The sequence below is a fragment of the Homo sapiens genome, chromosome 2 (genome assembly GCF_000001405.40).
Source record: "Homo sapiens chromosome 2, GRCh38.p14 Primary Assembly".
Classification (NCBI taxonomy): domain Eukaryota; kingdom Metazoa; phylum Chordata; class Mammalia; order Primates; family Hominidae; genus Homo; species Homo sapiens.
In genome coordinates, this window is record NC_000002.12 from 215,906,838 (window position 1) to 216,377,848 (window position 471,011).

Sequence of the window (471,011 nt, forward strand, 5' to 3'; positions counted from 1 at the left end):
AAATGGACCAAAAGCATAAGTTTACGTTCTTTCTGAAAGGAGATTTGCACATGCGGTCCTGTTTGACATATCTCTGTGCTTATAGTCCAGTCCTGCCAGTAGTTTTCCTAAGCTACCTCCACTGCCTATTGAACAGGCATAGATCACTTTTTAAACAGTGGTCATGGTTGTCTCTAAATAGCCATATTCACGTGGCTACTTGGGATTTTTCCCTTCAACCATTCCTTTAATGCAGAGATGTATTTAAACACCTGTATTTTAAAGATGGGCTTTACAATGTTGAAGTGGTGTCATCTGGGGTAAATACCTGAAGTTCATTGTCTCAGGCCAAGAGAATCAAGCATACCGACGCAAGAAGTGGGTTTAGGAGCAGAGGTTTAATAAGCAAAAGAAAGAGAAAGGAGAACAGCTCTCTCTCCTGGGACAGAGGGGGCACCCCAATGGGACTTCTGACCCATAGCGGAGCACACCAGATTTTACCGACAGGCTTGAGGAAGCGGTGTCTGATTTAAATAGGGCCCAAAGATTGGTTGGGCCAGGTGTGATGTTTACATAATGCACGGGGAAACTGGCTGCCCCACCCTAATCTTATTATGCAAATGAGGTTTTTGCCTGGCCTGCGCCATGTCGCCTGCTTCTTACTGTACACGTGGCTGGCAAAGAGAAGAGGAGATGGAACCAGCATTTTGAACACACCTAGTCCCACATAGCCTTTTCGTATTGGCACAATTGCCGGCATTCACCCATGCAAGCTTCCAGCTTGCTTGTCTATGTCTGCAGCTTGATTTTACAGGCTGCTCTTTGTTAGAAAAGAAAATGATGTGGGGGCTGCCTTTTATTCAAAAGAAAACCTTACCGAGGACTCTCATACACTCACCATCTGCCTAAATAATTCCTTTTTAACTCCTATATCATTGTTCCCTGTCCATCCACATCTCCCAAAGCCATCATCTTTGATACTGTGCTCTGTGTTCCCAAGCTAATGGAACCAGACATCTTCCTGTGCCTCAAACCTTCAGCCTTATGATAACCATGACACCTCCATTATAAGCAAGAAAACCCAGACATGTAAAGGTCATAAACCTAGGGGTGGTTGACCCAGGGTTTACACCTGGCTGACATCCGAGTCCTGTATCCCCTCTATTAAACAAACCAAATTCTCTTACCTCCGCTCTGAGCTATCTCAATGGGCATAACTAATTGCCCACTTCCCTTTATCAGCAGTGTCCTCCCTTCTTTCCTCTCATACCTGGGAGCCCAGCCTCTCTGAGCTGCACCACAACCTTTTTCCTCTGAGTCTTGTATTTTCTCTTTTCCAATGACTCTCCTTTCCTATCCTCCTTTCCTTCTCTTTTCCTATCATAGCCAAATTCCTGAAAAGCCAACTATACTCTTCCCATTGCTCAATTCCAATCTGCTCCTCACTCCCTTGGAATTGACCACCAAAAGGACAGCTTCAATTCACTGCTGGTCTATTCCTTTATTTTTTATCACATTCAGATTCCATTCAGGCCTCAGGCAAACAAGTATATGCTGATGTTCATGCAATTGTGTATGCCATAAAGAGATTTATATCCAGATATACACTTTTGTCCACAAATATTTCAAAGCATCTTACTAACAATTCTTCCAGGTCTTTTGTTTTCCTTTTAATTGCTGAACAATTTAAGCTACCTGGAAGTAAGAACTATGTCCTCTTGCTTTCAGTAGTGGGACTTAGGACAATTGTATAATTAAATTAGAATCAAATATTAGATTAAATTCAAGCCATTTCTACCAAATCAAATCAACTGCATTTATTCTGTTAATACTGCAGCTCCCGTAACTTCAGACAACAGGAACAGTATGTAAGAAGAGCTGCATTATCTAGGTAACAACTTGTTTTTTGAAAGTTGCTAATATTACATAAAAACCCCACTTTGGATAGATGGAAGAGAGAGACAGAAAGAAGAAATTAAATTGTTGTTAGCTCTATCAAAAACCTGGACTGTGTGAGCAGGAGTTTAAGGGAAAAACAACTTTGAGGCATTGCTGGTGTGAGTGTGAAGAATATGTGGCCCCAAATACGCCACTTTGGCATAGAGAATATTCTGAGCTAAAGACAACTGAGAACCAGCAGATACAGAAAAACCTCTTTATCCCCCGTCAAAATGCCTAAAAACAGTGTATAAATTTCTCCTTGCATAAAGGAAATATACATTTTTAAAGGAATTTCCATTTGTAAAGATGTCTCTTAACCAGGAAGAGAGCTATTTCCAGAGACAATTCTTATCACATGAGAGACTCTTATCTGAATAAAAGATGATCTTTATTTACCAAACATTTTCTCTCCTTGAAACCGCCTTTGCAAAATTATAACCAAGGAAATTATGACAGTGAAAGAAATCAGACCTTACCAACTCCATCTTGCTTCTAACTTTTAAGCTGTTCTTGTTCATTCCTGGCACAGGCCGAACTAACTTTGGGAAGAAATTCAGTTCATGGTTTGACTTTGAAACAAAATTGATAAAAGTCTTTTCCCGAAAAGACCCCCTTCTTGCCTGGGGACCAGTCTGCCTTTGCAGTACTAACCAATCAGCTACAAGATTAGAATTTACAGTTTAGGGTCCAAGAGTATGAACCTTCCCAAATTGCCCCTGGGGATAACATCACTGTTATAAAACCTAAGATCAGTGCTTAAGATATTTTTCAGACCCTGCACTTGATGGATCAGCTGACACCACCCAGATTGGTAATCTGGCTCAACCATCACCCAGAAACAGAAAACAGCAAGAAAAACTCACTTCAGCCCCCTACGATTCCATCTCCAACCTGACCAGTCGGCACTACCCACTTCCAAAGCCCCCTACTCACCAAATTATCTTTAAAAACTCTGAACTCCAAACACTTGGGGAGACTCATATGAGTAATAATAAAACTCCGGTGGCTCTGTGTGAATTACTCTTTCTCCACGGCAATTTCCCTGTGTTGATAAATCAGCTATCTCTAGGCAGTGGGCAAAGTGAACCCACTGGGCGGTTACATCTTCACCTTTCCATAATTTGCTGCCCTGTCCAAAAGCCCCAAATCGTTTTTTCTTTGGTTACCCAAAAATAGTATATAAGCCTCCATCTTCTAGCCACCTCCTTGAGCCATCATTCTCTTTATGAACTCCCATGCATACATCTGTAATTAAAACCTTTTTCTCTTATCAATCTGTCTTTTATCAGTTTGATTCATGGGTCTTAGCCATAGAACCTAGATGGGTATACGGCAAACAATCTCTTTTCTCCCCTGCAAGTGTGAATTGGAGGAAATTTTGTCAATATATATCAAAATTAAAAATGTATATACTCTTTGACACAGAAATTCTACTCTTTTGGAACTGATCCCACAGATTTATTTATATTTATGTAAAAAGAAATGTGTATTAAAATATTCACTGTGGCATTAAAAAATGAGACAAACATAGGAAATGCTATTCAAGATATGTAAAAAAGCAAAGTGCTGAACAGTATGTATAATATGCTAATAGTTATGAGGGTAGGGAAACACACAAATACATATATGCACACATGTACTTACATAAGTGTGTGTATCAAAAAGATGATAGATCCATAAACACACACATACACATTTGAATTTGGAAAGACTGCCTCTGGTAGCTTATACCAGAAAATACCCTCAGCTATTGTCTTTGAGAAGAAGAATTAGGGGTTGGGGATGGAAATTTACTTTTCCTCTACATTTCTATGTGCTAACTTAAAAGTTTTGCCCTGTGCAAGTAAGTATAAGAGAGGAAAAATAATTTCCTCTCTACCCTCCATGGTTCTTAGCTGGGATTCCCTGCAGCAAAAGACAGATTAACAAGAGAAAAATAAACAGAAGTTTATTAATATGTATACCTCCTGTATACACGAGCAATAACTTTGGGAAATCTCAAAGATTAAATCTCAAGGCTAGATAAAGAATTGTCTTAGACTTCAGACTTAAATACTATTGTCCCCTGAAACAAAGAAAGAGGAGTGTGGAGAAAGACATGGTTATGGGGAGGTGTTCAGGAAAAGTGCAATAAACAAGAACCAGGTTTATTTTGCAGATGTAAGTCCACACTTTCTCCATTGATAAGAGTCTCTAGTGATTCAGTCAGCCCTATCTTCCTGGTATGGAGAGGGAGATATCCTTAAAAGTGAAGATTTCCTTCATAGGTATAAATTTCTCTTACAAAAGGGTAACTTCTGTTTTCAAAGTGTCTGCTGTGTCTGCAGGTTCTCAAAATAACCAGCTCAAAATAATCCTTATGCCAAAGAGGCATATTTTGGGATGACTTGGGGTAATGTGTTCTGAACCCTATTAAAGTATTTTTTAAATTATTTTTAAAGAAAAATAATTTGCTTAAAGATGGGGTGAATTTGAATCCCTTTTTTCCCCCAGTTTAAAGAGTTACCGTAAGATTTGAGAGGTATGGGTGGACCCGCTCTGAATTGAGATATTTCAGCCACTGATTTAGGATGAAAGAGGGTTTTCTCTTGCCTCCCACTGGTTTTGTGTTTCACTGTTTTCAGAACATTAAATGAAGTGTTACCATGAAGAAGGCACAAATTACTTAATCCTCACACAAGAGCCAGTCTCATTAGCTCACACTCACACCTCTTAGGTCATACCATGGCCATCAATTATACCCGGCTGATGCTGCAAGGGACAATCTCACTGCTCTGTGACATATTTTTCTGTCTTACAGATTCTAGGTCTCAAAATATAAGGAATGACCTCACGAGTCACAGCCCAGTTGTTCCTATATGTAGTTAGAAGGAGATATCTGAAGGTTGGTACACTGTTAATATTATTCAATCATTTCAGCTCTCTTCTCAACCTCTCTATTCTCAACACTCAATTTCAAGTTTATGGCACCACTGCGATTCTAGCCCTTCCATTTCCCACTCGGAATTTCTGTGCTATCGTCCCTCAGGAGCTCCTTGGATCTGGCATCCTCTCTACCGTCAACCTCACACCCCAGGCAAGAAGGGGAAATCCCAGAGGCCATAATCCTCCAGCCATCTGGGAGGCACCCAGAAGACAACCATTAGCAGACACTCTGGGACTTCAGGCAGTTCTGCTCCTTGAAACAACTGTCACTGGAGAGGCGATTTTACAGCAGCCACTGTTGTCAAGTGGAAATACATTTTTAGTAATAAGAATAACAGCAATGGACGGATAAGCTGGCTCTTCTGGAACAACCATCCAGGGATATTCCAGCCTTACAGTTCTATCAGGTCAAGCAAAAGTTGATGTTTCTACCTCACCAGGGAGCACTTTAGCCCTTAATCTCTTTTACAAGCAGCAGAGGACTTGAAGACCAAATGACAGCCAGGGACCTGGCCATTGCCGGGTAGCCTAGGAATGTGCGACCACTAAGGAATTGAAGCCCTTCTCTGTGTCTCTGTTTTTCTCACTTGTCTTCTTTCCAGCTGTCCTATAGGTGTGGTAAATCTGAATGCACAATTCTCAAAAACCATAACTCCCACTTTTTCTAGGTGCCAAAGAGAATGTTAAAATATCTTCAATTATCCATTCTCTCATTTCAACTTCAGCTTCTAGTATTGATTAAGAAGTGGAGACCACCTCATCTGTCCTCCTCAATCTTATTCATGCACTACTGAGACGCACCTACAGGAGGAGAAACACTTCCAAGCACACGATGTGAATTTGTATCTTTACACACCTAACATACCGACTATTCCTGAATCCTTATCCAGTTTGAAAGAGAATACAATGCAAGTAAAACCTGAATTGATTTTAGCCTGATGTTTTCCCGTGGAACAGGGACTCATAAATCACTCCATATGTCAAACTCTGCCCTTCTTCCCCGATTCAGTAATCACTCTCTTAGTAACTTGGGAGATATAAACTAGACATTTGTATCTACCAGGGGTTCTATCTGGCTTATTTATTTAATTCAGCTGAGAATTTGGGGTGTTATGTTTCATTAATTCACCAATGACCTATTTTAAATCAACGATTCTGAGCCAACTTCTTTTTGAGATATTGGACTTGATATAAATACAATGCAGAAAGAAGTAATTCTCCATTCTGGGTTAACTTCATTATTGTGCTAAGTATTCCCATAAGAAAAAAAAATTATCATATGCTCTCAAGCTTCACAGACATATTTTTGTCTGTATGTTTACTCAGAAAGGAGATAAAGTCTACAGTTTCATTTTCATACTTTTACAGCAAGATCCTAACCCAATCCAAAAACCCCAGCTATTTTGCATTAAAGCTAAAATCATGAAAATTAGTTAGAATCACAAATTACGTCTGGCTTTCAAGCTATCTGTAATGCACAGATGTAATGTAGCAAACACGTTGTATTTTAAAAAAAAAAAAAACTTAAAGGTTTTAAAGGAAGGTTGGTGTCTTCTTCCTTTCTTTTCAGACCAAGTGCTAAGACTTGGAGTTCAGTTAACTACTATTATTCATAATGGAGTTTCAAAAATTCTAATGCAAGGAGAAGATAAACCTCTCCACCAATGTTTACTTACTGGAGAAAGCGCAAAAAAAAAAAAAAAAATGAGTATGCAGATAGAGCTTTGTGATTTAAAGCAATAGCTTGCACTAAATGCCCCCATCAAAAAGTAAATTCTCAGGAGTCACCTTTCAAATCCAAACCTGGAGGATGATTTTGTATTCACCACTAATGTCATCCATGATCTCGTGACTCAGAAATACTGAGCCACTTCAGGCACATTGGTTTTCCTAACTAAATATCCATGTCTCCATCTTTAAAAAGTTTAAATTCCTCTCATGCCTGTAATCCCAGCACTTTGGGAAACCGAGATGGGAGGATTGTTTGAGCACAGGAGTTTGAGACCAGCCTGAGCAACATAGCAAGACCCCATCTCTACAAAAATTTTTAAAAATTGGCTTGGCATGATGGTGCATGCCTGTAGTCCCAGCTACTGGGGAGGCTGAGGCAGGAGGATCGCTTGAGCCCAAGAGTTCAAGGCTGCAGTGAGCCATGATTGTGCTGCTGCACTCCAGCCTGGGTGATAGAGTGAGACCCTGTCTCAAAAAAAAAAAAAAAAAGTTTAAGTTTCTTTTCTGTTTTCACTACTCAACTTTAAATGGCCTCTTTTGGTCTGAGCTATGAGGTCAAAAAAAAACCAGTCAGAACTGAGTTTTCAGCTATACATATTTTTACATCCTTGCGACAATACTCTGATGAAAGTGTTAAAAGATAAAGTTAGCCACATTGAAATTTTATTTGAGCAGACAGCAATTCATGAATCAGGAAGCTCCAGATCGCAGGTGTTTTGGGCTCCACCAATAGGGCATGAGAGGAAGACTTTCATAGGGTGAAACTTTCATAGGGTGACTCTCAGAAGCAAGGTAAAGAAAATATAATTGGTTAAAATGGAGCAGAAGTTTAATTTGGACTATTCCAGTGGAAAGTCCCTAATTAGAAATTAATTGGCAGTTCTGGTTGGTTAAGCTTAAGTTTCATTCTCCTAGAATATGACCGTTTACGCTGACTTGGGTTTCCATTTGCTTACATAGTAGCCAGTCTAATAGCCTCCTAATTAATTATTTTAACAAAAAGAAAGAATACATGTTCTCAGAAAACCATTACTGTGGAGGTTTCTGAGTGCTCTCCTCTCATGATGTTCCTTTCACTTCAAAGACCTCCTCTCCATGTATCCAAGCCCTTTTTGCATTAAGCACTGTTCTGACAGACACTTCTTCTTTCCCTAATACCTAGCAGAGCCTACCCACAGGACCACTTAAAAAAAAAAAATTGTGGAAGAGGGATGCTATGCTTTTCTGCTCTTGAAGGAACTCCAAATTGTAACCTTTCAAGATTTTCATGTGCCCACAGGATGTAGCTCAAGTTAGAGCAGAGACTACACTAGATGCAACAACTTAGGTTAATATTTGGTCCAAAACTTAACTGTAACTGTTGTCTCAGAAGAGGTATACCTATGCACACCCTATGGCCACACAAAATGGACTTCTGCTCACCCTTCCCCCTTAACCTGAAAGCTACCCACTATAGATTACATGTTTGTCCCCCCAAGCCTCATATTAAAATTATCCCCATTGTGGGAGACAGAACCTAATAGGAAGTAGGAAGTGTTTGAGTCATGGGGATGGATTTTTTTTTTTGACCGAGTCTCGCTCTGTTGCCAGGCTAGAGTGAAGTGGTGTGGTCTCGGCTCACTGGAACCTCCGCCTCCCAGGTTCAAGTAATTTTCCTACCTCAGCCTTTTGAGTAGCTGGGACTACAGGTGCCTGCCACCACACCTGGCTAATTTTTTTCTTTTTCTTTTTTTTTTTTTTTTTTGGATTTTTGGTAGAGACAGGGTTTCACCATGTTAGCCAAGATGGTCTTGATCTCCTGACCTCATGATCTGCCCACCTTGGCCTCCCAAAGTGCTGGGATTACAGGCGTGAGCCACCATGCCCAGCCAGGATGGATTTTTTATGAATGGCTTGACACTGTCTTCATGGTCATGAATAAGCTCTCGCTCTATTAGTACCAGCGAGAGCTGGTTGTTTAAAAGAGCCTGGTACCGCTCCTTTCTCTCTCACGTCCTTTCTCACCCATGTGATTTCTGCACACGCCAGCTTCCCTTCATCTTCCACCGGGAGCAGAAGCAGCCTGAGGCTTTCAGCAGATACCCAATCTTCCAGCCATCGGAATCGTGAACCAAATAAGCATTTTTTTCTTCATAAATTACCCAGCCTCAGGTATATCTGTATAGAAACTCTAAATGGACTAAGACACTACCCACAAACGTTTCATCCTGGCTTGCTGAAGTTGTTCGAAGAGGAAGTTACAGATCAGTTTCTTTTCCTGAAAGTACAGTCTGTTACCTCAAACAAAGTGTGACTATCAGACAATCAAACATATATAAATAAAGCAAAAAAATGTAAAATACTTTGAAATGGACCAAAGTTATTGTAAGGTGTCTTCAGTGGAGAACTAGACATTGTCTAAATACATCATTTCAAGTTATGTGATTCTATGAGGCCTCTGTGCCTTTCCTTGACTTTCAGTGTTTTACAACTCTTTAAGTTGTGGATAATTGGTAGTGACACAAACAGTTCTTTGTCCATAAACATGCAAGTCAATTTTGTTCTCTGAAAATACACCATTGGTTTTCCTCCCCCACTGTGGAATGAGACAGTTTTGCATCTATTTGTAAATTTATTGCAACGTCGTTTGCTGGTTCTTTAAATTTTCCTTTGAACTAGTTGTAACATCTTACTAGTTCTTTCATTAATTAATGATTTAAATAAAATCTCTAATGTGTATTGATTTTATATTTGAGATTTGTGATTCTATTCTATTTTGGAAATTATAAAACCCAGAGAACAGTACAAAATTGTTCTTTACTTTCCTCATTGAAGAATCCATGGAGTCCACCTCAGGCGGTCAAAGAACCCCTCCTGTCTGGTCTCTACCTTGTTCTCTCCTCACTTCCACTCCTAAAGTCTTCTCAGTCTTTTTAGCCATTTACCCTTATGTCAGAGGTATTTCAACCAGTATAACTCCATCTTGAATAGGAGGTGGGTAAAATGAGGCTGAGACCTACTGGGCTGCATTCCCAGACAGTTAAGGCATTCTTAAGTCACAGGATGAGATAGCAGGTCAGCACAATATACAGGGTATAAAGACCTTGCTGATAAAAACAGGTTGCAGTAAAGAAGCTGGCAAAACCCACCAAAACCAAGAGGGAGAGAGACCTCAAAACCCACCAAAACCAAGAGAGAGGCCTCTGGTTGTCCTCACTGCTACACTCCCACCAGCGCATGACAGTTTACAATGACAGTTTACAAATGCCATGGCAACTTCAGGAAGTTACCCTATGTGGTCTAAAATAGGTTATGGAGAAATACCAATGGTGTATTTACAGAAAACAAAATTTACTTGCATGTCTATGGACAAAGAACTGTTTGTATCACTACTGGTTATCTACATGCCTATATGGCATGAATAATCCACCCCTTGTTTAGCATATCATCAAGAAATAACCATAAAAATGGGCAACCAGCAGCCCTCGAGGCTGCTCTATGGAGTAGCCATTCTTTATTCCTTTACTTTCCTAATAAACTTGCTTTCACTTAACTCTATGGACTCACCCTGAATTCTTTCTTGCACGAGATCCAAGAACCTTCTCTTGGGGTACAGGTCGGGACCCCTTTCCTGTAACACTTAGGGCAGATTCTTAGGCAGCCAATTCTATCTGAAAGGAGAAGAGGAGAATATTTTAATTCTTTTGTTCCCTCAGCATATTACAGCTACAAAAATTAAATAAATCTTCCCAGTGCTAGTATTCGTGATCCATCAGTCCAAAATTCGAGTGTGTTATGCTATTTCCAGTAGTCAAAGATCCCTTCGGTGAAAGGGGAGGAAGAGCAGTTAAAACTCTATTCTGCCACTCTGTATTGCCTTTCATCTTTTATTAAAATGACAGGTTGCTAATTTGTCCTTCCATTAATGAGAATGTTTTTTGTTTGTTTGTTTGTTTTGAGACAGGGTCTCGCTCTGTTGCCCAGGCTGGAGTGCAGTGGTGCGAACTAATGAGGATGTTTTTAACTGATCCCCACTCTTTCATCTCATCTATTTTATGGCTTGAAATGAGTTCAGGTCATTAATTGAGCATTTACTATAGGGTAGGCATTGTTTTATTTGCTGGGAATTCATAGACCTCAAAGAGCTCACAGTTTGAAAGGGTCACTTTCACATAAATGAGTATTTATAATACAATGTAGCCATGCAGCACATAATAAACCTGTACATTTTCAGGACAACTGTTCTGCAGGAGACGTCCAGCCTGTGGCTAGTTAACGCAACTAAAGTTTCAGCAAAGCACTCAAGCGTAAGGTCCTTAAAGTTTTTCTCATTAAGTTTTTGTTTTTTTGTTTTTGTTTTTGAGATGGAGTCTCGCTCTGTCGCCCAGGCTGGAGTGCAGTGGTGCCATCAGGGCTCACTGCAAGCTCCGCCTCCCAGGTTCACGCCATTCTCCTGCCTCAGCCTCCCGAGTAGCTGGGACTACAGGCGCCCGCCACCACGCCCGGCTAATTTTTTTATATTTTTAGTAGAGACGGGGTTTCACCGTGTGTTAGCCAGGAGTCATTAAGTTTTAATAAGTCCAACCATCTCCAGACCAGAACCCCTCTGAATATGAAATAGGAGAAGTGAGATATCTCACACAGTAGCTATCAAGTTACTACTCACAAGCCAGAAAATGTCAGGGCTTACTTTGGCTTTCAAGTTCACAGTTCCATGAAATACAGAGTTAGGAAGGCTATCTTGATGAGCATTCTTCATTGGACCTCTCTGCCTTTGGACTTTTCTCTGCCTTGGACATTCGGGGAGCTGTTCTGCTTGGGGGTGCCTTTGTTAAGTGAAATGGGCAATTCATTTCCCTGACCACCAAGAGACATCCAGAATTTGTCATGTTTTATGAGTAATTTTGAAAGTGCTTACTAGACCTCCCTCCCTTTTCAACTGCTCAGGCTCAGTAAGCTTTTAAACTTTCTATTTCGTTACAGTACAAACAACTCTACAAGCAGGCCTCCTGCTTCTCCCCTCAGGCTATGCAGAATTATTCATACTCAAGGTCTAAAGAGGAACATCAGCACGAAGGAAAAACAGACTAAAGAGTGAAAACAAATTAGCAATCCAAACAGCTCTCTCCCAGCCTGTCACTGGAAGGCCTTTGGTGTCTCATTCCAGAGTCAAGGGGTTTTCTGAGTTGAAGATTAAAGGATACATTTTCAGGGCTCAGAGAACAGACAATCTGTGAAATGCATATTCACCCAAGGCAGCCAGAACAAGGTGCGCATATGAAGAACCGGGATGGGCCTTCACCCCAAACCAGATGAGCCTTGTATGGATAGTCGGTATTTTGCACCCACTGGGCTCGAGTCTTTCATATTTTATTCATGCTTGGGTAAGGAAAAAAAGAAAGAAGAAAGAAAGAAAGAAAGAAAAAGAAAGAAAGAAAGAAAGAAAGAGAAAAAGAAAGAAAGAAAGAAAGAAAGAAAGAAAGAAAGAAAGAAAGAAAGAAAGAAAGAAAGAAAGAAAGAAAGAAAGGCCATTAAGCTCTCTTTGGGAATGTGGGAAATCTTATCTTAGTTATTCTCAACCAGGGTGATTTTGCCCCACAAAGAAACATGTGGCAAGTGTCTGAAGATATTTTTGATGGTCAAAACTGGCACTGGGAGGTGTTGCTGGCATGTAGTGGGTAAATAAGAAGGAGAAGGCTGAGCACCCTGTGAGGCACATGATGACCCCCACAACTAAGATTTATCTGTTCCAAGATGTAGTTAGTGCAAAGGTTGAGAATCTCTGCCTTAAAATGTAAAGCAGTAAAAACAGAACGTTAAGAAAGCTCCTCCCTCTCTCATGTGTATATTTGTGTATGTCTCTGTTTCCATCTCTCTCTCTCACACACACACACACACACAAACACACTGCCGGCTTCATAGGGGTGAAACCTATGCACATGAGCAGGGTCCCATACTCAGAACAGTTCCTGTACTTGATGTAATCCTCTGCTTCACTATCTTGAAATTCTCAATAATTTTGCATGAGAGGCCCCATATTTTCCTTTTGCCCTGGGCCCTGCACATTACGTATCTGGCCCTGCATGCAAATGCCTGTGCAAGAGACACTCAGCATTTCATGCAGTAGAACCATATGTTCTCCACTACCCTCTTTTTTCTCCCCTAACATTCCACTTTATTATAGTAGTGCATGCTTTCATTCTGTTTTTGAAACCTCTCTTTGGGTTATGGCAGAGCCAACGCTGGAAAATAGACGTGTGTCATGGATTCTGAAGCGTCTGCATATTTTCTTCTTGCCCATCAAACTCTCTAGAAAATCCATACAGGGCACCAAGTGGCAGTCAGCAGATCGTGCGACATAAAAATTTTCTCAAAGACGCTGGAAAGAAGCTGCAGAGGCTTTTCTTTCCTGCAAGGGCAGCAGGGCTCTGCTCTGATCGTCCTTGCAGAGATGACAAAAATGATCCAGGACAAGAATCTTAATATCTGTAATCTAATAAAATCTACTTTCATGTCCATCCTCTTCTTGCCAGTCCTTTTTCATTCAATGTTCTGGATTGTTCACAAACCTATGAATAAGCTTAAAACCTATTAAAAACCTGCAAGGCAGGAACCATCACTTTGCTTCTTGTTAATCACTTTTAATCTACTACCACAAGTCAATCAGCAACAATTTACTGAGCAATTGTGAAGGGATGGAAGACCCTATCTGCAAACAATCTTGTTCACTTTTACAAATGGATCCCTTAAAATGTCCTGTTACTGGAAGGATGCGGACCTCTCAGGGCTCTAGAAGAAGCACCTAAGTGGATTATCTATGAGGCCTACATGAAAAACCAAACAAGAGCAACAATAAATTTGTTTTTTGAATACTGTGCAGTATGACAAACCCTGCCTAAGAGATCCGGGTCTGCATACACGTGTCTCTACTGCCATCTTCTGACGAGCCATCCAGCACAGCCATCCATTAGCGTCTGCCACTTGGGAATCCCTCTGAGCACTTTAGAATTGAACTTACAAAGTAAATGGGCTTTGAAAACAATATTAAAGCACAAATCATAGTCGCTGCCACACTAGTAAACAGTTGAGAACATCAATAATAATTTTTAAGTTTGCAGGCAATTCAACTTAAAACAGTACACATGGAGCAGAATTCCTCACTGTAGTCTGTGAGCAGACAGCCTTGACTGAACAGTGGGACTCTTCAGGGACCCAGGCAAGGACTATGGGAAAGTCCAAGGGAAGAGTCAACAGGCTGTGATCCTAACAGCTCAAATTCTTTTGGAATTTTTGTTTGTCTGTTCCTATGAGGGGAAAAAAGACCAAAGCTCTGAGTCTGCTTTTCTGGGTAAAGTAGAAATACAGCCAATGTTCCTACTTAGGCATCACCTGAGACATGCCTAGTTCTCCTTTCCCTTTTGTTCCTAAAAGCACAGACCAGATTGGCAATAATAACAATGATGGTGATAATGTGGATTCCTCAAGGGTAGAAACCTCATTCTATTCACTGCTGCATTCCCATGACTAGAACAGCAATTCATAGTAGACATTCCAAAGATACGTTTCTTGCAGAGACATGGATGAAGCTGGAAACCATCATTCTCAGCAAACTAACACAAGAACAGAAAACCAAACACTGCATGTTATCACTCATAAGTGGGAGTTGAACAATGAGAACACACGGACACAGGGCAGAGGGCATCGCACACCGGGGCCTGTCGGGGAGTGTGGGGGCTAGGGGAGGGATAGCATTAGAAGAAATACCTAATGTAGATGACGGGTTGATGGGTGCAGCAAACCACCATGGCACATGTATACTTATGTAACAAACCTGCACGTTCTGCACATGCATCCCAGAACTTACAGTAAAAAAAAAAAAAAAAAAAAAAGATACATTCTTAACAAAGGGGCAGTCATAGCTATCATTGACTGATGATGTATTTTATGCTAAATCCTTTACAGTTCTTATCTAATTTAACATCTATAGTAACCTATGAAGCATGTCTTATTATCCATGTGTTGGGTTTTTTTTGTTTTTTGTTGTTGGTGGTGGTGTTTTTTTTTTGTTTTTTGTTGTTGGTGGTGTTGTTTTTTTTTGTTTTTTGTTGTTGGTGGTGTTTTTTTTTGTTTTTTGTTGTTGTTGGTGTTGTTTTTTGTTTTTTGTTGTTGGTGGTGTTGTTTGTTTTTTGTTGGTGGTGTTGTTTGTTTTTTTTTGTTTTTTGTTGTTGGTGATGTTGTTTGTTTTTTTTTGTTTTTTGTTGTTGGTGGTGGTGTTTTTTTTTGTTTTTTGTTGGTGGTGTTGTTTGTTTTTGTTTTTTGTTGGTGGTGTTGCTTGTTTTTTTTTGTTTTTTTTGTTGTTGGTGGTGTTGTTTTTTGTTTTTTGGTGTTTTTTTTTTTTTTTTTTGAGACAGGTCTCCGTCTATCACTCAGGCTGGAGTGCAGTAGCGCAGTCATGGCTCACCGCACCCTCGACCTCCCAGGCCCAAGCAATCCTGCCATCTCAGCCTCCTGAGTAGCTGGAACCACAGGCACATGCCACCACACTCAGTTATTTTTTAAATTTTTTGTAGAGATGAGGTCTCACTGTGGTGCTCTGGCTGGTCTCGAACTCCTGGGCTCAATTGATCCTTCCGCCTCAGCTTTCCAAAACACTGGGATTGCAAGCATGAGCCACATTGCTGACCTCCATGTGTTTTTGATGGAGAGTGAATCACCAGACTTGGCAGATGGCCAGACTGGCCAGAGAGGAATGAATTTATGTTGAGTTGAATAAGCTATAGCCCATGAAGAGGTGGCTACATAAAAATAATAATAAACCTCCATTATTGAGAAATTACTATACACCAGGACGGTGCTTAGCATGATCTTATTTACTCCTAGGAAAAGCTTGATGAAATAAATCTTACTTGGTGTCAGGCCTCTGAGCCCAAGCCAAGCCATCGCATCCCCTGTGACTTGCACGTATATACGCCCAGATGGCCTGAAGTAACTGAAGAATCACAAAAGAAGTGAATATGCCCTGCCTCACCTTAACTGATGACATTCCACCACAAAAGAAGTGTAAATGGCCGGTCCTTGCCTTAACTGATGACATTACCTTGTGAAAGTCCTTTTCCTGGCTCATCCTGGCTCAAAAAGCACCCCCACTGAGCACCTTGTGACCCCCACTCCTGCCTGCCAGAGAACAAACCCACTTTGACTGTAATTTTCCTTTACCTACCCAAATCCTATAAAACGGCCCCACCATTATCTCCCTTCACTGACTCTCTTTTTGGACTCAGCCCGCCTGCACCCAGGTGAAATAAACAGCCATGTTGCTCACACAAAGCCTGTTTGGTGGTCTCTTCACACAGACGTGCACGAAATCTGGTGCCGTGACTCGGATCGGGGGACCTCCCTTGGGAGATCATTCACCTGTACTCCTGTTCTTTGCTCCATGACAAAGATCCACCTATGACCTCAGGTCCTCAGACCGACCAGCCCAAGGAATATCTCACCAATTTTAAATCAGGTAAGCGGCCTCTTCTTACTCTCTTCTCCAACCTCTCTCACTGTCCCTCAACCACTTTCTCCTTCCCACTCTTCAATCTCTCCCTTCTCTTAATTTCAATTCCTTTCATTTTCTGGGAGAGACAAAGGAGACACGGACACGTTTTATCCGTGGACCAAAAACTCCGGCGCCGGTCACAGACTAGGAAGGCAGCCTTCCCTTGGTGTTTAATCATTGCAGAGAAGCCTCTCTGATTATACACTCATGTTTCAAGGGTGTCAGACCACGCAAGGACGCCTGCCTTGGTCCTTCACCCTTAGCGGCAAGTCCTGCTTTTCTGGGGAAGGGGCAAGTACCCCAACCCCTTCTCTCCTTGTCTCTACCCCTTCTCTGCTTTTCTGGGAGAGGGGCAAGTACCCCTCAACCCCTTCTCCTTCACCCTTAGCGGCAAGTCCCGCTTTTCTATGGGGCAAGAACCCCCAATCCCTTATTTCCACACCCCAACCTCTTATCTCTGTGCCCCAATCCCTTATTTCCGTGCCCCAACCTTGTATCTCTGTGCCCCAATCCTGTTTCCGCGCCCCAACCTCTTATGTCTCCGCGCCCCAATCCCTTATTTCTGCACCCCGACCTCTTATCTCTGTGCCCCAACCCCTTTTCCCACTTTTCTGGAAGGTAAGAACCCCCGAACCCCTTCCCACCATTTCTCTACTCTCTCTTTTCTCTAGGCTTGCTTCCTTCACTATGGGCAACCTTCCACCCTCCATTCCTCCTTCTACTCCCTTGGCCTCTGTTCTCAAAAACTTAAAACCTCTTCAACTCACACCTGACCTAAAACCTAAATGCCTTATTTTCTTCTGCAATGCCGCTTGACCCCAGTACAAACTCGACAGTAGTTCCAAATAGCCAGAAACTGGCACTTTGAATTTTTCCATCCTGCAAAATCTAAATAATTCTTGTCATAAAATAGGCAAACGGTCTAAGGTGCCTGACGTCCAGGCATTCTTTCACACATCAGTCCCTTCCTAGTCTCTGTGCCCAATGCAACTCGTCCCAAATCTTCCTTCTTTCCCTCCCGCCTGTCCCCTCAGCACCAACCCCAAGCGTCGCTGAGTCTTTCTAATCTTCCTTTTCTACAGGCCCATCTGACCTCTCCCTTCCTCCCCAGGCTGCTCCTCACCAGGCCGAGCTAGGTCCCAATTCTTCCTCAGCCTCCGCTCCTCCACCCTATAATCTTTCTATCACCTCCCCTCCTCACACCTGGTCCGGCTTACAGTTTCGTTCCCTAACTAGCCCTGCCCCTCCTGCCCAGCAATTTACTCCTAAAAAGGTGGCTGGAGCTAAAGACATAGTCAAGGTTAATGCTCCTTTTTCTTTATCCCAAATCAGAAGCGTTTAGGCTCTTTTTCATCAAATATAAAAACCCAGCCCAGTTCATGACTTGTTTGGCAGCAACCCTGAGACGCTTTACAGCCCTAGACCCTAAAAGGTCAAAAGGCCGTCTTATTCTCAATATGCATTTTATTACCCAATCTGCTCCCGACATTAAATAAAACTCCAAAAATTGGAATCTGGCCCTCAAACCCCACAACAGGACTTAATTAACCTCACCTTCAAGGTGTACAATAACAGAAAAAAGTTGCAATTCCTTGCCTCCACTGTGAGACAAACCCCAGCCACATCTCCAGCACACAAGAACTTCCAAACGCCTGAACCGCAGCGGCCAGGCGTTCCTCCAGAACCTCCTCCCCCAGGAGCTTGCTACACTTGCCGGAAATCTGGCCACTGGGCCAAGGAATGCCCGCAGCCCGGGATTCCTCCTAAGCCACGTCCCATCTGTGTGGGACCCCACTGAAAATCGGACTGTTCAACTCACCTGGCAGCCACTCCCAGAGCCTCTGGAACTCTGGCCCAAGGCTCTCTGACTGACTCCTTCCCAGATCTTCTCGGCTTAGCGGCTGAAGACTGACACTGCCCGATCGCCTCGGAAGCCCCCTAAACCATCAGGGACACCGAGCTTCGGGTAACTCTCACAGTGGAAGGTAAGCCCGTCCCCTTCGTAATCAATACGGAGGCTACCCACTCCACATTACCTTCTTTTCAAGGGCCTTGTTCCTTTGCCTCCATAACTGTTGTGGGTATTGACGGCCAGGCTTCTAAACCTCTTAAAACCCCCCAACTCTGGTGCCAACTTAGACAATACTCTTTAAAGTGCTCCTTTTTAGTTATCCCCACCTGCCCAGTTCCCTTATTAGGCTGAGACACTTTAACTAAATTATCTGCTTCCCTGACTATTCCTGGACTACAGCTATATCTCATTGCCGCCCTTCTTCCCAATCCAAAGCCTCCTTTGCGTCCTCCTCTTGTAACCCCCCACCTTAACCCACAAGTATAAGATACCTCTACTCCCTCCTTTGCAACCGATCATGCACCCCTTACCATCTCATTAAAATCTAATCACCCTTACCCCACTCAACGCCAATATCCCATCCCACAGCACGCTTTAAAAAGATTAAAGCCCGTTATCACTCGCCTGCTACAGCATGGCCTTTTAAAACCTATAAACTCTCCTTACAATTCCCCCATTTTACCTGTCCTAAAACCAGACAAGCCTTACAAGTTAGTTCAGGATCTGCGCCTTATCAACAAAACTGTTTTGCCTATCCACCCTGTGGTGCCAAACCCATATACTCTCCTATCCTCAATACCTCCCTCCACAATCCATTATTCTGTTTTGGATCTCAAACGTGCTTTCTTTACTATTCCTTTGCACCCGTCATCCCAGCCTCTCTTCGCTTTCACTTGGACTGACCCTGACACCCATCAAGCTCAGCAAATTACCTAGGCTGTACTGCCGCAAAGCTTCACAGACAGCCCCCATTACTTCAATCAAGCCCAAATTTCTTCCTCATCTGTTACCTATCTCGGCATAATTCTCATAAAAACACACGTGCTCTCCCTGCCAATTGTGTCCGACTGATCTCTCAAACCCAAGCACCTTCTACAAAACAACAACTCCTTTCCTTCCTAGGCATGGTTAGCGCGGTCAGAATTCTTACACAAGAGCCAGGACCACACCCTGTAGCCTTTCTGTGCAAACAACTTGACCTTACTGTTTTAGCCTAGCCCTCATGTCTGCGTGCAGCAGCTGCCGCTGCTTTAATACTTTTAGAGGCCCTCAAAATCACAAACTATGCTCAACTCACTCCCTACAGTTCTCATAACTTCCAAAATCTATTTTCTTCCTCACACCTGACACATATACTTTCTGCTTCCCGGCGCCTTCAGCTATACTCACTCTTCGTTGAGTCTCCCACAATTACCGTTGTTCCTCGCCCAGACTTCAATCCGGCCTCCCACATTATTCCTGATACCACACCTGACCCCCATGACTGTATCTCTCTGATCCACCTGACATTCACCCCATTTCCCCAAATTTCCTTCTTTCCTGTTCCTTACCCTGATCACACTTGATTTATTGATGGCAGTTCCACCAGGCCTAATCGCCACACACCAGCAAAGGCAGGTTATGCTATAGTACAAGCCACTAGCCCGCCTCTTAGAACCTCTCATTTCCTTTCCATTGTGGAAATCTATCCTCAAGGAAATAACTTCTCAGTGTTCCATCTGCTATTCTACTACTCCTCAAGGATTATTCAGGCCCCCTCCCTTCCCTACACATCAAGCTCGAGGATTTGCCCCACCCAGGACTGGCAAATTAGCTTTACTCAACATGCCCCGAGTCAGGAAACTAAAATACCTCTTAGTCTAAATAGACACTTTCACTGAATAAGTAAAGGCCTTTCCTACAGGGTCTGAGAAGGCCACTGCAGTCATTTCTTCCCTTCTGTCAGACATAATTCCTCAGTTTAGCCTTCCCACCTCTATACAGTCTGATAACAGACCAGCCTTTATTAGTCAAATCAGCCAAGCAGTTTTTCAGGCTCTTAGTATTCAGTGAAACCTTTATATCCCTTACGGTCCTCCGTCTTCAAGAAAAGTAGAACGGACTAAAGGTCTTTTAAAAACACACCTCACCAAGCTCAGCCACCAACTTAAAAAGGACTGGACAATACTTCTACCACTTTCCCTTCTCAGAATTCAGGCCTGTCCTCGGAATGCTACACGGTACAGCCCATTTAAGCTCCTGTATAGACGCTCCTTTTTATTAGGCCCCAGTCTCATTCCAGACACCAGACCAACTTAGACTGTGCCCCCCACCAAAAAAAAAACTTGTCATCCCTACTATTTTCTGTCTAGTCATACTCCTATTCACCGTTCTCAACTACTCATACATGCCCTGCTCTTGTTTACACTGTTTTTCCAAGCCATCACAGCTGATATCTCCTGGTGCTATCCCCAAACTGCCACTCTTAACTCTTGAAGTAAATAAATAATCTTTGCCGGCAGGACTCTGCCGAATCTCCTTAAGCACTCTCTAATCAGATATCCTGAGTTGTCCCAATTCTTAGACCTTTTATACCTGTTTTTCTCCTTCTGTTATTCCATTTAGTTTTTCAATTCATACAAAACCATATCCAGGCCATCACCAATCATTCTATACAACAAATGTTTCTTCTAACGTCCCCACAATATCACCCCTTACCACAAGATCTGCCTTCAGCTTAATCTCTCCCACTCTAGGTTCCCACGCCGCCCCTAATCCCGCTTGAAGCAGCCCTGAGAAACATCGCCCATTCTCCCTCCATACCACCCCCCAAAAATTTTCGCCGCCCCAACACTTCAACACTATTTTGTTTTATTTTTCTTATTAATATAAGAAGGCAGGAATGTCAGGCCTCTGAGCCCAAGCCAAGCCATCGCATCCCCTGTGACTTGCACGTATATACGCCCAGATGGCCTGAAGTAACTGAAGAATCACAAAAGAAGTGAATATGCCCTGCCTCACCTTAACTGATGACATTCCACCACAAAAGAAGTGTAAATGGCCGGTCCTTGCCTTAACTGATGACATTACCTTGTGAAAGTCCTTTTCCTGGCTCATCCTGGCTCAAAAAGAACCCCCACTGAGCACCTTGTGACCCCCACTCCTGCCTGCCAGAGAACAAACCCCCTTTGACTGTAATTTTCCTTTACCTACCCAAATCCTATAAAACGGCCCCACCCTTATCTCCCTTCGCTGACTCTCTTTTCGGACTCAGCCTGCCTGCACCCAGGTGAAATAAACAGCCATGTTGCTCACACAAAGCCTGTTTGGTGGTCTCTTCACACGGACGCGCATGAAACTTGGCATTGCCATTTTACAGATGAAGGCCAGGAAGTTTCAGCAATCTGCCCAAGTTAGGAAGTGGAGAGCTGGAGGTCCCACCCAGGACTGCCTCGTGGATGCAGCTTCTCTTGCCCTCATAGCTTCTCTCTCGTGATACATGTTAGGCTGTCCTACTTCCTCCAGGAAGTCACCCCACGTTCTCGTGAGCCAACAATACCATTCTTCACACATCAACAATGTGAGCCAACTCCCACATAAAATGCCGACCAACAGACCAACTGCAGGGCATTTCATCCCGAAATATGTAGCAGCTGGATACAGAACAGAAAGAGACACGAGGTGGAGACACGAGGGTTCAGGCTGGTTTGTCTACAGTGGAATGGAGTCTCCTAAACTCAATGGCAAAGGTCACAGGATGGTCAGCTGTGAGAAGAGAGCAGGGAATCAAGGGCAGCAGCTTGTTTTGTCCTACAAACACTGTCCTAAAAACACTGCAAAATTCTCATGTTGAAACAAAACTCCTGGATATCTACACAAAAATCTGCACACAAATATTCCTAGCAACATTACTCATAATACCCCAAAAGTGGAAACCACCTCACTATGAACGGAGTGTCTCCAAAATTCATATGTTGAAGTCTTAATCTCCATTGTGATGATATTTGAAGGTGGGGCTTTGGGGAGGTAATTAGGGAGAAGGAGGAGCCTTTGCGAATGGAATTGATGCCGTTAGAAGAAGAGACAGGAGAGAGATCATCTCTCTCTGCCACAGGAGGATCCAGCATAAAGATGGCGTCCTGCAAGAGCTCCCTCACTGAGCACTGAATCAGCCAGCCGCTTGATCACAGACTTCCAGACTCCAGAACTGTGAGAAATAAACGTCTGTTGTTTAAGCCACTCAGGCTGAAGCGAGTGTTGTGGCAGCCAAACAGACTAAGACAAACCCAAATGCCCATTAACTGATAAATGGATGCATAAAATGTTATAATATTGTATGCAATATTATTTCATAAAAATGAAGGAAATTATTCCACAATACAAAGGAATACAATTATGATTCATGCGACAATACGGTTGAATCTTCAAGACATTATACTAAGTGAAAGAAGTCAGGAACAAGGGTCCCATATAACCATAGGTTCCACTTACACAAACGTCCACAACACATAAATCTAGAAACAGAAACTACGTTAGTGGCTGCCTAGGGTTTAGGATGAGGAGGGTAGATGTGAAGAATGAAGGAGGTGTGACTGCAATAGGGTACAGTTTCTTTTAGGGTAATGAAAATATTCTAAAATTGATTGCAACTCTGTGGATATGCTGAAAACCATTGAATTATATACTTAAAATAGGTGAATTGCATAGTATGTGAATTATACCTCAATGAAGCTGTTACCAAAAAAACCCCCACAATATTCTACTTAGAATATTGTGCTTAGAAACAAAATAAGTTCTCCAATTGTTGGGGGTCTGGGGAGGAACTCATGGTGTTTCATCAAAATGATCCAAAATTGATTCTGTTCTGATCTAGCCTCTTCTCCCAGACATCCTTAACTCAGCAAATGGCCCCACACTCTGCCACAGCTAGAAAGCTATGAGTCATCCTTGATTTCTCCTCTTCCTGCACCATCCCCCAAATTCAAATGCATCAGCAACTCCTGTCCATTACCTCTCCAAAATACACCTCACACTTCACCCATTTATGCTCCTCCTCAATGCCACCAACCTAGTCCAAACCATCACCCTCTCTCAATTCTGACACATCTTGTTCCCATTCTTGCCATCCTCTGATCCATTCGCAATGCATGGCAAGTTATTGTTTCACAACATAAGTCAGCTCCTGGCTCTCCAAGGCAGACACCCTTCTCTGGTCGCACAAGGCAGGAACTGAAGATCCACCCTTCCTCGTGCCTCCAGCGCTCTGCTCATCATGACCCCCTAAGCTACTCCAGACATGCTCTGCTCCCTTTCGCCCTCAGCTATGCCAAAGCCTTTATCGCCTCCAGCCCTTTGCACTTGCTGTTCCCTCTGCCTGGGCCCCTCTTCCTTCACATCTTTGCATGACTGACTGGCTGTGACTCATCCTTTAAGGGTCCCAACTCAGACCTCTCTCAGAGAAGAGGCCCCTGACCACCCTGTGCAGAGGGGCCCCACTCAGTTCCACCTTATCTCATCCAGTGTTCCTGTTACAGCACTGCTTGCAAATTGTAGTTACCTTGTTTGTTTGTCTACTCTGTTCTCATCTGCCTTACCCACTAGAAACTGGATCCAATCTTTTCTTTTTATTCAAACACCTTCTATAAATATTTGCTTTTTGTTTTTGTTTTTGTTTGAGACAGGGTCTCACTCTGTTGCCCAAGATGGAGTGCAGTGGCGCGATCACTATGAAAAGATCAGGTCACAGGGATACAAAGACGACCAGGATTTGTAGTTGACCAGGATTTGGTGCTACCCTAAAAGAGGTCTTCTTTTCTGGGGGACAGGGACACAGTAATGTAAACGTGTATTTCAATGCAATATGATAAATGTTCTGAGTACTTTTGCTATTGAAGCACAGAGATAAAGCTCTCTCCAAGTCTGAGTCATATTTGTTCTGGAAGAATCAAGGAATTTTGAAGACAGAAAAATGAAGCAAGGGCTCTCCGGTTTTATTTGCAATGTTCTGTGTTTCCAAATCACTTTTAGTAATCTGCCTTTTGAGAGAGGCATCCCCTTTACCACCCTGCCTAAGAGGAAAATTAATTCGATAATTATTTAAAATTTGGTAGGTTTCAAAGGAATGGGTATTTGGAGCACACTTCACTAGTCTTTCCCCTTTTGTTTTAAAAATTTGCCAAAGTAAAAAGTTGCTTTAGAAAGTAGAAAACCAATAATGACACTAGCAACCTGGAATGCAGTAGAGGCAGCTATCCGGCATATCTCAGATTATAATATTCAAATACATGCCGAAGACAAACACAATTTGGCATGCTACAGAACTAGAGAAACAGGTAGGCCTGAGAGTTACTTGAATTTTTTCTGGGGCAGAAACTCAGAAATCCAAAAATGATCTTATTTACAAGCCTTTAGTCTGAGTTGACCTTTCTTCTTTAAAAGACATCGATGCCCTTTCGTTGTTTCATTTTCTGCCAATTTCCAAATGTTCTCCAAGAAAAAGACAACCTCTGAAATTCACCAAAAAATGAATAAATAAAAACCCTCTAAATCAATCACTAAATGAGGAAAAATAGACAGAACTTCGTTAATTGACTCAGGCTTTTAAAAATTGTCTCTCCTGATGGGGACTGAGGGATGAGATCTTGAAGCTCACAGAACACAGAGTGAGTCAACAGCGGCATCTAGTGTTCAATCAGAATCCTGCAAAGCCCCTCGTTGGAGATGGGAGGATCTGTGTGTTATTGTAAGAGGCAAATCAGTTACATTTATCCACTCGTGGAAATCATTGAGAAGCACTCACCCGAGTGTTTATGGTGCTGCTTCCATAGATGTTCACAGGAGAAGGACGCAGGTTGTCCTAATTCCAGAGAGACGGAACATCACACAGCCTTGGCATGCATCTCACCTGCATCTCAGCCTCATCTCAGCTTCCCCTCAGACTCAAACTCAAAGACAGGACTATGTGCCTGAGAGTCCCTGAAGGGCAGAAGCCCTCTAAGGTGGTTTATCAGCCTTCTCTGGAGTAAACGGAATAGATTGTGTTAATTGTTGGAAATAATCCTGCTTTTGCCTTAACTTTTTTCTGGACACCCTGAACTCTTCAGTGAATAGTGAATTCTGGGGAAACTATTTAATCGGCTACAATCTATAAATAAGGGGTGATTTTGGATCTGTGTATGCCAGTGATTTTCACCATTTTTCCCCAGCAATGAAATGATTTAAGGGAAAAACATGAGATATTTGGAATGACAATGTTACAAAGAATAGATACATATACATAATCTATAGCTGATCTCTTTAAAGGGGGGTTGGTGTAGAAAAACCAGACCTACAGGCACTCAGCCATCCAGAACTCCCACCCTTCCCTTGCCTCTCCTCACCCCACTCTCCTTGGCCCCCCACCCTATTGGCCCCAGCCCCGTGCCACTCCCAGCTGCTGAGGCTTATCTGCAGAGACCTAGGTCCTCCTAGAATAACAGAAGCCTTTTAAACTTGGATCTGTTTTCTTTAGGAGAAAAGTGACAGAAAGGCACCCAACAGACCTGGGCAAAGGATACAAGGTACATTAATACAGGTTAAGATGTAACCTAGCGGACACAGAGAGCTACAAAAAGGGGGAGGCTTAGCAGCATTTTGGCAGTTGGAAAGACAAGCTTCCCTTGTTTTCTATACCCACCAAGGTGCCCTGCCTTCATCCTCACCACTTTGCTGATGGCATTATGTCTTTGGCTGAGGATGCCATCAGATCCTTTGGGAAATTCTCCTTGCCATTCTGAGAGATTTTATACCCTCCTGAGCCCTCCCGGGGGCTGCCCACCTGTCTGCCCATAGATGCAAGTTACTGGTGACAGTGCCAGCAAAAATCTGAAGGTTTACTGAAAGGAGAGTCAGTGGGCAGTATCTTCCTAACACCATGTGCCTTGGAGCTTCCTCTATAATTATTCATTCATTCACTTCATTCACTGAGAAAGCATAATTGGGTATATTCCAAACTACCCCAACCAAAAGGCCAGCATTTGTTATGGTTGGAAACTACTTGTTTACCTAGATTATAAAAATAATAAGCCCGGGCACAGTGGCTCATGCCTGTAATCCCAGCACTTTGGGAGGCCGAGGCAGGTGGATCACCTGAGGTCAGGAGTTCACGACCAGCCTGGCCAACATGGTGAAACCCGTCTCTACTAAAAATACAAAAAATTAGCTGGGCATGGTGGTGAGCGCCTGTAATCCCAGCTACTCAGGAGGTGGAGGCAGGAGAAACACTCTAATCCGGGAGGCGGAGGAAGTTGCAGTGAGCCAAGATCGTGCCATTGCACTCCAGCTTGGGCAACAAGAGTGAAACTCCATCTCAAAATAATAGTAATAATAACAGCATCTTCTAAACAACAAAAAGCCTGGAAGCCAGCCCTTATGGCTGAAATGTCATTTGTATGGCTTATCAGAGAATAAAATGAAGATTCCTCTCCATCTCTTTCACTCAGTAAACTATGTGTCAGATGTATGTCATTCTTACTCAAAGCTTATTAATGATAGGTAACACTGAGCAATTGCCACAAGACGGGCTTTCTTCTCAATACTTCATCTCGGGATTTCTCAATCTCAGCATGACTAGTATTTTGGGATGTACAGTTCTTTGTGATGGGGGCCTGTATTAAGCATTGTAGGATGTTTAGCAACATCCCCGGCCATCCACCACATGAGAATTGCTTCCCCCAACCCCTGCACCAGTTGTGACAGCTAAGAATGTCTCCAGATATGGCCAAATGTCCCCTGGGGAGCAAAATTGCTCCCCTCCCCTGTTATATAAGAATCATTACCTTGACCAGGTGCAGTGGCTTATGCTTGTAATCCCAGCACTTTGGGAGGCCAAGGCAGGGGGATTGCTTGAGTTCAGGAGTTCGAGACCAACATAGTGAAACCCCATCTCTACTAAAAAATACAGAACATTAGCTGGGCATGGTGGCACATGCTTGTAGTTCCAGCTACTCAGGGGGGCTGAGTTAGGAGGATTGCTTGAGCCTGGGAGGTTGAGGCTGCAGTGAGCCCTGATGGTGCCACTGCACTCCAGCCTGGGTGGCAGAGCAAGACCCTGTCTCAAAAAAAAAAAAAAAAAGTCACTGCCTTATAAATTAATTATATAATTCATGCAAAAATCTATACAGATTAGATGGTTTTATTTCTCCTGTTTTAAGTTGACAAAACCAAAGCACAAAAGGTTGTATAACTTTCCCAACTGTACACAACTAAACTCATCTTAGATGAGCACTCCAGCTCCAGAGCCTATGCTCTCCACCACTCTGTTCCATTCTCCTCTAAATTCCAAGCCCCAGTTTATTAACCAGAATCAGCAGAACTCTCAGAAGAGCTGGTAATTTCCCTGGCACCATCACTGTCTTGGGTGGATGTGCTGCCTCTTCCAGAGGCCTGGACAGTAAAAAGAAAAACAAGAGTTAAATCAGATCTTTTCAACCTTGCCCTCATGTGTGAAACTACATTTCTCAGGACATCTCAGCTAAGAAGTTACTATAAAGTTTCAAGAGCCATCACAAAACAAAATTTCTCCAGTTTCATCTCAACTCACTGTGGCCACCCTCACCACCTTTAAATTCCTTCCAAAATCTTTGGGCCCCTGATTTACTCAGAAACCACAGCTGGAACCACTTCAAGTGGGATCTTAGTGGGTGCCGTGTGAATTGATCAATTCCCATGCACTAGCTCATTTAAACTTTATAACAAGTATTTTACCCATTTAACTATAGGGGAAACTAAGGATTAAAGTGATTAAATAACTTGCCCAAAGTCACTCACATTATTAGTCAGTATTCTTCCAAGAAACATAATCAAAATGAGAAATCTATCTATCTATCTATCTATCTATCTGTCTATCTATCTATCTGTCCATCTATCTATCTGTCCATCTATCTAGGGTCCATAAGACATTTTGATACAGGTATGCAATGCATAATAGTCACATCATGGAAAATGGGGTATCCATCTTTCAAGCATTTATCTTTCGTGTTACAAACAATCCAATTACACTCTTTTAGTTACATTAAAATGTACAATTAAACTATTATTGCCTATAGTCACCCTGTTGTGCCATCAAATACTAGATCTTATTCATTCTTTCTAATTTATTTTGTACCCATTAACCAGCCCTACCTTCCCCTCAAACCCCTTCTCCACTACCCTTCCCAGTCTCTGATAACCATTCTTCCACTCTCTACCTCCATGAGTTCAATTGTTTTGATTTTTAGATCCCACAAATAAGTAAGAACATTCAATGTTTATCTTTCTGTGCCTGGCTTATTTCACTTAACATAATGACCTCCAGTTCATCCATGTTGTGCAAATGACAGGATCTCATTCTTGTATATATGCACCACATTTTCATTATCCATCCATCTGTTGATGGACACTTAGCTTGCTTCCAAATCTTGGCCATTGTGAACAGTGCTGCAACAAACATAGGAGCGCAGCTATCTCTTTTTGATACACTGATTTCCTTTCTTTTGAGTATATACTCAACAGTGGGATTGCCAGATCATGTGGCAGCTCTATTTTTACCTTTTCGAAGAAACTCCAAACTGTTCTCCATAATGGTTGTACTAATTTACACTCCCACCAACAGTGTATGAGGGTTCCCTTTTCTTCACATCCTTGCCAGCATTTGTCATTGCCTGTCTTTTGGATATAAGCCCCTAAGACATCTTCAGACATGCCTGAATCCTTGAGTGGACACAACATCCAGTCTTTCTCCAAAGGTGCTCCAGAGATCACCTGCATCAAACTATCCTGGAGCAGGAAGCATGAAAGCTGTCTAGTTTCTCAGGCAGGTGATCAAGGTCAACACCATCATACTAAGTTGCCTTGTTAATGTGTAACCTTTATATGATGTGATGAAAATGACACTTCATCTCTGTGGCCTCCCCCCAATCTAATCACAAGAAAAATATCAGACAAATCCCAATTGAGGTATATTTTTACAAAATATTTGGCCAATACTCTTCAAAAACATGGACAGTCCAAGACACTATCATGCCCAAGAGGAGGAACCTAAGGAGGCATGACAACTAAATGTAATGTGGCATTAGGTAAAAACCAAGGAAATAGGAATGGAGTAGAGCCTTTAATTAATAATAATGTATCAATATTGGTTCACTAGATATGACTAACCATACTCATGTGAGATGTTAATAACATGGAAAACTGGTTGTGGGGTATATGAAAACTTTCTTTTTTTTTTTTTTTTGACACAGTTTTGCTCTTGTTGCCTAGACTGCGGTACAATGACATGATCTCCGCTCACTGCAACCTCTGCCTCCCTCATTCAAGCGATTCTCCTGCCTCAGCCTCCCTAGTAGCTGGGAATACAGGACCCCGCCACTACACCCAGCTAATTTTTTGTATTTTTAGTAGAGATGGGGTTTCACCATGTTGGCCAGGCTTGTCTCGAACTCCTGACTTTAGGTGATCTACCTGCCTCGACCTACCGAAGTGCTGGGATTGCAGGCATGAGCCACTGCACCCAGCTCATGAAAACTTTCTGCACAATCTTTGCAAATTTCTATAAATGTAAAACTATTCTAAAATAAAAAGTCTATTAAAAATGCCTATTTTCAGGCCTCATGCTAGTCCTTCAGAATTACACTATCCTGAGTGGGATGCAGACACCTACATATCTAACAAGACCCCCAGGTCTGAAAACTAATTTAGGATTAGCTGGAACTCCTACTACACTCAGAAGGCAACACCCTTGCAGCCACCTGCTCAGCTGCCCAAAAGAAAGGTGCAGAAGCTTCAACAGAGACGAAGTTCAGGATACTAAAGAGTAGATACTTAGCTTCTAGAACACAGCAGCCAGTTCCTTTGTCTCGTGTATTATATTGCCATCAAATGCCTCTGAATAGAAATCATCAGTTCAATTTTTGCCCCAAAATTGGATTTGAACCTCTTGCAGTAATGATGCTAATAAAATTACCTCTAATAAGATATCTAAACTGCATTTTTGCACTCTGCCATTAACAAAGTAAAACACTTAATGGTTAATTTGTCCTGCATCTTGGCTCACCACTGTATCTCTCAAAGAGTAACAAAACCAGCCGGGCAAGGTGGCTCATGCCTGTAATCCCAGCACTTTGGGAGGCCGAGGCGGGCAGATCACAAGGTCAGGAGATCGAGACCATCCTGGATAACACAGTGAAACCCCGGCTCTACTAAAAATACAAAAAATTAGCCAGGCCTGGTGGCGGGCACCTGTAGTCCCAGCTACTCAGGAGGCTGAGGCAGGAGAATGGTGTGAACCCGGGAGGCAGAGCTTGCAGTGAGCCGAGATTGCGCCACTGCACTCCAGCCTGGGCAACAGAGTGAGACTCCGTCTCAAAAAAAAAAAAGAGTAACAAAACCAATATTTATAAAAGTTGTCCATGGCTCTGGAAATTTTTCATCAGGCTTGAAAGAGCTAAGTAACTACTCCTCTGTAACAGATTTCTGACATGAATATAACGAAAATACTGCCATTCCTTACTTGAATTAAGATACATCAGGACCAAATTATATTGCAAAATGTAGCAGTAACATGCAGCAACATGCAAACAGAACATGATGAAGCGGAAAGACAATTAAACTTGAGATCATAGTCACAGGTAGTAGACCATGTTGCAGTTACCAGCTTTGTGGCTTCTGAGGAGTTACCTGAACCCACATTAGCAAAACGATCAGTTTGGAATAGAAGACTTGTAAGATCCATTTGAGCTCTGGAGTTTTCACTATGGAATCTCAAAGCCAGGAGTTAGTCTTGCACCCAATATCACAGTGCTAAAACTTGGATTTGTAAACTCAAAATAATTTAGAACATAATTCAGAAACTAATGATAAAAGGTAAATGTAAAACTTGAGCATCTTTGTCCTTGAGAATTATGTCCCACAACATGAACTCAGCCAGTATCAAAGGCATTCAAAGATGCCTTTCAATCCATTTTGCCTCTATTACAAATGCTGCCATGTGAGACAGAGACCCAAGGATAAAAGCTGACAAGTAGTAGAGAACAGAAAAGCCCCATAAAACAGATGTTTTAAACATGAAGCAGGTGTTGATGTTTATTTATACCTGGCTGCTGCATAGATTGACATTCTTAAAATTTCAAAGTAGAGTTTCTCCCCCACAGACAAGGGACAATGAAAACAAATAGACAAGTCACAAAAGAAATAAAAATGGTAAACAAGCATATGGAATAATGTTCAACCTAACTAATAAACATGCAAATTAAATCAACAAGGAGGTACCAATTTTTTTCTTACCAATTTTTTTACTAGTGTATTTTTCTGTGATGACAAAGATATAGTGAAACTATATTCTCATACATCACTGGTAAGTGATAGCATAAATTTGTACAGGTCTTTTGGAAAATATGTAATGATAAGCATAAAGAATGATTTATATATTCATGACCTTTGATTCTGCAATTTCACTAAGAACACAGGACAAAGCAATATGCATGAAGATGTTCACTGCAGAGAAAAATTGGAAACAGCCTCTAAAAGTCCAGAAATAGATGAAAGATTGTAAACTTTGTTACATCTACTCAAATATTATATAGCTTTGTAAAAATGATGTTCTCAGAGGCTATTTAGTAACATAAAATGTTTATGACTTGTGAAATGTGGTAAACTACCAGATCATATATATACACACACATATATATATATATCTTTGGCTTATGCAATGTTTTTAAAATTTTAATTTAGTGAACATTTCCATACTGAGAAAATTTACACAAAAATATGTTTGTTTGGCTCTACTCAAAAAATCAGAATAACTGGCAAAACTGAGCCCTCGTACATGACAATTATTTGCAGCTGAGTAGTAACTCTTCCCTTTAGGACAAAAAATATATAACCCCCTTTGATCTACAGTCCCAATCCAATGGCTCGTGGAAGCATTTGAGTTCATAATCCCTGACCTAAATTTAAAAATCAGGGTTTAAAATTATACATATAGGCCAGGCACGTGGCTCTTACCTGTAATCCCAGCACTTTGGGAGGCTGAGGTGGGCGGATCACCTGAGGTCAGGAGTTTGAGACCAGCCTGGCCAACATGGTGAAACCCCGTCTCTACTGAAAATACAAAAATTAACCAGCCGTGGTGGCAGGTGCCTGTAATCCCAACTACTTGAGAGGCTGAGGCAGGAGAATTGCTTGAACCCGGGAGGCAGAGGTTGCAGTGAGCCAAGATTGCGCCACTGCACTCTACCCTTGGCGACAGAGCGAGACTTCATCTCAAAAAAAAAAAAAATTATTATTATACATATAAATTTTAAATATGCACATAAAAAAGAATGAAATATCCCAAATTGCTACGAATGCTTGGTTGTCTTACAGTTCTGATATTATAGTTGATTTTTTTTTTAATTTTCTGCACTTCTCTTTTATTTGGAAAATGGGTTAGAAATTAGAAATTAGAAACCTGAGCCAATGTGACCTCTCAGTAAATGTCCAGTCTTTTAGTAAATACCAATAATCTCCAGCAACAAAAAAAATAAAGTGAAGACGATATATTTATTTCCCCATAATCTTGTGACCAGGTGGCGTGTTACAATGAAAGCAAGTGTTGCCCCAAATTCTTCTAAACGTACAATTGTTATTGGCCAGAAATTCTACCTTTGCTTCCTGTAATCCCAAATAAGTCCTCCTTTCTGTTCTCAGCCACAAATATTGAAATAAAAATGGCAGTGAAAGTTTCATTCTTAGGCAGACACAACAATATTCCAATAATAAGATCCGACAACATATCGTCAGGTGTGTGAAGTAGGCAGATAAAAAACAAATGGAGCTCTAGGCCTTGAGTACTGCTGGGTTTGACAGATTTTTAGTATCTTCTTCCTAAAAAAGGTGATGGAAACCAGACAGAAAAGTATTCCTAGTATCATTTACACAGCTTAATAAACTTTCGGATACAAATTTTGATGAAGATAATTGAAATGATTAAGCAACCATCTCTAGAAAGTGGATTCCTGATTAAGATACTTCAAATGCTAACTATATGTCTCTAGAATATATGATAAAGTTCAGTTACACATATGCATAATTCACACTACATGTTTAAAAATGTTTAAAATAAATTGCTGCATAAAAACTACAGATGTTTTTTTAAAAAGTAATGATCTATAGGCCTAAGCTTCCTCTAGCTATTATGTCATTATTTTATTTCTGTATTTCTAATTCTATTCTCTCCAAATTTATTATCTTTAAATACTTAGAACATAGGTGAGAAACAATATCAAATAAATCCGCTATAGCTAATAAGTGATTAAATGATGAGACTCAAGCTAAAATCTGGTTGCCTGACTTAGTTCTCCACAACCCAGTGTTCTAAATCCATATGTTTAAGTGACTTGAAAACTGGATACCCAAATGTCCATCCATAGTGTGTCAAAACAGAAGATGGAAGAATATTCTAGAAGTTAATAACACTTGCTGAAACATTGTAAATAGCAAGTTCAAAGTGGCTACCCATTTTCATCCTGTACGTAGTTGTGATTTAGAAGTTATGAGAGTATACTCCCTTCACTGCAAAATATTTCTTGTGATATTAGTAATAGAAAGTGATCCGAGGAAATGAATAAATACATTAATTCAATGGAAAGGAAGCCAGGGTTGTGCCATGATCCCTCTCTGGGCATTGGAAAATAGTCAGATAAATTGGTTTCTGCTGCTACCACTGCAGTTCTTTTCCAAAAGTTACTGCCATTAGTCGGATAACTCCTAGGGAAACTTAACATTTAATGTCTTCACTAAAGAAAGGACACTTGATGATGGTCTTGAAAAACCATCACATTGGAAAATATGTGATAGTGATTGTATTGGCAACTCAGATACTGTCACAGTTGGGTTCCCTGAGGGAAATTATTTTGAAATGGAGATTGGCATGAAAGAAGTCTATTAGCAAATTCCTGTGGAGGAGAGAAGGAAGACAGGCTTGGGGAAAGGGAGAGATTTTACTAAGATGCAGTCACAACAAAAGCCTCAGCCAACCTAATAGGGAACTCTGGAGCAATGTAAGTGTATGTGTGTTGTGTGTGTGCGCGCGTGTGTGTGTGTCCATCATAAATATTTTCTATCTCAAGGGAATACAGTTTTTGATCTACCATTCTGATGGGTGGGGGAAGAAAACATTTGACAGATCAGTGGCCACAAACCATGTAGCTGACCTTGTCTTAGTCTATTCTAGCCAAGGTTTCACATCTGGTACAGACGCTGCAGTTACGGTTACTACTTGGCTGAGTTTTCAATAGTCCACTTTCATTCTCCAGTGTCTGGTTTTTACAGAGGTCAGAGTGGTGAATTAAATGGAATTATGATAAGGCTCAACATTCCCGCTTCCACATGGCTTTCCCTTTAAGAAAATTCTAACACACAAGCCAAGAAAGGAATGGCGGTTCTGTCAACTCCCAAGTATGTTCAGTCTGATTATTTATTCTGAAAGTAAGGAGATGACAGGGACAGGGAGTCTAAGTAGGGGGATGATTATTCTGAAAGTAGTAGTCGACAGGCAGACTACCATTGGGTAGAGCCATGAATTCAGTGGACCTAGTGTTAAGTAATACCTGGAAAAGAACTCCATTTATTACCTGAATCCCATATGCCCCTCACTCCAAAAGGTGGACTGTAGTGATACTCTGGTCCTGAAGTATCACTGTCAGCTTGGACCTTGTGTCTCAGCGCCCTCAGATTATTCATGTACTCCCCTTCCCCAGTGTACAGTTATCCAAGTAAATAACCATAGGGACATCATTGCCATACACACTTGCAGTGGTTTTACAAAGACCTTCTTGGAGACCTAGACTTTCCTTCAATCAGCAGTTTCTGCATTTGGAAAATAACAAAGGTCTGAAAATTTGGCAAAAGATTATAACCTTTTATTAAGGTGGCTGTGTCCTATCTCCTGATCACCCATCCTTGAGGTCTTTTGAAGGTATCGTTTGAGCAATACTCATTTTAGACTTATTTTGCTCCTAAAGATGGCATGTTCCATTAACTGTCTCCAAAGCTCTCTGCAGGAATCCTTCAACCTGGCCACTCATTGTGATAATTGTATCCATTTGTCTTCTGATAGTGACTCACTGCCATTGGGCCTCTGTTCTTCCATGTCCATTGCTGTCAGTGAGCTCACTTCTGTAACAGCATCTGGCCTTCAGAACTGCCACTGAGCTTCTCAGGGATGCTGGTGCCCTCTCACCAATGCATTCCTTATCCCTTTAGTACATGTGTCCTCTGTGCCTTCTTGGGTGTCCCTTTGCCTTTAAGAAAGCATAAATAATATTCTGTGCAACACATCCATGAACTGTAAAACCAGGTGTTTGATCTACTGGTTAGAGGGTTTTCTCCTGGTGCATTTTAAAATAAATATTAATATAAAAACTTCCATCCATCTACCACCCCAAATCAACCTGCATACACAGATGAGCCTTTAAGAAGTACTAAAGTAAGAATATAAAAAAAAATGAAAAAGGAGTACTAAAGTAGTCGACAGGGAGACAAAAAGTGGGAAACTCTCTGGCCTCCCACACTTCTGTGGCTACTGGTCCTGCCGAGCACACTGTGACATCTACAGTGGCCACCTGAGGCACCCCTGCGCCCCTCTCATGCACTGCCATGTCCACTGGACTTAACACACATCTAATCCTTGACTGGCTTTAGGATGATGGGAGGTCCTTAAACCCATGAGTGTTTCAGCCTCTCTGCCCTTTAATTTAAAGGGATTATGGAAAGAATATCTATCCCTTCTTATGTCAGAAATATAACACACATCCAGCTGAAAAGTAAATACAGGAGTCTTTTAATTCCTTGTAAGGAAAATTTCCTGGATAATTCCATGTATTTTAATAATCACAGAGATAGTCCTATCCTTATTCATTATCAAAAATACTGTGGTAACAATTTATAGATGCACACAATCTCATCTATTTTGACATAAAAAAGGCAGAAAGGCAAAATACAAATTCTGAGACCGAGAGTAAAACAATACGACATCCTTAGGTTTATTTATTTTATTGTTTGTTTCACTGTTTGAATGTTTATCTTGCGAGAGTCTACAGAATTGAGAGAAAATATCTGCAGGCTAATTTTACATAACATGAGGCAAAGATTAAGCACTAAATATAAAAAATAAAACTTTTAGCTTGCTTATTAAACTAGGAAGAATTTTCCTGAAACACAGCAGTTAAATTGGTCTACAATGCATTAATAAATGGAGAACACGGATCTCGCCTATGAAATATTTTAAACATTGTGGACGCTACCAAAAAGCTCATTGGTATATAAAAATTTTCAAGTCACAGTCCTCTAAGCAGACTAAATACAAGTTAGTTTTTAACCTGAATTCAGAAGTGCAAAATCTGTAAAAATAAAAATATTTCCATTTTTCTCAGCAATCTATGGATTAACCTTACAAATCCTTAAAGTCTTTTCAGTAACATGAACCATGATCTCTTGACAAGTTCCTTGCTTAAGTGGCAAGTAACTTTTGAAGCTGGACTTCTCAATCTGTAGAGAGAAGCAAGCTGCATTCACAGCATTGCTCCCTTTTGAAAATTATCTTCTGAAGAGAAGAAGGTCCAGCAAAGATCTTCAGTGCAATACTCCCTGCATATGTGCAAGTCTGCATGAGAGGTCCCCCCACAGGTGCAGCTGCCAGCCAACGAATCAGAAACAGATGAAAGAGGAGAGAAGAAAACAGAGGTCAAACACTTCAGTTTACAGATGCTATTCCAGATAAAATGCCAAGGGCTTGGCCGGGCGCGGTGACTCACGCCTGTAATCCCAGCACTTTGGGAGGCTGGGGCAGGCGGATGACGAGGTCAGGAGATCGAGACCATCGTGGCTAACATGGTGAAACCCCGTCTCTACTAAAAATACAAAAAATTAGCCAGGTGTGGTGGCACGCGCCTGTAGTTCCAGCTACTCCAGAGGCTGAGGCAGGGGAATCACTTGAAACCGGAAGGCGGAGGTTGCAGTGAGCCGAGATCGCACCACTGTACTCCAGCCTGGGCGACAGAGCGAGAGTCCATCAAAAAAAAAAAAAAAAAAAAAAAGAGCGAAAGGCTTTTGGAATAGAAATGGACAATATACAAAGATGAGAGAACCAGATATCAATAATGTTGGGAATTTAAAATGCAAGTACAACACATGAATACATAACTCTTTTTTTTTTTTTTTTTTTTTTTTTTTGAGACGGAGTCTCGCTCTGTCGCCCAGGCTGGAGTGCAATGGTGCAATCTCGGCTCACTGTAACCTCCACTGCCCGGGCTCAAGCGATTCTCCTACCTCAGCCTCCTGGGTAGCTGGGATTACAAGCGCGTGCCATCACACCTGGCTAATTTTTGTATTTTTAGTAGAGACAGGGTTTCACCATGTTGGTCAGGCTGGTCTTGAACTCCTGACCTCATGATCCACCCACCTTGGCCTCCCAAAGTGCTGGGATTACAGGCATGAGCCACCACGCCCAGCCATTCCTTGTCATTTCTATCATTTGATACATCTATACTTCTGAATAATCATAACTGATACTCAAAGAGATGCCCTGACACCCTCCAAGGTTCTACAAGGTGACCAAATCAGAGAGGTCACCTCATGCCTAGTATTATTTTGGGGTTAGCATACATTTTATAATAATTATTTTAAAACTGGCAATCCATTTTGGGACTCAATGACAGCTCTCTCTATTAATCATATTGTTTTATTAACTGAAATAGTCCACTCAGTCAGTAGGATTAATGATCAGAGATTATGACACAACTAAAACCAAAGCTGGGGCAATGGGCTCTCAGAATGGAACCACCCATTATGAACTATCCATCTGACCAACTCTTTAACTTTCTTCCTAAATATGAGATCACCAAGGCGTTTCAATGCAGCCTGCACAATTCATGGGGCAGGGTCCTCAGATTAAAGACTTTACATTTATGTAGAATTCAGTATCATTTTTCACTAAGCAAACTCTATTTGCTCACTCTCTTCTACATGTAATTGTCCAACTTTGGTTGACTGCTGAGTCCTCATGGAAGAATTCCCATTCTGCCCCTGAGCCTCTCCTTTAGGGACTTGGAAACGGAAGGTAGTGCAGTTCTTTCTGGCCATCTGCCAGGCATGGAACCCCAGGCTTCTTGGGGTAAGTTCGACGAGCAAGCTTAAAGAACTCTTCTGCAGCATCAAGTGCAATGAGACGGTCCTGCAAAAACAAACAACAAACCAAAAAACTGCTGGCAAGATAGGAACCAAGACATGTCGATGGGAAAAAGCAATCTAACAACAACAAAACCCACCCTGGAAATGACAATGAGCAAGTAAGACGTTTATTAATTTTTTCCTAACAAATGTAGAGACACGCCTTAATCCTTTAGTTACATTATCCAAGAAACATTTCCCCACTCCTTAGCGTCCTTTCTCCTTTCAGATTATTTCTTAGTCTTATAGGTTAAATAAACAATACTTCTCACATCTCTTTGACCTACAAATGGTTCAGAAAATAGACTACACAGTAGAATTCACTGAAAAATACAAACTCTTGAGCTGGAACCCAAGCCTCAGTAGGTCTACGTGTGATACAGAAATCTGAACTTTTAAAACTCTTTAGGTGATTCTGATGCTGCGGGCCACTGGGGACCACAGCATATAATGCCAGCATCTGCCACCTCATATGTGATAGTGATGGTGGTGTTGGAATACGGAGGATAGTGAATAGTTTTAAAAAGCCAAGCAATTAAAGCAAAATTAGGGCAAATGAAAAAAAGCATCCACTTACCACAACAAAGAGATATCTCTCTGAGAGCTCCCAACTTGTTGGGAAAATATTGGTTTCTTCAGCCAGTTTTAACAACATCTCTCGAGCTTTCCTTGTGTTTTTAGAATCACTGATGGTGCTGAGTTTAGTCACTGACAACAAAGAGTCAGCTTCCTTTTGAAAACCTAAGGTAGAAAAATGGACCACTCATGTAAAGTAGTCCCAAGTTAACAAGTGTTCCGCAATACGGTCCCTGCAGGAGATTACGAACAGACCCATGTGGATTCTGTACAAGCATAAAGCATCAGAAAACTGAAGCCAAAGGTACTATTCCATGTGCTGCCTCCCAGATCCATGTGATTGGCAGGATATTTAATTACAATTCTTTCGGTATTTTTTTTCTCTTTGTTAACTTTTCCCTCAGAGCCTCAGATACTCATCCACTGGTTGCTTGCCACCTTGTTTCTGGTTTGAAGCCCTCTTTCCTGTCCTCCCTACTCTTTAGCTTCTCCCCTGTCCCCAGAATTCCTACCTGCCTCCCAGCCTGCAAAGTGGTTCCCTCCAGGCTGTCCTTCTCCAAACCTGGATTTTCTTCCTCAGGGTAATATGATTAGCTGGTAAAAATCACTCACCCAAAAGTATAAAGGATTCAAAGACTTAAACCTACTTGGAGTAACTTTCATTGTTTAAAAAAAAAAAAAGGCTATTAGCTCACAACAATACTAGATATGCAAAGAGGGCAGAGATCCCATCCCATCCCATTGCATGCCAACCAAAGCCATAGAGATCGGTCACATGGCCCCCCACGCTTGAAAAGTGATGATGCCAAGATGTCATGCTCTCTTTCAAAGCAAAAGGATCAAGGACTTCAGAACTGATAAATTCACTTTTTAAACATTGAAGCAGGATTATATAATGTGGGGGCCACATTTATTGTATCACAATCCCGGGAGAATTGAGAAAAATCATTATCATTAACCATTAGTGATGAGGGCAGGTATCTACCCTAATGCCACAAGTGTTTTTCCCAACCTCGAAGCTTTTCTTCCATATTTCTTCCGAAATTCTACACTGAGTTTTGCTGTCTGTCTTGCAAACAATATTTCTCCCAACCTGCTTCATCTTACAAAGCTATGACTAATTGGCCAACACCCCATCTAATTAAATTAATGTACAATGCCAAAAAAGTAAATGTTAGTGCCCACATGACTGCACTGGCATGCGTACCCTATACTAGGGACAGATGGAGTAACACATGGCAGAGTGTGTCCTGAAGACATGGACTGGTGACAACAGAAACATCAGGCATTTATGCTTGAGGATATAAGAGCAAGATTGGGAGAATAATTAGTACACAGTAGTCTTAATTAGGCAATTATTGACATTCCTTTTATAAAAACCATGGTGGAGAAATTGAAGAATAATGATCACAACGAGTTATTTTTACCATTTCACAATCTCTTTTAGACTTACCTAAATCTTCTAAGATGCACTTCCATCTGTTTCTTACTTCCCTTCGAACCTGCCGCAGGGTATGGATATCATAGTTGAGCTTCTGCCACTCCTGCAGGAAAATAAAAGTTTAGTTTTATTTATACCCCTTGGCTTAAACCTCTATCTCATTCCCAAACTTCATGTTGCCTAAACACCTGGCTCTTCTCTTTTATTAATCTTCAAAGCAAGCCTAAAAGAAGAGAAGGAGATGGATGAGATAAAGTTGATAGGAATACTATCAGCTACCACTGCTGGAGAATCTGCTCTGCACCAGGTGATATGGCACCTTGCATAAATTATCTTACTGAAACTCTTCATATTACATATTCTCTCAATTTAGTGATCTCACCTGTAAAGTGGAGTTAACAATGATAAATATTCCATTTAAGAATGTTATAAAGATTGATGGCATACAGAAAGTACAATATCTGCACACAGTGAGCATCTAATAAAATCTATATATTATTAAAGCCATTTTATAGATACAGTAACTGAGGCCCAAAGAGCTTCCTTGGCTAATCCAATGTCATCAGCTAATAGGTATCAGAATAGATATTGGAAGCCAAGTCTGGCTCAAAAGTTCATAAGAAACAGACACACACAAAAAAATCTATGTCTCCCTTTGTAGTCAGAATAAAGTAGACCTGAAAATCCCAAGTTTCTTGATTCCTGGGCAATGTCTCCTTCACCACCATATCTCAGCAACATTCTTTTTTATTCATTTTCCTTTGATAGGATGAATCTGTCACAAATTCAACTTTATCAACTGATTAAAGTTCTTTATCAGTCCTATGTAAAGGAGGCCATCATGTTGTTCCAATACAGAACTTGAATCTTTTAGGAGCATTGGGGTCTTTATTGAGATAAGTGTGCCTTTAAAATGTCATAGAAATTTGTCTTTAAGGAGGCTTGTCACTATAGAGCAGTCATTTTATAGAGTATACCTTTTACTGTTTCTTAGCAAAGACATTAACCACACAGCTATCCTAATGCACAGCCCAAAAGAACATCATTCTAAATGCTCAATTTAGGACTCAAGTTATATGATATTTTGACTCCTCTAACTGAAAATGTTTCAATGATGCCATTATTTCTCTACTAAGTTCTGTACAAGGCTTGCCTTGTTGATTGGCAATCAACTCATGACTGTTTAAGAAAAACCAATTTAGCTGCCATTCGCAAATGTTTATAGATACCACTTGGAAAAAGAAAAGCTAGCAAAACAAACTGTGTTTTGTTACGACGGCATTTTAGATCTTGAATCTGAGGATATGCCATCAGCAGGGCATGGGCTTTCAGCTATTTTCTAGAAGTCAGGAAGTGGCAAGTTTGAACAATTTCTCCTGGTCCTCTTTTATTTTACCAAAGGCATGTTGAACGTGCATGTGCACATGTGCATGGTGATTGGGGTCAGGGACAAAATCTGTGACCTTGGAAGAGGGCAAAGTTAACTAAGTCATATAAGAAATATGCAACCCTAGCCACATCTTTAGCATCATGTTAAGGCATACCTATCTAATCCCTCACAGACTATATAAGTTGTAAGGGAAAAAACTCAAGTACTGCTGTCTTCATTGGAAGGGCCTTATTATACTTACTTGGCCACTCAGTATAGCATATTGGAAAATACTGTGGGTGCTGAGCCTGAGTGTCTGGGTTTGAATCCCAGCTCTGTTATTTACTAACAGCCTGACTTCAGGGAAGTTCTTAACCTCACTGTTCCTCAATTGCCTCATCTGCAATATGGGGATAATAAAACTACCTACCTACCTCATTGGCTTATTGTGAGGATCAAATGAGTTAATACAAGTCCTTAAAATGGAGGTTGGTCCACATGCTCCTCCAAATCAGTGTAGCACAATTAAGAAACAATCCTAGGTCAAGGACGCTGGCTCACACCTCTAATCCCAGCATTTTGGAACACAGAGGTGAGCAGATCACTTGAGGTCAGGAGTTCGATACCAGCCTGGCCAGCATGGCAAAACCCTGTCTCTACTACTACTACTACTACTACTACTACTACTACTACTACTACTACTACTACTAATAATAATAATAATAATACAAAAATTAGCTGGAGGTGGTGGCACACACCTGTAATCCCAGCTACTCAGGAGGCTGAGGCAGGAGAATCACTTCAACTCAGGAGGCAGAGGTTGCAGTGCGCAGAGATCGCACCACTGCACTTCGGCCTGGGTGAGAGTGAGACTTTGTCTTAAAAAAAAAAAAAAGAGGGCCAGGCATGCTGGCTCATGCCTATAATCCCAGCACTTTGGGAGGCTGAGGCGGGTGGATCACTTGAGGTCAGGAGTTTGAGACCAGCCTAGTCACTACGGTGAAACCCCGTCTCTACTAAAAATACAAAAAATTTGCCGGGTGTGGTGGTGTGTGCCTGTGGTCCCAGCTACTCAGGAGGCTGAGGCAGGAGAATTGCTTGAACCCGGGAGGCAGAGGTTGCAGTGAGCCGAGATCACGCCTGTGCACTCCAGCCTGGGCAACAGAGCAAGACTCTGTCTCAAAAAAAAAAAAAAAATCCTCCAGGACTCAGAATTATTTCTACTATGAGCATGGAGGCCATGATACATTACATTATGCAGTATGCAATTTGTGAGGACCTCCAGAAGAAAAATTGCTCTGCTCTAAGTACTAGATGGTTTTATCTTTCCTAAAAATTATTTCATCTTTCTGGATGTTGTAAATTTTATAACTGATCCATTTCCACTTGTGCCTGAAAATTTCAAGTCCTTTCATGAAAAAATATATACATACAGGATTTCACAAGCATTTTTGAATTACTTCAATTTCTGGCTACTTGTTATGACTTTATTCATATTTTCCTCTTTCTTTCCTGTCTTATTCTAGTTTATCTTATCTCACTATACTTTTATGTAAGTTGCCTTAACTCCTTTTAGATAAAAAGATGACAATAAAATAAACAAAATATTAGGCAGAGCTACACTGTGCTTATTCTCAGTGAAAATGACCCTGCTTTCTGGACTTCATGAAAAGTGACCAGATTGTTAGTCACACTTGATTAGAGACCCACTCAATCAATCCAAGGATGAGTTGCCTCGTATGTTCACACAACTTTAACTTATGAAACAAACCACTAGGTGGCTTCTCCAACTTGCAATTAAAGGTCTCTGACAATTTTTTTTAGCTCCTTAGGCTGATGTCTTAGGCCTTGTTCTAAATGCAGCCAAATCTCTGTTTTTCAGAGACTCATTCATCATTGGATCATCCAGGCTTTGGACTTTTAAAACATCCTTCCCTTCCTGCTGTCCATCGATTAGTCATTTTGCTATTCCTAAATATCTACAATGAATGTTATACGAATTCATTCAGTTTCAGTGTCTGTTACTCTGATAAAACATTTAATGGGGAAGCAACACATAACTAATAATCAATATGAGATTAAAGATCTGCTAAGGATGGATCCATAGTTGATGCATCTTTGGATCCCACCTTCCCCTACCATGGTTTGGGGACAGCTTGCACATGACAGGTGGTTGTTAAAATTAGTTCAATGAAACTATGGATGTCATACTTCCATATTATTACTGTCTTCTTTTGACAGAATAGTCATGAATAATTATACATGAAAGTATCTGGAAATTTTATGCAAAATTTAAAGCTCTAAAACCAGTAGAAGCATTGACAGGGTTTTAACTAAGAATAGACACTTGATTACATAATTGGTAAGAGGAGAATCTGGATTCCTCTTAAACATGTGACTCCAAAGAATTGGATCTTGATATGGTTTGGCTCTGTGTCCCCACCCAAATCTCATGTCGAATTGTAATCCCCATGTGTTGAAGGAGGGGCCTGGTGGGAGGTGACTGGATCATAGAGGTGGTTTCTAATGGTTTAGCACCATCCACCTGGTGCTGTCTCGTGATAGAGTTTTCACAAGATCTGGTTGTTTGAAAGCATGTAGCGCTTCCCCCTTCTCTCTCTCTCTCTCTGTCTCTTTCTCTCTCTCTCTCTCCTGCCACCGTGTGAAGAAGGTGCTTTCTTCCCCTTCGCCCTTTTGCCATGAGTGTAAGTTTCCTGAGGCCTCCCAGCCATGCTTCCTGTACAGCCTGTGGAACTGTGAGTCAATTAAACCTCTTTTCTTCATAAATTACCCAGCCTCAGGTGGTTCTTTATAGCAGTGTGAGAACAAGCTAATACAGATCGAAATGCAGCAAATGAAAAATAGTGATGTAAAAAATGTTATCCAATTACATCTCTCCATAACTAAAGAAACTAACTCCGCTACTCCCTGGCGTTAGAGCAAGTCTTCCGATGTCCCTCTCCAATTTTTAAATTGTAATGATTTATCTTTTAAGCTTGAAACAAATAATTTGAAAACAACAGTTAAAAGTCAATTACATATTCTTCCCAAGTGACTTCAATGCAATTCTACCAGACATCAAAAGTTAAAGTCTTATTTTCTAAAGTAATATTTTATTTGTTTTTCCTTAATTTCTGAAATAATATATTGTGGTCAATGTGATGCCGTGGCCCTGAACTTTAACAATGGGTCAATTAGCAAAGGTGTAGCAAAAGAAAACATACTGAGCTAATTTCATAAGATACCTGAGAACAAGTCAAAACTGAAATCAATAACTGAAGATGTTTATAGCTGAATTCTTGGGGTTTTTTTCCTCGTCAGTTGTTGGCCAAATCAGATTAGGGCTGCTAGATAAGAAGGTTGAGGCAACAAGATGAAAGGCAGAAAGAACTCAATGTCCTGCCACCATCAATGGCTAATTCTCCTCCAGCTTTCAATCCCCGGGAGCTGACCTTGACCTTGAGTCCTGATTTAAGCTCCTCAGATCACTTTCTCATGCATAAAACTAAAACAACATTTGATTCTTTAACCAGCATTTCCCCATTTCCCCCACCCTCTATCCCCTGGCAACGACTGTTCTACTCTGCTTCTACGGGTTTGACTTTTTTAGATTCCACATATAAGTGAGATCATGCAGTAATTGTCTCTCTGCGCTTGGCTTATTGCACTCAACACAATGACCTCTAGGTTCATCCATGTCGTCACAAGTGGCAGGATTTCCTTCTTTGTTAAGACTGAATAGCATTCCATTGCAATATATTTACCAAATTATCTTTATCCATTCATTCATCCATAAACACTTAAGTTGTTTCCATATCTTGGCTATTGTGAATCATGCTGCAATGAACATGGGGGTACAGATATACATCCCCATAGTGTATATATGGTGACTATAGTTAATAATACTGTATTGCTTACTTGGAATTCAATATGATTTTAAGTGTCGTTACTGCACACGTGAACGCGCACACACACACACAGACGGTAATGGATGTGTTAATTAATTTGACTGCGGCAATCACCACACAATGTATATGTATATCAAAGCTTCATGTTGTATATCTTGAATATATATAATTTTCACTTGTCAATTAAATATTTTAAAATTAAAACACAACATCTGATTCTCATCTGTATTACTGAGTTTGTAGATAAATGGGATTGTTTAAAAGTACTTTTTATTTCTTATAAAAAAGGGGACTTATACACTTAAAGAAATATGTTCTAACAATAATTTACATATATTTTAAACCATCTTAAACTCTTAGCAACAACTTCAAAAGAGATCAATTTATTTTTAATTATAAAAATAATATAATCACATAGAAATAAAATATCAAAGAGAACAGAAAGATACAAAATGAAAACCAGAGGTTTTCATTTTTCATTTAATCCTCTTCTTCCAGTCTAATTCCTCAGAGATAGCTATTGTTGAACATTTCCTCTTCTTTTTCTGATAGCTACTTCCATAACTCCAAGAATACGCTTATACTTCCAATTTCTCATATGTTAACTTTAAACTTCCTTGTACTCCCTCTATGAATAAAGAGTAACTTAGCTTTTCCTCTGTGCACACGTGTGCTCTCTCTTTCTCTCTCTCCCCCTCTCTCTCTCCTATCTCATTGCAAGGGAGGCTGGAAAAGTGAGGAAGCAGATTATCAATAGCACTTTGGACCAACCATGATTCATCCCTTAAGGTTGGCACCTTGCTGCCCAAACAAAAGCTGGATTCTGATGGCAAGGAAGAAACAAAGGGCATGAACACCGGGGCAGCTAATATGTTTGCCACAAGTAATATGATGTTTTCTTTGCCAACATCTGTTATCCCCTTCTCCCATCAATCTATTAAGTACACTCAGACTTTCCCTTGCAGAACAGTTATAGTCTTAGCTCTCAGAGTGGACACTGATTGGCTTATGCCAATAAACTCATTTTTGGCTGTATATTAGAATCACCCAGGGAGTGTTTTAAAATAGCCATGCATGGGATCCACTTCCCAGACCAATGACATCAGAATCCCTTGAAGGGGTTCCAGGTTTGTGATCCAATGACCTAAGCCAACTAGCATAACCTATTGGTTCAGCGATGGGCACATTACCCAACTCAAGCCAAAAGAGAGGCAGTGAAATCCATGAAGCTTCTGGAGCAATCAGGAATGGTGTTTTCTCTTCTCCTGCACAATGTGATATGAAGGTGCAAAATCTGGAAATGCTCTCATCACTTTGACTAGCCTGAGAAGAGCCAGATTAAGCAATAAGTAACAGAGAACAAAGTTGAAAGAATCACAGAGATATAGAGCCTATGGATATCCTGAGACTCTGGGTCAATTCTCATCTGAAGTCAGACCTACTTCAGGAACTCTGTTGTCTTAGCCAATTCCATTTGGGTTTAAACAACTGGAGTTCTTTTTCTGGCCCTTGCATTGGAAACACTCATGTTGTAAAGCCCACTCATTGAGTATATAAAGGACAATATAGATACCACACAAAATATTAGTTTCATATTTTCCCACCCTTGCCTCCAGGAAAAATTTTCAGTGCATAGATTTATCTAGCAGGGAATAGATAGGGCTTACAGTGGATGCAGTGTTAATGGCTCTGCCCAGATCCCAATCTTTCTGTCCCAGAAGTGTCTTAGGCAATGACACAGATATAACAGCAGCCCTTGTCTGTAGCCAGGGCTTACTTTATGGTGCCTCCCCTGAATTCTGTCCAGCAGAGCAAAGCCTCTGACTCTCATGAGATGTTGCTATAACAAAGGAAAGAGGTGGCTTACATCTAATTGGCTAATTTCTTCCAAAGATCCAAGCAAGAAGTGTCTAACTATGATTGGCTTAACCATTCAACTCTCTTATGAAGACAGGTTGAATCCTTTTGGCTGGATCTAATGACCAGTTCAAAGTTCACTTTTGATTAAAAACTTTGAGCTAAAATCTTTTCACAATCTGAAGACCAACCATTAAGATGACCTTGTCTTTTGTCTTTCTTGGATGGTGAAAAACCATCTTCAGAGGAAGATGTTCATACTCAGGCTAAAATGATCCTTATTGTATTTGATCTGTGTACAACACACACACACACACACACACACACACACACACACACAAAACAACCAGAAGAGTATTGCTCAAATGTTATAGATGACACTCTGGTGAAGTTATGTAACTTGCCCCATGCCCAACCGCAAACAGCAGCTAAGCCAGAACTCAAATCTAAGTGCATCGAATTCCAAAGCCCACAGACTCTATAAAAAAGAAGAAACAGAAAAGAATGACTATTGTTGTTTCCTCAAATTATGCTTCTTTTTTCTTATGCATTCACTATTTTATTTTTTTTTTTTTAGAGAAGGAGTTTCACTCTTGTTGCCCAGGCTGGGGTGCAATGGCACGATCTCTGCTCACTGCAACCTCCGCCTCCCGGGTTCAAGCAATTCTCCTGCCTCAGCCTCCTGAGTAGCTGGGATTACAGGCACGCACCACAATGCCCAGCTAATTTTGTATTTTTAGTAGAGATGCAGTCTCATCATGTTGGTCAGGCTGGTCTCGAACGCCTGACCTCAGGTGATCCGCCCACCTTGGCCTCCCCAAGTTCTAGGATTACAGGCGTGAGCCACCTCACCTGGCCACATTCATTATTTGTTAAGGTAATACATTTATATGATTCAAAAAGTACTAAAGGCTCTGTCCCCCAGTCACTAGTGTTCTCTCCACAGGTAATTAATGTTACCAATTTTATCAGCATTTTCCCTATAAACAGTAGCATATTATACCTTGCACTTTTCACTTAATAATATGTTTTAGCAATCAGCCTGTGTCAAAAATGTAAGATTTGGGCTCTTTGACTTTTTTACCATTTAGTATAGACAGAAATGGAATAATAAACATATTTGTTTTGTAGAAAATGCCCCCCCATATTACAATATATTCCTGCATGTGCCTTAAAACTTGAACATTCCTTAAGATTTTTCGCTTCCTAGTCATTCTTTCCAATATCACTGTTGAAAAGCATTAAGCTCCCACGTGGATTCATGCACTATATACCACCCTTTGGGAATTTTCATTTCAACTCAAACAGCAAACTAAAAGAATATGCCATGCTGCTAGGACAATGACAACACTGCATTACAAAAATTAAATACATCTAAATCACAGACTAAAAATTAGAGTAGTTAAATACTTTTCCTTGGAAGTGGCAGCTTCTTGGCAAAATGAATTCTTTGAATACGATGACTGTTGTCTCTTTCCTTTCAGTTCGCACCAATTGACATCATCTTATGCTGCTTCTACTTAAAATGAAGAGGGATTATCTAAAAGATAGAAAAAAATGTATTGACTGCTTCTCCAGTTTAGTTTTCTGTCATTTTGTAGGTAGTAGGAAATATCAGATAAGGTGGAGAAAGACATATAATACACGGTGGGAATCTGGATTATCACCAGCATCTAAGAAATCCTCTCACGTTTGTCTTTCACAGAGAAATGTGAAATAGATAATACAGACTAGGATAGTTCTGCCGCTACTGAAGAGTACACAGAACTGTTGATGTCAGTCTGGAGAAAGGTCTCCAGTAATGCACCGTGGGGCTCAATTTTGGAGCTGATTTTTATCAGTGACTCGATGAAGTCAAAGATCACAAAAGTAGAAAGGATTACTAGTACATGGAATCATAATGTCAAACGTATAACAAATAAAGCCTGTGAGGTACAATATAAAGGCCAAAATTTATTAGGAATAAATAAAAATACATCCTACTTTTAGGTCGAAAAAAATCAACACAGCCAAAGCAGCAGATCCAGGGATCAGCCTACACAGCAGTTCATGTGAAAGAAAGGCTGAGGCCTTGGAAAACCAAATGTTCCAAATCTACCCAAAATGTGGCATTCCTGAGGATTAACTGAGTTAATATATGTAAAGAGATAAGAGTGGTACCTAGAAAATAGTAAATACTCTGTAAATATTACATCTATCTATCTATCTACCTACCTACCTTCCTACCTACCTATCTAATCTATCAATGATCTATCTGCCCTTTTTTGCAGATGCCTTTAAATCCTTTTTGGGTTTTGTCAGGTAGGTGATACAGAAAATAATATATATATCAAAAGAGCCTGTAGAAATTAAATTTCTAGAAATTAAAAATTTTATAGTACATTTCTTTTGGTGTTGTTTGTTGTTGTTTTTGAGATAGTATCTCACTCTGTTGCCCAGGCTGGAGTGCAGTGGCATGATCATGGCTCACTGCAGCCTCGACCTCCCAAACTCAAGCAATCCTCCTGCTTCAGCCTCCCGAGTTGTTAGGACTACAGGTGTGCATCACCACATCCAGCTAATTTTGTTTATTTTTTGTAGAGATGAGGTCTCACTATGTTACCCAGGCTAGTCTCAAACTCCTGGGATCAAGTGATCCTCCCGCCTTGGCCTCCCAAAGTGTTGGGATTACAGGGATGAGCCACCATACATGGTCTAAAAATCATACAGTGTGTTTCTGTATAAAGTATAGAAATTATACTTCAGTGTTCCAGTTGGGGAGGGCTGTGTTACCCTATGAGACGGATACCCTTATAATCCATCTTAAGATGAGGAAACTGAGACTGAAGTAACTTCCCCAAGCACACACAGCAGGTAAGTGAAAAGCTGGGATTTGAAACCCAGACAGTCTGGTTGTGCGGCTGACACATTGAGCCACCATCCACACTGCCTGTTAGAACAGGACGGGAGAGGGTGGGCAAGGGAGGAAGGAAGGAAAAAAAGTAGAAAAAATAGAGAAAAAGCAACCCATTCAAGAAAAGACCAACCTGAAGCCACAGCAGCTATGCCTGAGGAGGAACTAGGAAAACACAATTGAAATCTGGGGAGAAAACAGAACTTTTCTAGAAGCAGAGGATTCCCCACATCCAGCACAGGATGCTGCCAAACCCAAAGATGTTCTTTTTCCGAAGGGTGGATTCACAGGACACACCACCTTGGTGCTTCCTCTGGGTACTTCAGTGCTCCTCTTCCTCCTCAGAGCCAGTGGCAGGACCCTCCAGCCCCTCCTACTTTTCCCATCCCTCCCTCCCCCACACTCTCCTCTCCACTTTGTCCCCACTTCATCTCTCAAGGAGTTTGACGAAGGTAAACCATTCCCCTCAAGAGGAAGAAAGAGAGGAGGCGGGCAGGAGCCACAGAGGTCTGAGATTCTAAGGACTGAGGAGAGAAGGTAAATATTTGGGGCTGAGCTGTGCTTGTCTGCAGCAGGGAGGGCTGTGAGACTCCCTGATACTTTTCTGAAAGGAGGTTTCAGGCTTCCGGACTGAGAAATCCCCAGGAAGACTTACCTAAGGTACCTCCTTGGCTCTTCCCACTTCCTTCCCCCAGCTCTCATCTCAAAAGGAAGCCTCTCCTTGGAAACTTCCCTGGACAGCGTGCCCCCTTCTTCCCCCATGCTTGTGAGATTACAGCTTTAAAACTATTCACAATAGCAAAGACTTGGAACCAACCCAAATGTCCAACAATGATAGACTGGATTAAGAAAATGTGGCATATATACACCATGGAATACTACGCAGCCATAAAAAATGATGAGCTCATGTCCTTTGTAGGGACATGGCTGAAGCTGGAAACCATCATTCTCAGCAAACTATCGCAAGGACAAAAAACCAAACACCGCACGTTCTCACTCGTAGGTGGGAAATGAACAATGAGAACACATGGACACAGGAAGGGGGACATCACACACCGGGGACTGTTGTGGGGTGGAGGGAGGGGGGAGGGATAGCATTAGGAGATATACCTAATGCTAAATGACAAGTTAATGGGTGCAGCACACCAACATGGCACATGTATACATATGTAACAAACCTGCACGTTGTGCACATGTACCCTAAAACTTAAAGTATAATAATAATAAAATAAAAATAAATAAATAAATAAATAAATAAATAAAATAAAAGAACTCCTGATTCAGAACCCAGCCAAGTCCTCTTCAGAGTTCGTGCAGCAAACCAGTTTCACTCACTCACATGATGGGCCTCTTCCTCCCAGAGTTAATTAGCTGCACATTTTAACAAACATCCAAATGTATGACTGTATTTGCCAAACCCAAGAGAAAAAGGATTCTGCAAGAAACGAGCTCACGTCTCTTCATAGGGCAGCTGGCTGCACTGATGCAAGCAGCCACAGCGCTCTGCCCTTAATGAACTCCTTGACCTCCTCAAGCTCCAGTTCATTCTGCATCCCTCCCTTCACTGACAAATGGCTTAGACTGGGAGCCTCCATTGCTCTTCTCACTTCCTCCTATCCCCTGATCACCAGCCCCCAGCAATCTGCCTTCTTCAGGCCTGCTCTCTAGGGAAAGGGCTAAGGTATTAATACTTCCTCCCCATCCCACTAGTGACCTGATTTAGGGGAGTCTTATAGTCCTTTCCAAAGATCCTCACCGCCTCTAAAGCATTTAATCCTGATGGCCATACCCTTCTTAACATGCTTTCTAGGTTTCTATGGGAAAGGGAAAAGGAGATGAGCATTTATTAAGTGCCCACTGAGTGCCATGGGTAGTAAGTCCCCCACCACCCTGTGAGGTGGGTATTAGTATCCCTATTCTGGGGAGGAAAGCAACAATATCCTGCCTAGAGTCTAAGTCAAGAGGAGCTCTGGGATTCAGGATCTGCTGCCTCTAAAGCACATCCTCCAGCTGATCCCCCTCACTCTCAGCTCTCTTCCCTCTGCTGGTTCCTCTTCCTTCATCTCTTCCTTTGCAGTCCTTTCCTAAGTCTCTGTCTTAGGTCTTTTTCTCACCTCTATCTCCCTAGATAATTTCCCCTAATGCCTCAATTTCTCTTGTCATTACTTCTCTCTAGTGACTCCTAAGTCTCTTACTTTAGTCGTCACCTCAAGCCTTGGCTCCAGGTCTCAGTTTCCACCTTTCTGCTGGATGTGTCCAAGTGGACGGGCTGCTGACATGTGGATGAGCCCAATCAGACTCCATCATCCTAAGTCACCCTTCCACCTTATGTTCCCAACTTTGTCAACTGCTGCTCACTCCCTTAATCCCATCTTCCAAATCTAAGCCAGCCACCTCAGCTTGTTGATTTTCCCTCTGCACAAGATTCTTACTCTTTTCTGCCTTAATTGGCCTGAATGCCTGCAGAAACTTGTTCCTCTGCTTCCACAAGCTAAATTCTCCAATCTTCTCCCAACCTGCTGTCTTCCAAAGATGAGATTGGGTCACTTCCCTCCCTGAAAACTTCAGTTGTTCCATACCGCTTACTGAATACAGTTTCAATCCCAAGAAGGTTACCCATGATCTGACCTTTCTGGTCTTGTTCCCAATGACAGCCCTCCACACAGAGTCTGCCTCTGACACTTGGGAACACCACTCTATCCTCCGGCACACCTTGAATGAACCTGCATGCCTCGACCATGTTCATTCATGGCCTCCTTCCTCTGTGATCTAAATCCTACTCACCCTTCAAGGCTCAGCTCAAATGCCACCACCTCTGAGAAGTCTGCTGTTCTTACCAATTGAAAGTAAACTGCTGCTTCCTTTGAACTTCCTCAGTTCCTTTACGAAAATTGTTGTAGAGTTACTGACTGTATAGATACTCCTTTTTTTTTTTTGAGACGGAGTCTCGCTCTGTCGCACAGGCTGGAGTGCAGTGGCGTGATCTCGGCTCACTGCAAGCTCTGCTTCCTGGGTTCATGCTGTTCTCCTGCCTCAGCCTCCCGAGTAGTTGGGACTACAGGTGCATGCCACCATGCCCAGCTAATTTTTTGTATTTTTAGTAGAGATGTGGTTTCACCATGTTAGCCAGGATGATCTCGAACTCCTGACCTCACGATCCGCCCGCCTTGGCCTCCCAAAGTGCTGGGATTACAGGCGTAAGCCACCGTGCCCAGCCAAGATACTCTTATACAATAGGTATCTATAATGTCTCCTTTATCACCAGAGTATAGGCTACCTGACCACAAGAACCGGGATTCGCCCAGGTCCTAACCAGTGCTTTGTACACAGCAGGTCCTCCAGTGGGGCTGCTGAACTGCACTGCACATGATGATGCATGTAAAAGCCAAGTTCTGGCTGTGCTCGAGTGCCTATTGTGAATATAGAAAGCTGCACTAAATTTTACTGGAAAAAGCCACTTGGGCTATAATCCATGTGAATTCTGAACAAGGCAGGTTTATATAATTAAGATATTTGGGCTGGGCACGGTGGCTCATGCCTGTAATCCCAGCACTTTGGGAGGCTGAGGCGGGCGGATCACAAGGTCAGGAGATCGAGACCATTCTGGCTAACATGGTGAAACCCCGTCTCTACTAAAAATACAAAAATTAGCCAGGCATGGTGGCGGGCACCTGTAGTCCCACCTACTTGGGAGGCTGAGGCAGGAGAATGGCGTGAACCTGGAAGGCAGAGCTTGCAGTGAGTTGAGATCGGGCCACTGCACTCCAGCCTGGGCGACAGGGCGAGACTCCATCACAAAAAAATAAAAAATAATAATAAAATAAAATTAAAAAAGCACCTGGGCCTGGACGGTGTCAAGGAGGGCACCCTCTTCCGGCACTACAAAAGCTGACTCTCTGCATCTACCAGGCATGGTATGCAAGCGAAAAAGAGAAGACTGTATTTCACTGTTCCTAGACAGCTGGTGCACTCATTAACTGTCTGCCCTAACCTCAGCCCAAATGGAAAAGGATCAAATGACACAGCAAAGAAACATAGTGACTGAGAGGATAGGCAAAAGACTGGACTAACCTTGGAGTAGCGGTTGGCAGGGGGTGGAGGCCAGGAGAGGCCTGTGCCCAGCGGTCTGGCACCTTCAAGACTTAGAGGGGCCGTCAATAACTCCCAACAATGGTTGGCTTTATGCTTTAGCTTGGATGTCTCACCACTCTGGAGCACTCCCTTTAAGAAAGGTTTGTCTGTTGGTAAACAGAGCTGATGAAAATGAGCCTTTTTGGCTGGGCAGGTCAAACTCGGATGTAGGTATCTCTCTCCATGCCTCATTAGACCTACCCATTCAGTGAGATGAGAACTAGCTTCTAGGTATCAGATTCACATGCAGGCCCCCCGCCTTTTTTGTTTTTTTTGAGACAGTGTCTTGCTCTGTCGCCCAGGCTGGAGTGCAGTGGCGCAATGTTGGCTCACCGCAACCTCCGTCTCCCGGGTTCAAGCGATTCGCCTGCCTCAGCCTCCCTAGTAGCTGAGATTACAGGTGCCCACCACCATGCCCGTCTAATTTTTGTATTTTATAATAGAGATGGGGTTTCATCACGTTGGCCAGGCTGGTCTTGAACTCCTGACCTCAAATGATCTGCCTGCCTCAGCCTCCCAAAGTGCGGGGATTACAGGCATAAGCCACCACACCCAGCCTCTCCTCCTTTTTGACCCAGAGCTATCTACTTGCCCTTTCACTGAATCCCAGGAAAAACTGGGTCTTAGTCAAGTTCACGATCCCCCTAGGCCTAGGACCACCTGCTGCTCCCATCACCAGGCCCTAAGTTCCCACCCCAGATGCTCTGATACTTAAAAGATTAATAAAGTGAAATTTGGGGTCAGTTCATCTCTATATACCATGCGGAGCCTCAAACCCCAAATCACACCTTGGAGTTACTGCTTAGAGCACCTTAGACAGGCACATCCATAGCCTGGTTACTAATGCAGTCCCACCACTCTTTGCAATGCTCAACTGTTTTGACTCTGAATCCGAGCTAGAGTTTTGACCTAGAACAGGTCAAATGCGAAGGCTGAGTAATGCTTTTCCAATTCTATTTATTTTTATTCCACGGCTCCACTTGAGTTCTGGAAACAGACTGCTTTGCAGCCAGAGGCCCCTGACCTAATTCTTTATCCTGGTTTTAACCAGATTAAGCCAAGGGAGAGCTCACAGCTCCTGCTGCCCAAGTAAGTCTGCAAAGCCACAGGAAGGTGCCACTAAGCAATAAGATTCGAGCTAGTTTTGTTTAATTTGGGGGCTCCCACCTCACGTACAGTTTAGGGTTAAAAGAGCAAAACTCAGGATGAGATTTTGCTAATGCTGTCAGGGGAGGGGTGGGGCTTGCCATTTTCCATGTGATATTGTTATTCCTAATCAACTAGTTGGAACCACCTCCGAGTTCTGGGGCTCTGCAAGGAAGAAAGATAATTAGTCACAGCAAAGACAAAGGATAATATGACTAAATTCCTGCCCGTGGATAGAAAAAGAAGACTTACATTTCTAACAAGGCAGAAATAGCCAATTCGTTCAATTAGTTTAAGCATGTACCATTGAGAAAGGCCACTTCTTCAAAGTCGTGACCCAAATTTAGACTGAACTCTGAATCCAGAGTAGAGAAAACATCTCAAAGATCTTGCTATCCCTCCACATCCAGACCTGTGTTGTCCAATACAGCAGCCAATAGCCACACGTGGCTACTGAGCACCTCAACGTAGCTGATCCAAACTGAGATGGGCGGTAAGGGTAAAATACACATCAGATTTTTGAAGACTTAAGAAAAAAGGGCCAAGCATGGTGGCTCACGCTTGTAATCCCAGCAATTTGGGAGGCCAAAGCAGATGGATTGCTTGAGCCCAGGAGTTTGAGACCAGCCTGGGAAATGTGGCAAAACTTTGTCCCTACAAAATATACAAAAGGCATAGTTGTGCACACCTGTAGCCCCAGCTTCTCAGGTGGCTGAGGTAGGAGGATTGCTTGAGGCTGGGAGGTCAAGGCTGCAGTGAGCTGTGATCACGCCACTGCACTCCAGTCTGGGTGACAGAGCGAGACCCTGTCTCAAAAGAAAAAGAAAAAGAATGTACAATTTGTCATTAAGAGTTTTTATATTGGCCAGGTGACGTGGCTTGCACCTGTAATCCCAGCACTGTGGAAGGCCGAGGCGGATGGATCACTTGATCTCAGGAGTTCAGACCAGCCTGGGCAACATGGTGAAAACCCCGCCTCTACCAAAAATACTGTAGTCCCAGCTACTCAGGAGGCTGAGGTGTGAGGATGGCTTGAGCCTGGGAGGCGGAGATTGCAGTAGGCCGAGATCGTGATCATGCCACTGTACTCCAGCCTGAGTGATAGAGTGAGAACCCATCTCAAAAAAAAAAAAAAAAAAAACAAAAAAACAGAGTTTTTATATTGATTACGTGTTGAAATGATAATTTTGTTATATAACTGATTAAATAAGACTATTAAATTTAATTTCACCTATTTATTTTTACTTTTTTAATGTGGCTACTAGAAAATTTAAAATGACTTATATGACTTGCATTGTATTTTTATTGGGCAGTGCTGATCCACACAACATTATACTCAATTGTTTAATTTTAAAGTATGGCAAAACTTGCAAAGGAATGTCTTTTTAGCCTAATACCACCAGAAAACACTCTTGTGTAGATCCTCCAGGTGGTAGTGGAGGTGAAGATTCATCCCCCTTTTAGTCCTTTATTTGAAGCGTGTCTTTCAGTTTACAAAAATGCTTTCATACCCATAATTCATTAACTGATAACTACACCTAGACAAACATCATTGCTTTGAAAAGACCTCTAAGACAAGAAAAAAGATAAATACATTTGACTAAATACAAATTTGAAACTTTTATATGTGACGGGAAGGAAATAATAGTGCCTTTCAGTTTACAAAAATGTTTTCACACCCATAATCTCACTTAACTGATAGCTACACTTAGACACGTCTCATTACTTTTAAAAGACTTCCAAGACAACAGAAAAAATAAACTTCACTAGTAAAATTTTGAAGCCTTTATACAGTTAGGGGAAAAAACCACAATAAAATGGCAAGCAATATACCAGAAAAAGCATTTGATACAAATATACCAAGGGGTTAATATAGAAAGAAAGTCAGGCCAGGTGTGGTGGCCCACACCTGTAATCTCAGCACTTTGGGAGGCAGAGGCAGGTGGATCACTAGAGGTCAAGAGTTCAAGACCAGCCTGGCCAACATGGTGAAACCCTGTCTCTACTAAAAATACAAAAATTAGCTTGGCATGGAGGCACACATCTGTAGTCCCAGCTACTCAGGAGGCCGAGGCACCAGAATCGCTTGAACCCAGGAAGTGGAGGTTGCAGTGAGCCAAGATTACACCACCGCACGCTAGCCTGGATGACAGTAAGACTCTGTCTCAAAAAAAAGAAAGAAAGAAAGAAAAGAACAGAAAATCACACTAATGAGCAAAAGACATTGAGATAATTCACAAAAAAATCAATTAAGGCATAATATCCACCCTATAATAACCAAAGAAATTCTCAAACAATGAACACTGTGTTGCTATTGTTGTCTAGCCAAATTATCTATCAAAAATAAAATGAAATTGTCCAGTGCTGGAGAGGGTCTAGTGAAAGGGGCTATTTTGTATTATGATTGAGTTATAAAATTTCTGTCACTTTCTGTGAAAACTATTTGTCAGGATGTATCAAAGCATATAAAAATGGGCAAAATCTTTAACCCAAGAATTCCAGTTCTAAGAATCTAGACAGACAGACAGATAGATAGATAGATAGATAGATAGATAGATAGATAGATAGACAGACAGATATCTCTTTTTAAAATACCAGAAGCAAAATGCAATAAAATAGTACGATAGTATTTATCTTGGCTAGGATTACATGTGAGTGACTTTTTTTCTCCTGTACTTTTCAAATTTTCCACAATGCTCACATACTTCTTTTATAATCAGAACAGAAACTTTAAAATCCCTAAGAATGATTATTTTTAAAGCTTCCTTTGTAAACCTAATCTAGCATCTAATTAGCTCAAAAATGGAAAAGTCTAGGTCTGAGTATGACTATAACTTAAATTTATTTTAAAAGGTATTTGCTATGTTTCAGATGGCAACTCACAGGCCATAACTCATCTGATTTCAAAGAATTTTGTTAAATTGAAAATCCTATTGATACATTTGCAGGTTCCTGTGCATGTCCCAGTATTCAGCTGAAAACACTGTTGCTTCTGTGGGGCATTGACTCTGTATTCCAGGATCTCGCCAGCCTCAAAGGGGAGAAGGCAGACAGGGAGCATGGCGACAGCAAGAACAAGGTGACGACAAGGACAGGAGCCCCAGCAGAGTTGAGGTCATCTTGTGGGATAGGGGAGAACATTCAGCAGAGATAGGCAGGGGATACAGAGGGAGGAAGGAAGAGAAGAAATTAGAAAGTTAAAATGTGCTTTTTTAGAAAAACCAACAATCCTAGAAATCTGACAGTTTCTCATTCTTTAGCCCAAAAGCTTCTTGTTGTAGTGGTCAACCCTTTCCTAATTATTCCTCCAGGATACCTATCACCATGAACCCTACCTTACATTTGCTCTTCCTTTGTTTGCAAGCTGTCAAGTTGTTTATCTCTGCTTGACACTGAACAATTACAGTCCTTTTTTACCTTTACTCCCTAGGAGGAAGAAGTTTAAGCAGCAGGGCTGTGATCCATTCATTGACCTAAAGGGAGTAGGGGACTTGGTGGTGAGAAGAGATGAATGATCCCAGGAAAAAAGGAATGAAGGCAGGTGAACCAATCTAATTTCTCATCAATTGCACCTCCAGGTAATGAGAGGAATGATCTTTGCTAGGAGGAAAAACCTTGTCTACTGAATGCCCTTAGAAGGATGTCTCTGGCCAGAGGATTTCTTAGAATTGCAATACCCAAAATCTTTGAGGCGTGGCTCCCTGGAAAATGTCATGTAGCCAACAAAATAATGAGGGGTATCAAATGGAGTTCTTTTAAAACTTAAAAGCTTTGCACTGTACACCTTACTTAGACCCATTTAGTATTGTGAATCAGAGGGACAGGTCTAGGGAGGGAGAGGGGGTCCCAGGGAGACATCCTCAATGCCCCAGACCTCTCTCTGCTTTATCTGAGCCTCTCAATAGCCTGCCTCTTCGGAATTATTAGTAAAGCTTAATGATGGGTAAAATTCATGATCCGCGTGGATCTGATTTGACAATGGGTTTTGCTCATCCCGCCCCACTTCCATAGCTTGATTTCTACTTTCTAATTTTTCCATATTTTTCATGACCTACCCCAGTTCTTCTCAAATTACCTATATTCTTTTTTTAAGACTTACAGCCACAAACTAAACCACTTCCCTAATCACCCCAAGCACATCTAGAGCACACTGTGTCCCCACAAACAAACCTGGTCACACTGACACTTTAATAAAAGGGGCAGTATGTTGTGCTTGTCAATGGCAATAGGGTTCCTTTAACAGCTGAGAATTATTACTTAAGTTCAAGCCTTGTAAAACATTTTCCCTTTTTTTTTTTTTTTTTTGAGATGGAGTCTCACTCTGTCATCCTGGCTGGAGTGCAGTGGCACGATCTCGGCTCACTGCAACCTCTGCCTCCCAGGTTCAAGCAATTCTCCTGCCTCAGCCTCCCAAGTAGCTGGGATTATAGGCGTGTGCCACCACGCCTGGCTAATTTTTGTATTTTTAGTAGAGACGAGGTTTCGCCATGTTGGTCAGGCTGGTCTCGAACTCCTGACCTCGTGATCCTACCACCTTGGCCTCCCAAAATGCTGGGATTACAGGCATGAGCCACTGCACCTGGCAAACATTTTCCATTACAATTCTAGTATCCCATTCACTGTCCATTTTTACACCCCCATAATCTTTAACTGAGCCTACAGATTCTGCCTCCCTGACTCAAGTGTTGGGGTTTACTCTTACAAACGCTGATGCCAAAAGCCTCAGGCAAAATAATCACTTAAACTGAAGCAGTCCTGGGATTGTCTGGAAAAACTGGTTAACATATTTGTTTATAATTACCCCAGTCTTTCCTCGTTATTATAGACATATGAATGACTCCTCACCAAGCCAGTCACGAAGCTGCCTTTTGGATCATGAATTCTGCAGCCATTCCCAGTTTCTGAGACCTTTACCTTGTCAGTCATCTGCCTGCCTCTTTGTCAACATGATAGGCTTCAGATAAAGCCATTAAAACATTTCCTGTGAATTTAAAACCCCAGAATATGAAAGGAAAATAGCAGAGTGGCACTAGTCCAAGACAGGGTGCATTTTAATATATTTGAAAATTATAGTGCATTTTTTCACTTAGACTAATCTCACATAATAGAGCACTGTTTAGCCATTTTTCAAAAGAAAGAAATCACCAGTAAATGAAAAATGTTTTATACCCATAAATGAAAAAGCTAGAAGATTCTCTCAATCTCTAAAGAGAATCTCTTCTTCCAAAGTATCATAAATCAGGGGGTATAAGAAGTCTTCCTTAAAGAGGCTGCTCATGTGTCCTTTTTGTATGAAAAATTAAATCCACACAGTCATTTGCGCCAAGCCTACTGAGCACCAAGTGGCCTTAAGTAGAGGCCAGCAAACTTTTTATGTGTATTTTATGTTGGGGTTCTGTGTGAGACATCATTAGTAGCAAAAAAGCAGCCATAGTCAGTATGTAACCTCATGGGCACGACTGTGTTCCAATAAAACTTTATTTATAAATAGGCAGCAAACTGGATTTGGCCCATGTGTCATAGTGAGTCCTAAGTGTGAAGGGAAATGTAGCAGGAGGAATCAAATCCACCCATTTTACTCTCAAAAATGCCCACAACTTCCACTTCAGGCCCAGTGCATGCATCTTCCTCAAAGGGCATGAATGAGGTCTGGCATGAATGAGGTCTAGCAGCTTAAGATGCAAACACATAAGAATCCAATATTTAATGTTTTGGGGGTTAAAAGCTACATCACCTCTTCACAGCACATCAGCCTTTAAATATGAGGACTTTTTGAAATCATGTCTCCAGAAGGAGGTATCCCTTCTGTTAGATGAGAAAACAGGCCCAGAGAGGTTGAGTGGTCAGCCAAAGGTCACACAGCAAATTCACAGTAGAGTCAGAAGACAGTAGTAGAGTTAGGCCCAAACCCCAGGAACCCCTTCTGCTGAGTCACCTTCCTCTTGTGCTCTAGGGAACAAGCATCTGTTTTACTTTTCACCACTCATTACCACAGCATCAGGTAACAGAGTAAAAAAGATGAGCTTTTAATCTTGCTTCGGCAGGATAGTGATTTTTTCAAATGTTGCCTCACAACAGAACCCCAACATAAAATACACATGAAAGAAAGGTGCCTCTCTCCCTCTGCCTGGCCCCACCCAAAGCTCATGGGACAGCTTGAAGGGATCCTGATGATCACAGAAATCAAGTAGTTCGAAAGTGATTTTCATTACCATCTACTATCTCTTAGCACCTCTCAGTTCTAGCACTCCCCTCCTCTACCTCTCAGCCCTGCCCTACGCCCAGGGCCTACTGATGCAGTGTTCCCTCTTACAAGCTTCCCCTCTGTAGCCTACAATCAAAACTTACTAGTCCTGGAGCCCAGTCCTTTGAAAAACTAATTTGTGCTGACCTATGAGTAATTGGTAACTTAATTTTTTGCTAAACATAATTAATCTGTCTCATTAGAACTTTTTCTTTGAGACAGGGCCTCACTCTGTCACCCAGGCTAGAGTACAGTGGTGCAATCATGGCTCACTGCAGCCTCAACCTCTGAAGCTCAAGCAATCTTCCCGCCTCAGCCTCCAGAGTAGCTGGAGCTAAGGGTGCACACCACCACGCCTGGCTAATTTTGTTTTTATTTTTAGTAGAGATGAGGTCTTGCTATGTTGCTCAGACTGGTCTCAAACTCCTGAGCTCAAGCAATCCTCCTGCCTTAGCCTCCCAAAGTGCTGGGATTACAGGCGTGAGCCACTGCACCTGGCATTGTCTGATAAGAATTTAATGTGTTATTCTTCCCAGACATCAGATTTGAGTTTTAAAGGGGCCTTTAGTAGCCCAACACAATGTTTTTGAAATTGGGCAGCTTCTCCAAAGATGTCTCGGGAGCTGCCTAAGATGGAGAAATCTAGGCTTCTACCCCTATGTCATTCACCCAGAGAAGCTTTAATTGTATTAGTTTCCTGGTGGATTTCATTTGAGGGAAGAGTTCCAGAGATAACATAAAAAAGCTTAAAAACCACAGACTTATGCCAAAGCACTGACCCATGATCAACATCTGAACCACAATGCCAGTACAGAAGTTATTTTAAGTGTGTCAAGAACTGTAAAGCATCTGAGATTTCACCCCCTTTACAAGCTAACAAGTTCTCCTGCCAATTTCATGGGTGCTGGCAAAAGAAACGAGATTCCTGGATCAGCATTTTTATGCCATTTCTCTTGAGTGCCCGTTTCCATATTGTAAGGCAGAGAAAAACAAATGATGTGTATACAGTAGGTTGCATTACAGAGGAGAAACCCTGAACTTAGGGAACCTGAATCTTTTATAACGGGCAATAATCCTGCCTGCCCTTTGTGCCAGAGGGAGACAGTATGTCCACCTCCCAAGGCCACGCATTATATAAGCATCCTTGAAAAGACAGTCCAGAACAAAGGGCAGACGATGACTCTACTTACAACATGTGCAGAGACCAGCAGACCCAGGGAGAACTGTCTCCCAATATGGAGGTCATGGAGGGGTGGGGGGCAGTTAAAGCTAGGCCTACTTAGGACTCCCTTTGTAAGCTTCCCAGGCTGGGAGTTAGCGGGTTCAGAGGGAAAGAAAAAACCTTGCAAAGGGACAAAGAAGTGTTTTCTACTCATTTAGTTAGAAAGCATTCACCATCCCTCTTAGGATAGAGTTAAAAATTCTCACCATGGCCTACATTTTTTATTTTATCAATTGCATGCCTATCATTATGGGTTAAATTGACTCCCCGCAAAATTGGTATGTTGAATCCTAAGCCCCAGTACCTCAGAATGTGACCTTATTTAGACACAATCTCTTTACAGAAGTAATCGAGTTAAAATGAGGTTATTCTGGTGGGCCCTAATCCAGTACAACTGCTTTCCCAATAAGAAGGGGAAATTTAGATAGAGACACATGCACAGGAAGACAACAAAGATACAGGGAGAAGACAGCCACCTCCAAGCCAAGGATGGGGGCCTGGAGAACATCCTTCCCTCAGAGCCCTCAGCAGGAACCAACCCTTCATCTCAGACTTCTTGCCCCCAGAACTGTGAGAGAACAAATTTCTGTTGTTTAAGCCACCCAGTTTATGGTACTTTGGAACAGCAGCCCCAGCAAACCAATACACCCACCAAATGAATGTATTTTCCATTTTGAATTCACAAGATGAATCAAATAAACAGAGCCATCCATGAAATATGAGTTTTTCTACTTTGAGACTTCTGCATCAAAGGACTGTGACTCAAGCCTCTCTAACAAGAGTCTCTTACTCATCTGCACAGCCATACATGCACAAGGGCAGCAGGGAAACAGCATGAGCTCTGGGTCTGAGTCTGAGCTTCACCCCTGACTAGCAAGTCATTCAGCCTCTGTGACCTCAGTTTTACGAACTGTAGAGTGGAAGACACTTGCCTGCCAATGCCACAGGCTTGTAAAGCTCAAACGTTACACGAGAAAGCACGCTGCAAAGAAAAGTGCTGTACGAATGTTAATTATTAGGATAAGATGATCACAGCTTCAGCTGCTACAGTGGGTTAAAAATAATACTGATATTTACAATAGCAAAGACTTGGAACCAGCCCAAATGCCCATCAATGATAGACTGGATAAAGAAAATGTGGCACATATACACTATGGAATACTATGCAGCCATAAAAAAGAATGAGTTCATCCATGTCCTTAGTAGGGACATGGATGAAGCTGGAAGCCATAATTCTCAGCAAACTAACACAGGAACAGAAAACCAAACACCACATGTTCTGACTCATAAGTGGGAGTTGAACAATGAGAATACACGAACATGGGGGTGGGGAGGACATCACACACTGGGGCCTGTCAGGGGATGGGGCGCAAGGAGAGGGAGAGCATTAGGACAAATACCTAATGCATGCAGGGCTTAAAACCTAGATGACGGGTTGATACGGGCAGCAAACCACCATGGCACATGTATGTCTATGTAACAAACCTGCACATTCTGCACATGCATCCCAGAACTTAAAGCAAAATTTAAAAAATAAGAATAAAATAGTGACAACTGCTATCCACGCTTGGAGGTAGGAGTTCAATAGAAAATCATCATTCTGACACATGTCAGCATTTGCCCTCTCTCTAGTTTCCATGTACCCTAAGGTGCTTTTTATTCCCCAACCATCACTTCAAAACAGGTAAGCGGTAAATACTATGTCATGGATCAAAATATTAAGAAGTCAATGAAATTCTATGTTTTTGGACACCTAGCAATCAAAAGCCTAGATCTATCTGGTCCTGAGCCAGTTCCTCCAGATGACTGGATCTTGCCCTGTGTCAGATGAGAAGTTCGCATAAAGAAAGGTACAGGCAGAATAAGGTAGAATATCCTGGACAAGCTGAATGTAGAAAAACATGGATCAAAGGAGCAGAGGTCCTGCCTGCTTCCTTTCCTGTGTGTGTTACAGGGCCCTGCTCTCAACTTACTGTAGCTGGGAGAAGAGTCCAAAGCAGCAGAGACAAAAGAGCAAGAAAAGACCTTTCAAAACTAGGGCAGAGGAACAGGTAGAGTGAGTATATGAAGGACAGTCTGTGTTTCAACATCAACCAAGGATCTGCCAGCGAGAAGGGAGATCATTTCTCAAACGCACTGCCTTACCTAACCCATCAGATGGGAAAGACATTCCCGGCACCCGCAGTTAGTTGCCCGATGGTGCAACTCCAAGATATGCCAGGTGCTGATTGCCAGCTCATGCCAGGGATCACCCCCTCTAGACCATTCAGTCCTTGGGCTCCACAAGATCGTTTTGGACAGGAAACCACCTGGATGGTCCAGTGCCGTGTCCTCTACCTTCAGGACCCTGTCTCCTTCCTAGGAATCCTGGATCCCAAGCCTCTGGCAGTATTTCTCAGATGATGAGGCTGCTCCAACTCCAACGTGGGAAAGACCAAAAACTTCAGCAGCATTATCCAAAGGTTATCTGGAACTCCAGCAAGAAAGCACTGAACTGGCCTATTTAGAAAACCTCTCCTCTCCATAAAAAATTTAAAAAGAAAAGGAGGAATAAGAAGATAGGATTAAAAAGAGCTGTGAGGCCAGGTGCAGTGGCTCACACCTGTAATCCCAGCACTTTGGGAGGCCGAGGCAAGTGGATCACTTGAGGCCAGGAGTTAGAGACCAGCCTAGCCAACATGGTGAAAACCCATTTCTACTAGATGTACAAAAACTAGCCAGGCCTGGTGGTGCTTGCCTGTAATCCCAGCTACCTGGGAGTCTGAGGCGAGGTTGCGGTGAGCCGAGATTGTGCCACTGCACTTCAGTCTAGCCAATAGAGTGAGACTCTCTCCCAGAAAAAAAAAAAAAAAAAAAAGGATAGAGGAAGCATTTTGGGATATGGATATGTTCATGACCTTGATTGTGGTGATGATTTAATGGGTGCAAAAATTATCTAATTGTACATTTTAAATATATGCAGTTTATTGTATGTCCATTATACCTCAATAAAATTGTTTTTTAAAAAACAACAACAACAACAATTCCCTCAATTTCACCAATTACGATGAATTGGGGTTTACAGGTTCCTCTTCCAAAATTGGAGAGCAGGTTAAATTCATCCGCCATTCACACCCCTCACTGAATTCCTCTGGTTGTCTCCTAATACCTGCTTTTTAACAATTCCCAGGTGAGCTAAGCCTAGGTAGAGTGAATGGACATGTAACTGGGTGAAAAGAAGGGAGAAAAAAATATGAGTGTTGGGGTCCTTTGGGGGTGAGCCAGACTTGGTAAGGAGCAACCAAAAGGGGCACAGCCAGAGGATGATAGGGCAAGAACCCTGGAGGCTGGATGACCCTGGAGAAGGGGCCCTTCGAGAGTTAAAAGGAGAGCCCAGGACAACAGAGGGAATGACCTTGCATGCAAAGGCAGCCCACCTTGCTGGTTACAAATACCTCTTTGGGTAGCTTCGTCCTACTCCAAAGCCCATTCCCTCCAAACTTCTGCCTGGACAAGCAAAGAGATAACGGCTCAAGAGCATGTACTGCAGTCACTCCCCATTGAAAGCAACGCTGAAACCTCATTAACATTAAACAGATAACACCACATGCAGCATAAGATGACAAAGAGCATTTTTGAATTTATTTTTGCAGACTGCCGAGGCCGGATTCAAAGAGTGGACACCCTGTCCAGTCCACAGTCCACAGGCCTCTCCCTCCTTACAAGCTGTTGCATGCCCACTCCCAGCTATCCTCCAACTCCCCCAAATGTTAAGTGATTGCTGGGAAAGAGATTGGAGCAAATGGATAAACGCAGGTCCCTGAGGCATGTCCTGGGCTTTTCAACAAATTCAACTGCAGTAGATTTTTATCTCTACCACTTCAACCTGTTTTCCAAACTTTCTGGTACACTCACCAACGCTGGCAAAAAAGAAAAGAAAAGAAACTAGAACAGATTAAAGTACATTCAGTTGTACACTGGAACAAAAAATATTTTGGTTGTGCTGCAACAGGCTGACTCCCATCACAGCCCTCTCTGAGGACAGCCTAATACCTGGGCCTGGTTAACCATCAAAGGCACCTGAACCTTCTACTTCTTAGTTGAAAAATGCAACTCCACAGCCAGGTCTGGCAATCTGTGGCTCCAACACACTTCTTGCATGCTTGTGGCCTCCTGCTGCAAAACATGTTTTTTATGGAAGAAGAAACTAGGTTAATTTGCACTCGGGTCCATTGAAAATCACCCCATGTTAAGTGCTTTATTAACAACAAAGACAACAGCATATTGGTAAAAGAGCTTGGGTGTGACTTTTCCTCACCTAGATTGTAATTCGACATAGCAATTATTTCAAGAGGGTGTGCCCAGCTTGTATTCATTTGCTGTGTGGCCTGCCTCCTAGATTGCAAAACCATAAAATGACACATCTCACTCCTGGGCTGTAAATAGCATGACCATGTGTAAGGATTATGTAACAACAAGTATCCGGGGACCTGGCACCCAAAGGAAAGGACTGTTTCAGGTCAAGAAAAATACGGTCTCTTTCCAGAACACTGGATTTAAGTCTGAGAAGCAGCAGGTCTCAGCCCACATCAGAACTGGGCAGGTGCTCCCATTTCCCCACATATTCAATTAAAGCCAGAAAGCAAGCCCAGTGTTCTTATGGAGGGCTCCTCAGAACCCTCCTCGATGCCCCACCTGAGCCCAAGCATGTCAGGAGGTTCCACTGCGTCTGTATCTGGGACTCTCCTGGGCTCCATGCAATTAAGAGCCATTTTTACTGTAAGAGGAGCCAGACCAACCAAGGGAAGAGGCAGGGCTAGGAGTGGTGGTGAGGGCACAGTGGTGAAAAAGGCAACACACAAAGATCTATTAATTAGCATGTGACTTTACAGGCAGGGGAGGGGAAGACAGCTGCAAAGAAAGGTACTGATGTAAAGGAAGAATCTTAGACCCTTGGAAAGATAAATGCTGACCAATGGCTTCATCGCCTTTCTGCTTTATCTACTCTGGTGAAATTCCTCAAAGCCTGCTCCAGTTCCTAAACACAGACACAGACACACACACAGACACACACACACACACACACACACACACTCTCTCTCTCTCTCTCTCTCTCCCTCTCTCCACCTCCCACTTTCTCCAGCACACCCACAGTAAATCAAAGCAAAACAGTTTAGAAAGATCCAGGGAAACAGCCACCACAAAATGTGTTAGGAAATAACAGGGAGAGAATTTTATTTTATATGAATTATATATATATATATATATGAAATAATACCTCTGAATTGTATTCAAACTGTACAGAAAACTATAAAGTTAAAGGAAAGTAAAAGCCTCCTTCCCTCCACCTACTTCTACTGCAGGTAACAGTCCACAAATCTTATCATTGTACATTAGCATATACATGCTTTTACACAAATGGGATAACATTATACATACCCATTTAGCAATAGATCATAACCGTCTTTCTAAGTCACTATCTATAAATCCTATCTCATTATTTTTCAAGGTATATAGCATTCATTAGTGAAGCTACTTAAGATGTACTTAACCAGTACTTTCATTGGGTAGTTTTATTTCTATACTTTTGCCTTTCATAACCATAACTTTGTTTAGCAGTGTGAGAATGGTGCCCACTGACCATAGGCTAGATTGACAGCAAAACTGCTGGATGAGTTGACTTAATTTAGTTGCAATATGTAGGCTATTCTACCTTAAAAAGAGCTAGTCAGTGCAACCTAAATGACTGCCACAGAAGCCAAGGAGCTGTTTTGATCACAAGGAATACCATTTGGGGGCAGCCACATCCCATGGGCTCAGCCAAGAGAAAAATGTAAATCTTTACTAGACACTGCCACAGTCCATTCGGGCAGAGATTTTCCAAAGCTTAATAACCTCATAGGTTTCTGTACCTTCAGTCAGCTTTATATATTAAATAATGCATCAAGAAAATGAATAAGCCTTCAGTTGGGAAAGTGTAACTATCAATGGGCAACAGAGATGATATCATTATTTGACAGGAAGACAGTCAAGAAGTCTCATAGGGCCGGGCGCCGTGGCTCACACCTGTAATCCCAGCACTTTGGGAGGTTGAGGCGGGCAGATTGCCTGAGGTCAGGAGTTCAAGACCAGCCTGGCCAACACGGTGAAACACTGTCTCTACTAAAAATACAAAAAGTAGCCGGGCATGGTGGTGTGCACCTGTAATCCCAGCTACTCGCGGGGGGCGTGGTATGGGGGAGCTGGGCTGAGGCAGGAGAGTCGCTTGAACCCAGGAGGCAGGGGTTGCAGTGAGCCAAGATCGCACCACTGCCCTCCAGCCCAAGTGATAAAGCAGGACTCCGTCTCAAAAAAAAAAAAAAATGGGACAGTAGGATGTCATTTCCTCACTGAGCCTTGGCAGTGCATTAAGTTCCACTTGCAACAATCTGCGTGTTTCACTCGGACTACAATTTCTTGAAACTCTACCTTCCATTCTATCCCATGCATCTTGCCTTCTATTCCAAATCTGTTGGTTCTGTCTGGGTATCTGCCCAGCCTCTTCAACTAGAGCCTTTATTTGAAATACATCCCTTGCTCTTAGCCCCATATTCACACAATATTACATTATTCTAGATTTGCTTTGATTCCACATTCTGCTACCTGCCTTCCCAAATTTCTGCCTGTACCCAGTGCTTAAGGCTACTACTCATCTGGGGATGACATTCAGAAATCACCATCTACCACCATCAAAGGACAGGAGGTTCTGGCCAAATGACATGAATAACTTTATACTGGAGAGGAAAGCACCGAGTTATCATACCTTGAGGACAACGGTAGTTGGTGTGGTATAGGTAACGTATTTAGAGCAACATCTGGAGTACAGGGAGTGCTCCATAAGTGTCAGTTGTCGGGAAGCCCATCAGACTAACAGCGGATCTCTCAGCAGAAACTCTACAAGCCAGAAGAGAGTGGGGGCCAATATTCAACATTCTTAAAGAAAAGAATTTTCAACCCAGAATTTCATATCCAGCCAAACTAAGCTTCATAAGTGAAGGTGAAATAAAATCCTTTACAGACAAGCAAAGGCTGAGAGCTTTTGTCACCACCAGGCCTGCCTTACAAGAGCTCCTGAAGGAAGCACTAAGCATGGAAAGGAACGACTGGTACCAGCCTCTGCAAAAACACGCCAAATTGTAAAGACCAAGGATGCTAGGAAGGAACTGCATCAACTAACGGGCAAAATAACCAGCTAACATCATAATGACAGGACCAAATTCACATATAACAATATTAACCTTAAATGTAAATGGGCTAGATGCCCCAACTAAAAGACACAGACTGGCAAACTGGATAAAGAGTCATGACCCATCAGGGTGCTGTATTCAGGAGACTCATCTCACTTGCAGAGACACACATAGGCTCAAAATAAAGGGATGGAGGAAGATCTACAAAGCAAATGGAAACCAACAAAAAGCAGGGGTTGCAACCCTAGTCTCTGATAAAACAGACTTTAAACCAACAAAGATCAAAAGAGACAAAGAAGGCTATTACATAATGGTAAAGGGATCTATTCAACAAGAAGAACTAACTATCCTAAATATATATGCACCCAATACAGGAGCACCCAGATTCATAAAGCAAGTCCTTAGAGACCTACAAAGAGACTTAGACTCCCACACAACAATAATGGGAGATTTTAACACCCCACTGTCGATATTAGACAGATCAACGAGACAGAAAATTAACAAGGATATCTAGGACTTGAACTCAGCTTTGCAGCAAGCTGACCTAATAGACATCTACAGAACTCTCCACCCCAAATCAACAGAATATACATTCTTCTCAGCACCACATTGCACTTATTCCAAAATTGACCACATAGTTGGACGTAAAGCACTCCTTAGCAAATGTGAAAGAACAGAAATTATAACAAACTGTCTCTCAGACCACAGTGTAATCAAACTAGAACTCAGGATTAAGAAACTCACTCAAAACTGCACAACTACATGGAAACTGAACAACCTGCTCCTGAATGACTCCTGGGTAAATAATGAAATGAAGGCAGAAATAAATATATTATTTGAAACCAATGAGGACAAAGACACAAGGTTCCAGAATCTCTGGGACACATTTAAAGCAGTGAGTAGAGGGAAATTTATAGCACTAAATGCCCACAAAAGAAAGCAGGAAAGATCTAAAATCGATACCCTAACATCACAATTAAAAGAACTAGAGAAACAAGAGCAAACAAATTCAAAAGCTAGCAGAAGGCAAGAAATCACTTAAAATCAGAGCAGAATTGAAGGAGATAGAGAAACAAAAAAACCCTTCAAAAAATCAATGAATCCAGGAACTGGTTTTTTGAAAAGATCAACAAAATTGATAGACCACTAGTAAGACTAATAAAGAAGAAAAGAGAGAAGAATCAAATAGATGCAATAAAAAATGATAAAGGGGATATCACCACCGATCCCACAGAAATACAAACTACCATCAGAGAATACTATAAACACCTCTATGCAAATAAACTAGAAAATCTAGAAGAAATGAATAAATTCCTGGACACATACACCCTCCCAAGACTAAACCAGGAAGAAACTGAATCTCTGAATAGACCACTAACAGGCTCTGAAATTGAGGCAATCATTAATAGCTTACCAACTGAAAAAAGTCCAGAACCAGATAGATTCACAGCCGAATTCTACCAGAGGTACAAAGAGGAGCTGGTACCATTCCTTCTGAAACTATACCAATCAACAGAAAAAGAAGGAATCCTCCCTAACTCGTTTTATGAGGCCAGCATCATCCTGAAACCAAAACCTGGCACAGACACAACAAAAAAAGAGAATTTTAGACCAATATCTCTGATGAATATCGATGCAAAAATTCTCAATAAAATACTGGCAAACCGAATCCAGCAGCACATCAAAAAGGTTATCCACCACGATCAAGTCAGCTTCATCCCTGGGATGCAAGCCTGGTTCAGCATACTCAAATCAATAAACATAATCTATCACATAAACAGAACCATCAGCAAAAACCACATGATTATCTCAACAGATGCAGAAAAGGCCTTTGACAAAATTCAACAGCACTTCATGCTAAAAACTCTCAATAAACTAGGTATTGATGGAACATATCTCAAAATAATAAGAGCTATTTATGACAAACCCACAGCTTAATTACTAATCAAAGCTTCCTGATTTAATGTGAGACACATCATTTTGAATAAAATTAACTGATGAATGGACACATCGGGTAGAATTTGAGCTTCTGTTAAAGCATGCCCTGTGTATGACAATAGCCTAGATGTCTTTGAAATAACAATCACACATTGGAGTTTTCATAAGAGGGAAATAAGCTGGATGCTATCTTACATTTTTTTCTACAAAGTTCTATGTCTACAAGCTTATTCCTGTTAACATTTAAAATAAAAGATAGGTCGGGCACGGTGGCTCACGCCTGTAATCCCAGCACTTTGGAAGGCCGAGGTGGGTGGATCATCTGAGGTCGGAAGTTCAAGACCAGCCTGACCAACATGGAGAAACCCCATCTCTACTAAAAATACAAAATTAGCCGGGCATGGTGGCGCATGCCTGTAATCCCAGCTACTCGGGAGGCTGAGGCAGAAGAATCACTTGAACCCGGGAGGCGGAGATTGCAGTGAGCCGAGATCGCGCCACTGCAGTCCAGCCTGGGCAACAAGAGTGAAACTCCATCTCAAAAAATAATAATAATAATAATAATAATAATAATAATAATAATAATAATAAAAGGTAAACAAAGTTATTCAATTATCTGCCCTAAATTCACTGAACCTTGTAGCTTTCCTTCTCCACTTTATAGTAAACAGCATTGACACCAAGTAAGAAGTGCATTTCTGTTTGGGCACTACTGAGAAAAGTCACTTAACCTCTTGGGTCTCTCACTCACTCTTTTTTAAAATAAATAGTTTATTTATCTCAAAAGACTGCCTTGAGAAGCCAGCAAGTGCTTATAGGAGGTGCCTTGACTGTACGACAGGGAGGTATCTCTGATGATCTCAGACACTCTAAGAAAAACCAAAGTCAATACTGAGTAGGTCACTGGAGGCTTGACTTGGTATTAACCCCTGGTGTTTCAAAATGTATATGTCATCGACTGTGATTTTTTAAAGATAAAAGCTTTGAGGCAGCTTTATGGTTTCAGTTTCCTTTCAGGCCCTGTTTTATGCAAGATGTGAAAAAAACAAACAAACAAAAAAAAAAAACAAAAAAAACTAATGGAAAGAGCCCATTTCTGTCAGTAAATTATCCTGCACATGCCTGCCAATTAATATGTGGCCTTCCAGAAATTTTGACCATCACAAGCACAATACGCAGGAAATGCAGAGGTGCAGCAATGCGTTGCTGTGACAGCAAGGTTCTGGATATGGAGAAAGTTGGCCAGCATCTGCCCTTTTCCTCCAGGCACTGCTTTCTCCTGGAGGGCCCCAACTTGTTGTCCATCCTTCCTATTTCACTGAACTGTCAGGACTCACAAGGTACGTTACCCTTGGCCTTCATATATCTTTCTGGGGCTCCAGGGCAGTGAGGTCAATGAGGACAAACTCTAAAGAAGAGTAAAACAAGGAGGCCTGGTCATCACAACCTAGAATATAAATGCCCAGAAAACAGAGTAGAATTCAGTTACAAAAAGCTCCCCAGTCTCCTGTTCTTTCCTTTACCTTCCACGGCCAAGCAGCTTCGAGGGAGGCTCCACCAGGCATCAGCCTCTTCCAGGTTTACATCCCTCAGGATGATATTGAGTGGTTGTGACTGGCCCACAGTTTCAGTGCATCTACTTTATGCAGGTGTGAAAACTGATCAGTACGAAGCTGTCAGCTATTTTTTTATTGAGCAATTTGGAGGTTAAGAAAAGTGATAGAGGCTGGGCGCAGTGGCTCATGCCTGTAATCCCAGCACTTGGGGAGGCCAAGGTACTCGGGAGGCTGAGGCAGGAGAATCACTTGAACCCAGGAGGTGGAAGTTGCAGTGAGCAGAGATCACGCCACTGCCCTCCAGCCTGGGCAACAAAGCAAGGCTCTGGCTTAAAGAAAGAAGAAAAGGGAAGAGAAGCAGAGAGGAGGGGAGGGGAGGGGAGGGGAGGGCAGGGCAGGGCAGGGCAGGACAGGGCAGGGCAGGGAAGGGCAGGGAAGGGAAGGGAAGGGAAGGGAACGGAAGAGAAGGGAAATATTAATAACAAGTGTTGGCAAAGATGTAGAGGAACTGGAACTCTTGTACCTTGCTGGTGAAAATGTAAAATGGTACAGATACTGTGGGAAACAGTACCGCAGTTCCTTAAAAAATTTAACAAATTAAATAACTTAAATAAATTAAATAATTAATAACTCATTAAATAAATTACTCTATGATCCAACAATTCCACTTCTAGGTATATGCCCAAAAGAACTGAAAACAGGGACTCAAGCAGATATTTGTACACCCGTGTTTGCAACAGCATTACTCACAAGAGCCAAAACATAGAAGCAACCCGAGTGTCCATCAATGGATGAGTGAGTAAACCGAATGTGGCATATACACACTATGGAATATTATTCCGCTTGAAAAAGGAAGGAAATGCTGACGGCTGCTGCAGTGTGAATGAACTTTGGAAACATTACGCTAAGTGAAGCAAGCTAGCTATGAAAGGACAAATACTGCATGATTCCACTTACAGTACGTACCTAAAGTAGCCAAATTCATAGAGAAAGAAAGTAGAAAGTTGCCAGGAGCTGGGGAGTTATTGTCTAGTGGGCACAGAGTTTTAGTTTGAGAAGATAAAAAAGTTCTGGAGATGCATAATGGTGATTGTTGCCAAAAAATATGAACGTACTCAATGCCACCAAACTGTACCACTTAACTGAAAAATGATTACAAGAGGAAATTTTTGTTATATATATTTTAAATTTAAAAAGAAAGGTGATCCTTGTCTAGGGCAGTCCCAGTTTATATTTTTGGCCTGGAATACTTAATATTAGCAGCCCCTCTCCTCTTACTTAAGAACTTAAGTGACTATGTCCCAAACTGGACAACAGATAGTATAATCACTCTAAGATTAAATAACTATTCAGTATCATCTCATTAGAATATGGCAGAGGTATGCTTCTTATCCTCAAATCTGTCTGATTCCAGAGCCCATGTTCTTCACCACCACACATCCTGCAGAATTGCTAATGATGCTGCTCGCTGGCCTACATCAGGTTTGCCACTATTTATTGTGTCAACTCTGCTGACTTACATGGAGCACTGAGGTGCTACCTACTTAGTAAGAAACACTGGCCGGGCACGGTGGCTCACACCTGTAATCCCAACACTTTGGGAGGCTGAGGTGGGTGGATCACCTGAGGTCAGGAGTTCAAGACCAGCCTGACCAACACTGCGAAACCCTGTCTCTACTGAAAATACAAAAATTAGCCGGATGTGGTGGTGCATGCCTGTAATTCCAGCTAGTTGGGAGGCTGAGACAGGAGAATCACTTGAACCTGGGAAGCAGAGGTTGCAGTGAGCCAAGATCACGCCATTGCACTCCAGCCTGGGTGACAGGAGCAAAATTCTGTCACAGCAAAACTCCGTCAAAAAAAAAAAAAGAAAAGAAAAAAGAAACATTGATTCTCTTAATGCTAATCAAAAGAAATGCTTATATATTTTTTAAAAAGGAGAACGGGGATGAGCAAAGAATAGAAACATCACAGACCGATGAACAGAACATCTTCTGGTATAATCCATGGGTTTTAGTAATCGAATGGTGCAATAGCATCAGGGCCAAAAGCAGGTGGATACAAAACCAACACCAAAACCAGTCACTCCATGACTCAGTTGACACAGGGTGAGTAATGATCAGCAAACATAGACCGGAGTGTCTACTCGAGGCAGGAAGCCAATAACTGCTTGGGAACTTTGTCTTTGACCAAAGAGGTTCCACTGACGCTCTTTCTAAACTCACTGGAGAGCCTGGAGTAATGTTTCTAGTCATGCAGGTTTCTGGGTCACACCGACCTGAGCTGGGATCCCAATGCTCCCAGTCACTTCCTCCAACACTTTGTACCAGTGACAAAGTCTCTAATCATCTGAGTCAAAATGCCTCTTTCATAGGGTTACCGTGAGGATTCAGTATTTGTCTGGAGAACATGAAGCATGTTGCTTAGCATACAGGGTAATATTCTATAAATATTATTACCTAGAAAATAGAGTGCAAGAACCCTTGATTCTCAGATCCTAGTAAGCTTGTTTATTCTCTCCCTCCACCCTGCCCCAAATCCTCTAAACCCAAATAGTCACTAGCAAAGTAAAAGAAAGAATAAATGCATTCAAGAATCCAGATAATCTGGACCTCAAAGAAAGAAGCCTTCGGAGGATCCCAAAATTATCTAGAAAATCGCTTCCCTTTTCCAGTTATTTTGCTCCTCCGTGGTTGGGGTAAAACTTGCAGTCCTATCTCCAAATGTAGCCAATGTTCACCCACTTCTGGAAAAATCAGATGGCCCCGAAAGAGTGGGCTTTGTCCAATTCTTGGGGACATATTGAGACACAGTAATGCAGAGCCAGACTGGAGTATCTCAGTTTCTGAGTGCTTAAGCATTATGTGGCTGGTCCACGATCAGTTCAACCCCCCTTTCCCTGTTTCTCCCACCCAATATTCCAATCAACTCTGTTTTGTTGTCCCTTTTTGTATTAGGGATATGATAGGCTAAGTGTATGACCCAGACATTGGAGACAGCCCCTGGGGGAAGGTCTGTTCCTATCTTAAACATTTTTAAGGAAGTGTTTACAATGTCTGGCAATACCCTAGCAGGTAGTCTTCACGTACTGGGGGCAAATAAATTATAAATGAGGATCATTTATGTGTCTGCCTCTGTAGTTTTAATTTTTTGCTTTTATTTTTAGTTGACATGTAGTAATTGTATGTATTTATGAAGTATTGCCTCTGTAGTTTTAAAAAAATAAAATTTAGCTGCTCCCAGGGGGTTTGGCCAAGTGTGGTTTTCAGAGATCACTCCAGCCACACAAGCATCTGGTGACCATGTGGTTCCTGCTGATGAGTGACAGGCAGGCAGACACATGTCATGAGAGGTATATGCATTTGTCAGCATACAATTACTTAATAGCCTTAAAGGATAAGCGTAGAATTTCTGTCACTCATTATGCCAAATAAACATCACCAGTTTTTGAACCAAAACAGTACTTGAAAGAGTTTATGAGAATGATCTGATAGTTAGTGTATTAGTCTATTTTCATGCTGCTGATAAAGACATACCCCAGACTGAGAAATTTACAAAAGAAAGAGGTTTAATTGGACTTACAGTTCCACGTGGCTGGGGAAGCCTCACAATCATGGCAGAAGGCAAGGAGGAGCAAGTCACATCTTACATGGATGGCAGCAGGCAAAGAGAGAGAACTTGTGCAGGAAAACTCCTCTTTTTAAAAACCATCAGATCTCATGACACTTATTCACTATCAAGAGAACAGCATGGGAAAGACTTGCCCCCATGATTGAATTACCTCCCCCCATGTCCATCCCACAACATGTGGGAATTCAAGGTGAGATTTGAGTGGGGACACAGCCAAACCATATCAGTTAGCATACATCTCCTTAACCAAAAATGTAAGAGCAGCCAGTCACAATGGCTCATGCCTGCAATCCAATGCTTTGGGAGGCCAAGGCAGAAGAATTGCTGGAGCCCAGGAGGTCGAGGCTATCATGAGCTATGATTGCACCTCTGTACTGAAGCCTGGGCAACAGAATAAGACCTTGTCACCAAAAAAAAAAAAAAAAAAAAAAAAAATTAAGGCTTTTTTAGGAGAGTCAAAATGTGAAAGCTATGTACAAACTCCTAAAGGAACTGCCAAACCATAGAAAGAGGCACTAAAACAGGTCAGAGAACACTAAACAAAGTGAAGAAGGGATGGAACAGAGTAGAATGAAATATTTTGGAGGTAATAAAACAGAAGCCCAGGAAATAAGTCTTAACAAGCTGCAATCACCATGGAAAAGCATAACTTGGGAAAAATGTGTGTTGTGCCTGGAAACACTTTCTGAAACGTGGTCACCATCCTCAGACCAAATGTAGCTGTCATCCCACTGATATGAAAATCCCTTTCGTACTCATTGGCACCAACAAGACACAGAGACAGGCTTATGAGCAGACTTTGCTTATACATTTTGAAATCTATATTGAATCACAAACAATATCTGTTCCTTTCTCTCCATTTCAATCCTGATACTCATTATATATCTCTGGAGCCATAAAGCCAGATTCAAATCCTGCATCCAAACTCAACAGCTGTGTGCCCTTGGATAAGTTGCTTAAAATGGAAATAATAATGGTGCCTGCTTCAGTGAGTTGTTGTTAAAGAGGACACAGTTAACATATGCAAAGTGGTTAGAACAGTGCCTGGCACTATTTTCATTATTATTAATATCTTAGAGAATAAGTTCACTCAGTATTACAATTATTAAATAATAAGTTGTATCCATATTTCATTAACAATTATTAAGCTCCCTAGAGCAGAGCACGTTATGTAAAGCACAACTACTTTAATGAAAATGAACATAAGGATAATGATTTAGGAACATTGAGGCTGTTTACTACTTCTTAGGCAAACATAATGTACTTTATGGCATCATTCAAAGACAAGAGCAATAATTTTTCCACTACTTAGAGGTTTGCAAATGCATCATTTCTTCTGCTGAAGGTCTGTTTTCCATCAGCTCCAGAAGCCTTATGTAAATGAAGGTGGATTCTGTCTATGAGATTTAAATAATGTTGTTTTGTATTTTTTTGACACCAAATGACTTTAAGCTAATGCCTTTGTTTCATTATTTGCTCTTCTATATATATTTTTTTCCTGACTTTTTTTCAGTTTGGAACACTGTAAATTTAGCCTTAATTATTTGTGGTCCTTCCTCTACCAGCTTCAGATTCCAAGGAGAATGCAGATTGTACATACACTGTCTTGAATTTATTTGTTATCATTCAGAGAATTCCAAATATGGACATTCCTAGGTCTTTTGTGCTATTTCTACTCAAGGAAAAACATTATGTTCCATTTTTCTTAATACCTTTCTTGAGCTTCTAAATTGTATCATACAAAAAATATCTAGGGTTCCTTGTTCCTTAGTAAGTGAAATTTGGTTTTCTTCCAAAACCAGAATACTTTTTTTTTAATTAAAATCTGTACCAATTTTATCCTGTGTGGAAAAGAAAATAAGCAATAGTAGTAAATATGGAACTCATTCAAAGTTAAAACAATCCCCGTCTAGCTTCCCTCTTTCACCTTCTAAATCAATGGTGAGTTCATTTTTCAATTATCTTGGACAAAACAACAATAATCATAACTAGTAGTAGTCCTTGCTATAAACGTCTTTACATATCAATAGCTCATAGGCATATTTTATTTTATTTTAAGCTATCTCCTACTGGAAAGAAAACATATTTATTTAGCTGGCATATTTTTTAATTGAGTTATTTGAAAATCTGGACATTTTATATGAAAATCTGGATTTTCAGCTTCTTTTGAAAAATTAAAAATTCCAGTATTTGTGGGTCCACATTCTCAACATGGCGAGTGGGTTCACATTCTCAACATGGCAAGCAGCTATCTAGAGCTTAACAGCTGCTCCCATTAAAAGCAGTATGAGTTTCCAATGCCATTCAATATGTGGGGTGAAGGGCAGGGGGTACCCACTTCCCTCACTGATGTTATTGCCTAGTTCCTGGAGAGATCTGAGATTGCAACCTCTGTTCTCCACCTTGAAGTGTTTTTCCTAGTTTCCCAAGAATGAAGTGATATAGTTTGGCTGTGTCCCCACAAATCTCACTTTGAATTTTAATTATCCCTACATGTTAAGGGCAGGGTCAGGTGGAGATAACTGAATCATGGGAGCAGTTTCCCCCATTCTGTTCTCGAAGTCTCACAAGATCTGATGGTTTCATACATACGAGTTCCCCTGCACAAGTTCTCTTGCCTGCCACCATGTAAGACATGACTTTGCTCCTCCTTTGCCTTCTGCCATGATTGTGAGGCCTCCCCAGCCATGAGGAACTGTGAATCAATTAAACCTCTTTGCTTTATAAATTACCCAGTCTTGGGTATGTCTTTATTAGCAGCATGAGAACAGACTAATACATGAAGCACTGTCACAATTCCAACATTTCAAATGCACATACTTTGATCCAACAATTCTACTGAAAAAACTACGAAAGGTCATACAAATATATATGGATGTCCACTACAATATTGCTTCCAACAGGAAAAAAAATAAATCAACGTAAATATCAATAGGAACTGGTTGAATAAGTGATGGTGAATCCGTGCAAGAGAATACTAGAGAGTTCCCTGAAGCAAAAAAGTAAATCTAAGCATATTAAAATGGAAATATGTCCAAAATATATTAAGTGGGAAAAAAGCAAAGTACAGAACAGTACATAATATGCGATCCAATCTGTAGGGAAAATGAATTTCAACATTTTAGAAGAAAACATAAGCAACTTTTTTTTTTTTTAGATGAAGTCTTGCTCTGTCACCCAGGCCAGAGTGCAGTGGCGTGATCTTGGCTCACTGCAAACTCTGCCTCCCAGGTTCAAAGCGATTCTCCTGCCTCAGCCTCCTGAGTAGCTGGAATTACAGGTAAGTGCCATCACGCCCGGCTAATTTTTGCATTTTTAGTAAAGACCGGGTTTCACCATGTTGGTCAGGCTAGTCTCAAACTCTGGATCTCGTGAGCCACCCACCTCAGCCTCCCAAAGTGCTGGGATTACAGGCGTTAGCCACCATACCCGGCAACATAAGCAACTTTTAAAAACTACATTACTTTTATACTTTTAAAAGAAGAAAGTGGAAGGGCGCAGTGGCTCACATCTGTAATTCCAGCACTTTAGGAGGCCTAGGCAGGTGGATCACCTGAGGTCAGGAGCTCGAGACCAGACAGACCAACATGGTGAAACCCCGTCTCCACTAAAAATACAAAATTTACCAGGTAGTTAATTAAAAATTAGCCGGGTGTGGTGGCGCATGCCTGTAATCCTAGTTACTCTGGAGGCTGAGGCAGGAGAATCACTTGAAACCAGGAGACGGAGGTTGCAGTGAGCTGAGATCACACCATTGCACTCCAGCCTGGGCAACAAGAGTGAAACTCCGTCTCAAAATAAAAAAAATAAAAAAATTTAAAAAATAAAAAAGAAGAAGGAAGCACTATGAAAAGGTTTATTTCAAATCATTTCATGCATAATTATCATCACGTCTTCATGTTATTTATTTGACTGCCTGTCTTGGTAACAGAGTTCCTGTTCCTCTACAGTCGAGCCTGATTTTATTTCTTAGGCAAGAGGAAGAGGTTATTCCAAGATGGCTGAATAGGAACAGCTCCAGTCTGCAGCTCACGGTGAGATCAACGCAGAAGACGGGTGATTTCTGCATTTCCACCTGAGGTACCTGGCTTATCTCATTGGGACTGGTTAGACAGTTGGTGCAGCCCACAGAGGGCAAGCTGAAGCAGGGTGGGGCGTTGCCTCACAGAGAAAAGCAAGGGGTCAGAGAATTCCCTCTCTTAGCCAAGGGAAGCTGTGAGGGATCGTGCTGTGAGTAATGGTGCACTCCAGCCTAGATACTATGCTTTTAACATGGACTATGCAAGCTGCAGACCAGGAGATTCTCTTGGGTGCCTATGCCACCAGGGCCCTGGGTTTCAAGCATAAAACGAAGTGGCCGGTTCACCAGACACCGAGCTAGCTACAAGAGTTTTTTTTCATACCCCAGTGGCAGTGGAACACCAGCGACACAGAATCATTTACTCCCCTGGAAAGGGGCTGAAGCCAAGAAACCAAAGGGGCTGGCTCAGCAGATCCCACTCCCATGGAGCCCAGCAAGCTAAGATCCACTGGCTTGAAATTCTCGCTGCCAGCACAGCAGTCTGAAGTTGACCTGGGATGCTCGAGCTTGGTTGGGGGAGGGGCATCCGCCATTCCTGAGGCTTGGGCAGGCAGTTTTTCCCCTCACAGTGTACACAAAGCCGCTGGGAAGTTTGAACTGGGTGGAGCCACTGCAGTTCAGCAAAGCCACTATGGCAAGACTGCCTCTCTAGATTCCTCCTCTCTGGGCAGGGCATATCAGAAAGAAAGGCAGCAGCCCCAGTCAGGGGCTTATAGATAAAACTCCCATCTCCCTGGGACAGAGCACCTGGGGGAAGGGGTGGCTGTGGGCACAGCTTCAGCAGACTTAAATGTTCCTGCCTGCCGGCTCTGAAGAGAGCAGTGGATCTCCCAGGATGGCCCTCAAGCTCTGCTAAGGGACAGACTGCCTCCTCAAGTGGGTCCCTGACCCCTATGCCTCCTGACCAGGAGACACCTCCCAGCAGGGGTCAACAGATACCTCATACAGGAGAGCTCCTGCTGGTATCTGGTGGGTGCCCCTCTGGGACAAAACTTCCAGAGGAAGGAACAGGCAGCAATCCTTGCTGTTCTACAGCCTCCGCTGGTGATACCCAGGCAAACAGGGTCTGGAGTGTACCTCCAGCAAAATCCAGCAGACCTGCAGCAGAGAGGCCTGACTGTTAGAAGGAAAACTAACAAACAGAAAGGAATAGCATCAACATGAACAAAAAGAGCATCCACACAGAAACCCCATCCACAGGTCACCAATATCAAAGACCGAAGGTAGATAAATCCCCGAAGATGAGGAAGACCAGTGCAAAAAGGCTGGAAAGTCCAAAAACCAGAATGCCTCTTCTCCTCCAAAGGATCACAACTCTTTACCAGCAGGGAACGAAACTGGACAGAGAATGAGTTTGACAAATTGACAGACGTAGACCTCAGAAAGTGGGTAATAACAAACTGCTCCGACCTAAAGGAGCATGTTCTAACCCAATGCAAGGAAGCTAAGAACCTTGAAAAAAGGTTAGAGGAATTGCTAACTACAGTAACCAGTTTAGAGAAGAACGTAAATGACCTAATGGAGGTGAAAAATACAGCAGGAGAACTTCATGAAGCATTCGCAAGTATCAATAGCCAAATCGATCAAGCAGAAGAAAGGATATCAGAGATTGAAGATCAACTTAATGAAATAAAGCATGAAGACAAGATTAGAGAAAAAAGAATGAAAAGGAGTAAAGAAAACCTCCAAGAAATATGGGACTATGTGAAAATACCAAATCTATGTTTGATTGGTATACCTGAAAGTGATGGGGAGAGTGGAACCAAGTTGGAAAACACTCTTCAGGATATTATCCACAAGAACTTCTCCAACTTAGCAAGACAGGCCAACATTCAAATTCAGGAAATACAGAGAACACCACAAAGCTACTCCTCGAGAAGAGCAACTCCAAGACACATAATTATAAGATTCACCAAGGTTGAAATGAAGGAAAAGATGTTAAGGGCAGCCAGAGAGAAAGGTCGGGTTACCCACAAAGGGAAGACCATCAGACTAACAGCGGATCTCTCTGCAGAAACCCCACAAGCCAGAAGAGAGTGGGGGCCAATATTCAACATTCTTGAAGAAAAGAATTTTCAACCCAGAATTTCATATCCAGCCAAAATAAGCTTCATAAGTGAAAGAGAAATACAACCCTGTACAGACAAGCAAATACTGAGAGATTTTGTCATCACCAGGCCTGCCTTACAAGAGCTCCTGAAGGAAGCACTAAATATGAAAGGAAAAACCGGTACCAGCCACTGCAAAAACATACCAAATTGTAAAGACCATCGACACTATGAAGAAACTGCCTCAACTAACGGGAAAAATAACCAGCTAGCATCATAATGATGGGATCAAATTCACACAAAGCAATATTAACCTTAAACGTAAATAGGCTAAATGCCCCAATTAAAAGACACAGACTGGCAAATTGGATAAAGAGTCAAGACCCATCAGTGTGCTATATTCAAGAGACCCATCTTACATGCAAAGACACATATAGGCTCAAAACAAAGGGTTGGAGGAATATTTACCAAGCAAATGGAAAGCAAAAAAAGCAGGGATTGTGATCCTTGTCTCTGATAAAATGGACTTTAAGCCAAAAAAGATCAAAAAAGACGAAGAAGGGCATTACATAATGGTAAAGGGATCAACGCAACAAAAAGAGCTAACTATCCTAAATATGTATGTACCCAATACAGGAGCACCCAGATTCATAAAGCAAATTCCTAGAAACATACAAAGAGACTTAGATTCCCACACAATAATAGCGGGAGACTTTAACACCCCACTGTCAATATTAGATAGATCAACGAGACAGAAAATTAACAAGGATATACAGGAGTTAAACTCAGCTCTGGAACAAGCAGACCTAATAGACATGTACAGAACTCTCCAACCCAAATCAACAGAATATACATTCTTCTCAGCACCACATCACACTTATTCTAAAATTGACCACATAATTGGAAGTAAAACACTCCTCAGCAAATGCAAAAGAACAGAAATCGTAACGGTCTCTCAGACCACAGTGCAATCAAATTAGAACTCAGGATTAAGAAACTCACTGAAAACCACAAAACTACATGGAAACTGAACAACCTGTTGTTTAATGACTACTGGGTAAATAACAAAATTAAGGCAGAGATAAATAAGTTCTCTGAAACCAATGAAAACAAAGACACAATGTACCAGAATCTCTGGCACTCAGCTAAAGCAGTGTTTAGAGGGAAATTTATAGCACTAAATGTGCATAGGAGAAAGCAGGAAAGACCTAAAATTGACACCCTAACATCACAATTAAAAGAACTAGAGAAGCAAGAGCAAACAAATTCAAAAGCTAGCAGAGGACAAGAAATAACTAAGATCAGAGCAGAATTGAAGGAGGTAGAGACACGAAAAACCGTTCAAAAAAAAAAAATCAATGAATCCAGGAGCTGGCTTTTTGAAAAGATTAACAAAACAGATAGACAACTAGCAAGACTAATGAAGAAAAGAGAGAATAACCAAACAGATGCAATGAAAAATGATAAAGGTGAGATCACCACCGATCCCACAGAAATACAAACTACCCGTCAGAAAATACTATAAACACCTCTATGCAAATAAACTAGAAAATCTGGAAGAAATGGATAAATTCCCGGACACATACACACTCCTAAGACTAAACCAGGAGGAATTTGAATCCCTGAATAGACCAATAACAAGTTCTGAAATTGAGGCAGTAATTAATAGCCTACCAACCAAAAAAAGCCCAGGACCAGACGGATTCACAGCCAAATTCTACCAGAGGTACAAAGAGGAGCTGGTACCATTCCTTCTGAAACTATTAGAAACCACAGAAAAAGAGGGACTCTGCCCTAACTCATTTTATGAGGCCAGCCTCATCCTGATACCAAAACCTGGCAGAGACACAACAAAAAAAGAAAATTTCAGGCCAATCTCCCTGATGAACATCAATGTGAAAATCCTCAATAAAATACTGGCAAACTGAATCCAGCAGCACATCAAAAAGCTTATCCACCACAATCAAGTCAGCTTCATCCCTGGGATGCAAGGCTGGTTCAACATATGCAAATCAATAAACGTAATCCCTCACATAAACAGAACCAATAACAAAAACCACATGATTATCTTAATAGAAGCAGAAAAGGTCTTCAATAAAATTCAACAGCCCTTCATGCTAAAAACTCTCAATAAACTAGGTATTGATGGAATGTATCTCAAAATAATTGATGGAACGTATCTCAAAAGAGCTGTTTATGACAAACCCACGGCCAGTATCACACTGAATGGGCAAAAGCTGGAAGCATTCCCTTTGAAAACCGGCACAAGACAAGGATGCCCTCTCTCACGACTCCTATTCAACATAGTATTGGAAGTTCTGGCCAGGGCAATCAGGCAAGAGAAAGGAATAAAGGTATTCAAATAGGAAGAGAGGAAGTCAAATTGTCTCTGTTTGCAGATGACATAATGGTATATTTAGAAAACCCCATTGTCTCAGCCCAAAATCTCCTTAAGCTGATAAGCAACTTCAGCAAAGTCTCAGGATACAAAATCAATGTGCAAAAATCACAAGCATTCCTGTACACCAATAATAGGTAAACAGAGAGCCAAATCATAAATGAACTCCCATTCACAATTGCCACAAAGAGAATTAAATACCTAGGAATACAACTTACAAGGGATGTGAAAGACCTCTTCAGGGAGAACTACAAACCACTGCTCAAGGAAATAAGAGAGGACACAAACAAACAGAAAAACATTCCATGCTCATGGATAGGAAAAATCAATATCATGAAAATGGCCATACTGCCCAAAGTAATTTATAGATTCAATGCTATCCCCATCAAGCTACCACTGACTTTCTTCACAGAATTAGAAAAAACTACTTTAAATTTCATATGGAACCAAATAAGAGCCCGTATAGCCAAGACAATCCTAGGCAAAAAGAACAAAGCTGGAGACATCATGCTATGCTACCTGACTTCAAACTATATTACAAGGCTACAGTAACCAAAACAACACAGTACTAGTACCAAAGCAGATAATGCAGACCAATAGAACAGAACAGAGGCCTCAGAAGTAACGCCACACATCTAAAACCATCTGATCTTTGACAAACTTGACAAAAACAAGCAATGGGGAAAGGATCTGCTATTTAATAAATGGTGTTGGGAAAACTGGCTAGCCATATGCAGAAAACTGAAACTGGACCCCTTCCTTATACCTTACACAAAAATTAACTCAAGATGGATTAAAGACTTAAACATAAGACCTAAAACCATAAAAACCCTAGGAGAAAACTTAGGCAATACCATTCAGGACATAGGCATGGGCAAAGACTTCATGAATAAAACACCAAAAACAATGGCAACAAAAGCCAAAATTGACAAATGGGATTAAACTAAAGAGCTTCTGCACAGCAAAAGAAACTATCACCAGAGTGAACAGGCAACCTACAGAATGAGAGAAAATTTTTGCAATCTATCTATCTGACAAAGGGCTAATATCCAGAATCTACAAGGAACTTAAATAAATTTATGAGAAAGAAAACAACTCCATCAAAAAGTGAGCAAAGGATATGAACAGACACTTCTCAAAAGAAGACATTTGTGCGGCCAACAAACATATGAAAAAAGCTCATCATCACTGGTCATTAGAGAAATGCAAATCAAAACTACAATGAGATACCATCTCATGCCAGTTAGAATGGCGATCACTAAAAAGTCAGGAAACAACAGATGCTGGAGAGATGTGGAGAAATAGGAACACTTTTACACTGTTGGTGGGAGTGTAAATTAGTTCAACCATTGTGGAAGACAGTGTGGCGATTCCTCAAGGATCTAGAACCAGAAATACCATTTGACCCAGCAATCCCATTACTGGGTATATACCCAAAGGATTATAAATCATTCTACTATAAAGGCACATGCACATGTATGTTTATCGCAACACTGTTCACAAAAGCAAAGATTTGGAACCAACCCAAATGCCCATCAATGATAGACTGCATAAAGAAAATGTGGCACATATACTCCATGGAATACTATGCAGCCATAAAAATGGATGAGTTCATGTCCTTTGCAGGGACATGGATGAAGCTGAAAACCATCATTCTCAGCAAACTAACACAGGAACAGAAAACCAAACACCACATGTTCTCACTCATAAGTGGGAGCTGAAAAATGAGAACACAGGGACACGGGGAGGGGAACGTCACACACTTGGGCCTGTCAGGGGGTGGGGGCCTAGGGGAGGGATGGCATTCGGAGAAATACCTATTGTAGATGACAGGTTGATGGGTGAGCAAACCACCATGGCACGTGTATACCTATGTAACCTGCACATTCTGCAGATGTATCCCAGAACTTAAAGTATAATTTTAAAAAAAAAGAGGGAGAAGAGGGAGAAGGGGAAGAAGAAGGAGAAGAAGAGGAAGAAGAAGAGAAGAAGGAGGGGGAGGAGGAGGAGGAAGCTTCTGGAGGACCCATCACACCAAGCCCAAGGACCAGCACAAAAAAGACACAATGGGCCACTTTAGAAGCTGTGCTTTCCAAGAGGGCTTTGTCGTCCATGTTCCTCTGCTGTCTTCTGAAAAGTAAAGATAAGTGGGAAGAAAGGTGGGAGCTCCTCCAGGGAGAGCTGCCAAATTCAGCTCCAGATACTTTTCCAGCCCCTTTCACATTTGCATGGGGCCCTGGTGAGAGAGAGAGAAAGAGAGAGAGAGAGACACTATACATTATTTCCGTATTGCTGTTACTGTTTTGGGCAGAGTCAGGGGAGAAGAGGAAGAAAAGAGAAGAAATGACTCTGTTCTCACCAGCAGAAACCTTAACTGGTTAATGTAATACAGGAGTGTAAGAATTTGTTCTTTCCACTAAAGAGAAAACAAGGCCACGCATTCCCAATTATATGCTCACAAAGGGCAGCCAGGGAGTGCAGTTCTTGGCAGCAGCAGGATTTATGACTTGCCTTCAGCATTGCCCATCACAGAGGGGATTTTGCTGGGGACATGGGCAGCCAGAGGTAGTGGGTGCTCGGTCACTAGTGGGATGCTACACAGCAGCCACTGAAGGAGTCCCAGTCCACCCTTCCCCAGGCCTCAAGAGCAGAGGCAACTGCCGGCCCTTCCCCCATCCTGTGATCCACATCTCTAACCCCTCCAAAGCATCCAACTCACATCAGAATAAAAGGACCGGGACACATGACACTTCTAAAAGTTATCACCTCCTGCTAAAATATGTTTTTTTGGGAAAAGAAAAGTTACCAATTACCAAAAATAAAGAAACCTCGTTAAGGAAAAGACAAGCTCCACAGCACCTCCACCCACCCCACCCCCCGCCACCAATATACACACTAAACCCAACTATAAGTTTCCCTACCCTGCTCAATTCCTCTACACAAAGAAGCATGCAGTGTATATTTAATACAGGTTTCTCCTCAGAGGTAGCTGATGAACACAGAAGTCAGAAAACCTAACTCAAACATGACTTTCCAAAGAAAGGAGAAAAAAAGTATGATTGTCTTTGCTGTTGTTTTCTTAACTTACAGAGTTCTCTCCTTTTTAATATTCTAGTGTTCTTAAATCAATCACTTTGGATTTAGAGTTATTGTGAGGGTTCAAGGCTTATCACAAGAAGTATCTCAAATAAATAGTGGATCCACTGCTGTCTGATCAGTATGCATAATTTAAGGACCTTTAAACAGGAAAAAAAAAAACTAATTCAGGCTTCACTAATTCAAAATTAGTGATAATGCAAAGTACCCTTCAAACTTCAGTCTGAATCAAGTAAGTGTGGCTTACTAAACAACTGGAAAGATTAGAGATGGACGGTTTAAGCCATTTAAGATGACAAACTATCTTCACACTCTTCAACAGCATTGCCTTGCGTGTAATTTGTGCCATTAAGGTAGGAATTAGAAATGAGCCTTATCTCTATATCAAGCAGGTCAATCAAGACTAGCTATAATTAGCAACCAGTGATAATATATGCTGCTAAAATACCTGCCCTTCATTTCAAACATTTCATCCTTCATTCTTTTTGTTATTTCAAGGGGATCTTCTCAGGAATTACTATTTTTTACTATATAGCATCATCCGCGCACAGCAAGACATCAAAAGGTGCTCACCTCTGAGTCTTTGGCCTGCTGATTACGAATGACTATCAAATTGTACAGGGTTCTGTCGTCGTCTGCCTCTGTGTGGGACACATCATGGGGCATACTCCATAAATTCTTCTCATCATCCCTCACCAGAGTTGCTCCAAATGAGGAATATGGATTGTTATCACTGTTGTATAAAAAAAGGAAAGATTGGGGTTTTATAATATACATAAAATGTTATATGTCATATGCATGCAACATACAATATCAATTAAAACTTATACTATGTAATATATAAATATATTGTCAAAAAGGTCTGAATTGTCTTTAATAATTAAGCATAACACAACAGAGCAGTAAAAACAAACCAAAAATATAAATAAATCACTTTAAAAAGAACAGAGAACAGACGTACCTGAGCAGAGGTAATTACTACAGTTAAATATGAAATTCAGCACTGAGTACCCCAGAAGCTAAGACAACAAAGGAAATTCAATTCTTTTTTTTTTTGAGACAGAGTCTCGCTTCATCACCCAGCATCACCCAGGCTGGAGTGCAGTGGCACGACCTCAGCTCACTACAGCCTCCACCTCTCAGGTTCAAGTGATTCTCCTGCCTCAGCCTACCGAGTACCTGGGATTACAGGCGCCTGCCACCACGCCCGGATAATTCTTTTATTTTTCATAAAGACAGGGTTTTGCCATGTTGGTCAGGCTGGTCTTGAACTCTTGGCCTCAAGTGATCTGTCCACCTTGGCCTCCCGAAGTGCTGGGATTATAGGTGTGAGCCACCGCGCCCAGCCAGGAATAGAATTCTTGTGTGATTAAAAGAAGAAAACAATTAACATGAAGGGATGAATGTTTGACTGGCTCTGAGTTCAAGGAAGCATAGTAAACTTGGAGTACAATGATATATAATAGCTATCAAATTCCTTATGCCAGGAAAATTAAGTAATAAACATGCGTACCCAAAGACTTTCAATAAACAAGGCAGAATGTTGAGTGAGAATTTCAGTAGTCCCATTCTGTACATTTGTTTTATGATTTATGCCTTATAAGGTGGTACCTGGGTGTGGACTTACAGAGAAGATTAGTGACAGAGCATCACATCTGGGGCATGCCTGCACACAGCCCCAGTTAACTTCTGTAACCCCCAGTTGACTTCTGTGGGAAGGACTGGTAGGGTCATACAGAAGCTATTCACTTCATCTAGTAATATGTATAAAGCACTGACTACATGCTAATCACAGGGCTCAATAAAATTGTGAGCAAAACAGACATCATCCCTGTCCTTGGACCTCACTAGAGTCTAGCATGGGAAACACATTAATGAATGATCACATGACTATAAAATAAAAATTGTGATAAGTGCCATTAAGTGGGAGCTCAGGAGGCCATGAGAACATATGCAAGCTGCTAAGAGAAAATCCTTATGAAGGCAGGCGTCAGGTAGGTGTCATGAAGAAGAGGTGCTGGAGCTTTAAGTGGAAAAACAAGAACAGAGTTGCAGGCAGAGGAAACAGCATCTTCAAAGGCCTGGGGTGGAAGGAAACAGGAAATGTTAAGATGTCAATATGGGATGCTCAGAAGTTGGCACTAAGGAAATTTTGCAACAGGAAGCAGAGTGCCAGTCCCCAGATTGGGGTTCAGCAGCAGGAACCCACCCAGCTAGGGAGGGGCTCCAGCCCTAGAGTGATGAGGTACAGGTCAGACTGCCAATCACCGCCTCAAATTTTGGAAGACAGGGCCGGGCACGGTGGCTCACGCCTGTGATCCCAACACTTTGGGAGGCTGAGGCAGGTGGATCACCTGAAGTCAGGAGTTCAAGACCAGCATGGCCAACATGGCAAAACCCCATCTCTACTAAAAATACAAAAATTAGCCAGGTGTGGTGATACATGCCTGTAATCCCAGCTACTCGGGAGGCTGAGGCAGGAAAATCGCTTGAACCGGGGAGGCAGAGGTTGCAGTGAGCTGAGATCGCGCCATTGTACTCCAGTCTGGGCGACAAGAGCAAAACTCCATCTCACAAAAAAAAAAAAAAATAATAATAATAATAATAATAATAATTGGGACAACAACCAGGGCCCACTTACAAAAACTAGGGCAAAAGGTGGGACAGAATCTTGGAACCAAGGCTAGCAGGAGACCAGCTACCTGAATCAGCATGGGGTTTAGAGACTGAATATTGAACAGTGCTCCTGAAATCCTTGTGGCTGCAGGTCAGAAGTTTAGGGTCTGGGACTGAACAAAGTACCTGGCCCTATGGGGAAAGGTGCAGATGATGGGAAATCAGACACAGCTCAGGCACACTATGCTCAGAACCACGCTGTTTTTACTGATTAATACCACAAAAGCTAGAACACAGGCAGCCCCACAGCCTGACTCTTCCTAAGAATGATGAACCAGTGAAAGAGGAGGAAAATGATGCCTTTGGGCCCTGCCCATGTGAACTTTTATGAGCATGTCAAATTCATTCATTTCATTCATTCCATTGTTTGTTTATTCAACAAATGTGGAATAAATGCCTGCTGTATACTGAGTACCGGGCTGGGTGCCATGGGGACATGAAGATAAATAGGACATTGTCTCTGCCCTTAACATAACTATAATGCAATGAGATCAGTACATTTTTTTAAAAAAAGTCTACACAGATTGTTGTAGGAACAAACAGGAAGAAGTGATACGTTATGTATGATGAGAAGGAAGTTCAAGAACTAACCAGACCTGAGGACTGAACAGGCTTCCACCAGGAAGAGAAACAAGGGCAGAGTTATTCCTTGTAGAAGGATCAGCTCAAGCCAAAGCAGTATATGGAGGCTTCAGGAGCCCACGGGGTTGGGGAATCGAAGTATTCCTGCATGACTGCAGCACGTGGTGTGCGGAGCAAGGAAAATGGAGAGACATGAAGAAGAAAAGGTAACGTGGGGTCAGACTAAAAGTAGTGCTGGTGTCCAAGCTTCATTCTGTGAACTGCAACATTATCAACAGGATTTTGAGCCCTGTCAGGTCTGGATTTTAGAGAAATAACTCTGGGTGAAGGAAGAACAAGAAGATGGCTTAGGAGGGTGTCACAATCAACTGTCACACGGGAGTAGGTGTAATTTTCAAGCCATGCTCTTTGAGGTCCTGGTGTCAGGGGGCCTTGGGACCACAGTGGGGCAGAAGTAGAGAAAGAGATGGGCAGGGCTTCTCTGGAAGAGATAGAAAGAAGCCCATGAACCAACCACAACCAGAGCAGCTTCTCCATTCAAATAGTCTTTGTTAGAGCTAGAAGGAAGATTGTTTGAGGTACAGGAAAAATGGGGTTCTACTGCTAAACAAATACATAATTTTGAACATTCTGAAATTATGATTGAGATAAAAGTAAGCGAGGTTGAGAGCGAGGGAAATAGCAGTGAGAGTGGAAATGAGGACCGATTCCAGCAGCATCAGAGAGCGGGTGACAGCAGCCCATGGTGGGAGGCACAGAGGTACCAGCGAAGGTGACGCCTTCAACTGTAACACATGGGGCAGAAGCCACGGCTGACATGATGAGCCTGCAGGATGTTCAGGGAGATGTCAGGGATCTGGGTTTAGGAGCAAGGACAGGGTAGAGATCTAGATGTGGGAGCAATACGCAGCATTTCATGGCATCACAGAAGCAGGTCAGAGAATCAGAAGAATGGTCTTACGGGATTTGGAGAAGGAAGAGAATAGGTGAGTCAAGAAAGAGAGATCAGGCAGGACAAACAGCAGGTGGACACCGGAGAAGTGTCGATAACATGAAAGATGCTGACTCCAATTTCTTTCTGCAGCCAATGATATGCAACCACTGCATAATATATTCAGGGCTTGAGCCAAGGGCTCCTGCATTCCACCCCTCACGTTACACAAGCATCTAAGGTAAGAAGGATGGGTGGCATTGGCCTACTTTGCAGATAGGGACAAGAATACTGCAGTGCTTGACTTCTTCTGGGCCAGACAGCCAGCTGACAGTCCCCCCAACATGAGTTCCTGGGTGGGGATCTCGGAGGAGCCACTGTTATATAACTCAACATCCAAATGCTGTGACAGGGATGCACTCACAGTGAAGTAGCTCAGATAATAACTACCTGTGTGGATGCTCCCTGTACAAACCAGCAGGTTCCCCTGTGGCTTGTCCCCAGGATGCACTCTCCTTGAGTCACCCAGACCTGGCACAGAGCTTCCACCAAGAGCTGCAACCATGGCTTCCAACATCACAATAACTGCACCTCTGGAGCAATGAAACCCTGGTACTTTTCCTGGCATTGGTCTTCCATCTTCCCCCAGATGTGTTTCATTTCTATGTCTTGTCTCCTCAACAGGTGGGTCAGTTCCTCTAGGGCAGGGGTTGTATCCAGTATTTCTTCTACATTTCTACATTTCTTCCCCACATCACCTAGCAGGGTCCTAGGACACAGCAGTTGCCTTAAAAGTACTTGTTGAACGCAACAAACTGTGCTGTGATCCCAATCTGCTGAAGGAAATCCCAGACATAACTCATGGTTACCGCCTTTTAAAAATTTCCCTAAAGCAGGAGCTTTAGAAAGGAGCCAGTATGTACCTGAAAAATCAGTAAAAATAACGTTAGACCATGAATAATCTAGCCACCTTTTACTTTACTAAGCCACAATTTATTTTCCTATTTTAAAATGACGATCTCAGCTGCCTCCCTGGCCAATTCCCAACCCTCTCACAACCTCTCTCTCTGTCTCTCTGTCCCTCCTCTCTCTAGCTGTCTCTGTCTCTCTTTCCTGTCTCTTGCTCTCTCTCACTATCACTTCTTTTCCTCTTTATTTCTCCTCTCCTCTCTCTAGCTGTCTCTGCATCTCTGTCTTTCCTCTCTTTTTCTCGCTTATCACATCCATCCACACACATACATGCATGACTTCAGCCAGCATAAAACACCAGCCTCTCGTCCTTAATCCACAAGCCCAAGTAAAGCTCTATAGGAAGGTCAACCCCAGCCTGTTTAGAAGTGCCCATGTCTCCAGAAGGTGAGTGCCTCCTGGGTTCTCACCATATCTAGCCCTGCCCTAATTAGAAGCAGTATTCCCCTAACAAGCCTCCAACTCTGCCTAGCCACTGATATTCAGGGGATGATGTAAATCAGGAAAGAGAACCAACCGCTGTGCCCCTGGACCGGCAATGCCTCCCAGCAGTGGTATTCTCTGCGAGCTCCTGGGCCCTCCCCAGCAGGATCTGACCTGCTCGTGGCTACGAAGCAGCCTCCTCCACTCTGCCCCTCTGCCTCTCCAGACCCAGACCTGGCTCCTGCTTTGTTCTTATTCAGTAATTGCAAGCTTTCTTTGGGGCATAGGAAAGGTGGGGTGCCACTGTTAAATAAATAAACAAAGAACTTTTTTCAAAATATTAGTGAAAATGCGCAGGGGCTGTGAGCTCATTCAGCAGCATCAGAAGCATCTGTGAGAGTTGGCCTGGCTCACCAGATCCTGGGTCCCGTTCTCTGGGCCTGCCCCTTTCACTCCTGCACAGCCACCAGGTCAAGGTATCAAGCCACATTGTTTTAAAACTTTTAACCCTTTGGACAGAGAAACTAGAACAGAGAGAAGCCTACAGCAAATGGCCTAAAGAGAAGCACCTTTGGAACCTCTATGTATCCCAGACCACGAAGGGCTCTGGGGCCTGTGTCAACAGAATTTAGTGCAAAGGCCTGGGGGTCTGGGCCTGAAAACCCCTGGGAGGACAGATGGCGGGAAACAGACCATAAGTCAGAAGGTTCCCTTTCTCTCCCTCCCCCATATCATGAGTTCTAAAAGGCTCTAAAGAAAGTGAGAGTGGTTGTGTTTCCCCTGGCCACCACCTGCTGATGATAAATATTTTATTAACATCAGGCATTTGAGAGGTGGCTCTGATATTACACACTAAGCTGCTTTTACTCTCAAAAGGTAGGGTAAGATTTCACCCTTAATCCCACCCAGGGGCTCAAGACCCAATCAATCCAGAGTCTTTTCTTTCAACATGATATAAAAAAGAGACAAATGTTTGTAAGTACTAACTTCTGCCTGGGGATATGGCTGCAAAGTGCTAGTCAGCATTGAAGCTATTTACCGAGAGTTCCTCAGGATTCCTCACTACTAACAAGGGCTGCATGTAAAAGACCTTGGAAGGCTCCACGAAATACAGTGCACACAGGCTGGCCTCTGACACCGGCAGTTCCAGTGACTTTACTGCTCTCCCCACAGGCCATGTGGCAGTGGCCACTAGCTTAAGACTGAAACTCTGAAAACAGCAAAGAAAGAAAATCTCCAGTCAACAGCAACCAACGGTCCAGAAAAACAGGCTGCCAGGTCCACACCCTTGACACTCACAGACTTTTGGTTTGATTTCCTGCTAGGAAGTCGCTGGCCTGCTACCCCCCTGGCTTCAAGACCTTTCCCTTCTTCCCTCTATTGAGACCTCCCTGGGATGGAGCAGGTGAACCTAAGATCTTCTCCCTCTCCATCCTCGCCTTGCTTCCCTCCCCATTCTCCTTCTTTGTCTTTCCTTCAGTCCCTCCTTTCTCCCTCTCCTCTTTTCTTTCTTTTTTCTTTCTTCCCCCTCTCTCTTCCTCCCCTTTCTTTGTTTTTCTCTCTCCCTGTCCTTCTCTTTCTGTCTCTCTTCTCTCTTTCTCTCCCTCTCCTCCTCTCTCCTTTTTCCTTCTCTCTCATTCTCTCTTTCCTTCTCTCTCTCTTTTCTCTCTTTCTGTCTCTCCTTCCTTTGTTCTTTCTGATACTGGTTTTCTCTTACCTAGTCGATCCAGTGTTTAAACATGTCTTATCCCCAAGTTTATTTCTTATGTTTTTAATTTATTTTTTATTTTTTGAAACAGAGTCTTGCTGTGTTGCCCAAGCTGGGGTGTCGGGGGGCGATTGTTCCATTAGTTCCAGCGCTTTCCTCAGCACTCGCCACCTACACTCATGACCTCCTTCAGCCCCAGAGATGTGACCTGCCTCAGTGTGAAGGAAGAAAAGCCCTGGGCACCCCTTTCCTGGCATCCCACTCTGATGTGCTCCTACCATTTGGGCTTTCTATTCTCACGCTGAGGCAGAGCCCCATATGATGCTGCTTCACACATCTGTGCCCTGCTTTCAAGGCTCGAAGACGGTCCTGACAGGCACCCTGTGAAGCCAGCACTGTTGTGTCATCCAGCTAAGGAAACACGAGGGCTCAGGAGGAAGACCCAGTCCTTGGTGTCTCCTCTGCTTTCATTCACACCTGGTCACTTCATCTAGTGCCATGCCTTTAAACATCATCTACATGAGGAAGATTCCCGAATCGGAATCCCCAGCTCAGTACTCTCTCCCAAATTTCAAATTTCCCATCTCCGCTGGGATGTCTCACAGACAACACAAGCTCAGTGTGGTCCCGACCAAGCACCTGATCTTCCCGCTAAACCCATCCACAGGCTCCCCACTCAGATGATGGCAACTCCATCCTTCCCATTGCTCAGGCCAAGACCCTTGACGGCATCCCCCACTCCCTCATCCCCTATATCTATCCATCAGAAAATCCTATTGGTCCACATTCAAAAAATATCCACCTCTACCACTACACCCTGAGCCAAGGCTTTTTATGTTTTGCATAAGAATTTCTACTGTTGTCTCTTTTACCCAGTTATTTCTTTCTATTCTTAACACAACAGCCAAAGTGATCCTTTTAATATGTAAATCAGATCATGTCATCCCTCAGCTCAAAACCTGCCAGTGGCTAACCCATTTGGCCTAGAGGATAAGCCAAAGTCCTGCAGTGGTCCCCAGGCCTGCAGTGACAGTCCACCACCCTGCCCTCTTCAGTTCCCTGAACCCATTAGTCAAGTCACACTTTGACCTCAGGGCCCTTGCACTGGCTGATCTCCATCTACCTAGAATGTTTTTCTCCTGACAGCCACGTCCTCACTCCTCCCTCTCCTTCAAGTCTTTGTTTAAACACCACCTCCTCAACAAGGCCTGCCCTGACCAACCTATTTAAAATTGCAAACATGCTCCCTCCCTTGCTCTACTTTTGTTTCCTACACACTTATTTATCTCCTAGTTTACTTATTATGTTTCCTGTTTATTGGGCTCCCCAACACTACCGCCACCACCACTAGAACAAAAGCCACGAGGACAGGGATCTGTATCTACTTTGCTCAGTGATGTATCTCAAGTACTTAAAACAGTGCCTAACAGGAGAATCACTTGAACCCGGGAGGCGGAGGTTGCAGTGAGCAGAGATAATGCCAATGCACTCCAGCCTAAACGACAGAGTTAGACTCTGCCTCAAAAAAAACAAAAAAACAAACAAAAAAAAAAAACCTGTGCCTGGCACATAGTAAATGCTCAATAAATATTTGCTGAACCAATGCACTCTTGTTTCCCAAGTTCACAGGGCTCTAAACTGTAGAGATGAGTATGACTCTGTGTCTTCAAGCTCACAGACAAGCTCCTAACATTTTTTTTAGCTGTTTAAATTTATGAAAATTGGCCTTACAGTCTTGTGGGAGGAAGCAGATGATAAGCACATATGTTTACGCCATGTGACATTCAGAACTGTAAAGAAATACATAGTGAGTAAGGGACACAGTGAAGGGTGGGGCACTGTTTTAAGAGAGTGGTCAGGGTAGAATGTTCTGATAAAATGACTTTGAGAAGAGATCTAAATAAAGTGAAGGAGTTATCCACACAGAAAACTAGAGAAAGAGTCTTCAAGGCAGGGCAGGCAGAAAGTGCAGAGGCGCTGAGGCAGGGGTGTGGGTGGTATATTTGAGGAACCAGGGGAAGCCAGTATGACTGAGAGATGAATAATTAATTTCACCTTATATGCTGACTTTAAACCATACTTAATAGCCCAAAACTGGAAACCACCCAAAAGTCCACCAAGAGTAGAATAGGGGAACAAAATGGAATACAGTCTAAAGCAATAAGGACCATGAACAAGGCTACATACAACAACACGGAGGAATCTCACAAAGCTCCACCAACAAAGTGAGTTCTATGAGAACACACAGTTTGATCCCATTTATGCAAAGTTTAAAGGCAGGCAAAACAAAAGTACATCTTTAAGGTGCACACATAGGTGGGAAAGCTAGAAGTCTAGACATGATCAAGGAGGAGATAAGGGGCTGGCAATAGCTATCTCTTGCCATGGAGGTGGTTACACGAGTATTCACTTTCTAGTTATTCTTTTTTTTTTTTTTTTTTTTTTTTTGAGACAGGTTCTAGCTCTGTCACCCAGGCTGGAGTGCAGTGGCACAGTCTTGGCTCACTGCAGCCTCTGCTTCCCAGCTTCAAGTGATTCTTCTTCCTCAGCCTCCAGAGTAGCTGGGATTATAAGTGCCGCCACCACACCAAGCTAATTTTTTTGTAGTTTGAGTAGACACAGGGTTTCACCATGTTGGCCAGGCTGGTCTCAAACCCCTGACCTCAAGTGATGCACCTGCCTCGGCCTCCCAAAGTGTTGGGATTACAGGTGTGAGCCAACCATGCCCAGCCTATAGTTATTCTTTATACTGAACATATTTGTGTATGTTTTTTGTCTGTAATATCACACATTGGAACACAAGTTTTTAAAAGATTTTTGTAAAAAAAAAAAAAAAAAAAGCTAAGTAAGAGCCAATTCAGGACAGTGTCAAACAGTTCAGGGGTTCTTTTGTTGCACACTATGTCACCAAAATTATTTCCTAAAAGGGCACAAAAGAATAGAGTGCATGGTATATAACTGTCACAAAACAAAGATTTATTAACCAGACTAAAATGACTTCAGGTGCTAACAGAATAAACTATTTTACCCAGCATTTAAGCAGAGTTTATACTTTTTAAACATAGGTGGTGTAGTGATAAAATCACTTCAAGAGTCTAGAGAATAAAAAGTTGCAAGAAACTCTCACATGATGTGTAGGAGAAAGAAATTTCATCTTCTCGGGAACTTCCAATGGCACTATGACTAATGCAAGTCACAAAAAGAGAAGAGGGACGCTGTGGCTTGCCGGGGAAGAAAACCTTTAAAAGTCATCCTTGTGAATTTTGGACAGCTGACTTCTTATAAAGAGCTTCCCTCCTACGCGTTGGGCCTAAAGCCCAGTCCCTGGGACAGCACTCATGCACCTCTGGCCCTCCCCTATCACTCCCCTGTCTTTCAAGAAGGCAAAAGCACCAGCCTTGCAATGGGAATCTTCCAGCCAGGGCACTTTCCTTCAGTAAAAACCCTTTGTGCCCCTGCAGGCACTTCCTGTGAATCATTGTCCGGCCCCGGAGCTACCGGCTTTGCAAACTGCAGGTTTCTGCAGGAAGCCACAGATGAGGTGTGCCAATCTGCCCAATCTGCTCAGAGACCTGGCTCCGGAAAACCCAATAGTATGTGCTGGGAAAAAAGTCAGGCCATCTGGGCCCCGGTCTGAGAAATCTCACTGACATAAACGTACTCGTCAACTTTCTAAAAGCCCTTCCAATGGGGAGAAGATGATTTGGTCAGCTCCAAGGTCATGTGAGTCCACACCGTAAAATGAAAAACCCTACAAATGTAAAAGATTATTATACTTCTAGAGTTGGTGGTGATTCCCTTTTACATGTTGTGAGCCCTCCCTTACCCCCACCCTTCTTTCCCACTGGCACCTGGTTTCCCTAGCTTCAATGCAGGAAAAGACCCAGTGTTTCTGGACCCTGGGCTATAACAATTCAGGGAAAGATTCAAACTCCAAACACAACTTCTAACACACACCACGTAAGCAGCTAGTTCCATACCTCTCTGCACACCAGAAGGGCTCTGCTCTTTCTATGGCATTGAAATCTACTAGCATATGAATCCCAGTTCGACCACGTGTGCCTCTAAGCAAGTTACTGAAGTTCTCTGTGTCTCAGTCTCCTCAATGGCCAACTGGGGATGGTGGACATAATTACAGCCAATCTTCATTATTTGGAGATTCTGCATTTGCAAATTCGCCCACTCGTCAAAATTTACCTGTAACCCCAAAATCAATACTAGTGATGTTTCCAAGGACATTCATGAACATGCCTAGAGTGACAAAAAATTTAGAGTTGCCTGAGACGCACAGCCCCAGCCGAGGTCAAAAGGCAACACTCAGGCTTCTTGGTTCAGCTCTCAGATTGGAAACAAGCGTCCTTTTTGTGATCACTTAGCAACATTTTATTTATTTATTTATTTATTTATTTATTTATTTATTTATTTTGAGATGGAGTCTCGCTCTGTCACCCAGGCTGGAGTGCAGTATCTCAATCTTGGCTCACTGCAACCTCCGCCTCCCAGATTCGAGTGATTCTCCTGTCTCAGCCTCCAGAGTAGCTGGGATTACAGGCATGTGCCACCACGCCCAGCTAATTTTTGTATTTTTAGTAGAGATGGGGTTTCACCACGTTGGCCAGGCTGGTCTCATACTGCTGACCTCAAGTGATCCACCTGTCTTGGTCTTCCGAAGTGCTGGGATTACAGGTGTGAGCCACTGCACCCAACCCCCACTTAGCGGCTTTTTTTTTGCATTTTTGTACTTTTAGCTGGCAATTTCACTGTTTAGAATATCTCCCAAAGTGTAGTGCTGAAGTGCTAACATACATGTTGGATAAGCTTCACTCCAACCTGAGATATAGGGTGTTGGCCATGAGTTCAATGTTGATAGAGCAACAATATATATTAAATAAGGTGTCTTTAGGCAGAAACACATAAAAAAAGTTATGCATTGATTGGTTGACAGGGATCTAATCCTGCCATCGGCTCACAGGAACCTAACTCTGTATTTCCCCTAGGAACAATGGTTCAGTATTCACTAATTCAGTGTTCAAGCGACTTTACAGAACCTAACTACCACAGACAACAAGAATCAGCTGTGCTTCATAGGGCTATGGTGGGGATTTCATTAACAGATATAGAAGAAATGGTTTAGTTTGAGTCACGCCGCTTGGGGCAGAGACTGAGTTGAAGAGGAAAGTGTCTCTGACAAGGAAGTTCATCTTCCCTGCCCTCATGCTCCTGATCCTGTACAGATTGGGCTTAGTGCTTGTGACAGACTAGGCACTGTTGTAAATGCTTTGTATCTGTGGGCCATTCAGGAAAATTCAATTTGTAACAATTGTTACTCTCTAATTTCTATTAGCTGTTAATAACTGATAATCAAACATCGTTACATCTGTCTGATTTTTCAACAGCAAAAGAAGAAATGGAAAGAATGAACAACAATAGCTATGATTTTATGTGTGGCTCTCTCTTAAGCCACCCAAGTGGACCATATAATGAGCTTCCAAATCTGTTTTGCTCCTTGTTCATCTGGATGCCCACCTGCAGCTTCCATTCATGATAACAAACTTGATGCCCTCTGCAGGCAATGAATGGACAGACGTCACTGTTTTATTTTTCTACAGTGCCTGAATTCCTGGGAGGGAAAGTAAAATAAAATCTCAGTTTGCTCTAGATGACTGTTTTGTGCCCACACAAAGGACCATTCTAAAAAGGAATTGATCAGGACCTTCGGGTGTGGGCCAAATTCAAAACAAATTGAATTTTCCTGAATGGCCCACAGATACAAAGCATTTACAACAGTGCCTAGTCTGTCACAAGCACTAAGCCCAATCTGTACAGGATCAGGAGCATGAGGGCAGGGAAGATGAACTTCCTTGTCAGAGACACTTTCCTCTTCAACTCAGTCTCTGCCCCAAGCGGCGTGACTCAAACTAAACCATTTCTGCTATATCTGTTAATGAAATCCCCACCATAGCCCTATGAAGCACAGCTGATTCTTGTTGTCTGTGGTAGTTAGGTTCTGTAAAGTCGCTTGAACACTGAATTAGTGAATACTGAACCATTGTTCCTAGGGGAAATACAGAGTTAGGTTCCTGTGAGCCGATGGCAGGATTAGATCCCTGTCAACCAATCAATACATAACTTTGTTTTATGTGTTTCTGCCTAAAGACACCTTATTTAATATATATTGTTGCTCTATCAACATTGAACTCATGGCCAACACCCTATATCTCAGGTTGGAGTGAAGCTTATCCAACATGTATGTTAGCACTTCAGCACTACACTTTGGGAGATATTCTAAACAGTGAAATTGCCAGCTAAAGTACAAAAATGCAAAAAAAAAAATGCTGCTAAGTGGGGGTTGGGTGCAGTGGCTCACACCTGTAATCCCAGCACTGAAAAAGTTCAAAGCAACCCTTGTGAAAGATCCTTCGGTGCATGACATTTACACCACAGCCAGCTTCTCTGTGTTCTGATTCAGCATCTCCCAGGCCTCTGATGTCTGTATTAGATCCTACATGGCAGTAGGCTCCATGGTGCCAAAAGACCTGAGCGTCTTTCTCCTTAAAGGTGACTGCAGCTGTGCCTCCAGGAACACAAACATGCTCAGGAGAATCACATGTTCAAGCGATTCTCCTGCCTCAGCCTCCCAAGTAGTTGGGATTACAGGTGCCCGCCACCACACCCGGCTAATTTTTTTTATTTTTAATAGAGACAGGGTTCACCATGTTGGCCAGCCTGGTCTCGAACTCCTGACCTCAGGTGATTCGCCTGCCTCGGCCTCCCAAAGTGCTGGGATTACAGGTGTGACCCACTGCACCTGGCCTCAGGTAGATTTTTATATGGCAAGAGCATGCTCTTATCACTGATGGAAGAAAGCCATGCTGCAAAAGTGAAATAATTACCAATGCTTTGGGCTCACACATCTTTCAAAAGTACTCTGTAATGGGCTGAATAGTTTCCCCCCAAAAGATATGTCCAAGTCCTAATCCCCAGTCACTATAATTATGACCTTATTTGAAAACAAGGTCTTTGCAGATGTAATTAAGTCAAGGATCTTGAGATGAAATCATCCTAGGTTTTAGGACAGACCCTAAATCCAATCACTGGTGTCCTCATAAGAGAAAAGAAAGGGAGATTTGAGACACAGAGGAGAGACACATCAAAGATGAAGGGAGGCAAAGACTGAAGCTGTGTGGCCACAAGTCAAGGAACATTGGGAGCAACCAGAAGCTGGAATCAGTGAAAAATGATTCTCCCCTACACCCTTTGGAAGGACTGTGGCCCTGCGGAAACCTTGATTTCAGACTTTTGGCTTCTAGAACTGTGAAAGAAAAGATTTCTCTTTTTTTTTTTTTTTTTTTTTGAGACGGAGTCTCGCTCTGTCGCCCAGGCTGGAGTGCAGTGGCGCGATCTCCATTCACTGCAAGCTCCGCCTCCCGGGTTCACGCCATTCTCCTGCCTCAACCTCCCGAGTAGCTGGGACTACAGGCGCCCGCCACTACACCCGGCTAATTTTTTGTATTTTTAGTAGAGACGGGGTTTCACCGTGTTAGCCAGGATGGTCTTGATCTCCTGACCTTGTGATCCGGCCGCCTCGGCCTCCCAAAGTGCTGGGATTACAGGCGTGAGCCACCGTGCCCGGCAGATTTCTCTTGTTTTAAAAGCCACTACGTTTATGGGAAGTGGTGGTGGCAACCACAGAAAACCAGTGATTACATACTCCAAGTATTTCTTTTAATTAATAAGATGAAATTTTGAACCAAAAGTCACTCACTATTTTACAGACAAATGATCAATGATCGGCCAGGCGCAGTGGCTCACGCCTGTAATCCCAGCACTTTGGGGAGACCGAGGCAGGCAGATCACGAGGTCAGGAGATAGAGACCATCCTGGATAACACGGTGAAACCCCGTCTCTACTAAAAATACAAAAAATTAGCCGGGCGCAGTGGCCGGCACCTGTAGTCCCAGCTACTCGGGAGGCTGAGGCAGGAGAATGGTGTCAGCCTGGGAGGCGGAGCTTGCAGTGAGCCGAGATCATGCCACTGCACTCCAGCCTGGGCAACAGAGCAAGACTCCGTCTCAAAAAAAAAAAAAAAAAATAGTGGTGATTGTTGCTTAACTTTGTGAATGTACTAAAAACTACTGAATTGCATACTTTAAAAAATTTTTAAATCAACTAAAAAAAAGTTTTCAGAACCAATCTTCAGATGCCTTGTATAGGAAAGAACCTGCAGGTACCCATATACACACACGCCACTGTTCCACGTATCCATTAATAAGCTGTTCTTCCCAAATATTGTTATATGGAAATGGTGCCAGAATGACACCAAACCACATGAGACCAGTCCACTCATACCCACATGCTCAGAATAACAATGATAATTAATAACTACAATTTATTGAGTGTTAACTATGTGTCACACTCTATACTAAGCACTTTATATGTATTATCTCCTTTCATCTCTCGTGGCAAACCTTTGAAGTATGTACTATTATCATCCCCATTTTACAGATGATGAAATTGAGGCACAAATAATTTTAATAACTTGTGCCAGGTTACCTAGTTGGGTGAGCAGACTCATTCCAGGCAACCTGATTCACAAGCCCTATGCTACTCCGCTCCAATTGACCCTGGGGCTTCTTAAAATCACATGCAAAATTCACTGACTTGTATTCACTGGATAGAAGCTAAGACAGGAGAGCATCTAAGATTTTAAAACAACCAGAACTATTAACTGAAACAGCAATCCTGGACAGAAAACTGGAAATACTCAAGCCTCTGAGGTTGAAACTAAGCTCAAGTCTGTATTTCATGTTACTAAGAGCCCTGACAAGTTCAGTGTATAACCTAAGCATAAAATTCTAGATTGCAGTTACCCACTACCTATTAGATTAGAGATAGATTATTCCATTTCTCCCTACACACAATAATCTAAAAATCTAAGTGGGAGTGTCATTGACAAGAGCAATCAAAATCACTGTATATTGTGTGTATGACTTTATATATATAATATACATGAGTTACATGTTTATATACATGTGTGCTTACCAAACAGCGAGGAGTAGATGGTAATTTCTAAGTACTACATCCTAGAAGAGGAAGATGGATAAGGGCAAAGTAATCAAAGAAGATTGCTTGAGAAGGCCTTGAAAATAGCTTTTGGGAAGGAGGAGCAAGGATAAAGGTCACCACTTGAGGGAGGGTTGGAGCCAATGAGTGGATTATTCCCACGGCCGCAAGGAGTGTACACTGTTTAATGTACTGGAAAATCAGAGTGGACAGGCAGGAAGGGGTTATGTAAGATCTCCAAAGTCAAGGGGGTGTTTGGACTTGATAGAGTAAGAAAAGGTAAATCATTCCTTAGAAAAAGTTGTGCAAGCTGTATTACGTGAGTTTCATACTTCAAAAGAAAGAAACCCTGGCTTTAGTATTTGCTTACTCAACCCTGGAATTCCACCTGAAATACTGTTTCCTAATTCCATTTTAAATATTCTGTTTCTGTCATGTCTACCCCTGAGGCATGACCTAGTCCAGCCTCGATTTCAGCAAACTCAAGATAGAAAATGATTGCTTAAAATCACAGCCCTGAACAAAACTGGGCTGGTATGGTCTCTTCACAAAGCCTCTTAGCTTATTGCTAATGAGCATTACATTTCCTCACACTTCATAGCTTAACCTGTAATGAATCAACATCCTAGTGAATAGGCTGCCCCTTGATGAAACATGCATTTTTTTCATGTGAAAAATATTTCCTTATACTCAGTCACTGGAATCGTCTTCGTTGGGTAATAAAATTGAATGAGAAATAGACAACTTTTTTGCTGAGTGGCACAGAAATCCACAGTCGCCCGTTTCACTGTAATATACCGATCAAATACCCAGTCACAGTTGTATTTTATCAGACCCCTATGGAAACTTCTGATCAACTTCTCTCCCTTACTTCCCTGCCCAGGTAGGACACCCGAATTCTTGGCACTTTGCACAGACATCCAGCTGGGTCTCAGGTGTCTCCGAAGATTTGTGCTTTTCGGCAAAAATCTTACTCAAGGAACAAACCCAAAACATCCCATAAGGAACCAAGGGGCTGAGATGGCGCCTCCGCGTGCCCTTCCAGCAAGCCCACCTCCCCAACTCACACAAGCACACAGGTGTCCACACTCTCGGCGCCCGGCTACGGCCCAGGTAAGCCCAGATCCCGGCCCGGGCGGCGCACCCACCTGACGAGGGGCTCCTTCTCAGGCAGGGCGCGCTCCTCCAAGCACTCGCACCCGCAGCAGCAGCACACGGTTCTCAGCCAGTCCCTCAGCCCCATGGAGAGCGAGGGCCCCCACCGGCGCCGGAAGCCTGGGGCCGAGTCGCCGCGGCGAGCGATCGAGGCTGGGGCGCGGCCACCGCGCCAGCGTCCAGGTGCGGGGACAGCGGCAGCCCGGGCGTCGCGGGCTGGTCCGCGCGCATCACGCCGCGGCCGGGGACGCGGGCGAGGGCTGCAGGCCGCGCGCCCTCCTCTCCTTGCGTTTTGTTTGGGGCGTGAGTTTTCTTCGGGCTTTTTTTCCCCTCTTTTAATTCCCCGAGCGCAATTTGGGGCGCATGCGTCCACGAGACGCCCCGCTACCGCCCTCTAAGGGTGAAGCAGGGACTCCAGCCAGTCCTCAAAATCCCAGGGCACCGGAGGCTGGCAGCCGGGCTGGGGGAGGGCGGGGAGGGGAAAGCCCTGGAGCCACAGAGCACGAGGTTGGGCTGAATCTATTCGTACCTTTTATTGGCTTCACTGCGCGAGGAAATTAAAGATCCTCCCCCACCCCTACAGGCCTTCAAAGCAGAGTTTTGGGCATGTTTTTGATGTCAGCTCCACACAGAGTAAAAGTTACCAAAAGAGCATGGATTGATGCATATCGGCGTAGGGTTTTTTTTTAAATAATATATTTACAATGATTTGAAAAATTGTTTTCAAACCTCCTAGTCCTTAAATAGCCCCTATTTGTGAGGCAACCACTTGTGAGTTTCCAGAGCTATTTATATATAGTTGTATTTATTTGTGCTTGTACAAACTTGTTAATATATGTGCCTGTCCTCATCCCTTTGACCCAAACAGCGGCATACTCCACACATTTCTGCACCTGGCTTTTTTGACTCAGTGTATCATGGAGGCTGTCCCTTGTCAGCGCGTGGATATCCTCCTCTCATTTTAACAGTTGCATGCTAAGCAGTTTTAAGGATGCCCACATGTTACTTACTCAGACCCCTATTGATGGACATATGGGTGGATTCCGGCCTTTCATTATTAAGATAATGCTGCAGTGAACATTCTTGAACCAAAGTATTTGAACACGTCTGCAAGAATGTCTATTGGATAGGCCGGGCGCGGTAGCTCAAGCCTGTAATCCCAGCAAGTTGGGAGGCCGACGCGGGCGGATCATGAGGTCAAGAGATTGAGACCATCCTGGCCAACATGGTGAAGCCCCGTCTCTACTAAAAATACAAAAATTAGCCGGGCATGGTGGCGGGCGCCTGTAGTCCCATCTACTCAAGAGGCTGAGGCAGGAGAATTGCTCGAACCCGAGAGGCGGAGGTTGCAGTGAGCCGAGATCACGCCACTGCACTCCAGCCTGGGTGACAGAGCAAGACTCCGTCTCAAAAAAAAAAAAATAAAATTAAAGATATATATATCTATTGGATAAATGTTTGGCAGTTGAATTGCTGGGTCATTGGTCAGGTGCCTTTTTAATTTTGATGGATCTTGCCAAATTGCTCCCCAAAGAAATAATCCGAATTTACTCTCTGACCAGCAACATATGAAAGTATCTACTTCCCTATACCCTCGCCAAATGCAAGGTTCAATCTAAAGTTTTGTCTTTTCCAGTCTGATTTATTCAACAAATATTTATGGAGCATCTCATCTGTTATGTGCTGGGTATTTTCTAAGAGCCGGGAATAAAGCAGTGAATGAAACAAATACAAATCTTTACTCTAATGGAGCAAACGTTCTAGTGGGAAGTCAGACAAAGTATTATTCAATATGTTAGGAGTCCATATGTACTATGGAGAAAAATAAGGCAGGGAAGGGAATAAGAAGTGCCAGGGAGAGCGGGGTGTGTGTGTGCACGCGTGTGTGTGCGCGCGTGCGTCTGTGCGTGCGTACGTGTGCGCGCGCGCGTGCGTGTGTGTTCGTGTATGTGTGCGTGTGCGTGTGTGTGTTGGGTGGAGGGGAGTGATGCCTGCACTTTTAAATGAGGTGGTCAGGGAAGGCCTCGCTGAGACTGTGACATGTAAGAAAAACTTGAAGGAGGTGAGCAAGCTAGCCATGATATCGCCAGGAAGAGTATTTCAGGCGGAGTGAATATGGGCAAAACCCCAGAGGAGGGAGAATGAACTATAGGGTACCTGTGGGAGAATATGGACTCTAGGGGCCCTAGAGAGAAGGGGGCCATGGAAAGGGAAGAGTTATAGGAGATAGCGGAACACGGGACGTTGCAGGACATTGATTGCAAGGACTCTGGATTTTGCTCCACATGAGCTGAGAAAATCTTCAGAGGTTTTTGAGTAGAGGGAACGATATGGTCTAACTGAGATGGTAATAGGATCCAATGGCTGCTGTCTTGAGAAAAACCTAAGTGTCAAGGGAGATGTATATGGAGGCCATCCTAAAGGTCCAGGTGACAGATGACAGTGGTTTACACCAGGGTGGTGGGTGGTAGCAGTCGAGGTGGTAAGGAACGGCTGGACTCTAGCTGGAATTTGAAGGTAGAGCCAACAGGATATGCTGAAGGATTGTAAATAGGGTGTGAAAAGAAAAGAAAAAAGTGAGTCCCAAGTTTTGGATTTATAAACTTGGAGGCTGAATCTCCACTGGCTGAGATAGAGGAGTGTGGGAGGAGCCGGTTTGGAGGGTGAGGAGGAGGAGCAAGAGCTTATGAAAGTGTCAATCCTCATGGGCGGTGTATTATTTTTAAAAGTGTCTTACTACACATAGGTTTGTCCTGTTCCAGCTACAGTGTGAGGCTGAAGGGACTTATCAAGTACATAATTCATTGAAAGGCTACGAAGGGATAAAGAAAAATAACAGAAGGTCCCTGCAGCCTCTGGCTTAGCTGGGGAGACAGGATATGGACCCATCATGAAACATTAACAGGATGTGACAGAGAACCAGCTGTCACCAGACAGCACAGGACTGTGTTGTCATGCCCACACCATGTCGCTTACCACTTGCACCTGGTGCCAAGATGGAGGCTGAGTGTGGTTTTACAAAGCACACTTCCTACTGGCTGGAAAATCCCCTGGTAAAAATGACTGTATTCTGAAATTGGATTTTGGATTTTGAGATAATCCACCTAGGTTCAAATAGAAAGTGGGTAAAGGAGGGTCCCAAAATGTGAACTCAGCTAGCAAGAAAATGAAAACTAGGGACTGACAGCTACTAGTAACTATTTGAGTTGGATTTGCTGAGAATGGAGAAATTGGAGCATTCAGCTCCTGGAAAATATAAGTGCTGTGCCCCATTACTAACTTTGATTTTTAAACATGTCACTTAATTTTTCTGAACCTCAGTTTTCTAATCTATGAAATAGAGGTGACAAGTCTTACCCTATTTAACACAGTTGTGAGACTCAAATGAGACAGTCTTAAAACCTTTATAAAGCCCTGAAGAAATATCAGAATTCAATATTATTAAACAAATTCAAATAATATAGGCCCGTTTGGGGAAATGTCAGCTCCAGCACTACTTGGCTTGCATATGACATTTGTACCTCTGCAATATACAGGCATCTTTTATGTGGTTTGTTTCAGACAGGATATTTATAGAAAGCCACAGAACTACATCTATTTAACAAACTTGATCAAGAGGTTAATGTCCTGCCTTGCTAAGGATCACATCAAATGTTTGCCAACTGTAACAGTTACTAACATTTTTAAAATTAATTTTAAGTTCTAAAACTTCTAAATGAAATAGTCTTCTAAAAAATTGGAATATTACAGCTCAGATTCCCTCTGTTGACTATCCACAACCTAATCCCCTTTCTACCTCCACCCTCCACATCCCCCCGGGTAACCATTATTATCAATATGGTACAAACCTTTTTCTGGACACATAAACACATATGTGTACTTGTGATGTAGCATCATTGTGTGTGCTGTTATTGTTAGTGAGTTTTGTTTTGTTTTGTTTATCTAAAAGGCGTGCAGCATCTATTTGCAAGCTTTTTCTATTTAATAATATGTCTTGGAGAGCAATCCTTGTTAGTATACTAATACTACCTCATTCTTATTAACTGATGTGAGTCTTCTGTTTACTAGGTTTTTAGGGATTTTTAGATCAGTTTTTCTTAGCATTCCTCTTCCCGGAATTTTAATGCCTTCACTATTTCCTTGATAAATTACAACTTTGATGGGAATAAAAACGTGACCAAACTCTCCAGTTTCACATTCAAATATGGTAGCTGAGATCACATTTTGACAATCCTATTTCAGATATCATTCACAGGGCAGCAGCAAGTTTCCCCTTTTTTAGAGTGGCGCTAGATGGTTCCTACTGCCTGAGTTGAAGCCAACACCGCCAACCACATGCAGCAGCATCTGACTTTTACCAAGAGCCCTCTGGGCACCTGATGTCCGGGAAGTAGGCAGTCCCCTGCCATCAGTGACTCACAGACCCATCAGCTGCTTGTTTCCAAGGCAGACCTGCTGGCTCCTATTTTCAGATTTCCCCATAGCAGGGGAAACTCTACAGTCTGGTTTGAAAACAACTAGTAGAATTTGGAGGCCCCTCTCTTTAAGAATTTTTTTACGACTTCTGGGAGTTAGAGGAAAAAGCACAGGCAGGGAGGAAAAATTAGAAATTCAAAACACTGAAGCTCCGCCCAGGCACGGTGGCTCATGCCTGTAATCCTAGCACTTTGAGAGGCCAAGGTGGGCGAATAACCTGAGGTCAGGAGTTTGAGACCAGCCTGGCCAACATGGTGAAACCCCATCTCTACTAAAAATACAAAAAAAAAAAAAAAAATTAGCCATGAGTGGTGGTGCATGCCTGTAATCCCAGCTACTCGGGAGGCTGAGGCAGGAGAATCACTTGAACCCAGGAGGCAGAGGTTGCAGTGAGCTGAGATCGCACCACTGCACTCCAGTCTGGGCGACAGAACGAGACTCCACCTCAAAAAAAAAATTAAGCTCCAATGCCACATCATGAACACATTCCACCAAAAAGTTGTGCTTAGACAACATAGCATGAGCTGGTATCATTCAGTTATTTGTTCTACAAAAATTTATTAAGTCAGGAACTGGGAATACAATGGTGAACTAGAATGTAGGGTCCATTCATGGAGGCAGGGATTTTGTTTTGTTCTTTGCAATATCCCCAACGCCTAGAACAGTGCAGACCTTGCCATACGACAACATCTAGAACAATGCACGCACATAGTGGGCACTTAACAAATGTGCTGAATAAACACAAGAAAACAGAAAAAGAGCTATTTAGTGTTGGCATGGAAGGTTATGTTTAATTCTGAGGAGTCTATTTATGAGCTGCCCACATCCAGCAGAGAAAAACGAACAAGTAGCGTCTTCCTTAAAGAAAAAATAGGGTTTCTGAAACAAACCAGTACTCTGAGCCAAGCATCATCACTCACCCCAAGTGATCCAAGATAGAGAAGCAACATGCCTCACCTCTCCAGAGAAGTCACATTAGGGAGTGGCATGACTAATGTTACCAAAGTAAAATCCGCCAAGGGTCCTTATAGAGTCTGTTGTTTCTACCTGTGTAGTATCCCTCACTCTGCCTTTTGGTAACAGTGTTTTGTTTTCCTTTGAAGAACATGCCCCCAATTCAATAGGCTGGCTATAACAATGAAGGTACCTTCCATCCCTCACCCCTAACCCTCAACAGGAAATGGACATGTGACCAAGAAATTGACATGTGACCAAGATGAGCCAATCAAACACTCTTTCTATAATTTGCTTCTTAACGGCAAAGACTCAAAGTTGGAAAACAGCTGGAGTTGAGGCATGAATTATTTTAAGGGTAGCATCTTGAAGAGCAGACCCAACCACAATTGCTCTAGGCTTTAGATGCTTAGAGCTTTCCTGCTCTTGCATTTCCGAAACAAGATCTATTATTCTAGCTCTTTAGTACTCCCATCATTCTATGGGTTACTCCATAACTTGTCAATCAATACTAATTTTTTTTTCTTTTTTGGCTTAAGTTAACCAGTGTTAGAGTCTGTTGCTTTCAGAACTAACCCCATATAGTCCCCTGAACTGGGTTAAGAGGCAGGAAAAGGGTAATTGTGATGAGAGAGCGAGCTAATCCTGAAAAAACACAACTCTCTTTTAGGCAGGGTACAACACACCAAAGTTTGATTTAGTCAGGTGAGATTTTTATTTCTGTTTCTCTGCTTGGCTTTGCCTCCCTGAAGAGAAACAGACACTATCTATCTGTTTCTGTCTGTCCTATCACTCTGTCGTTTCCCATAATGCAAAGGACTTTCTAAATTTTCAAACCTTTTTTTTTTTTTTTGAGACAGAGTCTTGCTCTGTCGCCCAGGCTGGAGTGCAGTGACGCAATCTCGGCTCACTGCAAGCTCCACCTCCAGGGTTCACACCATTATCCTGCCTCAGCCTCCCGAGTAGCTGGGACTATAGGCGCCCGCCACCATGCCCGGCTAATTGTTTTTGTATTTTTAGTAGAGACAGGGTTTCACCATGTTACCAGGATGGTCTCAATCTCCTGACCACGTGATCAGCCCGCCTAGGCCTCCCAAAGTGCTGGGATTACAGGCTTGAGTCACCGCTTCCAGCCTCAAACTATTTTTATTGGGTGCAGTTTGTTGGTTCCCTCCCTTCCCCAAAATATATACTCTAGAAAACCTTAATAGTCATAGTCTTTGCTTATTCTTCAGTTCCAAGCAACAAACATATTATAACTTCTCCTCAAAATTCAGTAGAGATTACTCTCTAGGCAACTTCATACTCGGGAATAATTCTGCCCTTTTAAAAAGAGAATAATTTTTCCCAGGGAGGAAAAAAAAACACATACGCTGGGCTGGAAGAGGAGTAGAGCACGGTAAGATGTTTTTCTTCAAGAAAGTTTGGCTCTTTCAGCCCTTCCATGAAGGGATTCTAACCCTGTTGCGTGTCCAACACCTTTTTGTATAGCTATTATGACCTTTATCTGCTGGATATTAATCATCTTCTAATTATTAAGGACAAAAAACATCACTCAAACTAGTTTAAGAAGAAATGTACTGCCTCAAGTAACTGGAAACTTCAGACATTATGCTAGCTTTAGACATAACTGGATCCAGGCCCTCCAAAGATAAAATAAAGATTGGTCTCTTTTCATCTCTGAGCTCTGAGTTATGGCATTCTCAGGTCCCCACTAGGCCTGAATTGCACCGTCTTTCCTGTTAGTGATCTTAGCAGAAAGAGGATAGCTCCTTCCCAGACAGTTGATCAACAGGCCCAGGCTTGACTCTCCTTGACCCAAATGGAACCAATTGCTGTGCTCGGAGGGAGAAAATACATCTACCTAGCAGGTTCTAGTCTCATGCACACCCTTGCAGAGCTCAAGTGAAGAGGAGCTGAGGAGACAGGAAAGGGCTAAGAGTGGGAAAGTTGTCATTTCCAAAGGAAAATCAACTGGAAACACAAAAAGGGGAATGGATACTGGCAGGGCCAGAGAAAACATCCATTGCACTTGGTAATAACAGCTAGCGATGCACTGTTTCAAGCATGGTGTGTGTATCCAAGGAGGACCGCCATCTAGAATGGACAGAAAGGACCCCACAAGGAATAGTCCTGTTGGGCCAAAGCCCCGCAAAACACACTACAGGAGCTCTCTGCAAGAGGAACGTCAGACTCCCACTGCGTCCCTTAAAAATTCAGATAGAAAACTGGTGACCTCACCAACATCTACCCCCAAACCAAACAGACAGAGAGAAATTATTTCACTGAATGTAAAGGGACTCTCATCTGAGACCGTCGGCAGAAGCAGAGTTTCTCACAGAGCGATGATCCTAAACACCTGCACTAGAATCCCTAGGGATGCTTACGGAAACTCCAGATTCTTGGACCCTATTTGACATCATCTGAATTGATGTTCTTCAGTAGGGGCCCAAGAATCCATGTTTTTAGTATTTGTCGGGCTTTTTAGGCTTTTCTGAGATGTGGTCTCACTCTGTCACCCAGGTTGGAGTGCAGTGATGCAATCTCGGCTCATTGCAACCTCCACCTCCTGGGCTCAAGCAATTCTCCAATCTCAGCCTCCCGAGTAGCTGGGACCACAGGCATGCACAACCACACCCAGCTAATATTTTGGGGTTATCCACCCGCCTCGGCCTCCCAAAGTGCTGGGATTACAGGCGTGAGCCACTGTACCCGGCTAAATCTGCATTTTTAAAAGGCTCCCAAGCCTTTTATAGGGACTAGGATGAGAAGGGAAGGGACTAAAATGAGACAAATGAGGAGCTTAGAGTGCAACATATAAAGAGACACTCGCTTTTGGGGCCCACCCTGCAACTGTACAACCCCAAATGTGAGTGCCTCCTTTAATGTTGTTCCATAGGCCCCTCACTCCCCTCTCACCCTAGTCACCCCTTTTCCAGAGGCTTGGGAATTCTGAGGCACGTCAAATTTATGAACCACTGGCAGGGTTGTTTAGAGTATGGTCTTTGGCATAACAGTGCTTCCCTGTGGCTGCTGTCAGGATTGGGTGAAATAACACAGAAAGCCCTTAGTACAATTTCATGGGAAATGGGAAGCACTGCGTAAACGTTAGCTGCAATTATTGTTAAGTATTCATACTTTAGTCAGATCCGACCCCATCACCTTCCATTGCCAACTGTGACCATCTGAAAGGATTCAACTCAACAAGTATTTATTATCAACTGTGTAAGCATGGCACTGAGCTCAACCTCTTGTGGAATGCAAAGATGAAAAACAAACAGTACTTGGCCGGCTGTGGTGCCTCAGGCCTATACTCCCAACACATTGGGAGGCTGAGGCAGGTGGATCACCTGAGGTCAGGAGTTCAAGGCCAGCCTGGCCAACATGGTGAAACTCCGTCTCTGCTAAAAAGACAAAAATTAGAAAAATTAGCTGGGTGTGGTGGCTGGCTGGCACCTGTAATCCCAACTACTTGGGAGGCTGAGACAGGAGAATCACTTGAACTTGGGAGGTGGAGGTTGCAGTGAGCTGAGATAGTGCCACTGTGTTCCAGCCTGGGTGACAAGAGCAAAACTCTGTCTCAAAAAATAATAATAATAACAGTACTCATCCTCAGAGTACTATCCAGAGCCAAAAATAGAAAATTATGGAACTCAAATGTTCTGTATTCATCTATGCCTCGAGTCACCCATCCTTCAGTTCCTACCATGTGCTCTTCCCTACCTCACCCCCATATTTCCCATGATTAACTATGCTGCAATCTCTAAGTAGATTCTTATAGCTAACTATGTTGTCATCTCTAGTCTCCCATAGTTAATTATACTGCTACGTCTAACAATATTCCCACTTTAATTATATCTCCATCTCTAACTATACTCCTATATTGAACTCTGTTGTCACAGCTAATTCTCCTGCCATAACAAACACTTTCCAGATGCCCAGAACAGTCTCAATTCTCAGCCCCAGAGATGAGATTTGGAATTCAACCTCTTCCTACCTCCGGAAGACAAGCCCCCTACTATTCCAAGTTTTCTGTGTTCTCCAAAGTCTCTCCATATTATACCTAACCAAAATTAAACATAAGCCTAGACCCAGCTATCATCGGTGTGCTTCCTAATTCAATTAAACTCTAAGAAGCAGAAGCAGAGTTTCTAAGAAGCATTTATTAAGCACTTGCTATATGCAAGGTGACTCGAAGTTGCAAAATAGGAGAAAATATGCATCAAAAACTGTAGTAGGAGAAAACCTGAGCATCATTCACATTTGCTATGAAAGGCGACCGGAGGCTTGCCTCAACTTTAAGCCCAGATCCTACCCATCTGAGTGTTAAAGATAACCGAATTTATGCCTTTAAATTCGTGTTTTTAGTTCACCATTCCTTTATATGGTTTCTTTCTCCACAACACTCAAGAGATACATCGACAGGCCAGAACCCTGCAACTCTCCCGGACAAGTTCTACCAAAGTAAAGACAGCAGGTGGACCTCCCCGACAAAGGTTATATACAAACCTTAGACTTCCCCACAAAGGTTATATACAAACCTTCCTATAATCCTCTGTGCTGCCACCTCCTGGCATCCAATTGTAAATTCACTGCAGTCTCTTTGGAGATGGGGCTAAGGATCTCAAATAGGTTCTAAAGCTTTCTTTTACTCAACAGATGGAAAGCTGCTGTAGCCACAATGCCTGTATGAACCTAGAGCTTAAAGGGACATAGTAATATTTAAGTGGGAGATTTAAACTAGCTGTAAACTAAACTCTAAACCTGTTAGGGCACTGCTAAATTGAGCAATAAGTAAATCCTCTCTTTTCTTGGCTACCATGTGCCAAATAGCTTTGATTATTGTATTACTATTTCATTTCATCTTATTAAGCATTGGTATTTGATTTATTAGCCTGAAAACCATGGAAAGTGTATAGGCCACTAGATATATTTCTTAAATAATATAAGGGAAGCAATTTAAATGAAGCATTAAAACTTCTTGTTTTTACATTTTATTTCTCTGAGTGTGTGTGTGTGTTAGAGTCTCACTCTGTTGCCCAGGCTGGAGTGCAGTGGCACAACCTTGTCTCACTGCAACCTCTGCCTCCAGGGTTGAAGCGATTCTCCTGCCCCAGCCTCCTGAGTAGCTGGGATTACAGGCACCCACGACCATGCCCAGTTAATTTTTATACATTTAGTAGAGACACGGTTTCACCATGTTGGCCAGGCTGGTCTCAAACTCCTGACCTGAAGTGATCTGCCCATCTTGGCCTGCCAAAGTGCTGGGATTACAGGTGTGAGCCACCACACCTGGCCAGCCTCTCCAACTGATAAATGCTTAATATTAAATATTTTGCTTGACCAAAGTAGAGGGCCCTTTCAAGTATATGCCATGAGTACCCCTTTGAATCACTTTGTGGAGCTGAAACTGGATGCCTCTAAGCTCCACTCTCCCTTGCCATGCCGAGCCTTTCAGGGTCTTCTCTCCTTGAGCTCTTTTCAATTTAGAAAGGTCTTGTCACTTCAGGTAGGGAATTTAAACTGGGCCACCCCTCCCTATCACTCACATCTTTCCTATGTACCCCATAAGAAGACCAGGTGCTGGCCAGGCACGGTAGCTCAGACTTGTAATCCCAGCACTTTGGGAGACTGAGGCAGGCAGATCACCTGAAGTCAGAAGTTCAAGACCAGCCTGGTCAACATGGCAAAATCCCATCTCAACTAAAAATACAAAAATTAGCCAGGCATAGATCACACCACTGCACTCCAACCTGGGTGACAGAGTGAGACTCAGTCTCAAAAAAAAAAAAGGACGCCCCGTGCCCTCTCTTTTGTCCCTAAGCCAAATGACTTATCAAAGTACTCCTCAGTCCAAGGGAGAGCAGAACCTGTCCAATTGTTGTTAAACAAATACGGTTTCTTGCCTATAGAAAATATATTGGCTGGGTGTGGTGGCTCATGCCTATAATCCCAGCATTTTGGGAGGCCGAGGCGGGTGGATCACCTGAGGTTAGGAGTTCAAGACCAGGTTGGCCAACATGGTGAAACCCCATCTCTACTAAAAATTCAAAAGAAAAAAAAATCAGCTGGGCATGGTGGCTCACCCCTGTAATCCCAACTACTTGGGAGGCCGAGGCAGAAGAATTGCTTGAACCAGGGAGGCAGAAGTTGCAGTAAGCCGAGATCACGCCATTGCACTCCAGCCTGGGCGACGGAGCAAGACTCTGTCTCAAAAAAAAAAAAGGAAGGGAAAGGAAGGGAAAGGAAAAAAAAAAGGAACGGAAAGGAAGGGAAAGGAAGGGAAAGGAAAGGAAAGGAAAGGAAAAAGGAAAAGGAAAAGGAAAGGAAAAGGAAAGGAAAGGAAGAAAGAAAGAAAATGTATTATAAAGATGAACTGGCATAACAGTTTGTATCCCTTTCATGATTCCTGGCACTGTGACATCCCTGAAAAGCATGAGAATGCATGAAAATGCACATCTCATTTTAATGTTTATGTTTTCTCTATGGCAACATAGGAGAATGGTTTTGTAGTAATGCAAAACTCATTAATAAAGGCAAAATCCTTAGCTGCCACCCCACTGATACCCAGAAGAGGTTGATTTAAAGATCTCGACAGGACAAAAATTGTAAAACTAAGAAAGAAGACCTCTACTACCCACAGACAGCCCAGTAGCTCAAAAGCAAAGCTTCTCAACTTAGAGGAGGTGCAGACCTTCCTTCCTTCTAACTGGCAGAAAATCTGGTACTGCCAATTAGCTTCCCAGGAAAGCTAACTCTGAGATGGAATTTAGCATACAGGAGATTTATTATGAGTGTGCATAGAACCAACACCTGTGGAAAAGAAGGGCACAAAGGAACTGATTGGGCCTCAGTCAACCCTATGGGGAGTTCTAAAGACAGAATGAAAATTCAGAGCTGCTCTGAGTCAGTCAGTAAGCGAGAACTGGCCCTTTCTGTCCCCTCCATGACAATCAGTCTTTGGATGAGGCCTACCTGGGAAAGGAACATGGCCTTAGCCGAGGCAGCCCTCTTCAGCAGAGGCTGTCCCAGAAATGGGCTGACAGCTAGGGCCGTGTCGGGCAACACTTCCAGCAGCTCCTTCCTTCCGGAGGGAGGATCTAGAGCCCGTGAATCTCAGCAGCCACTGCTCGGCAATCCCTGCACCGAAATCCATCCGTGTGGGCAGTCACACAAGCTCAGGATTTCCTTCCTCTCAAAATGCCAGGAATTCTTTTATCAGATTTCTTTAACATAAGATGAAGTCCTCCAGGCATGAACACTTAAGCCTTCAGCCCTTTGGAGGGAACATTCTAGAAATAAGGTTCAGGAAATTGTCCACAAGTAGAAGCAGTCTCACCCACATAAACATGATGAAAACTCTTCCCTAGAAGTACTGACATATGCTACAATGTGGATGACCCTCAAAAACATTATGATAAGTGAAAAAAGCCAGACACAAAAGGTCACACATTATATGATTCAATATACATTAAATATCCATAGAGAGACATAACTCCAGCTGATGGCTGCTGGGGACAGGGGTGGGGGACAGAATATGAAGAACAACTGCTTAATGTATATAAAGTTTCTTTCTGGGATGATGAAAACGTTTTGAAACTGGACAAAGATGATGATTACACAACATTGTGAATGTGCTGAATGCCACTGGATCATTCATTTTAAAATGGTTACTTCCATTGTGTTTATTTATTTATTTATTTATTTATTTTTGGAGACAGTGTCTCACTCTGTTGCCCAGGCTGGAGTGCAGTGGCACCATCTAGGCTCATTGCAACCTTCCCAGGGTCCAGCGATCCTCCCGTCTCAGCTTCCTGAGTAGCTGTGACTACAGGCATGCGCCACCATGCCCAGCTAATTTTTTTATTTTTTGTAGACATGGGGTTTCACCATGTTGCCCAGGCTGGTCTTGAACTCCTGAGCTCCAGCAATCCACCCGCCTCTGCCTCACAAAGTGCTGGGATTACAGGCTTGAGCCACCACAACTGGCTAAACTGGTTAATTTTATATTATGTCAATTTCACCTCAATTAAATAAAATGGGGTAAAACATACACACACACACACACTCAAACACAAAAAATCTCTTCCCTGGGAACAGCCCACTTTATGAAAATTAATGCTCTACTGTAAGAACCTTAATTTTTTAATAACTAGGAATTACTAAAATGTTACTCTGTCTTCAGAGTAAACTTACATCACATAAGGCAAATCAGGTAAAACTATCTGTACTTAAAATCAAGCATCCTATCCATGTAGTAGGCTCTGGATAGCCAAATTATGTAAATCTGTACTTTAAACATGAGAGATAACTTCTGTCTACATGTAAAGAATATTTTCCTTCAAAAGAAGTTTGAAGTGTTATGATCATATACTCTTTAAAGTTTCTTGAAATAAAAATGATGTTTAGAGATTTCAGGGTCTCCAAAATAATTATCCGTTTGCAAAGACACCCTCCAAACAATTCAAAGATACTTGATGAAATCAATCATCTCTTATTGGTAAAATGTGAACGGTGGTATAGGAATATTTTGCTGTAATACATTTGGTGTTTGGTGACAGAAAGACAAAACAATGGTGTGAATATACTTGTTGGAAGCTAAAAAATATGTGAATTGAACTATCTTTAAACAGATAATGCTGTGCCACCACCATTTCACCACCATTACCCAGTAGAGTTCGAAGCTCTCTAAGAGAAATTTAACTTTGAAGTAAGAATAATAGTCTAAAAGCCACAAGGTACCCAGGTGCAGTGGCTCACCCCTATAATCCCAGCACTTTGGGAAGCCAAGGTGGGAAGATCATTCGAGGCCAGGAGTTCGAGACCAGCCTGGCCAACATGGTGAAACCCCCATCTCTACTAAAAATACAAAAATTAGCTGGGCATGGTGGCACATGCCTGTAATCCCAGCTACTTGGGAGGTTGAGGCATGAGAGTCACTTGAACCTAGGAAGCAGAGGTTGCAGTGAGCCAAGATCACACCACTGCATTCCAGCCTCGGTGACAGAACAAGAATCTGTCTCAAAAAAGAAAAAGGCATGAGGTAGTTAAGACACTAGGACCTTGAAAGAAGGAAAGAAACAGAAAGTGTCAGTTTAAAATTTGCCTAATATCAAAAATGTCCATTCTGAACAAGAGTCAAGCCAACTCTCCCTTCCCCCACCCTCTGTGATAAAAAGTCATTCACAAGTTGCATTGTTTTTCTGAAAGCATTCTAAATCTGAAAATGTCGAATAAATTTTCAAAGACACTAAATTTCAAAATACACTTAAAGTCAATTATTTAATAAAACTTGAAATTTTAATGTTTAATTCTCAACATTATAGTTTTCTGATTTTTCTATGTAAATACAGTTACTTCACAAGGAAAATTTTAGAATTTGAGGCAGGGCATTTTGACTTCCATACAAGAGTTTGGACTTCTACACTAAAACCAAATAATGCTTCATGTAAATATAATGTAAAACATAGGCTTTAAGTGGAAATAAATGACATGTATAGTGTGGTATGGTTGCAAACCATTGAAAGAGATGTCTTTCACGAACTTGCTCAAAATACCCAGATAGGCCGGGCACGGTGGCTCACGCCTGTAATCCCAGCACTTTGGGAGGCTGAGGCAGATGGATCACGAGGTCAGGAGATCGAGATCACGAGGTCAGGAGATCCTGGCTAACACGGTGAAAGCCCGTCACTACTAAAAATACAAAAAATTAGCTGGGCGTGGTGGCGGGCACCTGTAGTCCCAGCTACTCGGGAGGCGGAGGCAGGAGAATGTCATGAACCCGGGAGGCGGAGCTTGCAGTGAGCCGAGATCGCGCCACTGCACTCCAGCCTGGGCAACACAGCAAGACTCCATCTCAAAAAAAAAAAAAAAAAAAAACCCAGATAATCTGAAAATATATACAGATCAATGGAAAAAATTCCATTTGATATTTCTAGGCAGGATTTTAATGTGTGATAGCTGACATAGATTTCCAGTAATTGTGTATTTATTTAATTCCATTTTTTCTCACTGTACTCTAGATATTTTCTCAAACATACTTGGATTTTGGGAATTCGAATTTGTATAGTGTTAAGGTAATGCATATTTGAATTTATCTTGCTGTTTGAGAAATTTGAATTCTACCAATTACAGACAATTCTGTAATTGTCTATAACAACAGTAGGAATTGCACACTTAAAATCATTAAAATGGCAAAATTTATGTTATATATATTAGTTACACCACAATAAAGAAAAAGAACATAAAAAGGAAGAAAAAAATAAGGCTTTTTCTCTGAGAGAGAAAAAGAGAGACACAGTTTTGGTTTTCCCCCCATTGGAATATGGAGTTAAGTGCAGACCACTCAAGATACACAAATTTCTGACCAGAGCACTTACAAGTAGCAATTCCAAAATAAATACCAGTACAATAAAAAAGATGTTATATTCATCTTTATTTATTTATTTAAAAGGAAATAAATAATTTCCTGTAAAATAAAAGGATGAAAGCAGCTTGATGGCAGCAGATGTAAAGAAGGATTGAGGCTGGCCAGGCGTGGTGGCTCACGCCTGTAATCCCAGCACTTTGGGAGGCTGAGGCAGGCAGATCACGAGGTCAAGAGATTGAGACCATCGTCGCCAACATGGTGAAACCCTGTCTCTATTAAAAATACAAAAATTAGCTGGGCGTGGTGGCGCGCTTCTGTAGTCCCAGCTACTCAGGAGGCTGAGGCAGGCGAATTGCTTGAACCTGGGAGGTAGAGGTTGCAGTGAGCTGAGATCACGCCACTGCACTCCGCCTGGCGAGAGAGTGAGACTCCATCTCAAAAGAAGGATTGAGGCTGCTGAGTTAGGACGACAAAGGCAAAATGATAAACACAAGGCAGAAGGTGCTTATGCACCTCCCCCTGCCTCCAGGCTGGCCCTTGGGCTTGAAGAACTAGAAACACAAACTTGTTATCCCTCTTTCCAGAGTTCTCAAAATACAAGGATGCTAAGTCATGCTCACAAACTCGCCAGAAGCTGAAATACACAGCCTAGACTAACACAAAACTCCCAGCATGGCTGAAAATGCCTAGGGCCAGAATAGTCCAGTATTTCCCTTCAGGCAAAGTTGCACAGCAAATCAAAGTTTTAGATTTGTTTTTGACAGGGATTCAGAGGAAAAGGAGATGGTTTAATGAATTTAGCTCTGAGAGTCTCATGCATCATTTTACAAGAGAGGAATGTGCATGCCAAGCAAACCAAATGTTTGTAGCCTATGGCTGAGTCGTATCTCTTATGGCCTGTGGTCGGTGCACATGCTCATGGTGGTCACATGGGCTTCTCATATGCTATCATGGTGGACCAGTCTCCCACTGTGAGCCCCATCTTTGTGTTCACATTCATATTTTCAACCACCTTAAAATTACTGCTTGCTCTGAAATGACAGGTTAAAAGGTTATAAAGAAGATTTAGGTTTCAAATTTGTTCTAAAATACTTATAAATCAAGGGGGACAGATAGACAAATTTGTAAAAATATAGATTATTGGGGGTGATGGGTACTATTACACTATTCTCTTTAGCCTGTGTTTGAGAAATTCCATTAAAAATTTTCAAAATAATCTCTTCATTGTCCTTGGTGCTGGTCTGTCTCTCTCAGTACAGGGCAGGGGTCGGGGCTCTGAAGCCAAACTCCTTTGGTTCCAATGCCACTTCTGCCATGTGCTGAGATCTTGAACAAGTTTCTTGACCTGTTCATGCCAGTTTCCTCAACTGTAAAATGCTGGTAATAATGAAACTACCTCACAGAGTTTTTGTAAGGCTAAAATGAGATAATGCATGGAAAGGGCTTAGCAGTGTCAGGCATATAGTAATCACCTAATAAATGCTAGCTATTGTTACCCAAAATATTTTGCAATTTTTTTTTTTGAGACGGGGTCTCGCCCTGTCACCCAAGCTGGAGTGTAGTGGCACAATCTCAGCTCACTGCAACCTCCGCCCCCAGGTTCAAGCGATTCTTGTGCCTCAGCCTGCTAAGTAGCTGGGATTATTAGCATGCACCACCACAACTGGCTAATTTTTGTATTTCTTTCTTTCTTTTTTTTTTTTTAGTAGAGAGAAGGTTTCACCATGTTGGCCAGGCTGGTCTTGAACTCTTGACCTCAGGTGATCTGCCTGCCTTGGCCTTCCAAAGTGCTAGGATTACAGATGTTTTGATTCCATAGTTTAATTAATTCTGTGGGCAATTTATTTCGGCATTCCAATTTGAACACACAAGCCCACTATGAGGCCCATTCTCTCTCTCTCTCTCTCTCTCTCTCTCTCACACACACACACACACACACACACACACACACACACACTCTGTCCCTGCTCTCTCTCTCTCATTTGCTTGCTCATCAAAACATCTGCTCTGTATCTCACTGAAATATCTGTCTTCTGTTTCATTCCTCCAAGTAAAATGGTAACAACGCGTTAGAAAGAGTTGCATAGGCCAGACATGGTGGTTCACGCCTATAATCCCAGCAGTTTGGGAGGCTGAGGCAGGCAGATCACCTGAGGTCAGGAGTTCGAGACCAGCCTGGCCAACACGGTGAAACCTCATCTCTACTAAAAATACAAAAATTAGCTGGGCATGGTGGTGGGCGCCTGTAAACCCAGCTACTTGGGAGGCTGAGACAGGAGAATTGCTTCAAGCCAAGAGGCAGAGGTTGCAGTGAGCTGAGATTGTACCACTGCACTGCAGCCTGGGCAACAGAGTGAGAAAGGAAGAAAGGAAGAAAGGAAGAAAGAAAGAAAAGAAAGAAAGAAAAAGAAAGAAAGAGAGAAAGAAAGAAAGAAAGAGAAAGAAAGAAAGAAAGAGAAAGAAAGAGAGAAAGGAAGGAAGGGAAAAGAAAAGAAAGAAGGAAGGAAGGAAAGAGGGAGGGAGGGAAGGAAGGAAGGAAAGAAAGAAGGAAAGAAAAGAAGGAAAGAAGGAAGAAAAGAAAGAAAGGAACAAGGAAGGAAGGAAGAAGAAAAGAAAGAAAGAAAGAAAGAAAGAAAGAAAGAAAGAAAGAAAGAGAAAGAAAGAAAGAAAGAAAGGGAAATGAAAAGAATTGGATAAAAGCATCCATTTACCCCAATTCCCCTAATGTCCATACCAGCCTACCTCCACTTCACAATCAATCCCATTGAAACTAATCCAGATTCAATGTCTCACAGCTAAATCTCGCAGCAAGTCTTACCTACCTGAGGACTTTATCTTCCTCCTCATCTTTTACTATAAACTCTAATTGAACCTCTCTACTTCTCCGTATTTTTGTATTTCTTAAATCATCAAGGATTTTTAAAAGGCTTCAGTAAAACCAGAAATAGGCTGTTCCTCTCTTCTTGGTTCATCTGAGAACAGGAAGCCAGACATCTAACAAAATAGCCTTTGATAGACAGCTTTTCATGCAGAAGGTAAAATTACAGGGTAAGAAATTCTAACTTACATCTACTGTGAATCACTTACAGAAATGACTCTTTTTCTTCAAATCCTTGCTATTTAAGTCCATGATAATCATTTGCATTTGAAAAAGCTGACTCTGTTGAGTCATACTTAGAACTACAAACTCTGACTAAACTTGTAACTCAGTCCAGAGAAATGAAAACAAAAGCCAAATGGTCCAAAATATGCAAGAGAAACAAGGAATATTGTTTTTACTTTGCTGATTTGTTTGAGTTTTTTTCCAAATTTACCAACTGGATATAATTTCCCCACTCAAAGCATATGAACTCAGGTACAACAATGCTATAGAATAATTGGATGACATTGTCCATTTCTTGCAACCCTCCGTTGACCCAGTTGGCTTATGCTAGAGCTGACTAACTGGTAATGCTAACCCAGCATGGGAGGCTGACCAGGGGTACAGGGGTCTTCCTAGGGCCTGCAGAGCAGAATCCAGGTCAGAAGGCAATAGCTTTACACCATCAAACATATATTCTATTTGGGACCTGGTCTTCCACTCTCTCTGCCACACTCATGAACCACCATAAACTACAGGAGGCTCAGTGCAAACTCCCTCCTGTTTCTCCCCAGTAAATTTTATATGTAGTCAGCTCACTCTTCCCCATGTTACCCCCATCCAAATAATTCATTTTGGGCTCAATAATTGCTAGTTTTGATGTAGCATACCTTTCTTGAATACGGTTTAGAATCTTCCTGCTGGTTGGTCTTATTTCAATAGATGCCTTCTTTGCTGAAATGAAATCCTTGTAAACAAGGAGTGCAGAAGAAATACCAAAGCAAAAAACTAAAGCTCAAGTTGAAGCTTTGCAACCAGGTCTTGAATCCTAAGAAGGCACTGCTCAGACGGGCTGGTGTTCCACAACCAACCACAATTATTTGAATACAAATAATTCATTCATAATTCATGAGGCCATTTTCATTTTACACATTTTAAACCTTTACACCTTTTAGTTGGGGAACTTCTAAACTTACCCAAGATTGAGAGACTAGTAGAATTAACCATATAATGTATAATATAGCTGCAGACAGATAATGTATAATGTATCTGCCACCCAGCTTAGACAATTATTACCATGTTGCCAATCTCATTTCACCAACCCCCCTTCCTCCATTTTTTTAAGTTGGAATATTTTAAAGTAAATCCTAGAAATCAACATTTCTTAAATAAAAAATAATAACAACTGCCATGCCATTATCACGTTGAATAAAATGACCAGTAATTTTGCATACAAATTCCTCCGCTGTCTCAATGCCTTCACAAGAGCGAGTAAGTGGTAGAAGCTGGGATTCGAACCCAAGCAGTTGGACTCCAGTGCACTCTAAAATCTGTACTTCATGGAAAGAGAGAATCCAACAAGAGCCCTGAAGGAACTGGCAGAAAAGGGCAAAATAAGCAGAGAGAAACAGGATGCCAGGAAGCAGCAAGCAGAAAGGTCAGTAACCTCAGCAAAGGGTGGCCTCAGTCAAGAAGGGGATTTCAAGATATTTCCTATTGCGGAACTGAAGACCTCAAGGAGAACAAGTCTGAAGGCTGCAGACAAGAACAGGTGGTGGGCCTACCTATCTTGGAGTGGGGAGGAGACCTCTGTAAGGCAATGTGAATGCTGATGGCATCAGGACTTGGCAAATCTTAAGACTCTGACTCCCACCAGGCAGAACGCAGGACTGCCTCTCACTAGACTGAGCCACGGCTGCTTGAAAGCTGAAACTAACCCACAGAGGGCCTTGGTTACCATACAAATCAGAAATAGTGTTGTCCAGGATAAGATCCAAAATAGCCTAGAGATTTGGCTGTCTTAAAACATGGGCTCAGTAATCGCTAGTTTTGACGTAGCATACCTTTCCTGAATATGGTTTAGAATCTTCCCGCTGGTTGATCTTATTTCAATAGATGGCTCCTTTGCTGAAATGAAATCCTTGTAAACAAGGAGTGCAGAAGAAATACCAAAGGAAGAAACTAAAGCTCAAGTTGAAGCTTTGCAAGCAGGTCTTGCATCCTAAGAAGCCACTGCCCAGACAGGCTGGTGTTCCAAAACTAACCACAAGGTGGCACTGCTTTGAGCCAAGCCCCAGGTCATGTTAAAAAATGAATGAGATCAATGGTGAAGTTTTACAGTTGCAGAATAGCCAAATGGCAGCCATGAAAAGAAACCCCTTAGACCTCCTGCTACAGGAAACAAAATTGATTGGCTGTGGGTCCCAGCTGCTGCCCCTCTCCATCCATCACTGCCTTCCCCTCGGGCTGCTCCTGGCCTGTGACAAGCACAGCCCTGCTGTCCATCTAGGCTATTCCCTTGGGACAAGGGTGGTTCCCATGGGTGACTTTGCCTTGAGGACTTCCCATCTGCCTGGCCCTCTCTTTCTTGGACTGTACTGCAGTCTGTGATATTTTTTTTTCCTACCCAATTCCCTTCCTCCTCTCTCTCCTTCACAGTTGTCAGAACTTCATTATAGCTCTATTCAGGAGTGGCCCCGTGATGGTGGAGATGGAAAATCTTTCTAATGGGCAGCGTGTGAGAGTGCAACTGGTATCTACAATGGAATGAAAAGTGGCCCGAGATGAGAATATATACAGTGGCCAGGAAACAAGGTCTGGGGTAGAGGATTACGGATGAGCCCAGGGGAGTGGGCGCTCCAGGGGAGTGTCATTTCCGCCTCCCACGTTAATGTCCCCAGAATGCAATCCTCATGGAAGAGGTGTAGAACAACCAAGCAGTCAAGAAAACTCAGCCAGTTGATAGCTGGACTTCATCACCGGCCAGCCCAGAACTGGTGTGACAGGCACAGTGATGGAGGCAGGCTGTAGACGGCCCATTAGCATGGACTCCCTGTTAACCAAGGTCAACGGAGCTGTCACTGCCCCTGCATGTCCAACCTTCCTGCAACACAGATCATTGCTGAGCCCTGAAGTGGCATTGCTCTTTAAGGAGACCAATGGGCCACAGGACGGCCAGTCGACAAGTGGCAGGCTCCAGATGTAATTGCTCCTCTGTTCTGAGAAAATGGATCTGGGTCCTCTAAGTTGTTCCCCTGAGCCAGCGGGCTCTGAAGCTTTGTTGGGAGAGGGTGATGGAGAGACATTGGAGGAGGAAGAGGGTTTTGCTTCCTGACCCGTGCAGTGCAGACTGCTTCACAGGAGTGCTAAGGAGCACCAGCTTCCCAGCACCTCCCTCAGGGGGTTTTGCATCAGAGGCCTCTGGTAGGACACTTCTCTGTACAGTTTTCCCCAGGATGCCAGAGGGCAGGTTTCTAGCAAGTTCCACCAGCAGAGCACCACAGTGACTTCTCTGCCCTCCACTGATTCACAGCCATGCCCTCCCTACTCAATCTGGGTGTCAGCCCCAGGGGTGCTATGGAGGGCTCTTCTTTTTTTTTTTTTTTTCGAGACAGGGTCTTACTCTGTCACCTAGGCTGGAGTGCAATGGTGCAATCTTGGCTCACTGCAATCTCCGCCCTCAGGTTCAAGTGATTCTCCTGCCTTAGCTTCACTAGTAGCTGGGACTACAGACGCCCGCCACCAGGCCGGCTAATTTTTTGTATTTTTCATAGAGACGGGGTTTCACCATGTTGGCCAGGCTGGTCTCAAACTCCTGATCTCAGATGATCTGCCCACCTCAGCCTCCCAAAGTGCCGGGATTCCAGGCATGAGTCACTGCGCCCAGCCAAGGTTCTTCTTTGAGCTCTCAGTCTTAGTCCTAGTGGTGCAGGCTACTCCTGATATCTGCTATTCTCATGTTCAAGTTCTTTTTACTTCCTACTAGCCAGTCCTTCACTACTCCAATCTGCTGTGATAATCACTCTTCACTTTTAACTTGCCCTGTTCAAATTGCTGTGTGGTTTCTGCGTCACTCCTCATAGTGACAGATACCTCTTCCAGGCAAGAGTTTGTCTTTCCTGCCTGCAGGGACTCAGACACCATGACTATCTGGGGGCTATAGAAAGCCTGAACCATAGGCATGGAATCCCATGGGGCATAGCATCCAATCAGGTGACTCACCTCCCAGTGAAGGAGACGAAAGAGTGAGCCCCTGGTTGTGGAACCACTGTGTATCCACACCCCGCACCATCCATAGGCAGCCAGCCTCATAGAGGGCTTGAACAACCAAGACCCAGCTGAAGGGCCAGGATGGAGTGCTTGCTGTCTTCAAAGATGCATGTCCCCAGTAGGTTTGGGACCATGTCTGGGATCCGGTAGATGAAACTGGGAGTGGCCCTGCATTCCATCATTCCCAATGATCTGCTGCAGGATTTAAGGAGAATAGCAGCACTGGAAATCCTGGTGCCAAAGAGGGAGGCTCTTGCCAGGGGACATAAGGTCCCAGTGAGCTACAAACTATGACTGATGCTGGAACTGATCTCTGAACTCCCTTTGTCCAGGCACCAGCAGGAGGAGAGAGAGTTACTTTTACACTGTAGAGAATCCACATGACCCACTGAGCGCCTGCTGGTATTCCTGTGGGCCACTGTAAATGTCAATGCATACTTTCAGCAAGCCTGTCTTAAGAAAGCATCACTTTGCTGCAATCTGAGATGCCTCCTGCCCAATCCTCTCTCCCCTCTCTTTTACAGGGGTCAGCCTTGCAGCATGGTCTGAAGGCCATCGCTGCCTTCTCTGGCTCCCTGCCCTTATCCTTCATGGGCCTGGTACCCAATAAGTGTCATGCAAATCTCATTATGTCTGGGCACCTGCTTTTCAGAGGACCTGAACATAAGCCACAAAGCATAAGATTAGTGTGGGGGAGGTATAATGTTCACAAGGGTCATCTTTATCAACAAACTCTTTTTACATAAATATAGAATTTTCATTTTGTTTCCTGTCTTTCAGTTATATGCCGTGGACATCATGGCCTTATCCTTTATAGCACTCGTGTTCTCTCTCTTTCTCTCAATCTCTCCCTACTGTAAGCTCAGTAAGGACAAGATACATGTGTATTTTTTCACCATTGCATGTCTGACTCCTAGCATAATGCTAAATACATAGTAGGTGCTCCAAATTATTAAGCCTATTCAAGAACAGTCACTCTACAACAAAATTTACTAAGCGTAGTTGCAAAAGTACATTATTGACAGGATACTATTATGATGTACATAAGAGTCCTGGATAATAAATTCATAATTCTAAAAATATAGATAATGACCAGCTGTCCAGTGATAGTCTAAGAAGAAGCTCTAATAAGCAGTTGTACCTAAGTTTAGTGCTACATAGGCAGGTTCTGTCCCTTAAGCAGAAATAACTGGCAACGCTATGGAGATTTAAGGAGTCGATGGCAGTCATTAACACAGGTCATGTGAAAGCAAGCCCTGCCTTTTCCATCTTCTCCACCAACCTGTATTAGGGCCACTTTTCCCTCTAACATGGTTTGTAATTCTCAGTTGTTATGATATTATCAGTTCCAGAAGGCCACTGTTAAAGGGCTATCTGGGAGGAAAATGAAGCTTTCTGATCTTCCCACATTATTAGTATGAGCACAAAATTGAAGGACACACTCACTCTCAGGGGCAATTCTGCACTGGCACAAACCTGACAATGGAGAATAGCTCCTTAAATGCTGCACCCTGGGCACCTCATTAGCCTCTCCCTCGTGCTAGCCCTGCTTGGGAGCATGAGAAAGCTGCAGATTCTGGGTCCCAAACCCCAGAGCTTGGTAACTCACACACTTTAAAATGAGGGTAAATGACAGGCCGGGCGTGGTGGCTCTCACCTGTAATCCCAGCAATTTGGGAGGCCAAAGCGGGCAGATCACTTAAGGTCAGGAGATCAAGACCAGCCTGGCCAATATGGTGAAACACCATCTCTACTAAAAATACAAAAATTGGCCGGGCGTGGTGGTGCACACCTGTCATCCCAGCTACGCAGGAGGCTGAAGCAGCAGAATCACTTGAACCCAGGAGGTGGAGGTTGTGGTGAGCCGAGATTATGCTACTGCACTCCAGCCTGGGTGACAGAGTGAGACTCCATCTTAAAAATAAATAAATAAATAAATAAATAAAGTGAGTGTTAATGATAAAAAAAAGAAAATAGCTACTTCACCTCAGATACTTGAAAGAACTTTGATTAAGACAAAGAATGAACATATTCAATCTGCTAAAGGCATTTCTTCAATAAGGGTCTAACTATCAGACTGGAGCCACGGAAGGCAGAATATGGAACCCTAATACATTTGCATGCAACTGAAATTTTGTTTTTGCCTACAAAAGGAGATACATGGAAAAAAGGGAATACTTTGGACAGAAAATCAAGACACAAATCAGGCACTGCCAAAAATAAATCACATAAAACTTTTTCTTTGAATTAAGAGAATTTATACAAATTTGACTTCATAAACAAAAGAAACTATACATCAATAATTACCATAAGGCATTATTGCTCCTAAAGTATTTGCCACCAAAAATAAGTCATTGTATAATTCTAATTTTAATAATCTTAATTACGACACAATTTAGGTTTATTTTCTACCTTTATAATTTTGTTGTTGTTGTTTGTTTTTGTTTTTTGGGTTTTTTTTGAGATGCAGTCTCACTCTGTAGCCCAGGCTGGACTGCAGTAGCATGATCTCAGCTCACTGCAACCTCTGCTTCCTGGGTTCAAGCGATCCTCCTGCCTCAGCCTCCCAAGTACCTGGGACTACAGGTGTGTGCCACCACACCCGACTAATTTGTGTTTTTGTTTTTGTTGTTTTTCAGTAGAGACAGGGTTTTACCATGTTGGCCAGCCTGGTCTTGAACTCCTGACCTCAACTGACCCGCCTACCTCGGCCTCCCAAAGTGCTGGAATTACAGGCGTGAGCCACTGCGTCTGGCCTCTACCTTTACAATTAAATAATAAAATCTTCTGGGAGTTCATGATCCCTAGAATTATCATTGATTTAAAATTATTCCATTTTTCAAATACTTTTCTTAGAAATAAAAAGTAAAGTCATTAAAATATGTTAATTTCTGTTACTTATACATTTTTAAATCATAGGTTAAAAGACTCTGATTGGGACATAAGACTGTATATATTTCAGGAATAGTTTTTCCATAGATATAATTAATAACACTTAAAAATAAGAAAAATGTTTTCCATACCAACTATAAGCTTTTAAAAAGTACAGAAGCATATCCTCAAGATGTGAAGGCACTGGGGGATGGAGGACACCTTGTTTCCTCAGCTCAGAGCTTAGCTTTCTCCTTAAAGGTCTCCTTCATCTTTTTGACAACAGAAAGGTCCCCTGCTCCCTTGGGCCAGTTGTCATGATCTGTTAAAGAAGTGGAAAGCCTCCTGTCACTTGCAAATCTCATTTGCCCTCTTCACTCCCACCAAATCCTCTTGTTAATTTCCCTGGTTCACACATTTTCTCAGCACCAAAAAATAAATCCTTAGGGCAAACATTTGAGAAAAGACTTCAATTTGAATCTCAGGTCTGCCACACGTTAGCTTTCCTGAATTTGGGCACATGTCTCTTCCTGAGCCTCAGTTTCCTCCTCTATTAAAGGATACAACAATATCTACCTTTTAAAGTTGTGAGGGTTAAATATGACACCATGTGTGCAGTGCTTCGCATACTGTGGATCGTCAATAAATAGTGTCTCCTTAATAATCACAATTTAAAAATAGTGTCCTTACTTTGTACCAGGCACTGCTACTTGCCTCTCCAGCATCCAGGTCCCCATCTCTTCTTTCCAACAGCTTGTTTCCATTTAACGATCTAGAAGGTGCCAGGGAAGCTTGGCACCAAGGCATGTGGTCTAAGCTAAGTCAGTCAGTGCACTATAACCCCGCCACAGTTATTGGTTGGAAATGGACATTTGCATAAGTTGATCGAATATAGAGTGGATCTCAGAATTTTGTTAGAAATTCTGGAACAAAGTCACTCCTCCAGCCCTCTCTCTGTGCATCTGGGTATGAACACAGAAGTATCAGCCTTACACATAGAAACAGCAGGCAGCCATCCTGCAATGAGGAGAGCCTGCCTTAAGATAGAGCCAACACCATGGAGGCAAAAACAGGAAACAGGGGAAAAACTTGTCCTTGATGAGATCAGTGAGCTACTAAGTCAAGTCTTACCTGTTTTTCAGTTATGTGCCAGCGAATTCCTTTACTGATGAGCCCATTTTGAGTTGTGACTAAAAGCATCCAATTCGACAAATGACTTTATTTTTTTAATTTTTATTTTTTGAGACAGGGTCTTGCTCTGTCAGCCAGGCTGGAGTGCAGTTGTGCAATCATGGCTCACTGCAACCTCGACTTCCCGGGCTCCAGTGATCCTCCCACCTAAGCCTCCCAAGTACAGGCACATGCCACCATGCCAGGCTAATTTTTTAAATGTTTTGTTGAGACGGAGTTTTGCCAGGTTGCCCAGGCTGGTCTTGAATTCCTGGGATCAAGCAATTGGCCCACCTTTGCCTCCCAAAGTGCTGAGATTACAGGTGTGAGCCATGGTGCCCAGCCCCTGACATAGGGATTTAAATGTGCATTATCTAAGGCCAGGCACAGTGGCTCATGCCTGTAATCCCAGCACTTTGGGAGGCCGAGGCAGGCGGATCACCTGAGGTCAGGAGTTCGAGACTAGCCTGGCCAACATAGTGAAACTCCATCTCTACTAAAACTACAAAAAAATTAGTGGGGCATAGTGTCGGGCACCTGTAATCCCAGCTACTCTGGATCCTGAGGCAGGAGAATTGCTTGAACCTGGGAGGCAGAGATTGCAGTGAGCCGAAATCATGTCACTGCACTCCAGCCTGGGCAACAAGAGTGAGACTCTGTCTCAAAAAAAAAGAAAAGAAAAAGTCCCTTATCTAATTTAATCCTCCCAACAGCTCTATGAAATAAATACTGTATGTGTCCCTGCATACAGGAACAAAATAGAGGCTTATAGAAATTAACTTTCTCACAATCATACGGCTAATAAGGGTAGAGCCAAGTTTCCATCTTAGGCATTCTCACCTTGGAGCTGCCAATCTTAAAAGAAAACACCATAGTGAAAGGCTGAATAATCTCATTATTCGGGGGGCAGTATATTCTTAAAAGATAGATGTACCCGCTTTCCTCAAAAACTGAAAAAAATATTTTTAATGATAAAAAGTGTTAGAATTACAAAAGAAAATCATGTCACTGAAGGCCTAAGGAAGAAGCTATTTGAAATTTCTTTCCCTTCTAAAGGTAAAACAGTGCAACCTGCGATAAGAAATAGTGACTGAAGTCTACTGTGAGAGAAGTGGAAAGATTCTCTCCACCCTCACTACTTGGAATTTTTTTCAGAAAACAATATGGCAAAACCATGTAGGTATTTCTTCTTTCCAACCAAGACCCTTAAAACTACAGTATCCTATGGACATCACCACATTGATGTTATTAGTAATGAAATACATGTGGGAGGGGAAAATAATAAGTAAAATTAAAGTTCTATACTGTGATATTGTGAAACATATATTTGGTCTTCAACCCCATCTCCCGCATACAACTCCTAATATCCTAGACTCGCCAAAGTGATGTGTTCTTATATGTTAATGATTGACTGATGGCTGGCAGCCCCTAGTTAGCTTCAGTATAGGGGCTGGTCACCAGACAGACCAAGGCATGATTACAGGGTTGGGACCTTCAGCCCATACCCACCCCACAACCTCTGGGGAGGTAAGAGGGGCTGAAGGTTAAGTTGATCACCAGTGGCTGATGGTTTAATCAACCATGCCTATGTAATGAAGCCTCCATAAAAACCCAAAGGACTGGGTTCAAGAGCTTCCAGATAGCTGAACACATGAAGGTTCCTGGCAGGTGGTGGGGCCAAAAAGGACACAGAAGCTACGTGCCCCTTCTCACATGCCTTGCCCTGTGCACCCCTTCGGCTGTATCTCCTGTAATATCCTTTATCATAAACCAGTAAATCGAAGTGTTTTCCTGAGTTGTGTGAGCTGCTCTAGCAAATTACTCCAACCCAAAGAGGGGGTCGTGGGAACCCCAACTTGAAGCTAGTCAGTCAGAAGTTTTAGAGGCCCAGACTTGTGATGGTGTCCAAAGCAGGGGGCATCCTGTGGGACTGAGCCCTCAGCCTGTGGGATCTGATCCTATCTCCAGTGTCAGAACTGAATGAGAGGACGCCCAGCTGGGGTCTGCTGCAGAACTGCTTGCTTGGTTGCTGTGCGGGGGAAGTAACCCCAAACAACTGGTCACAGAAGTCTTCCGTGCTAATGGTTGTTGTGTTGTGAGAGCAGAGGAAAACCAGTTTGAGTTTTTGCTCGCCTCTCACATACACCAATCATTTATTAACGCAAAAAAGGCCTTAAGCCTTGATCAGACTGTCAGCACCTGAAAGAGTACGTAGACCCTGGGTCCTTGATATGAAATTCAGATTCACCTGGGTTACATCAACCATCTATTAATTTGCTAGTAGCCACTTAATTATCTTTAACAACAGAAATTCAATACATTTGCATTTTATACCCTTTACTACATTTTTGGAGTGATTTAGAGTTATTAGCTTAGATAAACCTTTTAACGTCTGTGGATTTGTTTTGTTGTTTATAAAACTAGGATACTGGACTTTGTGATCTTTTAGGACCCTTCAAACCGCAAAGTTCTGTTATCTAGTCATGAGACACACACACACATAAAGGCATTTGCATGTAATATCAATATTTGATTTAAACTTATAAAACTTCTGGTTTTTTTTCTTGAGACAGAGTCTTGGTTTATCTCCCAAGCTGGAGTGCAGTGGCATGATCTTGGCTCACTGCAATCTCCGCCTCCTGGGTTTACGTGATTCTCCTACCTCAGCCTCCCAAGTAGCTGAGACTACAGGTGCCCGCCACCACACCCGACTAACTGTTATATATATACATACGTATATGTGTATATATATATACACATACGTATATGTGTATATATATATACATACGTATATGTGTATATATATATACACATACGTATATATGTATGTGTATATATATATACACATACGTATATATGTATGTATATATATACACATACATATATATGTATGCGTATATATATATATTTTTTTTTGAGATAAGAGTCTCACTCTGTCGCCCAGGCTAGAGTGCAGTGGCACAATCTCGGCTCACTGCAACCTCCGCCTCCCGGGTTCACACCATTCTCCTGCCTCAGCCTCCCAAGTAGCTGGGACTACAGGCACCCGCCACCAAGCCTGGCTAATTTTTTTGTATTTTTAGTAGAGACGGGGTTTCACTGTGTTAACCAGGCTGGTCTCTATCTCCTGACCTCAAGTGATCCACTTGCCTCAGCCTCCCAAAGTGCTGGGATTACAGGCATGAGCCACCATACCCGGCCAAATTTCTGTTTTTGTACATCAAAAATGATGAATACAGAAATTTCATATGCCTTCATTCAATATATATCTCAAAGAGAGCACAAAATAGCACCATAGCACCCCACCCCACCTAGCAGGCCTGATTCTTCTGCTCAGATATGTAAGCCATTTACTGGAGGAACAAAATGGAATTAAATCTTTAAAACTATAGCATGCTCTTGCCTCTTTTCTGTCTCCTCTTTCGAAACATATACTGAGAATATTTTTCAGGGTTCAAATTCCACCAACCTATGCATGCACAAAAAGCTCAGTTCCATAATATAGATAGTTAGATATTTTCTGTGACTAGGAATATTTCATTAAAAAAATCACATCATGAATATAAACATTTTGTACATTTTGATGTTCTATAAGAGAGCACCCTCATCTCTTAAGTAACTACTTATAATAAATTTTAAACCCCTGAACATGACACAGCATAAAGCTGGTGACTGCTCATTCCTCAGCTGCTCACCTGGTACCTCATACGAGTGAGTATAGAGACTCCGGCCCCCATCCACATCCACCGACTGTCCAGTGATGAAGGAAGCTGCAGGAGACAGTAGGAAGCAGACCACAGAGGAGACCTGGAAACAGAAACACACATGTGCATAGGTAAAAGCAAATACTCCCCATTTCTAACCGCCTCACATTCCCCAGTAAAGGCATCTCAAAGCCCATGATTGTAACATGAATCCAACAGTGTGTGCATGTGCACCACAACCTCACAGTACATAGACAACTTCCTTTTCCTACAATTTCCCTTTCTACCTGAGCATCACCGAAATCAGGTAGGTGACTAGGGTAAAGGTGGCAAGGTATGAGGGAGCCTTAGACGATGTCAAGCAAGCTACATGACGTCAAGAAGCCATAAGTGAACTCAGTGCTTCAGCTCTGCTCTTTCCCATTTCAAACAATTCACTTCCTTCCATGCCTTTCATTGTCCTCCACAACCCCATTTTCCATCACTACCTCGTGCCTTTTATGTTTTGGTCCCTGAAATAGTCAATGTGTCTGTTTAGCAATAAACTAGCATTCTGGTTTGTTCAGTCTGCGGTCCTGTCAGGCCAAAAGCCCAGCAACACACATTCAAAGGAGCTCTCTACAAGAGGAACTTCAAAAACTTAGCCAGGCACAGTGGCGGGCACCTGTGGTCCCAGCTCCTTAGGAGGCTGAGGTGGGAGCATTGCGTGGGCCTAAGAGGTTGCAGTGAGCCAAGACTGCACCACTACATTCCAGCTTGGGTGGCAGAGTGAGACTCCATTTCAAAAAAATAAAAATAAAAATAAACCAAAGGCACTTCAGACTCCCACTGTACTCCTTAAAAATTCAAATAGGGAACTGATGAGTTCAGCAACATCTACTCCCAACCCAAACAGAAGGAAGTTATTTCACTGACTTGTAAAGGAGCTCTCACTTGAGGCTGTGGGAAGAAGCAGAGTTTCTCAAAGGGTGATGATCCAAAACACCTGCATTAGAATCACTAGGGATGCTTACTGAGACTTCAGATTCCTAGATCCTTCCAGGATCATTGCAATTGTAAGCTCTGGGGTTGGGGTCCCAGAATCTGCAGTTTAAAAGGCCCCCAGGCAGGGCCAGGACTAGGGTGAGGCAAATAAGGTGTCGAGGGTGCAAGATTTAAGGAGGTATTCACTCTCAGGTTTGCACAAGTGCAAAATCTTCCCTCAGAGGGAGTGGGTCCTTAAATTTTGTGTCCATGCCTTGCTTGCCTCATCCCAGTCCTGGTCCTATATTCACAAGGCTATACCTCCTTGAGACTCTAAGAGCTTGGAGAGCAGCCAAGCCTTCTCTCCATCCTTGTATTCCCAGCAGCTAGTACAGTGCTGCACTATCTAAAACGAGGCCATTAGACATAGTCGCCTACTCAAACACTTTCAGTATGACTGGTCCAAATTGAGACGTGCTGTAAGTATAGAACACACACTGGATTTTGAAGACTGAGTATGGGAAAAATAATGTAAAATATCTCATTAATCCTGGATGCTCCGAGGGATGAAGAAAATCATCTCAATTTTCCATGTTGATTACATGTTGAAATGACGATGTTTTGGATGTATTAGGCTAAGTCAAATATATTATTAAAATTAATTTCACCTCTTTTTACTTTATGTGGCTCCTGGTAAGTTTAAAATTACAAATGTGACTATTAGTATATTTCTACTGGACAGGGCTGGTATAGAATTCACTATTTAAAAGGTCCCACATTACTGTGAAAAGGCAGATTGTACTGAGACATGGTAACAAGCAACAGAGCTGGTTTTAACCCTGTTTGATCCAGTAGTGACAACTCAGCCAATGAACATGTTTGTTAAAGTCAGCGCATCAAAAAGAGACTTGCTCCAATGAGCTCCTTTCTGAAATGCCATCCAGACAACAACCATCCCACCCAAGTAGTCACAACCTCTAACAATCTGTAAACCACACTCCCTCAAAAACACAAAAAACCGGCCAGACGCGGTGGCTCACGCCTGTAATCCCAGCATTTTGGGAGGCCGAGGCAGGTGGATCACCTGAGGCCAGGAATTCGAACCAGCATGGCCAGCTTAGTGAAACACTGTCTCTACTAAAAATACAAAAATTAGCTGGGCATGCTGGTGCATGACTGTTAATCCCAGCTACTCAGGAGGCTGAGGCAGGAGAATCGCTTGAACCAAAAAAAAAAAAAAAAGTTTTTGTTTCTTTTTTTAAATGTAGCTATTTTAAAGTAAATGTTATTTATGTTAACATGTACTCCTTTATTACTATTTTAAAATGAATTAATAATATTTCTTAAATTTTGGTTTTAATTTCTAATACAGCAAATATAGATAATGTAAACCACATAAAGTATATATATATACATACATATATATATATATATATTTTTTTTTTTTTTTTTTTTGAGAAGGCGTCTCACTGTCACCCAGGCTGGAGTGCAGTGGCGCAATCTCTGCTCACTGCAACCTCCGTGTCCCGGGTTCAAGCAATTGTCCTGCTTCAGCCTCCCAGGTAACTGGGACTACAGGCATATGCCACCATGCTTGGCTAATTTTTGTATTTTTTAGTATAGACGGGGTTTCGCCATGTTGGCCAGGCTGATCTTGAACTCCTACCTCAAGTGATCCACCTGCCTTAGGCTTCCAAAGTGTTGGGATTACAGGTGTGAGCCACTGTGCCTAGCCTCCCAAAGTATTCTATCAAAAATAAAAATGTAATATAATTGCCTTGATTAAAATTCATTAAATATTACTCTTAGTTTTCAGAATACAAATCCAAAGACCTTGGTTAACATGGCTCATCAAATGTTTGATTTAACAGTATCTTCCAAAATACAATGCAAGTCTATTTTGGTTCAGGAACTCTGTTTCTAGAAACATATCCCCTCACCCAAGAGTACATGATTATATTCATAATGTTCATTGCAGAATTACTGCAAGAACAAAAATATAAATAAAATCCAAATCATAATGGGATTTGATGATATTATAGTATACCCATAACAAGTTTCAGAAAATAACACAGAGTAAATTCTGTTTTCGTAAAAAAGTCAATAAATAGGCCAGGCGTGGTAGTTCACGCCTATAATCCCAGCACTTTGGGAGGTTGAGGCAGGTGGATCACCTGAGGTCAGGAGTTCAAGACCAGCCTGACCAGCATGAAGAAACCCTGTCTCTACAAAACTAGCCAGGTGTGGTGGCGCATGCCTGTAATCCCAGCTACTCTGAAGGCTGAGGCAGGAGAATCGCTTAAACCCAGGAGGTAGAGGTTGTGGTGAGCCGAGATCGTGCCACCGCACTCCAGCCTGGGCAAGAAGAGTGTAACTTCGTCTCAGGAAAAAAAAAAAAAAAGTCAACAAATACAAATTTTTAATGCATGCAAAGTACATTTCTGGAAAGACATTCACCAAACTGATAATAAAAGCTAGTTCTAAGCATGATAACTCTTTTAAAGAGTTTCATGGGCTTGCTTTTATAATTATCACTTCAATAAATCTGAAAGTTATTTTGTATATAATACAGGATAGGGAGTCTAATTTATTACTAAACGGCCAAATGCCCCCAACACTTTGCTGAGTGTTTTATCCTTTCCTTACAGATTGAAATGCTACTTTGACTCCATAAACTCCCACATATGGTTCCAATTCAAGAATCTGTTCTGTTCTACTATTTTTAATATGTTTCATTACCAGCACCAGATGCTGTAAATAAATACAGCTTCATAGTATGTAAATACACAGTACATAAATAAATATAGCTTCATGGTTTCATTATACCATGAAGGGTAATCCTCCCATTATTCATTTTCAAAACATTTTTGGCAATTTTTGCATACATATTTTTGATAGAATCAGCGTGTTAAATTCCCAAAAGATATTAAATTTATAATTTAGGGAAACCTGACTTTTTAATAAAATTGGTTCTCCCCATCAAGGAATATTATATGCCCCTAATCTGGTCTTTTTGCTGCTTCACAGAAAAAGGGGTTTTTTTGTTTTGTTTTGTTTTTTTCATTTATGAAACTGATGCACTGCCTACTGCCCTAAGGAGGCAGGTGATTTTTTTTTTTTTTCATTTAGAGGTAAGTTTACTACTAGTTATTTTCATTTTTATTATTGTGGGAAAGACATCCTTTTCTTTTCTTTATTTTATTTTATTTTATTTTTTGAGATAGAGTCTTGCTCTGTCGCCCAGGCTGGAGTGCAGTGGTGCAATCTCAGCTCACTGCAAGCTCCGCCTCCCGGGTTCACACCATTCTCCTGCCTCAGCCTCCCCAGTAGCTGGGACTACAGGTGTCCGCCACCACACCCGGGTAATTTTTTTGTATTTTTAGTAGAGGCGGGGTTTCACCGTGTTAGCCAGGATGGTCTCGATCTTCTGAACTCGTGATCCGCCTGCCTCGGCCTCCCAAAGTGCTGGGATTACAGGCATGAGCCACTGCGCCTGGCCTTGTTTTCTTAAAAAAAAAAAAAAAAAAAAATTGCATTTCAAGACTGATGCAAAGCTAGGTGTGGCGGCTCACACATGTAATCCCAGCACTTTAGGAGGCTGAGGTGGGCGTATCACTTAAGGTCAGTAGTTCGAGACTAGCCTAGCCAACATGGTGAAACTTCGCCTCTACTAAAAACACAAAAATCAGTCAGGTGTGGTGGCATACATCTGTAATTCCAGCTACTCGGGAGGCTGGGGCAGGAGAATTGCTTGAACCCAGGAGGTGGAAGTTCCAGTGGGCCAAGATCGCGCCACTGCACTCCAGCCTGGGCAACAAAGAGACTCTGTCAAAAAAGTCATCGTCTTCATCATCGTCATCATCATCATCCCAGCACTTTGGGAGGCCAAGGTGGGAGTTCAAGCCTGCAGTGAGCTATGATCGTGACACTATACTTAGCCTGTAACAGAGTGAAACACTGTCTCAAGCAAAAAAAAAAAAAAAAAAAAAAACCGCTGCTGGCAGTTTGGAAAGCTGCTGATTTTACAGACTTCAACCTTAACCGAAATCTCATGTGGAACTTCATATGGCCATAGTTGTCTAATTTGCTTAGGGTCCTGTGTACCAACAAATGCCATGTAATAAAATAATGTAGCTGAAAATACAGTAAAACAAACTAACAAAAAAAATGCTGTTATTAATTTATACCACATTCACTCTCAAGTACAGATTGCTGTCAGTAGCCAAAGCACAACCAGAATATCCCTGACAGCCAGAAAGAACAGGGGAAATGTTCTGCTGGCAGTGGGAGAAATAATGTCGTCCAGACCGCATAAAAATGACACTGAATTACAAATTCCAAAGTATAACACACAGCAATTCTAATCAATGCTGGAAATATACCTTACCTCCTCAGGAACACCAATTCGTTTAGCGGGGATTTTCTGAAAAGACCCTTCAAAGAAGCTTTGTCCCCAGGAACCATAGTTCTCCACAGCAGTCTGGGAATAAATAACTCCCTGTGTTTAAAAATAAAACAGGGACAAAATAAAGTGTATTATATTAAATTTTAATTATAAAGATATCAAGATACTCTACTGGCATTTCAAACATTAAGTAGCTTAAGTCAAAAAAAAGTTAACAGTGCTGATATTAAATTTCCTCCATGTTGTCAAAGAAGTACAGTCCCCACCATCCACAAATGGATGATCTGAATAGTTATTTTGTGACCTCCTCTTCCTCCTAACCATGCCCTGGATTTTTTCATGAAAGACTTGTTTTCTGAAGGTCATGATTGTGTAAGTAAATGAAAGAGGCACTTAACTGGGAACAATGGGACAGGGGACTCTGTCTATTTTAGTTTCCATTTGGCTTCTCTGCTTTACAAGAGAAGACTGGGCAATGGCTACGTGAGACTTAGAAAAATGCAATATTTTCTTGGCTTTTTACCTAGATTGAAATCGCAAATAAAGCATTTGAGTCCAATACCAATAAACTAAATTTTTCATTGTTTAGGAATTTTTAAATGTATCTTTCACTGGCTTTCTAAGGTCAGGAAAATTACTCAAAAACTGTATCCCAGGCCAGGTGCAGTGGCTCATGCCTGTAATCCCAGCACTTTGCGAGGGTGAAGCTGGAGGATTGTGTGAGCCTAGGAGTTTGAGACCAGCCTGGGCAAAATAGGGAGACTATGTCTCTACAAAAAATATAAAAAAGAATTAGCTGGGCATGGTGGTACCTGCCTGTGGTCCCAGCTACTCAGGAGGCTGAGTTGGGAGGATCGCTTGCGCCCAGGAGTTCGAGGCTGCAGTGAGCCGTGATCGCACTACCGCACTTCAGCCTAGGCAACACAGCAAGACCTTGTCTCAAACATTTAAAAAAAAAATTGTATCTCACAGGATACAGCTATTTGTAATGGATTCAAACTGTTGAATTATGGAGAGAAGGGGCGGAAAGAGAAGTTAAAATAAAATTAGAAAATGTGGCAGTTTTAATAACTTCAAATGATACTGATACTGGAGAGATATATTGGTTTCCAATTACATAATATGTTGCCTTTTATTTAAAGAGGATAAAATCTAGAAGTATTAAAATTTGATCATTTAACCAAAAAAGTCTCTGGAAGGCAAACATGAATTAATATTAGTAGCAACACCTTTGTCAGAGATGAGATTACTAACTTCATGCTTGAAGTCAGTCATGCATAGTCTTCATTGAGTGGCACAGATAACACCTACTGATATTACAGAGATAAGATCTATAGATAGGCTGGGCGCAGTGGCTCACGCCTGTAATCCCAGTACTTTGGGAGGCAGACGTGGGTGGATCACGAAGTCAGGAGATCGAGACCACGCTGGCTAACACAGTGAAACCCCGTCTCTACTAAAAATACAAAAATTAGCCAGGGGTGGTGGCAGGTGCCTGTAGTCCCAGCTACTTGGGAGGCTGAGGCAGGAGAATCACTTGAACCCAGGAGGCAGAGGTTGCAGTGAGCCAAGATCACGCCACTGCTCTCCAGCCTGGGCAACAGAGCAAGACTCCTTCTAAAAAAAAAAAAAAAAAGCCAGAATCAAGAATCACTGGTTTAACATTCTTGACAATCTGGCTGTAAATCAAAGAGTACTTCCATAATGATAATTAGACCTTCTGGGCCGGGTGCGGTGGCTCACATCTGTAATCCCAGCACTTTGAGAGGCCATGGCGAACAGATCTCCTGAGCTCAGGAGTTCGAGACCACCCAGGGCAATATGGTGAAAACCCATCTCTACTAAAATCCAAAAAATTAGCTGGGCATGGTGGCTTGTGCCTGTAGTCCCAGCTACTTAGGAGGCTGAGGCACAAGAATCACTTGAGCCTTGGAGGTGGAAGTTATAGTGAGCCACGATCATGCCACTGCACTCCGGCCTGGGCGACAGAGACTCCATCTCAAAAAAAAAAAAAAAAAAAAAAGAAAATTAGGCTTTCCATTTTATCTATGTTTTAAAGTCAATCTTTTATGCTATACTTGCTTATTACCAAATACCTCTATCAACATCACAAATGGAATCAGAAAGCATAATTTGTCAATAAATTTCAATATAGATCGTTTACCTACAGGGGCAACACAATTGATCCGTATTCCACTGCAGGCCCATTCCAAAGCTAAAGATTTGGTGAGGTTGTAAACACCTGCTCTTGCAGCTCCAGAATGCCTTTGAAAGACAAAACATAAACATGACAATCAGCTTCTGTTGAATATTTCTCTTGTTCATCAAGCTCACAAGTGTGCCAACTACCTGACAGAATTCCACAAGAGACTTCTTGCTATGGAGTCTGTCTTGTTGAGCTTCTGTCTAAACAACGAAGAAAAAACTATGTCCTTCAATATTAAATCCAAGCCACAGCTGATGATCAAGCAAATCTCACATGGCATAGACCCAGATAAGGCTCCCCAAATCACTACGTAAGAGGAATACTTTAAAGAACTTTGATTACAAAGGAAAACACATTGGTAATTTTAAGGATTTCAAGCCTGTGGTTATTTTTAACATCGATTTTAAATAACAAAGGAGGCCAGGTGCAGTGGCTCACACCTATAATCCTAGCACTTTGGGAGGCCAAGGCGGGCGGATCACCTGAGGTCAAGAGTTCAAGACCAGCCTGGCCAACATGGTGAAACCCCATCTCTACTAAAAATACAAAAATTACCGGGCATGGTGGCAGGTATCTGTAATCCCAGCTGTTCAGGAGGCTGAGGCAGGAGAATCGCTTGACCCTGGGAGATGGAGTTTGCAGTAAGCTGTTATCACACCACTGCACTCCAGCCTGGGCAACAGAATGAGACTCCATCTCAAAAATAAATGAAGTATGGGGTCTTGTGTAGATAGACACCATGGCTTAGAATTTCTAATGACAAGATCCTCAAAACCAAATATAGGATAATTTAATGTGAGAAAATTAACTTATACAACTAATTAGGAAAACTCTTTCAATCAAAGGTATTTGAAATCAGCTGGTAAAAAACAGATTATTTAGTAAATAATGGACTTCCTTTAACATTTATTTTAGCATAGGTCTGCTGGTGATAATTCTTGCAGATTTTATATGTTTGAAAAAGTCTTTAATTCATCTTTGTTTTTGAAAGATATTTCAATGGATAAAGAATTCCAGGTTGGCATGGTTTTTTCTGTTGGCACTTTAAAGATGTTACACCACTAACTTTTAACTTGCATTGGTGCTGATGAGAAATCTGCTTCTGTATACAATGTGTCTTTTTCCTCCAGCTGCTTTTAAGACTTTCTCTTTAGCACTGGTTCTCAGCAATATGATTATGATGTGCCTTGTACACTTTTCTTCATGTTTCTTGTACTGGGGTTTGTTGAGCTTCTTCGATCTATAGGTTTACAGTTTTTATCAAATTTGGAAAATTTTCACCCAGTGTCTTCAAATTTTTTTCCGTCCCTGTTTCTCATGTCTCTTTCAGAGACTCCAACTGTCTCACAGTTCACGAATGCTCTGTTTTTGTTTTTTGTGTTTTTCAGACAGAGTCTCGCTCTGTCACCCAGGCTGGAATGCAGTGGCATGATCTCGGCTCACTGCAACCTCTGCTTCCTGGGTTCAAGTGATTCTCCTGCCTCAGCCTCCCGAATAGCTGGGTTTATAGGAGTGCGCCATCACGCCTGGCTAATTTTTGTATTTTTAGTAGAGATGGGGTTTCAGCATGTTGGCCAGGCTGGTCTCAAACTCCTGACCTCAGATGATCTGCCCGCCTCAGCCTCCCAAAGTGCTGGGATTACAGGCATGATCCAGCACACCCAGCCTCAACTGAACATTTTACAAATTGAGTATGCCTTATTCAAAATGCTTGGAACCAGAAGTGCTTTGGATTTCAAATCTGTTCTGATTTTGTTTTGTTTTGTTTTGTTTTGAGATGGGAGTCTCACTCTGTCACCCAGGCTGGAGTGCAGTGGCATGATCTCGGCTCACTGCAAGCTCCACCTCCTGGGTTCACGCCATTCTCCTGCCTCAGCCTCCCGAGTAGCTGGGACTACAGGCACCCGCCACCGTGCCCAGCTAGTTTTTTGTATTTTTAGTAGAGACGGGGGTTTCACCGTGTTAGCCAGGATGGTCTCGATCTCCTGACCTCGTGATCTGCCTGCCTCGGCCTCCCAAAGTGCTGGGATTACAGACGTGAGCCACCGGGCCTGGCCAAATCTGTTCAGATTTTGGAATATTTGCATATACTACCTGGTTTAGCATCCCTAATCTGAAAATCCAAAATCTGAAATGCTCCAAAAAGCATTTCCTTTGAGCATCCTATTGGTGCTCAAAAATTTTCAGATTTTGGAGCATTCTGGATTTTGAGTTTTCAGATCAGGATGCTCAACCTATATTTGTGTAATTTTTCTTTTTCAGTGCCTGTTATCTAAGGTTGTAGAAAAAGACCTTCTCTATTGCCTCTTAAAAATGCAATCTCTAGCTTCCCTAAAAAATGGAAGGAATCAGAATGTTGAAAAGATACTAAAGAAATCAGCAAAAATATATATTTTTTTAATCCACACTTTTCAACTGGTAAACTTGTGTTTTTCAAGTTACTTCCTGGTGTATTGTTTTTCTCCCAGTTCTATTTGGATGACCTTTAGACTCTTATGAAAGAAATGACTGAGATAGGCTGGGTGCAGTGGCTCATGCCTGTAATCCCAGCACTTTGGGAGGTTGAGGCAGGTGGATCACATGAGGTCAGGAGTTCGAGACCAGCCTGGCCAACATGGTGAAACCCCGTTTCTACTAAAAATACAAAAATTTTAGCTGGGCATGGTGGCAGGTGCCTGTAATCCCAGCTACTCAGGAGGCTGAGACAGGAGAATCACTGGAACCCAGGAGGTGGAGGTTGCAGTGAGCCGAGATCGCACCATTGCACTCCAACTTGGGCAACAAGAGTGAAACTCCATCTCAAAAAAAAAAGAAAAAAAAAAAAGAAAAGTAGGAAATAACTGAGATAGTAGGTTAAATAAGGTCACTAAGTTCTTTTTTCTTTCTTTTTTTTTTTTTTTTTTTGGAGGGGGTACAGAGTCTCACTCCAACCTCTACCTCCCAGATTCAAGTGATTCTCATACCTCAGCCCCCCGAGTAGCTAAGATTACAGGTGTGTGACACCACACCTAGCTAAATTTTGTATTTTTAGTAGAGATGGGGTTTCACCATGTTGCCCATGCTGGTCTCGAACTCCTGACCTCAGGTGATCTACCCACCTCAGCCTCCCAAAGTGCTGGGATTACAGGCGTGAGCCACTGCATCCAGCCCCACTGACTTCTTTTCTGAAAAAATAAATATCTATTGCCCATGGAAAAATTAATCAAAATCAGAATATGAGTCAAATATGTCAAATTCCATTACGGTGAACTTCACAAGTTATTCCAAATTCTACAGTCATAGATGTTGTAAATTGGTCATTAGTTAAAAAATGAATTTGGGGTTATTCAAAGATACTTAATGTAGGCCAGGCGTGGTGGCTCACGCCTGTAATCCCAGCACTCTGGGAGGCCGAGGCAGGCGGATCACAAGGTCAGGAGTTCAAGACCAGCCTGGCCAGCACAGTGAAACCCCGTCACTACTAAAAATACAAAAAGTTAGCCGGGCATAGTGGCGTGCACCTGTAATCCCAGCTACATGGGAGGCTGAGTCAGGAGAATTGCTTGAACCCGGGAGGCGGAGGCTGCAGTGAGCAGAAATTGCACCACTGCACTCCAGCCTGGGTGATAGAGCGAGACTGTGTCTTACAAAAAAAAAAAAAAAAGACACTTAATGTAAAAACAACTTGTAGGCCAGGCACAGTGGCTCACGCCTGTAATCTCAGCACATTGAGAGGCCAAGGTGGGCACATCACCTGAGGTCGGGGGTTCGAGACCACCCTGAGCAACACAGAGAAACCCCGTCTCTATTAAAAATACTAAATTAGCCGGGCATGGTGACGCATGCCTGTAATCCCAGCTACTCAGGAAGCTGAGGCAGGAGAATCGCCTGAACCCAGGAGGCGGAGGTTGTGGTGAGCTGCGATAGTGCCATTGCACTCCAGCCTGGGCAACAAGAACAAAATTCCATCTCAAAAAAAAAAAACAAAAAAACAAAAAAACAAACAAACAAAAAAAAACACTTGTAATAGGACTAAACCTAGTACATAAATATTCCCAAAAAAGGACAACTAGATAATGCTCCCCCAAACTATGACTCCCAAATCCTCATCATTCTTGAGCTTTTCTTTGTAATACATACTTGAATATAAATGTTTTCCTTCTCAACCATTAAGAGTAAAAAGATCCTCCAAAGAAATGCCTTAGTTGTGATAACCCTGCAGATTTAAGCGCCCTCCTGGATGCACAGCCCCAGAGCCCCAGGGCCACAGGCTCTAGTGTAGGAACCCCTGATGCACTTCAAACTCCTCTCCCTGGTAGTTAAGGCCTTTTGTGACTCCCACTCCATTCCAAGGTATTAATTTCCATTTAGCCGTACCACCCATCATCACAAAGAATTATTTGTAGTTCCCAAAAGTGCCACAGTGTCTCAAATTTCTGTGTCTTTACACAGTAAATGTCTCATTGACTTGCCTTCCTTTCTCCTCCTCATATGTCACCAAACTCGAGTTCACCTTTGAGACATGTCGCCTGGATGCTGCCCTCCTCTGTGCTCCTTTTATCTTGCACACTTGCAAATACCTTTACTGGAATATCCAACACCTTCTCTCTCTAGCTGATTATTTTCATGCTTTGCTCCCCTACTAGTTGTAGACTCCCTCAGAGTGTGGATGGTATCTGATTCATTTTAGTATTTCCAGATGTATCTTGCACATGTACCTGTACTGGTCAAGTAAACAAGCGACAGCCAACAGTTTCAATTTGTCTCTTAAGAGAGCTAAAATTTAAAAAAAAGGAGTGCTCAATCTCTGACATTCATCCTCCTCTTCTATTGTAGAGGATACCTAAAGCCATGTCTTTCAAATTGTAAATTACAACACAATGCTAATAGTGAAATAAAATTAGCAAGTAATAAGCAGCAAGTGTAAAAAAAGAAAATACAACAGAGTAGACCACAATAAAATTGAAAATATCAGCCGGGTGTGGTGGCTCATGCCTGTAATCCCAGCACTTTGGGAGGCTGAGGCAGGTGGATCACCTGAGGTCAGGAGTTCGAGACCAGCCTGACCAACATGGTGAAACCCCGTCTCTACTAAAAATACAAAAAACTACTGGACGTGGTGGTGGGTGCCTACAACCCCAGCTACTCAGGAGGCTGAGGCATAAGAATCACTTGAACCCAGGAGGCAGAGGTTGCAGTGAGCCAAGATCGCCCCATTGCACTTCAGCCTGGGCAACAGGAGCAAAACTCCATCTCAGAAAAAAAAAAAAAAAAAAAGGAAAGAAAGAAAAATCAGAGTGCACAATACATAGTAAGAATGTTTGCTTCACGAATTTTGTTTTGCCTATAGACACATATACACATATGTGTTTACTAGGTCAAGATGTAAAATTTCTTACTATGAGTCATGGTCCAAAGTGTGAAGGCCACTGGAAAAGGAAACGATTCTTAAGAGAACAAAAGCAAGAAGTATCTGAAACACTTCTTTTCCATGTTAAAGACAAGCTGTGTTTTTTTTCTAGCCAACCGAATATCAGAAAAGCCAGTGATTTCATTTCAAAAATGTATTTTAAGAAAAGAAACTCTCATTACTTCTTACATATGCATGAAAGAGGACACATTTCACTCATAAAGGAACTACAACTTTTCTAAAGGGCAGTTTGGCAATATCTCTTAAAATTACAAAGGCATTTGGCTTTGGACTTAGCAATTATACCTCTTGCAATTTAGGCTACACACTATCTGATGTACAGAAAATGTTACTTACTGCAGGTGTTTAGTTTGGTTTTGGTAATAACAAAAGGTTGGAAACAACCCAAATGCTCACCAACTGGAAAATGGTTACACAAATCATTCCTTACTTATGGTTTATAAAAGTGGCATATTAGCCATAAAAAAATAAGAAGAAATCTCTTTAGACTCTGTTAAGAAAATATCTCCAGGATATTTGCTTCATTTGAGAACATCAAGATACAGAATAGTGTTTATAGCATCCTAAATTTGTGGTTAAAATGTAGGAAAAAGATATGCCCCCAAAACTATTAACACTAGTTGCCTGTGAGGATGGGAAATGCCAGAAAGAACCTACAATCTGAATTATTTCTTCCAAGATGCTAAAATAGGTAAATACATTTAGTAAAGAATAATGAGCAGGAAAAGAAGGTAGAGTGGTATCAATGGCCTGCACACCATTTTTTACTCTGTTTTTAGTAACATCACATTGATTTCCACTTGAGGAAGTACCTCTTGCCTGTTCTCAGTCCATGTCTGAGCGATGATGACCACAGTTCCTCATTCCTCAGGCTGACCATGCATAGCAGAGCAACCTCATTTCTACAGTTTTTGGTTAATGACTGAACACATAACCAGGCAGGGTCAGTTAATGAGTATCCTCTCTGGGACCTGCTGGCACCATTAATATTGTTTTTGCTGGCATGACTTGAGAGGCACTCTCTCACTGGAGAGTTAAGAACAGCTAGAGTGTTGACCTGTAACTCTTGCTAGTACTCGCCTTTTGCCACACCTAGAGACAGCCTGCCTGAGAATGTACGCAGACATGAAGAAAGCAAAACCAAAAGGAGAGGCAGCTTCCTGCTAACATTGTGGCTGAACCTAACATGCCCTTTCCGCAGTGGCTCTGCAGGTACCAGGATCCCCTCCAGGGCTTGCACGACGGCTGCGCTCTGCCCCCAGAGTTTCTCTTGCAGCAGATCTGGTGTGGGGCTGGATAATTTGCTGTGCTAACAACTTCTCCCAAGTGATGGGGATGTGGCTGGTCTGGAAGCCACTTTTGGAGAACCACTGCCCTAGATTTTTACTTAAGCCAAGTTGAATTTTATTTTTATCCTATACATGTTTGGGAGTTCTGCATAATCCAGGAAATGAGCAGGGTACTAAAATTTGCATAAAGGAGGCATGCTGTCTGTGTACAGAGTGGCTAATCAGAGGCACAAAACCTTAGAAACTTTTGGAGAAAAAATCCTGGATTATCTGTTAGGAGGAACAACTTAGCAGTCCTGTGTAAAATCAAGTAGCTATATTAATGGTATTCAAATCTAAATTAACACAGATTAGTTTCATTTCTATACTTTAACAAATAAGCTATTCCTAGACAGTGATGGCCAGTTTAGTCACATCGGGATTAGAGTTGCCCAAGAAAACACAAGACATCCAGTTTAATCTGAACATCAGACAAAAAACAAATACTATTTTCCCTTTCCTTGGTAAATCTGGCAGTCCGCATCTGGATGAAAATGTTTTAGAAGTACTTTGAATTTTAAGTTCAAATAAAATAAAATGTTAACTGTTAGAATCACAGCTCATTAAAGGTATTAATGATCTTGATTTAAGAAATGTTCCCTAACATGCTTCCCCCAATCAGAAGACAAAACTCAAAGACTTAGAAAGAAAACTATATAAAAACGCTTACACAGCTAATGGAAATCCAGCTTTAGTAGGGACAATGATATTGACGATAGATCCTCCATGCTCTTTCATCCAGGAGCTGTAAACTGCAGGATAGAGGCAAACTCAATCATTAAATTTTTAAAGTATCCTGGCCCTCCTGATACCTTGTTTCAGCACACTGCCTGTTTGATATGTTTTACACGTCCATTTACATTTCCTTATAAAAAGCCTGACTGAGGTAAAATTTATACATCATAAAATTCATCTACTTTAAGTGTGCAATGTAATGACTTTTAATAAATATACGGAGTTATGCAACCATTACCACAATCCAGCTTGAGAACCTTTCCATCACCCCAAAAAGTTCCTTCACACCCATCTGCAGCTTAACCCATCCCCAGGTAAACACTCATCTTTCTGTTTCTCTAGATTTGCCTTTACCTTTTCGAAAATCTAATGTAAAGTGAATCACACAATACGTGGTCTTTTGTGTCTAACTTCTTCCACTTAGAATCATGTTTGTGAGGTTCATCCACGTTGTAATGTGTTAATAGTTCCTTTTTGATTGCCGAGTAGTATTCCATTATGTGGATATGCCATGTTTTATTTATCCACTTATCAGCTGATAAACATTTGGATAGTTCCACTTTGGAGCAATTATGAATACAAATCTTTGTGTGGTCATATGTTAACTCTGTTTAGCTTTTAAAGAAACTGCCAAATGGTTTTCCAAAGTGTCCCTCCCCATTTTACATTGTTCTCAGAAATGCATGGGGGATGTAGTTTCTACACGCCACTGCTGTCTGATTTTTTGATAATAGCCATCTAGTGGGTGTGAAGTGGTATCACACTGGAGTTTTTATTTGCATTTCCCTAATGACTATAATCATGTTGATCTATATATCTAGCCTATGTCAGTACCACACTGTCTTAAAATCAAGAAATAGCTTTGCAATCAAGAAGCATTAAGTCCTCCAACTTTCTTCTTTTGCAAAATTGTTTTGGCTATTCTGGGCCCTCTGCATCTCCATATGTAGTTTAGGATCAGTTTGTTAATTTCTACAAAAATTGACAGGGATTGCTCTGAATCTACAGATCAATTTGGGAAGAACTAACACATTAACAATATTGGACCTTCTAACCCATAAACACTGAATATTTTTACATTATTTAAATCTTCTTTGATTTCTCTCAGCAATGTCTGGCAGTTTGTGGCATACAAGTCTTACACTTTTTTGTTAACCTCATTGTTAAATATTTTATTATTTATATATGCTTGAAAACATATATGAAAAATATATGAAAACATATAAAACCATTTGATTTTAGCACAAGAAAGGAGAATAACCATTTAAATTATTCTACACACACCTTCCGCTTCTGGATAAATACCACCATATACATATATTTATTTATTTCCTAGTTCTGAAAATGTCTACAAGTAATGATAACCCAGTAGTAGTGAACACATGTAGTACCCAAATCTCGCCTTCTAAAAATCATTCCCGGCTAGGAGTGGTGGCTCACACCCGTAATCCCAGCACTTTGGCAGGTCAAGGTGAGAGGATCACTTAAGGCCAGGAGTTCAAGACCAGCCTGGGCAACAGAGAAAAACTCTGTCTCTATGAAAAATTAAAAAATTAGCCTGGCATGGTGTCATGTGCCTATAGTAGCAGCTGCTCGGTAGGCTGAAGCGGGGAGGATTGCTTGACCCCAGGAGTTCAAGGTTGCAGTGGGCTATGCAGCCTTGAACCACTACTCTCCAGCCTGGGTGACAGAGCAAGACTCTCTCTCCAAAAAGTAAATAAATAAATAAGCAAACAATAATTATTATTACCTACTAAAGGGAACTAGGTCTTCTTGGAGAAACAGGTCTGAGCCATTTCAAAAAGACACAGAAGCCAGATTAGCTGGTCAACTAGAACATCAGAGAGAAAATGACAATAATGGGTTAGAAATACTGAATAAAAATAAATTCCATTCATCAATAGTAAGGCTTAGGAGGTGAGAAAAAAAGGAAAAACTCATCTTTATAAAAGAATGCCAATTAATAAATAAATAAGGCATAAATTTTTAAAATCATCATTTTGCATCTTCCAATTCTGAAACTGAATCGGGCAAGAATCAAAAATGGAATGAGCCGGGAGCAGTGCCTCACACCTATATCCCAGCACTTTGAGAGGCAGAGGCGGATGGATGGCTTCAGCCCAGGAGTTTGAGACCAGCCTCGGCAACAAGGGGAGACCCCGGCTCTACCAAAAAAAAAAAAAAAAAAAAAAAAAAATTAGCTGAGCATGGTGGTTAGTAGCCTAGTATGCACCTGTACCTCCAGCTACTCAGGAGGTGGAAGAATCGATTGAGCCCAGGGGGTGGAGGCTGCAGTGAGCCACGATCACATCACTGCACTCCAACCCAGGTGACAGAGTGAAACCCTGTCTCAAAAAAAAAAAAAAAAAAAAAAAAAAAAAAAAGGAACCTAAACCCATTGGATAAAAGTACATAGGAAAACAGTATCTTCACATGGTCTCAAAGTATTATCCACAGATTACTTATAGTTTACAAATAGAAAAATGTATCTTTACAACAGAAAGGTTTGGTGGTCAGAATCTTAGACAAGCGAAAAAATTTAAGATGACCAATAGTAAAATCACCTTAACAACAGACTTACAGGTGTAATGCAGTAAGAAGTATATATACCATATATGAAGGGGTCTTGCCAGAAATATTTAAGTGAATATAATCACCACAAAACAATTAGAGAAATCCAGAATTTGGAACATTCTATAAGTCACTGTTATGAAATATAAAAAGTATGGATTTTTTTTAGAGTACAAGAAACTAAAGAGACATAAAAAAATGCAATACATGAATTTGAAAACATCTTGGATTTTAAAAGCTGGGAAAACAATTAGGGAAATTTCAATAAGGACTATATAATGAGTGATTTTATTGAATTACTGTGAATTTTCTTAGGTGTAATAATGGTATTGTAATTATATAGAAAACATGTGTTTATATTTAAGAGATATATAAACAAAGTACCTTTGTATCTGTAATTTCCTTTCAAATTGTTTATTTAAAACGAGTGTGTGTGAGTATGTGTGTGTGTGTGCATGATTGTAGAGAGGGAGAGAGAGAGAAAGAGAGATCATGTAAATGGGAATGTTAGTGCGTGGTGAATTTTTTTTTTTTTTTTTTGAGACAGAGTCTCACTCTGTCACCCAGCCTGGAGGCGCCATCCCAGCTCACTGCAACCTCCATCTCCCAGGTTCAAGCAATTCTCCTGCCTCAGCCTCCCAAGTAGCTGGGACTATAGCCATGCACCACCACTCCCGGCTAATGTTTGTATTTTTAGTGGAGACAGGGTTTCCCCATGTTGGCCAGGCTGGTTTCGAACTCCTGACCTCAAGTGATCCGCCCACCTCGGCCTTCCAAAGTGCTGAGATTACAGGCATGAGCCATCACGCCTGGCAATGCTTCATGAATCTAAATGATAGGTATACAGAAATCCATTGTATTATTTCTTCAACTTTCCCACAGATCCAACATTTTTCCAAAAGTAAATTGGGGTAAAAATTCCTGTATCAGTAAAATGAACAATAAAAGTCTATAGGAAAGTCCAAATTCACCAATAATTTATATGTGGATTTTCTTCACAATTCTTTAACAATAGCATATTGTGTCCCAGGGTACAAGCTGAAACAGACTGGGTCGGGACTTTAGGGCAGTCATCTTTTAAATCATTTTAATTGCATAAGTAATATATGGTCATATTAGAAAAAGTAGAAAGGGCAGAGAAGCACAAAGAAAAAAATAAAAATAATATGTAATTTTGCCTCCTGGAGGTGATACATGTCAATACAGTCATGTGTCACAACAATGTTTCGGTCAAAAACAGATTGCATATATAACAGTGGTCCCATAAGATTATAATACCACATTTTTACTGTACTTTTTCTATGTCGAGATACACAAATACTTGATGTGTTACAATTGCCTACAGTATTCAGTACAGCAACATGCTATACAGGTTTGTAGCCTAGGTGTGTAGCAGGCTATACCATCTAGGTTTGTGTAGGTACACTCCATGATGTTCATACAACAATGAAATTGCCTAATGACACATTTCTCAGAACAAATCCCTGTTGTTAAACAACACGACTGTATTTTGGTATAAATTTTTTCAGAATCATTTCTATTCATATATATGCACACATAAATACATACTTTTTTTTAACAGAAATGTGAACATGTTGGATAAAATATTTCATAACTTGCTTTTCTGGCAGTGATATCTGGCAATATTTTTTCATGTTAATGAGTACATTTTTATGTCAATATTTTTAAGGGCCGCATAGTTCTTTATCATATAGATGTATAAAACTTCACTCAACTAATATTTTACTCCAGAATATTTACATGGTTTTCAGTTTTTCACTATTATTTTCAAGATACAGAAAAATATGGCTGGGCACAGTGGCTCATGCCTGTAATCCCAGCATTTTGGGAGGCCGAGGTGGGTGGATCACAAGGTCAGGAGATGGAGACCATCCTGGCCAACATGGTGAAACCCCGTCTCTACTAAAAATATAAAAATTAGCCAGATGTGGTGGTGAATGCCTGTAGTCCCAACTACTTGGGAGGCTGAGGCAGGAAAATTGCTTGAACCCAGGAGGTGGAGGTTGCAGTGAGCAGAGATCACGCCACTGCACTCCAGCCTGTGTGACAGAGCGAGACTCTGTCTCAAAAAGAAAAAAAAGAAAAATATAACTTATGAAAAGTAAAAACTAAAAGCCCCAAATAAGTAAAAGCAAAAATAATAGGCCTTGTATTTGTTTTACTTTTTTTTTATTTATTTATTTGAAACAGAGTCTCACTCTTGTCACCCAGGCTCAAGTACAGTGGCACGATCTCGGCTCACTACAACCTCCGCCTCTCGGGTTCAAGAGATTCTCCTGCCTCAGCCTCCCAAGTAGCTGGGACTACAGATGCACGCTGCCTGGCTAATTTTTTTTCTTTTTTTTTGTATCTTAGTAGAGACGGGGTTTCACCGTGTTGCCCAGGCTGGTCTCAAACTCCTGAGCTCAGGTAATCCGCCCGCCTCGGCCTCCCAAAGTGCTGGGATTACAGGCATGAGCCACCATGCCCGGCCAGCCTTGTATTCTTTAATTCAGTTTTGGCTAATAAAAATCATGGCTGAATTTCAATTCTGTAGACTTTTAATTGACAGTTGTTAGCAAGGTATCTTGGATTGGTAAGACATTGCTGATTTGCCTGTTAGAAGGAGTGAAAGCACAGAGTTACAAAGCTTGGGTTAGAGACCACTAGATGTCTCCCAATACTCATTCTCCCTTTCTTCCATAGAAATAGAATTTGTTTTAGGCACATAGCTGCCCACCTAAGGACTCTATTTCCCAGTTTCTTTTACAGCTAGGTATGATCATTTAACTGAATTCTAGCTGACGAATGTGAGCAAACATCATGGTGCTACTTCCAGATGGTGCCCATAAAAGGAATGGGTGAGCACTACCCTTTTTCCCCATTCCTGTTGTCTGGAATGCAGATTTGATAGCAAGAACTGGAGCAGCCCTCTTGAATCATGAAATGGAAACCACAGGTCAAGAACAGTGGAGCAATAAGAAGGATCTTCAGTTCCTAATGATTATGAAACTACCATATAATCCTTACACTACCTACCTGGACTTTTTATGTGAGAAAAATAAACTCATATTCAAGCCCTGTTGTTTCTGGGTTTTTCCACTGGAACAACCCAACTTGTATCACGACTTAGACAGAGGTTGATTCTGCTAGTTAGGTAGAGATGTCTGCAAGACCTCTGACTTGTAGATACTAAGAATATAAAGCCTAATTCATGTTGGCATGAAGACCCTTTGAGATAGGGTTGTACTTGTTCTGTATTTTTCATCATAAGAAGATTTGGGTAGTTTTTACAAAATCTCTTGAGTTACCCAACTCAGGAGTTCAGTACTAACCACCCACGAAACATGACCTTTAATCCAAAGACTATGTATGCATGCTAATTAGTTGTTAGAGAGCATACAGACTCTGTCTCTGGTATTCTCCCTGAATTTATTAATTGGTTCTGCTAAAAGATTTAATAGATTCATTCTTAAAAACAGAGTAAGTGTGAGAGTTTTCTCCAATTTTATGAACAAATTAATAGCTAAATCTATGTACAGATCATTAATAATTTTCTCATAATAAATTCCAAGAAATAAAATGATGAGATTGAAGGATATCCACATTTTATAAATATTGCCAAATTACTATACTGAAATGTACCAATTTACATTCCTATGTTGTAAGTGAGAAAATCCAGCCAATAAATGTTAATGACATGGGGCTTCTGAGTCCCTAATAGGAATCCTGAGATCTCTAAATAAAGACATGTTGACTTGTGGATACTGATGGTACTTGCCTGCTTTGCACATGTAGAAGGTACCCGTCAGGTTGGTCTCAAGCACAGCGTGCCATCCCTTAGAACTGATGTGTTCAGCAGGGGAAAGAAACTGGCCTCCTCCATTGTTCACCAAGAAATTGATCTTACCAAAAGTATCTAAGGTAGATTTGACCAAATTATTCACCTAAAGAAGAACAGTAGAAGTTACTAAAAGGAAAAGTTTAATAGCCTAACTTGCTACCTCGCCTGATTGATTGCTCTAGACAGAGTTTGCAATCTCTCACAGTGAACAGTCACTCCAAGTGCCACAATGAATGAACATGCAGCAATGAATAAGACTAAAAATCCTACACCAATGAGTAATGTACCAGCACCCAATACCCACAGATCACAAAGCTAAAACTGTAATTTTGACGACAAGATATATCCAAGGGCCTGGAACACCCTTGAGTAGGGCAGGCCTCTGTCATATATTAATTTGACAGCTACCAACCCAGAATAAACAGTGATGAAATCAGATTAAAATGAACATTAAAAAATGACTTAAAGGGCAAGGCACGGTGGCTCACACCTGTAATCCTAGCACTTCGGGAGGCCGAGGCAGGCAGATCACCTGAGGTCAGAAGTTTGAGACCAGCCTGGCCAACACGGTGAAACCCGTCTTTATGAAAAATACAAAAATTAGCTGGGCATGGTGGCATGCACCTATAGTCCCAGCTACTCAGGAGGCTGAGTCAGGAGAATTGCTTGAACCTGGGAGGTGTAGGTTGCAGTGAGCCGATATAGTGCCACTGCCTTTCAGCCTGGGCAACAGAGGAAGACTTTGTCTCAAAAAAATAAAAATAAAAATGAAGACTTAAAGGACAAAAGGCCATCTTTAGCTGGACCACATTCTTGCCTCCCTTCCTCTCCTTCTCCAGGATTCGCCGGCTCAGTAAATCATTAACATGAGAATCTCTTTCACAGCCTCTGCTTCTAGTGAGCCTCATCTAAGACAGCTACAATAGGAGAACCTGAAGCATAGCCAGGTTTAAGAAACACTACTGCAAATTACAATGAATGAATAAATGATACAGATATATCTCCATTACCTCCTCCTCATTCCGGATGTTGCATTGTATGGGAATGACTCGTGCCTGCTTTGTGGGAGGTAGGTTGGCCTGCAGTTCATCTGCCGCAGACTTCAATCTCTCCAACTTACGGGATGCAATGACCACATTACTCCCTGAGGAGAAACAGCCAGAGAACAAATAAATATGCCTTCATGGGATGCAATGACCACATTACACCTTGAAAAGTAAACCGCCAGGGAACAAATAAATATGCCTTCATGAGTTGTCCAAATTCCAACAATAATAATATTGAAAAAATATATCATGTGTTCCATTTTTTAAAGTATTTTTTATTTTAGAGTCAAGGTCTCACCCTGTTGCTCAGGCTAGAGTGCAGTGGCTTGATCATAGCTCACTGTAACCTTGAACTTCTCCCGGGCTAAAGCAATCCTCCCACCTGGCCTCCCAAAGTTCTGGGACTACAGGCACAAGTCACTGCACCTGGCCATGCGTGTTCCTATGTCTTAAAAAAAAGCTGAATTAGGATTTTTGCTTCTGGACAAGATGGAGTAGTAGAAACTGAATTTGCCCTCCATCCTGAAATAACTAAAAAATTGGACAAAATATATGAAATGATGGTTTTCTGGCACTGGACATCTAGTAGCACTGGATGGTCATCTCTGGGACAGTGAAATCAAACATGAGCCCTTGGATTGCCCCAGCTTGCTGCCTGGAGAAAGGTTCTACACTGCAGCAAGGGAGGGGAACACATTCAGAGACCAAAGTCTCCCTGGCGGAAGAGATGAAGTTGGGAGTCTAGGGAGCCAAGGCAGTGAGATTGCCCAGGGGATAGGGAGAAAAGATATACAGAGAGCGAGAACTCCAGAGATCTGCAGAGTCTCTCTGGAATCTTCACCTGAGTACCAATCGATGCTTGGGAATAAATCAAAGAGGAAAGAACTACCAAAAATGGGCAGGGAGATCAAACCCTGGCACTCACACAGCACTGGGAATGGTTAGTGTGCCCACCAGAAAAAAACCTTTCACGGGGCATTCGGTAAAATATGCAGAAGCAGATGGCTTCTGCAGTGAGGCAAAATTCACCATAGACTAAAGGCTGCTCAGATCAAGCCTCTTTTAGAGTATCAAATTGTTTTCAAGTGACCTAACTGTATCCCAGAACAAAGCTCAAGAATATATACATATTTTTTCTTTTTCTTTTTTTTTTTTGAGACGGAGTCTCACTCTGTCGCCAGACTGGGGTGCAGTGGCATGATCTCAGCTCACTGCAACCTCCACCTCCCGGGTTCAAGTGATTCTCCTGCCTCAGCCCCCCAAGTAGCTGCGACTACAGGCGTGCACCACCAGGCCTGGCTAATTTTTGTATTTTTAGTAGAGATGGGGTTTCACCATGTTGGCCAGGGTGGTCCCAATCTCTTGCGCCTGTCTAAGAATATTTATAAGAATATAAAAATAGCCAACATCCATCAAGGTCAAATTCAGTATATGGCATCCAACAAAAAGAACTACCAGGCATGCCAAGGAACAGGAAAATAGCAGCACATAATTAGGAGAAAAGTCAATTAATAAAAACAGACCCAGGCCGGACGCAGTGGCTCACACCTGTAATCCCAGCACTTTGGGAGGCTGAGGCGGGCCGATCATGAGGTCAGGAGTTTGAGACCAGCCTGACCAACATGGTGAAACCCTGTCTCTACTAAAAATACAAAAAGTAGCCAGTCCTGGTGGCATGTGCCTGTAATCTCAGCTACTCAGGAGGCTGAGGCAGGATAATTGCTTGAACCCGGGAGGCAGATGTTACAGGAGCTGAGATCGCCCCACTGCACTCCAGCCTGAGTGACAGAGCAAGACTCCATATCAAAAAAAAAAAAAAAAAAAAAAACCGGAACCAGAAATGACACTGATGATATAATTAAATAGACCAGTGATGAAGAGAAAAATCTTAAAAGCAGCCAGAGAAAAACAACACATTAAGTATACAACAAGAAAGATAAAGACTTCTTTCAGAAACAATGCAAGCCAGAAGACACTGAAACATCTTTACGGTATGGAAAGCAATGAAAAAGATGGTGAACCTAGAAATCTTAACCCAGTGAAAATATCTCTCAAAAATGATGGCAAAATAAAGACTTTTTCACACATATGAAAGCTGGAAGAATTCATCAAGGTGATCTGCACTACAAAAAAGATGAAAGGAAGTCCTTCAAGTAGAAGGAAAATGATGCCAGATAAAAATCTAAAAATATACAGAAGAAGAAAGAGAACTAAAAATGGTTCGTGTGTTTGTTTTTGAGACAGGGTCTTACTCTGTTGCCTAGGCTGGTGTGCAGTGGCGATCTTGGCACACTGCAGCCTTGACCTTCCAGGATCCACTGATCCTCCCACCCCAGCCTCCCGAGTAGCTGGGACCACAGACATACACCACCATATCTGGCCAATTTTTTTTTTTTTTTTTTTTTTTTTTTAGTAGAGATGAGGTCTATGTTGCAGAAATAGTAATTATGTGAGTAAATATAAAGACTTTTCTTGTTTCTATTCAGATCTCTTTAAAGGTATAGTTCAAAGCAAAAATAATAACAACATATTGTAAGATTTATAACATATGTAGAAATAAAATGATTCCCTCCTTCTCCTTGAGAATAATAGCACAATGGCTAAGAAGGGGAAATGGAAGTAGAGACGGTCCTTCTTTTGCTCTGCTCCAATATGCTCTGATTTCAGTTAGCTTAGCTTAAAGACACCAGTCTCTCAACAACATGGTTCAAATTTCAACAACCATGGTATATTAACTGTAACTGCATAAAATGCAAACTTTACTGCTAGCTTTTCAACCCACAAATCATAAATAACAGATGCACATCAAGATCAGTGATTAATCATGTCATTTCTTCCAGCGTCTATCAGTGAATGCCCACTGTGCATCTCTTCTTCAGTTCAGAAGAGCTCAGACAGCAAATAATATAGCTGTGTCACCTCCTGGTCTTTCAACAAGAAACCCAAGTGACATTTTATAAAAACACATGATCTAAGGGGGGACTGGCCAACAAACATGAAAAGTGAGACCAAGAAATGAAAATTTGTAACACTGGAAGCGAAATTAGAATGCATGTCAGGGGAATTATAAAAGGGGAATGCGTGACACTGCTGCCAGTCTAGAAACTACAGAAAGCCAAAAGATCTTACTGAAGGCAAACTTAACATCATGAGGAAAGTGCCTGTGACAAAGAAGATGAAGATATCCCAGAGGAAGTGATGCCCACAAAAAACTTCAGATTAAAGACACTTTTGGGGCCAGGCATGGTGGCTCACTTCTGTAATCCCAGCACTTTGGGAGGTCGAGGTGGGCGGATCACAAGGTCAGCAGTTCGAGACCAGCTTGACCAACATGGCAAAACCCCTTTTCTACTAAAAATACAAAAATTAGCCAGGTGTGGTGGTGGGCGCCTGTAATCCCAGCTACTCCGGAGGCTGAGGCAGGAAAATTGCTTGAACCCAGGAGGCAGAGGTTGTAGTGAGCTGAGATCGTGCCATTGCACCCCAGCCTGGGTGACAAGAGCAAGACTCTGTCAAAAAAAAAAAAAAAAAAGAAACTTTTGGAAATATTTCATGACATTGAAAGTATAAAGGATAAAATGTTGGAAGCTGATCGAAACATAGAAAGGAGTACAATAATTTAACAAGGTACAGAAAAAAATGCTTGCTCTATATCATAAGGTATACAATGAGAAGGCAAGCACTAATCGAATGACTCGACACACTTCACATGAAAATAAAACAGTTTAATTTTCAATACTGAGGTTTTTAAATTTTTATTTTTAACTGACAAATAACTATACATCTATGGGGTAAAATGTGATATTTTGATATATAAATATATTGTGGAATGATGAAATCAGGCTAATGTATCTATCACCTCTTATCATTTCTTTGAGCTAAGAACCACTTTGAGCTAAATCCACTATTCTCGGAATTTTGAAATACACAATGCATTACTAACTATAGCCATCATGCTGTGCAATAGATCATCAGAACTTATTCCTCCTGTCTAAATGAAACTTTGTACTCTTTGACCAACATCTCCCCAGTGAAACTGGTCTACTTTTATTATTTTTTTCATGTCCCTCTGTGGCAGACTGCCATGGTTACTACTTGAGACCGTCACTACGACAGTTACTACTGTTACTACTTACTATTTGAGACGGTCATTACGACACTGAACGAAGGAGGATGAACGCAGAAATGAAAACTTAAAACAAAAGAAACTGTTTTAAAGGAAGGGGCCAGGGGAAGAAGAAGAGGGTTCCCTGCTTCTACTGAGTAAAGGCAGCAACCTTGAGCTCCTACGGCCTTTTGTATTTATTGGGTAGAAAGAGCAGGGAGGAGCAGGTAACATTTGGTCAGCTGCTTAACTGATCACAGGTTCACATTATTGCTAACAGGCTTCAGATGTGCCTCATCACAAGAAACACTTGCGCCTGGGTCGTGACTGCCCTCAGCATTCCTTCAAGGGTGGCAGACGCAGTTTGTCATTTGCCAACATTCTGCATTTATGAGAACAGTTTGCTGTTTGCTCATATACCCTCCAGCGGTATACTGAGTTGATCACGACCCTCACTCTTTCAGCCTGCAACATCTCTCCCTTTTTGTTTTTGAATTAATTGAGACAGGTAATTGCAAAATGTGCAGCCTTGGTGGTTCATTCCGTCTTCGCATTCAGCTCATACTGGGGGAACCGGGCCCATGGTTGGGATCCATGGGTCGCTCTAGTCTCCCGTTCTGTGGTCGCACACACCTTGAGGGCACCCACACAGTTTGTTCATCTCCTGCAAAAACGCAAGCGTACCCTTATCCCCACGTCAGTAAATCTACCAAAACAGAAGCAAAGGCTTTTGTGGCTGTGGCCAGGAGGCATGCCGTTGCCAAAGCATCTGCTCCACAAGCTGTAACTCAGCTTCTGCCTCTTTGGTTAATTACCACGGGGTAAACTTCTCATTGATAAGGAGAGGCAGGCTCTCTCTGATTAACAGAAGGCACATGGAAAGCAAATTGAAGCTCATCCTTCTCGTGCAACAGTATAGCAAAGAAAAAAAATCATTAAGCCTTCAATTTGTACTGTACAGGTGAGTCCATTAAATGTTATGGGTTGTGATAGATAAATCTCTCTCCTAGTTGTACTTTCAAATCCTTGATTCCCTCGCTTCTCCCTTCGTGGAGAAGGGTGCAACTTACAGGGAACAAGCAATAGTTGTGCAATATATTCTCCTGGTTCAAAAACCCAAAGTTCTTGTGACATTACCACTACTGGAATTTCCTCTTCACAATCAAAATCAACAACTCCTGGGGCTACAGTAACGCCCTGCAAGTTAAGATGACTTTTGCCCAAAACTCTCTATTTGTCTCTATTTAACTCTACCTCTATTTCTATTTATCCCTACTTATCTCTATTTGTCCCTGCAGGCCTCTTTAGGTCCCTTCAGGTCTCTGTTTGTCCCTGAAAGTCCCGTTTGGGTGCCACTTTGACAAAAATTTTTGAAGGTCATGAAATAATTGTACTTTTTCCCATTGACTATTTTTGCTTTGAATGGTTTCAGCTTGCATGATCATTGTTACAATGCCACAATGCCATGCAAAAGCAAAGACTACCTATGAACTGTTAAGTGGTTCTTTTACATATATATTTTAAAGATGAGGTCTCACTGTGTTGCCCAGGCTGGATTGCAGTGGTTTTTCAGTGTTAAATTCTATGTGAGGTGATACAGTTATAGGCTGTTTTCACCCTAATACAGCATTTCACTGTATCATAATTACCTGTTAATTTAACAGTCTGCTCCACTCACTGTCATCCCCTGGGAGGTAGGGACCCTGTAATTGCTCTATTTGTTAGGCTAACACACAGTCCAGCATATACAGGTGGAATAAATAAAGTTCACAAAGGCACAGAGTACAAAGGCTCTCCATTTGGCCTGAACTATTTTAGTTGTATAAGATAAGCTAGCTACTGCATATGAAAATAAGGCACTTTATTTTATTTCTTATCTTTATAGATGTAGGGGGGACAAGTGTAGTTTTGTTACATGGGGCTTTTAGTGTATCCATCACCTGAATAGTGGCCACTGTACCCAACAGGTAATTTTTCAACCCTCACTCCCCTGCTTCTACCCTCCCACCTTTTAGAGTCTCCAATGTCTGTTATTCTACTCTGTATGTCCATGTGTACCCACTCTTTAGCTCCCACTTATAAGTGAGAACATGCACCATTTGACCTTGTTTCTGAATTATTTTAGTTAGGATAAAGGCCTCCAGTTCTATCCATGTTCCTGCAAAAGACAAGATTTCATTCTTTTTCATGGCTGAGTAGTATTCCATGGTATATATAACATATTTTCTTTATCCAATCATCCACTGATGGACACTTAGGTTGATTCTTAACTTGCTACTATGAATAGTGCTGTGATAAACATACTAGAGCAGGTGTCTTCTTCATATAGTGATTTATTTTCCTTTGTAAACACCCAGTAGTGGGTTTGCTGAATTGAATGGCAATTCTATTTTTAATTCTTTGAGAAATCTCCATACTGTTTTCCATAGAGCTTGTACAAAATAAGACAATTTTAAAAACTATGTTTAAAGTTTAGGTTATAATTTAGTAAACTAAAAATGGTAACAACTTTTGGAAATTCTCGTGTGCAATCTGAGGGTTTTATAAAGCAAAAATTGGAAAGATTCACCATAAGTTCCTTGTAAGCCTTGCCTAACTTTAAAATGGAATTTAATTTATCAAAATATATAATGTGCAACAAAAACATACGTTATACTGTTAGGAGAAGCTTACTCCTTTCTCCTTTTGTTTCCAGGAGGGCCCTCTTCTTCCAGCAGGAAAAATAACTGAAACACAGTCACACACCCCATAACAATGTTTTGGTCAATGATAGACCACATGTATGGCAGTGGCCTCATAAGATTAAAGTGGAAGTTAAACATTCTTATCATCCAGTGGTGCTGTAGCCACTGTAATGTCATAGCTGCAATTACTTTATTTTTTTATAAATTTAGTTTAGCCTGTGTGTACAGTGTTTATAAATTCTACAATAGTAAACAATAATGTCTTAGGCCTTCACATTCACTTATCACTCCCTCACTAACTCACCCAGAGCAACTTCCAGTCCCGTAAGCTCCTGTGTCCTATACAGTGCTCTATACAGGTGTACCATTTTTTATATTTTATACCATATTTTTACTATATCTTTTATTTTTATTATATCTTTTGTATGTTTTTATATAATTTTATAATAAAAATACCATATTTTTATTATATCTTTTGTATGTTTAGATATGTTTAGACCACAGATATTTACCTTTGTGTTACTATTTCCTGCAGCCTTCAGCATAGTAACCTCCCGTACAGGTTTGGAGCCTAGAAGCAATAGGCTATTGACCATATAAACCATGTATATAGTAGGCTATACCATCTAGGTTTGCCTACCACTCTATGATGTTCACACTATGATGAAATCACTTAAGGATGTATTTCTCAGAAGATTTCCCTGTGTTAAGTGACACATGACTGTATATACTTCTAGACTAATCCAACACTCAGTTAGGTTTCTGTCACTTAGGAGAAATAGCTGAGCTTATCAGTGAGATGGAAAGGAGAGAAATAAGCACCCCAGGACAAGCCACCACTTCCTCCACCCACTTCTTTCTTTGATATTTCTGCCTTCAACATACACATTTTTTGCTCTAGTTCCCAGAGTAGGGCATAGGCTCTATAGGGCAGGGATGAAAAACTTTACCTAGGCTGGGTGCAGTGGCTCATGCCTGTAATCCCAACACTTTGGGAGGCCAAGGCCGGTGGATCGCTTGTATTCAGGACTTCAAGACCAGCCTGGGCATCATGGTGAAACCCCACCTCTACTAAAAATACAAAAAAATTAGCTGAGCATGGAGGCACACGCCTGTAATCCCAGCTACTCAGGAGACTAAGCCACGAGAATTGCTTGAACCTGGGGGCAGAGGTTGCAGTGAGGCAAGATTGTGCCTGGGTGACAGAGTGAGACTGTGTCAAGAAAGAAAGAAAAAGAAAGAAAAGAAAGAAAAGAAAGAAAGAGAGAGAGAAAGAAAGAAAAAAAGGAAGGAAGGAAGGAAGGAAGGAAGGAAGGAAGGAAGGAAGGAAGAAAGGAAGGAAGGAAGGAAGAGAGAGAGAGAGAAAACAAGAACACCAAGGTGATTAATGCCTAACTTTGTCCAAGACCTCGAGTAAAAAATATGTTGAGAATATAAATAGGATGATTCACATGGATTATCTAAATAGAAGTTTACTAAATTATAACTAGTTACTATCTGAAACCTCAAGACTTCAGGACAGTTGTCTACTACAAGTAAAGATGCACTGAAATACAACTTTACAAGTCCATTTACTTTCACTGCTAGAACTTTCCACTATAGACAAACTTGAACTAGGGTGCAAACATATTACAGGGAAAAACAATGCAATGCTGGGTAAAATAAAAACCTAAATGGCCATTCAGGAAATGGTTAAATAAGTTATTACAGACCCACACAATGGAATACTATGCAGCTTTAAAATGAATGAGATATGACTACAATACTACCATTGAAAAACACAAGATATGGGCCAGGCATGGTGACTCATGCTTGTAATCCCAGCAATTTGGGAGGCTAAGGTTGGAGAGTCGCTTGTGGTGAGTTCAAGACCATCCTGGATGAGACCTTGTCTCTAAAAAAATTTTTTTATTGCCAAACATTGTGGCACATGCCTATAGTTTAGATACTTGGGAGGTTGAGGCAGGAGAATCATTTCAGACAGGAGTTCGAGGCTGCAGTGAGCTATGATGACACTACTGTACTCTAGCCTGGGTGACAGAGCAAGATCCTGTCTCTAAAAAACAAAACAAAACAAAGAAAAAACAAGATATTTAAGTAGGAAAAAAAACCATTACAGAGCAGTAAGAATACTGTGATCCCAATTTTGTAGAAAACAAAATATATATACGTGTGTATACATGTGCACATTAAATTTGTAGAAAATCACCAGGAAGGGAATTTAGAAAAAGGGCAGAATGGGTAAAGCTCATTTTTTTCTTTTATACACTTCTATACTGTTTTAATTTATTGCAAACCTCTTATGCTACCTTATAATAAACTAGAAAAATATTATATATAATCCTTGCCTTTCATGCTAAATCATTTCAATAGACTTTATTTTTGTTTATATGTAGCTAGAGAGATGCAGAAAGCTCAACTGACCTGCTTAGAATAGGTATAGAAGTAGCTTGTGGATAAGGAGTTCTTTCAACATCAGAGGCTTGTAGCCCCAGTATGCTGCGTTCCTGCTTAGGCTGATACTGATCCCTTTCCATCTTCAACTCAGAATACTACATTTATTCAGCACCTTCTTGGTCCCTGGTGTTGGTAACAGGCTAGTTAGACTAGACTAGAGCAAGAAAAAATGTTGTCTTGGGTCATAATTTCCACCGGCATTTCCTAATTGCATTTTATCTACTATACCTAATTTATGTTCTACTGTAGTAACAGAAAGTGAATGATTAACTTGAAGATAAAAAAACATCTGATATGAATTCAACTTGACGATGCTAGGTTTTCCTTGATGAAATCAGGTTTCTCTCTGCCTAACAGCACCTGTCAAAGGTATAAAGGAGATCTAATTCTGCCTACAATATCCTGCTTTTGTGAGCTAAAGCTTTCTGTGTCCTCTCAGAAAAAGGAAAAGTCAAAATCCTGTGGAAGTGAAAGACATTGTTATATAAACCCAAATTGAGCAAAAAAGAAAATGTTAGCCAATTTTTTTCTTCTCTTTTCTTTTGAGATGGAATCTCACTCTGTCACCCAGGCCAGATTGCAGTGGCGTGATCTCGGCTCACTGCAACCTCCGCCTTCAGAGTTCAAGCAATTCTCATGTGTCAGCCTCCCAAGTAGCTGGGACTACAAGCATGTGCCATGCCACCACATGTGCCACAATGTTTGGAAACAGAGTCAAGCAAAGATTTTCATGCAAGGATGTAGTCTTGAGAAGTGAAAAAATGGAAATTACCTAAAAATTCAATATGAGGGAAATAGTTAAATCAATAACAATGAAATATACATGCTTCCATTTAAATATCTTGCTATTGTTCCTGGTGCAGTGGCTCACGCCTGTAATTCCAGCACTTTGGGAGGCCGAGGCCGGCAGATAACTTGAGGTCAGGAGTTCGAGACCAGCCTGGCCAACATAGTAAAACTCCATCTCTACTAAAAACACAAAAATTAGCCAGGCATGGTGGCACACACCTGTAGTCCCAGCTACGTGGCAGGCTGAGGCACAAGAATCACTTGAACCTGGGAGGCAGAGGTTGCAGTGAGCTGCTGTCAAGCCACTGCACTCCAGCCTGGGCAACAAAGCAAGATTCCATCTCAATAAATAAATAAATATCTTGCTATTGAAGACTTACTTGGAGAAATGCATACCATATTATTGGGAAAAATAGAATTCTAAACCTAACAGCATTCCAATTTTACTTTTTTTTTTTTTTTTGAGATGGAGTTTCGCTCTTGTTGCCCAGGCTGGAGTGCAATGGCACCATCTCAGCTCACTGCAACCTCTGCCTCCCGGGTTCAGCGATTCTCCTGCCTCAGCCTCCGAGTAATTGGGATTACACGCACGCACCACCTCGCCTGGCTAATTTTGTATTTTTAGTAGAGATGGGGTTTCTATATGTTGGTCAGGCTGATCTCGAACTCCCAACCTCAGGTGGCCGCCCACCTCGGCCTCCCAAAGTGCTGGGATTACAGGCATGAGCCACCGCGCCTGGCCCAATTTTACTTTTAATAAAAAATATTTGCCGGGGTGCCGAGGCTCACGCCTGTAATCCCAGCACTTTGGGAGGCCAAGGCAGGCGGAGCACAAGGTCAAGAGATCGAGACCATCCTGGCTAACACGGTGAAACCCCCGTCTCTACTAAAAATACAAAAACTTAGCCGGGTGTGGTGGTGGGTGCCTGTAGTCCCAGCTACTAGGGAGGCTGAGGCAGGAGAATGGCTTGAACCCGGGAGGCGGAGCTTGCAGTGAGCCAAGATCGCGCCACCGCACTCCAGCCTGGGTGACAGAGCAAGACCTCCATCTCAAAAAAAAATACATGCAGGGCCGGGTGCAGTGGCTCACGCCTGTAATCCCAGCACTTTGGGAGGCTGAGGCGGGCAGAGCACAAGGTCAAGAGTTCGAGACTAGCCTGGGCAAACATGGTGAAACCTTGTCTCTACTAAGAATACAAAAATTAGCCAGGCATGGTGGCATGTGCCTGTAATCCCAGCTACTCAGGAGGCTGAGGCAGAAGAATCGCTTGAACCTGGGAGGCAGAGGTTGCAGTGAGCCAAGATCGTGCCACTGTACTCCAGCCTGGGCTACAGAGCAAGACTCCGTCTCAAAAAAAAAAAAAAAAAAAATATGGATTATACATGCAAAAATGGACTGGAAGGAAGTTTGTAAGATTTTTAGCCATTTTTCTGAAAATAATGTTAATTATGAGTAATTAAAATTGTCTTCGTCTTTTAAATATTTTTTAATGAACATCTAAATTATCTTTGGTTACCATCTGGCATAGTATGAAGTAAAAAAGAAAACACCTGTATTTTTCGTTAAAAAAAAAAAAAAGCAAAAATATCATCATTTTAAAAACCATGCCTCAAAGTTCATGCCAAAAAGACATAGTTCACACCAAAAAACCAAAACCAAAAACAAAAAACAGTGGCCTTCTGACTAGAAAGAAAACTGGAGGCTAGGCGCGGGGCCTCCATGCCTGTAATCCTAGCACTTAGGGAGGCTGAGGCGGGCAGATCACTGGAGGTCCGAGTTCAAGACCAGCCTGGCCAACATGCCAAAACCCCATCTCTAGTAAAAATATGACAATGTCGTGGAAATAGCCATTGATTCTGGCATAAAAAAATAAAGAGGAAAAAGTAATTATAAAAATGATTTTTATGGCCAGGCCCGGTGGCTCACAGCACTTTGGGAGGTCAAGGGGGATGGATCATAAGGTCAGGAGTTCAAGACCAGCCTGGCCAACGTGGTAAAACCCCGTCTCTATTAAAAATACTGCTCAGGAGGCTGAGGCAGAGAATTGCTTGAACCTGGGAGGTGGAGGTTGCAGTGAGCCGAGATTGCGCCACTGTACTCCAGCCTGGGCGACAGAGCGAAACTCCATCTCAAAAAAAAAAAAAAAGAAAAAGATTTTTAATATTCTTTCACTGAAGGAAATCCATTTCCAATACAACAAAATAATTGTGTATATATATTTTTAAGTATATGATGTCTTTTTCTCAAAAGACACGCCACCACTTTCATCAGAATCTCAGACAGATTCATGTCTTCCAAAAGATTACAAGACCAATGTCCTAATGTTTTAGTTTGTGGTAAGAAAAATATAGTCTATCACCTTATTCCAGGGGTGTAGTTTTTGGCCAATGCATATTTATGCAACAGGATGAAAGTTCAAATAGCACACTTATGCAACAGGATGAAAGTTCAAATAGCACACTTATGCAACAGGATGAAAGTTCAAATACATAAAAATCTATTAAAAATCCTTCAAAGTGGACTAGGGTCCTACGAATCTGCTGAGAAGCCTAGTATCTGACCTATGCATGAATTGATAACTGATTCTGATTTTCTTACAGATATTCCTGAAAGAGGATAGAGCTTGGTGTTGAGAATAAACTGGGCAGTAATGGTGATGAGGTTACATCATGGCCTTACTAGGAAATGTTTTTGCTTTTTTTTTTTTTTTTAACTAAAAACATAGATTTTTTTTTTTTAGTTCATACTGTGCCAGATGTTGGAAACACAGTCGTAACCAAAGATAATTTAGATGTTCATTAAAAAATATTTAAAAGACGAAGACAATTTTAATTACTCATAATTAACATTATTTTCAGAAAAATGGCTAAAAATCTTATAAACTTCCTTCCAGTCCATTTTTGCATATGTAATACTTTTTTTTTTTTTTGATACTGAGTCTTGCTCTGTCGCCCAGGCTGGAGTGCAGCGGCACGATCTTGGCTCACTGAAACCTCTGCCTCCCGGGTTCACGCCATTCTCCTGCCTCAGCCTCCTGAGTAGCTGGGATTACAGGCACACGCCACCATGCCTGGCTAATTTTTGTATTCTTAGTAGAGACGAGGTTTCACCATGTTTTCCCAGGCTAGTCTCGAACTCTTGACCTTGTGCTCTGCCCGCCTCGGCCTCCCAAAGTGCTGGGATTACAGGCATGAGCCACCGTGCCCGGCCCTGCATGTATATATTTTATTAAAAGTAAAATTGGGCCGGGCACGGTGGCTTACGCCTGTAATCCCAGTACTTTGGGAGGCCGAGGCGGGCGGATCACCTGAGGTCGGGAGTTGGAGACCAGCCTGACCAACATATAGAAACCCCATCTCTACTAAAAATACAAAATTAGCCTAGCAAGGTAGTGCGTGCCTGTAATCCCAACTACTCGGGAGGCTGAGGCAGGAGAATCGCTTGAACCCAGGAGGCGGAGGTTGCAGTGAGCCAAGATGGCGCCACTGCACTCCAGCCTGGGCAACAAGAGCGAAACTCCATCTCAAAAAAAAAAAAAAAGTAAAATTGGAATGCTATTAGGTTTAGAATTCTACTTTTCCCAATAATATGGTATGCATTTCTCCAAGTAAGTCTTCAATAGCAAGATATTTATTTATTTATTGAGATGGAATCTCGCTCTGTTGCCCAGGCTGGAGTGCAGTGGCTTGACGTCAGCTCATTGCAACCTCTGCCTCCCAGGTTCAAGCGATTCTTGCGCCTCAACCTCCCAAGTAGCTGGGACTACAGGTGTACGCCACCATGCCTGGTTTGTATTTTTAGTAGAAATGGAGTTTCACCATGTTGGCCAGGCTGGTCTCAAACTCCTGACCTCAGGTTATCTGCCCGCCTCGGCCTCTCAAAGTGCTGGAATTACAGGCGTGAGCCACTGCGCCAGGACCAATAGCAAGATATTTAAACGGAAGCATTATATTTCATTGTTATTGATTTAACTATTTTCCTTATATTGGATTTTTAGGTAATTTCCATTTTTTCACTACTCAAGACTACATCCTTGCATGAAAATCTTTGCTTGACTCCGTTTCCTTAAATTCCTGAAAAAGGAATTACTGTCATAGAGCATAAACATTGTGAAGGTTTTTGGATCTTTTTTTCCAAATTGCCTTCCAGAAAGTTTGTAATAATTTACATTCCTGCCTTCTCATTCCTGCATCAACACTTTAATTTTTCCCAACATTTCAAAATTTTGTTAGAAAAGTTAAATCTTACTGTTTCATATTTTATTACCAATAAAGTTGATTATTTTTTCATATGTTTCTTGCCTGTCTGTAGTTCTTCTTTTGGAACGCTTAGTCCATACCATTAGTCTAATTTTTCTATCAGTGTGTTGGATTTTTTCTTTATTTGTAAGAGCTCTTTATGTATAAGGCTGTTGGCCGAATCTAGTGGCTCAGCCTGTAATCCCAAAACTTTAGGACTCAGAGGCAAGGCAGGAGGATCCCTTGAACCCAGGTGTTCGAGACCAGCGTAGGCAACAGAGTGAGACCCTATCTCAAAACCAACAAACAATTTATCTTATGTTGCAAATATTTTTCTTCATATGCCTTTAAACTTTATATATTTTTTTAATTCAATGAGGATTTACACTTTCATACAGGTAGATTGATTTATGTTCTCCTTTGTGGTTTATTCCCTCACTTATGTGTTTACAAAGGCCTTCCTTCACCCAAGTTAAGGTAAATATTCAGCATATTTCCTTGCTGTGGTTAAGAGATGTGAGAAGATACTATGAGAGACTCACTATGTTCACAACTTTTTCCAGTTAAATGAAGTCTTCCCACGTTTCCTAATCACTCACATTAAGCATATAGAATGGATTAATTTTAAATCTGAATATAAAACTAATTGCACAGCATGTTTCACTGCTCTTCTTACTGCCTACCTGGGGCACAGTCTCTTTGGCCTGAGTGGTCTCTTCAGTTTTTAACGAGTGGCTCCACAATTCCTTAGGAAGAGCTGCTCTCTTCTGTCTCCCTGGTGGTCGTAATTTCGCCCACACCTGCCCCGTCTTTGCTCTGCAGCTCCACACTCCCTCAGCCCCGCCGAGAGCTCCTGGCTCCCGTCTCCAGGTTACCCCAGGTCACCACAGCCACCTCTCTGCACCAGCGGCCCGCTCACGTACCCAGCTCCAGGAGCTCCTTCACGATGGCTTTTCCGATGCCCGTGGCCCCGCCGGTGACGATGGCCACTTGGCCCTGCAGCAAACCAGGCGCCAGGTAGCTCCTGCCCTTAGCCCAGGAGGCCATCCCTGCAGCGGGGTGCCAGAGCAGCTGAGCGCAGGCCCTTCTGGGTCTCAGGGACATTCGAGGCGGGCGGGCGGACAGGGCGGTGCTCGAGCCCACGTGACCACCAGAACCCCGCACCCTCCCCGGCCCGGCCCCGCCCCGCCCGCCGGCCGCGGCAAAGCCGCATCCTCCCGGAGCAGAACCGCTCCCCGCCGGCTGTCCGCAACCTCCGCCAGCGTCGGTCCCTGGGCAGGTGTGGGTGAGACTGCTCGTTCGTTTCTTTAAATTTCGATGCCATTGGGGAGGGTGGAAGGGAAATGCAAAAAAAAAAAAAGAAGAAGAAAGAAACAAGCAGGGTGTGCTCTATTTCAAAAATTCAATCCTCAGGGCTGAAGCTCTCACGATTAATTAAAATTAAATCTCCAGTGCAGCTGGAAAAAGAAAGGCTGCTGCTCGGCGCCCTCGCTGCGCCCGCCTGCCGGGGTCGGACGTCGGCGATGCTGTGGCTCCAGGTGCTGTGTGCCGCTGGCTGGGAAGGGGAGAAAGGGCAGGCTTAGCTGAGGGGGAGAAATGCGGCTTTCAGATCCTTTCATCCTTCGGGAGGGAGCCCGGGAAAGAGAGTGAAGGGGAAGAGGAGATGCGGTTGCAGTTTTCCACAGAACCAAGAGAATAAACGATTTGAAAAAATAAACTCAGGCCCACCTCCGTCTCACCTCCCACTCCCCACCCAAGAATCAAGGGGAAAGATCATCTTTACCAGGTTTGAGACCTGATCCATTTCAGCTGAGCTGCATAGCGAGTCCAGAAGAGGATCTTTCCTTGAAGGGTGCACGCTTCCTGCAAGATGCATCTGTAGGTGTTTGAGATCATGTCCTGTAGTTCATTCCTTGTGCAGGAGGGTGAGCCCGCTGAGGATGGGGAAAATTTCTCGTCTGTGTTATGGTGCCCAGTAACAGTGATTTATTATTCAGATCTGCTCCTTATTTTTCATCTTGCTTCCCGCTCTGAACCCACCAGAGTGAGATTACACCTGGACTGGCCTACTGAGACTTCACCCTAAGAACTTGGTCGAATGTGCCAGTTGCTGTGGTCTTAACAATCCAGATGGGATGCTATTTCTAAGGCTGTTGTCAGAGTGTTGCATTTTCCCCGGACAGGTATTAAAATAATATAAAGGCAAATAAATGCCATCATCCTTTTGTTGGACCTACCACCTAGGATTCACAAAGCCAATTGGAAATGGGTCTGGTTGACAGAGGAATCAGACCATCACTTCCTCCACCAGGTCCCACCCACCAGCGAGGCTGCAGTTCTTGTTGGACAGCTACACTTCCCTGTTGCTCCATCCTCTTGTCCTTCTCTGATCTCTTTTTAGAATCACTTCTCCCTCTATCTTTGTTGCTGACAGATTCAAATCTACACTCGTTAAAGAAAGGAATAAATCTCCTGGTTACCATTTGCTAGATAGTTTATCCAGGAATCACTTAACTCTACTACTTAAGTCAATTCTGTAGTTAGGACCAAATTTTTAAAATTACAACGCCATCACCTCCTTTAAAACAAAGTAAATTCAAACAGGAAAGCTCAAAGTGTTGTTGCAGAAACATATAACTCCTCTTGGTTTGATCCCAATGACAAGGTGTTTTTTTTTAAGGAAAAGAAATATTGATTCAGTTCTGAGGGGTATCTTATTCAAGAGAAGTCCAGACTTTCTTTCTTGTGGGTGGGGACACTTTAAATTCTTTTAAATGATAACTTTATTGAAGATATAACTTAACATGATTTATGCCCTGGTCTGGACCTATAGATTCTTAGAGGTGTGCCAGGGTGGGTCAGTGGGAAGCTGGCTGTGCTGCAGCTTCCGTGTGGCTGCTGAGCGGACTGAGAGTGGGATTCTGATGTCTTCCAGTGAAACAGGGACTGGGGCCTGCAAACCGGTTATGCCTACTGAGGATGACAAGGTGCCATTCCTCAGCTGCAAGGAAGTTGCAGGATGAACAGTCAGAAGGCGATTTTTCATGATCCAGGCAGAACCTGCAATTAAGAGAGCTTTGGGGTCTCTTCAAGCGATCTTTTGTTTAAAATTAGGAGGCATGATCTCTTTGCCTCTGCCTCTGACCTCTGTCAGGGTTTGAAAGTCCACTAATCCGCTAAGTTCCAGGCCAAAAGGCCTGGAAGCAGAGCAATAGATCTGCTGCTTGGAAGCTCTTTGTTTTGAAATTTTAGTTCTGCCTCTGGTTGAGGCATCTCTTCCGAAGGCAACCACGCCATGCTGCACTGACCACTCCTTTGGTTGAATCAAATGCTGCTCTTCCCTGTGCTCTGCGTCACTGCCCTCTTTGTCCTGGGGAAAAAGGCATTCCTGTGGCCAAGGTCCTCCCACACCCCCGAACCTCTCCCCACAGCTCTGTCATACCCCATTAGCAATGACTGCCTTCAGCTTCCCACCCCTCCCCCACCCCATCTGCCTGGTAACTTTATTTTCTCCCCTCTGCAAAGCAGCTGCTAGCTCAGACTGACAGGGGCTTGTGGGATTCTCGACATTTAGACTCCCAGAATCTCAGTGCTGAGAGAATGTCAGTGAAGCATCTGGTCCTGCCCCTACCTTGAAGCAAAACTACCTAGCAATTGTGCCATAACAAGGCATATAAAGGAGCTTATTGATGTCTTTTTATTAAACTTCTCCTTAGTCTCAGGCTTTCACAAAAAATAAGCTACTCCTGAGTTGCTACCACTTCACCCAGTCACTTAAAAAGATTTATCGAGCATCTATTTGTTGGCCTACTTCTATGGTACCACTTCATAGGGCTTGAAGTCTAGTAGAAGAGCTATGCAATAAATAAGTAAAAGAAAAATAAATAATGACAAATGTTGGTAAGCCTTACACAGGAAACAAGCTGTTGTGATAAAGAATAATGAGAGGCAGAGCAGGGAGTCAAGTTTTTAGTTCGGGTGTCAAGAAGGGCTCAGAGGAGGAAACATTTGAACAAGGACTCAAAAAAACAAAAACGGGCACAGGAAGAGGCGGGGTGGAGCAGCAGAGCAGCAAGATAGACAGCAGTTAAGAAGACCTCAAGCATTTGGAAGCATTTGGTGCTCTTGAGGAAGAAATACACAGCCAGTGTGATTGGAGCATAGTACCCCTACTATGGTGGTACAGATGGGGTGGCAGGATGGGGAGGTCCTTAGGCCACATGGACTTCCACATGTATAACAGTAGGAAGTTACAGGAGGATTTTAAGCAGAAAACAGCCTGATTTTCTTTTTTATTTTTATTTATTTATTTGACATGGAGTCTGGCTCTGTATCCCAGGCTGGAGTGCAGTGGCAGCGATCTCGGCTCACTGCAGCCTCTGCCTCCCAGGTTCAAACAATTCTCCTGCCTCAGCCTTCCGAGAAGCTGAGACGACAGGTGCGCGCTGCCACGCCTGACCATCTGATTTTCTTTATGTTTTAAAAAGATGTTTCTGGCTGGGTGGCTCATGCCTGGAATCCCAGCACTTTGGGAGGTGAAACCCCATCTCTACTAAAAATACAAAAATTAGCCGGGTGTGGTGGCACACGCCTGTAATCTCATCTACTCGGTAGGAGAATCAGGTGGGGGAGGTGGGGGTTGCAGGAAGCTGAGATTGTGCCACTGCAGTCCAGCCTGGGTGACAGAGTGAGACTCTGTCTCAAAAAATTAAAAAAATTAAGTAAAAGATGTTGCTTACTGCTGAGTGAGGAATTGATTGGAAGGCAGCAAGAGTGGAAGCTGGAAGATAGGAGCATTTTTTTTAGAACCACAGTTAAGAGACAGTGGCCTCCTAGACCAGAGGGGAAGCAGTGGAGATGGGAAAGTTGGGTGGATGAATTTAAGAATTATCTGGGCCGGGAGCAGTGGCTCACGCCTGTAATCCCAGCACTTTGGGAGGCCAAGGCGGGCGGATCACCTGAGGTTGGGAGTTCGAGACCAGCCTGACCAACATGGAGAAACCCCTTCTCTACTAAAAAATACAAAATTAACTGGGCATGGTTGTGCATGCCTGTAATCCCAGCTTCTCAGAAGGCTGAGGCAGGAGAATCGCTTAAACCCAGGAGGCAGAAGTTGTGGTGAGCTGAGATCACGCCATTGCACTCCAGCCAAGGCAACAAGAGTGAAACTCCATCTCAAAAAAAAAAAACAAAAACAAAAAAAGAATTATCTGGATAATTTTTTTCAAGAGTGGCTTAAAAGCAGTTATTCTAAGCACGAGTTCCAGAGTATGAGCATGTTCTTAAAAACCTGTTTTCCCTCCTACAATGACCAAGAGTACAGAGCTAATGGTTGATTGAAGCTAACACTCTGTAATATCACATTTGTAAGAATCTTTTTTTTTTTCTGAGGCAGAGTCTCACTCTGTTGCCCCGGCTGGAGTGCGGTGGTGTGATCTTGGCTCACTGCAACCTCTGCCTCCCGGGTTCAAGCGATTCTCCTACCTCAGCCTCCGGAGTAGCTGAGATTACAGGTGTGTGCCACCATGCCTGGCTAATTTTTGTATTTTTAGTAGAGGGGGTTTCACCATGTTGGCCAAGTTGGTCTCAAACTCCTGATCTCAAGTGATCCACCTGCCTCGGCCTCCCTAAGTGCTGGAATTACAGGCATGAGCCACCGTGACCAGCCTGTTAATAATCTTTAGACTGGAAGTGGAAGTGGAAGATGGGCACAGCTTAACTGCCAGAGAAAAGAACAAAGTCCTCTCTCTTCTCTCAAGTCTATTGATTAAAGCCTTGGAAATTGGGTAAAATTTTCTTTTAACCTCTCTCTTGTGAAATCTAAAAGGAAGGAGAAATGTTTAGAACCTGCTTCTCAGATCAAATACTTACAGCATAATAAAGTATACAAAAATGGGGAAGAGAATCAAGCCTTTCTTTCTTAACAGTTGTTTATGTCATATTTCTGGTAAGACATTTTCTCTTCTGTGTCCTATGAAGTCAACAAGTACATACTGACTTTGTACTACATGTCCAGCCCTGGGGTTTTCCCATTGGTGGTTAAGAAGAAGAGTAAGACAGTTCCTAAACTCTAGAAGTTTGTTATCTACCTAGAAAGATGAATGAAAACTCATGATGCCATCTATAATCTATACAATGATATGAAATGCTGCATAATTAAGTATTAAGTGTATGGTTCAGATGGCAAATGCTATTAAATTACAAATAGAAGGAGGCAAAAGAAAGGGAATAGAAACTAATATTTATGAAGTGTCAGTCACATATTAGGCATTTTATACTGGGCCATTCATTGAATTCTCACCACACACCTGCAACACAGGGTTAGGGTGGGAGGAGAGGACGTGGGGGCTGGGGTAGTCACAGAAGGGGACGTGAGCGAATGAGTCTGTCTTGAGCCAGGCTTGAAAGATGTGGAGAAGCGTGACAAAGATGAAGAAACCAACATAAGCACATGTGTTGAGTAGTCACGTTGCAGGAAAGGGAAGGGGAAAATTGCTACTGAATCCTAGGGTGGGGTGCAAATACGGAGAGCCTCAAACACCAGACAGGCCTTCAGATATATTTTAGTCAGTAATGGCAAGACAAAATAAAAATATTGTTTTGTTTTGTTTATTAATCACCATTAATATGGTAAAAAATGGTAGAGGAATGTCTTCCATTTTAGAATGTCTTCCAGTTTAGAGGAAGTAGTATGAAGGCTGTATTCTGGCATATGGTGGTAGTAGAAATTCAAATGAACAAATTAACAAAAAGATTTCATAGGAATGACTAGCAGGACTTAGAGACTAATTATTATTAGGTATATGGAAATATGTCCTTAATATAGGAAATGGGTTCATCAAAGAACATTCTAGAAGTTTATAGATCTTTGCATAAATGTTGGCGGGTAGTATGGCACAATGAAAATAACATGGGCTTTGAAATTAGCAAACCTGGGTGTCAGTTCCAGTCCCACCACTATACTAGCTATGTAAGCTTGAGCAAATTTCTCCTCTAAATGGGAATAATAAAGGTACCTACTTCACTGGTTTGCTGTGAATATTGAACAATACGATTATTGTAAAGTACTTAGAGCAGCACTTGGCACACAATAAACATCCAATAAGTTTCTGTTGTTACTATTATTCAGTCCAAGTGTCCTCTTCTGCAAAATAATACTTGCTTCATAAAATTGTTGTACCTAGGCTGGTATGGTGGCTCACACCTGTAATCCCAGCACTTTGGGAGGCCGAGGCAGATGGATCACTTGAGGTCAGGAGTTGGAGACTAGCCTGGCCAACATGGTGAAACCCTGTCTGTACTAAAAGTACAAAAATTAATTGCACATGGTGGTGTATGCCTGTGGTCCCAGCTACTCAGGAGGCAGAGGCACGAAAATCGCTTGAACCTGGAGGCTGAGGTTGCAGTGAGCTGACATTGCACAACTGCACTCCAGCCTGGGTGACCAAGCGAGACTCTGTCTCAAAAAAAAAAAAAACAAACAGGCCGGGTGCAGTGGCTCACGCCTGTAATCCCAGCACTTTGGGAGACCGAGGCGGGCAGATCACAAGGTCAGGAGATCGAGACCATCCTGGCTAACACGGTGAAACCCCGTCTCTACTAAAAAAGAAATACAAAAAATTAGCCGGGCGTGGTGGTGGGCGCCTGTAGTCCCAGCTACTCAAGAGGCTGAGGCAGGAGAATGGCGTGAACCCGGGAGGCGGAGCTTGCAGTGGGCTGAGATCACGCCACTACACTCCAGCTTGGGCGACAGAGCGAGACTCCGTCTCAAAACAAACAAACAAACAGACAAAAATTGTTGTACCTAGAACAACTATGCAATATATAGCACATAGTGTTGCTTAATAAATATTTACTGAAGCTGGGCACAGTTGCACATGACTGTAGTCCCAGCTACTCAGGAGGCTGAGGTGAGAGGATTGCTTGAGCCTAGGAGTTCAAGTCAAGCCTGGGCAACATAGAAAGACCCCATCTCTAAAAATAAATGAATACGTAAATATTTTTTGAATGTGTAATTCAGTGAGATAATGCATGTACTGTATAATCAACACAGAACCTACCAAATTACACAATCGGTAAATTCCATAAATGTTGTGGTGTTTCCTTCTTTATCCCTTTCTCCTTTCCTTTCCCCCTTCTCCTTTTTTCTCGGTAACACTGAGAGGTTCTCTGCTGTAAATAAAGATGAGTTTGGTTTGAACATGCTTTGCTAAATAATTCAATTAGAAAATATTCGCCAGGCTATTGGAGATACAATCTTGAGATCTACATTTGGGCGTTCTTGGCATAGAAGTGGTCCTACAGCTGTGTGCAGGAAGGCTGTATATTTTAACAAGAGGAACAGAGTGTGCTGTTGAGAATAGAGGACAATGAATTAAGAATCGGGCCTAGAAAACACTGGCAATTATGGGTTGGAGAAAGCAGATAAGGGAGCAAAAGAAACAGAAGGAAGGTTTGAGAGGTAAAAGAGAATGAGAGTAGAAAGTTAAAGGAGGTGAGGGAAGGTTCAAGAAAGATTTGGGAATTAGTGGAATCAACAGCTTTGGTGTGACAAGGAGAATAAGAATGGTGAAGTGGTCACTGTGATCACATCAGGGACTTTCAAGACTGTTTCTCACCAAAATGAGTGGATCTGTCATCAAATGAAGGAGAAATAGGGTTTTGGACAGCAAACAACAGAACCAAAAAACCAAAAACCATCAGCTGTTCACTGCAGCTACTACCACTTGACTACTTCTATTTTTAATTTTCATTTTATTTTATTTTACTGATTTTATTTTTGAGACAGAGTCTCACTCTCTCGCCCAGACTGGATGCAGTGGCACGATCTCAGCTCACTGCAACCTCCACCTCCCAGGTTCAAGCGATTCTCCTGCCTCAGCCTCCTGAGTAGCTGGGATTACAGGCGTGCACAACCACGCCAAGCTACTTGTATTTTTAGTAGAGACAGGGTTTCACCATGTTGGCCAGGCTGGTCTTGAATTCCTGACCTCAAGTGATCCGCCCATCTTGCCCTTCCAAAATGCTGGGATTACGGGCATGAGCCACCACACCTGGCCTTGACTTCTTCTAAATCTTGGTGGGGAAATCCTGGACTTTAGAGTTATGCAAGTATAGAATTAAACCCAAGTTCTCTCACTGCTATATTTAACGCATTGAACCTAATAGGTCAAGTGTGGAAAATAAGACCTACCTGTCAAGCTTGTTGAGAGATGCAAGTAAGAGAACATCTATAAAGAGTTTACCTTACAGCCTGACACATAAGGCTCAATAAATGCTAATTTCCTGGCCTATTTCTCATCTTTGCAAGTGACTTGCGCGTGTGCGTGCGTGCATGTGTGTGTGTCTGTGTGTGTACAGAGGTTGGGAGTGGGGAGAAAGGGCAGAAGATTGCAGGATGAACTGGATATGAGTGGCTATAAACTATTTGATAGAAAAGCTTGGTTGGAGAAAAATGAGATTATCAGAGAGAGTAAAGTGGCAAGGTAAAGTTATTTTTTTCTAGATAAGGAACTCTGAGTTTGAAGGCAAAGGGGAAAGAGCCAGTAGAAGGAAGTTGGAGCTATTGGAGAAGGAGGAAATCAAAGATGAGGAAGAGATGGGGATCAAGAGTCAAGTTGGGGTGGTCAAAGAAAATACCTGTTTTCAGACCACTCATGCTGGGGAAGGCCAGCCACTGTTGTAAGGACACTCAGATGGCCCATGGAGAGGCCCATGTGGAGAGAAACTGAGTCAGCATTACATGAGTGAACCATCTTGGAAGCAGATCTAGCCTCATTCAAGCCTTCAGATGACTGCAGCCCTGACATCTTTAGAGATCTTGAAACAAAACCAGCTAAGCCACTCTCACACTTCTGACTCAGAGAAACTATTTATAGGAATCCCACAGAAATGTTGAGAAAATTCTATTCACAGAATACTAAAAGGTTCAGAAACCATAAAAACAAAAAAACACTTTTGGACCTCCAAATTCTATAGGCAGGAAGCAGGTAGAGAAGACTACTCACCACCCAGCTAAGGCACTCCCAGTTTATTGACGCACATAATTGTGTGAGATAATAACTTTTTTATTGTTTTAAACCTTTACTTCTTGGGTAATTTGTTACATCACAACAGATAATTCATATTCTTGTACTGTGACATCTGATATATTCCAGACTTGCAGGAAACTAACAGTAAAAAGGATCCCCAAATTTAGGAAAACACTGTTTTTACAGTAGCCTTGATAACAAGTAGCCACCAGAACTAGTTTTAAACATGTTCAATCAACAACTGCCTAAGTGAATACATTTTTGAAAGCCATCATCAGAGTGCCAGACCCTGATTGGCCAAAAGTCAACTCACACTAGTGTGAAAGTCAGCCAAACAGGGACAGAGCCACTCACCTGATTGACTTTCAGAAACAAAGGACTGACTGGATGGGTTAATTTCCAAAAACATGTTTGCTGAGTGTTATGGTATGGTTTGTTTTCCCCCCAAATCCATATGTTGAAATTTCAGCCCCCAAAGTGATGGCATTAGGTGAGGCTTTATGTCATGACGGTGGAGTCCTCAGGAATGGGATTAGTGCCCCCATAAAAGAGACCCAGAGGCTAGGCTCAGTGGCTCACACCTGTAATCCCAGCACTTTGGAAGGCCAAGGCGGGCGGATCATGAGTTTGAGAGCAGCCTGGCCAATATGGCGAAACCCCATCTCTACTAAAAATACAAAAATTAGCTGGGCATGGTGGCGTGTGCCTGTAGTCCCAGCTAATTGGGAGGCTGAGGCAGGAGAATTGCTTGAACTTGGGAGGCAGAGGTTGCAGTGAGCCAAGATTGCGCCACTGCACTCCAGCCTATGCGACAGAGTGAGACTCCATCTCAAAAAAAAAAAAAAAAAAAAAAAGAGAGAGACCCAGAGAGCTAGTCAGCTCCTTCAGCCACGTGAAAACACAGTGAGAAGGCACCATCTATGAACCAGAAAGTGAGTCCTACCAAACCCCTAAACTTGATCTTGGATTTTTTGCTCCCAGAACTGTACAAAATAAATTCTTGTTGTTTATAAGCTACCTAGTCTATGGTATTTTCTTATGGCAGCCCAAATGCACTAAGACACTGAGGGAGATTGTTGTTGATCAATTGAACAGGTTTAAAACTGGTTCTATTGTCTACTTACCATGACTACAAAATAACCCATCTTTTCCTAAGTTTGTGGGAATGTTTTGTAGTCTCAAAGGATAGTGTTCTAATTGTAGGGAGATGAGGAAATCATGTTTCAAGGTAAATCAAGGACAGTGTCTCTGTCCTGTGACTACTGTAAGTAGACATTGGCTGGGCACCTTTCTAAAATGAGCTGTGCCTGAAGCAAAAATAGCCCCCCTAAGGTGAATAGCCAGGAGCTCACCCTTTACATTTCATATTTCTTGTCTAAGGTTTTAATGGGATGTTCAAAAGTCATCTCTCTTTTTGCCTCTGATAGGATTGTCCCTCTCCTCCATCAGCCAACAAGATGACCATGTTTATCTTTTATATCCCCAAGAGACTCCAAAGCTTCTCTTAGCTACTATTTTCTGTACTAGTCTGTCCCTGGGCTCAGGAAGCTCTTCCTGTTATCTAACATTGGCCTCTCCCATTGTGCCCAACCAAATCAAGAGTGTCGAACACTACACCTTTTTATGTTTTTTTTTAATTAAATTAATTCTTTTTTTGAGTGATTCGCCCGCCTTGATCTCCCAAAGTGCTGGGATTACAGGCATGAGCCACCGCACTTGGCCACTTTTTAATGTTTATAAGGCCCATTAATAAGGGTCATCATCTCCATGCATGTGTTCACTTTGCCCTGCCACATCTTCCTAGAGCACCACCCCCTCAACAAAGAGAGAGGAAAAGGGAACAAGAAGTATGAGATTTGCAACTTGCCTTCTCACGTGTACTCTTTAACATTTCTGTCTCCCTTCTGAACATCTTGGTACATCTTTAAAGAAGGAGTAAGGAGTACAGAACATAAACCTTCTCCCAGCTCTGAAGCTCTGGTCCTTTAATCTCCTCGGGGTCTCAACCCCTAGTTTGAAAATTCATGCTGTATAGAAGGGCCAAAGAAGGCCCTTCACAAGCTGCCTCAGAAAACAACAGAGAGAAACAGATGATCTAAGTAGGAAAACACGGTGGATTAGGGTGGCCTCCCAAGCTGTGATCATTGCACCTTCAAGTAAGTACAAAGTGGTTTGTTCAGAGGTCATTCCTACCATAGAATTACCATGATGCAGCTTTCTGAGTGTCAGTGTATAAGAGGACTTGGACCAGGGAAAACATTTTTGTATTAAACATAGACACTTAGAGAGTAGAATTACAAATGTATGTATATACACATTTGTATATAAATATACATATGTATAAGTACATATATAGATATACATATATATGTATATCCTGGAACTTAACGTAATAATGAAGTGTGTGTGTGTGTGTGTGTGTGTGTGTGTGTGTGTGTATACATATAAAATCTTCACCTGGGGGTGGATTGCATTCAGCCTCCCCATTCAGTTTCCTCTGGGTAGAGGTCCACTGTCCTCTGTGTAGAAGCCACTTTGGTAGAAGAGCCCTGGTCAAGCTCATCAATGCCCAAGGCCTGCTCAGCATTCTAATGGTTGGATTAATTGTCCTCTGGAGCTATTTACCTTGGGAGGGCTCTCTCCCCTGCTTCTTCCTGTGTACATCCTTGTACTTTTAGACACCTCAGCCAAATGAATCTCCTGGTCCAGAAAGCTCCATGGATAAGAATTTAAAGATAATGGCTTTCATTCTGCCCCTAGTACACCCCCTAGACAAAGTCAGGCAGTGAGGACGTAGTGAAACCTGCCCATTTCATCCTGTGGATCCTACCACTAAGATTCTCAATTGTGTCGCTGGGTGCCTGATTTATTCCAGGCATTGGGTTAAGTGCCCAGTTATAAAGTTAATTTAGATCCAACATCTGCCAATCCAATGGAAAGACAAAGAAAATCAACAGAGGCTAGAGGAAATACTGGGTGAGAGGGCAGCAGAGGAGAACTCCCCTGCCTGGAGGGGGAGAAAAAGCCATTCCATTGAGCTTAAAATTTACCTAAATTTTAGAAACATTGAAATGAGAAAAAAAAATATGTATTCTGGCATTTTAAGAGATATGCTATACAGTACTTCCTGTCACATGGTAATTACCAAAGATATATAAATTTGCTTCAAAATGAATGGAGCCTAGTGGAATTCTAGAGCCTAGTGGAATTTTTGCTTCTTTCTTCTCTCCACTGCCCCACTCCCATCCACTGGGCCAGAACACTAGACATTGGGAACATTTGAATACACATGAGAGAAGAAGCTTTATTATTGGAAATAAAGGGATGGCAAATGGTGTACATGTGGCAGTAAAATAAGGCTCAGAGAGCACTGAAATACAGTGAGGGATTTGGGAGTTGGGAACAAAAGTAACAGCCAGTAACCTGGAGTTGCTGAAGAGTGTACAGCCTCGAGGAGTGTGGGGCGGCAGGGTTGTGAGTAGAAGCTTGCGATTCTGAATAATATGCACAGTTATTTGAAAAGTGGGGAATTTTTTGGTAAATCGCTTGGAAACTTTTTATATCCATAGCGGGTACCACTATAGTTCATAAGTTATTTTTCACAGTATAAATGCCAATAATATTGCATAACAGCAGGACCATTTGCCTCTTTCACTAGGATTAAAACTGGGTATGTTAAAAGTGCATGAGAGTATTCTAGCTAATAAATGAAGAAGTCAGAGAAATGGAATATCATTTTGTAACCCCCATGATTTAATGGGTATAGTCAATGGCCATTAACGGGCTGTTAACTTCACAAAAAGAGTCAACCAGACATTAGGGGACTTCTAATGGAAGTACAAACACCACCTCTAAAATTGTCCTGCCAAACAAAACAAACCATCAACCAAAAAAATTTCAATGTGAAATTGATCAAGACTTTCTATTTAGCTATCAACTCATAACACAGAGTTCAGAGGAACACACTGTGGGGATGCAATCAGCAAAACCCAGGCTATGAGAATCTGCAAGATAAATGACCCGCTTTCTTTAACAAATAAGTTACCAGGAAAAAAAAATGAAGGACAGATATACAGACCTGCACTGTCCAGAACAGAAAGTGGAGAGACACTGTTATTTTAAGGGGGAAAGTGAAGCCTCTCCACCGCTCTTGCAGCACGTGATAGGACACATCCCAGTAACTTTTTGAGATTGTGGGCTGACAAGAAGCCAGGAGACAGATTTCCTTTACAGAATAGCAAGGTAGACACAGTTGGTGAGGTTGTACCATTTGAGTGGCTTGCTTAATGTTGTATTTATCCATTTGAGTATAGTTTTAATGTATGATTCAATAGCCAGAAGTCTGGAATACTGGTCCCAGCCACCTATGGTTCTTTTTTCTTTCTTTTTTTTTTTTTTGACAGAGTCTCGCTCCGTCACCCAGGCTGGAGTGCAGTGGTACAATCTCAGCTCACCAGGCTCAAGCAATTTTCCTGCCTCAGCCTCCTAAGTAGCTGGGATTACAGGCACCCACCACTACAACCAGCTAATTTTTGTATTTTTAGTAGAGATGGGGTTTTGCCATGTTGGCCAGGCTGGTCTCAAACTCCTGACCTCAGGTGATCCACCCGCCTCGGCCTCTCAAAGTGCTGGGATTATATGCGTGAACCACTGTGCCCAGCCTACCTGTGGTTCTTAACTCTCACCTACTGGTAAGGCTTCCTCACCCAACTTCCTTATACTCTGCATGCTCCAACTAGAGGCTGATTTATACACAAAAATCGGTAACACAAGCAGACTATGCTAACTACTTATGTATATAAAATAAAGAAACAATAATTGTTGACTTTCATATGAATAAGGAAAATGCAAATTATGACAACAATGAGATATAGTATTCCTTCACATGGGTTTTGCCAAATATTATATGTTTGTATAAATGACAAAAATATTACTGTAGCAAAAGTTTATTCACTGTCTATTATAAGAGATTTAGATTGCATTCCCAAAATAAAGTATTGCAAGAAGTAAAGGGAGAGGAAGGCTTCTGCTAAGTTGAGGATCGTTTCCCACATTCCTGTCCATCTCACCCCATTTGCTTCCTGTTGATGGCTTTGCTTTCCTATCTTTCAGGTGGAATGCATCCTTGGGACATCTTTGCATAGCCCCATCTAGGAAGAAGTTCTGTGATGTGTGAACTGTGAGTTTACTCAAACAAGTCCAACTCTTTATAAGACATAGGTAGACGTCAGGTCTGGAATGGAAGAGCCAACAGCAGTAGAAGGCCAGGTCCAGCTTCCAAGCCCCCACCAGGGCTCTCTCAGGAAGGCTGTGGCTGCTGCCCTGGCGCTGGATGGGGAATCCACAATGGGGCACAGGAAAAAGAAGAGGAAAGAGTCACGCCCAGAATCCATCATCATCTACCGCTCAGACAATGAGAAAACAGATGAGGAGCCCGGAGAATCAGAAGGTGGAGATCAGCCTAAAGAGGAGGAGGGAGATGATTTCCTAGACTATCCTGTGGATGATGGTAAGTCTCTCTAGCCCACTTGTTTAAAGCCATGGGAAGGAAACCAAAAGGGCATCTTCCAGAACAGACAGGCATATGCTCACTGTCCTATTTCTTCTTGGTGATACATTTCTTCTTGCAATATTACCACCTTTTATTTATTTATTTTGAGACAGAGTCTTGTTCTGTCACCCAGGCTGGAGTGCAGTGGCATGATGTCGCCTCACTGCAACTTCCACCTTCTGGGTTCAAGTGACTTTCCTGCCTCAGCCTCCTGAGTAGCTGGGACTACAGGCATGTGCCACCATGCCGGGCTAGTTTTTGTATTTTTAGTAGAGACTGGGTTTCACCATGTTGTCCAGGTTGGTCTCGAACTCCTGGCCTCAAGTGATCCACCTGCCTCAGCCTCCCAAAGTGCTGGGATTATAGGCATGAGCCACTGACCTGGTGCAATATTACAGTCTTCATTCAACAAATGGTCAGTATTTACTGAGCACCTATTACATTTTTTTCTAGATGATACAGAAATCTCCACCCTTTCAGAATTCCTAATGAAATGGAAGAGGCTGATTTATACGCAAAAACTGGTAACACAAGCAGACTATGCTAACTACTTAATGTATGTAAAATAAACAATAATTGTTGACTTTCATATGAATAAAGAAAATTATGAGAAAATTTGCCAGAAGAAAATCATATGGCAAATTATGACAACAATGAGATATAGTATTCCTTCACATGTAGGCTTGCCAAAAATTGGGTAAAATGTGATTACATCAATATGAGCAAATGGATATACTTCATGCACCTTAGTGAAAGTGGAAGCCGCTTCAACCACTTTGTGGAGGAAACTTGTCAACGTTTATTAAATATTTAGTAAAATTCACAGTTCAAAACATGCATACCTCATGACCCAGAAATTCTCAATATCTACTCCATGAAACTTATGCCCATGTTATCCTTGTATAAGGAGGCATATATAAGAACATTTGTTGAAGCTAATGCAACCATGATGTGTTTGTATTAAGAATTATTGTGGAGGCTGGGCACGGTGGCTCACACCTATAATCCCAGCACTTTGTGAGGCCAAGGCAGGCAGATCACGTGGGGTCAGGACTTTGAGACCAACAACAGGAGTTTGAGACTGGCCAACATGGTGAAACCCCGTCTCTACTAAAAATACAAAAATTAGCAGGGTGTGCTGGGGCATGCCTGAGGTCCCAGCTACTTCAAAGGCCGAGGCACAAGAATTGCTTTAACCTGGGAGGTGGAGAATCTGTGTTTCTAGAATGCAGAGGTTGCAGCAAGTCGAAATCCTGCCACTGCACTCCAGCCTGGGTGACAGAGCAAGACAACATCTCGAAAAAATAATAATAATTATTATTATTGTGCAGCCGTAGAGAGATGAGGCAGATCTATTTGTGTAGATGGATAGATCTCTAAGACATATGCTCACAGTGAACAAGATAAGCAATTTCTCTGCTCTCCTGCAGTTGACCTTCAGGGAAAGACAGATAGTGAACAAGTCAACAAATAAAAGATACTTTCAGGTAGTAGTATGAGTTCTAAAGATGACAAAACCATGCTGATGGGAAGATGAGTACTGGTGGAGGGTGGAAGGTGGTGGGGGAGAGACTGCATGGTTGTGAAAGGCTTCTCTGAGGAGGTGACATTTGAATTGATCCAAATGACATGAGGGAGCCACCATGAAAAGTTCTAGGGCAGAGTTTTTGGAGGAGGTGGAACAGCAAGGGCAAAGCCTCTGAGGTGAGAGCAGCTTTGGCCCATTTATGGAAAGGAGTTATTTCAGTGTAGGGAGTGTAGGAGATAAGAGGGAGGATGGTGAGAGGAGGACAGGAAGGTAGGCAGAGGCTGGATCATGGTGGCCCTTGCAGGTCTCGGTAAAGAGTTTGATATTTGTTTCAAGTGCAAGAGGAAGTCAATGGAGGACTTTTAAGCAAAGAGACATCATCTTGTTTATATTTGTAAAAGATCACTCTGGCTTCTCTATAAAGAATGAATTATAAGGGTTAAGACTGGATGCTGATGGGAGACTATTGTGTCCCTGCAGCCTCAGTAGCACTAATGGAGAAGTTCGGGTGATAGCAGGAGAAAGCTGGAGAAGAGAAGCTGGATTCAGGATGCAATCTGAACTTGCTGATTGATCAGAGGCAGGGAGTGAGGGAAAGAGAGGAATCAATAATGACTCCTGGGTGATTGACTGGAATGACAGGGAGGATAGATGGTGGTGGTGTTTGCTGTGATGAAGACTGTGAAAAGACAGGGCTTGGGAGACTGCACATTCCTTTTCTCTGGGTAAACAGAGTCCCTGCCACTATCCAGGGCCCTGCTCTTTAGGTGGCTTCATCTTATCTCTCAGTTGTGGGGCAAGGAGTCCACAGGGCCCAAGGTCCATGCCTGCCTAAAGGCTGTATTTTCCCATCCCCACCCAGACTTCTAGGGTGGCCAGCAGATAGCTATTTGGTTCTGTGTGGGTGCGTTGTGTGTGTGTGTGTGTGTGTATGTGTGGTGTGCGGTGTGGGTGTGGTGTATGTGGGGGTGTGTGCGCTGTTTGTGTGTGTCGTATGGTGTGTGTGTGTAATGTGTGGTGTGTGTGTGGATAGGCGTGGGTGGTATGGTATGGGGGAGTATATGGTGTACGTATGTGTGCGTGGTATGTATGTGGTATGTGTAGTGTGGTATGTATGGGTATGTGGTGTGTGTGTAGAATGTGTATATATGTGGTGTGTGCATACGGCATGTGGGTGGGTATGTGTAGTGTATATATGTGGAATGTGTGGGGGGCAGCATTTGTGTGCATGTATGCTGTGTGTATGTGTGGTGTGTGTGATGTGTATGTGTGTGTGTGGTGTGTTATGTGTGTATGTTGCATGTATGTGTGATATGTATGGGTATGTGGTGTGTATATGGTATGTGTATGTGTTGTATGTGGTATGTGTGGGGAGGTTGTGTGTGGCATGTGTGTGGTGTATGTGTTATGTATGGTGTTTGGTATATGTGGTGTGGGTATGTGGTGTGTATGTGGTATGTGTGATGTGCATGGTGTGTGGTGTGTGGTGTGTGTATGGGATAGTGTAGTGTGTGTATGTGGTACGTGATTGGGAGGTGGCATGTGTATGTGTGTGTATGGTGTGTATGTAGTATGTGAGAGGGTGTATGTGTATGGTATATGTGGGATGCATGTGTGTATGCGTGCAGCCCCTGGATGTGAGGGCTGGATCAGGCATGTGAGGGGCCCCCTCTCAGAAAGCACAGAACTAGGCATGAGAAGGGAAGGTGGTGGCCGTCCATCAGTCCAGTATCTTCACAGCACTTGTTACCTAGAAATAGGATCATCATTTGCATCATGTCTGTATCAAAGTTCGTCACACTCCTCCGTGCCACAGAGATTGTGCCAAGATTGAGGCCCCAAAAAGCGGAGAGAGTAGGTGAAAAGCTTAACCTGCCTCACAATTTTATCAGGGCCCAGGCACAAGGACTGAGAGTTCATGTGGGAGCAATAACACCAGTGGTCACTCTCCCGAGGGAGACCCACTCAGTCCGCCATTGAATCACTGACTCAGGACTGTGCCAGATGGTGTAAAAAAGGCTACTCTTGTCCTCATGCCCAGCCTGGGAGGGTGCAACATGGAGATGCAATGCCCACTCTTCTGATCTTGACTCTCACCTCCTTTGTACCCTGCAGATATGTGGAACCTGCCTCTGGACAGCCGCTACGTCACCTTAACTGGGACCATCACACGAGGGAAGAAAAAGGGTCAGATGGTGGACATCCATGTCACATTGACAGAGAAAGAGCTGCAGGAACTGACCAAACCTAAAGAGTCATCAAGGGAAACGACGCCTGAAGGAAGAATGGCCTGCCAGATGGGAGCTGACCGTGGGCCCCATGTGGTCCTCTGGACGCTGATCTGCCTGCCTGTGGTTTTCATCCTTTCTTTTGTTGTCTCTTTCTACTACGGCACTATCACCTGGTACAACATCTTCCTCGTGTATAATGAGGAAAGGACCTTCTGGCACAAGATCTCGTATTGCCCTTGCCTCGTTCTCTTCTATCCAGTGCTCATCATGGCCATGGCTTCTTCCCTCGGCCTCTACGCTGCTGTGGTCCAGCTCTCGTGGTCCTGGGAAGCATGGTGGCAAGCTGCCCGGGACATGGAGAAAGGCTTCTGTGGCTGGCTCTGCAGCAAGCTGGGTCTGGAGGACTGTTCTCCCTACAGCATTGTGGAGTTGCTTGAATCCGACAATATCTCAAGCACTCTCTCCAACAAGGACCCCATCCAAGAAGTAGAAACCTCCACGGTCTAAACTCCCAACAACTTACTCCCTCCTCTGGCCCCAGTAGCCTATATATCATCTTAAAATTCCAGCAGATTATTTCTTTAAATTACCCCCTACTCTCCGCAGTTCTTCTGGGAAATCAGAGTCCATACTGATCAGTTTTACCATCTTGAGGGTTCCAGGAGGGCATGGAGCAGACAAGCAATTGTGCCAAAGCAGTTCACCCAATGGACAAACTCTTTTTGATTCCCTGCCCTAAAATCACCATTTATTTAGGACAATGGAACTCTGCTGTGTGTCGTTTTGGGAGCCTGGAAGTGTTACTGGTGCCTGGAACTGAGGGGAGTATGTGACTAAATGTGTCAGGGAGAATAAAGAACCTCGGGGTAACCAAATCCACCAAGATAATAGACAGGGATGGAGTGAGACATTTAGGAAGCTGGACTACCACAGTGTAGCAGAAGGTAAAGATTTGTGTGTATCATTTAGATTTAGATTTAGCTGCATAGAATTAAAACCCTAAAATATCAGTGGCTTAAACAAGATAGAAGTGTATTTCTTTCTTGTGCAGAAGAAGTCTGGAGGCAGACCATCCTGGGACCCTGTGAAGTAATCCAGGTCCCAGGCTTCTTCTATTTCTCTACCATTAGTAGGATGTGACCCTTCTCACCCTTATCCCCAACATCCCAGTGCTGATTACATCTTCAGCCATCACATCCATGTTTCTGATAAAATAGAGGAAAGGGCAGAGAAGCACACACCCTTCCTGTTCAAGGAGACTTCCCAGAAGTCCCACTCGATTCTTCTTATATCTCATTGGCAAGACCTCAGTCACATGATGTCATGAGCAAAAGAGGCTGGAAATGTAGTTGTTTGGCTGGGTAGCTATATTCTCAGCTAAATACTGGGTTCACGCTAATTGGCAAGAAAAAGGAAGAATGGTTATTTGGGTTTTGTTTTGTTTTGTTTTGTTTCGCTTTAGAGACGGAGTCTCACTCTGTTGCCGAGGCTGGAGTGCAGTGGCACTATCTCGGCTCACTGCAACCTTCGCCTCCTGGGTTCAAGCAATTCTTGTGCCTTGGCCTCCCCAGTAGCTGGGATTACAGGTGCGTGCCACCATACCCGGCTAATTTTTGTATTTTTTTTTTAGTAGAGATGGGGTTTCACCATGTGCCCAGGCTGGTCTTGAACTCCTGACCTCAGGTGATCCGCCTGCCTCGGCCTCCCAAAATGCTGGGATTGTAGGCAAGAATGGTTATCTTGGTAGGCAAGTCAGAATCTTTGCCTCACAATGATCATTTAAATACATTCAGAACCCCCAAACTGCTAATATGGTTTTATTTATTTATTTATTCATTCATTTGTTTATTCATTTATTTATTTAGGCCTGAATCTTACACAGAGAATTTATATATAGATATTAGCTACATATACTTTGAATATGCTATACATCGATATTAGCACCTCACGTACTTTGCAATTAAGCTTCTGTAATGTCATGTGATTTGTTTTTGGAAAGGAATAGTGGACAGGAGAGTACAATTTATAATAGTAGCATAACTCTTTGTCCTGGTGGTGGAGGTGGGACGAGGTGGTGATATTTAACCTAGATTAAAGACCAGGAAGGGAGGAATTGCATCTGCCAAAGTTTCCTCCAACAGCGATCAGTAGCCCTAAGTACAAAGAAGCCAGATTTAGCCTTCTGTTGTTTGGCAAAACCTCACTCAGAGCTTTACTCCCTCAGACCTTTCTGAGTTTAACCACAGACATGATCTTTGCTGTGCTGAGAAACTTGTGTCTACCTGGCCTGTAGGGAGTGTAAACTAGATTAATACAGATTAACAGACTCTGAACTTAAAAAAAAAAATCACTCCTAAGGGTGTCCTTCTAATTTCAAAATATCAACTCCTAAGAGGTCAGCAGAATTTGGAGATTTGGGTCCTTATAAGAATAGCTGGTGCTCTTTTCTTGTTCATGTCTCAAAACAAAGCTGTTGAGAGAACTGCTGCGATGAATCAAACCAGAGGAGTTTGTCATGCTCCCCACAGAGAGCCCAGGACATTTGCCTGATGTATGGTGCTGAGCTCCACCTTCAGAGGAACTCTCTCTTTTTTTTTTTTTTAAATAACTATTATTAGCTTGACAAGAAAAAAAAAGTGCCCAACAGTTTTAGTGTTAATCTTGGTGCTCTATGGTGCATTAGCAGAGATATGAACAATTAAATGAAGACAAAGAAAATAAAAATAAAGTCTGATTAACTTTTGCTCATTTTGTCTTTGAGGCTCTTCAAAATTGCTTTGAATGCTATGGTTTGCAGAAAAAGGGTGAGCATGATGGCTGTCCTATATGTATGTAATGATTTTAATATGAATCCTTGTGTCTGGACTCTTTCCATGCTTCACTAATTTTGGGGAATTCTATTTAGGTGGACTGTTTTCACAAACCACACTAGAAACTTGCAACCACATTTGTCCCATTTTTCTGGGGTTGGGGAAACCAATGGGAAAAGCCAAAAAGTTGTGATTAGGACACAGGTAAAGTGGCTGTGGTGCCATGGAAGAGTGTGGGATGATGATGAGATCATACCCAAGAGATACCTAGATAAAGTTGACATGGCCTTCATCCTAGTTGGGCTCATCATCTAGTGGAAGAAATAGGCTTGTAAATTAAAACCATTTCAAAGGGGTTCTATAGAGGTATGTAAAAGCCTAGACTAGAGGAAGGAAAAACAGAACCAAACAGAACCAAAGCATCTCATTTTTGCTCTCAGCAAACACCACAGAGACCATCAGAGGAGAAACTGGAGAGTTCAATACCATATTTGAACAATTCTTTTGGCTCATAGTTGCCTAATCATCGTGGTGAATATCAAGGAAGATGACTATATTTTCCAGTTGCTTAGCAGCCATAATGTGCTGAGCTGGATAAACCATGTCTGGCCCATAGGGTGACACTGATGTGTTTCCAAGTCATCTTGTCTATTGACATTAGGTAGCACCCTTCATTTCACTTCACATCCAAGAAGAATAAAACCCATGATTTTCTATAAAACAAGATTCTAAATCTTAAAAATAACCAATTTCAGATGATGTGAAAGTTTCATTCTGCCATTTTGGAATGGCCACCCAGAGCTTAATTTGTGCAGTGTTGAAAAATATTAGTGGACATCTTACTACTCACATCTGTTTGGGATATAAACTTTTTTTTTTGAGATGGAGTTTCGCTCTTGTCGCCCAAGCTGGAGTGCAATGGTGCAATCTCCGCTCACTGTAACCTCCGCTTCCTGGGTTCAAGTGATTCTCCAGCAGCTGGGATTACAGATGCGCCACCACCATGCCTGGCTAATTTTTGTATTTTTAGTAGAGATGAGGTTTCACCATGTTGGCCAGGATGGTCTCGATCTCTTGACCTCAGGTGATCCACCCGCCTCAGCCTCCCAAAGTGCTGGGATTACAGGCATGAGCCACCAAGCCCAGCCAGGACATAAACTTTTATTTCATATCTGTACTCTGTTAATATTCTACTTATTTTCTCAGTTACCCATATAACCATTGTAACAGCTCTCTGTCAGAACACAAAGCCTGTATATTTTAATTTTTATAGTGGTCAGGAAGTCATTACTCATAGTTCACGTTCAAGGTAATACCAAATGCAAACATATTCCAGCAACTTAAATTATAATTACAAAATAAAATTTTTATTTGCCTTTATTAACTACCTGAAGGGGAACACATGGTCTACATTGTAGCAATAGTTCAAAAAAATCTCTGCTGTTTCAGTTATCTATTGCTGCTGTAACATCTAAAACACAATGGCTTAAAATAACAGCTTGGTGTGCACCTATGGTCCCAGCCCCTCGGGAGGCTGAGGTGGAAGGATGGCTTGAGCCCGGGAGGTGGAGGTTGCAATGAGCTAAGATAGCGCTACTACACTCCAGCCTGGGTGACAGAGTGAGATCCTCTCTCAAAACAAAAGCAAAACCAAATAAACCCCACCAAAATAGTCACTCAATTCCTTTGCTCACAGTTTTGCAATTTGTGCAGAGCTTGGTGGAGACTACTAGTCTGCTCAATGTTTCTAGTGCTGAGATAGCTTCCTAAGGAGGATCTTCTCCCTAGACAGCCTCACTTGCGTGGCTGCCAAGTTGGTGCTGGGTGACATCCAGGTTACTGTTGGGGCTGTTGGTGCTCAGTGCTTGTATTAGTCCACTTGGGCTACCATAACAGACTTGGGCTGTCATAACAGATAATACCATAGACTAGGTAGCTTAAATGACAGAAATTAGTTTTCTCACAGTTCTAGAGGCTGGAGGGATCTCTTCTTGGGTTGCAAGTGGCTGTCTTCTCACTCTGTGTTCACATGATCTCTTTGTGTGAGTGGGGAGAGAGGGAGAGAGGGAGAGATGGGGAGGGAGGGAGGGGGAGAGAGAGAGAGAGCGAGCGAGCTCTCTAGCGTCCCTTTGTCTCTTGTTTCTTTTCACAGAAGCACTAATTCCATCAGGAGGGCCACCCTCATGACTTTACCTAAATCTGATCACCTCCCAAAGGCCTCATCTCCAAATATCATCACATTGGGGGTTAGAATCTCAACATATGAATTTTGGGGAGACACACTCAGTCCATAATAGGGCTCCTTCATGTGGCTATGTTGGGCTTTCACAGCATGGCAGTCTTCATACATGGTATCTGGGTTCACCAGGGTGCAAAAGACAAATCTGCCAGGTATTCTAAAGGCTTCAGCCCAGAACTACCTACTGTTCTGTAAATGCCTACACATTTTACTGGTTATAGCAGGTCATGAGGCCTGTCCAGATTCACGGGGAAGGAACTACATAAGGGTGTGAATGCTGAGAGGCATGGCTCACACGCATCACCAAAATGACATTTTGCCATTCCCCCTTTCCTATCCCATTTATTTCCCTCATATGCCACAGTGGCTTTTACACATTTCTCTCTAACTCCCCCTTCTGTCCCCCAACACACATACCATCACCACCACTAGTCATAGCCCATCAACCTCCTGTCCCCCTTTATTCCCAATTCTGTATCATTTAAATCCAAAAGGACCTTGCACTGACAGAAACAGAACGAACAAAGCCAGAATCCTTTTGTTGTGGAGGAGGAAGGGAGTAGCCATATATGCTGTCACATCATTAATAATGTTTATCCCTTGACCCTTGATTAATGAAGGCCCTTTGCCAGGGGAAGCAATGCTTAAAGTCCATATCCCTTTTCAGCGTCACAGATGCCTAGCTGCACAGAGGTGGCTGGTTCTAAAGACTTCTATAAAAACAGCTGAGATGCAAACAAGCACAGCTACTAGAACCTCTTTTATTTCTTCCAAGAAACAGACCTGTACTGAAGGGTGTATGGAAGACAGAGAGTGGGGACAGGGAGAAGGAGAAGAAGGGGGAGGAGGAGGAGCAGGAGGAAGAGGAAGGGGAAAAGCAAGAGGGAGGGAGGGAAGGAGGAAGGGAGAGAGAGAGAGAAAGGAAGAGGAAAAATAGAGACCATATACAAGATAAAAACATGGACATAAAGCATGCAAATTTCCTTCACTGTACTGAGTCTCCAGTAATTCTCTTTACCAGTCTTATTAAAAATATTTTTTAGGCTGAGCGCGGTGGATCACATCTGTAATCCCAGCACTTTGGGAGGCTGAGGTGGGCGGATCACCTGAGGTCAGGAGTTCGAGACCAGCCTGGCCAACATGGCAAAATCCCGTCTCTACTAAAAATACAAAAATTAGCCGGCACAGTGGTGGGTGCCTATAATCCCAGCTACTTGGTAGGCTGACGCAGGAAAATCGCTTGAGCCTGGTGGCGGGTGGGAGCGGCGGAGGTTTGTAGTGAGCCGAGATCGTGCCACTGCACTCCAGCCTGGGCGCAGAGTGAGACTGTTCTCAAAAAAAAAGAGGGTATCAGGGTACATTATCTCCACATGCTGATAAGTTGTTACATAAGTCCCACCAATTCACAATTTAATATCATATACTCTACCCACTCAAATTTTCAGTCTTTCAAAGCACATTAACAAAGTTATCAGGAAAATGGGACTAGCACAACCAAAGATGTTACAGACTGCACACAATTTTGACACGGATAGCAACGTGACCAAGGAGTGGTTTTCTTCAGGAAACAATTCTACTAAAAAAACCCATGAAAATAAAAGTAATTTAAAATTTTCAAGACACATTAAATGCATGACTGTGGCTCTATATTGCCATTTAGTATGCGCTGTACTGTAGGAAATAAAATACCCTCTCCCTAGGGAATGTTAAACTGACTTCGAAGACAGTGAAAGCCTCCCATTATTCACTATTTCAGTGTTTCCTGGTTGTACCAAACAACAAACAAGTGAATTATTTCACCTTTTAAAAGCTACACTTTAAAAATGGGATAAAGTGGGATTCCCTCCTTCCTAAAAATGTTTCAGCCAGGCACAGGCTCACGCCTGTAATCCCAGTACTTTGGGAGGTCAAGGTGGGCGGATTACCTGAGGTCGGGAGTTCGAGACCAGCCTGACCAAGATGGAGAAACCCCATCTCTACTAAAAATACAAAATTAGCTGGGTGTGGTGGCACATGCCTGTAATCCCAGCTACTTGGGAGGCTGAAGCAGGAGAATCGCTTGAACCCGGCAGGCGGAGGTTGCCGTAAGCAGAATTCGCGCCACTACACTCCAGCCTGGGCAACAAGAGGGAAACTCTGTCTCAAAAAAAAAAAAAAAAAAAAAAGTTTCTACAGCTACTAAAAAACTTGCATTTAAAAATAGTTGATAAAAATATTCCTTATCAAAATAGTTGATAAAAATATTCCTCTGAGGCCAAGTGCAGTTGCTCACACCTGTCATCCCAGCACTTTGGGAGGCTGAAGCGGGAGGATCGCTTGATCCCAGGAGTTCAAGACCAGGCTGGGCAACATAGGAAGACCCCGCCTCCACACACACACAGAAACCCCACAAAAATTAGCTGGGCTTGGTGGCACACACCTGTGGTCCCAGCTACCTGGGAGGCTGAGGTAAGTGAATCGCTTGAGCCCAGGGGTTCCAGGGTGCAGAGAGCTATGATTGTGCTACTGGACTCCAGCCTCGGCCGAGCGACACCCTGTCTGTTTCTTTCCTTTTCTCTCTCTCTCTAGCTCTGGATCGTACAAGAAGGGAGACAAGGACCACTGACAAGATATGGTATGTGATACTAATCAGATTTGGCTTCTTTCTGTCCTGCTTCACCAGAGGCTGGACTCTCCTTGTTTCAGTTTCTCCGCTTTCCACAGATAAATCTTTTGTTTCCCGGATAGCCACTTGGCCTGTTTGCCCTTTGCTCCCATTTTTCCTTGTTTGCTTCTTTGTCTGAAAATTTATGCTGTCCTGCTGCCTCCGCTGGGCTTCGTTTCCACCTTTGCTGGAGGAGATTTAGCTGACAACCTCACAGATCTTCCCCGCCCCTTCTGCCGAGCTGATCTTTCTCTTGGAAATCTTACCCGCAGGGAAGGGCGAGTGTCCGTGCCTGCCTGCCTGCCTGCTGCAGCCCGCGCAAAGCTGAGCGGCCAGGGCGCTGCTGTTCCTTTAAAGTATTATTAAAAATAATATTTCAGCTTTTAAGTAACTCCTTGAGTTTGAATCAAAAGCTGGAAGAACCTCCTGGGCTCTATGAGCACCTCTGAATATGTCTGACTCTACATTCTAGAGGCTTCAATGTATTTATAATTTTGGCTCATAGATTCTCCACATCTTTTCAGCTTCAATTCTTGCTTTTCCCAGAAACAATTTTCAAGCAGGAGAGAATATTGATTGGACTTGATTTTCTCAGTTTGGGCAGAGGTTTGCAGACACTTTGCAGGTTGCCAGACCCTTCGTCCAGCCACCTGTCAGCTGGGGGTCATATGGTATAGAAAGCAGTCATTTCTATGCAAGGTACTGCTTGGGCCTGCCTCCCTCAAAGGGGTAGGGGATGCGGGCTGGACAAAGGGCTCGTGATCAAGTAAAGCACTGTGATGACAGCTGCTATTTCTATATCTCCCTAGACTTGTCTTCTAAATTAAACCTTGACTCCTCCCTTCCAAGCTGGAGCCACTGCTAACTACTGGGAGAGCCTTAGCAGATAAAGTCTCATGCCTCCAGGCGTTTGTGCATCCCATTTTCTCTGCAGAGTAGAATCTCCCTTCTACTTTTGTGCTCCTGGGGACGTCCTACTCTTCTTCCCCAGTTGGCTCTAAGGTTATCACATCGGTGAAGTGTTTCATTATCACTTTTTAGAAGAAACTGAGTCTTTTAGAGAAGTTAAGTGACTTTCTGCATTCATACTCATACTCAAGAAAATCTAACTCCACAATAACCAAAAATAAAAAGTAGAAAAAAACCCACAAGTGATGAGAAAAAAAAAAATCAAAAGTTATAAAAAATAAATGAAAAAATGAAATTAAAGGAAAAAAGATTTTTTAAAAAAGTAAAAAAAAGAAAAGAAATCTAACTCCAGAGCTCTGACACAAAATGCCTTAGGTGTTATTCTCAATGAGAGAAAAGGGACGTGAATCTTTAAGTGATTAAGTGAATCTTTAAGTAAATCTGTCGTACTAGCGTTTCAGGCGGCTCAAACACCACACGCTCCCGACTACGGCGGAATGGAGAGAATGTGCGCATGCTCGGCGGGAATCTGCGCATGCTCGGCGGGAATCTGCGCATGCTCGGAGAGAATCTGCGCATGCTCGGCCGGAATCTGCGCGAGCTCGGCGGGAATCTGCGCAAGCTCGGCGGGAATCTGCGCATGCTCAGAGTTCCGGGGCACGGTTTCCCCGCCCCTTTCAGGCCTAGCAGGAAACGAAGCGGCTCTTTCCGCTATCTGCCGCTTGTCCACCGGAAGCGAGTTGCGACACGGCAGGTTCCCGCCCGGAAGAAGCGACCAAAGCGCCTGAGGACCGGCAACATGGTGCGGTCGGGGAATAAGGTATAAAGAAAGCCATGGACTTGGGCTTTACCCGGACTGGGGATCCGGAGAGGGTGGTTCGGAAGCAGGAATCGTGGGATCGCGGTCAAGACAAAGAATGGGGCAAGAGAAGATCATGGTGGTGGGCTCAGTCAGGAGGGCCGGGACCGAGGGATGCGCTATGAGAAAAGCTGGAGATTTGGGGCTCCAAGACCTGAATTTGAGCCTCGCTGACTCCACCTCTTCCATTACCCACCCATCCCATCCCTCTTCTCCCTCTCTACCTGCTCTTTGTCTCACCTGCCTCCCCACCCGCCTCCCCTCTCTCTCTCTTTATCCCATTCCACTCCCTAGCCCCACTTCCTCTATTACTTCCGAGCCTGGGTTCTTAAGATCTCTATGAGAATGAAAATTAGCTGTGATAAAGCAACTATCCCACAGGGCTTGTTGTAAAACTTAAGAGAGGGACTATCTGTGACTAAAATAACTTAAACTGTAAAGCGTCGTATTATTAGCTTTATAATAACGTAGTATCCCGCATTTATTGAAAGCCCACTCTGTGAGGGACGGATCTAAACCTTTTATTCTTATCTCATTTAATCTTCACAACCCCTTGAAGTGAAAACTATTTATCCCCATTTTGCAAGTGGGAAAACCGAGGAATAAAGAACTGTGGGCTTTTCCTGGTGAAATCCGGATTTGAATCCAAGCTGTCTGGTTTCAGGGCCCTGGAGAACCCCTGTGTTGCTAGAAATCTATGACCATTGGTGTCCCAGATCAGTAACAGAAATTACAATGAATTTTAAAGTGATTTTTTTTTTTCAACATAAAAGAGTGGTAGTTGTCTCTGAAGGGTCACTAGAGGGAGATGTGGTTCCAGGGATTAATGAATTTATTCAATACAGATAAACAAGATACGAGTTTGAGCAACTGATCCCTAGTTCCCTCAACTCCTCATTGAGAAATGTTGATTAAAACGATCATGAACTTTTAATAATGCCACTCACCTCCTTTTTTCGTCCTCTTTCAGCTGCTGAAAACTTTGTAGCTCTAGTGGAGGAGCTGTTTGTTGCAGATGAACTGGAAGTAAAATTCTAACAGCCTGTATTGCTTCGGTATAGAAATGAAGAGTTGCTATGCTACCCGGTTTCTCTTTCTCAGTTTTCTTACTGCTGCCAGATAGGAACTCAGAAATATAGACCATTCTGCTTCCAGACAATAAGTTCCATATTTGAAACCCTTTGATGGCACTTACTGGATACCTAATTCATGACAAAAGTGCTTTAGTCCTCTAGAGTTTTCTGGTTTAAAAGTAGCTTTTGTGGGTGTGTATCAAATAAGTGCAGCAGCATATTTTGTGACTCTTAAGTTTTTTTAGGTTATCATGCCCCAGGCATTGAAACTGGGATGTGCATTTTACTGTTCTCAAAGGAATTTTGTGGTTTATTAGCACGTTTTTTTTTTCAAATAATCTAATTTTACTTCAGAAATCTCTTAGTGCATTGTGTTGTTTGTAAACTAGTGAAAAATAATCTTTTCTTTTCATGTGTTGCCTGAGATATAACCACATTTAGAAATCATCTATAACTTCCCTGATAGGAATTCATTCAGGTTTTTAAAACATTTCTAGGGTCAAGAGATCACTTAAAAAAGAGTAGTTTCTTTATTGATCACTTCTAAATGTTATTTTTTATCCCTCGTATGGAGTCGCATCAGTCTCCCTGTAACTTCCATCTGTTGATCCCGTTGTCTTTCTTGGCAGACCAATCCTTTTATACAACAGTTGTCAAATATCTGGGGGGAGGCCAGACACGGTGGCCTATACCTGTAATCCTAGCACTTTGGGAGGCGGAGGTGGGAGGATTGCTTAAGCCAAGGAGTTTGAGACCAGCCTGGGCAACACAGTGAGACCCCAACTCTACAAAAAAAATTTAAGAATTAGCTGGGCATGGTGGGGTGCAACTGTGGTCCCAGCTATTTGGAAGGCTGAGGTAGCGGGATCACTTGAGCCCGGGAGATGGAGGCAGTAGTGAGCCATGATCATGCCACTGTACTCCAGCCTGGGTGACAGTGAGACCATGTCTCAAAAAAAAGGAAAAAAAAATGGTGGGGAGGAAAACTGTTATGTTCCCTTTAATCTTCTCATCTGACTTAAATATCTAGTTATTTCCAACTGTTCTTTACATCATGTATTCTTCAGATTCTTCCCTAAGCTGCTCATTTCATGTTCATTTGTAATTAATTTTCCTGGTAAGATGTTAGCCCAGAACTGCTCACAGTTTGTTTGATCGGTACAAAGCACTGCGAGACTATCAGTCAGAGTCAAGGAATGTGAACTCCAGAAAGGACCTTAAACCTCATCTAGTCCAACAGTTTCCTACCTTTTAGTATTATTAACAGTGAGATTAAGTGACATTCCCAAGGACTCAGAACTAATGGGTAGGAGAGATGGGACTAGATCCCAGGTCTCCCGATTGCTATTATCTTTTTTCACCAGAAGACCCTTCTTTTCTCTTCTTGAATTCACTACACTGTTGATACAGACCAACATATTTAGGCGATGAAGTAAGATAGGTGTGGGGAATGTGGTGCAAAAGACATTTCACGTTGTTGATTGATTTTATAATTCACACTGAAATTGTGAGTTGCCATCAATCCAGGTCTCTTCCAGCTTGTGTTCAGGTAAAATTTGGAAGCCAGGTATAAATAACTTTACATGTATTCCTTTTAGGTTATGTTTCTCTTATTTTCTTAGTCTCCTACATACGTGATTGCTATGTAATGGCTTGTGCCTTAGCTTATGTGATTCCGTCTGTCACTTACTTGTTCACATGATTGACTCCTACTCATTAAGACTCACCCAAGGAAATCCACATTCAGGAAGCCTTTTCTGCCCCTTCACCGCTCTGGTATCCCCTCCACCAGTCTTGAGTGGATGCTCCTCCTGTGTCTCTCAGTGCCCAGTGCATACTTCTATCATGGAACATTGTTCTGGTATTATTTGTTATCTGTCTGTGTCCTCTACTAGAATAGATTTGGTGTCTTTATTTTAGATCATCAGTTTACAAACTGACTCAAATTGTCAGGGTATACCTCTTAGCATATATATAGATTCTAGCAGTCACTTCTTGTGACAAAAATGCTTCATAACAAATTATGCCCCGAATCAGTGACTTACAGTGAAAGCATCTGTTCTCATGTTTGTAGGTCTGCAGGTCAGCTGCAGTTTGTCTGATGTATATTGGGCATAAATGGGTTTAACTCTGGCCTGCAGGTTGGCATCATATGTACTCATCATGGGTTTATTCTGGGGCTTAGGCCAAAGAAGTGGCAGCTATCTGGAGCATGTTCCTCTCCTGGTAGAAACTTCTGTAGCTTTTAGAAAGTATCAGGACTATTTAAGGGTTTTCCATAGTGAAAATTTATATGTCTTACACACATTCTTATGTAGAACACATCCCTTTTTCACACCTTTCCTAAATACTGATACAGGTTCATGAATACAATAAGCAAGGGACATTCTTACAGTCTTTTCTTACGACTTATTTTCTCAAACACTCTTTGGAACTTTGTTTCCAGGCAGCTGTTGTGCTGTGTATGGACGTGGGCTTTACCATGAGTAACTCCATTCCTGGTATAGAATCCCCATTTGAACAAGCAAAGAAGGTGATAACCATGTTTGTACAGCGACAGGTAAGTTTCAGATTGACACTGAGCTTGTAACCCATGTTTGAACTGCTTGTTGCCTCTACCTACTAATGCAAGATACCAGCCTCCTTATAGTGTCCAGCCCCTCTGTTTGGGGGGATTCTGGGGAGTTTCCTTACATGTACTCACATACAACTTCACCTACCACTAGAGTCTGATATTTTTTCTTCCCTCGTTTTGGCCCCTTCACTAGATATTACAGTTTTTATCGGAAACAAGAGGCAGTAAAAAGTAATGTTTAAAAGCACAATCTCTAGAGACAGATGGCTTGGGTTTGTATCCTTGCTCTGCCATGTCATTTACTAACCTTCTGATGTTGAACAAGTCCCTCAACTTGTTTGTGACTAGTTCAGTTATCTTTTGCTGTGTAATAAACTACCCCAAAATGTAGTGTCTCAAGTAACATTTTAAAAATTCATCATTCATGGTTCTGTGGGATGACTGGGTTGCTCAGTTGGGTGATTCTCTATTGAGGCCTCTTACGCAGTTGCAATCAGATGGCAGCTGGGGCTGGAGTCACCCAAAGGCTCAACTGGACCAGATGTCCAAAATGGCTCACTCACATGGCTGGAAGACGATGCTTTCTAGTGGCTGTGAGCTCAGTTGGGGCTGTCCGTTAGAATCTCTACATGTGGTTTCTGTATAGTTTCAATTTTCACATGAAGCAGCTGGTTCTAAGGAGTATCCCAAGAATGGGTTTTCTATGAGACCCTGCCTATGTGGCTTCTTAAGACCTATTTTTAGAAGCCCCAGAAAGTCATTTCTGTTTTCTGTTAGTCAAGCAAGACACTAAGGTTAGGTCACATTTAAGGGAGGAGAATTAGACTCCCTCTCTTGATAAAAAGAGTAGCCTGCAAATACAAGGAGAGAAAGAACGGATGGTGGCTATCTTGGAGGTTAGCTACTACAGTGCCTCAGTGTCCCATGTGTAAAATGAGAATAATGATACCTGTCACATAGGGTAGTTTTGAAGAATAAAAGAATTAATGTAGATAAAGTGCTTAGAATAGTGCTTGGAATATTGTAAACACTATGTAAGCATCAGCTGTTTTTATTTCTGCCCCTTCTACTTGGTATGACTGCCACTTTTGCTAAGTCCATGAGTTCCTGCTTCTTTCATTGTCTACTGCTGCTCCTCCTGGACACTTCTGTTTCTTCTGTGTGTTTACACTTCCGTTGGGCACTAGTACTTCCCACCTGTCATTCTAGATTTTTAAAAATCTTGATGACCTGGAGTCCTTGAGGTGTTGTGTCAAGGAAGGTGCTCTAACCCTGTTCTTGGTTATAGTTGTGTTGGTGGAATTCAAGTAGTGTGGCTGTCCCCTGGTATGCTGTTAGAGAAGGTAAGTAGACATGAGCAGGGCAGGAGAGAGGGCCCCCGAGAATGTTGGGCATTTGTGAAGCCATGGTTAGGCAATTAGAAATCCGTCCCTCTGAAGTGATGAGCAGGGCAAGGGAGGGGCCCCAAAGCTGTCAGGTTATCATCGAGGGGAAGACAGGCGGGCATAAAACTATCACTGTAAGGTAATAAGTGGCCATGATTGGTGTCAGGAATTACAGGAATCTTAACAGACAGAAAACACCTGGAGTTAGCAAGCTATAATCCTTAAGGTTTCGAGCATGCGCAGTAAAAGAGCAAGATGGTGAACTTTAACTGGTATAAAAGCTGCCTCTGGGGGCGCTCGACCAATAATGCCGAGTTGCCGCTACTGAGCATGCGCATGACTAGTAACCACACTACGCATGCGGCCCCCTCTTAAGCAGTAGCAGGGCTAGTGCGCATGCGTTGATTAATTCGGGCTGCTCAAGGGAGGAACAAAGGAGACTGGAAGCCCGGGAAAAGATGGCGCCGGTGGTTGGGGGGCGGGGCGGTCTAAAAACTAAACAAAGAAGGGCGCAGGGCACTTGATTTTTCACGTGGCCCTCTTGGTTCTCTTCCAAGTGTACTCTGCTTTCTCCAGTAAACTCTCACTTTGCTTAAAATAAATTTTTCCTCCTGCTTTAAACCTTGCTTATGTCTGTCGTTTCAATTGTTTACTTCGAGAAGACCAAGAACCGAGATTACTGCGGAGTCGCCACTCCGGAGTTTCTCTGGATAACTGCCGACTTACACCCCAGTAACAAGAGTATAGGTGTTTTTTTGTTTGTTTGTTTTTGTTGTAGAGAGAAAGAGTCAGAATCAGGAAGTCAGAATCAGGAACTTAGTGCCAGTCCCATACTACATTCAGAATTTCCTCCCCTCCCATGACTGAGATTTTGTCTAGGGCAAGATTACCTTGCCTTAAGATGGATGCTTGTCTAGGCGGCAGATACCTGCCCAGCCAGTATGCTACGCATGCTTGAATCCAGCAGCAGGCACCCAGACACCGTTAGTCCATGTACAACTGGGAATTGTTGTGTTGTTTACAGACTAAAGGATTAAACAGACCCTACAAAAATGAAGAATGACAGAATTCCATTATCTCTCCATACAGCACTCTTCCCCATCAATGTAAAAAGGCTTATGTTAATAATTAGACAGGACTGTCTTTTGTGTCAGATACTATTTTTTGTTTTTATATTTCATTATGAAATATTTCATAAAATAGGCAAATATGGAGAATATACAGGTAACCAATTTTCCCATTGTCTTATGCTGTAAATCCTAATGTTTCATATTTGTTTGATTTTTTTTTTAATAAAGTGTTACAGATAAACCTGGAGGCCCTTCCTTACCCTTTTTTTCTCTTCTCCTTTTCTCAGGATTTTGGTAGTTATTACCATGTATATTTTATACTTGGACATAAGTATATATTCATAAATACTTAGTATTGTATAAAGCTGTCAAAAGTGTAAATGGTTTTATATGCTACATGTAATTCTGCAGCATATCTTTTATCAACTTATTTTAGATCTATTCATGTTGATACGTGTTGCACAAATTTATTCATTTTTACTGGAGTATGATATTTCGTTGTATAAATATTCTGCAATGTATTTTTGCATTCTCCTGTTTGATAGTTTGCTTCCAGTTTTTGCCCTATCATAAACAGTGCTGAAGTGTAAACTTCCTATCTGTACATAATTTTTCTAGGGTATACTGTATATGCCTGCCCCTGAAATTGCTGGGATATAGGCTATCCTGCACTTTTTTTTTTAACCTCTGGAAAATTTAAACCTTAGACATTCCATAAAGACATACTAAAATCTTTTCACATTACCCATTTTTGGTTCTCTCATTGAGAATTAGAGTTTGATTTCGCTGGAAATCATCAAGAACACTTACTACCCTCCTATTTCCACACCTCAACTTCTGCTGAAATGAAGGGTGAGACTTATGGTCAATGAAAAACATCTGTTCAGAACCTAAGAATTGTCATTGTCTGTAAGTCTCATGTTTCATCCCGCCCAATACTATATGGCCCCAGGGACCTGCCATAGGGAGGTCTGGTTGTCCTGCTCCCTGAAGGTTAGGTATTTTATTGCTTCCAGATTGTTCTAATATGGTTTTCAGCCATCTGACATTTTTTTCTAGGTGTTTGCTGAGAACAAGGATGAGATTGCTTTAGTCCTGTTTGGTACAGATGGCACTGACAATCCCCTTTCTGGTGGGGATCAGTATCAGAACATCACAGTGCACAGACATCTGATGCTACCAGATTTTGATTTGCTGGAGGACATTGAAAGCAAAATCCAACCAGGTTCTCAACAGGCTGACTGTATCCTTTTTCTGCCAGAGAAGACTTTAAGAAATTTCCTTTATTCTGGGAATCGTACAGCAGTTTGATGAGACACCCCCAGAGTTTCAGCTATGAGTATATGGGTATATTTTGCTCTGAGGAGGGGGAGGTAATGTGTTAATAGGGTTTAATGTGAAATTAATCAGTTTAAAACAGTGCCTGGGCTCCCAGCCCTCCACTCACTTCCCTGTTCTCTGCATGGGTGATACTGAGAGGTTGGGAGGCATAGGAAGGGGGAAGATCCTAGGGAGTATATGTGAGCATTGACTATATGCAGAGGGTTTTAGTGGTGCTCGTTAGAAATGTTTGGAGGCGGATAGAAAATATTTTTAGAAGAGCATCCTCCCAATGTTCTCTCCTTTTTTTCTGGATGGAAGATGTTTTTGTGCCAGAAATCAGATTGATACCCAAAGTGAGATTTCCAGTTTACTCCACAGGTCCCCTAATTTTAAGGGATCATCACTCTTGTTCTTTTTCTAATCAGTTAGTAGTGCTATTCCTGATCACTGGGAAGTGCTGTTGTGTTAGGAGTGACTTGCAAATGCTACATTATGGTTCGCTTCATATTTAAGAATGGACTGTGGCCACCAAGAATGGGTTCTAGATACTATTAAATGACATAATTTTTGGTTAAATGAATGCAATGTGTTAGATTACCTTTTGTTTATATTTCTTGGTTGTTTTTGGCAGAATATATAGTTTGATATATAGAATGTATGAATATATGTTAGTGAACTTTGGAAGAAGGGCACTCAGGCAAGTACTTTAAGTCATCACATAGTTCAGTGTCCACAATTTCCAGCACGGTGGACTTCATTGGAAAGAGTTGCGTGTTCACATGAAGAGACTGTTTGGTGATATCCCTATCCTTAACTAGCTGAGTCCTGGATGCACTAATCGTGAGCATGGATGTGATTCAACATGAAACAATGTAAGTGTTCCAAGGAAGAGAGCTGGAAGAGAATCTTTTTGCAAAAATTGTATGGGTTAATGTATTGAATGTATTTTGTGATTCATTGTTAATCAAGCTGCATGTTTGTGTGACAAGAGAAACATTTTATAGAATTGAATGGTTCAGTCCAACCTCTCTGTTTTTTAAAAGTTTTAAAAGGGGAAGGGCTGTACTCGGTGATTATTTCTCTGGAAGAAATAAAACATTTGGCTTATTTCAGTTTACTTCCTATTAGACTTAAGCTGATTACCAGGAATTTTAAAAAACACTAAGTGGTATAAGCCATATGTCATTGATATTAAGTGCATGGTAACTCTGGCCAACTTCCCTTTTTTGTTGTGTGTGTGTATGTTTTTTGTTGTTTTTTTTTTTTTGAGTTGGGGTCTTGTTCTGTCACCCAGACTAGAGTGCAGTGGTGCCAATATAGCTCACAGCAACCTCAGCTTGATCTCCTGGGCTCAAGAGATCCTTGCATCTCAGCCTCCTGAGTAGCTGGGACTACAGGTGCACACCCAAGTCCAGCTAATTTTAAAATTTTTATTTTTGCAGAGACGGTCTCACTATTTTGCCCAGGTTTTCTCAGACTCTTGGCTTCAAGCAGTCCTCCTATCTTGGCCTCCCAAAGTGTTAGGATTACAGGCATGAACCACCATGCCTGGCCTGCTTCCTAATTCAGTATTTATTTAATTATTGTGCCTTGGAAGTGTATCTCTGGAGACATATATGTGCATGTACACATACCTCTTGCCTGTCAGGAAAATCATTTGCACTAAAATCCCAGACCTAAATCTGTGTAATCATTTCTCAATCTCTGTACATCCTCTGCCAAATCTTGCCACACAAAATCTGTGCATGGAGTCAGAGCAGGATATTTAGAAAGTGAACCTGAGCAAGGCTGAAGTTAGAGTATGCTGGGAGAATTCTTTGTTTACATTCTGCCTATGTGGAGGCTGGGAAGGGATATTTTTTCATCACATTTGAGTTCGGAATCCAGAAACATAACATTTCCATAATACCCAGACATTTTGGCCAAGATGTTCAAAGTATAAAGTGTATCAGGGTTGATTATGAATTTAATAAGAACTTAATTGGACTACTAGAATGTAATCACATTTATTAACTCTAGATCCATTTCTAAGCTTCTCTCCTCAGTGACCAAGTGTATTTGAATTTGTAGAAAAATAATTCAGGAGAATGATTTCTTAATATGATAACTCTCTCTTTTAGAGGAAAGAAGTTTGAGAAGAGGCATATTGAAATATTCACTGACCTCAGCAGCCGATTCAGCAAAAGTCAGCTGGATATTATAATTCATAGCTTGAAGAAATGTGACATCTCCCTGCAATTCTTGTAAGATCCTAAGAATAATGCATGTAGACAAATCCTATGATTTCCTAATATAGTGAATGGGCCCTCTGTATAGAGTACTTGGTTTATGGGAATTTTCGCTTTCTGCTCCAAGGCTGAATCTGTCAGATGACTGACTACTCAGCAAACATTTGCTGGTTACTCTCTGTGTTCTAGGAACTGTTCTGAGTGGTCGTGACAAAAAGATGAAAGTCAGTGATCCAGAAGAATTGAGCTTAGTGGCAGATCATTGTTTAGTGTTCTTAGACTCAAAGAATTGAGGATTAGAAGAACCCTTTGAGGATATTCAATTTGTCTCCTTCCTGCATAGAAGGCTTTACCCAAACAATTAGCAGATTGATGGATTTTTTTTTTTCTTAAACAGCTCTAGAGAACTGTGTCCTATACAGAGTGCATGTTTTAGGGTAGACAGGAATGCCAACTTGGGAATCATTCTAAATACATAACATGTTTATGTTTAACTCTTTTCAGATCCAAAAGTTGTGGACACATATATAAAATTTAATTTGCTTCTGTTAATTCAGAGATGGAGTATAAAACTTCAGGGGAAAAATATGTATTTCACAATTTATTAGGGAGAGAATTCCTCCTCAAAAAGTAACTTGAATATTCCCTCCGGGATTTACTTTCTCTGTGTTATATCCCTAACAAAAATTTCTTTTCACTACACTAACCCTTCTTGCTGCATTTGAAACATATTTTTTCTTGTCCTATTTTTGGTGAAAGTTGAGTGATGGTATAGAATGTTGAATTATTAATCTTCTGGGAATACTCGTTTTTCAAATTGAGAGCTATGCCAAGAAGCCTCTAGGTTAGAGTGGTAAGCCTTTGGCTTCATAAAATGCCTGCCTGGGGGTATTAAGAACTTGTTTTGCATGTGTGAGTAGTCTTCTCTTAAGACTACAGAGCGACATCTCCTTTCTGTACGACTGTGGAAAAAGAGTTCAGAATAACCCATCAAACCAATACTTGTTAAGATGGTACTTCAGAGAAATTAAGTGCTTTTAAGTGACACTTCTTACTGAGTTGAGGTTTTTCTCAGTACTTCAGAAGCCCAGCACAGCTTCTGGTCCTTTTTCATAATCTCAGGATGCCTTTACATGTTAGAAGCAGACTGCATTTCAGTGAATGTCATTCGAAAGAGCTACTCTTTTTTTCCATGAGCAATACAGAAAAGTGCAGAAGAGGAAGCATAGCCTTTGCTTCTATTTGCTTTTTATTTGGTTGTATTTTTTTCTTGGTAATATGCTTTCTTCCTGTGCTACAAACCTCCAGCATACAAAGTAGAGTTCATAGTTTTACTGTTTGGTGTATTCCATGTACAGCTGATTGTTGTAATTGGACTAAAAAAATACCAGCAGCTCAGAGAAGCCCTGTGTTCTGTTTTTAATTTATTTTTAATTTTTTTTTTTAGAAACGTCTTCTGTAGTGGCATAGTTATAGCTCACTGCAGCCTAAAACTCTTGGGTTCAAGTGAACCTCCTACCGGAGCCTTCTGTATAGCTGAGACTATAGATGCATGTTACCACACCCAGCAGTTTTTAGTTTTTCTTGGTTGTTGTTTGTTTTTGAGATGGAGTCTCGCACTGTTGCCCAGGCTGGAGTGCAGTGGTGCAATCTCGGCTCACTGCAACCTCCGCCTCCCAGGCTCAAGCAGTTCTCCTATCTCAGCCTCCCTAGTAGCTGGGATTTCAGGTGTGTGCCACCACGCCCGGCTAATATTTGTATTTTTAGTAGAGATGGGGTTTTACCATGTTGGCCAGGCTGGTCTTGAACTCCGGACCTCAAGTGATCCACCTGCCTCGCCCTCCCAAAGTGCTGGGATTACAGGCGTGAGCCACTGTGCCTGGCACAGTTTTTAGTTTCTTCTACTGACTACTGAGGAAGCTTATTTCTGATCTAACGCAGAATAGACAGAACAGTTATTATTTCTTTTTCCAGGATAACTTCCTTTCTCTTCACTTTTACGACATTTGTCCTTTTCTGGTTATTGCTTTGAAAACAGGAGTAACCTGATGCAAACCCTGTGTCTCACACTTTCCTCCCTGGAAACTTTTTACCTGATAAATGCAGGACATGCAAATTACATCATGCTGTATTTGCTAAGTATATGAAGAAAAATTGTAAACAGCCTTATTTTAAGTGTAGCAAATAAAATGAGAAATCACCTTAAAAACAAATTTATTTCTCACAGTTCTGGAGGCCGGGAAGTCCAAGATCACAGCACTAACAGATTTGGTGTCTGCTGAGAGATCTTTGCTCTCAAGATGGTGCCTTATTGCTGTGTCATCCCATGTCAAAAGGGCTAACACTGTTCTCACGTGGTGGAAGGACATAAAAGGCAAAAATGGCAAAAAGCCTCTCCCTTCAACCATTTTTTTTAAGGTCGCTAATTCCATTTATGAGTTCCCCACCCTCAGGACTTCATTACCTCCTAAAGGGCCTCTGTCTTAATAGTATCATATTGGTGATTAGGTTTCAAAATAATGATTTTGGGGGACACGTGTAGACCATTACAGTGTGGAAGAGGCCAGTCGGAGAGAGTGAAGCCAGCATAAAGGCAAATGAAGGTAAAATAGAGACAGAGAGAGTAATCCTTGCCACAGTTGAGACCCTGGGTCTGGACTTCCTAAGGCCTTGTGCCACCCTGCCCTTTCAGTTACTTGGTTATGTAGTAGCCAGTGATTTTCCCCTTTTACAAACCAAAGAGGTTTCAGTCACTTGAAACTGGGAGAATATTGGCTAAGGTAGGTAAGAGTCGTTTGACAGATGAGAAATTTGAAACTTGAAAAGGTTGACTGATGTGCTCATTTTCTCATAGCTGATGAGTTACAGTTACAGGATTAGAACACTAACTACTGTTGATCTTTCTTAATAGCTTGCCTTTCTCACTTGGCAAGGAAGATGGAAGTGGGGACAGAGGAGATGGCCCCTTTCGCTTAGGTGGCCATGGGCCTTCCTTTCCACTAAAAGGAATTACCGAACAGCAAAAAGAAGGTCTTGAGATAGTGAAAATGGTGATGATATCTTTAGAAGGTGAAGATGGGTTGGATGAAATTTATTCATTCAGGTAAGAATTGAAAACATTGATGGGAATTTTTAATTGTACCCACGTAAATTTCTCTTTTGATTAGAGGTCTCCCAAATGTTTCCTTTTTCTGGGCCACTCTCTAATTAGTCATTGCTTAATATTCTGAGTTTTATTAAAGAAATAGTACACCCACCCTTAATCACCCTTTTTAAAGTTTGTGTTCTTGGCACATGTTTCTCATTTATTTCCAGGACCTGTGTCAGTGAAGTTCAGGAATATATAGATACCATGAGAAATTAACAAGTCAAATTGCAAAAGATGAAATAGTAGATTTCTTCATTATGCCAAGCTTGGGATACATTTTTTGGGCCCTTTTTTTTTTACACATCTACAAAAAACATTATTAATTATAGAAAGTGGTCTCAGATCTGAGATAGTCAGTATCTTCTTATCATCCTATTAAGGTTTTAGAAAGTAGCATACTATGGTATAGTGATTTTTTTTTTAAACTTTTGATCACAAAGCAGTTTGATTGAGTGAAAAAAAAAAAAACCTGCAATGTAAAGAGTTCATAGCCTACTTACTTTACGTGGGCGTTGGAAAGGCAAAATGATTTAAGAAAAGTGAATTCCTTGAAGTACCGTATAACAATAAAGCAAACTGCTTTTTCAACCATCCAGCTAGAGACTATGGAAGAGACCATCTCCTTTATCCATCTTATTCTTGGTTGGAATTGGACATACATGCATTTTGAGCAAAGAACCTAAGAAGAATCGGTGGCATCTAGAATAGTGTGTGTCCTATGGGGTTCAATTTGGTAAAAGTGGCAATAGAGTACTTTACATAGCAGTATGGCTTGGGTGGTTCAAATTCTCAGGGGTAATACTGCTTGATATTCTTGAATTATTTCCAGCTTATCAGTCTGTACACAAAATACTGGCTGTTTAAGCACATTGAAGTAGTGATTGAACAACTAGAATTTTTTTAAGTAGCTACAGTGTATATCTCCTTAATATTTTTTCTAAACGACCATTTTTAATATTTCTGATGAGCTATAATTGACAAAAATTATGTTCTGATTTTCTAAATACAGACAGCCTTGAAAAATGATAGGTAAATTTAGGAAACAGAATTGCCCACGGGATTGCCCTAGGAATCAGTGAGGAATCCTGTGAGGTGAAGTTTCTTGGCGTAATGTGTTCTTGTCACAATATTTACAGATATGTGTTCCTAAGTTGTTTCTCTTTCAAATTTTGGAATAAATGCCTTAAGCTAAACATATTACCCATGATATCACAAAGAAAAATTAGGCTGGACACGGTGGCTTATGCTTGTAATTCCAGCACTTTGGGAGGCTGAGGTGGGCAGATCACTTGAGGTCAGGAGTTCGAGACCAGCCCAGCCAGCGTGGCGAAACCCCGTCTCTACTAAAAATAAAAAAATTAGCTGGGCATGGTGGTGCATGCCTGTAGTCCTAGCTACTTGAGAGGCTGAGGCAAGTGAATCACTTGAACCTAGGAGGCGGAGGTTGCAATGAGCCAAGATCATGCCACTGCACTCCAGCCTGGGTGACAGAGCGAGACTCCGTCTCAAAAAGAAAAGAAAAATTAGAGGCCAATATAGATTACTCTTTAAAAAGTGTTTTTGTTTGTTTTTTAAATTTTTCTGTAGCATATCAGATAGGGAAATTACTGACTATGCATTGTTTTAGCATTTCGACGCTACTTTGATTTTAGGTCTGCCATGAAGGTGTAGACCAGAACTTTGCCATCCAGTACAGTAGCCATTAGCTACATGTGGCTATTTAAATTCAAGTTAGTTAAAATTAAATACATTTTAAAATTGAGTCCCTTAGTCATATTATCTGTGTTTGAAGTGTCTATTGGGCTAGCATGGTTAGAAATAGAACATTACCATCATTGCAGAAAGTTGTACTGGACAGCACTGGACTAGATTATCTCCATATAGATCTTAGGAAGAGAACTTGACATCTACCTGAGGAGATTGAGCTCTACTGCAGAACTGAGTCAGTTGTTCTTAGATTTTTTTTGAGACAGGGTCTAGCTCTGTCATCCAGGCTGGAATGCAGTGACGTGATCTCAGCTCACTGCAACCTCTGCCTCCCAGGTTCTAGCAATTCTCATGCCTCAGCCTCCCAAGTAGCTGGGATTACAGGCATGCGACACCATGCCCAGCTACTCAGATCTTATATATTGGATGCCCGTCTTTAGAATTTTCCCTGAAATAGAATCTAAATCTCATGGTGATTTTAGGCCATGAGGTTTATATTCTGTTTGACTAGTAATGTTGTATGAGACACGTTAGACCTGGTTCAGACCCATTCATTCCTCAGCAAATCCAAAGCCATTGTGCACCATAGGCTTTGGAAGCTGGGTGTCAGGTAAGATATCTACTATTCGTTGTAAATTATTTCTGAAAATTGGAGTCTCTTGCGACCTGTCTGTCCATAACTCTGTGGATAATGTAAAATAATTCTCTTTACCACTTTGTAGATCTGTTTTTTATCTGTACCAAGGAGTTCAGCCAGAAAGTCTGGACTGTATGCTTTGAGTGTATTTTGTCATTAATTTCTTTGCTGCTTATTTTAGTGAATACCACAAATTCCACCTATCTCCTATCATCTTCCCTGTTGTGTTTGATTATGGGCCAGATGAAAATATGATTGATTTTCACTTTTGTTTAAATGAAGCAGCACTCCACAACACTGTTTGCACCTCTCCCCAGCTTTTCCCACCAGTAAGAAACCTAGAGTTAACGTGCTTTACCTTGAGACTAAATATGAACTAAATTCCTTTATTCCTTGGATAGTCTTTAACTCTCACTATTATATACATATAAAAATGTGTATCTTTAATATTCAGAATTGGAATTAATGAATTATAGAGTTGTAAACAGTGATGATAATTATAGGATGGTGCCCTCCCTTTGATACTCTAGAACAGAGGTTCTTTTTTTTTTCCTTTTTTCTTTTTTTTTTTTGAGACAAAGTTTCATTCTTGTTGGCCAGGCTGGAGTGCAATGGCGCGATCTCAGCTCACCGCAACCTCCGCCTCCCAGGTTCAAGTGATTCTCCTACCTCAGCCTCCCTAGTAGCTGGGATTACAGCCATGCGCCACCACACCTGGCTAATTTTGTATTTTTACTAGAGATGGGGTTTCTCCATGTTGGTCAGGCTGATCTTGAGCTCCCGACCTCAGGTGATCCGCCTGCCTTGGCCTCCCAAAGTGCTAGGATTACAGGTGTAAGTCACTATGCCGGCCCTGAGCAGAAGTTCTTATCCTCAGGTCCGTGGTTTTCAGGGAGTTGGTAGTGAATCCTTTATATTGTGTGCAGACTCATTCATGAATGTGCTTTTATCACATCCTCAAAGGTGTGCTGGTCCTGAAAAAATGTTAAGAACCTCTGGCAGAGTTGAAATAAAGTATTGAATAAGAGGAAAATAGAGCTGTTCATTTTCACCTGTTAGTAAAGTAATTCAGCTCCTCTTCCCTTCTAAGCCAACTCACTCTTGCCCTGGCTATATCTCCCAACTTGTGGTTGTTGTTTTCCGGCCATCTCCTGCTGTTTCTCTCTTTATAATTAACATTAGCTCACTTCTCATTGTAGAAAATCAAATGCATCATCCAGCACAAGTTAACATTTAAAAATTGTTGCTTTCATTTTATATTTTTCTTTATTAAGTGAGAGTCTGAGAAAACTGTGCGTCTTCAAGAAAATTGAGAGGCATTCCATTCACTGGCCCTGCCGACTGACCATTGGCTCCAATTTGTCTATAAGGATTGCAGCCTATAAATCGGTAAGTGGCAGGTACACATTTTTAACAGAAATGTTACCAGGCAGATAAATATGTGTATATAAGGAACAGACAATTCATGTGTGTGTTACTCGGAACCATAATTACTGCTTTTCTAGTTGTTCTCCCTGCTCATTTAATCTCTGTTTAGCTTTTTGTGTAAAAGGCAGGCTAGGAGAGGAAGTTTAAAGAATTGTCTATAATAGAGTTTGATTTCCTCCTCTTTTACTTTCTCTCCATTGGTAATTGATTGTTAATCATAAGTTCTAGGCCTGTCTCTTTTTTTTAAAAGAAAGAAAATGAAATGCATTAAGCTGTGTTATTGTAGTATCATAGCAGAAATGTAGATAATGCACCAAAGTTAAGTTCAGTTTTGGAGCTCAGTGACACCTAATTCAATTATGAATGATCTGATAGTAACAACATCTGTGAAATGTAAAAAAATGTTTTGTTACTGTAAAATTGCATTTTATAATATATGTACATTTATATACAATAGCACACTTTAAAAAATGAGTTGCTTTTGGTGATTATTTGATGAAATTCTAGTTTGAGTAGGAATCTGATGCGTGCCTTCATATAAGCCTCCTTGCCTTTTTCCTTTAAGTGTTCAAAATAAATAGGAACATTTTAGACATATAAAATAAATATACAAAAACATGTTTTTATGTATTTAGTTTTTTTCTTTGTATATTAAAGAACTTAATTCCAAAATACATGATATATCTGTGAGAACCTTGGGGCAGTTCTTTATTTATTTCAGCTTCCATCAAAGCCTAGAATAGTGTCCCTAGGAATGTGAATATAGTCTCCCTCCTCTTTTATTTTGGCCTGCTTTTCAAATTTCTTTGTTGATTTCTGACACAGATATATTGCTTCTTTTTTTTTTTTCTATTGGAAACTATGATAAAATGTATAGTCCTCTTTTTATTAAACAGTCTGGCTGGGTGCAGTGACTCATGCCTGTAATTCCAGCACTTTCAGAGGCTGAGGTGAGCAGATCACTTTAGGCCAGGAGTTCGAAACCAGCCTGGTCAACCTGTCTCTACTAAAAACACAAAAATAGCCAGGCATGGTGATGTGCGTCTGTAGTCCCAGCTACTTGGGTGTCTGAGGCATGAGTATCACTTAATCCCGGGAGGCGGAGGTTGCAGTGAGCCAGGATTGCACCACTGCACTCCAACCTGAGCGATAGAGCAAGACTCTGTCTCAAAAAATAAAAATAAATAAATAAAAATATTAGACAGTCTGAGGTTTTGTATAGAAAGTGTGAATGTAAATATTTGTGGATTACTTTTGGGAGAAAATGAAATGTAGAGAAGGTTATCCAGTATATTTTGTTATGAAATAAACTAAAATTTTCATAATAGGCATGAGCAAACAAAATAATGGAGCTAGAGTAATTGTTCTGGATTTTTGTCTGTGCCAGAGAGTGTATTAGGTTTTCATCTTCTATCAATTGGAATCCTAACTTTCCTTGTTTTCCCTTTGTGTTTTGGAATGTAAGATTCTACAGGAGAGAGTTAAAAAGACTTGGACAGTTGTGGATGCAAAAACCCTAAAAAAAGAAGATATACAAAAAGAAACAGTTTATTGCTTAAATGATGATGATGAAACTGAAGTTTTAAAAGAGGATATTATTCAAGGTATGTCAGTAAGAGTTTTCACTGTTGCCTAAAAGACATTTTCTTCAACATGATGTGATGCAGGCTGGGGTTTGTATTATTCTTTGTTTAAAGTTATTTCTTTGAGTTATAGAAATATAACAGTTTGAAAGGATAATGAGACCCTAGGTCCTTTAGCTCATTTGTTGGGTCTTAGGCAGGTTGCTTCTCAGGAGTACACTTGGGTGTTCCATCTCTGTGAGTTTTAAATGTCTTAAGTGATAGTACTCAATACTTGGCTTTATTTTAAAGTTTGAAACTCACTAGCTAGGAGCATGTTTAATATGGTTGAACTAAGGTTTTTTTGTTTGTTTTATTTTTGACTTTCATGGTGATTATTCTTCTAAGGGCCAACTTCAGGTTTTATGTCCTACCAGATATGCTTCCTTAATTTAGGGGCTGAAAATTATTTGTATTTATTATATTGCTTCATATTAAATAGGATTTTTTAAAAGTTGTACTCCTATGTTATACCCATTTGGATTGAATAGTGTGTCTAGATGGCATCTTTATCCAGAGGACTTAGAAACTAGCTGAGGATATCTGTATGTTCAAGACCTAAAATTATTAAGATACCAAATGATGGTTAAGATAGAAACAAGAGTCCTTAGATAAATGTTTTGCCAGGCTATTCACTACCCAGTATAGTTTTGATTTGCAAGTCTTGAAAAGAATTCTTTTCCTCTGTGACACTGTATTTCATCTTACAGTGTATATATTTGTGTGTGTTGGAGGAGGGGGTTGTTTAAAGGTGGTGGTGGTTATGATTCCTTCCTTTCTCCTGATGGATTATATGTAGAATATAATTAATACCCTACAATTTCTACCAGTTCTTGAATTCAATTCTGTAGCATAGAACATGAATTTTGGAATCAAACCTGGGTTAGAATCATGGTTCCATCATTGGTTAATCATTTGATCCTAGTATAATGACTGGCTCATAGTAGGAAGAATAGCATGATTAAAGCCACAAGACCTGGAAAGTAGGGGGACTTCTCAGAGATACTAAGTAGTCCACTTGGGTTGGTGTATTGAGCATATACAGGTTAGTACTTGAGGGTAACATCTAATGGACAGCCTGCATTTTCTCTTTTAATCATCAGCGACCATCTTATAAAGCAGGCACTCTTTGTTATTTCCATTTTATAGATAAGGGAACTGAGGCTGAAAGACACTCGTTCACATATTCAAAGCCCCACAGTTCTCAACTAGCAGGACTTGGATCTAGGCCTGTACTGCTTCAGAGTCTGTGCCTGCATTCTATTCTGAATTTGGACTGAGTAATGAAGGGCTTTGGATAATAGGCTAAGAGTTTATGCATAACCTTGAAAACAACGTGGAGCCACTTACAGTTTTGAGGAAGAGAATGTCACTGGGGCTATATTTTAAGAAGATTAATATGACAACTGGTTGTAGGATGGATTGGAAGGAGAAGGATCTAGTGATAAGGATGGATGCCAGTTCTTTTGGTTGTCAGCAAGGAAGGCATCCCTGGTTATCTTAGGCAAAAAGGAAATTTATTGCTGGGGCAATGGAGAGGGAAGAGTTAAAAACTGCTTGGGTTCAAAGAGCGTAGAAGTGCATCTTTTCTCCTGTCCTCCAGTTTCCAGCCCCTAATCAGCTAGAGGTTTTTGCTTTTTGTTTTTTGTTTTTTCTTGAACTAAGGGACCAGTATACACATGTGGGCAAAGGAATCTGGTTAAATGTTGTAGTCTATTGTAAGTATACAATGTACAAAAGTTGGAGTTATATGCCATTTCAGTAGATGAACCAGAAAACATGAAACAGTTTTAGTTAGAATGTTCATTACAAGTTACACAATTCACACGATTCAAGTAAGATGATGACTGATGACAGAGATTAAGACAAACATTTGGTTTAGGTACCAGTCTTAATCATGTGCCATACATTTCCCTGTTAATTTTTTGTTGGAAAGTTTGGTTTTGTCACTAGCTTTTTAAAAAAGACATACATGGAAATAAAAATGTGTTTCTATTTTGAGACGGAGTCTTGCTCTGTCGCCCAGACTGGAGTACAGTGGTGTGATCTCAGCTCACTGCAACCTCCACCTCCCAGGTTCAAGTGATTCTCCTGCCTCAGCCTCCTGAGTAGCTGGGACTACAGGCGCGTGCCACCATGCCTGGCTAATTTTTTTTTGTATTTTTAGTAGAGACAGAGTTTCACTGTGTTAGCCAGGATGGTCTCAATCTCCTGACCTTGTGATCCACCTGCCTCGGCCTCCCCAAGTGCTAGGATTACAGGTGTGAGCCACTGTGCCTGGCCTAAAAGTGTGTTTCTTTTTAATAAAATAAATGTCATCAACAGACTAACAGGAACAAATAAACACTAGATCACAGAATCTGTCCCTGGATATGAAAGTTTTATTGTGTCTTGGGGTAAAGATGCATGTGCTTTTCCTTTGCATTTGTCCAAGGCCAGAATCCTTGGATTTTGATGCTCCTTCTTCCCACAAAACATAGAAGATACTGTGTATTGAAAGGGTGTGATTTTTCATAGAATATAGGCTACAGAACAGGGCTGGACTTTTTTTTTTTTTTTTTAAGAAGCCGAGAGCCTATGTTTATATAAATATCCTATGTAATTAAAAAGAAAAATACAGTTAAATCCCAGAAATAAAAGAAATTTAAATATAGAAAAATATATAACTTATCAATTGAATGTTTCCAAACAGAAGAGTTTTAGCTTCTGTCAGGCATTGCATATCTCCAGCATACGTTTTTGAGAACATTTTGTTCTGAAAATTTCCTGTTGGCATTTTTCTCTGTGGGTCTCTAGGTTTCTGAATAATGTGTTCTTATGTTTACAAATCATGCTGTACTTTAGTCAACCATGGTTTATCTTTGGAGGATAACTAGTACGTTAACATTTGCCAGATTTTTTCTTTTAGGCTGGGTAATCATTGAGCTAACTAGATTGCAAAATATGCTACTTTAAAAAATGTAATTAGATTTTAATCATCTCTATATTGTATGTGTGGTTTGTGTATCTGCTGCTGCTTTTTCACCATTGATCACAAGGGGCAGTCATCTGATTCCAGGGAATAGAAGATGGAGGCTTGCTCTGGCGTGTGCGTGTGTTGTTAATGTATGCATGGAACTAATTTCAGCTTGTAGAAAATGAGGCCCCATATGCTTAACAGATGCTCTTCTCTTTTTCTCCAGGGTTCCGCTATGGAAGTGATATAGTTCCTTTCTCTAAAGTGGATGAGGAACAAATGAAATATAAATCGGAGGGGAAGTGCTTCTCTGTTTTGGGATTTTGTAAATCTTCTCAGGTATGATTGTGAACAAACTAAATGAGCTTTTTCCTAGCTGTTATTTGAAATGGTATGCTTTTGATTGGTCATTTTATTTATAAGGTATATTTATTTCACTTTTAATTTTTCTAAAATGTAGTCTGGGGGTTAATGTTGCCATGGTATGTATTTTATACATTGGGAAACTGAGGTTCAGAGCCGTTAAGTAAATCTATATGAGCATAGCAAACTAAAAATACAGGATGGTTTTTGAATGGGGAATGGAAGCGGAGATGAGGGGTATTTGAATTATGTGGGCCTAACCCTCATCCCTTTGAGGTTCAGTCTTCTTGAGCTGGTATTATGGTGAAAGTGCTCATAATGTCTCAACTCTAGAGGTGGGAGGGCATAAAAATGCATGAGAAACATTGCCCAATACAGCACATTGCATGTTCTTGAAAATAAACCGCAGGCTCCAGATTTCATAGATCAGACAAAGTTGATCTTGGTAGATAAGTGCAGGTGGTTATGATTTTCAGAACTCTTCAATACTCATTTTCTAATCTGGTATTAGTAGAGCTGTCTTGACCCCTCTTGATACTGTGCTAGATAAGTTAATTGAATTTAAGGGGGTGGGGGGAGAGACATGCAGTACTTATTTTTGATTTAATTTCTCTTTCTTTCAACCCTTCCCCTCTAAGTCTTCACTCAAGCCTCTACTGTTCATCAGTGCCTCAGTGTTACTCTTAGGAGGAAATGCAAACCACTTAGCTTTGTTTTTAGGAGACTTCATCATCTGATCTTTGTTAATCTCTGTAATCTAATTTTTCACCTTTCCTCTCACACAGTGGCACTGTACTACTCCAAGAGCAGTTCTCCAAATGTACCATGCTTTTACAGCACTCCAGACTTCTATTGATACTGTTTTCTCTGCCTGGAACGCTTGTGCCCAGACTTTTCTCTTAGTTCCTATTTGTCCTTTTAAGTCTCGACTTAGGTGTCACCGTTTGCAGAAACCTTCCCTGATCCCTCATGACCAGGCTTGGTGCCCTCCTTATGTGCTCTTAAAGCACCATGTAACCCTGGACCATAATACTACACTGCAGTTAATTTCATATTTATCTATTGAAGCTCCTCAAGGGCAAGATTATGTTTTGTTCACTGTTGTGTTTACAGTGCTCAGATAATCTTGAACGCATGCTGGGTGCTCAGATATTTGTTGTGTTGTATTGAATTAAACTTCAGGTAATAAGGTGTTTTTAGTATCTGAATGTTTTTCAGTAAGAGGATTTTGAATGGAATTTCTTGGCAATGTGTGTCATGGTTATACATGTTACTTATTTTGGATCAAAAGCAATTCTTTTCCTCTCTTGTAGGTTCAGAGAAGATTCTTCATGGGAAATCAAGTTCTAAAGGTCTTTGCAGCAAGAGATGATGAGGTGAGTTGGCAGCAGGTCTTTGAGGTAGTGCTACAGAATTGAATTGTAAGTCTATGAAAGCAAGTTGTTTGGGGCTTTTATAGTTTAAAATGACATGAATTCTTGCAATAGGAGTGGGGAAATCCACTGATGTTTAACTGAAAATGGAGATGTGGTAAATGGATTTGTGTTAGCATGAGCACAAGACCCGAGGACATGGAGACCAAGGAAGTATTAAAAACATTTTGAACCACTGCATTTAGGAATGGGAATTTCACAGTCAAATGTTAAGGAGGGTTGGGGTCAGGTTGACATTTTGTGTTGTCATAAGCATCCTGGATGTGCACTTCAGTGACTCACTAGACTGCTTTTGTCATTGAGGAAATGTGTCTTTTCTCTATTCCTCTCTCTTGGTACTCTTCCTGCCTCCCCAAGATACTCTGTTTTCAGGCTGGTTTTTCTCTAGCTAACAGCCTATGACTGCTGCATTCTATACTCACATCTGCCCTTTCTGTAAATATTTACTGTTTGATCTCCAAGTTAGAACTAACTTTGTTGGAGATACTGATTTTAACTGGAAGATTGCAATCTACTATCTGTTTAAGGCAGCTCAAGCAGGTTTCCAAGTTCCTGAAGTATTTGCATTTGTAATTAATAAACTGGATGTAGAAGGCTTGTTTGGGGTGGGGGTAGGGTGGTGGTATAACTAGTATAGTTCTCTTTTTCTCCTCACTTCTGGAAGGTAGCTGGTTGCTGATATAGTGGATGGGTATGCCATTATTATCTCAGAACAGTTAAGGGAAGAAAATGTTTGGCTTCTACCCTGTTCTGAATGAATTATTAGAGCACAATATTAGCATACATGAATCTTCAAATTTGAGAATCCTACTTCATGGATTTCTCTTGAATCAAATCCTGTTGGGAATCATGGAAGTCTAGTATATACTGTCAAACCACAACTTAGCTGAAGTTTTATTTTGTTTTGTTTTTTTAAGAGACAAGATCTCATATGTTTCCCAGGCTGGCCTGGAACCTCTGGGCTCAAGCGATTCTCCTACCTCTGTTTCCCAGATAGCTGGGACTATAGGTGTGCGCCACCATTCCTTGCTTCTGCTGAAGTTTTAACTTCCACTTACTGTCTCTTTATGCAAAGAACATTCTGATCACTTCATGAGACTTGCTGGGTATGCAGTGAGGAATCACAAAGTTGTGTTGAGACACACATGTTGGGTAATGATGTAGGCTTGCTAGCTAAGGGCAGCCTTGTGGATTGTGTAATTCAAATCTGGCCTTATACAACACTAATTTCTGTATATCATAGGATCACTTTGAGATAACTCAAGAAAAACAGATTTATCTCCTAATGGCAAAGGGATACTCTCTAGTGTCAGTTTTTGAGGTAGTCAAAAAATGATAATATCTAATTGGAGCTTCTGAGATAAGCAAGGGAGTAAGGAAACAATGTCATATGAGGACTTCCAGTAAAACAAAACAAAAGAATGCCTGGAGAAGACTTGTGTAGGTAGGCAGGGGTGTAGGAGGGATGGCAGACATAATAGCACTCTTCATGCATTTGGAGAATTATCTTGTAGAATAGAAATTAAACTCTGCTTCGTATCAGAGGGGTGAACTGGAAACAGCAGGTGGTGCTTTTTGTTCAAGATGAAGAATTATTTTGTCAACAAGGATTACTGTCCCCACTGGATTGTTTTCTTGTAAGATGATCAGATCCCCATTTCTGTAAGTTTACAATAAAAGTCTTTATCACCACTAGTCAGATGTACATGTGGATTGTTAAACTAGATGAATACTGTTGTTTTTTAGCTCAAATATTCTGATTCTTTGGATAATTCCCTCTTTAAAAAGTTTTCTCTGGTCATTAGCATATAATTTTTTGTATTGAGAATCTATACTTTCATGTGCTGATTTGCACTGTGTGTAGAAAACAAGGAGGGAAAAGAAAGGAAGGAAATGGAGCTTTAGTTAAGTTATACACAGCTGTAGTACTGTTTCACCATGTAGCAGTCATTCACAGCCCCATCCTTCCTTCTTGTTTTTTTTTTTGTTTTTTTTTTTTGAGACGGAGTTTGGCTTTTTGTAGCCCATGCTGGAGTACAGTGGTACGTTCTCGGTTCACTGTAACCCCTGCCTCCCGGGTTCAAGTGATTCTCCTGTCTCAGCCTCCCGAGTAGCTGGGATTACAGATGCCTGCCACAACGCCCGGCTAATTTTTGTATTTTTTGTAGAGAAGGGGGTTTCACGATGTTGGCTAGGCTGGTCTTGAACTCCTGACCTCAGGTGATCCACCCCCCCCCCTCCTCGGCCTCCCAAAGTGTTGGGATTACAGTTGTGAGCCACCGTGCCCAGCCCCTTCCTTCTTTTAAACATCCTAATTGGTCCTGTCAAAGACATATAAATAAAAACTTCAAACAAATTGGAAGTAATCTCTTCCTCAGATTCTCATTGTGCTTATCTAGCCCTTTCTTATGGGACTTAACTATTAGAACATACATGTTTCATATTTGCTACATATCTCATTTCTGCTAATAAAGAATGTATTAGGTAAGTGAGGTCAAGGACTTGGCTTTGTTTTTTCACAGGGCTCAAGACAGTGCCTGGCAAAGAACAGGCACTGAGTAAAGTAGCCTTTGAATTGAACTGAAAAAGTAATGATTCTGTTATGAAATCTGTACAGGATTCTAATGGCCAGGTCTTGGGGTCATAGTTTTTTTGTTTGTTTGTTTGTTTGTTTTGTTTTTACAACAGCATGGCTGGGAGGTCATAGGTTTTTAACTTTGATAAGGTTAACCGTGATAGTGAGAGAAGTACATAGTGTTTGGGGAGTTTCTGCAGAGAGAGAGAGAGAGCTGACTAAGGTAAATCTGGAATGGAGAGGGTATCAATTTACTAAGCCTAGAGAAAAGGTTAGAAGCTGGAGAGCCAGAGATTAGTAAAGGGGCATTCTAGCTAGGAGGTAATGGTATGAGCAAAGGCCAAGTATGAGACCTGCCCCCAGTCAGTGATCAGCTCAGTGATGCCAGAATAGAGGAACGACTGGAAGGGAGTGACGTGATGAGCTCTGGGAACAGAGGTGGCTGTCAGGGAAGAGATGGATTTGAGAGACAGTATAGAGGTAGAATTGGTAGTTTCGTGAACACTTAAAAGGTGAGGGATGAGGCCCAGCACTTTGAGAGGCCAAGGTAGGTGGATCACTTGAGGTCAGGAGTTCGAGACCAGTCTGGGCAACATGGCAAAACCCCATCTCTACTAAAAATACAAAAAGTTAGCTGGGCATGGTGGCGCGTGCCTATAATTCCAGCTACTCGGGAGGCTGAGGCACAAACATTGCTTGAACGGGGGACACAGAAGCTGCAGTGAGCCGAGATTGTGCCACTGCACTCCAGCCTGGGGGACAGAGTGAGACTCTGTCTCAAAAAAAAAAAAGTGAAGGATGAGAATGGTGCGGTGGCATTATCAAAGACCGGGGTTTCCAGTGTGGTTGATTAGGCAATGATGTTAATGGAAATAGGGAATCCAGGAGGAGAATGAGGGGGAAAGATAGTAAGTTTAGGTTTTAGTCTTGTCGTGGTGAATGTGAACAGTTCATACTGAACAGTTTGAGATAACTGAAGATGCCATGTCAGATATCCACCAGCTAGCAGGCAGTCTAAGTCTAGATCTTAGGAGAGTTTTAAAAATGAATGTACAGGCCTGGTGCGGTGGCTCACGCCTGTAATCCCAGCACTTTGGGAGGCCGAGGCAGGCGGATCACCTGAAGTTGGGAGTTTGAGACCAGCCTGACCAACATGGAGAAACCTCGTCTCTACTAAAAATACAAAATTAGCCGGGCGTGGTGGCACATACTTGTAATCCCAGCTACTTGGGAGGCTGAGGCAGGAAGATCGCTTGAACCTGGGAGGTGGAGGTTGCGGTGAGCTGAGATCACGCCATTGCATTCCAGCCTGGGCAACAAGAGCGAAACTGTGTCTCAAAAAAAAAAAAAAAGAAATAAAAGAATGTACAGATTTTTGATTCATCAACTCATGGGACTGGATGAAATAATCCCCAAGTAGAATTTTAGAGTGAGAGGAGGAGGGAAAGGTCTAAAGTAGAATTTACAAATTGGTGGAGAAAAGAGAATAATCAGGGGAGAATGTTGTTTTTGAAGCCATGAAGGAGAAAGTATATAGAGACAGTGGAATGGTGAGATGCTACTGTCAAACAAAAAAATCGAGAACCAAGGAGTTGGCAATTAGAAGGTGATGGGTGACTTCAGAGGATAATTTCATTAAGGAAGTGGGGGCAGTAGCTGGACTAGACTGAAGAATAATAATGCACTAAGCAGTGGAAACAGCATGCCTATTATTTTAAGAAATTCAGAGGTAAAGACAGGAAAGATACTGATAGCAATTTGTGGAGAGGGAAGGACAAACAAAAGATTTGTTTAGGAGGGCTGACATGAGTTTATTTTTAGGGTAAAGATAAAAATTTAGAGAAGGAAGGTTGAAGCAGTAAGACGGATTTAGTTAATGAGGTTAAGTCCCAGAAGAGCTACAGTAAATGTAATCAAAAGCAAATGTGTGCACTTCGTCCTTCAAGTCAGGGGGCACCCTAAAAAATGTAAAATAGAAAGAAAGTGATAACAGTCTTAAAGTATTGAGTTCTGTTGTGAAAACTCTCACATGTTGAATATGTGTTAATACATCCATCTTTCTTACCAGGCAGCTGCAGTTGCACTTTCCTCCCTGATTCATGCTTTGGATGACTTAGACATGGTGGCCATAGTTCGATATGCTTATGACAAAAGAGCTAATCCTCAAGTCGGCGTGGCTTTTCCTCATATCAAGCATAACTATGAGGTAAAACCCAAAGTCTTAATGTTATTTTTTTTCTTCAGTTCCTTTATTCTAAGCAGTGTTTCTCAGCTGTTAATGTTCATGACAATTACTTGGGGATCTTGTTAAAATGCAGATCCTCATTGTGTAGTTCTGGGGCAGGGCCCAGATTCTCTGTTTCTCTCGAGAAATGCTGATACTGGTCTGTGAACCACACTTTCGGTTGGAGGAAAAAGTATACGTTATAAAAATAATATAAGAATCTTTTAATTATAAAGTATCATAAGAATCTTTTTATTAAGTATTATGAAAATCGTTTTAGATTAAAAGAATAATCAATAAAGGTTCACCATGGCCTTTTCTTGGTTCTCATCCTTCTTGACTTATTGGAACCAAATAGAGAAATTACCTCCATTTTTACAAATGAGAACTATGAATAAAGGCTGAGGATATGATTTTGTTGTGATCTTTGTGAAACGGTTTATTTAGGGCTCTCTTGTGTAAAATACAGTTCTAAATTCCTTATCATTTCCTCTGTCTCAGAGAACTTACTGTGGCCGAACTGGAAAGAGAAGGCACATATCTTGACTTCCAGGTCAACCTTCTGGTCACCCTAGTCTTCTCATTTGTTGTATTGGTCATGCATTTGATAGCAGTCCTTTAGTATTCTTTTATACATTTCTCTTATGCTTAATATTCTTTATACTGTTTGCAGTTGTGAACAGCCAGTAGCAGAAGTCAAAACACTTCACTTTTCATATGCCAGAGTTGGGCTGTCCGATTTTTGAAATATTTCTGTTATGCTACTTTCACAGAATTTGGGATCAGTTTTATATTTTTTCATTAATTTCATCGTTTCTGCTTTTACCCCCTTTCTTTCTCATTAGTGTTTAGTGTATGTGCAGCTGCCTTTCATGGAAGACTTGCGGCAATACATGTTTTCATCCTTGAAAAACAGTAAGAAATATGCTCCCACCGGTGAGTTTGTTTTCATTTAGATCACTCATTGACTACACACACTGTTCTTGGGAAATCACCTGTCTGCTAGTTGTTGGTTGGGGCTAGGTATTTATAGGGTGCAATTAGTTGGATTTCCAATCATACACTTAGACACAGTAATGATGAAGGTGGTTTACTTGGTGTTTTTCCAGTAGTAGGGATAGGTTTGCCTTAAACTCACCCAACACTGTCTAGTTTTTGCCTTGGAGCATGTACCTAGGGGAAAGCTTGATGGTAATGGATGTCCATCTCTAGTTGTGAGCAGAGTTTGCCCCTGCCGAAGTGAATCTGAGCAGTATCAAACCTGTGACTTTAGTGTTCTGTGTAAAGTCTGATGTAGCTTTGAAATGAAAAGTGACAGTGCTGAAGATTAACTTTTCTCTTTGCCCTGTTTTTGTAGTTTGCACCAACAGTCCAAGTCTCATTGTTACTTATTTCTGGCTTTTAGGAGTTACTTCAGGCTTGATGTGAAAGCTCCTGATTGAGCATCTGGCTGCAAATGTCAGGGTCCTATATAGAATTATTCTTAGAGCCACAGGTCCAGTCTTCCAGAGAGCCTGTCATTTAAAACAATTGTAATAAAATATAATAGGGGGCAGAAGTAGAAAACATACCAAAAAGAACAACAAATGATGAGTAGATGTTTTAGGTTACAAGTTTATATATAATGTCTGTGTCTGTGTTAAGATTAGGGAATTGTGAGGTGAGTCTCGGAACTCAATTCTTTCTGTTATTTTGGCTAGACCCTTTGGAAGTAGTGTGCTATAGAAAGGCCAAGAATCAGATGGGTCCCTAGGGCCTGTATCTTTATCTTCCTTCTAGAAATGAGTCTGTCTGCATCACGGTGGAGGCAGGCATGGACCTGATTATATGGAAGTTGCCACTGTATTACAGTATTACTCTGTCTCTATTTCCTGATAATTCCAAAATTTAAATGAGTAGAATATTTAATTATTTATTTATTTGAGACAGGGTCTCACTCTGTCACCTGGCTGGAGTGCAGCGGCGTGATCATAGCTTACTGGAGCCTCAAACTCCCTGTGTATTAGTTCATTTTCATACTGCTGATAAAGACATACCCGAGACTGGGAAGAAAAAGAGGTTTAATTGGACTTACAGTTCCACATGGCTGGGGAAGCCTCAGAATCTTGGTGGGAGGCGAAAGGCACTTACATGGTGGCAGCAAGAGAAAATGAGGAAGAAGCAAAAGTAGAAACCCCTGATAAACCCATCAGATCTGGAGTGAATAAATCTATAGACTTATTCACTATCATGAGAATAGCACAAGAAAGACCAGCCCCTCTGATTCATTTACCTCCCCCTGGGTCTCTCCCACAACATGTGGGAATTCTGGGAGATACAATTCAAGTTGAGATTTGGGTGGGGACACAGCCAATTCTGGCTCAAGCAATCCTCTTGCCTCGGCCTCCTAAGTAGTTGGGACTACAGGTACGCGCCACCGTGGCTGGCTCATTTTTAAAATTGTTTGTAGAGATGGAATCTCACTATGTTGTTGTGGCTGGTCTTAAACTCCTGGGTTCAAACAATCCTCACATCTCAGCCTCCCAAACTGTTGGAATTATGGGTGTAAGCCATCACGTCCAGCCCAGAATATTTTTAAAAACCCAGTTTATTGATAATTTATTTTGTCGACATAAATCACTCAGGATCTGAAACATTAAATATCTTCTGTTATCTATTTTCTGTGAGTTAACATTTGTTTACATTTTCTCCATTGGAAAAATGGAACATTAAAGTTATTTCATGTATTTCCCAGTAGATGTCTATGTAGGAATGCAATGCCAGGATGATCTGGCCTCCTGCTACCTTGTAGTAGTAGGTGAAAATCACTGAATGTTCACATGTACAAGTACTGCCCCCTACCTGTTGCTGGGAGGGCCTTGAATTAGCAAGTTCAAGATGGTGTTGGCTGTGCCATTGCCTGAAACCTCCATGGTTTCACCATGAAAAGTCCATAAATGGGTAAAAAAGAAATATCTGATGATAAATATCTGTATGCTCTTTTATTTTGTTGTAGCTGTACAAAAGGGATATTTGAAAAGGTGCAGAATAGAAGTATAATGTACTTTTTAGGAACTACTTACTCTTTTCCACCTTTTGCCTGGTGACTGTGAATGTTCCAGAAATAGTGCCTCAGGTTCAACAGCTGAACTGCTGTATGAATCAGTAAAATGAAAGTTACACACAGTAGTTTAGGCAGAAGTATTTTTGGGAGAATTGCCTTTCGTCCATATTGCTTTGGGCTGTACCATTTTTATTGACTGAGTAGATTTTTATTGAGGAGCACTTGTTTTTTATTAGTATTAGGAGAGACCTAAGGAAAGAGGATGTCGTATTTCTGCTCTCATGGAACTTGAGAGTTTGAATGGAGTAGGGCAAGACATGTACGCAGGTGTGAGTAGTGTCATGGAGGCATTAAGAGAGGAGAGAGCTTATTCAGCCTCAGTAGATTGTGAAGGAATCAGCTCACCCTGATCCAATGGTGTCTTCCTGTTAAGGTGCTGTACTCTGATAAAAGTTATATTAAAGTCATTAAAATGCTTATGCTTCATTACCAGAGAGGTTTTTTCTTTTTAATGTTTTTCTTCTTTAGCTAATTACTAGTTTTTAAAATATTAGCTCAATGGATACTAAATATTTTGTTCCAGTCTCCTTATAGGGATTGGTTTTTATATGGCTGTATTCCTCTGAAACAAACTTTCTTGCTTTTGATCTGATACTCCATTGTCAGAGGCTCACTGAATGGTAGAACTGGAACCTAATCAGTCAGTCACTCTAAATCGATCTTTTCATGGATAAGAAAACCAAGACTTGGGTTAAATACGTGCATAGCTAGAGAATACTTTGGCAGGGCCAGGACTGTATAACCTGCCAATATTGCCGTGGATATCTCTACGTAGAAAGCATTTGTTTTAGTGGAGAATAATGGAAATAATCATTTTTCTTTCGGCTTCTCTGTTTAAGAGGCACAGTTGAATGCTGTTGATGCTTTGATTGACTCCATGAGCTTGGCAAAGAAAGATGAGAAGACAGACACCCTTGAAGACTTGTTTCCAACCACCAAAATCCCAAATCCTCGATTTCAGAGATTATTTCAGGTAAGAGAAGAAGGATGAACAAGTCATATTTCTTTTAAATGAAAGAGAGCTAAGTGCAAAGTTGCGGTAATTGGCCAGTCCTAAATAAATGTCTTTTTTCTCTGAAGGCCCCATTTGCTCTATTTAATGGAAGAATAACATCTTCCTCTCCTACTTCAGAAGGTAAAAATATTCTGAGCTCTTAAAAAGAAAAATAAAGTTGGAATGCTTTCTTTCTTTTCTTTTTTTTTTTTTTTTTTTTTTTTTTCCTGGAAGAAGCTTACTTTAACAAAAAAAATACAGGAAGGCCAGTTGCCTATGCTGGAGTGCAGTGTTGTGATCATAGCTCACTATAGCCTCAAACTCCTGTGCTCAAGCACTCTTCCCGCCTCAGTCTCCTGAACAGCTGGGATTGCAGGCACATGCCACCATGCCTGGCTCATTTGTAAAAATTTTTGTGAAGACAAGTCTTGGCCACGTGCGGTGGTTCATGCCTGTAATCCCAGCACTTTGGGAGGCTGAGGCAGGTGCATCACTTGAGGTCAGGAGTTCAAGACCAGCCTGGCTAACATGGTGAAACCCTGTCTCTACCAAAAAATAAAAAAATTAGCCGGGCATGGTAGCACGTGCCTGTAATCCGAGCTTCTCAGGAGGCTGAAGTGGGAGAATTGCTTGAACCTGGGAGATGGAGAGTGGAGTTAGCCGAGATCACGACCCTGTACTCCAGCCTGGGCGGCAGAATGAGACCGAGTCTTTAAAAAAAAAGAAAAAAAAAGGTTCCTAGGCTGGTCTTTAACTCCTAGGCTCAAGCATTCTGAGTAGATGGGACTCCAGGTGTATACCATTGCCCCCAGCCAGATGCCTCTTTTATATTTTTTCAGGCTTTTCTCCTGTATTGTATGTAAATAACACTTTTCTTTGTTTTCTATATCAAAATAGTAGGAGAGCTTATATGAACTCTATAATAATATAACATTGTTAGAGAAGAAGTGTTCTAATGTCACATTTCTCAAAAATTTCATAATTAAAGGGAGCATAGGGGTCAGATAAAAAGGTTATATTGTGAAATTATTAAAGAATAATTAAAATACAGAAAATATAAAAAATCTTCTGAATCTGAGTCCAAAGGAATTGGAAGGCAGAGATTGGATTAAGGTAAATTGGGGAAGTTGACAAGAGAGCTGACTTATGCTGAGGAAGGGGAGGGCTAGACCAAGGTTGAAGGAGAAAGGAATATTCCAGTCCTGGATTCAGTTGATGACAGCAGGACATAGGCTTCTCTGACCCCCACAAAACTGAAAAAAAAATTATATAAGCAGCTTTTTAAGGCAAGCTGTTGCTCACAGAGGAGTAGAGGGCCCTTTTCTGCAGGTTGGGGGTAACAGGGCATGTGCTGCAGAGACCACAGATTCTCCCTTATGACTCACTTCATGAAACATCTGTAACTAACTTAAGTCCATATTGGGGCTTGTGATTTGAGGGATCCTCTACTTGAAAGAAACTGCCTGTTTTTTTGATGCTTGTAATTCTTTTAAGTAGTGAAAAAAATCTTTTGTTCTAAAATTAGAGATGTGAAGCTTAACATGTGAAGACTTGACTCTGAATACTCATGCCCCTCAGTTTATGATGGGGATACACGCCTATAAACCCATCTAAGTTGAGAATATAAGTTGAAAATGCATTTACTACACCTAACCTACCAATCATCATAGCTTAGCCTCACCTACTTTAAATGTGCTCAAAACACTTCACATTAGCCTACAGTTGGGCAGAATCATCTGACAATATCATGCACTGTAAAGGTTGTCTACCCTTGGGAGCTGCAGCTTGATATCACTGCCCAGCATTGTAAGTGTCCTACTGAGTTCTACTGAATGAGTATCGCTTTCACACTGTTGTAAAGTGGAAAAATTGTAAATTGAACCATCATAAACCAGGGACCATCTGTACTCTAGCATGCTAAGTGTAATGAAGTATAAATTACAGATATAAAAATCCTTTGGTGTTTTTTTGGCAAATGTACTTGAAGACCTAAAGCCTTGTGCCATTTGTAGGAAAGGTAGGAGCAGACCAGTTCAAAGCTTACCAAAATGGTTCACTGTGGAGAAAAAGAGAAACTTCTATTAATACTATTTTGCACACTTATCTACAGTAGGTTGTATTTATCTTTAATAAATGCTTATTGGAATAACAAACAGATACAAGCCATAAATGCAGGCATTTTTATATTCCAAAGCTGCTGCAAGCACGGGCTTTGATTTTTATTAGTTTGTTTTGTGGGGGAGAGTTTTTAATGTGGCTTATCTATATAAAGAAGTATCTTCACTAGGATACATAAACTTAAAAAAAACTTATTTATTGAGTACTAACAATGAACCACGTGCGAAAGATACTATAAGCTGCTTTTTTTTTTTTTATTTTTATTTTGAGACGGAGTCTCACTCTGTCACCCAGGCTGGAGTGCAGTGGCGTGATCTTGGCTCACTGTGAGCTCTGTCTCCTGGTTCACACCATTCTCCTGCCTCAGCCTCCCGAGTAGCTGGGACTACAGATGCCCGCCACCACGCCCGGCTAATTTTTTTTTTTTTTGTATTTTTAGTAGAGACGGGGTTTCGCTGTGTTAGCCAGGATAGTCTCGATCTCCTGACCTTGTGATCCGCCCGCCTCGGCCTCCCCAAAGTGCTGGGATTGCAGGCGTGAGCCACTGCACCCGGCCAAGCTTACTTCTTTTATGGACCCCTCTAGAAGAATGAGAAAAGTAGAGAGAGAAAAAACCAGTTGTTAAAACAGTGGTGGGAAAACACCATGAGAATAAGAAGAAAAAGATTTTTGCAAGTGGGTGACTTAGGGAAGGCTTTGCTGAGGAATTAGCATTTGGACAGAGTTCTAAAAGAACAAAGGCGGTGCATGTGGTAAGGAGGGCATGCCATGCAAAATAAATAACATGGAAAAGCATGAAAATATGAAGAGCCAGGATGTGGATCCCTTTGGCTGCAGAATAAGTTCTGTATGGGGAAATGATGGAAAACGTGACAGAGAAGGTAAGTAGTAAGTAGGTTGTGAATACCTTGTATGCCATACTCAGTCATTTGGATTTTACAGCAGTGGGTAATTAAAGAATTTTCAGTGGCCCACTTGAAGGCTTAAGAGTTAAAGCAGTGATGGAGAGAGTGGAGACGAGAATCAATTCTTAAGGCATTTAGAAGGTATAGATAGAACTTGAGTGATTGATGGAAAATAAAGAGGACTTGAAGATAACAGGATCCTAGCTTGGGTGACTGAAAAGATGATGTCACCATTCAATATGATAAGGAATACAGAATGAGCAGGTGGAAAAGATAATTCATTTATTTTCACAAGTGTTAAATTTGAGAAAATCTATTGGATATCCTGGTACAGACACTCATTGGGAAGTTACAAACAGGGTTGCAGAGCCTAGAAGACAAGTCAGGTCTAAACACAGATTTGAGAGTCCTCCTCATTGAGGCAGAAAGACAAGTGAGTAAGATTGTCTGGGAGAGCACACTGGGTGAGTAGGAGAGAGAACAAAGTAGAGAACTGCAACACGTGAGTGAACAATTAGACATATAAAAAAGGGTTGTTACAAAACCAAACCAAATGCTCCTACCTCCATACCCCAATAAAAATCAGCGAGGTAGAAAACTAGGAGAAATGCATCTTGGAAGGCACAGGAAGAGACGAGTTGGAAAGGAAGGAATCGCAAGTCAGATGCACAATGGGGAGTAGAGGTGAGCTTAGCAAAGGGTCTTTAGGAATTTGTAGTCCAGTTTGAGGACTTTGGGGACACAGAATCAGTTGAGTAATGGTGTGCAAGCCAGGTTACAATGCCTAGATGAGAAAGACTTTCTGATGAAGGGAGAGAGAAAGAGAGGACACAGTAATCTATAGGAGGTTGTGGGATCCAGGAAGGCCACTTTTTTCTTTTTGAAATACCTACAGTTAAGGGTAAATGAGCTTGGAGAAGGAGAGAGAGATTAATAATTAATTTGTTATCAAGAGGTTAATTTAATTCTAGTTTTGGAAAGAAATGCTGAAAATATATCTTGTCAAGTATACAGTTAAAACCACTTTTTAAATAATTGATACAATGGTGCTAAAATCAGTATATTGGTAACTTTTGAGCTATTGTGGTCTGTAGGTTTTTCCTCTAATCTTTTTCAAATTGTAAAAATCACATCCAGTAACAGTTGCTTAAAAGAGAAATAAATAGGTGATCTCAGCTTCCCATCTACTCAGAAATGTCACTTTCTCATAATCCCATTTTTTTAGTGCATTGGGAATTTTTACCTGAATGAATTTTGTAAGTATCTCGCTTAGCTTAATTTGCCTAAAATGTGACCTTTCAGAAAATATGAGAGGGAGGTTGGTACCTCAGAACATCTCTTGTAGATCCTTTATTATTGACTTAACGGATGATGACACTGAAAAGATTGCCTGGGGTTTATGCTGAAAATCTGGAATGTTTTACAGTAGGAAGGTTGGGTAGGATACTTGTCCATTGGTTGTTCTAGCCCTTTTCCAAGAAATGTCAATTGGATATCACAGATAGAATCTTCAGGAGTTTATGAGAGGTAGTCTGCTATGTTGGGTGTTTGATTACTGCTTTACATCTTTAGGACTTTCTAAGCTGTTCAGGTATTTTAATGAACCAAGGGAGAGCACTGTGAATAAAGGATTATGCATAATAAGAAGGTGGTGAGGGGGTAGATTCACAGAGTTTGGGATCTTTTGGATTTGCTTAAACAGTTTGGGGATTACCTTGCTTTACATTGAATAGGCCTGATGTTACTGATGCTCAAGGGAAAGTCAAGTAATTAGGAAAGAAGAAAGCAGGCATCAAACTCAGACAAACAAATGAATATACTATGGAGAAGGAATAGTTGTGGTTGGTGGTTGAAATGGGGAAGGGAGCAGGGAGAAGCGCATGGAATTTCTGGAGGAAATTGGTACTTAATTCCTACTTCAGGGTTTTCGAAACTTACAGGACATTGACTCTTGGATGATACTATTAAACCTAAGCATCTTTTATTTTTTTAGAATAGAAACTTTCAGCTTACATTTTCTTCAGTGTAGGAAAGGAGTCCAGGGGACCAGGGGATAGTATAAATCACATGCTTTGTGATAGGAGCAGTATTTTGAAATTACAGGAGCTCTTCAGCTCCCTGGTGTTTTGTTTGTTTTTTTTAGAATTACCAATTTATAAGTTGTTTAAAAGTGGGAATAGTTATACCTTAATTTTGGAATTAATCTTCATCGAAGGAAGGAAAACATCAATAAACTGATAGTTTCATTTCTTTCTTTGTTTTTTAATGACATCTAATCTTACTGCTTTCTATACTCCTTTTAGAGCATTTCCTTTTCTGGGCAGGCCAAGGCCTGGCCCAGTAGACTTGAGGCAGGATAGGTGGTTGAATGAGGTGGCATGCTGTGTAGAACTTCACTCACATGGGCAGTGGAGAATTTGCCCTGGCCTTGATCTTGGCGCCCCTCCCCCTTGGTGTTGCTTCTTGACACCGCTGTCAACAACTAGAGCCCTGGAAAAGAGCACTTTATTCCTTCAGCTGTTATCGGCCAGGTGCTTATTATGTGCCAGGTAGTATTTTTGGTGCTTAGAATTCATTCAGCAGTAAAGAAGAGAAGAGCCCTACTTGTAAGGAGGAGGGTTAGATAATAAACAAGTAAACTAAAAAATTGATAATTTTAGATAATGATGGAGCCTATAAAAAATATAAAATAAGGGAAGTGACAGAAAATGACTGGGGTGGTAGAATGGGGTGGAGGGGCTACTTCATATAGAGTGTCAGGGAAGGCCTCTCTGCGGAGATAGTATTTCAGCAAAGACTAAAATGATTTTTAAAAAAAGGGCAAGGGTGGAGCTGACTCTTGAGGTTTAGGGAAAGACAGAGGAGGCAGAGGTAGTGTTAAGCCCAGGCCCCAAAGTTAGGATGAGCTTGGTGTATGAGCGAAGCAGGAGCCCAGCCTATTGGGGTTGTGAGTGAGGAGAACAAGTGGCTGGTGATGCGATCGAGGAGGCAAGCAGGGCTGCATCATAGGACCCTAGGGTATGGTGAGCAGTTCATTCTCGGACCACTTCCAGTCAGACAGTGGAAAGAGAAGCTGGGAAACCAGTTAGAAGGTGACTGGTAGGCCAGGGATGAGGTGATAGGGCTTGGGCAAGAATGGTAGCAGTGGGGAGAGAGAAAGGTGGATGGACTTGTGCTGAAAAGTGCAAACTCAGCACTCAGGGACAACTCAGTATTCTCATCTCTTTTGCAGACCTCTCTCTGGGACTCACTGAGCATGGGCAGCTTCCCTGTAGCCACCTGTTTCATCCACCACATGGCATTCTCTGAGATTAAGTGAGGGAGAAAGCACAGCATGATTAAGAGAGATAAAAGGATTATAACAAGAAAGTTATAATCCCAGATTATCAGGTCTTAGAATCAGGTATTTTAGGGAATCTTGTATATTCCCCAAGTAGTAAAAACAACAGCTTTGATTTATAAGGTGAGGCTCCTTTCCAGGAGGTCCAGAGCAGAAGATACTGTTGCTAGGCTTGGATCTATTTTTACAATTGGTTTTAGGTATTGACCAATATCCTGCCAACAAAGGTGGTTCTAGGTGAATCCTCTTGATTGTTTTTTACATGTGGTATGAATCACTTAGCCCTCCCACACTAAAGATGGAGGATCCCTGATCAGAAAATATAAAGAAGCCATATATGTCTCCATCTGTGTTTTAAAATCCTTACTTTTTCCAACAGTGTCTGCTGCACAGAGCTTTACATCCCCGGGAGCCTCTACCCCCAATTCAGCAGCATATTTGGAATATGCTGAATCCTCCCGCTGAGGTGACAACAAAAAGTCAGATTCCTCTCTCTAAAATAAAGACCCTTTTTCCTCTGATTGAAGCCAAGAAAAAGGATCAAGTGACTGCTCAGGAAATTTTCCAAGACAAGTAAGTACTTGGTATAGTTGCATTTAACATTGGGGTACATAAGAGTTGTGGTCATTTTAGAGTGGCTCTGGAAGTGTCACATAGGGGTCTATGGAATTTAAAAGGTGAGAGGAAGAAGCCTTTTGCTATTTGGCCCTTATATTGAAATATTGATTTCTTATATCTGTCTGCTGTGATCATATTTTATCCTTGCTGTTCACTTTGGATTTAGAGCTACCTTCTGGGCTGATGACTTTTTGATCAGCATCAGATTCTTGGTGAATTATATATAATGTATAATTCAGATAAGTTTCTGAATATCTAAGGCTAAATGTCACCCTTTTTAAAGTAAAGTACTGAGAATGAGTGTGTTGAAGATCATAGGTTTTTTGGGTTGGGAGGAGATTAGATGTTGGGGATGTCAATGAGATTTTTGGAGGAAAAGTGGGAACAAGAGTGAAAAACTATCAATTCTTCAGCCGTTCTATTAGTGTATCAGTGATGTATTTGGTTGTGCTATTGGGGAGGTGTTTGTAGTTTTAAGTATTGCAAAATGCTTTTCATATACACTTAAATCAAGCTTACAACTGGCTATTAAGTTTTTTCCCTCTTCTGTTCACAATCTGTGTCAGCTTCCATTCAAAACAAAACAAAAATAAAACAAGAAGAAATTGTTGTTGCTTATCCAGAATTATTTGAGTATGTAAAATTGATTTTTACCAGGTTTAGGTCAACCAGTTATTGGTGACTTTTTTTTCTCAAGCTGGAATAATCTATACATTTCTTTTGGCTGTATTTTGAAATCTGATTTTAAACCATGAATCTTTTCCCCTTTTTTATTTGATTTTTCTCTCCACAACTATCTTTATTGACAAAGCTTCTTATTTATAAATACCCCAGTGGAGAAGTATTGAGTAATTTCCGGAAGTCTTCACAGGTTTCTATAAATCATTGATTTAGAGAATTACTGTCTAAATTGAATAGAAAGTTGTGCACATTCTGTGACTTTCTAAAGGTTAACATCCAAGCTTTGTCAGAATTGAAAAAAAAAATCATGTACTTGGTTCCGCCGCACCAACTGCCCGCCCCCCATAAGACCATCTCTCAAGGAAATTGATAGATTGTTTCTTGATAGATTTTATGATGTGCATTTCTTACACATCCTGGAGAGGTTTTCATTTCTGTTTAGTCTATCGTTCTACACAAGAAGACTGTCCCTAAAAATTCACTTTCCCCCTGCTATCCTTATCTACCTTCTGGATTTGTATTTTAAAACAGTTCAATAAAAGTCTGCAGCCTTTTCTTTCTATGACACCTTGCTGAAGTCTCACTGCAATCACAGGGCTATTCTCTCTCTGTGTGTTAAATCTCCAGTCCGTGATCTTGATTACCTTCTGGTGTTGTGGGAAAGAAATGGGCCATTTTCTGCTCTTCCCTTTGATTAAAATGTAAATTAGCTAGTTAAAAAAGCACACCACCCAGACCCAGAAGGATGCAGTTCTGTCGTTTGATCCCTGCTATGATCACACCTTTGGCTCTGGTCCTGCTGGGCACTCTTCTGGAAGCTTGGGTGTGCTGAGCTTCTTGTTCTTTGCTCCCATAATGGCTCGCAGCATAGCTAAGTTAATCTTGCAGGGGCCTGAGAAGTATCTTACTCACACACGCTTGCTCACGCTCCTATTCTCTCTCTCTTCTGAGAAAGCTTAGTTTTTAAGAATTGTGGAAATGATTCATTTAGCAAATATTGAGTACCACCTGTATTCAAGAAGAATGGTTCAGTCCTTTCTACAAGGTTCTAAAACCCCTCAATTTTGATGATAAAGCTCCAGTCAGTTCTAGAGGTAGTTTTTCCAAGGAAAGAAAAAATTGCCAACAATTCGCAATGTTTTTGTATATATTCATCATCTCTGGATCCAGGGTACATATTTCTAGTGGAGGGGAGAGGGGCTAAGATCAGGAGTGGACAAATGTCTGTTCAGGAAGTTTAATCATCTTAAGAGCTGGGAATCATTCCAGTTTTTTCACTTGATATGATTTTGGTGAAATAATTTTACCTTTATGAGATTTTCTTCACCTAAAGAAAAATCTCAAGAGATACTATAACAATGAACAAAGATATTAAAGCACTTTGAGCAACTGACATCCTTCACTTAACGACAGGGATACATTCTGAGAACCGTGTCATTAGGCAATTTCGTTGTGCGAATGTCACAGAGTGTACTTACACGAGCCCACATGGTAGAATCTACTACACATCTAGGCTATGTGGTATGGCCTTTTGTCCTCAAGGTACAAACCCGTGCAGTGTGTTACTATACTGAATACTGTAGGCATTTGTAACAAAGAGGTATTTGCATATATAAACGTATCTAATGATAGATGCCTAGGGAGGCTGAGGTGGGCAGATAACCGAGGTCAGGAGTTCGAGACAGTCTGGCCAACATTTTTAGTAGAGAATCCCCATCTCTACTAAAAATACAAAAATGAACTGGGCGTGGTGGTGTGTGCCTATAGTCCCAGCTACTTGTGAGGCTGAGACAGGAGAATCTCTTGAACCTGGGAGGCAGAGGTTGCAGTGAGCTGAGATCATGCCACTGCACTCCAGCCTGGGCAACAGAGCGAGACTCCATCTTAATTAAAAAAGAAAAATAAAAGAAAACGTAATGCTTTGCGCTATGATGTCATGACAGCCCTGATGTCACAAGGCGATAAGAATTTTTCAGTTTCATTATAATCTTATGAGACCACCATTGTATATGTGGCTCATCATTGACCAAAACGTCATTCCGTGGCCCAGGAATGTATTTGGAGGGAAGGCAATAGTCAAAACCTAAAGCAATAATAGTATCATTATCTATAAAAACATTGAACCTTTGAGAAGATCTGATATTTGTCTTGGACTTGTTGAATACCTAGTGTTAGAAGTGATTTCATTTCAAGAGGATAAGAGCACCATTTGACACTGTAGACCCAAAATATACTAAATATTACCCTCATCATATAAAAGCATTGCTTCCATTTATGTTGCTGTACACCCTTGAAATGAAAATGTCATCTCTTGGACGGGGAACTTGCATGAGAATTCGGACATCTCAGGTCTAATCCTGCTTGTGCAGCTGATGTATACGTGATCTTGATTTCTGTTTATGCAGGTGGTCTAAAGCTTTCTGCTCTTTTCAGGTCCACGAAGACTCCTTCTCACTTACTCTCAGCAGACATCCTCACTTGGTTAATGGTTAAGACTTCAGACTCCAGAGTCAGCCAATATGAGTCAGACCCCTTGCTCTGCAGTGTGGCCTTAGGCATAGGTTACATATCCTCTCAAAGCCTCAGTTTCCTCATGGGTAAAATAGGGATAATAGGAATATCTGTCTTATAGAGTTGTCATGGGGGTTAATGCGAGCAGTGTATGCTGTTCACTCTTGTATCCCTAGGACCTGGCAAAGTGCCTAGCAAATAGTAAGAACACAGTGTTTGGAGTAAATGATTTTAAAAATCCTAGTAATATGCCTGGCATGTTAGTAGTGACAATGACAGTAGAGGCCAATAGGTGGTGTATTAGCATCACTCATGCTGCTATAAAGAAATACCCAAGACTGGGTAATTTCTAAAGGAAAGAGGTTTGATTGACTCACAGTTCCACATGGCTGGGGAGGCCTTGGGAAACTTACAATCATGGCAGAAGGCGAGGGAGAAGCAAAGGTGCATCTTATGTGGCAGCAGGCAAGATCGAGTGTATATCAGCACAGAAGAAACTACCTTATATAAAACCATCAGATCTCATGAGAATTCACTCACTATCACAAGATTAGCATGAGGGAACCGCCCCCATAATCCATTCACTTCCCACCCGCTCTCTCCCTAAACACCTGGGGATTACAATTCAAAATGAGATTTGGGGCTCGGCTCAGTGGCTCATGCCTGTAATCCCAGCACTTTGGGAGGCCAAGGCAGGTGGATTACTTGAGGTCAGGAGTTCCAGACCAGCCTGGCCAACATGGTGAAACCCTGTCTCCACACAAAAAAAATACAAAAATTGGTTGGCTGTGGTGGCACAAGCCTGTAATCCAGCCACTCGGGAGGCTGAGGCACGAAAATTGCTTGAACCTAGGAGGCGGAGGTTTGCAGTGGGCTGAGATCACACCATTACACTCCAGCCTAGGCAACAGAGTGAGACTGTCTTAAAAAAAAAAGAGAGAAAAAAATTTGGGTGGGAACACAAAGCGTAACCGTATCAGGTGAGAACTCCGCAGTTTTGTGGCCCATCTTATCTCAAAACATACCTGTTTTTGCATGTACCTCCCTTCTTTTCCTGTCTCAGTGAAATAGGGTATTTATTTCATCCTGCCTAAAGTGAATTCCTTTACCTGTGCCCTGGATCCTTTTTTTTCTTGTTTTTTTTTTTTTAATTTTAGTTTTTGAGACAGGGTGTCTCTCTGTCACCCAGGCTGGAGTGCAGTGGCAGGGTCACAGCTCACTGCAGCCTAGACCTCCTGGGCTCAAGTGATCTCCCAACTTGAGGATCCTCAGTAGCCTCCTGAGTAACTCACGCCGGCTAAGTTTTTTATATTTTGTCGAGATAGAGTCTTACTTTGTTCCCTAGGATGGATTCCTTTTTCTGCTTCATCTGGTACCTTAGGCCACTAATAATTTCTTCTCTCTTTCTGTATTTTTAGCTTCTCCCTCGCTACCACTAACTCCTTTCTTCTCTCATGTTAAATTTCTTTCATTTAACACAAAATAGTCCCCCTAGCTTCTTCCCTCTAATTACTACCTGTTACTAATTACTAATCTAATTATTATCTTTCCTTCCAGAAGCCAGGCTCTTGGAAGAATAGTCTATTCTGCAACCTTTCTCAGCTCTCATTCTCACCAGCTTTTGCCCCCACCACATCCTTGAAACTCATCTTTCAAAAGACACTAACTGCTAAATTCACTTCGGCTTTGTGGTTCTTTGCTTTCTTGACCTCTTTGAAGCACTTGACACTGTCAGTTATTCCTGCTTTCTTGAGACTCATGTATCTGTCTTAACTTCAGCTTCTCCAAATTTTTCTTTTTCAATCTTTGGCAGCTCCCTCTCAGATTCCTGTGGGGGCTGCTTTTGTGTGTTTTTGTGTTGATATTCTGTAGAATTTGTCCTCAGAAACAGCAAACATTTATTGAACCTTATGCTGAAGATAATGGGAAGCCATTAAAGCAAGGGTTTTTAATCAGGGTTCCAAAGATTGATATCAAGGAATCTGTGAACTACCTGAAATTACATTCAGACTTCAAAACTTAATATGTTAAGTGCTTTACATGATGCTAAGTGCTTTACACACATTATCTGTTTGGACCCACGTTGCCATCCTATGAAGTAGATTCTTCTGTTGACCCCCAACTTAAAGCTCAGGAGACTCAGGATTAGAGAAGATGAGAAACTTGCCCAAGATTGTAGTTGGTAGGTGTTGGAGTAAGGATTTAAGTGTAGGCAGTCTGACTCCAGAGCTTGTACTTCAAACTGTAATGCCACTTTGCCTTAGCAATGCATGTCCCAAGACCTCTTTTTTATTTCAGAGCCTCAAAAACTACTAAATACCTATCTTCAGCTCGGATTTCTATCCCATCAACTAAATAGCTTAGGTGCCTGTAGGCCCCTCCAGTTCAGTAAGCCAGAAATGGCTTTGTTATCTGCTTTCTTCTTCCTGCTCCTTTCCAACCCCTCTTCATGCTATTATTCTCTATTTCAGTGAATGACACCTAATTTCTTGGGAGTCTTCCTTTTCTTTTACATTCTATATGTAATTGGTTTACCAAGTTGTATTATATTTACCTCAAATCTAACGCTTTCACTTAAGGTTAGTCTGGTGGCTAATGGCATTGATTTTGGGGTCGAATTTGGAGCTAAACTCAAGCATTTCCCCTTAAAAGCAGTTGAAATTGGCAAGTTGCTCAGTGTCAAGTGGCAATAACAAATGCCTGCCTTCCAGGAGGTTGGTTAGGAGAATGGGTGAGTACAGGATTAGTTCTTTCCCTTTACTGTGTGCTTTAAACAAGGGATCAAACTTTCTTCAGGCTTAGTTTGCTCATCTGTAAAAGGATGCTGATAATAGCTAACTCATAGGGTTGTTGCAAAATTTAACTGAGATAATTTAAATGTGTGTAACATAGTGACTAGCACATGGTAAGCATTAAAAAGAAACGTAAGCTCTTAATAGCATCGCCCACTGCCACTGCTTTTATGTAGGCCTTCTCATTTTAGCCTGCCTCACTGACATAAGCTCTTCACTAATTTCCCTAATTTGTCTTACCCCTTTCCAATTCATGCTGCTACCTGAGTGAGTTTAAAAAACAAACCTGATCCCATCACTGTCTTGCTTAAAATTCTTAAAAGTAGTGATTCTTAATCATGTGTGAAAGACAGAGAGTGCAGTGAACTCACTTGATACAAAATCTATGAACTGTCTTCCCAGAAAAATGCTTTAACATACTAAGTTTTGAAGTTTGGATATAATTTCTGGTAGTTCACAGATTCCTTGATGTCATCTTTGGACCCCCAATTAAAAAACGCTTGCTCTAATGGCCTCCCATTATCCCCAGCATAAGGTCAAACTCTTTTACACAGATAAGAGAATCCAGATAAGCAGAAAGAAAAGAGGCATCTATTCATAATCCAACTATCTAGAGAAAACCATTTTCTTTTTTTAAAGTAAATAAAAATGAACTTATTAAAAAAAACCATTTATCATTTCACAACACATCAATAACCAAGTAGAAAATAAAAAAATATATAAAAGCCTGGGCAACATAGTGAGACCTCATCTCTACAAAAAATATAAAAATTAGCTAGGCATGATGGCACACACCTGTAGTCCCAGCTACTCTGGAGGCTGAGGCAGGAGGATCATTTGAGCCCAGGGTTCAAGGTGGCAGTGAGCCATTATTACACCTGTGAATAGCCACTGCACTCCAGCTTGGGCAACATAGTGAGACTCCCATCTCAAAAAAAAAAAAAAAAAAAGACAAGGAACTAATAATTAGGATATACAAGGACCTCTTGGCAAATCAAAAAATAATTTTTCAATTTTTCCATGGAAAAATGGTCAAAGATTATAAAAAAGCAAATCACAGGAGCAGAAACTCAGCTGGCTTACAAGTGTATGAAGAGATCTTCAATCTCAATTAGTAATCAGAAATGTAAATCAAAGCAAAAAAAAACATTGGCAAATATTTTTAAACATTAGATGATACCAGTTGTTGGTGAGAATATGGGAGAAACAGGAACTTCTGTGTACTGCTAAGGGGGAATGTAAACTGTTACAGTAGGACATTAGAAGCAACCAGTGTACTCGTCACTAGGGGAAAATGGTCTGTAAACATGGTAGATCCATATCATGGATTATGCTGCAAGTAACAGCCACATGGACAGATCTCTAAGGTCACCACTGAAGGAAAATTAAGAAAAAGAATAAGATCTATAATAGCCTATATCATCTTGTACTTAAAAAGCACATACATAAAGCAGTACTGTGTAACTTAATAAAAATATATACACATCTAAGATGTATCTGATATATCGGTGGGTACAAGAGGGTAAGTGGGGTGCAGAGGGAGTGGGAAAATAACTATGAAGGGGAAAGGTACTAAAATACAACGAGAAGGGCCTGGCACAGCCCATATTTGATAATGTGCTAAGAAGTCATTAGAAATTTTGAATGACTGAATTCCCTATACCTGAGGTCCCCCTTTAAAAAGCTCACCCTTCTTATAGACGAAGAAGCGAAGACACTAAGTTACAATGATATAAATTAAGCTACCAATGACAAAGTGCTCAGTCAACCTTCTGCCTTGTGTTGATAACACTAATCTGCCCTAGTTATATCTAAAGAAAAATATACTTTCATACAGATTTCACAGCTTTTCAACATCCATATATCTGGAAAGATAAGAACATTTGTATATCCTTCCATATGAGTCCTTGTGATTCGTTGAGGCCATAGGTTAAGTTTCCTTTCAGTCATTCCAAGGAGAATCAGCATGACCAAGCAAAGCAGGTTCCAAAGGCAGGAAGCAGAAGCAATATGATGCTGTGGAGGTACCTTTCTGAAACAGTCTCTTCTGCTGTTGTGGGGTCTTTGGGCAACCCTTCAATTTAAGTGCTTGGCAACAAGTCTGCTGAGATAGGCTGACCTTGTAGCTTTTGTAGTCTCTATCGTACAGCACTGGTCAGATCTACATAAGCCTCATCGATGCTGACGCATTCAATCACAGCAAAACAAGACTTCCTCCATCACTTCAACACTGGCTTCCCGGTACTTGGTGAGGTTAGCTTTCCCATGGTACTCACGAACTTGTGCCAGTAGAAGACCTGGACTTAACTTCTTTGCATCATCTGCCTACATATAGTGACCCCAAATGCAAGAGCTTCATAACTCACTGCAATTATTCTACCACCTTCCATGATTTGTACTACACAGCTGCACAAGATTTATTCCTCAAATGAGGATTTTGCCGCTGCTCCATTGGAACAAAGTCTATGTCCATGAGAGTAACCACACAATCCTGTCCAGTAGCCATTTTTCAAGGTAACAGACACCTGGCCAGACTGCCAGCAGTGGGTGCCGCAAATGCTGGGCTCGGTGCCCACTGGAAGGAAAATGGAAGAAGGGCTTTTGAATATCTTTTCGCCTTTCTGGGGAGAGTTTCGAGAGATTTATTCCCCGTGATGACAGAGGAACAGAGAAGGGGTCGTGAAGGATCCTGCCCAGGCGACCGTCCCCACAGTTCAGCAGGGATCAGCCGAGAGCAGTGTGCCCAGCAACAAAGCCACCAGACTGAGGACAGACAGCACGCACGCTGCCTAGAGAAAACCATTTTCTTTCCTCACGTTTTTTAATGCTCCTAATTAATGTGTTTTCTAGCTCCTTCTCTCACTACGTCCCAGCTTTTGCACCTTATGCTTTAACCCAATACAACTATTTTCTTTTTTTTTTGTTTTTTTTTTGTTGTTGTTTTTTGAGACGGAGTGTCACTCTGTCACCCAGGCTGGAGTGCAGTGGCGCCATTGTGGCTCACTGCAAGCTCTGCCTCCCGGGTTCACGCCATTCTCCTGCCTCAGCCTTTCGAGTAGCTGGGACTACAGGTGCCCGCCACCATGCCCGGCTAATGTTTTGTACTTTTAATAGAGGTGGGGTTTCACCGTGTTAGCCAGGATGATCTCGATCTCCTGACCTCGTGATCCGCCTGCCTCAGCCTCCCGAAGTGCTGGGATTACAGGCATGAGCCACCACGCCCGGCCAATACAACTATTTTCTATCCTCTGAAAGAGATAGGCCTATCACAGTATTTTGTTAATTGTCTATATGTATACTTCAATTTTTATTTGGCTGAAGGTGTTGATGGTATATTAATTTTTGTATATTGAGAGTTTAGAGTCTAGCTTAGTGGCTGATATATAGTACATATTCAGTAAATATTAGGCTAAATAAGTGAATTGCAAAATTCATACATGTTTGTGAAAGAAAATAAGAAAGGAGAAAGAACAAATTACCCATGGTCTCATCATCCAGATGCACCAACTGCTGACATTTATATGTCTACTGTGATCTTGTGTGTATAAATTTCTACTTTCTAGAGCTTAGCGCCTTCATAGATAATTTAGGGAAGAGAGTCATTACCCTTTCCCACTTCACATAGAGATTATGAATTTAGTGTATGCAAAATTCCTAATAATGCTGTTAAATGATTTGGCCTGGAGAATATTAACCATACTAAATTTTACTGTGTTGTGCATATGACTGGGGCTACTTTTACTTGCCTGGTACGGGAAAATTGTGTATGTGTCTGTTTACCCTTCTTTCCCTAGAACCTCATTTTGGAGGGTTGAAGAAATTCTTCATGTGATTCAACTTCATATTCCCCCACAACTTAGCTTTTTATGTGTAATCCTTCTTAATACTACTATATAAGCTAATCTGTATTTGTGGAAGAGAATAGTTGATATACTGATGGTAGTTTTCATCATAGTGCTTTCCTAAGGAGCAGACTGAAGCTCAGAGAGGTTTGTAGCTTACTAGACTCTAAACTCTAGATAGATAAAAATTAGTACACAGTGAACGCCATCAAGAAGGTGTAAGATTTCAGGGCTAGTCAGTGGCAAAATCGAGACTAGAATCCAGGTCTTTTGACTCCAACTCTTCAGTAGTTTAATGTTGTTGGCTTGTCTCTTGGGAAGAACTGGCAAAGGTTAATTGAAATGACTGGCTCTGACCTTTTTTTTTAAAACAGACTCAACTTCTAATGGAATTTCATTCTACCTTGGATTTCTCCTTTTTTTCTTTCATTTTTCCACGAAGGCTGTGTGTTTATTTTTTATTCTACTTGCAAGAAAAGAGTTCTGGGTGACTTACCCCTTGTAATGTTTCCTGGTTCCCACCCTTCTGTCTTCTACTTTGCTCTTGTCTACTTCTCAAAGGGAAAACATTTAGTGGTGAATGGGAAAGATGCCAAATAGTGAAAATTTTAATTCATGGATGTATGGCTGTGATGATTACTTTAGTTCTTTTACCTACCTCTAAGAGGAAATTCATTATTGAAATTGAGGAAGCCCATATATGTTTTATTTTCTCTTGGCTTCATTTTATTTTTAAAATTTATTTTTGCTTCATTTTTAAAATAACTTCATTTTCAAGCCTCATTGTCTGAAGGTTGAGGCTTTGAGCAAAAAAACAACACATTTAGAAATTCTAGTCCTGAAAATTGCTGAGAAATTTTAACTGTTCTCATAATAAAATAAGTAAATGAAATAATGCATATGATAATTAGCTTAATTTAGCTATTTCACAATAAATGCATATTTTAAAACATTTTGTACATGATAATATATACAATTTTTATGTTAAAATAAATGAATTTTTAAAATTTCTAGATCTTGGTTACTAATTCTCTTATCATTTAGCCATTTCTGATGGCTGCTTTTGCCCTAGATTGCATTTCTCTCTGGGAGAAAAAAATCTTAATTTCTTTATGTTCAGCAGCTTAAGGGAGATTACAGGCAGAGTCTTTGGATTTGATTTTCTTCTCTTTTGCAATTAACTTGACCTCCTCTTGACTTTAAGACAGGCTGTTAAAGCCAGCATGTTGCTTGAGGCAAGATGTTTGATATACTTTTCCTTAGCACACAGATGCTACTGGACTGTTAGCATATTGCACAAAACAGAATTAGGTTTATAAAAGAACAAATTAAAAAGTTTTCGGGGAAGTTTTTTTTTTATAGTTTACGACTTCTTTAAGAGGGAAAGCTCTTGCATAGTTAATTAAGGATTGTCTAGTAAGTTTTGACAGTTGTAAACAGAGGCTTATAAAGCTCTAACATACATGATAGAGAAAACGGGTTGTTAGACACAAAGGTCTTCTGTGTACATGGAAAGCTAATAGCTGTCAATTCTGAGACAGGAACTAGAAAATAATATCTGAAGAGTAAATGGATTTCTTACTTAAATGTTAAATTTCCATTATCTGTGCTTGCAGTTTCATCTTTTCCAAGGACCTTATGATGTGATTGCTTAATTCTGATTCTCATACTGCTGTGAAACAAAGCCAGGGCTGCCTCAAGTTAGGCCCTTAGGAGCCCGGTGGCTAGGAAAGGGAGGCAGCTTGTTTGTAGAAGGACTACATGTAGCTATTGTTTTTCTTTTCTTTTTCTTCTTCATTATTTTTCTTTTCTTCTTCTTCTTTTTTCTTTTTTTTTTTTGGTGCTTGGAAAATAAGTTTCACAATAGCAATCTGGTTTTGTATTGTTTGTTCTAAGAGAAATTTTTTTTTTCTTTTCTAGCCATGAAGATGGACCTACAGCTAAAAAATTAAAGACTGAGCAAGGGGGAGCCCACTTCAGCGTCTCCAGTCTGGCTGAAGGCAGTGTCACCTCTGTAAGCTAAGCTTTTCAAGTGCGCTTCCCCCTTTGCAGGAAGGTTGGGGCTTGAGGGAGAGTGCATCAATTTTTGTTAGTCCGTTCTTACCACTTTCAAGTTAAGATCATGATCACTTTCTCTGGTCCTTGCTCTATAGAAGCCAAAAAGACCCATTCCATACTTCTTTAAGTAATTATTATCATGAATTGCCTACAGAATTATCTATATGATATAAGGTATATAGAGCTCTTTATAGAACGTGGAACATCTCAGTGTTGAGATTTTGCTGTTGGCATTATTTTGCAGCTTTTCAACTAGTCAAAATGATAGGATAAGTGGGGGTTAGTGATACGAGCCTTAATCTTCAAGTACACACAATTTAAGTTAGTATAACTTTCCTATTTTCTAACATGCAACTTTAGAACAGGATTCACAAGTTTAGGATTTCCCCAAGAATGTATCCTTTGATACATGAGATTTTTATTGAATGAGAAATTTTTTGGAACTTGAAAATACTACCTTAATTAATTAATTAATTAATTAATTAATTTTTATATCTTGGTCAGCCAGGAGGAAGAATATTTTATTTAATTTTAGAGATAGGTTGTCACTGTCACCCACGCCGGAGTACAGTAGTGTGATTTTAGCTCACTGCAGCCTTGAAATCCTGAGCTCAAGTGGTCCTCCTGCCTCAGCCTCCTGTGTAGCTAGGACTAAGGGTACATGCCACCATACCCGGCTATTTTTCATAGAGGTGGGGTCTCAGTATGTTACTCCTGGGCTCAAGCAATCCTCCCGCTTCAGCCTCCCGAAGCACTGGGATTATAGTCATGAGTCACTGCACCCAGCCAAATAGTGCCTTGTTCTAAGCAGCATTAGTGTGAATCAACAAATCTTAAAAATTGGCCGATAACTTTTTAACACAATGTACTAGGAAGGATAGTCAGGGAATAAAGGGCATGCCTTTATTCTCACCTCAAACAGAAACTCAGAAAAATTGAATGTGTGAAAAATGATTTAGATTTCATTTAGATGTTTTATATATAATAGTAAAGGAAAAAGTCATGATCTTGTTCTGAGAGCTTTTCTGCTTCCTATATCCAAGCAAACTGGAAGCTTTAGTATATTTTGGAACCCCATTGTTTTCTTTCTTATGAGCTGAGTGGTTCTTAGGCCCTGTGAGGGTTGGGGCCAGCAGATTAAAAACATAGGTATAATCAGAAAGTTCCATATAATATGGCAGTTTCGTCTTTCAAACTTCCTCACCCAGCACTGCAGTACATCTTTGTACATAATCTGCTTTTACTTTCTGAGGACATGTTCAACCTGGGTATGCTTTGTATATTCTACCAAAACTTCAGTGCCAAAGGGTCAGCAGCAGTCCCACTAATGGGCACTTCGGTGAATCAGGCATTAAGCTGTATTTCTCATGTTATCTTAGTGGGGCAAATCTATTCGAAACCGACCCCACACTGCAGAATCCTCGGCTTTCTAATTGGTTGGGTGACAGGATATACAGGCAGTCTGTGCTACACAAAGCCTTCCAGCTGGGCTGGCTGGTGGCTTGAGTTGTAATACTTTTTTGACCCTTCTGGAAAGAAATCAGCTTTCATAAAGCAAGGTGAGTGAAAGCACAGAGGGCAGCTCTTGGACCACTGAAATCTGCCGGCCTTTCACAGAGCCCTAGAAATGAAAATGAATAGAAAAGCCCTTCTCTTTGTCTTTGGTTTTATTTTATAAGAGCACACTTATTACATTAAGCCATCTTGTATTGCCTGGGGTGCTGCTAAAAAGAGAAATAACCTGTAGGTTTATCATCTGTTGGTATATTTTAGGTTGGAAGTGTGAATCCTGCTGAAAACTTCCGTGTTCTAGTGAAACAGAAGAAGGCCAGCTTTGAGGAAGGTGAGTGGTTGACTTTGCATTTAGGAGAAGCTGTTTAGTTAAGCTAACTAATTTAAAGTCTAGATTAAGAACTGTAGCCTTTTGTTGTAACACTTTAGCATTTTTCTTTACTGGCGGATCTTTGTGGTTTTCCCTTGTTAGGGAGCTCACTGAGGCAACATTATGAGCACATGAAAGTGAACTCAGCACAGATTTTCTCAAAAGGAACTAATTTGTAGGTCTCCCTACAGAAAAACTTTGGGCCAACACCTTGGCGCTTATAGCTCCACTTCATTGAAGTTTTTTAGGATTTTGTCGTGAGCTATAAATAAAACACTTTTATGTCACATCTTCCTATTTTATTTTCTTCCTTTTTTTTCTTTTTTTTTTTGAGATGGAGTTTCTCTCTTGTTGCCCAGGCTGGAGTGCAATGGCATGATTTCAGCACACCACAACCTCTGCCTCCCGAGTTGAAGCGATTCTCCTACCTCAGCCTCCCGAGTAGCTGGGATTACAGGCGTGCACCACCATGCCCAGCTAATTTTGTTTAGACGGGGTTTCTCCATGTTGGTCAGGCTGGTCTTGAACTCCTGACCTCAGGTGATCTGCCAGCCTCAGCCTCCCAAAGTGCTGGGATAACAGGTGTGAGCCATCGTGCCCGGCCACATCTTCCTATTTTCAGAGACACATAATTCTTGTTCCAGTCCTAAGAGTTTGTGGCCCATTTATAGTAGACCTAGAAAGACCTTGATGCTGCCCCTAAATTTAATCCTTCTCAAAATGGCTGCATGGTCACTTTTCCTTATCAGGTAGTACCTAGAATCTCATTTAGGCTGTGGCTAACATAAAAATAGCTTTCAGGGATGCACAGAGGGCCTGGAACTAACATTCATTCACTTGATTGCATTCAGGTTTCTGTTCATTTACCCTTTAAATGGTGGCAACTGGCAGTTGTTAATCCTGCAGGTTTATATATAAACTATTATATTCATTATTGCTGGTCCAAGTCTGGCCTGTCTGCGAGCTGACTTCTACGTATGTGAGTGTTTATGTTTGTTCATGTGTGTATAGAACTTTCTCTTCCAACATCCTGCAGGGAGCAGGGGAATCACTTTTTTTTTTTTAGTGACAGGGTCTCGCTGTGTCACCCAGGCTGGAGTGCAGTGGCAGGATCATAGCTCACTATAACGTTGGACCTCTGGGCTCAAGTGATCCTCCCACTTCGGCCTCCCAAAGCTCTGAGATTACATGTGTAAGTCACCATGCCTGGCCAAAAATTACTTTTTTTCTTTTTCTTTTTTTTGGGGGGACAGAATCTTGCTCTGTTGCCCAGGCTGGAGTGCAGTGGTGAGATCTCAGCTTACTGCAGCCTTCACCCTGGCCTCCTGAGTAGCTGGAACTACAGTTGCATACCCCCACGCCCGGCTAATTTTTGTATTTTTAGCACAGACGGGGTTTCGTTATGTTGGCCAGGCTGGTCTTGAACTCTTGACCTCAAGTGATCTGCCCACCTTGGTCTCCCAAAGTGCTGGGATTACTGTGAGCCACGGTGGCATGAGCCACCGTGCCCGGCCCAAAAATGAGAGTTAAATGCCTAGAAGCACTACTGCCTGCAGTAGGTCTAATGCATCTTACTACTTGCAGTCTAGGAATCCTGGCAAGATCCCCAGATCTACTGTGCTGTTGTCCAGAGGCAAGCATGAGCAGCTGAGCCTCAGAGAGAGCTTACAGTCTACCAGGCTTAAATCCTGTCAGCAGGAATGCCAAAGGCCAAACCATGAGAATCTCCAGAGGAAGAACAGCTTCGTTATCACAGTAATCTGCAGTCTCTTAAGTGGGGTGTATATGTTTTTGGTTTTGAGATGGAAGAAGAGCTTTTTGTCCTGCTAAAAGTTGCCATATAGGAGAAAAACTTTGAGTTTTAACACAAAACAAAACCTCATGTAAATAGAAGGAGATCTGAAGTTCTAAGTGACAGTTTTCTAGGATTGGTGAAAACAGTACTTCAGAATTTCTCTCTTTAATGTATTGGAGTGATCAAGACACTTTCACAGTATTATACCTGTTGTCTGTTCAGCTGTATATTGTTACAGGGTGCTCGGAAAGTGGCGGAGATGCTGCTGTGACAAGTCAATGAACTCTTGTCTATCAAGACTATTGTGTTTTTGAAGGAAAATTGAGACTTTCCTAGCTTTCAATTGTATGTCGTCAATTACCTCAGCCAGTCAAAGTCCAAGGTCCCCCGTTTGGAAGTGATTGGACTCTGTGGTTGGTGTAGGCATGGTCTTTTCAGGGACTGAATCTAGCTGTCATCACCATTATATGGTAGCCACTAGCGGTTTCATATTTACTATGTTCAAGGCATTGTGCTAGCACTTTTATGTTATTTTAATTACCCTGCATTAGCAGTTCTGCAAAATCTTGTGAAGAAATGAAGAAAATGTTAGAGCTTTAACAGCTTTTGCCAGAATTTTCTGAGAGGATTGCTTTACTTGGGAAAATAACTTTGATAAGTGCTTAGGGTAGAGAATGAGTCTCCATCCCCAGACTTGGTTGGCTAGTCCAGAGGCTTCGGAGGAAAGGAAGCTCCTCAGCATCATAGAAGTAGAAAAACTGGAGCTGGTTTAGGAGAGGAGGGGCTTAGAAGAAGAGGGGAGAGGCAGGGAGACAAAGTGGGTGAATTTACGCACAGTCACGGCCTTCTACAATACGTTTCAAACTCATGACCACAAATTACTCAGTGTCAGTACAACTCTGGAAATGCCAGGTTTAAGTGCTGTATTTGGGGAAACTGGCAGTTTGGTATCTGGCATTATTTCATGCAGAGCAGAGAAAGCACCTGAGCACACAGGAGGCCAGAGTCTGAAAAGACCAGGAGAGAGTCAGTTACTGAGAATCTACTCACATCTTAGGAAAATATGTCTTACCCCTGGCCATGGGATTGGGGATTCAGAGCAGTCTTGTGAAAATAGCAAGGGCAAGCGGACCCTAGATAGCATGTAAGTTAACAATTAGTATTATTATCTCCATTTTACTGATGGATAAACTGTAAAATTGGAGGAGATGCATTTTCCCAAAGATCACATAGGAATTCAAACACATGTCTCTTTCAAATACTGGATTTTTTACGTAGCCATATTGTTTCTTTTGATTCCTAATGACTTCCTTTCCTACGCTTTTTAAAACAACATTTTAAGGTCGTGTATCTGAAACCTTGTACCTACTGATAGGACTTTTGATGAATAGATTGTTCTTTTATATTGAATTTGACTTTGAGACCCAGCATGTTGCTAGTATTTCGACAAAAGATGTCCCTCTGACCTCCGTCTAAGACTTGGTGAATCAGAGCCCTCTAGTGATGTCACAAAACCAGACTCTCCACAGAGCTGTCGGAAAATGGATTGCTTATTAGCAACTAGTTCTCGTGATTTTAACTTGGCTTCCGTTTTATCCCTTCTGCCGTTCTTGGTGCCAGCTCCAGAATTGATGTCCTGTTCTTTGTTTTGGGCATCTTGTTTGTTTGTTTTTCCGCTAGGGCATCTTTTTACTAACGCCCTTTATAAGCCAAGACTCACTTCTCTTGCAGGCCCAAAGAGTTCTCCCTCCCTAGTAGTGGTCTTCTTTTAGAGAGATTTCTGTCCAGAGTCGGGAGACAGGAATCCCTTCCCCTTTTCTCCAGTAAATTTATTTTTTAAAATTCAGTTGTCAAAAGGGCGATCAGCGATAGATAGTTGGTAAGATTGTTTGACCCTTAGGTAGAACTCGGCTGTTTTACCTATCATTATAAATTAAAATATGGGTGTAGTTACTTTTTCTCAGGCCTGATAGTAGCATAATCAAACTGAGAGTCTTGTGATTCTGTCCCCGACATCAGCAGTCTATATATAGTAGGCAGCTACACATTTTCTTAACTTCTGGTTTTCAGTGTGAGGGATGTATCTTGTTCTAAGCTTACTGGCAGAGAGGAGATAACCAATGCCCTGAACCCCAGGAAGCATGTTCTTTCTGGCTGCCCTTTTCCCAGTCCCTTTCCTCCATTCTCCCTACCCATCACCATTCTATCACCACAGAGTTAGAATAGAAAACAATTTTTTTTCTCTTTTCCTTTTTTGTGAAGGGGTCTCAGTCTGTCGCCCAGACTGGAGTGCAGTAGCATGATCACAGCTCACTGCAGCCTCTACCTCCTGGGCTCAAGTGATTCTACCACCTCCACCCCGCCAAGTACCTGGAGCTACAGGCACACACTACCACACCAGGCTAATTTTTGTAGTTTTTGTAGAGATGAGGTTTCGCCATGTTATCCAGGCTGGTCCTGAACTCCTGAGTTCAAGCGATCTGCCTGCCTTGGCCTCCCAAAGTGCTGGGATTACAGGTGTGAGCCACCAAGTCCAGCTCAGAAAAAATTTTGACCACAGCTGTATATATAATAATCATCTATCAGTTATGAAAGTAGGGTTGTTTCCCTACATACACTATTCATAAGCACATCATTGCCATCATCTGGGATTTGTTACCTGTCGTTGTGGGTTTCAGAGTCTCCAGAGGCTCTTTACATTGAGTTTATCCACTTGTTTGGATATCTTCCACCCAGCTAATCAACAGAGTTGCTAAGGAGGAATGCCATGATTTTCAGCTCCTTGCGCTTTCCCAACTTAGGAAGAATGCTAAAATAAAATAAAATAATAAAATGTCAAAAGATAGACAGCAGGTTCAAGAAGGAAAAGCCACATTACTTCTTTCCTCCGGACAATTCCTGCGCGATTATGTCTGAATTTATAAATTCCCACTGAGTATGGGAGATAATGTAAAATAGCTTGAATGTTCTTGGTGTGTCAAAAACAGGTTTTGTGAGGATCTTAAGAGCCAGAAAGGATGGATATATGGGGACAGATAAAAGGATGGAATGTAACTTAACTTTATAATGAGACGATTCTCTTTCAGGGACCTTGTTTTTGCCACTGAGATTGTAGTTTCTGTATTAGGCTTGTGTGTAGTGACAGGGTGGCAGAGCTCCATGTTACCAAATTGAATTCACTTGAGCCTGACTGGTTTAAAAAAAGTCTGTCAAGAGAAGACCTAAGTAGAAATAATACAGACCCCAAACAGCCTTAACATTTGACTCATGTACAAGAGAGCAGTAATATGTACTTGTCCATTTGATTAGAAGGTGATCACTTCATTTTTTTCCCCTTTCACTTTGTTTGGATTACGTCTCATCCTAGAGTCTTTTTGCCTTTGTTCTTCAACCTTCTTTAATCTCACTTACTAGAAACATCCTTTCATTTTTAAAAGATATTTCCTAAAATTCACTTTTTCCAAGCAATTTCAGCACTAGATAGAATATGGTACAATTAGTAATAATATGATATTCATCAAAGCCAAATAGTTTTCAGTGTTGGTTTTGTATGGTATAGCACTATCCCATTTGCATAGCTGTTTACTTACATACATTATGTGATTTTCTGCCAGGAGTCAAGCCCTAAACAGTGAACCTTCGAGAATTGTGATCTAGCAGAAATCTCTCTCGTGTGTGTGTGTGGGTTTGTGTGTGTGTGTGTGTGTGTGTGTGTGTGTGTGTGTGTGTGTGATTTTTTTTAATTGATCCTGATTCATGTAATCTTGGGTATGAATTATATAATGAATTATACTCTGCCCAGATAGATAAGAAGATAAAAATATGGCGTTTTTCTACACAGCGCTGGTAAATTTAAGAAAAATAAGCTCTTTCAAATACCTTGAGCATCTTAAAGATGCTAAATACAAACAGTCACTAAAATTTTAAACATCTTTAGCCCTATAAAAGTTTTTTTCTTAAAGAATTTGACATACTTTTTTAGTCCTTTCTCCAAATAGCATTGATACATCTAATCATGAGAAAATTCATGATTAAGGATTCCAGAGGTTTAGTCTGTACTTTGTATTTTTATTAAATATCTCACTTGTTTTTCACTGGTTTTCTTTTTGACTCATTTTAAATTATTAAACCTCAGAACCTGACAATCCAGGCTTATTTTATGCCTCATTTATCAGGACAAGTGGTCTCATTGTAACACAAAAATCAGTGTGTTTGGAATTGTAGAGAATACTTGCTGAAAGGGTGTGTTATCTGACATCGTAATTATGCACCATTGGCCTTTAAGGTGTTGTTCATCTTTCATGTGGGCGGACTGAGGCCCAGAGTAGTTAGGATGACTTTTCACAGATAATTGCAAATATGTGAAAGACTCTGGATCAAATTCCAGAGAGCCAATTCTTGGCCTCTGTGGCTTAAACCTTTTTACTGGTTGTGTATATTTCATTGGATGGCACAGCACCACCCTGAAGTTTACATCTTAATATAATGAAACTCAGCAGCCAAATAATTTAGATGAAATCATTGAAATAGAGATGAAAAGAAAAAATAAAAAGCACATGACGTAGAAACTAAAGACCATTATGCACACATAATCATTTTAAGTATTTTCATTTTTCAGCGACTCTTCCTAAAAGGCTTTCATCTATTCTTACCCAGCCTTTAAAATCCTTTTAAGTTCCTGTCAATCTGTATCAGAATATCCCTAATTACAGGATATAGCTCTTGTAAAATGTAGCCTGGCTATCCATTAAGAAAGAGAAATGTGTGGTAGCATAAAAATGAAAGCATGTTTGCTGTAGTTACATTCTGTTAACTGAAAAAAATCACAAGATCTATAAATTTAGAAAAAGAGAGCTTTATTTCTTATAAAGGGTTACAGCTTGCAAGGTGGAAATAGCAAGGCCAAGTGGACCCTAGATCGCATATAAGTTACAGTAAGTATTATTATCCCCATTCTACTGATAGATAAACTAAAATTGGAGGAGATACATTTTCCCCAAAGATCACATAGGAATTCAAACGCATGTCTCTTTCAAATACTGGATTTTTTACTTAGCCATACTGTTTCTTTTGATTCCTAATGCCTTCTTTTCCTACACTTTTTAAAACAACATTATAGGGTCACATATCTGAAACCTTGTGCCTGTTGATAGGACTTTTGATGAAAGCCTGGGAAAGGCTATTCCTAGTCTATTCAAAGGCTGGGAAACATGGCCTCCAGCCAAAGCCCAGAGACAGGCACTATGAAGGAGGGTTTGGGGTAAGAGCATTATTGCTGACCTGATTGACTAAACATACATATTCAGCAGGTTACAGGAGGAGCTATGAATATTCATGAAGGTGGTCCTGATGCATGAGTATTAAACATGCATGTTACGTAATACCCATGTTCACCTTGCAGGGAAGACTTGACATTTAAATATTACAGTTAGACCCTGTACATCAAAAGGTCTTTTCAGGACACAGCATGCAAATGTGCCATCTTTGTAAAACCCACTAGAACCAGTCCGTGGTTGGTGGTCTTCTTATCAGGAGAAAGTTACCGAAATCACTCTCTTGTCCAATCAAAGCTGTAGTTATGGCTGGTGGAACAAGAGTTCAGTAAGTCAGCATCTGGTAGAGCTGCAAATTGTTTTAAAAACAATATTGCTTATCCCAAGGCCAGTGCTTTTTTAGCTGCTTAAGAAAAAGAAAAACCTTTTGGCAGTTAGAACATAGTTTATTCTTTAAGTTTAAGGGGTGCGACTTAACCCTTGCCTGGCATGGCCTTAGGTCCTGTTTACTACAGTTTGTTCTCTCAGTCTTATGATACCTATTTTAAAATTAATGCTGGAAGGTTGTGTCTAAATTGCAAAAAGGAGGGGTATAATGAAATGCACCTGGCCGGGCGCAGTGGCTCATGGCTATAATCCCAGCACTTTGGGAGGCTGAGGTGGGCAGATCAGGAGGTCAAGAGATTGAGACCATCCTGGGCAACATGGTGAAACTAAAAAAAAAAAAAACAAACTTAGGTGGGCATGGTGGTGCGCACCTGTAGTCTCAGCTACTTGGGAGGCTGAGGCAGGAAAATTGCTTGAACCCGGGAGGCGGAGGTTGCAGTGAGCTGAAATCGTGCCACTGCACTCCAGCCTGGCGACAGAGCAAGACTGTGTCTCAAAAAAAAAAAAAAAAAAAAAAAAAAAAAAAAAGATGCACTTGACCCCTTGTCGTGTCATGACCAAAAACTCAGTTAAGGTTTTCTGGGATCCCCTTTGTCAAGAGGGGGTCCATTTCATCAGTGGGGAGCTTAGGATTTCTAGTTTACATTTCTCAGTGAGCACCTGAATTTCTTCCTGAGAGCTTTTTAAAAAGTCCTTATGAAATATATGACAGTGTTCCTGTTTTCTCCCAGTGTTTTGTTTTCTCATGCTACATAGGAAAGTTGCTTCCCTTAAATGTGCTGAGTAATTTTTCTCTTTTTATATTAAAAATGGAAAGAATAATTTCCCATCTGGCTGAAAATGGAATTCATGAAGGCTTTCTCAGCATCATAACTAGATGAGCCCAGAGTCCATTCAAGCCTTTACTTAATATACTAAATCACTCCTGATACCAGTCTTCTATGAAGGAGAGAGAGAGAGAGAGAGACACTTTTAAACCATGAGATATCAAAAGAACTCACTGTCACAAGAACAGCAAAGGGGAAGTCCTCTGCCGTGATTCATTCACCTCCTACCAGGCTCCTCCTCTAATTTGATATGAGATTTGGGCGGGACACAAATCCAAACCATATCATTTCAGCTTGCATCAATGACTTGGGCCATCAGTGCAACAAGGCAGGTGCTCACAATTGGTTCCGATGGAAATGCAGAACTCTTGGGTGCTTAGGAGAAAGGGCCTGCAGCTTGCTCTTAGAATTCACCCTTGCAGTAAGTGCTAATGAGTATGATTTGTGAGACAGAGAGCAGTTCAAGGATTTACTCATGGCAATTTGGTTCTTTCTTTCCACCTCCTGTTAAATTCTGCAGTTCTTCCTTCCATGGTAGGTCATTGTCATGTCATGTAGGGTATTGTACTTGGTTCTCCTTGAATTGGGCTGTCTTCAAGATTGCTCCTTAAGCCCAGCTGGTTGAAAAAGGAAACCGGTTTCAGATTGTGCTGATGTGCAAACTGCTTTAATCAATGACTTGAAGTGACTGCTGGTGGCAAACAACAGACGCTCTTAACCAATTAAGATATTTAGGAAAGGATGTTAGGCTTTTGTTAAAATAGTCACTAATGAACTGAAATGTGTTAAGAGGAGCCAAGAAACAGCTAGGAGTTCCACTTAAATGCAATAAAAGTGTTTGGGTCCTCCCCTTTCAAATTGCATGCCCAAGGCAAAAAATATGCTGACACAGAAAGAAGTGGCAAGTGTAATTTGGTACAGTTAGCCTGTCAGATCCATGCGTGTCTACATAAAACCTAGAAAAATGTCGTGCTTGCTTCTTTGGCCAGAAAAGGGAAGGGAGTTTAATTCCTTTATAGAACAGTTTCAGCAGGGCTGGAGAATATTACCAGCTTAGATGTCTTTGGAAATGGGAGAAAATTTAACTTGTTTTTAGAGGTTCCTTATGTTTTAGAGGTTGGAGAAAAATCTTCAGTTAATAGTCATAATTAAAGGCCCGTTTTTATTTTCCTCTGTCAGATTAAACTACTGAAATCTGTAGTTATCTGTTCATGTCTCTCAGTGGTAATGAGGCTCAGCCATAACACTCAGGATAATATGGTATTTCATTGGTAGCCATTTGAAGTCAGGAGCCATTGCTCATATAAGAACTACTTTTTTACAATTCCCTTGCTCTTGGAATCCAATAATGTTTTCTTGGGGCATTGAGAGTAAGATACACTGTCTAAGTTTTCATACTTATTCTGTGATAGAAACATCTAGTTTCTCTCTTCTGTCTGTGGTAAATCTCTACAAGTCTCTTAGATAAATTGCACTTATTAATTCTACTTTTTAAAATAGCTTTATTGAAGTAAAATCTTCTACTATAAAATATACTGGTAAGTATAATTTGATGATCTTTTGTAAATTATAGAGTTGTGAAATTATCACCACAGTTCAAAGAACATTTCTCTCACACCCAAAAATTCCTGGGACCTGTTCATAGTCAGTTTGGGTCTGGAGTGCACACAGGTGGTGGGAGGTTGCAAGGTGATGCTGGCCTACATGACTTGTTCTGATAATCCTGAGTTATTGCACCATCTGTTGAATGGGCTGGCGCCATCTTGGGCCTGACGAGTTGTAAATTAGCTGCAGCCTTCAAGTAATAACCCGGTGGTGGAACATTCTATAGATACCTGGATTGTCTCTGGAACTTCTAAGCAAACATAATTAGACAAGCTAGCAATGCAGTGGAGTGTCTGGTGGAAAGGAGGAGAGTAAAGGTTGTTATTTCATAACTAAAAAGTTAATACAAAGGGCCTCAGAAGGAAAAGTTTAAGAAAAAAAGACTAAAAAATAGAATACTCGGATACACTCCAACTTTGTTCTTTTCTAAAAATGTTTTAACTACTCTATGTCATTTGCGTTTCCATGGAAACTTTAGCATCAGCTTTTCTTTTCTTTTTTTTTTTTTTTTTGAGACAAAGTCTCACTCTGTCACCCAGGCTGGAGCACAGTGGTGCGATCCTAGCTCACTGTAGCCTCCACCTCCCGGGTTCAAGTGATTCTCGTGCCTCAGCCTCCTGAGTAGCTGGGATTACAGGCATGAGGTACTACGCCTGGCTCATGTTTGTATTTTTTTAATAGAGACAGGGTTTCGCCATGTTGACCAGGCTGGTTGAACTCCTGACCTGAGGTGATCAACCTGCCTTGGCCTCCAAGTTTTGGGATTACATGCGTGAGCTGCCGTGCCTGGCCCAGCTTTTCAATTTATATGAAAAACCCACTGGTATTTTGATAGGGATTTTATTGAGTCTATAGAAGAGTTAAGGGAAAATTGCCATTTTAATAATACTGAGTTATCCATGAACATGGAATAGTTACTCATTTATTTAGATCTTATTTTTTCTCCATAATGTTTTATAGTTTTTAGTGTACAAGCTATACAGCTCTTTTATTAAATTTATTGCCAAGTATTCTTTTTGATGATGTTGTGAGTGGAATTGTTTTTTAATTTTATTTTTGGATTATTTGTTGCTGGTATATAGAAATGAAATTATTTATTTATTATATCTTGCAACCTTATTAAACTTATTAGTTCTTGTGGTTTTTTAAATATACTTCTTAGGATTCTCTACATACAGGATCATATTGTCTGCAAATAAAGAAAGCTTTACTTCTTCTTTTATAACTTGTAAGTTTTTCTTTCTTTTTTTTTAATTATTGTACTGGCTGGAACTTCTGGCACAGTGTTGAATAGAAATAAGAGTGAACATCCTTGCCCTGTTCCTGATCTTAAGGAAAAACCTTTGTCTTTCACTATTAGTATGATGTTAGTTGTAAGTTTTACCCAGATTTCCTTTGTCAGCTTGAGAAAGTTTCCTTCTATTTCTAATTGGTTGAAAGTTTTTATTATGAATGGATGTTGAGTTTTGTTAGATGCATTTTCTGCCTCTATTGAGATGACTGTGATTTTTATTCTTCTGCTAATATATTAATTGACTTATAGTTGTTAAATCAACCTTGCATTCCAAGTATAAAATCCAGTCGTTCTATAAAATCCTTTTTATATGTACTGAATTCATTTAGCTAATGCTACAGTTTGAATAATGTCACCCAAAGTTTATGTGTTGGAAACTTAATCCCCATTCTAACGGTGTTGAGAGGTGGGACCTTTAAGAAGTAATTAGGTCATGGAGGCATCATTCTCATGAAAGGATTCAGGCCATTATCACTTGAGTGGGTTAGTTATAAAAAGGATGAGTTCGGCCTGATTTCTTCTCTGTCTCTGGCTTGCTTCTGCCTTCTGATGTGGGGTGGTCTCCTCCAGCTGCCGGTGTCATGCTCTTAGACTTCCCAGCCTCCAGAACTGTGAGCTAAATAAATATCTGTTCTTTATAAATTACCCAGTCTTGGGTATTCTGTTATAGCAGCACAAAATACACTAAGACAGCTAATATTTTGTTGGGAAATTGTTTGTAGTTTTCTTGTTTTGTGTGATGTCTTTGGTTTTGGTAACAGGAAAATACTGGACTCATAGAATGAGTTAGGAAGTTTCCTTCTCTTCAAGATTTCTATTATTTATTCTTTACATATTTCATATAATTTACCAGTGAAGCCATCTGAGTTCTTTGTGGGGAGCTTTTGTTTTGTTTTGTTTTTTGAATTTTGAGATTGTTTCATTTGAAGGTCACCTTAATGCTCTTAAATTCAAAAATATGCTAATTTAAATACCAAATCCTATTAATCTAAAACACACATTGCAAACATACAAATATCTCTTCTCTTCACATGTCAGTGCCCATTCATGTCATGGTTTGGAAATGGGGACAGTAGATTCCCCTTGAGCTGCAAGTCAGCATATGTTTCTTTATAGTTAACTTTAGCAAAATTTATACAAAATAGTAATTAACAATAATCTTCTTTATTTGTTAACTCAAAAGAAAATACCTTCAAAACTGCATTTTAAGTTTCTGTACTAAAATACAGAAAAACTACACAAATATTGAAAAGTTGAAAGTTCTTTAATTTTTTTATTCCTGTTATCACTACCACAATTTACAGGGCAATATACTTGATGTAATGAAAAAGAAACAGACAAAGCTACAACAGATAAAAGAGCTCAGGAATGTACGTCTAATCGACACTATATTGCATTCATTAATAGCTGCACTTTTGCAAACTGTGGCTATGATAGTCCTGCACAAGAAGGGTTTTCTGTTTAAGCTGCAATAACTTTTCTGACCATGGATCACCATTCCTTCTGTGGCAGATTTTTACAGTTCCTCTAATGCATTTGGGATGACTATCTCAAATAACCTGCAACTTTTGTGACAACTCCTTGTTCTTTCTCCTGCTAAGAATTGTAGCCCCTCTCTGCTGTTTTTAGAACCTTCTGCTACCATATCCGTCACGTCTACCGCCAGATCCGTAACCACCACCACCACAGGAACTCCCCGAGCTTCTTCCACCAAAACTGCACCCTTTAATGGGTTCATAATTTGATTGTTTTTGTCTGCTAAAATTTCCAGAATCATTATAGTTCCCACCACCACCATAGTTACCACTGCCAAAATTTCCTCCTTCATTGTAACCATCATATCCTTCACCACTATCCCCATACCCGCCATTGTGGTTTTCATATCCTGGTTCACCATCTCCATAGCCCCCACTACTGCTGTAGGCAGGCCCACCACCATTGTTGCCCACCGTCACCTCCACATCCATTATATCCACCATTACACCCTCCATAACCACCTCTGCTGCCACCACCTCTACTTCTACCACCAGAGCCTCCTCTTCCACCAAAGTTTCCACCACAGCCAAAATTACTTGCACCACTTCCAGAGTTTCCTCCACAACCCATAAAGTTGTCAGATCCACCTCCATCACCTCTGTGATCCTGCAGACTGCATCTCTTGTTTAGAAAGGGCCTTTTTCACTTTACAGTTGTGCTTGTTAATAGTGTGGTGTTTCTAAACAACAGTTTTATCAATTGTATCATGATCATCAAAAGTTAAAAGTGCACATTCTCTCTTTTTCCACTCTGTCATCCATAACTTGTATGGTTTCAGTCTTGCTATAGTTTTCAGAGTAATTTCTGAAACTGTATCTACTTTAATACCACCAGCAAAAATGTTCTTCACTGTTAGGTGGGCACCAGGCTTTACAGAATCCTCTCTAGAAACAACTGTCTTTGGTTCCACTCCACACCCATCAACCTTGTGTGGTCAAGCACACATTGCTGTGTCCACCTCTTCAACACAAGAGAAAGCCATAAAACCAAAGCCCCTGGAATGTTTGCTTGGGGTTCTGTCATTACCACACAATCTGTGAGTGTGCCCCCTTTCTCAAAATGTTCTCTTAACCCATCATCTGTAGTTTTAAAGCTCAGACCACCAATAAACAATTTTCTCAGCCGCGCTGGATTCCTTTGGATCATGGCCTTCCTCCTCTTGGCGGCAGTGGCAATGACAACGGCCAGAGTCAGCCTAGGGGCAACCGGGTAGTGGTTTTACCTCCATTTTAAGACTAGACTTGCCTCCTCCAACTCAAGTTCAACATGGAACTGTGAGGAAGAGGCTGTGGGAAGCTTTTTAATACTAATTCAATTTTTTTCTTTTTTTTGGATACGGGGTCTCACTCTGTTGCCCAGGCTGGAGTGTAGTGGTGTGATCTTGACTCACTGCAACCTCTGTCTCCCGGGTTCAAGCCATTCTCCTGCCTCAGCCTCCCAAGCAGCTGGGATGACAGGCGCCCGCCACCACACCCGGCAAACTTTTGTATTTTTAGTGGAGACGGGATTTCACCATATTGGCTAGGTTGGTCTCGAACTCCTGACCTCAAGTGATCCACCCACCTTGGCCTCCCAAAGTGCTGGGATTACAGGCGTGAGCCACTGCACCGGGCCCAATTTTTAAGCTAATAAATCTGGTCAGTTTTAAAATTTCTTATTGAATCAGTTTTAGTAATATGTCTTTATAAGAATTTGTTCCTTTTGTCTAATTTTTTAGTATAACATTGATTATTATTCCCTTATAATAATATTTTTGAGATCTGTTCTTTATTTCTGATTTGGGGATTTTGTATCTTCCCTTTTTCTTGGTCAGTCTAGGTAAAGGCTTATGGATTTTATCTTTTTAAGATCCCAGCTTTTAGTTAGTTTTATTGATTTTCTCCATTATTCTCATTTAATTAATTTCTGCTCTGATCTTTATTATTCCATTCCTTCTTCTTACTTTGGCTGTAATTCACTTTTCATTTTCTTGTTTCTTAAGGTGGAAGCTTAGATGATTGATTTGAAACCTCTTTTCTAATATAGGCATTTAAAGCTATACATTTCCTGCTAAGCAGTTTTTTAGCTTCACACCATAAATTGCGATGTGTTATGATTTTGTTTTCATTTAGTTTAAATATATTCTAATGTCTTTCATGATTGTTTCTTTGACTCTTGGGTTATTTAAATGTGTTCTTAAATTCCAAATATTGAAGATTTCCCAATTTCTTCCTGTTGTTGATTTTTAATTCTGTTATGATTGGAGATCATACTTTGAGTGGCTTCAGTCCGTCTGAATTTATTCAGACTTGTTCTTATGTGGTCTCACATATAGTCTGTTCTGCCAGTTGTTCTCTATGGCCTTAAAAAGTACATGTATTCACCTGTTACTAGGACAAGTGTGCTGGAAATGTCAGGGCAATTTGGTTGATAGTTTGTTCAAATCTGTCTTTTGACTTTCTATCTAGTTGTTTTCCGTGACGTTTTGAGTATTGAAAGTTATTCACCTTGAGACCTTGTGTGCTAGTGAGACCTTTATGATTTTGGTCTCACCTAGCTAAACCAGCTTGGGTCATGAGATCCTAGTGAATTTTTACAGGGTGACACTAAAGAAAACACTGTCAATTCAGGTAATAGAGTATATGTTAAATAAAAGTCTTCAGGTATTGGCATTTTAGGAAAAATAAACTTAGCTATGTGTGCTGCAAGACTGTATGTGTTTCTGAATCCTCTGCTTCGAGGGAAAAATCATATTAGTAGAGGATAAGTTTACTCAGTACTGGAAAAATTGTGTAGATTTTAGGAACTTGTTGGAGCAGAAAGGCGATTAATTGTGAGAAATGAAAGTCAATTTTAGTGGCAGCAGGTATATCAAGTACATCAAGTCTTAGTTCAATGTTTATAGATTTTGAAAATTTATAGGTTCATTATTCCTTTCATTTGTTTCTTCTTTTGTCCCATTTTTGTCAAGCATGTATTTATTTTGTTTGAATCCTTTTTTGTCTCATGGACTGAGAAGAAAATATAACTAAGGTTGGATTATCCCACAATTTGCTCTGTGTCTAATTATTCTGAGGTGGATTGTAATGAAGCCAGCAAGACTTATACATTGGAATTTTAAATGTATGGGATTGTAAGGAGGGTAGAAGCTACAAACCAAAGATAAGATATGCCTGCAGATCTGCTTCAGATTTCCTGAGGGCAGTAGATGAAATTATTTCTAAGGGCCTTTTTCACCACTGCTCTTTAAGTATATGAGTAATAAACAAAAAGAACAAAGTATGTGGTTCAGAAGGAATAAAACAAAAAAGAAAGAAAAGGATCAATGAAATAGAAGTATTGTGTCACCCCATGAAAATTGTCTTCCTGTTGAGAGCTCACTAGAAATAGAAACAATTGTTTTTTATCTCCTTGTATGACAATCTCTTAACTGTTTCGAGATGATTTACTTGCTTCTTAGGCTTCCATTAAAAATAAGCACATGCTTATATGGGGGAAAATGCAAATAGTAATATAATAGCATATAAAGTTAAAAAGTGGACATCTCCTTCTTTATTGTCTCCCTCCCTTTGAAACTCTGCCCATACCCACATTCTGTGTCTTCATAGGAATAACCCTGTTCATCCCTACTGATGCCCTGTATTGTGATCAAGATGGTTAATTGTTTTAGGGTATAATAAATTGGGGATATAGTCAGAGACAGTACATTTTGGGAGAACCCTCCATTCCCAGTGGCATCAAGCAGCTTGATCAAAGAAAAGAAAAAGGTGTACACCAAGATGAGATGAGGCATACTTAGTAAGCAATAATAAAACGTCAAGATGTCTTCATGCATATAATCATGACAATGTTGGATGTGATATCTCATCCCTGTACATCTGCATATATATCTTATATAGCATGTTATTCTTTCTGCATTTCCCCCTTCAATAGAGCTTTATTGTAACCATTTCCATCTCTGTAAAATTAAGGGAGGGAGGGGATAAAAGAGAGTTCTAGACTGTCTACTCCCCTAAGTGGCAGCCAGTGCTAAATACACAGCTTATGGGTTTAAACTGAACGAACAACAAAAAGACATGTTCATTCCTTAGGCTTTTAGAGGAATAAACCAGTGAGGCCTACACCATTTATTCATCCATTCAACAATTATTTGTTGAATGCCTACTGTGTGCCAGTCATACCAAGATACAGACAGTAAACAAATAAGAAAATATATGTCAAATGGTGATAAGCATTTGTGTTAGTGTCCTAGTGCTGCAGTAATGGAGTTCCACAAACTGAGTGCCTTAAAGCAGTGGAAGTTTATCCTTGCAGTTCTGGAGACTAAAGTCCAAAATCACAGGACTGCTTCCTTCTGAGAGGTATGGGGGAGAATCTGTTCAATGCTCTCTTGTAGCCTTTGGTGACAGCTGGCAATTCTTGCATCCCTTGACTTATAGATCCATTACTGTAATCTCTCCTTCTCTCTTAACAGGGGAGTTCTTGTATGTCTGTATCCAAGTTTGCCTCTTCTTATAAGGATGTCAGTCCTATTGGATTAGGGCCTTTCCTAGTGACCTCATCTTAATTTGATCACACATCTGCAAGGACTCTCTTTCCAAGTAAGGTCACGTTGTGAGGTTTTGGTAAGGACAGGAATGTGGGGGCGGGGTGGGGATACTATTCAGCCCATGACAGCACTATAGAGAAAAGTTAAAGCAGGATAGTGGGATAGGGAATGCTGGGTTGAGATGGGCTTATAATTTTATGTAGAGGATCAGGGAAGTCCTCACTGTTGAACTGAGAATTGAGGATAGTGAGAGAGAGAACCTAGTGGATATCTGGGAGGAGAGCTTTGCAGACAGAGGGAGCAGCATGTTCTTGAGAAGCTCAAGATGACTATGCTTGGCTAGAAGCATCAGGGAGGTCCGTGTGACTGGAGCAAAGAAAGTAGGAGCTGAGAAGTCAGAGAGCTGGCTGGGGTACATATCACATAAGGCCTCCTAGACCTTTTGCTTTTCTCTGAGTGAAATGTGAAACCATTGAAGAGTTTGAAGTAGCGAATGATCTGGTTTTATATTTCATACCATGTTGAGGAAAAGGGCAAGGTTGAGGTAGGCAGATGAGTTAGAAGGCTTCGGCGTTAATCCACGTGACCGGAGGTAGTAAGAAGAGGTCCGATTTTTGATCTGTTTTGAAAGTAGAATTGTCAAGTTTTGCTGATCATTTGAATGTAGAGTGTGTGAGAGAGAAAAAGTTTAAAAATAACTCCCAAGATTTTTAGTCTGAGCAACTGGACGAATTGCCATTTGCTGAGAAGGAGAAGATGGTCATGCAGGTCTGGACTTCAGGAAAAAGGTCTGAGTTGTATGTATAAATCGTGGAGAAGGAGCCATAGAGACTTTAAGACATGAGACTGGAAGAGATCCTTGAGTAACGGAGAGGCATGGGATCTAGGGCACAGGTGGAAGGGGTAACTTAGATAACACACAGACAGTTCAGCAAAGGCAATAGGATGGAAGGCAGACTATATGGGTGCAGATGCAGGTAGGTGACTACTTTGAAGAATAATTCGTGGAGGGGCCGGGTACAGTGGTTCACGCCTGTAATCCCAGCACTTTGGGAGGCCAAGGCGGGTGGATCACTTGAAGCCAGGAATTCAAGACCAGCCTAGCCAACATGGCAAAACCCCATCTCTACTAAAAATACAAAAATCAGTCGTGCATGATGGCTTGGGCCTGTAGTCCCAGCTACTCAGGAGGCTGAGGCACAAGAATTGCTTGAACCTGGGAGGCGGGAGGTTGCAGTGAGCTGTGATCATGCCAGTGCACTCCAGCCTGGGCAACAGAGCAAGACTCTGTCTTAAAAAGAATTCCTGGAGGAGGTTGGCATAACCTGGTCCATTATGGTAAAGGTGGATAGGAGAGGGCCCAAAGAAGGGCATTCTAAGGAAGGCAACCACCTAAGTGATGGCGTGTCCTGATGTTATTAATGGGACTTTCTCCAGAAATAAGCAGTGTTGTTAACTGTTGTTTTGCCCCTTGAGTATCTTTTTTTTTTTTTTTCCGAGATGGAGTTTCGCTGTCGTTGCCCGGGCTGGAGTGCAATGGCGCGATCTCGGCTCACTGCAACCTCTACTTCCCAGGTTCAAACAATTCTCCTGTCTCAGCCTTCCTGAGTAGCTGGGATTACAGGCATGCACCACCACACCCAGCTAATTTTGTATTTTTAGTAGAGACGGGGTTTCTCTGTATTGGTCAGGCTGGTCTCGAACTCCCGACCTCAGATCATCCACCCGCCTCGGCCTCCCAAAGTGCTGGGAATACAGGCACGAACCACTGCGCCCGGCCTTGAGTTTCTTCATTGGCATTTCTGACAACTTTGTATCCATTTCTCTTCTGCTTTCTAATCATCTTCTAATTTACTTCTCAGGTCTGTCTTTTCCTTTCCATCTTATCACTATCCGAATTCAGGCTTTCATTATTTTATCATTGGACAGTTCCAGCATCCTTCATTAATAACCTTCAAAGTTCTCCTTCATTCCTGCCCATATGTTTGTACAGATTTAAGTTCTTATAGCACAGATTTTATTCTGGGTCAGCCCTTATTAATTACTCCCATTCAGTCCCCCATTCAAGGCTTGCCACAATCTGGTCCCATTCTGCCACTCCCGACCCATTCTTATACAGATTCCCTCTGTGAACCTTGTATTCAAACCATGTTCCTGCTAATGCCCTTGCAGCATCGGCTTTCTAAAGCTGATTAACTCTTTTAAAAAAATGGCCATTCTTATCTTTACCCCCAAATCCTACTCTAAAGAGATGCTTGTGATTTGAGAACCGGTATATCTTTGGATCCCAATGCCGCCCGTAGTTTTATTGTAGTATGACTCATTAGATACTGCTGCTGCTTTACCATCAGTGAGACAAAATGACCTCCATCTGGCTTTTTTGGTTTTCATTGCGACTTTAATAAAACAGTGCTTGGGAGTAATAAGAATTTGAATTTTTGAATTGTAGCAGATTTACTTCTCTGGTTCTTTGGATCAATTCCTAAGTCTTAGCCCCATCAAAGAAGAAGTGCAGAATCTAACGTGTCTGTATTTTGACCTCTAGAATACTGTAAAACTTTCTTCATAAAATTAGAAAGGATAGAGGGGGGAAAATGAAAAGAAAAAGAAGAATCTGAGAGGTCCCTAAGGAAAAATACCGTATAAACCAAGGCATTATTTATCAGTTTTTAGAAGGAGTTATCACATAGAATGTGGTCTTTCTAAAATTTCTGGTACCTAATATTTCCTTTCAAAAAAGACTCAAATTCTTGAGGCATCCTAGAAGACTTGTGTGCTGCCTCCCCCTTGTCCACCCTCCCCAAAAGCACATTCAACAATGGCTGCCTGTTTCTCTCCTTGGTGAGGAGTCTGACTCATCATTCACTCTGTCTTTTCAACTGATACCTGCGTTTCAGTTCCATTCAATTACCAACTTTTAATTGGATCCCATTGCCAGATTGATTTTGTGTTCCTGTTCCCTCTTGGCTGCACTGTTACTATGACTACTTGGTATCTTCTACTTACTTCCTATATTAGTTTGATGACATCTAGTCAGGTATGAAGCTAGATAGATACTATAAAATTGCTACAGTACCAATCACTATTATCTTACATTTTTCCTTTCCCCTACTGCTCATTTGGAATGGAATCAAGCATGGTGATAAGGTTCTTAATTCTTCTCTATCAATTTTAGTAAGCATTGGCAAGTTTTAGAATTCTAGGACCTTGGAAAATTGTGGAGACCCTCTTCCTCTGCCCTCCCTAGTCTTCACCCCCCACCACAACACATTCTTTCAGGCATATGGCATATATATTTCCTAAAAAGCTGAAAGATATCATTTCCTCATTTAATTAGAAAGTCTTCCTTTAGTTTCTTTCTTATGTTAGCATAATGTCTCAATATTCTACTTTAAGTGTACTCCGTTGTAGAATTGGGGAAAATTAGTTACACTAGGCAGTGCATGTTCTTTGGTCTTTAGTTAACTGCTGTATGCCCTATAAATATTAATTGATGACCTTCAGGCTTTATGGGATATGTTTAGTGGTTTTTTAATGGTTAAACTGAATATTTTTAATAAAAAATTACAAGACCATAGAATGCCACAGAACCATTCCACTTACCAGGAAACTTAAAATTTGCCAGCTGACCTGGGAACAGATCTGGTCATATACCCAAGCTATTTAAGAAGAGGAATATTATTCATCAGAATAAAAATGTTATATCATAATGCTCTCTTACATAAAATGAGCTTACAGCCAGTGGGCTAACTGGATATCATTTTTCTGGTTTCTTGTTAGCTCCCACTACCATATTTGTTACACAGAGTGAACTAAGGCCAAGAGACCTTCCATATCATTCTTCCTGTGGCTACAAACTAGGATTCACAGCTAGCTCAAATAAAAACAGAAATAAAAGGAGAGAGATCTCATAGTCTGCAGGAATGGATTCTGACAATAAAGACCTTGCATTTACTCTGTTCCTTGTGCCTGGGGTTTTTAATTTAACACATCAATGAAAAGGCACCATTTAAAAAAGGGGGGAAACACCCAGCAGGACTTACTTTTATTAGTGCAATTTGTAAGAAATTACTGCACTTAATGAGAAAATCATTAAGCATGAAAAAATGGGCTCTGACTGAACTTGTGGAACTTAAATGGTGAGGTTTTAATTGAGTTTTTTAGTTATTGGTAAGAATAATAATAATAATTTAAAAATACAGGACTGCATCTGTGTGTTGAGGTGGTCAGCACTTTGCATATCTTAGTCCAATTTCCTGTGCCACTGGTCATGCATAATATTATGGCTGTGGTGTTCTCTCTGTCGTATCTACTGATTTTTCTGTTCTGAAAGGGAAGCAGGGAACTTCTTTTTTGTTAGATTGAGGAAGTTTGGGGCAAAGAGCTAGCAGAACAGTTTCTAGAAGGTGGAAGAACTGTAGGCTAAGGCAAAGAGCAGAGCTATGTCTGCTTCTCAGTCCAGCTGCTTAAAAAAGATGACAAATTTCAATGTCATTTTCAGGTTACTCAAGCTTATGCTTTTTTCCTAGTTCTCTGTTTCTTTTGTTGCCATCCAGTGATTTATTTTTCCTCAATAAGAATATTTCATTAAAGACCATGCAACTAGAAAACAAGAATACCAAGAGCAAAGAGCACTCTTCAGTCCGAACTCTTTTAGAAGTGGAAGCAGAAAGAAGGGTGTTTAAGAAATAAGTCAGCACTGTGTGTGTGTGTGTGTGTGTGTGTGTGTGTGTGTGTGTGTGATTTAGAGAAAAAATATTTAAGATACCTTCTTTTTGTACTTAAAATTTCATAAGTACGTTTGACTTCTGAGAGGACCAGAATGCCATGGGAAGTGCTCAGTTGCATCCAGTACCTGTTGTTTATTGTCATGGTCCACACGGTTGCATGTCACAACCGTGTTAGAACTGAAGGAAAGGAAATGTATGTAACTCTAAAGACGTTTCAAGTAGAAGTGAAAACAATATTTTTTTACATAATTTGTTTTTTATAGAAATACAGCTTTTATCAAATGTCTGGGAGAAGCTTTAAATATGCTTTTGAACTTCTTCAGTAACTTTTAATTGAATTTCATTGTATCCTACCTCACTAGAAAGAAAGAAACCTGCAAATTTTAGCTTCCCTTATAATTTAAATGATGCCTTGCTAATTTCTGTGTTTTTGAGATGGAGTCTCACCCTGTCACCCAGGCTGGAGTGCAGTGGTGAGATCTTGGCCCACTGCAACTTCTGCCTCCCAGGCTCAGATGATTCTCCTGCCTCCGCCTCAGCCTCCTGAGTAGCTGGGATTACAGGCATATGCTACCACACCCAGCTAACTTTTGTATTTTTAGTAGACGGGGTTTCGCCATATTGGCCAGGCTGGTCTTGAACTCCTGACCTCAGGTGATCCGCCCGTCTCGGCCTCCCAAAGTGCTGTGATTACAGGCTTGAGCCGCTGGGCCCAGCCTGATGCCTTGCATTTCTGTCTCCTGGAAATACCCAATTCTTAAAAGAGGCCATCCCCTTGTGAGTTCATAACACACTGTGCCCTTAGATCCCCTCCTCACCCTCCCTTCTTCTGTATGCCCTGCATCTGAGGGAGGTGTGGGCAGAGCTGGCTCTTGTAGGTTGCATTTCCCAGGCTCCTGTGTCTAAAGACTTCCTACTGGGTTCGGCATGAGAGATACTGGTGGGAAGTAGGGAGGGAGAAACCGGTGTATCTCTTCTTCCCTTTCTATGTTGGGTAGCATCTTTGGTCCTCAGTGTCTTCAGCTCCCATAGGACAGATCCCTGAACTCTATTTATACCCTTTTCTTTTTCCTGAGTACCAAGGGATGCTAAGGGTTTCTTGCTGTTACCAATCCCGGGGTTACAGCACCATTCTCAGTTGGCTTTAACACACTTCGTAACCTGCAAAACAATTTCCTGTCTTAAGTCTCCTGTGTTAAATATTTGGAGTGGTTTATATTCCTTGTGTTGGTCCCTGACTGATACACACACCGCCTCTACCCACAATGGCCAATTTATATCCGATAGTAAAGAGGCATAAAGAAAGCCCGCTTTTGATACGTTTCTTAAATTGCCTCTGTTAAAACAGACTTTCTTATCAGGCAAATATCTTTTATAAGTTTCTGGCTTAAACAATGATTATAATTTACAGGTGGATTTAATTTATGGTAGACTGGACTGCTTGCCTAGACTTTTATTTGCTGATGGGCATTACTCCTTTTTATTCTCTTAATAATGAATTACCTGACCTTATACTTATTTTGATTTAAGTGCTTGATTTTTATTGTCACTTTTAATTTTGTGTTATAAAGATGCAATTGTCATTGGCTACATAAATTTGTTTTTTTCTTTTCTTTTTCTTTTTTTTTTTTGAGATGGAATCTCACTCTGTTGCCCAGGTTGGAGTGCAGTGGCATGATCTCGGCTCACTGCACCCTCCACCTCCTGGGTTCAAGTGGTTTCTGGCTAATTTTTGTATTTTTAGTAGAGACAGGGTTTCACAATGTTGGCCAGGCTGGTCTCGAACTCCTGACCTCAAGTGATCCGTCCTCCTTGGCCTCCCAAGGTGCTAGGGTTACAGGCGTGAGCCATTGCGACTGGCCATAAATTTGTTCTTAACATTTAAAATTTATTTAACTGCTGACATTTGCAAAATGTACAGCATTTCAATAAGTAACATTTACATGAGGCATTGAGAAAGTGAGAAGAATTAAATTGGGAAATATCCTAAATGATGGCTGAGTTCAGCCAAATCATTTGAGGTGTCTTCACAGTCTTTTATATATAATGTGTGACAGATGAGGGAACCTACTGCTTTTTGGGCTCTGTCAGATGGAGGAGAAAATCCCACAATAAATGACTTCCTTTCACTTTGTTGGAAACATCTTTGCAAAGAACAGAGGTAGTGAGTAAATGTAAAGTCAGAGGCAGACATGCACATGGCCCTGGGTGTTTTGACCTTGGTGACTGTGCAATGAGAGGGGAGGTGTAGTCCATTTTATAGGACTTTGGGTGGTGTTGAATGTATTCAGTAGAGAAGCAGAATGTGTATTTCAGATTAAACAAGAAAACTTCGCCATTTTCCTCTTCTGTAACATTTCTAAATCTGGATAACATTTTGAATATGATACTGAAGTATTGTATTGAGATTAATTTTGGGTGTCAACATCTGTACTCATTTAAGATACTGGGTTAGTATATGATGCCCATATCTAAAGGTTTTGCATTTTCTAAAACCTCAAAATCCAAAACAGACATTTGAAGTAATCCTGGAAATAAATGACAGCCATTTGCCTGACTTAGTATCCTAAGATGGATGGCCCTTCCAATGGCCATTTTTTATTTTAGCTACTAATGAGTATTATTGAGTCACTAACTAATTTCGAAAAGCATTTTGGTGAATTATAATTGGGGCTGTGATTTACTGAGTTTGAAGACTGATAAGCCATTCCTCAGCCCTGTAATTAATGTAGAAGCAGAGAAAAGCACCCTGATGATCAGCATTTCCTTTATGTGGGGCAGGGGAGTCAAAAGCATATTCCAGCCAAATATTATAGAATATTATTTTTTCAGCCATTTCTGCATTTTACTTTTATTAAAAATGGCAGGGAAATGTGAAGTGCCACAAAACTTTGGAAAGGAAGTCTCTTGTTTACATCCCTTTTGATACTCAGTATATTCAAGCGTCATCCATCACAGCTATTCCCTGGTGTTAAATGGTTCGTTATAGTCAGTGAACCACAAAAGTAGTCTGGGTAGAGGGACAGAATTTAGAATCATGGACCAGATTTACAAGCCACGTAACTGAGTATTCCTAGAAGGCCAAAATCTGGTTGTTTGTATTCTTTGGGTTTATTGGAAGTTTGGATATGTTTATCCATCTGTGTTTCTGAACCCTCTGGAGGAAAGAGCACAACAGTCTAACATGTAAATAAGAAAAACTAAATCCACATAGGCCCACAGATACATTAGGACTTCATTTTTTTTTTTACAAAGAAACTGGGTATTGAGACTCCTGCTACTTCCTTTTACAAAGAATTTATGGTAGACTGGACTGCCTTCTTTCCTGTATCGTTGCAAATGGATTGTTGGCTTGGGTATTTATTTTTGTTTCTTTTGAATATTTTTCTCTGTAAGATAGCAACTGTGTGTGTGTGTGTGTGTGTGTGTGTGTGTGTGTGTGTGTGTGTGTGTGTGTGTTCTATCATATTTCAGGATAAAATGAGTCAGGAAGCTGGTTGTTTTGGTTTTTTGTTTTGCTTTGTTTTTTCGCAAAGCAATTTAGTACCTGTGTAGTTGTTTCATGGGCTCCCAGCTCTTAGGATTCCCTACGTTTCTATCCTTAATTGCCTATGCTCTTTTTACTCTTTTCCGTGTAGTCTTTATGCAGTAGTTTGGACACAGCAGACAACTCTTTCCTTTAAATAATCTCTTCTCTTAGTATCTGTGATGCCATGAACTCCTGACACACACACACACACACACACACACACACACACACTCTCTCTCTCTCTCTCTCTCTCTCTCTCTCTCTCTCTCTCCCCGTCTCCCTGTCTCTCCCTCTCTCTCTCTCTGACTAATCCTTCTTAGCCTCCTTCTTCAGCTCCCTTTCCACTATCCAACCGCTAAAATTTCTTCTTTCTTCTACACTTTCTAAGGAGCCACGCTGTACCCCTACCTCAGGACTCTCACACACACTTTCTCTTCTTGGAACTCCCTTTCCTCCAGCCATTTGCTGTCTAATCCTCACTCTTTTTTCTTCCCCTATTTCTGTCCATGTATGAGGCCATTTGCTTTTCTCCAAACACAGCTTGTGCTTTCTTCTTCATACTTAGGCTAATTGTGTTTCCTGCTGTGTAATTGCCAAATTCTGTTTTTCATTGCCTAGCTAAAAAGCCATGTTGATTTGTGAAGCTTTCTGTAATCACCAAAGATTTTTTAAAAATTCAAACCAATTAATATATTTCCTTAAAACTCATAGCCCTCTTCACATTATTTCCCAGTGTTAATTTTATGTATATGCATTATATTCCCTATTCAACTGCAAACTCCTCAAAGGCAAGGGCCTTGTCTTCAACTTAATTCTGTCTCCCACAGAACATAACATAGTATCTTCTACATAGTAGTTGCACAATAAGTATATACTATCAAACAAAGAGAAACATTTATATTATAGCTTCCTAAGATTTCCTATTCTCATTTCAAAAGAAATGGAGAATTTAGAGTCTCTAGGATTATTGCCCTTGGCCTGTAAAGGTTTTTATTTGTGCCCAAATATGTAACCTCGAGTGAACTTTGTATCAGATGATCTGGGAAAGTACACCGCTTTCTGTTATCAAACATTTCTGTTACTTTGCTTTTCAAGCTGAAAAGGGGAGATAACTTCTGTTTGCTTTGAGCTTTTGTTGATGGTTTTCTGCTCTGCCTACTAATCAGGGTTGTATTATTTACCTTGTTTAAAAAGGTTCATCTGAACATTCTCTCTCTATTTTGAATTGTAATTGGATATTAATTCACTGCTGCGGGATACGTTGGTAAAGATTTTTGAAATTGCAGGGAAATGTTTCTTTAATCCCTCAAGTTTGTTAAGTGCTTTCTTATAATGGAGATCATAATCTCCGAGTTGGTAGAAGGGATGAAACGGTTACTGGGGATATTTTTCCCTTGTTAGAAAATTGCTGTATTAAAAAATACTTCATCCAGTTTTTTAATCCTTTCCACATGCTGTATGGTCCTTAGGAAATAAGTAGATTCTTAGCACCGATTTCATGTTTTTAATAAGGAAGGCATTGAGTAATGTTCAGGTCACTGTGATTCACAGAGTTAGTGGCCTGGGGCCTTTATTGGTAAAGCTTGAAAGTAGTTTTCTTTAGCATTGTGCATACACAGGTAGCTGCTAGAATGCTCACAGGAGGCTGTGATTTGGGGAAACAGGCAGTCATAGAATATCTTGAACATTCAGCATAAATTGCCAAACAGCCACAGCTAGTGAATGGTTTCAGGGGACAAGGGAGAGGAGCCTTTAGGCATGATTACCCACATCTCCCTGATTTGTTCTTCCACACACAGATCTTAAGGGTCAGTTTTGATCTGCACAGCATTAAGTTTCCTCATGACTTTTAGATTTCCTTTTTCCTCTGCTTTTTATTCATACTGAAGAATTTTTTGTTTCTTTGTAAGGTGTAATCTACTTTGGAAATGATAACACTATGAATGCATTTTCTCTTTCTGTAGCATTTATGACATTGCTTGCTGACAGTTACTGTTTATTAAGTATTTGTGGCTTTTGGAGTAGTGAGCAATAGGGAGAATATTCAGGTCCAGCTAAGGGCATAAGGTAGATAGCAATGATTTCTCATTCGAAAGGGATATTTTGTTAAGACTAGGGCTGATCTTTTCTAATTTAACCTTGGATTGGTAGAAGATGGGGTGTCCCTGGCTCATTATTTTTCACTGCCCAGCACTGTTCGACAATTATCCTGAGTAGAATTAGGGGAGGGACTAGAGGATCTGTTTTCTGTGAATACAATAGGAAAGGCAGTTTTGAATTATCCAAATGGCCCCTAAATTCTGGGGGAAAATAAAATAACAACAACAGCAGTTTTAAAAATAACTACAACCTAGGTTCTGACATCCCAAAAAGGAATATTTCAACTATAATTCTCAGCATTTTAGAAATTAATTTCTTGACAAATATCAATAGGTATCATTCAGACTTTGCAAATACAGAGTTTTGAAATCAGAATTTTGCATCTCATCTCTCCCCTAAAAGAAGTATGGCAATTGTGCTTGCTGACCATGAGGCTTGTGAACTATAATACATACTTATAGGCACAAACACAGAAGCATACCCTCTCTCAGGCATCACTCAAATCTAAGAAAATTTGTTGTCTTATGTTTTAGCGAGTAACCAGCTCATAAATCACATCGAACAGTTTTTGGATACTAATGAAACACCGTATTTTATGAAGAGCATAGACTGCATCCGAGCCTTCCGGGAAGAAGCCATTAAGGTAATGCTATCCTAGCATCTCTTTTCTTCCTAAACAGTTGGCGACTATCACAGGGAAAGAGGCATACAGCATCCTGGAAATGAGTCTGGGCCGTGGAAATTATCATTCTCAATATGAATAGCAGTGTATGCCAGTGGAGCTAAAAATGACTTAAATTCATGTTACTATCACTGTCATTTCTGAGATGGGATAAAGATGAGTAGGTAGGGTGTTTTATCCCTGAAAGTTGGCTTTTTATTGTACTGAAGACCTGGCCTTTGCTTTCTGTTCCTATTTAGGGAACCAAGGAAATTTCCATTATAACCTCTGGTGGCCCACTCACTATTGTAAAGGATGGGCTATTTTAGGGAAATGGATGGGAAATATATATTGGTATAATTATTGAGAAAGATTTTATGAAGACAGGAGTAGGGATCTAAATGTCAGAAAAAAAAGAACACTGACAATAAGTTCCTCCCATGCCTTTTGTGTGGGTTTTGTCTGTTTGATTGTTTTATTAGGAATTCTTAGAAAATATTTCTAAAACTTTTCCAAATTATGTATAGGCTTTTATATCTCTAGGTAAGAAGTGAGCAAGTTTAAATTAGAAAGCATATTTTTTAAGTGGGCACAGTTGTAGTATATGTTCTTGTGTGGGTGCTTATTAAATACTTGGCGAACGTATGAATGAATTAATGCTTAAATAATTTAGGTGCTTACAAAGAGTGACAAGAAAATGGAAAAATCATTAAAATTAGATTCAATAACAGATTCAGAAGTAGATAACCTGAATACTCTTAGATAAAAGACAAATTTTAGAAAAGTAGAGTCAGGACAAGACTGCAGATGATTCAGTTGGATGGAGAAAGATTTGGTTCAATGGAAAGAGATAGTAAAAGTGTATTGCTTTTTTAAAGCACTACCCAGGCTAGGTGGAGTGTCTTATAACACCTCTGTGCATGGTTGCCACCCAGTGTCCTTAAAAATACTAGGTCACATTATATCTCTTAAAAAAAATAAAAGAGAGACAAGAGAAGCAGAAGAGACTTCAGTGACATATCATTCAGTCTTAATGGAGAGATTATTATTTTTTCTTTTCCTTTTTTTTTTTTCTTGAGACGGACTTTCACTCTTGTCGCCCAGGCTGGAGTGCAGTGGCGGATCTCGGCTCACTGCAACCTCTGCCTCCCAGGCTCAAGCGATTCTCCTGCCTCAGCCTCCCGAGTAGCTGGCATTACAGGCGCATGCCACCACGCCCAGCTAATTTTTGTATTTTTAGTAAAGATGGGGTTTCACCATGTTGGCCAGGCTGGTCTCGAACTCCTGACCACAGGTTATTCGCCCACCTTGGCCTCCCAGAGTGCTGGGATTACAGGGGTGAGCCACTGCGCCCGGCCAAGGGATATTTTTTGAACTGTAAAAAGATTAAGTTTTATGGAACAATTAGGAAAATGAGAATACTGGCTAGTTATTTGGTTCTATTAAGAAGTTACTAATTTTTTATGTGGTGTTAATGGCATGTGAGTGTTTGTTTTAAAAGACTATATTTTCTATATTTCATACAAGAATATTCATAAATGAAATAATTTGACTGAAATTTGCTTCAATATAATTGGAGGGTTATGGGAGAAGAAGGTCATAGTATAGAGGAAGCAAAATTGGTTTGGTTGATAATTATTTCTTTATTTTATTTTTTATCTTTGAGAAGGAGTTTTACTCTTGTTTCCCAGGCTGGAGTGCAGTGGCATGATCTCGGCTCACTGCAACCTCCGCCTCCCGGGTTCAAGCAATTCTCCTGCCTCAGCCTTCCAAGTAGCTGGGAATACATGCGCCTGCCACCGCATCCAGCTAATTTTTGTATTTTTAGTAGAGATGGACCCATGTTGGCCAGGCTGATCTCGAACTCCTGACCTCAGGTGATCTGCCCAGCTCAGCCTCCCAAAGTGCTGGGATTACAGGCATGAGTCAACATGCTCGGCCTGAGTTGATAATTATTGAAGCTGGGTTATGAGTGTGCGAGCACTCACTAAATTGTTCTCTGTTTTTGTTTGGGATTTTCTACATTAAATGTTAAAAACAAAGGGCTAGGCCACCGCAGAAAAACTGACTCTGGGAAGCTCTGTGCCTTCCACAGATGGAAGGATTTCTGGTCCCCAGTGAACACACCTCAGTTTGGAATGCCAGCTTCCCATGTACCAAAGAAGAACATTTTATTTTTTTGTAATAAATAAGGTGATTCAGACCAAACTTTGTTTGGTCTGGGGTGAATTTGTTTTTGTGTTTGCTCTGACTTGCTGCCTCCTCTACCCCAACTTGCTACCACAGTTTTCAGAAGAGCAGCGCTTTAACAACTTCCTGAAAGCCCTTCAAGAGAAAGTGGAAATTAAACAATTAAATCATTTCTGGGAAATTGTTGTCCAGGGTAAGTTGTCATTTGCCTTTTTTTTTAAAAAGTATTTTTAAAATACTTATGCTATTTTATTCTAAATATACATATAAATTCTAAATATAAACTGTATTGTATAATGAGTTATGTGGGAAACATGATGACTTTCTACATGGCTTTGGGAAATGCTCAGTGTTCGGTGAACTCAAACTCTCCCTTAATAAGCATAAATACAGAGTGATAAATAATAAATAAACATGTAAGTTCCATCTTAGACTCTTTACGCAGCATGACCTATTTCATGGCTGTGCCTTTCTGTTTGTTGAATGGAGCAGCTGTGTGGGCGAACATTGTCCCCTTTCTCAGATCCTTAGGCCATTTCAGTCCTGCTGGTTCCACAGCCCTTTGGTTGACCTCACCCAGGTTTTATCTCCCTGCTACTTTTCATTTACCATGTTCTTGGACTTTCCGTTTCAACAGACCAGCATCTTCATGTACCAAAACCATTCAGTTCTTCACTTGCACAGCAACCAATGCAAGTTAAACCCAGAAAGAAGACAGCACACATTCTTTCAGTGTTAGGCTTGATCTTTGCTTTTTTTCATGCCCTTTGCCCCACCTTTTTTAAAACATGACCTGATTTTCTTTTAGAACCCAAGTATAAGATATTACTTGTTTAAAATACATATTATGAAAATGATTATGTTTATGAGATAAACTTTTCACTTATACTAGAGATGCAAAATTTGTTTCAATCTCTTTCTGTGTGAATTCTATATAAAAAGAATTGCATACCTATCTATCCGCCTTCTAATGGGCAACTCTTCATCACACAGGTAACTGTTTTCCTGACAGTTAATTTTTCAGCCCTTTAACTTCTGCACTGGAGAACAAAAGGAATTGGAATGGGTAGTGAAGGGGGCTTACTCAAATCACTTTTGTGTCTCTGCTGTTGACCCCGTAAATGAAGGAGATTGGTTTTGGTATTTATTGAATGCCTATAGCGTATTATTTGCTGAAAAGAAACTTACAGGTCATATGCAAAATCCATATTTTCTGATAGCTTATATGCCACTGAGAGAATACAGATGACCAAGGCCATTCATAGGTACACATGGGTGTTAAATACATGTGCTTTTTGAACAGTTTATCAGGTATCAGCCATTTGATGTAGGAAAATAGGAAGAAGAGCAAACTAAAGAGTAGATTTTCTACCCTTGATTTGCTCTTACTGAGCTAAAATTGATTAACTGTCCTAAATGATAGACATGCCCCTTGGTGAAGACCATGTTTTCTTCCTCCCTAGTCCTCTGGCCACTCTATCAATAGCCAGTAACATGGCCACAAGACAAAATGCATGGCGTAGTTCCATATTGGGCACCGGATGTCTTGGACAAAAGCATACAGTCATTTAATTATCATTTATTTATTGAGCTTCTGCTATGTTCTACAGTAAGTCCTCTCTTAACGTCCATAGGTTCTTGAAAATTGTGACTTTAAGCAAAATGACACATAATGAAACCATTTTTTTCTCATCAGTGTTATAATGAAACAATATTATTTAAGTACCTACTTTTGTTTCACTTAAAGTCACAGTTTCCAACAACCTATTGATGATAGTTAAGTAAGGACATACTGTACATTGAGGGGAATATAAAGACTTATAAGACTTAGTGTCTGCCCTTGAGAAAATATATTCTTAGGAGAGAGAACATGTGTACAAATAGTTACATAAAATACGACAAGAGCCATTTCAAAGGAATAAACAAAGTGATCTGAGATTTCTAAAGAAGGGGAGACTTATCTAGAGTTGATCAAGGAAGGCTTCATGGAACACGTGGCATTTGACATGCGGCCTTTATTGCTTATTACACAGGCAAAAACTGGAGAAAAGATAATTTAAGATGGTCATTGTTAATTGGTTGCCTTTATAGTTTTATATTTTTTGTAGAACAGAGCACCTTTATAGTTTTAAAAATCTCCAGCTCAGGCTGGGCACAGTGGCGCATGCTTGTAATCCCAGCACTTTGGGAGGCCGAGACGGGAGGATCACTTGAGCCCAGGAGTCTGAGACCAGCCTGGGCAACATAGTGGGACCCTGTCTCTATTTAAAAAAAAGAAATCTTCAGCTCAAAGGTGGGAGGAGGTGTGATGGAAACGAAAATGGGATTGGGGTTGATTCTTTGTGTTTTGATTTTACTCTCTGAATTACTTTTTAGATGGAATTACTCTGATCACCAAAGAGGAAGCCTCTGGAAGTTCTGTCACAGCTGAGGAAGCCAAAAAGGTATTGAGGGGTAAACCTTTGTCTTTAGTTGAATTATTATAGTGGACTTTATTTTCTTGATACCCTCGAAGAAGTTAAATTTTATGGGTAACTAAATTAGTGTACTCATTTTGTATTCAATATGTAAATTGCTTCAACCACAGCATCCCCATGGGAGAAATTATAATCTTACTCAGTTTCCTGTAGGCTGTGGTTATATTTCTGGAACTCACCTGTAATCCCAGCTTCAGTACCCCTAGAGCATGCTGTTGAACCCCATAGTGCGCAAACTTAGCCTCGGCCCTGGTAAAGGCTATGAAATCCACAGTGATTCCCACCCTGGCCACACATTAGTTACTTGGTGAGCTTGTTTTTCTTTTTTTTCTTTTCTTTTCTTTTCTTTTCTTTTCTTTTCTTTTCTTTTCTCTTTCTTTTCTCTCTCTCTCTGTTTCTTTCTTTCTTTTTTTTTTTTGTTAATACTGATTAAAAATCAGAATTACCCTAGAGATTCTGTTAGTCTGAGATGGGTCCTGGGCACAGTTGGTTTGTTTGCATTTTAAAACCCCTCAGGTGATTGTATTGTATAGTGAATAGAGAAACACTAGTATTCTAGCATAAGGGACATCCAAGTATTTTCAGTAAAAGACCCCATGCAGTCCCCATGAGCTTCTTATTCACACACATTGTTAGGCCTAGGCCTCCTTGTTTGGTGTGTATTGAATCTGATTCAGCCATGAGTCAGATACATGTGGTTATTTAGTTCAGTAGTCCTTCATTGTACCTCAAGGTTGTGATGAAATTTTAATGAATTAAGTTGAATAGCTCAAAAGTATATACTTCGTAACACTCAGTTTCAGTTACAGTCACTGACTGATGTAGTTCTGCTGGCACCTGACAGCTCTCAGTTACTAAGCTTCTGCGATATGCTAGGCACTGTGCTGGATGATAAGACAGCACCCCTGCCCTCTAGAAGCTCGGGCAGTTAAAATGGAGCAGAGGGAAGCAACGGAGACTCAGAAAATAACTATACACACTAAGGGAGAGCTTGGTCTGGGGCTGGTGAATAGGAATCTGTTAGGGAAGTGACAGATGCAAAGCTGGAAATGTTAATCAGATGGCTAAATTCAGGCCAAAATTTAAATATCTTCAATTTTCAACTCAAGAAAGGCATTTGGCAGAAACCATGTTTGGAAAAGAAATTAAAATTTACAAGAATTTTTATTAAGCACTTTGCCTAGCAAAAGATTTTTGTTAAAAAAAAAAAAAAAACTTGTCATCCCTACTTTCAGGGAGTAGAATCCTGGAATTTTTGAAGCATACTGTAAGATGGTGATTATATCTCAGAAGGGGTTCCGTGGTGTCTGTACCCTCTCTGCCACAGGCAATACTGAGCACCATAGGCTTGAGTATGCCATTTAACTGTTTGGTTTTGTTTCTGTTTGTCACTTTATACAATGTTTGATAATATCTCCTCATTGAACTGGGCTATTTCAGTCAAGGTTCTCCAGAGAAACAGAACCAAGAGAACGTACATGTGTGCGTGTGTCTGTGTGTGTGTATGCACATACACACACACATATATATAGAGAGAGAGATTTATTGGCTGAATTTCAGAAATTGGCTTGTGTGATTGTAGGGCTTGGCAAGTCTGAAATTTGTAGGACAGGCTAGCAGGCTGGAAACTCAGGCAGGATTTCTGTGTTACAGTCCTGAAGCAGAAACCTCAGCTTTTGCTCTTAAGGTCTTCACTTGATTGGATGAGATCTACGAATATTACTAAGATTAATCTTTACTTAAAATCAGGTAATTTTAGATGTTAATCACATCTACAAAATACCCTCACAGCAACATCTAGAGTAGTGTTTGATGGAACAACTGGGGACCATAGCCCAGCCAAGTTGACACATAATATTCATTGTCACATGGTGTGAAGACCTATCAATCAATTTTTGTTAAACAAGTAAATCAGGAAAAATATTTTTTGTCATTATTACATTAAGAAAATTTATTATCCAGGTGACAGTACATACTAGAGTTTTTGGAAGAAGTGAGGAGCCATGACCTAAAAAAGCTTGTGTTTCCTGCCAGCAGCACATCTTAACCAAAGATGTTCCAGCTAAGTTAACCCAGAATATTAGACAGGAAAGAAATCTGAAAACAGATGATGCACTTGCAAATTGTGCAAGGCTTGTTCTGTAATGCAAATAGGATGTCTTCTTTGAAATGTAAAGGCACTGAGCCTAAGCATGAGGAATTTTAATGTCTAATGATGAAGCTATAGAGAGAAATTTCAGTTAATGACCAGGTAGGTATAAGATGGTGTCCTTAGATAATTCTGATATCAGAACTGATGTTAGTTGTAGTTTAAGACAACTCTCCTGAGACAGGAGAACCGCTTGAACCCGGGAGGCAGAGGTTGGGGTGAGCCGAGATCGCGCCATTGCACTCCAGCCTGGACAACGAAAGCGAAACTCTGTCCCAGGAAAAAAAAAAAAAAAAAAAAGACAACTCTCAAAACTTCACCATCTTTGAATAGAGAGAACATCATAAAAAACAAGTGGAGAGAATCTCTTCTACTTCAGCCACGGGTTGCCTGGCTCTGACTGGCATCTTCTTCCTTTTAGAGCATAGTGTTTCCATAGTCAAGGCACAGAGAGTGTGCTTCCAGTACTACCAGCAAAACTGAACTTCACTGTCATGGCAGATAAGAAGTTAGGAAATTCAACATAAAATGTATTGAGTACCACCAGCTCTATGCCAGGCACTTTGATATATATTATCTCATAGCCTCCAAAAAAAGTACATTGCACATTCACCTAGCAGACTCTTTCACATCTAGAAAATGCCATTTCCTTTTTTTCCCCACATTTATCAGTGCTTTAGCCAATGTAGTATGTATACCAGATATTTAGATAACACTTTGACTGCTAAAGAACCATTCACATTGTATGGTGTTTGTCTACAACACTATATACATCATATCTAGATAATGGTAGAAAATAAGAGTAGTAGAATTTTACTTGTATCCAACTCCCGAACCAAAGAGCCCAGTATTATCTCTGTAATCTTCACAATGATCTGCTAAGAATTGGCAAGAGCAGGAACTACCATCCCTGTTACCACTGGGAAGCCAATCCCCAGAAAGGTAAAGTGGGGTTACACTTTGAGCTCACCGAGGTAGCAAGAGGATTAAAATGCACGTTCCTTTGCACCACACCAGACCTTCGTTTTCAAGTGGATTAAGTTTTGTGAATGGAATCTTGGACCAATCATTTCTAAAATACAGTACTCCCTGTCTGCTTCATCTCAACAAATGACTTTCTGGCCTAGAGCCAGGTGGTGGTTAGAATAACCTGGAAGTCATAGAGTAGACCCTGTAATTTTGACTCACCTTCAGTGTACGCTGTGTTATATCTGTCAGTTCTCATTAGTATAGTGGTGAGTACCCCCACCTGTCACTGTATCATGCCTGACTGTGAGATTATGCTTTTGTGTCTGCTTTAATATCACATGAACCCTTTATTTTGTTTTCCAGAGTGAAAACTTGATCCTTTGTATGAAAAATGCTTTTATTTATTTATTTATTTATTTATTTATTTATTTATTTAGAGACAGAGTCTCCCTCTGTTGCCCAAGCTGGAGTGTAGTGGCACGGTCTCAGCTCACTGCAACCTCTGCCTCCCAGGTTCAAGCAGTTGTGCCTCAGCCTCCCGAGTAGCTGGGATTACAAGTGCGCACCACCCCACCCAGCTAATTTTTGTATTTTTAGTAGAGATGGGGTTTTACCATGTTGGCAAGGCTGTTCTCAAACTCCTGACCTCAAGTGGTCCGCCCACCTTGGCTTCCCAAAGTGCTGGGATTGCAGGCGTGTAATCCCAGCCATGCCTGGCCTGAAAATGCTTTTAAATGGCATCTGTTGATTTTTGGAGAGAAGTGTAGAAGGGAGAGTGTACATGTAAATGATAATGGGGAGAATTGCAGAGGAAGATTCTGGCTCAAGGAAGCTGATTTCTTTTGGTTTTAATAGAAGAGACATGCTTTAGCTATTTCTCTTAGCCAAGTGAGAGAAGTATTATCACTTTTGACCATGCACTGAAATATTCATTTATATTGCCTTCAAATGTTCAATTTGGTCACTTCCCAAATAATCATTTAAGGAAACTTGACTATAATCACTGAGGTTAAAGAACAATCCTCACAGTCTATTTAAATTCTTTTGAGGTGTTTCCCATAAGTTATTTAAAGTTAGCAAGCTGTCAAATTCTTGCTATTAAATGTTGACATTTGAAAGGAAATAATTATCCAGGGATGTTCATTTTAAATGAAAATTATAACTTTACATTTGTATAACATCTTAAGAGCTATTACCCTCCAGTTTTTCTAGAAATATGTGGATTGTATGATTCTTTGAGAAATAGAAGGAAGTCAGCTCTGCTACAGAAATAGAAAGTTTTTGCATGGCGTGAGTTTAGACAGTCACTTTCTTTTAAGTTTCCTGGTACCTCTCATTTCATTTTGAAACCTAGGCATAAATCATTCTTTAATGTTCATTTTTATTATCATTATAACCTGTCAGTTCTTCCACTTTTTCTGTTTCTAGTTTATATGATTAGATATGCCATTAGCATTTGATGTTTGGTAGAATCTTTGTATAGCCTTTGTGTGCTCTTCATCTGTCAGTTCTCCTGGCTCTGTAGTGGGTGGAAGAGGTAAAGTGATGTGTCTGAGAGCTCACAGTAAGTCACCGGCCAGGAATCTAGTTCTAGCACTGCCCTAGTCCTTCATTCTCCTTTAGTATTGAGAAAGCAGTGAAGAAAGAGGATTTATCCCCATGGCATTGGGATCTTTTTTTTTTTTTTTTTTTTTTTTACCAGATTCCAAGAGGCTGAGCTATATCTAAATAATCATTTGATGTAAGCTCTGTGAAAAAAAAATCATTATTTTAGCACTTATTTTTCTTGTAACTGCCTAATTTATCCTTCTTTATTGTTGTTGACATTTATGGATTTTCCACCTTAGTATCACAGACATTCATAGATAGCAATTGGCCATTTTACCAATTGGTGTTGGCCATTTTACCAACACCCCTGTCTAGAGAGGTAAAGTTTTCTGTGCCTCACAGCAAGCTAGTGGCCAGCAGAATTGACTGGAATCCAGACCCCCAGATGCCCGCTGTAGTCGCCTTATCACCACACCATGGCACCAGCTCTTCACGCCTTCACCTTATAATGCCGCCAACCACATCTACCTAGAGAAAGGATGCTCATGCTCCCTTTTTCAAGAGTACATCTGGTTCTGTGTGTGAGAGTGCACAGGAATTCTCCAAAGCTTAGTGAAGGATTGAAGACAAAGGTTAAGAATCATTTCTTGAGAGCAGTTTTGTCAAACTGCTGGCCCCTGTTGGAACCTGTGACATTTTTCTTTGCTTTTTTCTGCTTTCATTTTCTGCCTTAATTCTCTGGTGTAGTTTGCTAGTACAAGAAAAGTAATAATGAAAATATCACAGTGTTACCCAATATTTATTTAAGGCTTGATACATTTAAGATATGATATTAAATTTTTTATTGAGGTAGAACATGTGTACAGTAAATGCACAGATCTTAACTGTGCAACTTGATGAATTCTTACACATTCATGTACCTGGGTGCTCACCACCCAGATCAAAATAATAGAACATTTCCATCACCACATAAGCCTCCCTGGTACCTTCCTAGTCAGAAGCCCCCATCCCTTGAGGTAACCACTATTCTGACTTCTGTCACTTGAGAGTCATCTGGCCTGTTTTTGACCTTCATATAATTGGAATCATGCCTTTTTTTCATCAATTATGTGATTATAGCTATGTAGTAATCCCTTTTATGATTTTACCACAATTTATTCATCCATTCTCCTAATGATGGACATTTGCTTGTTTGTCCTTTGGCAGTTATGAATAAAGATGCTGTGGATATTCTTGTACATACCACTTGGTGGACATATGTTAAGTGTATTCCTAGGAATTAGAACATGAAACTTACAATACCATAATGAATTTTTTCATACTTTAGTTTATCTGAGACTCAACAACCCCTAAGATAGGTATGGTAAGTAGTAGTATTCACATTTTGTTTTTGAGCGAAATTAGTTATGAAAAGGTCAGGTGGCTTGCGTAAGGTTCCTGAGAAACTGACAGGGTTATAGTTGTGTTCTCCACACTAGGCTGCAGGATTTCCCTCTTGCACCATGTTAGTGTTTATAGCATCCATTAAGCTACAAGTGGCATTAATGAAACCCAAATATATGTCATTTTAGGCAAAGTACATGCAAACTGACTTTTATTCTTTTTGATGCTTTTTTACACATCTAGATTGTCAGTAATCCTTTGGAATCACCTGATGGTGTTGGAAACAACCCAGTGGAAGTCATGTGTTTTTACTTTGGGGGTCAGTAAGGGTCTGAGCACAAGATGATAGTCTTTTAGTCTTATGGTGGTATAGGACTGGCAGTTTCTATATAGAGGTTATTGATTTCATTACTCTGCTTGTGGCCAGGATTATATTTCAGTGTACTTGAAAAGTAGTAGGTTATCCATTTCATAAAGTTCTCCAGGTAAGGAGGCACTTTTATGGTAACCCCAGGTAAGTGATGGTGGTTTGAGGAAGAAGGAATATGTCACTCACACACATGCCCTTTCTATCTGTTCTCTACTTTCTCAGCATATTGCAGAGGGAAAGAACACATGAGAAAAGATGAGAATTGACTCCTACCCCTTTCTGCAGAAGAGATTCGGAGAATCTCTTGCTTTTATTGAGAAAGCAGGCCAGTCATTGAGTTCTCTGCTCTATCTTGCTTCCCTGTCACTGCATGGGCTAGAATTACTTGCAGTTACAAACATTAATGATGAGGAGTGATATGTGGAAGAGATCAGCCTTGCCTGGGGCATTGGGAAGGATAATGGATGGCAGCCCAGCTTTTAAACATAATTTGCTTACACAGAAATGTGAAGCAGATCTGTCAGGAAAATCAGTTGCAGACGATACTTAGCACTTAATGAAAATGTAGGATTTTTGTTGCTGCTCATTTCTTCCTAGGAATTTGGCCTAGTCTCAGAGATGTGCCATTTGTGCTTAAGTATATATACCATGGTCATACTGTGCCAACAATAAGTCCTTATCTAAGGGGTCATACAAGATGTAGTGGACTACAGAACCATTAAGCCTATGGAGTTTTTCAGATGTTTGGAAGATACCAGTCATTTGTGGCCCTACAGAGATTTATGGCAGGATGCAGCTCTACTGTTTATTCTCTTGCCCCAACTGGATAAGTCTTATCCTGTAGCCATATAGTCCTGATATCACGAAAATCATGCAGGGGTTAATGACAATGAGTAGGAGAGGAGAGGTACAACATAAAAAGTATGATAATAACCCGGAAAACCCCAAATAAAAACCCATTTGAGAATCTAGGATAGAGTAGTTTATTTAACCTTTACAGATAAATCATATGCTAGTAAATGTATAGATTTTTTATTCATTTATCTGTATTTGGCTGTCAGATATCTTTATTCATAATCACCCAGAATAAACAGAATGAATGAAACAGAAGCTTCATCACAATTCTGTTACAGACTGTCTGCCTCCATTGCTGGGATTTCCTCTCTCTTATACCATTGATTCTCAGTCTTGCACATGGCCCAGTTTAGGGTCAACAAAGAGCTATGGAAAGATCCATAAATGTCCTTAAAAGAAGATAAATTCCTTATTCGCTCAGTCATAAAAGAAGTTAATGAATAGTGAGGTGGTCTTAACTGAGGGAAAAAAAGTCCAAGAGAGTGGTTGAGTCAACAAACAATTATGTCCATGGTGCTGACAAAGGCACTGCACCTTAAGGCAGACACAGCCTCCACTGTTATCACTTTGTTACCTGTGTGTGTTTTTGTATATGAGGACTAGAAGAACAGGCAGAGCTTTCTTGCTTCCTGAAACTTGCCACATGCAGCCTCATATTTCATGGTTGACTTTGGTTTGACTTTTTAAAGAGACATATTTTAGTTTATTTATAGGTCTTAGGTTTCAGAGGTCATGATTGTGTCCATTGTACCATAAAAGTAACAGGAATGTAGAGAATGGCAGCTCTTACCATTTTTTCATGTTGAGAGTGAGGAAAGTATAATTATACTTTTTCCTCTTGGGTGGAAGCAACTACAGGAGAGCATAAGTGGGCTGGAAGGCTCTCTCACCGCGTGCCTGCTCCATGCACTCTCAGCCTGAAGAATGCCAGAATGCCTCTAGGGGCCAGTCAGTTGTGGTACCATAACTGATTCTCTATTTACTGTTTCTGGCCCCCAAAGGAAAAGTAGAAGTGCCCCACTTTCCACTGCCCTCTCTAAAACACTCACTCCTACAGGCAGGCATGCTACCAGAAAATCACCTTCTCGTGTTAGGATAGATAGGCATTGCTAGATAGATATGCATTGCTAGAACCCAGCTCTTAGAGGCAGCTGCCACATGCCTTGAAGGAAAAGGCTCCCCACTGCTATCCCTTGGAGGGACAGGATGGAAAAAGAGTGTTCAGATAATTTTCAAGGGCACTCACCTCACTACCCTTTTAAAATCTGAGTGTCATTCCTAGATCCTCACAGACTTCACTTCCTGGACTTTGCTGTATTACTATGTATCTGCCTTTCAGAAGCTCCAGATCTAGAACAGTGATGCTGAATGGTTTTCTCATCCATTTCTCATCTGCCTGTTTTCAAACAATTTCTAACACAAATTGAAAGATTTCCATAAAAGGAATCAAACAACCTTCCAAGCTCACTCATTTTTGCATTTCACGTTTCTTATGAGAAGTCCCCCTTTTACTGCTTTTGTCCACAGTGGAATTTAAGAGTAGATTATTCTAAGCTTTTTTTTTTTTTTTTTCCTGATTCTTCATCATTCAACTTGAGATTATTCTAATCTTGATTTGATTCTCATGCTCCTTTCAAAAGAGCATACTAGTTTGGGGTGGTTGGTTATTTTCTTAACCTTAGCAAGCCAGCTTATTTCCTATGGAAGCAGAACTGGAAACAGCAGATGTCCACCATGCTTATACAGGACACTACACACTGTCTCGACAAGCCATGTTCTTTCCTCCCTCTTCGTGAGCACTTTCTCTGGTGATGAGTTAGTATGGACTACTTGAACCTCAAAACTGGGCCTCTCACCCAAAGCCAAATGAAGTAGCGTATGCCAGGATGATGTTTCTTTTGGGCCGTTGGCAGTGAGACTGCTAAGCAGGCTGCCTTAGGTTTTGCTGTGGCAATGCTAGCAGATTGTTCCCTCTTTCAAAGGGGCAAAAATATCATTTTGGTATGATAACTGACTTTCTATTTACAGTTTCTGGCCCCCAAAGACAAACCAAGTGGAGACACAGCAGCTGTATTTGAAGAAGGTGGTGATGTGGACGATTTAGTAAGTACTTTTAATATGCACCTGGTGTTCTATGATTGAAGTCACCTGAGCTGTAAATACAGCCACAAAGGCTGATTATCTTACACTTGTTGCTTATTTGTGTTTTAATTTCCAATACACCAGAAGCTTCCTACACCATTATATATTGCCATTATAAATTCAATCAGATAGGTAATTTCATAATAGAAATTCCTGTGTTTCATGGTGTCGGCTATATTGTTCATTCAGATTAATCCTCTCCCTTGAAGGGCTGAAAAAGAGCTAGGGAGGCTATTCCATTAGTAGCAAAATGTTGTAATTCACTGAAATTGCTGTTAACCAAAAATAAGTAATACAACATGCAGTTTGTGTGGGTTGACAAATGAAACAGCCCTTAAAAGGGCTACTTCTTAAATGTTCTCAATTAACTTAATGTAAACAAAATAGACCGATAGGCATTTGAGGATTTCTGGACCCCATTACACCATGTTGTTGATGTCTGGGAAGCTGTGTAGTAAATGTCTTTTGTATCTATCCTTAATGTTTGGAAACTTCCCGCCTTTAAGCTTCATATGACAACTGACCAACAAACACTACGTACTATGATGTCAATCTTTTTTAGAGACATTCTCATTACTAAAATGAGTGGATACTTGAATGTTTAACTCCTAAAATAATGAGCGGTGAATAAATGAGCAAGTACATGCATGCCTTCCAATGTAGAGTCATTTTCATTAAACCCTCTCTCACCAGAGAAGCAGTGGTATGAAATTGGCCTGATTCCTTTCTAAGTGTGTTGTTCTTGTTCACAGTTGGACATGATATAGGTCGTGGATGTATGGGGAATCTAAGAGAGCTGCCATCGCTGTGATGCTGGGAGTTCTAACAAAACAAGTTGGATGCGGCCATTCAAGGGGAGCCAAAATCTCAAGAAATTCCCAGCAGGTTACCTGGAGGCGGATCATCTAATTCTCTGTGGAATGAATACACACATATATATTACAAGGGATAATTTAGACCCCATACAAGTTTATAAAGAGTCATTGTTATTTTCTGGTTGGTGTATTATTTTTTCTGTGGTCTTACTGATCTTTGTATATTACATACATGCTTTGAAGTTTCTGGAAAGTAGATCTTTTCTTGACCTAGTATATCAGTGACAGTTGCAGCCCTTGTGATGTGATTAGTGTCTCATGTGGAACCATGGCATGGTTATTGATGAGTTTCTTAACCCTTTCCAGAGTCCTCCTTTGCCTGATCCTCCAACAGCTGTCACAACTTGTGTTGAGCAAGCAGTAGCATTTGCTTCCTCCCAACAAGCAGCTGGGTTAGGAAAACCATGGGTAAGGACGGACTCACTTCTCTTTTTAGTTGAGGCCTTCTAGTTACCACATTACTCTGCCTCTGTATATAGGTGGTTTTCTTTAAGTGGGGTGGGAAGGGGAGCACAATTTCCCTTCATACTCCTTTTAAGCAGTGAGTTATGGTGGTGGTCTCATGAAGAAAAGACCTTTTGGCCCAATCTCTGCCATATCAGTGAACCTTTAGAAACTCAAAAACTGAGAAATTTACTACAGTAGTTAGAATTATATCACTTCACTGTTCTCTACTTGCAAGCCTCAAAGAGAGAAAGTTTCGTTATATTAAAACACTTAGGTAACTTTTCGGTCTTTCCCATTTCTACCTAAGTCAGCTTTCATCTTTGTGGATGGTGTCTCCTTTACTAAATAAGAAAATAACAAAGCCCTTATTCTCTTTTTTTCTTGTCCTCATTCTTGCCTTGAGTTCCAGTTCCTCTTTGGTGTACAGACTTCTTGGTACCCAGTCACCTCTGTCTTCAGCACCCTCATAAGTCGTCACTAATACACAGTTTTGTACATGTAACATTAAAGGCATAAATGACTCATCTCTCTGTGAATTGCTGCTAATTATTGTCTGCAAAAGACTTCTTCAGTGCTCTGCTGAGAATTGAACACCCTTATCCATTGATTGAAAATGGATCTGCAAGATAGAACATCATTCATTTAGCTGAGGAGAGAAAGGAGTGCTTTACTTTGGGCTTCTAGGACATCCTCTCAATACTATACACACTTGCATCAAACTTGACATACAGGTGCTCATTTAAAGTAACCCCAACAGAGGATGACATATAGTTTCTGGTTAGATAGTTAAAGCCCAGGGGTTGTTTGTGACTTGGACAAAACTGAGACATTCTTAGAACCACAGAGAGTGGAAACTTTGATCTCTGAAATCTTCATTATTCTCATCAGATCCTCCCAGCAATATGAATCAGCTCAGTAAGTATGGCTCCATCAGCAGCCCCTGTCTTTGGCAGTTTGGGGAATTTCTTTTGGGAAACGTCAGTCTTTTTGTCATGCCAGGAAAAGTTTAAATCAAGTTAGTCCTTTAGATCTTCTGATACTTTTTGACTTAGTTTGAATGCAGCAGGATTATTTGTGCTTCTCTAACCCTGTTTTACCTAAATCTCAATACCTCAAGGAAGAAATTAGTTTCACAGGCTAAGGAGAGGAAGAACTAAATGAGTCATGTAATTTCCAAATCCATTTCATACAGGTGAAGTATATGTGCTATGTAGACTTCATCAGAGCGTACTGTTTTGAGTAGGGACAGCGTGTTTTGCATGAACACATCACAGTCCCATTTCCGTGAAATGAGATTGGCAGATCTACAGAACTCCCAGGTGTTCTGCTGAGTGTAGCCCTGGAGGACAGCAAGTGCTGTATTGTCGTCAATCCACCATGGGCTGCTTCTCAGAAGCCCAGTAATCCCACAAATGATAGGCTTGTCTGTGATTGCAAGTCACTGACTATGGACCCGGTCACCTTTTTCTTCTATGTCACTGAAATTTATTGACTTGAAGAGGAGTCATCCTCTTTGTGACCCCCCCACCCAAGTCACAACTCAAATGACCATACGCATTTCCAAATGCCCCCTTGAAGGTATGTGCTGCCCCTCATTAAGTACCACTATTTTAAATGTTGGGTTTTAATCCTTTGCCAGTTAATTTACATATAAGATTTAGAATCTTGGAAAACTATTTGAAAAATCGTGTTGGGATTAGGCAGCATTTTTTTTTCCCGCCAAGTCCAGGATGGCTTTGAAAATAAATGGACACAGATCTCTCCTGTTTTGATGATGTGCAGTGCTAATGACTGGCTTTGCAGTTAATTTTGATTCAGGCAACAGATGTTCCTTTTGGTTCCCTGTCTCCCATGGGCGTCATTTCATGTTGTCCTCTGCCTTCCCCCAGATATTCTAAGTTCAGGACACAAGCTTGTGGCCCATGCAGAGCAGAGGCCATGAGGGGTCACAGCATGGGTACGGGAGGAAACACTGGGCTAACCCAGATACTGGACTTGAGTCTTGCCTCTGCTGCTTGCTGCACAGCTTCTGTCATGGTGCTAAACCTGTGACCTGCCTCACAGGCTTAGAGCATGCCCGTAGAAGTACTCTAAACTAAAATGCTTTCCACAAATGAGATGGTTTCATGAAAACTTCAAATAGAGGGCCTGGGCAGAACATAACCTTTTTTTTTTTTTGAGACAGAGTTTCACTCTGTCACCGAGGCTGGAGTACAGTGGCTCAATCTTGGCTCACCGCAACTTCCACTGACCAGGTTCAAGTGATTCTCCTGCCTCAGCCTCCCGAATACCTAGGATTACAGGCATGCACCGCTACCCCTGGCTTATTTTTGTGTTTTTAGTAGAGACGGGGTTTCTCCATGTTGGCCAGGCTGGACTCGAACTCCTGGCCTTAAATGATCTCCCCACCTCGGCCTCCCCAAGTGCTTGGATTACAGGCATGAGCCACTGCGCCCAGCCACAAAACAACTTTTAAATAGGTCTGCTGCTGTTTTTTTATTTTAACCTTATTTCTTCTAAGACCTTGAGTATTCCAGTGCTGTTTTCTTTGTAATGATCTATTGTTATTGGACTTAGGTTTTCTCATCTAGTTATACATAAAAATTAAAGTCTCCATGTGATCAAAGGTAAGGGTAGGACCCAGGGTAGGTTTTCTTACTTTTTAACAGGGTGACCATGCATTCCAGCTATGGAGGATGGATTGTTGTCTTAGCATAATTAATAGTGCTCTTTTTTGTTCTCAGAATTGTCCTGGTATGGATTATAGATATATGGTCACCCTAGGTTTTGATTATATTAAGTTAGTATCACAACCAGGGCCCAAGGAATGACCATATCCTGCCTTGCCACTCACCCCTCTCCTATTAACTCCCTCCTGGAGCTAAATGCACAAGGAGCAGACAGCAAAATGGAAATCAACATACTGCTTTGTATTAGCTTATTTCAGAGATCTTTGGAACAGCTAGGTTGTGGCTCATGGCTTAGGTTTGTCCTCTGCCTCCTACATCCAGATCTTACCACCATCTGGCTTCCAAGCCTGAGACAGGGAAGAACGTCTCATTGGGCCTGCTTGGAAAGAGTAGGCCCTTGGGCGCAGTGGCTTACGCCTGTAATCCCAGCACTTTGGGAGGCAGAGGCAGGCGGATCACTAGAGGTCAGGAGTTCAGAACAGCCTGGCCAACATGGCGAAACCCCATCTCTACTAAAAATACAAAAAATTAGCCGGGTGTGGTGGTGGGCGCCTGTAATACCCGCTACTCAGGAACCTGAGGCAGGAGAATCACTTGACCCTGGGAGGCAGAGGTTGCGGTGAGCCGATATCACACCACTGCACTCCAGCCTGGGCGAGAGAGCAAGACTCCATCTCAAAAAAAAAAAAAAGTAGGCCCTGGTACTTGTGCCTGGTTGACAGCATGGAGCAGGAAGTGGAAATGCATATGATGTTTAAACAACCTTTTAGGGGTTTTAATGACCCCTAATAAATATAGCTCAGTCTCCAGCCATTTTTCTAAGTCCTCCCTATAGCAGGCAGGGGAATATTAGGAGGGTGATGGGGAAATGGGACTTCCCCCATCCCACACTTTTACCCCATATAGGTCAGTTCCCCTGATCAGAAGTAGAATTGCTAATCCCTGCTTAGATAGTTGGCTTTCTGCAGTCATTTTGGAAAGGAAAGAAATGCTCCTTTAAACATAACCCAGGACTAGACTTCCTTTCAAGAGGCATAATGGCATAATGCTTCAAATAGCCACCTGGATGTTAGATACTATTAGGTTTATTAAGTCCAGGTGTCAATAGCATTTAACAGTTATGTGGCCTTCACAAGTCCCTTAACCTTTGTAAGCAACAAAATAAATCACTTGCATTTTATCTGTGGGCAGGGTGGCCCAGGAGAGGACAGAAACTTCTCAGCCAAAGGGAACTCACAGGAGCTGCTTGAATATGCGAACGGGTACTGCTTGGAGTGTTGAGAAAGCAGCTCCAGACCCAAGCCCTATCCACATCCTCCCATTTTACATTGCCCAGGGCCACCCACCTTTGCACTGCAGCTTGTGTGGGTAAGGACCCTGGCAGACCTGGAACGGGAGTCTTAGCATGGGTAAGTCTCTGAATTTCTCTACGCCCCTCCCTGTTACCTTTTCAGTATGCTGGGAATTATAACAGCTTACAGGGTTATTGTTAAGATTAATGAGCACATACTGCTAACAGCATATATTAATGGCTTGGTAAAATAGGATGAAAACTAAAATTTATTTTGCAGCAGAATTCCCCTTAGGAACAGATCTAGTTTGTTGGATAAATACGTTGATGAACTACTTCAGGGATTGCAGTGGCACTGAGATAGGAGAGGAAAGCAGAAGGAAGATGGCACCCTGGGGAAACTTGGTGGTAGGGGAGGTGTTCTGGCTGGTTACTGGCTTTGGTGTTGATAAAGATTATCTTTAAATAAGGGGAGAGTTTTAGAGATGGAGGTGGGTAAAGACAACAGCGATGGACAGCTGCAGGGGAGGGCAGCTTTAGGGGCTTGGGGAAGCACAAGTGTCCATAGGCATCCTAGTCTTAAGTTATCCTGTGGGGTTGAGTGAATTTTCATCTCCCCACTGAGTATTCAGTGCAACATCCATTTCACTAATGTGCTTGGAGTTGGTATTTTTAGGGGATGCATGTAAGTGCTGTGAATGTGACCTGTTTCAAGGAGGGCAAGGGTGAAAACAGGCTGTCCAGAGAGAGTCTGGTCATCTCTGGATTATCTTCATGCCTTGCTGTTTAAACCTGAAATCAATCAAATGTAGGCGATAGCAAACTCTGCTCCTCCTTAGGTTGAACTTCCATGCCTCCACTGTGGCCAAAATCAAGCCTTATATAATTCCCCATTCAGAAATAAGAACAAAAATGAACTCTGTTCTTGAAAATAACTGCAGATAACAGCTTGGCCAGGAAAGCACAAAAGGTAGCATGTGTGAGACATTTGTCATTGCTCAGAATTTTAAAATTGCATTCCAAGCTGTTGGATTTGAGTTTAAGTGAGGCCAAACTGGGGCGAGATCAAACACACCATCAAAGAATTACACACATATCCTTGTGGCCACATCGCTTTTGTTGTTTGTTTCAAGGATGCTGTGTGTGTTACTAGGGTTAAGACTCTTCTCCTTGGCTGAGGGATCTCCTCTGGAGATTTTGAAAACAGGAAACAGATTTCTCTCTCCCTTCTCTGGTAGTCTTCCTATTCGTGTTAGAAACAGTCTTGCTCAGAGGCAGAGGGTGAATCCCTGGCAGATCTTGACAATCTTATGTAATATGTGCATGACTTTTCTCTATCTCTGCCATAGTAAGAATACTAGGCTGAAAAATAGGTTCCCTTTCTTAGCAGTTTGTGTTGACAGAAGTTGGCAGATGGTAGGGGTAAAAGGGAGTCTTAGAGCATTTCTGAAGCCAGATGGTATAATACCCCAGCCCCACCTGGGAATGTCTGATAGGAGCTGGGGGAAAAAAAAAAAAGCAGAATCTCTCCTGAGTCCTTCCTGTCATTTCTGCAGCTTTAGCAACACCAAGAACTATCTTTGTCAACACTGAATTCCTGTGGCTTGTGTCCTAGAGGAGATGAATAGAATAGAATGTGCTCACCTCAAGATTAGAGTCTACCTTGTACCAGAAAAAGCTGAGGAATGAGACCCATGCAAAGTAATATAGAAACATAACAATCCACTCCTGATGTTCTTCTGTGGAAAGAGGGGAGAAATAATCCCAAAGCATTGTATCAAGTGGGCAGAAGTGAGATGGGCAGAGTCTCTTCCTGCCACTGCCTGAGGGAGAGATCTCCACTTGCAGAGCATCCGAAGTTGATGAACAGCATGGCACTTTGAAGAGCCTTCACTTACTGTGGAAACTCAGAGAAATTGCTTTACCCTCACAGACTTCAGTTTTACCATATGTATGGTAATTGGTATGTTTGAGATTTAAAATCAGTTCATTTAAGTAACACTCCCAATGGAGTAAGTCATGTTAACTTTTTAAAATCACAAATCTGTAAGTTTGGAAAAGGAGAGAGGAAACTATTACTTCTTAAGAGTTATAGCCTGTCAGGTTATCTTGCAAGCTGGGAAGCACAGCCTCCTCTAGCAGAAGCCCAGAGACAGGCACTTCAAAGGAGGAGGGGTTGGCTTGGAGCTTTATGCTGAAAAAGTTATCTAAATATGCATATTCAGTAGGTTACAGGAAGAGCTGTGAATGTTCATAAAGGTGGTCCTGATGAATGCATATTAAACAAGTATGTTACATATGACCCATGTTCATCTCACAGAGAAGACTCGACATTTAAATATTACAATCAGGCCCAGTACATCAAAAGGTTTTTCAGGACAGGAAGGCACTCAAGTACGCAATCTCTGTAAACCCACTAGAACCAGTCCATGGTCGGTGGGCTTCTTAACAGGAGAAAGTTACTGAAATCACTCTCTTGTCCAGTCAAAGCTATAGTTATGGCTGGTAGAGTTCAGTTAGTCAGCATCTGGTAGGGCTGCAAGTGTTTTATTAGTGTTTATGGTGAGGCCACTGCTTGTTTAGCTGCTAGAGAGAAAGAGAATCCTTGTTGCAGTTAGAACCTAGTTTATTCTTTAAGCGTAGGGGTGCATAACTTAACCCTTGCCTGGCATGGTAATTTGTTATGTTGCTGCCACAAAGAATCTGTTCTGTCAATCTTAGGATCTCTATTTTAACTTTAATGCGGGTCAATTGTCTGTAAACCAGAAAAGGGAGGGGAGTATAACAAGTCGTGTCTAACCTGCTGTCCTGTCATGGCTGGGAACTCCGTTTTTAAGAATTTTCTGGGGTCCCCTTGGCCAAGAGGGGGTCCATTCAATCTGTAGGGGAGGAGTCTTAGGATTTTATTTTTAGTTTACATTCTCCCCTTTTAGCCAAGATGTGCCAGAGGCAACACTGATGACCAAACATTTATTTTGTCTCATGTCACTGCCAGGGTGGTGTCGTTACCTGCCCCAGGCTCATTTTGTTCTTTGGTGGGATCCCTGTGGCCAAGGGACTTGGAACCAAAAGACTTAAAACTAATTAAACATTGGAGGCCAGATGAAGATGGAGGTTCACAGGCACGCATTAACCCTTAAAAACCTTTTGAGCAACATAACCAAAAAGCAGTGTTACAAAAGTGACTTGTCTATGAGTTCTGTGTGTTGAGCCATGAGCTGTTTGGTAATCTGTATGCCCATCTTTAATTTGGAGGGTCTGAACTAATTTTATCTGTTGAAACTGGCCCTTACAATCTCATGTGCCCACCCCTTCTGTGATAGTCCATGGGCCTACTGGGAGGGTGCTTGATACTGTATTGCTTTAGCAGTAGTGCCTTGGCAATGGAAAGCAGATTGGCCTAGGGGGATTGAATAGTTTTCAAATTCTAGAGATACTAGGTAGAGAGAAAGGTAATCTTCAATGTTTTACCCAATTTCTGTAAGCTGTAAATAGTTTAAAAGAAAAAAGGTTTTATTGACTCTGAAAAGCAAAACATGAAGAATTAGCAATGTTTATTTGATTTTGAGGACATTTGTCAAAGATGTTCAAAGGCTCAAAGCTTTTAATCAAAATGGAATTACAGGTCATTGTAATAGTTATTCATTAAACCAAGAGTAATAATCAAAAGACTTTAAATGCAATATGGAAAGTCACATGGATGTAAAAACCTTAACCCTTTTAAAGCTTAGTTTTCCTAAGTAATAAAAAATCTAATAAAGAAAACATGGGAATTATCTTGATAAAATGTAAAATCTTTGGTTCTTAGGCCAGTTACCAAAAAGGCAAAGAAAAACCTACAGTGTGGTTGCTTCTCCTATGAGAAGCCCATTTAGATAACTTGGAAATCAAACTGTAAAAAGTTTACTTGAATTAATCAGACACAAGAAGAGTGTGTCTGGGGTCATGAATGAACTTTATGTTATGGAGGAAACAGGAAACTAGAAAACTGTACCTTGAGCCGGGGAATACATGACTCTTAATAACAGCATGGGAAGTTTTCTGGTTATATGGAACAATTCGGATATCAGGAAAAGCCAAGAGTACAGAATCAAGGTATACTGTAGGAAAACATTGCTCTTCGAGACCTTCAAGATAAAACATTTTAGCATCAGGCCACAGTGGCAGTTAGAACCAGAGGGAAAAAGTTACAGGAGCTGGCAAAACAGTTGAAGGGAAAAGTTATCATCTCAGGCCTTCTCAAAGGGGGAGAAAAACAAAGTAGCAAGACGCAGCAAAAGTGGAACTTCCAAGATACTAATCTGAGAAGTTTTCAACAAGAAACAGGTTTAGAATTAAAAATCAAAACCTCTTTTAATTGTATTAAGAGTAAATCATATTTTAAGACAACTTTCTTTTAAAACAAGGGACCAAAATTTAGAAAGACTTTTATAAATAATTTTAATTATAGCCAACTTAATCCCACACAAAATGCTTTTCATAAGTATTCTCTCACAAACCTTATCACAACTTAGACCATCTATAACATGCTTGTACTTTCTGATTTGTACTAAATTTCCCCTTTCCTTAATAACCAGTCATTTTACTTTAGGACAGAAATTTACCCTGCAAGATACTTTCATATATGAAATTATTCTCTTTTGAACCTTCCTTACCAAAAATACATCTTCATAGCTAACTTTTTTCACATCTCTCCTACTTACTGGTTTTCTACCTTCTTTCATAACTAACCTTTAAATAACATCCAAATTAAATAAAATTATTCTTTTTCTCCATAAGAACACATTTATTTGGCACATTTTATATATAGAATTCTATATTAACTAAAATTCTTACTCTTAGTAACCTTAAATTTTAGTGAAAACCTAGGAGGCAAGAAATATTGAATTGTCTGTTCTCTATCAGCACTTTAAAGATGAGAATCACGTCACAATTTTTAGAAACGTGTTTCTGGCCAAGCATGGTAGCTCATGTCTGTAATCCCAGCACTTTGGGAGGCTGAGTTTACATTCTCCCCTTTTAGCCAAGATGTGCCAGAGATGACATTGGTGACCAAACATTTATTTTTTCCCATATCTTTGCCGGGGTGGTGTGGCTACCTGCTGCAGGTTCATTCTGTTCTTTGGTGGGATCCTTATGGCCAAGGGACTTGGAGCCAATTAAACATTCTAGGCCAGATGAGGATGGAGGTGAACAGGCACTCATTAACCCTTAAAAACCTTTTGAGCAACAGAAGAGCCAAAAAGCAAGGTTACAACAGTGACTTACCTGTAAGTTCTATGTGACGAGTCATCAGCTGTTTAGTAACCTGTATGACCTGTTAACCATTTTTGTAGCCTGTGAATATCAGATGTTCATTTAAGTCAGAACCTTAAACATGTGGATATTTTTGCCAACAACTCAGAAGCTAACAAAACAGCTAACAACTTAGCTGTTTTCATTGAACCAACAATATTAAATTAGTCTTATTTGTCAAAAAATTCACACAAAGATCATTCTCTTTTTGACTGGGTTTATAGTCTTATAATCTTTTGTGCCAAATCCTGATACCTTAAAACACCTAGCGGAGGCAAATATAAAATAATCAGTAAACCCAGACTAAAAAAAAAATGTATGCTGACAATTCTGAAGACATTTCTAGTTTTATTTTACCAATAATTTTAAAACCATTTTATTTACCAGATTACTAAGTTCACATGAATCTGAAAAGTATTTGGACTTACTTAATTTATGAGTATAATTTACTTATAAACCAGTTTGGTACCATGCTAGATACAACACAACATAATACATGTTCATATACAAACATTTAAACACATACACACAAAGATCTTACAGCTTTTACTCTGGAACCTTAGCCATGAGATGGTAATACAGACTCACCACTTAACAAAAGACAGCTGGATCCAAATTATTTCTGACAAAATTGGGACCTGTTCACATGGCTAAACTTTATTTGTCCCAGTAGGTAATCCAATGAAGGCTATGGACCAAAGTCTTGGGAAAAGTAGTTTTCATGGCAGTTTTATTTTTAAAAACCTTTTACCCCTTTTTTTTTTCCTGAAGTTTCAAATGAGTTTTCAGTGTTTACATTTTAGCTACAATTGGCTGAACTGTAAAGAAAGCTCCAAGTAGCCTTGAATTAGTAGTATCATAAACAATGAGTTTTATCTTAACAGCAGTAGCTTAATAACAGCAAATTCAAAGCAGGCCGAAAACAAAAAAGAGATAGCTTTAGAAAACTCTACATTTTAATTGTATAGTTGCAGGTTGGGCATTTGAGCTCTGAATTTTCCTTGCTGTAATTTGCCCGTTCAGTTTTAAAATGTGCACAAGAACAGGCCACAATATGCAGCTAGCTGAAGTGCTGGAAAACCTGGCATGCCTTTGAACTTCTACAGGAGTTCCTGCCCCTAGTGGGTAAGTTACCTATTGCACTGACTTTATGAAGATATCTCTTCCAGTGCCCTTAGTGTGAGCATCCCCACAAACCTTATGAACCAGTTGAATCCAACCTGAATGCCTCTCCATAAGCCCGGAGCCCACAAATGCATTTTCTCCAGGGCCCTTGGATGGAGGGAATCAGGAAGGCCTCCTCCAAACCCAAGGCTAGGAGAGATGTTCCCTCCGGGGTCCAGGGAGGAGAACAGAAAGGACTGAGAAGAACTAGGAATGCCCTCCCAAACCCAAGGCCAGCAGGAGGGTCTCCTCCGGAGTTCCACAGATGGAGGAGGCCTAAAAGAAGAAATCAAGTCTGCAACCTAAAAGTGGGAGATCTTGGATTTTGATAGCACTTACCCAGATCCTTTCCCAGCATAGTCAGGAACAACTGGACTTTTTCAAAGGGACCTTGGCTGTACCTGGTGTCCTGGGTGACACAGGAAAAGGAATTCAGGGGCTGCTTCAGAATCCCATCTTTGCCAGATACGTTAACTTTAAAAAAAAAATCATAAGATACAAATTTAGAAAAATGGAGACACTATTTCTTAAGGGTGACAGCCTGCCAGGTGGCCATCCTGCAGGCCAGGAAGCACAGCCTCCTCCAGCAGAAGCCCAGAGACAGGCACCTCCAAGGAGGAGGGGTTGGGGTAGGAGTTTTATGCTTTTATGCTGAATGGGTTGGCTTAACACATATTCAACAGGTTACAGGAGGAGCTATGAATATTAATGAAAGTGGTCCTGATGCATGCATATTAAACATGCATCTTACATATGACACATGTTCACCTTGGGGTGGAGACTTAATATTTAAATATTGCAATCAGGCCCTATACATCAAAAGGTCTATTCAGGACATGAAGGCACTCAAGTATGCAATCTCTGTAAACCCGCTAGAACCAGTCATGGTCGGTGGGCTCCTTACCAGGAGAAAATTACCGAAATCACTCTTGTCCAATCAAAGCTGTAGTTATGGCTGGTGGAGTTCAGTTAGTCAGCATCTGGTGGAGCTGCAAGTGTTTTAGTATTGTTTATTTAGAGGCCAGTGCTTATTTAGCTGCTAGAGAAAAGGAAAACTTGTGGCAGTTAGAACATAGTTTATTCTTTTAAGTGTAGGGCTGCATGACTTAACCCTTGTTTGGCATGGCCTTAGGTCCTGTTTGTAATTTGGTATCTTGTTGCCACAAAGAGTGTGTTTGGTCAGTCTTATGACCTCTATTTTGACATTAATGCTGGTTGGTTGTGTCTAAACCATAAAAGGGAGGGGAGTATAATGAGGTGTGTCTGACCTCTTGTCCTGTCATGGCTGGGAACTCAGTTTCTAAGGTTTTTCTGGGGTCCTCTTTGCCAAGAGCGTTTCTATTCAGTTGGTGGAGGGGACTTAGGATTTTATTTTTAGTTTGCAGCCAGGGTCAGTACATTTCAGTCACCCCCGCCCAGCCCTCCTGATCCTCCTGTCATTCCTCACATCCTGTCATTGTCAGAGATTTTACAGATATAGAGCTGAATCATTTCCTGCCATCTCTTTTAACACACAGGCCTCCCAGATCTTTCTAACCCAGGACCTACTTGGAAAGGCATGCTGGGTCTCTTCCACAGACTTTAAGCTCTCCCTACACCAGAATTTAGGTGAGTGCTTTGAGGACATGAAGCTATTCCTCCCACCACCAGTAGCCTTGGGCTGGCCCACGCCAACTGTGGAGCTGGAGCGGGAGGGAGGAGTACAGACATGGAATTTTAATTCTGTAATCCAGGGCTTCAGTTATGTACAACATCCATGCCATTTGATGATTCCACCACTCCTTTTCCATCTCCCAGAAGCCTGCTTTTTAATGCCCGCTTAATATTATCAGAGCCGAGCCTGGAATCAAACTGCCTCTTTCAAAACCTGCCACTATATCCTGGCTTTGTGACCTCAGCCAAGTTGCTTGACTATTCTCAGTCTCAGTTTCTGCACCTGTCAAATAGGGTTTATGTTAACCTAACTTTCAGGGCTGTCAGGATTAAATGAGCATGAACCACATAAAATGTTTGGTGTATAGTAAGTGTACAGTAAATACTTCCATTATCAGTCCCTGCAATTCTATTTTTCTTCCTTCTCTACACAGCCCCTGTCTGGCTTTAAAATGTCCTGCCCTGCTTTTTATGAGTGGATACCCCCAGCCCTATGTGGATTAGCAAGTTAAGTAATGACACTCAGAGACAGTTCCATCTTTGTCCATAACTTGCTCTGTGATCCAGTGTGCATCACTCAAACAGACTATCTCTTTTCTCCTACAAAACAGACAGCTGCCTCTCAGATAATGTTGGGGGCATAGGAGGAATGGGAAGCCCGCTAAGAGAACAGAAGTCAAAAACAGTTGGGTTCTAGATGGGAGGAGGTGTGCGTGCACATGTATGTTTGTGTTTCAGGTCTTGGAATCTCAGCAGGTCAGTCACATTGCAGTGTGTCGCTTCACCTGGCTCCCTCTTTTAAAGATTTTCCTTCCCTCTTTCCAACTCCCTGGGTCCTGGATCCTCCAACAGTGTCAGGGTTAGATGCCTTTTATGGGCCACTTGCATTAGTGTCCTGATAGAGGCTTAATCACTGCTCAGAAACTGCCTTCTGCCCACTGGCAAAGGGAGGCAGGGGAAATACATGATTCTAATTAATGGTCCAGGCAGAGAGGACACTCAGAATTTCAGGACTGAAGAGTATACATGTGTGTGATGGTAAATGGGCAAAAATCATCCCTTGGCTTCTCATGCATAATGCATGGGCACACAGACTCAAACCCTCTCTCACACACATACACATATACATTGTTATTCCACACACAAGGCATAATCCCAGTGTCCAGTGCACATGCATACACGCACACATTCCCTTCCTAGGCCACTGTATTGCTTTCCTAGGGCATCTTCTTATAAGACACCAGTCGTATAAGGAGCCCACCCCACTCATCTGAGCTTATCAACCAATTACATTAGGAAAGACTGTATTTCCTAGTAAGGTCACATTCAGTAGTACTGAGGGTTGGGACTTCAACACAGCTTTTTGGGGGATCATAATTCAACCCATGACAGCCACTGAGATTATTATATCTCCAGAGAATAAATGTGTGGAGTTAAAAGGAAGATACATGTGGTACAAGGGGTGGTAAGGCAAGGGTAAAAGGGGAGGGAGGGGATTGAACTAGACACAGACACATGAGCAGGACTTTGGGGAGTGTGTTTTATATCTGTCAGATGCCTAGAACAGCACCTGAAATATGGGACTCAATCATTTTAGTCCCCTTCTTTCTATAAGTGTGTGTGTGCGGATATGTGTGCTAGATGTTCTTGCTGTGTTAGGAGGTGATAAACATTTGTCCATGTTATATAGGTGGAAAGGGTCAGACTACTAAATTGTGAAGACATCATCTGTCTGCATTTATTGAGAATGTGAATATGAAACAAGCTGCAAGTATTCTATAAATGTTCACTGTTATTAGATATTGTATGTCTTTGTGTCCTTTTATTCATGAATTCTTGCACATTATGAAGAAAGAGTCCATGTGGTCAGTGTCTTACCCGGTGTAGGGTAAATGCACCTGATAGCAATAACTTAAGCACACCTTTATAATGACCCTATATGGCAGATGCTCCTGAATGTGTGTTTCGAGCTAGAAAATCCGGGAGTGGCCAATCGGAGATTCGTTTCTTATCTATAATAGACATCTGAGCCCCTGGCCCATCCCATGAAACCCAGGCTGTAGAGAGGATTGAGGCCTTAAGTTTTGGGTTAAATGACAGTTGCCAGGTGTCGCTCATTAGGGAAAGGGGTTAAGTGAAAATGCTGTATAAACTGCATGATGTTTGCAGGCAGTTGTGGTTTTCCTGCCCAGCCTGCCACCACCGGGCCATGCGGATATGTTGTCCAGCCCAACACCACAGGACCATTTCTGTATGTAAGACAATTCTATCCAGCCCGCCACCTCTGGACTCCCTCCCCTGTATGTAAGCCCTCAATAAAACCCCACGTCTCTTTTGCTGGCTCTGGGTCTCTTTGGCGTCTTGAACCTTATGCCTTCCCTATTGAAGTTAATAGGGGTTCAGCACAACACTGGGTCCCAGGCATGCAGCCTTGTCTTTTTATGTTTGTCCTCATGGGCATCATGTGGGCCACAGGGATCTTACCCAAAATCATGCCTAGCAGGAAGAGATGCCTCTCTATTGATATTCCAGCTGCCCCACAAGCAGGTATGTGCCTACTCATTCTCTGACATGTGTCCTAGGTTTCTTGACTGTAAAATTCCGCTTAATAAATAATGTATTGAGCACCTGCTATATCCAGAGCTCTGCTGGGCACTCTGGAAGATTAGAGTTTGAAGAACACACATTCGTTGTCCTCCAGAAGTTCATGGTCCAGTAGGGAGAGAAGGTCACAAACAGCCAGAATCTACAAGATGAGAGGGGCTATAAAAGAGAGCTGAGAAGAGTTTCAGAGCCACTGAGAAGATACTCATTTTAGTCTTGGTAACGGGAAGCTTTCTGGAGTTGGTGGCATTTAAGATGAACCACAAATGGAGCAGGAATTTAATGAAGAGGAAAGGACCAGGACGTTCAAATAGAGGACACAGCAGAGTTCAGACCAGATGCAGGAAAGGGTAAGTGGTTTGGTTTGCTGTGAGGTCAGGTGCATGATGGAAAATGGTGAGCAGTTAGATGACAAAGATAGGTTAGGGCAGTTATGGTGGGAGAAACCCTGTTTTTGAAGAAAGATACAGTCAGATGGGCACTTCAGCAGCATTATTCTGACAGCAATGTGCAAATAGGATGGAGAGGCACTGAAGAGGCAGGATGCAAGGAGAACAATTCAGACGCAGTTGACATCGCTTGGGAGAGAATGAGGTACTATCCAGGACAGCCCCAAGAGAGTGGAGAGCCCTGTCCTGAGATTCTTGGGAAAAGGTGCCCCAGTATCAACAGCATGTGCCCATAAGCTCCCTCAGCCCACTTGTCAGGCTGGGTCAGCTTGTCCCCCACCCCACCCCAGCTCTCTCCTCTCCTCTCAGAGCAAGCCACCTGCCCTACTCACTGCTCCACCATGATACACCTGTCCTGCCTCAGCCACGTCCCCCTCTGACCATTTCCCCCTTTTCAGGAAAGTGCTTGCAGTTTGCTACCTCCCATTCTTTGCAGCCTCCTTCCGCAAAGCTCTCACCTTGTGTCATCTTTGCCTGTGTGCCCTATGGAGAAGGAAAACAAAGTAAGCGCTGTCTTCCCAGGGCTGCAGGCGTGCTGGCCCCCACCTTCATGCACTCAAGGAGCACTGACTGAGCATCCTGCAACTCTGTCCTGTCCCCAGAAGCCATGCTTTGTGAGAAGTGGGGTAAGCATCACAGAAGCTGGCCACTGGCAGGCGCATGCAGGGCTTCAGACCTGCTCCTGATGTAATCTTTGCTGCACATTCACCTCACCTGAGGACCTGTGGAAACTAGCACCCAGGTCACAGGCCCTGCTAATTAAATCAGAATGTAGGAGCCAGGCAACAATAAATAGCGCTGAAATATCCCCAGCTGATTCCAGTGTACAGCCAAGTTTAGGAACCGTGTCCTGGTGTTTCCCTCCTACTCTTGCTAATATGTAGCTCTACATATCTGTGTGGAGTGAGACTGGCAGAAAGGCTGTCTGGATGCTCCTTCCTGTATAGCTTGGAGGCAAATGGACTCTATACAGCTCAGGGCTCGAGGGGACAAGTCAGAAGGTCTTCCTTTAGTCTCCCTTGAACTTGACCTCTTTAGCCATCTCTTGGTGTGAGTCAGTGTCCTACAGGGATGGCCCCAATGTCCTGCCTGGCCTCTCCTCTCTTAGCTATACTTGTGCCATACTCCTGCAGCCAGACTCCTCCTCTTTTGCCTCTGAGTCATTTCCTCTTTCCTTCATGGTACCAAAAAGCACAATCACCTATCAGAAGCACAAAAGCCTAACTAGAATATGCACATGAGTTAATTCAAGGTCCTACTTAATCCAAGACTTCTCCATCTTTATTCCTATGATTATGAGTCTCATGTGACAAGCCCAGCCAGATGAGGAATGCTGCACCTCACTTTCTTCCTGGTGATAACATGGTGAAATCATGCTAACTTCAATAAGGGGTAATATTGGGGATACAGAAAAAGAGGACTGGCTAACATGATAGTACAAAAGGTCATTTCTAGGAGGTCCCAAAGACTGCAAAGCTCCCTTCACTCATTGTTCTAAAAATGCACCTATCTCATTCCCATAGCTCAAGGCTGTGATCCTTGTTAAAATGGAGATGCTCCTTGGCCACGTTTGGGGGCTAATGCCTGTAATCCCAGCACTTTGGGAGGCCAAGGCAGGCAGATTGCTTGAGCCCAGAAGTTTGAGACCAGCCTTGGCAACACAGCAAAACCCATCTCTACAAAAAATAGAAAAATTAACCAGGCATGTGGGGTGTGCACCTGTAGTCCCAGCTACTCAGGAGGCTGAGGTGGGAGCATCATCACTTGAGCCCTGGAGGTCAAGGCTGCTATGAGCTGAGATTGCACCACTGCACTCCAGCCTGGTCAACAGGGGGAGATGCTGTCTTAGAAAAGGAGAAGATGCGATGCTCCTAATAAGAGTAATAGTTTAACTGTAATCAGCTATTTATATCTTGGGGTGAATGATGGATCCGGATTAAGTTTTGTTTCAAGAGTAGTAGAAGAGCATGGGGACTGAGACAGTCAGAAGAGGTGATATAGAAACAGACACAGAATTTGTTTGACCAAAGGCAAACCTGACAGCTTTTCTGGGTTGTGAGGGCACAGTAAAGTACCTAATCATTTCCTGTGACTTCATTCCAGTGAGACATCCACGTTGGAACTCACTGTGATGTGCCAGGAGCTGTGGGCTGCACAAAAAAGAAGTGTGGTGCCTCTCCTGTGTGTTTCCAGAGGTGGCAGGGTTTATTCCCAGAGTCTGAGTCCTTCTTTCCCCTCTGTGTTCTCACTACAGAGATAAGCAAACCATGATCATAGCCAGTTGGGGACCAAAACCACAACCTTATTTATGGCCAGGAAATCCCCTAGCTTTTCCCCAAATGCAGGGCTTCTGGTTCTATGGGCTGAAGATCTCTGCTTGGGCCTGAGGCCTTACCTAGCAGCTTTGCAGCTCATTAGCAGAACACAGAGAGTGATGGGAACATCGCTATATTAAGACTGTGATGGTTAATTATATATCCATAATTATTGACTGGGTTAAGTGATGTCCGGATAGCTATAAAACCTTCTCAGAGTAACTGTGAGGGTGTGTCTGGAAGAGATGAGCATTTGTATCAGTAGTAATGAAGATTTACCCTCACCCATGTGGGTGGCCATCATCCAATCTGTTGAGAGCCTGGACAGAACAAAAGGCAGAGGAAGGGTGAATTTGTTCTCCCTCTTGGAGCTGAGGCATCCATCTTCTGCCCTCAGACATTGGCACTCCTGGTTCTCAGGCTTTCAGATAATTACACCACTGGCTTTCCTGGTTCTCCAACTTGCAGATAGCATATCATGGGTCTTCTCAGCCTCCATAATCATGTGAGCCAGTTCCTATTTTATATATATATATATCCTATTTCTGGGGAAACCTGACAAATACAAGGATGTAAAATGATGAGTTTGCTGTGCTTGAGCACAAGAGTCAAGAAAACAGAGTGAAACCCTCTTTTGAATCCCAATACTCCCCACTCCTGGGAGGAGTAGAAAGCCCTAAGAGGATGATCCTCCTGCTCCACTTAGAGGATTTGAGGATCCGATTCCCACCAATCTGTCTCTGCTTCATTAGGGTGGGCTTGCCTGGGGAAGAGACTGCAAGAAATATAAAGGAGAGTAAGGAGGCCAGGTATGGTGGTGATTTGGGCTCTTCTTCGGTTCCATATTAATTTTAGAAATGGTTTTTCTATTTCTGTGAAAAATGGCATCCCTATAATCCCAGCACTTTGGGAAGCCAAGGTAGGCGGATTGCTTGAGCCCAGGAGTTGGAGACCAGCCTGGACAACATGGCGAAATCCTGTCTCTACGATAATAATAATAATACGAAAATGAGCTGCACAATGGTGGTGCACAGTTGTAGTCCCAACTACCCAGGAGGCTGAGATGGGAGGATTGATTGAGCCCAGGAGGTCGAGACTGCAGTGAGCTGTGACCGTTCCACTGCACTCCAGCCTGGGCAACAGAGTGAGGCTCTGTCTTAAAAACAAACAAGCAAACAAAAAAAGGAGAGTAAGGCAATGAGACTGAGACTGACTCACATAGACCTTGCTCTCTGGCATTGGTCATTCTAGAATCCAACAGAAATAATGGCCTGGATGATGCTCCAATTAATTGCTTTCTGACCCTGAGATGGCACCCCCATCGCCAGTCAAAGTTTTAATTAATCATGCCAGCAGATGGGCTGTCATGGGCCCCAGCAGCCTGATAATGAACTCATTTATTATCAGCTCTGTCAGTGGGAGGTTGTCCAGGCTTCTGGGAAAAGAAGAGACTCCTGATGCCAGAGCCCAGGATATGTGCAGTTTGGGAAAATCTCTGGAAATACCTTGACTTTATACCTTTCATTGGTCCTTAAGAAAGGAGGGAAGGTGTGGAAAAAGATTGTGGCTCAGGCTGGAAGAAGAGGTCTTGATATCACAGTTTCTTAGATGGTGCTAGAGATAGCCTGGCTCTCTGGTACCCCTGGCACCCACCTGACTCATGAAGTTAGGGTAACACATGGCATGTATTCTTTTTTTTTTTTTTGAGATGGAGTCTCGCTCTGTCCCCCAGGCTGGAGTGTAATGGCACAGTCTCGGCTCACAGCAACATCCGCCTCCTGGGTTCAAGCAATTCTCTGCCCTAGCCTCCTGAGTAGCTGGGATTACAGGTGCTCGCCACCACACCCGGCTAGTTTTTTTGTATTTTTAGTAGAGATGGGGTTTCACCGCCTTGGCCAGGATGGTCTCGAACTCCTGACCTCGTGATCCACCCACCTAGGCCTCCCAAAGTGCTAGGATTACAAGTGTGAGCCACCGCGCCCAGCCCATGCCATGTGTTCTTTTTTTTTTTTTTTTTTTTTTTTTTTTATTTTTTATTTTTATTGATCATTCTTGGGTGTTTCTCGCAGAGGGGGATTTGGCAGGGTCATAGGACAATAGTGGAGGGAAGGTCAGCAGATAAACAAGTGAACAAAGGTCTCCGGTTTTCCTAGGCAGAGGACCCTGCGGCCTTCCACAGTGTTTGTGTCCCTGGGTACTTAAAGATTAGGGAGTGGTGATGACTCTTAACGAGCATGCTGCCTTCAAGCATCTGTTTAACAAAGCACATCTTGCACCGCCCTTAATCCATTTAACCCTGAGTGGACACAGCACATGTTTCAGAGAGCACAGGGTTGGGGATAAGGTCACAGATCAACAGGATCCCAAGGCAGAAGAATTTTTCCTAGTACAGAACAAAATGAAAAGTCTCCCATGTCTACTTCCATCCACACAGACCCGGTAACCATCCGATTTCTCAATTCTTTCCCCACCCTTCCCGCCTTTCTATTCCACAAAACCGCCATTGTCATCATGGCCCATCACCAATGAGCCGCTGGGCACACCTCCCAGACGGGGTCGTGGCCGGGCAGAGGGGCTCCTCACTTCCCAGTAGGGGCGGCCGGGCAGAGGCGCCCCTCACCTCCTGGATAGGGCGGCTGGCCGGGCGGGGGGCTGTCCCCCCCACCTCCCTCCCGGACGGGGCGGCTGGCCGGGCAGAGGGGTCCTCACTTCCCAGTAGGGGCGGCCGGGCAGAGGCGCCCCTCACCTCCCGGACGGGGCGGCCGGCCGGAAGGGGGGCTGACCCCCCCACCTCCCTCCCGGACGGGGCGGCTGGCCGGGCAGAGGGGTCCTCACTTCCCAGTAGGGGCGGCCGGGCAGAGGCGCCCCTCACCTCCCGGACGGGGCGGCTGGCCAGGAAGGGGGCTGATCCCCCCACCTCCCTCCCGGACGGGGCGGCTGGCCGGGCGGGGGGCTGACCCCCCCCACCTCCCTCCCGGACGGGGCGGCTGGCCGGGCAGAGGGGTCCTCACTTCCCAGTAGGGGCGGCCGGGCAGAGGCGCCCCTCACCTCCCGGACGGGGCGGCTGGCCAGGCAGGGGGCTGATCCCCCCACTTCCCTCCCGGACGGGGCGGCTGGCCGGGCGGGGGGCTGACCCCCCCCACCTCCCTCCCGGACGGGGCGGCTGGCCGGGCGGGGGGCTGACCCCCCCACCTCCCTCCCGGATGGGGCGGCTGGCCAGGCGGGGGGCTGACCCCCCCACCTCCCTCCTGGGCGGGGCGGCTGGCCGGGCAGAGGGGCTCCTCACTTCCCAGTAGGGGCGGCCGGGCAGAGGCGCCCCTCACCTCCCGGACGGGGCGGCTGGCCAACCCCCCCCCCCCCGCCTCCCTCCCGGACGGGGCGGCTGGCCGGGCAGAGGGGCTCCTCACTTCCCAGTAGGGGCGGCCGGGCAGAGGAGCCCCTCACCTCCCGGACGGGGCGGCTGGCCGGGCGGGGGGCTGACCCCCCCCACCTCCCTCCCGGACGGGGTGGCTGCCGGGCGGAGACGCTCCTCACTTCCCAGACGGGGTGGTTGCCAGACGGAGGGGCTCCTCACTTCTCAGACGGGGCGGTTGCCAGGCAGAGGGTTTCCTCACTTCTCAGACGGAGCGGCCGGGCAGAGACACTCCTCACCTCCCAGACAGGGTTGCGGCCCAGCAGAGGCGCTCCTCACATCCCAGACAGGGCGGTGGGGCAGAGGTGCTCCCCACATCTCAGACGATGGGCAGCCGGGCAGAGACGCTCCTCACTTCCTAGATGGGATGGCGGCGGGGAAGAGGCGCTTCTCGCTTCCTAGATGGGATGGCGGCCGGGCAGAGACGCTCCTCACTTTCCACACTGGGCAGCCAGGCAGAGGGGCTCCTCATATCCCAGACGATGGGTGGCCAAGCAGAGACGCTCCTCACTTCCCAGACGGGGTGGCGGCCGGGCAGAGGCTGCAATCTCGGCTCTTTGGGAGGCCAAGGCAGGCGGCTGGGAGGTGGTTGTAGCGAGCCGAGATCACGCCACTGCACTCCAGCCTGGGCACCATTGAGCACTGAGTGAACGAGACTCCATCTGCAATCCCGGCACCTCGGGAGGCCGAGGCTGGCGGATCACTCGCGGTTAGGAGCTGGAGACCAGCCCGGCCAACACAGCGAAACCCCATCTCCACCAAAAAAAAAACGAAAACCAGTCAGGCGTGGCGGCGCGCGCCTGCAATCGCAGGCACTCGGCAGGCTGAGGCAGGAGAATCAGGCAGGGAGGTTGCAGTGAGCCGAGATGGCAGCAGTACCGTCCAGCTTTGGCTCGGCATGAGAGGGAGAGGGAGACGGGAGAGGGAGAGGGAGACGGGAGAGGGAGAGGGAGACGGGAGAGGGAGAGGGAGACGGGAGAGGGAGAGGGAGACGGGAGAGGGAGACGGGAGAGGGAGAGGGAGACGGGAGAGGGAGAGGGAGACGGGAGAGGGAGAGGGAGACGGGAGAGGGAGAGGGAGACGGGAGAGGGAGAGGGAGACGGGAGAGGGAGAGGGAGACGGGAGAGGGAGAGGGAGACGGGAGCGCCATGTGTTCTTAAAGCAGATGCATGGCAAGATGCTTGGACTCATCAGTTCACAGAGGTGATGCGTCATGCCCTATGCAAAGTTGTTGGTTTTTAAAATTGATATGATATTTTATGTATTTATGGGGTACACTTGTTTTGTTACATGCATAGAGTGTAGAATGATCAAGTCAGGATATTTAGGGTATCCATCACCTTGAGTATTTATTAAGTCATCTCTTCACTCTGTTGTTTCCTTTGCTATGCAGAAGCTTTTTCTTTCTTTCTTTCTTTCTTTCTTTCTTTCTTTCTTTCTTTCTTTCTTTCTTTCTTTTTTTTTTTTTTTTTTTTTTGAGACGGAGTCTCGCTCTGTCGCCCAGGCTGGAGTGCAGTGGCGCGATCTCGGCTCACTGCAAGCTCCGCCTCCCGGGTTCACGCCATTCTCCTGCCTCAGCCTCCCGAGTAGCTGGGACTACAGGCGCCCGCTACCACGCCCGGCTAATTTTTTGTATTTTTAGTAGAGACGGGGTTTCACCGTGTTAGCCAAGATGGTCTCGATCTCCTGACCTCGTGATCCGCCCGCCTCGGCCTCCCAAAGTGCTGGGATTACAGGCGTGAGCCACCGCGCCCGGCCTCTTTCTTTCTTTCTAACCACTAGATGATATGGAATGCAGAAGATAGCTTTTTAATTTGTTGAGCCCAATTTGTGTATTTTTCTTGTCTAGTAGTTTTATAGTTTGGTGTCTTACATTTACGTCTTTAATTCATCTCGAGTTTTGTATGTGGGAAGAGATTGGGATCCATTTTCATTTTTCTGCACTGTTTCATGTTTCTGCACTGAGAAAATATCCAATTTTCTCAGCACTGTTTATTGAAGAGAGTATTCTTTCCACAATGTATGTTCTTGATGCCTTTGTCAAAAATCATTTAGCTGTAAATATGTGGATTTATTTCTGGATTCTCTACTCTGTTGCTTTGGTCTATGTGTCTGTTTCTATACCAATACCATGCTGGTTTGGTTACAATAGCCTTATAATATATTTTGAAGTGAGATAGTGTGGTGCCTTCAGCTTTGTTCTTTTTGTTCAGGATTGCTTTGGTTATTTGGGCTCTTTTTTGGTTCCATATTAATTTTAGAGATGGTTTTTCTATTTATTTGAAAAATAGTATTAATATTTTGTTAAGGATTGCATTGAATCTACATTGTTTTGGGTAGGATGGTCATTTAAATAATATTCTTCTGATCCATAAGCATGGGATATCTTTCCATTTGTTTGTGTCCTCTTCAATTTATTTCATCAGTGTTTTTATGATTTTTCCATGTAGAGATCTTTCACCTCCTTGGTTAAATTTATTCTTATATATTTTTTGGTAGCTACTTAAATGGAATTGCCTCCTTGATATCTTTCTCAGCTAGCTCATTATTGGCATACTGAAGTGATAATACTTTTTGTAAGTTTATTTTGCATCCTGCAACTTTACTGAATTTATTTAGCAGATCTATAAGAGTTTGTGTGGGTTTGTGTGTGTGTGTGTGTGTGTGTGTGGAGCCTTTAGGTGTTTCTAGATATAAGATAATACCGTAAGTAAAAAGGGACAATTTTTTTCCTTTTCTTTTTTATTTTTTAAATTTAGATTCCTTTTATTTCCTTCTCTTGCCTGGCTCCTCTGGCTAGGAATGGGAGTGGTGAAAGCAGGCATCCTTGTTCGAATTCTTAGAGGCTTTCAGCATTTCCTCATTCAGCGTAATGCTAACTGTGGGTTTGTCATATAGAGCCTTTATTATGTTGAGGTATGTTCCTTTTATACCTAGTTTGTTGAGACTTTTTATCAGGAAGGGATGTTGGAGTTTATCAAATGCTTTTTCTGTGTCTATCGAGATGATATGGTTTTTTCCTTTCATTCTGTCAATATGATATATTATGTTTATTGCGTTGTGTATCTCTTGCATCCCTGAGATAAATCCTGCTTGGTCATGATGGGTTTTTTTTTTTTTTTTTGCTGTTGGATTTGGTTTGCTAATATTTTGTTGAGGACTTCTGCATCTATGTTTATTGAGACAATTAGCCTGTCATTTTCTTTTTTGTTGTTGTGTCCTCATCTGGTTTTGAAAGCAGGGTAATGTTGGCCTCATGGAATGAGTTAGGAAGAATTTCCTCCTCCTCCTCAGTTTTTGGAATAATTTGAGGAGAATTGGTGTTAGTTCTTCTTTGAAAGTTTGGTAGAATTTGGCAGAAAAGCCTTCTAGTCCTGCACTTTTCTTTGTTGGGAGACTTTATTACTGATTCAATTTCTTGACTTGTTATTGGTCTATTCAGGCCTTCTGTTTCTTCTTGAGTCAATCTTAGTGGTTCTATGTGTCCAGGAATGTATCTGTTTCCTCTCGGTTTTCCAATTTGTTTCTAGCACATTATGAACAACTGTATATAATAGTTGCTAGTGATCTTTTATATTTCTATGATGTCAGTCATAATGTCTTATTTTTCATTTCTGATTTTATTTATTTGGGTTTTTCTCTTTTTTTCTGGGTTAGTAAGTGGTTTATCAATTTTATCTATCTTTTAAAAAAACTTTTCATTTCATTGATCTTTGTCTTTTTTTAGTCTCTATTTCATTTAGTTCTGCCATTATCTTATACGTTTCTTTCCTTCAACAAATTTTGTTTGGTTTATTCTTGCTTTTTCAGTTCCTTGAGATGCATTGTTAGATTGTTTACTTGAAATCTTTCTACTTTATTGATGTAAACATTTATTGCTATAAACTTCCCTCTTAGCACTGCTTTTTCTGTATCCCATAGGTTTTGGTATATCATGTCCCCATTTTCATTTGTTTCAAGAAATGTTTTTAATTTCCTCCTTAAGTTTCTTTCTTAACCCAGTGGTCATTCAAAAGAAGGTATTTTAATTTCCATGTATTTGTATAGTTTCCAAAGTTTTATTCCACTATGGTCTGAGAAGATATGACTTCAATTTTTTTTTTTAAATTGAGACTTGTTTTGTGTCCTAACATGTGGTCTATCCTAGAGAATGTTCTATGTGCTGATGAGAAAAATATGTATTCTGCAGCTGTTGGATAAAATGGTCTGTAAATTTCTATTAGGTTCATTGGTCTAATGTATAGTTTAAATTCAACATTTCTTTGTTAATTTTCTGCCTAGATGATCTATCTAATGCTGAGAGATGAAGTCCCCAATTATTATTGTATTGGAATCTATGTCTCCCTTTAGATCTAATAATATTTGCTTTATATATCTGGATACTCCAGTGTTGAGTGCATATATATTTAGTATTGTTATATCCTCTTGCTGAATTGATTCCTTTATCATTATAGAATGACCTTCTTTTCTTTTTACTATTTTTGACTTAAAATCTGTTTACCTGATATAAAGGTAGCTACTCCTGCTTGCTTTTGGTTTTTGTTTGCATGGAATATCTTTTGCTATCCCTTTACTTTCAGTCTATATAGTGTCTTTACAGGTGAGACAAGTTTCTTGTAAGTGGCATATATATGGGCCATGTCTTATGTGTTTTTTTATTTTTTTGTATATATTCAGCCAGTCTATATCTTTTAAGTGGAAAGTTTAATCCATTTACATTCAAGGTTTTTATTGATATGTGAGGCTTATTCCTCTCATTTCATTAATTGATTTCTGATTGCTTTGCATGTCTTTTATTCTTTCCATTATTATTATTATTATTATTATTATTATTATTATTATTATTGTTATTATTATTTTGAGACAGGGTCACACTCTGTCACTTAGGCTGGAGTGCAGTGGCGTCATCTTGGCTCACTGCAATCTCCGCCTCCCAGGTTGGAGCAATTCTCCTGCCTCAGCCTCCCTAGTAGCTGGGACTATAGGTGCCTGCCACCACACCCAGCTAATTTTTGTATTTTGAGTAGAGACAGGGTTTCACCATGTTGGCTAGGCTGGTCTCAAGCTCCTGACCTTAGGTGATCCACCCACCTTGGCCTCCTAAAGTGGTAGGATTACAGGTGTAAGTAAGCCACTGTGTCTGGTCTGTTCTTTCTTTCTCTTATTGTTTAATGAGAGAAAGAAAGTGGTTTGGTGGTTTTCTGTAGTGGTAACATTTGAGTCTGGTCTTTTCCTTGTTTGTGCGTTTCCTCTACCAGTGGCTTTTATATTTTTGTGTATTTTCATAAGGGTAGATATTGTTCTTTTACTTCTGGGTATAAGACTCCCTTAAGCATTTCTTTTAGGGCCAATTTAGTGGTGATGAATTCTCTCAGCTTTTGCTTGTCTGTGAAATATTTACTCTTTTGTTTCTGAAGGATAACTTTGCTGGGTATAGTATTCTTGGATAACAGGTTTTTTTTTTTTTTTCTTTGTTTGTTTATTTTTCTTTCAGCACTTTGAATATAGTATTTCATTCTCTCCTGGCCTATAAGGTTTCTGCTGAGAAATCCACTGTAGTCCAATGGGGGTTTCCTGTATTAGTGACTAGGTTACTTGCTGTTTTTAGAATTCTGTCTTTGCCTTTGATGTTTTACATTTTAACTATAATGTGCTGTGGAGAAGACCTTTTTGAATTGTCTCTATTTGGGAATCTCTAGGCCTCCAGTATCTGGATGTCTAAATTTCCTGCTATACTTGGGACGTTTTTTTGTTTTGTTTTGTTGTGTTTTTTTTTTTTTTTTTTTTGAGATGGAGTCTCGCACTGTCACCCAGGCTGGAGTGCAGTGGCGCGATCTCCGCTCACTGCAACCTCTGCCTCCTGGGTTCAAGCGATTCTTCTGCCTCAGCCTCCCAAGTAGCTGGGATTACAGGCACCTGCCACCACACCTGGCTAATTCTTTGTATTTTTAGTAGAGATGGGGTTTCATTATGTTGGCCAGGCTGGTCTTCAACTCCTGACCTCGTGATCCTCCCACCTCGGCCTCCCAAAGTGCTGGGATTACAGGCGTGAGCCACTGTGCCTGGCCTACTTGGGAAGTTTTTATCTATTATTTCATTAAATAGGTTTTCCAGCCCTTTCATTCTCTCTTTGCCCTCTGGGACATCAAAAATTCAAAAATTTGGTTGCTTTATCGTGTTTCATATGTCATTGTAGGCTTTGTTTATTCTTTTTTTGTTCTTCTTATTTTTGTCTGCATTTTCCAAAAGACCTGTCTTCAAGTTCTGAGATCCTTTCTTCTGCTTGATCTAGTCTGTTGTTGGAGCTTTCAAATGCATTTTGTATTTCATTCAGTAAGTTCTTCAGTTTAGAATTTCTGTTTAGTTCTTTATTATGATATCTATCTTTGATAAACTTCTCATCCATATCCTGAATTGTTTTTCTGATGTCTTTGTATTATTTTTCAGTATTCTTTTGTATTTTCCTGAACTTCTTTAATCAGTATTTTTAAAATTCTTTTTCTGGGCTTTCACAAATTTCTTTTTGATTGGGATCTGTTACTGAAGACTTATTGTGTTACTTTGGAGGTGTTTTTATTTCCTTGCTTTTTCATATTTCCTGTGTCCTTACATTGATATCTGCATGTAACAGTCACTCTTCCCATTTTTTGAATTTGCTATTGTAGGGGAAGACTTTTTCTTGAAGATGTAACTATGGTATTGACTGGGAAAGGCACTTTGCCTTTGCTTTTGGGTACATGCAGTAGTATAGTCTCTTATGTTTTCTTTAGCTATAAATAGCATTAGTGGTGCTGTGATTTCCTTGGTGGCTTAGGGTGTGGTTTTTAGTAGACACTGTGGTGAAATTTTGCTGGGGATTGGGATGCCCGGTAGGCTAGTCTTCAGGACCCAGTGGTGCCCGCAGTGGGATGCACACAGCTGTCCTTGAGTCCCAGAGTGTCATACACTGGCACCAGTGTGAGCAGGTTCAGGCAGGTCAATTCTTGGGCCTTGAGGTGGCTTGCTCAGGTCTCAGGAATGGCAGCAGTGGGCTAGGTGAGTTGGCAGTTCTTGATCCCCTGAGAAGCAGTTATGGTATGGATGATGGCAATAGCAGTGGTGGGACAGCCCTTTGAGCCCCAAGCAGTCCAAACTGATGTTGTTATTGGCTGTGACAGGCTGGGCTGGCCAGGTCCCAGGCCTGCATTACAGGTGGTGCATGAGGGTGGGTTTCAACTGTGGTGGTAGTGGCAGGTCGGGTGGGCCTAACCTCAGACCCTGGAAGGAATGCTCAGGTACTAACAACAGTGGACTAGGCTGAGTGATTCCCAGCCTCCTAGGCTCGTGCTCAGGTACTGGGGAAGGGCAAAGCTGGGCTAGGTGGTCTTGCTCTCAGGACCCCAGTGGTGCACGCAGGCACTGGCTGTGGTAGGCGGGGGCAGGGTGATCTCCAGGCCACCAGGGAAATGCTTAGGCTGTGGAGCAGTGGCCTTGCTACTGGAGAGTATGGGGTTGCTTTCAGTGGGAGTAGCCATAGGTAGGTGTCTGGGGGGCATGCACTTTGCTCATGCCTTGGCCCCACAGCAACTCACAGTGGTGGTTGTGGGCAATGGAATTTGTCCTCAGCACCCCCCTCTATTGCGGGGATGGTCATTGCTAGTGGTTCCTGCGTTGGCCCTGGAGGCTGCCACTACCGGCAGGGAATGTCAGTGGGGCTCCAGAGAGGATGTGGAGATGCAGGGACTTTGGGCCCCAGGGCAGGATGCAGCCTGTTGAAGGGTAGGCTCTCAAAATGGTGCCAGGCTGTAGCTGCTTAGGACTTGGAGGGTTGTGGGATTCAATGTGAGCTCCCTCCATGGAGTAATGCCATTGCAGGGTCTCCAGGCAGCTCCCTATGTTAGTCACAGGGCCTGTGAGGGTTGAGGGGCTTTCTAGTGGCTAGGATTGTAGAAGCCCATGACGAGAATGTGGACCACTGAAGGTGTCTTGTCTACTCTTTCCCTGCATTAAGGAGCCTCCAGCCTCCCTACCAGTCCTGGCTGAGCAGGCTGCCTCGCTTCTCTCTCTTTCTTTGCTTTTGGTGCCTCCCATCACTTCCCTGCTGAATTCCAGTGTTCTCTCTTAGATGATCTATTCAAAGTGTGATTTTCTACGCACTATTTTGGTTCCTCTGTGGAAGAGGCAAGTACCAGATGCATCTAGTCAGCCATCTTGAAGCCCCTCTCCAGAGCCAAGTTGCTGGATTTTATGTTCCTGGGTTGTCTCATTCATTCTTCCCAGAGCCAACACCATGTTCTGTTTGATAAGTGTTTCATAAATGTTGCTCAGTGATTGAAAGAATGGATGAATGAATGCATAAGTATGAATGCCCAGCATGGAAGCCATCACTGTGAATCAAAAAGCTTTTATTGAGCCCAATTTGGGACGGAGATTCTAAGCAGCATCTGATACAGGAACCTAGATCTTGTTATAGACAAAATCCTTGCTTTGGAGGATGCAATATGCCTCTGACAGCACTGAGTTCTTCCTTTGGAGGATTGCAGTATGTCTCTAACAGCACTGGAACAAACAGAACCAATCACAAGCATGGTCACTCAAGTATGAGGCAGGCAATGGCCAAAGGGCATCACAGCTAGAAGAGACGGTGGAGGATATCTGATCCTGTCCCCTCCTTGAGGATTCTGAGGATCAGCAGAGTGAAGGCCTTGCCTAAGGCTACTCAGCTGGTCAGCAGCACAGGTGGACCTGGGGCCAAGGCCTCCTGTTCATTCCATGTCTCCAGGCTGCCTAAAACCCTGTCTACATCCTGCTCACCCAGGTCCCTGAAAGCAGCCTCCACTGTGTCCAGTTGGCCTTGCTTCCCTGCTGTACCAATCCCATCCTTTGGGTTGGCATTTGCATTTTATTCTACAGAGCAGAATCCCTCTTTTTTCCTTCTATAGATGTGGGGAGGATGGAGAGAATATCTTTGCCCAGACCCCGATCTCCTGCTGTGTAGCATGAGCCACAGGCTGTAATTGGGCCTGGAGCCAGGCTGCCCACTTGAAGTGTGTTCACACAAGGGAGGAGGCTTCGGCCTCCTCATGTGTGAAAAGTTCTAGATGGCTGCTATACTCTGTGGGACACATCTCCCTCTTTGTTGAAGAGCAGGCAGAGTAAACAGGGGCTGTTTTGTTGGGCCTAATTTCCTGGTAGCATATCATCATGAATATTTACTGGTGTAGAAAAGTGGTGAGGATCCCTTAGTCCCTACTATGAAATCAGAAACTCTCTAAGACAAGAAGTAAGTATGTTTCATAGTTGACACTTTGTACCAATAGCACTAAGAGAGAAAATAGACAATTTTTCTGTCTACTATGGGCCAGTGAGATGACCTGCTGAAAACTTGGTTTGTCTTTTCATAAGAATAATAGCCATCACTTAAATAGCACTAACTGTGCCAGACACTGACATAAGCACTTTATACAGCTGTCTCTTGGTATGTGCAGGGGATTGGTTCTCGGACCTCTGTGTATTGCCACATACTCAAGTCCCACAGTAGGCCATGTGGAACCTGCAGAAATGGAACCTGTGGATTCAAAAAGTAGCCTCTATATATGCAGGTTTCACATCCAGTGAATACTGTGTTTGGTTGAAAAAAATCTGCATAGAAGTGGACCCACACAGTTCAAACTCATGTTGTTCAAGGGTCAACTCTATAGATTAGCATTCCCATTTGGGAAAATGAAGCACACAGGGAGACCAAGTAACTTTTCCAAGTTCACACAAGTAGTGGGTGATAGAAGCCAGATTTATATGCTTAGATAGTCTGGCTTCTAAATCTATACACTTAGCCACTTCACTTCATGGTCTGCTTAGAAAGACAGCTTGTCAGTGAGGTGTGGTTGATGTTTCCCCAAGCCTTAGCAAAGGTAAAATGGACCCCCAGCATTTTTAAGGTTTGCCTCCTTAAAAGCACATTCACACACTCAAACTGTGTTGTTGGAAAACAGAATGAATACTTAAGGTTTCAAAGGCTCTCCAGAACTGAAAAGAGGCACAGAGGCCGCAGGATCAGCAGGATGGGTGCCAAAACCTGCTGTGGCACCATGCCTTTGCAAAGGTGGATCTTCAGAGGAGAAGGACTGTGTGTATGGCTGAAGGAGTGGACCCTGAGCACTGGGCAGGCCTTTCAAGGTGCCAGGTAAGTAGAGTAAAGCTGCTGGCCTCAAGGAAATACACAGCCTGACTGTGTGTGGTCTGACTTCAGGAGACTTGAACACAGAGAGATAGGTCTCTACAATGAAAAGCAATGGCACACATGTGATGATAGACAGAAACTGTATTATTTATTTATTTATTTTGAGATGGAGTCTCGCTCTGTCGCCCAGGCTGGACTGCAGTGGCCCAATTTCAGCTCACTGCAACTTCCGCCTCCACGGTTCAAGTGATTCTTGTGCCTCGGCCTCCCAAGTAGCTGGGACTACAGGCGTGCACCACCACGCCCTGCTAATTTTTGTATTTTTAGTAGAGACAGGGTTTTACCATGTTAGGCTCGTCTTGAACTCCTGACCTCAAATGATCCACCCACCTTGGCCTCCTGAAGTGCTGGGATTACAGGCGTGCGCCACTGCGCCCAGCCAGAAACTGTAATCTTCTTTAGTGCCCAGGGTGCAGTGGGGTGTGGTGAGGACTGTGGCCAGCTTTAGTTTGTGCCCACTCTAGAAGAGACAACTGCTGTTCAGTGCCAGCTTTTGGTAGCCATGTGGGAATAATGCATTTAATATCATCAGATAAAAATTTTTTTTGTAGGCCACACACGGTGGTTCATGCCTGTAGTTCCAGCACTTTGGAAGTCCAAGGTGGTGGATCAGTTGAGCCCAGGGGTTTGAGACCAGCCTGAGCAACATGGCAAAACCCTGTCTCTACAAAAAATATTAATTAAAAAAAATTAGCCGGTGTGGTGGTGTGTGCCTGTAGTCTCACCTATGTGGGAGCCTGAGGTGGGAGGATCACTTAAGCCTGAGAGGTTGAGGCTGCAGTGAGTCATGATCATACCACTGCACTCCAGCCTGGTTGACAGAATGAGACCGTGTCTCAAAAAAATTTTTCTTTAGGGAAGCCATATATCCAGATTTTATGTGAAATGTCCCTTTTTTTAAAATGTGGGCTCAATGCTCAATATTTTAGATTAGATTTGGGGTGGCTTGAAGAACCCACTGTGGGAGGATGAACCCACTGTGGGAGGATGAACCCACTGTGGGAGGATGGTGTCCTGTGGTTTTACTTCCAGTCAACTTCAGTGTAAACCAACAGCTTTAGCTGGGAGAGGCCCAGTGCCCCACATGGCCCTGCATGGCACACAGGAACAGTGGCAGGTGGTCATGGAGCCAGGTAGATGTGTGTGTGTGTGTGTGTGTGTGTGTGTGTGTGTGTGTGTGTGTGTGTGTGTTTTGAGACAGAGTCTCACCCCGTCGCCCATGCTGGAGTGCAGTGGTGTGATCTGCAACCTCCGCCTCCCAGGTTCAAATGATTCTCCTGCCTCAGCCTCTCAAGTAGCTGGGATTATAGGCATGCACCACCACTCTTGGCTAATTTTTTGTATCTTTAGTAGAGATGGGATTTCACCATGTTGGTCAGGCTGGTCTTGAACTTCTGATCTTGTGATCCGCCCGCCTCAGCCTCCCAAAGTGCTGGGACTACAGTCATGAGCCACTGCGCCTGGCCAGGCAGATGTTTTTTTTAAGACCCTGTAAGTCTCAAGGACAAGGAGGACCACAAAAATGTGACATTGAACTTCCTGCCGATTTGCTTATGGGTAGCTTTAACCTAAATAGAAAGAAATAAAGGGATGTGACCATTCCTGGCTTTCTAGGTGAGGTAGGTAAAGAATTCATTCCATTTACAAGTTTCGTTTTATCCCTCGCCACAGTCTTGCGAGCTAAAAGCAACCACATGCTGTTAACAGATTCAGATGGGCTGACTTGCCCAAAGGGGCACCGTAAACGGGATGATAAATACATCCCCAAGTGCATGGAATCAGGCAAACCGGGTTCCTTGGCTCACCAACTCAGCCGCCATATGGTCTGGAGCAGCTTAGAGTTTCTAGGCCTCTGTTTCCTCATCTCATAAAATAAGTGTAAAAGCAACGCCTATTAGATGTGTTGTAGGTTAAAATTAGTTAATGTCTGAAAAGTGCTTAGAGTAATGCCTCTCTCCTAATGAACACTCTCATAAATGTTAGCCATAACAACTGTTATCCAAGTCCCTGCTTAAGCCTAGGTAGCTATTATTTGAGTGCTGTGCCTTCACTGCTCCTCACTCTCATCATTACCATTCGGCCTTTCAAACAGCCTCCCTCATCAACACCATTCCCACTAGGAAATGTTCAGGAGTGGTGTTGTCCAATACAATCGCCACTAGCTGCTGCGACTACCGAGCACTCAGTGTGGGGCTGGAATTGAGATGTGCTGTAAGTTGTATTACTGAAATACACACTGGATTTCAAAGTCTTGGTATAAACAAGGGAGCATATCATATCTTATTGGTACTTTATATATTGATTACACAATGAAATGATAATATTTTGGATATATTGGATTAAATAAAGTATCATTAAAATTAATTTCACCTGTTTTACTTTTTAAATGTGGCTACTAGAAAGTTTAAAATTACAGCTGGGCACTATGGCTCACACCTGCAATTCAGGCATTTTGAGAAGCCATGGTGGGAGGATTGCTTGAGCCTGGGGGTTTGAGACCAACCTAGGCAATATAGGTACTCAGGAGACTGAGGCAGGAGGATATCTTGAGCCCAGGAGGTCAATGCTGCAGTAAGTCATGATTGTACCACTGCACTCCAGCCTGGGTGACAGAGCAAGACTCTGCCTCAAAAAAAAAAAAAAAAAGAAAGAAAGAAAGAAAAAAGAAAGAAAGAAAGAAAGTAAGTTTAAAAGTACTTATGTGGCTTGCATTAAATTTCAATTGGACAGCACTTATCTAGAATCTAGAGCATTGCCTGACACAGAGTAGGCCTTTCAGAAACATATGTTGAATAAGTGAATGAACAGCTAGAAGGATATTTAATGTTCCCAACACAAAGAAATAATAAATGTTTGAGAGGATGGATATGCTAATTAGCCTGTTCTGATCACTATGCATTACATGTATGGTATATTAGTCTGTTTTCACGCTGCTGAAAAAGACATACCTGAGACTGGGCAATTTACAAAAGAAAGAGGTTTATTGGACTTATGGTTCCACATGGCTGGGAAGGCCTCACAATCATGGCAGAAGGTGAAAGGCACGTCTCACATGGCAGCAGACAAGAGAAGAGAGCTTGTGCAAGGAAACTCCCCTTTTTAAAACCATCAGATCTCGTGAGACTTATTCACCATAGTGAGAACAGCGCAGGAAAGACCCAACCCCATAATTCAATCACCTCCCACTGGGTTCCTTTCACAACACTTGGGAATTCAAGATGAGATTTGGGTGGGGACACGGCCAAACCATATCATATGGCAACATTACTACGTACCTCACTAATATGTACAATTAGTATGTGTCAATTTAAAAATATTTTAACATAAATAAATAAGTACATTAATTAATAAAGACTTCCATGGAGTTCTCAGGCCTTTGTCTTCTCACTTGAGCTACATGCCCTCCCTCTGGCTCTCCAACCCCTGCAATGAATGACCATCACAGAATCTCAGTTGTCATTCACCACTAGACAACTTCTCGGTCCCACAGTCCACAGAATAGGGAATGGAGCCTCGAGAGATGGAGGGCCTTGAGAAGATCACACATCCATAAATGACAGAGCAGAGGGTAGAACCAGAATGCCTTTTCCAAAGCCTATGCACTTAAACACTACTTTGTTTTGCCAATGTGGTCCTAGATTTCTATAAACATGTCTTCATAAAGGCAGATGGAAACTCTCAGAGTAAGGCTGAGCAAGTGGTCACAAGGGTAGCAGTCACACAATGAGCTCCCAGGAGATCCTGCCATCCCTCCTTGTGAAACCTTGACCTCAAAATTAAGATTAAGCCTAACCCCAACCACCCATCTTGTACGAGCCATTGAAGTTGCAGCTCTTGAAGGCAGAAACCAATAGTACTCTCATTTGGGTCATTCTGTCATGTATTTAAGTAAAAGGGCCTTGGGGTGCCCTTGTAATAGCGATAATAGTATTGAAAAAAAACAAAAGAGTTGGCAATATCTCCTTGGAAGTCTCTGAAATAGTTAATATTATTGATCCAGAGAGGCTGCCAGTTGGCACTTGCTGAGTTGCTTTCTTTCTCTCAGTTACACACACACACACACACACACACACACACACACACACACACAATCACCGCTACCACACAAGTGCAGAGTCAGTGCCCAGGGAGCCACGTGCTAGTCAGTAAAAGATTTTGGAACAATACACTTAGAGTCAATTAAATACAAATGTGAGGCAGTTACACAACATCATAAAAACATTCAAGGAGGAGGAGCAAGAAAGGCACATGGCAGAGCCAAATAAGAAGGACCAAGGTCCATAAGAATGGTGATAATACGTTTTTAAAATGTTAGGCTATCGATATTGTTTAAAATGTTAAAGTATTGATCACTTTCTAAAACAGCCATTAGTCTCTTTGTCCTATCTGTTTGTAAAATCTCAGACTTTCTAGGTCACACTCATTGCACCCAAACCCAGATAATGCAGTAGGTGAGCAGAAGCTGGTCTTTCCATTGAGTAGACAGGGACAAGTGGTGGCCTGAAACTCACAGCATAGCTAAGATGGAACTAGAAGCCAAGCCTTGCAAGTCAGAGACACACATCACTCAAGTGCACGATGGTGACAGGCCATTCCCCCAGAGACTTGGAGGCCTGAAAAGAGGGAGGAGGCTTCATTCCCATTCTTTTTATTTTTATTTTTAAAAATTTGTTTGCTTTTTCAAATGGCTCATCTGTCAACTTGATTCATTCTCATTCTTGAGGGTCTGACAGTCTAGTGAGGAAGACAGAACAAAACACCTAATTTTCAAAAGAACTCAGACCAAAACAAAGTCAACAATTAGCCACAACCAGATGGGACTGTAGATATAAGTAACAGAGAATGCTGGAAACACTCATCCTAGCAGGAAGTAGAACTGAATTTTAAAGGTGAAAGGGGGCCCCGGGAGCAGTGGCTCATGTCTGTAATCCCAGCACTTTGGGAGGCCGAGGTGGGTGGATCACGAGGTCAGGAGATCGAGACCATCCTAGCTAACACGGTGAAACCCTGTCTCTACTAAAAATACAAAAAATTAGCCAGGCATGGCGGCGGGTGCCTGTAGTCCCAGCTACTTGGGAGACTGAGGCAGGAGAATGGCATGAACCCAGGAGGCGGAGCTTGCAGCGAGCCAAGATTGCGCCACTGCACTCCAGCCTGGGCGACAGAGCGAGACTCCGTCTCAAAAAAAAAAAAAAAAAAGGTGGAAGGGGATATCATTTGACTAGAAAGGATGGAGCTTTTGATTTGGGGGTAAGCATCTGAGGACTGGAGGCTTGGTGTGAGCAGACGAATAAGCTGATTGTCCTTGCTGGTGACCCAACAAGGATGCTGCAGTATCAGAGAGCACCTGGATGGTAAGCATCCCTGAAACTGCTGTTTAGACTTAGTCTTTATGCAAGATGGTAACAGAAAGGCCAGAGAAAGGAAGTAGTTTGGACGAGGAATCATCCTTTCAGTCATGGCTGTTACTGGTGGCTCTGCCATCTTGCTCAATCGACAGTGTTTTTCAGTGAAACTGTATTTACTGCTTTTTCTCAGAGCTCCCTCCGCACCGTGTTTTCCCAGAGCCAGGGCGCTGAGCTGTGGGAACTAGGTTTGGCCAGCTCCCTGAAAACTTCCACCTGCTGAGAGCTCCAGTTGTCTCCCTGCCATCGTGATGAACGTGCTGCAGAGCGCAAAACTGGGGCAAGTGAAAAAATGAATTGAAATAAGGAAATGAAGCAACCTGTAAAAAACCAGCAAACAAGACTAAATCAGCAATGAAAATCAATGAGGCAAACACCATCTGGCCCTGAAAATGAATGGAGCACAAAAGGAGGCCTTGCCTCCTGGGGATTCCTGCTCCAACCAGGCAGAGTTACATTCATGCCTGCCTGAGATAAGCCTGGGTTGGCAGCAAGTGCTGATGTGTTTTTGCAGAGCAAGATGTTTGGGACAGGTGCTTTTTTCCCTTGACAATATATCGGGGTATATTTTTTACCTAATGAAACTCTAACAGGAATGAGTTATGAGTTTCATCAACACACAGAGCAGAATTCAGAGATTTGAATACAATGGAACTGTCCCTGAGAGAGGTACAGCTGGTTTGCATCTGACCGCTTGCATTTACTCATTCATTCCTTCACTTATCCATCCTTCCATTCATCCATCCCTCTCTTCCTCTCCGTTTCCACCACCACTGATCTAGTCCACTCCACAGCACATCACTCCAAATGCTTGCTGGGGCCTCCTCTCCGGGCTGCCTTCCTCTGAGCCCTCCTCCACATGCCTCCAGAGCCTATTTTCCAAGCCCAAACCTGCTACACTTTCCTGATGTTAGCCTTTTAATGTCCCTCCACTGCTCACACGCAATGCCCACCATAGCCAAGCTTCTGCCAACCGGCCACAACCTGCTGCATTGTCCCCCCCTATCACTCCATTCATGCAGAATTACTTCCAGGTCCATTAAGGAGCTACATGGACTCATGCTTTGGTGTGTTTTCTAATGCAGGTCCCTCACCCTGGAATGTTTCCTTTTTGTCTTCTCTCACATTTTCTCACCTATATGCCCACTGATATATACTTAAGTATAAAGACCAAGTGTAGTGGCCATGAAAGTGTGCCACTCAGACCACTTGCTGCAGAAAGCATAACTGTCAGTGCCTCCAGTTGTTGCCCTTCTGGTTTTGCTGCCATGTTCACATGAAGGCCATGGTGCCAGTGGGCTGCTCCCAGCCAATGACTGAGTACAACAGGGTACTAAGGCAGCCCCATCCAACAAGACATGAGATTCCTCCAGGAGGAGACTTTGGCTTAAGAGTTCTCCGTTGGTCTAGCCAAATCTTACCTGGAACTGCTCCTCTGCAAACTGAGACTTCGCCAACCCTATCCTCCTTTACCCCTCTCTTCCTTGATAGGAATCAGGCCTGCATTATGGTCTGAAGGCTCTTCCTGCCTTCTGCTCCCTCCCTCAATGAATCTCTTGTATGTAACCCTCTGTCTTAGTCCATTTTGTGCTGCTATAACAAATTACCACAGGCTGGGTAATTTATAAAGAACAGAAATTTATTTTCTTACAGTTCTGGAGCATGGGAAGTCCAAGATCTAGGTACCAACATCTGGTAAGGGCCTTCTTGTCACACCATAACATGGCAGAAAGCATCACATGGGTGAGAGATGGGAGGGTGAAGTCATCTTTTTAATAAGGAACACACTCCTGAGATAACAAGCCCAAGATAATGGCATTAATCCAGTCACGAGGGCAGTGCCCCAATGACCCAAACCCTTCCCTTTAGGTCCCACATCCCAACACCACTTTGGCATTGAGATCAAGTTTGCAACACATGAACTTTGGAGGACACATTCAAACCATAGCACCCTCTCTTTGCATCTGCTTTTCTGTGAACCTGAACTAATGTACAAAGTTAACATCACTTATTTCTTAAAAACCTTCTTAACCTCCCTCAAGTAGAATTGAACTCTCTTTCACACTGTCCCCTCTACCTTCATGTACTTTCATGATTATACCAATGGTTCTTTACGGTAATTATCTGCTTATATGGCTGTCCCTGTCACCCAGACTGCAGACTCCATGAGGCCAAGGAGTTTACTGTCTTATTTGTCTTACTAACATCACTGCCTAGTACAATGCCTGTTATATTCAGATGCACCATAAATGTTTATGAAATGGATGAATAATTGATCTATTTATTCATTTATCAGTTCTCATCACCCTGGACTATGTGTCAGGTACTGAGAATAGGGAGATTAATGAACCAGAATCCCTGACTTTAATATACTCTTAGGCTGATCAGTGGGATTAGCATGCAGATAATGACATTAAAAGTGAGAATGGAATAGCTTCTTTCAAAATGGTATAAGCAAAATGAAATAAGAAACCAGAGGAAGGTATAATTGCTCTCACTGGGAATGGAGGATGGAGGAGGAATCAGCGAAGGCTTCCTAGAGACAGCATTTGGATTGGGCCATGTGGGATCTGTAAGATTTATACAAGGGGTGTAGGACACAAAGGGCCTTCCAGGCCAGAGAAACTACGTAAACAAGGGCACCAAAGTGTGTTGTGACGAGGGCCATTTTGTTAATTTCTGTCATGAAAATTTTCAAATACACACACAAAAAAGAAGGTAATGCGTTTGTTTTACCTTCTTGTTTTGTTGTTTTAGCTAAATAAGGCTTTATTTATTTATTTATTTATTTTTGAGACAAAGTCTCGCTCTGTTGCCCAGGCTGCAGTGCACTGGCTCAATCTCAGCTCACTGTGACCTCCACCTCCCAGGTTCAAGTGATTCTCCTGCCTCAGCCTCCCGAGTAGCTGGGATTATAGGCACCTACCACCACACCTGGTTAATTTTTGTATTTTTAGTAGAGACAGGTTTCACTATGTTGGTCAGGCTGGTCTTGAACTCCTGACCTCAAGCAATCCACCCGCCTCAGCCTCCCAAAGTGCTGGGATTACAGGGGCTTTATTTATTTGATGTTTGTTTACTCTGTCTGATTCTCTAGGGTCTCCATCTGCCTTGGAACTCAGAAAGCAGCCTTCACCTTGTTTGTTTCAGTAGCTCCATATTGTCAATCTCCTTGACTGACTTTCCCAAGTCACATCTGGCAGGCTCTGTGACCAGGACTGATGTCTGTGAGGCTTCAGGCATTTGGCTGGACAAGCAGAAACCTTCAGCGAATATCCTCAGTCAGTCCCTGGGCAGAGGACTGACTGGCCCCTGAGGACTGGAACCTGGAGTGGGCACAGGGCATCATACACTTTGTCTGCCATCATCTTCTGTTGGAAGGAAAACCCTGGCCTAGGAAGGATTTGGAAGGTGGGAGAAAGACTTAGGGGAGAGAAGGAAAAGAACCAACTGCCTGCAGTCTGGATGATCCTGCTTCTGTGCTTGCCAGCCTTGCTTGCAGCTTCTATTGGGCACAGAGGGAGCTGGGCTAGCAGGCAGCCACTCTCAAAGATGGCTGGCTGCATCTGTGTGCGGTGCCTCTCAGCCAAGCGGACTCCTCTCAACTGCGTGCCGGCAGCAAAAACTCCAGATCTCTGGTCGCTCCAAAGGCTGTTCTAGAAAAACCTCTGGTCTGGAGGACCAAGGCCTAACTAAAGGTAGGGGAGGCCACTCCTGCTGTCCAACCCAAGGTCTCTTCCCTGCCCCTGCCCTTCATTAAATTACCAAATAAAGTCTGAAGTGCAGATTTCCTTGCTCTCAAACTTTCCTTATCACAGAACCATAGAAACACAGGCAGTGGGAAGCCTCAGGAGTCCTCTACCCCAAACCCTTTAGGGCCCACCCTGCTGCAAGTTCTCAGGAAAGATGACCCAGGACTTTATCCAAGTACAAGGTACCTATTTTCTAAAAAAGATTTTACTCATTGTTGTTGTTGTTTGAGACAGAGTCTTGCTCTGTCGCCCAGGCTGGAGTGCAGTGGCACAATCTCAGCTCACTTCAGCCTCCGCCTTCCAGGTTCAAGCAATTCTTGTGCCTCAGCCTCCTGAGTAGCTGGGATTACAGGTGTGCGTCACCACACCTGGCTACTGTTTGTATTTTCAGTAGAGATGGGGTTTCTCCAAGTTGGCCAGGCTGGTCTTGAACTCCTGACCTCAGATGATCCACCTGCCTTGGCCTCCCAAAGTGCTGGGATTACAGGCGTGAGCCACCACACCCGGCCTACTCATTGTTTTTAATAGTTACTTAATATTCTACTGCATATATGCACCATAATTTAAAACATTACACAAATATCACATGAATTCATTTTTATAATTAAAATGCAAACAATATAAGCAGAGAGAAAGTTCCCCCTTCATATTCCTCAACCACATCCTCTCCCCGCAAAAATCGCTCTAATCAGTTTGGTAGTATCACTCCATATTCTTTTGGATGTGGCATCTTAAAATATGAGATGAAGGTGTGGTTTTGTTGTGGTGGTTTTTCTCCAAGTATGTGATCATTATGCATCTTGTCCTGCAGATTTCAGTTTTCAATTAACGATATGATTTTGAGAACTTTCCCTGTCAGTCCTTCCATGCCTATGACATTCTCTGATGCTGATGGTATTGCATGGTTTCAATATCTCATACTGCATCACTCCCATGTGACAGACATTTAGGTTCTTTCCAATTTGTCTCATTATTACACTCATATTGCTCTCATTTCCCAAGCTCTTTGCAAATGCAACATCTGCTACTCTCGCTCTAGGAGAGTTCCAAAGAAATGGAATCCCTGGGTTGAAGGACATGTATATTTAAAATTCAGTAGAATACTACCAAATAGCCCTCGAAAACAGCCTACTAATTTATCCTCCTACCCTCAGGGTGGGGCAGATGCCCCCAGCTGGCCTACCCAGCATCCAGTCCCATCTCCTTTTCCCTTGGTGCATTCCATAGTAGTAGCTGGTAAATAAATAAAAAAGGGTAAATAATCACTTTCCTAGCCCACCCCTCCAGCAGCTAAGTGTGGCTATAAGACACATTTTTGGCCACAATGCTACACATGGAAGCATCTAGGAGCAGAAACATAGTTCTTTACCTTTTCAGTTTTTTTGTTTGTTTGTTTTTTGAGACAGAGTTTTGCTCATGTTGCCCAGGCTGGAGTGCAATGGCGTGATTTTGGCTCACTGCCACCTCCACCTCCCGGGTTCAGGTGATTCTTCTGCCTCAGCCTCCTGAGTAGTTGGGATTACAGGAGCATGCCACCATGCCTGGCTAATTTTTTTTTTTTTTTTTTGTAATTTTAGTAGAGACAGGGTTTCACCATATTGGCCAGGCTGGTCTTGAACTCCTGACCTCCGGTGATACACCTGCCTCAGGCTCCCAAAGCGCTGGGATTACAGGCCTGAGCCACTGTGCCAGGCCAACTTTTCTTGACATAAAGGAGAGATGTGACTGGGCCCCCCCTTCTCTTATCTCATCTCAAGATGAGCTATCATATTGAGACTATGAGGTTAGAGTCACAGGTGACAAATCAACATTTTAAGGGTGCCAGAGCAGACGATAGAAAGAACCTGAGTTGCTAGTGGCATCACCAAGCAACTGGACTGATGCCAGCAGCCATGTACACTGGACATCTTATTACAAAAGGAAAACACACCCTTAATTGTTTAAACTCCTGCTAGTTGGGTATGTTACTTGTAACTGAAGAAAAACTTAAATGGGACAGAGTACTGATTCCAGGTACCCATTTTGCTTTGATTCAACCTTGCTTTTTTAAAAAAATGTTGTGGGTACATAATAGGCATATATATTTATGGGGTACATGAGATATTTTGATACAGTCATACAATACATAATAATCACATCAGGGTAAATGTGGTATCCATTGCCTCAAGAATTTATCCTTTTTTATGTTACAAACCATCTAATTATATACCCTTTTGGTTATTTTTAAATGTACAATAAGTTATTGTTGACTCTAGTCACCTGTTCTGTTATCAAATACTAGACTTTATTCATTCTATCTAACTACATTTTTGTACTCATTAATCATCCCCACTTTCCCCGTCTCCCACTACCCTTTCCAGGCTTACCATCCTTCTACTCTCTATCTCCATGAGTTCAATTTTTTAAATTTTTAGCTCCCACAAATAAATGAGAACATGAGAAGTTTGTCTTTCTTTGCCTGGCTTATTTCACTTCATGTCCTCCAGTTCCATCCATGTTGTTGCAATGACAGGATCTCATTCTTTTTTATGGCTGAATAGTACTCCATTGTGTATGATGTACCACATTTTCTTTATCCGTTCATCTGTTGATGGACACTTAGGTTGCTTCCAAATCTTTGCTATTGTGAATATTACTGAAATAAACATGAGAGTGCAGATATCTCTTCAATATACTGATTTCCTTTCTTTAGGGTATATGCCTAGTGGTGATTGAAGAGGATACAAAAAAAATGGAAAGATATTCCATGTTCATGAATAGGAAAAGTCAATATTATTAAAATGTCCATACTACTCAAAGCAACCTACAGATTCAGTGCAATCCCTATCAAAATACCAGTGATATTTTTCACAGAAATAGAAAAAAAAATCATAAAATGTATATGAAACCACAAAAGGCCCAGAATAGCCAAAGCTATTCTGACCAAAAAGAACTAAACTGGAAGAATAACATTATCTAACTTCAAATTATACTACAGAGCTATAATAAAAAAACAACATGGTATAGGCATAAAAACTGACACATAGACTAATGAAACAGAACAGAGAACACAGAAATAAGTCTGTCCATCTACAGTGAACTCATTTTTGACAAAGGTGCCAAGAACATACATTGGGGAAAGGACAGTATCTTCAATAAATGGCACTGGGAAAAACTGGATATCCATATACAGAAGAATGAAACTAGACCCCAATTTCTCACCATATACAAAAATCCAATCAAAATGGGTTAAAGACTTAAATCTAAGAACCCAGACTTTGAAACTACTATGTATTAGTCAGTTTTCACACTGCTATAAAGGGATAGCTGGGACTCGGTAATTTATAAAGGAAAGAAGTTTAATTGACTTACAGTTCTGCATGGCTGGGAAGGCCTCAGGAAACTTACAATCATGGCAGAAGGGGAAGCAGGCACATCTTACATGGTGGTAGGTGAGACAGTGTAAAGGAGGAACCATCAAACACTTATAAACCCCTCAGATCTCACTCACTCAGTATCACAAAAGCAGCATGGGGGAAACTGCTGCCATGATCCAATCACCTCCCACCAGGTCCCTGCCTTGACAAACGGGAATTGTAGGGATTCTGATTCAAGATGAGATTTGGGTGGGGACACAGAGCCAAACCCTATCACACTACAAGAAAGCATTGGAGAAACGCTCCAGGACATTGGTCTGGGCAAAGATTTCTTGACTAATACCCCCACATGCACAGGCAACCAAAGCAAAAATGGACAAATGGGATTACATCAAGTTAAAAAGCTTCTGCACAGCAAAGGAAACAATAAACAAAGTAAAGAGACAGCCCACAGAGTGGGAGAAAATATTTGCAAACTATCCATCTGACAGGGAACTAATAACCAGAATATATAAGGAGCTCAAACAATTCAATAGGAAAATATCTAATAATTTCATCAAAATGGGCAAAAGATCTGAATAGAGATTTTTCAAAAGAAGACATACAAATGCCAAACATATATATGAAAAGGTGCTCAACACCATTGATTATCAGAGAAATGCAAATCAAAACTATAAGGAGCTATCATCTCACTGGTTAAAATGACTTTTATCCAAAAGACAGGCAATAACAAAGGCAGGCAAGGATGCAGAGAAAAGGAAACCATTGTACACTGTTGGTGAGAATGTAAATTAGTACAAATCACTATGGAGAACAGTTTGGAGGTTCCTTGAAAAACTAAAAATAGAACTAACCCCATAAGATTCATCAATCTCACTGCCAGGTATATACCCAAAAGAAAGGTAACCTTGCTTTTTATATGCTATGGTAATGATACAACTTTCCTATTACTCTGTTGAACAATAAAAAATGATAATAGCAATTATTTATTTACTGCCTACTTTATATGCATTATCTCTGATATTACAAAGGTCTTCAGAGGCCAATTATCTTTATTTTAAAGATGAGGAAACCACAGACCAAAAAAGCTAAGATACTTGCCCATGTTCACAAGGGATTCTGACCTGGTTCTGACTGCTTCCATAGGTCCCCATTTTTAAAGTCAGACACCCATGGTAGCTTATTTAATCCAGGAAAAACAATAATAGTAGCAGTAAGGTGGCACATGTTGGGGGGCTGTATCATGGGCAATACCAGGGGTAATGGAGAACCCCTTTGACTGTGGCCAGTGGATCAAGGTCTTGCACTGTGCTTTGCCTCATATCTTCCATTCTGAATCCTGGTGTCCTGAAGCCCTCATAATTGGATCCTGCCCCTTCCTAAGCCCTTAGATCAGAGTTCTGATGAGAGATCTACCTATTTTTCACTTTAGGTCCCTTCTTTGTCTCCCCAGTGTAATCTAAAGAAATGTTTTAAGAGAACACTCTCTGCGTGTGTGTCTGTGCATATTGTCTTTCTATTTTATCATTTGATAACTGAACAGATTCACAAAGAGAATTAAGGGAGGCAAGGTGTGTAGTGGATTATGCCTGTAATCCCAGCACTTTGGGAGGCCGAAGCAGGTGGATCACCTGAGATCAGGAGTTCCAGACCAGCCTGGGCAACACGGACAAACCCCATCTCTACTAAAAATACAAAAATTAGCCAGGTGTGATGTCGTGTGCCTGTTGTCCCAGCTACTTGGGAGGCTGAGGCACAAGAATCACTTGAACCCGGGAGGTGGAGGTTGCAGTTAGCTGAGATCACACCACTGCACTCCAGCCTGGGCAACAGAGCAAGACTTTCACGAAAAAAAGAAAGAAAGAAAGAAAGAATTAAAGGAGAATAACAGTTGTGAATGCTGCCAGGAAGCCACCTTGAGCCCTACTCAATAGTAAAGGGAGGCAACCTGTTACAGTCTTTGGTCTCCCAACCAATGCACCATGGATTTAACACAAAGTTTTGTCATGGGGATATAAGGAAAGCTTTGTATTCATAATTTGAAAAAATTTTGGTTACAAGTGATATGCATGCAGCTCAGACTAATATAAGCAAAATGAAATTGATTGCCTAATGTCCTGGGAAATCTAGTGGAGAAGCTGGCTTAGTCATGAGTGGGTCCAGGAGAGGCAGGACCATCTCTCTCTTGCTCTTTGCTTTGTTTGTCTCCATGTCTTGACCACATTCAGAAGGTAGATGCTTTCTTGGTGGCAGAAGATGGGATCTTTTATTTTCCCTGACACACAGATGTGCAGCTAGCAACCCTAGTGGAGGGAAACTGTGTCTCCCACTAGCCCTGATGGATAAGTCCCAGGGAGGACAACGTCTTTTTTTTTTTTTTTTTGAGGCGGAGTATCGCTCTGTCGCCCAGGCTGAAGTGCAGTAGTGCAATCTCGGTTCACTGCAAGCTCCACCTCCCTGGTTCACGCTATTCTTCCGCCTCAGCCTCCCCAGTAGCTGGGACTACAGGCGCCCGCCAGGCTATTTTTTTTTTTTTTTTTTTTTTGAGTAGAGACGAGCTTTCACCTTGTTAGCCAAGATGGTCTCCATCTCTTGACCTCATGATCTGCCTGCCTCAGCCTCCCAAAGTACTGGGATTACAGGCGAGAGCCACCGCGCCCGGCCTCACACACCAATTTCTGAATCAACCCCTGTGGACACAGAAATAAGAGACGTTTGACTATCCAGCCTGGATCACAGTCTCATTTCTATGGCTACAGTGGTTTTAGTGGTTCAGCCCTACCAAAACCATATGGCATGAGTTTCCCATAGGAAAGAGGGTGGGTCACTGTGTGCTGAATAGACAAAAGCAACAGTGTCCACTGAAATGATTTGAGGAGCGATGGACAACGTGAGCTAATGTCTCAGCCTTGAGGCTTTTGAGGCTGGGACTAGGACTTACAATAAAGTCACCATAATTCAGCAGACAGGTGTATCCTCTCAGCATGCTCAGGGCAGTGGCAGCTCTACGATTTCTGCATTTCTTCTTGGAAGAGGGATAGCAGCCTGTGTTGGAGGGTGCAGAGGGTTCCCCTCTCAACAAGTCACCCTTTGGAAGGATCACTGCCTGGGACATAAGAGCTGGTATCCCAACTCTAACCTGTGGAAAAAGGGGCTGCTCCAGCCACGTAACATTACCAAGCTTAGAGGGCCTGATACAGACAGGCCTCTTCCTGCCCCTCTCCATCTATTGCCTGGGAGTCGTGATCCTCCAGGAGAAAACCAACAGGCTGCTCAGTCAACAGGCCTTGACTCCATGTCACCTTTTGGAGAATGCATTTGTTACTCTCTGTGCTTATGTCTTTCTGTGTGTGTACCCGTGTGTCAAATGCAGATACATGGCTGTGGTCCTCCTGGCTAAAAGAACACCATACAATTGTCCACCTGCCCGCTGATGATTGAAAGTCCACCACTTATGGGATTACTCCCCTTGCTTAAGAATTACCTCCTCTTAAAAATGCAAATTTCCCAGAAGAGAAAATACTGTTCGCTTGCTTATTTATGGTTAATAAGCATAAGCTTGCCAAGCTCTTTCATGAGAAATATTTTTTATGAAAAATGCTGAGCTTCGTAACAGAGTCTAATAAATAGGCAGCGGGGTTTTTGAAGGTGGTTTTATCTAATTTACATTTGAGGTACCCAACTGGCAAGAACTTCCATATTGCAGTTTCTCACCACAGGTTCTTATATGAATAAACTTCTAGTTACCTCTGACTTCCTGATAAAACTAAATTATACACAACTGTAAGTGATACTATTTAAGATGGAATGGAAAATCAAGGAGGAGGAATCATGTCCAACATTTGGGTTTAACACAGGGTTGAAATAAAGAAATAGCTCTAAGACAGAAAACGGAAACCCGGAGTTCAGGAGTCTGGATTTCGGAGTAGGAGGCAACCAGGAAAAATTTTAGGGTCTGAATTATTAGAAAAACTGCTGAAGGTATCAATCTTCCCACAGAAGGAGGGATGGAGAGGTTGGAGCTGACCTTAGCGGACATTGAAGGACATGTGACATACAGACATCTCGGTTACATCTGGCTGATGGGGGCCTCATACACTTCCTTCTTTGCCTCTTGAATCAGATAAACCTTTTAAATGCATTTCCACTTTGCTGAGAGGCAGTAAAACGCAGAGGTTAGCAGCCCAATGTATGGCCTCAGACAGCTGAGGTATAGATTCCCGTGCCACCGTCTATAGCTGTATGACCTTAGGCATCGTGCTTAACCTTTCAGGCCTCAGTTTCCTCCCCTGAAAAATGGGAATAACAGTAGTTTCCAACTTATGGGGTTGGAAAAACCCAACCACCTTGGACAAATAATTAATAAATAATAAAATAAAATAAATCCACCTCTGTATTATTAGATGCAGAGCCCAAGCATTCTACTTTTTCATTTAGTGGATTGTCCCCTCTCTGTGGGAGAGGGCCCCTCAGACCCATGGGCACCTTGGAGGTGTTCTATGCCAAGGTGCCAACAGCATCCGGCACGGTGCTTTCCTTGCTGGGCTGGACTTCAGAAAATGGCAGAGCGCCAGACTTTGGCCAATGCCAAGGGCACTGAGGTTGCTGTGTTTAGGACTTTTCCTTCTCGAAAGGTATGACAGCATGGGCACCGGGTGAGCCTGCTTCTCTTTTCATCCATAACCCTAAACCCTCCTGAGCCACGGCTCCTCCTCCTCCCTAAACATCTACTGAGCCCGTGGGCTGGACCTGAGCACGATGGGGAGACGTTTTGGTACGTGTTATGGGTAACACACTTAAAGAAGAGGGACTCACCTCGACCAACTGTGGTTGGGAGCCAGGAGGATATTGAATGCTGCAGTCCTCAACTGGTTGGCTTGGGCAGGAAGAAAGCCAGTGGATTCTCAGCGCTGTGATGGGCTGTGTGAGGAGTAGATGTGGGAGGAGGGAGGACCCATGATGGGGGCCCATGGTGGGATGAGTAGGTACTGAGCTAGCCCACTGACCACCAGCCAAGGCAGCCCAGACCCTGAACGAGGCCAGTTCCTCACACTTGGAGTCATTCCGGAGTTTCACTCTACTGTCCACAGCACCCCAAGGATTGCCTAGTTTCCATATTCTATTCTACCAATAAGGGGGGTGAGAAAGTGTGGGGAGAAGGTTTTGGGACTACTGCATCAATGCTGTGGCAGGATAATTTGAGGAAAGGTAGCGAGGAACAATACAATATGCGTTTTTCCTCCCACCCCCGCTGCCCTCTCACCTCCACAATACAAGAAATTCTGCTTACGAACACACAATTATCCTTAGAAATTGGTTATGGTCCTATCAAACCATGCCCCTACCCTCTGCCATACATCCGGATCTCACAGGCAAAACAAATAACAGTTATCTCATAGAGACTAAAACAATTCTATGATTTTGGAGTTTCTATGTTCTAAGATGGTGACACCTGATTTTCCTGAGAGGTAGGGACAAGACCTCATATTTGTGGGGTTCTCCTAAATGCTGTGGACTGTGACTAGAACCCCCAACCTGCCACTCCACACCACTCATTTGGAACCAGTGCCAAAAGTCTAATATCCAAAGAGGATAATTTTTTATTTTTATTTTTTAATTGGGAGGAGAGGCCTCTGTGAACCTATATGAATCTTGGCTCTTTCCCCATAAAAATATGATTGAACTATTCCTATTGCCCTTTCAGAATTCCATTGTTCTCAAATATAACCAACCCGCTATTATATAGGCTTCATTCAACCATGATATTATCTGGATATAACAGCAAGAATTGTCATGTAAACTCAGCTTTTTTTTCTGTAGGGGACATAAATCATTTATTTGTATTTACCCCAATCTCCAAAGCTTTCCTGTAGATCTCTCACATTCTAATCTCCCTGGTTGACCTGATCCAGATTTTCCTTAAATTGGCTGGTTGTCTTGAGGAAATGTGACAGAGTGGTTATGCTGAAAGCCAGATTGCTGGCCAGGCACGGTGGCTCACACCTGTAATCTCAGCACTTTGGGAGGCCGAGGTGGGCATATCACCTGAGGTCAGGAGTTCGAGACTAGCCTGGCCAACATGGCAAAACCCCGTCTGTACTAAAAATACAAAAATTAGTCGGGCATGGTGGTGGGTGCCTGTAATCCCAGCTACTTGGGAGGCTGAGACTGGAGAATCGCTTGAACCCAAGAGGCAGAGGTTGCAGTGAGCCAAGATTGTGCCATTGCACTCCAGCCTGGGCAACAAGAGTGAAACTCTGTCTCAAAAATAAATAAATAAATAAATAAGCAAGCCAGATTGCAGGGGATGGGATCCTGGCTGGTGACTGTAGGCACGTTACTTAACCTCTTGGCCTCAGCGTCCACATCTGCAAAATGAAGATAAGAATGGTATCTGTTTCATCAGGTTGCTGGACTGTTAAGTGAATTAATACATATAAAGCATTCCATTTGGTGCCTTGCACATAGTAAGAACTTCAGATGTTAGCTAGTATATTGCCCCATACATGGGTCATACTTGCAGATGATGTGCAAGTGAACTCTGCGCTACTTTTCATTACTCTGCATTAAATAATTCCACAGGAAATATAGACATTTGCCTCATGGTATGAAAGATGATCTGCACATCTGATAGAGGGCAGTGATCTCTGGTCATCAGTGTGTACTTTTACCTTGCTTCCCAGAGACGCATACAAAATATAAAACCCCAATTCATTCATTTCTGTACCCATAAATTCAACTCCCCAAGGCACTGGGAAATTACCATCCTGTTGGGTGGAGAAGTCAGAACTTGACCTTTCTTTTCTACTCTGTGATTGACCTTGTGTGTTAGAGCATAAGTTGAAAGAAGAGGAGGCGTGTCTCCTAGATGCTGAACGTACTCTTGCACTCTTCCAAGAGTGTCTTACTCATTCAAAAATATTCATTGAGAACCTACTGTGTGCCAGGTACTGCTGTGGGTCCTGAAAATACAGCAGTAAACAAGGCAGATGAGGTCTTTGTTCTCTTGGAGCTTGCATTATCAAGATCCAATAAACTCCAGCATCCTACAAGAGTTTATTATTAATTGCCTCTTCTTCTTCAGTACAACATATTCAAATGATGACCTTCAATGGCTGCAAGAGTCTAAAGAGCCTTGTGAACCACCAAAGAAAAACAACATCATGGCCACTATAGTTTTGATGATATGCATATTTTGTTGTATTATAATACCTTTTTTTCTTTTCTTTTTTTTTGAGACCGAATCTTGTTCTGTCACCCAGGCTGGAGTGCAGTGGTGCAATCTCGGCTCACTGTAACCTCCGCCTCCTGGGTTCAAGTGATTCTTCTGCCTCAGCCTCCCAAGTAGCTGGGATTACAGGTGTGTGCCACCATGCCTGGCTAACTTTGTATTTTCAGTAGAGATGGCGTTTCACTACATTGGCCAGGCTGGTCTCGAACTCCTGGCCTCAAGCAATCCACCTGCCTTGGCCTCCCAAAGTGCTGGGATTACGGGCATGAGCCACTGTGCCCAGCCTTTTTTTCTTTTTAGAATTGGGGTCTTGCTATGTTGCCCAGGCTGGCCTCAAACTCCTGGGCTCAAGTGATTTTCCTGCCTTAGCCTCCCAAGTAGCTAGGACTAAAGCATGTGCCACTGCAACCCACTCTGTAATACTTTTTTGAAAACAGATAGTCCATATAACACATCTATAGCCTCCATAAATGTTTATTTAAACTGAAAGCCCTGTTCCTAGACCATATTGAAAAATAAACATGCTTCCTCTACATGGTTTATTTGCACAGTGTGATTGGTTTTCATTTGTTTGTATGTTTTCCTTGTATGTGTCCTTCGGTCTCTCTCCAAGTGTGTCTTTCTTAATTCTCTGGATTTTGAGCTTCATCAGGGAGGAAGCTTTCTAAGCCTATGCACACCCGACTGATGTCATTGCCTGACCCACAGCCAGCCCCAGGGTGGGAGGGCCAGATTAAGTTGAAGGGAAAAAAAGATCTTGTCTGCTGCCTCATAATATGTCCAAGCCTTCTCATGAGGTCTTAACGTGGGTGCTGTCCTCTGATAGTCAAAGGACACTGTCAGGGCAATGAGGTCCTAACACTCCTCTCCTGTGTGTGGCTTTCCCAGCCTCTGTGAAATGACCAGATGAAGTGGAGCTCTCCAAACTGCCCCCAGCACCCATGGTCTCTGCTTCTAGGATTCCTGGGCAGAATCCTTGGGAGAGCCTGGGGCCTGAAGGACTCTGTCTGCTAGGATGCCAAGAAGAGGCCAGGAGTTTACTGCAGATTCACACACAGGCACACAGAAGGGAACATCCCTGCCTATCCTGCCCTGTCCGTGCCCTCAGAGGAGAAATGAAAACGTGCCTGATTTCTTGTGATGGGGGAGAATCTATCCCTTGGAGAATGCTCCAAGGGATGGAGCAGACACAGGGAGAAAGAAGGCTGTTTACACCACAGAGGGAGGATAGGGAAGAGGAAGAAAAACTCGCATATGGAAAGGGACACTAATGGTAGGGAAAGAAGTTTTATTTTCAAGCTTTTAAGAGAATATTACAAACAACAGAGAGTTTTAAAAAACCCTAAAAACTAGTTTAAAAAAGTACTTGACAGTGTCCTTTTAATACCCATGGATGACGCGACCACTGTGCAGTGACAACCAGAAACTTTGCAGGTGAACACCCAGTGGCCTTCCCTGGCAGGGTCCCCAGAGCGAGCAGGAGGGGTCCAGGGGTAGTGCTCCCTGCCAGGCACCCTTGGGCCCACCTGGCTACGCGGGAAGGAGCAGGGAGCACAAAGCACTGAGCATCAGCCTGACTGCCTCTTTGGGGAGGGTTCCAAACAGGGAGGGTTCCAAGCAGCAAGGAATACTTAGATTGGGCTCTACTCCACTCCTTGGGGCACACTGGTCAAGCTCCTCCCAACCACTGCAGCTGCTCTCTTGGAAGCCCGTAGGTCAGGGGTGCCCTACCGTGAGGGGACTGGGTCTGTGCATGTGCCAAGACAAGAAGGGGCTGGCATTGCACATGTCCTGGCCATGGTGGGGTTGGGTAGTTGGGAAAGTTGCTCCGGGATTGACAGCTTCCAAAGCTGAAGCCACAGCAGCAGAACTGTGCTTGAAATATCCACTGGAAATCTGTACTTTTCTCTAGGGGTGTGTGTGTGTGTGTGTGTGTGTGTGTGTGTGTGTGTCCTGTAAACATCTTTGAACCAAATCACTATAAAATAAATTAACAAGGGCACAGAAGGACACCCTTTTCCAAACCTAAGCCCTCTTTTAGCCCACCTGAAATCGGGAGTTCCATTTGGAAGTTCCTTCAGGAAGGAGACACACTCTCCCTCTGGCTGCTCACACCAGCATATCCCTCCCTGAGCATCCCTCCCTGACCATCCACCCCACCATCCCCACAGCCATTTGTCAGCGAATCTTGCCCATCCAAATGAGCCCAGGAGCCCCAAAGGCAGTGTGTCCCTGCCAGCTCACCCGTGCCTCCTCCTTTTCTGGCTGCCTGCAGAACACAGCCCCAGGAGAAACAAAACCAAACAGGGTGAGAGCAGAGCAGACCACAGATGCTTTTCCTCTTGGCCCCCTTGGCCTCCGGCACTGCCACAGTCACACAGGCTTTGCCTGCCCTCAGCCTCTGCTTCTTCGGGTACCTTGCCTGCAGGTGCATTGGGGCAGGGTTTTTCTGTTGGGCCAGGTTCAGCCTGTATTGCACTTTGTTGTTGAGTTGGTGTTGGTTTTCATTGTTGTTGTGGAGAGTGGCATTGACTGATTGGAAATAGCAGAACTGCTCCTGCACCAGCCTCACTCCCGCTCTGACACTACCCCAGGGCTCCCGCCAGGTCCCCCACCCTCTGCCTGCTCCCTCTGTTGGCTCTGGGGGTGCCACTGCACCTCCCCACCCTGCTCCGGGCCCTCAGTGGTGGTCATGGCCTTCCTTCCGGGCCTCTGCTCTCACACTGTCGTGACTCTCATGACCAGCTCTCGGCTGCTGCCTGGGGGACTTCGCTGTTCATGAGGTCTCAAGTGACTCAGGATGTGCAGGATGGTATAAGCACAGTGGTGATGGGACAGAGGGCCTGAGGGGTGGCCGGCAGCCTGGGCAGGGCCCTGCTCAGGGGCAGGGGTGCCTGCGGTCTCCTCTTCCGAGGAGGGGATATTGGCCTGGGTGGATGAGGAGGTCCGGGGGTTGGTCCTGCCTCCTGCCTTTTGATCCTCCAGGTCTTTTGTCTTGTCATAGTTCAGCACTTTCCACTGCTGGTTGACAGCCTGCCACCGTTTAAAGATGCGGTACACCGAGGGTCCTTCATGGATGATGAGACCTGAGGCAGCAGGGAGAGGAGAAACAGAGGCCAAATGAGAGGAAGTGGGTCACGGCCAGGAGACCACAGTCTCTCTGAATCTATGCAAGGTATGGGCAATGGCTCCAGTGCTGAGCCATGGGAGGACCATCCCTAGATTCCCAGGCTCAGCAAGTTCCAGTAGGCAGAAGGTGGAGGGGCCACCAGACCGAGTCCATGAAATAGTTGAGCACCTTCAGGCAGTGCCTTCGCCCACTTCTACACCACCCCACCCCCTTCCTGCCTCGACAAAATCCAAATTCATCCACTAAGGCATAATATAAATATCTTTTCCTCCCTCTATTATGTATCCATGGCACCCAGTCCTTAGCAGATGTTGAATGAATTGTGTGCTTTTAAAGCACCACAAAAGAAAACCCATGGTTTCTCCACACCTGCTAAAGGTTGCTAGAAATCCCACTGGTTAACTCTTTGCATGGATACCCCAGTACTACTGAGATACAAACAGCCCTTTGATGCAGTTATATCTGCCAGAGGCAGTGATAGAGTTGGAAACAAGTTACACCAGGCAGCAAGGCAAATAAATAATCATTGTGTGCCTATTGTGTGCCAAGCACTGGGGATACTGCAGTCGGCAGGACACCCTCTGAGAGCTTACATCTTCATGGAGACACACAATAGACAAACAAACCAAAGTGACAATTTCAGGTGCTGACAATTGCCTTAAGGAAGATAACTGGGGTTAAATATCCACTGGCTGCAGGCACTGAGATCCTGTTTTAGCAAGGGTGGTGGGAAAGGCCTTTTGGAGGAGATCATATCTGAGTTGAGACTTAAGTGATGAACAGGAGAGATCCATGCAAAGATCTGGAGAGAGAGCACTTCGGTGGAAGGAACTCCAAGTGCAAAGGCCAGGAGCTGGGAATGGAATGAACAAGGTCAGAGAGAAGGTCAGTGTGACCAATACAGTGCAGCAGTGAGGAAGTGGAGGGAGGTAAGTTGAGCAGAGGCCAATGGATGGTAGGGTCTTATAGGCCATGGCTAGGGATTTGCATTCTATCCTGAGTATAATGGGAAGCTATTGACGGTTTCAGTAGGGGGAATGATGTGATCTGATTCACCCTTCATAAAGCCACCTGTGGCACCTGTGAAGAGGGCCAAGAGAATGAGTGGAAAGCCAAGCAGGAAGCAGTGATGTCATGCGGGTTGGAAATGGTGATAGCATTGACTAGGGTCATGGTGGTGGAGCAGTGAGAAACTGCTGGAGTCAGGCTGTGTGCTGGAAGTAGAGCTGAAGACTTGCTGACTCGCAGGGTGGGAGTGAAGAGAAAGATCTGGACAACTTCGAAGCTCTTGGCCTCAGCAGCTGCATGAATGGGAAGCCATTTCCTGAGAAGTGGAGGGCACCAGAGGCGGGCTATGGATTTGTGTGGTGGCTGCGGTGACCGGATTCATTTCCTATTGCTGCAGTGACAAAATACCACACATCTAGTAGCTTAAAATGGGATGCATGTTTCTCTTACAGTTCTGGAGATCAGAAGTCTAAAATCAGTCCCACTGGGCTGACGTGAAAGTGTCAGCAGGGCACCTTCTGGTTCTTTCTGGAGGCTTTGAGGGGGAAGAATCTGTCTTCTTGCCTTTTTTCAGCTTCTAGAAATTGCAATTTCTGCCTCGTTCTTGCATCACTCCAGCCTCTTTCTTCTGTTCTCACCTCTCCTACTACTCTTCTGTCATCAGATCTCCCTCTCCTTCTTGTAAGAACACTTGTGGCTACATTTAGGGCCCACCTGAATAATCCAGGATACTGTCCCCATTTCAAGTTCCTTAAATTAATCACATTGGCGAAGTCCTTTTCCATATAAGGTAACATTGACAGGTTCAGGGATTAGGACCTGGATGTCTTTGGGGCCCATGATTCAAGCCTATCAGAGTGATTACTAGCTACATTTTGGTCATGGTTAGTTTAAGGTGTCTGATAGAAATCTAACTAGAAGGGTCAGATGGGCAACTGGACATATGAGTCTGAAGCTTAGGGAGAGGTCTGGCCTGGAGATAGAAGCCATCATTGTAGAGGTAGAACTTGAAGACTTGGAAATGGCTGAGACCTCTTAGGGAAGAGAAGAAGGCCAAAGACAGAGCCCTGGACTTCAGGTGTTTAGAGGCTTGGTGGAGGCTTTGGTGGAGATAGGGCCAATGAATGAGGCTCAAAAGAAGCAACCAATGGGGTAGAAGCAAGACCAGCAAGTGTGGAGACCCAAAAGCCTAGGGAAGGATTCAGAAAGAGTGCAGTGACTCTTTACAATGTTATCAAGAGGTCAGCTTGAGTAAAATGGGAAATGACCACCAGTTCCATGGGCACAGAAGGAGGGAGAATGATAGAAATGACAGCAAGAAAATCAGGTAGTTCTCATCCAAGTACACATATATTTTTTTTCCCATGAAGTCATCAGCTAAGATAGAAGAGATAAGAGAGGAAGTGTTAAAGATTTGTGGAGAGAGGAGAAGGTGGGAAATAATTATCTCGGAAAGTAGGAGTGTGAATTTACAAGGGAGATGTGGTAGAATTAGCTCACTGTGTTAAGTATCCATTTGAGATTTGTAGCCATAAATCTGAAGTGAATCTAGTTACTGGTTGTGTGATTTTTCTCCACCCCTTCAAACTGCTTGCTCAGGTGCACATGTGGAAGAAGAAGAAACCTGGGCTTAATCAGGGTAAACGGTTTCCCTGGGCAAACAGACATGAGAATTATATGTACTTGCAAGAGAGTGATTATCAGGCTGGACCATGGAGCCCAGGCTGGGGATGAGAATACGAAAGGTATAAGGAATAATGAAAAGTGGAAAGTGAGAGAGTCAAGGCCAAGTCTTTATGAGGTTAGAGGATTATTGGAGTCAGTGAATGGGGGGTGATGGTCGGAGAGTGGGATGTTTAAATCCAGATTTTGGAGGTGGTGTGGTTACTAGCAATTATGAATCTAGGATGTGACTATTTGATTGGGGCTGGAGTGTGCTGGAGGAAAAGATCTTTGGAGCAGGGAATTGGAAAGACTATCTGCATCAGCCATCCTCAATGCTATCACACCAAACATCCCCTTTTTATAACAAATATATTTTAACATCATCATTCCCATCCTGAAATGAAATTCATAGCTACTATGTCTTTTAAATTAATATAATGCCCTAAAAGAGAATATAAAATAAAAATAATAAAGGGAAATCTTTTATAACAAAACAATATACATTTCAGTGAAAATGCTATGGTACAACTACATTAGGAAACGGACAAACAAATGAACAAACCCCAGATATTTCCAAATGCCTCCGGGGTACAGGCCCATCTCTGCCAAGCACTGATCTATGTAGTGCTGAGGACAGGAGTAGGGGGAGTGTATGAGCAGGTGCGTGAGGGTATCTGAGGACTGAGTAGGCAGCCAGTATCCAACAGCATCCAGAAGGGAAAATGGGTGGTAAAGAAAGATGCACTTCGCCTAGGCGCAGTGGCTCATGCCTGAAATCCCAGCACTTTGGGAGGCCGCGGCAGGTGGATCACCTGAGGTCAGGAATTCAAGACCAGCCAGGCCAACATGGTGAAACCCCATCTCTACTAAAAATTCAAAAATTAGTCAGCTATGGTGACACGCGCCTGTAATCCCAACTATTCAGGAGGCTGAGACAGGAAAATTGCTTGAACCCAGGAGGTGAAGGTTGCAGTGAGCCGAGATCATGCCACTGCACTCCAGCCTGGGTGCCAAAATCAGGACTCTGCCTGAAAGAGAAAGAGAGAGAGAGAGAGAGAGAGAGAAAGAAAGAGAAAGAGAGAAAGAAGGAGAGAGAAAGAGAGAGAGAGAGAGAGAGAGAGAGAGAGAGAGAGAGAGAGAGAAAGAGAGAGAGAGAAAGAAGAAAAAGAAAGAAAGAAAGAGAAAGAAAGAGAGAAGGAAAGACTTCAAAGGGGCTGAGGCTTCTGAAGCATGAAGGAAGAGAAGTAGTTGCGAGTGGTAATGGAAATCAAGAAGGACATGGGCCCCACCTCCAGACCCCACAAGACACAGTGTGTGTGGGGGAAAGAACAGCCGCCACCAGTGTGAGGGAAACGGTGTTCTCAGGACACAGCCATGCTTCAGGTAGGAAAGATGGAGGGAACACACAGAGAGGAGGCTGCTAATGATGGACCATGAAGTGCAGGGGGGCACGGTGAAGGGCTGGGAAGACCGGCTCAGATGTAGGGATGAGCTGAGCAGGAAAGGGATGCTGGTGCAGAGAGTGAGGCTGCCAGGAGCTGGGCCCTGTGATGGTGGGTGAGATGATCACACGGTGGGCTTCATCCCACAGCTACTGAGGATCCAGGGGAGCAGCCGGCTTGGAGCAAACAGTAATGAGTCACCCCAGCCTCCTGGTGCAAAACCTCAGAGCCTCTTCAGTCTCCAACAGGTTGCAAATCTCGGAGACCAGAGCCACCCACAAGGCCACTTTCTCCTCCGGTGTTCAAACTGTGTCTGAAATCATGCCTCGCTCAACAAGTCTTCAAGGTTCATCGAAAAAGAGGTAGTCTCAGGGGTTTCTAGCCCTTTGTTTGGATCACACCCCTTTGAGGATCTAACGAAGGGAAGGACCATCTCTCTGGAGGGGAAAGAAAACAGACACTCAAACTGTCCTTGTACTAAATCTCCTGAAGATCACTGGTGGACCCTCTGCTCTGGCCTGAGAGATGCTGAACAAAGAGACTTCTTTTCTGTCCCACTCTCTCACCCTCTCCCAGTTGTACCAACTCCCATCATCTCTGCCAATCTTTTGAATGTGTACCTATGCACCCTTGGCACTGAAGCCATTCATCTGTCCATTTATCCCACAAACCTTGTTTGAACATTGGTATGCTCTTTTCTCCAGACTGTAATCCCCTCGAGGACAGAGCCAGGTCTGGTTAATCTCCGGCAGCTAACACAGCACAAGGAGTGTAATGGTACAGTGGAAGAGATGGGGTGTGGAGAGAGAGAAGTGGGATCTTCTGAAGCCCCAAATTCACTCTTTCCAGTAAGGGACATTACATTTGATTCTCAATTAGCTTCTTGATCAGGCAATTTTGTCCTGATTGAAGAGTGTGACTTAAATTCCTGGTGTGAATGCTGCCTTCCAATTATCTAACTGTCTAGTGTTCAGGAAGTAGTTAAACCATTTTAATGGATAGTTGGCTGAAGGTGAAGAAGGTGGACCTGTTTTTCTAGATAATGCTTGTTTGGGAAAAGAGGGAAAAGCACAAACTACCTCATTCAAATCCACTCTTCACAGCCCTTCCTCTGCTCCCTGCTCTACAAATTTCTTATTGATTTCTTGGGTGGCAGCGTACCGAAGAAACAGGGGAAGATGACTGGGGCTCATCTGATAGGAGCAGGTGACGTGGCCAAGGTTGAAGAGGTGGGAAAAAGGGAAGGGGGATGGGAAGTGGCAGTGGATAGAGAAATAGACTGGATTCGATTGGGAAGAAAGGCTGCTGGTGAACAGAGGCAGAAAAGTCATAGGAGGAGAAAATGGGAAATGAGGGGGCATAGTAACATCAGAAACCCAACAAGTTTTGATTAAGTCCTTTCTGGTTTTTAAATACTTAATGTAATGGTGTTCTAGTGGTCACCTACAATGTACCCAACCCTGGGCTGTATTTGTGGGAAATCCAGTTCTAGAAGAATTGTCTCCTTTGTCTTTCCAATGTCTCTCCACCTTCCGGGGCTCCTCTTCCTCATAAAGCTGCAAGCTCCACGGGTCATCAGAATCCCACCCCCACTCCATGTCCTGCTAATGGCCTGGGTTAAGTGATATAAAAGTTACTGACACTCTAGAACAGTGCTTTTTACACTTTTTTTTTTTTGACAGGGTCTCTCTCTGTTGCCCAGGCTGGAGTGCAGTGGTGCGATCATGGCTCACTACAGCCTCGACCTCCTGGTTCAAGTGATTCTCCCGCCTCAGCCTCCCAAGTAGCTGGGACTTCAGGCACACACCACCATGCCTGGCTAATTTCTGCATTTTTTATAGATACAGGGTTTTGCCATGTTGCAGACTGATCTCAACTCCTGAACTCAAGCGATCCTCTTGCCTCAGCCTCCCAAACCGCTGGGATTACAGGCATGAACCACTGAGCCCAGCTGCCTTTCACACTTCTACTGTGCATTAGAATCACCCAAAGAGCTTGTTAAGACAGATTCCCAGGCTGCAATCTTGGAGGCCTACTGGCTTAGTAGCTCTGGGCTGAGGCCTGAGAATATGCATTCCTAAGAAACCTCAGGTGAGGCTGATGCTGCCTGTGTGTGGACTGCTAGGCTAGGACATGGTTTTTATTCCTCATAGAAGGTTCTAAATTTTGATCACAAAACTTATTATAAGTAATTTTAAAAAGTAATCTACTTCCAGATGTCATAGACATGGAAATGGGAAGAAACGGAAGAAATAAATACTTCCTCTCCTAGACCCAAAGACCTTTGTGCCCCACAACTAAGAGTTAACTTACCAGTGAGTATGTATTAATATTAAGCTTTCAGAGTGTTTGCCACTTACTCACCTTGCGGCTTTAGGTAAGGGACTTCCTCTCTCTGAGACTCAGTTTTCTCATCAGTAAACCCTTCCTCATAGGGTTGTTTTGAGATTAAATAAAGTAATGAGTCCTGCGTGCCAATACCTGGTACTGTGCCTGGGACACATGTAACACTCAATGCCACATGATATTGATTATCGTGGGGGAGATTACAGGACACAAGAAAAGCCCACTCATCTCTCTTCCTCCTTCTTCATTGGCAACCTTGTCCCCAACACAAGTACCTGCTCTTTCATCTCCTGACTCCCCAGCCCTCAGTCAAGTCATTGTTTATAGATGAATGACATGCCAGAGGTAAAAAGCACTCTAGAGACCAAATGATTCTCATACTGGTGCCTCCTCTCCAACCACAGAGAGGCACTCTCCTTCCCTGCAGAATTCCCCACTGTCAGACAGCTATGGGGTGAGGCTTAGTAGTGTCTCACTCTGAAGCCCTACCATTGCCAACCACCCATCTTCCAGATTCCACTCCTCCAGTGCCCAGCCCTGTTAAGAACCTGGACCAAAGCACATATCAGGGAACGGTTGAAAGAAATGAATATAACCGGCTATTTTGGGTGAGTTCAGGGGGTACTGCTGGGAAAGGCCAGGTTGACAACATCACTGCCTGCCCAGTATTCTCCAGGGTGCAGCTTTATACTGGACACAGGTATGGCCAGGCTACACGTCACATGAGCTATTATAAAATTACAAAGCTTATTATAAAGTTACCATAAAGTTACAAAAGTAGTTTATTTAAGTAAACATGCCAACACCTTTCTATATCGAATCAGAGTTTTGTCTTTTAAAATCCCAAGGATTGCCCTTTGGAAATAGGGTATTTACTCCTATTGGGCTATCCCAGTTCAGAACATTTCTGGAAATTGCTCAGTGGGGTTGGCCTTCTGTGACAGAGATGGCTAACGGTCCACTAAAATCCACACTCCCTTTCCTTGGTATAAAGTTGCCACTGAGAAGTTACATTTTCTAGCTTTTTGCACCAAGGTGAGACCAGGTGACTAGTACTGAATGTGACCACAAGCCAGGCCAGCATTTAAGAAATGGGTCTAGGGAACACTCATTCCATTTGATTTTATAGAATGAGGTTTGCCCAATAAAAATAAAAACAAAGAAAAAAGAAATGGGTATTGAGAGAAAACTTGTGCAAGGCTGGGGCAGAAGACGACTTCTTCATGCTCTGTTTAATTTTCTATTAGCTGGAGGCAAAAGACTCAGCAGCCCAAGGGGCCTGTGGAGCCCAGAGATGGAAGGAGTTTGGGACTCCAAATTGCTGTGTGGAAGAGAATCTCCTACTGCTCAGGAACTTCTATTGGGTTAAACCACTGACACATAGGGGCTTATTTTTTTCTATCTGCTGAAGTTACCCTAACTAACATACCTATAGCTCTAGGTTAGGGACCACACAAGAAAAGAAGTTTGTGGCTTGATGGCGTGTTTCATATTGTCCCCAAAATGTATTAGCTGGCTTGAGCTTCCACCTTATTTATCAAATTGGGGCTATTTCTAGTCACAAACCCACTGCCAACAGACAGGCCACTCCTGAATCTGTTCTGTGCCAAAGACAGTTCCCAAGAAATATTCCTAAAATATGTTGAGCTTTGTCAGAACAACTGGGATAAATGAAATGCCTCTCGAGGGGTCTCTTTGGAAAAGGACAGTGCATCTGCTTCTAAATCAGTCATCTTCATCTCTAAGCAACCAGCCACTTGGCTGTGGAGATTGGTGGCCGTCACAGGAGGCCCCGGGTGGGTGGGAAGGAGTTAACACGGAATCTAGAAAACCAGATAAGCTACATGCAAGTAACAGAACGTGGATGGGCATCATCTCGCCAGTTTCTACAGCTGCTGCTTCTCATGTCAGTTTTGTGGCCCAGCCCAATATTGCTGGGGATGCCCCACGGTCACAAGTGTCAGCCTTTGCAAGCCCTGGCATCTCAGTGTGGAGGTGACATCAAAATCCTGGGATGTCAGACCTGGAAGGAACCTGGAGGTTGTCGGTTTCACCCCTCTCATTTATAGATGAGGAACTAACTGTAGAGAGAGGGAGTAACTTGTCCAAGGCCATAGAGGTGATTAGTAGCCGATATGGTTTGGCTGTGTGTTCCCACCCAAGTCTCATCTTGAATTGTAATCCCCGTGTATCAAGAAAGGGACCTATAATCCCTACATGTCAAGGGAGGGAGGTGATTGGATCATGGAGGCGGTTTCCCCCATGCTGTTCTTGTGATAGTGAGTGAATTCTCACAAGATCTGTGTTTGGAAGTTCCTCCTTCATTCTTCTCTCTCCTGCTGCCTTGTGAAGAAGGTGCCTCCTTCCACTTCTGCCATGATTGTAAGTTTCCTGGGGCCTCCCAAGCCATGTGGAACTGAGTCAATTAAATCTCTTTCCTTTATAAATTACCCAGTATCAGGGAAGTCCTTTATAGCAGTGTGAAAATGGACTAATATAGTAGCTATTCTGGTCTTCAGACCTAGATCTGCTTCCTAGTTTCTCGTACTGCACTAGGCTGCCTCCAACAAATGTTCCAAGTTTCCTAATCAGGAAATTAAAAGGTTTTACAGGTAGAGTCATTTCTAGCTAGGAGGAGAGGAAGGAATTTTTGTGGCATATGTATGTTTTGTAGTTAACGTGGGTTAAAATTAGGTTTGAAAGAAAAATGTTTGTACAATCCTGCTGCCCCCATCCTCTGCCTATTTGCTATAAAATGAGATTTAAATTCCTTCATCTCAGAGGACAGGGGCCAGGCATCTTTAAATCACTGAAAAGAACCTCAGGGGACCACACACAGAGGAAGCTTAAAAAAAAACAAAACTTTCTATAATTTTGCTGATTACCATATTCTACTGTTTTAAAGCTTTGGAAATAATCTCAGGAACATTCCTTTCCTTCCTTCCCCTGACCCCATATCAATCACAAGTTAAAAACAAACATGATGAAGAAGAGAGCCTCATTTTTGCAGAGTTGACTATTTGATGTCCAATCTCTTACATCTGTGGAGTTAAAAAAATGTTTTTTTGGTGCCAAAGCCCTTAATTAATTTGCTCTTGTTAAATCCTAATAACTTGACCCAGTGGAGCAGAGAATACCCCATTTGTTTGCTGGGAGGCTCTGTCAGCTTCTCTGCAGCAGAGGACAGCGTCATTAGAGATGACAGAAGAGGAGGCAGGTGGAACGAGGACATTAGATATAATCAGATCTTCTCATTGAGGGGACATAGGTGAGGGAACAAAGAACCTTCAAGAAAAAGCACTACTCCAAATAAGAGCAGACTTTTAATGACGTGAGGACACAGGTTCAGGCGATCTCTATATCTAGGCTGTAGCTGCATTCTGATTATAACAGTTTCGGCAAACCTTTCTTGAGTGTTCCCTCTGAGGGGAATCCACCCTGATCAAGCGCTTCCTACCTGGTCCCTGATGATTACAAGGACACACTACTTTACATTTGCCACAGTGCTCAAACCTCTGAACCACCCTCTGATGATGGTGTTATTATCCTATTTCATAGACAAGGAAAGGGAAGCAGAGAGAAGTGCCAGTTCCTCAAGGTCACAAGGTTAGTAAGAAGCTGAGCCCTGGGCCATTCTGTAGTACAGCTGCCACTTGGGAAACCCACCACTCTGGCCTTTGTGACTCAGTCCTTCCTATTGTTTTCTCATTCTCTATCTTCAACTGTCCCTTACTTGGTTAGTGTCCCCTAGTCCTCTGTCCTCAGCCACATACTCTCTGAGCACTGCATTTTCTCATCAAAACCCACAGCTTCAAACACCTTTTACTGTTCACTTCCAAATCTGTCTTCAAGCCTCATTATCCAATTGCCTACAGAAATCTAGGCATCCACCAGAAATTTTTTTTTTTTTGAGACAGGTTTCACTTTGTCACCCAGGCTGGAGTGCAGTGGCATAATCATAGCTCACTATAACCTCAAACTCCTGAGCTCAAGTGATCCTCCTGTCTCAGCCTCCTGAGTAACTGGGACTGCAGGTGTGCACCACCATGCCTGGCTAATTTTTTAAATTTTTGTAGAGATGAGGACTCACTATGTTGCCTAGGCTGGTCTTGAACTCCTTGTTTCAAGTGATCCTCCTGCCTTAGCCTCCCAAAATGCTGGGATTATAGGCATTAGCCACCATGTCTGGCCTACCAGAGATTTTTAACCCTCTTTTATCACCCGCCCCAACCCCATCAGTCACCAACCCTTGTCAGAACAGGACCAATGCCCTCAACATCTTCCTCTACGTCACAGGAGGGGACTACCTGTGTGCTATAAAAGGCCTCTCCCTCTTTCTACCCTGACAAAAAAACCTCTTCTTAGTACTGCCTTCTCCTCCTTGTATTCCATAATGTACTCCATGTGTCTTGTTTATCTTCTACTACAAACTCTTGGCTTAGAGAGGCTCTTGCCTCTCTGCCTGGATTTTAGGCTTAAGGTTAGTCCTTTTGTTGTGATGCCTTTGCCAAGGACATACCCTTTTGTTGTCCTTTGTTCTATCCATTGCCCATCCCATTCTCAGGCTCCACAATGGTGCCCATTCCCCACTCAAGCCACACTCTGGGACTCTCACTCTCCTAAGAGGGACCCAAACAACCCTATCAAATCTACATCCTAAGTACCTCTCAAGGTCATCCCTACACTTCTTCCCTACTGCCACTGTGTTGCAACTCTATTTCTTGCTTAGCCTATTACAAGCATTTTCCAGCGAAGTCCTTCCCTTCCCTATTCTGTCCACCTCTGACCCATTCTCTCCATAGTTGCTAGAGTTCAATTTAAAATGCACATCTGTTCATATTTCCCCATTTGAACTAGAGTTCAATTTAAAATGCAAATCTGATCATATTTCCCCATTCGAAATTTTATCAATGCCTCCCCACCACCAGTGGGGTCAAATCTGAGTGGCTTAGCATATGACCCATGACTCTGTGGGATTTGGCATGGCCAACTGCTCCAAGCCCCTTGCCCATCACCCACCTCCCAGCCTGACTATTTGCATTGAGCCATACAGACTCACCAATATTTCCTAAGCATACCTGGCTCACTCATGTCTCTGCACCTCCATACAATGCTAGTTCCTTTGCCTGAAATACTCTTTCCCCCTCTTCTGGATGAACTTTGATTTGTCTTTGGAAACTAGCTCAAGGATAGGGTTTCTTCCTTCAATAAGCCTTCCTGGACTCCCCCAAGAGAGTCAATTGCTCTCTGCTCTGCTCTACCTTCCTCTGTACCATGTACAGCCCATCCTGGATTGTGACTTATCTGTAGACTATGAGCTCCTTGAGGGCAAGGAATTGTGTCTTATTCATCTTTTTGTGAATGTTCTCTAGTTTTGGGAACAAAACAAGGCAGCCAACAAAAGCTACTGAAGGAATGGATATGACCCGCTCTGACTCAAGTTCCTCTTTCCTGGGCTCACACTCATTCTTATGTTCAGACCTCAGTCCCAGCTCTTATTATATGGGGTTCAGTGATTACCTTGTCTCCCTCCCCAACAAGAAGAAAGATTCTTGAAAGCAGGTGACTCTCTCATTTGAGTGTATATACCCAGGTTCCTCTGAATATTTCTTTCTTTTTTTTTTGAGACATGGTCTTACTGTGTCACCCAGACTGGAGTACAGTGGCACCATCATAACTCACTGCAGCCTTGGCCTCCTGTGCTCAAGCGATCCTCCTATCTAAGCCTCCCAAGTAGCTGGGACTACAGGTGCACACCACCACACCTGGCTAATTTTTTTTTTTTTTTTTTTTTTTTTAGAGATCTCTGGTAGGCCAGACATGGTGGCTAATGCCTGTAATCCCAGCATTTTGGGAGGCTTAGAGATCTCTAAAAAAACACCCTATGTTGCCTAGGCTGTATCAAGCAATCCTCCCAGTTTGGCCTCCCAAAGTGCCAAGATTACAGGTATGAGCTACTGTGTCTGGCCTGAATAAGTATTTTTAAATTAATGAATAAATGGATTCCCCAAGTTCATGTTAACTAGATTTAGCTTCTCTCACCTGAAGAACCTTTCACCAGAGTGTCTTATAGGGAGATAAACCATAAAATTTCATCTCAATTTCTCAGGCTTCTCTCTCAATTGATGTCAAAATAGCACAATCAAAAAGGAGATGCAACAATGGCTAACCTCCCAAACCCTGAATATAGGACAGGAGCAGCTGGGGCTCACTGAATTTCTGATTGTTACCAGCAGTTATCATGAGGGTCAAAATATTACTGGACTAATTTCCCCCCAACCTGCCTCCCCAACCAAGCTCTGCATTTGCAATTTTACAGAGCAATCAGAGAAGAAATAGATAGTAGAAAGAGCCCTGGAATTACAGCCAGAAGTTCTTGGTCCAATCCTCTGCTCCACCATTTTCTTAGCTGTGTGACTTGGAGCACAGTTGCTTTAAGCCTTTCCTCATCTGTTAAATATGCATCCTAATGCTTATCCTGCTTATCTTTTGGGGCTAATCGGTTTCTCTCTGTTCTTGCAGGGATGTCACAGTTTGTTCCATCCAAAGCAACGTACGTTTGGCTTTCACAGTGGCATGCATTAGTCTAGAAAGTTAGGACCCTAAGCTAAGAGATGCTTTGTCTGTCGAGGCAGCTTGTGTCAGTAATTGTACAACCCTCTGGTATAACCAAGTCTAAAGACATCATCCTCAACTCTGGAACTGTGCTGTATCAAATAGGGAGCTCAGACTTTCCTGGCAGTCATTTCAGGCAAAATCCTTTGGTAAGCACTGAGCCATTCTCCGAGAGTCACTGCTCTGGAGTCTTCTCATTGACTGCTAAGAGCCAGTTGGATGGATACAGCTGTGGATGGGGTTGAAGCAGCTCCATGGGCAGCAAGCAGGCAGTGTCCTGCACAGCATCCTCCTGGGTTCCTGGCAGGGCGTATCTGCAGAGCTGCAGTTGGCTTTCGTGAAGCTTCTCCTTGGAGTCCCTCCTACTTTCATGAGCTGTCCCTCAGCACACCGCTCCAAAAGGAAAGGTAAATACATTGTTAACGATTTGTTAAAACCATCCATTTTATGTTTACTCATATTCTTTACTATCTGTGGCCATTTAACAGTCTTAGGGAATAAACAAATTGTCCTTGGTATCTGAAATATAAAGAAAGTCTAGAGACTCATCGCAGCAGATGGTTTTGTTCCTCTTCTCTTACTCGGCTTTTTGAGCCAACACAGGGCTAGACTCATTTTCTTTTCTCCTGATGATAACATTTTTATCTCAGGTGCTGAATTGCTCCACCCATCCGAGGAGCTTGGGCTTATGGATATTGATGCTTTTTTGTCAATGTTTTCCTCAACCAGCATTTCTTGAGAAGATGCCCCTCTGCTGAAATCCCTTCCACCCACTCTCTGCCAGGGAGCCTTCTCTTCCTCTTCCCATTCACATTCTCTTCTTCCACTCTCTCAGGACTTCTGGAAGGGAAGCTTCCCCCTTTTTCATGGAAGCAAACTAACCTATCAGGTTTTGAAACTGTAGAATGCCTCAGATGTAAGATAGATGCCTCCCGTGGCTCCTGCCTTTGTTTCCGCCTTCGTGCAGCAAGAAGACCACGCTGAGCCTCCTTCTGGCAGTCCCAGCCAGGTCTCTGTTCCCTGTTCTAGCTTCTCTGTCTCTCATTGGTTCAGTAAATCTGGTTTGGGTGGCCAGAGGTCCAGGTTCATGGGTGGAGGCAGGAGGTGGTGGGAGAGGGGTGATGGGGACATTTTCTCCTTCTCTCAAAGCAAACTGCACCCTGGGTTGGCATTCTGGAAATTTGATGAAGTTGGAGTGTCGGTTGTGTTACAGCATCACTTGAGTTGGGGGCAACCCCTGGTTAATGGGTGTTTTATTGGGGATGCCTGCTGGGAGCCTGTGGCTTTGGGCTTCCCCGAGCACAGTGACCTGAACTGAGTATGACTTCTGCGGGAACCCTGGAAATGATGCTCAGGTGGACCCTATACCCATGGTTGTGGGTCTCATCTTCTTGCTCCTGAGGTACTGTTTGGGAGCCAAGAGAATAGCTAGGGACTAGGATGTGGAGTGCAGTGAGGACTCCCTGCAGAGGTAAGCCCGACTTGCCATCCCAGAGGCTGTGGTTCCTGTCCTACATTGCCCTGAGTGAATCTAATGCCAAATGTGCTCTCTGGAAGTCCCCATGAGTCAGAATGTCTAGTTGAGCCTAAAAATAAAGATATCCCTGGCAGGCATTGCAGGCTCTACCCGATTCTCCCTCCAGAGAGCCCTTAAAAAGCAGATATTTTTGCACCAAATTGTGCAGTGTGATGCGTTTTCCCTCTACTGGACAGAATACTGCACAGAAGGAGAAGTTGAATTTCACCCTCAAACCACTGTCATCACTACTGGTTATCATCATTTTACCATCAGTAAAATCCCCATCATTGCAACCCCAAGAACCTGTTTGTGGATTCCCACCATTGCCTTGCACCTCCCACTCTCTTGCAAGATCACATATTACTCCTTTTTATTTCTTCTCCTAGCATTTTCCCCTGTGGACAGCCTTTCCTATGAAAACCCTGAACTGAGACTTCTACTCTGCTGTGGGAGTCAGCCTAAGACAAATGCCTCTGTTTCAGAATTTCACAATCTGAAAAATGGGAAGACGAATCCTTGCCCCCGCAGTCATGCTCTGAAATGGTATAGGTTCTTATTATAATCAATACAATGATAGAGCTGTCTGAACTCACTCCTTAAAGGTGAGATGGTCTAAATGTCAATAGATCTCACCACTTTTGGATGACACTGAAAGCAAGTAGGGTCCCTCTGCATTCCCTCTCCCATCCCATAGCTGTCTCCAAGCAGTCACTGGCTTGTCAGCACAGAATGGATAAATTATGGTGTGCTTTTGCATCTTGGGCTATTATGTTTTCCGAAGAAAGGGAAACAATGAAAACTCTCAATATTCAGCCCACTCTGCTTCTCCCAATAAATTGAAGGACTGAGTGCCACATGTGTATAAGAAAAAGAATTAGAGAGATAGAAGTGTGCCAGGGAAAAGGCAGGCAGCTAGAAAAAAGCCAAGAAACAGGAGGAGGAGGAGAGGTGGCACAGAGCCCTACTCAGAGAGAAACACCATGAGAAGAAGAGACCAGAGCACCAGGCCAGGCTGAGCGGGAGTGCTGGGAGGCTCAGAGCCATGGGGAACAGACCTATGCATGACAGCCCCCTTGTGAGTGGGCCCAGGTGCACTCAAAGTCACAGGTGGCATCTGTAGGTTTTCCATAGGTCACACCATGGGACTCCTGCTATCTGGTGCAAGACAGCTAATGGAATGAGCACTGGGTTGTGAGTCAGGAGACCTCACTTTTAATCCCAGATAAGAACCTTGAGCAGATTATTTCCTCTCTCTGAGCCTCAGTTCTCTCAGCTGCAAAGCAAGCAAGCCAGACTGGTCGATGACATGGTGGTCTCTTCTATATTCAATTCGGTCTTCAAATCTGTAGAGCCATTGGTGGTAGCAGGCATTTATGCTCCTCTCTTTTGTCCGTGCTCCCTCCAGGGAAGGAACTTATTTCCCTGCTCTGTTACCCTATTGATGTTGAGCTTACTGACTACTTGTGTTAGCCAATAGGCTGTGGGCAGAAGGGAGAGTGCACTAGTTCTGAGCAGGCGTTTTGAGATGCATTGCAAGTTTCCACCAAGCCCCCTTGTGCTCCTGCATTCATCTAGGAAAATAGCACACCCAGTAGTCCCTGCTCCGTTAGCCTGGGTCCCAGCATGAGGAGACACTCAGAGCAGGCCTGAACCCAATGCACAACCAGAAGTTAAGCCCAGCCAACCTCAGCAGAACCAAAGCCATCTCCCAAACCCCTGAATGGGAAATCAATGTTTGTTGTAAGGCACTGCGATCTGTGGAATTGTTTGTTACTGTAGCCAATGCTGACTAGCTGACTAATACATCATGTGACAGGAAAGCATGTCTTATAGGACACATCAGAGACTGATCTAAAGCCTGTCTGAAGGAGAATGAAGGGCAGCTAGAGGGGCCCCTCCACTGTTTCCCCCTTCCATGCCAGAGCTGCTGTAAACCTCCATATGGAGACACACCTGGCTTTTGGCATCAATAATCCAGGGCTCAGCAGGAGTAGGAAGGGAGTTTGGTGGGAGGGGGAAAGAAATTAGAATGCATCAATGTCAAATTGTTCCCTGTTCATAGTCCTCCAAACCTGGGCTATCTGCTTCTCTCACTGACTAGGTGCTATAATTAAAAGACTCTTGAACTTGGAGTTGAAATATTGGTTTAGCTAATGTGGAGAGACAGCAAGATGGCTTAGAGAAGTTTACAAGTTCCAGCATCCCTGGTCTCTGGCTGCTGCAACCAGTATGTAAGTCTCCAGGCTTTTCTGATCCCTAATATTAAAGAACTCCAAAGAAATTCACACAAACGTCATCCCAGCCAAATTCTAGCTAATAGATATTTTTCTGCCAAACAGAGAAGTGTAGCTTATTTAATACAATATACATACTAACAACACCGGGAGAGGATAACTGTGGAACTCTAATGCTCCCAGGACTGTGACTTAGGGGATAACCTGAGAGTTCTAGGGTGGGATGTCTGACCAGCGCTTCCCCACCTCCTTAGCTGCTTGGACCATATCTTCAGAGTCAACAGCCACAATCATCTGTTGGGGGAGGGAGGGGAAAGACCCAGCCCGCAACCACCCAAACTACATGGTGGAAGAAAGGAAGAATATAAACTTGGGGATGGGGTCAGAGAAGGAGCAGGATCTATAGCAGTAGGTTCCAATTTTTTTTTTCTAAAACACTGAAACCTTTTAAACGAAACCTTATCTGGAACAGAAACACATGTAAATAGATAAAAGAACAGAAGCCATGATGAAACAGGAGTGAGGATTTGAAGCCTCTCTGTGCGGCATTCCTTTTCCATTCCCTGGTGGGATGGGAGAGCCTGGAGCTGTGTGTGAGGCCCCAGTACTACACAAAGCTGGAAAACCACTGGACTAGAGAAACTCAGAGCATTGAAACAGGCTTAGAGAAAGCTGGAATAAGGCAGGGAGTGGGGGCAGATTCAACCATGGCTGTCTCTAGGTAGTTTGCTGTGAAGAGAATGGAATGAAATGGGCAGGCATCCCTTGTCATGCTTGGCAGTATAGGGTGCACAGTGGAGAGGAGGCCATGCACATCCTGCTTGAAGTACATAGACTAACAATTTTTCCCAAATCCTCCTAGAGGCAGGCCTCATCTTTATCTTCAACTGTGCAAGACAGGTTTGTTTGGGAAAGATCTAGATCTTCCTTCTTTTCCCTGCCTCCTCCCCCTTCCCATCCACCCCTTGAATCCAAGCCTCTGGCCTCTCCTGAGCTCCCAGTTCTCAAGCCTGGGGCCATATCTGCTTCAGCCTCCCACAGTGGGGGATCCTGAGGGATCTGTCCATCCCACGAGCACATGGTTCCCCACTTCCCATGGAGACAAACCCCCAGACCCACCTATGCACACCACGTCCATGAAGCCATACATCCCGTAGCAGATCTGGAAGAGAAGGTCTTGGCGCTGCCATCTTGCCGAGGGGCTGAAAGTTGACCAGATGAGCCAAGAAATACTGGCGATGAGGAAGAGGGAGCCCAGGATGGCGGCTGCAACCTGAACCTTCTCAATGACCGTCAGAGAGATGGCCTGCCACTGCAGGGGAGAGAGTGGCCAGTTAGCAGTTGCTTGGATGCCCTTATCCCATTCCCACCCCTCTTCTGTCTGCTGCTCCAACAGCTCACCTCTGATTTAGGATTTAAGCCAGGGCTTTCCAACCTGTGGTACAATGAGCATTTTGCAGGTTTCTGAATTTCACATTGAACTTTTGATGCAGAGGAAATCTCTGTCACACCAAATGATCACAGTTCATTGTAAGGAGGGGGCTCTAGGTGGGCATGGCTGGAAAGGAAGACCCTTAGACTTGATAATGATATACACAGAGAAATGGAGGGAACAATGAAAATGCAGAGCTAGTGAGGGTGGTGTTCTAGGCCCCCAGATGATTCTTTTATTTATTTATTTATTTATTTTGAGATGGAGTCTTTGCTCTGTCGCCGGCTGGAGTGCAGTGGCACGATCTCGGCTCATTGCAAGCTCCACCTCCCGGGTTCACACCATTCTCTTGCCTCAGCCTCCCAAGTAGCTGGGACTACAGGCACCCAACACCATGCGTGGCTAATTTTTTTGTATTTTTTAGTAGAGACAGGGTTTCACTGTGTTAGCCAGGATGGTCTCGATCTCCTGACCTCGTGATCCGCCCACCTCGGCCTCCCAAAGTGCTGGGATTACAGGTGTGAGCCACCATGCCCAGCCTGCCCCCAGATCATTCTTTTCAGAGAAACACAGTCTATTTTCTCACTAACAGGTGCTGAGAGTGCACAGGCTTTTTTGTTTTTGATTTTTTTTTCTTGCTTTCTACAACATCACCTTGCATGCCTCTTAATTTATATGCTAGAGATTACCAGTTCACTAGACGAGAGAATGAGATGTGGGGAGAGAGAAGAAAGGCAGCTTATAATTTACTGAATGCATATCAACACTATTATTTCATTTTTTAACAGAAAAAGCCCTGTGCTTATACCAGTATTGACAGATGGGTTAAAGGCTAGGGTGTGGGTGAGTTTCAACTCTGAAAGTCTATGATTCTATGGCTGATCCGGGCAGTACAGGTCTGAAGGAGCCAGGAGTTAGATTTTTAACTTGGGGTTTATTCATGCACTTACTCAAGGAATATATATTGAGTATTTTCTATGTGCTGGCCACTATGCTAGGTGTTGGCAATGAAGCCCTAGGCGAAAACAGACAAGGTGCCTGCCCCTGTGGAGCTTATAGTCTAGGGAACTTAGACAACAATATAATTATTCGAACCTGCAATTTATCAAGGGTAAATCAGGGAGGAACATGGCACAGTGAGAGCCGGTGATAGGGGGATTCGACTTCCCAGAGGAAGCAATACTTGAGCTGACTAAGCGGTTACTAGGCAAAGAAAGGAGGGAAGACTGCTCCCGGCAGAGGGAAGAGCATGTAGAAAGGCCTGTGCCAGAAGAAAGCATGGGAAGGATAAAAGCCTGGGAGAAGATACAAGTGGGTGGAGTGGAGACAGCAAAAGAGCTTGTGGGGTGAGACAACTGGAAAAGGAAGAATGAGAGATCACACAGAACCTTGTAGAATATGCAGAGACTTTGTGCTTTGTCCTAAGTGTAGATGTGATGATATGAATGGTTTTAAGCAGAGGACTGACAGGATCAAATTTGGGAAGGTAGGGGGAGGACATCTTTTGACTGGACAGATTTGCATAGCACTCTGCAAAGAACACCCCCAGAAAGCATTTCACTGAACTCTGAGGAAAGGCAGACTACTTTCCCTCTGCCAACAGGGAGACCCGGATGGAAGCATTTGATTCATTCTGGCTGCAGCTGGGATTGGCCTGGCCAGTGGCCTCCAGGGAATTTTAACTGTTGGGAAACATTTCACTTGCTGGTCCAGACATAGGACATCAGCGTCTACATTTAATTAAACAGATAGCCTCCATTACAGGTAATTGGGCCTTTACATTTTCCACTGTTTCCCCCCGCCTAGGGTTACACATAATGAAAGGATTTTCCAGAAGATGACTTCATCATACAGACTTCTTTCATGCACAACAAATGCTTTTTCCAGGGCCTGCCCTCCTGCCTGGAAAGAGGGCTTCTGGCTGAGTTTTTGTTTCTACCATTGAGGCATCCATCATCCTCACTTTCTCCTGCTCCTCTAGACTTCAAAAATGCCAAATATAGAGGCCCAGAAAGCTTCTCTTCATCCCTAAAACCCCTTCTACCACCTCTGAAGCCAGCTGTGGAACCTAAATGGGGCTCCTGACTGCAGTGTGAAGCGTGACGAAGGAGCAGGGTGGGGTTCTATGGACAAGGCACTCTCCTCCTGTCTGTCCCATATGAGGCTCCACAGAGATGAGGGAGAAAGCAGAGAGTGAGCGAGCTCTGAAAACTCACAGGAGGGCTGGGAGGGGGAGAAGGACACCCAGGGTACCAGGCTGCCACCAGATCCCCACTCTGATCTCAGTATCATGAGGTTTCTCCATACCCTGAACTCCCATCCTGCAGCACCAATGAATGGAGAGACAAGCGGAAGAGCACAGAGACTGAATGCTGTGTGCCTTAGAACAGGAAGGGGCACCAACTGAGGGATCAGATGACCCGATCCTGATTGGGTTCCGCTCCTACGCACTGAGTGTGACCTAGGAGAAGTCAATCAATCATGAGGACCCTCAACTTTCCTTTCTGTAAAATAGAAATAATTGGTCTTTCCTGCTTCCTAGAGTGTTATGTTAAATGAAATCACTCTTAAACCAGTGCTTTGAAGGGCATTCTTAATGATGTTTCAGCAAAAATACAGATCAGCCTGTCAAGGAGGGGATATTCCCAAACGTGCCTGTGCAGAAGTTAAGACCTGGACCCAGGAGTCAGACCCCCACATCTACGCCACCACTCGGTAGCTGTGTCACCCTGGGCATGTTGGTGAACCCTTCTGTGCCTCCATTGTCTCATCTGTAGTTTAGGAAAAATAATAGTGCCCACTTCACTGGGTTGTTTCCAGGACTAAATTATACAATATATGTGAATATTTAGAACACTGACTGGCCCCTAATAAGCACTAACTAAATGTTCATTAATAATTGCAATTCACATGTAACAAAGAGACAGTAGGAAGCAGCCATGAAACCTTTAGACTCTCAGGGCCATGCTGTGCCTCCTTTCTCAGTGGTTCTTCTGGCTGGAAATATTGCTTCTGGAGGGTCGCTGAGATGATGCCCCATGTGACACAGGAAACAGTGTATTATTTCTCACAACTTTTTTTTTTTTTTTTTTTTTTTTTGAGACAGGATCTCGCTCTGCCACCCAGGCTGGAGTGGTGCACTGGCATAATCATAGCTCACTACAACCTAGACCTCTTGTGCTCAAATAATCCTCCCACCTCAGCCTCCCGAGTAGCTGGGACTACAGTCATGGGCTACTACTCCCAGCTAATTTCTTTTGTAGAGACAGGGTCTCATTATGTTGCCCAGGCTGGTGTTGAACTCCTGGCCTCAAGTGATCCTCCAGCCTCAGCCTCCCATCAGTGCTGGGATCACAAATGTGAGCCACCATGCCTGGCCTATTTCTCATGACTCTGTCTGGGGCATGAACCAGGAGGTAAGAGAACCAGGAGACCTGGAAGGAGCTTCCCCTCTCTGATAGCAGAGGCAGGCCTGGGATTCCCATCCATTGCTCCGCCCACTTGTGGTGGGGCCTGCCAGCTCCATCCTACACTGCAAATGATCCAGCTGGGCTGGGGCATAGTAGCCCAGAAGTTGCCCACTGTACTGAGCAGGCAGCTGTCTCACATGTTGCTGGGCCTGAGGAGCACAGGACATACAATTGGGACAATTTGGACCACAACCACACAAAATTGCTTCTAATCCAAACTACTTCCTTCTTCCAGTGCTATCCAGAAGTGAGATGGCATTTACTGAGCACACACAATTGCATTTCCAGGAGCAACAGAATCAGAGGGAGCCCCCAGCAGTGAGTGTCAAGAAACTCACAGTGGAAGACAGGGTAGGGACTCAGGAATATATCCATATGGATCCTTATAGATCCATATTGCTAACACTGCCACTTGCTTACCTGACTTGGGAGATTAGAATAACCTTTTCATTTTTTACCCCCAGGAAAAAGTTATCCCTAAATGCATTTTCACTTTATGAGCCAAGGGTGGAGCCAAGGAAGGGTACTTTGGGGTGGGCTCATGAGTTTGGAATCTGATCCTTTCTTGAGGCTTGAGCTGGCTGAAAAGGAAGGGGAGGGTTAATGCATTCAGACCCCTGCTGGAACCCAGAGGACGTGGAGTCAGCTGTCTCGTGACACTGCTATTTTAAGACACTTTGAGATTTTGAAATGAATTGAAGATGGAACCAGCAGCAGGGAAAGGCACCTCTTTATGGCCCCTTGGTATACTACTAAGAGGGCTAAGGTGCCTGGGGCTTTTAGTGCCACCTTCCAGAAATGCCCTGCAACCCCAGCACACTTGTGTGTGTGCAACACACACACACATACACACACACTCATTCCTGGGATTGCCCCATGTAAAACTCTATGGGGTGTAAAATAAAACACCCTGGACACCATAGCTGTGGGTGCTTCCAGCTGCTCCTCCATGCAAAGACCCCACCGCCACCATCCCTCCCAACCCCCATTACCCCTCCTGGGCTTTCAGGACTCCCCCCTCCACCACCACCCCAGAGAGGAGGAGTGAGACTGTGCCAGGAGCTGAAGTCCCCATCCTCACTCTCGTGCTCACTAATTGATTATGTGGCAGCTTAATTTGTTGATCATGGATATGTGGAGGTATTTTCAGAAGCAAAATGCTCTTTGTATGTGTGTGCTCCTCAAAGGAGAGCTGCTTGATTTGGGGCATTTGTGAGGGTGGCACAGGCCTGCCAGCTCCCCTGGGGACAATGGATGTGTCAGGGCAGGGATAGAGTGGTGGGAGCAGGCAGAGGATCCCTAAGTTCTGTCTGAATCTGTGTGGCAGGCCCTCATTCCACCCTGGCCCTGCCTGCCTTTCCACAGTAGCTTTTTAATATTCTCTCCCCTTCTTCTATTTCTTATTGCTCTTATTCCCATTTTTCTCTGCCTCCCTCTCCTGTTTCTTCTGTTTTTCCCTCTGTCCCTTGCCATTGGAAGTGTGGTCTCTGAACCAGAAGCATCAACAGATGCTCCAGACCTACCGAATACAACATCCCTGCTCCAGACCTATAGAATAGCCTGCATTTTGAGAAGACTGCAGATCAATTACATGCACATTGATGTATGAGAAGGGCCATTGAGTCTATTCTTCTTATTTCTTCTTTACCAGCCCATAGCTTGATCTCAGTCCTTCTCCTCACCCCTCCCACCTTCTGTCTTTTTGTTTCCTGTTCTCTTCTGCCCTCTGGCCTTTCTCTCTTTTTCTTCTTCTTCCCTGCCTCCTTCGTTTCTTCCTTTCCTTTCCTTCTTTCTTCCTCTCCTTTCTGCATTCATTTATTCATCCTTTCACTTACTTATTCTCCCTTTTCCCTCTGATTCTCCACACTTCTTTCCTTCTGTATCTATTTCCCTCTCTTTGCCCCATCTCTTCCTCTTCTTCTTGCTGAAGCTTAAGAGAAAACACAAATGTCCTTTCATCCCCTCCTGCCCCACGCCGCCCACCGTGCTTGCCCACCCAGCCCATCTTCTTCCTTTTCCTCAAACTGCCCTGAATCTAAGGTGAAGTAAGCCTCCTGCTAAAGCAGGTGGTGTGGAAGCCCCAGGCCCAGCAACCCCACCAGGCAGCCCTGGGTTGTACCTGCAGAGGATTTTTTGTGCTTATGGCGATGACGTGGTACTTGTAGTAGCACAGCTCGCAGCTCCAGCAGCCCCGCTCGCTGATCCACTTGATGAGGCAAGGCTGGTGTGTGCACTTGACCGAGCCATCACAGCGGCATGGGCTCAGCAGCTCCCCCTGCAGGGAGAGAGCACAGGGTGATGAGGCTGAGACCTACAGTGGCTGGTGGGTGAGTGATGGGCGGGAGGGTGGCAGCTGCAGCCTGGTTTGAGCCACCCAAGTAGGCCACAGGCTTTGTTTGGGGGCACCAGACTCCATGGAGGAGGCCTGGGCTCCTGCACCCCCACCATGAGAGCCAAACCATGTTGGTCAGCACAACAAACGGCTCTGAGCCCCTGCTACTGCTTGATACAGCACAGTACTATTAATTACTAAGGTTCTACGAACATGAGCGGGCTGGTTTCTGCGGAAGCCTCTGCTGTTCACAGTGGGGTGTCAGGCTGCAGAAGTGTCTCCGTAAAGGCTCAGCCAAGAGTTGCAAACTCAAATGCCCTCAAGGACAGACAGGCAACAGAGATAACAAAAGCTAGCTAGTGGAGACTGAATTGGAAGGATCAGACCCAAGCTAAAGGGAAAGCCACCATCAGCTCTAGCCAGTGTAGATGTGGGGATCTAGGAGGTTGGACAAATGCCCTCACTGAAGGCCTGGGTCCCTCCAGTCACCCTTGGGTCTGGCTGGGGGTAGCTAGGAAGCCCAGTTTGGAGGAGTTGGAATCAGAGAGGCAGAGGACTCAACTGAGCAAGATGGTGTGAGGATTTGAAACTTCCTTTGAGTGGACGGCAGCATTGGGCTCACTCTCCAGAACTTCCCATGACCATATGTCAGATGGCCATGGCTGAAACCTGTGTTTTTTGTTTGTTTGTTGTTTTTGGAACAGGATCTCACTCTGCTGCCCAGTCTGGAGTGCAGTGGCACGATTGCGGCTAACTGCAACCTTGATCTTCTGAGCTCAAGTGATCCTCTGGCCTCGGCCTCCCAAGTAGCTGAAACTACAGGCATGCACCACCATGCCCGACTAATTTTTTATTTTTTTTGTGAGATGGGGTCTCTTCATGTTGCCCAGGCTGGTCTTGAAATTACGGATTTCCATCTGCCTCTGTAATCATGCACTTGGCTGCAGACTATAGAATCAGCTCTTCCTTCTAAGATTCCTGGAATCATATTTCTTTTCCATTTCAACTCCTATCATTCAAGGATCTCATTGTGGCCTGGCTGAGGTTTGGAATGTCCTTTAACACCTGGTCTACCTGTCAGCTGTTACTGTCTTCAAGATGATTCGAATGCCGCCTCCTACTGGGAGTGGTCCCTGACTTCTCCAGGTTGAGCACAGTGCTTTGAGCTCTGAGTGCCTTATGCTGAGTGACTTGGGCTCATCCCTGTTAGCACACTTGGCACATCATTATGAGGATCTATGCATATCCCTGTCTACCCACGAGAGGAGCCCCAGAAGGCAGGGTGAGGTATTCATCTTTGCACCCCTTTCCTCCAGTGCCAAGCCCTAAATAAGTTTTCATGTTTGAATAAGTACATGAAAAAATAAATCAAGTGTCTTCTCAGGTTGCCTGCACTGCCTTGAGGAACAGGAATGAGAATGCCCACTCCGTGAGAATGGGAACCACATCCATTTTGTTAACTCTGGGAACAAACATCTTGCTCAGTGCCTGGCACTCTGTATTTGCGCAATAAATGAACTTGGCAGAAATGCTCAGGTGCTCATCCCCATGAAACCCTCCTTGGTTCCCCACTCTGCTCCTCCAATAACAACAGGCCCTCTTTGCTGTGGCTCCAGGCCCTTCCCATACCCTCTGTTATAGCATGCCCCCATTTGCTCCTCACAGGGACAATATCTTATCCATCTTTGCAGCCCTAACATCTAGTAAAGGGCCTGGTAAAGTTTGATACTCAATCCAATTTTGAGAGCTGAATGCACGCATATCTGTTTTATGAACGAGAAGTTTTGCTTCTCTAGGACATGGCCAGCCTTTGACTACAGGTAGGCAGCCACCTCCTGGAGAGGAGAAGAAGAGGCTGGAGATGCCCACGTTGCTGGGTATTTGGCACACCCATCACGGCCTAAGGGCCCTTGTACTGAGGAGCTGCTATATGACTCTGAAAAGGAAACAGGAGGGGATGAGTGGAGAGACATGCTGGGGGAGGGGTGGAATTCCTCATTATTCGTGGCAGCATTTCCTAGGCTCATTAATTCTAACAGGATGAGCTGGGTTTGATTAATCGGATTGTTAAGCAGCCACGTCAAATTGCCCATCAGGTAAGAGACATTACTTCTGGTCCCTGGCAACGGTGCTGAATGACAGTGAAGTCTCCACGCCTTGCTTCCCAAGCAGCAGCCAAGAGACAAGGCAGGAAGAGCTGCTGCCTGGGGCACAGCTGATAACAAGACCCGGGCTCTGGTTGTGGGACCATTGGGGCTCATGGGAGCCCCCTGAGCCTCAGCATGCTAATCTGGGTGGAGAAAGGAGGAGCGTGACCTGGCCTAATCCCAGTGCCTGGCTAAGGGACAAGAGGCCAGGACTATGCTGCTTCCCCTCCAGCGAACCATTCATTTTCCTTTAGGGAGAAGAAAACCCCAAAAGACAGCATAGGGACTTGCTTCTGGCATTACAAATATTAGAAAGCAAGGATGGTCCAGGTGCAGTGGCTCACGCCTGTAATGCCACACTTTGGGAGGCCGAGGCAGGTGAATCACTTGAGGTCAGGGGTTCAAGACCAGCCTGGCCAACATGGCGAAACCCCATCTCTACAAAAAATATAAAAATTAGCTGGCCATGGTGGCATGCTCCTAAAACGCCAGCTACTCGGGAGGCTGAGGCAGGAGAATTACTTGAACCAAGGAGGCAGAGGCAGAGGTTGCAGTGCCAGCCTGGGCGACAGAGTGCAACTCCATCTAAAAAAAAAAAAAAGAAGAAGAAGAAAATAAAGCAAGGACAACAAACTGTTAGAAAAGTTTAACTTTGATAAAGGAAAAAGGAAGTGATGATTGGGTATTTGCTGTGGGGGTTGGGTGGAATCCAGAGAAACGAGCTATTTTAACTCTTGCATTCAGGCAAATTTTGTAGGTTATGATTTAGTGTATTTCTATATACATTTCGGGGAAAGCCCATCATCTTTTTAGTGTTTAGGGCTTCTAAAAAGCTTTCACAGGGACTCTTTGCCAACTACTGGTCAGACCTGTATGTCTCCAAGAACAACAGAAGTGGAAATGAGCCAGATGGATTCAAGCTAAACTTAGGAAGACGCTCTTTGCAGTAAGCTCTGTTAAAAGCTACATGGACACTGAGATGAATTCTCGCCCCCTCTACCCTAGTAAAATTCTCTCAATATAAGAGATATCTCTGATTGAGGAGAAAGGTTAAATGACTCACTCAAGGTCACACGGGCGTCAGACGCTGAGCTTCACCACCCGCTGTGCTCATCCACCTTCCATCCTCTGGATCCTGCTGCCCCACCTGCACCTGTGCCTGTAAGTCTCCCCTTCTCCAGGTCCCACCCCAATTCCTGGCCCAGCTCAGACCCTCAGCCAAGTCTCCCACCATCATCCACAGTTTGGTACTTCACCATTTTCAAATGCTCTGGGATTAGAGCTGCTCCTACATACCCCCTAGAACTGAGCACATCAGCGATGTACAATTAAGGCGTGCTTACTAATTGAACAGGCCCTAGGGTATGGGAAAGGAAAAGCCCCTCTGGTCCAGCTACTGCGGCTCCAGCATTTGGGCTGGGAGGATTACTGTGATCTTGTTTGCAGAGCTCAGCAAACTCCACAGATCAAAGGGACTCATTAAATGCAAAGGGCACCAGACACTTCCTCAATGATCTGCTCAGAGTGCTGGGGCCAGAGACTGCCCTGGGAATGACTAAAACAAGAAAAATGGGATCTTCTCTAATCATCTGGCCCCCAAGGGACACACTGTGGGGGAGTGGTGAAGAACATGGTTTCATTGTTCAATTCCCAATGAGAACACGTGGACACAGGAAGGGGAACATCACACACCCGGGACTGTTGTGGGGTGGGGGGAGGGGGGAGGGATAGCATTAGGAGATATACCTAATGCTAAACGACGAGTTAATGGGTGCAGTACACCAACATGGCACACGTATACATATGTAACAAACCTGCAGGTTGTGCACATGTACCCTAAAACTTAAAGTATAATAATAATAAAATTAAAAAAAAAAAAGAACATGGTTTTGGGAAACAGCCGCTTTGTTTTTGAGTGTCTGTTCACCAGCTGTGCAAATTTAGCCAAGTCTCTTAACCTCTCTGAGGCTCCATTTCTTCATCTTTCCGTTGCAAGTAACTCTTACCTCCTCAAGGGTAATTGTAAGGATTTTTTTTTTCCTTTGAGACACGATTTCACTCTGTTGCCCAGGCTGGGGTGCAGAGTAGCATGATCATGGCTCACTGCAGCCTTGAGCTCCCCAGGCTCAAGTGATCCTCCCACCTCAGCCTCTTGAGTAGCTGGGACTACAGGCACATGCCACCATGCCCAGCAACATGTATTGTACTTTTTGTAGAGGTGAGATTTCACCACGTAGCCCAGGCTGATCTCAAACTCCTAGGCTTAAATGATCCTCCGGCCTCAGCCTCCCAAAGTGTAGGGATTACAGGCGTGAGCCATTGTGCCTGGCCTGTAAGGGTTAAATGAGATCATATATGCAAGAGTTTGACACAGTGCATGGCACAAGTAAGTCCTCCTGTTAAACTATTACAATTCTAACTCACATTTCTGTAAGAACTTTAATTTCATAGTTTTTTCTTCTGCAACTCTATTTCCTACTGTCACTCTAAGACAGGTGAAATAGATAAGGAAGGGAACGACCGCCTAAAGAAAAGAGTCAGTTGAGTCACCAAGAGCAGTAAAGATTAAAGAATTTTCTAAGAGACTCTGCCCTCCTGGGATGGATAAGGGACCCTGACTTCTAGCCCAAGATTGTTCCTTATGTCACCTTGGGGACACTGGGAGCATCTGGGGAAGCTTCTTTTCAGGGGATGCCAAACAGAAGAAGAGTGCAGGCCTCTTGCATGGGTTAAGTGGGGTCGTGCTAGAGGCAGGAGGCAGGAGGCAGGAGGTGACCCTTTTAGCCTTGGTTGTGATGGAGGTGGTGGGAGGGAGAACAGATGTATTCCGCTCACTGCAGTGGGAGACAATAATATGCCTCCCCAAAATACGAAGGCGTGTTGAGCTAAGACAATTAAGAAGCAGCAGATTTAGGAGAGCTCTCTGCTCTTTCTCTATTTGCATAAAAGCAGGACATAGATTTACAAAGACAAAAGTTATCCTGCCTCTCCCTCTCCATCAGGAGAACAAAGGTAAACACTGAAGACAGCTTTAGACCCTCATCAGCCTCCAGATGACACCAGAGGAATTTATATATATCTATATATGAAAATATATAAAAATTTATATATATATAAACATATATATATATATATTTATTTTTATTTATTTATTTTTTTTGGAGACAGAGTCTCGCTCTGTCACCCAGGCTGGAGTGCAGTGGCACGATCTCAGCTCACTGCAAGGCTTACTGCAATAGAGGAATTTATATTAACGAGCTTTACTCACTGAAGTTCTTTTGCCCTTTGTTTTCTTCCCCACCCGCCCCCCACCCAAGTTGCTGCCCATAGAGACTCAAAGTCCTTTTCCTTTGTCTTGCCACTTCTCTAAAAATATATTGTTTTTGTTGAAGATGCTGTATTAGCCAGAGTTCTAAGCCAGTGAATTGCCTTTCATTGAAGTTTCTCCCACATGATACACACTGCATACCCTAATAAACTTGCTCGTTTTTCTCTTGTTTATCTGTCTTTTGTTACAAGGGTCTGTCCCAACTAGAAACTTGTGATGGTTGAGGAGAAATTGTTTCCCTCCCAACACTGCCAATAACACAGCAAGCTGCAGACGCCAGTCTCCAGTTGTTTCTCCATTTATAGATTTCTTTCTGTTTATTTTGAGCTTGTTTCATTTTTCACATCTTTCAGTCTGAAGGTCTTGCTTCTGGAGTCCCTAGCTTACCTGGTTGCCATGGTAGTGACAGGTAAACCAAAGACTTCCTTTTCTGCCCACACAGGTGTCAGGCATCCCTGCCACTAAGTAGAAAGAAATAAATACAGTCTAGTGTAGCAAAGGCAGTCGTGTACCATGCTGTAGTTTGGAAATCAGAGAGAATAGAAAAAGGAGACAATAGGAACACCAGCCTTGGGGTGCAGTTTAGGGGCATAATCCTTTAATAAGACTAATATGGTGGTGAAAAGCTTGGGCTCTAATCTCAGGAAGACTTGGGTATATCCAAGCTGTTACAATCTGTGTGACCCTGGGCAAGTTGCTTAACGTCTCTGGGCCTTGCTCAATTATCATTTATTCATTAAATATTTATCTACTATGTTCCAGGTTTTGTTTTAGGTGATAAGGATACTGCAGTGAATGGAACTGACTAAAATTCTCTAGTCAAGACAGACAATAAATATGATTAAAAAGTAAACCATATATACCTAAGAGACTGTTATGTGCTATGGAGAAAAATAAGCAGGGAAAAGGGAAATGGAATAGAAAGGAGGGGGTGAGTTGAAATCCTACATAGGGTGACTGTGTATGAAGGCTTCACTCAATGGAGGTATTTGAGTGAAGAGCTGAGGAAAGTAAGGGAGCAAGCCATACAGTTATTTGGGGGCTGAGCATTCCAGACAGAGGGAATATCAAGTGCAAAGGCCCTGAGGCAGAAACATGCCTGGTATGTTCTAGGGGAACCAAAAAGGCTGGTGTCTCTGGGGTAGAGTAGTTTAGAGGAAGAGGAGCCGAAAATGAAGTTAGAGATATAACAGGGATCAAGAGTCAGGGGACAGATCAGGCCAGGCTTGTGAATCATTTTAAGGACTTGGCATTTGTGAGTGAGATGGGCAATCATGAGTGTTTTGAGCAGAGGAGAGTGGCATGATCTGATCATATTTGACAGGATCACTGGCTGCTCTATTGTAAACAGACTGGAGGGAAATAAGGGCTGGTGTTGTGTTCATCCAGGTGAGTCACGATGGTGTTTTGGACCACTATTGTAGCAGAGGAAGTCCTGAGAAATGGTCAGTTTCAGGATACATTTTGAGGATGTAGATGTTAAGATTTGCTGATGGATTGGATGTGGTAAGGAGAGAAGTAGAAAAGTCAAGAATGATGCTAATTTTTACCTGCACAATGAGAAGGATGGGGAGTTACCTTTAATTGAGATGAGAAAGACTGAAGGAGTTGCAGGTTTGGAGGAAAGATTGGGAGCTCAGTTTCAAAGTGTCAACTTTGAGATGCCTGTTAGATATCCAGGAGGCGATGTCACGTAAGTACTGAGATACATGTTAATCTGGAGTTTAGGGGAAGGTCCAGGCTCAAGATATAAATTTGAGAGTCATTTGGTGTACAGATGGTGTTAAAAGCTGAGTCTGAATGAGACAACCAAAGCAGTGAGTATAGGTAGGAAAAGGAAGGGGTGCCAGAGGTGATCGCTAGAGGATGCCAATGTTTAGAGGTCAGGAGATGTAGAAGAACCAGCAGAAGAGACTGAGAAGGGAAGCTCAATGAGATGGCAAGAGGACATTTTTCCAAAAGCCAAGAAGACGACACTGTTTCAAGAAAACAGGGAGTAATGGACCTTGTCAAGTGCTGCTGATGGGAACCAAGCATTAACCGTGGACCTGGCAAGTTTTCTTTCTGGTTTCTTCTATTTTCTTAGTGCAATATGAAGAAAAGGCATACGCTGAGAGTGAAGATTGGCGGGGGAGGTCCTGGATGTCTGAGGACTGGTATAAAATAGTCATCCAGGAGAGTTCTAGGGCAATTAGACTAGAGAAATAAAGTATGCTTATGGGCAGCATGAAGTGTCCTTTCTATTAAAATAAAATGGCTCATCTGTGAAACTGAGGGAGGAGGGTAGTAAGAGACTCTGTTTAGCTCCATGCCTGGCACACAGTAAGCTCTCAGTAAATGCTGGCTAATAGGTAAGAGTTTATAGCAGATCTCCTCACTTCTAAGCCTACCTTCTCACCCACTTCAAATGTTGATCAATTTTCTGGCTTCCTTTCTTTCTCCTCTCTGTAACATTTTCTTATTAATAATTCTATTGTTATAAATATTTCACAGTTCTACATACAAACACTTTCACAGACATTATACCAACTACTACCTCAAAAGCTAAGTGAAGCTAATAACAATTTCCTTCACTTTATAGATGAAGATAGAGAGGTTGTTACTTGCTCAAGAAAATGGAAAAGGAGGGCTCTGGAACCCGTCTGTCCACCAAATTTACCCACATCCTCTCTGCCCATTGCAGTGACTCTTGCCTTCTGTCTCTTCTCCCACCCACAGCAGCCTGTCCATCAGACCCTTACCTTCCTTGTCCCTATGTAAGAGATGCCCTTGCTGGCTCCCCTGTTATCATATTAACACCAAGACAGAAACCATATTGTGTTTTCCTCTGAGTCCCTTTCCTCTAAACCAGTTCCTGGTTGGTAGTATTTACTGGGGATTATTTGATGTGTGTTTATGTTAGGGGGTGGGACAACATGGGGTTTTACTTCCCCTTCACACTTTATTTACAACCCCACCCTTGGTGAGGGGGAGATATCTGTTAAGAGAAAGTTAAGGGACAGAGGTTTTTGGAAGCATAGCAACCCATTAAAATTTGCTCTGAGATGGAGTCCACATTAGCAGGAAATGTCCAGTTGCCTTGTAGTTGTTCCACTGTGAAGACTCAGAGAATCTAGAGAATCTAAAGCCTTAAAATCAGAATTTCCCCTCCAGGGTGGAGGTGGAGCCCATGTGTATTAGTGTGGGGAGGAATGGGTATAGGAGCAGAAAAATTCACTGGATTTGTGGAGAAGAATAAGGAGAGATGACAGAGAAAGTAGGAATTCTCCAGTGTCCGTATTAGATCATCTCTATGATGATAGACTTGAGACAGAAAGTACTGTTTTGTAACACTTCTTGGACTCTACATTTGAGGAACCAGCTAACAATAAGGCTTGTCAGTAACACACACACAACCAACTTTATTGGCACAACCAAACTGTGTGTGATATTGACCAACTATTTGTGTCTGTGATCCGGGTTGGTGGAAAGGGTTCGGCGGGGGAGGAGACAAAAGAGGATCACCAATGGGGCCAGCGAATAGAAATAAGCTAGGAGAAACCAGAAGATTCCAGTGTCTTCTTCCTTCAGGACACCAGGCAGTAATTTCTTCACTCTACAGACCTGTGGGAGGTCAATGTATCCTGGTATCAGGATCAAGAAAAATGACCTATCATGAAGACCTTCTTTCCAACAAAGATTGTGGAGGAGAGATGAATGGAGAAGGGTTTGACTCCTGCTGCCCTAGAGAATGATTAAGTGAGTTAAGTGAGTTTCCCCCTTATCTGTGGGAGACAGGCCGATTGGCAAGATGACCTTCAAAGATCCTCTATGGCCCTAGAATCCATTGCTGTTCACAGACCAGCCAATCTGAATTCTCCTCATGTGGTGTCTGATAGCGTGTGAGCAGCTCTTTGTTTTCTGGCTGGAGTCCGTCCCAGCCAATCCTTTAGCTGCACCACCCGTCCATGGCATTTCACATGCTCCCTTCCCAGCCAGCTCATGCTGGGCTTCTCGCTTCCCTCCTGATGGCACCAAGGCCAAGTCTTGGCTTCAGGAGACTAACAGTGTGTTGACACTGGCAAGAGGAAATAAGGCATTGTTGCAAGATAATTTGATTAAAAAAAGAAAGAACTCTATTACTAGGGAAAAAAGATTTAAGGCCTTAATGAGCTGTAGTTATCTACACTAAATCCAATTAACCACATAATTATTTCTAGTTCTACTCTCCTACCAGCAGCTTACTTTCACACAAACACACATACACACGTTTAATCTGCTTCCGTCTTCATGGAATATTTTCCAGCCTTTCTGCTCATCATTTCAATGTAAAAAAAAAAAAAAAAACAATGTAAAAAGAGACAAGGAAAACAAACAGATCCAAGCCAAACCCTCCAAACTATGTTTTTCATTTTCACAATAATTATTTTGTTCCTACAGTGCTTTTCTCCCTATAATTTTACTGGTATAAGACAAATGTACCTATTTCCTCTAACTGCCTCTAAATTTACTCAACCAGTACTAGAAAGAAGAACTTAGCCTCACAATAATTGAATTTAAATAACATCCAATTCTATGAAGTCAAACATGATCTGCATAATAAACAAACCAAGCTATATGGGGTCTGGCGGAAAAAAAGGTCACGTTTAATGTGTACATTTATAATCATATCTGTATTTCTAATGACCTAAATGTGTAATATACTGTCCGTTTGTCTTTCTGCATAACTCATCATTACCATCACCATTGTTACCAAACAGCTACAGTTAAAGACTGACCTGCTCTCAGTTCTCCCCCTGGCTAAATAGAAAAGCATAATTTAGATAAATCTTGCATGACCAGAATTGCGCTATTTGCATATGTTGGGCTGGGCCTGTTTTCAAGGTCCAGGCCACTACCCTGAAATTTCAGGGATGCCAGGTCACCATGTTCTCTTTCTTTCCCAGAAATCAAGCCAAGGCAAAGGCACAGGCCCCCTGGCAAGTTAAGTGGCAAATACTCTTGCCTCTTACGAGCAGCCTTCCGTACACAGGCAGAGGGATCCCAGCCTCAGCTGTGCAAAACCCTCATGGTGTTCTTTGTAGGAGCTATGGTGAAATTCTTCAAAAATTAATTTTCAGTCACTGTAATTAATATTCAGTGTATTCAGGGGAAACAGCAGATGTTGCAAGTGCAAATGAGCTGTGATGACAAGTTACACTTCACTAATGTTCCGGATCATGGCCCCAGGCACTTAGAAACACTTCTGTGTATCACTGACTCTTACAAAGCAAGAAAAGCAAGATCTTTCCTAAGAATCAATTCCAGCTCTGCCACCCTCTCAGGCTGGCAGCCATGGGCTTAAGCAATCTAAGCCTTGATTTCTTGGTTCTCAGAGTTTGGCATGTGTAAGAATCACCTGGGAGGCTTGTTACGCATTCAGAAGCTCAGGCTTCACTCCAGAGATTCTGATTCCATGAAGACCCTCTCTTCTTCTCTTGAAGTAAGGTTGGCTGAGACTCATTTTGTGAAGCGCTGGACCAGATACTCTTCAGCAAACCTTGTCTCCTACATTAAGACTCTTATGTATACAAAGATAAAAATAAATACTAATAGCTGAAACTTACTGAGCACTTATCAGGTGCCCAACCCTGTATGCAAGCATTGACTGCTGGGTTCAAATCCCAGTTCTTCCACTTGCTTGGTGAGGGATGTTGTGCAAGGTACTTACCTACTCCAAACCCCATCCACACCATCTGCAGCTATACCGCTTTGCCAGTGCTTCTGCTATTGTTGCAGCCTCTCTTGGTAGCTCACGCCTTTGAACATGTACTAGAGGCTAGGTATTGTCCTGAGCACCTGATATGCATGGGGTGATACAGCATGGTTAGCGGGGCCTGCAGACCGAGGCTGGCTGGGTTGAATCCTTGCTGACCTGTAGTGAGTTTTCTCAGGGGTAAAGTAGGATCAAAGATACTTCCTGCCTCCCAGGTGCTCATGAGGATTCAATGGGATAACACAAGGTGAGGGTTTTTGTTTTTTGTTTTGTTTTGTTTTTTGAGACAGGGTCTTGCCCTGTCACCCAGGCTGGAGTGTAGTGGCGTGATCTCAACTTACTTCAGCCCTCAACTTTCTGGGCTTAAGCTATCCTCCCGCCTCAGCCTCCTGAGTTGCTGGGATTACAGGCCTGCACCACCGTGCCCTAATTCTGTTTATTTTTTGTAGAGATGGGGTCTCGCCATGTTGCCATGTTGGGATTACAGGCGTGAGCCACTGCACCCGGCTGTGAGATGTTCTTAGGACCCTGTCTGAAACCTAGGGAGTGTTTATTGTGGTGTCATTGTTGGCTTTCATGTACCCACCTATCCATACTTCATCCCTTCACATGCTAACAAAAAGAGGTAGGGAGAGGACACTGCTTTCTTTGCTTGTGGACAAGGGGTGCCTTCTGTGTATGGCCTTCCCAGGCACCTCACTTTACTGCCTTGTAAATGAAGTTCATCAGTCTGAAATCTGAGAGTGTGTATTTGCCTGGGAGCCTAGATCATGTGTGTGGGTAATAACTATGCTGAAAGCCAGTTGTCTCCAGGTGTGGCTAACAGCCCTGTTGTGTCAAGGGGAGGAAAGAACAAAACAGATACCCCATGACTGGGTGCGGTGGCTCACGCCTGTAATTCCAGCACTGTGGGAGGCCGAGGCAGGTGGATCACGTGGTCAGGAGTTCGAGACCAGCCTGGCCAACATGGCGAAACCCTGTTTCTACTAAAAATAGAAAAATTAGCCGGGCATGGTGGCAAATGCCTGTAATCCCAGCTACTAGGGGGGTTGAGGCAGGAGGATCGATTGAACCTGGGAGGTGGAGGTTGCAGTGAGCCAAGATCGTGCCACTGCACTCCAGCCTGGGCAACAGAGCAAGACTCCATCTCAATAAATAAACAAACAAACAAAAATAAATAAAAATAAAAGTACAAAAAAAATTACTCGAGCCTGGTGGCATGTGCCTGTAGTCCCAGCTACTTGGGAGGCTGAGGCAGGAGAATCGCTTGCACCCGGGAGGCAGAGGTTGCAGTGGGCTGAGATCGTGCCACTGCACTCCAGTCTGGGCGACAGAGCGAGACTCCATCTCAAACAAAACAAAACAAAAAAATCAGATACCCCAGCCCTTTCTGCACCTGCCGGCCTCCATGTCTCTTCCTAAGGACTCACCCCTCCCCAAGCCTTCTTCCTGCACATGTGTGTGTTTCTACCTCCTGTGACCAGAGGAAACAAACAGCATCTCCTCTCCTTACTTCCTGGCTTTCAGGTAGGGCTGTGAGCTTGTGTGTTTCTAGGAGCAACTGGGGGTTTTGTTTTGTCTGCAGAAAGTGAAAGCAGGGTCCAGAGGGTAAAATGATCTGCATTTTAAGAGCTTAGCAAGGAAAGGGGAATGGGAGAAAGAAAAAGAAACCTCTGCCCTATCATTTTCTCTGCCCACTTTATAAAGACATTGCAGTAAACATTTAAATTGTTTTTCAATTCTTTCTCTATGTGGGACTTGTATTTCTTCTTCATTATCAGCTTCATCATTATACTCAATTTAAACTGAAAAACCTGCCACCCAGAGAGGGCACTGGCCTTTCTGAGGGTGGCGTAATGGGGCAGCACTGAACTAGGAAAAAATTGAAGACCAAACCCTACTCTGGGCTCAGAGCACCAAAGGGTGGGTCCTGCGCCCCTGGGAGATTGATGCCTCGTCGTTCTCACCAGGTGATAGCCGTGCCAGAGTCTGCTGGAAACCTGGCCCAGTTCTTTTCACACCTCTCAAGGAAACGTACTATTCCTGAAATCTTGGCTCCAGTTCCCTGTCAGGAATAAGCATGCTAAGTAGAATCTGAATTACTATGGCGTGTGAATAGACTTCGGTCTGTTGACTCCAAGCTTCTGCTAAGCTGCTCCAAGTGGCTGTAGCTTCTGTCATCTTGGCAATTTTATTTTCTGTTTCAAAGAATTCTACATTCCTTACTTCTAGAGCTGGGAAGGGCCTGGTCATCAAAGGTCCTCCTCTCCTCCCCCAGCATCTGGTCAGACTGCCTACCCCCAGTCCTGGCAGATGGAAGGGAGCTCTGGGGTCTTCCTTGCTCACCAGTGCCTTCCAGTTTTCCCATTCCGATCCATATGTGAAAACCAACATGAGACAGGGCCAAAGCTCATAGAACAGCCCACACCTCTGCACTCAGGGATCAGGGGGATATTTATGGACCAGCACTGTTTCCGTCCAAAGGAGAGAGGCCATAGCCCATGGTCTTCTTCTTGGTTTTGTTTTGTTTTTTGAGATGGCATTTCCCTCTTGTTGCCCAGGCTGGAGTGCAGTGGCACAATCTCAGCTCACCGCAACGTCCGCCTCCCCTGGGTTCAAGCAATTCTTTTGCCTTAGCCTCCCACGTAGCTGGGATTACAGGCATGTGCCACCACACCCGCCTAATGTTTTTGTATTTTTAGTAGAGACAGGGTTTCTCCATGTTGGTCAGGCTGATCTCGAACTCCCCACCTCAGGTGATCCACTCGGCTCGGCATCCCAAAGTAAGCCACCACACCCCTCCCCTATGGTCTTCTTTTAGGAGCCATTCAGCGGCATTGGTTGAGCACTGACTCTTAGCCCTGGTGTTGAGAACTCAAGAGGGCACCTGCCCAAGAGACAGTCACAAACGAGGACACACTCTCTCAAATCCAGATGGATTCTCAGCTTTTGCCATGCTTTTTAGGCCTATATTTCACTTAATTAATAGCTGGTATATAACATATTACCTTTTTTATTTCAGATGACTAGATAGTTAAACAAGCAATCAGGACCTGCTGTTCTCAGTTATTTTCTGGGATTTGGTGACCCAACTTCATGTTCCCCATCCTCTTATGCTTCACAATTATTTAATCTTCATTCATCTTCTGCTCAACCATCCTCCATCCACCCTGAAAAGTTCTATTTTTAAATTCTATTCTCATGTCATTGATCATTTCAACAACCACTTTTTTTCCAGACTACTTTTACCAGTCTTTTAGGTTTTTTTTTTTTTTTTTTTTTTTTTTTTTACAGGGTCTGACTCTGTTGTCCAGACTGGAGAGTACAGTGGCACAGTATGGCTCACTGCAGCCTTGACCTCGCAGGCTCAAGTGATTCTCCAACCTCAGCCTCCTGGGTAGCTGGGACTACAGGTGTGTGCCACCACGCTCAGCTCATTTTTGTATTTTTTGTAGAAATGGGGTTTCACCATGTTTCCCAGGCTGGTCTCAAACTCCTGGGCTCAAGAGATTCACCTGCTTTGGCCTCCCAGAGTGCTGGGATTACAGGCGTGAGCCACTATGCACAGCCTCTGTTAGGTTTTTAAGGTATGTTTTCCTGCTACATTTGAGATAGCCATGGATGTATGTGCCCAGAGGCTGGGAAGGAAAAATTATTCCCATCTTAAAATATCTTAAAAATATGTACAGATTTATTGTAAATCAAAATTTTCCTCATAACTACAGCCCCTTCCCACACATAAAATTCCCCCTAAATCAGGAACATAATGTACAGCCTGTTTTTAACTTGTATTTTTCCATTCACACTATGTCACAAAAAAATTCTCATGGTGATCCATGATTTCACAGGTCCTGTCCATGTGTTTCCTGAGAAGACAGTCCTGGAATGGAATTACTAATTCAAAAGGCATTTTTAAGGCTGTTACACATACTGCCAAATCGGCCTTCAGGAGGATGACACAAATTTCCACCTATGTCATCTGAGCGTGCCACTATCTGCTGCTATTGCCCCATGTTTGAGGTTTTGTCCTTTCTCCTCATTCTCATGGGCAACTGTCAACATCACCACCACTGTGATCCTGAAAAGAAAGGCTCAGAAGACATAGACAGTCTGGGATTTTTTTTTTTCCCTACCTTTCTTTGCACTGTAGGGAAGGAGTGAGATGTGGCTGCAGGATTGGGGAATAGCTAAGTCAGAAATGAGCAGCAGTGCAACTGTGGCAATCTTGGAGGGGGGTCTCAGCCATGAAAGAGAACCAGGGGGTGCCTTGCCAGCTGGAGGCTGCAGAATCTTAGCTTGGGTGTTTTGCCTTCTCCGTGGAACTGACAGATGACAGGAATGACGTGGAGTATTCTCATCAAGCGTCTCAGCATAGTCAGTCTCTGAGATGGCAAACTTTAGGGCAAAGACACCTGGGCTGAAAGGTCCCACATTTAAAACTTGTCAGTCAGATAACTGCCCACCACCACCCTCTGTAAGATACCTAGATATGGGAACCCCACACTCTTCCCCAATAAGACTCTTGTATGACTGAAAGACTTTGTGGTTAAAAACATATCTTAATCTAACCTGTATTTTCCCTGCTGCAATTTCAGCCTTTTCCTATCTTTTCATGGTGAATGAACACCACACAGGCTTTCAGATCAGACAACTTCTGGCTCCGTCATTTACTAGCTGTATCAGTTAACACCAGCTGCTGACTTCACTTCTGCATATGCATTCCAAAATTAGTGTCTTAAAATAACAACTACTTATTACTTTTCACAAGCCTAAAAGTTGGCTGAATGGTTCTGCTGATCTGACTTGGTTAATCTTGGCTGGACACTGTCTGATTCAGCATAGGTTGACTGTCCTCTGCCTCATGTCTCTTATCATCCAGTAGAATTGCCCAGGCTTGCTTGCCTGAAGGCAGAAGAGTTCCCACTAGCAGGAGAGGGCAAGCACTTTTCAATGCACAAGCACCTTTCAAGCCTCTATTTGCATCAAGTTTGCTAATGTCCCGCTGACCAAAGCAAATCATGTGGCTTACTTCGGAGTCAGTGTGGGTAGGCATTACCCAAAGAAAGTGGCTATAGGGAAGCATGAAGATCTAGAGCCATTAGTACAATCAATCTACCACATTAACTTTGTGACCTTGGGCAATTCCCTTAGCCTCTCTGAGCTTTAACTCTATAATCTATAAAAGTGCAGAATTTTTTTGGGATTCTTTGCTATAATGTATGTAAAATGTCTGCTACACAATAAACATGCCATATTTATTAATTTTCTTTTCTCCTCCTTTTCATCATTTGAATTTTTTCTTAAATGCATATATATATGTGCATATATATATGTCCATCTCGATATATATATATGTATATATATATATATATATGACTTACTCTGTCATCCAGGTGAGAGTGCAGTGGCATGATCACAGCTCACTGCAGCCTCGACCTCCCAGGCTCGAGTGATCGTCCCACCTCAGCCTCCCAGGTAGCTGGAACTACAGATGTGTGCCACCACACCCAGCTAAATTTTTTTGTATATTTTATAGAGAAGGGTTTCATTATGTTGCTGAGGCTGGTCTTTAACTCCTGGGTTCAAGCAATCCACCCACCTTGACCTCGCAAAGTATTGGGATTACAGGCATGAGCCACCATGCCTGGCCCTTAAATGCATCATTCTTATACATTACTTTATACATACAAAGCTCGAAGATAATAATAATAAACATTATTCCCACGGCTTCTGTTGAATCCCCAACTCCTAGCCTGTGCCTAATCAAGTGTGCCCTCAATTCATTCCAATGGTCTGGAATTTGAAGACTAAAGGAATCAAAGGGTATCTCTTCCCTTTGTTCCTGGGACCATCAAGTTGTGAAATGACCTCTTGGCTTTCTGATCTGGGTCCACTACCACAAATGAAATAGAAAGGAGTTAACACATTTGCATTAACTGATGATTCTTAATAGAGGCAATAAAATGAGAAACCCCCATTTCCTAATTTAAATGTGGCTTTGGGGATAGGATAAGTATCCTGGCCGCTCCTTAGCTAATCAGGCTCCAGAAGGGACATTAATTGCAGCCAGCGCATCCTGCTGGGGAGACCCAAGGCTGCCAGCTCCCTTGCTGAGAATGGAATAGAATTTTAATTGGCTGTGAAAGCATCATGGTAGGAGGTACAGGGAAGAGTTGGTCTGCTCCCCCAAAGCAGGTTAGGGAAGCTCCAAGGGAAAGGACTCAAACAGGTGCATGGCAGCAAGAACCTCCCATGCTCAGGGGCCTTCCCAGCTGCAACACCACAGTTCCAATTCCAGGGCTGGACTCCAGCCTAGGTGAAGGACCTTCTCACACTTGGGCGATTAGTACTGGAGCACGGAGCCTGTGAATCTTCTCATCTCTGTGCTTCCCCCAACTTCCATGAGAGAAGCACCACATAGTTACTGTCACTTGTATTGTCAATCTTCGACTTCAGAGAGGTCTCCAAATATAAGCTCAACTCCCCAGTGTACTGTGTGTGTGCCATTTGTCCATCTGTATGGTTTGAAGCAATGGCACAGCATTCCTGTACTGTTGTTTCAGAGCAATGTGAATTTATTTCACTCAAATAAATTAATCTAACTATGCTTAGGGAAAAGTTGTTCTCATGGTAATGAGTATGTCCTTTCTGCCATGGCAATTTCTGGAACACAAATATAGAAAAGAATGACATGTGAAGGTCAATAGATGAGACTATGAAAAACAAGACAATATAGCTTTTTAGCATAAATGTACAATGATGCATGTGGTTTTTGGAGAATGTTGGACAAATTACTTAACCTCTTGGTGCCTTAGTTTTCTAATTATTAAAATGAGGGCAACAGTATTGCTGATCTAATAAGGCTTTTGGAAAGAATAATGAGATGTAAAGAGCTTAGAATAGTGCAGAGTCTTAATAAACATGTCTTCGTGATTCCTTCTAGTGAAGTGACATAGAGAAGTGGGACCAGTCATTGACCCACCCAAGCTCTGTCAACCTAGTGGTATAGTAAATCTGTTGGCAAAAAGCAAAGCAGAACAACAAAAAAACGCAAGCAAAATCATTGCTTTCAGGAAACTATTTTGTGAGACAGAAGCTTGATAAAAATTCAAAATTTGCAGTAAACTCTACTTCATTAATACTTTAAAACTCACAGCAATAAACCATTACTTAGAACAAGTAAGCAGTTTTGTTTTTATTGTGCATTTTGATATTTATTTTCAAAAAAAAATTTTTTTTTTGAGACGGAGTCTCGCTCTGTCACCCAGGCTGGAGTGCAGTGGTGTGATCTCGGCTCACTGCAAGCTCCGCCTCCTGGGTTCACTCCATTCTCCTGCCTCAGCCTCCCAAGTAGCTGGGACTACAGGCGCCTGCCACCACGCCCATCTAATTTTTTTTTTTTTTTTGTATTTTTAGTAGAGACGGGGTTTCACCATGTTAGCCAGGATGGTATTTATCTCCTGACCTCGTGATCCACCCGCCTCTGCCTCCCAAAGTGCTGGGATTACAGGCATGAGCCACTGCGCCTGGCTATTTTCAAATTTTTATTGAAAGTTCATCACAAACTCAGTAAGGAAGGTGAGCAATACATTGAAGAGGACCATTGAAAATGGAATTTTAGGCCGGGTGTGGTGGTTTATTCCTGTAATCTCAACACTTTGGGAGGCTGAGGTGGGCGGATCACTTGAGGTCAGGAGTTCAAGACCAGCCTGGCCAACACAATGAAACCCCGTCTCCACTAAAAACACAAAAATTAACCAGGTGTGGTGGTGGGTGCCTGTAATCACAGTTACTTGAGAGGCTGTGGCAGGAGAATCGCTTGAACCTGGGAGGTGGAGGTTGCAGTGAGCCAAGATAGCACCACTGCACTCCAGCCTGGGTGACAAGGTGAGACTCTGTATCAAAAAAAAAAAAAAAAAAAAAAAAAAGAAAATGGCATTTTGTAATTATAAAGATGTATTTATAAAGATATAAAGGATCCTAATTTGTAATCCCCCCAAAATCACACCTCAATTCCATTTCTTCTCTCACAGCTCCTTTCTCCATTCATACTTCCTGTCTCTTCATTGAGGAATAAAACATCCTGGTTTAAGCTCAGAACATAGGAATGAAAATAGGGAAGAAAATATGTGAACAATGCACAGTGTTCTCTCCAAAATGGCAAGAACGTCATCTCCTAGAAAAGCACTCAGAAGTCCTTGGCCTTTGGGAAAAAAGAGCTTGCGGAAGATGACATTGGTTCATTGTCCTTAAAAGGCAGAACAGGCCTCCCACTATTGAAAACAGCTCATTCCCTTCCACACCTGGTCCTCAGATCATGCTTGGGTGCCCAGGCTCCTGTGCTTAATCTTTCTTAACTGGATCATCAGTGCTTGGGAAATGGGCAGGATAACAATTTAAAGAGATAATTGACTGCACAAATCAGCTCATCCCTTCAAGGGATAAATTTTCTCACACTTTCTGGTTCTGTAATAGGTCAGGGCTGTTGGAGACAGAGCTGGCTTTTTCCCTGATGTCCAGGGTCCTGAAATGAAGTATGGCTGGGCCACTTGACTGGGAGTGCAGTTACAGAAGCCAATGCTGGTGCTGCAGAGAGCGCAATGCCCAAAGTGGGTGCATCTCTGATGGTGTAAAGGATGAAGAACAAGCTCTGAGGAAGGTTAGGTAAGTTCCTGGCTTTCAGTCTGTCCCCTCCACCTGCCAAGTGAGCAAGTCTGTTCCTCTTGCCAAGTGAGCTGCTGTTTTTCTCGTTGGTTAAATGGGATGTTGGATAAATCATCTCTACTAGTCTGACAGTTTTTTATATTTAAAGATTTTATAAATTATACAAAGGTTCTGTAGATGAAAAGCAACACCAGATTCCAGGAATTGCTTAAAGGTGAGGTAGGCCAAAGGCATAGAAGCAGGAGTTCTTTGTAAAGGAAGGGAGCAGCACACTTCATGGGCAGGTCAAGAGGTCACCTGGAAATGGCACCAACAGCTACTGGAAACCTCCTACCCACCCCAGGACCCTGAAACAGGGAACTTGGAAAGAGAAATTTAGGGTTGTGTGTCTGCACCACAACAGAGGGTGAGACATGTCATGGGGGTACTCAGGTTACTGGAAAGATTTGCTGCCTAGAGTAGAAAAAGGTAGATTTCTATTGCTCACCCCAAATCATGTATAAAGAGCTTCTGATTCACTTCCTCATGCATCTTAACTTTTACTTGGCTTCTCATATATACATATAGATTCTAGAATGAGTTTCCTTGACATGGGGACATAAGTATTCTAGGTATTGAAAAGGAGCATCTTCAATTGTAGCTATAAATCATCTTTCTGGTCTCTATCTTGATTTCTTATTAGTTTTCTTGGCTTGAATTATGACTTCACAGGATATGAATACCCAGGGATAAAGGGCCACTAAATCAAGGTGCCAGACTTGCAAAACTGACACCTAGATCCCTCAATAGAGGAAAGAGAAGCTGTTTGTAATGACCGAGGACAAATTGAATGGTTTCCCTCAGGCCAAAATTTCTCCTAAGGTTGATCACCTCTTCTCTTCTTGTCCTAATTCTCCTTGCACTCTCATCCAAATAGGAGATGCATCATTCCTAAAATGTATATAAGGCCAACATAATGTATTTTTGTTTTTATTCCATTTTTGTTTTTGCTCTATAAATCTCCATCAGTCAAGTCTGTCTGAGACCCTAGGGCAATGTAGAAAACATTCATAGGGAGGCTGAGGTGGGCGGATCACCTGAGGTCCGGAGTTTGAGACCAGCCTGGCTAACATGGAGAAACCCCATCTCTACTGAAAATACAAAAATGATCCAGGCATGGTGGCATGTGTTTGTAGTCCCAACTACTCAGAAGGCTGAGGCAGGAGAATCGCTTGAACCCAGGAGGTGGAGGTTGCAGTGAGCCGAGATCACGCCATTGTACTCCAGTCTGGGCAACACAGTGAGACTCCGTCTCAAAAAAAAAAGAAAACATTCATAGACTGCATGGAAGTCATTCAATTCAGCATGCAAGCATCCCATGCATCCTATTCCTAATCATTCACTAGCCTCTCAGTGACAGGAAGCTTACTACCTCACAAGGGTACCCACTGCATTAAAAAAAAAATTGTTCCAATCAACAAATGCTTGCTGGAGAAATGAATAAATATTAGATTACAAGCTGCAGGAGGGCAGGACTATGTGTAAGGCATGGCAAAGAGGCATTATTAAAAATGTGAAGATAATCAGGATATCTGGTGATGTGTGTCTGTATTGGTGAGTCCGGTATGCATGTGGAGCCAGGAAAGGAGATAGGTGGGTATAAGTTCAAGGTTATAAGGTATAGTTCAAGGTTCAAGTGTACCAGGTCTGTCTGAATGTGCATGTGGTCATGGTCTATAGTTTGAATGCTCTTTTGCAGCGATTTCCTCCATCACCTGTCCCACCTCTGTCTTCTGGGATAAATCCTTATTCCTATTCACCTTAAGTATCACCTTTCTTGCTCCGGCTCTAACGCTAAGACAAAAATTTCAGAGGCAAGAAGAATGGAAGAGAGGAAGAGAAGAAGAGAACATGAGACAAAAGAGCCAGCCTGGGGTGCTAAGGAGCTGCCAAAAGACTCAAAGTAGCAGAATGGGTGGGCAGGCCCTCACTGCCTGAGCCAAGCCAGCACCTGTTCACACCCACAGACTCAGACTCTATGGCCAAGAGCACTGAATCCATGTTTTTGGCCTTCCACTAATCAGACTGGTTTTTATCACAGGCCCATATGGAGATGGAGCAACTTGCATCATCCTGGTCATATAAAAGAAATCAAGGGCTGATTGTCCTTGCCAACCGTCTCCCTGTACTCAGCCCGTCGGAGGAATGACATTACATAAATCCTCAAACATAAAGAGGCATAAGGACGGCACACATCTTGCCTTGGCATCCCACATATCTAATCTAAACATTCTCTGTTCTCACCAGGACATCCCAACACATTACCTAACCACACCCCACCCCTCCTGCACCAAAACATTTTTTTATAATAGTTGTCATTATCATTATTGTCATCATCATTACCATAATTATCATCATTGTAGAGACTGTCTGAGTTCACCATTTCAACTCCAAGGACATTTTGATTCTGTATTTATACATGCAAAGTTTTAATTGAAATTATACATGCAAAGTTTTAATTGAAATTTATCTGCATTGATAAACTCTCATTGACAATCTATTCTCCAAAGAGAATTCTCTTTAGCCAATTTAATTTTTGATCAATCTTTTAAAATATAGAACAGTTAAATTGTTTCCATTTTTTCCCATTTCTAATTTAATGTTATTGAAACTTTCCTCAGGATAAATCATTTTATAAGTAAAATAGGCATTAACCACTTGATAAGTTGATCAGTTTTGGATCCGTATCAAAATTTACTAATTATAGTTCTGTCAATGAAGACTTTATTGTGTGTCTTTATAATCTTTCCAAATCTATTTTTTTCTAGATCAAAGTTTGCAGATCTGAATTTTGTCAAGACATTATAATCTTCTGCCAGATTTTAATAAACCATACATTTAACTGAGGGTGGTTTTGATCACTATCAGTTTTATCTTATATTGAATACTTCTAAATATCATCAGAGTGAAGGTGTCCTGCCATATTATAGCAAGGGTACGTTACTAACTGCTCAGTATATATGGGCATCAAGTAAACATTATCTCATTTAATCCTACAGCAGTGTTGAGGGGTGGATATTATTATCCCCATTTTATAGATAAGTGAACTGAGGCTAGAAATGAGGTCACTTGCCCAATCTCATACAGAGACTCTGTGATACACCTGGGAATTAAAAACCAGGACTTTGGGTGTTAAAATCTCCTTTTTTTTCCCCTACTGTACTATTTTTTCCAGTGTCTCTCAATTCATTCATAAGTATACTGTGTTCACTGGCTGTACATGCATCTCATAACACATTTTGCCTTGTTTTTGCCTACCTCCTGTCCTCTCTCTCTCTCTCACACACACACACATACACACACACATCCCCTTTGTGCTCCCAATAAAGCACAACAGACTGCCACTGTGCTCCAGGCCTCACCCTGGGAGCAGCACGACTTCCTCTCTCCTCCCGCCCTGGTAGGTGAGTCCCACAGCGGCCCCAGGAACCACCTGGAAGGAGCTCCCATGGCCAGCACGTTAGATGGGCCCTCTCAGGTGTGCCTCTCTCTGAGTTCCAACTGGGAAACCTGAAGGAGGCAGCCCCGCAGGGACTCACAGGGGCTCAACCGCTGGCTGAGGGAGTCCATCAGTGTTGTTTTATCTAGAAAGGAAGAGCATGGTTTCTCAGTGGAGCACATCCAGACAGTTTCCTTTTTTACAACAAATTACAAGGGGGGTGGGAAGGAAAGGAAATGGAGGAATAGAGGGAGGGAGAGGGGTTTCTATTTTTAAACCCTTGCTAGGCATTAGTTCTGTGGAAGTTTCTGTGAGGAAGGAAGTAGGAAGAAAAGATGGGAGTGAGCAAGGGGTAACTGGTGGGAGGGGTAAGGTCTAGGGAAGTGATTTTCAAATCAACGTTTTTTTTTGGAACTGGAATCTTTTCTCCAAAGGTATCCTATGAATAAATGCCAATATGAAAAATAAATAAAAGGAGAGCTGTTTATCTCCATGGACATAGGCAGCTTCCTGAGCCCTGCCCGCTTGGCTTCTCCCAGAGCACATGGAGGCCCCCGTGACAGCTCGACTGAATACAGGTTGAAACCACTTGTTGAGCAGGGTAAGGGAAAAGGATCACATTTCCATGTATTCATTCATTCGTTCATGAAATACTTATTGATGCCTAGGTGCTGAGGTGGGAAGAGCGCTTGAGGCCAGGATTTTGAGACTAGCCTGGGCAACATGGCAAGACCCCTATCTCTACAGAAAAATTTAAAATTTAAAAAACTTAGCTAGGCATGGTGGCATGCATCTATAGTCCCAGCTGTCCAGAAGGCTGACATGGGAGGATTGCTTGAGCCCAGGAGTTCAAGGCTGCAGTGAGCTATGATTGAGCCACTGCACTCCAGCCTGAGTAACAAAGCGAGACCCTATCTCAAGAAAACAAAAACAAAGAAAACCCTCAAAGTTGGAGAAAATATGTGTTTAGACAAGACAAAAAGGCTGGGTGCGGTAGTTCATGCCTATAATCCCAACACTTTGGGAGGCTGAGGCAGGCAGATCGCTTGAGCTCAGGAGTTTGAGAGCATCCTGGGTAACATGGTGAAAACCTGTCTCTAACTCTCAAAAATACAAAAATTAGCTGGGGTTGGTGGTATGTGACTGTAGTCCCAGCTAGCTGAGAAGCTGTTCAGAGGATGGCTTGAGCCAAGGAGGCAGAGTTTCCAGTGAGCCATGATGGTGCCACTGCACTCCAGCCTGGGCAACAGAGCCAGACCCTCTCTCAAAAAGAGAAAAGAAAAAAAGTCAGGCACATGGAGCTCTATCCTGAACTCCAGGCCTTACTCCCTAGAATCTGTTTCCTGTATCACCCACGCTGAATGCTGATGATAGGCCTGTGCAATCCATATAGGCAGATGGCACAGAAGAGCCCTACAGTGTGCCTGGTACTGCCTAAGGTGTGGCTTGTAAGCCAGGCCTGCACTCTGCTTCCGGAACTCTGAGTTGTGATCCTTCCACTAACTTGCTTGTGCTTCTCAGCATTTGCCCCTGAGAGTCCTCAGAAAGACATCTTGCAAACTGATACAGGAACCCAGACTATGACGTATGCGTGCTGCCCAGACAGTTATATATCATTCATAGCTCATTAACCTGAGCTAAAAATAGAAAGCCACTGCCATAGCCAGCTGTGAATCCTCCAGGGTCTGATCCTGGTTTGATTCTAATTATACAACCTGCTTAGCAACTCCTGGTCCCCTGTTCCCCTTTTTTTCCTATTCTTTTCGAAGAAGGGTGTGGATATTCAAACCTATTCATGGTTTTCATGTTTGCTCCTTGTGAACGGCAGAAGCAAAGTACTTGGAGAGGGAAGAGAATGGTTATCATGGTCAAAATGAAGTCTTGGGACTAGCTATAGATTTCCATCTCCTTGCCTTTTGGTCAATCTTCACCCCAACCACCAATCCCCTATAAGCATAAAAACTGGAGAATTGATTCTAGTGGCAACATATCTTCACAAAGCATTTGGTTCTGAAGATCCCATGACACTTTAAAGACGGTTTCTGGAAAAACCTAATTAATCCTCACAGTGTGTCTTTCAGGGAAGAGGTTTTGATCTGCATCTACCCTGAAGCTGGAACAGAATAAGACAGGTGAAAATTATAGCAGGAGAAATTCAAGCTAGAAGAGAGGTAGAATTACCAGATGGTATGGACATGAAATAGATTACCATGGCAGCTGGTATAACTCTTTTTCCAAAATATTTTTAACACAGGCACGATCTCCCTATAGTGGACATAGGACACTTTCCTTTGCTTATCCTGTTCAACTCACGTGGTCCACGTGAAGCTAAATTGCACCTACCACATCCAAGTTCCTAGGGTGTACATATAACCCCAGCCTAACTAATCAGAAGACTCCTACCCTGGGACACAGTGATTGGTTTAGAAATGGGTTACATGACCCAAACCATCTGAGGAGGGCTTCCCAGGGATTTTACTTAAGCTTTATTGGAAAAAACTATTTTAGTCTGAGCTGAGTTTATGAGCTACAAGTACAAGATAAACTTGGAAACCATCTTGCTTCCACATGGAGAGACCTGAGCTAGACCCAGCTACACAGACCAAGGGATGAAAATAGAAAGAGAGGCCTCAGCTGTAACCACATGCAGCCATTCACTTCAGCTTCCCTGTTTTCGTATAATTCCTTTTTTTAATTATTATTTTGCATGATGTAGTTCCACTTGGCTTTCTGCCCCCTTTCAACCAAAAGAGCTCTAACTGATATAGCTCCATTTCCCTGATTCCGAAGCCCAATCCCATCCTAGCTACAAACACACACCACCTATCTAGAATGGCTTTGGTGCCTTCTGGCTCAAAACTGAGGAGCTGGCAAGAAGAGGGGATGATGACAAACTAATAACTCTAGGATTATCCTTCCCATTTTATGATAGGCAAAGTATAGAACCACTGGGCCTAGATGAGACCCTGGAGGCACCTACCCAGTGCAATCACTCAAGTGGTGCCAGGCGCCTCTCAACTTTGCTACCAAGTGGTCACCTAGCCTTGACTCCAGTGATGAGTCTCCATCCTTGCTGAGGCTGCTCTTTCACTTTGGGGCAGTACTAATCATTAGATAGTTCTTTCTTTTCTTTTCTTTTTTTGAGGTAGGGTCTCACTCTGTCACCCAGGCTGGAGTGCAGTGGCATGATCATAGCTCACCGCAGCCTCAACCTTCTGGGCTCAAGCAATCCTCCCCCCTCAGCCTCCCGAGTAGCTGGGACTACAGGTGCATGACACCAAGCCCAGCTAATTTTTCTAAATTATTTATATAGACATTCTCCTTATGTTGCCTGGACTGGCCTTGAGCTCCTGGGCTCAAGCGATCCTCCTGCCTCAGCCTCTGAAAGTATTAAGATTACAGGTGTGAGCCATCATACCCAGCCAGTTCTTCCTTAAACTGAATCAAAATCTAGTTGTCTGTTATTTCTAGCCACTGGCCCTCTCTTCTGGGGTGATGCAGGGTAAGCTTGCTCTCTGCTGCATGATAACCTTCAAAGTAGTGGTGGGTAGCCAGTCTGGCTTTCTGGTCCTGCCATGTATTCCAGCTACTCTTCATGTCACATGGTTTTAAGTCTCTTCTTACAGTCACGTTTTTATTAATCTACTTTTGGGGGCATGTGGCATTCAGGGCTTCATCCTGCACAAGAGAGGTGTTAGGCTGACAAAATAGGAGTATGGGAGGTCTGTTACTCCCCTTTCCTGGATTCCATACTTCAGTGAGGATAGACTAGGACCACATTAACATCACAAGTGATGGGAAGGAGTGGGGGAAGGATTATTTTAAATTAAATAGTAATATATTGGATTATAAAGAAGTCAAATACATTAAGAAGGAAGCCAAATATTACCTACAATCCTACCATCTAGAGATAAGCACTGCTAGCACCTTATTATCTCTCCTCTAATCTTTTCTCTATACAAATATAAACATAATTTTCAAATAAACTTTAGAATCAAATTCTGAATACTTATTAGATTCAGGAGCATATCCCATGCCATTAAGTAATTCATGGAAATATTATTGGTGAGGGCTCCATAATAGTCCATGTCTGAATTTTTAAATCATGTCTTTTTTTTTGGGTGGGGGGGATCTCACTTTGTCAGAGTCTCACTCTGTCATCCAGGCTGGAGTGTAGTGGCACCATCTCAGCTCACTGCAACCTCCGCCTCCCAAGTTCAAGTGATTCTCCTGCCTCATCCTCCTGAGTAGCTGGGATTACAGTCATGCGTCACCACACCTGGTTAATTTTTGTGTTTTTAGTAGAGATGGGGTTTCACCATGTTGGGCAGGCTGGTCTCAAACTCATGGCCTCAAGTGACCCACCTGCCTTGGCCTCCCAAAGTGCTGGGATTACAGGTGTGAGCCACTGCACTCGGCCGTAAATCATGTCTTTATTGTTAAACACTTAGGTTTCCTCACATTTTTGCTTTAATAGACAACCACAGTTTGAACATTTTTAGTAAAAATTTATAGAAATAAGATTAGAAATCAGTAGGGTAAGAACCTTTTTTATTATTATTTTAAATTACCAGACCATGGGCTTGCATAAGAGTAAGGACTTCTGTAAGGTTCTTGCATCTTCTTAGCAAATTCTAGCCCAGAAACGACTTAGCCATTTATTCTCCCATCCATAGTGTATGAAGCACTTGTCTTATCACTTTCTGCTCAGGATTAGGTATTATAATTTTTATATTGTAATCAGTGTATTAGGAGCAAATGGTATCCAATTGCTGTTTTAAGTTGTATACATTGATTATAAGGTTGATTTGTTTTTAGGTTTGATGAAATAATTTTTTATTAAATTTTATTTTAACTTAGATTCAAGAATACATACGCATGTTTGTTACATGGGTATATTGTGTACTGGTGGGGATTGAGTTTCCAGCATATCTGTTTCTCAAATAGTGAACATTGTGTCCATCAGATAATTTTTCAACCCTTATCCACCTTCTGGAGTCCCCAGTGCTTATTATTTCCACCTTTATGTCCACTTGTGTCCATTGTTTAACTCCCATTTATAATTGGGAACATGTAGTTTTCTGTGTCTGGGTTCCTTTACTTAGGATAATGGCTTCCGGCTTCATCCATGTTGCTACAAAGAACATGATTTCATTCTTTTTATGTCTATGTAATATTCCAAGGTGTATATATACCACATTTTCTTTATCCAGTCAGCTGCTGATAGTCACTTAGGTTGGTTCTATGACTCTGACATTGTGAATAGTGCTGTGATGAACAAACAAGTACAGGTGTCTTTTTTAACATAATGATTTCTTTTCCTTTGGGTAGATACACAGTGTGGAGGTTGAACTAACTTCATTCTCACCAACAGTGTATAAGCATTCCCTTTTCTCCATATCCATGCCATCTGTTGTTTTCTGACTTTTTACTAATAGCCTTTCTGACTAGTATAATATGATATCTCATTGTGGTTTTAATTTGCATTCCTCTGATGGTTAATGATGTTGAGCATTTTTTGGTGTGTTTGTTAGCTGCTTGGATGTCTTCTTTCGAGAAATGTCTATTCATGCCCTTTGCCCAGTTTTTAATGGAGTTTTTCTTGTTGAGTTATTTGAGTTCCCTGTAGGTTCTGGACATTAGTCATTTGTCAGAGGCATAATTTGCAATTATTTTCTCCCATTCTATAGGTTGTCTGTTTGCTCTGTTGATTATTTTATTTTGCTGTGCAGAAGCTTTTTTGGTTTAACTAAGTCCCATTTGTCTGTTTTTGGTTTTGTTGCTTTGCTTTTGGGATCTTCATTGTAAATTCTCTGCCTAGACCAATGTCCAGGGAGTTTTTTCTTGGCTTTCTTCTAGGATTTTTATAGTTTCAAGTCTTACATTTAGTCTTTAATCCACCTTGAGTTAATTTTTGTGTATGGTGAGAGAGAGGGGTCCAGTTTCATTCTTCTGCACCTTGTTAGCCAATTATCCCAGCACCATTAACTGAATAGGGTGTCCTTTCCCCATTGTTTATTTTTGTCAAGTTTGTGAAAGGTCAATTTGTTGTAGGTATGTGGCTTTTTTTCTGGGTTCTCTATTCTGTTCCATTGATCTATGTTGATAAAACAATTTTTAAATTGAATAAATTTGGTTCCTCTATGTGACTTCCATTGATTTTAGAGGCAAATGGCATCTAATTTCTCTTTTAAGTTGCATTCCTTTGATTATTAGTAAAGTTGAACATTTCTAGTTCATTAAAACAGGTTTTAAATGGAGTAAAATTGATTCTTTTACTATTTTATTCCTAGTGTGCTACTTTCACAAATTAGAAAAAATTACTGATATTAAATTCTAAAGACTAAACGTTATGGCTTCCCTAGGCCTGATTGTAAAGCTCCCGTACCTACTTCACAGGTCAGTTTTGAAGGAGCAAATGGCATGTAACATGAGGTGGCACTTGAAACTTTACTATCACATGTAAGCAAGTGTCCCTATCTTCCTCTTTCTGTCTCTGACAGCTCTCCATCTCTTTCAACCTTGTTCACAACTATTAGACATGATCCCTAGAAAAGGAAAGGGTGTAGAGAGATCTGCTTTCTCAGAATTGTGAAAGGAGCATAGATTTTTTCAGGGCTTTCAAAGGCTGATGTGAATATTGTATGAAACACATTAAAGATATCTGATTCTCCTGCCATTTAAATGATTTGAGTCAGCCAGTAAATACCATTAATTAAGGATCCACTCTAGGCTAAGCCCTGAAATAAGCATTATGGGAAGCACTTAGGGCTAAGGCAATAATGGAGAAAGGGAAGTCACTGCAGAGAGAAGAGACAGTGGGGCTGGAGAACAGCAATAAGAAGAGCCATTGATTCTATTTCCCTCTTGCATCCTAGGTCTAACTTCTCAGTGCCAGGTGAAAGGGGATTATAAGACAGCTAGTCTGCATTGTAGTTGTATGTTATAATCACAAGATACTGTTTGGAAAGACTTAAATTAGATCTCTAGTTTACCCCTATACCAGAATAAATTCTAGATGGATTTAGCATGCAATGACTTTTAACAAATGTCTTTTGTACATCTACTGTGTACCAGTTGCTAGGTTAGGTTCTTAAAATGAAAAACAGATATGGTTTCTGCCCTCCATAGAGTTTACAATCTAATTAGGGGTGCATATATTAAATAAGTAGACAAATGATGTAACTACTTTTTTTTTTTTTTTTTGAGACAGTCTCACTCCACTGCCCAGGCTGGAGTGCAGTGGTGCAATCTCAGCTAACTGCAACCTCTGCCTCTAGGGTTCAAGCAATTCTCCCACTGCAGTCTCCTGAGTAGCTGGGATTACAGGCACACGCCACCACGCCCAGCTAATTTTTGTATTTTTGTAGAGATGGGTTTTCACCATGTTAGCCAGGCTGGTCCTGAACTCCTGGCCTTAAGTGATCCACCTGCCTCAGCCTCCCAAAGTGCTGGGGTTACAGGCAAGAGCCACCGTGCTTGGCCTGTAACTACAATTATTGATAAAAGTTAAAAAGGAAAATAATAGGATGCTAAAAGAAAGAAGACCAGGGTTAGGGAAACCTCCTTTAGGTTATGTAACCAGGAAAGACTTCTCTAAGCAGATGGTATTTAATTTGAGATTTGAGGAATAAGAAGGAGCCACTCGGTTGAAGAGCAAAGGAAGATCATTCCAGGCAGAGAGGGCAAGTGGTAAGAAGAGCATGAGAGGTGACAGAGCTAGAAAGAAAACACAGATAAATATTTTTACAACCATGGAACAGAGAAGCCCTTTCTAAATGTGACTCCAAAAAAAGCTGGAACCACAGTAGTCAGACGACATCAGAATTTTTAAATTCTTCATGGCAGAGACCACATAAAGCTAAAGACAAATGGTAAACTGGTAAAAATCATTATAACTTGAATGTCAATATATTATTGTCCTTACTAGATTGAAAGTACTTAAAACTAAATATCAGAAAATTTAATACTCCCAAAGAAGGGGAAAAAGGTCAAGCAAATTCACAAAACAAGAAACACAAATAATCAATAAATATTGGAAATCTTCTTTAGTAAATAGAGACATAAACCTTAGAACAATAATGACATGCTATTGTTTACTCCTGATAGTGGCAGAGATTTAAAAGAATGGTAATTCACAGAATCAAGGAGAGTATGGAGAAGCAAGTATTCTATTCTCTGCTAGTCGGTGGGAATGTGCATTGGTATAACCCTTTCTAGAAAACAGAGAGTAAAGGCTTTAAAAATACACATATTCTTCAACTCAGCAAGTCTGCTGCTAGGAATTTGTTGTAAGGAAGCACCCTCAGTTCTGCAGAAAAATTTAACTATCAGGATGTTCATTATACTATATTCTATTATGATTTAAAATCAGAGACAACCTCAGGAGACTATATTCATACAATGGAATACAGTGAAGTTATTAAGAAGAATTTTGTTAAATTTATATTTTACTGACATGAAAATGCCTTCAAGATGTTGAGTAGAAAAGTGCAGCTTACAAAACAGCACTTTCAATGGGACTGTATTTCGTTTTAAAATACCATATATATGCATAGAAATGTCCGTAAAATGTTAACAATGGATTTCTCTAAGCGATGAGATTACATGTAACTTTTACTTTTTATATCTTTATATTTTATATGACCTTTTTAGAATGAGTGTGCATTACCGTTTATACTAAGAAAAAATTAAGCTGTTTTCTTACTGAGATGGGTAAAAAGTGAGTCATCCCAGTCGCCTTAGGCCAGAAGGAACTGGAAGAGGATCCCATCTATTTCGCTTCCTGGGAGCAGGTCTGTCTGATCTGCATCACTGGAGCCCTCCAGAGCAGGGCTAATCCCTAAGGGAGGCGACATCCTCCATCAGGGTCTTTCTATCCCTGGTTTAGACACAGTCACCATCCACATAAGCCCTCTGCTCAATGTTTTCTCTTTTCCCAGGGAAACAAAGCCCTTTGCTGCTCTGATTCATCGCCTGGTTGGAGGCCGAGTCACCACAGCTCAGACGCAGGTGTCTGGGGGTGACACAGCGCGACACTGCGCCTCCGGAATAAGGGCAGTCCTTCCGCCTTCGAGGCTGTGAAATGTCAGGCATGATTAGAAAGGTCACTTGTCCTGATAGCTCTCTGTGCTTCCCGGAGAGCAGCCTTCCTGCTGAGAACATTCTTAATTGTGCTTCCTGCTGTGGGGTCCCTGCCTGCTCACGCCCCTTTCTAAAACGGAGGCCCTATCTTCCTCCTAGTCCCTCTTGAACATGTGGGAAAATTGCTGAGGACTGCAAAATCTTGCAAAAACAGGGCAGCTCTCTGATTCAAGGAAAGAGATGAAAGGCAAATTTCTAGAACGGGGTATTGCATAGTGGAAGAAGGAAATTTCATTCTTGAAGAAATGAAATAGGTCCACAGTCCTGGGAAATGGGGGGCGGGAGAGGGGTGCGGGGACAGGGTCAGAAGAACTGAGGCACAAAAAAATAGATACACCCCCAAATCCCAAAATTATACCAGTAGAGCCAGGAACTAAGAGTAGTGTCAAGGTACTAAGTAAAAACTGAACACTGAGACAGAAGTTCCTAAATTGCTATGTACTTCTTGCCCCACCCCCAGAACTTCTGATTCTGCAGGTCCAAGGTGTTGTCCAGAAATCTGCATTTTGAAAAAGGTACCCCAGGTCATTGAGAAGCAGGTGATCTGTGCACTTTACTTTGAGAATCCTGGCATAAGGGATGAGGAGAGACTAGTCACTGGGCACATCAGAGGACTCCAAGGGGGAATTCCTTACATTTTGCTCAACAGGAGTGGCTACGGACGTCTGAGTAATCTAAGCATGACCAGCATGGGATGAGGTGGGAGAGGGGGACTGCCTGCAAGGGAGGGAAAGGATGAGCACTCTCCAACCTTCTCCAACCTTCTAACCTCTTCAGCCCAAGCTGGTCTGGAAGGGGCTTCTGAACCTGTCAAGTCCAAGCCTGATATGAGTGCCCCCACCCCCCAAAGCCATACTCTTTCATTGGCGTCTTTATAGAGGACCTGCTCTCCAGTGATACATTGCTGGACAATTATCTTATGGCAGAGCCATTGGTTGGTAGTGTTATTTTCTTATCTCATAGAAGTTTCTGGGGTAATGGGAATATTTTTATGTGTATTTAGCTTTTATCATATCTTGTCAGGGAAATGCAGCAGGAAGGTTGGGCTCTAAAACATTAAATCCAACTAAACCCCCTCTCCTCCCATGAGGAGCCAATTTGGGTGCCCACATGCAACATCAGCTTCCTAATCCTTTTTTGTTTTTTTTTAGAAACAGGGTCTCACTCTGTCGCCCAGGCTGGAGTGCAGTGGTGTGATCTTGGCTCACTGCAACCTTCCACCTCCTGGGTTCAAGTGATCTCATGTCTCAGCCTCTCAAGTAGCTGAGATTACAGGTACAAGCCACAACGCCTGGCTAATTTTTGTATTTTTAGTAGAGATGGGGTTTCGCCATGTTGGCCACACTGGTCTCGAACTCCTGACCTCAAGTGATCCACCCCCCTTGGCCTCCCAAAGTGCTGGGATTACAGGCATGAGCCACCATGCCCAGCCCCTAATCCTTTTAAAGCAAGCTTTTTTTACACCTCTCTATAAGCGGGTAAAGTAGAGAAAGCATATGACCGGGTCGTGTGGTGATGGCGTGAAGGATATGAATGGAAGAGTAAACAGTGGACACATTGACTATCAGAGAATTCTGCAATTCCAGGACAGTTTGTGCTGATGGAGGACAATAGAAAGATCTCAGCCATTGTGCCAGCTGTCTGACACTGAGAAGGTAAAGGGAGTAGGTGTGAAGATTACTAGGAAAACAAGAGTTCTTCCAAGCAAATGCAACCAGCGCTTCCGAGGCTGATCTTAGATACAAGCTGTGGAAATGAAAGCATGTTGCTCATTGCAGAATCTTTCCTTCTTACAGCAGGAAGCTCGATTCAAGTCACCAGCAGAAAACAGAGTTGCCTTCATGTCTTTACTCTCAAGGTTCTGCAGGTTAGTGCCTCGATCTAAGTTTTCCTTACCTTGGCACAGGTCATCCTTAAATGAATGTTACAGCAAGGGAAGCAGGCAGTTCCTCACCACCTCTGTTGAGCAAAATGTAAGGGAAAGGGAGCCGAAGCAGAAAGCATCCTTAAGCGGGCAAACGAACGCCCCTCCCAGGCCAGCCAACTGCTGTAGGGGACGGGGATGTAGCAGTGAACAAATCAAACAAAGCCCTTGCTCTCAGGGGACTCATTCCAGCAGGACAAGATAGACTTTAATAAACAGGTAATTTCAAAATATATATGGGAGGGGGTCATAAGTGCTATGAAGATAATTAAATCTCAATAAAGGGATGGAGAGCAATGGAAAGTACCAGAGGGGTTCAGGGAAAGCCTTAGGTGATGAAATTTGAGCAGAGACTGGAAGGAAGTGAGGGAGTGAACTGTGTGAATATCAGAGGGAAGACCAGACAGGGAGGAGGGCAAGTTCACAGGCCCTGAGGTAGGAGCAGGCTGATGTGAGAAAAGAGGCTGCCGTGAATGAGAATGGCAGGAAATGAAATCAGAGAGGTGCCAGGGGCTCCACTGCCCAGGGCCTTGCTGTCATGATGGGACTTTGGGTTAACACACAGAAAGCGCTTACAGCTAAAGAGATTTTCCTCACCCCCAAACTTTAATGATGTGACTAAGAAAAAATCATCAAAGCTACTTCTTTAGGGGATTTTAAAGACACAGATTTCAGAAAAGGGACACACAAAAATGAAAGCAGTCTATGTAGGGGAGGTAGGATTATGGATTTTCTTTTCTTTTTTCAAAAAAGAAAAGAATTTGTGATTGCTGAAATAATTCTGGAATATGAAATATATTTACCTTAAAACAAATCTACCTGCCGGGTGCGGTGGCTCACATCTGTAATGCCGGCACTTTGCGGGGCTGAGGCAGGCGGATCACTTGAGGTCAGGAGTTCAAAACCAGCCTGGCCAACACGGTGAAACCCTGTTTCTACTAAAAATACAAAAATTAGCCCAGTGTGGTGGCGGGTGCCTGTAATCCCAGCTATTTGGGAGGATGAGGCAGGAGAATCGCTTAAACCCAAGAAGCAGAGATTGCAGTGAGCCGAAATCGTGCCACTGCATTCCAGCCTGGGCAACAGAGTGAGATTCCATCTAAAACAAAACAAAACAAAACAAAACAAACACAAATCTACCACCACAGGGGCAATGGACAGGGGGTGCTTCTGTATCCCCAGTGTTTGGAATTGTACCCAGTGCACGGCAGACACTCATAAATGCTCGTGGAATCAATGAAATGAACCTCTTGAGACAGGTTACATGTCCTGTCTAGAGCAAGAGAATAAGAAACTATCCAGGCCCTACCTGAAGCAAGTCAATATAATCCTAATTTCTTTACCTCATTCTTAGAGTTTTGCAATTTTCAAATTATTCATGCCCTATAGAGAGTTTGATAATTAAAGAAATACTATGATTTTGAGCACAGAAGCTATAGAAACTTTTATTGGTCTCTTGGGAAACATAATAAGCCTCTTCTTTGACTTCAGGCTCTGGATTTTCTGCTGAAACTGGTAATGGGAGAAACAGGATTGAATAAGGAAATCTACACTAGATGCTGGGATTTACATCCCCAGCCCGTCACTCAAACTGCCTCCTTCCACAAGGACTGAGATGCCAAACTTCCCAGGCTCACTACTCTCAGGATGATAGAACTAATACCCCCAACTGCTTGGCCTGCCCTCACAAACAGCACTTGCCATTGTCATCTAGAAAGCCACATTCCTCACCAGAGCCTTCACTTGCTGCCTGGCTGGTCCTTGACATGCTCCTCCAATCTGGATGTTTCTGTGAGTTTAGAAGCTGAATCATTAGTCAATGCCTTGGTTGAGTGTTTCTTCCTCTCCCCAGTGTGATGGGTGGTGTTAAAGGGAAAGTAAAAAATCTGCCACAGAACTAAGATTACTGTAAGACACAAAGATATATTTAGGGAACATAAGGGACTCATTATTAAACAAACCCGTAAACTATATCAGCTGTTAAGGTATTACTCCTTCCATATTTTCTGAGAAGCAAATAAGAAAGAAGGATGCCATGTATTAACTCTTTTTGACCCAGTTCCTATGGGTGCTTTATTCCCTGCCTCTCTTATGAGGATCCAGTTTAGTGAATAATAAACACTTCCAGTGATTGAGTCCTTACTAAAGGCCAGGTTCTCTAATAAGCATTTCACATTGCTTAACTCATTCAATCCTTTGGGGAAGATATTATTATCCCCATTTACAGATTGAAGCAACTGAGGCTTTGAGGCATGAAATCATTTACTTAAAATCACACAGCCAGCAAATGGGCAACCCAGGTTTAAAACCAATGTCTACCCAATTCCAAGGCCCATGTTTTAAGCCACTACCCTATTATGCAGCCTCTCATAGCAGATAAGGTTGTAGAGCTATAGCCTCTTTTTCTTTCTTTCTTTCTTTCTTTCTTTCTTTCTTTCTTTCTTTCTTTCTTTCTTTCTTTCTTTCTTTCTTTTTTTTTTTTTGAGATGGAGTCCCACTCTGTCACCCAGGCTGGAGTGCAATGGCGCGATCTCGGCTCACTGCAACCTCTGCCTCCCAGGTTCAAATGATTCTCCTGCCTCAGCCTCCTGAGTAGCTGGGATTACAGGCATGCACTACCATGCCTGGCTTTTTTTTTTTTTTTTTTGTATTTTTAGTAGAGACGGGGTTTCACCATGTTGGTCAGTCTGGTCTCGAACTCCTGACCTCGTGATACACCTGCCTCGGCCTCCCAAAGTGCTGGGATTACAAGCAGAGCCACCGCACCCAGATGCCTCTTTTTCTTTAAGTAAGATTTTGCAAAATTTCTCTGAAGTTGAGTAAGAGTGAAGAATAATGATGTTGGAATGCCAGAGCTATAATACACAGTTCAAAACTAGAACTTTGGAGCGAGACAAGAAGTTCTTTTAGCCCAGAAAATAGGCTTCCTACTGTCTGTAGGAAACTCTTAACTCTTCAGTCAAGACTCCAGGGCTTCTCACAATCTGGACTAATTACCTCCCATCCATTCATTCAGTCAAACAAATATTAAATTAGATACCGACTATGTGCCAGGCAATAGGAATGCAATGGTAAATACAAATAGAATGGCCCCCACTCTCATGAAGCTCATCATTTTGAGGTGTATGGATATATATACAATTAACATATGTATATCCATAATATCTAAAATAACATGAAATTGCAATGGTGGTTAAGTTCAATGCAAGACAGAAATGTGGTGCTGTAAGAGGGGATTGGTCGGTCCTTGAAGGAATGATGCTTGAGCCAAGATATGAATGATGGCTAGGAACTGAGTTGGCAAAGAGGGGAGGGAAAATGCTAATGGAATAATCCACCCATTCTGTCCTTTCTCCCTCTCAGCTTGCCATAGCGGAAACCTGAATCTTGTTAAATGGAGATGGGCAATACAGGCAATGGATCCTTCAGGTCTCCTTCTTCCAAGCAAATGTAGCCCTGGGAACACTTTCATTGAAAAGAAAGAAGAGACAAAGTGACTGGTGACTGGTGATACAAAATCAGAATAGGGATATTGGTATTTTATCTTCCAATATGTCTTCTGGACTTCTTGGTGATACTACTAATCAGGCGGGAGTGCTGTTGTCCCATATACTGCATTTGTATGACTCAGAAAAAGAAGCCCATTCCTCCAGGAAGAATCAGCCTTGGGCATCTTGCTTGAGGAGGAGAGCATGGGCTCAATTTCTATTGCAGTGACTAGCTTCTCCAACCCAAACCAGCTACTCTTCTCCAATGAACAACCTGAACATCCACACATGGTGGACCTGTGAATAGACCTTTGTTTTACAAGTTGCTGTGACTGAAATGGCTGTGAAATGAGGACTAAACTGACCGCAAGCATTGTGCACAATGAGGTATACTTAAGGGGATGTGTGTGTGTGTGTGTCCTGGTAAATAACTGAATTGCCAAAGATGTCTACAGAAGTCCAAGGTGGGTAACAAGAATGAGAACCAACAAAGGCAGCATCTCCTAAAATGTGTTTAGCAGGACCAACTTACCAGGAGATAATGAAAAAGCAAGAGGTGGACCTCAAGTCATTAGGAGAGAAGAAAATTAAAACCAGACGATTGGCCCACTGGTGATAAGTTGCCTGGAATAATCAGAGAATTTGAAGGCTGGCTTGGTTATCCCTGGAATCTGGCCCAATTCTGGTTTATAGCAAATGTTGTTAACTAGGGGGTCCATCAGTGACCTTCAGGGGACCTGTGAACCTCCTGAAATTACAGTATTATTTTGCATGTATGTGTGCATACACACTTTTGCTGTGGAGGGTCTTAGCAGTCATCAGATTATCGGATTAAGAACTGGTCTCGGCCAGGCACGGTGGCTCACGCCTGTAATCTCAACACTTTGGGAGGCCGAGGCAGGCGGATCACCTGAGATCAGGAGTTCGAAACCAGCCTGGCCAACATGGCGAAACCCCATCTCTACTAAAAATACAAAAATTAGCCGGGTGCGGTGGTGGGTGCCTGTAGTCCCAGCTACTAGGGAGGCTGAGGTGGGAGAATAATTTGAACCCAGAAGGTGGAGGTTGCAGTGAGCCAAGATCCTGCCATTGCACTACTGTCACCTGGGCGACAGAGCGAGACTCCGTCTCAAAAAAAAGAACCGGTCTCAAGATACACAGGTGACCCAGCTGGGTGGGTCAGAGTGCATTTTGTTGAACATGGAAACATTATACCATAAGATGTCCTGTTAGAAAACAAAGCTATTTACTATTAAGGCCAAGAAAGTTGTAATTTTTCTTGGAAAGAAGCTACTAATGCCTCAGAAGAACCTTTTTCCTCTTGTATGGAGTTTGATCACCTTGCCCATAAGAATCCAATGGTAATTCTCTGAGAGGCTTGGGTTTTCTGAATGAGTGTACCTAATATTGAATAAGCAAAGTGTGTTCCTCATTAGATGTTCAAACTGATACCCTAGTAAGTTATATTTACATTCTCTCAACCTCCTTAAGCTTATAGTAATTAATTTTCTCCTTTTTTGCAATCATCCAAATGAGTGGGTAAGAATCTGGGCCCTGGAGTCCTTCAATCTGAAATGCAAGATATGGCTCTTCCAGATACCAGTTGGAGAGGTTTGTATGTAATTTTATCACCCTGAATTTCAGTTTCAGCACTTGGTAAAATGGAGATAATAATAGTATCTACTGCACTGTCAACATTAGACAGATCAACGAGACAGAAAGTCAACAAGGATACCCAGGAATTGAACTCAGCTCTGCGCCAAGCAGACCTAATAGACATCTACAGAACTCTCCACCCCAAATCAACAGAATATACATTTTTTTCAGCATCACACCACACCTATTCCAAAATTGACCACATACTGGGAAGTAAAGCACTCCTCAGCAAATGTAAAAGAACACAAATTATAACAAACTATCTCTCAGACCACAGTGCAATCAAACTAGAACTCAGGATTAAGAAACTCACTCAAAACCACTCAACTACATGGAAACTGAACAACCTGCTCCTGAATGACTACTGGGTACATAATGAAATAAAGGCAGAAATAAAGATGTTCTTTGAAACCAACGAGAACAAAGACACAACATACCAGAAACTCTGGGACGCATTCAAAGCAGTGTGTAGAAGGAAATTTATAGCACTAAATGCCCACAAGAGAAAGCAGGAAAGATCTAAAATTGACACCCTAACATCACAATTAAAAGAACTAGAAAAGCAAGAGCAAACACATTCAAAAGACAGCAGAAGGCAAGAAATAACTAAAATCAGAGCAGAACTGAAGGAAATAGACACACAAAAAAACCCTTCAAAAAATTAATGAATCCAGGAGCTGGTTTTTTGAAAGGATCAACAAAATTGATAGACCGCTAGCAAGACTAATAAAGAAAAAAAGAGAGAAGAATCAAATAGACGCAATAAAAAATGATAAAGGGGATATCACCACCGATCCCACAGAAATACAAACTACCATCAGAGAATACTACAAACACCTCTATGCAAATAAACTAGAAAATCTAGAAGAAATGGATAAATTCCTCGACACATACACTCTCCCAAGACTAAACCAGGAAGAAGTTGAATCTCTGAATAGACCAATAACAGGAGCTGAAATTGTGGCAATAATCAATAGCTTACCAACCAAAAAGAGTCCAGGACCAGATGGATTCACAGCCGAATTCTACCAGAGGTACAAGGAGGAACTGGTACCATTCCTTCTGAAACTATTCCAATCAATAGAAAAAGAGGGAACCCTCCCTAACTCATTTTATGAGGCCAGCATCATCCTGATACAAAAGCCGGGCAGAGACACAACCAAAAAAGAGAATTTTAGACCAATATCCTTGATGAACATCGATGCAAAAATCCTCAATAAAATACTGGCAAACCGAATCCAGCAGCACATCAAAAAGCTTATCTACCATGATCAAGTGGGCTTCATCCCTGGGATGCAAGGCTGGTTCAATATATGCAAATCAATAAATGTAATCCAGCATATAAACAGAACCAAAGACAAAAACCACATGATTATCTCAATAGATGCAGAAAAGGCCTTTGACAAAATTCAACAACATTCATGCTAAAAACTCTCAATAAATTAGGTATTGATGGGTCGTATCTCAAAATAATAAGAGCTATCTATGACAAACCCACAGCCAATATCATACTGAATGGGCAAAAACTGGAAGCATTCCCTTTGAAAACGGGCACAAGACAGGGATGCCCTCTCTCACCACTCCTATTCAACATAGTGTTGGAAGTTCTGGCCAGGGCAATTAGGCAGGAGAAGGAAATAAAGGGTATTCAATTAGGAGAAGAGGAAGTCAAATTGTCCCTGTTTGCAGACGACATGACTGTATATCTAGAAAACCCCATTGTCTCAGCCCAAAATCTTCTTAAGCTGATAAGCAACCTCATCAAAGTCTCAGGATACAAAATCAATGTACAAAAATCACAAGCATTCTTATACACCAACAAGAGACAAACAGAGAGCCAGATCATGAGTGAACTCCCATTCACAATTGCTTCAAAGAGAATAAAATACCTAGGAATCCAACTTAAAAGGGATGTGAAAGACCTCTTCAAGGAGAACTACAAACCACTGCTCAATGAAATAAAAGAGGATACAAACAAATGGAAGAATATTCCATGCTCATGGGTAGGAAGAATCAATATTGTGAAAATGGCCATACTGCCCAAGGTAATTTACAGATTCAATGCTATCTCCATCAAGCTACCAATGACTTTCTTCACAGAATTGGAAAAAACTACTTTAAAGTTCATATGGAACCAAAAAAGAGCCCGCATTGCCAAGTCAATCCTAAGCCAAAAGAACAAAGCTGGAGGCATCACACTACCTGACTTCAAACTATACTACAAGGCTACAGTAACCAAAACAGCAGGGTACTGGTATATAGATATAGATCAATGGAACAGAACAGAGCCCTCAGAAATAACGCCACATATCTACAACTATCTGATCTTTGACAAACCTGAGAAAAACAAGCAATGGGGAAAGGATTCCCTATTTAATAAATGGTGCTGGGAAAACTGGCTAGCCACATGTAGAAAGCTGAAACTGGATCCCTTCCTTACACCTTATACAAAAATCAATTCAAGATGGATTAAAGACTTAAACGTTAGACCTAAAACCATAAAAACCCTAGAAGAAAACCTAGGCATTACCATTCAGGACATAGGCATGGGCAAGGACTTCATGTCTAAAACACCAAAAGCAATGGCAACAAAAGCCAGAATTGACAAATGGGATCTAATTAAACTAAAGAGCTTCTGCACAGCAAAAGAAACTACCATCAGAGTGAACAGGCAACCTACAAAATGGGAGAAAATTTTCGCAACCTACTCATCTGACAAAGGGCTAATATCCAGAATCTACAATGAACTCAAACAAATTTACAAGAAAAAAACAAACAACCCCATCAAAAAGTGGGCGAAGGACATGAACAGACACTTCTCAAAAGAAGACATTTATGCAGCCAAAAACCACATGAAAAAATGCTCCCCATCACTGGCCATCAGAGAAATGCAAATCAAAACCACAATGAGATACCATCTCACACCAGTTAGAATGGCGATCATTAAAAAGTCAGGAAACAACAAGTGCTGGAGAGGATGTGGAGAAATAGGAACACTTTTACACTGTTGGTGGGACTGTAAACTAGTTCAACCATTGTGGAAGTCAGTGTGGCCATTCCTCAGGGATCTAGAACTAGAAATACCATTTGACCCAGCCATCCCATTACTGGGTATATACCCAAAGGACTATAAATCATGCTGCTTTAAAGACACATGCACACGTATGTTTATTGCGGCATTATTCACAATAGCAAAGACTTGGAACCAACCCAAATGTCCAACAATGATAGACTGGATTAAGAAAATGTGGCACATATACACCGTGGAATACTATGCAGCCGTAAAAAATGATGAGTTCATGTCCTTTGTAGGGACATAGATGAAACTGGAAATCATCATTCTCAGTAAACTATCGCAAGAACAAAAAACCAAACACCGCATATTCTCACTCATAGGTGGGAATTGAACAATGAGAACACATGGACACAGGAAGGGGAACATCACACTCTGAGGACTGTTGTGGGGTGGAGGGAGGGGGGAGGGATAGCATTGGGAGATATACCTAATGCTAGATGACGAGTTAGTGGGTGCAGCACACCAGCATGACACATGTATACATACGTAACTAACCTGCACATTGTGCACATGCACCCTAAAACTTAAAGTATAATAATAAAAAATAAATAAATAAATAAATAACAAAAAATAATAGTATCTACCGTATAAGTTACTGTGAGGATAAAATAATCCAATTAATCCATGTTAGTCACAGTGTTTGGCATATACTAAGTGACTGATACAGGTTAGAATGAGACTTTACTCCCTGCCTCCCTTTTTAAATTTTGTTTTTACTTTGTATTTTTTTTTTAAATTGAGATATAATTTACACACAGTGAAATTCACAGATTTTAACTGGACAGTTCAATACATTTTGACAAATCCATGCCTCTTTTTGATAAAAGCCCCATGCCCTTTCTATTCCCTATATTCTAAAGTTTTTTGTTTTCCAAATGCTGAATTATATTACAATATATAATCTATCCATGAAAAATCTTCACCCCCCCACCACCAGCATACAGATTCTATTTTTTTCCCCTCATCTTAAGGTCTGCTTCTATAGGTTTTAAAATAGCTCCTCCCCACCCCCAGCCAATTTAAAACCTAGAAGGACCTTGGTACAGTCATTTTGCCACTTTCCTGCATCCTGGAAAGTCTATAGATAAAAACCAGTTGGTTTTATTTTTAGATCTCCAGGGAAAGCTTTTCTGCAACCTCTCTCAGTCACCTGTTTCAGCGCTTAGCAACACTTAACATTAGAAAGCTCTGTCTCTGTGTGTCCCTAGCTTTTAAATGGGTAATAACCACTAATGTTGATATAATGCTTTAGCAAGAGCCATGAAATGAGATAAGAAAGGAGGCAGAGTGGAGTAAACCTGGCCACATAAATGAGTGCATGTTTGTCCTTGTTGAGAATGGCAGGATTTGACCCAACTGAGATTGTGCCCAGGCAGAGGGTAAGCACTATTCAGCTCTACCTCATTGTTCTACAGGTGTGAAACCAGATCTACAGGTTTTCTACAGTCACCAGATCTTCAGATTTTCCTTCCAGGGAAAAAGGCAGAAATTTGTATTTTTATGTGAAATATTTTTTTTTAATATTAGCTTGCAAAAAAAAAAAAAGAAAAGAAAAAGAAAGAGAAAAGAAAGAAAGCTCTCTGTAGGTCAAGAAAACATGTCTGCTGCCTGCACATAGCCCATAGATCAGCTTATAATCCCTGTTGTAGTTCATACAGTGCTTTTACATCTACTACCTCATTTAATCTTGAGTATACCTGCAAGACAGGAAAGGCAAGGGGGCGTACAATCCTGATTTATTTTGTTTTGTTTTGGTTTTTTTTGAGACGGAGTCTCGCTCTGACGCCAGGCTAGAGTGCAATGGCGCGATCTTGGCTCACTGCAACCTCCACCTCCTGGGTTCAAGTGATTCTCCTGCCTCAGCCTCCCAAGTAGCTGAGATTACAAGTGTGCACCACCATGCCCGGCTAATTTTTGTTTTAGTAGAGACGGGGTTTCACCATGTTGGCCAGAATGGTCTCGATCTCCTAACCTCGTGATTCGCCCAACAATCCTGAGGCTTGTTAAGAGAAGAAACTGAGGCTTAGAAATATGAAATAAGTTGTTCAAACCACACATCTGGCAGAACCTAGGACTTATGGTTCTATTTCACTGTGACTCCTGCTACATCCCAGCTTTGCCCTCCAGGGGCCGTTAGAGCCCTTGTTCACTTCTTAGTGAGTGGAGACATCACCCAGAGTTTACTAGTTGTTTGTGGAAAATGCAGGAAAAAATGAAGGGCAACTCAAAGAGTAAATCTGGTATAAATGCAATAGAATATTGGTTGCAAAGAGCAATAACAATGACATCTTATGGGGGATTAAATATTTGTAGAATTAAAAGCTATGATAGGCCGGGTGCAGAGGCTCACACCTGTAATCCCAGCACTTTGGGAGGCTGAGGCAGTTGTATCACCTGAGGTCAGGAGTTTGAGACCAGCCTGGCCAGCAAGGTGAAACCCTGTCTCTACTAAACATACAAAAATTAGCCAGGCATGGTGGTGGGTGCCTGTAATTCCAGCTACTCTGGAGGCTGAGGCACAAGAATCACTTGAACCGGTGAGGTGGAGGTTGCAGTGAGCTGAGATTTTGCCTGAGCAACAAGAACGAAATTCCGTCTCAGAAAAACAACAAACAAGAAAACAAAACAAAGATAAACAAATAAATAAATGCTATGATAAAAATAAAAACACCCGGCCGGGCGCGGTGGCTCACGCCTGTAATCCCAGCACTTTGGGAGGCCAAGGCGGGTGGATCACGAGGTCAGGAGATCGAGACCATCCCGGCTAACATGGTGAAACCCCGTCTCTACTAAAAATACAAAGAAATTAGCCAGGCTTGGTGGCGGGCACCTGTAGTCCCAGCTACTCGGGAGGCGGAGGCAGGAGAATGGCGTGAACCTGGGAGGCAGAGCTTGCAGTGAGCCGAGATGGCGCCACTGGACTCCAGCCTGGGTGACAGAGCGAGACTCAGTCTCAAAAAACAAACAAACAAACAAACAAAAAACACCCTGAGGTAGTTGACAGGTTTAAACTTTCTAAGGTCTTTGGATTATTTCAGAAATGGGAAAAATATCAACTTATATTGGACCATAGTAAGAAAGAGTGGCCACTATAAGAAGAATAGAAGAACATATAACTGAGAAGCTAATACAGGGAAAAATACTGGATTAATATAAAAGAAGGCAAGAAAGGAGAGAAAATGACATAAAACAGGTAGGACAAATAAAAAATCAGAAAACAAATAGAAAGATAGTAAATATAAACCTAACTATATCAGTAATTACATTAAATGTAAACGGACTACTTCAATGAAAATACGAATACGGTCATGCTAGATAAAATATAAAAACCCAACTGTATGTCCCTTAAGTATAAGGACACAAAAGGTAGAAAGAAAAGGGCTGGGTTGAGTGGCTCACACCTGTAATCTCAGCACTTTGGGAAGCCAAGGTGGGAGGATCGCTTGGGGCCGGAGTTTGAGACCAGCCTGGGTAGCATTGTGACACCCCTGTTTCTACAAAAATAAAACATTAGCTGGTGTGGTGATGCACACCTGTCGTCCTAGCTACTTGGGAGGCTGAGGCAAGAGGATTCCTTGCCTCAAATTCCTGCAGCCCAGGATTTTGAGGCTGCAGTGAGCTCTGATCACTGTACTCTAGCCTGGGCAACAGAATGAGAATCTGCCTCATTAAAAAAAAAAAATGCCTAGTATACACCAATCAAAAGAAAACTGTGTAGCTATACTGATACCAGGCAAAGTAGATTTATAGCATGAAGCACTACCAGAGAGATTAATGCTGTAATGAATGAATATGGTCATCCATTTTATAATGATAGTGTGATAGTGTGGTCAATTTTTTCATTGATAATGATTTTATAATGACAGTATGGTCAATGTGTCAGGAAAATATAACAATTATTGGCTTATATATAACTTTCATATCACTAAAAGTATATAAAACAAAGATGAACAGAACTAAAGGAGAAACAGATAAAGCCACAGTCACAGAGGGAAACTTTACCACATCTCTCTTGATAACTGACAGAATGATCAGACAAAAAAATTAACGAGGATATGAAAGATCTGAAAAACAAAATTGACACAAACTTGACCTACAGATGCATACAAAACACTGTTCACAATGATGACAAAAGTATTAATACATTCTTTCCAAGTCTACGTGAAATGTTTCTAAAATTTGAACATATATTGTGGCAAAAACCAAGTTCTAAGAAAATCCCAAGAACTGAAATCAGTCAGAATTTTCTGAGTATGTTAACTTAAACTAGAAATCAATAACAAAAAAACCCTAAAATATCACCGAATATTAATAAAATTCTAAGTAATCCATGGGTTAAAGAAGAAATCACAGTGGAAAAATTTCATCCTTAATAATAAAATATGACAAATCAAAAATGTGTGATGCAATTAAAGCTTTACTTATAGCTTTATACATTTATATTAGGAAAGAACAAGGCTGAAATTCAAGAATCTAAGTATTCATTGAATAATGTTTTAAAAGAACGGCAAATTAAACTCAAAGTGAGAAGAAGGAAGGGAATCATAAAAATAAGATCAGAAATTAATGAATTAGAAAACAAAACAAAACAACAAAAAAAGAAAGTAATGAAATAGAAAACAAATGCACCTTAGAGAAAGTCAACAACGCCAAATTTTGGTCTTTGAAAAGACTAATAAAAATGAATTGATCTCTAACAAGACTCGTCAAGACAAAAAGAGGAAAAGCACAAATTACCTATATCAGAAATTAAATTCACCGCAAACCTTTCAGACACTAAGAAGTTAATAGACTATTACATATCCTTATGCCAAACATTTTAGAAAATTTAGGTAAATGGAAAACTTTCTAGAAAAGCACAATTTAAAAAAAACAATTAAAAAATAAAAATCTGAATAGCTGTATATCTACTAAATCAATTAAATATATAATTAAAAATCTTCACACAAAGAAAACTCTAGGCACAAATGGCTTCACTGATGAATTATCCCAAATATTTCAGAAATAAATAATATCAATACTGTGCAAACTCAAAAAATAGAGAATATTACATTCTATGAAGCCAATATAATTTGGATATCAAAATCTGACATACACATGAAAAGGAGAGAAGATTTTGGCCAATCTCTTCCAAGAATGTAGCACAAAACTTACAAACAAAATATCAGCAAATTGAATCCAATGATACATAAAATAGACAATAGATCAGGACTAAGCGGATTTGTTCAAAAACACAAGAATTATCTAACAAATGAAAACCGATCAACGTAGTTCATGCCCTAAACAAAATAACTGAGAAAAATCAATATGGTCATCTAAATAAATGAGAAAAAGGTTTAATATTTTAACACCCATGAATGAAAAAGTTATTAGTGAACTCAGACTAAAAGAGAATTTCTAGATCTTTTAGAGTATCCACAAAACTCTTAAGGTAAAAATAATACTTGAGAAATAGTGAAAATTTTCCCATGAAATCAGAAATGAAAAGATGCTCAGCACACATCACGATTTCTATTCGTATTATACTAGGAGTCTTAAGCCACTTCAATAAAACAATAAAAACAAATATGTAACTTGTTATAAGAATTGGAAAGAAAAGAATAAAATTTGCATTATTTGTAGTCAGTACATTATATACATAGAAAAAAATAATCTACAAATTGTGATCAAAAACTGAATTTGGGGCCGGGCACAGTGGCTCATGCCTGTAATCCCAGCACTTTGGGAGGCCAAGGCGAAAGGATCACTTGAGCCCAGGAATTTGAGATCAGCCTGGGCAACATGGCAAAACCCTGTCTCTATTAAAAATACAAAGAATTAGCCGGGCATGGTGGCACACACCTGTAATCCCAGCTACCCAGGACGCTGAGGCACAAGAATCGCTTGAACCCGGGAGGTGGAAGTTGCAGTGCGCCGAGATTGAGCCACTGCACTCCAGCCTGAGTGACAGAGCAAGACTCTGTCTAAAAAAAAAAAAAAGAAAGAAAGAAAAGAAAAAAGAAAAAAACTAAAAACCCGAAACCCCCCAAATTTGGCAAGATTTATTGATTTTAAGGCCAATATAAAAATCACTGCTCTGTATACGTGCCAGTGCAAAAAAAAAGGTCAATTTATATTATCAGTGCAAACAGAAAGGAAAAAAATTTTAATTAATTTCATTTACAATAGCATCAAAAGTTTAAAATACTTAAAACTAGGTGTTATAAAAGATGTGCAAGACCTTTATACTGAAAACTATAAAACTTTGCTGAGAGAAATTTAATAAAATATAAAGACGGTCGTCTCCCCAAATGCATCTATGGATTAACAAAGCTGTCTGAACTACCAGATATTAAGACTAATGATATAGCCATAGTAATTAATTCAGTGTGGTATTGAATTAAATTGAAGGAGATTAGTGGAATAGAGAAGGGTACAGACATAGATCCACATACACGGATACACAATTACTTGATTTATGACAAGTGTGAAATGGTAGGGTGGTGAGGGAAAGTTAGTCTTCTTAATAAATAGTTGCTGTGTAAATTGCATATCCATACCAAAAAAAGTGCATCTTGAACCCACCCAATCCCATACACAAAAACCAGTTCTAGATGGATTAAATGTGAAAGGAAAATCCATAACTCTTCTAGAAGAAAACAAAGAAGAATGTTTTCATGATCTTTGGGACAGGCAAAATTTTCTTACATACACACAAATACCATTAATTATATAAAGGGAAAAATTGATAAAATTAAGAACATTAGCTCAGCCAAAGATTTAATTTAGAGAGTAAAGGGGCAAGCCCCAGAATAGAAGAAGATATTTGCAAAACGCATATATGCCAAAGAACTGAAATTCAAAACATATAAAGAACTCTTAAAAACCAAAAAGAGACAGCTAACCCTGTAGAAAAATGAGTAAAAGGCTTGAACAGGTACTTCACAAAAGAAGATGGCCAAAGGGCGAATAAATTTATGAAAAAGTGTTCAGTTTCAGTGCTCGTAAAAAATGAATTTAAAACCAAAATGAGATGTCATATGACCGCACTGGATTGACTCACATTAAAATGATGGAAAATACCATTGTTGCAGAAGCTGTGGAGACTCTTCATTGCTAGTGGGAATGGAAATTGCACAACATATATGGAAATCTATGTGGTAGGTGCCACGAAAATCACACATGCATGCCCCACGTCCCAGCAGCTGCAGTATAGGAATCATAAAATCAGCTCCTCACTTGCTCCAGGTTTACTCATGTCTCCCTGCACTAAAATAATCTCTTTTGAGCCCATTTTCTCTTAAAATCTTCCAAGTTTCTTCTCACCTTTTCTCCCTCAGGAGCGTGACGAGGGCTTCTATCCTCCTATATTTAGCAGCTCCTGGAAAGAGACCCGTCCCTAGGACACATCTCAACACCCTTAGGAACTGACCACAGCCTGGAGCCACCGTGGCGTAGAATGTGGGGGAAACTTTTGTGACATGGTGCCAAAGCAATCATTGGGCCTCCTGTGTCACTCTCCTAAATCGAGGCCTGAAACAGCCTGGCTGAAGTAATTTTTTTTTTTTTTTTAAGAATGATACCTAATGTTGGCTTGATAGGCAGAATAGAACATGACCCCCCAAAGATGCCCGTATCCTAAACCATGGAACTTGTGAATATGTTACACTGCATGACAAAGGGGAACTGAGGTTGCTAATCAGCTGAGTGTAGGAAGATTGTCCTAGATCATCCAGGTGGATCTGATCTAATGACACAGGCCCTTAAAAGTGGAAGAAGGCAGGAGAGTGGATCAGAAAGATGTGATGTGAGGAGGACTGACTGCTGTTGCTGGATTTGAAGATGGAGGAAGAAGGCCTTGAGCCAAGGAATGTGGTAGCCGCTAGCCAGCAAGAAAACAGAGACTTCTTCCTTCAATCACAGGGAATTGAGTTCTGCCAGCAACCCGAATGAGCAAAAAATGAATTTTTCCCTAGGGCCTCCAGAAAGTAAGGTGATATGCTAACATCTTTTTTTTTTGGGGTCTTGCTCTGTTGCCCAGGGTGGAGTGCAGTGATATAATCACAGCTCACTGTAGCCTCCAACTCCTGAACTCAAGTGATCCTCCTGCCTTAGCCTCCCATGTAGCTAAGACTACAGTTGCAGGCCACCATGCCCAGCTAGTTTTTAAATTTTTTGTAGAGATGAGGTCTTGCTTCCTTGCCCAGCCTGGTCTCAAACTCCTGGCCTCAAGCAATCCTCCCACCTCAGCCTCCCAAAGCACTGGGATTTCAGGCATGAGCCACCAGTGCGCCTGGCCTAAAGCTGCCTGGTTTATAGCTATTTATAATAGTACAGCAGCAATGGAAAACTGAGATAGTTGTCAAGGAGGCAAGAAAATAGGACTTTCATAAGAAAGCAGGCTGTTTTATCAGAAAAGAATTCACTAAAACATGGATTCTCCAAATAGCCCGTTAATGGAATAAGTCAATAAATGTACCAAATTTACTGATTTACAACAACACTGAAAGTAGCCTGTGGATTCTGGAGTACTGTGAGGGATGATGTAGGAAGGGAACCTTCAGAACTACTCCCACTGTTCAAATGGCTATGTGCTACTTCCAGTAATCATAGATGATTTATATGTTGTAAAAAAATAATAATATCAACTTGGTAGCAATTTTCAGAAAATCTATATAGCTCACAATCAAGACAAAACTGGTCAAAATATAAAAAAGAAGGTATCAGTGACAGACTAGAATCACCAAATCTGGATACAGATTCGCTATAAATATGAAATTAACTAAGAGAGTCAAACACTAATTGGCTCCAAATAGTAGCCCAGAAGATGCGCCAAGCAAGAAAAGGGCAGAAACCATCAGAAGGATTTAAAATAGAAACTGATATGCCATTGAGAAATTGACAAAAGAAAGCCCCAAATGACTAAAAATGGGAATGATAGAAAATGGCACGCAGGAGTCCAAAACAATCCTGTGAATTCTTTACAGGAGAAATGATAAAAATTTAACAATTTAATGGCTAGAAATGCATTGAGGTTAACACACAATCTGAGGAATTAGCAAATGAATGCTAAAAATGCATGTAATTGAATAAATGTAAGAGACATTCACCAGCACACTAAAGAGATCAGAGGAAACAATACCATCTAATATGAAATTCTGACATTTTGATGTCTAGCAAGGAATACTTGGGATCTGAGGACTTAGTAGCAGTTTGCAGAAGAGTTGACAAAAAAGAGTAAACTGTTCCAGGCAGCCAAAAAAGAGTACAGAAATCTAGGAGAGATTACTTTAATGAGCAGTACAATGAGTGCCTTGAATATGACAGACATTAATGATCAATATACAATAGAAATATATAAAATACAAAAATATTAAGGAAAGCCAAGCACAGTGGCTCATGCCTGTAATCCCAGAACTTTGGGAAGCCGAGGCAGGTGGATCACTTGAGGTCAGGAGTTCAAGACCAGCCTGGCCAACATGTTGAAACCCCATCTCTACTAAAAATACAAAAATTAGCTGGGCATGGTGGCACAAACCTGTAATTCCAGCTACTTAGGAGGCTGAGGCAGGAGAATCACTTGAACCAGTGAGGTGGAGGTTGCAGTGAGCCGAGATTGCACCACTGCACTCTAGCCTGAGTGACAGAGTGAGACTCTGTCTAAAAAAAAAAAAAAAAAAAAAAAAGGTATCTAAGGAAAGGTAACAAGTCAATTGGTTATTAATCCAAAAAATGCTAGACAATTGCTAAGCTGAGAAACTATGGAGAAAGTAGCTGAACACTGAACACTCATAAAAATTTTAAGTGTGGCAACAGAAAATGACATTAAAAAAGAATTCAAAACAAATCAGTAAAAACCGAAAGATTTTTGTTTAAAATGACAACATTCTGGTGTCTAATGAGGAAATACACTTTTTGAATATTAAAGATACCCACACACAAAGCCCCATCATTTCAACAAACTGAGTAATCCGTAATGCCTGCTTAAGAACAAAATGAAAACCCATCCACTCAGACTTGTTGGTGATCTCCAAAAACCACATGAAAACCTTCTTGCGCAGTAGAAATCTTTACAACTATGTTAATCAGTACATTTGTTAAATTATTTACTCTGTTAATTGGTAGTTTGAAGAATTGGCTTTGGCTTGTTCTGTCTGTTCTGTCTGTCTTTGGCTTGTTCTATCTGTCTGTCTGTCACTCTATCTTCCTAACTGGCTATTTTGTGAATTGGTTATTTGATGAATTGGTTTTTGGAAAAATGGCTTTAGATCGATTCAGTGTTGGTAAATTCACCCAAAACCACTTCCTCCATGGCAAATGGGAAAGGCAAATAGATTTAAAAAAAAAAAAAAAAAAAAAAAAAGCTTTCTGGAAAGCAATTTGGCAACCCTTGTTAGAAACTGTAAAAATGTGAATGGGATTCATTGACCAACAATTCTGCTTCAAATAAATTATTTTTAAAACAGTCCAGGCACAGTGGCTCACACCTGTAATCCCAGCATTTTGGGAGGCTGAGGCAGGCAGATCACCTGAGGTCAACAGTTTGAGACCAGCCTGGCCAACAAGGTGAAACCCCGTCTCTACTAAAAATACAAAAATTAGCCAGGTATGGTAGTGCATGGCTGTAGTCCCAGCTACTCAGGAGGCTGAGGCAGGAGAATCGCTGGAACCTGGGAGACGGAGGTTGCAGTGAGCTGAGATCATGCCACTGCACTCCAGCCTGGGTGACAGAGCAAGACTCCCTCTTGAAAAAAAAAAAAAAGAAAGGTTAAAAAAGAATGAATGACAATGTGCAAAAAGATCAGGCTACATGGATTTTGTACCAGAATTATCTAATACAGTAAAATATTAAAGACAAGTAAAAATTTCAATAACAGGTGTTGGTTAAATGGATCAGCGGACTGTTATGAAGCTTTAAAATTTGTGCTGTGAAAGCACATTTGATGTCTTGAAAAGTTCTTCAAGCATTACTGTTTTTAAAAAGCTGTGAAACAGACTGATACTACTTTAGTAAACACACAAAAAAATGCCATATGCATGTGACTGAGTGGATAAACTCCAAAATATTTAGTTATTTTGGGGTTGGCATTATGGATAATTTTTATTTTCTTCTTTTTGTTTACCTGAATTTTCTAAAATTTCCACACTGAAAATGTGTTATTCTTTATAAAAAGAAAAAAGAGTTTTTAATCACTCATTAGCTTAGAAGCCAGGACACGCTTCCAAGGTATATGGCCTTATATAAGCCACTGTGCCTCTCTCCAAGTCTTCGTGTTTCTCATTTTCCTTGACCTTCACATCTCTTTCGTGGTCTTTCCCTTCCCTTCTTTAAATTTGGTTAGCGACCTACTACTTCTAGAAATTCATACCCCACGAACTACAGCATTGCTTGGAGACTGTTTTTTAACACTTACATGTTGTATGCTGACATACAGGGTTTGCATCCTCTAACTGTTGAGTGGCAGGCACTCAAGGAGCAAAGGACACCAAAAGGAGGAAGACACTCCTAGAAGTTCAGACTCTAGTGGAAGAGACAGATATTTGATCAGAAATGGCACTGCAATGTGGAAAAACACACTCATAAAAGTATGAGCAAAGTGGTCTAAGATCACAGAGGTCAGCAGTGACTTCTTGAAGAGGTAAGACTGGAGTTGGATCCTGGAGGAGGGAACATGATGAGCCCACAGTTATTGGCTATGACCAGGCCCTGTGGTATAGACTTTATGTGCCTTATGTCATATAATTCTCCCAGCAATCATACCAAGCATCCTCTCCCCTTCCCAACTTTTTCTTAAGCAGTTTAGAACACTGTAGTGTAAGAGGGTAAGTAACTTGCCCAGGTGCTGTGTGGTCACTCCTTGCCTTGTCCTCTTCTGCTGTCTCTCCCAGAGCACTGACCCCGGCAATCTACACTACCTAGACACCATTGCCAACTGGTTCAGCCAAGTGGGAGTCTGGAGGATGGGAGTTAGGGAGAAACCACAGAAGTTTCTGCCGCCTTCCTCCCAGCTCCACGTAGCAACTGCAGGTAGTAGCTTCAACAGTGGCTGTTTGCCTCCTTGGTTCCAGCCCCCATAAACCTTGACAGCCCTTCCTCAGTGGTCGCAGTTCCCATCAACCCTGGATTCCCAGGTTCTAGTAACCTACCTCCTCCTTTTGTCCCTCCAGCTTAGGCACTGCCTTCCTACATTCCATCTCTGCTCCGCCTCAGCCTCTCCTGCGTGGACTTGCAGCTCCACTGCCACCTCTATAATTAGTTCCTGATGTTAAAATCCCCACATGAACCATCTAGCATGGCCTGTGTTCCTGAACAGATCCTGACCCATATAGTCACACAGCTAATCAGTGGCTGAACTAGGATACTCATGGCTCTTGAACTCCAAAGTCTTCAAAGATGGTAGCCCACAGTCATTGAATAGTTACTGAGTGTCAAGGTCTTCAAACGTATCATCTCATTTAATCCTCACCACAACCCTACCAAGTGAGTGCTCTTATTATCTCCCATTTACAAGAGAAAAAGCCAAAGCCAAGAAACTTTCCCAAAAGGCACAGCAAGCAAGTTGGAGAAAGAAGAGTGAGACCCAGGCTGTTTGAATCCAGGACCTGTGTTCCTACCTCTTGGCTGTCCCAGGTTGGACAGAAAGGAGCGGGGAGATGGGAGAGATTCCTAAGAGAGGTGAGAGTTAGAAAAAAGGCAAGGGGAGCCTTGGACCAGTCTTTGACCTCAGGATTGCAGTTCCTGATCTGTAGTTTGAGAGGACAGACCTAGTCACCAATCCCCCCTTTCCTGGCACCCAACAGCAGTCTTGTCATTCTAGGCATCTATGGGAGAAGACAGTAAATGAAATATGCCAAGAAATCCAAGGTGTAGTGTTCAATGGCCATGCCCTTCTCTGCACCTCCCTCTGCTCCTCATCTCCACCCTCCTACTTCCCATGGTCCTCTCTCCTCCATTGGGAAAAAGCCCATAATCCCCTTGGGAAATCCACCCATCCTTCAGGCTCCCACTGCCTTGGCATTTGCACATCACAGGGAGTGCAGGTTGCTCTGACTCTAATTAGCAGGTGCTGAGCAGTTTCCACATTTTTTAGTAAATATGTCAAAACACAAAATCCATTCATTCTTTCCTCTCCTCTACCCTTCCCCTCCTCTTGTAAAACACGCTTTTCTCTCTTGGCTGCTCAGTGGAGAAGTGTTTTTCTTCAGCAAGAGTGAAAGTGGCATTAACACAGGGAGTCTGGCAGTTTTACAATCCTTTTCAAATCCTCATCTGCCCTCCTGGTCATTCATCCATCTGTTCATTCGTTCATTCATGTGCCTTCTATGGGGCAGGCACTGACTTAGGGCTTTGGGTTTTATTGGGGCCTCTCAAGTATAAGGCTGGCATCAGCAAGGATCCCATAGAGACCCTCCAGGAGATCCCATTATCACCCAGGACCCAGCCAGGGCAATAAGGTACCATGGAGCCTCGGGGGACTTAAGCACTTAATTTCCACCATCTCTCTGGGCCTCCTGCTGGGGTGACTGGAAAACAACTCCTTAAATCAAGCAGCAGCTGGCTCCCTCCCTGCTGGGCTCTCCTCCCCAGCACCCACCCCCTTTCCCTCAAGTCCCTGGGTTGGAGAAGCTGAATTTCCAGCCGTTATCCGCCTCTCCCTTTCCCAAACCTCCCCTGCAGCCTTTCTTCCCAAGCCCTCGCCCCAAACAAAAGAAACAGGAAGTTGAGAGGGTGGGGCTGCTGTTCAGACCCATCCAATCCCTGGAGCTTTTCCACAAAGCCTGCTGCCAGATTCCTTTTACAGCCTGGGTGCTTGGAACCAGTCTTAGCTCTCCTGGCCAGAATGAGGGACCTCGGAGTGGGCTGGGAGGGAGTGGGGGTGGAATTCCCCATCTGAGTGTTGTTTGTTGTTGAATTTAGGGTGACACAAGAATATAAACCCCATAGTGATTTTGAAGGGCTGGCAGTTCGGTTTCACCAGGAATTCACACAGGCCTCCCTGGCTCTCCTCCTGCAGCCTTCTGAGGCTATCTTTAGAGAAGGGAGAGGAAGAGGCCTGGGGTGTTCCAGGCTTGAGTCAACAAACCCCATCCAAATCCAGTCAAGCCAGCAATTTCACCTAATTCCACCAGCACCTACTCTTCCTTTGGCCTTTGTCAGTAGCCCCCCAGGGCTGCCACCTGCAACAGTCTTAGCCTACCCTTGGTCCAGCCTCCCAGGGTTGACAGAGCATCTCCCATGCCCCTAGGACTTCATGGACAAAAAGGGAAAGGAAGTGGTCCCTACCCTTGAGGATGAGCTCCTGGCTGTAGGAGACAGAGCTGTCTATGAGCCAAGTATTTCAACAGAGAAAATACAGTGTTGGGGTAGGGACAAGGGAAGTATAGTATATAAAACAATATGTGGGGGCCACAGAATAGAGGCTGGCAGGGCCTTGGATGCTGCACTACCCCAGTCTACTCAGTGATATGAAAACTGAGGCCCAGAGAAGTGAGGCACCTTGTCCAAGGTCACACAGCCAGTCAGGGGCAGCACAAGACTCACACCGAAGCCCCCTGGCTTGGAAAGTTAAATGTCCAGGTTGTGAACTACGCCCAGTTGTCAGTCAGTCCCTCTTCCTCCTCCTCCCCTCACTCTCCTCGGATCCCCCAGCGTTTACCCTCTCTGAGTGGCTGGGCCCCAGGAAAGCAGTCACTGGAACTATTCGGAGGAGGCAGTGAGCAGTGCCAGCAGAATCATTTCCATTAGTTTATACCATTTTGCAGCTCCTCCAATCTGCCTGCTCCCTGCTGGTCCTTCCATGTCCTGACTGAGATGGCTGTTCTGTTTGTTTCCATTGTCTGAGAAATAAAATGGTTTTGATTACACCCACGGTCTCTCGTGAATGACTGTACTTTGGCTACCCACAAGGCAAAAGGCACCAGCTGCATCCCTCAACCATGGCTCCTAGAAGAGGCCTGCTTGCCTATTCCACAGGGGCTTGAGCCTGAGCCAAGGGAGCCGCCCAGACCCCACCCACATTCACTGCTGATGCAGACTGAGCCTGGGGAGAGGCAGAGCTGTGCAAAGGGTAGCATCTGGGAGGGCCCTCTTCTGTTAGCCTCAAAGGAAGGGGAGGGCAAGGCCAAGGAGAGGAAACTAATGGTTTTAAGGGCATAAGGCAAAACTCAGTCCACAAAGTCAAAGTCCTAGTAGGCTTAGTACCTACTGTGCACCAGATCCTGTTCTCAAAGCTGAGGACTGAAGCAGTGAATGGAGGACAGCAACACCGGTGCCTCCCGATGGGAATCTTACTCTAAATCTTTAACAACTGGACCTGCATAGACACCAATCCATCAGCCACCAAGTAGCACAGTCCCAGGGTCTCCCCTACTGGGCTGGGAATTAACCCTTTAGGTGCTGAATCCTAATTAGGTCTTGGGGGTCCCAGGGAGGGACTGGAGCAGCCAGGATGGTGGAATCCCAGATAGCAGCTGCTCACCAACCAGCACAGAAGGACTGCAATATTACGGCAATATTAAATATCAGCCATATGCCCAGAGGGTCAGATGAGAAGGTTGGAGATGACTGTGGCAAACTCATCATTAGGGGCAACCACTATTCAGCAGTGGCCCATAATTGCCTCATGGGAGGAAGCAGCCCATTGATTCTGGATCTTCCCATTTTTCAAGAGGAGTCCGATCTGAAGTGTGTATGTGTGTGTAGAACTTTTTATTTTAAAACATTTGTTTACATAGCCAGACTAGGCCAAAGAAAATGTATCTTTGCCCATATGCCCTCTGAGAGCCCCCAGTTTGAGCCCTCTGGCCTTAGGGTACCAGGAACTGTGCTGAACTTTAACTGCAGTTAATTCCTCACAACGACCCACCAGGTTCTTGTTATTCTCTCCACTTGAAAGAGGAGAAAACTGAAAATCAGTTTTCTATGGGGTGATGGGAGCCAACAGGAGAACTCATCTGGAACAAGAGAAGGCAGCTGGTTGAACCCAAATCTGCCTGTCTCCAAGGAGGAGAGAAGACCCTCTTGGGTGCAAAAATGTTTCTGTGCTCCAGTCGGCATGTGTCCTGTTGATGGTTGGGCTGGGGCTGAGGACAGGTCTGCAGAGGGACTGGCAAGGTTGCTAGGGGTGGCTGAGATGGGCCTAGGATGCCTGCAGGAATGGTGGGAAGGGGTGTGAACCTGCATGGAGAAGTGGGAATGGGGTAGGTATGTTAGAGAGATTCTGGAGTTCATTCTTGTGGGAGGAATGAGTGGACTTGGGTCTTAGTGAGGACTCAGAGACCCCCTAGGAGGGGCTGAGGTTTTGTTTTCTATGATCCTGCAGAAAGGCCCACATGCCACCTTCTCTGCCCTGGCCCAGGGAACTGATTGCCAAGTGTGGCCGCACGGTACACCCTCCCTTCCAGGATGCCTGCTGCTCCTGGGTTCCAGTCTAGTTCCTTCCCAGGCCCTGGGTGGGGCCACCAGCTGGTAGGTGGGCTCTTGTGATCACCTTCAGCAAGACTGTGCTGTAGTGACAAGCATGAGAGCAAGGTGGGGCTGTGGGGAGGGTGGGGCAGGCAGAAAGGACTGACTGAGGAAGAAGCATGGGGACAGGAGCATACATGTCTGTAGGAAGAATGGTGAACTGTCCCCCTGTCCCAAAGGACTGGGACTGGTGGAAAGTGAAGGCTTAAATGGCAGGCTGTGACCAAGTTGAGGGATTCTTAAAGGACAAGGACCAGAGTTGAGATATTTCATTCAGCAGGCAATAGAGAGCCATGGAAGATTTGCTAGTGGGGTATCTGTCTTAGTTTGGGCTGCTATAACAAAATATCATAGACTGAGTGGCTTAAATAACAGATATTTATTTCTCCCAGTTCTGGAGGCTGGAAAATCTGAGATCAGGGTGCCAGCATGATTGGGTTCTGGTGAGACCTGTCTTTCTAGCTTGCAGACAGCTTCCCTCTTGCTGTATTCTTACATGGCCGAGAGAGCTTTAGTCTCTTGCTTTTCTCATAAGGACACTAATCCCATCATGGAGAATCTACTCACATGACCTCATCTAAACTCAATTACCTCCTAAAGTCCCCACCCTTCCTAATACCATCACATCGGAGGTTAGGATTTCAGCATATGATCCGGGTGCTGGGGGCGGTGCACAAACATTTAGTCCATAATAGCGTCAGACACATTGTGAGGCTGGAAGCTAATATCTGAGCTCCTAACTTGTGCTAGTCCCTTTGTGTATCCTTTATCCAGCTTTATATGTGTATATATATATTTATCTCCATATTCCTCTGATTCTGAGAACAGCCCTGTGAGAAAAATATTAAATAGTTTCACTTTGCACATAGGGATATTGCAGCTCAGAAATGTCCAACAACATTCCTGAGGTCATATAGCTGCTGGTAAATGACAGATCAGGATTGTAACTGAAGTCGGGGGACTTTGTGAAACTAGAGGCCAGAAGAGTAGCTAGAAGTACTATCTGGATATGAATAGTAATATCTGTAACTGCAATTGAGGCAGGAGAATCACGAGAGGGAATGAATGCTGGAGATCTCAGAGTGGGACCTAGTGAGAATTGATCCAGTATGGATGGGGCCAGAGGAAGAAGCCACAGAGGATGGGGCAGGGGAGAGGGGACTGATGGGAACCCTGGCAAAACCATTAGCAATGTAGAGAATTTGGGAGAGAGCTCAGTTTTCAGAAGATAGTCTTACTATGATTTTGGAAATGTTGTGTTAGTTATAGAGGAATGGGAAGTGGCATTTTTACTTCCCAGCTTGGCAGTACAGAAAGACAAACTAAAACAGAAACTTCCCAACTTTTTAACTCATCCACAGCAAAACAAAAACAGAAACAAACAAACAAACAAACAAAAAAACATGTGACAATACTTGCTCTTCCTCTACATAATGTACTCTGACTTTTCCTATCCTATTCTACTGAATTTCATGGTGGGGGCGTGGGTGGAGAAGGAGAACGCCGGCTGCCTCTCGTAGAATTGATTTCATGACTCACAAATGGGGAAGGGCCCAAAGTTTGGCTAAGACTTCACCAGAAGCAGGGTGGAGTGGAGCAGCCAGTCCTCATGGTCACCACACACGGACTTTATGAAAGACAGAACCAAGAGAGGAATTGATATTGGCAAGAATGGGAAATTGAGAATACTTAATGTTCAGGGGAATCAAGGAGGGCAGGGCTTCTAAAAGGCCCCTTATTTTTACAATGAGGGCATCAGGGACCTTCCAAGGAACTGTTTCAGTCAGTGAGGGAGGTGGAAGCAAGATTGGAAAATAGGAGTAGGCATAAGGAGATGAAAGAGGGAGGGGTGTTAAAGGCTTGCCTGCATGCAGAGGGGAGGGAGCCAGCAAAGAGGAAGTGATTGAAGGTGTCCCACAGTGAGCTGTGTGGGTGCGAGCGGAGGTGGTAATGGATGGAGCCAAGTCCACGTGGAGATGGAAAATCCTGGAATGAGCTGGGACAAAGAGCACTCTGGGAAGGAGGCCGGGTGCTTCTTTCTCTCAGATAGGAAAGGGGAGAGTCTAGGTAAAAATAGATATTTACAGGAGTGAAGAGGCAGTGATGGCAAGCAGAAGGGGAAAGATGTTGGAATGTGAACGGCTGAACCCAATTTTCTCAGCAATGTAGAAGGCAAGGTCATCTGCTGAGAATGAGGATGGCAACTTCATGTGAATGAGAAAAGTTGGGAACAGCTGCTAGGAAACATCAACAAGTAAAGAAACAAAAGAAAGGCTGAATAGTGGGAGGTCCAGTGTAGATCCCTTGGTCTGTGAAACCTGTGGTTTGCTGGTTTGGAGGGCCTCTGCTTTCTCCCCACGAATACTGTAAAAGCACGGCCCCTTCTTCTCCCCAAGGTTACACATCGAGCAAGGGTTCAGGGGATGTTGTTGATTCCCTGCTAAAAGGCCAAAGAACACAAACTATTATACCCTGATTTTTTTTTTTTTTTAAGAATCTTGCCTCGAGGCTTTCCAAAATAAGCTACTTCTTTTAGATTTCTGATTCTACTTCCAATAAATCTCTTGACAGCACAGCCTAGCCCATCTGGACCAATCAATCAGCCTTTATCATCAAGCTATATTTTTCTCCACTTCCCCCTTCCTGGGATTTGCAACCCTGTCTGCACATTGGAATAACCTAGGGAAAGTTAAAAATACCAATGCCTGGTCCCACCCCTAGGGATTGACTTAATTGGTCTGGTTTTGTGGCTGGGCATTGGGAAAACCCTCCCAGATAATTCTAATATGCCAGCTAAGAATGAGAACCACTGACCCCTTTGCTGCTCAAAGTGTGATCTGTGAATTAGAAGTACCTGCATGAGCCTGGATTCCTGTTTGAAATGCAGAATTTCGGGCTCTACCCCAGATCTGAGAAATCAGAATCTGCAATTCAACAAGGACTCCAGCCTTGTTCTCCACTGAAGCCTGAGAAGCTCTATGCTAGAGAACTAACCTCTTAAATCCACCCACCCCATGTAAAATCAAATAGGAGGGTCTCCGAGATCACACCTCCTTATCTCTGAGCAGCCTGGCAAAGAGCTGATGTCTGCTTTTCCCTAGAGTGTGAAAACAGGCACCTATCAACCAATCATGAACAAGTGCTTCCTGACATCTCAGCAAGCAGACACTCAGTATTTGAGTGTTGTCTCTCGGGCTTAACAGTCTACAGTGTAGTTAGCTGGAGCATTCTTGTAAGATGACCAACTGTCCTGGTTTGTTAGGGACTGTCCCAATTTTAGCATTGTAAGTCTCACATCTTGGGAAATCTGTCAGTTCTGGGCAAACTAGAATAGTTGGTCATTCTATGTCAAGCAACATTTTGAATCGATTTTAAGCCCTCCACCCCCACCCACCCACACACGCACAGACACCCCATCAAAGGCAAGCTCTGCTTCTTTGGTACCCACCACCCCCTCATGAACACACATAGCTAGGAACTTGGGTGTTTTTGTGCATATAGTTAATGCTTTAAAATGTTGGTTCATTCATTCAACAAAAATTCATTGAGTGTCCTCAGTGTGCCAGCCTCTGCAAAATACTGAAGTAGACACAACACCTGCCCTTATGGGGATTACAGTTTAGAGGGGAATACAGAGTGATGATATGCAGTGGAGTGAGCGCTGTGATCACTGTCTGAGTGTAGGGATCTGCTGAAGCTTATAGGAGGAACACCACACATGTGTGCCAGAAAGGTCTGAAGGATGGGAGAAATTAACCAGGTGGGGGCAAAGGGCATAAGTAAGGAGATGAAAGCTTCTAAGCAGAGGGAATAGTGGTCCATAGGTTGGGGCAAAAGAGAGCATGGCTCCTTTGAACCTGAAAGAAGTTCAATATTCCTAAGGAAGATACAATGAGAGGTGGGAGGTAAGGGTAGGCCATGAGTTTAGAGAGGTAGGCAGAGGGCAGTTGATAGGGTTTGAGTCTGTGTCCCCATTCAAATCTCATGTCAAATTGTAATCCCCAGTGTTAGAGGTGGGGCCTGGAGGGAGGTGATTAGATCATGGGGGGGATTTCCCCTTTGGTGCTGCTCTCGTGGTAGTGAGTGAGTTATTGCGGGGTCTGGTTGTTTAAAAGTGTATAGCAACCACCCCTTTTCTCTCTTCCTCCTGTTCTGGCTATGTAAGGATGTGCCTGCTTCCCCTTCACCTTCTGCCATGATTGTCAGTTTCCTGAGGCCTCCTCAGCCACGTTTCCTGCACAGCCTGTGGAACCATGAGCCAACTAAACCTATTTTCTTTGTGAATTACCCAGTCTCAGGTATTTCTTGATAGCAGTGTAAGAATGGTCTAATACAGCAGCCTATGAATGACCCTGTAAAACAAGTCAAAGAACGGTGGCATCATTCTAAGAGAAGGGGATCCACAGAAGAATTTAAAGCCAATTTTGAGAAGCAGACTTGGGTGAAAAATGATCAATCACTCTGCAATTCTGTAGAAAATAGAATGGAGAAAATAAAAATGAAAGCAGGAAGTCAAAACAAAGGCTTAGTAATCCAGGAGCAAGAGAGGAGGGTAGCTTGAACTGAGATGGTGGCAGTATAAACATCTCTTGAATCCATCCGTTTCTCTTTATCCAGAGAGTAGAAGCCATAGAAGAACACGGTGTTTGAAAAATGCCGACCAGCCTGGCAAAGATGATGAAACCCCATCTCTACTAAAAATACAAAAATTAGCCGGGCGTGGTGGTGGGCGCCTGTAATCCCAGTTACTCAGGAGGCTGAGGCAGGGAATTGCTTAAACCCGGGAGGCGGAAGTTGCAGTGAGCTGAGATGGTGCCACTGCACTCCAGCCTGGGCAACAGAGCAAGACTCCGTCTCAAAAAAAAAGGGGAAAAAAAAGAAAAAAGAAAAATGCCCTTGATGGAGATAGGGTGACGGTAAAGACAGAGAAGAATTGGGGATTAGGCACAGGGTTCTTTTTTTTTTTTTTTTAACTTTTTATTTTGAACTACTTCCAGACTTACCAAAAAGTTGCAAAAATACAGTTTTCATACATCCCTCATTGAGTCTTTTCTAATGTTAATGTCAGAGGCATTTTAACCAGAGCAACTCCATCTTGAATAGGGGCTGGGTAAAATGAGGCTGAGACTCACTGGGCTGCATTCTCAGGAGGTTAAGGCATTCTTTTTTTTTTTTTTTTTTTTTTTAGACAGAGTTTCGCTTTTGTTGCCCAGGCTGGAGTGCAATGGCGTGATCTCAGCTCACTGAAACCTCCGCCTCCCCGGTTCAAGTGATTCTCCTGCCTCAGCCTCCCGAGTAGCTGGGATTACAAGCATGCATCACCACACCAGGCTAATTTTGTATTTTTAGTAGAAATGGGGTTTCTCCATGTTGGTCAGCCTGGTCTCAAACTCCTGACATCAGGTGATCCACCCTTTGATCGGCCTCTTAAAGTGCTGGGATTACAGGCATGAGCCACCGTGCCTGGCCGGTTAAGGCATTCTTAGTAACATAATGAGATAGGAAGTCAGCACAAGATACAGGTCATAAAGACCTTGCTGATAAAATAGGTGGCAGTAAAGAAGCTGGCCAAAACCCACCAAAACCAAGAAGGTGATGAGAGTGACCTCTGGTTGTCCTCACTGCTACCCTCCTACCAGTGCCATGACAGTTTACGGATGCCATGTGATGTCAGGAAGTCCCCCTATGTGGTCTAAAAAGGGGAGGCATGAATAATCCACCCCTGTTTAGTATATCATCAAGAAATAACCATAAAAATGGGCAACCAGCAGCCCTGGGGGCTGCTCTATGGAGTAGCCATTCTTTATTCTTTTACTTTCCTAATAAACTTGCTTTCACTTTACTCTATGGACTTGCCCTGAATTATTTCTTGCTAGAAATCCAAGAACCCTCTTTTGGGGTCTGGATCAGGACCCTTTGCCTGTAACATTAACATTAGACATATTCACTGCACAATGATCAGAATCAGGAAATTATGGTACACACTAAAGACTCCATTCAAACTTGATCAATTTTCCACTAACATCCTATTTTTTTGGTTTGGTTCCAGAATTCCACATTGCACTTCATTGTTGTTTATCCTTGGCCTGCTGCCATATATCACAGTCCTTCAGTCTTTCTTGTCTTTCAGGATTTTGACACCGAGAAGACATCAGTGATTTTGCCAACTATCGGTCAGTTTGGGCTTGTCTGGTGTCTTTAGGTTTCTGCATCTGAGAGCAAGAAGGTAAGCTCCTTGAGAGCAATTAGTCATTGTTCAGTGACTAATTCCCAGTGTGGTGAGCAGTAACAAATTCAGTGTGCACGTGCAATGTGCTGAAGAAAGGGCTGAGAGAATGATGTACTAACCACAAGATGGTTAAAAACATAAGTTTCAGGGATCTCTCCTCTCCTGTCTTAGCAGAAAGGGGAGAATACTGGTTAGGAAAACAAAAACAAGTTTTTCTTCAGTGGATCCATCAAAGTATCTAAGTGCCTAATTGGCTTCGATTGTGGTAATTACATTACCTTTCTGAGCCTCTGCGATTGCTAGGCACAAGGTTCTGTATAAAGGTGAACTAGACACATGGAACAAGCTCCCTTGAGCTCATCGTTCACCTGGGAGGAGGAAATGGAGGTTTCACAGGTACATAGTGATAACAGAGCAGGCGGCCTGCACTGTGTGCTGCAGAAGCACAGCTGGGGATGATGTGAAGTGCAGGAAGGAGGCTTTATGGAGAAGGTGACATGTGACAGGCTAGGGCTTGGAGGAGGCTGGGCTTGGAATGGTGATGGAAAAGAGGCCTCAGGGGGGAAGAATGCCTTTGAATGGAAATGAAAGGCAGAGAGCTATGGAGTCTATATGGAGATGCAGGCAGTGGGGATTAGCCAGAGTATCTGGTGGGAGGTTAAAGTGACAAGGCTGGAGGCTCGACCAAAAGGTTAGGGTCAGACCTCAGGAGTGCCTGGTTGTCACTGGGCATTTAACATTTTTCTCAACAGTGAGAAGCAGCAGAGTGAACTGCTCAAAATCTTTATTATGTAGGGTCACTGGGTCAGGTCGTGGCCTGATGCTTTCCTCCCAATCTCACTGCAAGGGACAGCTGGGTGGAGGCAAAAAACTAACATGCTCAGGGGCCTCTGGGCCTTGCCCTCCTGTCTTCTGACACTCATCAAGTGGATTTCTTTCACCTGCCACACCACCTTGCTTTGCCACACCATAATGTGATACAACATGACCTCACTATGCCACAACACAACCATGCTATGCCACACGATGCCACGCCATGCCACACCACCACGACCATGCTATGCCATGGCATTACACTGTGCCACAACACAAACATGCTACGCCACTGTCTCATCATGCCACACCCCCTCGCTATGCTACTCCCCCTCACTCTGCCACTCCCCCTCACTCTGCCATACCCCCTCACTGTGCTACACCCCCTCACTGTGCCACACCCCTCACTGTGCCACACCCCCTCACCATGCCACACTCCTTCATTACGCCACACTCCCTCACTATGCCACATCCCTCACCATGCCACAACCCCTCACCATGCCACACCCCCTCACTATGCCAGAACTGCACACTATGCCACACTACCTTGCTTACCCACACCATCATGTGAGCCACATAACCTCATCATGCCACACCATCACCACTGTGCCACACCACCACACTGTGCCACACCACCACACTGTGCCACACCACCTCACTGTGACACCAGACCACCTTGTTTGACAGGTGCCTGCGGGCCCCTTCTCCCCCACCTCTCTGGTCTGCTGTTGCACATGCTCCTACCACCAGCTAGAGGTTCTGTTGTCTAGGAAGCCACTGGCCTCTGACTCATGCAATCTAAGCATGCCCCTCCCTGTTTTCTGCCCCTGATGTTATTGGAACATCTCATCATCATGGTTTTTTATGACAATCATTTGCTCACACACTTATCTCTCTTGTTAAACCGAAAAGTTATTGAGACGGAACCATATTTATTTGTTGAGTTCCTAGGGCTAGCACTATGCTTGGCACATCACAGGTACTTGAAAAATAGCTGCTAAATTTAATTATGCTTAATTAAACCGTAGAAAGAGCATTGAACTTGGAGCCAGGAGCCCAGAACCCAAACCCCAGTCTTACAACAAACAAACAAGTTACCCAACCCTCCAAGTCTGCCTCTAATCCATAGGAGGGGAAAGGGATAATAATCTCAATTTCATAGTTTTCTCCTGAAGGACCCTATTATATTTCTGGAGCATAATAGCTGTACTTCTGCCCATTGCACTTACCTCAACTGTAATTGTTTATTCAGAGTGAATAGTTTCTAGAGTGGAAACATGCAAAGAACAGACATTACTGCCACTGGGAGTCCCACTGCATGCCAGGCATCACCACGCGCAAGGAAAAGAACATCTTGGATATTTGAAGCAGAAATGTAGTGGAGAAAGGACATGAAAGTTGATCAAGAAATTGTCAACCCTTTTCGAGAGGCTGAAGGCTTATCAGCAGAGGGAATGCAAGAGCTACAAGCAGAACTATGCCAAGAAGCTTGGCTGGTCCAAGTGCAGTGGTATTTACAAATAACTGACCACAACCAGTTACAAATTTCTTTGTTCCTTTTCCACCCCCACTCCTTCACTTGACTAGCCTTTAAAAAATAAATAAATAAAATAAATTTTAAAATAATAAAAAGAAGAAGCTGGTGCAGTTCAGCCAAGGGGCCAAGGCCACCAGGACCACTATCATGAGCTGAGGACCCACAGTTCTGCTGGACTTCACTTCTAGGGTAAGCTCCATGAGAGTGGAGGCCTTGTCCGTTTTGTTTATGACGATATGGCTATGGCTAGCACAGCATCTATGCCTGACAGTAACACAAACACCTCACTTAACCTCTCTAGACCTTGACTGACTCATCTCAAAGATGAAGGAAGGTCCCTTTCTCAAAGTGCATTATTCTATAAATAACAGAACCTGTTAACCCTTTCCAACATGAGGGTAGGTGGTAATAATGCTGATGGCACCTGGGGATTAATTTTAAAAGGACAAAAAAAGGCAAATGTAGTTCCTTGGTTGTGCGTCTACCAGATCCCTACAGGTATGAGCAAATGCAGAATAATGGGAAGGACTAGATAATTCCAAGTGCTGAGAAAACTATGGGGTATGTGCTGCATTTCTGACTTTTTTTTGGCTCTCTGTCCAGAAAATGGCCTCTAGGTAAAAGATCTGGAATGAAAGTATGCATGAGTCTTGAAAGAGATCCGATTTGCCAACCACATTGGAGGGACCTTGGCACGTCCAGGGGTTTGGGGCTTCTGTACTCCCCTTTGTCCACCTGTTTTAGTCCCCAGCAACCTGATGTGATTGTTACCATAGTGATCACCCCAAATGGAGGTACTCCTGTGTCCCCCTTCCTCAAGTGGGCTAAGTAAGGCAGCCTCCTGGTGGAAGCCAGGCTGGGTTAGGCCAGGGCCTGCACAGATGGAGCTCCCAAGTCAAGGGAAACTCAGCTGCCCCAGCAGATGCTCCAGGGAGGTCGACACAACTCTACTGCCCAGGGTGAGTGTGCAGAGAAAGGAGGATGAGTGAGTGCTTGTGTATGGAAGCAAAGTGGGCCTTTCCCTTCCTCCCAGGGGTGACATTTCTTTCCTCTCTCTGAGCTTTTGCTTTTTTTGTTGTTGTTTTTTTAATAGAGACAGGGTCCCACTATGTTGCCCAGGCTGGTCCTGAACTCCTGGGCTCAAGCCAGCCTCCCACCTTGGCCTCCCCAAGTGCTAGGATTACAGACATAAACCTCCATGCCCAGCCCCTCTGTGCTTTTGGAAAAGCTCCTCCTTCGACCTGGAGCGTGTTCCACTCTCTTATCTTGGCTAAATTCAGGTCTACCATAGATATCTCATCTTGTGAGAAGCCATCCCTGACCCTCCTCAAGCCTGCCCTCCCACAGCACCTTGAGCAGTTCTCAGTCCTTACCATACTATATCTTAATTCCTGCCCTGCAGTCACAAGACTGGCAAAGCACCAAGAAGACAGGAGCTGTGTTCCAATTCACCATGGTACCCAGAATCCTCATGCGGTTCTGGCACAAAGCAGCTGCTCAATAAATATTTGCAGAATGGATGAACTAGAGATTTTATTCCCCTTGTGTGGGAGAAAGATAAAACAAGTTGATATCACAGTTTAAATAAAAGCCACCCACCAGCTTCTACAAGATATCCTGTGGTCTGTGAAGCTAGAACTTCATTTCCTGTGCCTTTTCTAACCACGGAGCCTAACTTCAAATGACAACACTTCAACATAAAAAAAAAAATTGAGGCGATGTTCAAATGCACTGCCAAGTAGCCTCACATTTTATAAAGACTTTCAACAATAAAACTGAAATAAAACTTACAGGGGTTAGCCCCAAATTCACTAGAAAATCAAATTAACCATAAACTCCCACCCATTCTCTTTGATCGCTTCCATTCTCTAAACATTCTGGTAAATTAGTCCTTTACTGCAATATATTAATATGTAGGAAGTGAATAGATGAATAGCTCTGAGGCAGGAAAGGGGGTGAAAAAAGGAAGAATTTATTTCTCCTGAAAGGTGCAGATGTATTCACTGATATTTTCTAGTCTAAGAATAGGAAATATCAGCTTAGGGATTTGCCTTCCACCTTGAACATGTCCCCTCACCTCTCTGGGTCCTTGTTTCTTCTTCTTCTTCTTTTTTTCTGCGATGGAGTCTTACTCTGTTGTCCAGGCTGGAGTGCAGTGGCGTGATCTCAGCTCACTGCAACCTCCACCTCCCAGGTTCAAATGATTCTCTTGCCTCAGCCTCCTGAGTAGCTGGGATTACAGGTGCCTGCCACCATGCCCAGCTAATTATTGTATTTTTAGTAGAGACAGGGTTTTGCCATGTTGGCCAGACAGGTCTCAAACTCCTGACCTCAAGTGATGTGCCCACCTCGGCCTCCCAAAATGCTGGGATTACAGGCATGAGCGACCATGCCTGGCCTCCAGTTTCTCACTTCTAAAGATCAGGAAAACAATGCCTACTCTTCCCTCCCACCATAGAAACATGAGCTAGTGGCTGTGCATGTGTTGGAAGATAAGGAAGCTTCTGAACCCACAAAGTTTCTTCCAGACCCTCTGGTGGCTTCCAGAGAAAAACTCCATTCAATCAACCAAGATGGCTTTGTGGAGTTACTGTTCCCAGGCAGGTGCCTCCAAACACATCCAGACTTCTAGGCTGCTATTACAGAAAGGTCATTAGGACCAACCACAGAAAGGCTGGGCTTAAGAGGACTAGTTGCTAAAGAGGAGTAAGCACATCTCTCCCATCTCTGCACCCTACCCCGCATTCTGGGTCTTAAAGCACAGAGGGCAATTTGAAATGCGGTGAGAGAGAGACAGGATTAGGCTGAGTAGGAAGGAACACATTTCTGATGAGGAGAATCAGGGTTAATCTCTTATTGCCATATTTTGGCATACATTTCCACATGGAGAATTCTCTTAACTGCCTTGACTCCACCTACTCATTCTTACTCAACCACTAAAAGGCAAGTCCACGTGGGGTCCTTCTCCAGCTTTCCCAGGCATCACTAGTCACCCCTCCTGTGTGGTTTTTTAGCACAACATATGCAACCCTGGTCCACGGCACTCATTATGTTTTGTGGTTGTTCTCAGCACGCCAGTTTCTTGCACTAGACTCCAAGCTCTCCATCTTATCTCTGCACTCCTGGGGCCTGACACCCAGTGGTGTTCACTCAACCTGTACTGAGTGGTCACTGATCTTTTTGCTGCCACTAGACCAGGGGAACCAGAAAGGAAATGGACGACAGGACATTTTCATCTCTAAATCATGACCTTGGGGGATGGAGGATCCCTTAAGAGGTCATCAAGTTGATTCCCCTCATTGAGCAAGACTGGTGAATACCTGGTGGGACTCACTCAGGTCCTCTCTGTCTTTGACTCTGGTCCTCAGCATAATTGTGCCCAAAGCTGTCTTGTCTACTCTCAGTTAATTCCTGCCTGTTCATGAAACTTATTTAATAATTGTTTTCTTTCTTTCTTTCTTTCTTTCTTTCTTTCTTTCTTTCTTTCTTTCTTTCTTTCTTTCTTTCTTTCTTTCTTTCTTTCTTTCTTTCTTTCTTTTTTGAGACAGAGTCTAACTTTGTCACCCAGGCTAGAGTGCAGTGGTGCGATCTTGGCTCACTGCAACCTCCACCTCCCAGGTTCAAGTGATTCTCCTGCCTCAGACTCCCGAGTAGTTGGGATTACAGGCATGTGCCACCACACCTGGCTCATTTTTGTATTTTTAGTAGAGACGGGGTTTCACTATGTTGGTCAGGCTGGTCTTGAACTCCTGACCTCAAGTGATCCACTTGCCTTGGCCTCCCAAAGCGCTGGGATTACAGACGTGAGCCACTGCGCCCGGCCCTAATACTTGTATTTTTATAATCTTTTTATTAACCAAACAATATGGAAACTTTCAAGCACATATAAAAGTAGAGAGAAAATCAGAATAAACCCCCCATGTACCCAGCACCCACCTTCAGCAATGACATGCAAAATCAGTCTTGTTTTACTTATAGTCACTGGATTATTTTGAAGCAAATTCCAGCCTCATGTCAAAGACACACTTTTTTACTTGAATTGCATTTGTAGAAAGAATAAAAATTAATTTAAATTAGGAGGAACCTTTCTCTAGGGTCACTTCCCAATAAGTGGATTTTTTGTTGTTGTTTGGTCTTTGGTTGGGGGTGGAAAGTCCTTGAAATCACATCACGTACTCTTTCTGATACTCAAACTGATTTTTTATTTTTTTGCAGGCAAATGCGTAATGGATGTCAAAATCCAGAAATAAGGCAGCAAGTATTGCACAGAATGTCTGCATTGACTTTGCAAAGACCAGACCCTCTGGGTTCTCCCTGGAACAAAGATGCACAAAAGGCTGGAGCAGCCAAATGGGCCAACCCCTGGAGTGCCTTTTTTCTTCTGTGTTAAAAAGTTGCATTTCATGCAGACCCAGCCTATTCCCCCAACCCCTCAATCTTCTCCCTCCCTCCTACCCACAAGCACACATACAACAGAAGGGACGCCTCTACACCCTCACCAGCTGCCTACACTCATTCACCTGCCGCTGGCTGGTTTTGGCACTTGTTTTCCAAACCAGTCAAAGAACTCACAGCCCCAGGACTAGAAAGCTCTTATTGCTCCATAGAGGCTTAAATCTGTGGCTCCTAGAGGGATCACCATGGGATAAATAAAAATATACAACCCACATTCCTTCAGTGTGCGAAGGCACTTTTTTGGCGGTGTCAGGTTAAGAAGTGTTCAAGAACACTGCATAATGGCCAATGCTGTTTGTGCTGATGATCCTTAACTCTGTTTAGATGCTGAAGGGCCCATATTGGGGAAACTTTCCTGGCCCCTCAACACTGCACTGCTCAGGTGTCCCTCTTGTCAATCTCAAAGCATGCAGTATACTTATACCTGAGGAACTGCGCGAAGCATGTTTATCATCCGCTTTGGACAGACGGGGAAGGAAAGACCAGAAAGGGAACTAATACTTCTCAAGAGCCCATTTCATGCACGGTGCTACGTATTGTCTTCTTAAATTCCACACAGTTCTATGAGATATTTATTTTCATTAGCCCCCTGTGACAGATAGAGGACACTGAAGTTCGGAGGATTTAATTGATTTGCCTAAAGCCACACAGCTAGTAAATGCTAGAGCCTGGATTCTAATACAGGTTTTTCTAATCAGCAAATCTATGCTCTTTTTGCTATACTGGTAATTCACAATTATTCCAAGTCTGAAAAGCCTCTTCCCTTTTAAGTTATTTTTATTTTTTAACTTTTCATTTTGAAATAACATTAAACTTATTTTAAAAATTATAAAAATAGGCCGGGCGTAGTGGCTCACTTCTGTAATCCCAGCACTTTGAGAGGCCGAGGTGGGTGGATCACTTGAGGTCAGGAGTTTGAGACCAGCCTGGCCAACATGGTGAAACCCCGTCTCTACTAAAAATATAAAAATTAGCTGGGCGTGGTGGCAGGCCCCTGTAATCCCAGCTACTAGGGAGGCTGATGGAGGAGAATTACTTAAACCTGGGAGGCGGAGGTTGCAGTGAGCTGAGATCGTGCCACTGCACTCCAGCCTGGGCAACAAAGCGAGACTCTGTCTCAAAAAAAAAAAAAATTATAAAGATAGCACAAAGATTTCTCATATGACTTTCACCCAAGTTCCCCAAAGGTTAAATCTCATGTAACCATAGTACAATGACCCAAACTAGGAACTCAACATTGATACAAGACTATTAACTAATCTACATATCTTATTTGAATTTCACCAAGGGTCCCACTAATGTCCTTTATGTGGTCCAGAATACAATCCAGATTATACATTGTATTTAATTGTTATATCACCTTAGACTCTTCCAATCTGAGATAGTTCCCCATCATTCTGTATGTACACTTTTATACACACACACACACACAATTTTTTGACATGGTCTTGCTCTGTCACCCAGGCTGGAGTGCAGTAGTACATCATGGCTCCCTGCAGCCTCTGCCTCTGGGTTCAAGCAATCCTCCCACCTCAGTCCCCTGAGTAGCTGGGACCACAGGCTTGTACCACCATGCTTGGCTAATTTTTAAATTTTTTGTAGAAACAAAGTTTCACTATACTGCCTAGTCTGGTCACAAACTCCTGGGCTCAAGCAATCTTCCCGCCTTAGTCAGCCAAAGGGCTGGGATTAAAGGCATGAGCCACCATGTCCAGCCTTCATTCTATATCTTTCGTGATGTTGAGACTTTGGAAAGTACTGGCCAGTTATTTTATAAAATCTCTCTAATTAGACTATTTTTAATATTCAAAAAGTATCACAAACCCTCAAATGACTGTAGTTATACTTCAAGTATCTCTTTGAGAATATATTTATTGACAAGCTACAGTAAATTGAAGGATGCTTTTGAGTTTGTTCCATATACTTTTGAAAAATAGTAAGTATATCTGTGAGATCATTTTATTTAGCTACAGGCAATGGTTGGGTATATTTAGTTTCATCGACTCCTGACAGATGATATTATGGCAGCTCCTTCTGAGGTCAGCAGCCCGCAATCATACACAGTCCAAGGCAGAAATTTTCAAAGTTTGAAGAAAACAATAGCGAGCTTGTGAGGTCAGACAAAAACACCAAGCCCTAATGTTTAATGTATGTTTGTGATTTTATTGTATGTTTGTATTCTGCACTATGCTAAGATTTTTGCATTCATTGTATCAGTTAACCTCACAACAACCTCTGGGACAGGTACTATTATTATCATTGCCATTCTACAGTGGAGGAAATTAAGATTCTGAGTCTATAAGTGACTTGCCCAAGGACACACATCTACTGCACAGTAACAATGGGATCTGAAAGCAGTTCTGCCTGACTCTACAAGCCCGTGTTCTTATCAACCTTGCTAATTTTCTCCAAAAGCATCTCTGACTCCTTGCTTTCATTGTCCTTATGCCAGGAACAGTCTTCATTTTCTATTTCCCAAATTCTTTTCCCTTTTCAGCCTTTAATGTCCAGTTTTTAGAACATTCTTCTAGGGAGGCATCTGCTATAGATAGAAGGAGGAATTGGATTTATATCAGCCCCAGGTGTGACTGGGGCATGATAAGGCATAAACAAGGACAGCAGAAGTAGAAGCAGCGTGGATATTCCAGAGCACAACCTCCTCTTTTTATAAAAGAGCAAATAAGAACAATCACTAGGAATACTTATTGCATGCTTAATGTGGGTCAAGTGGTGTTCTAAAAGCTTGCCATGTGTTTTCTCATTCATTCACTCCCTCTACCTTTATTGAGGTAGAGACTTCTAGAACTCACCCATCTCTGGAAAAAAAGCCTTCATCTTTTTGACAGTACCCAGAAGGATTATACTCCCCACCCCTATTGCTGTTAGGCAGAGCCATGTTCCTAGATGCAGCCAGGCATTTGTAGGCAAAAGTGATACGTCATTCCTGAGCTAAAACACTTCATTGTTGGGACTTAGTGAGCTGTGAGGGATAGAGCTGTGTACCATCTGTTGCCCTGCTCTGGGACCTAGGGGAAGGAAACCAAATGGGGAGAAATGGGAAGCAAGCCCCAGATTTGGCTTCACTCAAGAATACCCTCAGAACATAATTCAGGAGTGGGAATTTATGGTTGTATTAGTCAGGGAAATTAACATTAGCTGGGTAACAGACAAACCCCCAAGCTTCAGTGTCTTAACACAATCAAAGTTAGCATTTCCTTCATGTCAGAGCCCATGTTGGTCAGACTTTCCCATCTTGCAGCTATCCCATATAGGACTCATAGTTCTCAGATCCCTGAGGCAGGGGAGAAGAGAGATGTAAGAGGCATCCCTTCCTACCTCTGCCATGGGTGACACATGCCTCTTCTTTCCTAGTCACATGGTCCTGTTGTAGCCAAGCACCCCCATTTTTCTACAAAGAAGAGAATGAATTATTATTTTTATTATTTTTTCCTCTTCTTTTCTCTTTTCTCTGTTTCCCCCTATTAGCCACTTCCTACTTAGTCCTGTAGAAAGGCAATTACAGCTTTTTACCTCTTCTTCATCAGGCTCTCCCTACAGGGCAAGTTCACCTAACTATGTGTTTAGAAGCTTGAGTGGAACTCACCCACCAGGAGGTTGCCTCAAGAGACAACAGTCAATCTACAACCCCAAGTATGCCCACTACAAAACTCTCTCCCACCTGGAAAGCTTCAGTCGCATTTGCAGTCTAGTTCTGCTCATGAAGGTGCCAGCAGTCACCAGCTTGACTATCCAGTAGATAAGGCACTGAAATGAGTTATGCAGACCTCCACCTGCTTGCTTCCTCCACTGTGTGCCTTTCACGCTGAGACCCCTTCTAAAAGCACCTGCTTTCTGCTCTAAAAACGAAGTAGTACCCTTAAAGCAAGAAACCTGTACTTCTTCCCCTAAGTTAGCTTTGGAATAAAAAGTCACTTTCTTCATAGCAGATCTTGCTCTTATTAATTGAACTCTGCCAGCACTGAATGACTGAACTTGCACTTTTGATTATATCATACCCTCCCAATTAACTCTCCTCTCCTCCTCCAGGGCCCACACCTCTGTTCCTTGTTCCAGAACCTCAGGTCTGGTGGACACATTTCTTCTCCCCACTTGATTTCCTACTAATACACGGTATTCCTGAAGTAATCACCTACTTTGGAATTCTCAAAGTCAGAGATTGAAAATGCAGATCCCAGGGCACTACCCTGGGATCACAGCCTGGGACTCCATGTATCATCCCCTTCCTGAGGCACTTCTTGATGTCCACAGATGTTTCAAAACTATTTTAAATTGTAGCCAGGTCAGAATAACTTCAGTCACTTATACTTTTTGATGTATTCATGTACCATTTATACTATTATTTTCTTCAAACTTAACATTTGCCTTTAAATGTCTCACATTTCTATTTCAATAAATTTATTTCTAAGGGAGACTTTTTGTCACTGCCATAAATGAAAAAACTGGTACCATTTGCCATAAAAAGAATAGACAAACTCTGGGACATCCATGTGATGGAATATTATTCAGCGCTAAGAAGAAATGTGCTATCAACTACAAAAAGACACCGAGACATGGAGGAAGTTTAAATGTATATTACTAAGTGAAAAAGCCAATCTGAAAAGGCTACACACTGTATAATTCCAACTATCTGACATCCTGGAAAAGGCCAAATATTTTGCCGGGAGATCGGGAGTGGAAGCAGGGAGATGAATAGGTGGTGGGGCACAGTGGGTTTTTAGGGCAGTAAAACCATTCTGTATGATACCATAATGGTAGATACATGTCACTATATATTGGTCAAAACCCTTAGAATGTACGATATCAACAGTGAACCCTCATGTAATCTATGGACTTTGGGTGATAATGATGTGTCAGTGTAGGGTCAGTTGTAACAAATGTTCCACCCTGGTGGGATTTTTTTTGCTTTTGTTTTGTTTTGTAGAGATGGAGTCTTACTATGTTGCCCAGGCTGGTCTCAAATTCCAGGGCTCGTCTCAAATTCCAGGGCTCAAACGATCCTCCCACTTCAGCCTCCCAAAGTGCTGGGATTACAGGCATGAGCCACTGTACCTGGCCAAAGTATGGGATGTTGATGGTGGGGTTGCAGGGAGTACATGGGAACTCTGTACTTTCTGTTCAATTTTGCTGTGAACCTAAAGCTGCTCTAAAAAAATTAAGCCCATTAAAAAAAAGAATAGACACATACAAATATAAACAAAACAAGGTGAGAAATTCTAGCTAAAATAGTGCATGTCCAAAGACTCTGAGTCTAATGCCTTCTTTCTTTGTTTATAAAGCAGACTGACACCACTAGAAAGGTGTTAAAGATATATTATCACTATGGTGAGATTTTCTCCTAGATATAATCATGAAGCATAAGAGCAAACTGAAAAGGGAACAACATTCTTACCTGGGGATCAACGTTATTTAAAATCATGTCTGTCTGGGGCTGTCCATCCCATCCCAGGCTTTCAGAAACACTCGTCCAAGGAGGACCCTCAATGCAAATCCCTTGCTGTTACATATTGGGCAACTGTTTCCTCTGCAACTTCTTCTGCATGCTTGTCTGCATGCATGGTCTGCCCCTGACCTCTAGGTACTCAAAGTCCAGGAAAGTGTCTTTCTACATAGTTCCTGCCAAGCAGAGAGTGCTGCTTAATAAAGATCTGTCAGGGACCTGGTGATGATGGAGATGGATAAAGACAACTATGTTGGGAGTGAGGGATCCAAGGAAGAGAGGACAGAGTTCAGCTGAATCAGACAACACAGAGGCAGAAAATGTGCTAAACAGAGGCTGGTCCAAAACATGTATCCCTGATTGTCAGTCACAAAAACAGCTTGGGGTTTACTGTGATGGAAGCATAGCCTTAGACATCTGATTTTTTAAAGACTCCAGTGAGAGAGGGTAGTAGGAAAAGCAACAGTGTGATCTGAGGGCTCCATTCCAGGTCTCTGAGACACACTGGTGGGATGGGGTAAATATCACTCTCATTCAATTAGCAGTTGTTGTGTGCCTAGATCTTTAATGCATCATGTCAATTCCTTACAAATGTTCAAATTCAGTATTTTATCTCTGTTTTATAAACAATAAAATCTAGGTCCAGGGAGGTTAAATAAGTTGCCCAAGACCACTCTGCTGGGAAGGGCCCCAAATGGGAATGAAATCCATGTATTTTGGACTTCAAAGCCCATGTTCTTCCCATCATTCTGCAATAGTATAAGGAAATGCATGCTGGCCAAATGGTCTCAAGCCAAGATAATGATCACTATGATTACCAGGACAAGAATCATTGCTATTTCTCATTATAGAAACAGAAAATGAGGTTGGATGAGATTGCAAGGGGTCATCCATACCCTCATTGCTTGGCCTTTTCGTTTATACACACACACACAAATATGTCTTCTACCACACATATACTAGGGACCAAAGATAGCACTATTAATCTGGAATGAACATGTGCAAGTAGCAGGGGAAACGATTAGCAAATAATGAGTACCTACTGTATGCAGAGCCCTATGCTAGCCACTGGGGTGGCTTCAAGAGGGTTCTTTCAGACATTGATGTTGATTCTATTCAATCACATCCAAAACAATCTTTCCATGAAGGAGAAAAATAATTTGATCTGTCCTTCTCAACCCCTCTATGGACAGGTCCTGCAAAAATCCTCATGAGTACAATTCGCTGGGTTCAGGACTGGGGCCCTTGTGTCCCCCTTGTGGGGCATGAGGTCATTCTTGGATTACAGAGTTGGATAGAACCTATATTTGGAAACTCCCCCCTTTCTTTCCCTGACAATTTGCATCTACCTGGATTTCAAATTGTAACTTACTCAATTGTGCTATTTCGTCATGAGACAGTCAGCCCTGGGTACACCTCACCTTTGCTTTTACCATACACAGAAGGAGGTATCAAATGTGTACTATATGCACATGTAAACTCTGGCTTATACCTGATGCATCTCAGGAGGGGGATGGTATGCAGCTTGGGCCATACAGTATTTTCTTGCCAGCTCCTTTACATCCAGGCTCACTTCCAACTTGGCTTCCTTCCCAGCAAACAAGCAGCAGCTCGCTCATTCCCACACTCCTTTAAGTGTCTCCTCTCCCTCCAACCTCCTCTCCCTCCCCCATCTCACAGGCCACAGCTGGGCTTTTCCAGCATACCAGCTGGAAAAGGGGGCAGAAAGAGAGGAGAAAGAGAGAGTCCCAGTATCTCTCCTTTTTCTCTCCCAGCCTCTTCTGAAATCCATATTTCATAACTTCCTGCCCTGCTAGCCTTAAGTAACTTTCTCAATGGGGGCCTCAGCTAGAAGCCACATCCAATAAATTGGTCAGCTCACCCCAAGCTGATACTGGTAAGTGAAGGATTACTACAAACAACACTGTGTAGAGAACCTCACAAACAATTGATTAGAGAACTGCTTCACAACTGTCAAAACACAGGCATCTCCCCTCCTCTCATTCCCAGTTCTGCCCGTGAAAGTGAGACAGATGCATTCAATGTTGTATCCGTGCTTATGCGTGAGCAAGTTTGTACATGTAAGATAGCTATACCTGTGAAAGAGCCTGTAACCCTGTGGTGGGGTTTTAACATCCTTACCTTATCTCCCAATAGAGAATTAGAGCTTTGGTAAGAGCCTTGAGTGAAGAAAAGGTTCTTGGAGCTTCCAATTTAAGTAGGATCAGGACTGACAGAAGTAGGAACTGAAAGCTCAAAACTCTTGGAGGTAACTGTGCTCCCCCTTTCCCAGGATGGTTTTGTATCCTTGGGTCCATAATGGTGTCTGTTGCCTATTGGCCATGAAGGGCTTGCTCTCCCATCATGGTGTGTGCATGGTGAAAATTTACAATTGCAGCAACAATGTGGCTGGCAACACCTTAGGATTTCTATGAACACAGGACAGAGACTGTTCTCTCCAATCTTTGCTGAAGATATATTTGTATATGCCATGTAACATGTTTACTGGGCCTGGATGTCCTGAGATGAGATGACCCCTTGAATTGGAGAGGCTGAGGGGATCATCCCTTTTTGCTCAGATTAAAAATCTCCTGGACCCCAAAGTGACCTTATTTATGAATTCCAACTCCCGAGCTCAGAAAGGATCTTGAGGATTATCTAGTCTCCAGTCCCCATAAGATCCTCCTTCTAAGGTAGCCTATAAGATCTTGGGACAGCTTTGATAGAAAGTTTGTATAATAGTGAAACCCAAGTTTACTTCCCTGGAAATTCTATCACTATCGAAGGTACTGCCCTGTGGACCCTTTCTTCTGCAGAGCACACCTTTGGCATTTGACACCGCTTTTTTCCTAAATGTTCTCTTTTCCCCAGTTCTCCTACCTATGAAGCTGCCCACTAGATGAGCTCCAGAGGTTGTCCTTTCAAGAAATACTCATAGAGCATGAAGCGGGTGCCAGGTACTGGGTTGAGAGCCAATGATCTAACAATGAATGAACACACACAGTTCACTTCTTCCAGGGATCTTATAGTCCCTTTGCAGTGCTCCCCTTAGACCCAGGCAAGAGAACCCCTAGCTCTAGAGGACCCCACTCTGCTCCCCATTCAGCTGCACCTCTCCCCACAGTGTGAGGAGTCTGCGGGGTCAAGGAACCTCACCTCTCTTCTGGAATATGCTCCAGTTACCCAGAACCCTGGAATTCCTGTCCAGACAGCCATGAACTTGCTCCCAGGACCTGCAGGACTCTCTTCTTTGGATCCATAAACTGTTCCCTCCTTGGCCTAAGGGCAGGGATTGGGGCAAGGCACCACTGTTTTGGGGATGATATGGACAGAGCTTGGACAAGCCAGCAGGACTGTCCATACACGTTGGTCCAAGGCTCATTAGTACAGGCTAGAGTCAGCGTTGGAAAGAGAATCAGAATGTCCTGTAGACCAAAGGACAGTTATCCCCATTTGGCTAGTACAGAATCCAGAGACATCTAAAAGTTCTAAATTCAAACCTGTCTTCCAGGTTGCTTTGAAGGAGCATTTTTCAGGAAAGGAGGATAAAATATATTTTGTTTAACAGTTTGTTAGCTGGATTTACTACTTTTAAATATTTTGGAGCATGGTATGTGAGCTTCCATTTATACTCCTGCCATAGGGCCTGTAAATGTTAGGGATGGGTCTCTTCTTTGTGGAAGACAGATACTAAATAACCACACAAAGAAATGTAAAATCAAACCATAGCACTAAGACGAGTAAGTACACCATTTAAGTCTCTTCTAAAATGCTCTACTTGAGCTCCATTCCCAGGTTCTCATTGCATCTTAGGATCTCCAGATTCCCCAAGCCCTGAAAAGCCATATCTTATTCACAACTAACCAAAACACTGACTAGACTACTCTATACAATTATTGCCCCTTCTGAATGCAGAACTCCAGGGAAGCCAACCCCAGAAAGAATAAAAAGGCAGATTAAGCCTGCTAAACTTTTCCAGATACACGTCCTACTTTCCATTAGGGCCAGAACAGGTGGCCTCCCACCCTAGCTTCTGACTGCCATGGTGGATTTCATCTTTGTACCCACTGCTAGGCACTCCACAGCTGCCTAGCTGGGAGGTGGATTCACCTCTTTTCAAGGTATCCATGTGTGGAGTGCCTGGAGGTTGCTCCACAAAGATAAAATCCACCATGGCAGTCAGGTGTGGGGGTGGGGGACACATCTCTTCTGCTTCCATCTGTCTAACCTCAGTCTTGCAGCCTAAATCTATTTCTTCTCACTTGGTCTTCAGAAGCAATAGAGAAGCCTTCTCTAACTAACTGTAGATAAAGTGGCAAATTCCCCGACTTGTCTTTTTGAGTAGGCACCCCGCCCACTAGCTGCTTTTAAACATGCATCTCCTTCTTGTACCTGATATTACTGTAATTCACTCAGCCTCACTGTCTGTGTGTTCTTGATCTCTATCAGCCCCTGTGATGTCTGGGTTAGATTGTGAGACTCCCAGAGGGCAGGACCACATCTACCCTATGTCTCTGGACCTTGTCCAGCAGAACAGCAGGCAAAAGGTAGGTGCTTAATAAAGACTTTGATGATGGAAACGGACAAGCTCTGCTCTGTGCCTAGAGCATTATAAATCTGCAAGAAACAGTCCACATCCATGCCACAATCATAGTGGCTTCCTGACAGCCTCTGGGCTGGGGCACACCTTTTCTTTTAAACAAGGCAGGAACAGCACTCTCTTGCATCTGAGATAGTAATAACAATAACAAAATGCTACGATGGCACTGCTCTTATAGTATTGACTGATTTGATGCTCAGAATAATCTTATGACATGGGGACTATTATTATTATTCCATCTTTACAAATGAGGAATCCAAGACACAGGCAGGCTATATAACTTGTTCAGGCCTCCAACTGGGTCCATCTGGCTTCAGAGAGTTCAGATTACTCACAATGGTACATTGTCCCACAAAGTGGGCTAGTGCAGCTTCAACCAAAAACGGAGAGTGAGGAGGTTGTGAGCTGGACTCTGGTTCTACAGTCTCATGGGCCCTGACCCCTGCTCAACATGAATGAATGGTGGAGAGGAGAGAGGCTACTCAGTAGCTTTCTAGGATGGAGCCAAGTAGGTTCTCAAAGCAAGTGTTCACATCTATCTCTCTCTCTCTCTCTTCCTTTCTTCTCTTCTGTTTTTCCAACATGCTAAGCTCGTTCACATTCACGCTTTTGAACTTGCTATTTCCTTCACCTGAAATTCTCTTCCCCTAGACCTATGCATTGCTGGGCCCTTCTCATCATTTAGGTGTCAGCTCAGATGACACATTCTTAGGAAGACTTTTCCTGATTACCCTATCTAATGTGGTGGTACCTTTCCCACTGCCTCCCTTTCATTCCTTTCTAACTCATTTTCCTTTTTAAATTTCATCACAGAGCTTAAATCACCTTATTTACTTACTAGTTTACTTGTCTATTTATGTGTCTCTACTAGAATGTCAGCTTCAGGAGAGCAGAAATCTCATCTATTTTGTTCACTCCTGAATACTCATGCCTGGAACAGCAACGGGCACACTGCAGGTGCCCCGAAAAATTTGTTAAATAAACGCATGCACCAATGAATGGATGCAAAGTCCTTTGTAGATAGGTACAAAGGTGAAACTAGCTGGATTCTCTTGCTGTTCCTCACCACAAATATTGCAAGCTGTTGGCAGGAAAAGATCAAATACTCATTTTTTGGCAGTCGTTTAGCCCCTATAGCAGTAGTAAATGATTGGGGTGATGGGGAGCAGGGAGGTGGGGGTCTGCTTAATTCCTTTGTTTGGGCAGAGATAACACCAAGACATTCAGCTACTAAGATTGCAGCCCACATTTCCTCCAGGGCCATGTGTAGACAATTGCTGGACAGCTCTCTCCCTGAACAGAAATTAAAACACAGAAATTTTAGCGTGTCTCTCTCTCTTTCTCTCTCCCCCTCCCTCCTCCTCCTCCTTCTCTCTCTATCCCTCTCTTTCTCCCTCCCCTTCACTGCTGTTGCCTCTCTATCTCTCTCTTCCTTTTCTAGAGTTTCCCTTATCTCCCCTCCTTTGTCTCCTTCATAGAAATGCTGTGAAAAAAAAAATGAGAAGAAACTGGGAAACTGTGTTCTCCACATCTAATGCAGTACTCACATTGCTGTTATTACTACTATAACACAATCCCATTAAAGCCTCTTGGCTCCTGCACAGATAAGGTAAACCCCCAAAACAAAATAATCATATGCAGGAAGTGCTTAATTTGATCCAGTCTTAATGCAGACAGGGCCCCCTAATCCTCCCACATAATAGAGCCCATTCCTTTACTGGTGTTAGCTTTTTTATTCAATGCTTTATTTATGACACCCCATCAAAATAATGAACAAGAAAGGAAAGCTTCTAACCTCTGACCAGATCTTGTATCACATGAGGGTATTTCACAATATTGCCAATGATTTTTTTCTTTTTCTTTTTTCAATAAAATACAGCTTTCTGTTATCAAAATACATGCTCATTATATATAAATTCCTTCCAAGATATTTTTACACTTCTTTTCTCCTGGATTCTCCCAACACACCTCTGAGGAAAGGAGGGGGGGGCATGAAAAGGTGTCTCCAAATCACGTAAGTTGGAAAAGCAGCCCAGAGGCATGAAGCTATTTGAAAAAGTTCACACAGTGGGGGAAATATTATCCCAGGGCACCTCCAAGTCCTGCTGTTTTCTAGAGACAAGAATGCTCTTGCCAGAAGCCACACTCTCAGAAGCCCCTGTGACATGCAGACCTGAGCCCATATGGGAGAAAAAAGAAATGCCTTAGGAATTTAGGAAGCCAAATAATTCTTTCTTTTGGAGAGTATGAAGTACTTGATGGTGGCAAGATCCTGATATCAAAGTGAGGCACCCTCTTGTTGTCAGCCGAGCCACTCTACCCCATAGCTCTGCCAGAGCCTGGTGCTGGAAGTAGAGAGAAAGAATGAAGGGAAGGCACTCTGGAGGATTTTTCCTAACAGGAGTTTTCAACTCTGGACAACACTTTATTGGATACTTAGGTAATCTTAAGATGGAAGAACCCAGCCCCCAGCCTCTCAGAGACATTTATTCACACTAAGATCTATATCACTTCCCCTCATAATTCCAAGCTGTAGCTCCAGGGATCACTGGTCCCCAGAGTTCTTTGTCCATTGAGAGCAAAGCAAGAAAATGAATGAAAATGCCAGCTAAGCCTGCATCTTACAGAGCACACCCTCAGCAAGAACCAGAGCCAGTCAAAGCCTGGCATGGCATCCTACTGCACTGCCACTTCCTCAAGGAGTATCCAGAAATCCTCCCTGCACTTCAGGAAACTATTGAAGAAGTGGCTGATAGGAACACATAACCTTGCCCACCTTGCAATTGAATACTCCTTCTCCAGCATCACTAACTGCGTGAGCCTTTCTATCTGTGATTCTTTGGAGAGTGTTGCCACATTCTATAGTTCCTGAAGAATGTACACATGCTATCCAGCATTGCTGATACTAGATTGTAGGTGAACTTGGGAGGGGTGTCTGTGAAAATCTGAATGAATAGGGTAGGGAAAACCTGCCAGACTTGGAAAAGCCCTGGTGCATATGAGAGTTGGCATCCCTATCCTGGATGGGGAGCATTTAAGGGATTTTCTAAGTCAACACACTTTTTAGGTCTGAAAAGGGAAATAGCAAGATACCTTATTGCCTACGTCAGTCTCTTAAACTCATTCTCATTCCCATTTACCTGCCTGTTTTCAACATAGAAAAATTTGAGTCTGCCAAGAAGTGTCTCAGCAAATCATATAGTCTTGGACCTAGAATCCCTCTCCATTTCCTCCTCAGTTGCTAGAACATAATGCTGAGGATGTCAACGTGATATGAAAGGAAGTTGTCCAAAGTAAAAGAACAAGCTTACTGGATTTCAACCTATGAGAAAAGGAAAAGAGAACAAGATCTCGGCATACTCTCAGAGCAGGAAGAAGTTGGGATATGGGACTGAAGATGGGCTAGACGAAATGTTACTAACAACAAGTTAGATAAAAGGATATCTTGGCAACCAGTGTGAATGTACCACCAAGTTTCTTCACTCCGTTGTTTCTAGATCTTCTATTCTGAGGATGTTTGTAAAATTTGGAGTTGGAATTGGAGACACTAGCATTGGAAGGAAAATGCAAAACCTAGAACACAAACGAACCACCAAACAGGCTCCACCAGGAACCAGACACTCATTGGGCAAACTTAACCACAAGAAACATCAATGAGGGCTCTTAAACATAGAGTCCTCATACTAAAGACAATATAACCGTTCCCCAGGGCAAGCAGGCGAGTAGCAATCTGCAAGACCTGAAAATACCACAGGAAGCAGGAGAAGAGAAAAGGGGACTCACCTGTTCTGGCCCCTGGAAGCAGATGCGGCAGAGTGGGGTCCTCATACCACTGTCCAAGCTGCTGCCCAGTGAGTAGCGATCCTCGGTCTTCTCCTTACAGAAGTCATCTGAGGAGGCACTGCTGAGCAGCGAGGCAGGTGGCTCTGTGGCTGGGCCACCCCAGTCATCTTCCACAGAAGAAGGTGGCAAGGGGGGTGGAGGTGGCACAGGAGGGGGCTCCCTGCCCACCACTTCTCGGGGGCCCCTCCAGCCTGCCCACCCCCCGGCGCCCAGAGCCGGAAGGGTGTTGTTGGCCGCCAAACCGGGGGGCTGGGGGTCGCCGTGCATGGGCAGGGGCGCTTGAGGAGGGCGCCGCAGTAAGAAAACCTTCAGGTCATTGAAGAGCATGCGGCAGCGGCACTTGAGGAGACCCTGGTGGCGCAACATCTGGGGGGCTGGGGCACACAATCCATAGCAGTACCAGCCGGAGCAGCAGCACCACCACCACCAGAGCAGCCCACACAGGGGCATCAGCATGTGCCCCGTGGAAGTAGAGAGCCCAAGAGGGGTGGCTGGAGTCTTAAAAGAGGGGGACAGGACAGGTTTTGGGGGTCCACAGTGGATCTGTGTTGTGGGGGGAGTCTGCTTTCTCACTGGCTTTTCTTACAACCCCTCCAAGTAGCAAATAAATTGCTCCCAGGACTGAGAAGTGTGAGTCACTGGTTCTGAACTCCACCTGGAAAGCCCAATAACAAAAAAGTTTTTCTTGCCCTCACACACCCACCCCAACCTCCAACTTTGTTCAGTGTGTCTCCTTTCTGCTTTTGACCTGAGGACACTGGTAGGAGCAGAGGGATTGAAGAAGCGTGGTGGAGGGGCCACTAGAGCCTCTGTCGAATTGTTTAAATCAATGTCGAATTGTTTAAAAGTTCCCCAGGAAAGGATTATTGGGTTCTTCTCAAATTCCTACGCAGTGAGAAATCTTTCTTTTATATAAAAGGGTGGGGACAATTGTAAATCAAATCTGGAGTGGATTGAGCTGGGCTTAGAGAAAACTAGCTCAATGAAGAATTGAGGACTGCATGTGTGAGAGAGAAAAGATCGTTTTTCTCAGGTGGTAGGGGTTGGGGGAGTCAAGGTAGGGGAGGAGAGAAGATTGGGAGAAGTTTTAATTCTCCTGGGCAGAAAACTGGGGCAATTAACCCCCAGAAGCACCAGAGTTGCTTTTAAGAGAGCAGTTGGGTGGGGGAGGGGTGTTGCAGGTGAAACTGGGCTAGGGGCTTGTGCTTTGCCTCCGCAGCCAAAGGGTTACACCGAAGAGGGGAAAGCCAATTAGGAGAAGGGAGGTAAAATAGAGGTTTGGGAAGGAAAAAGGATGGGAGAAAAAGAAAAGATCGTTTAACCCTTGCAGAGGCGCCTCCTTCCTGAGCATGAAGATCCTGGCTAGAGGAAGGGTGTGTGTACCGGGGTGAGAGGGCAGTGGAGCAGAGAATAGGGGTAGAGGAGAGGGGCGTGTGGGAGAGAACAGGAGAAAGGAGTGGTTACATTATCTCAGCCCCCAGCCCACCCCTGCTGCAGTCGGCAAATCCGTGGCGCCCTCCCCTCGGTTCCATCAAAGGTCCCTTCGGTCGAGGGGCAAGAGCCGAGAGAAGGGCAGGTCCGGGCGGGCGAGTGGCCTCGCCTTCTCCTCCTCTTCCTCCTCTGGGTCGCGGTCGCCCTCCTCCTCCGGCTCCGGGTCGGCCCGCGCCCGCAGCTGCTGCTGCGGCGGCGGAGGCGACTGCTGCTCGGCGTCCGGGTGTCTCCGGGGCGGGGGCTGCTCCGGCTCGTCCTCTGGCTGCTGCCCGCCGTCCGGCGCGGTCGCGACTCCGGCCTTCATGATCCTCCTCCTCCTCCCCCTTCCCTGGGGGCCAGCCCTGAGCCCCCGCGCCCGGGCAGCGCTGCCATGCAACCAGAGGCGAGGCCGGCGTGGGGGTGGGGGCGGCTGGGGAGTGAGGAGGGGGAGTAATAAAAAATGAAATAATACTAGTGGAATAATTCGGTTCTCAGGCAAGAGTGCTTCTGGAGGGTGGGGGCGGAGGAGGGCGGCTGCCGGGTCTGCTCGGCAGCTCTGCCCCCGCTACCCCCACCAAGGGCGGCCTCGGCCCGCTCTCTGCCCCCCCACCCCGCCCCTTCCTCCTCTCCACCGCCTCTGGCTGGCTAGGCTCGCTGTTGCTACCTCTCCTCGCAGATGCAACGAGGTAAGGCTTGTTTGCGGTGCCAGCTGAAGGTGGGGAGGGGGGAGCGAAGCAGTGTGGCCGAGGTGGGAGGCAGCCGGCACTTGGCTCCAGCTTGGTCCTCGCGACTCCCCAAAACCGTATATAAATATATCTCTTATAAAAGCCGAGAGGAAGCAAATCAGATTCCAGGCTGCTGCCAGGTGTTGTCTCGTCTTCCGCCGTTGCTCAGCACCCGCCGCTGCCCCCACTGGCTCGATTCCCAAAGGGGTGGTGCTGGAAGGGAGGTGGCGGGGCGGCGAGCTGACCGTCCGAGAACTGGAAACAAGGTTCTTGCAGCGAGGGAGGCTCTCGGCTATCTCCGCCGCCGGCGCCGCGGCCGCCGCTGCTGCATTCAGCACCCCGGGCGAGTGGACAGCTCCCACCCAGACCCCGCGCGTCACGCTCGTGGGGGCCTGACGCAGACGCCGCGGAGGGATGGAGGAGGGAAAGGGGATGAGAGGAAAAGAAGCTGGAGGGAGAGGGAGCAAGAGGAGGAGAGAACTGTGCGAGGGAAGGGGATGGGGAGGGACCAAGGGAAAGGGAGGTAACCAGGAGAGGGAGGGATTTAGGAAGGGAAGGAGGAGGGAGCGAAGTGAAGAGTAAAAGAAAGAAGGAGAAAGGCCACGGGGAGGGAGGGGAGCGATTCAGGCACTAACTCTTGCATTTCACCTCAGCAGGAACGTGTCGGTGTGGAAGGTCTGGTTGTAGACTCTCTGCCCACTGTCCACTATCACAGCTCCTCTCATTGCACATACAAGACACAGACACCTGTCAACCAGAGACCGTTTCTCTGTTCACATAAACATTTAAAGTAGATCTCAGTCTGCAAGCTTTCGAGGAGATAAAGTTTTGTGACTTCCACAATGAAGCTGGGACTTGATGGAGATTAAATTCCTCATGACTAAGGAAATGCTTGAGACATGAGACATGAGAAGGAAATGTTTCATTGAGGCTTGAGACATGAGAAGGAAATGCTTCAAATTTTCAAACAGGGAGGAGGTTGCTAGTACCATTTTTTTGTCAGCTTCTTCGCCTAGAATTTAAGCTCCAATTGACAGAGATAATTTTTTTAATTCATTTGATCCCGTGTGCCTAAGTCAGAGATGGCATCTAGTAAATGTTCAATGCATATTTGTTGAATGGCTTGTGGCCACCATCACCACAGTCATCATTACTATAAGTCACAGTGCTCTTTCAATTGTGAGTCATAAGAATCCAGAGCAATATTTCAGCTTCGTCTTCACCAACATCCCCAGCCTCCTCCCTATTCAAGCCTTTCACTGAGCCGCTGACAAGAGGTAATTTGAAATGGATTTTAATTTCCTCTCCTATTTCTGCTACTGACTCATGTCACCCTACCCTATTTTTCTCAAGGAGTTTCTTGAGCAGCAAAGTGCCCCTAAATGTGAAGAGCAAGAAAAAGAAGGAAACTTAAAGTGGTCTATATAAAACCTCAGTGTTTGCAGCTGTAGACTTTGGTCACTGAAAACTTAGGATTGCTTTTTTTGCCTTTCCTTATAAACCTCTCTCCCCCACCCCGCTCTCTCTCTCTCTCTCTCTCTCTCACACACACACACACACACACACACACACCCCTCTAGGGCCATAGAGAAGATATGCCAGTGATTCATCCAAACAGCCATGGTAATGCCTTTACAAATATTGGAGCCATAGACAGAGTAGCATGCAAAATTTCTGCAGCAAAATATCATTGGAACGAAGTTCAGTCCAATGAGTCATAAGAAAACTACCCCTTTGCTGCCATCTCTATGAAATGATTCATTCCTACAAGCTCTAAGGAGAAAGGACCTACATCTCAGTCTTGGTTAACCCAGCATGGCTACTTGTCTGAATCATGCCCCAGGACTCACCATGGATGCTGAGACCCAGCCCAAGGTGCTCATTTAAAGATGATACTAATATTTTTAATAACTACAAAATAATATTTATTGATTAATATCAGCACAAATACTGTGCAGCAACAAAAAACCTCTTTATTTCAAAAATTCTATTTGTTCTTCAAGAAAATATTTTGTGTTCCACATCACTCTGTATCTGTTTCTGGTATTGCAGAAATCATAGTCTATATAATAATTATCTCACCATACATTCATCTCCCTTTGTCTGACTCAGAGCTTCTTTAAGGCTGGGATCAGTATCTATATTTGTATCACCAGCACATAATGCAGCACCTGAAGTTAAGTAGGTGTTCAAGAAAATGGACTCTGAATAAATAAGTGGCTTTTTTATTTCAGTGAAGCTACCATATTTCTCCCCTTCAGCCTGGACACATACATGTGAGTGCTCCCACATATGACTGAATATCTGCTTTACCTAAAATTGAGTTTTAGGGTTTTGTGCTCATTAAATTCTAGCTCCAAGTGTGTTGTGCAAGTAAATTAGGGCAGGAGATAGAAATGCCATATGAGACCTATATCCAGAGTCATAGAAATGGATGATGTCCGGCCAGGCATGGTGGCTCATGCCTGTAATCCCAACACTTTGGGAGGCTGAGGCGGGTGGATCATCTGAGGTTGGGAGTTGAAGACCACCCTGACTAACATGGAGAAACCCCGTCTCTACTAAAAATACAAAATTAGCCAGGTGTGGTGGCACATGCCTGTAATCCCAGCTACTCGGGAGGCTGAGGTAGAAGAATCGCTTGAACCTGGGAGGTGGAGGTTGCCGTGAGCCAACATTGCACCATTGCACTCCAGCCTGGGCAACAAGAGGGAAACTCTGTCAAAAAAAAAAAAAAAAAAAAGAAAGAGGAAAAGAAAGAGAAAGAAAGAAAGAAAGAAAGAAAGAAAGAAAGAAAGAAAGAAAGAAAGGGATGATGTCCATAACAAGACTGCCTTTCCCAACCCTTCCACTGAAAGTGAAAAGATTTCTAGAAACAGAGAACTGCTAAGGACAGGAAGCAACAACAGGACTGCCTTTAGAAAGATTGAGAAGTGGCCGGGCGTGGTGGCTAACACCTGTAATCCCAGCACTTTGGGAGGCCTAGGCAGGTGGATTGCCAGAGGTCAGGAGATCGAGACTGGCCTGGCCAACATGGTGAAACCCCGTCTCTACTAAAAATATTAAAAATTAGCCAGGCATGGTGGTGTGCACCTGTAATCCCAGCTACTCAGGAGGCTGAGGCAGGGGAATTGCTTGAACCAGGGAGGTGCAGGTTGCAATGAGCTGAGATTGCACCACTGTACTCCAGCCTGGGTGACAGAGTGAGACTCCGTCTCAAAAAAAAAAAAAAAAAAAAAAAAGATTGAGAAGCCTAAGAGGCCTGTTTTGAATATAATGTAAATCTTGTAAAACACTTCACTGAGTTAGATTCTTCTTACTAACTGCCTAATCATGAGCCCAAAAGTAAAATCCCCATTATTGTCTAATGAGTTCCAGAGTAAAAACAACCATAAAGACCATATTAAATCAATGGGTTCCTATTTAGACATTCAAAAAATATTTACTGAACACCCATCATCGGTAAGGCATTGAATTGTGTTGAAAGATGTGGGGAGCACAAACTGGTTGGAATTGCATCCTCAAGGGTCTAGTACTATAAATATGTATGTAGTCATAATATAAAGCATAAAATAGTAAGTGTTACAAAAGCATACAAAGTTTGGGGAGTGTTCAAAATAGGGAGATAATGCTTACAGCTTGGCAGCAATTAGGAGAGGTGGGAAGAGGGGGGAGGTGGAGATAGTTGCCACAGCTCTGGGAAAGCTTTGAAAGCCTTTTTCAAGAAGTGACATTTGAACTGAGTTAAAATATGTGGAATTTAGAGGAGGGAGGCATATTCCTGGCAGTGGGAGCGCTGAATACTTTAGCTTTTCCATTAGGCTGTGGTGGAAGGTACTCAAAGGTAAGTAGCTAGAGGAAATGTCAGAAAGGTAGGCTGGAGCCAGATTCCAGAAGACCCTGGATGTCGCTCTGGGAGAAGATTTATTCATTGACCAGGTACTTGTTTTAATGGTTTTAAAGATTTGGAGCTGAAAGTGAAGGGCAAAAATAAACTTTATCTCTGAGCAGGTTAATTAACTGGATGGGATTTCATTGCTAACAGGTGGGAAGCAATCAATATTTTTCATTTCACGCCAGAAAGTTCTCAGCTCCTTAATAGATTTATTCTTTTAAACGAGGTTGTTTTCAGATATATTTCATTACATACAGGGATGCTGAGGTCATAAGAATTAGAAGAGGAATAGAGGAATGAAAGGCACCAAAAAATGGTCTTCAGGGAGAAATATTAGAAGACCCAGAGATTCAGAAGAGATGCATTATGGAGACCATTGTACTTGTTTCTCCAACAGAGAGCTCTAAAGGGACTCCATGTTAGTTGTTATTATTTCTTCTTTACCGAGACAGACAGTAACCCAGGCTAGAGGAGATTTTACAGACCCTTTAAAAAAAGAGGTTTAGAAAAATTGGACAGCTCTATGACTAAGATCTCATTGCAAAGTAAGTGTCAGATAGAGGCCAGAACTCACATACCTCCTCTTCTAATCCTCAATACAATTTGCTTTCTACTATATCACATTTGACTTTCTTCAAACATATAGCGCCTCAAGAATAGGTGTAGAATTATGGTTAATAGGCAAATTAACAGCTACCATGTACTTTTCATATGTACTTAGAAGCACCTGGACACTTATTAAAAATATAAATTCTTAGGTGCCACTGCAAGTCTACTGAGTAAGAATTTCTTGGGAAACAACCTGGAAATTCACTTTTTGACAAGTGCCTTACCCAAGTGATTTTTTTAAACCTCAAAATGCCTTAGATGATAGGTGTTATTTTTCACATTTTTGAGGTAAGAAAACTGAGTCTTGGGGAAACTAAGTCTAAGGTCATGCAGTTGGTAAATACTAAAGCTGAGATTCTAACAGAGGCCTCTCTGAACCTGAAGTCTATGCTCTTCTTACTATGAAATACTGCCTTTTTAATTAGATCTCCAGGTGCCACATGGAATCCCCACATAGTTATCTGTCTGCCATACATGTCCCATGTCAAAAGATAGTTCAAATTCAAGGTAAAGTGTGGTAGGGAGCTTCTTAAATGGCCCCAGTGATCCCTGTCTCCTGGCATCCATGCCTTATTTGATTCTAATAATTAGAATACAGTGAAAGTGATGGGATGTCACTTCAGAGATCAGGATACAAAAGACTGTGATTTGGCTGGGTGCGGTGGCTTACACTTGTAATCCCAGCACTTTGGGAGGCCAAAGAAGACAGATCACTTGAAGTCAGGAGTTCAAGACCAGCCTTGCCAACATGGTGAAAATACAAAATACAACTAAAAATACAAAAATTAGCGAGGTATTGTGGTGTGCACCTGTAGTCCCAGCTACTTAGGAGGCTGAGGCTTGAGAATCACTTGAATCCAGGAGGTGGAGGGAGGTTACAGTGAGCTGAGATTGTGCCACAGCACTGTAGCCTGGGTGACAGAGTGAGACCCTGTCTCAAAAATATATAAGAAGAAGAAGAAGAAGGAGAAGGAGAAGGAGAAGGAGAAGGAGAAAGAGGAGAAGGAGAAGGAGAAGGAGAAGAAGAAGAAGAGGAAGAAGAGGAGGAGGAGGAGGAGAAGGAGGAGGAGGAGGAAGAAGAGGAAGAAGAGGAGGAGGAGGGGGAGGGGGAGGGGGAGAGCTGTGACTTGCACCCTGCTTGCCCTTGCTCTCTCTGGCTCTTCTCACTTGTTCACTGTGATGGAGACCAGGTGCCATAGTGTGAGCTGTCCTATGGAGGCTCTCCCATGTGGTGAGGAACTGAGAACAGACTCCAGCCAACAGCGAGCAAGGAACCAAGGCCCTTAGTTCAACAGCCCATGAGGAACTAAATCTTGCCAACAGCCCTGTGAGTGAGCTTGGAAGT

General features: G+C 42.5%; 5 protein-coding genes, 3 long non-coding RNA genes and 2 pseudogenes across 28 annotated transcripts, besides 38 other annotated features; 5 read left to right on the top strand and 5 right to left on the bottom strand.

Annotated features, from left to right (window-relative positions):
• Positions 1–1,813: 1,813 nt before the first annotated feature.
• LOC105373870 (uncharacterized) lies at positions 1,814–5,035 on the top strand. The gene is made up of 3 exons (XR_001739231.2): positions 1,814–1,870; positions 4,721–4,804; positions 4,949–5,035. It is a non-coding gene; the product is annotated as an uncharacterized LOC105373870 (long non-coding RNA).
• Positions 15,084–15,723: an enhancer, noted in NCBI's record as "OCT4-NANOG-H3K27ac-H3K4me1 hESC enhancer chr2:216786644-216787283 (GRCh37/hg19 assembly coordinates)". NCBI's record gives its function as "activates a minimal SCP1, AML or CMV promoter by ChIP-STARR-seq in naive and primed H9 embryonic stem cells {active_cell/tissue: H9 hESC(naive and primed)}" and the evidence as "EXISTENCE:reporter gene assay evidence [ECO:0000049][PMID:30033119]".
• Positions 15,724–16,364: an enhancer, noted in NCBI's record as "OCT4-NANOG-H3K27ac-H3K4me1 hESC enhancer chr2:216787284-216787924 (GRCh37/hg19 assembly coordinates)". NCBI's record gives its function as "activates a minimal SCP1, AML or CMV promoter by ChIP-STARR-seq in naive H9 embryonic stem cells {active_cell/tissue: H9 hESC(naive)}" and the evidence as "EXISTENCE:reporter gene assay evidence [ECO:0000049][PMID:30033119]".
• Positions 20,774–21,300: an enhancer, noted in NCBI's record as "OCT4-NANOG-H3K27ac hESC enhancer chr2:216792334-216792860 (GRCh37/hg19 assembly coordinates)". NCBI's record gives its function as "activates a minimal SCP1, AML or CMV promoter by ChIP-STARR-seq in naive H9 embryonic stem cells {active_cell/tissue: H9 hESC(naive)}" and the evidence as "EXISTENCE:reporter gene assay evidence [ECO:0000049][PMID:30033119]".
• MREG (melanoregulin) lies at positions 32,471–127,259 on the bottom strand. 9 transcript variants are annotated; one of them, XR_001738843.2, is made up of 8 exons: positions 106,396–106,714; positions 89,469–89,628; positions 54,272–54,421; positions 40,186–40,276; positions 38,734–38,897; positions 37,943–38,160; positions 34,847–35,230; positions 32,471–32,813 (listed from the first exon to the last, which is right to left on the bottom strand). XR_001738843.2 is itself a non-coding variant. In NM_001372188.1 (6 exons), exons 1-6 carry the CDS (start codon positions 106,488–106,490, stop codon positions 38,026–38,028), a joined length of 795 nt encoding a protein of 264 aa, NP_001359117.1. In that variant the 5' UTR covers positions 106,491–106,714; the 3' UTR covers positions 35,747–38,025. The 9 variants fall into 9 exon arrangements, 4 of the variants coding, with proteins under 4 accessions (NP_001359117.1, NP_001359118.1, NP_001359119.1 ...); XR_001738842.2 differs by lacking the exon at positions 32,471–32,813 and having other exon boundaries at positions 34,828–35,230; XR_922965.2 differs by lacking the exons at positions 32,471–32,813; positions 34,847–35,230 and adding an exon at positions 35,747–36,620.
• Positions 75,845–75,914: a silencer, noted in NCBI's record as "silent region_12301". NCBI's record gives its function as "represses an Ori minimal core promoter by ATAC-STARR-seq in GM12878 lymphoblastoid cells {active_cell/tissue: GM12878}" and the evidence as "EXISTENCE:reporter gene assay evidence [ECO:0000049][PMID:35858748]".
• Positions 94,894–95,053: an enhancer, noted in NCBI's record as "active region_17077". NCBI's record gives its function as "activates an Ori minimal core promoter by ATAC-STARR-seq in GM12878 lymphoblastoid cells {active_cell/tissue: GM12878}" and the evidence as "EXISTENCE:reporter gene assay evidence [ECO:0000049][PMID:35858748]".
• Positions 98,079–98,198: an enhancer, noted in NCBI's record as "active region_17078". NCBI's record gives its function as "activates an Ori minimal core promoter by ATAC-STARR-seq in GM12878 lymphoblastoid cells {active_cell/tissue: GM12878}" and the evidence as "EXISTENCE:reporter gene assay evidence [ECO:0000049][PMID:35858748]".
• Positions 98,209–98,358: an enhancer, noted in NCBI's record as "active region_17079". NCBI's record gives its function as "activates an Ori minimal core promoter by ATAC-STARR-seq in GM12878 lymphoblastoid cells {active_cell/tissue: GM12878}" and the evidence as "EXISTENCE:reporter gene assay evidence [ECO:0000049][PMID:35858748]".
• Positions 99,275–99,324: an enhancer, noted in NCBI's record as "active region_17080". NCBI's record gives its function as "activates an Ori minimal core promoter by ATAC-STARR-seq in GM12878 lymphoblastoid cells {active_cell/tissue: GM12878}" and the evidence as "EXISTENCE:reporter gene assay evidence [ECO:0000049][PMID:35858748]".
• Positions 99,915–99,964: an enhancer, noted in NCBI's record as "active region_17081". NCBI's record gives its function as "activates an Ori minimal core promoter by ATAC-STARR-seq in GM12878 lymphoblastoid cells {active_cell/tissue: GM12878}" and the evidence as "EXISTENCE:reporter gene assay evidence [ECO:0000049][PMID:35858748]".
• Positions 105,769–106,536: an enhancer, noted in NCBI's record as "H3K27ac hESC enhancer chr2:216877329-216878096 (GRCh37/hg19 assembly coordinates)". NCBI's record gives its function as "activates a minimal SCP1, AML or CMV promoter by ChIP-STARR-seq in primed H9 embryonic stem cells {active_cell/tissue: H9 hESC(primed)}" and the evidence as "EXISTENCE:reporter gene assay evidence [ECO:0000049][PMID:30033119]".
• Positions 106,509–106,918: a silencer, noted in NCBI's record as "silent region_12302". NCBI's record gives its function as "represses an Ori minimal core promoter by ATAC-STARR-seq in GM12878 lymphoblastoid cells {active_cell/tissue: GM12878}" and the evidence as "EXISTENCE:reporter gene assay evidence [ECO:0000049][PMID:35858748]".
• Positions 109,161–109,240: an enhancer, noted in NCBI's record as "active region_17082". NCBI's record gives its function as "activates an Ori minimal core promoter by ATAC-STARR-seq in GM12878 lymphoblastoid cells {active_cell/tissue: GM12878}" and the evidence as "EXISTENCE:reporter gene assay evidence [ECO:0000049][PMID:35858748]".
• On the bottom strand, positions 122,251–174,972 carry PECR (peroxisomal trans-2-enoyl-CoA reductase). 7 transcript variants are annotated; one of them, XR_007078553.1, is made up of 10 exons: positions 174,781–174,972; positions 159,548–159,681; positions 158,475–158,640; positions 152,058–152,139; positions 144,612–144,708; positions 142,426–142,536; positions 137,067–137,178; positions 132,354–132,523; positions 125,952–126,015; positions 122,251–123,232 (listed from the first exon to the last, which is right to left on the bottom strand). XR_007078553.1 is itself a non-coding variant. In NM_018441.6 (8 exons), exons 1-8 carry the CDS (start codon positions 174,902–174,904, stop codon positions 132,438–132,440), a joined length of 912 nt encoding a protein of 303 aa, NP_060911.2. In that variant the 5' UTR covers positions 174,905–174,972; the 3' UTR covers positions 131,551–132,437. The 7 variants fall into 7 exon arrangements, 4 of the variants coding, with proteins under 4 accessions (NP_060911.2, XP_047301064.1, XP_047301063.1 ...); XR_007078552.1 differs by having other exon boundaries at positions 122,251–123,617; XR_001738847.3 differs by having other exon boundaries at positions 122,251–126,015.
• Positions 125,418–125,647: an enhancer, noted in NCBI's record as "active region_17083". NCBI's record gives its function as "activates an Ori minimal core promoter by ATAC-STARR-seq in GM12878 lymphoblastoid cells {active_cell/tissue: GM12878}" and the evidence as "EXISTENCE:reporter gene assay evidence [ECO:0000049][PMID:35858748]".
• Positions 151,111–151,290: an enhancer, noted in NCBI's record as "active region_17084". NCBI's record gives its function as "activates an Ori minimal core promoter by ATAC-STARR-seq in GM12878 lymphoblastoid cells {active_cell/tissue: GM12878}" and the evidence as "EXISTENCE:reporter gene assay evidence [ECO:0000049][PMID:35858748]".
• Positions 151,351–151,410: an enhancer, noted in NCBI's record as "active region_17085". NCBI's record gives its function as "activates an Ori minimal core promoter by ATAC-STARR-seq in GM12878 lymphoblastoid cells {active_cell/tissue: GM12878}" and the evidence as "EXISTENCE:reporter gene assay evidence [ECO:0000049][PMID:35858748]".
• Positions 174,574–174,653: an enhancer, noted in NCBI's record as "active region_17086". NCBI's record gives its function as "activates an Ori minimal core promoter by ATAC-STARR-seq in GM12878 lymphoblastoid cells {active_cell/tissue: GM12878}" and the evidence as "EXISTENCE:reporter gene assay evidence [ECO:0000049][PMID:35858748]".
• Positions 174,684–174,733: an enhancer, noted in NCBI's record as "active region_17087". NCBI's record gives its function as "activates an Ori minimal core promoter by ATAC-STARR-seq in GM12878 lymphoblastoid cells {active_cell/tissue: GM12878}" and the evidence as "EXISTENCE:reporter gene assay evidence [ECO:0000049][PMID:35858748]".
• Positions 174,924–175,183: a silencer, noted in NCBI's record as "silent region_12303". NCBI's record gives its function as "represses an Ori minimal core promoter by ATAC-STARR-seq in GM12878 lymphoblastoid cells {active_cell/tissue: GM12878}" and the evidence as "EXISTENCE:reporter gene assay evidence [ECO:0000049][PMID:35858748]".
• TMEM169 (transmembrane protein 169) lies at positions 175,082–195,946 on the top strand. Of its 5 annotated transcripts, NM_001142310.2 has the most exons (4): positions 175,082–175,142; positions 175,310–175,395; positions 189,001–189,397; positions 193,083–195,946. In NM_001142310.2, exons 3-4 carry the CDS (start codon positions 189,127–189,129, stop codon positions 193,703–193,705), a joined length of 894 nt encoding a protein of 297 aa, NP_001135782.1. In that variant the 5' UTR covers positions 175,082–175,142; positions 175,310–175,395; positions 189,001–189,126; the 3' UTR covers positions 193,706–195,946. The 5 variants fall into 5 exon arrangements, with proteins under 5 accessions (NP_001135782.1, XP_011510475.1, NP_001135783.1 ...); XM_011512173.3 differs by having other exon boundaries at positions 175,082–175,735; NM_001142311.2 differs by lacking the exon at positions 175,310–175,395.
• Positions 177,858–177,927: an enhancer, noted in NCBI's record as "active region_17088". NCBI's record gives its function as "activates an Ori minimal core promoter by ATAC-STARR-seq in GM12878 lymphoblastoid cells {active_cell/tissue: GM12878}" and the evidence as "EXISTENCE:reporter gene assay evidence [ECO:0000049][PMID:35858748]".
• Positions 202,235–202,856: an enhancer, noted in NCBI's record as "NANOG-H3K27ac-H3K4me1 hESC enhancer chr2:216973795-216974416 (GRCh37/hg19 assembly coordinates)". NCBI's record gives its function as "activates a minimal SCP1, AML or CMV promoter by ChIP-STARR-seq in primed H9 embryonic stem cells {active_cell/tissue: H9 hESC(primed)}" and the evidence as "EXISTENCE:reporter gene assay evidence [ECO:0000049][PMID:30033119]".
• On the top strand, positions 202,511–299,456 carry XRCC5 (X-ray repair cross complementing 5). Its single transcript, NM_021141.4, has 21 exons — positions 202,511–202,620; positions 206,179–206,292; positions 209,822–210,005; positions 210,909–210,957; positions 212,206–212,328; positions 215,225–215,416; positions 219,080–219,194; positions 220,699–220,837; positions 224,038–224,150; positions 225,488–225,550; positions 230,251–230,388; positions 231,252–231,342; positions 234,349–234,482; positions 241,246–241,439; positions 253,231–253,324; positions 255,142–255,211; positions 283,388–283,497; positions 285,802–285,898; positions 288,082–288,149; positions 297,485–297,559; positions 298,351–299,456. Exons 1-21 carry the CDS (start codon positions 202,600–202,602, stop codon positions 298,363–298,365), a joined length of 2,199 nt encoding a protein of 732 aa, NP_066964.1. The 5' UTR covers positions 202,511–202,599; the 3' UTR covers positions 298,366–299,456.
• Positions 207,382–207,451: an enhancer, noted in NCBI's record as "active region_17089". NCBI's record gives its function as "activates an Ori minimal core promoter by ATAC-STARR-seq in GM12878 lymphoblastoid cells {active_cell/tissue: GM12878}" and the evidence as "EXISTENCE:reporter gene assay evidence [ECO:0000049][PMID:35858748]".
• Positions 207,869–208,163: an enhancer, noted in NCBI's record as "tiled region #7837; HepG2 Activating DNase unmatched - State 5:Enh, and K562 Activating DNase unmatched - State 5:Enh". NCBI's record gives its function as "activates a minimal TATA promoter and a strong SV40 promoter by Sharpr-MPRA in HepG2 and K562 cells {active_cell/tissue: HepG2 | K562}" and the evidence as "EXISTENCE:reporter gene assay evidence [ECO:0000049][PMID:27701403]".
• Positions 207,869–208,999: a biological region, named in NCBI's record as "Sharpr-MPRA regulatory regions 7837 and 8351".
• Positions 207,889–208,183: an enhancer, noted in NCBI's record as "tiled region #8351; HepG2 Activating DNase unmatched - State 5:Enh, and K562 Activating DNase unmatched - State 5:Enh". NCBI's record gives its function as "activates a minimal TATA promoter and a strong SV40 promoter by Sharpr-MPRA in HepG2 and K562 cells {active_cell/tissue: HepG2 | K562}" and the evidence as "EXISTENCE:reporter gene assay evidence [ECO:0000049][PMID:27701403]".
• Positions 208,067–208,999: an enhancer, noted in NCBI's record as "NANOG-H3K27ac-H3K4me1 hESC enhancer chr2:216979627-216980559 (GRCh37/hg19 assembly coordinates)". NCBI's record gives its function as "activates a minimal SCP1, AML or CMV promoter by ChIP-STARR-seq in naive and primed H9 embryonic stem cells {active_cell/tissue: H9 hESC(naive and primed)}" and the evidence as "EXISTENCE:reporter gene assay evidence [ECO:0000049][PMID:30033119]".
• Positions 208,342–208,391: an enhancer, noted in NCBI's record as "active region_17090". NCBI's record gives its function as "activates an Ori minimal core promoter by ATAC-STARR-seq in GM12878 lymphoblastoid cells {active_cell/tissue: GM12878}" and the evidence as "EXISTENCE:reporter gene assay evidence [ECO:0000049][PMID:35858748]".
• Positions 235,602–235,721: an enhancer, noted in NCBI's record as "active region_17091". NCBI's record gives its function as "activates an Ori minimal core promoter by ATAC-STARR-seq in GM12878 lymphoblastoid cells {active_cell/tissue: GM12878}" and the evidence as "EXISTENCE:reporter gene assay evidence [ECO:0000049][PMID:35858748]".
• Positions 235,892–236,001: an enhancer, noted in NCBI's record as "active region_17092". NCBI's record gives its function as "activates an Ori minimal core promoter by ATAC-STARR-seq in GM12878 lymphoblastoid cells {active_cell/tissue: GM12878}" and the evidence as "EXISTENCE:reporter gene assay evidence [ECO:0000049][PMID:35858748]".
• Positions 249,400–250,599: an enhancer, noted in NCBI's record as "BRD4-independent group 4 enhancer chr2:217020960-217022159 (GRCh37/hg19 assembly coordinates)". NCBI's record gives its function as "activates an origin of replication core promoter dependent on BRD2, P300/CBP, MED14 and CDK7 cofactors, and independent of BRD4, by STARR-seq in HCT116 cells {active_cell/tissue: HCT116}" and the evidence as "EXISTENCE:reporter gene assay evidence [ECO:0000049][PMID:35650434]".
• On the bottom strand, positions 249,497–250,174 carry POLHP1 (DNA polymerase eta pseudogene 1; annotated as a pseudogene).
• Positions 268,210–269,101, bottom strand: LOC100421349 (heterogeneous nuclear ribonucleoprotein A1 pseudogene; annotated as a pseudogene).
• Positions 310,052–313,355, top strand: LINC01963 (long intergenic non-protein coding RNA 1963). Its single transcript, NR_037701.1, has one exon. It is a non-coding gene; the product is annotated as a long intergenic non-protein coding RNA 1963 (long non-coding RNA).
• Positions 316,275–316,484: an enhancer, noted in NCBI's record as "active region_17093". NCBI's record gives its function as "activates an Ori minimal core promoter by ATAC-STARR-seq in GM12878 lymphoblastoid cells {active_cell/tissue: GM12878}" and the evidence as "EXISTENCE:reporter gene assay evidence [ECO:0000049][PMID:35858748]".
• MARCHF4 (membrane associated ring-CH-type finger 4) lies at positions 351,028–465,646 on the bottom strand. Its single transcript, NM_020814.3, has 4 exons — positions 462,908–465,646; positions 376,737–376,892; positions 370,835–371,027; positions 351,028–352,842 (listed from the first exon to the last, which is right to left on the bottom strand). Exons 1-4 carry the CDS (start codon positions 463,421–463,423, stop codon positions 352,475–352,477), a joined length of 1,233 nt encoding a protein of 410 aa, NP_065865.1. The 5' UTR covers positions 463,424–465,646; the 3' UTR covers positions 351,028–352,474.
• Positions 376,390–376,910: an enhancer, noted in NCBI's record as "H3K4me1 hESC enhancer chr2:217147950-217148470 (GRCh37/hg19 assembly coordinates)". NCBI's record gives its function as "activates a minimal SCP1, AML or CMV promoter by ChIP-STARR-seq in naive H9 embryonic stem cells {active_cell/tissue: H9 hESC(naive)}" and the evidence as "EXISTENCE:reporter gene assay evidence [ECO:0000049][PMID:30033119]".
• Positions 376,779–376,828: a silencer, noted in NCBI's record as "silent region_12304". NCBI's record gives its function as "represses an Ori minimal core promoter by ATAC-STARR-seq in GM12878 lymphoblastoid cells {active_cell/tissue: GM12878}" and the evidence as "EXISTENCE:reporter gene assay evidence [ECO:0000049][PMID:35858748]".
• Positions 376,911–377,430: an enhancer, noted in NCBI's record as "H3K4me1 hESC enhancer chr2:217148471-217148990 (GRCh37/hg19 assembly coordinates)". NCBI's record gives its function as "activates a minimal SCP1, AML or CMV promoter by ChIP-STARR-seq in naive H9 embryonic stem cells {active_cell/tissue: H9 hESC(naive)}" and the evidence as "EXISTENCE:reporter gene assay evidence [ECO:0000049][PMID:30033119]".
• On the top strand, positions 396,471–417,261 carry MARCHF4-AS1 (MARCHF4 antisense RNA 1). 3 transcript variants are annotated; one of them, XR_001739876.2, is made up of 4 exons: positions 396,471–396,822; positions 411,241–411,311; positions 412,860–413,159; positions 414,732–417,251. It is a non-coding gene; the product is annotated as an MARCHF4 antisense RNA 1 (long non-coding RNA). The 3 variants fall into 3 exon arrangements; XR_001739878.2 differs by having other exon boundaries at positions 396,471–396,817; positions 414,732–416,573; XR_001739877.2 differs by lacking the exon at positions 412,860–413,159 and having other exon boundaries at positions 414,732–417,261.
• Positions 408,651–409,850: an enhancer, noted in NCBI's record as "CDK7 strongly-dependent group 2 enhancer chr2:217180211-217181410 (GRCh37/hg19 assembly coordinates)". NCBI's record gives its function as "activates an origin of replication core promoter dependent on BRD2, BRD4, P300/CBP, MED14 and CDK7 cofactors, with strong dependence on CDK7, by STARR-seq in HCT116 cells {active_cell/tissue: HCT116}" and the evidence as "EXISTENCE:reporter gene assay evidence [ECO:0000049][PMID:35650434]".
• Positions 411,871–412,602: an enhancer, noted in NCBI's record as "H3K27ac hESC enhancer chr2:217183431-217184162 (GRCh37/hg19 assembly coordinates)". NCBI's record gives its function as "activates a minimal SCP1, AML or CMV promoter by ChIP-STARR-seq in primed H9 embryonic stem cells {active_cell/tissue: H9 hESC(primed)}" and the evidence as "EXISTENCE:reporter gene assay evidence [ECO:0000049][PMID:30033119]".
• Positions 412,603–413,334: an enhancer, noted in NCBI's record as "OCT4-NANOG-H3K27ac hESC enhancer chr2:217184163-217184894 (GRCh37/hg19 assembly coordinates)". NCBI's record gives its function as "activates a minimal SCP1, AML or CMV promoter by ChIP-STARR-seq in primed H9 embryonic stem cells {active_cell/tissue: H9 hESC(primed)}" and the evidence as "EXISTENCE:reporter gene assay evidence [ECO:0000049][PMID:30033119]".
• Positions 433,764–434,476: an enhancer, noted in NCBI's record as "H3K27ac-H3K4me1 hESC enhancer chr2:217205324-217206036 (GRCh37/hg19 assembly coordinates)". NCBI's record gives its function as "activates a minimal SCP1, AML or CMV promoter by ChIP-STARR-seq in primed H9 embryonic stem cells {active_cell/tissue: H9 hESC(primed)}" and the evidence as "EXISTENCE:reporter gene assay evidence [ECO:0000049][PMID:30033119]".
• Positions 442,551–443,248: an enhancer, noted in NCBI's record as "NANOG-H3K27ac-H3K4me1 hESC enhancer chr2:217214111-217214808 (GRCh37/hg19 assembly coordinates)". NCBI's record gives its function as "activates a minimal SCP1, AML or CMV promoter by ChIP-STARR-seq in primed H9 embryonic stem cells {active_cell/tissue: H9 hESC(primed)}" and the evidence as "EXISTENCE:reporter gene assay evidence [ECO:0000049][PMID:30033119]".
• Positions 465,647–471,011: the final 5,365 nt, after the last annotated feature.

What these genes read in the sequence shown, in the direction of transcription:
- MREG (NM_001372188.1), bottom strand. Translation starts at nt 106,490, where the DNA reads ATGGGGCTGAGGGACTGGCTGAGAACCGTGTGCTGCTGCTGCGGGTGC. An exon ending in GTGCATCTTAGAAGATTTAG is followed by an intron (nt 38,898 to 40,185) that starts GTAAGTCTAAAA and finishes TTTCTACCTTAG; the next exon opens with GTTTTCAAAAGGAAGCTGAC. An exon ending in AGAGATATCTCTTTGTTGTG is followed by an intron (nt 38,161 to 38,733) that starts GTAAGTGGATGC and finishes TTGTTTTTGCAG; the next exon opens with GACCGTCTCATTGCACTTGA.
- PECR (NM_018441.6), bottom strand. Translation starts at nt 174,904, where the DNA reads ATGGCCTCCTGGGCTAAGGGCAGGAGCTACCTGGCGCCTGGTTTGCTG. An exon ending in CTTCTACATGTGCAAAGCAG is followed by an intron (nt 152,140 to 158,474) that starts GCAAGTACCATC and finishes TCTATCCTGCAG; the next exon opens with TTTACAGCTCCTGGATGAAA. An exon ending in TCACTCGTATGAGGTACCAG is followed by an intron (nt 132,524 to 137,066) that starts GTGAGCAGCTGA and finishes CTTCTTTAACAG; the next exon opens with ATCATGACAACTGGCCCAAG.
- TMEM169 (XM_011512173.3), top strand. Translation starts at nt 189,127, where the DNA reads ATGGAAGAGCCAACAGCAGTAGAAGGCCAGGTCCAGCTTCCAAGCCCC. An exon ending in AGACTATCCTGTGGATGATG is followed by an intron (nt 189,398 to 193,082) that starts GTAAGTCTCTCT and finishes TGTACCCTGCAG; the next exon opens with ATATGTGGAACCTGCCTCTG.
- XRCC5 (NM_021141.4), top strand. Translation starts at nt 202,600, where the DNA reads ATGGTGCGGTCGGGGAATAAG. An exon ending in GACATCTCCCTGCAATTCTT is followed by an intron (nt 212,329 to 215,224) that starts GTAAGATCCTAA and finishes CTTTCTTAATAG; the next exon opens with CTTGCCTTTCTCACTTGGCA. An exon ending in GATTTTGTAAATCTTCTCAG is followed by an intron (nt 224,151 to 225,487) that starts GTATGATTGTGA and finishes CCTCTCTTGTAG; the next exon opens with GTTCAGAGAAGATTCTTCAT.
- MARCHF4 (NM_020814.3), bottom strand. Translation starts at nt 463,423, where the DNA reads ATGCTGATGCCCCTGTGTGGGCTGCTCTGGTGGTGGTGGTGCTGCTGC. An exon ending in GCACAAAAAATCCTCTGCAG is followed by an intron (nt 371,028 to 376,736) that starts GTACAACCCAGG and finishes TCTCCCCTGCAG; the next exon opens with TGGCAGGCCATCTCTCTGAC. An exon ending in CATGGACGTGGTGTGCATAG is followed by an intron (nt 352,843 to 370,834) that starts GTGGGTCTGGGG and finishes CTGCTGCCTCAG; the next exon opens with GTCTCATCATCCATGAAGGA.